The following is a 576,716-nucleotide window of genomic DNA, read 5'->3' as shown; positions in this document are numbered from 1 at the left end:
TGGTAATTAACTAATAAATAATAATTAATACAATAAAAATTTAAAATAAAATATATAATCATCATTTAATTAAGTAATTAAAATAATATCTTTTTGTGAAATAAGTCAATTATAAGTAATACGTAATTTTCCTGTTTTTGTTTAGTTTTAATTCCCAACAACAATACTACGCACAACTGAAAAATATGCTTTAAACTTTTAATCACGCACTTATTAGTATAAAAATTACACTACATCCACTCTATTTTATAGATAATATTAAAAATATATAATAATATTATAATATAACTATTTTTTAAGTTCATTACTATTGTAAATAAAAAGATATTTACTGCCATGAAAATATTATTATATTATTATTGCATCAACACGAAAAACATACAATGTTAACATCGTAAAGACTAATGGATATCTTAATCGAATTCTCCGTGTTTACAGTTATATAATTAATGTTTCCTGTGTAGTTTGTGTAATAGGAATTATAATTTATTGATAATTAATATTAATCACATCCCAAGCATAAAATAATTGTTTTGTTATCAAATGGTTTATCAGAGTCAATTTTAACTTATAAGTAGTTTTTGTGCAATATAGATTTTATTTATACGTTTTTTATTATGCTATTATATAATAGCATTAATTAGTATTATTCATAAACAGAACATCATTCATTAAATAATTACTATTTAGTAGGTCTTTAAAAAAATTGATAAAGAAATTTGTTTACTATTATAGTCTGCTAAATGTCTGGGCATTCGCTGTAGAACTGTAAAATATATGATAGACCTAATTACCTGGCATAGTTTGCCAGTTTGATTTAACAGATTTTCATTTTTGAAAGGAATATTGATCATTTTACAAGTTTTCTGTGCGATCGAAGCGAACATTAAAAAAAAATTTAATTTCATATAATTATCAAAGAACGCAAAAATTGTATTTATATGTTTTAATTGTATTATATAAAATTATTAAAAATAGCTTCGATTAGAACATAGAAAATTGTTAATGAACCAAAATTTGTTTTCAAAATTAAAATTCGTAACTTGAGTCCTATAGTTTTCAAAGTGATATTATCATAATATCATCTATTAAATATATTGTTTTAGTAGCATGAAAATAGTGACCTTTGTCCTCCCTAAGTCCATAACATTTATATTCATTAACTATGTCTGCAACAAAGAATAGTAAACTATTAATTCATATTTTGGGCAATAACGTTTCCGGATTAAACTTAAACATTAATATTAATTTACATAATATTGTAATAAAATTTTGTTTGTTAAAATGGTCAATTAATTAAATAAAAGAGAATAAACTGTTAATTAATTTGTATATATATATTTTTTAAATAAGGTAGACGGCAGTTTCCTTAAATTTAATCAACGTGCAACAACGAATATCGTTATAATATCGCTGTACTAGTAAGTGTAGTACCCCATTATAACGCCGTATATTGTTTTCAGTACAAAAATGTATACTAAATTGTATGTTAGAACGCCTTAAACTATTATTCTATCAGCCATTTATGTAGTAAAGCGATACAAATTCAAAAAACAGAATTAGATTTAGTATGAAAAGTATAAGGGATTGGCCAGGTCAGTTTTTCCAATTTAACTTTTATTATCTAATGGTAAATTATTTTTAAAACTTAAAATTTTTGGAAATTAGGAACTAAAAAAAAAGTTTTTTTATAACAACTAACAAAAGTCGTTTGACCGATCTTGTCGAGTTCAAATCTTTTTTTAAGTATTCTTATCACTTTTATAAATATATCAGACTTTCTATTACTTTTTAATAGTTGAGTTTAATGAATTAATTTGAAGAATAGTATCCTATTTTATATTTTGTATAATATTTTTTTAATTTACACTTAATTTGGTAAAGGTTTTTTTGTTACAATAAAATGTATTGAAATAATAAATATTTTATATTTCTATTATCATAAATTAATAAATTATGCATTACATCGTAACGTGTCAACAAAGATCTATCTTGCGGATAATAAAAATAAATGTTTTACTGATAACTAATTAATGATATTTCAAGGCGAGGTATGCGAATTGAAAAATTTGTAATATTTCTGGATAAGGCAAAGATAAATTTTTTTATATTAATGTTTTTTACATTTGTCTGTTATAATTGTATGTAATAGTAGATAGTAGGCTAAAAATACTTTAAAAATGTTATTTTATTAGCCCTTTAAAGTTTGTTTAAATAAACTATAAAGAATTGTAATTTTTTTTTGTAAGGCCCAAAAAAGAAATACTGTAAACTAATTCAACTATCATTTAACACCAACAATTTAATAGTTCGATGGTACAATTTTCCATGTGTGTACATTAATTTATATTGCGTTTGTTAATAATTTTGAATTTATTGTCGAAGAGATAGTTTTGAAAACCAATGGATCGTTCAGCTTGAGTATTCATCCATAAGTCTAATCAAATGACCAGACCAAAGCGAGTGTATAATATAATAAGTTTACTATCATACACCGGGATTGGGCTTGGGTATACCGTTCGTGCGTGCATGGATATTTCTGCTTCGGTAAATGCACTACGTGCGTGCGTCGGCGCGTTTGGATGTATTATTATATTATTAGAAAATTATAAAATACGTTTTTATGTGTAGTTATCGAGTCTCGGGCAAGATGTCAAGAAGCTCGGAGAGTCCACGCCCTTTTTGGTGACGAAAATACACACAGCGTCTATAATTTAAATATCCGTTCTGCTCTGCTCATTATAATATTTAATTGTTTTGAGTGACTGTGCGTTTAATATATGCAACTAACTGCCAGCCGCCAGGGGGGAACGTGTACCTACCGGAAAACAAATTGCAGTGCTGACTGAAGGTGCATTTATAATAATAATAATTATTATTACAGCTATATCTTGATACTTTTCTCAGATACAGATACAAATTTTCTTAGTATTTATTAGATATAGGAAACGGATAGTTATAATTAATTATAAGTTTTTAGATTTTTATAACGACATAATCAATTGTTGTTTCTCCTATATAATGTATGATTTCGATAAGTTTCGACGATAAGAGCGAACAAGATGAATTCGTTTTGAAAATATCGCATGTTTCTATGGAAATTTGTAATAATTTATATTACACAGCATTATGTCAATAATATTTACCACAACACCATGCATAATTAATAGATTATAAACTATGATAATCAGTAGGTACGCTAATATGATGTATGTTGTAGAAATATAATACTTACATTATTATTAATAATATTGTACCAAATTGTAAGCAAGTTCTACAAATATTTTAGCTTAGCATTAATTATTAAGTATTATTTTCAAAGACTAAAATGGTTGAGGTCATTTATTTTTAACGGTTTTTTATTTTCATTTATGACCTTGTTAAGCACGAGCATGATTATAGTGCAGTTTATTGATTTTCCTCAAAGAAAAAAATACAATCTAATATAACCTCGTACATACTTTTAAGCATGTTAAAACTAAATTTTTTTATACAAATTTATAATGTAAGAATGCAATTTAATCAATGTATACAATTAATTGTTTTTTGAATTATGGTATTTGTAATTTTTATAATAATTATTTAAATTTGCCGGAAAATGATTATTATTTGGTAAGAAATAATTTAACAATAATTTAGGTTATATCTTTGGAAGGTCTCTTTTCTCATAAGAAAATAAAAACATTGTATGATATATTATTAAATTTTTTTATTGTGCAATTTTTTTAATGTTTTTTAAGATGTACTGATTGTAAATAATATACTTTTAAATAATTTAAAAAAACTTAAATTATACGGAAGACCGAAGAATTATAATTTTATGTTTTAAAAATATTATTTGAGTACAATATATGTTATTATTTAATTAGGCTAAAGTTGTCTCATAATCATCGACTGATTTTTATTTTATAATTATGCGATATATAATTGTTTTATTTCCAATAAGATCTATGTTTATTGTTAACATAGCGTTAAAAATTGTAAAATACACCAATTCATGAACAATATTTTCTACTTTACTGGTAATCTTTACAATGTATACATTTATGTATTTTATTATAGTTAGCCAGTAAATTTATTGTCTTTTATTATTATTTATTTCTATGTGAGAAATCATGTATTACGGTTTGAAACCAAAGGTGTTCACATTAAAAATATTAAACATGTAGTTTAAAAACTAAAATATAATTAACATAATATTTTCATGATTTTGACAAATTTGGTATAAATTTGAACTTAAACGCTTAGAAAAAAATACTGTGAATAAGTTTTTTCGTTGTTTTATTTCTATAAGAAAAAGTTATGAGAAACCTTATATTCAATTATCAAGCATATTTACTCAAAAATCAATGTCATCAATTATAATCATTAGAGCCGTGTCGTTAAGATTTTGCACAGAGCAAAATTAAAAATATTCGATCCCTATTTTAATTATCATTATATATTTCAATTTTTTTGGTGCCCCTTTAAACCAGGCGCCCGGTGCGCATGCCCCCTAGATCCTCACTCACGGCACGGCTCTGATAATCATACTTATAATAAAAAATAAACTAAAAAACAAAATTGAAAGTTTTAAATATTTATCAATATTACAAAATGGTACTAAAACTTGGAAATTATTTTATGTCTACTAAATGCAAATATTCATATTTTTGTAAAACAACAAAAATGATTTTATCAAAAACTGGTTTTGTTTTTATTTTTCCTAATTCATTTGATTGGGAGATATTTTGTTAGAATATTGGTATAGTATTTTTGCATACAATCGTATAAAAAAGTATTAAAAAATTGTAAAAAAATATTTTGCAAAAATTGTTTTTTTATTTTTTAGAGGCGAGCCGTAGGTAATGTATTTACAGAGCAGCCACAGTATTTTGCGAATTGCATTGAAAAATAAATTCGTGCTAATTCATACAAATTCAATATTAAATATTTACAAACAAATCCATGTGCTGGGGAACGTAGCATGGTGGTTGAGAAAATGTATGATGTATACGTATAATACTTTGGAAAAATTTGCAAACATAATTTTATGCGGTTGTTGTTTGTTATACTAATTTCTATCTGTGATAATATATATGCAACAATATTTGGGAGTAATCATCTAATAATTTCCAACTATTTATCATTATATTTTATTTATGTGTCTGTTATAGTTGTGCTGCTGCTAATTTATTTTGCGAAGGTAAATAACGTATTTGGCTTTTTAGTCGTTTTATTGTTTAAATTATATTTTTGATTAGTACCTAAGAGGCTAAGACGTACTTTTTTGTAACTCAAATACTCAAATTCTTTTCGCTCAGTTATTACTATGTTTTACTACCTTCTGCTATTGTATAAATTCATGTTAGTATATAAAATATTATTATGTAGAAATATTATGATATCATATTATATGATACTTTTTAACCCGTGGAAAATCAATAACTCAAATTAAATAATCAAAATAAAATGTATTTACCACTTTGTACACCAATCCGTCCAAAATATGCTCTTCCGGAGTCACACGCATCAATCGAATAAACAACAGTCGTTATAATATTCCCCCGACTACAACAGACAATGAATATAAGCTATATATTATGATATTATTTAAGAAGTCACAGTTTGGTATGAGCTGAGGTTTATTAAGGAGGGGAGTTGAAGATATTAATAATTAGGAGACAAGTATATATTCCCTTTATTAATTAACGTAGGTCTTACCTACTGTAATTAATAAGACTTCGTTTGATTAATACAATCGATCAATATTTAGTATGCCTTCAACGGTACGATTTCTGTTTGTGAAGTAGATAGGTACAATGTATATTTTTGAGTTTTTCATTTAAATTGATTATTTTAATTATATTTTTATTTCGGTTTGTGCACACTTAGAGAATACCTAACGGCTAACGTATTATATTGAAACGACGATGAATTATATCACATTTTGTATTTGTGTATATAATAGTAGTTACTAATTATTAACATTTGCTTACATTTTTCTCAATGTTTGGGAAACATTTAATTCTCCATTGATAATAATAATTTAATAGTTCATAGTTCATACAAATATTCTTCAATATTTTTTGATTTCATATATAATACTATTATAGTATCATTATTTTCCAAAATATACTTAAAAAATATACTATTTTGTATTAAACTGATCAAAAGGAAGAGCTTTAAGGATCCTGGATGAAAAGTGATATCACTTGAAGTATAATAAAGACAACCGAAATTATCTCAAGGTTAAGCGATGTTTTTCAAAAACGATAAATAGTCATAATTAAAGTATATCAAAGTATATTTTAATTTATATTGCAAAATGCAAATATTCACTATCGAGTGCAGTGTGCTCTGTATTTAGGACACGTGCTGGTACACACGAAAACCTAATACTAGTTTTTGGAAATCACATGTTTATGAGCGTGCTTTAGTTAATTAAACGTAAACGATAGCTGTATACACAGAATCACAGCTTATTACATTTATAGTGACATAATAAAATATATAAAACACAAGAGAAAATATGAAAATTACAGTTATAAGATGACTTCCGTTTTCCAGTAAAGCGACTTTGTCACGAAACAGTTTTTTCAAGTATAAACACTGCATCTACTATAATTGGTCTAAGTCTCGTAATAATTCACTTTCCAGACGGAATATGGTTTGTACTCGTATTATATTTTTTTTTTTAAAAAATGATTGAATATTAGAATCTATACCAATCAATATAGCTACACGCATAGTTGTTAATGCACACACTATCATAACATCAATAATTATAGTATATTAGTATCGATTTCTATTTTATTTTCATTCGTGTTAATTATTATTTGCTATCAATCTTTCAAGACTTCCGCGATTATATAACATTATTTAAATATACATACAGGATTTCCCTAAAAGAATGGATTTTTTTTTAATTAATTAAAAAAAACAATTTATTTTTCAAACAAACATAAAAATAGATTATGTACAGGTACAGTTCGGTATAATTTCCTGTTTACGTATGAGAAATAATATCATTCGATTGTCTTCCCTTAGCTTGTTATCAGGCCGAAGTGCGGTCGAGAAAATTAACAATAACTACCTCTTAGTTTTTTTTGGGTAGTTTCATGGAGACGTCTTAACCTTACCGAGGCTTTTGAGAACAACAGTTGAACCAGTTTTTTTAAAATGTTTATTAGTCGACGAGTCAATGACACGCTGGAAGCAGCGTCCCATTCTAGTAAGATATGAAGTCGTTGCATAGTTTCCCCATTTCTTTCGTTAGATTGGTAAAAGTTCTTGACAACCAACACGCGTGTTTCAATTGATATTCGATCCATGGTGACACTTGAAAAAAAGACAAAAACTGATTACACAACAAAAAACCGAAATTATAGTAGTTTAAAAAAATGATGAGAACAATGTCTTAAACACAAAAACCAAAAAATGGCAATCGCTTTAAAAAAAGCGTTCTTTTTGGGACATTCTGTAATTCTGTATATACAGGTGTTAGATACTAGTGTATTGCATGCGGCGTTTAGGTTTTCTTGTGGTGAGATTTTTCAAAAGTATAATAAATGACAATATAAAATATATTATTATTATTTTTATTATCTTCGAGTAATATATTATATCATACTATCACTTATCGTATATCATTATTCGTATTAACAATTTTGTTCGAACGCGGATCTACTAAAGCGCATTATCGCGACTTATCAATTTCCCCCCTCCCTCTTCGAAGTTCGCCATCGTACCGAAGCCGTGAGTGCTAATTTTATATAAGCTGTGCCGCCATCGGCCAGCCTTTATATTAGATATTACACTTTTTTCCTGGCGTTCGGGCCTGACGCATCGTTGCGTCTGTTCGCCGCCTTGTGCCGGGTTGTGCGGCCAAACCGCGTGTGTGGTAAATGCGTTTGTATACATATTTTAAGCCGTTGTGGCATTTTGCGAACTTATACGCGTTCTTTTCCAGCGGTCGACCGCAACGGTCGATATACCTTTTTTGCCGGTCGTGGCATCGCGTATCGTCACCGCAGTTGTGCCTTTTTCGCGTCTTGTTCGGCCACGTGGTCGACGAGGTTTTTATTTTTTGTGCGTTGTTGCCATAAAATCACGCATAGTTGCGTTGCTGTGCTGGTATTCATACACCAAAATTAATTATTATATTACATTCGTGTGCGTCGTGTAACGTGCTGTCCGAGAAAACAACGTGTTTAGACGAGCTCTTCTGTGTGTTGTCGCCACAGAATCTAACACGGTGTTTTTCGTCACCTGGTGTGACGCGTGCATCTCAATATCATCATCATTGTTCCAGCGTTCCGGACCACTAGGCAGAGCTCGAGCGGTGTCGGTATCGTTAACCTATTTTTTTGTATTTTCATTAATTGTACTGTTTGATTTATTGTAATCGTCATATACACAAATTATTTATTTTATTATTATTTCATGGGCGCCCACCTTTATTAGACTGTTAAGCCGTTTGCATTGATTATTATTATTATATTCTATTTATTTAATATACATTTTTGGTGGTGTTATATGCACTCGTATATTGAAGTGCTATTATAATATATATATACCGGATAACATTTTCCCGTTTCCAACACCTCGCGAGTCGTGTCCGATAACCGCGAATTTCCAAAAGTAGGATCGGACGCGGCGCCAACATTTGGTAGCAGAGCGTGGTTCCGACCTCAGTGGGGGGTTCGGTAGCGGTGTGTTGGTTCGTGTTTTGCCTTGGTATTTTGGTGCTAAGTACAGTGCTTGGGTGTTCCCCGGACGTTGACATTTATTGTCTATACGTGTGTATTAGTTGACCGGCCTTCCCCGTGGGTGATTATTATTATTAGTACTATTTAGGTACTGTTAAATTAAATTAAGTTAATGTGTGATGCGCGCATAGTGCAGATAGTAGTATATGGCTGATATAGGCGTTTATTAACATTAAGTTAACCGCGCGTTGGTCGTGGTGTTTGCTATCAGCTGTACTGTAGATTAACGTTAGAGGTAATTCTACGCATCACCTGGATATCGTCGATATATTCAATAAGTTAATGCGTATACGCGATAGCCGTCAGTTTTGATATCGTCGATATATCTAAACTACACTTAATTAGTCGTGTCGGTTGCGACATTGATATCTCCGATATATCAATTGCACTAACGTCGTAGGTATACTACGTAATTTGCGCCTGTCGTTGAAGTGATATCGCCGATATATCATTATTATTATTTATTATTCGCGCCGGTCGCTGTGAAATATTTTATATAACATTTTGGGTATTGTCCGTTCACTCCGGTTGTTTATACCGTGTTGTGATTTAATTCGTAAGAATTCATTCGGTTGTAGTCTTCCATAGTAGCGTAGGGTGGGGTCCGCTACCATGGCCGAAGATGAAGAGCGTCTCCGTCGTTTTACAAGATTATTAAAATTGAATACTATAAAGCGCGCGACTGTGATTGCGCAAATTCGAAGCACACATGATGTGGCATTACGTGTCGTTACCGACAATAGCTTAGTCTCCCTGTACTCCTTTTACGTGGCTGACCTAGACTCTTTGTGGCACGAGTTCAAGTCTTTTGATCTGGTCGTATTAAACTGTTTGTTTGAGCTTAACAGGGCGGACGAGTATTCGTTAGACTTACATTCTACCATGCGCAAACTTGTCGACATGTCCAAAACCGTTTGGACACAAATATGTCATATGGGCACGGAGCGTATTATTAAAGCACATCCGACGACCTTTGAGTCAATTCCGCGAACGTCGAAGACTGTCCGCAGCCAATGTATTAGTTTTCCGAGTGGACATTTTTCGGAAGTGTTACCGACCCGTCCGTCTGCGTCCGATATAAATTCAGTCGTGTCCCGCCCAACCGCCACACCATTGTTGAATCGTGATTATGATATGTTAGATTGTAATTTGTTGACGTTCAGGTCACCATTGGCCAAGTTGGTTTTTACGCTCGGGCCTGTAATGAGATCGCCGAATTTCGTAAGGCCGTGTATTTATGATTTGTTTAGAAACGGGCCGCTCCTCCCCCCCGATATTATCTGTGCAGTCCGCGCTGCCAATGGAGCTCATAAGTGGTCATTGAACTTTGTTAAAGGTTCGGCCGTGTTAAAGCGCGTAGTCGCGCCGCCGCCGCCGCCTGTGTTCCCACTCCACCCCGTGGTATTCCGTAGGCCTACAATGTGCGTACAAAATCCGGAACGCTATCGCGATGCGTATCCGTCGTTATCGATATATTATTTACCTGCGCGTCGCCGTCTTCAATACGTGATGGGATCGCCGTCGTCATTACGTCAATGGGCAGACGTGACAAGTATCGTGGTTTGGGTAATAGGCCTTCACAAATCGTTTAAAAAATATATGTTCAATCGCGGGTATCAGATCCGCACATTGTTAATGACCGGTTTCTTTGGACAGTATATTAAATCATCGAACGTCGATAGGGCGTTGCGTGGCATAATGCCGATTATTCCAGCCCGACTCCTCTTATACTGGTGTAACACACATGGAGCGAACGGCGATCCGTTGGAATGGGACGACTCATCTCCGTCGCTATCCTTATGTGATTTACCCAAATTTCTGTCGTCGTGTATCACGCGTATTGTTGATATGACCAACCAATTGTCTACGCGTACTTGTAATATTGACCACATGTTGCATACTGTGGTTCATAGGCGTCGTAAGAGTGCCACTCGTGGTCGACATAACTGTGACCCGTCGGTCCTTGTTGTCATTTGCGAAGCTTGGGTATCGTATATATTACCTCCAAGTAATTTGTTTCCGTATATAGTTTTTGACGGAGGCGGTCGACCGCGGCGCTTAGCCCGGTCTAAGCGCGAACGTACCATTTACGTAACGTCGATCTCTTGCGTCTCACAGCACTTCGGTCACCGATTGCACCGATTGTTGTGCTCCACCAATCCGTGTGTCAGTACCACGATGCGTTCCGCATCGTCATCGGGACAGGGGGCAGACCCGTTACATATGTACGAATTGCGGCTAATAATTGTCCGTCGAAAGGTAAGGAGTGATGTAATATGTCCATGGTGGCATTATTACCCACCAATAATTTGAAAATGATTTACTATCATTGTCGCGTCCTTTTGTGTCACCTATAAGCACTGTGCTCCTTGACACGACGCGTCTGGCTCACCAACCCAACCACCTGTTAATTATTTTATTGTATTGCACGTTATTTAACTATGTATAGACATATCGCTACTGGTTGGGTGTTGGAACGGGGGGAGTCCTCATGTATAAAGCCGAAATATAATTTGATCGGTATTATTATTATTATTTTGTAATTTATATTATTTTGTTCAAGCGGCACTATTGTTTTGTGTCCATAATTGTGTACATTATTTTGATATCGTCTTACGACTAGTAAAATGATTGTTTAATTATAAATTTATAAATTATGTTTATTTCACTTTTACAAAATTATTAATTATTTTTTATAGTGCCTTTGCGAATTTCATTTTGTTGTACGGACATACGTCCTTAATATATTTTTTTTTTGTATTTTTACAATTATTTATTACCTGAATCATATTCTGTTCATTGGATTGTTTTTTTTTTTTTTTTTTTTTTCTATTATATATGTGTTTAATGATTTTTTCTCTCCTTATAAAAAAAAAAAATAATGTGAGCCATTGGCACTACAATTTGTAACAGGTTATGAGACCGGCAGCTATTGACGTCGTACTTCCATCTTCATTGGACTTCCGATCCGGTTCTCTCGTCAACGCAAGTGATGCAAAGCCTCACGAGGGGAGGATGTTCGAACGCGGATCTACTAAAGCGCATTATCGCGACTTATCAATTTCCCCCCTCCCTCTTCGAAGTTCGCCATCGTACCGAAGCCGTGAGTGCTAATTTTATATAAGCTGTGCCGCCATCGGCCAGCCTTTATATTAGATATTACACTTTTTTCCTGGCGTTCGGGCCTGACGCATCGTTGCGTCTGTTCGCCGCCTTGTGCCGGGTTGTGCGGCCAAACCGCGTGTGTGGTAAATGCGTTTGTATACATATTTTAAGCCGTTGTGGCATTTTGCGAACTTATACGCGTTCTTTTCCAGCGGTCGACCGCAACGGTCGATATACCTTTTTTGCCGGTCGTGGCATCGCGTATCGTCACCGCAGTTGTGCCTTTTTCGCGTCTTGTTCGGCCACGTGGTCGACGAGGTTTTTATTTTTTGTGCGTTGTTGCCATAAAATCACGCATAGTTGCGTTGCTGTGCTGGTATTCATACACCAAAATTAATTATTATATTACATTCGTGTGCGTCGTGTAACGTGCTGTCCGAGAAAACAACGTGTTTAGACGAGCTCTTCTGTGTGTTGTCGCCACAGAATCTAACACGGTGTTTTTCGTCACCTGGTGTGACGCGTGCATCTCAATATCATCATCATTGTTCCAGCGTTCCGGACCACTAGGCAGAGCTCGAGCGGTGTCGGTATCGTTAACCTATTTTTTTGTATTTTCATTAATTGTACTGTTTGATTTATTGTAATCGTCATATACACAAATTATTTATTTTATTATTATTTCATGGGCGCCCACCTTTATTAGACTGTTAAGCCGTTTGCATTGATTATTATTATTATATTCTATTTATTTAATATACATTTTTGGTGGTGTTATATGCACTCGTATATTGAAGTGCTATTATAATATATATATACCGGATAACATTTTCCCGTTTCCAACACCTCGCGAGTCGTGTCCGATAACCGCGAATTTCCAAAAGTAGGATCGGACGCGGCGCCAACAAATTTACTATCATTGTTTTTCCATTTTATAGTCTTGAATATGTAATGGTTTAATATACGTATGCGTCGTTTTTCAATTTTGTTGCTAACCATTTATAACACTGAATCATCTTGACGATACATTTTTTCTTAGTATATATACAATATCCATCACCTTGATTTTATATTAAAATTGTGAAAAATTACTTATTTGACTTCACTGTGTGTTATTCACATCAAAGCATCTATATCCTAATTTATTTTTTCCATTTTGTACGTTCTTAAATATATGATATTACATTTAGACATCTATAGAAAATACATTACATTGGTGTAATAATAATCGACTAAGCAGAATAATATGTGTGGATGATGTAATACCAAATTCAAAACGAAATATGATTGGAAAACCAATGGTGGCGAAAAATATGTATTTCGATTTTCGTTTCGTACCTATATTGCAACGATATGAACATGATTTCTCTTCAATCCTTCGATATAATTATATAAACTATTGAAAAGTCATTACTCATTATTAATAGGAATTGTAGTGTATTTATCATAGTTTTATTGTTATTAGTTACTAGTTAGAGAATATCATAAAACTGTAAAGTTTTATCAAAAGAAATCGCGACAATCGACCGAAAACTGAACATAATGGTATTATATTAAACCATCTACACTCTATACAGCCTACACTCTACACAGAGTTTACAGAGCCAGTCGTTGCCAATGCACAATATACTCGACACTGTCATAGACATCAAATCAAAAAAGTTCACGGATCCAGAAATGCGTATAATGTCGTTTCACGTAGTCACAGATAAGCTGACGAGTGACGAGTGTAGATGCAAGAACTGATGAGATCTGTGAATAACCTGGTGAAAATTGTGTAACATCAACAGGGACCTCTGTTTACAGAAACAGTGTCACTCTGAGCTACTATGCCGTTACGTTACCTGCAAACTGTAGGTTATAATCCTTTTTTTTTATCAACGTCAATTTCTAACTAACTTACAAAACGCCACGTATGTCGTATAACCATAGACATATTAATAAATATTATTTAATATTATTATTAATATGTCTATGCGTATAACGCATAATTTTTACATTAATTGTATATTTTTTTACTTTTGAATGCTGAGTTGATTAAAAAAACCATTTATTATTCAAATAATATAGGTTTAGTGTACAAGTAACTTAGTACTTAGTCATACAGTATAATACTATTGCAATAAGACGTGTTATTAATATATAGATATTTGATCGTTATTGATTACTCTGACAAGATATAAAATTATTAGTAGGTAGAAGCTATATATATTTTATGTGTTCACTGACCTCATGTCTGCCTCAAATATTTATATGCACCTACATTATTTTGTTTTATTTAAGTATACTATACTTGCTGCGTTTTACTAAGCGAATTTTACTTTATATATATATATGTATATTATCAACGTTTTCATCTTGAAAATGTCTAGCTTTTTTAAACTATATATAATATTCAGGTACAAATATAAAAGGTTGTAAGGTGGGGCTACATTTTTTTCAAATAAAATACAATAAATATAATGTTCATACGTAATAAAATAGGAATGGATGAGATTATATCAAACATTTTGTTTATATATTTTAAATGTATACATTTTTAGACGTTTCACATGTGAACTATTAATTATATAAAATTATAATTAGTAAGTATAATATATATAATGCATATAACAGCATAACATTTCTAAATGGGATGGAGAGCTAAAGCCACTTAGTTGTAATATGTAAAGTATAAAATATGTAATGGTTAATATTTAAAATTTACTATCGTGTAATTTTTACATTATCCGGATGAAAAAATATCATCAATATTCGTTAGCCAATTATTGCCTTGAATATAATTGTAGAATTAGGTAATGTTCGCATTGGCCGAATATAACATAACATTTTGAAAAGCTTTCTTCTGAATAATTTCATAAAACTATATTATTTTTATTTAATTTATTAATATTTAATATATCATATTATAATCATAATAATTTATTTCACATTATAAAAACTTGGTGTCTGGTACAGATAAGACTGTATTATAAGAAAACCAAGAACTTATTCAATTTGTAACAATTAACAGTAATAATTTGTAATTATATTATTATAAATTATTTATTTTTATGTAGAATACTAAAATTATATTTTGGGTTACATCTTTTATACATTATTGGCTAATATACTTTTGTATTTGTTTAAGTTCAAAATTTGTCTAGTGTGAACACTGTGGAACACCTTGACCGTCTTCATCAGTTGTCAGATTGCAAATATGCTATTTTCCTCAATACACCAATAACGCATTTAAGTATGCTATTATACTTTATAATTTAATATAATTAGGGACAATGAGTATTCATTATTATTTTATTTTTTCATACTTAGGAGTTTTAAGCTGAAATACAATACTACAAAATTAAAAAAAATTATAATTTTAAAGTCACTACCTTTTTTTTGGAATTTATTAATTATTATTATATTCACTCACCTTTCTTGATAATTCTTATTTAGATTACTCGTTACTTAAGCGAGGCATTTTAATAATTTATCAAGTATTAACCTTTATTATTTTATTATTTTTATTAAGTCAGGTCCACAAATAATTATTCATTTTTTTTTTCATAATGATCATACTTTTAAATTATTTGTATACTAAATACTACCTATATAGTGGAAAAAATATTTTATATTAAAATTAGTTATTAGGTTTAAAGAAGGTATTTTACATACTTTTAAGTTTATAAATAGGTAAATGAAACAGATAAATATATAAAGATATACAATTCAGTACAGATTTATATACAAATATATAAATATAAGATATTTTGATCGAAATTGAAATATTTAGTTAAAAAATGACCCGATGTACATTGTTGATAATATTATTATTATAGTGGATATAACTACATACCTATATGAGATATCTTCATTAATTAACCCTTTAATAATTATATATATATATATTATTTACAGCGTATTTCCATACATTAATTTATAATTATTAAAAACTAACTTTCAACTTTTTTGCCTTTGAATAACATGGCAATATTTATATATTTATTTAAGCTTATGATACGGACGTAAGCCCAATTTATATTTAATATAGATATACAATTAAAATTAATATTATAATGAACTTTAATGGAAGGCTCTGATGCATTCGTAGACGCAACTAGTTTTTTGAATATTCAACATCAATATCATAAAATTTATAATTTATAACAAAAATAAACTTGTATTTTTAACATATCTATCGCCTATAAATTTTACATTCATTTTGATATTTTAATTCACATCCGGTATCTGGTTATCACATATATTTTACATATTAGCAGCATCTTCAAAATACAATATAATTACCTTAATAAGTGTTACTAATAACTTTATAGGTTAGGTTAAGTTTATGTTTATACTTAAATATTTAAGACTAACCAAACCGATTGACATACCATTGTGTAGAATGTTTAACTTTTTTTTTATTTGTCATGGTTACGTGACATAACATAAACACTTATACGTTAACTTTACTTAAATAAATTATAAATATGTATTTTAAATATTACCAATATTAAATATTAGGTAATACGTGTAGTATTAGTGGTATTAATGTATTACCGTTCAAACATTTAAAAAAGATTCAGAATAGCGATAGTGAATGCATATATTACCCGATAATACGTTGATTTCATAATAGGTACTAATCATTGTTGACACTTATGACACTAGTTAACCTATTATCATGCTGAGAAAAATTAATAAACCTAGTTTTGCGTTTTACCATCAGTTATTAAATTATATAATAAAATAATATTATGTCAACTACGTAATAAATATTTAATTCTTGTTTATATTTAAAGTTTTCGAGTAGTAGGTATAACAGGGTTTATTTTTTTAACGCCATATAGCCTGACACCTTAGTACAATTTATTTAGATAAAAAATTTATTTTTAATAATTATGATTATTTATGATACTATATGATATATTTTATGATAGCTAGTGGGGGCACATACGATAAAGGGGTCAATTCTTCGGGACTTTTTTTCACTATATAAAAACAACGCAACATGAAAATGCTTTATAAAACATAAAATATTTATAATACATTTTTTTTTAAATACGGATCTCTCCTCTCCCGACTCCCAATCTGTCTGACTCCCTGTCTATGTATACCGATAACCAGTGATGATAACAAGTAAGTCTAATAGATTTAATAAATTCAAACTTTTCTGAATGTTGTTTAAACTTTTATCAAAATCGAATAATATACAATAATATAGTATGTACCTACTCATGTAAATCCTTTTCAGAATGTTTAAAACTTTAAATACCTGTACTAGGCTGTATAGCAACATAGTAATAAACAAATATTTTTGCAAATTAAATTCATATTTTCCTGTAAAAACTTTATAGACCAAGAAAAAAAACCCATTCATTTGTTAAACTTTTAAGCGATATGCTGTAAACACGTGTTTCCACGTTTAGTAGTGATTTTTTGTCGACTGTATTAGCGAACATATTAATAAGTAACGATAAGCCCGTCCATTGTGTTCTATTCCGATTTTATTTCAATTAAATAAACGGGCAGGTTCACCGGTTTAAGAAAAGAGCTGGTTAATAACTTATTGTATTATATGATTTATACGACATTATATTATTATTATTATAACAATGCAAGAGACACAGATACTACGCATTGATAAAAGTACATGATATTATTTTCTTTTGTGCTTAGTTATAAAGGATTTTAAAGAATTGAGGAATATTTGATATGTTTCATGCACAGTAAAGCCCGATACTCCAATTTACCTACGTATAAAGTAAAATAAATATTAGAATAATGTTTTTTTCTAACAAGGAACGAAGAATGATTAAAAAAATTAATAATAATATGGACTGAAAATAAGTAGTCAGAGGAAACGGAAAGTTTCATGTTAATCTGTACTTACCTATTTTATATTTACCAATGTATTACCTATATCATTGATTATAGAATATACTGCTCTATATAACCAACGCCCTTATATAAATGTATAATATTTTGCTTTGTAGCCGGAGCGGGATATTTCAGTTTGCTATCGTATAAAATGTCGAGTTCAATGAACTGTCAACTGACTGCTGTTCGTGGCATTTACATGGGTCTTTTTTGTTAATTGTTCGGCGTGGAAAAAAAATATAGTACACAGCGGCGCGTTCTATTTTAATATTTTAATAACATTTAAAAAAAAAGATACCAGTTGTTTTAGATTGGAGATTATCGATTTAAACGACACCGGCTTTCTGCAATTCATTTTACGGATCTACCTGTTCAAACATAAATAATATAAAGTCGAGGACACGGACCTTGTGTACAAAGGATAGCGGGGAAAAAAAATATGAAATGACAGCAAACAATAACAGAGGGTACGTTTCGCTTGTGGATATAATATCGACGTTCGCACTTATAATATAATCGAACGGCCGCGTGACATGAAAAAGAATAGCGGAGCGCGTGCGCACGTGTAGATGTATGCGAATGTGACAAACAGACTTGACAGAGTTGTACGTAGGTGTATCTCAATATATACACGCGGGCCGCAGGGTCTTATTTAAATTTGATTTTTTTTCTCACGCGGTGCCCATTATTTTTATCCACACGCGATTTGAAAGACATTATCTCATACGTACAATTGTAAACAAAGTATCGCGATACCTAAATAATATCCATTATATTACATTTCTGCAGGCATTAGCTGACCACTTTAATGATAAGCAATATATTTTACAGTACCAAATTATGCGGTATTTGCGTAATTTCGTGGTGTCCGTAATAATATTGTAAAGTAAATATTTTCTGCCGACGCTACGGAATTCGAAACGAATAGTACCAAACTATACCAAACCATCACGGTAAGGCGATGACTGGGTAGGTTAATAGTGTGGACTTATAATATTGTTAGACAGTTATGATTTAAAAACGATAAAAAAAAGGGTTACGGAATGAGGATCGAATGGCCCCTTTCGCCCATCCCCCCCCTAAATGACGGGCATACGGGGACTTTGGACTCGCGTGCATAATATGATATTGTAAAGGCGCATACAGCACGACAGCACAATGATTAATAACCAATGACGTTATTATAATTATTGCGGAATTCCAATAACAGTGTAATATCATTATCACGACTGCGGTCTCTGCCGGGAGGCGTTTATTGTTTGTTTTTGTTTTCGTCCCGGCGGCGGCGGCGGCGGTCGCCGTCAGCTGTTCGCTCGTCCCGCGGACGGCAGCAGCTGCTCGGCGCGCTGTCGGATCGATGAGTCGGCGGTGGAGGGCATGTAACGCGCGCGCGCGCACGCGCGTTCCGCCGCCGGAGACGACACAGAGGAATTGGGTCACTCCGCGGCCACCGTCGGCGCGCGCGTGAAAAACGGGACGCGCAGCTCGGGCCGCAGGTCGCTCGGCGGTAATAGCCGCGGTAGCACAGTTATTGACACGCTGCGTGTGGACCGTATAATATATTGTTTATTTTACATAGCATAATAATGATAGGTATATTATAATGTTTAGGATTATAATTCATAATAATACCATATCGATGCGTTTTTCGTATTACCAAGTAATTGACAATAATATATGGTTTCGACGTATATTATTATTATTATACAACTGGTTTTCAGGTATACCGTACACAGCTATATTATAATATACAGGTACCAATAACCGGGTAAACGGACTTAAATCAGAATTGCGGTCTGAGGGCTCAAACGGGGTGAACATTCGGTGCTGCGTTATATCGTTTTGTGCCTCGTCCTCGTCACATCCCACAATCATCCCCCGTGATGGTCGGAATACAATAAGTAAACGCGCGTAGGATGAACATAATTATACATATTATATATACTATCGGAAAGTAATACGACGATCAATACCATCACAGAGTTGAGAAATTAATACAAAATACTACGTCATTAGCACAGTATAGTGTCCAACCGTCTGCACGAAAACGTATAATAATAATATCTGATAATCAATATACACGTTAGAGTTATTGTACATTTATAAATCTATGGGATGTGTGTCGAGTTTAGATTATGTTTAATTAAAAAACAATGAATTTCTGATAAGGTTAGTTTTTTGAAACTATATAATTTGTTGTTGTCCCTACAACCCTCGTCGACGACCCTATTTATAATAATTTATCGATCTAATTAAATAACTACTGTTTAGTCTCATGATTTTGTTACTGCTGTTATATAATTTTTACCATTTCCCCAACCAACCCTTACGACCCTAGTCCTTAATGCCCCACTGACCCATTGATCTATTAGTATAATATACTATTGTATTTATGACAAACAAAATTGATTTTGGTGCCGTTATATAAATGTGTTTATACTATTGTCCATTATACATTATTAAATAGTTTGCAAGATTTTATTTATTCGGAACAATTCACTTACCAAATACTTTAAAAGCATTGAAAAATCGTCGAAAATCATTTCATTTCATTAATATACCGATTGCGTATGATTGTAACAATTTTTGAAAAATAAAATCGATATATACATTATAATTGTAAGTACTACCTATAATTATTGAAGAAGTGAATTTAGAGTGTAAAATGAGGGTTTTTCATTACCACACTAAACACCTAAACATCATTGCTTTTTAATTAATTTAATTTTACTATATTATTATGATAACTGGAAAATTAAATTTAAAATAGGAACTTTACCCGTAACTCATAAAATACTAATCAGTAAGATCGTTTTAGGTTCAAAGAACTATATATGTAAATGTATTATGTTTTAGTAAGATAATTACGTCTTTACCAATTAACTTTCAAGCGATTAACATGTTCAGTAGGATTTTGTCCACTTATCTACTAAATCTTATTCCGGATTTGCAACTGAATTTATTATATTATATAATGATATTATAAATTAAACATACAAGTCGAGCATTGCTGCTAATACAGTGTGGTAGACAGTAACTGCGCGCGGAGTTCCGTTGATATATTATGTTGAATAATTATTATAATAAAATCAGCTTGTGTAAACGGATGCACTAAGCTATTTACTCAATAGTCGAAACAAAAAAAAAAAAACTGCACGGAGATGACACAATTTTCGAGGAATTCGCTCGGAAAATAATAAATTGTCACGCGTTAGCCGACTGTCATGCCAGTCATGGTACGAGTACGATTAATTATATAATTTATTGACATACAGTAATAGCTATAGTTGAAGCCTATAGGTATAATAATATTATGATTTGGTACCTACATGGTACATAATATATTATAGTAATCGAGTTAATACTAGATCGGTGGTTATGCGGTGTAAACACACATAAACATGGTGTCTAAATAAAATAAATATTTATCGACGTGGCTGTGAGAAAGTTGTGGTGTTAATGATAGAGGAGTATAGATAGAAAATAGTTCTTAAAAAAAAATCTTTATATATTATAATATAAATTGAAAATCGTAGTATACCTATCTTCGGCGAGCACCGTCGTCAAAGTATAACGAAAAATTAACATAATATATGTAAAGTTTAAATCGATAACGTTTCCGTGCTGAATGGTAGCGCATGCGAGTAAACACTGGTATTTTTTTTTCATGTACCGCAAAGGACATATACTTATATAAAAAGGATTTGAAAAAATAATATAATAATAATTTCCTACCACAGTCATGTCAAAAATCACGCAAAATATTACCTACCCTGAGGGCTGATTAAAAGAAATGTGGATCAAGTACAAGAGCCAATTTGTAACCTTAGACTCTAGTATATTACACTCTATAAAGGTAACTACATCTAAATTTTAGCATACCTAATTACAAAAATTCCTCTTATACCACCAGTAAATTTAAATTAGAGATTTTTAAATAAGTATAATACATTATTAAACGATTTAAATGTATTAAAGGTAAGTAACTTAACCTAGCACATACAACATACAAGGAGATTGTAAATTTTGAAACTAAATGTAATTTTTTAGTTAAAAAATATAATAGGGTTTGGCCATTTTGCTCAACGAAAATGTGTTATTGGAATTCAGCGATTAACATTTTATACGACACGGTATCTGTCTTATTTTTCATGAAAGGTGGAGATTGTACACTTTGAAACTAGACTCCTCATTTAATATTTCCAAATATTATACTCAATAAACGTTTCACACAGTTTTGTTTATTTAGAAACGGTAATTTTTCCGAAACTATGATAATTATTTATGTTTTTCAATTACAGCTATAGTACTGCTGACACAATGATTGTGTTAACATACGTAGGTGATTAAATAATCATTATTGTCTTTTGGTCTATTATTGAATTTAATTTTTAATTGGGTATTTTTAAACATCAATACGGCCGATTAAAAACATAGGTATATATATATATTTAGCATATTAATGAAAAAGAAAAAAAAATCAAAATATTTACAATTAAATAATATTGTTTTAAATAATATGGAGTTCCCAGAGTATCGGATCGAAGTGCACACGCACCCATTGCATCAGTGTGAATCTGGGCCTGAACAATCGTCCTATACGCCGTCGGATTCGTGAAGTCGCATACAGACCGTGCGTTTGATTATAGGAATATCGTATTATTATAAATATATTCGTGTTGCGTTTTTTGTTGTTATTAATTGCCCGAGGCGTCGATACACAGAGTGACGACGTCGGTCATGATAATAAAACGCCAGCGATTTATATTAATTTAGCTGTCGTCCGTCCGTGCGTGTACGCGATTTAACGATTACGATTTAATTCCGTTCCGTGTATACATCATCGTCCACCGCACTGCGACCGTCCGGCTTAGCCGCATCTGCAGGTCCGGTCTCCATCACACTATACCGTATATGTCCGTATATTTTGTATTTCATTTGCATCACTAATAACAATAATAATAATAATAATAATAATAATAATAATAATAATAGTAACAATTAGTAAATACTAACATTATTATTTACTGCGTATTGTTGTTCTAAACATTTTTTCGGTTTCATACGACCAAAACCGACTTCTTCTCCGGCCGGGTGCTCGTTCCACGCGAACAAAACGGCAAAGCTGTGTGAATTTCCACACGCGCGCACACACAAACACACACATGCATACACACGCACTCTGCCGCCGTTGTGTCGTCACCGACGTAGCTGTAGCCGCCGCCGCCGCCGCCGTTCATTCTCCGGTCGACCACTGTCGGTGCTTGTCTGTGTTGCCGTATAACAGTTGTACTTTAGCCAGCGGTTTCCGAAGATCGATTTTCATTTCATCAATTTTCGACGACGAATAATTATTGCCACTAAATCACAGTGAGTATATTTTGTGTACACACCGTAATTCGATATTATTATTGATATTATTTTATGTCTCATAATACTTGCGAATCGATCGTATAGTATAGCAGACCGACTTGTTTAGGTAATAACAAAACGGTATAGACTATAGAGGTATACCCCCTGATACGACGATGATTATGTTTCGGGTAGGTTTTTTAATAATGTTCTTTATAATTGGGGAATCGTATTGATCTGTTATTTTTGTCATCGTATAACTTTTTACATCATCGAGAATCTCCAATTTTCGTTTGCTAGGACATCGTTAAACACGATTTTGAATATGGATTTCAGTATAATATACTGATTTTAATTATATTTTAGTAGAATAATATTTGCCTAGTTGTGTTATGTAGTGTTGACGCTTTACCATGCAGATTTTGCGAAAATCTAAGGTTCCCCGTAGAATTTTTTCCAGGTCACCGTTATTGGTTCAATGTCGAATCGGTCGTGTGTCGTATTAAACGATATGCGTTTTGGATTTCAAATCAATCCTAATGGCGCCATTTACATAATAACTTTACTACAAATTATGTTGATTTGACTAGTTTGTTCGTATTTTCTAATCAAGTATTGTATAATAGAATCGAGTGTCGATAATCGTTTAAAGTAAATACAAGTTTGAAACAATTATTATCGATTGTAAGTAACCGGTTAGTTGTTTTATTGAGTATAATATAGAAAGGACTTATAATTTAGTTGCGAGCGAGTAATGTTACTTTCAGTTTAAATATTTTAATCGATAATTATTATGCTATTAGATACTAAATTACAACTTATATACTATAATGATACTACTTATAATAAAACTATTGATACTTTAGTGATACATTTATTTATTTACAAATGATTATATGTATTTATATTCGATCGTTTAAGTTCTTTACTTCAATAACGTTTTTATTGCAGTTCATAATACGTATATATATATATACGTTTCTCAATTATTTTAACTTCCTTATGATTTACAACCGCTATTTAACTGTGATTTTTTTTGTTTATCATCAATGTTATTTAATTCCACGAATTCCAAGAATTTATGGTCTACTGAACACAGAATTTCATTTTTAGTTTTTATTGATCCATGTAGTAATATTTTTTGCTCAAAGAAAAACACGTCGAAGGAAAATAAACAATTTTATACTGTTAAGATATTGTGGGGTAAATATGAATTTTAACGAATAAAGCTAGATAGATAGATAGCTAGTATAGATTCATTATAATATAAATAGTATGATTAGTAACTATATTAATTCAAATATGCATAACCTATAGACTAACACGTATATTTAAACGTAGGCATTCAATTCTTCAAATATTGTCTATAATATATATTTTAAAATTGTAATTAATTTTCTTAAGTATTTACTACGAAGTGTTTCTAAAGCATCCAGATATTCATCCAGTATTTCATAGTTTTATAAAATAAAGAAAAATTATTTAAAATATGTTGATATTACTATTCATTCGTTATATCCTTTAATCGTTGATCGTTTTAACATTTCGTGTAACCTAACTATGTACGTATTTATGTACGTTGATTTATTATAATAAGATATTAGTTAACAACGCAAAATAATTTACTATTTATATTTGATAGGTATAGCATTGTCTATGTTATTATTTCTATCCATATACTACCAAATAGGCATTTTTTTTTTTAAATTAGCTATTACACAACTTTATAACTGCATAGTGTACAAGTTGGCTGTTATATAAATAAACATAGAGAAAATACTAAATAGATACCTACATAATGAGAAAAAAAGATTGAAATAAATTGTATAAATTTCTATAAACACAATGTAAAAAAATAAAAAATTAATATTCTAATATTTTAAATATCTTTTAGAAGTAGAGTTTGATATTAAATTGATGATTTTTTTTTGTTTTAATTCACTATTCTGCAGTTTTTAACTTAAAAATGTGTTGTCGAATATACAAAAAGAATTTCATCATATTAATGTTATAATGTATTGTATTGTAATCTATAAACGATAAGTATATATAACAAACCATTATATTATAAAAACGGTTGCAAAGCACAGACTTTTATGTATTTCAGTCCAGAGAAATAGATGTATACAATACATAAAATAGAAATAACAAATATAATGTTACGATATTTTATTTTTGCTAGTTCATATCGCTTACAGGTTTGCTTTTTATGGCTCGTACAACGTGTGTTGCAAACATTGTCCCCGATATTTTTACTACTCGTCGATAAAACACACTGAATCTTGTATCAGAAGTCACTGTTGTTATATAATATACCTAGGTAAGTACGTTTAATGTACATTGGGTCGCACAAAAGAAATGCTTATTTTACACGTTCAGGTGACCTCCACGGCAATTAGAGGTGTACAGTGTACTACATATAAATATTATTTACGCATAGTTATACAAATATATATATATATATACGTATAATTATAGGTGCATTTTTTTTATTGGATGTCTTGCATAACGCCCGTATAAGGTTATCTGAAAATAAAATGGTGTGAGTTTTTGGACATAAAAAAAACCACGACACGAGGGTGTCTCCTTATCACCTTGTTCCACATATTTTTTCGGGTAAAATAACGACGTTACACGACAGTAATCGGATAAGAAACTCAAAAAGACGTGCTGTGTGTTTTTCCACGATACATATGACCCTATATTATAACACACAGATGGGTGGAAAATATATATTTTTTTAAAACAAACTGGTAACAAGTGTCGGGTAACGAGCGGTACTAATTGGTACAAAACGATATAATATAACTATACATATATATATATAATATTATCATTATACGTATATTGTATAATATAATACTATACACACACGAATGCTAGACGAGTATTGTACGAACCGATGTTTTCTACTATATAATATGTATATATATATTATGCCGTGTGACTGTAATATAACGTTATATTATTATACTATATAGGCGTGTATAAAACACGCGGACGGTTACGGAAACGCGCGTTGAACTTTTGTCTTACACCGACGACACAAACAATTTGACACACGCGGTTCGAGTTTTCACGGTGCAATGCACCTATACTCTATAGAGTATATAGAATATATAGATGTACAATATATCAGTACATGACACGGAGGACTTGGGCCACACGTGTGTAGGTGTCATTGAAATGTTACTCGCTACTCCCGAAACGCATCATTCTCGTTCGGCGCGCGAACGCACACAACCGTCAACCCATACGTTTCATACACACTCGTATATCACATATATTAATGGTATAGCCTATGGATAACATATTATTTACTGTTGTAATAATAATATAGTCGCGGCCCGCCTGCAGTATAACAATAAAAGTATATATATATATATATATTATATAAATATCGGTTGTAAACGTTACATAATATGCATAGTGACACACACACGCACGCCCGAATTTAGTAATCGTGTTAATCGAGTGCGCACTACGACGTATTGTAATAATACTATGACATTAGCTTTTTACCCGATTGATTCGATACGGTTTTAAGCGGACGGTCACAACTGGACACTAAAATGTAGAATAATAATAATAATAGTAAAAAAAAAAACTTTTTTAAATTGATGCAATTACGCAGTATTATACTTGATGGTGAGATGGATAACCGCGATAAATATATACATATATATATAAAACGGGAATTTATAAATATACTTACTCAAAAACGCAGTATCGTGTTTGTCGGCACAACGCGTTTTTTTCGTGTAAATATCGCATGTACTTAAAATGTTTTTAGCGGTATATTGTAATCACTAAAACGAAATAATAACCATTTCCCGCCAGTATTTGCAGGCGTATAAATACTGAGTTTGATATTGTACAATTCGTATCACATTTTACTCATTTATATAATATACCGTATTCGGTGCATTTTTACGTTTCTCTGTACCCTTATTATATTTAAATAATATATCAAAGGCATCTTCTCATTCGTGAATGTAATAAATAATAATACGTTGTTTTTATATATATATATATTTCAATCATTAGGGTTGTTCAATTTTCGGTGATGCGTCGTGTTTTTGTGACGGAGAAATAAATGCTTTTCGTTGTACATATGAAAATTATTCGTCGATTGGTCTTAATTATAATTGATTATATTATAATATTTGATGGCAATGATGGATCGTTGTAATTATAATGTACATAATATCCTTTTTACACATTATACTTAGCGCTCCTACCTATAGTAGAATTGCACCCACTAATTGTTATGGACGTCAAAATTGATCCAATTAAATTATACATCACAGTTAATGTAATATAATGGTATATTATATTACGTAGGTACCTATAATTTAATTTGGGTATATTATTGTGCTTATATTATGTCACTACAATTATTATTGTAGATACGTATAAACTAATTATTTCAAATATTGTGGCTGGTTTTTATTTTTATCATTTACCAATACTAAAAATAAATATACCAATAATACAACATAATTTTTTTGGGAGTGTAGTATGGTTTTAAAAGCTTCAAGAAATCTTGTTAAAAGTGTATAACCTAACTACTTCACATCTATTATTCCGAGTTTAACAATCGAATCACGCGCTTGAATTTTGACATTTCGACATTCATCAAAAGCGTTTCATTGGAAACTTTCGTAAATGCTCGGCCGAGCTATTTTTCTCAAAGTAGTCGACTTAGCGACGAATCGAAGTGTCAAGATATATATTGTATATATTTTAACTATTTCGAATACAGAACAAACACTATTATAGGTTTAATAATATTTGCGAGAGACGGCAGACGCGTAGTCTTTTTGGGCTACGTCCAAAATACAATAGCCCCACGACAACCGCCATAGTAGGAGTTAAAAGAAAAAAAGGTCGTCAACCCCACAAAAAAAAAATAACACATCTATATTAAATATTATTATATATTATATACACTTTCCATTGAAACAACGACAGCAGTCCTTGTCTGGCAATAAGCCCGGATGCACCGTAAATAATAATAATAATCGTCCAGACACAATATTTAAAGCTGCAGCGTGCATTAAGTGGTTTTTTGTTTGAAATTTTATAATAGATAACAGTTATAAGTAATAACTAATTAATAAACACACACACAAATATATATATATATATATAGTAGTATATACTATATTATAGTTTGTCGATGGCCGAGCACTCGATAACGGTTTAATCGTTGTTCGTATAATATGTGTTTATACTACTCAAACTTTTAATGTAATGTGATATGTTGGTACATACTATATTGTATATAATATGTAAGCTTAAGACGTTTGCATAAATAACATATGATCGCGGGTAAAAACACTTATGGCCATTGTCGCTGGACTTTTATTTATTTATTTCATAAGATAACTCGCAGCTGTAGCTAATAATATGACGTTTTAATAACGTTTATAGGAATTTTTAATAATTTTAAAAACTAGTGACATATGTGGTAGGTATCGGTTATAGTACTGGAAGATCTACAATAACGATCATAGTATTCCACGAGCACTTCTGGTGTAAATATTAATGAATATTTTACGTCTTTTTTGATTGGATTTGTATTTAAGTGTTAGCATATTGATATTGTATAAGTAAATCTGTTTATAATAATATAACGTCCTTATTGTTTGTGATGAAATATCACACAAACACACGGTTCACACTTGAAAAACAAGTGTCCCAGAGAGTTTCTATACATTTTCTGATAGAAATAGATACGTGATTAAGAAATAGATGTGTTATGATCACAAACCCGTAACTTTAAAATAACAGTACGTTGTAATTATTCTTTACTTTGATGCACCAAAAATAAACAGTATATCCTATTATGTTTAATTTCATTTATTTATATAATGATAATAATACACTATCACTGCTTGAGTATTGTTTGCACATCGAACATTAAAATACAAAAAATACGCATGCATTAAAATGTTCTAAAACTTATTAATTTCAAATGAATAACCAAGAGTTCATTACGATTTTAAAATGATTTATATACATGAATCACTTTTCATAAATAAATTTCGGCATGCTTAGTTTATATATTATAAAATTTAAAATATATATGTTTATATTATAATTTATATATTATTATGTGAATTTACATATAACTTTAACGAGCGTTTTATTTAAAAAACAAAAAATTATAGTACTGAAATAAAGAAATTTTCTTTAATAGTTATAATACTTTCTGTCAAGTATTGATTTGTGATTTGATCTAATATTTAAAATGAAAGTTTCAAAAATTATAATCAGTTAGCCTAAAATTGATTAAATAGATATACAATTATTTTAAATTAACGTTTTATTTAAAATTTTAAGTGGGATTTTCTCATTATTATATTGTATCTTAGTAGTGTTTAACTTAATTAAATTAATATAATCCAATTAATGTTTCCTGCATTTATAATTTAATGCACGTCAAAAAGCGTTTGTGGTTCACTTACTGACTTACATACTAAGTTGTAACACACCAACATATTATTACCTTGCAAGTATTTGTACGACATTTTTACATCCATGGTGAGATTTCTTGAGACATAAATCATAATTATTGTTTGAGTGTTGAATTGTACCTACTCAGCAAACTTACTAGTGAAACACTTTATGAATAACATTTTTTGTAATATTAAATATCCTTATAATGAAGGTTAATTCGGAAATTAAACATATTGATACGAAAACGTAGTGTGTTTTTATAAAACACATACATAATTTATTATACGTTTTTATTAGTTTCCTTTCTTATATAGTATGTTTGAAACATTATTTTTTTTTCTAAGTGAATATGGATAGACTAAAGTTAGTCAAAGTTGATTCTATAATAATTTTAGAACTTAATTAGTTACTTAAATGTTATGATTTTTCATTTAATTAGTTACAATTCTAATTTCATGTAAGTAAATTTTATCTCAAGTTAATAATTAAAACTATGAATTAAAAACTTAATAATGCGATTTCCTATATTTTTTCAACCGCACGTAAACCTTTGACACGTGTTTATGTAATATAGCTGCCAAATATTATTATATATACTATGCGTTAAAAAAACGAGGGTCGTTGTACTCGGTATATTTTTATTCATAATTAATTTACTTGTTTACACGATTTGTAAAATGCAATAACTTTTTCTTCTTTGAATGGAAAGGTTAAATAAAAGTTACAAGCATAATCAAGTGATTGAATACTTGTTGGGTTTTCAGATATAACAACTATCCACACAAATATTTACATTACATTTTTAACAATTTAAACATTTTTAAAATTTGATACTTCAAAGCAGCGCTTTGTATTTTTTTTTTTTTGAAAATAAATAATTTGTATAACTGTATCTACATTGGAACACAGTAAATTTATTCGTATTATTAAGATAAAAAATAAACTCATAAAATGAACATTTTTTAAATACGGCCTGGTGATCATTTTAAGTAGTTTTAACTATAAAATAATTAAATTCATTAAATTAAAAACATATAATATAATATTCTTTGCTCTGAGTAATATTCATAGAGATAATTCTTTCTATCTCGCAGATATTATGATTATTAAATAACGTTTTAAGTTTTTCGCCTATTTAAAAATTGTTCAGGTGATTAATTGCAACGGGGTATACATTCTGTTTTTTATAGAAAAATATTATAAGACAAATTTGATGATTTCTCAAAAAGACACGTAATTGTAAATATTCAAAACAAGAAATAACATAATATCGATTTTCGTGTGGTAATATTACCTATCGTGGACAACTATAATATAGCAGTGTCTATCCATCATCCTGTTTCTATTGTACGAATTCGTGTGCATTATATATAATATGCGTTTTAAACTATGAATCTTCAGAATGATCCATCAATGTCGACGGTTATTGAGGCTGTGAAATGTGTACGAAATGGATAGGTAGATAGATTTATTAGACGTACAATTATTTAAAATTTGTTTTTTTTCACACTGAATTTATAAGGTTATTAATATGGGTGTAATAACTAATATATAAATATATATATAATCTATATAGGACAAAGGTCCACAATTAATTTTTATTATAATTTTTTTGTTCACTTACATTTGTTTAGTAGGTACTTAAATAACATTTATTTTTATCTTTGAGATTTATAATTTAAATGTCAATAATTTATTTTGAAAGTTTAATAAAAATGAATAACTTTAATTAATCATTGTTACTATAGTCTACTAGAATATATTAGTTTATTAATTTATGTATGAGCATCATTATAATATGAAATGTCAACTATATTATGTGATCTATATAACTGATACTGTATGATGAGTTTGCGCATAGAACAAAAATATTTTAATTACAATATTACTTTTAAATATTTAAAGTGTAAAAACAAAATTTAACAATAAGTTATTTCAGACTCAGTTAAATCATAATATAATTTATTGTGATAACAGTTGCATATCGTATAATTTAAGTACAATTTGTGTCATTATATATACAATCCATCACTCTGAAAGTGTTTAGGGCGAATTCATCCAAAATAGCTCTTTGCTTTTTAAGGAATGCATCCTTTATTTTTTTTTATCTATTTTTAAAAATAGCATTTTTAGTTTCAGCATTTCACGTTTGAGAAATGGGAACAAAGATACAACGTACGTCAATTGCAGTCGACTGCAGTTTTACGTCTAATTTATTGATGACGTACATGTGTATTTTTTAATTGTTCACTATTATTGTCTGAATCTTAAAATTAATTAGTTTTATGATATAATTTAATTTTGCGTACCTATATTGATTATATATTGTAGGCCGTAGTGTTTTTCACGAATATTTATTATACACTGCATGAAATATCAAGGCCTAACTCGTATTTTAGGTGTCAATAATTATCTATGTGGAAATATATTTACTAATTTATTTGTTATGAATTATATATTTTATAATTGGATAGTAAAACATTTAAATAGGAAACATTTTAAAATATTAAATTTGATTAATATTTTTTTTTTACTGTCATTATATTTTTTACCATAATTTACATAACCACAGTCATTAAAAATAATATCCATTCATTAATTACAACATTATACAACAATTATAAAAGCTAATTTTATGATTTACTGTGCTCATTGATCATTGTTGTCTAAAACGTAACTGTAAATATTATAAAGTATACCTATCTAATCGATCTTATAATTAATAATCACTTTATAATAATATATTTAGCATAATTTATATGACGTAAAATATGAGAATATTATTAGTAATATCCCCTAAGACTTAAAAATGTACACTATTGTCTATTTGTTATAGAAATATTGTAAATACGTAATATTATAGTTATTAATTATCATTTGTATTGTTAAATTCTTAACAGACTTTATATTAAATCATTTTGAAATTAATTAGTTTAAACAGTATTAAACATTGGAACATAGTTATTATCATTGAAAAACTAACTATAGTTTTGAAATATAAGAAAATCCATTACATAATCTATAACACTTATCATAGTTCAGCAGGTAATATCAAGGCAACAAACAGTCGTATGGAATTATTATTGACTATAGCCAAAGGCAAATGGCCATTTTCAGTAATTTAAATGTCGTTTTTGAAATGCACCTACCTATTAAGTATTAATATTAACTCATTAATATACTTATATTATATTGCACGAGATATTGATTATATTTATATTATGTGGTCTTAAACTAATACTTTGACGATATATGGTTATGACTTATGAATATGTAATTAATAATTATGTTATACAAGAATGACTAGAGATGTAAATAATGTAAACAGGTTACTCAGATTAAGGTTGTTAAATATTATTTTTTTGCGTTTTATTCGAATGAAATATTTCATTATTATTAATATTTTTTTATACATTTTTCTGAGGTTTTTATATTATTATAGTGAATCTAAAAAATAAAATGATAGACAATTTAAAGAAATTACATTTTATAATAATTTGGTTCAAAAACTGAATGACACTATATAGGAATTTATGTAGGTATACTACTTTACAATTATTGGTGCACTTTGTATAGTAAATACAATTATTTTGAATTTTTTTAGCGTGAAAACATTATTTTGTTGATACTTCGAGATAATACATTTTTAAATATTAAGTATTCATTTTATAAAAAAAATATACATAATTTTCGTTTTAAGAATATTATATTATAATAATGTATATCATGTTAAAATGCGTATTTACTCATCGTAAATATCGTTATTTAAAACCCTTTTTAAAATAAATAAAAATACCTTTGTGTAATGCTATTCATAACGGTAAAGTCCTCTATCCCAAGAGGATTGCTATACCGGTGGGATATTCATTTTTTTAAATTATAAAATAAAATACATCATAATATGAATAATGTATGATATACCAAAAAAAAAAAGCGTATTCTATAGGAAATTAATATTTACGTGATCTATATTATAATAATTATTCGTTGATCGTTGATTAATACAGGTACCTGAGGTACATATTTATATAATGTTCCTATTTTAATACTTTAACAATATAGGTACGATTCATATCTGTTAGCAACATTTTCAGTCATTCGTTGTCTTCGGCCTAATAATAGACTCGTTGATTATTAATTATTATACATGTATATTTGATTAGTGTGAAATATTATTGATAATATTTTGATACATCGTAAAGTATATTATATTGAAAATTCGCCACAAATGCCTCTACTGGAAACTATATCTTGTTTAAGCGTCAATTAATTAATGTTTTTATTATCATGATTATTTTTTTATTTCTAGATCTCATCATGACATCACCCGCAGCATCGCCACAAAAGCCAGCCATTACCAACTCGACCGCGTCTCCAGTCCGTTTGCCGAGCGTACAGCCGACTCCAACGCACAACTCGCAGCCCACCGCCGCGCAGTCCGTTCAGGGTAAATGGCAGTGCGCTCTGAGGGACAACCCGGTGATCGCCAGCGGAACTATGGCTTGGACGCGAGTGTGGAGATTCTCCAAGCTCCTGCTGCAGACCGGGTGTTAGGAAAATGCAACGGCGGATTTTCACACTAATAAATTATTACTCTCTCTCTTTCACTCTCTATCTCTCTGTTTTTCCGTTGCAACAAGAAAAGACAACTTTTTTATTTTAGAATAAACAATAGTCGTATATATTATATATGTACGCATAAATTTCATTATATAGTTCGGAGTAGTTACTATATTGACGTGTATGTTTAATGATTCCAAACAATAACAACACGGCCGTAATGTAATATACGACTAATAAATATAAAAGACTACAATAATGACGTCTAATACATTTATATATGTATGGACTAGTGTGATGTACGTTAAGTAAGAGGTTAGTTGTAACATATTGATGTATGATCCACACCGAGGCGTATTGTAACGCGATCCCTGCCCACATTGTCTTGTACCTATATTATATTATTTAGACTTAGTACAATAATGCCACAATATTATATAATTTGTTAACTACTCTCGAATTAATGAATTTTTTTTTTACTTTAGTAAGCGTTATTATTATTTTTGTTTTTTAGAATTTATTGATTATATTGACTACTGTAAAATCGCGTCAACCAAAGTTTTTAATTGTTAAATATATTATGATTATATAATCGCATATCCGAAATTTGATGCATCGATTGTACATGTGTAACTTCAATGTAACGTTGTAAGACATGTGTATTTATATATATATATATATATAGTATAAAAAATATTAAGAAACAATTATTCGACCATCTTTTGCATTGTACAATGACCGGATATGGTTAAAAACAGAAAAATCCATTGATAAGCCGAAAAAATCCTATTCTATCATTGAATATACCATTTATGTTTCGAATAAAAGCTTACCACAGACATGTCTATTACGTGTGGAAAGCTAAAATATAATCCGATCATAGGTATATTAAGGATAAATTACATTTTTTAAAAATAAATTACATTATAATAAGACCAAGGTATATTTAATTGTGATTAATGAAATCGAAATGCACCTATAATTCCTATTAATTTTCTATATTGATTTATTGAATCAACAATAGTATAACAAATTGGTCAAATGTTCTTGAAAATTCGCAAACCTTACGGAACGCGACATTGTAACAATCATAGATGAGTACATAAATAATATTTAGAAATTCGGATATAATAAAAACGATATGACGTGAATTGTCACTAGTAAATATAACACTAATATTTGTGACATTTTTTTTCGTTCCTTTGCAAGGCTCTACAAAACTACGTAATTTTATTGGATAATAAAACAATAATAATAATTATAGGCAATATTGTAATGACAGGGACGTACCATACAACTGTATTGTGCAATTACTAATCATAGGTACCTATTATACTATAGATATAACATTGTGCAATTAGACTACTGTTTTAAGTTGTTGTGTGCTCCTAAAGTAGCAATAAAAATAAAATGCAACCGTTACCCGTAATTGTTAGTGTACACGTTACTTCTATTATGCCGGGTTGCGTTAACAATCATTAAACGTTTCAAAAATCAATACAGTGAGCTAAAGATCTCTTATGTACCTACACGATTGTTTCATTAAAATTTAGTGAATCAATTAAATTAATTACATTTTTCCGCAACCCGGATCTATTAGTATAGATAAGTGTTTAAGTGTTTTCTGTAATTTGAAAGTTTGGATTTGTTAGTTGTTTATCATATTATTATATTGTTCTCAATAATTTAAGTAACCGTAATTCGTTATTTGAATTTACTAAATTATATGACATTTTACTCTTATCATTTAAAATAAGCACGTTGTCTAACTTCGATACGTAGTAGGTACGTTGTGTATTGGTACCCAATTGTAAACCAATAATTTTATTTATTTCGTTACTAAATTCCCGTCTGCTTCTTCATTAGTAATATCATATTATTATTTATCACACTATGAATGAGTACAAACCAATTCTGTTCAGTCAGTACTATTGTAATTTTAAACGAGCAAATTATAATTACAACCTTAACAATAATATCGAAGACGCGTACCAATTATAAATTAATATGTTTATTACTTACTTAACACTTGCCTTAATTTACGATTGTTGGATTGTATATCTCATGATCAACTGAAAGGTATAAGTAATAATTATTGTTATACTTATAAATTATAATATTTGCTAATATTGGTAATGCATTTTTACGTTTCAATGTATACTAGTTTATGTGACGTTTTATATTTTTAAATTACATTTTGTAGTGTGTTTCTTAAACATTGTTTAACATATGGATTGTTGTAAGTAAATTTTTACAATTTATTATTATTATAATTATAAAAATACATTAAAACCACAAATTGTTTTTTCTATGTTTGTATACCATTTGATTTACATAAAATAATTTAAACAGGTTTAAGCCTAATTGGTTTATTATAATATCGTGTCTTTCGTATACAGTAAACGTGTATAATAGTGTGATGTCGTGTAGATTTTCTAAAGTAGGTATATCTCGCAAGAATACTAAGGACGTTTTTGTAATTTACTTGTAAAACCTGTAAACTGAAATTTAGGATATACCGTGTACATAATATTATCGTAACTGTTGAACTACCTATGCAATTCAAAATCAAAATTAGATGATTTTTTGGGATATTTTGTAAATTAATGCGAGTATGCATTCCCTATTGTGGTTGATTTATCTCACTAATTAAATATATGTTTTTGTCCAAAATAAATAGGCTTTGATGAATTACGATGAGTATAATGAATACATTTTATGGACATGTCTATTGTCACTTGTCAGCATCAGAAACATATCGTATTCATGTAATACTTGTACAATAGAAGCTCTAACAATTACCAATTATATTGAACTATATACCCGAGGGCCGAAAATCATCTGTTCTATTGTAAAATGTAGTTTAAGATTAAATCAGATTTTTTAAAGATAATTGTTTTGATAATACTTTTTGAATTAGACACATTGTAAGAAATATTCTCGAACCTAATTATTATTAATAATTCTAAGTTATTTTAATGTTCTATATAATAATATTTACCATTACCATCAGGTTCAATAATTATTGTATGCGTGTATATGTAATACAATTAATAATTGATATACTATTAGTCGGTAGTTGACTTCTATCGCTCTGCTGTATAGTAGAGATGGGGAGAGTAGGTCACTATAATGGATGTGTTAAATTTGAATGCAATGACAGGTATCATTGTACATAAAGGAAAAACGATTCTGAACAGAGTTGATTTGTCAGTACTTATGGATAAACATTTGTATTGGGTTTTTTAACTTTAGGTATAAATTAAAAAATTGTGATTAACAATTTTTGATTTTTTTTACTATGATAAGTACAACTTATAATAAACCTTGTATTAAATTTTAAAGATTCTTTGAAAAGTCAAATTTTTTTATCGAAAATTTCAATTGTCTACAAATAACTTAAAAAAAGTCAAAATATTTTGAAAATTTAATCATAAATATATAACGCTAATATAAACATCTGGTGAAAATTTCAAGTATTTACAAGGATTAGTTTTTTAGTTACAGCAAAATAAAAAAATCGATTTTAGCAAAAACTGGTTATGCGTAAAAATTCCCGTTTTTCCGTTATTTTTTTAGGGTTTTTAAATTGTTTACTTTTGATCCCCAAAAGTACCAACTAGATTCATTTTCTTTTTTAAAGAGGGACTGAAGTCAAATATCAAAGCACTATTACTACTAAAAAACGTGATGACAGACACTATAATATTGTGTACCATTACGTGATCTACTTTAAAACAATATATATATATATAACGGAGTTACACATTCCGTTTACCCATTTGAGCACTGCTATAAGTAATTTGAAATCTTTATTTTGTTTATTATACAAATAATAATAATATCCATAATATGTTAGTGTAAGTCATTAGATATAAAATATACACAATATCATAATAATAATATTATGTCAATATGGTATTGAGTATATTTAGAAAAAAAATGATAAAAAGATGAAAAATTTACAAATTTAGCTTTATCAGAAATTCTAACTTTTACACATAAATTTAATCTCAATTATTTATACTTATACTTTTAGATTCTGAACGGAGTGATTAATGTATTGATTTTACAATGATGTGTGTTTTTTTTATTTTTGTAGTTTTGTAGTTGCATTATTTTTCAAATGGGATTATTTATCATTGAATTTAAATTTATTATTTAACATATTCATTATAGTGATTTACTCAATGACGAGGTACACTTGACAGTGAAGCGGTTACCTACTTCTCTAGCTTTATTTTTTAAATAAATAATTTTAAATTAACAGAAAGTAAAATAATCTCTATGGTATATTGGTAACTATGTATAAAATAAACAACTGTCTTTTATTATTATTTATCTAAAGGTTCATTCCAGTTTAATTAGTCTTGACTTAATAAGCATTTTCAGAGAGATTTTTAGAGTGATATACCAATTATGCATTATTTAATTATTTCATTTTTACTTGGCGTTATTGTCATGTATGGGATATTCAAAAGGAAACATATTTGTAAAGTATTATATCGTATTTTACAGAATTACCTGAAAGCGATTATTTACTATGATAAAATATATAAGAATACGGAAGTACAAGTAGATTTAACGGCAGTGAAAGATACTGTATATTATATTGATAATAAAACATTAAAAGAAGAATTTGAAAGAATGAAAGAAAAAAATTTAGTATTGGAAAAAAGATTGACAGAATTATCAGGTAATAATTGTTATAAATGATGGATAATATTAATTGTTATTATGCAAATATCTTATATGATTAATATTATATAGATATGGTCAGACACGGCGAAGAAAAACAAATATCGTCAATGTCGAGATGTCTACAAGTACCTTTTAAACAATATTATTTAAATTATTTAATTGAAAGTTCATCTTTATATATACTTTTAAGGACTTATGTCCGTTAAACTGTAGTTTATAAGTAATAAAAAAAAAATATGATTTTACGAAATGTTAGTGGGACATATTATAAACAAAATAATAAATCATTTTTATTTCGATTTCAGTTGCGTCAATATGAGGAATCTGTGCAATGCTTGCACGACAAGGTTGACAAATTGTATAAAGACCAGAGGACAGTAACAGAGACGATTGACGATAAATTAAGGAGACTCGTGTGCGAAATTGCATCAATAAAGAGTTGTTACTATACGTCGTATTCGATGTTTCACGATTTTGAAAAAAAATTGACTTCTATAAAAAGTAATTGACAGTTGATAATCTACGATATTAGTATACATTATTTTTACTTTAAAAACACATATGTGCTATATGCCACACGTTTTATTTGCTTAGGTGATACTGAAAATTCGATTAGGAAGTGTAGATCACTGAAATCGTGGAACGAAACCCTAGAAAGTAATACATTTCTATTAAACGTCTTTATGATATATTAATCAATATTATTTTTACTACACATGATTTTGTATGTTTTTGTACACAGGAGATGTAATGAAGAATACTTTAAACATCAGTGCATTGTCGTTGGAGTTGGCTAGTTGCCATGAATTTGGGTCAACTAGAATGCCCTCCCCCGATAACCACGGTTGCAGTCGACCAGATACATTCGGAGTTTCGGTGGTGAGCAATAATAAGTTTTCGGTGCCGAAACCACCGGATATGAATTTGGTACCAACGACACCATTTCCCCCACCCCCACCACCGGCTCCTAAAGCGGCACGGAATATGCCAAAACCTATGAACACAGCCACCGGTGAAAAAGTATACTATCGCATTCCGATCACGACGGACATTTTAAAATCCGTTGTGCTTAAACCGCCCGGCGAGAGGAATCGCAAACACTGAACTTTTCCCTAAATAGTTTTAAGTTGCATTGCGCAAAAACGATGACGTTATAAAACGCGTCATATTGTTAGTTTATTTTTGATTGTTTATTTACCTATGTTATTTATGTATAAAATAAAATTGTTAATACCATAAAAGTGTATACCGATGTTCTACTCAATGTTTTTAAATTTAACGTATAATACCGATTTTACACGATTATACTTATCTAAAACACCACAGATGCCAATCGGAAATATCAATTGTTTTCAACATCCCTCATTCTACGATATATGCAGAATGTTTGTTCATACGCGTGTTTGAATAATATCACTTCATCCAATAGGCGATCACTGTAGCAAACAATATTTTGTACAGTTGTAGTCAATATATAGTAATTATGACTTTTCTTATGAACTATCTTTTAATTTACTATTTGATATTATTCATTAATCATTATAATTATGATTTTACGACGGTCATTTTAGTTGTAATTATATTTTTTAGATTCTGAACGGAGTGATGAATGCATTAATTTTACAATGATGTGTGTGTTTTTTTTATGTCTGTCATTACGTCTTGGAGTAGTAATAGTACTTTGATTTTTGCCTTAAGCCCAAAATAATGGAAAAACGGGAATTTTTACGCAAAACAAGTTTTTGCTAAAATCAATTTTTTTATTCTACTGTAACTAAAAAACTAATCCTTGTAAATACTTGAAATTTTTACCAGATATTTATATTAACGTTATATATTTACGATTAAATTTTCAAAATATTTTGTCTTTTTTAAAGCTATTTATAGACAATTGAAATTTTCGAGTTTTCTAAATATTTTTTCTTAAAATACCTATAAAAAAAATTTGGCTTCCAAAAGATCTTTAAAATTGAATACAAGGTTTATTATAAGTTGTGCTTATCGTAGTAAAAAAAAATCAAAAATAGTTCATCACAAGTTTTGTTTATAAGCATTTAAAGTTCAAATGTTTACGAAATATATCAAAATCGTAAAAATTTACAAGGAATTTTGAAGTTGAAAATTCGTAAAATTTTTGTGATTTATACCTAAGGTTACAAAACTCAATATAAGGTTATCCAAAAGTTTTCCTTCAAGTAACTGTAAAATAAATTCTAACGACAACAATTTAGAAACATTTTTATGAGCGTATGAAATTTAATTTTTCACGAAATCGAGTAAAATAATTTTATATCACAATTTAAATATAGGTAATAATATAATATATCCTACTAATTATCCTAAACTGACAAATCATCTCCGTTCAGAATCGTTTTTCGTATACAATGATACTTGTCATTGCATTCATATTTAACACATCCATTATAGTGACCTACTCTCCATCTCTACTATATAGCAGAGCGATACCCACTTGCCAACCCCTTTTTTTTTACATTCTATTATATTTGTATGGTTATATTTGTAGGTAGGTATATATAGATTGCGCTAATATAACAACTACTAATTAGATTTCTGTGTGTTTTTCACTTTTAGGTGCTTACACAATCTATAAATGGGCAAATAGACTATATTTAATGACTGCCCAGTGCCCAATCTATTGTAATCAGGAAGATGAGCAGTAAAATATTAATATATATATATATATATATATATATTATAAATCTGTTCAGTTTTTTTTTCGTAAGAATTAAAAGTTTTTTTTAAAATTATATTCGTAAAGTCTTCACAATGTTAACAACCAATTCACCACGGATCATAGTCATGACTCATAGTGGTTTAGTTCATGACTTATGAACAATATTTTCTACCAACGAGTATTGAGTATTGTCGTATCACTCACACGAATGAATACGCGTTAACACTTGAAACGTCTTACCCTTGTACGCTCTTAGTCAATGACCATATTTGAAATATAATTCAGCCAGAACTGTCACTTTTTAACGAGATACAATGATATACGTTTATTATTTAATGTACGTTCCTTTAGAACTTATGATCATATGATATTTATACACCAGCCCTATAAACTATTAAGTCAGGGACCTTATGACCATATGATACGTATATCCCGGTTCTGTAAGGACTTTTAAAGGTAAGGACGCCGAACAATTAACAACAGTATAACTCAAAATATAGCTGTCAGAAACACTTTTATTGTAAGACAAACAAACACACAATATATATATATATATAAGTTGATATTCAAGCCACGATAATAGCACACACTTATTGATCGATTTCTCCGTCTTTGCTTTCTGCACGACAGCGACCGGTCTCCCTGTGTTTGCGTTATTGTGGTCTTAAATGGTATATATTATGTTGCCACTCCAGAAGATCTTACTACATCGGTTCGACCTACTTTAAAGTTTAATTACTCACTAATTTAAAATATATTTCTATGTACATTTTATGAAATAATATTAATAACCGTACGGCAGTGTGCCAGTGTTAAAGACAGTTATGCGCCCACGAATTTTCAACTGGAGGGGATGTTATCTTATAATAAGTAATCGTACAATTTAGCGAATTACGAGGGCAGAATGAAAGACGCAAGTAACATTCCAGTGAACCAAAAGCCTTGCCATCTCGTTATCTTAAACGCACTGTTTGAATAGTTCAAAACAATGAGATGCAAATATTGTACGTATCCCGCAAACGTAAAAACACAGAAACGTGTTTAATAAAAACTACGAGTACAATATTGATTTCTCGTATACATCATAAAGACGTAACTTTTGAAGTATATTAATTTCTAAATTAAATTAAATTTGTGTTTAGTCCAAGTGCACCATGCTTGCGAATCAACGTTATGGTCAACATTTGTAGATTAATTTTTATTATATTACCTGTTTATACCGCGAATGGCGAATCTATTTACATTGTTTTACGGTAAGGTGGTATCGATTCAAATGTTATTAACGATAATATAATGTGGTATTTAAATAGATTATCTTAACAATAAAATTGAATTAATTATTTTTATAAATGTAGTTTTCGTCAAAATTTAAATCAACGTGTGTACCGTTATACTAATAGTAAAATCAAAATTGCTTTAATAGAAATATCGAAAAACATATCATGAATTACTTGCTATATTTAATGATATAAGATGTCAGATCTTCTTGATCAGAATCGTTTTTCGTATACAATGATATTTCATTGGATTCAAATCGTCCATTTACAGTTAAATACACTACCACATTTAAACTGATGTATATATGCATTTAAATTAAATACATTATTATAGAACATTGCATTTGAATAATTTTATCTTATATATCTACCGGTTGATCCGTTGATCGAATAAACCAGTGTTTTATAAATTATACATTTTTATTTTGTATATAACAACGTGAACAACTATATTATGTACACTTAATAAACATAACCTAACTTGATAAATATAACACAGTTAATCGATAAAAGTATATTGTTTATAAAATATGTACAATTATGTATACGAGTACAAATATATAAATACAAATCGGGTTTGAAGTCATAATTTGGCTATCCATACACGTCGTTGTCTCACAGAGTCTGTCAAGTCACCATAATAACAGCATAGGCTACTATAATATTTCATATCGAACTTGAGAATTCGCTTAATATAATATAAATGATATTTATTAATATTATTTTAATAATTAAATAAATACAATGATTTTTTGTAAAAGTTAAATCAAATTACCATAGTACTAAAAGTAAAGAAACTATCTTATTGCAATATAAATTTATTATAAAATACTCATAGAAATATTGACTGATGGATGGGTTATATATCACTCAGAATTGTTTTTGGTATACAATGATATATCAGTTAATTAAAGTTTAATTCATTCATTACAGTGACTCACTTGTCTTCGATATCTAGTGTATGAAAGAGTGGTATCCACTTGCCCCTTTTTTATTACTATTAATTACATTACTCCATATTCTCAAAACAATCAGTTAACCGAAAAAAAATATAAAATAAATTATAATCTACTTAGAAAAGCCATCTGCACTGTATGTATGCACTTTTCAGATAAACATTTTTATATATTTCAATTTCAATTTAAATCAATTAGGTTAGGTTAGGAGATTTAATAAATTGACGTTGGAATGGTGTTTGTAGACTTCCACCCCGCCTTAATTATAATATTATTCTTAGTCATTTACAAATTTAAATGAGGTTCTTGTACGTCACTAATTTAAGTAAGATTATTTTGTAGAAAAACTATATTTTTAATGTTGATTATTTCATGTTATTTTTGTAAAATATCTACTTTATCTTAAACGAAACAAAGTTAAGTGTATTTACATCAACAGTGATTCAAATGATAATTTCAAATTTTGATTTTTAATTTTTATTTAAGTATTCATTATTATAAAACCTAGTTGTATAGTTGAATAAATTATTTATGAAAATATTCTATTTTCTAGTCACAACATACCTCAGATTTTAGTCAGATGTTTTATTGAAAAAAATTATATAAAATATATATATATTGTCTATTTACTTGGGTGTAGGTATAATCAAATATATTTTTGGATATTTTAATTTAATAATATTATTTTATTAATGTTATATTATTTTTATAATGTATTAAATTCCGAACGATACTAGATCATATAAATGCGATTTATCTGTAATAATTATGATGAATATAACTACAAATCTGTTATTAAATTCAAAACCTAATTTAATTTTCAAACAGTGCTGATAAGTTTCTTCCCGTAAATATTATATTTATCGAAATTATACTAATTTTTTGTTGTCATGCTTACTTAATATGCATGTTGTATACATTTTGAATAAAAATTCTTTCAAAAATACCATTTTACCAAAGTAATTTTGTATTATTAAGCCCAACGATGTTTTTAAGTAACGAGAAAATGATTAAAGGTATATAAACATTATAAACCAATTTTGAAATAAGGTTACCGTGATATATATAAAAAAAAACAAAACATGTATAATGTGCTTAGTATTTTATTTGTTTTTTTTCGTAAAGAGAACTTGATTCCTTCTGATTTTTTAATTAATATAATAATAAAGTAAACACAGTGCTTTAAATTCTAAAAACAATATTTAATCGGGTAGTTTGGTTCTTAGTTGTATTTACTTTTTATTATACCATATGCCCTTTCAGCGATCATGATACAAGGGACATGACTGTAGGCACTTGTAATCAATGGCATAACAGATCGACCTACGACTCGCAAATTAGAAATACCAATCACGTTCAATTCACTGTCAACAACAGCATCTGTGTCAGTTTCAACTCCCATACGACACGATCCGGCAGTACTTGATGTTGTAGACATCATGTATTTTAGTAAGCACTCCCAGTGCTCATCGGTTTTTTTGCTATATTTTGCACATCCGTCAAGATCAATATCTTCTAATCTCGCGTTTACTAACTTCATTCCATCAGATTTTTCAATTTTGGACAATAATTTGATGGCTGCGAGGAAACTTTTTACATCATTTTTCTCCGTCAACATATTGCCAACAATAATCGGATTGTCCAATGGGTTCTTACTTCTTAAAAGAATTTTGCTGGTACTTTGTGCGTTTATCAGTGATATTGTGAAAATAGAAATAGCACGTTCGTAATTCAATTTAGCATACACCGATAACATGGTATCACTAAATCCAAATATCGCTTTTAGTTGGCATAACTTAGAATAAGTGTTTTTGGGTATGTAATATTGATAAACTTCAACATCAGCAAATGAAGATCCAGATATTCCAGTATTTAAAAATCCTCCAAAACTCAAACCGTTAGGTCTACTTAAGAGTCCCGAATGTCTAGACAAGTATTTGAATGCAATTTCTTCTTCTGTTTGATTGCAAACAATTGATTTGTCGTAGGACATAACAAAACCAGTAAACACTGGAGTAATTAGGAAGTTCTGTCCTACTTTTAAGTCTTTGACTACTGGGACTTCCATTTCGGACAAATGCTTCTTAGGCCCAATACCTGAAGCCAACAATATCTGAGCAGAACCAACAGCCCCAGCACAAAGTAAGACTTCCATGTTGGATTTCAGTGTAAGAATTTGACCGTATTTCGTTTGTAGTTCAACTCCAGTTGCTTTCATTGTTGTTTTATCTACTAAAACCTTTGTAACTCTAGTATATTTCATTACTTTCAAGTTTTCACGGCCGAAAACTGGGCTTAAATATGCCTTAGCGGTGTTCATAGATCTACCATTCTTGATTATACCTTGCATTGAAACAAATCCAACTTCAATATCTTTTTGGTTAATATCACTTTGTTTTTTACAACCAATATGTTCAAAACCAGAACATACGACTTTTTCTAAAACACTTACTTCAGTTTTTCGGAATTTGCTTACGGGGATAAGTCCACATTTTCCATAAATAGTAGTGTTTGTTTCGGTTTTTGTAATCGAACGAACTTTTTCAACCTTTTTAAAGTAAGTCTCCGTTGTATTGTACGACCAATTTTTCAAACCCCTTTTAACAAGTGAATTATAGAGCTGTTCACTTCCTCTAACATAAATTTGAGGACTTGTAGTACTACTTCCTCCTAGACATTTTCCTTTGTGTAGTTTCATATTACCACCAATTCCAAATCCAGTTGTACTATCTGGTTGTATTTTGTATTGCCAGTCTGCATCACTATTTAATGACCTATCCCATAAATTAGGAATTTGAGTTACAGGGAAGGGGTCTCCACCGGCTTCAATTAATAATATTTTCCATTTGATATTTTCAGATAACTTGTTTGCAAGAACGCATCCCGCATTACCACCACCGACTATGATAAAATCGAATGTTTCGCTGTTTATGACATAACGCGTAGAGTCTTGTGGATATATAATATCATCCATAAGTGTATAACGTTGGTAATCTAATTGGTTTAAGACTTCTCCTATTATACCAACTGCATTTAGACCTCTATCAAATCTGAACTTCTGATATGTATTCAAATATTCATACACCGATACTTCATCGTCCGATGATTCTTGTTCTTCACTATCATCATCATCATCATCATCATCAATATCATCAGATTTAACATTCTTATCTTTAATAACCACTATTTTATTATTTTCATTATATGTATTCCCAGATTTTTCATCTTTATCTTTAACAACCACTATTTTATTATTTTCATTATATTTATTCTCAGATTTTTCATTTTTATCTTTAACAACCACTATTTTATTATTTTCATTATATTTATTTTCAGATTTTTCATTTTTATAGTTAATAACCTTTATTTTATCATTTCCATTGTTGTTAACATTCTCCTCAGTTTGTTTAACAATTACCTTACTATTTTCGTCACTATTTTCGTCTGAAGATTTTGATTCATCTGATTTATTAATATCGCGTCTATGAGCAGTACTATATTGTTGAATATGTCTTGACTTAGTTGTTTTGCTTAAGTTATTAATTTGATGACCATTAGTATTCTTGTTTATTTGATTCTTATTATCTGATGTAAATTGATATTGTCCAGATGTTTTAACATTTGTGACGCCTACTTTTTGGTCGTTTTCAATATCATCATTAATTTCATTATCTTCACGACCGTATTCACCGGCTTCCACAACATTATTTGATGTTTTAAGTTGATTAATTTTACGTTTCATTGAATTAGTTTTTCTTGTTTGATACAATCTTCCCATAGTTTGTCGACCAGTGTTTTGTTGCTTATTATTACTTATATTACTGTTTACTGATGTGTATCTATTATACTGTTGTGAATTTCCATTAATACTTCTTAAACCATCTGAACTTACGATATTCTGTGAATTACCGTTTGAATAATATACATTTCCATTGTTTTGTACTTGAGACGTTTGGCTATTGATAGACCTACTAACGCTGCTACCAGTACTATATTGTCCACCAGTACTATATTGTCCATCAGTTTGATAAGACGTATATGTTTGACTTCCACCAATTAGTGTGGTACTCAAGAGTCCTAATCGGACAGCTTCTTCTTCAGTTAATAAGCTAGTTGTTGTTGTTGTCATTGTGTTTGCCACGTATCCTGTTGGTATTGACAGAAATATATTTCCGTTGACACCCACGGTGTTTGTTCTCGTCGTAATTGTTGTACTACCAATTTGCTGGTTTTGCTGTAACGATTGTTGAAAGCCATTACTTGTAGATCTTGTCGTAGCAGACTTAATAATTTTGTTCGCGATTACAGGAATAATCTTTTTTCTTAAGATCTTTGTAGCCGTTTTTTTTATTGTTTTCTTAATTTTTTTCGAAAGAGCACGACTTTGTACGAAGGTTTGTAATTTCCGTGTTGATTGAGTATCTCTGTAATTTAAGTCCTCACAACTTTCATCGTTGTACTCACTGCTGTCTTCTTGAGAGTTTGTGCTTATTTTTTTAAGACCTTTTTCAAGGTCTTCAATTTTAACCTTTGAATTTAATACATTGAACTTTGATGAAGCTCTAACAGTAGTTGAGGAAGAACTACTAGTTGAGCATGAGTTGACTGATACTTTTTTATGTTTTGGTTTACTCCAGTAACATGTTCCATTGCAAAGCCTAAAACAATAAATTTAATATTAAACATATTTATAATTTATTGTTAAAATAATTATTGTTTTATATAAATAATTTCAACTGAGTATTTAGAGTATAATATGTAAAAAAACATAATTATGTTACATAGTTGAATTTTTTAAATAATTTGTATATTTTAGATCAAATATCAATAACACTACATCATATGAAAATTTTTAATTAACTATGTTAGATATTTAACGAAAAGCTATGTGTATTGGTTTTACCAAGATGTGTTTTTTTTTTGTTTTAAGTCGATTCTTGGAGCAGTAAAGAAGTAAACGGTTTCTGATATAAATTAGTGATAGTTGGTACTTTGGAAAGTTAAAATTACAAAAGTATTGGAATATTTACGAAATATAAATATTCGACAAAATCGATATAATGTTCCTTTACTGTAAATATAAATAGGAGATGAATAATCATAGCTCCTTGAAATTTTAGTATTCATATAAATATTTTTTAAACATGATGTAATTGTTAATTGTCGATATATTTTTAATTTTTCTAAATTTTTATAAAGATGTATAAAAAAATATTTAAAATATTAACAATCATTAAAATGTATTAAAAAATTGATGTTATGTTATCAACAGACAACTAAAAATATCTAGATAATAAATTCAGTTGTTATTAAAAGTATATTCTTATAAAACCTTTTATCTTCATTGTACTTATGTGAAAATAGTTTCATACTGATTGATTTAATTAAGTATTTAGTATGCTAGTTATTATTTATTGTTTAAAGTAACATATATATGTAAATAATAGCTGGGTTTTTTTTATAATAAATTAAATTATCAATATTTTTGTTAAATTTAGAATTTATTGTTTTTTTTAAATGTTTAATAAGTACATGAAAATTATAAATTACTTAGTATATTTTAATTATAGGGACACCTGACAAATGGTAATATAATGCAACCTCTGTCTTAAAATGATTAATGTTTTATTATAAAAATGTATATTACCTCACATAATACATGGATGATTTAATATTGAAAATATTTAATAACATGTTATGTGTTTTTTAAAAATTAGAACTACATTAGTAATGTATGTTTTTTACTTAAGAGGGCAGATGCGTTTATTATATTATAGTATCTAAGCGTATTGTATGTGTTTATAATGTATACAAATAATAACTACAGGAGATAGATCTATACAATTCTATTAAAATCCGTGCAGGAAATAGATGATTATTTAAAAATTATTTACAATTGTATTGTTTTTTGAAATGAATGTTATTCTTCATAAGATTTATTAATTTATTTTATAAATTATCAACTGATTTCAGAAATATATTTTTGTTTTGATTTTAGCATAAGAAAATAATTTGAATTGGAAATGGATTAGTTTTAAAAAGACTATTTATTTTTGTAGATTTTAGTTTATTCATCGAAAATTAGGATACACATGAGATAGTATAAAATATGTATTGCAATCATATTTTTAGTATATTTTACACTAGTTTTTTTTAAATAAGCATTTTAAAAACATATATATATATATTTGTTTTAATCATCCAATGAAAATTATTTTAGTATTTTAAAAATATAATTAACTTACTGAATAGCCAAGCCGATGATAATTAAAGAACGAAGCAAATGACCCATTGTCATTTTTGAGGATGACAATACTAATACTTAAAATCGTGGGTATTGCAGGTATTTATAGCACTTTACTGAATTAAATGTAATTATTTTAACAGTTGTCCATACGCACATTTTATGTAAATATGTCCATTTGGGTGTTGACAATAAAAATAAAAAAAAAGATTAATGCACATCATTAAACGGACGAAAGTCGAAAGAATGATTAATGTGTTTTATCAGGTTTTTCTAAGTGTTACGTAGAAAAAAACAGTTGTAGTGAAACAAATCCGTCGCAAACCATTCCGAGTTGTATATCGATTGATTTGTGAAACGAATGAGTAAATAATGAACAGGATTTTCTACAAATACAAATGAAGTATTGAAGTGCCTAAATTAATTAAGTATCGTATTATTTAATTGTTTTGCACATCAGCAATAAATAAAAAAAAACAGTCTTATTGTTATATACGTATTTTAATGTATTCGTCTGGTGTGTGTATAACGTTTGAATAAATGTCGTTCTCTTGTCGTTTTTATATTAAAGTTAGTCGATAAAAATGCGTGAACGCTAAACATTCTTTAATGGAATTTATTCAATATCGTCCTATGCTCTTATTACTACGTATATAGGTATGTGTTTAGTGTTTACATATTATCACTTAATAAAAAGGGCCCTGTTTATTTTTCAGATAATATATTGTCATAAATAACAACATGTGAGTAATTTTTCCCACGACTAATGTTTGCATCGATGGGGAAAGAAATGCTTTTCGTTGGTCTACAATGGTTAAGAATCGAATAAGTACCCATTATAAGACTAAATATATCCGAAGGAAATAAATTTTAGGTGAAAACATTTTATGACTGCGATCCCAACACTGATCTTTTCCTAAAATTCCTCGGTAACCTTCAACATAAACTCTTTTTGTAGTGTTATTTTAACGTACTATATCATGTACATATATCTGATCAGTTAAATGGTTTTCAAAGTTAAACATGTTAGCTGATAATATATATTATATATATTTAAGTTTATATTTTGTTACAAATTAGTAATTATAAATTAATCTATATTATTATGCACAATATTGACATATCACCAATGTAATAAATGTGTACAAAGTTTATTAAGTTTTATTATATTCAACATACAAATTTTATACACATCTTATGCCAAACATTTTATCATGCACAAAATTATTATTTTTTTCTTTTAATTGAAATTGCATACTATCTAGATTTTACTTTTATATCAATGCAATTTGCAGAGTAAACTTTGAATATATATTATAATATAATATTGAATTATGTATAATTATATTCCATGCTTTACATTTTATATTTAACTAAAACAGTGTTTTGCAAATTTATTAATTATTATCTCGCTACTCAGTTTTGCTTAATAAAGTTGCTAAATTATTAATATTTTTATTAAAACATAAAACTATTTTTTATTTTTACAGTACCTAATTTTATCAGTACATAAAGTAATAATGCTATAAAATTTATAACATAAATAGCGTATTTGAAGAAGTCACTCATTAGTACGTCAATTTAAAAAAAAGTTATTTTTCAATTAAATGATTACCTTCGTCAAAGTTATTCATTAAAAATTAAGTGTCCATATTTTTTCATTGATTACTTTTAGGAGGAGATTAAAAATATAACACATTATAAAATATAGATAATATTATAACCAACTATTACCGACTATTTTTTTGTGATTTTATTAATCTTATTATCACTAGTCAATATTATACTTATGTTCATTAAAATTGTTTAAATATTGATCTTTATAATAATTTGATTTGATGTCTTACTATGATAATAAGGTTTTATGTTCAGTGCGGAGGTCATATTATAAAGTTTCAAATTTATGGATCCTATGAAAATATTTGTACTATTCTTATTAACTGCTGCAAGATTTTCACAATATACCCGTTTTAGTATATAAATAACAGAATACCCATTTCATGTTGTTATTTCATAAAGTGGAAATAATGAATTTTCGTGTAATTAATTACTATAGGTTTATTTTTACTTACAGATGAAATCAGTACGTACGAACGTTTCAGGAAAAGTTTTAAAAAAAAGTTTTAATGAAACACTGTAACATAAGAATTTCTGGTTTAATATTAACTGTTAATGACTGGTGACGGTCAATGTAATAATTTACGTTGACTCTATTGTATATCAATTGTTTAGATAAGCGTATACGTAAAGATAATTCTTCATTTACCGTCTATTGGCTAGTATACGTGATTGGACTTGCATTCTACGTGGCTTAATTAATATTATCAAGCACACGGCGTTGTGGATACGCAATTAAACGTACATGGCTACTATGACATTAATTTTAAAAACCGGCGCAACGGGATTGATGTAACGCACGAACACGATTTGGATATATATAGTAGCGAGAGAAAATCAATTTTGTTAATTTTTATATAATATTCCATACAATAACAGTCATGTGTATATTATATATAAAATTCTTGAAATTATAAAAATAAAATTTTACCTCCATAAATAAATAAATAAATTTATTAACACTTTGTATATTAATAATATTATAATATAAGTATATTAAAGTATATTTTATAAATATTTAGTATTATACCTGAATCGTGTTATGGTCAATTATCTTATCAAATTGCATTTATCTACTCCGGCCATCGATTGAGCGCATCTGGGTGACGACCAAAATTCGTCCGTTCTCACGTATTCACATGCGATTGCGTAGTAGAGTGGGAGATATTTGGGTACGAAATCTTGGAGCTCAATTATTTGGATACGCGAAGGAGTAGCGCTATCTCAGTGGCTGGAGTATAAGAAATCAGAGGATTGGCTATGTAGGTAGCTAATATATTTGCTAACGGAAGTCTGGATCGTAGGTTGATATAATTAAAAGTACCTATAGTTATTTTATAACTAGTTTATTACTATCCTTAGGGCATTGACTAGCGTTTGGTTTTTAACACAGTAAATAAAACCCGAATGCTCATGGAAATAACAATATAATGTGTAACTAAAATATTATAAATAAAAATAGAATTTTTATTTGAAAGTTTTAATGTTTGGTGATTCAGAAGCAAACGTTGGAGACAAGACGTCAAACATGAAAATTTCCCTTATAAAACAATATAATGCCTTACACAATCTATTTTATATGATGATTTCTCTTCTCATTTGATTTAATTTATTGCTTAATAATAACAATAAAACATATCATCAATAGAGAGGTGTCAATGGTATGGTAACACTTTGTAGAACATCATTCCTACAAATTCATTTTTTTTTCATTTTTTTTAAAAATATTTTCTGAATTGTTTCTTTAGTTGTTATAGCATTATTTTCAAAGTAAAATATGAAATTTATTTTTCTGTAATTAAGTATATAGGTACAACATCAATTTCTAGATTCATTCGATTACACTAATATGATTAAACATGTAAAAATAATTTTTTGCTATCAAAACTTTGCGCTCGTGATTATGTTTAAATAAATAATATGTTTACTAAATATTTATTTATGACATCTAAATGCGTTAATACATACAATAAACACAGAATTAATGGATTTGATTTAAAATCGTTTGATTACGATAAATCGCGATCAATACAGTGTAAAACAAATATAATATATATAATAATATAAAAATATAATGCCAATACTGAAGCTGTTACTAGAGGATACTTTTTGTGTAGTTAGGCTTATATTTTAATGGTTATTGTTTGTAAATTATAATATTTACTACATTAATTGATTGGCAATCAAGAAAATATGCTTACTTTTGTTTGCCCGCACTGTTTAAATCATTAAACGTTTGGTTATAAAATAATTAGTACCTACTTCTGCATTAATTTCACATAAAACGTTTATTTAAAAGACAATTCAAAATTATTAATTGTGCTTCGATAATTGTGAAATACATTATATTATATTATTTTATATTATTATTTTTTAAATATTACTGTATTAATGGAAACCTATTACTCATAATATTAGTTATAAGTTAGTCAAAATCAACTTGTGTGTATTATTTTCTATCTGAATCGTGCGTAATATAGTATCTAAAGTTATGGACCACTTCTAAAAATTATTTGTTTTCACTATACTAATATTATGTTTGTATACATTATATTGTAGTTGGGTACTATCGACTCTACCTACATAAAAATAAATATAATTAACTACATTAATACAAATTAGGAAGAAATCAATCAGAAGAAAGTCGTGCCTGGGTGTATTGACTTCATTTTACTAATGCATAACTTATCAATTTTTAAGTTCAGAAGAATCAACTTTTTAATTTTAAAGCGAATTGGCTTCAGTTCAATTAAACTTAAAAGTAATAATTAATATTACTTTAATAAGTGATAAAATTATTTAAAGGAAAAAAAGAATTGCCTATTTTTAAGGGTTAGCCTATTTAAAAAAAAATTAATGATGACTTGCTTTTGGTATCTCGGTATGCCAGTACGTGTTTAAACAAGTTTAAAAAGTATAGATTGAGATTTTCATTATTATTTTATTTTTATTGGATATATCAGTATAATAATATTGTAATTTATAAACTGTTCGTGTGTATATTTTCATAATAATTTTGTATTATAAGAAACAATCTTTAAAACTAACTATTAAGTCAACCCAGTTATGTGGTATTTTTCAGCCAATCGTCAATAATTTAAACGTTGAACATGTATAGAATATAATAAGTACAGAATTATAAAGCAATTTATTTGTAAAAAATTAATTTACTTATATTATGTATTTATGTTTGTAGGAACATTAAAATAATAACAAACGAATCTATGGAAAAAAAACTGACATGAATAATATTACAAAAATATTGAGTAGGTATGTAGAACATATGTAATGAAGCGTGTAAGTACTCAGCCTAATTTTACGACACATATCATCAATTCAACTACTAGTTATAAAAATTGCGAGTGATTTTTATTTTTAAGCCTGTTTTTATGATTTATCGTTAGAAGAAAAAAAATTGTTGTGAAAGTAAAAAATGATTACTTATTATTTATTTAAAATATTACAATATTTAAAATCATCAAATAAAAATTATATTATGTTTACTAGTATAAAATATTTACAATCAAATAAATATTGTTTAAAGAGTTGAGTAGATACTATTCTAAGATTTAAATAGATACTTTATATATATTTTATGTCCTAGAATAATCATATAAGTAAATATTGAAGTGATATAACAGTTAAGTTATTATTATTTATTTACTATTAAGTATATTATATGATTTGAAATTTAAAGACATGCCTTTTTTATAGAATTGTTTAATAATCAAATCTTAAATTGTAATTGCTTAAGTAACATTTATATATTAATCTAAATATTATTAAAAAATAAATTATTTATTTATCTCTGTAATAACGGGTCTAAACTCAAAAGTATTGCAAATTTAACATAATACTTCAGTTTGTAGCTTAAAACAAGTTTGGATAGTTATATTATTTGCAATAAAAAACATAATTTTTATTTATGGTTTTGCTTGTAAGTCAATAATATAGAGCTTTTCATAAGTTTGATATTCAATAAAAATAATTGATATATTATACAATCATTGTTATAATAATTATATTTATTTATGTCTTAAAACGTAATAAACTTTAATTGATCATTATTTTATACTTTATAAAAATCATATCACAATGTGCTCATTATAATAACAATACAATTAAATTTTATTATCACCAAAAAAGAATATATGGCTAAGATTTGATGTTTGTCGGCAACTATTTCATTAAAGGGACCCGGTTTTTCTTTAATTAAAACTTCAACCAAAATGTTCATAACATATATACAGACCTCGAGTAACCCTTAACTTGTGCCCCCGCCGGCATTTGCAAACAATAATTGAATGTTAAGTCCTCAAACACTGATTATCAGTTATCTCAAATAAAATATTACGTAATTCATTTTTATTATACTATTATTAGATTTTCTCTAACGGGTGTCGATTTGAGTTATACTTCTTAAATATATAATATGACACGTTCTGAAAATCCTTTACACTCCGTAAGGTCACCAGTATTAAAATCTGTATAGCAAAGTAAATCGGTATTCTTCTTAAAATAAATTTGATTTATTTATTATTTAGTTTACGCATACCTATATTTATAGTACAACCGAAATTATTATAAATGCACTAGTTTTTATCATGACTGTAATGGGAACATATTTTATTTTACTGATTTAAAAAAAAACTTGTGAGTTTCAAAATACATAACGATGTTCAAATAACAGTGGAATAATGATGGTTGCAATTTTTTTCTTTCACGTGATATTTGATCTTACATTTACGACACCTATTAATCATATCAAAATATCAAATAATACAATATTATTAAACTAATATAACAAAGACTAGTTCGCAGGTATTATTAGCGCGAAAACTAATATATATATATATATGTATAATATATTATTATAATAGGTTTACATGTACATAATTATTGATATTATGTGAATTAAGATGAAAAGGGTTTTTGGGCATTTTCTGATATTAAAATAATAAATATTTTTATGGACCATACAATATTATACGTACATGTAGTTGTATGTTAATACTTTTTAAAAATAATTATAATATAATATATTATGTTAATGAATATTAATAATTGTTAATACGAGTAATAAACCTTTCACCGAGGAATAAAATAATGCATTAATTAAAAAAATACTATTTATTTTAACTATTATTCAATGAAAGTATAAGTAAAGTTACGCGTTTACTGCAGTTTTTATAATATATGCAAGTATATAAAAAAAAAAATTAATTTAATTTGATACAATCTTTTAATATTGAACTCTATAATGTATAAGGTATAATTATAACACACTGTTATAAGTGAAATGTATATAAATTGTTTTTAACAAGTAATGAATAGTGATTAATTGCTATTTACCAGTTACTATATATCATAGAGTTAACAGACAATTCAAATTCTAAGTTTTGCTTAACATCACTTATGTAGGTATATATATAAAAAAAAAAAATGTTTTTTTTCGAGATTTTTAGCTTTTATTTTTATTATTAATAATTGTACAATATTTTAAACATAATAATATACGTATTAACATACTTTGACGGTTTTTAGAATACGCACTATCCTCGTTGTTTGACTAACCATTATTCGCCTATACACAAATGGATTGATATAGCTGGAATGTTAGATGCGTGAGTATTCCACCGACTCGGTATAGGATTATAAAATAATACCATATTATTCTGCAGTATTCAGAAATTCAAAACAATTCCTGGCCACGGATAAACATTACGATAATGTACAAATTAAAAACCATTAACATTTTAGTGACGGTTAGTAATTGTTATTATAAATATTATTCACTGGCTGCGGTGTTGTAGCCGCATTATATTGACAAGTAATAGCTTATCCCCATCAAGCATTTATTCAAATTCCGAATTTTGGCATTTTGTCATTTAGATACTAAAATACTATATTTTTGAATATTTTCATGTTTTGTATAGTATTTAACTAATGTAAATTGTGGTGACTGCAGGTGTTTCTGCGTGTTGTAGCGATACAGACTTCAACTTTTTTTTTCAAATGAATAATTCTATCGTTTTGGACTTTTTGTTTTGCAGCTTGCTCACGCGTGTGAAAAAAAAAATAAATACCAACTCCGTTCTCCCCCTCACCGGAAATCGTGACGGACTTCCGAGTTCCGCTCGCAGTCGGACCACCGTCACCGAATCGGCCCGACTTTGGTTGCAGCGGCGGCGATCACCTGCAGCTCTCGTAGTCTCGTTTACCCGTACCGTCATGGCCTATACACACTGACTAGGATTAGCGAGCGCCCCAGAGGAGTATCTGCACTCTGCAGCTCACCGCTGTCGTCGTCGTTGCGACGGAATTATATATTATTTTATTATTATCATCATTATTACAGTTGACCGCCACCGGATGCTCGAGTCGCCTCCCCCGACGACCCAACCGTCATCTAGAAACACACACACACATTTACGCGCGCGCACACGCGTTTACACGCACACACACACACACACACAGGCACAAACACACCTTCCACCGGCGGCGGCGGCGGCGCGCACCGAGAGAGACGATGCGCAGCGACGACGGCGGCGATTGTTAGTGTTCGCGCGCCGTAGCGGGTTTTATTCGGTCCGCAACGTTTAGTAGCCGTAGTCACGTGCCCCGTGTGTACCGCTGCCGTCTGCAGTTCGACTCGAAGACGTCGAACGATATTATATTATCATAATAATATTATTATTTTTCTACGGCACTTGCAAGAGAGGTCTCTCGCGACCCGACCGCGCAGATCTGTAACCGGTAAAACGGACTTTTGAAGTAATTGGAAAAATATAAAAAATAATTAACCGTTACACTCTTCCCGGTCGTTTGTCGGTGGCGCGCGCGCGCGCGCTATAATCGCCCATCAACCCGTCGACGACTTTCGAGCCGGATCTGCAGCTACCGTAAGTGTAATCTTTACGTCCGTCGAACGGAAGCGACGACACCGCCAGTTATGGAGTCGCGTCTGCAGCGATCGACGTCCCGGTGCGACCGCTATTACCGTTGTCGTCGCGCCGCCGTCGACGCTTTCCCGATGACGTCCACGCTCGTGGCCGTCTTCTTTTCTCTGGTCGTCTTGCAGATCGTATCCAACACGGGTAATTATTTCTACGATATTTATTAAAATCCATTTTTAAAACACTGTGCTATACCAACTAGTATCGGGAATGTACAACTTATTTTTTTTAAATTTAATTTTTATACATTATGTTACGGATGATATAAAGTATAGGATATTTATTATAAAACGCTCGGGAAATGTAGAAATTAATACAGAAAACACGGGCAATGGGCATTATATGCAATGTCCGTTGTTCATACGGCAGTGTCATATCGTGTGAAATTCAGTAGGTAGGTACAACGAAGTTGTCGGTGGTGCAATTAAGAGGCAGAGGTGCCGAAACCTCGAGGGTCGACATTTTAAGAACAACCAAGTTCAATGGTGCCGGTATATATTATATTTTTTTGCCGTTATATTGTTAGATAACCTTCATTTTTAAAAGTGAAAAAGTAAATATAAATTAGATTAAAAAATAATTTTATACGTATTTATTTACTTAATATATTATTGTAGTCGGTTTGTGAAAAACCAGTGAAAATGGCTAATAGTATTTTATAGATAACTTCTATGATAATATGCCACTGGAAGTCTCATAAAAAATAATATTATAACAAATTGTTATGTATAATATAGGTTCATATTATATAAAAATACATATTTTGCAACGTTAAAATTCATACTAAATTATATTAAATAGTAAAATGATAAATAAATGCAATATATTTCACAAACATAAGGTTTTTACACAACCAATCAAATATATTGTATAATATTATAATAAAATATTGATAATTTATATCAATGGCCGAGTACAATATAATTAGGTATTTCCTTAACTTAATCGGTTTAAACCTTTTGTCAAACAAATCATATTTGTGGTCTTAATAAATGGTTTATGGAATACTTTTGTAGTTATTTGGCACAATTTTGTTAGTATTTCAAATTTATGTTTTATAAAAAAACATATGAATAGAGATAATTTAAATATGTTCACCTAGTAAACTTGAATTTTCTGAAACGTCCTATTAAAAGCCAAAGTATAGAAACTAGGCCTTGAATTAAACTATAAGAAACTAAAGAAACTATAGGTAGTTGTATAAGAATTAATCAAACGCATAATATAATTTATAAAGGGAAACTACGTAAAAATGTGTTTTATAATTATAAATATCTATAAGTTAGGGTTAGAATTCAAACTAACTCACTCCAATGCAAATATTATGCACCGAGAAAATGTAATTTTTTTACATCCCACGATGACATAGATAAGGTGCCGCGAAACTATTCTATTTTAAATGTATACTCTTGCAGTTGTTAATTACAATTAGTTATTTATACTGCAGTTGCCGGGCATTTTATAAAAAAAACATCAAGATTTTATACCTTGACCGTAACATTGTATACATAAAATCGGGCAGTTGATAACGATTTGGAAAAATATAGCTCAGTTTGTATATTTATTCGAATTAGATTGTGTAGAAAATATACTCGATCTCAGCTACAACTAGTGATCGAGTAGAATTTTCCGCCATGTGTCGTGCTTTTCCTACCCCCGGTAAAAGCTGTACTTAGTGGGGGTAGATGCAAGTCTAACACTTTTACTAACTAACTAAATTAACAAAAAAATTGATTGCACGCCGAAATCATAATATAATTTTATTGTAATAAAATAGTGATCGCCTTATAGATAGTTTTGGAATAGTGACAAGCGTGGTTAATATGATAATATCCATACGGTGATTGATGATAATGCAGCTGAAAGAAATATGTATTTTTTTTTATCCTAGGCAGGAGGCGGCACATATTTGAAACGAACTCATATTCGAATTCATGATTAATTTTACGTAGTTATTAAATCACAATAATAAAAAACTAGTTTTACACCAACATCAATACTATAAAAAAATTTAGAGAAACATTATTATTCAGTATTAGTACCTAATACCTAGGCAGTATGTATATAACATAAGATATTGATAATTGAGATATTTATCAATTATGATCGTACCTATACATAGTTCAAAGCGATATGGAATAACCACAAACTCCAATTATAATGTAGCATGATTAATCATTCAATAATACATACAAAAAAGTCTTTATTTTTTTCACATTTCATGGATGAATTAATCTTTAAATTATTTTAATTTAAAAAAACAAATAACGACCGATTCTTTTAAAGAATAGGTAAGTGGATATACTGTATACACTATAAGTATATGTTTCTATTTATAACTCTACATAGTATAGTTCTTAAAATGTATATACTTATGTTTATGTTTTATATTTAAATTAATAAAATTTCATCGTTTGTGTACTTTCAGTTATTAATTCAATTTTTATTTCTCAATTTGTTTAATCAGGGCTAAATTAAAGGATATAGAAGCTATAGAAGGGGGGCTAAGTGGGTTGAATACCACAGTTCCTATACATTAAAAAGACCCTTGGGATTTTATTTTATCAAGGCTATAACATTATTTAAATGTTCTATTTAGCAAGTATCAACATACAACGTGTAAATATTTAACTATACTAGTTATATTAAAGTACGAAGCGCTTTCACTGATGCCTTGCTCTCGCTAAATATGATTTTAAACATTTAAAATCACAAAACATTTTAGTTTTTTAATTCTCAAGTTTATGTATTTATGATAGTAATTTACAAAAAAAATATTAGTATTAATATTAATGTTTTAAAATTTTAAATGTACACACTATATTAATACGAGTAGTGATGACATTAGTATACCCTACATATAAAGATAAATTCAATTATAGCCATTTACAACTCCTATAGATATATTATATCGTTATCTACTGTTTGATTTATTAATCGTTTGATATTCGCCAATTATAATAAATTTAATATAACTTGAATACGGAGAGTAAATATTTATTTCACAAGTGTTGAACAGCGTTGTACATGAATATACGAAATAGATAAAATGAAACACACACAATTTAATTTTTGGCAAGATACAAACTAAGTTGGTGGTTATATGCCAATGAAAACTATCTCATGCAAATATAAGTTTTAAATTATTAAATACTTTTGTTTAAGATAACTTGAAAGAGTTTTTGCAAACGTTTTGTTTTGTAATGTTTTAATTTTTAAATTCTTTATTATATAGTGAAAAAAAACAAAACAAATATTTTAAGAAAAAACCTAAGTATGTACCAATAACCCATAATTTATACCTTAATCATGATTCATAAAATATATTGAAAAGTAAAGATGCTCCTATAAGCCCAATGCAATCTTATAATATGTTTCATAATTCAAAATTGAACAATGTGCACAATATAATGTAGAGAATTTAATAAACTTCTCAAAAGATATTCTCCATCAAGATATATTTATATTTTATATACAAATACGTATAAGTGCATTAATCTCATGTTTATTTTTCCTGATAAAGGTAATATCAAAATAATTGTTTTTGAGAAAATACTATTTTATTTAAAAAATAAACGCAAACTAATTTAACATTAAAATTGCTTTTTAAATTAATTACTTTCTTTAAAACAAGTTTTTTATAGTTCGTTATTTATTTATGTATTTAGTTAGTTTGTAATTGTTGAAACTAATGATTTTATATCAAGTTCACAAAAAAAAATTAACAAAATTGAATGTATCCATATGGATTTATTTGAATTAAAGAAATTATACACTTACAGTAGTATAATACTTGTTAAACATTCATTTAGATGTAATAATAGCGAAAATCATTACTAATATGAACTTGGCTATTTATGCTTAAATATTTAATTGTACTCTGTAATTGCTATTTAAAAAAAAAACCGTTTTCTACATAAATGAAATCAAATACAAATAAAATAATATAAACTTCAGTGTATTAATCATTCTATTATTATACCCCGGAATTTATTAAAAGATTTTAATTTTCAAACATTTTAACTTTTACTTAACTCAATACAATTTATTATAATGCTGTAACAATTGATTTACATTAATTTCAATATATCTGCTGAGTTATGAATTATTTTATAATGATAATTTCATTTTCATAATTTTCTTAATGTATTTTTAGTAAACACATACTACAATGTGTTAAAAACGAATTAAAACTTTCTTAATCTCTAAATATTGTCAAAACGAATCATTTCTTCGGAATTTATTGTTATAATATAGATTTAAAACTAAAAGTTATTTAACTTGCACAAAGTTTTTATGTTCTGCATATTAATTAACGTTGCAGTGTAGATTTATGTTCAAACTTGTTAATAAAAATTTATATCAACAAAATTATAAATTTATTATAAATGAGGTGATTGAAATTTTTTTGTTTAAACTACAACAATACATGAATATGTACTTATCCGCTTTACAACAGTATAACGTTTATTCGATATATAAATAAATATTCTATAAAAAGTTACACTATGCAATTTAAGATTTTTATACATTGACCTGTATAAATAATAATTCTTCTGGAATACAAACTAAAAAAACCTACATATAGTAATATCAATGATACCGTGTAACAAGACTATATGGAGAAAATTAAGTACATTTAAATTGTTTTTAATCGTTTTGATTACCCGAGGTCACATAATTAAAAAGAAAAATAATAATTTTTTTTCAGAAGCATAAATAGATTTTTTTAAACTTATACCTACTTTATAAATAAAAATTTAATTTAATCAACTAAGCTCTTAGTGCCCTATAAGAAACGGTATTAAAAATTATAATGTTGTCACATTTATCAGTACCTATTCATTTTATTCAATCACTTTTACCATTCAGAATATTACTCAAATCTTGTGTTGTTCAATACATTTTAATATTTTATAATAGAATATAATATAGGTATACAATAATGCAGTATACAAATGCATTCATTTGAAGTAGGCCACATATACATTAATAAATTGTCCTACGACCCCTGTCGATAACGGATTTTATTGATAATCCGGTTTTGATGATCCATTTAGTATTTTTTTGTCGTGATATTATATTATACAAGCCTACAAAATGCTATTAGCCTGGAATAAAATATCATCTTTTTCTCATTATTATTATTACTATATGACTGTGCATAAAGTCCCTAAATTTGCATAATGCTATGAGCCTATGACATAATTGAGTAGGTACTTATTGAATAGTGAGAAGGTATTATTTACAAAATAAATTAAAGGCATACTATCTATATTAATTGCAATTTTTAATTTTTGATACGTTTATAAACTCCATTGATTAGTTTAATATTACAACTTAATATGATTACTAAATGATTAATTAAAAACTTATCATCATTGATTATAAATACTATTTATATTATGATTAAAAGTGATTTATTTTCATGTGGTTTACTTTAAAATCAACGATAAAGGAATATTTGCAACTAAAATGTATTATTATTTATTAAGATGGTAAATTATTGATTGTTAAATACTTTTGTGAAAATAAGAAGTAGGTATAATATTCATTTATTGTATTTTATTATTTTTATTTTAAACTCTCGGCGGTATGGGTTATTGTGTGAACGTATAGTATTAAAATTTTTTTAAAGGTATTTATATACAAATAATAAAATAATAATAAAAATAAAAACAAGAAATTATTTTAAAATAAAATTGAATATTGCAATTGGTCGCTGATTATAAACTGGACGTAAAGGATGTTTGTTATTATACACAAGATGTCAGTTGATTCATCAAGCATGCTTATCCCTTTTTTATTTTATAATATAGTTATTACTCAAAATCTGATTTTTGGAATTTTTAAATTGTTGAGATTTTTCATTACTTAAGAAGTGTCCTGTAGTGTAATAAAGAACTTTTATTTTTTAAATGAGAATCTCCTTTTTATACGTAAATTATTTAGCGGATTATTTTTTTGAAAATTTTGTAATATCAATATCAACATTTGAACGAGCAAATTTTAAGTTGTTTAACTTTATTTTTAAGAATACTAGTTTCAATATAATGGGCTTGGACTGCTTAGAGCATAGGAGTGTGCAGAACTTGATGGCAAGTAGGTGCACAATTCTGATAAAAAAAATCAATTGTAAATAATTATTGTATTTTTAAAGATTTTTAAACTATATTTAGAAGCACATTTAGCCCACAGGAGATAAAGCTGCCCACCCTGCTTCTCCCGTGAGTACACCAATGGTTTGGAAGATTTGAGGATTATGGAAATTTTAAAACTTCGGTAATTGATATTAATTTATCAATATTAAATTTATAATTTATAAAAATGGTCAAAGTATAATAAAATATAAATACTATATCCAATATTATGTCAAATTAATATTTTTGTAAAACCATTTTTAAAGACTATTATCCGTAGTAATTTTAGTAAAAAAAGAAGAGTTCTTATAAAAAAATAAAAAGTTAATATCGTTACAGAAAATTCCTTAAGTAGGTAGTACCTACAAAAAATATCAAGGATTTAAAAATATGGTCTTTAAATGTATTTAAAATATTAATAATTAGGATTTTAATAGATGTAGTATTAAAAAAAAAAAATGAGGGTGAGCAATGTTCACTGAGCATGTTTGACGACGAATCACTCACTATACTAGCTAATCCTGCATAGAGTTGTCCGTGAAAAATTAAATCCCCTTGGATAAATAATGTTTTGATTTCCACTATATGCAAACTACACAGATTTTTAACACATTGATTTAGGTGGTTTCGAACAATTTCTAAAATATTAGTCTAAAATTATATTCAATCATTCTAACTATTTTATTTTGTTTTCCAATGGTAACCCTATATAGGTACATACAAATGAATATTAATTTTTCGTGATTTAAAATTTCCCTATTGTTAGCATCTCTTTAAAATCAAAATTGCATATAATAATTTCTTAGTAAATGGTGGTACGTAGGTACCATGCAAATTTCAAGTCCCTAGCTATCATATCTTTGGCTGTACATTAATTATGAATCAGTCAGCCAGGACTCATTTTATATGCATAAATTATACGAATATTGGATCCGAATTTTGTCTAACATTATAGCTAGTACTAAAAATGTGTACTTTTTAGTATGTCTAAATAGATGTTATTTTTAGCGACGAAGAATGAAGATAAGGTAATTTACTAAACAAGGTCAAAATTAATACTCTAATTATAATTCATATAGCCCCATTATCGTACAAAGAACATTTCATCTTAAAATTATAATTAAGATTTTAGAAAATCAAATCAACTACATATGTTTATATCGAGTTATGAGAAATAATTGAATTAGATTGTAATTTTTTTTTATATACGAAACTCATTACTCATCTGATGGTGATAATAATAATATTATAATAACAACATTTTATGATTATATTTATTTTTGTAATAAATACATTTCTATGATTCCTATTTGAAAAATTCCATGATGTTATGTATACTGATTAATAATGATCTCGATGTTGGCTCACTAATGGTCATTTGAATAAGTTATGCGCGCGTCTTCGTTTTATTTTAATTTTCTCTCGTAAATATTTCATTCGCAATCGCAAACCTCAGACACAAAGACATTATTATTAATTTGTCCTCTCGTTCTATTCGATAAACATACCATATTAAATTATTTGCATCCCGTTTTTTCTACTTTTATTATTGTATACCGCGGCCATTGTCCATTATCTTCAGATTATAATCGACACATCCTCTAGTTACAAGAGTCCAGTAGTCTAGTAGTACTGTCTTCGGTTGTTTTGTCAATTAATTTCACACTGATCTCGTTAGTCGTTACTTTCATATTGACCGGGTTTAATTTTTTTTTCATAAACCATATAATATATCTTAGCATTCACGTGGCTTATGACTTGGTCTCTATAATGAACCGTAAAAGACAACAGAAATTATTTTCTCTGCTGATATCCAGTATGGTAAGGAACTAAGAATTGAAGAAATATATAATTTTTTCTATATAATGTATTGAAAGAAAAGAAAACGTAGAATAGTGCGAATTTCGGTAGAATGCTGATTATTTAAATTACATTTTTTTTTCAAGTATTTACATTTGGTCGATAAGTATAATATTTTCAACAACAATAACAATTATCGATTACCTTAAGACCACGTAATTATTGTTATTTTTAAAAGTAAATGTAATTTAAATATTGTAGATGATCTTATAATTTTTTCTGTATGCTCTAAATATTGATAAATTAAAATTGAAAAAAAATATTACCTAATTAAAATTTGTATTTTGATATACATATATCTGATACATTACATGGATAATTATGAATATTGATTCGAAATGATTAACACTTTAATGATTTTTATTAAATATATCAATCATTGACATAACCAGCGGTCCAGACCCCACTCCACCACAGTCTTCGTAAAATAAATTGTTAACATATTTATTTAATCTTGAGTAGGTACATATTTTATATAATATCGATAAATTATAAACTAATAATCATTCTGTAATAATTCACATTATGATAACAAAAATTAATACAACTATACTATATGAAGACAATTTCACAACATTTGACATATCAAACAAAGTATTTAAGTATTATGGAATGGGGGTGCAGACCGCATAATATAGTTTATTATATTTTACTCGACATCAGTTAAATTAAATACCATAAGATATATAAAAATAATGACTTATAATAATTTAATAAAAATGAAATATGAAAGTAAAGTATATTTATAAATAAATTAACTTGTAAAGTTTGTTATTTTCAGTTTAAAATGAGATTAAAAAATAATATACAATATTATAATATAACTATTATAGTATTATATAGGTACACATAGATATCAATATTTTATTTATCAACAAATAACAATTGTCAAGCCATAGTCTCCTTACACTATAATTAGGTACCTGATTAAGAGAAATAATACAATTCAAAGCATAATGTATTATTATTATTCAACGCTTCAAGTATTAGAGACCTATACATAATATACTGTACTGTATTGTTATTGGTGAACCGTCCTGTATTAAATTTGTCATGCATCGTAGACTACACCAGGCAGCTGTGAGGTTATAATATATTATAACTATTTCCTTTTGTATAATAATAATAATATGCGCTCGTACCCGAGCTCTGTTGGTCCATCTATTTTTAGACAAACACTTCCACGGTCGATAGCGGACTATACTAACTGGCGTATACTAAGAAATTGATATGAAATGTGAAAACGGTACATACCACTAACCATATTAGTGAATCGTGTTTGACTGTTAGAGTGTTAGCCCTGCCGACCCATGATAGGTGGAATAAATTAACAATATGTTTTAATATTAGAATATGCTATCTTGTAAATGCTGGATCGGTAGCATATATTTAAAAGACACTGTATAACCATTATGGTGATTGTCAGTGTGGCTTATGAATCGAGTTTCTATAAAATCGTATAAAATCGTTTAAATTATATATAATTATAATATTTCATATTTTTAAAAATATCAAATGTATTATGTAACCGTGTAATATTATATTTAACTACCGGTAATTCAAAAAATTTGAAATTTGTAATTTATATATATGTGGAACGCCAGGAGCTGTATGAGAATTTGACGACATGGTATTTCTATATAACAGTGAAAATTTCAAACATTTCGTAAAAGTTTATAATGTCACATGAATGCTTTACTCCTATGTTACATTATTCTCATTAAACATTGTTCGCGTAACGAGTGAATATTATACTATACATTATAATAATATAATGTAATAAATAACTAATAAAATACGGAATATAAATTATAATGGCATATAATTTTTGTACGACACTTCGGGATTTTAATTAATATTTCCTATACAAATAATATTATATACTAAAACAGGTCGTATTATTATTCGTTTCGGGTATAAACTCGATAATAATAATAATAATAATAATATAATGATTACTACTATTATGTACACCGATGAGCTGAAACCAAACAAAGGGATAATTTATGTGAACGTTTATATACATGAAGGGAATATACGCATTACGCCTTCATTTCTCAGCTGGAAATAAAGTTTACTGATAGTATAATTATTGTTTGTGAATATAAATACAGGTGCATGTTTTTGAATGCGCCATACCGCTATATGAGTGTAACAAACGTGACTAGAGGTGAGGTGAATATGACGCGCGTCGACCTACCGTACATGTGTACATGCAACCACGACTGTCGTGTGTATATAATATACAAATTTAACCCTACAACTTACTATAATACATCATGGTTCGGATTCAACAATATATTTCTATTTCCTAATGGTAACTTAAATGAATTATTCACAAACTGATGGGTATACCTACTCAAAGTTTTAGTAATTTTGTTCGAGATTAAATTGGTTTGTAACAAAATTCACTACGCATATTATAATGTGTTACTTGATGTATATATAAATAATATATGACCCATAGTCTCGTATATTGTAATGTATATAAAACAACGTCCGGTGATACTTTAAAAGCTTTTTTGTTTGTTATCACTTATTAAAACATATTATTGTAATACAATATATTTACAGTCGGCGAGTAGAATTATACCGATGCTTAGGTTTGAATATTCGTTATGGATACTTGAAGTATAATGTATAACTGTCGGATATAATACGCGAGAATCGCAAAAATCTAATTTGTCTTCCATTTTGTCATTATTAAAGTGTAGGTCCCTTTTAACGCGGAAAACTACATAATAATATATATTATGAGTGCGCGGCGCTAGTCTGTATACAAACTACATTATAACCAAATTACCTCGGCGACCGGCGTCATACTATACGTATTATAATAGGTTTATGTGTATACAAAATCGGCCAGAGTGTTGGACCATTGGCCATTTTGATATTAGTATAATATTATAAATACATTATACTGAAATCATACGTTATCTAACTTTTACGAGTGTCCCACAGCGGTGTCAACGAAGAACCGGCCAAACTTTTGGGTTTACGCATATATAGTGATAAATGATAATAGTATTATTATGTTTAAAGTCTTCACACTTACTATACTGTACTCTATATTATACTGTAGACCCTGATCACAGCGGTGTAACCTGCACGGGTACTGCCGTACTGAGGGTTTCAAAGTTGCACGTAGTGTCAGTTGAGTTTTGCTTACGTCCGCAGTGATAATATAATATATCATGTACAATATTATATATACATTAATAAGTTATATACCAGGCATGATATATACATCAGAACATTATTTAATTTGAGTAGATTTATTTGCTGAAATGCATAGTTTGAAACAATCTCGTAAGCACACAAATGTCAAATCATAAATAATATTTTAGTCATAAAGTACAACTACTCTTGTCATCTTCTATAATTCCATACGTGTATCAGTGGGAGGAGACGCACGGGGATAAAGGACGTACTCCTTATTATAGTTAAAAGTGCATACTTTTCAGTTATTGTGGAAATAGCACAGATCGTGAATACTCTATTTCTTTCAAATGTGATATGTATATAAAAATCAATTATGGCCTGAGACGCTTATAATTGTTTAGTATCTATATAACCTCCGCCGTGAACTACTCGTATTTTTCCAACTTTAACCACTGTCAGTCGGCGTGTGAGAGGGATCATTTTCGCGTGAGTAATCTGCACCTATCTATAATAGTACCTCGTATACTAGTCGCACCCATCATAACGTATAATATTATACTCTGTGCATTTGTGCACCCGACAGAGACGTGCCGACTCGTATTTTGCACATTCGAATGCAGATATATATAGGTGCATGATATCATGACGCACGACTCGGGACCCGAGCAACGGTCTCCGAGTGCGATGTACGAGAAAGAGAAACGGTGATACGATATATAATGAAATACAGAAGATAGGTACATATATATATATATATATATATATTACATGCACATCGCGACCTGGACGGAAAACCGACCTGACGCGTTGGACCGAGACGATGCGGGCATACCATATAATACTCTATATTATAACGATAATAATAACAATATCTGCGTACAAGAGCGTGTCGCGTGGAGCATACGGCGAACGGTGATCGTATAGAGTTGTGCAGCAGCTATTCACACACACACACACGAGTACAATAATAACAACGAACCGACGACCCGGTAACCGGTATGCGTGACACACACGCACACGTGCTACGCAGACGGTTGTTCTTACATTAAACACGTATATATATATGGTTTCCATTATATAGTACGATGATGATGATGATGATATCGCGCGGAGCGGAGATGCGCACGCAACACGCAACATGTATACGCGAGACGTATAGTTATTATATTTTCGCGGTTACGTGACGACGGCTGCCGGACGACGGCAGTCGGCGGAACGCGACTCCAACAACCCGTAACGCGGACGGTGAACGCGTGTGCCGGTCCCGAACTGGTCGTGAAGGGGCGTGCGCGAGAGAGATGGAGACGTAGTCGTTCGTTTCAGCCCCTTCAGAGTAGGTCGGTCGTCCGTAGCGTATAGTGATATCGTACAAGCCACAAGCACGCGCGCGCGCGTGTGTGTGTGTGTGTGTGTCGCAATCAGTCGTCGTCGTGCTCTGTTGGCGTACGACGACACGACGACGTTTTTTCGAGGAGACCAGCGGAACGCGCGTCTAAAAATCGTCTCTCGGCGTTTCCGGTATAAACTAGTAAAATAATAATATGCGAGACGTACCCGCTCGGACCTGAGCAGGTGGTGTGTTGCTAGAGCTACACCTGACCGAGCCTTCGCGGGGTTACGACCGTCGTCGCGTTTTCCGAAGACGATAGTTTATAATATTGGCCACCGATATAGCAACCGTCAATAATACGCGTTATTATTATATAATATTATTATATTATCGCCGTCGTTGTTTGTTGTGATCATCACGTCGTTGTCTTTTGGCTAATGATACCGCCGATCGCCTCCGGTCGATTGTGCACCGTAATCGATTTCTGCAGTTCCGACCTGAACGCCGTAACGGGTTTTCCACGTCGTGTTTACGCTCAGTAAAACGCCCCAGCTGAACACTGCACACGCGTTCCGATCGTAATTCGATACGCGTTATTCTTTCGCGCCAACGCCGTTTACAACAACCACCGCGCCGTGTGCCGCCAACACGCGGCCTCGAGTACGCATAATAATATTATTATTATTATTATTCATCGCTATAAAACGTTCCGAACGCGAACAAAATACGATCGATCTAATCCCGCCGAGTCCGTCGTTTATGGTTTGCTATTACAGTATAATATTATGTATATCGTATACTGTTTTAGTAACTGTTCTCGATGCGTCTATATACAGAGTATCCGTGCACGGGTATAATAAATATTGTACCCATGTCCCAAACTTTTAATTGGCTATCTGATTATATACCGACAATAATCTGCATCGGATAGACGAAGCCGATCCTCCCGTCGTCGGCCGAGACGGAAATGGCGTTTGAGTTTTCTTGACGTCGAAACAATAAAAGTTGAAACTGCAACAAGTCGATTTATAGATGCAGTGTGTTTTATCGTCCGTGGTCTGTCGACAACCCGTTTTATTTCAAATATTTTTTTCCGTGATATTTTTATAAAAAATAATGGCTATTATTGTGATACTTTAAACAGTAAATATTCGCCATTGAGAAAAGCATTTACTGTTTTTCAAATTAAACATCGTGGATTTCTGACATTTTATGTTATCCTTAGTTTTTAAACTTTTATTTTTATCAGCAGTTTATATTTATATTTCACAATTTGAAGCAGAATACTGTTCTTAACATTTTTGTGAATATCGAACGAATAGTTTTTTTTTTATTTATGAGTGTTCAAAGCAAAAATAAAACGAGTGAAGTAACAAGGGATGTCCTGTGATATTTGTGGTTCACCACGCTCATCTTGTTTTAATAAAAAACTATTCGTTTCGTATTTTGTTTTTATATCCATAAACATTTCTTAGAAAATATTCCTTTTTAGATTATTAAATTAAAAATAAAATTTGCATTTGAAAAACAAAAGTATTATTGTACCAATAAAAAATATTTATATTATATTCTATTTATACAAAATATTATATTATATAGTCTCAAACGAGTCATGACTAAAACTTTTGACTTTGATACGACCATTCATACGCTTTCATTGTTTTTGATTTTGTGACGACTGTCTTTCATTTTAACGAAAAGTGACAATTAATATTCTTCGTTTTAATTGTTTTCATTTGCCACTCTATACCAAATATTAGTATTATTTCTTCGTTTTATATTTTCTTTACGTTTCAATGCTGCACGAGAAGTATTTAATATTCAACAGCATTATAGTTTAAAAAAAGTTTTTTTTATCAAAAACTCTTAATTGCGATTAATCCTGGCAAATAAGTCGGTTAGTTAACCGGAAACAAATTGTATGAAATAAAATTTATATCAAGTGCGAAGAAACTTTTCACTACTATTTATACCACCGGACTGTGACTAATATTGTATTTGCTGCAATTAAGAGAAATTGAATAAACGTACCTATACGTACGTTAATTAGACGTGGCCATTCGGACATACATCAATATGTGATAATTGGATTTCAGCGTGCGCATTCAAAGCGAGTGCATGTAAATAAATTATAAAAAAACAAAGCGACATCGTAATTATATCACGCATTGTTACTGCTGTTCAGCAAAATAAACATTAAATAGTCACTACAGTAATATTTAGATAAAACCGAGGTGTGGTGGTTCAATAAAATATTGTAATAGGGTGTAGGTTGACGCTGTCGGACACATACAATAATTGTATTTATTATTATATATATTGTATACTACATTGACAATAATATTATTATTGTCGATATATTATATTTTGTATTTAACCGACCGGGGTAGAAATAAATTATTTCACTGGTGTGGATATAAAGTAAAATATTTTTGTGAAAACCTTGCCAAAATTAAATTCAAAAAATATATTTTAAATTACATTTTTTTATCTAACCTATAGTGGTATATTTTATACATAATCGAATCTGAAAGTATATTGTTGATTTGATTTTATATCGACAAAATGTCATTACTTTTATCACTACAGATCTGAATGCGCTTCGTTATATTTTCAAATGTTTATTTATTTTTCTTATATTAATAATTTAATATATATGTATATTATATATTCAATTTAAACATTAACTGTTTTGGAAGTTTGAATTTAACTAAAAATAATAATTTGAGTTTCTGTTGGTATATTTTATTTCTATGATATAATATGTATATAGGTATATTTTAAATTTGTCATTTTTAAAATTTTAATTTTGGTCTAGTTTTTTCGAATGTATTTTACTGTGGGCATGATATTTGTACAGAAATAAATTTTCATTATTCCGAATATACAAGCTTATTGATGCCCTCCGCCGATTTTCCTATATACCACCACCCATGCAATAATAAAACCGATATTAAGATATGTAAAATGTCTGGTGTCTACTAAAATTGTTGACACACGATGTTAGGGGAAAATAAATTAGGTGCCATTATATATTATATTTAATATTATCCTTCGAAGTGCAATCCTGCGAAAAGTGCGACGAACGCATACAAATGAAACATACCACTGATGCGCATCCTATCATAATAATTATATAACATTGTGTTCTGTTCGCGATATGTGGTTTAGGTACCAACATTAAACGTCACGATTGTACTCCGATTTATACGGCATGCTGATGACTGATGTAATAATATTATATGAAGGTATATTTCTCTGCAGTTATATGCGAAACATAATTGATCATTATTTTTAATTTTTTTTTTTTATAAAATATTATGGTATATGCACACTAGGTGGTTTATATCTGAAAATAATAATGTGAAATTTTTTTTTATTTCATTTATAGTTGTTAAAAATAACATTTTTCCAAGAAAATTATATTTTTTATTATTTTTTTTAAAAATGTTTTATTTTTAAATTATAACGTGAATAATTAATTAATTATTCCAAAACACAATATTTTAACAGTATTTTAATTTTTTTTAAATCGAATTTCGGATGATTACCTATTTTATAAGTTGCAAGTATTTAACGTTGTATGAACAGAATATAGAAATAACCCGGAAATATTGGTAGACTTTAAATATTTATAAGCTATTACTTATAAGTATAAGTATTTTGTATTTATATATTGCAATATTTCAGTTAATATTCTGCTTCGGAGTATGAAATTAAAAACATATGTAGTAATTCGAAAGAGTAAAAAAAAAATTAAAAATGATGAAAATTAACTCCTAATAATTTTTTTCCAATAATAGAATAATAGAAAAAAAATATATTTTCACAAACGTCTCAATAGCTAATGAAATAATAATTAATAATAAGTGCCTTACGTTAAATTTATCATTCCGTATACATATAACAGTTTGATATATATTATATAAGTTACGAATAACTGCCATAATATTATGTCGAAAGCTGTGCAAGAAACTCAATAAATAAAAAACTGCACAACATCTAGGAACAGTATTATAATAATAATAATAATAATCGTGTCATCATAAAACAACGATCCAGCAGCATAACATTATACATATTATGTTGTAATGTGATTACTGTGTAATCCACTGGTTTGCGATTAATAATTACTTTACACGGTGCTCGTCATTTTTCAAGGACGTACTCGAAGAAATGCAAATTTCCCTGTGTATTATGAATTTGTATTAATACATGTGTGTGTGCGTACAACTATGCAATGTATATTATTTTTATTATATTTTAACTCTAACAGCAATACAAAATCCAAAATATTAAAGAAATCGTAATATTTTAAAAAAAATATGTAAAATGATAACATAAAATATAACGTGGATTATTTTATAATAATAATAATTGTTTATACATCGTTGATACTCAATGATCAAGATCAATTACCAATGTTTTTAGTCGGTAGGTACTAGTTTTTTAATGGATTAATTTAGTTAAGTATAATTTAACATTTTTATATAATGTAGTAATATTACTATTTTATTGACGAATAAATGAATATATTTTTTGTTTTATTTACTTTTTTCTAAATATACTTCATATTAAATACATATATTAATAAACCATGTATCTTAACGTGAGTTAACAACCAATGAAACTAGAGTCAAAACATGTTATATTCCGAGCGAAACTATAAATGTGCTTACCTATTTGTGTTTAAATGTATTTTTTTCGTACACACTTTCGATTAAAATTGATCCAAAAGTGTCATATATCATAATATCCTATCTAACGTTTCTAAATTGAGTATTTTCGGTACTTCAAAGTAACTATTTTTTTTCTTGTTTGTCACTTTAAGTGCAAGGAAAAATAACCGAGTCGTCAAAAGAAAATACCGAAGAAATCTTAAAAACTTTATTTTTTTTTAATATATTTTGAATATAATTACTTAAAGATTGTAATGTGGTTTGGCACTTTTGAGTGATATTATAGTGAACTTAATTCATCATACACTATTTTTTTTAATTGGTTTATGTTTATACTATACCTACACCAATTTATAGCTTTATATATTATATGCTAGATCCATAATGTATTATTCATTTAAACCGGATATAATGGAGGGTAGGCATCAATGTGATTTGTGATAACTGATAATTTAAATAATATAAAAATGTATAACAATATGATTGTATGAATCAGTTATGCCATTAGATAAAGTATTTGTAACGCATGAAATTGGTCGTATGGTATACATATTACATTGACACGCATAATACGATAGTTGATAGTATTTTGAATTTTGAATAATAATAGTTTTTATTATGAAAGGTTTGGAATAATTTTTATAATGTTATACACAATATCAACGTTGGACGAATAATTTAATAAGTAAGGTTTGCAATCGATGGTATACCAGATCGTTGTATAGGCGGGATCGATTTAATTCTCTGTGTGTCACTGTTTTTGAGACTACATTGGACATTGTGTTATTGATAGCGTAGCCTTGCTTACGAAATATCCAAATTAAACTGTTTTCTGTATAATATTCTATAAAATGGAGGCGGTGGGCCAAAGGATTTCGCGCGTGGTGTTTGCTAAATTTAACCGTTGCGTTGGGTCGCCAACTCGACGACGATGACGATGACGATGCTGCAGTTTAGATTATATATTTATGTTTTTATTTTTTTGTTTTGGAAGTGCCCGTGTACGTTTTTGTGATTTCGTTGCTAATAATAATATTTAGCGATGAGGCTAAGTATATTATTTTAAACGCAGCGAACGCATTATATTTATGGTATACTCGTAGAAAGTACACGCTATGTATATTATTATATACATTACGACATCTTTCAATTTTTTTTAATCCACTGGTGCCATAAATTACATTTTATATTCGTTTCTCACTGTTTTTAAAGGTATATGACATGGATTTTTTTTTATTAAACGCGCTTACTGACGAAAAATAATTGGTTTTGGAAAATATGATTTAAAAGCCAACGCACCGGCTTTGTCCACGTTACGTTCTATAGGTATCCCAGTATCCCTATTTTGATACAATATATGTATTAAACGTTTATTTATAATTGTATTTCCTCTTAATATCGCCAAAGTCCGCAGAATTGACTCGGAAATAGAAAATAAAAACATTTTCACTAAGACAGGCTTTACAATATAATCGGTTATAAATTTCGACGAATTGACTGCGTTAAAAAAAAAAAATCATCATTTCATGAATGAAAATGTATAACAATGTAATAATAAGTTACCAAAATATAATACTAGTGTATATACGTCTATAATGCTATATACTATTATAACTGTTAATATACAACGTGTGCATATAATGCAATGTTGAAACGTCCATTAGTCTTAATAGGATTTCGAAAATAAAAGCTAGTTTCAAAATAAATTGTATTTTTCTCCGACAAGGCGTATATAATAACAAAGGTTCATGATATGTGTGGGGATCGTTGTCGTAGAATAACTAAGATTTCGTCTCGGACGGGAAATATTATGTACAATACATCCGGTAAGACGTGTTCGGTTTCGATTTCTCCCCGCGAAGAAAACCCGCGCACGACCCCGACGGACGCCACCAACGCTTCATTATATTATTGCCTCTTTTTTCGCGTACGGCCACTATTAAAACGATATCGGATTACCTACGTGACAATAATAATAATATTATGTGTACGAAGTGAGCTCGTGTCCAGTCATCCGGTCGTTTAATATTGTCTCGGATCGTCTATTTTTATAACACACCCACCGTGATCCATCCACCTGGCACCCAGCACAGTACAATGCCGCCTCTGTGTTTTTATCGACGACCAGTCCCACACCGGAAGTCTACCACCACTGTTTACCGGAAGGAAATTCACCTCACGCGTAGATTTTTAATTGCTCAAATAGTGGTACAATATAATATTACCTGTAGACATATATATATAGATAAATATTACTGGGCATACAATATTCTTATATATATTGGCTGGTTACTGTCGGTTACACAGCTCATTGCTCGATTTGGCGTTCGTAATTGAAATCTGTTGGTCGTTTAAAAATCATTTTTCCATAACACCTCCTCATTAAACTACGTGAATAACGTACAAAATTGTTTTTTTTTTCCATAAAATCATTCCCATGGCATTTCTTTAGAGTCGTGTCGTTATTACGCGTCAAAGAATAATAATATTAGGTATGTAGTCTGATATTAAAATTTACACTGTGGTTACTGTTTACTAATTGTATATAGTATTCATTTCACATATTTTGCTTGCGTCCGAGAATGTGAATAGCTGATTAAATTACGACTTACACTAGTGCTGTGCATGCAGCCTGCACACAATAATGTCTATATCACGTATTATATAATACGTAGTATTACCTACCTATAGGGTCTTCGCGCGACATTATTCGCATTTACGAAACTTACATTAATTCGCGCCTTTAATTCTCTCAGTTCAGTTACCGGCACGCTTATAATATATACCTACTATAATTGTTTATTTGATACTTGTATTACGAATACGACTTATATTATAATTCATAAGCCTAAATCCCTCGTCATAACATTATAATATACCTACTTAATTTATCTCGCGTATAAACGATGTAATCGGAAGTACCTACTCATTATAATATACATCATGTATGCAATATGAATATTTATTGTGTATGAAGTCATTCGTCAATGTATAAAACATACGGTTAGTGTTTAAATATTAATATATTTGCGAGTACCTACGCTACGTTTTACTAAATTATAGTGCACGTTTTTTTAGCGTATACATGAACAATAATAATGTAATAATCTGATAACCACGTTAGGGAATTGAACATATTTTATTAATTTTTAATTTAAAAAGGTATAGGTCAGTTTTCTGTTTCAAGATTTTTTGAACGTTCTGATCTCAATATTATTTTACAATTTCAAGTTGTACAAGTTCTGCACTATTTTATGTGCAGAAGCTCTGTTTTGTCTTCTTTTTATATTTGAAATATTCAGAGTAGATTAGAAGCAAACAACCATATAATATAATACATGGTCGGTGAGTCTAAGCTTTTTTTTGTTTTAATGTTATTTTGACGTTACGAACATCTGTCGTAACTGCCAAAATGATAGACACCATGTCGAATTAAGTGCGCTGCAGCTGAAGAGACCACGCGGTCAATATCGTTACGCCATCGGGTATTATTATGTGCAACATTTACAGTCTATACACCGTTATACCAGGTCGAATTGGTTATAATAATAATAATAATATGTGTATTTTTCGGCATCGGTGGTTACATGTAAACAAACATAGGTAGTCAACAATGTGGTCAGTATACATTGTCTACAGAAATAAGAATTTTTCCCAATTTTGTATTATTATATTATATTATACATTTTTGCCTTCGAACGTCGGATAGTAAACTATATATAATAATAAACGAATATTATACATATATAGTATATATTTGTATGAAGAGAGATAGATAGATAATATTACGTTATAAATTTCCCACGAGTATACGCGGAAAAAAAAACAAATTATTTATATATTATAATATAATATAAGTATATAATATATATACATAATATACGCAAACAATATTATTATTATCTATAGTTTTGTTGGAAATATATTATTGTACAAACGCATAGATACCTTTCTCGTTTTGATTGATATACATCGTCGTAGGCCGCTTATAGGTATATAATGGTTGGGTGAACCGAAGCCGAAACAGTAATTTTTTATTCACATATATTACATATTTGTATTTTTTTTTTCAAGAGTCCGATTGCATCGCATCCATCGACCCCATATTTTAATATTTTATACTATCCAAATGCTGCAGCATAGTCTCATGGGGTATATAATATATAAGGTCGGCCGATCTTGTATTTTTCTCACATAATAATAATATTATAATATAATAACGTATATCAAAAGTCCGTACACTTCTAACAGATCCAATATATTATAGTATGCCAGGATATTTTTCTTAGCTGTTATTGAAAATAATATTTTTCGTCGATAGTGAATTCGGTTAAAAAATCTTTAGAAAAGCCTGTGTTCATCAACACAGTCATAATTCAGTACACCTACACACCGTCTATATGCTGTCAGCGAGTTATTATATATCGTAAATGACAACTGTTTGACTCTGGTGATGTGCTATATTTTTCGTTAGAATTATACGTAGTTATTGCCGCAATGTTCTCTAAGTTTCAGTGGCGGTCAAATAATTTTGTCATGGTGGGGGGAGGGGGATGTGGCGTAAAAATAAAACAAAATTTAATACAGTACAATATACATAAATGTAATTGTTATAAATATTAAAGAAAAAAAGTCATGGGGAGATCTACCCCCTCACCCCTCCCACGTTTGTACGTCACTGCTAAATTTATTATTATCTTATACACTGTTTCACTTGTCATATATATATTATAATATATTGTATATATATATAGGCGTAATTAGGGGGGTGCTCGGGTGATGGGTGGGCTTTAGCTCCTCCAGAATTTTTGGGTTAATGTATGTGCTTACAAACATGTTAATATTAACTTTATTTTTGTATGCAATAAAAAAAAATATTATGTTTCATATATAAGCGAATTATCATTCTAGTGTGTTGTAAACACCATAAGAAACAATAAAAATATAAAAAATTTTTATAAAATATTTTTAGGAATCTAGCCCCCTCCCCCCTAACTTAAAGGACTAGTTATACGTCTATGATTGTATACAACGCATATGTCTTAATAGTGTTATCGTTTATTCATAGAGTGAGAATACACCTCATTAACGTGTATTCCATTATAATGTATGTAATATACTTTTTTCGATTTGTGTACTTGTGTGCGAATTGATCATTCATCGTGATATAATCCGTGTTATATTAACCGAGGGAATTTCAAAATTATATATCGGTCCGGTTATTTATCGGCTAACGACGTAATAGGAAATAGACAAACTTTGCTGTTTACATGCCATATATTATATTGAAACAGGCACTATATATATATATATATATATATATACAAAGTAATAATATAATGTGTAATTTATTGTCATAATCTTATGGTCGACCAAGCAGAAGACAAGACAATAAAGAATGTTATAATAGAAAAAAGAATATACGTACATCGTATGTATTATATTACTATATAATAATATATGTATAGTGTATACTTTTAACGGATATTTCCTGTGTAAAGAATACAATATCATAATAGTATATTATAGATAATAATTTGATTAACGTAATACAATTATAAAATTTCAGTTAACTTTCTTGTGTTTTTTTATTTTTTATTTTTAAATTTTAAACATGTTCTTAAGTTATCCCGTTAATTCTTTGTAGGCCAGGTCAGAAAATTAAAATACTAAAATCCGCTTTAAAAAAATAAAATAATAATAATGAAACACCTATACAGTAGATATAATAAACTAACGTGTTTTACAAACATTAAGTTTGTTTTATACTTACACAAGTATTTTCAAACGCACAAAAAATGCATTTGCCTAAAAATAAAAATTGTTTCATCGACGCGATTTGATATATTTTTATACCATTTATACTAGGATATAATTCAACAAGTATTCAGCCGACAGCAGAGGCGTAGCCAAGATTTTTTTATAGAGGGAGGGGGGCTAAATACTTTTAACTTGAGTTATTGAAAATTAAAAACAACAAAAATACTGAAAACATATTAACGTTGATTTGCCGTAACGTATTTACTATTTTAAATAATTACAATTTGTAAGACAATTTCCATATTAAAATTTAAATATTTCAAAACAATATAAAAAATACTGCAAATGCTATAGACCCTTTAGCCCCCCCCCCCCCCCCCCCTTGGCTATGCCGCTGGTCGAAAGCAAACTGTAAAGTCTTATATTTCGCGTGAAGACAAAATCGAATTCGGGTGACTTATATTGATATATTATATAAGTCGATATATCATCGTAGATAATATAATAAAGTTTACAAGTCATATGTTTTTTCACTCTATAAGAGACGAAACTGATGTAGTTGTCATTTCGTTTGTTCACAGACCAGGCGGCGTTGAAGATGAACGTTGTCCGAGTGGTCAGGGTGGACGTGCCACCGGTGGTGCGGTCGTACGACGCCAAACCCGACCCGGCGACGGGCGGCACTCCTCCGCCACTGCTGTTGGGCTGCGTTTACGCGTTGGAGGGTGGCGAGAACGACGACGAGAACGGTGACGTGATCGTGGCCACAAGCTCGCCGCGGCCGGCCAACGGGACCGCATCCGCGGCCAACAGCGCCCGCGACCGGCGGTCGTCGTCACCGGCACCGGACCTGGCCATGGACGCGGCCATGGAGGAGTTTCAGCGGCAACGCGGCTTGGTGGTCAAGTGGTACTTCCGGCGCAACCCCATACCGGCGGCGCCCAATGACGCGATGGCCATCATCAACGACAACGAACAGGTGTACCAGTGGATAGCCGGCGGCGGGCCCGAGGCGGGCGGCGGGCTCGGTCCGCTCAGCGGTCGCACGGTCGACGTTACCGCAGAGACTCCGCGCACCGACCGGTCGTTCCTGCACCGGGTCATCCTGGTCGAGCGGCCCACCGCCGAGCTCACCGGCGAGTACAGGTGTCAAGTGGAGGACTGGAACTCCGAACGCCGATCCGCCTGGCACCCCATGGTCGTATACAGTGAGTACCTGTAAATTGTATAGATCTTTGAGTATTACCTATTGCGGCGTGCGTATTATAATTACAATTTATGTTCTCGTGATAAATACTGTGAGATTTGTGGAACTTGGAGTGTCGACAACCCCTTTTTATTTGGCATGTGCCAATTTAAACTTTAGTGCTTGGTAGACGTATATTGTATAGGTACATTCAAAGTAACCTACTCGAGTCGATGTTTCATGATTATTTGCAGCATAAAAATATATAAAATAACTTTATAATTTTTTCAAGACAACAAATTTCACCATTAAATTACGAAAACTGCAATTACGCAATGTAATTTTCATTTTTTCTGTATAATATCAGTTTGACTAAATTATTTAAGTATTCAGGTATACAAAGATATACGACAATAAAATAATAACATTTTTTCATCATCAGTGATGTCAAAAAAAAATATTGAACTTTTTTTTTAAATTTAACTATTGTTTGTTTACTAAATATGTGTTAAATTAATGTTATTTCAATTTTATTTTTAATAATTATAATAAACGTCATGAGCAAGATTCGTTTGAACCACAGTTAAAAGATAATACAAACTATTTGGATTATTATTTTTTTTTTATCTATTCCAAATAATATAACCTTTTTATCATTTTTTTCATTATGTATGAACTTGTGGTCTCAAAACATTTTGAACATTTTAATTGGACACGACGAGTTATGAATAATGAACAGTTATTATTGTAATAAAAAAAAAAACCCAAAATACTCCTATGTATGTACAAATAAAGGAACTTATTTATTTTTATTAAAATGGGTATGCAAAAAAAAACCAAATATTTTTTGTTTATTAAATGCAGTACGAATTATTACAAAGCTCAAAGCTATGTTAAGTTACCAACAATAACGTTACCCACGTTACTAACCACCTCCTTATTTTGTTGATGTTTGGTAGTGGAAATATGTTGACTTACTTGACAGCTCTGACCTTACCTATTTTCAAAACATTTTGAATATAGAACATTTCCATCACTGAAACATTTTTTTACAGAAATTCTTTTAAGAATTCAGCTATCTTATGTTATTTGAATTTTAAACATAAAGAATCTTACACATTTTATAAAAAAAATTACACTTACTTCGATAAAAAAAAAAAAAATTATTGTGAAGACAAAAACAGCAACGTGTGATGGTGATATACCTAAAAATAGTTAAATTATACAAAATTTATAAATACATCGACAATTATTCGAAAATAATAAATCTTGTATATACGTATGTTCTTATTTATTAAGTATGAAAAATAAATATTTTGAATTTTTACTAAAATTTGTACAATTAAATTAAGAAATCCATGCAAGATATTTATATCCAAAAGTTAACCAGATACCGCACATATAACCTAACTGGGAAAAAATATTTAATTATGTACAATAAAATTAATAAATAAAATTTTTTACAGCTTAACTAATAAATTATTGGTAAATTATATTTTGACACCGTATATTGCGAGGTTAAGTGCAACGTAGACACTGAATATTAGTGAAGTGACATACATTTGGTATATATCAAAATAGCTTTTAGTAAGGCCTTTAGCGTTTGAGAAATTGCCTGTACTGCTAAATAAATTATATAATAACATAAGGTATTCTTCCGTATTAAAGTTAAACTTATGATCTTACGAAAAAAAATGCGCATATTTGATATAAATTACGAACCAACAATAATGCACAATACAAAAAGGGTAAAAATACATTTTTCAAGAAAAGCGTTACGCAATTATTTGAGCAAACTTTTTCTTGGATTTTCAAAATTTAATCATATTAGATAAAATAGTATGTACCTCCATAAATCCAATTAATTCTAATTTCTAAATAATATTCGTATATGCTTATTAAAATTCATATTCCTAAAAGGAACTTGTGAAAATTAAATGTGAATTTGTATTTTAACGCACAGTTCAGCGTGTAATTCCAGATTAATAATACGCAGAAGCGTGTAGTCCATCCAGGGAGAGAAATCAAAACTTGTTTCGTCAGTCTCTACTGAACTATAAAGTATAAATATAGTGCGCGCATTATTGTAGAGATTTTCTGTCAGAATTTCGTAGCACTGCACAACAGACACGATGACATAAAAATAAGAAAAAAAAACGTAAAAATGGGTCTATTGAATTGGATAGCAGTGGAGATGGGCATGAAGAAAACGGCCATAACGACCATTATTTTATATAAGTCTGACTGTTGGAAAATATCATGGTTACCCGGTCGTCATAGGTTAAGACGGGTTTACTGTATACGGTGTCATGATAAGTTGAATACATTAACTTTTATTTAACGTGTTACCATGGACATATTATTATAAAACAACTAAATAGTCTATTATATTTCCATAGGAGCGTTGAAGTCGTGCGTCCATAAGCCAACAGAACAGTGTTTACAATAAACATCTCGATAAATGATATACCTATACATACAAATGTAAAATATATAATATAATACTATCAATAATGCGTATTTTCAGCTTAATTTTTTTTTTGAGTGGGGGGTGTCTTAACTCCCGGCAAGCATTTTCCCCTAAAATCCAATACTTGATTATTTTCAACGCTATTGATTGATAGCATGACTAATCTATGAAGCCTTTTTGAAGAAAACAGTACATATTCAATTTTCAAAGCAGTTTTAAAATATTTCATCAACATTATTTTGTGATACTTCAGTAATGAATATAACTAGAAAAAAAGAGTGGGGTTAACCCTCAAGACAATCCCCTCCAACCAAAATACGTCACTGTATACTATTGTAAACGTTTCTTGTTAGAATATAACTGCCGGCTTCAGTAATATCGAGCAGTCGGCTATCTAGTTGTTTTCCACTATGCTTACCCGTGTTACTTACATGGCTACATATTGAATATATGGAACACGATACGATACGACGTAGTGGAAACACTGCTGTACGTGAAACAATATTATGGTTACATTGAACGTGCTTATCGTAGTCAGACCGCACGAGTGTAAGACCTCACCGGATTTCAATGATAAAATATTTCATTGGCCACTTTCTGAACGTGTCGGTCCGTGAATTTCATTGCGAGCTTGTGTAAACTCGCTGCAGGTTTTTTGTATACAAAGTCTACGGTAAACTTGGACGAAACGACCACCGAACGACTACCGTTCATATCATAGAGTATATAGACGACGGGGAACCATGATATATATATATATATTATATACATTTTTGGCTTAGACACTTTACGACTGCAACAGTCGACATCGTCGTTGTTTTTTGACCGTGTACGTTTATCCAAAAAAAATTAGTTTTAATCGTAAATTTGTACTTTTATTTTATAGATTCAAAAAATCTGAGTATAACCATAGTACCTAAAACTATCATGGAATATCTTATTAATATTATTACCTATTGTTGTGCATTATTGTCTCTTCATTTGACTATGTATAATTATATTATAATAATTCGTAGATAATTTACATATTATAATATTGTGTATAATAATAGATTTACAGCATTATTAATATTATATTATTTTGGTTGACAACAGTAATAATTGGGTACGCTTTGAATTAACGGAGTGGAAAACAAAATCCATGGGTACTATAAGTATAACATATCCAAAATTCTAAAAGAGAAATATAACAAAAAAAGCATTTAAATAGTGCGTATAATATATTATTTCAATCCACGGTAACAGAAATAAAGAAGTGCTCTTATTGGATGAATTACGTATCATCCGATATATATAATATTATATATGAAACAATTGTGTGCGGTAGCAATTTACGACGTGCGCACTCTGAGCTTGATTTATGTAATTTGAGTCGATGGAAAAAAAAAGCAATTTAGGACTTTTCTTTTTTATAGGTATATGTTACGGATAATATTGGGTTTAGGATAATTTTGACATCACTGATATACAATTAAGTATGCCAAACAGTCATAAGTATAACGTCTTAACAGTTGACACACAACTATTTGATTATTTATTTGTATATTATAGACATTATATACAATAGATAAAATGGAAGAGCATAATTTCAAATTATTTAAAAAAAAAATATTTTACACGCAATAACAAATTAAAATCTATGGGTCAAAACGATAATGCAAAACGTATAATAGATGGAAACATGTTTTCTTAGTAATAATTTAAATCCATCAAGTACCTGATCGTGTGTTATACTTATAAGTAATATTTATACAACTTTGGGTATACCTGTAATTACATTCATTTTTGTTCAGTTTTCAGTAATTGTAATCGAGTAATGATGAATACAATATTTAAGCACACCGTATGCATCATGTATACATTGACGAATATAAAAAATCACTTACTCATTATTATTATTTAATATTCACGTGAATATAAACTCATCTATAGAAGTATAGACCTATATTTGCATAGTACCAAATCATTTGTTTCATCATTACTGCAGTTTTAATAAAACCGTAATTATCTATTACAATGAAATAAATAACAGAATGCGCACTACTATATTTCAAAATATTAATAACAAACCATAATTTAACGAGACTTCATCTCTATATTGTAGTAAAAAATCGATCAGCTTATCAATCGTGGCACTTCATTTACATAATGTTCTGTATTCTGTGTTAAACCCAATGACTGTACTCTGTCCGTATATATTATTATATTCCCAATACATTGTGATTGACATGGTAAAGGGGGGTATTATCGATAATAATATTATTATTATTATAATTATTTTTTATTTCTGTGTTTATGGTTAAACACAACCAATGAAAGAAAATAAGTCACATTTGTACAGATATGCATACATTACGGAAGAACCATGCCATATGGTGTTGAAACGAAAGAGGTCGTGGGTGATTCGGAAACATTTACTAGTATAGTCAGTTTTTTTTTATCCCGTTTGACACATGTATTTATTTTTAATTTCGAATACTTTATTGGCGAACAATGTAAACATGCAAACCGTATCGTTGATTTTCAATGGAGTTGCCGTTACTGTGGCATGGATATATCAAAAAAATAATAAAATGAAAAGTAAAACAATAATAAAACGTGATGTGCACCTAAAGAGCACCGAATCGACAAGGGTTATTATAATAATAGTTGTTGTAGACCATGTAATATTAGGATGTGCTGTTCTTAAAAAAAATAATGGTAATAAAAAACCAAAAACGGAATTTGATCTAAATGTTACGTTTATGCGTTCTATGAAATGAAATATAATATATCCATTATTATTGTTCTGTAAAATAAATATGTTTCTATGCACATATCAAATTGTCTGAAATATTGTTGTATAAAACTAATAGGGCATATTTAATTCAACCGATTTAGGTTAGTTTTTTGTTTATATTTTACTTTTTTACTATAGAATATTGTACGAATCATTATCAGTGGTTTTTAGCCGTTTAGTTTTGAGTATAATTTCCTGTTCCCTAATACACACATGTTGAGAGGGTCATATTCAGCGACCGGAAGCTCAAGCACTTCAAAACTATTAAAATATGCACACATTCTGTTTAACGAGCAACCGTAACGATATATTGGTTTAAATTATAAACATAATTTATTATTTTCAAATATATGAAACAACTTTTAATGATATTATTTATTTATTCGAGCGAAAAAAAATTATACTTTCAATTACTACAATGAACAATATAATGTTTTATTTTTATTTTATTTTTTGTTTAATTATGCCAACAGTATGCGTGTTTTAATATTTTTTATAATTCACTTTTATTTTTAAACGTTAACATAGTATTACATAATATTTAATAAAATTATCGTTGTGTGGTAAGTTTTAATTAAAAATAATTAAAAATCTTGTTTGTAGTATACCTATTACCTAACCTATATAACACAACTATATAAATAGTACAAAAAATAGTTTATTGTAAAGTGTTTTTTTTTTTTTTAAATAATCGAATTACATGTAGATTTTATTTTATGGTAAACGAAAATATTAAACGGTTTGCATAACTATAAAGGCGTGTTCTATAATATAATATGCATAATAAATAATAATACTAGGTATTTTGTTTGCGGATTATCTTGTTGATATGCGAGAGACGTAAAAAATAAATCTGAGCCATCAATAAATAGTAATAACACAATACCTATATATATTATAATTGTGGAGCATGCAAGCATTATTATTCATTATAATTTAATCCGTAATATTATGAACGTTTCGTGTTTATTTTTTGATAAGTATCTTAATAAAAAAACTAAACAATCAACACCGAACGCAAATTATTATTATTGAAACGGCAGTAGTCTCGTTTGCGCGTTAAAAATATGTCCTGAATAATGAGAATGCGCGGTATAAAAAAAAATTAAAAAAACCTAATATTATTATATATAACATAATGAATATAATATCCTCGCGATGTCCACCGCGACGGACTACTTCTTAAGAATTCAGATGGCCTAAATTAAAAAAAAAAAAAAAAAACAAATAATAAATATGTAATAATACAATTCGCTGCGATTGAAAATCACGACCGCACGCGCTTGTATACGCGTAGGCAGGTATTGTAATTTTTATTAACACTAGGCCTATCTAGTCGGTTTCTATGTATATATATTTTTCAGTTATTCTATATAGCTGCGCGTGCGGCTACCGCGGCCGGTCGTCATCGTAAGCGACATGCATATAACAGAGAGTATCGGTTCCTACAAAATATAATTAAATAGCTATAATAATTATATTAAATAGCAGTTCACTTTTGAATTATCGAAAAGAAAGGCTTATGTACACAATTTATAAAGTGTTAATTTTTATAAAAAGGTAATTCAAATGATTTATCATTTTTAAATTGTTCATGTATAAAGCCATTTTAAATTACCTTATATTTTTTGGAAAATGTTAAAAAATATATCAAATAGCTAATACTACGTATTCAAGTTAAAACGAGCAGAGTATAGTGATGACATAGTGCTATAACAATATTCACAGACTATCCTACATCTTCATTACTTAATTAATCATATTATCTCGATTTTGAATACTCATTAATAATCTAGTGCTTTTCAATTACTTATCTATGTTTGTTCTTTGAAGTAAGTTATAATCATTTTAAAACAATATTTTGTTTCAAAAAATGTTATTAAACAAAATATTTGAAATTTGAAAAATTTTATAAAAACAAAAAAAAATCAAAGCAGTTTATTCTACAGTAATAGACTGAAAAACGAGCGGGTGTCGTGTTTTTTTTTAAACGTCCTAGTTACACATAATACCATCCGAATCATATTTTTAAAAACATGATTTTATCCAGCAACTATATACGAGTTCGTCAATATTGCTGCGTTTGGCTTGTGTAATTACAGTTTGCCGCCCCTTAGAAATAAACTCAAAATAAAATATAATAATACATCCGCATTATTATATTATTCGATAAAGCACGTCATTCAATAAAACCCTCGACTTAAAAAAATAATAATAGATGTACACACGTTATACTAGCAATATATATATATATATATATAATATGTGCAAGCCACAATGATGGCCGTGTTATTATTGTTATTTATCGTTATTATTATTATTATTATTATTAAAACTTCATCGTCGCCTCTCCGTGTTTATTTTTTTGTGTCCCAGCGTGAGGGCCGCACACGCGTTTAAACACATCATTTATTGGACGATTATTATTATTTTCACGTATACGGGGACATTATATTTATATTATATATTATACATGTATATATGAAATAATGTTGTTTGCTGTGAGCATGCAATTGTTGTAGGAAGAAAAGAGGGTGGGGGGAACTGTCGCCGGCGCCGGACAATATATAATAGTACTCGCGGTCAAGAAAATAAAAGAAAAAAAATTCGAAAATAATTATCACACTTTCGTCACGTTTTATTCGATCTGAATATTTGACATATTTTTTAATGATTGCGAATGACACATACACACAGACATCAAAGTACGTCAGAACATACCTACACATACCCAAAGTAACCTAATTACTGCAATAATGCATACGCGCGTACCTATATTATTAATACCACAAATAAATCATGTGGAAAAAACATTCGGTTTTTTTTTTCATAGTAATCCACCACGATGCACTACTTACATAATTACTTACAACGCGACACTATACGGTATCGAAAATATTCGAAATGAAACACCGATTCGTTATTTTTTTTTCGTCTAGAAAATAGTATTAAGCATAAAATAATGTAATTTTATTATTGGGCATAGATTTAAATTATTGTTTGAAATGGACGAAATAAATGAAATCAACCATACGAGTTCGTCAAATCGAGAATTTCATATTTCAAATAGTATGTAATATTTATAGTCTCCAAACATTTATTATTTTGTAATACAGTTTCATATAGTATATGTTTAGACTTCAATTCTGAGTTGAATGAGTATATAGTATTGGATTTTACAATGACATGCCATTTTTTTCGCTTGACACTTTTTGGGGTAGTAAAACTTCATAAAAAGTTTCACTTGGCGCATAAATACATTAAAACCTGAACACAGATTTTACTCGAGCTGTAACATTTTTAGAATTTTTTGCAGTTTAATAAAAAATCACGAAAAAATAATTTAATAATCTTATTTGAGCAACTACTCGTTTTTAACTGGACCATTTTTAGGTATCCGAATTTTTTCTACTCGGATTTTGTTTATAAATGCGACTATATTTTTTTGGTGTGCCAACAAATTAGATAGATATAAAAAACTAAAGATACTATACTGTCCATGTGTTGTTTAAAGCTGAAACTAAATTATAAAACGGTTTTGTTTATAAATAATATACTCGAAAGATTGATAGATGTGTGATATTTCATGATATACGTATATAAATATATATATATATATATTATATAACGTATGTCCACAGCGGGGGGTTAACTGAAAGCTTTTGAGGGGCCTAACATTTGGCTTAAAATTAGTTTAAAGATTAATGTCTAATAATAGTTTTTATACTGCAGTCATGAATTCTGTCAACTTTACTATTTTACATAGTTTAGATGCATACAATTACACTGAAAGTATGTATATACTTACAGTACAATCTGATATATCGAGTGTTACATGTATTATCATATTATTTGTTACAATTAAATTATAACATGATTTTAGAATTTATACAATAGTAACAATGGTCATTGTAAATTAAATAATAATCGTAAAAAGGAAAAGTGCAAAAACAATTTAAGTGAACGCTATACACTTTCATCAATTGTTTCTATTAGATGAATGCATTTGATTAGATGCATCAAATAATACGATCACGATTTACAATATCAATTTTTTAGTTTTTGATTGATTTTACTTGGTTGTGTCAATTTTCAATGAATTTTTATTTATAATATACTTTTATTAAACACAAAACAATACTATAAAACAATACAACGTCTATTTGTTATTAAACACGATTTCTTTACTTTCAAGTTTCTATATTTACAACTCAAAAATTAATAATTTTGTAAATTATTATAAAAGATAAAGTATAATTTCAATTTTAAATAACTTCACGTCTTCACAGCATGAACATAGTGCTTATAGTTTCCATAGACTATGTTTGTATACAATATATCTATTCAGATACATGGATTTATACTGTTATAATAAGTCGTGATAAGCGGAAAAGGTAAAATGTTATGAGTTATGACATTCTGCTCGCGTAAAAGTTTTAATAATGTTTACTCGTTCATCTCATTTGGTGAAAAAATCAAAACTCAGAATAAACTTCTATTGAATATTGTTATAAAAGATTAATTGGATTTTTTAAAATAACCACCCAATATAAAGTTTAAGCGAAGTTTGTAGAAGACAGGTTAATTAAATACGCCGCACGACGTGAACGGAAAGCATATATATATATAAACGATAAATTAAACTGCTTGCAATATCCTCAATATATACTATATATAAATAACCATATACGCATACGATTTGTGCGGTAATACAATTTTTGAACTACAAGTAGGTACCACAGATTTTACAGTGTTCACGAATGAAGAATAACTGTGTATATAAAATACAGTATACTGTATACAATAAATACACCCATAGTCGCACGTATATATTTTTGCATAAGAAGACACACGCAATTATTTACATTATATGCTATCGGAAGTCATGTGTTGAGTTCCCGTGTTGAAATTCGTTCGCTGTAAAGAAAATTTTCGAAATCTCCTTTTTTTTGTCCTACAAAAATCGTAGAAATACCCGTTTTCGTCAAAGTTTTTGCGCAGATATTCCGAAAACCTGCGATATAACGTAATGTACAATTTACAATAAAAGTATGTACTGCAGTTTCTCTTTGTGCCAAGACGTAGTAGGCATATAATAATAACAGTAATAATATAATAATAATAATAATAATATAGAAACCGCGAACGAAGCCGTGGAGACGACGCGCGACGTGCGGACTCAATGCGTCGTCGCGCCGTATTGATCTCTATCAATTATTGTTCCCGTGGTCGGCACGCATATAAATAAAATAGCTTAGATTATAATATTATATTATTTAGGACGCGCAGACGTGTACACAAAGCGTAAAGTATATGCGACGCGTAACGACGGCACAAAGGTTTAAGGTATTTTATAAGCGAATCGACAGACGACGACGACGAGGATTATAAGTAGGAGCATATTGTTATATTTTGCAATTTACGCTCATTATGTGTGCGTATAAGATATATCTCATAAAAAAACGGTAAGCGCGTGTATTTATGTATATTACATGTTTATGCCTTACGATTTGTGTACAGGCTAGGCAGCAGCGGTCCAGCGCAGCTGCCGCGTCGCGTGAATTTTTCCTTATCCGGCGGCGCGTAATAATTGTGCGCGACGAAGATGTCATCTCCGCGCGCAGAGGCATACCGAATACTGAAAATCGATCGGTCGTATCGCTGGTTGATTTATACTTATATATAATATACAGAGTGATTCAACAAGCATGCTCACCTGTTTTTTTTCTTCAATAATCCAGTTGTTAAAAATCTGATTGTTGGAAATTTAAAATATATTTACTATACAACCATATTTTCAAATTCTTTTACTACTTAAGGAGTTTTTCCGATAACTATTCCTTTTCTCTTTTCTACCATAAATATATTACTGAGTAGATGTGTTTTTGAAAATGTTAACGCATTAAACAAAAATTTTGGACGAGTAGTAATTGAGTTATTTAACTTTATGAATTAAGAATAATGGATTTGGAAGATATGGAGGTTATGATTATTTGAAAATTTTAGTTCCATTAAAATCCATCAACTTTTATAATTTATAAAATAAAAATAAAGTTCCAAGTATAATAATTATTTTATCCAATATTATATCTATATTTTATTTATGTAAGGAACGTTATCCTTAATATTAACATTTTGATGTCTGAGAATTTACTCGTTCGGATTTTGAAGTCGGTACACCAAAATATTTATAAAAATATAATAATTATCCATTAAATAATTTATGGTATATAAAGGGTAATTTTCATTTTAAAATCAGAAGTTTCTACCAACACAAAATACACTCTAAATAGTAAAAAAATCACAAGTATTTGAAAATATAGTCTTAAATTATATTTAAAAAATATTCCAATAAAAGAATTTGAATAAATTCATTAATGGAGGAAAAATTATAGGTGAGCATGTCCATATCCGGTGAATTACTCTATATATTAATTATTTTTCATTCGACCAAATTGTACGTCTTTATTGACTACTTCGTATGACGTATACTACCAACTAATGAAGCATTATATCAATGACAAGCGATAATAATATTATAATATTATATAGACTGCAGCTGGAAAAATTATATCAATGGAAAAACAAAAAATACACGCCTCAATATTTTATAACGCGTTGCCCGATTGGAATCGAACAGTTCTTATTCCGACAATGAATATTATAAAACGACGTGTTTTTTGGTTTTAATTAATTCACGTGTGGCACTATAATAATTATAATTTAGAGGAAATAACAAAGTTTTAACGTGGCCTTGGGAAATTGGACCCACCTCCACAATGTGGGTTATTGTATTATACATAATATATTTATTATTTATTTAGATATTTGTATGAATGATTAAATAGAAACGCAGTTGCTAAATACGCATATACAATGTTTCTCTCATCTTTCGTTTCTTATAGATTATTTTCAATTTTTTCTTAATACTTTATCCATCAGCCACTGAAACATGAAACATCGTTTTTAATATGAACGGAATTTCGAGTAATACGTATAAGAACGTTTATTATTATATTAATATATAATATAAACTTACATATTATATTAGTTTCGCAATAAATGCTGATGTATTTTTAATTTTTATTTCCGAGTGCTATTATATTTCATGAAAAATAGTGTTCGCTTTCGACCTGATATATTATATGTATATATTTAACTTCTGGTCTCATAATTTCAAATTATTTTGATGATAACTATAAATTGACCAAAATTCATTAAAGTTTGAAAACAAAACTTGAGTTTAATATTATAACATGTAACCATAATTCTTACCTAAAATAATTCATAAACATAATAAAATCTAAATTTAGAAAAAGAAAAATGCAATTTAAGAATTTTCTAAATGCTTATTGAATAGGAAAATCGAAATAAACCACAAACTGGAATCGTTTTTAGAACGCAACTGTTGGTAATTTATAGATAGTTTACAGTATTACTGCAGCTTGTAGCTCAACTATAGTGATTGGCCTACAAAACAAAGGATGTTATAGTTTCATTTATTTTTCATCCGGTTGTTCGTCAGTTGATGTGAATTCGTTCTTTGATATTTCATGTAATTTTTCGATCAACTAGTGAATCAACTATAATTTAGGTTCTAAACGAGCGATGTATGTGTTGGTTTTACAATGATATTATGTGTTTTTTATGTAATTTTTTGGAACATGCAGTAAAAATATATTTGACCCCAAGGTCGTAGAATATTGGATTTAATTAGTACTTAAGATGGGATATCATATATATAATATATATAAATTATAAACACAAAAAACCAGTTTTCTAGAAAATATATTTTGTTTATTTTTTATTGTAATAAAAAATGAAAAGTTACAAATACTTGACATTTTCATCAAATATTCGGTACTTGAATTGGAGGGAGATAGGGTGGCTCTTTAAAAAAATGTGTTTATACATTTAAATGTATCCCTTCTGTTATATCCTAATCAATAAAAAAATTTTAATCTTAAAGTATTTTTTTTTTGTATAAGAATTTTTGCATCTTTGTTCTATTTTGTTTCAATAATCCATGCATTGTAAATATTTATAGTAGAATTGTTTAGATATTATTACATTTTTAAAGTGATGACTCTTTTTGAATAATTTATGGTCATTTGTAATTTTAAATATATATATATATATATATATTTTTTATATCTGTGTTTTGTGTTTTTGTATGCAATAATTTATGATTGAATTTGTCAAGTTCAACTCGAATAATTATAGTGATCTACATAATCTATCATCTATCAAATATATGACGAATTACAATTGGAAATTGAAATCTACTGTACAGCAAAGTGACTTCCTTAGTTTTGTTTTTAAATTGATAGCGTTCTACATTGAATTCACTACGCTTGCAAAATTAATTGAGTTTTGTGTAGATATTAACATTTAAGTGTTGAACTTATAATATTATACATAAATTAACAGTCATATATACAGATATATTAATTAATTGTGTAGCATTACATATATGATTTAAAAATCGTAAATATTGGTTCGTCTGGTTCACTTTATATTTTCTAAGTAGGTACCTAAACACTAAACAGTATACAGTATACACCATTCACACATTTGCATTTTTAGGTGTTTGTGAAGGGACTTATAGCTTTATACAGTTTTACAACCATCTAACATTCAGAGATCTACAATATATTATTATAATTTATGATACAAGACCGGTATAGTGTAGTACACTAGTTTAGTTTATTTAGTTACGTTTTCGAGATGAAATAGCATCGCAGAAGCGGCTGTAACGCATCGGAAAACGTTTCGCGGAAAATGTCTGGTGTTGTCGTGTGCATCATAATATAACCTCTAGGGGTCCTGTATATACAGTGCACACACACACACACACACACACACACACACACACACATTTATATTATATTTGCTATACATGTATATTTCGCTTCCTCGGTTTGCGTGCAACTCTCAGCTCGTATAACTTCTAATCTGCCGTTACTTTATAAATTCTATTATATATACCATTAAGTGTACCTAGTGTAAATACATAAATATATATTGGGTATATATATACGCATCATATAGCGTGGATCAGTCTAGAAAGTTTGGAAACTCAAGATTATTCGTACACGGTGGTCGTTGATCGCGCACGGTATCTATACGTAATAATACATCGAAATTAATTAATTTAATTAACCATTTGTTGTATGTAAATATTTATATGTATTTACATAAAACTAAAACAATCATATGTACCTACAACTACTGCTAAGTACTATTGCGGGTCGACTTTAAATAGAAAATTTAGCGTCTCCAAAGTTTCTAGACTCGCAGTTGTTATTGCTTGTTACAGCTTACTATAAAGTTACATAAATCACATAATACTATACACCGTAGCCTATTCAGATCTTTCGATTTGTTTAATCTCCGCTGGTCATTTGATATGTTTTATTTTTTTTTATTTTTTTTTGTTTTGCTTTTTCTAAACTACGTTTTTTCTTTCGTATGCGTTTCGTTCACAATAATACCGTAAGAAATATATTGTTTTCACAGCCCATCCCTACCGGTTACGGTGCGTAGCAGAAACTCTCCTTTCTTTCTTTCTTTCTTTCTTTCGATGCAATATACAATATACTAAAAAACAACGTATCTCCGTGTTTATATAACACGACAGCTAGTAGTTAGCAGCAGTGCCTATATCTACCTATATGCCACTATGCTGCTATATATATAATTGGTTTAAGTATGCAAATAGTGCAGGTATAGATGTAACCGTAAGTCCGTAACGTTATTTTTCAATATACCTTTAAAATAGAGCGAATAAAAATATCATTTTTGTAGTCATGTAATATTTTTGAAAAATGCCAAACCTATACAATCCATTATGGCTGTAAACACCGTCAAATAAAAACGAATAAACTAAGTAAACATATTTTAATTTAGATGCGTCATATTCAAGTACATGTTTATATTTATTTTGGAAAATGTATTTATATAGAATTGTCGTTTCTTTTGCATAGTACAGACAGTGTAAACATTTTAGACGTATAGAATCTAAGAGCAAAATTCTGTATGTATAAAATATAACACAACATTTATTAGACTGTAAAAACACGGAGATTGTAAACAAACTATATACATAATTTGTACATACAATATACTTACTACTTTATGCATAGATATATATATATATACATATTGTATGCATATTTCGTATACATCAAAATTATAATATATGTATAATTTACATATCTGTGCATGGATTTATATTTTACACATATGAAGATTTTTTTTTTTTAATATACAGATCATTACGTAAAATAAATATTAAAAACACGGAACAATATTCGATGAATAAGCCGTGCGTGCATGGTGTAGCACGAATGAGGGCTATAGGATATATTATTATATGTCATACTGTGTTTTAGAACGTTGTCGTCATTCGAAAATACAATATTATAATCATACATTTACATTTCACGGAAATGTCTGAAATATACATATCCATACCATTTATATTATATAGGTACATTTCCTACCTACGTTCGGATTTGGAAACTTGGTATTTTACCACAGGGCTTATGCTATGAGAGAGAATTTTTTATACACAGTATTATATAAATAACACTTTTTACGTCAAATATAAACTGGGTAATCCACCAAACACGCTCAATCCTGCATTTTATGCTTTAACTATACATTTATTCATTTATGATTTTTTTAAATTCTTATACTGTATTTTTCTTTACTAAGGATAATAGTCCATGATGAAAAATTTAGACTAGGATTTGTTGGGAGGGGTAGGTTGATAATATATCTACATAATACAAGTAGGTACTATATAACATTAAGATCGGTTTAAATATTATGTTACGACCAGTCCCGTATTTGGGGGGGGGGGGGTAGGAAGATGCCCGGGGGAAAACTATTTTAGTGAAATTAATTTTAAAAATGTAATAAAAAAAAAATAATCCCATTTTAATGAATTATGGAAAAAATTACATTAAAAAAAAGAAATTTGTATGTTTTATAATGTTATAATTTGTTAAAATCCTGATCATGTATGAAATAATTACTTTAATATTAATATTAACTAATATTGTTAGTTGGAGGCGGGCATAAATTATATGTCCAGGGGCAGAATATTTTTAAATACGGCGCTGGTTACGGCAAAGTAAGTATGGAAAATAATGTTATTCACCGTCAATATTTCAAATCATTGTAATTGAAACATGACGAAAGATTTTTTTTTAATTTAAAACAATGTTTCATTATCATATTATTATGTTATAACTATTATTTGTTTTTACAAGAATAACTTCTGTGACATTTACTATTACACGACTTATTAGTCCCATGACTACAGTAACAACGTTTATTATTGCAATCATCATTTATTGTCTTTCAATGACAGTGCTGGTACCAAGAGTATATCCGATAAATTAGAATTTAACCTATGTTTTTGCGTATAGCGTATAGACCTGAATCCGATGACTTGTTTATTCACAGACAAACAGCACAATCATAATATTCATAAACATGCCGTATCTAATTATTAGGCTTGTTATCATTATCAAAATTGTCGTTGAAAAATATTATTTTATTGATAATTTTCAGAAAACTAGAAGCTAGTGTTTTTTTTTCAGAATCTAACTTAATATTTCCTTAAAATTATGTATGATAAAAAAACCTCGGAATTTTAAAATACGAGTTTGGCCTGTGATTTTATTTTTTTTACATTATTATTGTTTTTTTTATAGCACCGGAACGAATTTTCAAAATATCCGTCGATGATAACGACGACGACGACGAGGATGATATCGCGGAGGGTAGTGGTGGCGATGTGAATTTCACAACATTGGCGCCGCCGACGAGCAGCAGCGCCGCACCGACTGGCCCGAAAAAGTGGCCGACCGAAATCAACATCACGTGTTACGCCGCCGGCATGCATCCCGAGCCGTCCATGAGCATTTGGGTGAACGGAGTGTACGTATTATATATTATATTTACTATGATATACTATTATTTTTTCTCTTACATTTCTAAGTACTTTAGTGGCTTTGGTTTACGTGGTTTTCGACTTTTTATGTTTTTTAATAAAGGAGTTACCTACTGAGTTGTACTTCCTACTTCCACCCTAATACTGCCATAATTACTCTTCATGCCTTTTTTGCTCTCCGCACGTCTTTTCACTGTGATTATAATAAAATAATACTACGTGCGCCCGTCGGCGACGCAGTTGACAAGGCACGCGCTGCAAACACCCGAAATAATTAAATACCGTATACCCACGCGTAAAAGCACTGTACTATTATGTTTGAGGTCATGGATTTCTTTGACTTTAAACGGTTTCATTTTTCCGAAAAACAGATAGATTAAGAATGTATAGTACTTATGCCATATATATATACATAATATATATTTTAATTTATTTAACTCCGTCGTCGTCATCATGCGATCAACAACCGCACGTTAGTTCTGCATTTTATATATCTGTGGGTCTTAGTGAAATCGTATATTGCGCAGATATTTATTTAATTGTCATAATATGCCTATGATGCCTATATACGCTTATGTTGTATAGGTATTATTTTAATGTGCAGATTGGACACACTTACTACGTTTACAGTAGAATTATCTGAAAAAAACACCGTTTAAATATATTCTACAATTCTAACTATACCAAATTGGGCAGGTTTTTTTTTAGTTTTTCAACAACAGTGACGTTCATAAGTAAAATTTTATACATGCAATAGTCACCCCGCTATAATAGGTAGAAAATCGGAAAAACCGGATAGTCTTGATGTACCGTAAGAAGTTATTTAAAAAAAAAAAAGAAAAAATGCCCATCAATATAGAAAGCTGTTAGCTAACGCGAAGAAAAACACATTCGAAATATACCGCATGCTTTTTTATGATATACGCACAAAATATCGTGCATTAGTGTTCAGATAAAATTTAATTTCGTCGTATTATTCCTCGTATTACAAATAGTAAATAGTTATAATAATATGTATGTCATAATATTATCATCACTTTGATATCTCATAGGTAAATATTTTATTTACCTCTTAAACATAATTAATATATTTTCGATTCCAATTTAATATATTTCAACATGTGTGCCAAAATAATTGATTAATCAACAATAGCACTGCAGATAATAGTAAACGTTATGGATAATCTAATCCTGCAATACCAGCTATCTCTAACGTATATAGGAAATAACGTTATTAACTGTTTGACGTTATGCGAAACAATATTTTGTACGTGCAATATTCAGTCCGGTGGATATAATTTAGTACATACACACTTCAAACGTAGATAAAACCATATTCGCGTGCGTGTGTGTGGTCCTGTAGATTCGTTAGTCATTGTTGTCGTTTTACCCGGATTATTATCTTTGGCGGCAACAAAATAAACATGGTGGTATATTGCACACACTGCGCCCACACAAAAGCCGTATTCAATTACGAAATACCAATTACGTGGGTTAAACTACTTTGTAATTATGAGGGTAGTGTTTTGAACGAAAAATACACGTGTCCACGTGATCGCAAACACGCTTAAAATTAATGTCAATTTTTTTTTTTCTATCGATACGTTAGGTTAGATTAATCGTAAACCATCAGTTGCGTGTAATGGAAATATCTTGCGACTCGAAATCATACACCGGGCGGTATCAAGTATATCAAAATGTTGTTATAAAAAATGTGTACACATTACTCCGCGTGAAAGTCGATCTTGTCACGCTGCACAATACGCGCAGATTGCGGTTTGTCTGATGTGACAGTAATACACTGTAATATACCTAACCGCGGTAATGATTTAAAAGGTTGAATGAACATATTATTATTATAATGTATAAAAATTATGTCCACGTCACTTTTGAGTGTCAGATATAATCGCAAATTGTTTATTATGCGTCTGTATAGTTTATAATAATGCATGGATTGTAAAGTTTGATCGTAAATTCGTTGGAAAAGGACAGAGCGAACAACTATCACTTATGTTTTTAACCATACTATTATAATATACCTTGTTGCGTTCTCCTACGACGGTTTCTTCAAATCTCACATAATATTTGAATCGCGTTCCTCAGTAGTCGATAAGGTTTTCTGTTCTCCAAATCATGTTATAGTTTTAGGTGACATTTAGACACACCGCGATGTGCGGTTGCACTTAACATAATATTATGTTATATTTATATTGTAAAATATGATCGGTAAGTCAATAGTATTCGCTTCCCGAGAGTTGTAATCGCTATTTATATTATGATAATCTTATAACGTGTCGTCGATTTCTGTCCCGGCAGGTCGCTGGATTCCGTCACATCGGTGGTCACGGAGGATGACGGGGACGACGACGAGACCAACGACGGAATCGCCTCGCAGACGAGCAACGCGACGATGACGCCGCCGACTACGACGACGACCACCACGACCACGACCACGGCCAAGCCGAAGTCGGTGTACAGGAACAGCCGGTACAGGGGCAGGGCAGACGAGGATTACAAAAAGTACGCGGTGCTCGCCACCAGCGTGGTGTCGCTCAAGGACGCCGAGGAGTACCGGAACAGCAAGCCGAATCAGCACCACCGCCGCCGGAACACCGTGGACGTGGAGTGCCGATTGCGCGTGCCCGGCGACGGTGCCGGCAACGGCCACTGGAAAGCCGACCGGCCGGCCGACCGCTACTACGCCGTCCGCAAATCGGTGGCCTACAAGTACCGCAACGACCTTCCGCCGCCCGGTGACGCGTTCGCCGCCGTGTCTTCCGCGTCGTCGGTGGCCGACGACGACGACGATGACGCCGACAACTACGGCGGCGGTGTCGACCGCGGTGCGGGCGGCGCCCCGAACGCCCAAGACGCCGGCGAAGACGCAGGATCTGCAGGCACCAGACCCACCGCCGCCGCGTCCTTCTCCATCGTTGTGGCCGCTGCCGCCGCAGTCGCCGCCGCCCGACGTTGAGAGACACGTGCGAAGTTTTCGCCCACTCGTCAGCCGCCGCCTCCGCCACCCCCCGCCTCCGCCTCCATCGCCCGCCCCCTCGCCCCATCCACCCGCCATCGTGTATCACTTATATATATATTATGATATTATTTATGACGAACGACACGATGACATTGTAATACTATTATGAATTACGTGTTTTTGCGGAGCTAACGAGAGCAAACGGTTTGCTGACCGTTTTTACTGATACGACGTAATAATGTTGTCGTGCGTTTTGTTTCAAAGACAATCCAAAAAGAGATAGTGTTATGACGTGTATTAACTGAGGTGTCAGAAATCCGTTCAAAAAGACGGTCGGTGATGGGAGCAAATAACGTTTTAGTAAAAAGTTTAGCGACATAAAATCATCGCCAAAACTATAATTTTTTTTTTTGTTTTGTAATCCGTTTGCTCTCAGTACCTCCGCGAAAACGCGATTATTATACGACGTAGTGATGCGCACAGTGTGTTATATTTTTATTTACTCGACACCGATTAACCGCCTATTCCCCCCTCCCTCCTAAACATTTTGAACCGATGACACGATTAATGTCAAGTTCTGTTTAACAGTATTTTTACCTGACCTATGACTAGGTATTCAAAATATATTATCGCCATATCGTTAACTGTTAAAGCATAATGTTATCTACGACTTATGTTGTCCTCCTGACCTGGGACGCTCAAAATTGTTTTTTGCGATTGCGTGAGTGCTTCAGATCACATCCATTTCGACTAATCGTCTGTGAGTATAATAGAGATCCTTTGCCAAGGCTTTCTCTGCGGTCCGGTTAGTCGTTTCGCGTTTGAGAGAAGAGAGTGTGCCCGGGCGAACTGCCTCCCTTTCCACAGCTTCGCGGATACTTTTGTCCTGTTCTGTATTGTACTTCTTTTTCCCTCCTACTATGACTTCTATAACGATTGATCATCTGCATAAACGTAATTATAAATTACAACAACATCAAATATTTGATTTTAAATAGTTCCATAGAAATATTGTATTCGTTTCGTTTTCATCGCATCTGCTTTAAAAACTCAAACGGGTTAATCAAACCGATTATTCTTTGGAAAAACACCGAAAAAAATTTCTTTTTAACTAAAACTTTATTTTAATCTTTTAAATAACACGAATACATTATATAATAATATAGTATGGTGGATAACATATAAACGATAATTTTAAAATGAGCTAAAACTAAAGACATTTAAAAAAAGATTTTTATGAAAAACTACGATATTGTAATTGTTGGGTTATTTAATATCTAAACTCGCTGTATAATGGTTCAGGCACAGCTTTGGCGGATGACATCCAAAACGATTTTTATTAACTACAAAAATATTACCTCGTTGAAGGATTTTTAAATATATTGTTTGAAAAAAAAAACGATCATACACAGCTTATTTAAAATAAAAACGTGTCTTATTGAAATATTGGAAACGCAACTATACAGTTAAAAACGCGTAAATCGAATTCCGCCGTGTAGATGGTTTTGATGTGATTTTGTTTCGATACTTTTTAAAAGCAATTTATTTACAAGTAGTTCCAATGTCAGCATCAATTTAACCATAGTCACAATACTTGTTTAGAAAACCTGATTTAATTGCACTTGTTGTAGGCTGAGACTTGTAAAATAGAATCGCAGTTCATCGGAAACACGGGTTTACATGCACGTAGCGCATTCATCTTTCTAATGAGACACTGGGACCTTACCAAAATCAATCTGATTGTCCAATGAAAAAATACAATAAAAACGAAAACGATCGTCGAAAATCGCCTATTGACAAGTACATGTTTAGTTAAATCGTTGAGGTTTTTAATGTGAAACGTTTCCGTTTTTGTCTAAATTACTGTTTTCATTTCACTTTTCTGTATCCAATATATTTAAAAAATATAATAATATTTTTTACACGTAATTCATACTACGAAATTAAAACCACCGAATTCATACATAATATTAAAATTGTATTGGAGTAAATCATTTGACAGTCGGAAAATATCTATTTCAAATTAAACTTTTTTAATGATGTTCTTTAATTCTCGAAAAACGTATAAACTACTCATATTTTTTTGTTTTTACTGTTGATTGGAAACTATAGACACTTTGCAACTGCACCATTTGACTTAAAATCGTTTATTCGACACGTTTATCCACAGATAATTTGTTTGTATTTGTGGTTTTTTAACAAAATTCTAAACGCATAGCAAGTCGATTTACTGACGTCCGTGCGTTTAATTTTATTGTCGACACAGTGTGCATAATGTTATCATAAATTTATAATCGTTTAAGTTATAATACAACTATTGTACGTGTGTGTACAAAATATCGAGACACGATCAAAACTGTCAACTGCAGATGTAGTTGTAAAATGGTTATGACATTTGTATTCCCCTCCACGGGGAGAATTCAAATAGTTTTTGTATCATAAATATAAAATTGTGTATATTTAATATAATATAACTTTGTATTATTTGCACATACGCCCTTCTTGGAGGGCGTACCCAAATACACTATATTTCACTAACCGGATGTTCTTACATTGTGTTTAAATGAATAGTGATATACATTTTTTTTTTTTATTAAATCACGTTTTACGGGTATGATAAAAAATTGTAGTCACCATAATTTTAGTTTAACCAAATATATCATAAAACATATTACTATCTACGTATCTACCCATACACAGTCTGTGCCAATATATTATAAAAAAAACTCTTATTATTAATTTGTGTGAGTACCTCCTATGAAATTCTGCAGATGTATTAATGTCTTACGGTTGTTTATGTCTTTTCTCCCCACAACTTTGTGTTATTGTAATTATTTTTATTATTATTATTATTATTATTTATTGTAAATATGTAATTTTTAACACTACCATCACTATTATACACGTTTCTAGTCTAAAATAATGTAGCGAAAAATAAAAATAAATATTTAAAAATAGTTTAGTAGACATTAAGCCTTAAGTTCATGTTGTGTTAATATTAAAATAATATACTATTACAGTGTGACACTACTGCTATAATAATTATATTACTGTACGTAGTGTTTGTTTGTTGAATTATATTTATTATTGATTTTTGATTTATCTAAATCATTGGCTTAAAAACCAACGAGATATTATACATGTTTATGATTAATTTGTTTATTGTTATTATTTACTTATTACGTACATCCTATAAAATATTTATTATACTAATACCTATGATACGCGCATTTCTAATTATATAGAAACTACTAGGCTAGACACACCAAAGAATAAATATACATTTTTATTGTACTGTACAATATTGTACCGCGCTCTATTGTAGAATATTATTTATGTATACTAGTATAATATAATATCTGGCATAAAAGCTTATTATATAATACAAACCGATTTTGTTGTTTAAAAATACCTAATTTAAGTTAGTAGCATTAAGTTTCACAGTATATATATTAGACATTTATAAATACATTATACACTTAAATAATATAGTTTTACTAGTGACTCAAAAACACAATAATATAGTTTTATCTAAGTAATATATATATATTATATTATTCTACTACTTTATTATTATAATAACATTATTATTCTCGATATTTAAAGATGTGTGTTTTATAAATTAATGAGATTAAAAGAAAAAAAACATAACATAAATTATTATATTCTTCTGTAAAACAATAATAATATTACTGTTATTGTTTGGAATGTTTGGATCTAGTAATCATATTATAAACGTGTTAATCATTTTACTTTATTTCTTTCGCATAATATAAAAGTTGCGATTCAAATATTTGTTTAACTTTTTTTTATTATTTAAACGGCTCGGTACTTATAACGAGTACCTCATAATGCAGTGTTATTTTTTATTCAAATTCTGAAAACAATTTACTAACTATAATATGTATAGACATAGTTAATAGTTAATACAATTGTATGTTCACCACTTAAAGTGTTTAGTCGATGATGTTCAAAGTGAACATAATCAACACTATGACTTCCTTATGATTGACTTTTGGTTTTAGTTGACTTTATCTAACTTAAAAAACGTATTTAGGATTTTATTAGCTATAAGAAGTTTATAATAATATCTCTAATTTCAACCAATATTTAAGTTGTTTAACTGTAATATAGTTTGTTTACAATTTTAAATTAACTAAATTTGATTGGCCGAGCTAAAATGTTCATCATATTTCATGTCGTGGACAAAAGTTTTTCATTTTATGATTATGTAATATATTATATAATATTATGTAGTATATTAATTATTAGTATATAATACATTTTAAACAAATAAAGTACCTATACCTGTCCTACTTATCATTTGACATTTTTAGATCTTATAAATGTTTTTTTTTCAATCAGTGTAAGGTCATCAATATAAAATATGAATACCTATACATAATATCATTTTAACTACAATGATTGCTATTGTATAGACTATAGATAAATAGTTTTGCATCCGTTCAATCAATTACAATTTTGTTAATTCTTACTAAATTTTGTAAATTGTATTTTAATATTTATTTTCAAAAAACGTTTCCCTAATAACTTTTATTATTCATTTATCGTATTTTTCAGCTTAGTATCTTCAACAACGGATTTTATTATTTATTTAACTCTTTTTAACAAACCTAAATCAGCAATTCTTTGAAATTATTTTAATTTATTTGTTAAAAGTAACCAAATAATATTGTACAATATAATACGTTGCTTAAAAAATGTTATTGTTATTGTATAATATTTTAATATTTATGGACCGAAGTCATAAATATTTTTTTAAAGATTTTGTTTATTTATATGAGTTTACAATCGTTAAATTCTTATTCTGAAAGAAGTGAACATTCTATGTTCGATTTTATAAAAAGCATTGGCAAATAAAATTACTTGAAAAGTATTATTGTTATAGATATTCAATTTTTATGAAAATAAATTGAAAATCGCTTATAAATGTGTATCTTACGGGTTGTGATAAATTGTATGTATTATATTTTGTTCACAAAATTCACAATTATTTTCTATTTTATATCAGAAAAAATTATATATTATATATAGAAAAACTGTCTAAGACATGAACCTGTAGTAATAGTATGGTGTTTTGTATACATATATTATATATTATAGATATGTGTGTATCTGCAGGCCGTACAATATTACAATGATATACAATATAGGTACTCGGGTGATATATATATATATATATATATATATATAGATATATCTGCAATAATCCATTCGTACAATAAACGTGCTCACTGCAGCCGTAAAATAAAATAATATATTGGTCTGACATATTTTTTCTTAAGAACTTTAATACAACATAAGATGTGTAGGTTTGTGATGTGCATAACCACCGTTGCTAAATTCTTATATATAAGCCGTAAACAATAATATTATAGTATTGCGTCGTGGTATCAACCATGAGTAATATAGATCATCGCAAGTGTACTGCATAGTGCATACCTAAATACCTAATATTATATAGTAGTAAGTATGACATTACAAACGGAAGTAAATTATGATTTTTATTAAAAATAAATATTTCTTTATGTAAATAATGCACGTATATATCGTGTATGGCTATATATGATGCGTGCACATTTGCCATCTACGACGAATGTGACAATATATATATATATTATACTTTTTATTTTGAATTTGTACGAAACATGACTTTTGCGGACATGTAAATTCAGCCACAGCATAATTCTAACTTTTGAAATATCTATTTATATGCAAAATATATTTTTTCCTTAAACTGTCTGGTATATATATATAGTTTTTACACTTATTGAATTGCTTACATGCGCGCAAGTAATTTGCATAAAATTGTGTACTTTAGTTATTTACGATATTAATTTATTCATCGTTATTTTATAGCTTTTATTTTATTTTTTTTTAATACGTTGCTCGTTTTATTTTCCAAGCACATACACACAGCTAATACCAAATTTGTTCCGTGATGAGTTCAAATCGAATTATTCAAATCTGCTTTAAAACTGCAGAGGATTACATAATCAATATTAATGATGTCACTGTTTCGTTGTCGGGAGTTGAATGCTGCAGAAATGTTTGGTTAACAAAAATGAGGATTTTGCTGAATAATGAATTAATAGCCATTTGTTTCGTTATATTCTTTTATCGACAAGAATACGAATACTAATGCTGAGTAATGCCGGTAATCTCACATAGCTATAAGTCGTAAATACTATATGTCTTTATCTTAATTTATAGATGTGAAAAGATTTCTTTTAAAACTGAAAATTAAATAATACAACTATAATACGTTATTATAATTTATAAACTTTCAAAATAATTAATGGTCATTAATCTATTTATCTATAAAGTACAACACATAATATACACCTATTATACATACACACATTTGCTGTATTATATTATGTATTAAAGGTTAATTGAAGAGAACAAAGAGTATATTTCTTTATAAATATTATTATTAATTAAAATGCTAAAATAATTTTATGAATTATATTATATTGCTATAGTTTATATTATAATGATCTTGGTGAGCGAAAATTGCATTTAAACAGCTATAATAATTTAATTTTGTGATGGCTATACTAATACACAGTTTTTTTAGAGCCTTAATAAATGATCAATTTAAATACTTAAATTATTTTAATAATACGTTACTACTATTTACTAATAGTGATAGTTAAAAAAAATATATCAAAATATAATAAACTATTTTAAGTACTAAAACGTCCAACTTTAAACTTCTTAATAGTAGATTATTAATAAATTAAATTATAAACAATTTACGTATTGCTTATTCATTTTATTATTTATATATTTTAAATGTATAATAAATCAATGCTTTAGAAAATATATATCTGGGCGAAATGCAGTTAAATAATTGAATGTAATTAATGGATTCGTTTTCTGGTTTAGTATTTAAAAATTTAATATATATATATATATATATATATATATATATATACAGGGCGTGTAACAGATAAAACTGACTTTTGGAATTTTCATTTTTTTTTAGCCTAGCGCAAATGTGAAATTTAATTCTTTTAATGTTTATTTTATAGTACTCAAAATAAAAAAATTAAATTTGATTTAAATTTTTTAGGATAAATTTAAAATAGCCAATTTGTGAATGATTATAATTTTGATGGTAAAAAGATTTATTTAAGTTAAGTAGTTTATTTTATCGAATTATTTTAAATATCAATATTTTTTGATTAAATTAATTTGGAACGTAATAACTTTTTTAAAAATATGATTTTTGAGAATTTGCTGACATGAGCATATTTTTTAAATTATTTACTCATCATATTATAATATTAACAATTTTTGTCGAACGTTTAAGTAGCATAATGTTTTTTTTTTGGGGGGCAAGTTTATATGTATATATTATATACTACAAAATATGTAAATTGTAATTGATATAATAAATAATAATTACTACTATACTGTAATTATATTATGGATCCAGACAATTCTACAAGATAATATTGAGGTTAAGTTTGAACTGTATTCAACCACGATTTTTTCATAAATATTTTCAGATGATTCCATTAGTTAATACAACTGTGTTCTAAGAAAGTTACATTTCTTATAATATAAAAGAAACGAATATGCATAGTTAATAATTAATTCTGATAATATATTATTAAGCAGTGGCACCGAATTAAAATTAAATTGGGAGTGGGGCAAACATTTTTCTTGTTACCCATCACCTTTTGCACCACAAATAACTACATAGGTAATTTTTTAAAACAAATGGTACGCTGCATATGTTATTTGTAGGCCAGTTGTTTATCCCTATTCCTTACGGTCTGGTAAATATAATTATACGTTTATAAGTTATATCTTACACAAATAGTTTTTTTGAGTACATACGGACCCCGACCCACCAAATGAAAGAGGTGGTCGTCTCTCTTGGGTTATAGTTTTGGTACACGTACGTAGATTAGTTCCTACACCGTAAAAAAAATAAAAAATACGAAAGTAAGTTAAATGTTCATGCGAGTTGGAAGACAGATACGTATGTAAAAAAAAAAAAATTACTATTTTATTTTAATATATTTTAATGTAATATTTCAATAGTAGTGATTGAAATCTTACAATATAATACAATATGCATTATAAATTGCATCATACGACACGACGTATACGCAAATTGTACTGTGCGTGTGTGCGGCCTGTGCCCCTAAGAAATGTCCGACCGAGCCCCACCGTATGCATATAATATATATATGATTGCACAGGTATATTGACATACCGTATGTCTCGCACCGTTTATTTATATTCCACGCAAAACATATGACGATGTGATGGACCGGACATAGCATGTTCGCGGGTACGAGTGAAGAACCTCGCGATGTACTTCGATAATTCGCGTACGCGGAACAGATCGGTAACCAGAAAAACCAAATATAATAATATATTCTATCGCGGTGGCTATCGCTATCGCGGCGTGACGGGCCCGTAGCCCTATACGGCGGCTATTGGTACGCTCGCGAGTCACAACACCGACCCGATAGTGGTGACTGCAGCGATAACGAAGACGTATTGATGGCGAAGACGGTACGGCGTGAGTTGATTGGAATAAATAGCGGTCATTATTGAGTTACGAGGACTCGACAATTAATCGTTACGTAACGATGCGACCGACTGCTTGAAAAACACGGAACCGTCATAGATAACGCGGTACAGTCATAGCGAGACTGTACCACACCGCATAGGACAAATGGTAGAAAAGTTGGCGGGCAGCGATGGAACAGCCGGGCAACTATAATAAAACATTGAAACGTACTAAAGCGCTTGACGTCGAGTAAGTTGCCACGAAGTGGTGGCACACTCAAACGCACGTCATAATAACCAGTACGACGTTTGCGCAATCGGGTACGCATAAAAATAATACGTCGACCGATAAAGCAGCAGCCGACGCAGATCGCAAACGGTATTTTTGCGATTGAACGAAAAATAATGTCGATGTCGGGAACGTCTCAACGAGATATTGTAAAAATAAAATAAAAACAAATACGCGTCAAATGGGATTACCCGAAAACACGACAAATGGTCGTCACGTGTGTTTGAATATGCGGTGACGACGTATAGTTGCGCAACGACACTGCACGAGATACATATAAATTATATCATTATCATATATATTATGACTGCAGCCGTGATGACCATATGTATAAAGTATATATAATATATCAAAACACTAAGAACAAATCACTGACATCGTGTTATAGACTAAAAGGCAACAATAATATGCATCGACAGCGCTCGGAATTCTGTATAAACATAACAATCTGGCACTTGTCTCACCGACCAGTAATTCAATTGCGATTGACGCTGATCACCTGGACACTGATTTGTGAAAAATCTCCGAGACCGTAGAAACACGTCGATATCATCACAATATATATTATAGTACTATGAGTTGTAAGGACAGCGTCGTTACCCAGACTTTCACAGTTAACCACCTGCAAATCACACAGTCAAAGGTTGACCGAATAACGAGCGTATAGTTGACTTGTACCGACACGAGTAGTATAATAATATTACAGAATATTAACCGAGTGTCAAAGTCATCTTATTCGACAGACTTCAACTACGGATATTCGGCATCATGTACGACATTTCGAGAACCCGAAGTTAGTAGTTCTTAAAAATACGCATTTTTAGTTTTTTAGGTGAAAAACGTCAAAAAATACACAGGGGCCGTGGGCGGCCGTAGAATAAAATAAAAATTTTGATTCTTTAATGTTCTTTTGCGCGGAAACCGTTTTGGCGACCCCACTGACGATGCGTGTAAAGTTTCAGAGTCGAAAAATAAATCCTTCACCCCGAAAACTTGCAAACGAGTTTTTTTCAAAAAAACGGTTTTTTACCGTACTTAGGCGGTTTAAATTTGGATTTTCTGAAATTTTTTGATATGGGCGGAAGGTCCGAAGGTCCCTCGTAACGGCTACCACGTTTTTAGAGTCATCGCGTGTACGCGTCAGTCTTAAAAATACGCATTTTTAGTTTTTTAGGTAAAAAACGTCAAAAAATACACAGGGGCCGTGGGCGGCCATAGAATAAAATAAAAATTTTGATTTTTTAATGTTTTTTTGCGCGGAAACCGTTTTGGCGACCCCACTGACGATGCGTGTAAAGTTTCAGAGTCGAAAAATAAATCCTTCACCCCGAAAACTTGCAAACGAGTTTTTTTCAAAAAAACGGTTTTTACCGTACTTAGGCGGTTTAAATTTGGATTTTCTGAAATTTTTTGATATGGGCGGAAGGTCCGAAGGTCCCTCGTAACGGCTACCACGTTTTTAGAGTCATCGCGTGTACGCGTCAGTCTTAAAAATACGCATTTTTAGTTTTTTAGGTAAAAAACGTCAAAAAATACACAGGGGCCGTGGGCGGCCATAGAATAAAATAAAAATTTTGATTTTTTAATGTTTTTTTGCGCGGAAACCGTTTTGGCGACCCCACTGACGATGCGTGTAAAGTTTCAGAGTCGAAAAATAAATCCTTCACCCCGAAAACTTGCAAACGAGTTTTTTTCAAAAAAACGGTTTTTTACCGTACTTAGGCGGTTTAAATTTGGATTTTCTGAAATTTTTTGATATGGGCGGAAGGTCCGAAGGTCCCTCGTAACGGCTACCACGTTTTTAGAGTCATCGCGTGTACGCGTCAGTCTTAAAAATACACAGGGGCCGTGGGCGGCCGTAGAATAAAATAAAAATTTTGATTTTTTAATGTTTTTTTGCGCGGAAACCGTTTGGGCGACCCCACTGACGATGCGTGTAAAGTTTCAGAGTCGAAAAATAAATCCTTCACCCCGAAAACTTGCAAACGAGTTTTTTTCAAAAAAACGGTTTTTACCGTACTTAGGCGGTTTAAATTTGGATTTTCTGAAATTTTTTGATATGGGCGGAAGGTCCGAAGGTCCCTCGTAACGGCTACCACGTTTTTAGAGTCATCGCGTGTACGCGTCCGTCTTAAAAATACGCATTTTTAGTTTTTTAGGTGAAAAACGTCAAAAAATACACAGGGGCCGTGGGCGGCCGTAGAATAAAATAAAAATTTTGATTTTTTAATGTTTTTTTGCGCGGAAACCATTTTGGCGACCCCACTGACGATGCGTGTAAAGTTTCAGAGTCGAAAAATAAATCCTTCACCCCGAAAACTTGCAAACGAGTTTTTTTTCAAAAAAACGGTTTTTACCGTACTTAGGCGGTTTAAATTTGGATTTTCTGAAATTTTTTGATATGGGCGGAAGGTCCGAAGGTCCCTCGTAACGGCTACCACGTTTTTAGAGTCATCGCGTGTACGCGTCAGTCTTAAAAATACGCATTTTTAGTTTTTTAGGTAAAAAAACGTCAAAAAATACACAGGGGCCGTGGGCGGCCGTAGAATAAAATAAAAATTTTGATTTTTTAATGTTTTATTGCGCGGAAACCGTTTGGGCGACCCCACTGACGATGCGTGTAAAGTTTCAGAGTCGAAAAATAAATCCTTCACCCCGAAAACTTGCAAACGAGTTTTTTTCAAAAAAACGGTTTTTACCGTACTTAGGCGGTTTAAATTTGGATTTTCTGAAATTTTTTGATATGGGCGGAAGGTCCGAAGGTCCCTCGTAACGGCTACCACGTTTTTAGAGTCATCGCGTGTACGCGTCCGTCTTAAAAATACGCATTTTTAGTTTTTTAGGTGAAAAACGTCAAAAAATACACAGGGGCCGTGGGCGGCCGTAGAATAAAATAAAAATTTTGATTTTTTAAAGTTTTTTTGCGCGGAAACCGTTTTGGCGACCCCACTGACGATGCGTGTAAAGTTTCAGAGTCGAAAATTAAATCCTTCACCCCGAAAACTTGCAAACGAGTTTTTTTCAAAAAAACGGTTTTTACCGTACTTAGGCGGTTTAAATTTGGATTTTCTGAAATTTTTTGATATGGGCGGAAGGTCCGAAGGTCCCTCGTAACGACTACCACGTTTTTAGAGTCATCGCGTGTACGCGTTCGTCTTAAAAATACGCATTTTTAGTTTTTTAGGTGAAAAACGTCAAAAAATACACAGGGGCCGTGGGCGGCCGTAGAATAAAATAAAAATTTTGATTTTTTAATGTTTTTTTGCGCGGAAACCGTTTGGGCGACCCCACTGACGATGCGTGTAAAGTGTCAGAGTCGAAAAATAAATCCTTCACCCCGAAAACTTGCAAACGAGTTTTTTTCAAAAAAACGGTTTTTACCGTACTTAGGCGGTTTAAATATGGATTTTCTGAAATTTTTTGATATGGGCGGAAGGTCCGAAGGTCCCTCGTAACGGCTACCACGTTTTTGGAGTCATCGCGTGTACGCGTCCGTCTTAAAAATACGCATTTTTAGTTTTTTAGGTGAAAAAACGTCAAAAAATACACAGGGGCCGTGGGCGGCCGTAGAATAAAATAAAAATTTTGATTTTTTAATGTTTTTTTGCGCGGAAACCGTTTTGGCGACCCCACTGACGATGCGTGTAAAGTTTCAGAGTCGAAAAATAAATCCTTCACCCCGAAAACTTGCAAACGAGTTTTTTTCAAAAAAAAGGTTTTTACCGTACTTAGGCGGTTTAAATTTGGATTTTCTGAAATTTTTTGATATGGGCGGAAGGTCCGAAGGTCCCTCGTAACGGCTACCACGTTTTTAGAGTCATCGCGTGTACGCGTCCGTCTTAAAAATACGCATTTTTAGTTTTTTAGGTGAAAAACGTCAAAAAATACACAGGGGCCGTGGGCGGCCGTAGAATAAAATAAAAATTTTGATTTTTTAATGTTTTTTTGCGCGGAAACCGTTTGGGCGACCCCACTGACGATGCGAGTAAAGTTTCAGAGTCGAAAAATAAATCCTTCACCCCGAAAACTTGCAAACGAGTTTTTTTCAAAAAAACGGTTTTTACCGTACTTAGGCGGTTTAAATTTGGATTTTCTGAAATTTTTTGATATGGGCGGAAGGTCCAAAGGTCCCTCGTAACGGCTACCACGTTTTTAGAGTCATCGCGTGTACGCGTCCGTCTTAAAAATACGCATTTTTAGTTTTTTAGGTGAAAAACGTCAAAAAATACACAGGGGCCGTGGGCGGCCGTAGAATAAAATAAAAATTTTGATTTTTTAATGTTTTTTTTGCGCGGAAACCATTTTGGCGACCCCACTGACGATGCGTGTAAAGTTTCAGAGTCGAAAAATAAATCCTTCACCCCGAAAACTTGCAAACGAGTTTTTTTCAAAAAAAACGGTTTTTTACCGTACTTAGGCGGTTTAAATTTGGATTTTCTGAAATTTTTTGATATGGGCGGAAGGTCCGAAGGTCCCTCGTAACGGCTACCACGTTTTTAGAGTCATCGCGTGTACGCGTCAGTCTTAAAAATACGCATTTTTAGTTTTTTAGGTAAAAAACGTCAAAAAATACACAGGGGCCGTGGGCGGCCGTAGAATAAAATAAAAATTTTGATTTTTTAATGTTTTATTGCGCGGAAACCGTTTGGGCGACCCCACTGACGATGCGTGTAAAGTTTCAGAGTCGAAAAATAAATCCTTCACCCCGAAAACTTGCAAACGAGTTTTTTTCAAAAAAACGGTTTTTACCGTACTTAGGCGGTTTAAATTTGGATTTTCTGAAATTTTTTGATATGGGCGGAAGGTCCAAAGGTCCCTCGTAACGGCTACCACGTTTTTAGAGTCATCGCGTGTACGCGTCCGTCTTAAAAATACGCATTTTTAGTTTTTTAGGTGAAAAACGTCAAAAAATACACAGGGGCCGTGGGCGGCCGTAGAATAAAATAAAAATTTTGATTTTTTAAAGTTTTTTTGCGCGGAAACCGTTTTGGCGACCCCACTGACGATGCGTGTAAAGTTTCAGAGTCGAAAAATAAATCCTTCACCCCGAAAACTTGCAAACGAGTTTTTTTCAAAAAAACGGTATTTACCGTACTTAGGCGGTTTAAATTTGGATTTTCTGAAATTTTTTGATATGGGCGGAAGGTCCGAAGGTCCCTCGTAACGGCTACCACGTTTTTAGAGTCATCGCGTGTACGCGTCCGTCTTAAAAATACGCATTTTTAGTTTTTTAGGTGAAAAAGGTCAAAAAATACACAGGGGCCGTGGGCGGCCGTAGAATAAAATAAAAATTTTGATTTTTTAAAGTTTTTTTGCGCGGAAACCGTTTTGGCGACCCCACTGACGATGCGTGTAAAGTTTCAGAGTCGAAAAATAAATCCTTCACCCCGAAAACTTGCAAACGAGTTTTTTTCAAAAAAACGGTTTTTACCGTACTTAGGCGGTTTAAATTTGGATTTTCTGAAATTTTTTGATATGGGCGGAAGGTCCGAAGGTCCCTCGTAACGGCTACCACGTTTTTAGAGTCATCGCGTGTACGCGTCAGTCTTAAAAATACGCATTTTTAGTTTTTTAGGTAAAAAACGTCAAAAAATACACAGGGGCCGTGGGCGGCCGTAGAATAAAATAAAAATTTTGATTTTTTAATGTTTTTTTGCGCGGAAACCGTTTGGGCGACCCCACTGACGATGCGTGTAAAGTTTCAGAGTCGAAAAATAAATCCTTCACCCCGAAAACTTGCAAACGAGTTTTTTTCAAAAAAACGGTTTTTACCGTACTTAGGCGGTTTAAATTTGGATTTTCTGAAATTTTTTGATATTGGCGGAAGGTCCGAAGGTCCCTCGTAACGGCTACCCACGTTTTTAGAGTCATCGCGTGTACGCGTCCGTCTTAAAAATACGCATTTTTAGTTTTTTAGGTGAAAAACGTCAAAAAATACACAGGGGCCGTGGGCGGCCGTAGAATAAAATAAAAATTTTGATTTTTTAATGTTTTTTTGCGCGGAAACCGTTTTGGCGACCCCACTGACGATGCGTGTAAAGTTTCAGAGTCGAAAAATAAATCCTTCACCCCGAAAACTTGCAAACGAGTTTTTTTCAAAAAAACGGTTTTTTACCGTACTTAGGCGGTTTAAATTTGGATTTTCTGAAATTTTTTGATATGGGCGGAAGGTCCGAAGGTCCCTCGTAACGGCTACCACGTTTTTAGAGTCATCGCGTGTACGCGTCCGTCTTAAAAATACGCATTTTTAGTTTTTTAGGTGAAAAACGTCAAAAAATACACAGGGGCCGTGGGCGGCCGTAGAATAAAATAAAAATTTTGATTTTTTAAAGTTTTTTTGCGCGGAAACCGTTTTGGCGACCCCACTGACGATGCGTGTAAAGTTTCAGAGTCGAAAATTAAATCCTTCACCCCGAAAACTTGCAAACGAGTTTTTTTCAAAAAAACGGTTTTTACCGTACTTAGGCGGTTTAAATTTGGATTTTCTGAAATTTTTTGATATGGGCGGAAGTTCCGAAGGTCCCTCGTAACGACTACCACGTTTTTAGAGTCATCGCGTGTACGCGTTCGTCTTAAAAATACGCATTTTTAGTTTTTTAGGTGAAAAACGTCAAAAAATACACAGGGGCCGTGGGCGGCCGTAGAATAAAATAAAAATTTTGATTTTTTAATGTTTTTTTGCGCGGAAACCGTTTGGGCGACCCCACTGACGATGCGTGTAAAGTTTCAGAGTCGAAAAATAAATCCTTCACCCCGAAAACTTGCAAACGAGTTTTTTTCAAAAAAACGGTTTTTACCGTACTTAGGCGGTTTAAATTTGGATTTTCTGAAATTTTTTGATATGGGCGGAAGGTCCGAAGGTCCCTCGTAACGACTACCACGTTTTTAGAGTCATCGCGTGTACGCGTCCGTCTTAAAAATACGCATTTTTAGTTTTTTAGGTGTAAAACGTCAAAAAATACACAGGGGCCGTGGGCGGCCGTAGAATAAAATAAAAATTTTGATTTTTTAAAGTTTTTTTGCGCGGAAACCGTTTGGGCGACCCCACTGACGATGCGTGTAAAGTGTCAGAGTCGAAAAATAAATCCTTCACCCCGAAAACTTGCAAACGAGTTTTTTTCAAAAAAACGGTTTTTACCGTACTTAGGCGGTTTAAATATGGATTTTCTGAAATTTTTTGATATGGGCGGAAGGTCCGAAGGTCCCTCGTAACGGCTACCACGTTTTTGGAGTCATCGCGTGTACGCGTCCGTCTTAAAAATACGCATTTTTAGTTTTTTAGGTGAAAAACGTCAAAAAATACACAGGGGCCGTGGGCGGCCGTAGAATAAAATAAAAATTTTGATTTTTTAATGTTTTTTTGCGCGGAAACCGTTTTGGCGACCCCACTGACGATGCGTGTAAAGTTTCAGAGTCGAAAAATAAATCCTTCACCCCGAAAACTTGCAAACGAGTTTTTTTCAAAAAAAAGGTTTTTACCGTACTTAGGCGGTTTAAATTTGGATTTTCTGAAATTTTTTGATATGGGCGGAAGGTCCGAAGGTCCCTCGTAACGGCTACCACGTTTTTAGAGTCATCGCGTGTACGCGTCCGTCTTAAAAATACGCATTTTTAGTTTTTTAGGTGAAAAACGTCAAAAAATACACAGGGGCCGTGGGCGGCCGTAGAATAAAATAAAAATTTTGATTTTTTAATGTTTTTTTGCGCGGAAACCGTTTGGGCGACCCCACTGACGATGCGAGTAAAGTTTCAGAGTCGAAAAATAAATCCTTCACCCCGAAAACTTGCAAACGAGTTTTTTTCAAAAAAACGGTTTTTACCGTACTTAGGCGGTTTAAATTTGGATTTTCTGAAATTTTTTGATATGGGCGGAAGGTCCAAAGGTCCCTCGTAACGGCTACCACGTTTTTAGAGTCATCGCGTGTACGCGTCCGTCTTAAAAATACGCATTTTTAGTTTTTTAGGTGAAAAACGTCAAAAAATACACAGGGGCCGTGGGCGGCCGTAGAATAAAATAAAAATTTTGATTTTTTAAAGTTTTTTTGCGCGGAAACCGTTTTGGCGACCCCACTGACGATGCGTGTAAAGTTTCAGAGTCGAAAAATAAATCCTTCACCCCGAAAACTTGCAAACGAGTTTTTTTCAAAAAAACGGTATTTACCGTACTTAGGCGGTTTAAATTTGGATTTTCTGAAATTTTTTGATATGGGCGGAAGGTCCGAAGGTCCCTCGTAACGGCTACCACGTTTTTAGAGTCATCGCGTGTACGCGTCCGTCTTAAAAATACGCATTTTTAGTTTTTTAGGTGAAAAAGGTCAAAAAATACACAGGGGCCGTGGGCGGCCGTAGAATAAAATAAAAATTTTGATTTTTTAAAGTTTTTTTGCGCGGAAACCGTTTTGGCGACCCCACTGACGATGCGTGTAAAGTTTCAGAGTCGAAAAATAAATCCTTCACCCCGAAAACTTGCAAACGAGTTTTTTTCAAAAAAACGGTTTTTACCGTACTTAGGCGGTTTAAATTTGGATTTTCTGAAATTTTTTGATATGGGCGGAAGGTCCGAAGGTCCCTCGTAACGGCTACCACGTTTTTAGAGTCATCGCGTGTACGCGTCAGTCTTAAAAATACGCATTTTTAGTTTTTTTAGGTAAAAAACGTCAAAAAATACACAGGGGCCGTGGGCGGCCGTAGAATAAAATAAAAATTTTGATTTTTTAATGTTTTTTTGCGCGGAAACCGTTTGGGCGACCCCACTGACGATGCGTGTAAAGTTTCAGAGTCGAAAAATAAATCCTTCACCCCGAAAACTTGCAAACGAGTTTTTTTTCAAAAAAACGGTTTTTACCGTACTTAGGCGGTTTAAATTTGGATTTTCTGAAATTTTTTGATATTGGCGGAAGGTCCGAAGGTCCCTCGTAACGGCTACCACGTTTTTAGAGTCATCGCGTGTACGCGTCCGTCTTAAAAATACGCATTTTTAGTTTTTTAGGTGAAAAACGTCAAAAAATACACAGGGGCCGTGGGCGGCCGTAGAATAAAATAAAAATTTTGATTTTTTAATGTTTTTTTGCGCGGAAACCGTTTTGGCGACCCCACTGACGATGCGTGTAAAGTTTCAGAGTCGAAAAATAAATCCTTCACCCCGAAAACTTGCAAACGAGTTTTTTTCAAAAAAACGGTTTTTACCGTACTTAGGCGGTTTAAATTTGGATTTTCTGAAATTTTTTGATATGGGCGGAAGGTCCGAAGGTCCCTCGTAACGGCTACCACGTTTTTAGAGTCATCGCGTGTACGCGTCCGTCTTAAAAATACGCATTTTTAGTTTTTTAGGTGAAAAACGTCAAAAAATACACAGGGGCCGTGGGCGGCCGTAGAATAAAATAAAAATTTTGATTTTTTAAAGTTTTTTTGCGCGGAAACCGTTTTGGCGACCCCACTGACGATGCGTGTAAAGTTTCAGAGTCGAAAATTAAATCCTTCACCCCGAAAACTTGCAAACGAGTTTTTTTCAAAAAAACGGTTTTTACCGTACTTAGGCGGTTTAAATTTGGATTTTCTGAAATTTTTTGATATGGGCGGAAGTTCCGAAGGTCCCTCGTAACGACTACCACGTTTTTAGAGTCATCGCGTGTACGCGTTCGTCTTAAAAATACGCATTTTTAGTTTTTTAGGTGAAAAACGTCAAAAAATACACAGGGGCCGTGGGCGGCCGTAGAATAAAATAAAAATTTTAATTTTTTAATGTTTTTTTGCGCGGAAACCGTTTGGGCGACCCCACTGACGATGCGTGTAAAGTTTCAGAGTCGAAAAATAAATCCCTTCACCCCGAAAACTTGCAAACGAGTTTTTTTCAAAAAAACGGTTTTTACCGTACTTAGGCGGTTTAAATTTGGATTTTCTGAAATTTTTTGATATGGGCGGAAGGTCCGAAGGTCCCTCGTAACGACTACCACGTTTTTAGAGTCATCGCGTGTACGCGTCCGTCTTAAAAATACGCATTTTTAGTTTTTTAGGTGTAAAACGTCAAAAAATACACAGGGGCCGTGGGCGCCGTAGAATAAAATAAAAATTTTGATTTTTTAAAGTTTTTTTGCGCGGAAACCGTTTTGGCGACCCCACTGACGATGCGTGTAAAGTTTCAGAGTCGAAAAATAAATCCTTCACCCCGAAAACTTGCAAACGAGTTTTTTTCAAAAAAAAGGTTTTTACCGTACTTAGGCGGTTTAAATTTGGATTTTCTGAAATTTTTTGATATGGGCGGAAGGTCCGAAGGTCCCTCGTAACGGGTTCCACGTTTTTAGAGTCATCGCGTGTACGCGTCCGTCTTAAAAATACGCATTTTTAGTTTTTTAGGTGAAAAAACGTCAAAAAATACACAGGGGCCGTGGGCGGCCGTAGAATAAAATAAAAATTTTGATTTTTTAATGTTTTTTTGCGCGGAAACCGTTTGGGCGACCCCACTGACGATGCGAGTAAAGTTTCAGAGTCGAAAAATAAATCCTTCACCCCGAAAACTTGCAAACGAGTTTTTTTCAAAAAAACGGTTTTTACCGTACTTAGGCGGTTTAAATTTGGATTTTCTGAAATTTTTTGATATGGGCGGAAGGTCCAAAGGTCCCTCGTAACGGCTACCACGTTTTTAGAGTCATCGCGTGTACGCGTCCGTCTTAAAAATACGCATTTTTTAGTTTTTTAGGTGAAAAACGTCAAAAAATACACAGGGGCCGTGGGCGGCCGTAGAATAAAATAAAAATTTTGATTTTTTAAAGTTTTTTTGCGCGGAAACCGTTTTGGCGACCCCACTGACGATGCGTGTAAAGTTTCAGAGTCGAAAAATAAATCCTTCACCCCGAAAACTTGCAAACGAGTTTTTTTCAAAAAAAACGGTATTTACCGTACTTAGGCGGTTTAAATTTGGATTTTCTGAAATTTTTTGATATGGGCGGAAGGTCCGAAGGTCCCTCGTAACGGCTACCACGTTTTAGAGTCATCGCGTGTACGCGTCCGTCTTAAAAATACGCATTTTTAGTTTTTTAGGTGAAAAAGGTCAAAAAATACACAGGGGCCGTGGGCGGCCGTAGAATAAAATAAAAATTTTGATTTTTTAAAGTTTTTTTGCGCGGAAACCGTTTTGGCGACCCCACTGACGATGCGTGTAAAGTTTCAGAGTCGAAAAATAAATCCTTCACCCCGAAAACTTGCAAACGAGTTTTTTTTCAAAAAAACGGTTTTTTACCGTACTTAGGCGGTTTAAATTTGGATTTTCTGAAATTTTTTGATATGGGCGGAAGGTCCGAAGGTCCCTCGTAACGGCTACCACGTTTTTAGAGTCATCGCGTGTACGCGTCAGTCTTAAAAATACGCATTTTTAGTTTTTTAGGTAAAAAACGTCAAAAAATACACAGGGGCCGTGGGCGGCCGTAGAATAAAATAAAAATTTTGATTTTTTAATGTTTTTTTGCGCGGAAACCGTTTGGGCGACCCCACTGACGATGCGTGTAAAGTTTCAGAGTCGAAAAATAAATCCTTCACCCCGAAAACTTGCAAACGAGTTTTTTTCAAAAAAACGGTTTTTACCGTACTTAGGCGGTTTAAATTTGGATTTTCTGAAATTTTTTGATATTGGCGGAAGGTCCGAAGGTCCCTCGTAACGGCTACCACGTTTTTAGAGTCATCGCGTGTACGCGTCCGTCTTAAAAATACGCATTTTTAGTTTTTTAGGTGAAAAACGTCAAAAAATACACAGGGGCCGTGGGCGGCCGTAGAATAAAATAAAAATTTTGATTTTTTAATGTTTTTTTGCGCGGAAACCGTTTTGGCGACCCCACTGACGATGCGTGTAAAGTTTCAGAGTCGAAAAATAAATCCTTCACCCCGAAAACTTGCAAACGAGTTTTTTTCAAAAAAACGGTTTTTACCGTACTTAGGCGGTTTAAATTTGGATTTTCTGAAATTTTTTGATATGGGCGGAAGGTCCGAAGGTCCCTCGTAACGGCTACCACGTTTTTAGAGTCATCGCGTGTACGCGTCCGTCTTAAAAATACGCATTTTTAGTTTTTTAGGTGAAAAACGTCAAAAAATACACAGGGGCCGTGGGCGGCCGTAGAATAAAATAAAAATTTTGATTTTTTAAAGTTTTTTTGCGCGGAAACCGTTTTGGCGACCCCACTGACGATGCGTGTAAAGTTTCAGAGTCGAAAATTAAATCCTTCACCCCGAAAACTTGCAAACGAGTTTTTTTCAAAAAAACGGTTTTTACCGTACTTAGGCGGTTTAAATTTGGATTTTCTGAAATTTTTTGATATGGGCGGAAGTTCCGAAGGTCCCTCGTAACGACTACCACGTTTTTAGAGTCATCGCGTGTACGCGTTCGTCTTAAAAATACGCATTTTTAGTTTTTTAGGTGAAAAACGTCAAAAAATACACAGGGGCCGTGGGCGGCCGTAGAATAAAATAAAAATTTTGATTTTTTAATGTTTTTTTGCGCGGAAACCGTTTGGGCGACCCCACTGACGATGCGTGTAAAGTTTCAGAGTCGAAAAATAAATCCTTCACCCCGAAAACTTGCAAACGAGTTTTTTTCAAAAAAACGGTTTTTACCGTACTTAGGCGGTTTAAATTTGGATTTTCTGAAATTTTTTGATATGGGCGGAAGGTCCGAAGGTCCCTCGTAACGACTACCACGTTTTTAGAGTCATCGCGTGTACGCGTCCGTCTTAAAAATACGCATTTTTAGTTTTTTAGGTGTAAAACGTCAAAAAATACACAGGGGCCGTGGGCGGCCGTAGAATAAAATAAAAATTTTGATTTTTTAAAGTTTTTTTGCGCGGAAACCGTTTTGGCGACCCCACTGACGATGCGTGTAAAGTTTCAGAGTCGAAAAATAAATTCTTCACCCCGAAAACTTGCAAACGAGTTTTTTTCAAAAAAACGGTTTTTACCGTACTTAGGTGGTTTAAATTTTGATTTTCTGAAATTTTTTGATATGGGCGGAAGGTCCGAAGGTCCCTCGTAACGACTACCACGTTTTTAGAGTCATCGCGTGTACGCGTTTGTCTTAAAAATACGCATTTTTAGTTTTTTAGGTGAAAAACGTCAAAAAATACACAGGGGCCGTGGGCGGCCGTAGAATAAAATAAAAATTTTGATTTTTTAATGTTTTTTTGCGCGGAAACCGTTTTGGCGACCCCACTGACGATGCGTGTAAAGTTTCAGAGTCGAAAAATAAATTCTTCACCCCGAAAACTTGCAAACGAGTTTTTTTCAAAAAAACGGTTTTTACCGTACTTAGGCGGTTTAAATTTGGATTTTCTGAAATTTTTTGATATGGGCGGAAGGTCCGAAGGTCCCTCGTAACGGCTACCACGTTTTTAGAGTCATCGCGTGTACGCGTCCGTCTTAAAAATACGCATTTTTAGTTTTTTAGGTGAAAAACGTCAAAAAATACACAGGGGCCGTGGGCAGCCGTAGAATAAAATAAAAATTTTGATTTTTTAATGTTTTTTTGCGCGGAAACCGTTTGGGCGACCCCACTGACGATGCGTGTAAAGTTTCAGAGTCGAAAAATAAATCCTTCACCCCGAAAACTTGCAAACGAGTTTTTTTCAAAAAAACGGTTTTTACCGTACTTAGGCGGTTTAAATTTGGATTTTCTGAAATTTTTTAATATGGGCGGAAGGTCCGAAGGTCCCTCGTAACGGCTACCACGTTTTTAGAGTCATCGCGTGTACGCGTCCGTCTTAAAAATACGCATTTTTAGTTTTTTAAGTGAAAAACGTCAAAAAATACACAGGGGCCGTGGGCGGCCGTAGAATAAAATAAAAATTTTGATTTTTTAAAGTTTTTTTGCGCGGAAACCGTTTTGGCGACCCCACTGACGATGCGTGTAAAGTTTCAGAGTCGAAAAATAAATCCTTCACCCCGAAAACTTGCAAACGAGTTTTTTTCAAAAAAACGGTTTTTACCGTACTTAGGCGGTTTAAATTTGGATTTTCTGAAATTTTTTGATATGGGCGGAAGGTCCGAAGGTCCCTCGTAACGACTACCACGTTTTTAGAGTCATCGCGTGTACGCGTTCGTCTTAAAAATACGCATTTTTAGTTTTTTAGGTGAAAAACGTCAAAAAATACACAAGGGCCGTGGGCGGCCGTAGAATAAAATAAAAATTTTGATTTTTTAATGTTTTTTTGCGCGGAAACCGTTTGGGCGACCCCACTGACGATGCGTGTAAAGTTTCAGAGTCGAAAAATAAATTCTTCACCCCGAAAACTTGCAAACGTGTTTTTTTCAAAAAAACGGTTTTTACCGTACTTAGGCGGTTTAAATTTGGATTTTCTGAAATTTTTTGATATGGGCGGAAGGTCCGAAGGTCCCTCGTAACGGCTACCACGTTTTTAGAGTCATCGCGTGTACGCGTCCGTCTTAAAAATACGCATTTTTAGTTTTTTAGGTGAAAAACGTCAAAAAATACACAGGGGCCGTGGGCGGCCGTAGAATAAAATAAAAATTTTGATTTTTTAATGTTTTTTTGCGCGGAAACCGTTTGGGCGACCCCACTGACGATGTGTGTAAAGTTTCAGAGTCGAAAAATAAATCCTTCACCCCGAAAACTTGCAAACGAGTTTTTTTCAAAAAAACGGTTTTTTACCGTACTTAGGCGGTTTAAATTTGGATTTTCTGAAATTTTTTGATATGGGCGGAAGGTCCGAAGGTCCCTCGTAACGGCTACCACGTTTTTAGAGTCATCGCGTGTACGCGTCCGTCTTAAAAATACGCATTTTTAGTTTTTTAGGTGAAAAACGTCAAAAAATACACAGGGGCCGTGGGCGGCCGTAGAATAAAATAAAAATTTTGATTTTTTAATGTTTTTTTGCGCGGAAACCGTTTGGGCGACCCCACTGACGATGCGTGTAAAGTTTCAGAGTCGAAAAATAAATCCTTCACCCCGAAAACTTGCAAACGAGTTTTTTTCAAAAAAACGGTTTTTACCGTACTTAGGCGGTTTAAATTTGGATTTTCTGAAATTTTTTGATATGGGCGGAAGGTCCGAAGGTCCCTCGTAACGGCTACCACGTTTTTAGAGTCATCGCGTGTACGCGTCCGTCTTAAAAATACGCATTTTTAGTTTTTTAGGTGAAAAACGTCAAAAAATACACAGGGGCCGTGGGCGGCCGTAGAATAAAATAAAAATTTTGATTTTTTAATGTTTTTTTGCGCGGAAACCGTTTTGGCGACCCCACTGACGATGCGTGTAAAGTTTCAGAGTCGAAAAATAAATTCTTCACCCCGAAAACTTGCAAACGAGTTTTTTTCAAAAAAACGGTTTTTACCGTACTTAGGCGGTTTAAATTTGGATTTTCTGAAATTTTTTGATATGGGCGGAAGGTCCGAAGGTCCCTCGTAACGGCTACCACGTTTTTAGAGTCATCGCGTGTACGCGTCCGTCTTAAAAATACGCATTTTTAGTTTTTTAGGTGAAAAACGTCAAAAAATACACAGGGGCCGTGGGCAGCCGTAGAATAAAATAAAAATTTTGATTTTTTAATGTTTTTTTGCGCGGAAACCGTTTGGGCGACCCCACTGACGATGCGTGTAAAGTTTCAGAGTCGAAAAATAAATCCTTCACCCCGAAAACTTGCAAACGAGTTTTTTTCAAAAAAACGGTTTTTACCGTACTTAGGCGGTTTAAATTTGGATTTTCTGAAATTTTTTGATATGGGCGGAAGGTCCGAAGGTCCCTCGTAACGGCTACCACGTTTTTAGAGTCATCGCGTGTACGCGTCCGTCTTAAAAATACGCATTTTTAGTTTTTTAGGTGAAAAACGTCAAAAAATACACAGGGGCCGTGGGCGGCCGTAGAATAAAATAAAAATTTTGATTTTTTAAAGTTTTTTTGCGCGGAAACCGTTTTGGCGACCCCACTGACGATGCGTGTAAAGTTTCAGAGTCGAAAAATAAATCCTTCACCCCGAAAACTTGCAAACGAGTTTTTTTCAAAAAAAACGGTTTTTTACCGTACTTAGGCGGTTTAAATTTGGATTTTCTGAAATTTTTTGATATGGGCGGAAGGTCCGAAGGTCCCTCGTAACGACTACCACGTTTTTAGAGTCATCGCGTGTACGCGTTCGTCTTAAAAATACGCATTTTTAGTTTTTTAGGTGAAAAACGTCAAAAAATACACAAGGGCCGTGGGCGGCCGTAGAATAAAATAAAAATTTTGATTTTTTAATGTTTTTTTTGCGCGGAAACCGTTTGGGCGACCCCACTGACGATGCGTGTAAAGTTTCAGAGTCGAAAAATAAATTCTTCACCCCGAAAACTTGCAAACGAGTTTTTTTCAAAAAAACGGTTTTTACCGTACTTAGGCGGTTTAAATTTGGATTTTCTGAAATTTTTTGATATGGGCGGAAGGTCCGAAGGTCCCTCGTAACGGCTACCACGTTTTTAGAGTCATCGCGTGTACGCGTCCGTCTTAAAAATACGCATTTTTAGTTTTTTAGGTGAAAAACGTCAAAAAATACACAGGGGCCGTGGGCGGCCGTAGAATAAAATAAAAATTTTGATTTTTTAATGTTTTTTTGCGCGGAAACCGTTTGGGCGACCCCACTGACGATGTGTGTAAAGTTTCAGAGTCGAAAAATAAATCCTTCACCCCGAAAACTTGCAAACGAGTTTTTTTCAAAAAAACGGTTTTTACCGTACTTAGGCGGTTTAAATTTGGATTTTCTGAAATTTTTTGATATGGGCGGAAGGTCCGAAGGTCCCTCGTAACGGCTACCACGTTTTTAGAGTCATCGCGTGTACGCGTCCGTCTTAAAAATACGCATTTTTAGTTTTTTAGGTGAAAAACGTCAAAAAATACACAGGGGCCGTGGGCGGCCGTAGAATAAAATAAAAATTTTGATTTTTTAATGTTTTTTTGCGCGGAAACCGTTTGGGCGACCCCACTGACGATGCGTGTAAAGTTTCAGAGTCGAAAAATAAATCCTTCACCCCGAAAACTTGCAAACGAGTTTTTTTCAAAAAAACGGTTTTTACCGTACTTAGGCGGTTTAAATTTGGATTTTCTGAAATTTTTTGATATGGGCGGAAGGTCCGAAGGTCCCTCGTAACGGCTACCACGTTTTTAGAGTCATCGCGTGTACGCGTCCGTCTTAAAAATACGCATTTTTAGTTTTTTAGGTGAAAAACGTCAAAAAATACACAGGGGCCGTGGGCGGCCGTAGAATAAAATAAAAATTTTGATTTTTTAATGTTTTTTTGCGCGGAAACCGTTTGGGCGACCCCACTGACGATGCGTGTAAAGTTTCAGAGTCGAAAAATAAATCCTTCACCCCGAAAACTTGCAAACGAGTTTTTTTCAAAAAAACGGTTTTTACCGTACTTAGGCGGTTTAAATTTGGATTTTCTGAAATTTTTTGATATGGGCGGAAGGTCCGAAGGTCCCTCGTAACGGCTACCACGTTTTTAGAATCATCGCGTGTACGCGTCCGTCTTAAAAATACGCATTTTTAGTTTTTTAGGTGAAAAACGTCAAAAAATACACAGGGGCCGTGGGCGGCCGTAGAATAAAATAAAAATTTTGATTTTTTAATGTTTTTTTGCGCGGAAACCGTTTGGGCGACCCCACTGACGATGCGTGTAAAGTTTCAGAGTCGAAAAATAAATCCTTCACCCCGAAAACTTGCAAACGAGTTTTTTTCAAAAAAACGGTTTTTACCGTACTTAGGCGGTTTAAATTTGGATTTTCTGAAATTTTTTGATATGGGCGGAAGGTCCGAAGGTCCCTCGTAACGACTACCACGTTTTTAGAGTAATCGCGTGTACGCGTCCGTCTTAAAAATACGCATTTTTAGTTTTTTAGGTGTAAAACGTCAAAAAATACACAGGGGCCGTGGGCGGCCGTAGAATAAAATAAAAATTTTGATTTTTTAATGTTTTTTTGCGCGGAAACCGTTTGGGCGACCCCACTGACGATGCGTGTAAAGTTTCAGAGTCGAAAAATAAATCCTTCACCCCGAAAACTTGCAAACGAGTTTTTTTCAAAAAAACGGTTTTTTACCGTACTTAGGCGGTTTAAATTTGGATTTTCTGAAATTTTTTGATATGGGCGGAAGGTCCGAAGGTCCCTCGTAACGGCTACCACGTTTTTAGAGTCATCGCGTGTACGCGTCCGTCTTAAAAATACGCATTTTTAGTTTTTTAGGTGAAAAACGTCAAAAAATACACAGGGGCCGTGGGCGGCCGTAGAACAAAATAAAAATTTTGATTTTTTAATGTTTTTTTGCGCGGAAACCGTTTGGGCGACCCCACTGACGATGCGTGTAAAGTTTCAGAGTCGAAAAATAAATCCTTCACCCCGAAAACTTGCAAACGAGTTTTTTTCAAAAAAACGGTTTTTACCGTACTTAGGCGGTTTAAATTTGGATTTTCTGAAATTTTTTGATATGGGCGGAAGGTCCGAAGGTCCCTCGTAACGACTACCACGTTTTTAGAGTAATCGCGTGTACGCGTCCGTCTTAAAAATACGCATTTTTAGTTTTTTAGGTGTAAAACGTCAAAAAATACACAGGGGCCGTGGGCGGCCGTAGAATAAAATAAAAATTTTGATTTTTTAATGTTTTTTTGCGCGGAAACCGTTTGGGCGACCCCACTGACGATGCGTGTAAAGTTTCAGAGTCGAAAAATAAATCCTTCACCCCGAAAACTTGCAAACGTGTTTTTTTCAAAAAAACGGTTTTTACCGTACTTAGGCGGTTTAAATTTGGATTTTCTGAAATTTTTTGATATGGGCGGAAGGTCCGAAGGTCCCTCGTAACGGCTACCACGTTTTTAGAATCATCGCGTGTACGCGTCCGTCTTAAAAATACGCATTTTTAGTTTTTTAGGTGAAAAACGTCAAAAAATACACAGGGGCCGTGGGCGGCCGTAGAATAAAATAAAAATTTTGATTTTTTAATGTTTTTTTGCGCGGAAACCGTTTGGGCGACCCCACTGACGATGCGTGTAAAGTTTCAGAGTCGAAAAATAAATCCTTCACCCCGAAAACTTGCAAACGAGTTTTTTTCAAAAAAACGGTTTTTACCGTACTTAGGCGGTTTAAATTTGGATTTTCTGAAATTTTTTGATATGGGCGGAAGGTCCGAAGGTCCCTCGTAACGACTACCACGTTTTTAGAGTAATCACGTGTACGCGTCCGTCTTAAAAATACGCATTTTTAGTTTTTTAGGTGTAAAACGTCAAAAAATACACAGGGGCCGTGGGCGGCCGTAGAATAAAATAAAAATTTTGATTTTTTAATGTTTTTTTGCCTGGAAACCGTTTGGGCGACCCCACTGACGATGCGTGTAATGTTTCAGAGTCGAAAAATAAATCCTTCACCCCGAAAACTTGCAAACGAGTTTTTTTCAAAAAAACGGTTTTTACCGTACTTAGGCGGTTTAAATTTGGATTTTCTGAAATTTTTTGATATGGGCGGAAGGTCCGAAGGTCCCTCGTAACGGCTACCACGTTTTTAGAGTCATCGCGTGTACGCGTCCGTCTTAAAAATACGCATTTTTAGTTTTTTAGGTGAAAAACGTCAAAAAATACACAGGGGCCGTGGGCGGCCGTAGAATAAAATAAAAATTTTGATTTTTTAAAGTTTTTTTTGCGCGGAAACCGTTTTGGCGACCCCACTGACGATGCGTGTAAAGTTTCAGAGTCGAAAAATAAATCCTTCACCCCGAAAACTTGCAAACGAGTTTTTTTCAAAAAAACGGTTTTTACCGTACTTAGGCGGTTTAAATTTGGATTTTCTGAAATTTTTTGATATGGGCGGAAGGTCCGAAGGTCCCTCGTAACGGCTACCACGTTTTTAGAGTCATCGCGTGTACGCGTCCGTCTTAAAAATACGCATTTTTAGTTTTTTAGGTGAAAAACGTCAAAAAATACACAGGGGCCGTGGGCGGCCGTAGAATAAAATAAAAATTTTGATTTTTTAAAGTTTTTTTGCGCGGAAACCGTTTTGGCGACCCCACTGACGATGCGTGTAAAGTTTCAGAGTCGAAAAATAAATCCTTCACCCCGAAAACTTGTAAACGAGTTTTTTTCAAAAAAACGGTTTTTTACCGTACTTAGGCGGTTTAAATTTGGATTTTCTGAAATTTTTTGATATGGGCGGAAGGTTCGAAGGTCCCTCGTAACGGCTACCACGTTTTTAGAGTCATCGCGTGTACGCGTCCGTCTTAAAAATACGCATTTTTAGTTTTTTAGGTGAAAAACGTCAAAAAATACACAGGGGCCGTGGGCGGCCGTAGAATAAAATAAAAATTTTGATTTTTTAAAGTTTTTTTGCGCGGAAACCGTTTTGGCGACCCCACTGACGATGCGTGTAAAGTTTCAGAGTCGAAAAATAAATCCTTCACCCCGAAAACTTGCAAACGAGTTTTTTTCAAAAAAACGGTTTTTACCGTACTTAGGCGGTTTAAATTTGGATTTTCTGAAATTTTTTGATATGGGCGGAAGGTCCGAAGGTCCCTCGTAACGGCTACCACGTTTTTAGAGTCATCGCGTGTACGCGTCCGTCTTAAAAATACGCATTTTTAGTTTTTTAGGTGAAAAACGTCAAAAAATACACAGGGGCCGTGGGCGGCCGTAGAATAAAATAAAAATTTTGATTTTTTAAAGTTTTTTTGCGCGGAAACCGTTTTGGCGACCCCACTGACGATGCGTGTAAAGTTTCAGAGTCGAAAAATAAATCCTTCACCCCGAAAACTTGTAAACGAGTTTTTTTCAAAAAAACGGTTTTTACCGTACTTAGGCGGTTTAAATTTGGATTTTCTGAAATTTTTTGATATGGGCGGAAGGTTCGAAGGTCCCTCGTAACGGCTACCACGTTTTTAGAGTCATCGCGTGTACGCGTCCGTCTTAAAAATACGCATTTTTAGTTTTTTAGGTGAAAAACGTCAAAAAATACACAGGGGCCGTGGGCGGCCGTAGAACAAAATAAAAATTTTGATTTTTTAATGTTTTTTTGCGCGGAAACCGTTTGGGCGACCCCACTGACGATGCGTGTAAAGTTTCAGAGTCGAAAAATAAATCCTTCACCCCGAAAACTTGCAAACGAGTTTTTTTCAAAAAAACGGTTTTTACCGTACTTAGGCGGTTTAAATTTGGATTTTCTGAAATTTTTTGATATGGGCGGAAGGTCCGAAGGTCCCTCGTAACGGCTACCACGTTTTTAGAGTCATCGCGTGTACGCGTCCGTCTTAAAAATACGTATTTTTAGTTTTTTAGGTGAAAAACGTCAAAAAATACACAGGGGCCGTGGGCGGCCGTAGAATAAAATAAAAATTTTGATTTTTTAATGTTTTTTTGCGCGGAAACCGTTTTGGCGACCCCACTGACGATGCGTGTAAAGTTTCAGAGTCGAAAAATAAATCCTTCACCCCGAAAACTTGCAAACGAGTTTTTTTCAAAAAAACGGTTTTTACCGTACTTAGGCGGTTTAAATTTGGATTTTCTGAAATTTTTTGATATGGGCGGAAGGTCCGAAGGTCCCTCGTAACGGCTACCACGTTTTTAGAGTCATCGCGTGTACGCGTCCGTCTTAAAAATACGCATTTTTAGTTTTTTAGGTGAAAAACGTCAAAAAATACACAGGGGCCGTGGGCGGCCGTAGAATAAAATAAAAATTTTGATTTTTTAATGTTTTTTTGCGCGGAAACCGTTTGGGCGACTTCACTGACGATGCGTGTAAAGTTTCAGAGTCGAAAAATAAATCCTTCACCCCGAAAACTTGCAAACGAGTTTTTTTCAAAAAAACGGTTTTTACCGTACTTAGGCGGTTTAAATTTGGATTTTCTGAAATTTTTTGATATGGGCGGAAGGTCCGAAGGTCCCTCGTAACGACTACCACGTTTTTGGAGTCATCGCGTGTACGCGTTCGTCTTAAAAATACGCATTTTTAGTTTTTTAGGTGAAAAACGTCAAAAAATACACAGGGGCCGTGGGCGGCCGTAGAATAAAATAAAAATTTTGATTTTTTAATGTTTTTTTGCGCGGAAACCGTTTTGGCGACCCCACTGACGATGCGTGTAAAGTTTCAGAGTCGAAAAATAAATTCTTCACCCCGAAAACTTGCAAACGAGTTTTTTTCAAAAAAACGGTTTTTACCGTACTTAGGCGGTTTAAATTTGGATTTTCTGAAATTTTTTGATATGGGCGGAAGGTCCGAAGGTCCCTCGTAACGGCTACCACGTTTTTAGAGTCATCGCGTGTACGCGTCCGTCTTAAAAATACGCATTTTTAGTTTTTTAGGTGAAAAACGTCAAAAAATACACAGGGGCCGTGGGCGGCCGTAGAATAAAATAAAAATTTTGATTTTTTAATGTTTTTTTGCGCGGAAACCGTTTGGGCGACCCCACTGACGATGCGTGTAAAGTTTCAGAGTCGAAAAATAAATCCTTCACCCCGAAAACTTGCAAACGAGTTTTTTTCAAAAAAACGGTTTTTACCGTACTTAGGCGGTTTAAATTTGGATTTTCTGAAATTTTTTGATATGGGCGGAAGGTCCGAAGGTCCCTCGTAACGGCTACCACGTTTTTAGAGTCATCGCGTGTACGCGTCCGTCTTAAAAATACGCATTTTTAGTTTTTTAGGTGAAAAACGTCAAAAAATACACAGGGGCCGTGGGCGGCCGTAGAATAAAATAAAAATTTTGATTTTTTAATGTTTTTTTGCGCGGAAACCGTTTGGGCGACTTCACTGACGATGCGTGTAAAGTTTCAGAGTCGAAAAATAAATCCTTCACCCCGAAAACTTGCAAACGAGTTTTTTTCAAAAAAACGGTTTTTACCGTACTTAGGCGGTTTAAATTTGGATTTTCTGAAATTTTTTGATATGGGCGGAAGGTCCGAAGGTCCCTCGTAACGACTACCACGTTTTTGGAGTCATCGCGTGTACGCGTTCGTCTTAAAAATACGCATTTTTAGTTTTTTAGGTGAAAAACGTCAAAAAATACACAGGGGCCGTGGGCGGCCGTAGAATAAAATAAAAATTTTGATTTTTTAATGTTTTTTTGCGCGGAAACCGTTTTGGCGACCCCACTGACGATGCGTGTAAAGTTTCAGAGTCGAAAAATAAATTCTTCACCCCGAAAACTTGCAAACGAGTTTTTTTCAAAAAAACGGTTTTTACCGTACTTAGGCGGTTTAAATTTGGATTTTCTGAAATTTTTTGATATGGGCGGAAGGTCCGAAGGTCCCTCGTAACGGCTACCACGTTTTTAGAGTCATCGCGTGTACGCGTCCGTCTTAAAAATACGCATTTTTAGTTTTTTAGGTGAAAAACGTCAAAAAATACACAGGGGCCGTGGGCGGCCGTAGAATAAAATAAAAATTTTGATTTTTTAATGTTTTTTTGCGCGGAAACCGTTTGGGCGACCCCACTGACGATGCGTGTAAAGTTTCAGAGTCGAAAAATAAATCCTTCACCCCGAAAACTTGCAAACGAGTTTTTTTCAAAAAAACGGTTTTTACCGTACTTAGGCGGTTTAAATTTGGATTTTCTGAAATTTTTTGATATGGGCGGAAGGTCCGAAGGTCCCTCGTAACGGCTACCACGTTTTTAGAGTCATCGCGTGTACGCGTCCGTCTTAAAAATACGCATTTTTAGTTTTTTAGGTGAAAAACGTCAAAAAATACACAGGGGCCGTGGGCGGCCGTAGAATAAAATAAAAATTTTGATTTTTTAATGTTTTTTTGCGCGGAAACCGTTTGGGCGACCCCACTGACGATGCGTGTAAAGTTTCAGAGTCGAAAAATAAATCCTTCACCCCGAAAACTTGCAAACGAGTTTTTTTCAAAAAAACGGTTTTTACCGTACTTAGGCGGTTTAAATTTGGATTTTCTGAAATTTTTTGATATGGGCGGAAGGTCCGAAGGTCCCTCGTAACGGCTACCACGTTTTTAGAGTCATCGCGTGTACGCGTCCGTCTTAAAAATACGCATTTTTAGTTTTTTAGGTGAAAAACGTCAAAAAATACACAGGGGCCGTGGGCGGCCGTAGAATAAAATAAAAATTTTGATTTTTTAATGTTTTTTTGCGCGGAAACCGTTTGGGCGACCCCACTGACGATGCGTGTAAAGTTTCAGAGTCGAAAAATAAATCCTTCACCCCGAAAACTTGCAAACGAGTTTTTTTCAAAAAAACGGTTTTTACCGTACTTAGGCGGTTTAAATTTGGATTTTCTGAAATTTTTTGATATGGGCGGAAGGTCCGAAGGTCCCTCGTAACGGCTACCACGTTTTTAGAGTCATCGCGTGTACGCGTCCGTCTTAAAAATACGCATTTTTAGTTTTTTAGGTGAAAAACGTCAAAAAATACACAGGGGCCGTGGGCGGCCGTAGAATAAAATAAAAATTTTGATTTTTTAATGTTTTTTTGCGCGGAAACCGTTTGGGCGACTTCACTGACGATGCGTGTAAAGTTTCAGAGTCGAAAAATAAATCCTTCACCCCGAAAACTTGCAAACGAGTTTTTTTCAAAAAAACGGTTTTTACCGTACTTAGGCGGTTTAAATTTGGATTTTCTGAAATTTTTTGATATGGGCGGAAGGTCCGAAGGTCCCTCGTAACGACTACCACGTTTTTGGAGTCATCGCGTGTACGCGTTCGTCTTAAAAATACGCATTTTTAGTTTTTTAGGTGAAAAACGTCAAAAAATACACAGGGGCCGTGGGCGGCCGTAGAATAAAATAAAAATTTTGATTTTTTAATGTTTTTTTGCGCGGAAACCGTTTTGGCGACCCCACTGACGATGCGTGTAAAGTTTCAGAGTCGAAAAATAAATTCTTCACCCCGAAAACTTGCAAACGAGTTTTTTTCAAAAAAACGGTTTTTTACCGTACTTAGGCGGTTTAAATTTGGATTTTCTGAAATTTTTTGATATGGGCGGAAGGTCCGAAGGTCCCTCGTAACGGCTACCACGTTTTTAGAGTCATCGCGTGTACGCGTCCGTCTTAAAAATACGCATTTTTAGTTTTTTAGGTGAAAAACGTCAAAAAATACACAGGGGCCGTGGGCGGCCGTAGAATAAAATAAAAATTTTGATTTTTTAATGTTTTTTTGCGCGGAAACCGTTTGGGCGACCCCACTGACGATGCGTGTAAAGTTTCAGAGTCGAAAAATAAATCCTTCACCCCGAAAACTTGCAAACGAGTTTTTTTCAAAAAAACGGTTTTTACCGTACTTAGGCGGTTTAAATTTGGATTTTCTGAAATTTTTTGATATGGGCGGAAGGTCCGAAGGTCCCTCGTAACGGCTACCACGTTTTTAGAGTCATCGCGTGTACGCGTCCGTCTTAAAAATACGCATTTTTAGTTTTTTAGGTGAAAAACGTCAAAAAATACACAGGGGCCGTGGGCGGCCGTAGAATAAAATAAAAATTTTGATTTTTTAATGTTTTTTTGCGCGGAAACCGTTTGGGCGACCCCACTGACGATGCGTGTAAAGTTTCAGAGTCGAAAAATAAATCCTTCACCCCGAAAACTTGCAAACGAGTTTTTTTCAAAAAAACGGTTTTTACCGTACTTAGGCGGTTTAAATTTGGATTTTCTGAAATTTTTTGATATGGGCGGAAGGTCCGAAGGTCCCTCGTAACGGCTACCACGTTTTTAGAGTCATCGCGTGTACGCGTCCGTCTTAAAAATACGCATTTTTAGTTTTTTAGGTGAAAAACGTCAAAAAATACACAGGGGCCGTGGGCGGCCGTAGAATAAAATAAAAATTTTGATTTTTTAATGTTTTTTTGCGCGGAAACCGTTTTGGCGACCCCACTGACGATGCGTGTAAAGTTTCAGAGTCGAAAAATAAATCCTTCACCCCGGAAACTTGCAAACGAGTTTTTTTCAAAAAAACGGTTTTTTACCGTACTTAGGCGGTTTAAATTTGGATTTTCTGAAATTTTTTGATATGGGCGGAAGGTCCGAAGGTCCCTCGTAACGGCTACCACGTTTTTAGAGTCATCGCGTGTACGCGTCCGTCTTAAAAATACGCATTTTTAGTTTTTTAGGTGAAAAACGTCAAAAAATACACAGGGGCCGTGGGCGGCCGTAGAATAAAATAAAAATTTTGATTTTTTAATGTTTTTTTGCGCGGAAACCGTTTTGGCGACCCCACTGACGATGCGTGTAAAGTTTCAGAGTCGAAAAATAAATCCTTCACCCCGAAAACTTGCAAACGAGTTTTTTTCAAAAAAACGGTTTTTACCGTACTTAGGCGGTTTAAATTTGGATTTTCTGAAATTTTTTGATATGGGCGGAAGGTCCGAAGGTCCCTCGTAACGGCTACCACGTTTTTAGAGTCATCGCGTGTACGCGTCCGTCTTAAAAATACGCATTTTTAGTTTTTTAGGTGAAAAACGTCAAAAAATACACAGGGGCCATGGGCGGCCGTAGAACAAAATAAAAATTTTGATTTTTTAATGTTTTTTTGCGCGGAAACCGTTTGGGCGACCCCACTGACGATGCGTGTAAAGTTTCAGAGTCGAAAAATAAATCCTTCACCCCGAAAACTTGCAAACGAGTTTTTTTCAAAAAAACGGTTTTTACCGTACTTAGGCGGTTAAATTTGGATTTTCTGAAATTTTTTGATATGGGCGGAAGGTCCGAAGGTCCCTCGTAACGGCTACCACGTTTTTAGAGTCATCGCGTGTACGCGTCCGTCTTAAAAATACGCATTTTTAGTTTTTTAGGTGAAAAACGTCAAAAAATACACAGGGGCCGTGGGCGGCCGTAGAATAAAATAAAAATTTTGATTTTTTAATGTTTTTTTGCGCGGAAACCGTTTTGGCGACCCCACTGACGATGCGTGTAAAGTTTCAGAGTCGAAAAATAAATCCTTCACCCCGGAAACTTGCAAACGAGTTTTTTTCAAAAAAAACGGTTTTTACCGTACTTAGGCGGTTTAAATTTGGATTTTCTGAAATTTTTTGATATGGGCGGAAGGTCCGAAGGTCCCTCGTAACGGCTACCACGTTTTTAGAGTCATCGCGTGTACGCGTCCGTCTTAAAAATACGCATTTTTAGTTTTTTAGGTGAAAAACGTCAAAAAATACACAGGGGCCGTGGGCGGCCGTAGAACAAAATAAAAATTTTGATTTTTTAATGTTTTTTTGCGCGGAAACCGTTTGGGCGACCCCACTGACGATGCGTGTAAAGTTTCAGAGTCGAAAAATAAATCCTTCACCCCGAAAACTTGCAAACGAGTTTTTTTCAAAAAAACGGTTTTTACCGTACTTAGGCGGTTTAAATTTGGATTTTCTGAAATTTTTTGATATGGGCGGAAGGTCCGAAGGTCCCTCGTAACGGCTACCACGTTTTTAGAGTCATCGCGTGTACGCGTCCGTCTTAAAAATACGCATTTTTAGTTTTTTAGGTGAAAAACGTCAAAAAATACACAGGGGCCGTGGGCGGCCGTAGAACAAAATAAAAATTTTGATTTTTTAATGTTTTTTTGCGCGGAAACCGTTTGGGCGACCCCACTGACGATGCGTGTAAAGTTTCAGAGTCGAAAAATAAATCCTTCACCCCGAAAACTTGCAAACGAGTTTTTTTCAAAAAAACGGTTTTTACCGTACTTAGGCGGTTTAAATTTGGATTTTCTGAAATTTTTTGATATGGGCGGAAGGTCCGAAGGTCCCTCGTAACGGCTACCACGTTTTTAGAGTCATCGCGTGTACGCGTCCGTCTTAAAAATACGCATTTTTAGTTTTTTAGGTGAAAAACGTCAAAAAATACACAGGGGCCGTGGGCGGCCGTAGAATAAAATAAAAATTTTGATTTTTTAATGTTTTTTTGCGCGGAAACCGTTTTGGCGACCCCACTGACGATGCGTGTAAAGTTTCAGAGTCGAAAAATAAATCCTTCACCCCGAAAACTTGCAAACGAGTTTTTTTCAAAAAAACGGTTTTTACCGTACTTAGGCGGTTTAAATTTGGATTTTCTGAAATTTTTTGATATGGGCGGAAGTATCGAAGGTCCCTCGTAACGGCTACCACGTTTTTAGAGTCATCGCGTGTACGCGTCCGTCTTAAAAATACGCATTTTTAGTTTTTTAGGTGAAAAACGTCAAAAAATACACAGGGGCCGTGGGCGGCCGTAGAATAAAATAAAAATTTTGATTTTTTAAAGTTTTTTTGCACGGAAACCGTTTTGGCGACCCCACTGACGATGCGTGTAAAGTTTCAGAGTCGAAAAATAAATCCTTCACCCCGAAAACTTGCAAACGAGTTTTTTTCAAAAAAACGGTTTATACCGTACTTAGGCGGTTTAAATTTGGATTTTCTGAAATTTTTTGATATGGGCGGAAGTATCGAAGGTCCCTCGTAACGGCTACCACGTTTTTAGAGTCATCGCGTGTACGCGTCCGTCTTAAAAATACGCATTTTTAGTTTTTTAGGTGAAAAACGTCAAAAAATACACAGGGGCCGTGGGCGGCCGTAGAATAAAATAAAAATTTTGATTTTTTAAAGTTTATTTGCGCGGAAACCGTTTTGGCGACCCCACTGACGATGCGTGTAAAGTTTCAGAGTCGAAAAATAAATCCTTCACCCCGAAAACTTGCAAACGAGTTTTTTTCAAAAAAACGGTTTTTACCGTACTTAGGCGGTTTAAATTTGGATTTTCTGAAATTTTTTGATATGGGCGGAAGGTCCGAAGGTCCCTCGTAACGGCTACCCACGTTTTTAGAGTCATCGCGTGTACGCGTCCGTCTTAAAAAAACGCATTTTTAGTTTTTTAGGTGAAAAACGTCAAAAAATACACAGGGGCCGTGGGCGGCCGTAGAATAAAATAAAAATTTTGATTTTTTAATGTTTTTTTGCGCGGAAACCGTTTGGGCGACCCCACTGACGATGCGTGTAAAGTTTCAGAGTCGAAAAATAAATCCTTCACCCCGAAAACTTGCAAACGAGTTTTTTTCAAAAAAACGGTTTTTACCGTACTTAGGCGGTTTAAATTTGGATTTTCTGAAATTTTTTGATATGGGCGGAAGGTCCGAAGGTCCCTCGTAACGGCTACCACGTTTTTAGAGTCATCGCGTGTACGCGTCCGTCTTAAAAATACGCATTTTTAGTTTTTTAGGTGAAAAACGTCAAAAAATACACAGGGGCCGTGGGCGGCCGTAGAATAAAATAAAAATTTTGATTATTTAGTGTTTTTTTGCGCGGAAACCGTTTTGACGACCCCACTGACGATGCGTGTAAAGTTTCAGAGTCGAAAAATAAATCCTTCACCCCGAAAACTTGCAAACGAGTTTTTTTCCAAAAAACGGTTTTTACCGTACTTAGGCGGTTTAAATTTGGATTTTCTGATATTTTTTGATATGGACGGAAGGTCCGAAGGTCCCTCGTAACGGCTACCACGTTTTTAGAGTCATCGCGTGTACGCGTCCGTCTTAAAAATACGCATTTTTAGTTTTTTAGGTGAAAAACGTCAAAAAATACACAGGGGCCGTGGGCGGCCGTAGAATAAAATAAAAATTTTGATTTTTTAAAGTTTTTTTGCGCGGAAACCGTTTTGGCGACCCCACTGACGATGCGTGTAAAGTTTCAGAGTCGAAAAATAAATCCTTCACCCCGAAAACTTGCAAACGAGTTTTTTTCAAAAAAACGGTTTTTACCGTACTTAGGCGGTTTAAATTTGGATTTTCTGAAATTTTTTGATATGGGCGGAAGGTCCGAAGGTCCCTCGTAACGGCTACCACGTTTTTAGAGTCATCGCGTGTACGCGTCCGTCTTAAAAATACGCATTTTTAGTTTTTTAGGTGAAAAACGTCAAAAAATACACAGGGGCCGTAGGCGGCCGTAGAACAAAATAAAAATTTTGATTTTTTAATGTTTTTTTGCGCGGAAACCGTTTGGGCGACCCCACTGACGATGCGTGTAAAGTTTCAGAGTCGAAAAATAAATCCTTCACCCCGAAAACTGGCAAACGAGTTTTTTTCAAAAAAACGGTTTTTACCGTACTTAGGCGGTTTAAATTTGGATTTTCTGAAATTTTTTGATATGGGCGGAAGGTCCGAAGGTCCCTCGTAACGGCTACCACGTTTTTGGAGTCATCGCGTGTACGCGTCCGTCTTAAAAATACGCATTTTTAGTTTTTTAGGTGAAAAACGTCAAAAAATACACAGGGGCCGTGGGCGGCCGTAGAATAAAATAAAAATTTTGATTTTTTAATGTTTTTTTGCGCGGAAACCGTTTTTGCGACCCCACTGACGATGCGTGTAAAGTTTCAGAGTCGAAAAATAAATCCTTCACCCCGAAAACTTGCAAACGAGTTTTTTTCAAAAAAACGGTTTTTACCGTACTTAGGCGGTTTAAATTTGGATTTTCTGAAATTTTTTGATATGGGCGGAAGGTCCGAAGGTCCCTCGTAACGGCTACCACGTTTTTAGAGGTATTGCGTGTACGCTATCGTCTTAAAAATACGCATTTTTAGTTTTTTAGGTGAAAAACGTCAAAAAATACACAGGGGCCGTGGGCGGCCGTAGAATAAAATAAAAATTTTGATTATTTAGTGTTTTTTTGCGCGGAAACCATTTTGGCGACCCCACTGACGATGCGTGTAAAGTTTCAGAGTCGAAAAATAAATCCTTCACCCCGAAAACTTGCAAACGAGTTTTTTTCAAAAAAACGGTTTTTACCGTACTTAGGCGGTTTAAATTTGGATTTTCTGATATTTTTTGATATGGGCGGAAGGTCCGAAGGTCCCTCGTAACGGCTACCACGTTTTTAGAGTCATCGCGTGTACGCGTCCGTCTTAAAAATACGCATTTTTAGTTTTTTTAGGTGAAAAACGTCAAAAAATACACAGGGGCCGTGGGCGGCCGTAGAATAAAATAAAAATTTTGATTATTTAGTGTTTTTTTGCGCGGAAACCGTTTTGACGACCCCACTGACGATGCGTGTAAAGTTTCAGAGTCGAAAAATAAATCCTTCACCCCGAAAACTTGCAAACGAGTTTTTTTTCCAAAAAACGGTTTTTACCGTACTTAGGCGGTTTAAATTTGGATTTTCTGATATTTTTTGATATGGACGGAAGGTCCGAAGGTCCCTCGTAACGGCTACCACGTTTTTAGAGTCATCGCGTGTACGCGTCCGTCTTAAAAATACGCATTTTTAGTTTTTTAGGTGAAAAACGTCAAAAAATACACAGGGGCCGTGGGCGGCCGTAGAATAAAATAAAAATTTTGATTTTTTAAAGTTTTTTTTGCGCGGAAACCGTTTTGGCGACCCCACTGACGATGCGTGTAAAGTTTCAGAGTCGAAAAATAAATCCTTCACCCCGAAAACTTGCAAACGAGTTTTTTTCAAAAAAACGGTTTTTACCGTACTTAGGCGGTTTAAATTTGGATTTTCTGAAATTTTTTGATATGGGCGGAAGGTCCGAAGGTCCCTCGTAACGGCTACCACGTTTTTAGAGTCATCGCGTGTACGCGTCCGTCTTAAAAATACGCATTTTTAGTTTTTTAGGTGAAAAACGTCAAAAAATACACAGGGGCCGTGGGCGGCCGTAGAACAAAATAAAAATTTTGATTTTTTAATGTTTTTTTGCGCGGAAACCGTTTGGGCGACCCCACTGACGATGCGTGTAAAGTTTCAGAGTCGAAAAATAAATCCTTCACCCCGAAAACTTGCAAACGAGTTTTTTTCAAAAAAACGGTTTTTTACCGTACTTAGGCGGTTTAAATTTGGATTTTCTGAAATTTTTTGATATGGGCGGAAGGTCCGAAGGTCCCTCGTAACGGCTACCACGTTTTTAGAGTCATCGCGTGTACGCGTCCGTCTTAAAAATACGCATTTTTAGTTTTTTAGGTGAAAAACGTCAAAAAATACACAGGGGCCGTGGGCGGCCGTAGAACAAAATAAAAATTTTGATTTTTTAATGTTTTTTTGCGCGGAAACCGTTTGGGCGACCCCACTGACGATGCGTGTAAAGTTTCAGAGTCGAAAAATAAATCCTTCACCCCGAAAACTTGCAAACGAGTTTTTTTCAAAAAAACGGTTTTTACCGTACTTAGGCGGTTTAAATTTGGATTTTCTGAAATTTTTTGATATGGGCGGAAGGTCCGAAGGTCCCTCGTAACGGCTACCACGTTTTTAGAGTCATCGCGTGTACGCGTCCGTCTTAAAAATACGCATTTTTAGTTTTTTAGGTGAAAAACGTCAAAAAATACACAGGGGCCGTGGGCGGCCGTAGAATAAAATAAAAATTTTGATTTTTTAATGTTTTTTTGCGCGGAAACCGTTTTGGCGACCCCACTGACGATGCGTGTAAAGTTTCAGAGTCGAAAAATAAATCCTTCACCCCGAAAACTTGCAAACGAGTTTTTTTCAAAAAAACGGTTTTTACCGTACTTAGGCGGTTTAAATTTGGATTTTCTGAAATTTTTTGATATGGGCGGAAGTATCGAAGGTCCCTCGTAACGGCTACCACGTTTTTAGAGTCATCGCGTGTACGCGTCCGTCTTAAAAATACGCATTTTTAGTTTTTTAGGTGAAAAACGTCAAAAAATACACAGGGGCCGTGGGCGGCCGTAGAATAAAATAAAAATTTTGATTTTTTAAAGTTTTTTTGCACGGAAACCGTTTTGGCGACCCCACTGACGATGCGTGTAAAGTTTCAGAGTCGAAAAATAAATCCTTCACCCCGAAAACTTGCAAACGAGTTTTTTTCAAAAAAACGGTTTATACCGTACTTAGGCGGTTTAAATTTGGATTTTCTGAAATTTTTTGATATGGGCGGAAGTATCGAAGGTCCCTCGTAACGGCTACCACGTTTTTAGAGTCATCGCGTGTACGCGTCCGTCTTAAAAATACGCATTTTTAGTTTTTTAGGTGAAAAACGTCAAAAAATACACAGGGGCCGTGGGCGGCCGTAGAATAAAATAAAAATTTTGATTTTTTAAAGTTTATTTGCGCGGAAACCGTTTTGGCGACCCCACTGACGATGCGTGTAAAGTTTCAGAGTCGAAAAATAAATCCTTCACCCCGAAAACTTGCAAACGAGTTTTTTTCAAAAAAACGGTTTTTTACCGTACTTAGGCGGTTTAAATTTGGATTTTCTGAAATTTTTTGATATGGGCGGAAGGTCCGAAGGTCCCTCGTAACGGCTACCCACGTTTTTAGAGTCATCGCGTGTACGCGTCCGTCTTAAAAAAACGCATTTTTAGTTTTTTAGGTGAAAAACGTCAAAAAATACACAGGGGCCGTGGGCGGCCGTAGAATAAAATAAAAATTTTGATTTTTTAATGTTTTTTTGCGCGGAAACCGTTTGGGCGACCCCACTGACGATGCGTGTAAAGTTTCAGAGTCGAAAAATAAATCCTTCACCCCGAAAACTTGCAAACGAGTTTTTTTCAAAAAAACGGTTTTTACCGTACTTAGGCGGTTTAAATTTGGATTTTCTGAAATTTTTTGATATGGGCGGAAGGTCCGAAGGTCCCTCGTAACGGCTACCACGTTTTTAGAGTCATCGCGTGTACGCGTCCGTCTTAAAAATACGCATTTTTAGTTTTTTAGGTGAAAAACGTCAAAAAATACACAGGGGCCGTGGGCGGCCGTAGAATAAAATAAAAATTTTGATTATTTAGTGTTTTTTTGCGCGGAAACCGTTTTGACGACCCCACTGACGATGCGTGTAAAGTTTCAGAGTCGAAAAATAAATCCTTCACCCCGAAAACTTGCAAACGAGTTTTTTTCCAAAAAACGGTTTTTACCGTACTTAGGCGGTTTAAATTTGGATTTTCTGATATTTTTTGATATGGACGGAAGGTCCGAAGGTCCCTCGTAACGGCTACCACGTTTTTAGAGTCATCGCGTGTACGCGTCCGTCTTAAAAATACGCATTTTTAGTTTTTTAGGTGAAAAACGTCAAAAAATACACAGGGGCCGTGGGCGGCCGTAGAATAAAATAAAAATTTTGATTTTTTAAAGTTTTTTTGCGCGGAAACCGTTTTGGCGACCCCACTGACGATGCGTGTAAAGTTTCAGAGTCGAAAAATAAATCCTTCACCCCGAAAACTTGCAAACGAGTTTTTTTCAAAAAAACGGTTTTTTACCGTACTTAGGCGGTTTAAATTTGGATTTTCTGAAATTTTTTGATATGGGCGGAAGGTCCGAAGGTCCCTCGTAACGGCTACCACGTTTTTAGAGGTATTGCGTGTACGCTATCGTCTTAAAAATACGCATTTTTAGTTTTTTAGGTGAAAAACGTCAAAAAATACACAGGGGCCGTGGGCGGCCATAGAATAAAATAAAAATTTTGATTATTTAGTGTTTTTTTGCGCGGAAACCATTTTGGCGACCCCACTGACGATGCGTGTAAAGTTTCAGAGTCGAAAAATAAATCCTTCACCCCGAAAACTTGCAAACGAGTTTTTTTCAAAAAAACGGTTTTTACCGTACTTAGGCGGTTTAAATTTGGATTTTCTGATATTTTTTGATATGGGCGGAAGGTCCGAAGGTCCCTCGTAACGGCTACCACGTTTTTAGAGTCATCGCGTGTACGCGTCCGTCTTAAAAATACGCATTTTTAGTTTTTTAGGTGAAAAACGTCAAAAAATACACAGGGGCCGTGGGCGGCCGTAGAATAAAATAAAAATTTTGATTATTTAGTGTTTTTTTAAGCGGAAACCGTTTTGACGACCCCACTGACGATGCGTGTAAAGTTTCAGAGTCGAAAAATAAATCCTTCACCCCGAAAACTTGCAAACGAGTTTTTTTCCAAAAAACGGTTTTTACCGTACTTAGGCGGTTTAAATTTGGATTTTCTGATATTTTTTGATATGGGCGGAAGGTCCGAAGGTCCCTCGTAACGGCTACCACGTTTTTAGAGTCATCGCGTGTACGCGTCCGTCTTAAAAATACGCATTTTTAGTTTTTTAGGTGAAAAACGTCAAAAAATACACAGGGGCCGTGGGCGGCCGTAGAATAAAATAAAAATTTTGATTATTTAGTGTTTTTTTGCGCGGAAACCGTTTTGACGACCCCACTGACGATGCGTGTAAAGTTTCAGAGTCGAAAAATAAATCCTTCACCCCGAAAACTTGCAAACGAGTTTTTTTCAAAAAAACGGTTTTTTACCGTACTTAGGCGGTTTAAATTTGGATTTTCTGAAATTTTTTGATATGGGCGGAAGGTCCGAAGGTCCCTCGTAACGGCTACCACGTTTTTAGAGTCATCGCGTGTACGCGTCCGTCTTAAAAATACGCATTTTTAGTTTTTTAGGTGAAAAACGTCAAAAAATACACAGGGGCCGTGGGCGGCCGTAGAATAAAATAAAAATTTTGATTTTTTAATGTTTTTTTGCGCGGAAACCGTTTTGGCGACCCCACTGACGATGCGTGTAAAGTTTCAGAGTCGAAAAATAAATCCTTCACCCCGAAAACTTGCAAACGAGTTTTTTTCAAAAAAACGGTTTTTACCGTACTTAGGCGGTTTAAATTTGGATTTTCTGAAATTTTTTGATATGGGCGGAAGGTCCGAAGGTCCCTCGTAACGGCTACCACGTTTTTAGAGTCATCGCGTGTACGCGTCCGTCTTAAAAATACGCATTTTTAGTTTTTTAGGTGAAAAACGTCAAAAAATACACAGGGGCCGTGGGCGGCCGTAGAATAAAATAAAAATTTTGATTTTTTAATGTTTTTTTGCGCGGAAACCGTTTGGGCGACCCCACTGACGATGCGTGTAAAGTTTCAGAGTCGAAAAATAAATCCTTCACCCCGAAAACTTGCAAACGAGTTTTTTTCAAAAAAACGGTTTTTACCGTACTTAGGCGGTTTAAATTTGGATTTTCTGAAATTTTTTGATATGGGCGGAAGGTCCGAAGGTCCCTCGTAACGGCTACCACGTTTTTAGAGGTATTGCGTGTACGCTATCGTCTTAAAAATACGCATTTTTAGTTTTTTAGGTGAAAAACGTCAAAAAATACACAGGGGCCGTGGGCGGCCGTAGAATAAAATAAAAATTTTGATTATTTAGTGTTTTTTTGCGCGGAAACCATTTTGGCGACCCCACTGACGATGCGTGTAAAGTTTCAGAGTCGAAAAATAAATCCTTCACCCCGAAAACTTGCAAACGAGTTTTTTTCAAAAAAACGGTTTTTACCGTACTTAGGCGGTTTAAATTTGGATTTTCTGATATTTTTTGATATGGGCGGAAGGTCCGAAGGTCCCTCGTAACGGCTACCACGTTTTTAGAGTCATCGCGTGTACGCGTCCGTCTTAAAAATACGCATTTTTAGTTTTTTAGGTGAAAAACGTCAAAAAATACACAGGGGCCGTGGGCGGCCGTAGAATAAAATAAAAATTTTGATTATTTAGTGTTTTTTTAAGCGGAAACCGTTTTGACGACCCCACTGACGATGCGTGTAAAGTTTCAGAGTCGAAAAATAAATCCTTCACCCCGAAAACTTGCAAACGAGTTTTTTTCCAAAAAAACGGTTTTTACCGTACTTAGGCGGTTTAAATTTGGATTTTCTGATATTTTTTGATATGGGCGGAAGGTCCGAAGGTCCCTCGTAACGGCTACCACGTTTTTAGAGTCATCGCGTGTACGCGTCCGTCTTAAAAATACGCATTTTTAGTTTTTTAGGTGAAAAACGTCAAAAAATACACAGGGGCCGTGGGCGGCCGTAGAATAAAATAAAAATTTTGATTATTTAGTGTTTTTTTGCGCGGAAACCGTTTTGACGACCCCACTGACGATGCGTGTAAAGTTTCAGAGTCGAAAAATAAATCCTTCACCCCGAAAACTTGCAAACGAGTTTTTTTCAAAAAAACGGTTTTTACCGTACTTAGGCGGTTTAAATTTGGATTTTCTGAAATTTTTTGATATGGGCGGAAGGTCCGAAGGTCCCTCGTAACGGCTACCCACGTTTTTAGAGTCATCGCGTGTACGCGTCCGTCTTAAAAATACGCATTTTTAGTTTTTTAGGTGAAAAACGTCAAAAAATACACAGGGGCCGTGGGCGGCCGTAGAATAAAATAAAAATTTTGATTTTTTAATGTTTTTTTGCGCGGAAACCGTTTTGGCGACCCCACTGACGATGCGTGTAAAGTTTCAGAGTCGAAAAATAAATCCTTCACCCCGAAAACTTGCAAACGAGTTTTTTTCAAAAAAACGGTTTTTTACCGTACTTAGGCGGTTTAAATTTGGATTTTCTGAAATTTTTTGATATGGGCGGAAGGTCCGAAGGTCCCTCGTAACGGCTACCACGTTTTTAGAGTCATCGCGTGTACGCGTCCGTCTTAAAAATACGCATTTTTAGTTTTTTAGGTGAAAAACGTCAAAAAATACACAGGGGCCGTGGGCGGCCGTAGAATAAAATAAAAATTTTGATTTTTTAATGTTTTTTTGCGCGGAAACCGTTTGGGCGACCCCACTGACGATGCGTGTAAAGTTTCAGAGTCGAAAAATAAATCCTTCACCCCGAAAACTGGCAAACGAGTTTTTTTCAAAAAAACGGTTTTTACCGTACTTAGGCGGTTTAAATTTGGATTTTCTGAAATTTTTTGATATGGGCGGAAGGTCCGAAGGTCCCTCGTAACGGCTACCACGTTTTTGGAGTCATCGCGTGTACGCGTCCGTCTTAAAAATACGCATTTTTAGTTTTTTAGGTGAAAAACGTCAAAAAATACACAGGGGCCGTGGGCGGCCGTAGAATAAAATAAAAATTTTGATTATTTAGTGTTTTTTTGCGCGGAAACCGTTTTGACGACCCCACTGACGATGCGTGTAAAGTTTCAGAGTCGAAAAATAAATCCTTCACCCCGAAAACTTGCAAACGAGTTTTTTTCAAAAAAACGGTTTTTTACCGTACTTAGGCGGTTTAAATTTGGATTTTCTGAAATTTTTTGATATGGGCGGAAGGTCCGAAGGTCCCTCGTAACGGCTACCACGTTTTTAGAGTCATCGCGTGTACGCGTCCGTCTTAAAAATACGCATTTTTAGTTTTTTAGGTGAAAAACGTCAAAAAATACACAGGGGCCGTGGGCGGCCGTAGAATAAAATAAAAATTTTGATTATTTAGTGTTTTTTTGCGCGGAAACCGTTTTGGCGACCCCACTGACGGTGCGTGTAAAGTTTCAGAGTCGAAAAATAAATCCTTCACCCCGAAAACTTGCAAACGAGTTTTTTTCAAAAAAACGGTTTTTACTATACTTAGGCGGTTTAAATTTGGATTTTCTGAAATTTTTTGATATGGGCGGAAGGTCCGAAGGTCCCTCGTAACGGCTACCACGTTTTTAGAGTCATCGCGTGTACGCGTCCGTCTTAAAAATAAGCATTTTTAGTTTTTTAGGTGAAAAACGTCAAAAAATACACAGGGGCCGTGGGCGGCCGTAGAATAAAATAAAAATTTTGATTTTTTAAAGTTTTTTTGCGCGGAAACCGTTTTGGCGACCCCACTGACGATGCGTGTAAAGTTTCAGAGTCGAAAAATAAATCCTTCACCCCGAAAACTGGCAAACGAGTTTTTTTCAAAAAAACGGTTTTTACCGTACTTAGGCGGTTTAAATTTGGATTTTCTGAAATTTTTTGATATGGGCGGAAGGTCCGAAGGTCCCTCGTAACGGCTACCACGTTTTTGGAGTCATCGCGTGTACGCGTCCGTCTTAAAAATAGGCATTTTTAGTTTTTTTAGGTGAAAAACGTCAAAAAATACACAGGGGCCGTGGGCGGCCGTAGAATAAAATAAAAATTTTGATTTTTTAATGTTTTTTGGCGCGGAAACCGTTTTTGCGACCCCACTGACGATGCGTGTAAAGTTTCAGAGTCGAAAAATAAATCCTTCACCCCGAAAACTTGCAAACGAGTTTTTTTCAAAAAAACGGTTTTTACCGTACTTAGGCGGTTTAAATTTGGATTTTCTGAAATTTTTTGATATGGGCGGAAGGTCCGAAGGTCCCTCATAACGGCTACCATGTTTTTAGAGTCATCGCGTGTACGCGTCTGTCTTAAAAATACGCAGTTTTAGTTTTTTAGGTGAAAAACGTCAAAAAATACACAGGGGCCGTGGGCGGCCGTAGAATAAAATAAAAATTTTGATTATTTAGTGTTTTTTTGCGCGGAAACCGTTTTGGCGACCCCACTGACGATGCGTGTAAAGTTTCAGAGTCGAAAAATAAATCCTTCACCCCGAAAACTTGCAAACGAGTTTTTTCCAATAAACGGTTTTTACCGTACTTAGGCGGTTTAAATTTGGATTTTCTGAAATTTTTTGATATGGGCGGAAGGTCCGAAGGTCCCTCGTAACGGCTACTACGTTTTTGGAGTCATCGCGTGTACGCGTCCGTCTTAAAAATAGGCATTTTTAGTTTTTTAGGTGAAAAACGTCAAAAAATACACAGGGGCCGTGGGCGGCCGTAGAATAAAATAAAAATTTTGATTTTTTAATGTTTTTTTGCGCGGAAACCGTTTTTGCGACCCCACTGACGATGCGTGTAAAGTTTCAGAGTCGAAAAATAAATCCTTCACCCCGAAAACTTGCAAACGAGTTTTTTTCAAAAAAACGGTTTTTACCGTACTTAGGCGGTTTAAATTTGGATTTTCTGAAATTTTTTGATATGGGCGGAAGGTCCGAAGGTCCCTCATAACGGCTACCATGTTTTTAGAGTCATCGCGTGTACGCGTCTGTCTTAAAAATACGCAGTTTTAGTTTTTTAGGTGAAAAACGTCAAAAAATACACAGGGGCCGTGGGCGGCCGTAGAATAAAATAAAAATTTTGATTATTTAGTGTTTTTTTGCGCGGAAACCGTTTTGGCGACCCCACTGACGATGCGTGTAAAGTTTCAGAGTCGAAAAATAAATCCTTCACCCCGAAAACTTGCAAACGAGTTTTTTCCAATAAACGGTTTTTACCGTACTTAGGCGGTTTAAATTTGGATTTTCTGAAATTTTTTGATATGGGCGGAAGGTCCGAAGGTCCCTCGTAACGGCTACCACGTTTTTAGAGTCATCGCGTGTACGCGTCCGTCCTTAAAATACGCATTTTTAGTTTTTTAGGTGAAAAACGTCAAATAATACACAGGGGCCGTGGGCGGCCGTAGACTAAAATAAAAATTTTGATTTTTTAATGTTTTTTTGCGCGGAAACCGTTTTGGCGACCCCACTGACGATGCGTGTAAAGTTTCAGAGTCGAAAAATAAATCCTTCATCCCGAAAACGTGCAAACGAGTTTTTTTCAAAAAAACGGTTTTTACCGTACTTAGGCAGTTTAAATTTGGATTTTCTGAAATTTTTTGATTTGGGCGGAAGGTCCGAAGGTCCCTCGTAACGGCTACCACGTTTTTAGAGTCATCGCGTGTACGCGTCCGTCTTAAAAATACGCATTTTTAGTTTTTTAGGTTAAATGCAAATACGACTATATTCAGTTACTGTCACTTTTTATCTTATTTCGATACAATTGCTTTTGAACACATTATATTATATACATGTGCAATTGCGTACTTATATCGGAATATAGCGTGAAGATTTTTTATTCCATCGTCTGCGTGAGACGGCTCACTCATTTCGTGCATCGTGAACACTATCACGGCTTACTCGGCTTACAACGACCGAATCTGCCCATGCTCAGTAGCATAAAATCGAATCAAAGGCCGTGTAGTTCGCAACCAAATACCCGTTGAATTACGACTGCCTGCGCCGATAACGAAGACGAATTACAACAATATTAATATACCGGCCACTGATTGTCATTATTAATATAGATATATGATATGATATTACGTTATGGTCAGCACATTCACACATATAACAATATGCATAACGGCAGTATCTTATACGGAACAATTGCAAGGTGACCGGTCTGCGTTTGCACTGGCGAGTACACGCGATTTTGCCGTGATGCGTTGTTCGGTGAAAGTGCATAAAACTGACCGTCGTATTGACAAGTGACAACGAACCGATGCGTCACCGATAAAAACACGAGCTCGTCGCACGACACGACTGGTATACATATTATAGAGGTGATGGCAATGCGAATTACACACCAATACGAATGGTGAATTGGCGAATCACCGGGTGGTTATAAAATATTTTATGCACCAAAACGATATATAGTTTTGAGTGTAGCAATACCCTTTTCTGCACTCAATCAAAACTAACTGATTTATATAATAATCGATATAGTGTATAAATATACAAACAAATATTATACAACAATTACAACATACATCTGTTACATTTTATACAATTATCTATATAAGTATATTATAGATTATATTATTATAATATTATTTATTATTATTATATTATACGAGTATTATACATCATCATTGTTTATTTATTTATTATATTATATTATCATACCATCCAGGCTGCTGCCTGCAATAACGGAAGTTGAAATAGGCTCTGTAATTTCCTAAAATATGGTATACTCGTGATACAATAATAATTAGTCTTTCAATACTACTTATAAAACTTTTAAACTATTTAAATCTTCAAGCAACACATTATTATATTATACATTTTTCTTCAACAACACTTTCAACTAGAAATACCCTTCAGCTAGCTATACGTACATTATTACGTTCTCAGCTAATGATGTACGTACACCGAGTGTCGAGTTAAATCAGCTGCAGATGGTAGACATGCTGACAATTCGATTAGACGTTATAATATATTATTACCATTGTGTGTTATTTGATCAATGTGCTGCTCTGCGCATAAATTTAGTCAAATTGTCTGTTCAATGCGCCCGACATCCCGAGTAATGCGATACACACAATGTATTATTATTATATATATCTATCTATATTTATTTGATCATTTTAGGTTTAAATGCAGGCGTTATTAGCTATCGATAGTTACTATACAATATCGATTATTTTATTAATCATTCATTATCATAATAATGTTATTAACCACGTAATAACTATATTTCCTTCATCTTGCACAATTATTTTAATACCATATTGAATTATTTATATAAATTTGATTTTTAAATAAACTCAGAATTCCAAAAAAAAAAAATGATTTAGTTTACACTGTTACACTGTTTACAGTATAAAAATAGGCTATATAGAGCTATAATAACAGGCTATTCGTTGATTTGTTCTTCATAATTTTTAATTTTAAACATTATACTTATTGCTTTAGTAGTTTAGTACTTTTCATCATAATACATAATGAGGGTTTAAATAGTCAATTTATAGTGAGATTTTAATACAATATGTATAATTTTAACATACATATAATAATTAAAACCATGAGTATTCATTCTAAAAGATGTGTATTTGTATTCAGATGTTTTTGAGATAATGCGCAGTTAATTGAAACTATGTTTATTTAAAAAAAATATGTTATAACATTTGTTTTAATAAATCTATAGTTTTTACTTTAGTTGGTTAATAATAGAAATTTAGTATTTTTTAACATACATATATAATTATAATAATTGAGAAGAAAAAACGAACTTTTTTTATTATTTTTTTTTTGTTTTATTATCATTATTAAAACAATAAAATTATTTAATACATAGCCGTAATAACCAAGAAGTTAGACGGTCTCTGCTCAAAATATTTTTTTTATAGAAATACTATAAACTATAAAATATACATAGTTATTGGTTAATCATTAAATTCAAATTTAACACAAACATTACAGTGATGGAGTACACTCGATAGCTGCACTGTATGTACCTACATCAGAGTGATACTCTATACTGACTACTCGCGCAATTTTTTTACTTGACATATCTAAAAAATGTGGATGAAATTCCGGTGTTTTCTTGAAATTTTATCCATATCATGTAGTTATGTGATTTTTAAAAAAATTTACCTAACACGAAAATGGACCAGAACGTAGAATGGGTACGATACACGATATAGTGTATAATAATATATATATACACTTAGTAAAAAGGGAATCTGTCATCTTATTTCAAAAAAGGTAAATAATACTGAACTCAAGAGTAAAATCACAAAATTTAACTTTAAAATCAGAATGTGCTGTGACGAACATATCTTATTAATTATGCAAAAAGTAAAGAGATAACTAGTGAATTCAATTACCAGTGTAGATGTATTTACAGAAGCATAAATAAATAAAATAAATAAATAAACTTAGAAACACAAAGTTTGGATTCGGAAAGTAATTTCTTCTGCAAAGGGTAAACACTCTAACTTAGTTTAATAACCTAACCTAATCTATTAACTTTTCAGTGACTTATTTGTATTTTATTATATTATTGCCGTCCTGAATATTACTTTTACAATATTTTATGTTGAAGAGTTGATTTTAGTAAAAAACAAAACTTCTCTTTGAAAATGTCAAAAACCACAAACTTGTATCGTATAGACTATCATGTAATGTATGCACAAAATATATGCATATGCAAACTGCATATTTAACAAATATAATATATTATTGAACTACAGTGAGTTCCGTCTAAAGTGATCACATTGGTTCCAATCCTTTTGATTATATTAACCGGTTGATTCCATAAATCATTTTTCTTTATTGATGAGTTTATATAATTTATTATGTTTAAAATTACAAAATACATTAAAGTATAGAAACTATCTATTTTTTATTGTACTTGAGAATCTATTAATTTCATTTTCATATTAGCCTGAAATTAAAATCCATATTCAATTAATATAATATATTAATATATACATGATTTTAAATTATTTAAAATTAAATAAATAGTAATGTACCAAATATGTACCATGTATGTGAATTGCTCCTGTTCATTTTGAAACAACTGAAAAGTATCGTTATCACCATATTTTTGAATAGCTCCTTTTAACTTTTACAAAACAATTCTTGTTTCTTTTTAGTGAAAGTTTGAAATACCATTAAAACGATATAATATTCTTAAAAATGATTCAATTATCCGGTACTTAGTGATTCTAATAAAAGGTTGATTCATTAGTAACATAAGATCTGGTTTAGGATTTTCAATTTTGATTTTAATAAACGGTTGATTCTGTAAACCAGTGATCAAATTAAGCGGAACTCACTGTATTTCAAGTAGCATTAAAAATAAAAATAAAAATAAATCACTAATTTCAAAAGCTCTTTGATGAGTGGATTATTTTTTACTATAACATACTTACCAAATAAATTTTATTTTATTATTTTAAAGAAACAAAATATTACATTTTAAATGTATCTAAAGTAATTACGCGCATAAAACATTTACGTCATATATCTGTATTTTATGATAATGAGGAACACTTTAGATTACAGATTGCTGTACATCTTTATTTTTATGTTTAATATTTGTAGTGTATATCAAAGTAACAGACTACAATTATTACTAAATATCGAAATATACCAACGCACGAATAATTTTAATATAATATGTCATTCCTCAGCAGGACATGCATTATAAATTACATAAATATGATACGTTAATATTAACCAAAAGGCTAATTCATACATTTAATAATATAACTTTAATACATTCCTTATTAAGAAATGCATTACAAAAAGTCAATTCGATAGTAAGTTGGTGTCCAGAGTTACGTGGTGTTGCAGGCTGGTTTTTGCTGTAATACATAGCAGGGTTTCTTGGTATTTTGATTTTCCATTGATTGATTATTTGTTCTCCATAAACAATATAATTAATATACGCAATACACCTAACTACAATATTATAAATCATATCAATTCCGCTTGGTAACAATTACTTTTTATAATATTAATAGGTTTTATATATGAGTTGGGGATGATGTAAAAACATGTTTGTATTACAAGTAGTACCCATTGTCGGCTAGGTGTCGCTAAGCACCTTCTGATATTTTGCAACGATTAAAACCCAAAAATTTGATCCCTCCAGCCCGTATTATTTTCTAAAATAAGTTATTACTTATTATTATTGTTATAGTTGTTATATCTATATTAATAAAAGGCAATTTAATTTAAAACGTAAGTGGAATTTGGTACAATCCTATTCCTAAGGATGCATAGGTACGCGTAGCCAAGATTTTTTAAAGGAAGGTATTTTAACTAAATATTTCATGAAGTCATTCGGTCACATTAATGTATTATAAAATACGTTTAACTTTTGAATATTTCTTTAAACAAAATACACGAAAAATATAATCCTTCTTGGCCTAATCTGGACCATTTTTAGCATATAATTATTTTTGGATAATATATTTATATTACCGACGAGAGGGGGGGGAGGGTTAACATCCAGAACTCTGGCTACGCGCTTGTAACTATCTAAAACCTAATTTTATAATTTTACATTGTAAAGACGGGCTCACATGGAGATTTTTCGGCTCATGAAAAAAAAACTTTTATTTATATTGGGTAACGGCTGTTTACATATAATAAAATAGTCATTGTAATTGGATTTAATTTTAGACTTGTATTTTTTATTTTGTCAAAACCACCCAATGACTGTGTTAACAATTTGTGAAGCCTAATATTATACATTTATTAGAGCTTAAATCAGGGTTAATCCACGGGCAATGTCATTCAAGATCAGATAGTATTACTAAAGTATATTATAAAAGTAAAAAAATCAAAATTATCATTATAATTTGCTCGACTTAGAAGGCCTAAATAAACAAAGGGGCGCAAAACGCTGTTATAGGCGTCACTTGATATTTAGGTTTGAATACGCTTATTTTAGTACCTTATACACACATGATCATAATATTATTATGATTATCATCCATATCAGCTTATCCCCACAACATACGTAATATAATTATCAAAATAGATAAGCATAATAAGGTCGTTCATAATAAATTAATATTTTATAATAAACGGATGACAAAAATGTAAAATTTGGTCGACAAGTTCAAATACGTAACAATAGTGACTATCATTCAACTACCAACGACTTTTATTAATAACTTTTACTAGTTTTTGAATGTTATTTTTATTACGGATTAAACTCACTAATATAATTTGTATAAGTATGTTTTTTAAATAAATAACAACGTTTTATAACTATTACATTCAAATATTTTAATATTCATATAAATTTATAAACTGTAAATCAATTTATAAAATTATATGTCATAATGATGTAAAGCGAAACTAATTGAAAATCTTATGCTGGAGTTGCACAAACATTAAACAATCACTAAAAGTTAAATGAATCTATAGTGGTCCTTTATAAAAAATATTCGGTGGCCTATTATTGAAATATTCAATTTTAGTGAACTAATAGATTAGACAATTGGTACAACAAAATTATATCATAATAATATTTTTTTTTTACAAGTAATGCAACACTTATGTTTTGTATATATAAATAGTCATATAATTATTATTTGTTTTGAGCGTCAATGATAACCATCTATTGGCGATATTAAATTGTTCGTAACATACATGCATTTATTATATAGACTAGATGGCAGCACAAATTCTGCTCGTTGGTTTATTCCAACTTGAGAAGACCATATTATGGATATATCACTGTGATATGCACTAAGATGCATTCAAATTCTAAATAAAGCTCAAACTCTTATTGTATAGTATATGTACTATATTATATTATATGATGAATCAAATTTGACTGTCAATTTAAATATTGAATTCAAAGTAAAGAATATATACCATGGTATTATAAAAAAATATTTTATAAATTTAAAATTGGCTGATTTCTCATGTCACTATATTACTGCAACGCCCCCTAGTGTTTACATTCTGCTTATCTTATAATACTGTCATTTTCGATAAAAGGAGAATAAGAAAAAAATGTAATTTATTCTTATTAAAATTATTGAGAAAAAAAATATTTAAGTTTTGGTATTCCAGTGTAACAGGTGATTTTTACTCTCATGTAACTTATATACCATAATATGCATAAAAATCGTTGGTGACACTGGGACAAGTCATAGACTGTAGGATAATTTTAAACATAAATATTCAGACTAAAACAATTTTTAAAGTTTCTAAAAAATATAAGAGGCCTTTGCTCAAATGCCACATAATTATTTATTAATTTTAAAATATAACAACTTTAACAGTATTCACAATTTTATTGCATTTTACTTTAGTTAGTTAATGTTTAGATTATCTAAACTATAGTTTAAAAAGTACTGTGATTTTACAAAACATTTAAGAATTTTTTTTTATTTAATTAACAATATTACGCAACACTTTTGCTTATCAGCATTACAGCGGGTAGTTATGTCATAAGTTCTTCTGTGTGGGCGACTAACTGGAGCAGGTACATGTGTCAAATTATAGCCTATAGGTGTAGTCGTGTAGTAGAAGTAGATATAACATACGTATTATATTTTCATATTGTTTCTGGAGTTTGTGTTATTTAACGAAATTCAATACATTTTTTTACCATAAGTTCTAAAATTACGAAAACTTGATAAAGTATCAAGTAAGTTCCATGTTATATAAATTTACCTGAAATTAGTTTTTATCGCAATTATTGATCGAGTAAATAATAAAAATAAATAAAATATTATTTTTAAGAATTAAAAGGTTATATGTGTAGAATTTTTTAATTCTGAAAATATAAGATATTTATTTAGTTAGAACATTTTTATCCTAAAAAGATATATTATTAATTTAGCTAGAAAACTTTGAATCTGGTTTAAATCGTGTTTTCTATATAGTGGATATAAATTGCAAAGTGTGAATTACATAATATATTATTAGATCTTCAATTTCCACACTACGTCATATAAAATATTAAGTTTTATTACTTGAGTGTTATAACACAATAAGTAGGTAGCGCATACAAAAATAATATTTTTCTATAGCAAAATAATAATTTCTTTAACCAAATTATTACAGTAACTTTTTATTCTATGATAGTATACCCAAAATCCTAAGACCATTTAGCACTATTTCATTCTTGATTATTATTGATTAAAATAACATGATTGTACCTAACGGATATTCATATTTTATGAGTAATGATTTAGAACCTTTACATATTTTATATCCAATTAAACAATTAACGGATCGATACAAATTTTAGCTTAAATTACACAACAATTAATAGACATTAACTAATTTTATTCAAGAAAATGGTTTTTCAAAATATTTGTTTTAGAACCTTTTAATTCTGAAATGACGTAATATATATTTGTTGTATTGATTGTAATTTATTATACACAAGTATTATTGTATATCGTATACTTACAAACATAGCTATAAATGGTTTTAATTTAGTTATATTACTTATACCTTTTTTATACACGTACCACATTAATACCGCTTTAATGAGGTAATTTTTTTTAATATCTAAGGTTACTTGTATACTAACTGTATTTTTGTTTTTTATTTTACTAAACAGTAAATAGTAGGTATACATGAAAGGTTCATATAATTGGTTGAAAAAAATCTTTGTTTTTTAAATCATTAACACATCAAATGTATATGAAAGCATTTTATATATTTGACAACTTATTGTAAAGACAATAGACATGACCTGTACATTACAAATAATAAAATATGTTTCTTTAAAAAAAAGAAAAAGAAATAAATCACAGAGATAATACAAAAACAACGTAAAAAAACTTTCTTATAGTATTTAGTACTATAATATTACAGTTAATAGTTACACAATACAATATAATAATAATTATTATTCCTTATTCTGTATAGTTTGAATTGTTACATAAATAATCATCAACAGTTTTCTTGACGAACATAGTAATATTATTAAATGGTATTTATACAGAAGATATTGTCAACAAATTATACATTCAGTCACACGCATTATTTTACATATAATAATAATATTGAATTATAAATAAGTGTAATAGTAGTATATAGGTAATATTTTGGTACCAAACCACGAATGGTGTAAGTATATGGACCACGTACGATTTATGTTTATTATTAAAAAAAAAAAATGTTATAATATAATATGTTTTACAAAATGCCGAAATCGTGTCGGAACAAACAGTCGATTGTTTATAGTGATGCACGAGACTTAATAAACACGAAAGTATAGTTACGAAATAATAAAGACTTGTTTCATTTCCGTACGTGTTCAAACGTAACTATATAAGATCGTGGAATTACGTCAGTGGTCACAACTCACAGCAGTGGGATGGTTAATGGATAAGTTATTTTAAGAACTAAAAAAAAAAAAAAAATACATTAAACTATTTACCTACTTATAATGGGTTTTGTGATGATACTACTTCTTTAGGATTTTGACACGAACGGGAGTAGGTTATCGTGAAGCAAATTCAAACAGTATGAGTATATTATTATACAAAGCTTCAGATATATTTTTTCATAAGTGGCTGTATTGATTTTTGTATAGAAAAAATAACATAAGCTGCTAATAGATAATTATAATAATAAGACAATTGTATACAAATATGAGATATCCTGAGACTTACCGAATGGAGGCGATAAACTGATAGTGAGATTATCTACTATTTTTAGCGGAGAAAGCGTACAAATAATTAAAAACAAATCGTATTTATTTGTGTACTTTCTACGGTATTATAATATTATTATGGGGGTACTACGTTCTCGGGGTGATTCTTAGTCGGCCAACTCGCGATCGATTTCGCAGGTCAATATAATATTATATATTACACCTATTTCCTTGAGGCTAAAGTTTTTATGCGTGCGTATATGTGATGTAATATTAAAATTGAAATACGGTAGTTCTATGAACATTAAACGGTAACTACGACGACGAGTCATATGAATACGATTTAACCGTGGTATATTACCAGTAGTAATGTGGCAAAAGGTTTTTTTTTCAAATAAAAATATGTTAATATCGGTGTTTATAAAATCAATCTAAAATTAGCGATTATGTGAGTTTGACGTATCAGTGTGAGTAGGTACCGTAGGTATCGTAGATTTTCAATCATTGATCCTTACTCAAAACAATATGGTTGGCCATGACATTGAAACGCAGTATTCTTACAATATAATTTTAAAATATTGATATTACTATTATTATTTTTATCATAATAATCCGTTCATGCCTGGTTCACTGACATCGTGTAATAAAGAACTCGAAACGGAGTGCATATTATATAAAATTATTATTATCGATTTCGGCTTTTCATATTAAATCATACAATCATTATATCGTTATACTTGTTATGTTATCATCATTCGAGTAGGTACCGTTGAAAATTTATATTTTCTGCGCATACTTTATGGGTAATAATGTAATATTATAATATTTCGTGGTCTTTTACAAAAAAAATTAATCTATACACGATACATAATTATAGTAAATACGATGGCCCTTTTTTATTCCAGACAATCTCCAATGTTAATAGAACAGAGATACCTAATCTGCATAATATAATGATATTATTATCTTGACGAAGATTGGGGTGTATATTTTTTTCGTGTCGTCCGTTTTGAGCAAATTATTACACCAAACAAAAATCATTATATAATATCCAAAAAATAGAAAACCGTTTTGATTTGGAAATATGTAGTTATATAACGCGTATTCATAACGTTATGAAATATCAACGATTTAAAATTAATAGAACGAAAGTAATATCAATATCATTTATTTTTCGGACGCGAGTCAATGATTACCACGACAATCTGAGAATAAAAACCGTACACGAGTAAGACAAATTAATTAAATGCTTAAAATAACAAAAAAAATTAATCGAAAACAGTGATAGGATACTTTCTTTTTCTTATGGTTTTACAACGTTGAACATATTTTCATTACAATACGGACTTTTGTATCATTTACATTATTTAAATTGTTAAAATATTAAATTCACTACGTGAGCATATCTCGTATATCTTCTAATCACAAACAAATAATAGTTTCTTATTTTATTACATAAAGCATTTTTAATAAGACCGACTATTATAATATGTACTGCAAACTATAGGTACCTATATACTTTCACTGTGTATAGAATAGAATATATAATATTATGTATAATATAAACTTAAAAATTACATATATATTTTTTTTTAATTCACAAATAGTAGCATTAACATTAAAAGCAGTTTACATCAATAGTTCAATGATAGCTTTTGATAAAAAAAAAAAAAAAACACAGTAAATTCAGTAATATTTATAAATTCATTTTCCAAAATGAGACAATGAAACAATACATATGCAGAACATGTTATATAATATTAACAACCTCTTATTTTCTCATGAATGTTTTTCCTTTATGGACGAGTAATACTATTATAAATATGTTAATAGTGTGATTTTGACATGTTACTTACTATAGTCTATCTCTATAACTACCATATTTCAGTGACCCTGAGCTTCTATACATTTTAATAATATTATACATATATATATATATAGATCATTTTTTTTATGATTATAATATTATATGAGTCACACTTTTATTATAAAACTTATTTTTAATTTCCCTTATACAATAATTAATATATAATATAATATACGTTTATGAAAATAATATCAATCAAATATATTATATAGGACTAATGATAACGTTAAATGACTAGATACTATATTCGTTATAATAATAATTGGATTACACGAAAATCGAACAACGACATACCTATGTAGATACCTAACTGCATTACATAATATGATATAATAACTATAATAGTAACGTACGTATTTGTATAGTAATTGTTAATTAGTTGTAGTAATAGTAGTGGTAAGTAGTTAAAGTTATATTCGTGGTGTTAGTAATGTAATAGTAGTATTATTGATAGTATGAGTATGGTATAGTTTTTAATCAATTGTTGTCCTTAATAGTTAACATTTAAAAATTATGATTCGTGTAAAATATTATAAAAATGACAAATAGAGTACCGGAACGAAAGAAAAAAAAATAGTAAATCCATCTGGGCGAATAAAAATATCCAATTTATATTTGCCAAGCTATTTTTATGTTTACGTACGTCAAATGCGCGTACGTGTGATATATCGATTTTAGCACCATAAATACGATTTATACATTAAACATAATAATATCATTAATTATATATTCTATAATTTAATATTATAGTTATGCGTTAAAATACAAATAACTGATAAACGTAATAATTTACATACGATTAATACGATACGTTTTAACGTAATAGACGTTAAAATAAAACATTTAGAGCAAATTGTAAGAAAAAAAAATATAAATATATATATATTATCACGGCACACAGTGTTCACATCGAAAACCACCGTCTCAAAAAAGATATGAAGAAACGTCTTAATGTTAACAATTGAAAACATGATATCGTAATTTGATATAACTAGTACGTTAATACCATTGTGATATCGTCTTCCCTTAATGTTATGTATTATATTATATTGATAATCGTTGGTATATTTTCCAACCCGTTTATAATAACGTATAATGTACAGTATACACATATTAAAATGACACGAGCATTTTTTTATACAGTTATCAAAATATTATTAAGCGTACGATGTACTCATACAATTCAAACACACACACACACACACACACACACATATATATATATATACGTCAAAAACTCAAAAGTAAATATTATCATTTTGAATAACATATAGTCTTTTGATTTATTCTAAAAAAAAAATTGACAATTTTTATTATACGTTTTTTCTTTATATTTTTAAGGGAATAATTACTTTTTTTATGCTAATTTAAGAATAATTGTTCTTATTCTAGTTACGATGTATCCGGCAACTACGAAGAATAGTGTATCGGAGTGTTTTAACGGGGTACCAAAGTATATTATATTGTAACAACTAAGTTCATCGATAAATTATTTCAATGAAGGACGTTAATCTATATTTTGATTTTATATATTAATACAGTATAATGTAATGTATACAGCGCTGTATACTTTGCAAAATACTAAAATATAGTGACGAGAGCCTATACATGTTCGTGAACGTTATTATGTTATATATGGATACAACTATTGTGTATTATAATTGGTTCAAAACTATAAATTACTGTTATACACTATATACCTATGACGACAACTACACGATCGATCGATTCTAATTAACACTTATGAAAAATGTATTTTACCACTAAATATGTTACACACGTTAATTATAATATTTTACGGTGATCGCCAACTGTATACAAAAATACAATAGGTCCGGCGATCACCGTTCTTAGTCTCACTATAATGCCTAGTCAATATGCCTGGAAGCGATATTTCGTATGATAATGCTAAAAATTATACGTAAAACTTAAATTATTCAAAAACTCGGTAAAAATGATATTTACATTTTATAACAAAATATTACATATACAATCGTTTATAATATACGCGTAAAAAAATACATAGGTTAGGTAACGAAATACGAGCCCGGAATTCAAAATATATGTAAGTACATGTATATAAAATATGTATAGTAGGTATAGTAAAGCTTTAAACAAACACATTGTTATGATTCTATAGGCTTATATTTTAAGGGTCACATTCGGGCTTGTATCCCAAATTTTTCCGCTGTAAGAATAATTGTATTTCTCGGAAATTTGGACGACTTTTATCGTCCCTCTGCCAACACTCGCACATGAGATCGTAAATGTCTTTCGGGCAATTGATGGGCTGAGGTAATAGGATCTGAAACGAATTAAATAACACAATTAATACACAATATTATAAATAACAATTATATTTGTGATACTTGACAAAACCCTGAAACCGATTTTGTTTTCTAATAGTAATCAACAGTAATTAAAGGATTTATTAATATTTTGAAAAGTATTATACAAATCAAAAAAATTGATTTTAATAGTTATGAAACTGTTTATACTATAAAAATGTTTTCATAAAAAAATATTCCATGTATGTAGGTCAACCGATTAATTAATACCAATTTCATATCCGCATAACTAACATTTAATAACTATAATATATAACTACGTAGAAGCTAATAGTAGTATTCAATACCGTTTTCAAGTAGTTTACCTACTGTTTTCCAGTATTTAATATACATTTATTATCAACAAGAATATTACCTTTGAATACCTTTGAACTCTTTGTTCAAACATTTAATTGAAAACGCATTTGAAGTATTAATATTTATTGATTAAGCTTTTCAAGTTAAATAAATAAATATTTATATTTGTTTGTGAACTATTTTTAAAAATATTTTTCAATTTTTTGAAGTAAACATTTTTAAATTTATCTATGTTAATACAGACATTATTTTAGTTTTAAGTTTTTTTTTTTTTAATTTCATTAAAAAACTGACGAAGGACGTGTATTTAAAAATTAATGTTATCATTCTTTCAAAAAATAAAAATAAAATATTAAAATATATTCTTTCGAGTTTTTAATATAATATGATAATTTATAGCTCTTTAAGAGCACAAGTATATGTTTGGTTGTTTTTATATGAATATTTTATTAAATACATATACATAACAATCTGTTTATTCGATATTCGTAGACAATAGAGGAACAAAGTAGAACGTCCACACATTATTTTTAAATATTTATATTTTTCGTAAATGAAAAAATATGATTTTATTGTGAAATGAACACTGGGTGCGTATTATTGTAGTATACAATATTTACTTCAGAACTAAATAATAAGAAATACGGCACCGAATTGTCGTTTTATTGTAATGGGAGGGCACGTGAAACGACGTTAAGGTAGAAGTTTTTTTTTAGTTGACACAGTAGTACAATAGTATGCTGCAGTATAGTTATAGTATAATATTGGCGGGTAACATTTATGGCAGTGTAAAATATGAAAATGAGAAACCGTATATACCTTTTTTTCCCCTCCGAAAGTGAAGTAAAGTAACTTAACGAATTTCGGAGACACGTTTTTCACGTTCCAGGCGAAAAAGTTGATTTTATATGTTTATTGCATAGGAAAAAGTTGGTAAAAAACTAAAAACGTCTAAAATTAGGGTATGAAAATATATTTTCAACCAAAAAATATCTGATACTCAATACTAGTCTACATAGATAAAAGACTAAATAGTGTCTTATATATTGCACATAATGACATTGAAACCTAGATAATCTAAAGAACTATACACAGTAACTATATGTATTGTACATATAAATATATTATACAGACTGATTTACCATTTCTATCATAAACTACTTTGCGGCTATTTTTTTGAAAATTGTTTAATATCAAAGTCAAATTTTGAGCCATTAGTTTTTGAGTTATTCAAAATTGTATAATAAAAAGTTCATAATATATTGGTTTTGGAATATATGGAGATTATGGTGATTTAGAATTTTTTTAGTAATTACTAATTGATATGAATTTATCAATAACTTTTAATTTTTAATAATATTACAAGTAGAATAATAAAATAATACTAGAAGTCTAAAACCAATATTAAATATATTTTATGTTTTCGTTAAGTCATTTTTAAGGATAATTATATATTATCCTCAGTATAAGCAATTTAGATAACTGGTAAACTACTCATTCGTGTTTTAAATAAGGAACATAAAAATTTTCAAAAATTATCCACTATAATAAATAGTATACTGACAATAGGGGGGGGGGGATTCTCATTTGAAAAACAGAAGTGTTTATCGCTCAGTCTTTAATTAATAATTACATTAAAAATTTTCAAAAATTAGAATTCGAATACATTTTTATTAATGGTAAAAATAAGGAGAAGAGGAGGGTAAGCACTAAGCATATGCTTGTTGAATCAAACTATATAACACTATATATATATACAGTTAACACATATATCTTATTATACAATCTATATAACTATTAACTATATACGTGAAGGATATTGATTTATTTTAGACTTAGTCATAGATTTTTAGTATTTACATGAGATTTTGCATTTTATAATTTATAAAAAACTTAAATTATATTCGTATATTTATAAAATTTGTAACATAGATATTAAAAAAAAATTAGCATTTTAGATAATTTTCCAATTTGATTTGTTGCACACTTCTTAATTTGTGATAGTAAATTACAAATTATCAATAACATATAATAATATATATGTATTATAATAATGTATTAAAAAAAAATTGATTCGTTTAAAATCTAATTATCATTTATCTTTTGAGTAAAATGCATTATTATTTGTATACTTCGTTTCATTATTTGAAATTCAATAAAAAATAATAATTGATTTAAAACGAAAGTACTAAGCACTAACATTATAATTTAAATGTATCGTATTATGTTATATGTTTTGCAAAACAAAATAACGAAATTAATGCACAATAATAATCATGTAAAAATATTATTATTATTTTCAAGTAGCCGTCTACCATTGTAAACGCACTAGAATTTCCTATACGAAGCGCCCATTGTTGTTTATTAAGATATTGGTGCTAACTATTATATTATTGTGTCTACTTGCCTTTCTCGTTGTATATCTACGAGTTCAACATGCAACGATATGCATATTATTATTATTTCTGTGCGCCCGAAATGATGTGTAAACGGTGCGGCGGAAACTCGTTCAAACTTTTCGCGCGAACGCAGGCCAAAAGTTTTCTAATAACAAATTAACAATGGCGCACGTAAAAGTAGTTCGGTCGCACAAAATAATAATAATATGTATATGAGGACGTTACGTAATAGATCAATCGAAATTTGAAACCAGAAAAGCGTAATAATATTATAATTATTATTAAATCGACTTGTCCTGCAAAGACTATATTACCTAACTACGGAGTATAGATACTAGTGAAAATATATATATGAAGATATTTCATAGATAGTATAGAAAAAGCACTGTTTTCAGACATTAAAAAAGGAGTAAAAATCAATCCTTAAATGTACGTGTACATTGACATAATATTTCGAACAATTTTATACAGTAAAAATGTAATTCTGAAAAAAACAATGTCTCTTACTCTCTCGGCGCAAAGTTTTAATTGCAGAAGTCACACGATGTATAAAAGTTTTGTTTAATTCGAGATTCTATAGAACTGTTGACTTTAAATAAATATAACTTTTTTCAATCAATGTTATTCGAAATACTTGGCGGCAGATCACATTAGAAACACAGAAACACATTAGAAAAGGACGAGAAATTGTTTAGAAATCTCAGTTAATAGTTACTAATAATGTGTTAAACCAAATGATAATTTGTGCAAACTTGGATTTAGGAGAGCCATTATGGTACCCGAGTTACAATACTTAAGTTTTTTTGGGGTCCCTAATTGTACATCATACATTTCATAATATTGTAGATATTACTTATTAAATATGATATAAAAAATTGGTGTGGAAGAAAATACTTTATACGTCCAATCCTAAATACAAATAAAATTATTTAATAAAAAAAATAAATTTAGATTTTTAAAATAAAACACTTGATACTTCTTGATTTAACTCTTCGGATTTAATATTAATATTAGTATAACGAGGCATGTATACGACACGTATAAAAATTTGCTACAGCAAAAACTAAAATAAATTTTTAAATTAAACACATTTTTATATTCATTTTATGATAAAAATACTGCAATTATTATAAACAAAGACGATTGTTTTGGCTTTGGGGCCTCAAAAACTATTATCCGGACTTGAATATATGTATCTTGTAAGTTAAAATGTGTGACTAATACTTGGAATATTTTGTTTATTATAACCGTGTTTGGTACGCAAATATATTATAAAGACAACAGTAAGGCAATAATCCAATATTAATACAATAATTTTATTGTCATATTTTACACATAAAACAATACGGTAGAATTATAAATTGTGGTAAGTTAAAAATGTATTTATATTTAACCGATCGATGTTATTTTATTTTTATTATTACGATAAAGTGTTATAAATAACATATAATCAAACTCACAAAATTGCCGTCGTTCTGGTACAATCTGGTGACATTGTCGATGACATGCTGGTCGCTAAGCTCTTCATACGGTTGTTCTCGGGCGAACGTCAGTATTTCCCACAACGTGACGGCAAACGACCAAACGTCACTTCTCGGTGTGTATTTGTTCTGTGTACGAAAACAGACGAGTGACAATGTAAAAATAGTATTTTTAGTAAGTATAAATGTCAACAAGTTGCATTATATTATTATTATTACGACCAATTGGTGTTTTTTTTTCTTACCAATAGTATGCTCTCCCATGACATCCAGCGGATCGGCAGCGAAGGCCTCCCCTCAAAGTCAAAATAGTCCGCTGAATATACACTTTTGCTCAGACTCATATTGGATACTTTTACCGTGTAATTGGGGCCGACCAAACAGTTTCTATGAAGAAGAAAAAAACGATAGATGCATTAGTCGTAGTTTCATATACGGTCCATAATATTGTATGTGCTTTTTTTTATATAAAATATCATATTATCGTATGATAATAATAGCGTAGCTACGGGATAATTTTTTTTCATGATCTGCTAGTTTTTATTCTATGTCAATTTTCATTCATTTTTTTTCAATATTGATTGGAATCATATTTTATTATATATCTATTTAAACGGGCTTTACATTATTGTTTGTTGTTTTTTTTTTACAGTAAGAATATTTTTCTGAATACTTTGATCCGCAATATTATAGTCATTATTTATTTTGATATTTTATTGGAACTGATAGAAAAAAATTATACATTTTTTGTTCGACAAAAATGTTCGATTTACCTTTATGTGAGTTTAACCAGGATATATTTATATTACGTTCACAAAATTATAAATCTATATATTAGGTACACTCGAATATTTTAAATTAATTTAAAAATTATAATTAATTGTAGCTTCTATTAATTGTACAAAGGTTTTATTTATTTTATCCATTTTCCCAGATAATTTTTTATTTTTATTATTCTAATATAGAGGTGTATGCTTGCGAGACATGGGAATCATCAAAAAGAAATGAACAACAATTCTTAATAACCAAAAGAAAAATGTTAAAGAAAATAAATGGCTCCACACTAAACTCGGAATCAGGAAATTACAATAGTAGAGATCGATAGAATTTTCAACAGATCAAATATACAAAAATGTTTGAAAACTAAAAGGTTAGAGTGGGCAGGCCATGTACGGCGGGCAAAGGACAAACTAATAAATAAAGTCTTAATCGAAAACCCCAACAGTAAAAGACCAAGAGGCAGACCCCGCCAACGTTGGTTTGATAGAGTAAACAAAGATTTAGAAAACCTAGGAACTACAAGAATTGAAGATGTCAATGATCGAGGAGTTTGAAAAGAACTTGTGGTAGTAGCAAAAAGCCTTAATGTATTATAAATGCCATTAAAATAAGTTTGAGGTGTATTATCTTTAACATTTTTATATTAAAACATTAAGAATATAAGTGCGGCGTGAGCTTGCATCTGTATATATATTATTTTTTCTCTCTAAATGTCATGTTGATAATAGTTTTTAGATCTAAAATTTCCTCACACCTTTAATACCTATAATATGATCGTAAAAATGTTCTAAACAGTTGTAGTAGTTCTGGTCACATATTCATATTATATGAATGTAATAAAATAATTTTTCCCGATTTATTTTATATTTTTTTATCATGAATATTTAAAATTATAATTGAATTTATTATAAATGTATAAAACGTAATCACCCGTATGGTAAAATGATTTTGTCTTTTTAGGTTTAGTTTTTATAATATTATCTAGATTTTAGCGCTATCTATAACATATAAATTGGTACTTTCAAGTGCAAATTAAAGTGCTAAATTATTTTTTACAGTGCTATAATTTCTAAGCTCTAATAAGATTATAACAAAAATTATAATAAAATTTTGTTTTGAATTCATCATTAGAGCGTGTTTTAAATTAAATTTGATTTACAGTACATCGTCGTTATTTGACTTCACGCTGTATTTTATATGTACAAGATGGTGTTTTTTAATAAAATATAACATAAAGGCGAGTCGAAAGTTTTAAGTAAACTTTCACGGTGCTCGTTATAGAAATAAGATGTATTTTATATATATATATATAATATCTGGAATCACTCATCAGTCATGGTACAAACGTTTTATTTTAGTGTAAACGTTGAAAATATATTCGCTACATTCAATAACAACTGTATACTGTATATACTGTAAATGAGAAATAAATGTAAAAATATTTATAAAATGTTATTTTAAACGGATTATTTTGCCATGATAAACATATTAATATATTATATATTTTTTTAATTTCCATGAGCAATTACAATAGTTTAACATTTAAAACTGTATCGTCTTATAATATTTTAATGCAATACACAATTACTATTATAAATGTACCATCTTAAATGTTTTGCATAAATAATATTATTGTTTAGGTACGTGTAATATTTAATGAAATATTATTTTCGAGCAGTGAATCATATTAAGTAAATTATTTTCTACTGTTTGATGGTATACCTATCTGATTTAGACTTTAAACATTATTATGGTCGTCGTTATCGATAAGCAGAAAAGAATAATTCTCGGTTCCCCTTATTCTTACAACATATATTATATTATCTAGATGGGTGTAATTTAAATATGACGTGTTCAAAGATGGAAAAAAGGGGAAATAGAAAATGCTAACGTAAATTCTAGATTTAACGAAGAAATGAGAACAAACTCTGAGAAAGTTGACAAATTGTATAATCAAGTTCTATAAATTATCTCAAAAAGGTAATTTGTGTGTGTTGAAAGTTGTTTGTATATATTATTAACGTAATATTTATTCGTAAGGGTATAATAGAATAATACATTACATTACTATTTCACTATTGGCCTATATATAGGTAAATATATAATATATATATATATATATATATCATTCAATTTTAGTTAATTTTACATCTAATCAATAAAGCCATTCGTTTAATGTAAATTACTTATACGATTATGCAATGCACTAATCGGAATAGTTTTAAACGAAATGTATCATCGTAAATTGTTATAGGTTTCCATTTATAAAATCTTTTTCTTTTTATATAATAAATCTAAATATACGAAGAAGAAGAATTTAAAAACTTTTATCCTTGTAATATTGTTTTTAAACTGTTTAAAGAATTTCAAAAATGTTTATTTTTTAGTTGATGCATGAAATTAATTAAAAAAAAAAATATATGTGTTTTGAAATCGTTATACATAAACCACCCAATTTTTCAGAGCAGTTTAATTTATACATCTCATTTGTTCGTCGTATATAATCTATTGACATTAATGAATTCAATTTACTAAATTACTGATTTTTTTTTCATTTAATAAACACATTTGAGCATTTAAAGACAATAGCGTCAAATATGAAATAGTTTTCATAGATATATGTGTTATACATGTAGATTAAAAGGAGAAGACATTAAAGAACACTACAGTCTGCTTAATCCTATCTGGATAATATCATAAATTTATAAAAAAAATATAATTTACTAAAATAAATTTTTTTATATTTTATCAACTATCAAACGATGTTAATTAATTATAATTGGTGGTTAAATTAACTAATTATTTTAAATTTTTTATGAAATAATTAATTGTTTTCTAAAAAAATAATATACCATAAAAATATGATAATATCATGTTGTTTATTTATTTTGTGTATTTTTTACAAAATAAAATGTGTTTAGATAAAAATACGGTAAGTTTATATCCATACAATACTAGCGTATTGGCTCATTGATATAAAGAGAACAATTAGTTTATGACTGTTAAAAATAAATAACATATGAGTTATGTAGTATATTTATTTATACACATTATATTTTATACTCTTGCAGTAGCTGTTAGTTATAGTCGATTGTAAGTTGTAACTGTATTAAAGTTTTATATGTATTAAAAAAAATGTAATTATCATTTATAGATCCTATTATTTAAAACTATTAAAGTAGATAATATTGTTTTACTACATTTTTTATTATTATCATTTATTTATAAGCATTAATGTAACGAGAAACACATTTAAGTAGGTTTAATAGTTATGTTTAAACTTTAAATAATTACATTAAACGTAAAACCATTCTTTGTGCCAAACGTTTATTGCTTGTAGCTACTTATATTAATTGGAATTTTATTTCAAACTATAATTATTACTTTAGTCTTAGCTAATCAACATGTATATTTGAAAAAAATTAACATTTTCATATAATCGTCGATATAAAATTGAATAGACCCGTGTTTTGTCAAAAGTAAACGATTAACTATTAATTTAATATTTAATTTATTATTAATAATTAATCAACTGTTTTCGCGTTCACTAGTTGTTCTTACCTCGCAGCCAAATCGCGATGAACAAAATTTATGACCTCTAAATATTTCATTCCCGAAGCTATCTGGGTGGCCATGTGTATTAGACATCCATAACTGGAAAAATGAATGAAAATCAATTATTAGCGATATTTTACAAATCAAATAAGAAATATATATAGTACAACCTTAAGGTTTTCGCGTATGGCGGTATAGGTGCAGCGGTCAGGGCGATGTGTTCTTGAAGAAATTGATTCAGATCGCCGTGTTGCATAAATTCGGTTATTAAACAGAATGGTTCCTCAGTAAGACAGCATCCCAGTACTCTAGTGATATTCGGATCTCTGATTTTCCACAGCGATTCTACTTCGTCGTAAAAATCGTGTCTATAATAAACAAAATAAATAATACATGCATGTATTATAGTGTAAATGTTATACCTTCTTGAATAATAAGTAATAACACAGTAAAAAAACAATGACGTAATTGTATCATGGATATTTACATAGATGATATCGGAAACAGTTTTATAAAGTTACTCTACAATCTAATTTGTATGCAAGATTAGAAAATGATTTAAATATTCCAGATAATATACTTATGAAATTGTTCCAACAAAAACAATAACAAACGTACAAGAATTGACACATAAGTAAGTACGCATAAAATATTGTAATACTGTTATTACAAAATTAATTTTTATAAAGAAACCGTGTAGACATTTGTGGAAATGTATAGATGAGTATTTTTTTCCGATCACGCACACAATATTATTGATCACTATCGTTTTTTTTTTTCAAACTACGCAAACGTGATTGCTCATAAGACAGATTTTCTACACAACATTGGTTTTTGCGACCGAGTGATGGATATATTATAATGTAATAAAGTTTTTGCGCGAAATGGGTACCCGCACTGTCCTCGCGGACAAACTGCGAGCCCCTTGCCGCGCGTAAGATTTGTTCAATTAGTCGACTGTGGCGAATAAAATCGTTGTTTACTTGGTCGATTCGGACACGCCTTTTCTCAGTGACTTAACGGTGACCAACTTGCACGTCTTATTGACTGACGACGTCGCTGCTGGCTGTAGAATTTCGTCAGGTGGCGTTTTCATTTCACATAAATGGACCTGCGCGTAAAAGACGAATTGAAACATTACAATTTTTTATTCCTTATACTGACGAAAAACACATAATTAAATAAATAATGTATACATTATTATAGTGATTTGAGTCGGACAAAGTTTTTACAATGAATTATACCCCTGATTGTTTCGTTTAACCGATCTGTACAATAGAGATAAAATAAGAAAAAAAGTTTAATTAAAATGACGTAGTTATAATTCAAATCTGCGATTATGGTTACCTATTTATATATATATATATATAAAATATGTTTTCGTACGAATAATCCGAAATTTGGGTAAAGTAATATGGCTGTAGTTAAGATTAATATTAAAACAACGATCCCGAAAATGAATTGAGTTTTTATAAATTTTAATCTCTGAATGTCACCACAAATTTTGTTTTGAAAATAATGTTTGACATGGATTTGACCTGTCAATCGATATATAAATATATAGAGAGTTACGATACTATATTATTAATGTATTTGGATCACTTTATTGTGTTCCTTCAAACACCAAAGTGTAACGAAGAATAATTTAACATAATAAGACATTTCAACCATTGCAATTATTTTGTATCGATTATCAGTTTTACTATATACATATATAATACACGATAGAAAAACCATTATGACTTTGTGCTATAAGTCGATACTTTGTCCACAAATAATTAACAACGTAAATTAAAAAAAGCAAACCAATCGCTTTTGATGACATCTCGATGTAAATTAAAAAATACAATGAGGTTTTTGTAGTCATAGTGAATCGGCTACAAACATTATGTGACATTTTTAACAATTTCATGATAATATACGGCAGTAATTTGTGAATATTGTACTTGCATATAATTTAATTCAGTTAACTATTCTTATTAAATATTTTGTAAGTAGTTAATAACACAATCACTTGTTTCAAAAGAGTGCAATTTTAAACAGTTCTGTGGTTTATTTATTTCTTGTGTGCAATAATAAAAAAAAAAAAACTATGAAAATACTTGTGTAACTCGCATTTAAATTATACGCTTAGATATTTAAATATTTAAATGAAAATGTTTTTTATGAGTATAACTATTATTTAGGAAAAACCATTCAAATAACATAATTTGTTGTTTATTTTAATGAAACCGCTATTAATACTATTGAACTGCAATTGTTTCCTTTTATTGGTTGTCTTATATATTATCTATGTTCTACTTAGATACATTATAATCATAATATGTAATATGTGTTTTGCTACTTGCCTCTCCAAAATGGGTCTTGGTCAGTGTTTGAACGACGCCCAGGTATTCCCGGGGAATTTCTGGCGGTAACTGACAAAGCGTATCGTCGGACCTGGTCAGTGGACAAGTGGACGCATTGCTGGCACCTCCTCCCCGGCTGCTACTCGATCTGGACGACGTTGGTGGCGGCGAACGGGGTGGCGGGGGTATATTCACCTACGGAAAATCTTGGCATTAGGGAAACAGAAATACTTTCCAATTATTATTGTACAATTGTACACAGAACATTTTGTTTTGGAAATCGTATATTTTGTTGTTTTATTTTAAACAATGCTCAATAACAAGACATGGTAGTTATTATTAGTTGGTAAACTAATTGGTTGTTTGAGACTCATGAGTATTACCACCTAATATCATAATATTATCATTGCAGTGTCTACTAGGAACTCAGAAACTGATCACGCGGTTTTGAATAGGTATTTAAATTGGTAAAATTATAGGTATTATTTGTATTATTTGTACATTTATACACCTATTACACAGTAGTTAAAAGATTATATACAATTTTTATTTTATAATTAAGAAGGTTGAATAATATTCTAGTCACTAATGGTATATTATACAGCTGAAAATGCTTCTCTTTTTGTTCAATATAGCGTTCGTGTATCATACGCGGAGTGTTATATCTGCCTGATATATAATAGTTACAATAATTATTAAAAGTAAATATTCATAACCAAAGAAAAGCAAGTTAAATTTATACCAGTTACTATTATTAAAAAATCCCTATTAGCTAAAATAAATCGTGTTTTTCAAAATATTCAACTGCTAGATTATTTTCTTTGTTCGTCATTCGGTTGAACAAATTACTACGTTCGTGTTTTTAGCAAATACAAAATTTATTTCGCAATGTATATTCAGTTCAATTATTACTTGTCTTATTACGAGATGCATACACATACATACAAATACAAATAATGCCATGTTCCCGGGGATCAGAAAATATGATAAAAAACATCCATTATAAATATATTTGAATTACTTTAATATATAGCATGAATCCGTGGTTTTATCAGGTTTTCAGATTTTTTTTTTCTTATTTTAGTTAAAATAATAAAGTCTTTTTTTGATACCTATGTGGTTGTATGCGCATTTTTAATTTTCACACATCTCACATGAAAATACGTAATTACAATATTACCAATAGTCAAAACAGCCATCACGTTACTGCATTATTACCTATCGCCCATCATTCGATTTTGGTTGGTTGTAATAAACTTGTTTGGTGATCAATACAATAGTTTTTTTTTTTAATTTGTTATATAAGTATAATATTAATAAAATAATAGCTTAAAAAAAATTAATGAAAATGATAGTAATTAATAAAATATATATATGTATTGCTATATGCATTTCTAACAAAAAATAATTTATTTAGATAAAAACGCATTTATCTTTATCTACATAAAAATTCATATTCTTATCGGTATCTAGATAATTATGTATTAAAGTTTTTTTTATAACGAGATATACTTTTTTGTTATCTGGGCTAAACAATGTTTATATTACGTGAGTATATATATATACCCACTAAAGCACAAGGTTATCCAGGAATTCAGTTGGCCAAACATGGTTTTCGAGATAACCTTGTAGTATTAGTATGTTTATGTAAATTATGTTTATTAATTATGTTAAAAATTAAAGTAAAGCCCTTAACAATGCGTATGCCATACGCATACTGTATAAATATTATTATTGACGACCAAATATAATATTATATACTTCAAACAGTTCAAACTATATGTTATTCAAAACAGAAACTGACGATGTGTCGGTATATAATAATGGCATTTGTATGTGAGCAAGCCGAATTAAGTACCATCGATCGACCGGTGAATAATATTCCACAATAATATCAAACGTCCGTACTTTCATGTAACGTTTAAGTTTCAACGACCGTTATTAAACACACGTAGGTACCGTGTATACCCTCGGCGTTCTGTTTGTACAGTTAAGAGGTGTTTTTTATTTTATTATTATTTCATTTGGACACTGTGCGCAGAAAAAACCCTTAGAGTTTGTAAATATAACTGTAACGTGGAATAAAAATCTCGTTTCGTTATTACTTTTTTTTTTTTTTTTACTACGAACGTATATGTTTCACGTGTTTCACATACACATTCGAGTAAACAAAACGATAAACTTTTAGAAACGCTTTCCATCTAAACTAGCGGTCAATGTGTGTATAACGTGCGTTGTGTAAACGTATCATCGTGTACAATGTACGAAATATCACCATTCCTGTATTGCAGCTTAAACATAAACATATATACATATATATGTGTTTGTGCGTGTTTGTGTGTGTGTGTATTATTTTTGTTTTTATATCGTAAAACACGGATTCAATTATCGGGTAATATTGCTCGGATCTTCTCATCCGTAATGTTATTCATTTTTAATCGAAACTCTTTAAAAATATATAATTCTATTAGCAATAAACAATTCATAAGTAGTTTCCGAGAATAAATAAATTAGTAAACTATACTCTTCGATTTTATAGATTCCCATCATATATTATTTACAATCAAATTTAAAATGATAGCACGCCCCATATAATCATTAAAACATAAACGTTTATATGAATACTTTAGTATTTCAAAAGATTATTATTATTTTTACTTATTTGAAAAGATATATGTTTTAAAAGCTAAAATGAATAGAAATTGTAAGTGTTTTTAGTTGAAAGTTGATTAAAACGACACAACGTCGTTATTTTATTAAAAAAAAATCATATCTTAATAATTTTATCGTATTAAAACTGAAAAGCAATTGATGTTGAAATTGAATTAAAATCTAAACTAGAAACTTTTCCTAAAGTGATATGTGAGATATTGTAATATAACATAGATAGGATTTAATACGATGTATATTATTATATTATTAAGTAATACCTTAGACTCTAAGGCTTAGAGTAATAAAACTAAGGTAATATCTTAGTAGTACCTTAGGTAGTAATACCTACCTTTATTTTTTTATAATTTTTTTTTTTTATCCATATAGTTAGTAAACAAATATGATATTTAACATTATACTTTAGTATTTATTAATTCGTTGTTGCTAATTCATATATATAATGTATTAGGTTTTAGTAAAGTACATGTGGCACTGCATTCATCCGTTAGTCGGTTTCTTGGATCAGCTTTAATGCAATTTATTTCCGAAAATATCGACTTGTATGAATAATTTGAAGAAAAAATTGACAAAATATGTGCCAAATATATGACCAATGTTCTTTAAAGTGTAATACGTTTGTGGAATAGCATTCTATACTTTCAAAATAGTATTCCCTGTATTTTCAATCAAACTGCCTACTGCTCCATTACGCTAAATTTCTTCTTCATCGTTTCTTAGTAAAACGAAAAATTAAAAAGTATTTACATTATAGTATTAATGTGTTAAAAATAAACATAAAATTATAAAATAAAATATGATGTAATATTTTTATTTTTAATAATATGCCTTCAACATTTTCCCCCCACTATTTCAGATACGCGTACTAAGGATGTGCTATCGTTGTGCTAGAGCCACCAAAGAAACTAATGGATACCAATATACATATTATTATGTTTCTGATTTTTAATCCATCTGACGCAAGGCAGTTTTTGTCTCGTCGTTGGTAATATTGTTCTTCTGTGTAATTTTTTATTTTTAAATTCTTTTTTTTTGGCCAAGTTTAACGCCGGTCTGAGCTTTCTCAATCATAAATTATTTGTTTACATTCAATATACTCAATTTTATATACCTACTTTCTTGTGGAATTTTGATATTATTATTATTATTAAAATGAAAAATTCCGCAAGTTCCGGTTTTTTAACCTCGATTACGGGTTGGTAACCCTTAAAAAATTCTATTGTCAAAGAACACATCACGCTGAACTTAAGAACTACCTGTATATATGTGCAAGATATTACAAATATTGCAAAATAAGGGCAAGACGCTTTTCACCCAAGAATATTATACCACTTTTTGACCACATTTTTATAAAGTACGATGAGCAAAAACTACAATATAAAACAGGAACGATTAGTCGGTATGATTTTATTAAATCAATGGCATTTAATTATTATAAATTATACTTTTATATATTATATTTTTATATTAATTTATTTTTTTTGAATTTATAATATTTTTTACACAAATCTATATTATTTTTTATTCTTAAAACTATATTATAATAAACTAATATAATATGATAAATACTTACAAATGTACAAATAAAAAATATATTTTTGGAGAGTAATAAAAGCCGGTCAAAAAGTGCTATAATATTCTTAGGCGAAAAGGTAAAATGGTTTTAAAATATTTGGGCAAAAAGCAAAAGGTCATTTTTGGGCGAAAATATTCCTGCCCCGAAAATAAATACTATAATAAATACATAATCAGATTGGTGAATAAATTACGAAAAAATGCATTATATATAATATTAATGAAGAGTTAGGTTATAAAGCATTTAAAAATCTAAAAACGAATTTTAAAAAATCGAATACAAAGAAAAAAAGAGAATTGTCTGTGATTTATTCGATCGTATTTCTTGAATTATTTACTGCGGAATCACGATCGGTCGAGCAAATGCTGTATAAATACAAATAAGTTTCCAGCACCATTGAGTTTGGAAAACAAACAAATATTCAACAAAAAAATTGAGTTATAGAAGACATAAAAAAAATAAAATAAGGATAATAAAAAATTGCTTTCGTATAATTATTTAAAAATATTGTCCCGGCGGTCTCGTCGTTATCAGTGAAATGAAACAAATTTCTAATAAAACACACACATCCGGTCGGAAACTAATAACTAGCAATATATACGATTTATATAAAACTACGCAGTACCTACTAACAAGAACGTCAAGAACACTTGTAATCGTTTTTTATTTTATTATTATTATTCGTGATCGAGATCGACCAATTAAGGTGCGTAAGAGGGGTTGGAGAGACTCAACACTCAAATGGGTCATATAATACTGTGTGTACGTTCTTTGAGCATTGAATACGAATATTCTGTATTATAATAAGAGGGCAGTGGTATACACTTATCGCGTGCCACTCGCAAATTATATTCATAATAATCATTTATAACATGAATTATGCGACTAAACTCTTAAAACATGCGCGCAATTAGTTTCGCATCTAATTAACTATGGTTTTTTGAATACGATTAGCAGATTCTTCCGCGTTTACCGTATATTCGCGATTTTATTATTTTAAATTTTTATTCTATTATTTCATGGTTTTGAAAATGTAAAATGTAAAATCTCGATCAGTTATCATAACAAATACTTGCCACACTCGGTACCTGTTTATTGAATAATAATAATATTAACTGAGATTCAAATTTCACTTATCATCACATGGATATTTGATCGACTATTATCATGATTTTTAGCAAGCTAAAATTAAAAAGCAGCAGATGTCAGATCTACTATCTATACTTGTTATTTTACTTAAACTGTACTATAACAGTAATTTTTCATTACTATTGCACATTTCATAATTTTTCTTGACATACAAATGATGGGTTTGAGAATAATCAAATCACAATATTTTATAGTAAGTACATAGTATTCCTAAAGTGTGTATTTATTATTTTTATTTCTTTATTATGTATCCATTAGTCTTCTTCCCTTTCTCGCTGCTTGTCTGATTATTACTCTATTTTTTCCAAGCACATTACTGAACAGTAAATTACATTCAGTGAAGACGATAGGGTAAACGTTTTGGAGTGTCAAATTCTAAATCTGACAGTGGTGGTGATGGTGGTGGAGGCAACAGTGAATGTTTGCGTTAACCGTTCATTTTCGATTATTCGAATTATCCGGTACAATATTGACAACGCGCCGCGGGCAATATTAGATTACACGAGGCCATTAGCTCGTGCCGACCGACCCTATTCCCTCGCTATATTTCGGTCAGTGTAGACATGCGCAGTCGCTTGTTTAATAACAGAGAGGCAGAGTGTGACATGAATATAGCGTTAGGACTCGAATAGGGCAGGAGAAATCGTAACCGTATAATACTACGTGGCGTAGTATACTGCTTACGACCCGGAAAATGACTAAACCTTCATCCTAATGTCCTACAACGGACGTAAAAAATACACGCACACACAGACACGCGGCCATACGCACACACATATATATATATATATATATATATATACAGCACACAACGGTGCTCACCGCCGAATGTTAATAGGAAAATATTGTCTCTGTGACGATGGCTTAACCGGAATCGTGATTGATATCCATCGAAATTGCGTTTGCACACACACACACACACACACATATATATACATATACGTCACTTACACGGCGTACAGCGACACTAACGGTCAAATTTGGGTCGATAGACGGACTTGGAGAGGAATCCTTTCCGGGGACATCTATAAACGCAACGTATATTGTCCGTATAGTGTATATATGCTATAGTATTCATTGTACTGTCTCACGGACTCCTCCCTCTATACATACCCATACAATATTTTAATAAACCAGTCGATACGATATTTTTTTTTCACGTGAAACTGGAAATCGTTCACACGCAATATAAGTCAATTATACGGACCATTGCGCTCCAATGCTTCGTATAACATATTATTATAGATACGCGAGCAAACCCGTGTTAATTCATCTAAAGACCATCGCCCGTACCACTAAATGGTTCATACTATCACGCGATCTGATTATTTTGTAGGCAGAGACGAGAATATTATGCGAACCACGAATAATGTCAAAATATTGAATTCCGAAAACCACGGTATTTTTACACGGTTTGCATAAACGTGGCGATAGTTTTTAGTCGCGTCGCGCCTGACGGGCGGGAGGGGAAATACATGTATAATATTTTAAACAGAGGTCTCATTATTCGGGGTCCCGGGGCACTAATGCGTTCTGTTAAATCCGACCCGGGGGACACGAGCTATTTGTCAACGCGTCCGCATAATACACGCGCCGGTGTTTATTATTTTGCGTTCACGCGGATGACCGGTCGATCCGGTGAGATAATATTATTATCATCACGGCCTGTGTCGGTGTTATCGGTACTGTCGCGGAAAATTACAATGTCACTGACGAAACGACCAGTTTACAATGTAAAAAAAAAAAATAGCGATGACAATTACAACGTACGACGTAATGATAATATAATAATAATATGTACTTGGCAAATATCCGATGCGGCGTAATACTTTTCCAGCGTCTGGTGATGGCGCGGCAACGTGTCGTCGTGTACGGACATCTGACTTTTGTGCAGTGTTAACGTTTTTGACGTCGACCGCCGTACGTGTGGTATGGCGTATTCTTCTTGGGCGACGATGTCCCGAACATCTGAAAGACAATTTCCATACTGATTACATTATCTTTCAACTATAATGTTAAGGACGTTTGAACGCTTAGAAGCTGTCAAATAATACTATTTCGCGCGTTGTTCGTTTGTTATGAAAAAATATACTCGTGTTTGGACGGTAATAAATTAATTTGTCGATTTTTTTTTTTTATTTTACAGAAATAGTTGAACGTATATATTGCAACGACATAGCCAGTTATCAAATAGTAGCTATAAGGATCTCCGCTTATTTCCTATACGCTTATACCTTTTTGCCGATAAAAAGATGACTTGAACTTAAGACAATAAATATTTTTTTATTAAAAGTTTTTAATACATTTTATATTTTAAAGAGAATAAATTGTGATTTTATTGAAGCATTTTTTTTCAGCGAAGTGAAAGAGCTCAATTTTTTATATAGTTTACCCAGCCAATGATGTCTGCGCACGCCTAATGTCTAAAAAGTATTTAATTTAAAATCAATTTACTTATGATGAGAAAAAACTATATTATCAATTTCAATAAAGCTTACATTGTTTGTAGAAAATATTTTTTAAGAGTATTAAATTATATGATAACTTATTGTACATAAGCTCGCAATAAATCTTAATTTTGATGTAAAAGTTGCAACTATTTACTCTTACTACGAATCGTTGTAGTAAAACTAATTAAATTTACCAATAGAATCTCTTTCTATACATACAATGTTGATAAAAATGTCGAGTTCGATATTTTTTTGGTAAAAAATGTTAAAATCAAAGAATTCTAATAATATGTATATATTTTTAACAAATTGTTATTAACGATATTCGTGTAGGCTGAGTGGTTATTTATTTTATAAAACAATATTATTTTATAAATTCTTTGGGATATACTGTGCTGTTGTTAAGCACTGTACGACTGTACGAGTCACGTATTATACTGTGTATACATAGTCTGAACAAATACAAAAAAAAAAAAAATACCGTCCAATACGATATAGTTGAGGAACGTTAAATTTTTTATTAAAATCCGAGTCAGTTTGCCGTCACGACGTTGCCGGGTGACTATCGCCGGCCCGAGAAACTGTAGTAACTTCGAGAACGGCATGTATAATATATATTTTTTCCCGAATGAAAAATGTGTGCACAACAATTTTAATGAAATTTATTTATACCCCCTTACAAGCTTTATCCACCTAATCACGACACATTTCCATACAAACTGTATAGGCGCGGTGTTAAAAAATACAAAATAATAATAAATAAAAATAAAAATAAACTATTCAGTCTTTACTGCGTTCTGGAGCTCGAGTAATATCAATAACAACTACTACTATTATTATACTAAAGTCGCGCGAGTACGTATTGTCCATTTTACCGACGGCAATATTGTCTTTTGTATAATATTGTGTAGGTACCGTGTTTAATGTTTATATATACATGTGTATTATATAGAAAAAAGGAATATGCCATGACCTAACCATCAGCTATGTAATATTTTATATCGTATACATATATCCTCTATATAGCGTATCTATTTGACACAAAACAAGAAAAAAAAATAACCCACACCCAAGGGATAAAAATGCTGATTTGAGGCAAGAGGTGTATTTGCGATCTTTCTCTGGAAACGGTCCAAAACGGTTTCACACATTTTTATTTCGGTCTCGGGTGATATTTTAAAATACGTATTATATACTATGTACAGTACATAATGTATATAGGTCATAATCATATAATATTTCTTTAAATACTAAACTAATATACCTACTCAGAGCGCACGATAAACGTTTTAACCTGTAGACCTGTATAATACAATATAGGCAATAGGCGTACATTTCATAAGTCAATTTTAAAAATGTATGAATATAATATACAAATTAGTCAAGCAAGTACCTAAGTGGATTATTTCTGAAATCCATTATTATAGAAAAAAAATCGATGTGTTCCTACCATTTAAATATCCAACTAACTTACTAACTTAGTCTTTATAAAAAATATTATGAGCTATTGGTTCAAAGTTTTAAATTCATTAAGAGCTTGCTGATGCATTCCTCTATCACGACTTCTGCCAGACAGTTGAATACGCGTATATGACTAATGTGCATTATTATGGATAAATTTAACATATCCCATCATGCCTTTCACGCACTTACCCGTGTAATCGGGACTTAAGAGAACCGATGGTCGGCGTGTCACACCGTACGGCCTTTGGTAATTGCTATTGCTCTTGTCCGAGTCGTCGTCCAAGTCTACTTGACCGTATACGTGTCCGTTGGCGTTCACTCGCACTGGTAGTTCCTGCAAAAATAATTTACGTATAGAAATCATATCATTATAAATTTATAACAGCACCGTACACACGTATACTGTATAAAAATAATATTATGTGTGTAGGTTGTACACACATTATTAATTATTATTATACTGTGCACGTTTTTTTCGCTTTTACAAACAGGGACATTGGAATAATACTATTTATTGATTATATTTTACACGGATTCTTTTTATGTTTCAAATAACCATCGATAACATAATATTATTCGAAGTACACAATTTTATATATAAGCAATAAAGTTGAACAATTAAGGTTTTTTTTTATTTTGAATGTATACATTTGTAATTTGATAAGTTTTCTTATCAATTCATACAGTCATATCCGATGTAATATTAAATGCTTTATTTGTATTACCGTACACAGAAACAAAATATGTATTTTACTTGTTTGATAATTTATTAACTCAAAGTAAGGCAAGTTAGGGAATCGAACGTCTAAAATGTAAAATAATATAAAAAAAATTAAATTAACTATGTTTTTGTTTGTGTAAGTATGTATTTAAATTAAAAATTCGTACAACACTAGAAAACTCTTAAAGTTATTTTTCTGTATACTGGTTCTGTATAGTTTTCAGTTCCTAGGACTAGCCAAAATGTCCCTCTCACCGTCACATATTAAAACTAAACTGTATATTATTATATCACGATTGAGAATAATATCACGATTAATATTTTCTCGAACATAAATCATGATTGTATAAATATTATAAATGTGTTTTTCTGTTTGACATAGATTTATTAACAGTGCATAAACGTATGGATAAACGGATAGTAGTAATTTTTAATTATGAATATTTAAACTTAGTTTAAAGTTAGTTTTAATCTTTGTATTTTAAAATTAATTTTAAGAGTAATTACAGGTTTATCAGCACGTTGAATTTGTCTTCGGGTCCATCCTAACTTCCGATACTATGGTTCCAATTATTCTTGTTGATTGAATTCAATTATAACAGTATTTACAATATATTTACCCCTAAAGACTTATTGTGATATCATTGTCTTTTATTGACATCAATTTAATTTAATTTATCTTAATTATAAATTTAAATAATAAAATCACTTAATATTTAAATTCTCAATCGACATTTTGTGAATTTAAAAACCTTTTGTTAAATTCAATAAAAATTATATTTCTGTGTATTATAATATTATGATAATGCTAATGAATAATATTTCTGATGCATAACAATTCATTGGGCTTACGATATTTGTTTAATGGTAAAAGCTGAAGCTTCTATGTAATTTTCCTTCGTATAATTCATACTTTAATATACATATTAAAATAAATTATGGTGGAAACACTGAAAACATACAATTACTGTTAACTGACTATATAGTTTTTAGCCACGTAGTGAAAAACTATAATACCAATACATTGGATCAATGGATGGGAAAGAAAAGTAGATAACTGCTCTGCTGAAGGTATAGTAGGTGTTCATATTACCATTGAGTAGTAAATCACTAAATAGATGTTAAATTATTAAATTTGAGTTCAATGATACATTGTTGTCTACGATAAATGGTTCTGACCAAATATCGTGGGTCAGCCTATATTTTATAATTTATTTAGATTGCCATTAAAACAAATTATCTATATATCTATATAAGTATAAATTTAGTTGAATTCATTTTTAACCATAATATTGAATTTGAAAATGTTGTGTGTATAAAATATAATATTATTTATTAAAAGTTTCAAAAGCCCACGATGAATATTTTTAAATTATAATAAACTAAGTAAATTCTTTATTTTTCGTTTAAATATTTAATTTTGTCCAAATTTTAATTTAAAACCACCTATAAAAAAACATAGTAGTTTTACAATGTTTAAATTTTTTAGTTACAATATGAACAAATTATAGAAAAAGTTGTATTCAATTGTCTATCTATAACCAAAAAAAAAAAAAAATATTTATTATATTTTATACATTTTTAAATACAAAATAATTTTAAAATATATGTGATCTTACAAATTATTTTTTTATTTTTTTTTCTCCGTTATAATGTCAATTATTTTGAAAATATTGGAAATTTGTTGAACTTCATAGTAACAACTACATTCAATAAATATAAATAAATATCTTACCAGAAAATATCCCAATTTTAAGAGCTATAAACATTTATTCTATTAGAAAAAACACACAACAATGATTTTTTATATAAGAACTAATTGATTGTACATCAATATAAATAAGATTGCTCCACTGAAAAAATATAATGTTGTAAGATATTCCCATAATTGATTAGCATTACGACGGATCTTTAAATTTCTAAAATGTATTAAAAATAAAGTTTGTAAATATTTAGTACCTATATGTATTAATATAAAATGATAACAATATACATCAAGACTTGATAAGTTGCCGATTTTTTTTAGTTCACCGAAACTATATTCAAACTTTTTAACTAAGTTAATTAAATGTTAATTAAAACTTTGTATACATATACGCATGTTAGGGTTAATAAATAAACTGTCAGAAAATGTGGTTCCCCGTAAATACGAGGTAAAAAGCTATATACCATTGTAAAACCAATACTTTTTTCACCACGCAAAATCTAAAAGTACATAATTTGTTAACTAAAATTTAAGTATTTCGGTCAAATTATTAAAAATATAACTGAACTAGAAATTAAAAAAAAAAAAAATACATAAATTAACTGACTAATTAAATTTGTTTATAATTATATAAAAAAAAGCTATACTAATGTAGTACCCATTAATTAAGCAGTACAATTCATATTTTACAGTGCATGAGTAAATATAACCTTTATATATTGTTTTAAGTTTTAAATTTAAAAGATTTCAGTTTATTTGTCAAAACAAAAATAATAAAATCATAACAATATTTTAATTGATTTTTAACATATTCTAAAAAACATTTGAATTTTTTTCACTTTAGTTCAAAATCACTGGTTATCGTTAGCCTAATATTTTTTTAGAAACTTATTAATTCTGCTAAAAATGTACCTTATGATTAAATAACTAATAAAGTAATAAACATAAAGAATTTACAAAAATAAATATGAATATAGATCGATGGGTTATGAATATTTATAAATTATTAAAAAATAGATGTAGCAATATAATATTTTTTAATTATTAAATTATACTTGCAATCTGTTTTATATAAAAAATAAAGTAAGTACCATAGATTAGAAAATTAAGCATATGAATAATGATATATATGAATGACACGAAGAGATAATATAATAATAAAACAGTTTTTAATTACCACTGCTTAAAATATTAAATTTTTTATTATTCTTTTTATTTACATTGTAATAAAACTATAATATAATAGCATATTGTGCAGGTTGATACAGCTAATATTAAATAGGTACGTTACTACGTTGATTGAAATATATTCAATCTGATAGATAATGAAATTATTGAACTGCATCCTGACCGATAAGTTATATTTTATTTGTTTTTGAAAACGGCTTATGCCAGTATATTTTTTATTCAAAACTAATATTATAATTGGCAACAAATATGCTTTTAAAACAAATATACTCAATAAATAATAAGACACGTCACCACATAGCGTTCAAATACAACTCAATGGCCAATGGGAGTTCATTTAGTAAAAATATTCATATACCTTTATATTTTATATATTTGTGTTATAAAATATTATGTTTTTTTATTAAAATAGATAGTAAAATATATATATATATATATATTTATATATATTATTATTATTATAAGTGTAATACGTAGTGTATATCCATCAGCCACCATTGGTGTATCGATAGTAAAATGTTATATGTATATATTAAGTATGATTTATTTTGAAAATTAAATAATTGAACAATAAATATTTGTTTTTAAAATAATATATAATTTACGATAATGTAACAATATTTTATTTTATTAAAATGTATTAAGTACGTAACACATATATAGAGTCAATTGATAATGAAAGCTAATTAAAATAAAAAAAAAGATCTGAATTTATTAAACAATATCAAATTTTTATGTGTTGAATTTTGAAAATCTATTAATATTATTCACTGATAGAGCCATTTCCTTATTAATAGTAGCTAAATTCATAAAACATTATGTATTATCCTATTATCAAGCACAACCACTTTTTCGATTACATAAATTAAAAAAAGCACTAAATTAATGTGTATCTCAAAACGATTGTATACATTATTTTTATTTTTATTATACATATAAAAAAAAATATTTATATTAATTTTAAAACCACATATTTAAATCAAAACATTGAACTGCCCGGAATCATTTAATTATTTTCAAAACAGTTGATAGGTAATATCCGTTTAAATCTTATTGTTTATTTTAATTTATAACTAATTATTGTAATATTATGTAATATACCTACTATTATTTATAATGCTATGACACAATCATATAAAAAAAATTTTCTTTATGTTCCATATGCAATTTATAGTTAAAAAAATGTATTATGTACGCAACTAATACCCGCGTTTTTTGATAAACGTAATTACGATAGGCACCACAAGATTTTGCAAGCAAAAGACCCGTAAATAAAACGTACGGCAGTTAGATTGGCGAATTATAAAAGTAATTTAAATGAAATACAATGGACATTTAAGTTACGTTAATTTTTATATTTTTTGTATTTGTAATATGCTAAAAATTAAGTAATATCTATAGTCTATACTATTTTTTATACGTATAATATAGCTGGTCAATTACAGTTGCAAATGCACGAAGTTTTTTGAATACACAATTGATACAGCAGTAGTATTTTTATTTCTCAGAAAGTTTTATGTCTTAAGTCAACTTTTTATTTATTTTACGTAAATAAAGATCATTAAAACATACAATTTTCAATAAAAAACTTAATTTTAACTTGTTTATTGTTATCAATTATTATAAATTTTAATTGTTTACATTTTTTTAAATGGCGACATACATATTTGATTTCATATTCTAAAATAGAATATTTTTTTAATGATTTCAATGCATGAAAATCAAGTAAAGAACTTGGTAATAAACAATAAGCATACGTTTATATGCAAATGTATACAATTTGGATGAGCGATGTAGAGTAACAACATTTTTTTGGAATTGCTGCATACCGTACTGCACTCCACTAATATTCAATTTAAATGCTTATTAATTATATAACACAAAAATGTATCATTAAAATCACTGTTTTGCGATAAAATAATTACTTTATAGTGGCCTGTCATTCATAATACTGTAATGTGATAGTTTACCATTCCATAGGTATACGTCTGCATAGTCGTAAATATAATAGTTATGACACTTCTCGAACTGTTGCATTGTATTGTTTTATACTTATATTTAATTTAAATTATAATTTATAATATACCTGATACCTACTATAATAGTAGAATATATTATAATAGGACATTTCAACAATTTAGATCGTTTGTGGTTCCGACATAGTGGTTACGGTGGTACAACACAATATTTCACAAAGCTAAAGGCTATATATTTATAATTATATTACAGAAGACCACCAAAGGCAACATATTACGCATAATAGTTAATCATTCGTATGTGAAGGGATGTGCGGTAATCCTAGATTTTGGGTATATTCGATACTATTCGGATAAAGAATTTTATACATAATAGATATTAACATTGATTTAATATACTTCAGGTAGGCAACGACAATGCAATAATTTATCGCTTATAATTCTAATTTGGATTTCACTCAGTAGTGGCGCAATGTGGTAGGAAGAGGTGGGAAATAAGTATCCATTCATCTCCTGCTTGAATGCACTACTAGTGAGCCGAGTTAAAATTAAAATAATGAGCGATATATGATTGTATTGGCGTTGCGTATCTATAGTGACATAATCTGTACTATCGTTGCTATCGTATGATATGTACTGTTTTATACATGTGAATTTAAGTCGGCGAATATATAATATGACCTATAAGAAATGGACAATCACAAACCTTGATCAAAAACTAATATCCGTTCTAAGCATATTTATGTATTATAATAAATTATTAGAACTACCGTTTCCAAGAACTGCTATATATGTATATATATGTATGATTGTTGATTCATAAATAACTATAACAAAACATTTATAAACTTTAGAAATTTATTAAATCATATAAGATATTTATACTAAGATCGAAAAAATGTGCAAGTAATTTTCTACTCATTTTTATTTTTAATTTTCAATTTAGAATTATTTACATTTTTCGGGCTAATTTTTGGCATATTTGAACTGTTTAATGTGATGTTATTTTTATTTACAATAACTTAAATACTCTGAATTCTCATAATGTTTCACAAAGGTTAAAAGTAAACGTAATAAATAATTTCGTAATTATATAATAATTTAATTATGTAGGTAAAGTTTTAAAATTCAAAATTATTCAGTCAATATACGTATGTATACAATATGGGACGGTGTATTTTACCAAGTATGACACCCTCACTTATGATTAAATAATAATCAGATTTTTTCATGCTATTTTTAAGAAGTATTCTGTGGAACTATAAACTTAATTTTAGAATAATAATCCCTAATATATGGTCATAAATAACATAAAATAATTAATAATAACAGTATAAAATAAATATACCTACTATATTTTATACTATAATAGTATAGTATTATAATATATTTACTACTATAATTTTCATATTGACTGTACTATACAGCAACCAAATCTTTAAACCTATTATCGTGGATTATTATTATTTTTACTCCTTAATAATACATGAAATTTAATTGAATGTCGTAATTTCTAGAAAGATCAAGAAGACAATATTTTTTCTATTCACTCCCAAGTTATATTATGTCAAGACCGAACTGCTACAATTAATCTTTTAAAATATCTCAAACTCTCCAAATTATACCATAAAAGAATCAATTATAAAATTTTAATGTAATTTATACATTTATATATCTTAATATTTTAACCTAATACGGTATTTTTTCTCTATAATGGCCGTAGCTGCCATGAATACATTTAATAAAATATGTATTAAAAAAGTTTCAAATCTTGAATTATATTCATCGGCATTAAAAAAAAAAACAGTGTTAAAATAATTTAAGCAAAAAAAAAGGTTCATGTATTTTAATAAATAAGAAGTTTGCATCTTAAAAAGACACTCCTTAAATAGCATAAAATATATAATATGTATTAAAAGATATGGTCTTTAAATATTATATAATATAATATATGTATAAAAAATACAAAAATCGGAATTTAAATACATTTTTCATTAAAGAGGAAGAAGTGCGAGTGAGCATACCTGATAAATCAACCCGTATTTAATCAAATTTATGATATTATTATTAATTACATAACCTTAATATTTACGTTGCATTTTTCGGAAGGTTCATATTATGTAAAATAGTCGTTCGATATGTCGAAGTCTTAACTTGAATTTGACTAACTTCGATTATATTCTATTATTATATAAACTAATTTAGATAATTGATCAAGTTTTTAAATTGAACAACGTTTAAAATAATTATATTTCACAAAATATTGGTACAAATAAGATAATAATAAAGAAGCAGTTCTTGACTACGATATTGCAATTATAAAATGGTCCATTATTTCTAATTATACATATCAATTGCAGTTTATGATATTTTAATAGCAGCTATGTTATAATAAAATTTTGAATTAACCAGATACCTGCTGTGCAAATTAATAACCCAATCATTTTGTCCATTTACTACTTAGTGTACTAAAACCATTTGTATAAGCTTCACATTGTACTGTAATAATATCTATCTTAGCCACTAAGTACACAACAGTAGTCGTATAAAATAATCTACATTATAGATACCTATATAAATAATCGTATAATTGTATGTAAGTTATAGGTGTTTACATTAGTTTGGTCAGTGTAAATTAAATACGCCTATATTCCTCCATAAAAGTTCATTGTTGATAAAGGTTGTCGTTATCTACGATGTATTAATGGATTTTTAGAAAAGAGTAATAATTCAGTTACAGACACAGACTTTTTTTTCATTAAATTATTCGTCGAAAATTTTCCTGCTAATAAAAGTATTTTTTTTTTTTTTTTTTTTCCTTTATTAATATATATACAATCTGTACACAAGGCACAATAAGAATATAGGCTATAATATTACAGGAGGAAAATCTTGAGTGAAGAAGCCACCCACTGATGACACTTCGTCAATAAAAGTATTAAATGATTTTTTTTTTTTTACTTTCTATTAGTATATAATATTATTATGATGAATAAAGTAGATTAAAAATGTATATTTAATAATAAATTGATTATAATATAAATATACTAATATAATTTTCCATAACTATTTTTTTTATCATAATTTTGCATATCATATATTATTATTAAGCAAATATTATTACCATGTTCCTTTAAATAATTATTGACTAGGTATATGTTTTATATAAATAATGTCTTTAAGTACTATAAAACTATTATCAATTATTATATTCTGTAAAATATTCCCCTCCCGTGTTGGAATATAACCACTTATCTTGATATCATGTAGTCGGCTATATAGTTTTTTGATATAACTTAAATTAACGAATAACACATATTTAATGATTTTAATTATAATATATTTATATATACTTATGTTTGTCTGTTATATATTGTATATATATTTATTTAAAGAAATATACTTATTGATAAAAATAAGTGTTTGTGCAACGGTGATTTACTGATTTGTGTGTCTTATAAAAAAGATGTTATTTTTATATGATTGTATTTTACTACTTTATTGACAAATAGTGATAAACTACATTTTATCGTGATATGGAAGTTTTAAAAGTTGTTCATAAAATGTTTAATGTATCAACGATTGGGCTGACTGAATACAAAGTATACCAAAGCATATTATTTATTATTCGCATTTGAATAATTCTATGTTGATAATGGATTTCATTAATTTCGTGTCATGAATAATGCGTTTGATTTCAAGACTTAGAGTTAATGTCATGTTAAAACAATGACCCATTATGTGTATTCAGGTCATCAGCTGTTTTAAATTGTTTATGATGTTTATAACTTTTAGACATTTATGTAGTATAGTTTTAGAGTTTTGTGAACGAAATGTTAGCAATCATATAATAATTTGACATATTTTATAGTTCATAAATAATACATTATTGACTTTCCACTTTGGGGGATAATTAACATAGTTATGTGCCATATCTAAATATTATATTAGTTCAAAAATAAATAAAAATTTGGTAAAAAAACAATATGTCTACTTATATTTTGTTTCATTACTTATTACGATACGTACTTTACATAGTATAATATTTTATAATAAAGGTATATTATTTTATTAATGTACATAATACAATAATACAAATAATTTAAAATACGGTAGAATTAATTGTTAACGTATATAATGCCGGATAATAATATATTATACTACCCATTTCGTATGCTATACCATTGTATTCAATAGCTAGTTTAGTGGCACAAATGTTATTTGTCAATAAGCATTGTAAGTGAATTATATTTTTATCCACATCTCGTGTACTTCATCGATATAGTATAGTATTACATATTATATAGTTGAACACAGGTACTGAGTGGTCCTTTTCGTGGATATGAGAGTAAAATGAGTCTAATTTAAAATTCCTGCGTAGGCTGATAAACGGATATATCAACAAATTAAATTTTAAAGTTTGCTCCTAATGCACGCGATCCTTGAAAAATCCTTTCATTACCAATTCATACAACAAATTACGTATGAAACAACCCTATCGACAGAATTATGTGCCTGTTTGTCTACGAACTGGTATATATTTTTATTTTCTCTATTTATTTTTTTTTTTAATTTATACTTCCATAGCTCCATTTACCTTAATCTTATTGCTGAATTAGTTATTAATGTTTATTAAATATTTTTCGCTTATTACTTAAGTACTTTACTATATTATATTGGCCTTTATGCTTGTCAGTTAAATATAAAATATATTATACAGGTCCTTGACAACTTGTAGTGTGGTTTTTGTTTTTGGTGTAGCGACACATTTATCATCCCCTTTTCCTCAAATATATACATAAAAAAAATAATAACCTTTCATTAAAGATTAAATAAAAATGTTCCCACTTTTTTGCCACAATATATTACTACTAACATAGAAAGTTCATTGTGAAGACTTATATTTTTATTATTATTAATTATTATAATTATTTTAATCTAGCAATAGCGTTTTTAAGAAAAAATAGCATCTAATTGGATAATATAATTATGATATTTTAATCATTGTGGTATAAACATTTGCAACGCGTTTCACACTATTTAAAATTTATGAATTTATCGTCGTATATAGTTATTAGTTGCCTATACTTCGTGTTTACTTATACATATTATTATGTATAAATACATAATATTCTCATGTTACAATAATAATAAATTGTTTACCAAGAAACTCGTGAACCGATGTATCGAAATTGCCTACACAAGACGCCGTCCAATAGATATACAATTTTAAAATGTATTAATAATAGGTTAGTTTATTATTATTAAAAAAATGTTAAGAACGACAACATAGTAATGTTATTTAAAAGGTAAACCTTAAACGGCTTAAACCATAGTTTCTTGAGTTAGACTTAGAAACCGCTTTTGCTCATTTTCACCAAAGTAGACAATTTTTATAAATTACATTTTCCTTATACTTTTTTTTGTATCTAATTTTATTATATTGAATGGCCAGATTTATTATGTACACATTAAATACATATATATTTTATCTTTTTATAAATTATTTAAATGAATGACAAAAAATTGTAAATAGGTATAGCTATTTTTTTCTATAGATTAGAATTTTCAAAATTATAATAATTTTCAACTAAAATATTATAGTGTTTGCAGTTAGTAAAACAGATTTTTGAAAACTTGCAATTATATGGATATAAATAATATATACCTATATAAACTTTTTTAATTACTTAAAAAATATTAAAATTCATAAGATTATTATTACGATAAATACCTATTAATAACAAACAAAATAATTAAAAGTAGTCAAAATATAATTCGTATTATTGTATTTTACACAGATCCAATAATACGCACGAGGCCACCTGTATTTATAATTTATTCTATTCGTTATAATTATTACTGCGCGCCGTTTTTGCTATGCATAATTTAGATATTGGCACACTACGAAATATTTAATAGAGCGATTAGAAGTTTGCATAAAACAAACGGAAAACGGCTAGTAAATATTATTTCATGGATACAAATCAATATTTGTGTTTGTTTATATTATTTAGGCTTGGTCAAGAAAACAGACATATTTTGTACCTGACAATGCCTAAGTACATAATATTGTAAATATACTATATATCTAGGTAACTCCGTTCACCATGGACCTCGACGGTGACCAGCTTTCATTGGATTGCTATATCCGTCTGTCATTCTCGCCGAGTCAACTATCTATGCGCTTGTCATATAATTAATTAAACCTAGCCCATGCGCGTAATTCAACCACTTAACGTGAATGGACGAATATAATTTATTATGATGTACAGGACGGACCAGCGCGTTATTACATTAATCTAATATTTAGTAGAGCCACTGGATACGAAATGATGTTGGCGGACACTCTTTCTTAATATAGACTACTCTTTATATTATATAATCTACATTAATACAATATCACTTTCTATAATACTATTGTTATAAATAATATATGAGCACAAACACTGTTATGCATTATTTAGTTTTTATGAATACAATAACAGGCAAAAATTACAACAATATTATGGTACATATTAAAAAAAGTAATAACATAATACCTACAATACTAATGTAATTTACGTTTATAGAACGGTTGTAATTTAATAAAATTATAAACTTTATGTATGTACAAAACAAACCCGATAAAAAAAACAATAAAAACATTATACGTCATATTATTATTTTCATATCGTATTTTGCGGTTTTGTTTATGTTGGACGTTTGGTATTTTTAAATATTTCACCGTAAGACTATAATACTATTATATTGTACGTGTCAAATGGATTGTAGTCGTACTATACGATATAACGGCACGAAGCGCTTCGAAAGGCGCCGACGTAGAACAACGACAAAGTCACCTGTACCTACGCGCGTAATAAGGATACGCGACATCGCGGACTTTTGGCGCTCGTTGGTGCTACGACCGCCAGCGCATAATTTATAGGAAAACGCCACGGCGATATTTCACCCTGCGATATCCCTGCAGGGACTTTCGGCCGGTTCTCAGTGGCGGGCACTCCGCGTATATATAATGAGATCGGGCCATTCGATACGTAGGCGAGGTAACGAGTAACCAAAGCCGGAGCCCGACGCCGCCGCCACTGACACCGGAAGGCGGTGGTGGGTCTGCTATATGCGCCACGACGATACCCCCGGGAAAACGTCGACGGCCAGGTACCTACCCTAATTACTTTACGCCACTGCGTTCGTCCACCACCGCCACCGCTGTCGTGTACAGGGCCTTACATAAGGTGTGCCGACTGCTGTGCGCGAGTCACGTGCCCGCCCCGGTCGGCCTGCGGAAGAGTATTTGTTATTAGATCGTTGGGACTGGGCCAGCTGGGCTCGACCGTTTACTAGAACGTCTCGGACATAAGGTAGGATATAAGCCGGTTGATAACACTGCGACGAAATATCGCCTCGGATAAGCACGGACGTATCGTTTACGTGCATTGCAATACGGCGGATGTATTGCGGTCCGCACGTAAAGTATTATATTATTTTACCTTTTTCCAAGTCTTTATCCGGAGATATTTGTGTTGGTATACGTACTGCACACTTTTTTATACGCGTCAACCGTTCAATTTTCGTCGACGAGAGTTATTGCAAACGCTGTATAATTTTATCACGTTTTATCAGTATTCGCTTTGTACCCGCGCAATCGTGTTCTTATCCACGATTATCAATACCTCTGTTATTATGGTCACTTATATATAGGTATTGTGCAAATAGGTAAATACTTAGAAATGTCATGTACAGAATCTCAGGACTTTGGCACGAAGAATTTCTAAAATTTAGAAATCGTAAGTAAGTTCCATTAGAAATTAGCGTTAACACGGTTTACTCAACTGTTTTCATTTGCCCTAGAATATTATTTTGTTTAATTTTATTGTTTGAATATATTTATTAGTTTTAAACATTAACAATCGAATCAAATAGGTTTTATGGTTGCCGATTTATTATTTCATATATTCGGACAAAGAGTTCGTCCAGTCGACCATCATTACATGCTATAAAAATATTATTATCTATACGCCATTTTATTATATACGTCCCTACTAATAATTATATGTCAATCCGCACAATAAAAGGTTTTATTTTATTATATTTTATCGCGTTAAAAATAATTTAATTATAACAATTACCCTTTATCTATTTCGGGGTACGTAAAACTCAGCTGTGTAACCACAAACACGGATTATTTCAACATTATTTGCGCGTAAAACGGTTTCACGTGCATACGCCCTTGCTACAATGATATAGAAAAGCAGTACGTGTCGCGAGCTCCAAAGTGTTTGAAATAATTTATTTCGACAAGTACCTAACCTACTTATTTATTTGTTTTTTTTTTCAATAGGTTTATAATTTATCGTTTGAGCGTGTCCGTTTACGTTCTCGTGCACGAGTCGAAAAACACCATCGTGACGTTTTCGGGCGTTCAGACCTTTAAATTTCACCGGAGACATCTGAGAATAATCTAACATAATATTCATATTCTTTAGTGGTGGTAGAGAAGCAGTAGTAAACTCTCTCGAGTTTTAAAACCAGATAACTCTTACGATGGTAGACTTTACTGGGTCAGCAGTATATTTTTTTTTTTTTTAATTAATCGTCTGTTGAACGTCACGATGTGACGTTTGGCACTTACCGTCAGGTGTATGGCCGGTGGCAGATGTGGTTTGTCATCCGCGCAGTCTTGGAACGACGAGCTTCTACTCTGGCGGGATACTTGCTGGATTAACCGACGTCGGCGGACCATCACGAACGCCACTGACGCACCGGCCAGTACGGTGGCCGCGGATAGTGCACCCACTAGTAGACTTATCAGACGGTGGCCGCCACTGCCAGTCACGCCATCGTTCCGGTTTTTGGTGTGCTGAGGTAAACCTAGACAAAACAATAATAATTTAGCGGGAAATAAGAAAAAATTAATTTAAATATTATAAAACCTAAGTACGCCGAACGTACAGACAATTATATATGACGTTATAACATAACTTTATATTATTTATGTGTAATCTCGATAATAAATAAGCGATTTTAAAGCACAATGAATTATCGAGTTGTAATACTGTTTTCCGTGCAGAGACGATAAGCTGCAAGTATACAAATATAAATATGTAATAATAATAATAATAATAATAATATAATATATACCTACATAGTATTGCGTAGGTATAGGATATTTATAAATAATACATAACCACTGTATAGTAGTCCCGTGACCCGTAGGTCGAGAAGCGGAATAAAAATGTATAATAAAATAGAATGTATAAAAAGTATTATTTGAGTAAAAACAAATCTATTTCATTTAAAAATCTAAATATTTAGATATAATCAATATCTCTTATAGAGGTACTTAATATGTACTTTACTCGGAACGTAGTTATATCGTAATAATAAAAACTTTTGAAATCAATTCTTGGACATATTATAAAATACACTACCTAGGATCTAAGATTTATTTAATACGTTCTAAACTGATTTACCTAAGTTCCCGGAATAAGGTTCGGGTAACTATTGCGTTTTACGATATAATATACAATACATTTTACCCTCCAGTTAATCGAAGTGACTGTATGATACGTCTAAACAGTTTTCTTTTAATAATAATCTAAAATATCAATACTCTTTCAAAATGTATATAATGGAAAGTAATGTAGGCGTTTCTTTTTGAGAGCAAAAGACTTAAGGTAACTATTTAAATATTTATTTAAGCAATTACGTCCAAGACAAGTTGAATTTGGTTTTTAGTAGTAATTAGTAAGTATAGATAACTATAATTTACTGGCAATTCATACATATTTAGTAATTTTGAATAATAACTAAATATAAGTCGGTATTTATTCAAAAGTTAATAACAATAATATGATATGATATAAATATATGCTACTTTAATAATTAAAAATAAATGTATTGTTTTTGAAAAAAGTTAATTCAATCCAGATGTATATAGCTACTAGTCATGTTAAAAGAAGAGGACGGAAGACACTCCCACGATTTCCTGTTATAAAATGGAGTTGTTATTTTTTAGTTGAAAAATATATTACACACAAATAATGCAGTGGGTTGCTGGCACAATTGCTTCAATGCATTATTAAATTCAGCTCATCCATCTAATTAGATGTTTATGAACGCGTTGAAAAAAGAAAGTAATACCTATATAAACCTATCTAAAGTTGAACAGTTACTTTTTGGAATAGTATTACATAAAATAAAATAAAATATAAAGATTCCGTGATTCGAATTAAATTTAACTTAAACATTTTGGCCTCATAAAATAATTTAAGCTAACTACCTATTTTAAAACCCTCTACTGTTCGCTCGTCAGACCTATTCGGGAGTATAGTTCTGTAGTTTTTTGGATCTGCATATTATACCTCTTTGACCATCATATGAATAAGTGTATACAGAGAATGGTTTTTTATGTAATACTTCTTTCATTCTGAGCATTTCAAGCTCACGTCATGACTGCACACCAGTAAGCCAAATGCTGAGTTTTTGTAGTCTCGTGGATTGCCACGTTGTAATTATTTACAGTCAATTCCTTTCAAAACTGTTATCTAATTTTATTGATTCCCCTAGACTACTTTCTGAAGTTATATCATCAGAGTCCCTACGCAATCAACTATAATCACGGCTTCTTTTTATTTTCTGTAGATATATCTTCCACTGTATTTATAATTATCTTTTTAACCGATTGTTAAGGGTTTCTAATGGAAATTCATACATTTTGATAAAATTTCTTTGCTTTAAATTAACCATATATTTTTTATTTCTATTGCATTTTATAGTATAAACACGTTTGTAAATACTATAATATAAACATATAGGTATTTATTATTATTTCATGTTTATTTATTTCCTGTATTGGTCATTTGGCTGTAAAATTTTTAATAAATATATATTCAAGATTATTCACGATGGATATAGTTGTTAATTTTCAGTTTCAAATTTAAATTTGGTTTAAAAAAGTTATACGTAGTATAACTAATAGTGTAAAACTAATTTTACAGCGTTTAATATTTATTTTAGAATTAAATATTAACATATAATTGTTTTTGAGTCATATACAACAGTTCTTTGCGAAAATTCAATTGAATTTTTTTTTATTATTACATTTGCATTGGTAACCAAACAATACCAAATATAGAATTAATGTTATAAAGTTTAATTTAGCATTATAGATACCTACCTTGATTGCGCTTAGCAACTGATGTATAATATAATTTTGTAACCCAACCAATTTAATTTTATAATAGATATAGGTTTCCCTTAGTAACTGATGAATAATATTAAATATTAATATATAATTATACGTTACCATAGCAACAACAACAAAAAAATACGATTTTAAATATTTACTTGAGAATTTAATTATATTATGCTTTTAATGAAGTATTATATTTATCATATTTAACTATTTTGACGATGTTTAATATTTATTTGAGAATATGATTATTATAATTTTAATGAAGTATTATATTTATCGTCACGCACCAAAATTGTATTTCTGCCGTAAATATTATACCGACGGTGCCGTAGTTAGCACACTGATTCGGTGAATTATTTTTTACGTAGAATTTTAATCAATTGAATTCAACTTATTTATATAATTTTATGTTTAAATATAACGCAATAGAGTATACTTTCTTAAAGTTTTAAAACAAAACATAACTACCTGAATTCAAAATAACAAATTGATATAAAAATAAAAAATAAACTTTTTTTCATAAGAGATACATAATAATATGTCACGTAGTAATTTTGCAACAGATTGAAAATTCTATTTAGTTATGATTGGGAATTTGTACTATTTGCGTGTGCATACGTAATAATATGCGAGACGCATGTATATATTAATATATTATACGAGAATATTCTGAGAGCGGCATGGTGACGTTTGACTATAAACAGTATGTGAGAGGAAACAATATATATGTTTATGTGTGTCTGTTTGGCAATAGAGGAGAATATAGAGAAGTGAAATATATTATAATATAAAAGAAGAGATAGAGATAAACGTTTAAAATAAAAGTCGTTTTAAACCGTAAATACAGCTATAACGTTTCGAAATGTCAACCAGGTGAACTGTCCTATAAGAGTGTAAAAGGGGGTACACTGGGCATAGGGGGGTTGGTTTAGCATCTCTAGCGACCCTAAAGGATAAGCTTCCGGCACATGAATCTGCTAAATTATTGCAGATCCTTTAAATAAATGATCCGGAGATTCTGTAAAAAAATAAAATCAGCGCTTTTGGTTGGCATGCGAATATCGTGTGCTAACGTAGAACGCCATTTTTTGATTCTCTAACAGGGACGTAAGTTTCAAACGCTGATTATTATTCAGTTTGTTTATTATTATTATTTTTGCATCGTTAGAGTTTATAGAAAAAATCGAGCGGCTCACAAAAAAAAAAATAATTTTTTTTTGCGAATTATGTTAATTTAAATCACAAAAAAAAATATAACAGCATGATAAAACTTGAAATTTAAGTTGTGTATATTATGTATATAATATGGTGAGCATATAAACGTTAGTTCGCGCAAAACATAAATTAAATGTGAAATTTCTGCATTGTTGAAACTTATTAATTATTTTAGAATTCAAGACAGCATATTTTGAACTTAACAAATATGAAGGACGATCGTATCGATTTACTGTCATTATTGTACAAAAACAACAACAAAGGTAAAAATAAAATAAAAATGCCATCTAGAGCCATATAGTTTTTACCATTATTACATGATCATTTTACATGTACCAATAAAATTACAAAGTTGTTGGTATATACAATAAAACTGTGATATATTATGTTGAATACAATAATACAATGTGGTGCATATAATATTATAATACGTTATATGCGATATACTTACGTAGGTGAAAATAAAATATACTTATGTTTCTATGAATAAAACGTGTGTGTATATTGCATAGGTACAACACAATATATCTTCATTTACTATGAATTGGTGCCGTATAAGTCTTCATTAACATTTTTATAGCCTGCTTGTTTAGGACGAAACCGGAAGATGGAAACACAGCGAATACTATCTTTCGTTTAGTTGCATAATGTTTAGATGTGCCCTGGTACACGTTATAAATATTTTATATGGTTTTCTTGAGCATAAAATATCAGGGAATTTCTCTCCTTGAATAATATTCCCGTACATTAAGTTTTTTCCTTTCTCATTTTGCATGGATAATTTTTTCGCTTAAACCAACAAATGTATAGGTATAGATATAAATAATTTCAATGATATAATTAATTTTCCGATGGTTAATATTATTGTTTATTAAATATAAATTGTATTACAGTTTTTAAAATAGATTTCACGCGTATTATTAATACTATTACAAATTGCGTATTGTACAGATTAGTTCGTTTTGAATTTGTTTGTGTTAATATCGGTTGGCGGGAGCTGAGAAAAACGAATTAATCATTTTAACAGTTTATGTGGTATATCTGTACGGCTGTACGACGTGTGTATGTATACATTTTATTTAAATCATCCAAAATAATTTAAATTCGTTTAAATCCGGTAAAGCAAAATGAGTTTAAGTGAACGGTTTAAATTATAAAACACGTTTATGTAAACAAAACACTATAATATACGTTAAATAAAATATTATTTAAAATGCACAGTGGCAGTGGCCGAGAGGTTATATAGCGAAAAGATGGTTCGATAGTTTTCATCCGTACCTTATACTACCTATATATGCTATATATTCACAATACACATATTATTACACACACGCACACACACACACACATATATATATATATATATATATTTATTTATATTATCACGGATAATGTTTATATATATAGTATATATGGCGTGGGATTATAATATTATTATATCCGTTATTGGGGTCACGAAAACGCGTATATTCACCGACACGAAGTAGTATAATATGCAAAAATTACGACCGATAAAAGTTTTAAAAGTATTAAAAGCTATAAACATTAAATATATCGAATATGGGGGGGGGTGTATAACGTTTTCATATATTTATTGATTAAAAGAATGCGAAAAGCTCATAAAGATAACAAATGTATATCGACGCTATAAATGGCGTACTATCCGACCGGCCCGCCGGAAAACCAACAACAACTACTACACTATAGTACACACTTCTGCGGCATTACGCGCATTATATATTTATAAATAATAATATAACGCAATGGGCCGACGATGACGACGACGACGATAATCTAAATTATTCCATTAACAATTAATACAAGTCGTAAGTATGAAAACAATTTACACAATAATTCGTTTGTAAGCGTACCTATGCGTATTTTTTTTTTTTTTCGTAATACGATTTATCGCGCGAGAGTCGCCGTAATTGGTTTTTCGAATCATACGTATATAATATATATATAAACACGACTCGGTAATAATGCCCTCACAACGGTCCACCTTAAACTCGTCTATTTTACTATAGCGTTTCAAAAACGCATTACACTCCGATCCCGAGGAGGAGTACCCAAAGGAGTTGTTCCGTTATATTATAGTAACGCGTACCCGTGAAATAACAATTCAGTAAACCCTGAAATTTAAATTACGGACACTGCCTCGGCTTTGCAGCTCAGCAGTATTACACATTTGTCTCGGCCCGACTTTGTTTCCGTGTAAAATTCAAGGCAAATCAAATAGCAACAGCACCGGCACCGGCACCGGCGGCGCCGTGTATTATTCCTACACGTCTCTACCGAAAGTATAATCCAAACGTATTACACACTGTGCGCGCGTTATTTCGTACCTACACGATATAATATTATATGTTGGCTGCCGCGTATACCTACCCACCTACCTACGCGCGTATGATGTGTATTTTATATGTTAATACTTAATGCCGGTAATAGTATTGCTGTGTCCGTCGTTAATAAATATTCTGCGCACATACGCTATTTCGACTTGGCTATGATAAGTGTATTACACTATTTGCACAACGGTATAATAATAATATGTAGTTATAGCGTTGTGTAGGTATATAGACGAGTATAGTATTGCTTTGATTTCGTTAACACTATACTTGTAAAAAAAAGTTTATCGTAATTCTTGACTGTTGACCGTATTCCGTGTACTGCGCGAGATAGTGAAGTCATTGTTATTAGTTTATAATTTGCAAATATATATATATATATTATTTACATTGCAACCGGCAATGCTTTGCGTCTGTGAGTTCATTAAGTCATTTATAAACCCCGTCCCCGTAATCTAGTTTAACAACTTTCAATTATTGTTTTTTTTTTTTTGCCAATTAAACTTATTTAATCCAGCCTAATTAAAAACTACAATAATGTACCTAAATCCAATAAAATTAATTTTAACAAAATTAATTATATAATCGCGGTTATATCATATATTTTTTTTTTGCAATGAATCAGCAATTATATTCATAAAAAAAATTCTGAGTTTGTTATTTAATTTAAATTTAAACAGTTCTCGCTACGTAGATGTTATTTTGACATTAAGTTAATTCTTAACATTTAACAAGGTTAAAAAACAATTTGCAATTTATGAAAGTTGCGAGCAAGGTAATTTGTGCGTTTGAAGCCATAACATATTTAATGTACATTATAAAATAATATAAATACATATGTAAACATTATACAAAGTGATTCACCAAACATGCATACTCCCATTTTTTCATTTATTTGAATTTGATTTTTGCAATGTTTAATTATATTTAAGACCATATTTTTAAATTTTTAACATCTTTTGTATTAAGTACTTAAGGACTGTCATGTGGTGATACAAATGTCTACTTTTAAAAAGAGGGCCTTTCTTTTTTCTAATTTTAGTCTTGATACTTAACCATTTTTTAAAAGAATTATCCATGAAATAATTTAATGTAAAAACTAAAAAAGGTGATTTTTATTTGTTAAACAAAAGTTTTTACTTACACAAAACACTCTTTAAATAGTATAAAAAACCTCGAGAATTTGAAAATATAACATTAAAAGTATATTTAAAAATTCAAAAAAATCATTGTTAAATTACTGCAAAATTGAAGGGAAAAACAGGTAATCATTCCTAGTGAATTACTCTGTATTGTGAATATACCTAATGTTAGCCGTTGAGTAATTAAGAATGCGTAATTTGAATCAGTGTTTTTTGTAGAACACAAATAGCAATTACTTATTATACAATTACATTAAATAGGAAAATGAGCACGTGTATAAGTATTTTAATGTATTTACAGAGCAAATTATTTATATAACTATTCATATATTGTATTCATATTTTTTTGTTTTATTTAAGTTATAATAGTGGAAAACTTGCAACTCTCATCTTTAATTTTACACTATTATTTTATATTTTTAAAGAATGTGCCATAATATTGTATTTTTCAGTCAATAATATAGTTTTTTACTTAATTAATATTTTTGTAATATAATTTTGAAAAATGGTTCTGTATAAGAGAACTGCAGTTTATAACACTATACTGAATACACAAACAAAAAATAAAAAGTGAAAATTATTGTTTTCGTATTTGTTAAAAATTTAAATAATTAATTTCCGTTTTAAAATTTATAAAAATATAAATGTTTTTAAATCAGGATTATAGATAACTGGTGTTGGAATATATTATAAAACTATTATAATATTATATTAATTGTGATACTAAGTGCGGGTATATAATAACTTAGACAAACATAGTGAGATAATAAAATTAATAAATTCATATTATATATTATTATGTTTATGTATCATGATAATATATAAATTAGTGTTTGTTTGACGAAAATCGTTCGGAAAATTGTCACCGATTGTATTATAAATAAATTTGTCAAAATCCGAGGAGATAATTTGCGTGCGTACTAATCCGTCTTGAGCGCTCGGCCATAATACTATAATATACATTATATTGCACCATACACAATGTTTCGGACAAAATAAAAATGCGACTTCATTAGTCGGCTTGTTTCGGCTCATTGAAAGCCATTTACCCGTGCGTACTATATATACACACATGTATAGTAGTGTGATTACCCGCGTGCTCATAGCGCTTATATATATATATATATACCCTGTCTACAGACCGAATCATTAATCCGATGACCATTGTCTGTTTCGAATGTGCAGTTTCCCGGTCCGCCACCATGGCATATTATATACTTAATGTTCTGAATAATTCAATTCAATTAATGGCGACTCCTGTACATTTATATAAACGCACAGGAGCACACTAGTACGAGTGACTTCGTTCATTCTTCGGCCATATTAATATATATTATTATATTATATTCTCGGTAATACGCTCTCCTCTCGTCCCGTGCGATTAACACACACTATAATATATAAAAATGCGCTCGATTTCTGTCACAGTAATATGCGTTGTTATACTCAACACCGTAATACGTTATATTCTAGATAGTTGTATTATACATAATATAATGAAATAGAAAATGGACTATACTATGTGCTTAGTGTGAAATAAACTACAGAACTATGTTGTCCCAAAATGTAGGTAATAATTTACCTATATTAATCATACGTCTAATCTTGTCTATATGGTGTTGTACCTCAAGATTAAAGCGAGCTAAAGTTTTTTGGTACAATTTTAGAATTTTCATTCAAATTAAAATAAAGCAGAAATACCTCCAACAGGTGTGTTTCTCTCTTCTTTATGGTCGGCCGATTTAACTTCGTCCCTTTGTAATTCGTTGCCTCCGTTGTTTGACTTGACGCTATTGTCATTCGGGAAGAAAATCGGCTCCTCCGCTTCTTCGGGAGGCCAAATTCCGGGCATTACAACTGAAACAAATACAATCTTAAAATATTACGCTGTTTAAATTAAAAATATTATATTTCGCACATAAACTTCTACGCGAGCGGTGATTTAATGTCAGCTGGTGCCTGGCTACCAACCATAATATAGTTATAGTGTCGCTCGAACGAGAGTATATTATATATACGTATATAACCTAGTGCTACAAAAATATATGTCATAAAATCTGTTATTACATAAAAGTATTATTGTGTTTCATTCTGTCAAATATTATTATACATTCGTAAATTGAAAAACAAATTAATATTCGGCGCTACTCAAATTTTCATTATTTCATGACACAATATCGGGTTTGGGATTATATATTATTTGTGACAATGGCATTAGTCGAGGCTTTCGTATGAATGTTGACCTGGTATACAAGTGAATATAGTGAATTCTCGTGCAACATCCGAACGATACCAGAACACAAGTAATATCCTATCGGTAAAGTTGATAAGCATGGATAAACAAACGCAAAGAATTATTATAGAACGCTCGTAATGTAATGTACAATAAAACGGAATACTCGAGTGTAAACAACGTTAACCAGAAAAGTACAATTGAAAAGTACTCAAACGTTACTGAAGTATGAAGAATACGGAACAAAATCAAATAAATATGATGACGTATTACTTTTTATAGAAAAATATTGGTATTTGGCTACCTATTGTATTAGTTTTTAAGTTACATTTTTTTTATTATTATTATTATTATTATTATTGTATTGATATTAAGTTTGGAAAATAAATCGAATTATAAAATTATTTCATATATAACCTATATGTATTGTACTCTTCGGGGGAAACAATATTGTGATATTATGTATTCAAGCTATTATAATATCGAACAGTTTTTCATAAGGTTCAGTGATTTGTTATTTACTAATTTTAATGTGCTTACATGATTTTGATCGATTTATATTTACACGAAATTTGTGTTAAAATCCAGATAGTATCATACTTCGTGGTTTTATTACTATGACAAACGAATTTGTTTAAAATGCCTATATTTTCTCTAATAGTTTTGAATCAGGTTCAGTTTTATATAATATAATAATAATATACAATAAAATAATAAATATCTTTAGGTTATATAATATATCTATTGATATTGTCAAAGTTCACCAAAAATAATGATATTTTATTATAGTGTGGTTTTTTGCAAACTTGAATTTGTATTAATAGGAAATTTTTTTCACCGCTATTCCTACTAAGTACTTTATGTATCATGGAGTAACTGTTTATTTTTTCTATTTATTAGAATTATATGTATGTAATTGTTTTTTTTTATAGATTATCATGATAATATTATGTAAAAAATAAATTTAAAAATAATAGGTATATGTATATTTTTTGTTTTTTTTGTAAAACAATTTGAGTAAGTAGATATAGGAACTTTATCAAAATACTTTTGAATATCACATATATAATATGTAAATACATATTAAATATATAATATTAAGTATAAAATATAAATTATAAACAAAAGAAAATGTGTACTAAGTATGGATATATAGACATTATATTATGTCTATAATACATCTTCTTAAAAACTCTTTATAACACATACTCTTCTTATGTGTACATAGTATTATTATATCGATCGGGAGATGTCGCCCGATTCTGATACACTGCGCATGGTAATAGCAATAATAATATTATTTTTTATAGTTATTCAAATGTGCCCATGAATAGTGCCCTTAAATAATATAAATTACTTGGTGACGCAAAGTTAGTATATAGTTTACTCACTATACAGGATTGTTATTTTTCAAGCGTAATTCATTCATTTTGTTTTTTTTATTTATTTATTAAAGAGATATTAATCTAGATTGGTGACAATTTGCTTACAACAATTTTCGTTACCCTTAAATTATATTATGGCATTATTGTTCAGCGTTTTTTATGAACATTTCGTGTTTTTCATTACATTGCTAGTTTAGCATAATAAACATTTTAAATAATATTACGTTCATTTTTACAAGATTTGTGGTACTCATCGGTTGGGATTCAATTCAAGAATTCTACAACTGTGATACAAATAATAATATTAAGGGATAATTATAGCAATGTGGATACCTGCAAAAATTCCTTTTTAAATTGTTTTAATAGCGACTTTTTATGCGAATCACCTAATGGTTTACGTGTATTGAAAATCTCCTTGTATTTCTCTGTTAGAATAATATGACACTATTACACGCTATATAAAATAAACAATGTATTAAAATTAAAGAACCGCATAATAACTGTATTTAGAAAATTCATCTTTTTTTATTTGATAACAATAAGTCAAGTGAGAGTCTATATCAATAAATTCAGTAATATGGTCTACTTTAAAGGTCAACTTTATTAAGTAAAAATCAATTTGCAGCGATTTTTAGATCACTTCTACACGATTCGACCGTTTGGTTTTTCGTGGGCAAATCGAAGTTAAGTAGAATCCCCAGCACATATTTAAACAAGAAATTCGATATTAATTTAATTTAAAAGTTATATCTGCGGAGACTTGAAATATTAATAATAACATAAGTAATATCAAATATTATACATTTCACTATACATAATTTTATTTTAAAAATGTTTCATTTAGTTTTAAGCTATTTATTATCATTATAGTCACATAAATTATTTTAAAAGCAATATCCAAAAACATATCATTAAATACACTTAGCGTTATAGGCTGACAGACCTCAACTCACAATCGTATTTCGTACATAATGATTTACATATTTTATTGAATTCAAATTTAGCAGATTAATTACACTCATTCACTCGACGACTGATGTACAACAGATCACAACCTAATATTTAGGTTTTTATTTTTAAACAGTAAACCTACGTATTTTTTTTTTTACCTTAAATAAATATTGTAAAGCAAAGTTTAGTTCTGTAACATATCAATACATATGGACTTTAAATATTGAATCATAGAGAAGTATATTAAATTATTATTACGACATTTTGTTTTACTGCAATAGAATACTAGCAGATAAATATAAACTAATTTTGTTACTACGCAGCAGTTGGTAATTTGATTTAGCCAAGTACAACCTATCGTGATGGTATTGTTTTTTTTTTTTTTATCGTTGTTGGCATGATAGTGGATTACTGGCCGGAAAATGATGAGTGGAGTGTAATAATAAATTTATTAAATCTTAACCGAAACCTATAGAAATGCCCAAAGCATCGAATAACCAGCGACTTTTATATATCTATATCATGTATGTATATATTATATTATTCTAGAAGTATGCAAATGGGCACGCGCAAGGTTTTAATGACAAAAGGTCTTCGTCGTCGGCGGGGGCGACTGCAGTGTCAATTTCTGGGCGTGGGATAGTGGAGAGAAAAAATCGGATCACTGATGAATACGTGACGGGAATATTGGCTTTGGGAAAAAAATTCGCATTCGCCTCACGCCCTAGTGGTAAAAGTAAGAATTGGCGGGAAAAAATGTTCCAAAAAGCAATTTCTTTAAGCTTCTTTTCTCCGGTGGCCGCCGTGGCTGTGCACATAGAGTTCATTATTAAATTAAGTTCTTTCCGGTTCCGTTTTAATGCGCGCGCGGAATTCGATTTCTCCGCGCGTCGCGTATCACGTTGACGAGTAACGGTGAGATAGTAATAATAATATGCGCCCGCGGTGTATATGATGATACATACGCACACACACACACACACACACACACACACACACACACACACATACACACTGTTACTGCGAATCCGGGGTAAAGGACGAAGGGATGTTTTTTTTGCCCTTTAACAAGAATTTGACTTTATGATTACATCTTTCCGGCCAATAAAAGCACCCTCTACGGGAAGGGTCCTCTATCCTTTGATACGGATTTCGTCGCTGAGAATTATTATTTCCACTTCCTGGAAATCAAATGTAATAAAACCCACGTCATGGCCCCGAGAAGAAAGCAATATATTAATATTCGCGATTTAATATCGTGACTATAGACAAGTGACGATGATATAACTATACATTAAATATTAATATAATAGGTATTACGTACTAAACCTAACCTTGTGACATACAAGAACAACGTGGTTATATTTTCTTTATAATACAATATTATTATAACATTGTTTATACAGTAAGCATTGTGTGATTGTATTTTATTTTGGTTTGAATGAAAATATTGGCGGTTGTCTATTGAAAATCACATCACTATATTTAACATTACGCGTTACATTTTATTTTATTATCGATAACGACTTAAGCATAGTAGGTATGGGTTATAATATAATATCGTACCATTATTCCTACACAAACATTGTACATAATCGTATTAGAAGGAGCTGGTGCATAGTAATTCGATTTTCGAGTTGGATATATGATAATTCCGTTACCAGCTACTTAAGAGTACTTAAACAATTACACGACCGAGTCGACTTTTGAACGTCTGAAATTCAAATTAATCTTTTTGGAATTAATTACAATTATTCTTTCTCTTTGTTTTAACAAATCAAATTAACCGAGTATAACTGTACAAGTATAGGCGTAAAAGTCAAAATAATTACGATGACATTTTTAATCTCTCCTCTGGGATTTTGTTTTGTTATTTTGTTTTCGTGTTGCGAACGATAATTATTATTTTTCACGTGAATGAGGATATATCGAACACCTCTATATTTTATTTATAAACATTACATTATTATGCACGCAGTTCTCCGCGATAATACAAAAGCGATTGGTTTATAATAAATAAACTTGACGCCATGACAGTATGACACAATAACATTAACCTTATATTATAATATATAGTACGTATGACGACGAAAATTGGGGTACGTCATTATTAGTTAACATCAAACGCGTTCGGTTTTCGACCCCGTTTGCGATGTATATAATAAACGTTGCTTGAGGGCTAGAGCACACCATCAGACGAGCTGATACTTATCGATAATTAGAATTCGACGAGCTACCGTTATTATTATTATTATTATTATTGTATAGGATAAACGATCAGGTCAGATTCGATTAAATCTAAAGTGTCTTCCTCATGAATGAGTTTTCTATTGGAAAAATATATATATATATAAAAAAAACTTTATAACATCACGCACGCTGGAAGGTACATTCTATAAATATATATACGTGTGTGTGTGTGTGTTAGAACGTATATACGCCGTGTTAAAACGACTTGGAGCTGGTGACGTACAGTCTGGGGTAAGGGAAAATCGGGTCCTGAGGGACAATGTGGACGGGAAATGAAATTCTTGAACGTAATTTATTTGCGACAAAACGGGAGCAGCAAAAACCTAAGAATAAAAATAACTCGACAAACGCGTTGTGCTAATAAACTCTAAAACCTTTCCATTCAATGTAGTATTATATACTAATATTACGCATACTTAAAATTTAACTAATTCTTTGGAGAAAATCTGGCATATTTCGGATATAAGTATAGGTAGATCTCAAAACTTCGTTTCTTGGCGAATTATTCGTGTCAATAATGTAGTCAGCTGTAGAATAGTATTAATCTACTATTTATCCACAATATAAAAGTTGGAAAAGCTACCGGTTTATGTGATTTAAATAAGTTACTCTTATTTTAATTTCCACCATTAGTTGATCATTGTACAACTATATTCTATATTAAGTTAGTCTATTTCTAGTTATTTACTTGAGTTACAACGAAGGTTATTTTAAAAATGATACGATACTATTTGATTCAAATTTATTTAAATCAAAAACTATTTTAATAAAAAAAAATACATAATTTTTAATAATTATTATTATATCTTCTAGATTATTAGATTAGTATAGGCAAATTAATAAGGTTATCTGTATATTATTATATATAATGTAAAAGAAAAAATAATTTATGTTTTGTTATTTTTCATAAGCTATTTTTTTTAGTAATATATAATTATATTTCTTTTTTTTTTTTGCTTGGTCTGGCGTGGATGTCAGACTTGGTGATTCATCATCCAAAATATATTTTAATATAAAACATTAAAAACTTAATAATTTGGTATAATAACTTATTAATTGTATAAGTAATAGAAATGGCGCCTGACGCCTGTTATATGGTATATTATATACAGTCATTCAATATTTATATATTATTTTTTAAATATTTCAAAATAGGATCAATAAAATCAGAATAATTTATAAACATAATAAAATATCAAATTCAAATCGTATATCTATATAATAGTCAAGTCAGAAAATTTAAAAATCACAACTATAAGCTACCATAATTATAAACAGGTGACTCAGCGAGAAGAACTATTTATACAGTTATTATTTTTGAAACTCAATAAACTATGAGTATATGAGCTAATATTCTTCTATCTTGACGTATATTGTCCATATTTATATAATGCCCTGTATACGTATGTGTAATATACGTATATGCGTATAATATGTATATAAATATAAAATATATACACTGGGAAATGGCAAACGTCGTACGTCATCGCACGTAGAATAATAGTGGCAGAAATTGCTATGTGGCCGATAAGAGGGTACGTACAGCGATGGCAGAGTACATATTTTGACGTTAAGGAGATAAATGTAGCAGCCCTGACGTTATTTGAATGGATCGAAGTGTTGAGCAACAGAATGGAAACGGAAGTTTGGCGAATGCACGCCATGATGCAGGTAATGATAAGACTGCGACTACGGTGTCGAGAAGGGTTTCGTGAAGGAAACAGTATTAAATATGAATACTACAGAGCGAGTTCAAAAGTGACAATAACTCAGGAGGACGATGCAATGAAGACGACGACAATAACTGCGCCAACTAATAAATTATAATGATTCGGCTACGGTCAGTTTATAATAATATGTCAAACACTAGTACACTATCATGTTTTAGATTAATGTTACCGAATATGTAATTTTTATTTAATACATTTATAATATCTATGAATATGAATTATATAAAGTGGATTTTACATTATTATATTTATTGGGTTTATGTAGATCAACAGGCGTGAACTTTGTGGACAAATGTTGATTACAGAATTGGTAGAAACAATTATATTTGTTTATTTGAGCATATTTTAAATTTTAGAGAATATTTAGTATATTCTTCATAATTTAAAATATTTTGTTTTATTGGCTATGAAAAAAAAAACCATAGTTGATGATTTCTTGAGTGTAAATGTTTTTATAAATCCAACACGTTTGTGTAATTACATAAAAATTGAAATTAAAATATCGAAATTCATCTCATTTATCTATCTTGTTGGATTGCAATTAAGTTTAGTATCTTGATCACTCTAGTCTTCTCGGACTGTGATATGCATATTTACTAAATACCAAATCGTTAATTAATAACTGAATATTCTAATTTCTCATTCCAAGAATAAAACACATAACAATTTATATTAATATTATATTAATATACTTTACATACATAATTAAATAATAGTGATTTTATCTAAAAAAATACGTCATATTTAGAGTACACATATATTTCATTAGTTTTTAATAGGAGTCTAAGTTATATCATACGACCGTAATCTATTTATACTTTAATACATTATTATTTACTATTATAATAATATATATAAGTTTGGGTGCATTGCAGTAGCTAGTATACAAATTGTATTATTACATAATAATCAGGACTACGTATGCTGGTAATATTTAAAATATTTCTAATAACAATAAATTCTTCACACGAATACAAACTTAATATTTATGTGATAGTTTTTGTAATAATAATTTTTATTAATATTTATTTAATTTAAATTTATAATATATTTAAAAAATATTATATGATTATCATTAAAAGGATTGTTATTAAATAATATTCAAATAATTAAGTGTACAAAATAAAATGTTTAATAAATATAACAAAACAAAGCCTTTTTAATTTTAAAAATTATCTTATAAAAAAAATTGATTTTTATTGTTTGGCTAATTTATGTTAGATTTTGATAATTTGTTGAGTTTTAGGATACTTTAGTAAATTAAGTAAGTAGTTGCTAATAAAAATCTGACAATTTAATACAAGTTGTATTACATAGTTACATACTATTGATCATAATAAAGGTTTAACTTTTTTTTACAATTTTGTTTTGATCGAGTATTAATTAATTAATATCTGTATGTAAAACTTGTTTTTGCAATTAATCTATCTTTTTTTCTACGACAAAAATGTTGAATTTACTTTTCTACTCATAACCACAGATTTTCTATTTGTTACTAATGTATAAATTATGTAAGATACGCAAAAAAATATTACACTTGAGGATGAATCCTCAATTTCCCCCCTCATATATCCGACAATGATAATAAATATAGTTTTAATTTTAATTAGAACAGAGACATAAGAGTATAATACATAAAAATATTATAATAATATGTATGTGCAATAAAAATATATTCTATAATGTAAATTTCCGATTTAAAAAATCCAAAACACATTTTAATCTGTATCAATTAGTAAAACGGTATTTTGAGTTATTATCCTTATTTGTTCATTTACAAAAACTATTCTTGTAATTTTTACTAGCTTCTCTCATTCAACAAAGTAGTAATAAAACTAAAAAATAAATATCCAATTTCTTAATCTGTAAATCGATTTTCATTAATTATCTTAGTAAAACCCGATATATTATAATGATTAAACTTATGAATCAAGAATGGGAATATATACAAGTTTGTGATTATAAACAATGACTGGTGTCCTCCACCATATTACTATCATCATCTAGTAATCACCTATATTTCCGGAATATTTAACATTGATAGTAACATTTGGTTCATCATCAAAACTTTAAATGTACATTGTACATAATATATAATATATAATATATAATACGTAGCATCCTTTTGAAATTCATTTGAATCTTGATTTTATGGTTTTGTATGGCTTTACTTAAATTGCACTTCCCAGTTAACAATAGTCTTATTTGTATTGAAAGAGCACTGGATTAATAATAAAGCACTACTCAGTACTTAACATTTATTTTAAAAAACATTCTCACTAGGGAAAAAGTTGCAATGATAAATAGTTACGACGAAGATTTTTAACGTCCAGTTTGGTCCACTGTGATATTGAAATTATATTAATTAATGATATTTTGAATGCAAATTATAGTGTTAAAAGTTATTAATTAAAACTTTAAACATAAATATTTACACCTAAACATAGATATAGGTGCATCTGCAATGCCTTTTAAATTAAAAATAATTTATGTGTTCAACCATTTAATAAACTTAAATAATTAGGTACTACGACTACAACGTATATTATAATATAGTGTACTCCATTGCATATACATTCTCTAGTCACGGCGTATTATTATTATTATCAAGGGACCTTTTTAATAGCTGGTTTGAAAGTTGATGATACAAAAAAAAAAACAATTACATTCAACGAAATATTATCATAATAATAATATTTACGTATTCAAAACAAAACGAAACAATCGCAATATTTCAATATAAGTTTATAATAAAATAATAGGTATTGATATAATATTATAATTAATACATATTATACGTATTATTATCATATTGAGTTAAATTAAAAAAGTGAAAACGTAGTTAATAACTAGGCGTGAGATTTTAAAGATTTTTGACATTTTTTCTGTAATTGATATGCATTTCTGACCAAGTTTAATTATTCAGAGTTTATATTTTTTAGTATTTATAGGCATTTTATGAATTTGTTTACAAATGTAGAATATTTATTAATTTTTTACGTACCTACATTTTGTACGTTTAAAATTACAAATAAACTATGCAAAATCAATGTTGTGCGTCAAAACTAAAAAAAATAATGATTTGAATATTTGCCTTGTCCATTTGTACATCAATTTCATATTTTAATTTTATCTCAAAACAACGATTAAATAACTCGGTAGTAATAATTATATATTTTTTACTATGATAAGGCAAACTGTCCGTGGCATTTGTAGCTATTGGACGTGTAACATTACATATATAATATAATATAATTACTGAATTATTTTAATAATTATATTATAATATAAAATTGTCCGTGTATTTTTGAATTGTTTCCTGTTTATAAGGTCATCAATATGCTATCCTCATTATTAGTGTTTTTGGAAAACAGACATAAGTAAATGCGCAATTATTGTAATATATTTTTGATTAAAAAGAAATGTCTCTTATTTTACAGAACGAAATATCCTTATGCCTTCTCTTTTTTTGAACTCGACACTAAAGTACTTTTGAACAATTATAAATACATGTCGTGCAAGTTAACTTTTAAATGACAAATAATTATTTTTTTTAGTCTTTATGTAGTTCAACACAAAAATGTTTCGCAATGTGTTCGGTTTTATCAAATATAATAACTAATATCTATGTATATATTATAAGATACTAAAATCAATTAAAAATACAATTATGAACAATAATACAATGTGTTGCATGTGTGTTTTTTTTTTAATTATCTAAATATAATTGTTAGGTCACCATGTAAATTCTTGTCTACGGCACTAAGGTTCAGTGTACACAAGATAATTGATATTAAATTACGAGAAGAAAACGGTGTAGGCATGCGTATGTTTGTATATCATTGTGATTTACTGAAATTATGTTAGTGAGCGCGGAAAGAGTATGATGGTATATACAGAAATAAACAGAATAATGTATTATTTTAAAAACTCGAAAAAAAGGACGCGTTTTTTTCGTATGGCTTATGTTTTAGGGTTAGCACGCGCGGCGGCCCATGGGTCACGATAAAACATTCGGCTGGATGAAATATTAATATTTTCGTTGGAATATAAACATAATATATAGATATAATATGTGTGTATGTGGTATACTATTATTTATTTTGTTTCACCAAAATTCAATACACCGTAGAAAAATCTGGTCGAGCGACATTAATCATTTTCGAAAAGTCAAAACGGCTTGAGATTTGTGCGCTCGGGACATGCACGTGTATGTGTTATTATTTCCCCGTCATTTATTGGTTTACATATTTACCTGAGAGCATTACCGGTGGGGCCCCTTCGTCCCCGTGTGGAAAGTTCAATATTGAATTGAGCAAACACACTCTGCTCGGCAAGACAAAATTGAATTTCCGTCGTCTTTTCTCCTCTTACTTGTCCGTATAAACAACAACAACGACGAAGTCTCGTCCACATCAGGTTCATACTATTTATGTCGATTTATAATAATTTTATTTAGGTAATATCGTAAACCAGTCAACAGGAGCTTTTCGACTTTATCTTACGAATGTTAATAAATAAAATGTCTAACGATTTAATGTTGCAATTGTAATGTCTCGTACCGCCGACAAACAAACATACCGGAGCCACTGAATAATTGATTGGCCTTTTATATTTGTTTTCAGTTTTAAAGAGAATACATATTTTAAAACGTCTCCTTTTAATCTGTTTTAAACTTTTTTTTTTACCATACATTATCGTTTACACGTAAGTACTAACAATACATGCTATGACATTATGGAAATATTTATACAGAGATTTTATTCGATTTAGAGATTTATCATTGATTAATATCATAACAACGATATGGTTTAATGTATGAATGATTGGATCACGATTATAACTTGTTGCGAACAATATCAATTATTTTATGATCACAGTAAATATTGTATCGTACATTGTTATAAATTATAACAATCTATAGTATATCAATATAGAATATGTTTATTGTTCGATTCGTTACTTATATAGTTATATACACTATTTTAATCAAGATTTAAATTAATAATTACATTCCATTTTATTATATTGGTATTTTCTGTGTATAATAACTAATAATAACTCTAAAGGGCTTTATCGTGGGAGAGAACTCAATGTCTTACTTTTTTGATATTTAACTTATTTTAAGTATATACCGAGTAAGTGTGGCTTAGGTGATATTTCACATATTATTATGTGCATACATAATATTGATTATTTCAATTTCAATACGTCATGGTATTTTAATATGAATTATAATTTTCGTACAGTGATATTTTTAATATACTATTTATATCTTTTTTGCATTATTTAAAATCAAATATGAATAGATTTTTCTTGTTTTAATTAAAAATTTATCTTGGAATTCTAAAATAAAAAAATATATTTATTTTTTATTTTATTAAATCCAATCATATTGGATCTAATAAAAGCTTTTAATTTTTTCTTGGTAAAATAAAGGAAAAAAAATTGAAAAAATATTCATCAGAGGTTATTCAAGTTATATTTTGCGCTCGGGAAACTTTTAAAATCATAATTAATGTTTTTTATGTATATAACATAAAGCTTATAAAGTTTTTAACACAAAATTAGATTTATTCATCTGCAGTATAGAGGTCATATCTTTATTATCTCTTTAAATGTGTAAAAAATATTGTATACATGTATAGATGATTTTAATATTTTACAGAAAACTTGATAATATTCTCTTAAAACCCTCTCACAAAATGAAAACAATGTATTACTTTATATTTTAAACAGATCGAAGAAGCTATATTAAAAGATTTATTTGAAACTGTAAATATGTTTTTATCACTTTTAATTCGTTTTAATTGTGTGAGTGCATTGGAATTTATAAAGTATTTTTACAAATATTTATCATTGTATGATGATAATTGAATAATTTGTTCAAATTAAAATCTTAACTTACTATTGCATATTTGTTTATTTTTTTTCAACATTTAATTTTTTAAATCTTTTAGTAAATATAGATTTATTTTAACATGTAGTTTAAAGCCATTCTTTGATTTATATCTATGCAAAGTTTCCAATGAATTATTTGGATAGAATAATCAATTAATAATTATTATTGATATGAAACAATGTGTGTGGTTTTTGTATTTGAAATACTTTGACCATAACTACCCACATTGCAACTCAAACAAAACATAAACTATTTCAAAGAAACATATTTATTTGTTATTATTTAATTTTTAAATTTATTGAAATGTATGAAATACTATATTATGGTATATATATATATATATGATATTATAAACTTTTCATTTAAATGTTCTCATTTTATATCTGAACAGAACGTAATGGAAAAATAATATATTAATTATAATAAATTTAAAATAAAAAATATTATAACTTAATGTGACAGAATTGTATACAACTACACAGGACATTTCGTGCATTGTATATTATATGCTCATCCCTTTGATCTACTTTAACTCAATAGATACAATGTAGTCAAGATGTTTGTAAAATACTTTGTAATTTCGTAAGAATTTCTGCTATTCTAAAACACGACAAATTTCGCATAAGAATTTACTTAACATTTTAGCCGTTTTCTGTTTTTCGTGAATTCTTTAAAACATTACAGGACTACATGAATCAGTGTATTTGTACATAATAAGAAACTATGTAGATTGTAGATATTAATTAAAAAGTACGCAATTTAAATATTAATATATTATAATTATTCTATTTATCTATATACCTACCACATTATAATGTCGTCTAATATATTTACTGGTTTATTTGATTTTTTGACGTGCAAATATATTTTATAAGTACTTAAAAATTGTAAAAAATAATACCGTCAACTTAATATGTCATATAATATGTTTTTTTTGTAAAAAAAAGAATCTCTATGCATTGTATGATCGTATGATTGTATTATAACCACTTATTCAATCGATAACATGATATCCAACTGAAACGCTGAAGCCAAAACTTTATATAGTCATGTTTTTAGATAGTTTCTATGGGAATCAATTACTGTTATTTGAAATGCCGTAGAATTTTATGAACTATAAACACTATAGTTTTAAATAGCATTTTAAATTGTGTTTATTATTATTCACTTTACTTTGTGTATTATGCAATTATGTTTATTACTTTTGTTTCAAATACTAAATTATATTACAGTTTTCTACATTTTGAGTGACGAAATAATATATATATATATACTATTAAAAGTCACAGTACACAATTAAAACTTAGATGTGTATTAAAAGTAAAAAAACAAATCCATAAATACGGTTCTCCTTTAATGAATCTTAGCTGAGCTACGGTTTAAATGTTTCTTGTATATTATATCCTTTATTCTGTATTCATCAATCCGTTTTAAAATCATATTATTTTGCTATTTTTCAACTATACACAAACGTTTTTAAATTTATGAAAACGGCTATAGTTAATTGATTATATTATTTTGATTCTAAAACAAAATGATTTTCAGTTTATTTGCAATCATTAAACATTGTTTAAAGTACCAAAAGCGAATAGTTGAGTTAAATCAGGTCGTCCAAAATACGAATTAGTGGTCAATGCTATGGACAATATTTAATTCATAAATAAACATAACCTGTAGTAGGGTATTTCGTTGGACTCAAAAATTATGTGGCTGTGAAAAACTCGTCTTCTTCAAACCAATTATAGGTTCGCTGTTCAAGAGGGTTTTGAGTTTAAAATAGTTTAAGACGTCACGTAACGTAATCGACGATCTTCACGAGGGTGGCAAAGCGTTTTGCGGTTATGTAACGTATTTCATGCTCTAACTCGAAACACCAATGACCCCCTCTCCGGGAAGTATACGTGTTTTTCTTCGCCGATTACGTGAAAACAAACACACACTGGCTTATATCGGAGTAATTTACATAATTGTATCTAAACCACCACCGCCACCAAGACGACAACGATGGTATTTTGTATAAAACTGTGTCGCTTCCATAGCATCAGTAATGCGAACATGTATGTGTGTATATGTCAACTTTACAAACACACATCTATTCTACCCATACATACATACATACATACTTATAGTAATAACCTAGATACGTTACTACCGTTTTCCGTTGGGAAATCGACCAAAATGAAAAGCACAAATATCCATTCAGGTGGCTAAACCACCCCCAACCGTCCACTCGAAACCGTCGGCGCGCGTATCCATTGTTATTAATGATTAGAATTCACCCTATACAGTTCAATCAATGCCCATTGTATAATATAACCAAGTACGGTTTCCTCAGCGCGTGTGCGAGTCGACGACAAACGCGCCACCACCGACTTCGTGTAGGTATAATAGCTGTGCACCACCCGTGACAGACGCAGACTGCAAAATTAGGCCGACAAAATGGCATGAATGACCATGTACAAGGTCCTTCTACATATTTTGTGTGTGTGTGTGTGTGTGTGTGTGTGTATTATATACTTTGAATACATAATTTATTATTCGAGGTAGAGTTTTCTGATAACTGATGAAAAACGTGAACACTATTTATTTGATTACATCTGTCACAAAATTAATACATTTTATATTAGTTCGTAGTAATTATTATTATTTATTTTAATACCTATATAAATATTATGCAAAAATAAAAAATAATCGAATGTTTATAATAGTTTTTGAAATGCGTTTTTTTTTTTTTTAAATAGTAACTATTTGTTTAAATTAAATTTTTTTTTGTTCAATATTTTAAACAATTTTCCAAGAAAAACATAGCTGAATTGATATAGTTTGTTTGATTATTATTGTTTTAGTTTATTTATGCATGCAGATTAAATGTGGAGGATGCAGAATAGATATTTTTTCTTTACTACTCGTTTAAACTTTTAAAGCTTTTCAAGTTATAAATAATAAGTTATTTCTTTGAAATTCAATTCATCAACATTTTCAAAAAAAATATATTTCTTGAGAAAATGAAATAGAAATAATATATTATGCATTACATATTTTAGAATATTATTTAAAAAATGTAAAAATCATATTTTTAATAAGAAATATATACCTATTGGCTATTGGTTTCTTATTTTTTTAAAGTAGATTTATAATATTTAAAATTAGACACAAAAAAAACATGTAAATTAATTGAGAATTTTAGATATTTTTGAACTAAAATATTGTATTGGAGTGTTGTAAATATAGGTTCATATAAGAAACCATATTATTATAAATCATAAAAATTGACAAGTATATTACGTCTAAAAAAATAAAATCACTTAGTACAAAGTGTATACCTGTACACATAAAATATGAATGACACAATACTTTTACTTTATAACTTTATTCACATACATATCATACACTTTCGTATCTTGTATAATATATTAAATATATGACACTAGATTATAGTTTATTATATTTTACAGACGATGCAATTACGTTTATTCCATCGAAACCCTACGAAACGATATAATATGAGCGTACGTGTAATATACGGTTTCGTTATTGATGCTTTTACGATGAATGAATTTGAAATTATCTACGGACCTTGTAAATAATAATATTTAATATTTTTTATGTATCAGTATTTGCAACGCGATTTTATATTTGTGCTTTTAATTTTGCAAAGTTATAGGTAGGCCAAGTTAATAAAAATAGGTAATTAACTTATTTTAATTTAAGTTAAGTGAACTAAAAATCGTTAAATTAAAAGTTAATGGCTAGTTAACAAACAGTGAATTTCACTTTCTAAGTTTAAGATATTATGAAAAAAATATCAAATTAACTCAGTTTAAAAAAAGTTAATTAATTTTTTTAATAAGTATGTGGGTCATAGATAAAGAACATTTTGTGACTATCTATATAAAATTATTTTATCAAGAAAATATAACATAACTAATAAAACTATTTTTATTAGACTATATTAATCATTTAGACCATAATATTTGATTATTTGTATCTAAATGTATTTACATAGTATGTTACACAGTAATAAATTAATAAATAAAAGCAAAAATTTTGTTTCATTTCCTAATGGATGTTAAATAAACTGAAAAAAACTATTTCAACAGTCAATCTAACTAATTCTTAATAGTGTGATAAGTAAATTAACTAACTAGTTTAGTTAAAAAGTTTAAAAGAATATATATATTTATCAACTTATAAACTAAGTAATTTCAACCTTAGTTATTTTACAAACCAGCATATTGTATTAATTTAAATATTAAATCGCCTGTATCTAGATTTAATTTATCTTTTCAAATAAAATTTTATAATAACATAATATTGAAATACTCGTACCCCATGTGGTATAGATATACATTTATACATAATCAAAATAAATTAATATTAACTTAGTGACACCCGGTAAAAATTCGAATTTACGGTAAACGATAGTGTCGTGTTATACTATCGCACACCAATTACACATATAACTGGAGCGACCAAATTCGCTAGAAATTGCGTCGTCGAGCCACGCCGATCAAATCCCATTTCCCCGGGCAAAGCCGTCGTTATTTTCAAATCCTCTGGAAAATGTCGTTTTGGGTGATATTAATTGGGCTTTGCCGATGTAATCGACCTGAACGCAGCGGCAGCAGCTTTTCCGAATGATTTCTGATCCAACGTATTCCGAGCTAATATCCTTGATGATTTGCCTCGGTAAATTATATACACTGCGCCAGTGGCATATGCGTATATATACTACTGTCTATAAATACGTGCATGTGTATATACATTACCCATGTATAGGTATAAAATAACACGTGCATATACATCGTTGTGGGGTCAAATTGTTATACGCGCGTAGACTATATCTCCGGTATAGGTACAGAGTAAAATAACCACCCTAATTGGGACTGTGGTATATAAGCTCTGCTTTAATAGAGTATTAACATTTCACGGAATATGGGATTTAATGAAATTCTATGTAGCAGAGTAGTGTGCAGTATTTTGTTTGCACCGGAACTACTCTTGTCTTTAATTCAAACATCATATTCAAGACAACGTGCGCGAATATAATACGTATGTCTTAGGTATTCGTTTCCCGGTGACCTGAGGTTTAATTGTATATTAAAGTAAATCCGATAGACGAGTAGAGGACTGGCACGTGGGTGAATATCGTATTAAATCATTTGATGTTGAATACAACGATAAGTGCGTTGTGCCTAACTTTATCAAAGGCAAATAAAAACGTACGGAGATATAAAAATAGAAACGAAAAACTACATTTTTGTGGTTGACGCGAACTAAATATTATGGTCGATAGATTATACTATTAAAATATACGCTAATTTTTATATTTCATTACAGTTGTGATGTTGAAACGTGTGGTGCAGCCTAAGTATCTAATTAAAATTCACAAAATTGCATATTATTAAGCATTAATAATCACATAAAACAAATAATAGGTATATTATTGCATTTAATTTTTTACAACGTATGTTCTCTGATAGTTTGACAAAGAATAGTTGTTGGAAAAGGTCTTCAATTCTTTTGGAACACTTAAGTTAATGATTTTAACACAATTATAATAGAAGTTAAAGTTAAATTTTAAAACGTATTATAGCGTAATAGGTCATAAAGGATAAAATATATATTACTTTGCTATTGGTAATAAGCTAATAATAAACCTATTAAGCTAATTGAAAAAAAAACAATAAAGATAGGGAGAAAAAGAGAGACAGAGAGAGAATAGGTAATAATTAATAATCACATAGTTAACTATACCCATCATAACCAGGTGAAAAAGTCAACAGACTTTTATTAAAGTTGTATAGTTACATTGATGAAAATAAAAACCTCGTAAAAAGCGACCTTTGTTTATATGATTGATTGTAACTAAGAATATTCATTGTTATTTTATATAATCAATAGCTTTTGTTATATTATTTTATATTCAACGTATACAAATTATATCATTTTTTTCCATACATATAATAAACTATTAGCAACGAAAAAATGTGCATTACTAATTGATATTCGACAAATATATAGGTGAAATTTACATGTAATTAAACGTAAAATAATGTTGTTTTTTAATATTTAATAAATATACTTATAATACTTGGACATAACATTTGTATTTAATAAATCAATTATCTAAAATAAAAATTTGAATGATAAAAAATATTAAAGTTGTTAAATATTTGAGATTTCCTTAACTGTAGGTATTAAAAAAAAGAGAATAACGTTATTTTTTTACAGTTATTTAATATTATAGAAAAAAAGGTTTAATTTTATGTCGATTGGGTAGAATTGATGGTATAACAATATTATAGTATTCAGAGATCGTAGATTCGCATTTTTAAATGTCATAAAGATTACGTTAGATTGATCGGCTTTCCATTTTCAATAGTTAATTCTCCTTATTGCGTTTCTTTGAATAATATACACCAATCCAGTCAAATATTAAAACCGCAGGGAAGATCGATGAGAGTGTTGAAAAAGAAGTGTCATGAGAGAATTTCTCTATAAACATAAATATGATTTTAAAATTATAATAGTGAACCTTTATAATTTCTATTTATTCATTAGCGAGAACTTGACACATACGAATTATTTACTATACTACACTCCTATATATAAAATAATATAGCTGATTTACATACAATTGTTTATAAATACTATTTTATCTACAAGCATTGTTTACTTCTTTTGTTATTATTTATATAAAGCGAGTGTATGAATTGTTTACTAAATTGGTTTAAATAGTATAAAAATATATAACTATGCGATCCTTAACTTTTTTGTAGATGTATGAAATAGAATTTTGGTGAACGCTGACATTTAAATGTTCGAATAATGTTACTATATTATTTAGATAGATTCAATAAAGTATTTTTAATAGTAGATAAATAAAATTATACCAATTTATATAATATAACAATATATAAAATATATAATAGTTAATAAATATTTATAGACATAAAAAATAAAGTTTCTTTAACGTAGAATTTCATATATCAAAATGTATATATATAAATATATGGTTATGGACTACTGAGAATTATTGTAAGTACGGTATTGTGTTGTATTAAGATAGAATATCATAAAATAATATAATACGCATTGCGCAATCCTCTAAAAAAAAATAAAAACTAATAATATATATTATTTTGTATAATCTGTATAATTTTTTGTTCAAGTTTGCTATTATACTTAAGTCTTTAATAGTTATATATCAAGTAAGTTCACTCTGTGATTCAATTATTGACAAAATATACAAATTTTATTTCTATAATAATGCTGGACATTTTCAAGTGCCTACATACTTTTTTTTTCATTATTATGAATGGTAATATGTGATTTAAAAAAAATGTGCTGTAAACGTATTTTTTTTTGTTTTGGACGTTTATTTCTGAATTTAATATTGAGCAAAATATCGTTAATTAGTGACACTTTAATCTACCCGTATGATATTTTATTCAATTCTGAGATAGGAATTAAACTGTTCCACCATGATTTGATTTTTTGATTCTTGTAGGTAGCTGCCATTATGATAGTTCGGTGATTGAGTGTTACGGATAAATTATTGTAAAAATCCTTAAGATTAATATGAAGTTACATTATACTTTAAAGAAACAAAGCAAGAGTATTAATGTTTTATAGTTCACGACCATAAGGCTTCCCATATGGTGACCCAAGTATTGATGTATGGTATTTAATATAATATTAACAATCTTTCTGTTGCATACATTACAATATATTAAGTATATATTTTTTTGATTATTGGAATAACTAACACCAAAAACGACGTAAGGATATTGACAATTACTTACATTATATTAGGATTTATTTTATAATTTAACTTATTATACAAGATGTTAAAAGTAAACAATATGATATGTACTATTTAGTATAACATCAAACATGTCTTACGCTAATGACCAGACTGAACAGCAATACTTTTAAAATAATAAAAAAATATATATATGATTTAATATATTTTTATACAACTCGTTACAATATAACACTAGTTTCTTATCATTTTGTTTTCGAAATCAAAAAATTCCCAAAAATACAATATTTGTACAATATTATGATGCACGATGTATTCACTACCCCTCTCAAAAAATGTTCAGTATTTAAACTACGCAATAGAAACAAGAACATAGACGAAAAATTTTTAAAATTTAACATTCTGTTGAGATTATATATTATAAAGAGTTTATTAGAATGTTTACAAATAATATTAAAATCCTAGTATGGTGGCCGCAGTTATAGCCTAAAAGATGACTTTTCGTTAAAAGTAGTGTTAATAATATTGAAATGTTTTATTATTGTCATTGGCAAATAATTTCCCATCGAATACTCCACTATTGCATATAGACGGTCTACCAAGTTTTCATGATTTTCGCTTGGAGATTTTAATGTCTAGTTAATATTCAGTTTAAATACGTTTATGAATTTGGTTGAAAATTGACAATCACTTATAATTTACGGAGTAAACTTTGTTCGAAGTTTTCATTGTTATCCGAGCCAACATGAGTTTGGTGGTGCACAGAGTGCTGTATTCAATTTCAACGAAATATAGTAGTAATGTTAATATACAGTATCATATTTCAACCTCGTATCCTGACAATAATATGTTAAAACTATCTGTTCACAGTTATCAATAAATGCGTGTAAAGTTTAAAATTAAATAAAAAATATTCTAAACGATAATAATTTTCTTTAAACCATAGGTAGGTATATAAACTAATAAATAAAAGCTATATATCATGATTCATGACGTAAACTGCTATAACATTATATAATAATGATGTAAAACACAGTATGAAGTACGAAAATAGTAAAATGGTTGATTTTTAAAGTTTAATTATATAATAAAAATGTATTATTAATAATATATTAGAATTGAGTGCCTAACCTAACATAACATAATCATTTATTTTTTAAATTATTACCTCATAATAATGATCGCCGTTTTTTAAGTACTCTTCTAGTGAAACCACTGAATGGTGGAATGCATTTTGAGTAGCCACATAATTATTTTTTGTAAAACTATTATGCCGCAAAAGCACGTTGTGCATGTTTAAACAGTATATTGTTTTTAAATTAATAATATTTAGTAACCATACTAATCTTAAACCATTATGAAAAAAAATCAAGTATTTTAAATCGACGTTTGGCTGCCTCTCGCTATGTATGCGATAAAAATTTACATATACTTATAAATCAATATTAAGTAAATTATAATCAATGCCAGTAATGGCTATGACCGGTTAACTACGCCACTTGACGAACATTATATGAAGCAATATTATGATATTGAAGAAAACAAAATTAAATATTTAATGAGATTTTTCTATGTCGTGTTTTTTTTAGAAAGTTTTATTATAAAAGCTGAGTAGTTTATGGTGTAACTGTATATGCGTTATAAAGCATTATGTGTTTATACTACTTAAAAAATTGTACTAACAATGAGAAATAACAAGGAGGTAATCATGAAATGTCAACTGGTGTCTCATAAGCTATTTACCCTGTTAAATTATGTTTAAAAGACGAGACAAAGTTGGCATAACCAGAGGTCGAGTACAAAGGCTATTTCAATTATTACACCAAAGTTCACATAAAGATTTTTACGACCAAAACAGAAGAAAAGAAAACGTGAAAAAAAATACGAAACAAAACATGAAACAAGTTTATAACGTAAAGCACACTATAACGTGGCAATAACTTTTTACAGAAATTTAATTGCGAGAGGAATAACTTGATAACAAAATGAGAAAACATTTTGAATTGGCCCCATTAAGGCAATTGTAGGTCTCTTAAAAATATTATATTACCCAAAAAAATGAGTATAATGAAAAAAACAGACAAATAAAAAAAAAACATAATTTTTTCATATTTGGTCATTTTATGTTTTTAATATTTTTTTATTTCATGCAAATTTAAAATCTAAATAGACCATATTTAGTTGTTATTATTATTATTTTTTTTTATTAGTTTTAAGTTTCAATGGATTTTCTCATTGGTGCAGAAGTGAACACGCCTAATGACCATATAATATATGATAATTAGATTTTATCCAAAGTAGTAACCATTTATGAACTCCGACATATCTTAAATTGTTTTTTTTTTGTGAAGAATATTTTATTTTACTACAATTTTTGTTTCGTAAAAATTTCATAAAATAAAACGTACATAAATAATTATATTGTATTATGTATATAAGATATATAATACGAACAGTGTACGTTCTTACAATGTATTCGAATATTTAAATATTCTTATTACTAAACGAAATGAACACATTCGCATGTTAATCAAGTTTTTAACTTTTAATACGGGCCATCTGTTCCTGGGTGGTCCGATCAATATTCATCCAGTTATAGGCGCATCTGAACAGTTGATATCGTTGTTACTACATGCGTTGTACTTTTTGATTTTAAATTACTGATTATTTTTGTCGGTATTACATCAATGTTTTTAAAATACCAAAACTTTGAAAGCACGATTAAATAAATAAAAAAATAAAAGCGGTTTAGAAAGATCACATTTTAAGTTAAACAAACGTTATTATTCAGGAAGTTATATTTTGTTTGAAATATTCCTTGAGATTTTAAATCATGTAAACACAATAATTGTGTATATTTATGTATATTGTACATTTGTATATTATAGGATAAGTGTTACGTTCGGCTTAGCCCCCTAAGTTTTTTTTAAGTTTTTCAACAAATTTCAGGTTATCCATTAGAGAAAATTATAAAATATACTTCGTAATTCATAAAACTGGATATCCGATAGGTATGTGTTATGTGAACAATTAAGGTTTGTGTATGAATTTTGTATTGTACATTTATAATAAAATTAGAATGATTGAGCTATAATTTATAACGACAGCGATAACAGATTATGTATACACCGTTAAATAAATAATTGTATATAAATAGTAAAAAGTTTTTATATACATCTTATATAAATTTATAATATGTTTATGTGGGGGTACGGGGCAAAGCCCTCCGCGGGCCTGTTCTATTTTTATAATTTTAGTCTTCCCCTCTAACAAGCGAAATTTGCGCCTATGAATGGGTGTTGTTAATAAAGTGTTTCGATTTGTTTATTCTGATCGAGTATCGAACAGTGGTAGCACAATTTATATTTAAGTCTTTAGTATAGTTAATCAATAGAAGATTCTTGTTTTATTTACTATATGATATAGAGCGCTCAATCAACAAAAAATAACTAAAATGCTCCTTTGTTGAGTGTAAATAATAAAAAATGTATAGATAAAAGGTATTTTTAAATTAGTCGTGGTCGTTATACAATCGTTTACACTTTTTACATCTCTTCACTTTGTAGGTTATTATAATTATATAATTTGTACTCATTACAAAAAATAAAAAATAAATATAATATCAACACGAGGAAATCGGACGGAAGTATTCGCGATTGACAAACGATATACGCACCAAATATCGTCTTTAATTATGTAAATACCGATTCCGGCGTGAATGTATTAAAATACGCAGAGACGATATATTATTATACACACTGCCACGGTCACGGTAAAGCGTCGAATAGTATACCTATTACCTACTAATTTAGTCGCTCGAAATCTCGGGCACGCAAAATACCAAACAACGTTAATTCCGGAGTAATGACGACGGAAAATCGATATCGCGCGTTCGGTTTTTCGGCATACTTCCGCATAACAATATATAATATATTACAATATCACAGCGCTACACTATAATATAATATACTTTATGCATTCCACGAACCTATCACTAAAGTTTGCACAGATATTATAATACGATGTCAATATGTCATATTATTACGATGTAGCCGCGCGGCCATAATAATATACAGAAGGAAATCTGATCGGGTTGGCGGTCGGACAAGGTGACGGCGACGACAGGCCGGGTTGATTTGTCGAGTGTTTGCGGCACGATACGCAGCAATGTCACACGGAAAACCGCAGAGGTGCCGGGGACGTGAACCTGAGGTGCGATCGCAGTTTAATAACAATTCGCCCGAATATCTGGGTCCGGATTTATAATCGCGACCGGTCGGGCCGCCGCGTTGGAAATTATTCAAGTATTCAACGGACGGTCGCGGTCAAACGCCCATATAGATTCATACTATATAATATTATTATGATAATGGCATATACGCGTAGTGCAAACGTGTACGAGCTGTAGGGGATAAAGTTCTTGGCATAATTATACAGGCACAAGTATACGGGGTGTATTATTATAATTTCAATTAGGTATTATATAGTTTTGTAGGTACGAACGAAAGTTAGAATAGTAGCGCTTTACATTAATTGTGTTAGCAGAACAAAAAAAAAAAATAGTAATAAAAGGACTAAAAAATCCACCGACGACAAATGATTTGAGCTTCTGGCGAACGAAATGTTTTGAAAAAAATAAGAAAAATCGTTCTACAATGAAACATTCAGCACTTTCCAAAACGCAAGCGGTGGTCGGCACAATTATATCGTTGTAAATCACGAGTATTAAAATAGGCTGTATATAATGCGTGTTATATGCGAGGACATTGCTTACCCGATTCGAACGATATCTCGCTGATCATCATCCATTTGTTGGCGAAAAACAGTTGTAATTTGAGGAACCTGCCGGTCCGGTGGTGAAGTTTCACCGTGACGTTTCTGGCCTCGGGCATGATGGTGTCCGCTGGGTAAGTGTACGACACGGGTTCAGGAAAGAAGTGTTCGCCTCCGACACTGAAATAGGCTTTGGCATGCGAAAAAACCTGAAAAAAACAATACAAATGTGTTACATAATATTGAATATATATAGCCATATAGGATTCGGATTTAAAAGCAATATAATTAATAAAAAAAACCATTTAAAATGTCAAAAAAGGCAAAAAAAAAGCATTTACGAAATTTATTAAAAAATTAAATAGTTTGTATTAAAAAACGAATGCGGACTAACGAACAATTTTGAATCTAGTATCAACGCGTTATGAACATATTTTAATCTATAGATAGGTAGTATGGACACTTTTATATACATTAAAAAATGAACTCGCCATACCAAATACTTGATAATGCATTTAGCGATGTCGATAAATGTCGCAGATAATAAAGTCCATTAAAAATAATTGACAAACGACAATGCACCGTTTTCAGAAGATCTTATCATTTTATACTGTTAAGACGCATGTCATCGTGTATAAAACTATCAAATCAATTGAAAATTAAACACAAAAAAGGTATTTATAAATCAAAAATGCGTTTATGAGTTAAAAAGCCTAAAAAAATTGAAAAAAAATACATTTATCGTCTTAAACATTAAATAACACACATTTTTATATAAAAATATTTTCCTATTATTATTATTATTAAAAAAAAAAGGCTTTTGCTTTCAAATCCGAACCCTACATATATACATACGTAGTAATATACTTATAGGTATAGTATAATATACTAATTGGTTTACGTATGTGAATACCTATACAATATAAAAGCGTGTTTTCGAATTTTATTGTCTTATATTATTAACGAAAGTGTACACTCCTGCAGTTATAACTGTTCTTGCGTGACAGTGAATCGGATTAACGTATTAGCTTTTAATTATTTTATTCGTGTGTAGGTATATTATATTAAACTCGTCGTCAAACTCGAAATATTGACATTTAGTGTTTGTGTTCCTCCAAAAACCAAAGGAAAAGTCGTGTTTCAACGGAAAGTATTAGTATAATATATACCTATATTATAATTGTTTTTGAGTGATGTATTAGTGTTACTATTTGAACGATGTATATAAAGTGTAAATATAATATGTAAATACACATATTATCTCTGTGTGTATGTGTGTGTAAAATATAACCCTCGTTTTCCTTAAATTTTCGAGAAATACCTTTGAAATAAATAAACTTTTCATACACAGATTCGAATAACGTGTTGTATTATACACTGTATACGTAAAACTAAAACTTTGCATACATATTAGGTCGTCGACTCACACACGTACACACACATTTAAAACAGTGCACGTATCACACGGCCGTCTCGTTTCTTATTCGATTCGTTGTAGTCAATTTCAATAATAATATGTTTTACACAAAATAGAATAGAATCCATTTACAAACGGTGTAAGAGTGGGACATCCTCCTCCACAGACTAGTTCGATATTAAATACTACGACCGTCTGTCTGTCTGTCCCTTTGTGCGCGTCACTGCCCGGGGCAATCGGCTATCTTTTTGGAATTTCGACTTCAATCACCTTCTGTTAACGACTGACATTATACCTAGGTATATGATAATATACTATACATATTAGCAGGTAGACTACAAGTACTTTACTTCCGAACGACAAACGCCTTTACCAAACCATTGAACAAGTACTTTGATAGGCATCAAAGCCGTATTAACGAATATTCTACTTGGGAGTGGATTCTCAACACCCTCCCTAACTATCCATCAAATTAAAAATAAATAATAATAAATATATTATTTATTAATATTGTATAGGTATCAGGTATGTTATAGGTTTTGCGTGGGCAGAGCCGTACCGTCATAATTTGACGCCCGGAGCAAAATTAAAAATATTTGCCCCCCTCCATTAATCAATCTAACATTTTGACTCCCTCTTAAAATTTTCGCACGAGGCACAGGTCCGCTTGGCCCCCTTACGGCACGGCTCTGGCTGTAAGATTGAAGGTGGTAAGTACAACATTATATTATTGACGATGTCAGTCAATGAACATTTATTTAATTTTTAAAACACAACCAAGTTTTGATTTAAATGTATTAATTTTTTTTTAAATGCTTATAAACTGATAGATTGAAACATAATTGTTGCTAAATATTTTAGCATACTCATATTTAACAAAATCCAATTTGTTAGGTAATGTTAGGAAATATAATCTACAAGGGTAGAGACAAAACCGATGTTTTGATTAAGAATGACGTGAACGTTACATCAAATTCAATTGATATAATATAAATAATTTAATATACGTAAATGCTAAACTCTGTCAAAAATTATTTTAGAGAATGATATAATAATTTTAAATACTTAGTTTTTAAACGTATAATAAAAATAAACCCACTGTATTTTACATAAGTCATTAATTAATCAAGACAAGTTTAAAAAATACTTGGTTTCTACCTACCCTGCAGGTGTGAATCCAAGAGGGGGCAGTGGGCAAGCGGTGATAGCCTCCCTGTAGACTCTTCTACACTGATGAATTCTAGGATATCTGTTTTCGGCAGCCGATAAAATACGATACGCACATGGTCAACACTCCCTCCCCACGTAAATATATTCTGAATTCGCGTCTGTTATCCTATCTGGATTTCTTGTGACTCACAACATCATAACGTATTTCATGGTCAAAAGTATATATAATACGTATGTTTAACGTATATAGATTACCCTGCTAACTAGAGCGTAACTAGAGGGGTGCTTGGGTGGACTTCAGACCCCCTAGAATTTTTGGGTAAATACTCGTATACGTACCTATTAACATATTAGTGCTAATTATATTTTTATCTATAATGTAAAAATATATAATATTTCATGTAACGAATAATAATTCAAGAGTTAGTTATAAACATAAATAGAAACAATAAATACCTATATATATAATTTAAAAAAAATGTCATAAAATATTTTTAGGACCTCCCCCCCAACTTAACTTAGAGGACTAGTTATTCCTTTGTCCCACAGACTGCAATACTTCGTAATTGTCATTATTTAATGGATATTAGATGCCCATTGGCAATTAAAAACAGATATATCCAATCTAAGGTTGAATGGATATTGTATCATTAATTCAATTTAAAATTGAACATTAAATGTTTTACTAGTATATTATATTCCTTCATATTGATTTTTAATTAATGTTGGATTATAATAAATTATGGGATCAATTATTTATTGCAAATAAAATACTCTATAACCAATATTGCGTAAATATTAACATCGATTTTCAAGGGAATTAAAATATTAAATTTCTAATGAATGGTAAATTATAATATTTAAAATATAACAATAATCCAACGATGTTAAAAAACAAATTATTCATATTTTTACTGTTTTAAAATTAAATATTAAATTTTTAATGATTGCCCAATGATATTTAAATGTTGAAAATATAATAATTTTGTTTTTAAAAGGTTTAATTTTATTAATTGGAAATTAAACATTATTACAGTAAGGACCAATTTAAAATTTAATATTTGTCCAATTAACCATTAGGCTTAATTTAATTTAATTTTTAATATGTTAATTTACAAATTTTAGTTTTAGAGTTATACTATAAACAAGTTTAAAATAACAATCGCCTAGTGAATCTTATTTGTTTTGAAATAAATTACCTATGTAATCCTATTGACCTAAAGTTATGTAATGAAATCTATCAACATCATCAGTCATGGAAAATAACATACAATAATAATGAATGTATAAATATAATTGGCCCTTATAAAACTAAAAATGATGTTAACAATATTGTACTATCGATACAAATACACAGCTAATTAAGCGATAACAATGTCATCTATCTATAGGTACACAATATTATCCTGTATAGGTAAAAGACAGAATTTCAAAAACTACAAATGGTGCAGGCGTTCGTAATTGGAAAATTACTCTGCGAATGGATTTCATATTTTTCTATATCCTTACACATAAATATATCTTTAAATAAACAACATTTATTAATTTTATTAGAGGTCTTAAATGTTTATTAATTGTTTATTTATAACTTAGTTTTCTTTCGAAAATAAAGGTACTATATGAGAATGTATTATCACATTCCCATAATTACGTAATTTTGAACAAAACGTATTTTTAGTGGCCAAATCCAATATCATATTTTTTATTTTGATTGTCTATTTTAGCCACAATGTCGATAAAAAAAACATGTAAAAGAAAATTGTTGGTGTATTATATAATATTATTTCAAAAAGGTAAAATTTGATGTATTGAAAATAAATTATAAAACTTTTACAAACTTATACACTTTAAAAACTAATAAAAACAATATTAATTGTCGAAAGTCATGAAAGCGATATTGTCACTTTTGATCCCAAATTTGAAATTTCAAGTTGATAAGTGACGTTAAATTCGGAATAAAATAAAATGTTCTGTTATTAAATAATCTAAACTAATAAATTTAATTTCGAATCTTATTTAAAACATTTTTTTTCACATACATAATACGCTATAATTATTATATTGTATGATCAAAAACGTAACTATTTATAATTGTAATTGATTAAAGTTTCATATGCGTATATGATATTATGCATATACAGGCTAATATACAACAATTAAAAAATACAATATAGATACTTTTAGTTTATAAAAAAAAAATGATTATAAATTCTAATACTTTAGTTAAGGGATTATACATTTTTTATTAAATTACAAAAATAATAAATGCCTATTAGTACACACAAAAAAAAAAAAAAATTATTAAAAGTAACTTATGCCATTGATAATAGATGTATTACAATTATAAAAGAGTCTAAAATAATAGTTGAACGTGATCTCATAAATTTAACATTAAAAACACATTATATTATACATGAAACATAATTTTGTATCTTATTCATAGAAAAAAAAATTAAAATCGATTTCTACTTTACATTTTGCTCATCAACGTTAACAGATTTAAGTGAAAATAAACTTACTTGTACGCCTTGACGAAAGTCATTGTTGGAGTGCATGTACAAGGCGGTGAAGTTCCTGACGATGTCAAACTCGAAAGTCATTTCTACTGATGACCCATAGCCCATAGTATCGTTTTTCCATCCTACCCATTCGTTGTATTCTGTGGAAAACGATTTTGTTAAATGGTGGGGAAATAAGAACGCTGAAAACAGCATTGAAACCGTTCACCGGTAACGAATAAACATAGTATAAAATACATACATAATATATTATATTCGAATATTGTTATTTTCACCGACTTACTTTTCACGAATGGTTCATCAATTCCGTATCGACCGTCGCAGAGTTGTCCTATACCGCCGACCAATATACCTCCTTCCTCACGACCGTCGTAACCCGTGTCTTTTACATCACCCTGTATTACCGAATAGCTGATTACACCTTCTGTGAAATAACAACACAAATATTCATTATGTTAATTTATCGAATAAATTCGTTTGTAACCATATGTGATATATATATGTGCATTTTTATTATTGTGCATGCAGTCTGTTTATGGTATTTTGTAAAACACATGTCAATTCTTATTGTTGTCGTGGTGAAACCTAACGAGAAGTTGATATCCCAAGCAATTTTTTTTTTATCTCATGTTATACTACATCATGTATAACTAGGTCAACATAGAATTAAATAACAAATTACTTACAGTGAGTACCTAATATTTTTCTGGAAATAAAATTGTATATTCTACTACGTCGTTAACTGTAGTGCAGTTTATTCTCGTCGTCCTTAAGGTGTTCATTATAAATGTTTAGAGTTACTAAATAGTATAAATTCCTAAAATACAAAAACCTGTTATGAATGTGAAATTTAAATTTGAATTCTTGTTATTAAAAATATGACACTCTAGTCTGACTTAAATGCGATATAGTGAATTGCATTATTTAATTACATACAATTGCATTTCTGTCATAATTTCAAAATTAAAATCTCTACAATAAAATATTTAATATACTTATTAATTTAATTTTGTTTTCATTAAATTAAACAAAAAAAACTTTCAGTAATTACTATAATGACTATATAGGTCCATTGCAGCAGTATAATATGATATACCTAAGCATTGACAAATATTATATAAAATTAAATTTAAATTTGTTCAAAAAAAAAAAGATTATATAGGGTTTAAAGTTAAACGGATTTTATAAATTATGTATACTCCATGAGTATCAATGATTTATCAGTCAAAAGTTTCTAACTGTATTTAAATATTTTATAAATAGTTGAACGAGCTTGTAAATAAATTGTTCAAGTTATTTGCTTTGAAGACAAAATAATAAGTGTTGAATAAAATAGTTTAAAAATATTTTGAACTCTATACCTACCTAGTCATGCAACAGTAATAAGTTCATGTTAAATGATAGTTATTTACGCTTCAATACCGGCAAACTGGATAATTCCTACATTTTACACGATAATTGCAGGCAGATATTACAATTTATTTTAGTAATAAGAACCTTGTTGTTGTTGTTGTATTGTTTTTTTTGTTTTTGTAAATAAAATTGTTGACTTTTTTAGTTGGTAAATGTTTACTTTTCCAATAGTAAATAAATATTAGGAATATTATTGGAATAAATAATAGATAGATTAACATATTGGATTTATTTATATTATATAAAACTCAATGACATATACTAAGTCATCACTTATCACTTTTAAATATTTTATTCATTGAAAACAGATTTGTATTATTTTAATATTATATTATTAATATATTTAGTAAAAGTTGTTTTAGTTTTTTTCTCAATATAGATTTAATTATACTTTTAAATTCGCATATATGTGTATTTTATTATAAATTAAGATATATTAATATTAAAAAAATACAATAAATATAAGTGAAATAAAAATTAAAAATTAAATTAAATTTTTTATAGTTGTATTTTAGGTATTATTTAGTAAAGACATTAGTGGTGATATAGTGTACTACCCATGTGCCTGATAAAGAATATTTTTAATTTTTGTTGGAGACGATATCTAAAAAATATGCAATTTTCATTTTAAATTGTGTTTTAATACATTATGTGGTCTCTAATGACATAAAATAACCTATCTCCCTAAAAAAAACTAACCAAATAACATGGGTAAACATGTAATTTTGGTCTTGTAACATATTTAAAAAGTAAAATACAAATATGAACTATATAAAAACTCTGAAAATAATAATACGCATAAATTCACAGTTTTTGATGTAAGTATCGCGTGTGCACAATAATATCATACATAGATATTTAAACGGTCTTGTGTATAATATTATCATTCAGAACATACACTAAATACATCCATAAGATATAATAATTATATAAATATAATATCATGTAATGCTTTGTGTGGGGTTTATTTTTTTAATTTTCACGGAGTTCCAAGTTTTGCTATTTCTATGAATGGAAATGATAATATTTATATACCATGTATTATATAATAGCTAAAGATATTTAAATTATTAATATGAAATATGCATATGCATGATAGAGATATTGTTACGTACATGCAGATACTTGGTGCAGACCGATCGCGAATGGCTGAATCAATTTTAATAGTAATTTACAATAACAAAAAATATCAATGATCCTTTTGGAAAATAAATCGATCCTTTAAATCTATATAGCGAAATAGTTTTATATATTATTCATCAGTATGTTCTTACCGTAATGATAACAACCGATAATCTCAGCTCGAAGGCAAACCATACGTGGCTGTCCGCTGTAAGGCACTAAACGGATTTTCGATGCTATGATTGCTGGCACCAAAGATCGGTCTACTATTGTATTCGTGTCCCTGTTCGCTTGCAAAACCTGTAAATAGAAAAAGGAAACATTAAATATGCATATGTGTAGTTTTATTAAATAAAACAAACGATACAAATTATTTTAATTTTGGATTTAGTATGCGCCGAGTCTTACAACGACCTGTTGGCAAGTCGTTTGTTTAAACTAGAACTGCGGAAAAATCATTGTCGTAAAAAACAGCGTAAGTACATAATATAATAATGTTTAGGTATCATAATATTAAAATTCCAAATATTTCTAACCTAACGCTTTTATTTGTAATTTTTTACATACAACAAGTTTTTTTAAACCCTAATTTACATTAATAAATTATAAACTTATATTATGATCATTGATCATGTATTATGGTTAATACGTATTCATTCCTTCAACTTTTACATAAATCAAATCTCCATTTTATAAAGAAATTTTAATATTACACTATACGTTTATTAAGTCAGTACATAGTAACTGCCCTGATAAATAAAGAATACAAGATATATTATAGGCGTTTTATAGTATTAAGCAGATCATTGAAACGATTGACCCATGATAGAGGAGTATAATATCGGAGAACATACCATTATGCATTTTATATAGTTATAGCAGTCACGCTACAAGAAAATATGAAACAATGGCTATTAGAGCAACCATAGAATATCAACTAAGTGGAAAAATATTAAGAAATAGACCAGTGGATTGAGGAGGCAATGGTTTGACGAGGTAAGTTGAGACTTAATAATACTGGACGTGGAGGAATTGGAAAGACATTGATTATTCAGGATAGCGGAAGATGAAAAGCTGTGGAAATTGCGGCGTAGACTCTAGTAGAGTCATAAATCCTAAAAGAAGAAGATAGATACATTAAGTACCATTAGCGTAATAATTTGCGTGTAAAAATTAATAATATTATTATTGTAATTTAGAAGTTTTGCAGTTATAAACATTTTTAGTGGCTAACATTTGGCACGTATCATACTATGTATATTATGTAATATGGTCTGAAATTAATCGAAGTTTTCACGTGTGAGATGAAATATTGAGTACTAATTGTAGAACACGGCTATTGTTATTGAAATGTACGCAACTTCCCTCTCCATAGCCATTGAAATTATGAGAAGGTCCCTGTAGAATAATAATTAATTCCCCACTATATGTCTCAACAATATTCAATTTTCAAGTATAAAACATAATTTCACGGGCTCGTACTTTTCATCATTTCCAATATGGTTTGCGGCGGCCACATAAAGTACATTCAAATTATCACTCAACGGCAGAAACCAAGTTTTCTCATTAAACGTAATGTTCCTATATAGTGTATACATCACATAACACCACTAAAGAATATAGTATACCCACATAATAATATATACAATATTCATATATATAAAATACAAACATATATAGGTGCATATGTACATACATACATGCATGCATTACTTAAACATAATATGCATAGTACAAATTTAGTTCTTACATACACACAGAGTTGTTTTCAAAATTTATATTATCTGATATTATTTCAAATTCACTGCAAATATCAAAATTGAATAATATTGTCAATCACCGGTCGGCATGCGTTATTGCAACAATTTTTTTTTATAAAATATAATATAATATGTATGCCATACACTCGTATATAATAAAAAAGAGAGTGATTCTCAGATCCATCATAACTATTTAACTAAAAAGCATTAATAACTATAACAAATTAACAACGCATTTGAAATTCAATTTTTAGAGACCAAAGTCTAAATAAAATATTCTGCTTCGTAAAATTATATTTAATTATTAATATATACATAAAAAATAAATAAATAAAAAAAACATAAAAATATAACGTCACAAAATGGTTTTTTTTTTTTAAAAAAATAGACAATTAAGTACTAGTAGGTTTTAAGTATACTCTGACATTAAGTAAGTCACTGGATGGGTTAAATTTGAATTCAATGTTAAAGTCATCATATACCAAAAATTATTTTGTGCGGAAACGTTTAGTATTCGCTACAATATGTTTTGCTATTATTTTTTTCTGATGAACAGTCTTGTCCAAGAACACTACGACTACGGTACACAAAAGTAATAAATATTTATTATATAGGTTTGTATGTACGTAAAGTAAATACTTTTTTATGTAAGTTATATATTATAAGTTTATAAGTTAGAAATGATATAATATGACGACGACGATAAACATGAATTAAAACTAAGAAGCTATATAATAATAGGCCGTTATGCTGACATTACATATGAACTTTAACAATGTTAATCGACATGGAATGGGACTTACTACGATAATTATAGTGGACTGAAATAAAGTGCGATATTGCAGACTACTTCAAAGATCAATCTGTAATTTCTAAAAATCGGTTTAATTTATTATAAAAATATTTTATATTATGTTTCATTGATTATAACACAAATTTAACTAAAACATTTTTCACGTATTAGAATTATCGTAAATATTATTGGTTAGTAGGTATAATCCGTAACGTATATTATATTTTTGTATCTATTAATATCATTTTATTATGACTTATGTTATCATTTTCGACTGCGACGCTATAATAGGTAAAAAAACACTTTTATAATGTATAATTTTTCTGACAATTAAAAAAAAAAAAATTATAACGAATGATTATTAAAGAACCACATTTTATATGACTCAATTTTACGACACTCAACTTTTAAACACTTGACTATGTATTAGCGCCATGAAGACATTATACGGCACTTGGACATCACAAGTATACTGAAGTATATGATATATACGTACCTAATACGTATAATATACATACGACGGATATTATAGTATTATATTTATATACAAAGCGTTAGTGTCATAAGCTTATAGAAATATACAAATGTACCTACGTAGTAATATAAATATATGTTACTGTTCTACATTGAATTTCCATTTGTGCAAGTGTGCAAGACAATGGCAACTTGATAGTATGAACCGTGCAAAATTATAATTATAGTGTTTTATTGATACATGTAGTATACGACAGTTTATAGACGTACCAGTATTCATCAGTGTCAATACAACGACATTTCGCATAAATCATAATAAATATTATCTAAATTATTTAATAATGTAATATTTGGTAATTGGTCATCGGGAGCACATGCTACCTACTCGTTTTACACATCAGCTAATGTGTACATTGCACACTCATGTATACAAACACACGCGCATGCATATTACAATATATTTTATACGTTCGTAATGCTCGCCGTGCAGGTGTGCGATAAACAGTATACTATAATATTTTATCCCGACAGTGTTGTTATTAAAATAATTTTAAACATAATAATTATAATAATAATAATAATGTAATATTTTTATTATTATTTTTTTATTTTAACCTTTTGAAGAATTACAAGAATATACTTTATATTTTAGAAATAACGCGATGAAAAAATTCAAAAAAGCGATCTAAAGAATTCCATGCATGTTTTGACGATGAAACTCGTTTTTATTTCTCGTAAAATACTGAATCTCGCAGTGGAATCGCCTCCCAACTACACTTAACCGTGCATTTAGGGATATGTTAATCGCACATAACAGAAATCGTGCGCCGATTATGAGCACGGCGTATAATGCAAACCGGGTATATACGATATTCGTGAAGTGAAATTATTACGAACGCTCTGTATTGCAACACCATATAATAATATTATATACAAGTATTGTACGAATCGTTAATACCGAATTTTACGTGCAAAGCACGGCAACGAGTCTCGTCCGTAAGTACATAATATATATACCTACAATAATACGCAACGCTATGGCGAGGAACGGTGCAGGTCTTACGTATACAATGCATATAATATGTGTGTAAATATATATACACCGGTGGTATAAAACTTTTGGAAAACTATCGCGTGCACGCAATATATACCTGTATAGTGTATTTATATATATAATTTTATATTGCAGTGCGGGCCGATATATTTTACGATGGGTTTCGCAGCGCGGGTGAGAATAAAAATAAAACCCGCCGTTGCGTGGGGTGCTGGCGATAGGAGGAGAAGTAGGAGGAGGTTTGTGATAAGCTTTTCGACGGGATTAATCGGCGTGACTTAATTAAGTGGCCGTCTTTTACAGTCTACAGGTGCGGGTGAGTAGTTCGGCAAAAGTGCACTCCAAAAGCAAACGCTTCTGAGCAGCCCACCCATTCAGTTACCGATCATTAGGTAAGGTCGGCGGCATGCATTACACGAGACGAGGGATTCGAACATACAGAACTACAATACGGGTTGTATGGTATAAATTATATAGAATACTTATATATGTTTAGTTGCGGTTCGATATGTTATATACCTATGAAATTTGATAATCACCATATCAGAATATACAGAGAATATTCAAATTATATAATAAACTTTACTTATAAGCACGTTGACACTCGGTGTATTGTTTAATATAACATAAGTTCACCTATCTTGTGTATATAATTAATCTTGTTGATATTTTTTTTTATAAAATCAAACATTTATAATAGGTTATAATATATTAAACTTAATTACAAATTTAATTAACCTACTTCATGTAAGCATACGCAACTTATATTGAAAATGGCGAGTTATAATAATTACTACTAAATAATAATAAAATATAAACATACTATTAATAAAAATTTAATTTAAAGATAACAAATAAATAGTTATTTTTAAAAATAATATTTTATATATATAACAATGTTAACGATAAATAAATAAATTGATATAGGTTCAACTACAAAACAATTTTAATATTAACGAACGTCATTATCCAATTCCAAAAATAAATATACCTTTTCCCTCTAAGTATCTTTTTTTTTAATTCAAAAGGCATAGAATTATAAAAGATTAGTCCCAAATAATCCACAAAAGACTAACTAAAATATTTAGTGGCATATTTAACCGTTAAATCACATTTTTTCAATTTTCTTTTATTTCTTAACTCCTTATGATAACTATTTAATTTAAAATTGTTTAACTAAGAAAATAATAACAAGTTTTTATGTAAATATCTTATTGGAAATAAACCAAATTCATAATGATTTTCATTCGTAGATCCCTGTAGAGTAAATGTATTTAAACAAATTTTAACAGTATTATTTTAATTAACTATAAGTGCATTTAATATGCTATCTAAAGGTCATACCAATAAACCATAATATTGAAAATTAGATTGATACAGTGCAAAGTAAACTAATTTCATTATTTGTTTAGGTACCATCATATTTTGATTTTGACTAATTTGTAAGTTATGAAACATAACTTTTCTAGTAATATACCAAATGTTTTATTTAAATATATAATATTTATAGAAATTAGAGACTACTACGACGTTATGTTAATATTATTATTTATTATTTTATAGTCATAGTTGAAAACTGTTAATATTTATCTGATTTATTCCTTTTCAAATATTAATATATATTTTTTACGTTCAGCGTTTTTACATCTATTATATACCGAACATGATTCAATTATTGTGAATATTCCATACGTAAAAGTTATGAATAGTGGTAAATGGTGGTATTTATTACTATTTCGTAAAACTACTGGTACAAAATTAATTTTAATAAAATGTATAAAATATTGTGATATGTAACTGTTGTATAAATTATACAGAATGATTAAAATATATTTATATTTATATATATTATTAACTATATAGCTATATTATATAGCTCAACAACCTGTACATTTCAAATAAACAACCTATATTTAACTTTAATAAAGGTATGATAATCAAGTTTACTTTCATTAAGTTTTTTTTTTTGTTCTCATTACTGATAAATATGGCATCATGAACATCCATCAGTTAAAGTTGAGACGGGCAAATTAAAAAATATCATATTTCAAGTACCATATAGATGTGATCCAACGGTGAATATCGTCGTGATTAACACTTGCATCACTAAATAAATAGTTATATATATATATAATTTTTACTTTACCTCACCTCTTGTATCATGTTTTAAATAAATATACATTTTTAGATGAAGTTAGATGAATACTTAAATCACTTTGTGATTTGTATGTTTTAGTTACTACAATAAAAATGTATAATATTGCATTATGTACATTGATCATACCTATTATAATTTATAATAAACATTATTCTTTTACAACATGATATCTATAGTTTTACAATATACCCTAAACATTTTAATGTTTTTAAACTAATAATATTCAATAAATTATCTTTTTTTATTTAAATAATTTAATACATTTTATTATAATTGAAGTGAATGATAGATAATGTAAATATTAAATGGTTGTATGTTTATATAATTTTTGATATTTAAAGAATAAAAAAGAAACCATATTTCGGTACGTGAAAAAGATTCATAGAATTACAGCCTTTCATTAGTATTATGCCAAAGCCACATAAGATAAATGTAATAATTTTAATTGTGATATTCTCATTTGAAATGTGAAAACGAAAAATGTTTGATTGAAAATGTTCGCCTCCACCGTGCGTTTGCAATTACTTTTATTATACCAACACACTCATACAATATAAATGTATCTAAGTGGAAGGTTGACACAAATTTGATAGAAGAATATTATTCAAGTATCAACTGGTAACATATACACGCTTTTATAAAATAAACGCCACCTCCTGCGCATAACTCTTTAGCCACACTATTCCCTGTCAAACAAAATCACAGGTACACCGAATAATATTATATTATATTCACCTGCATGCGCGTGCAAAAATACACACACAGCCATTCCCTCGTACAAAAGTAACTTTACCACCCGCCCCGCATATCGACCTTAGTCCCGTTGCTAACTTAATATCAATTATTATTTACCTGCGTGCACTTCAAAACTACATAATTTAAACTCCTCGCCATCGTCAGCCCCACTCGAATACTCTACTACCATCCCGCACCACAGCACCGCTGCCAATCGTTCCGAAATTCTCTCATTTACATAAAAAAAAATAACTTTACACAAACAATTAAAGGGTGAATTTCAATTGGATCGGACGGCGGCCCATAATTGTTATTAGATTCTAATTTGCTTATATAATATTGCATAAACAAAGAACCCTCGTGCGGCATAGCTGTTGTAGCACACATGAACGTAAATAACATGTATTATAATAATATATGTACAATATATTATATACTATTATTCACGGATGGGCTGTAGTGCTTTCCTCGATAGAGCTGACCCAACGAAACGAGTGTTTTGCCATCAGCCACTCTGTACCCACACACGTTTGCAATGTTCTATTTGAATAATAATAATTATAATTTTACGTAAATATTATCATTGTTTTCGCACGCCAGAAAGTATGTCACTTGTCACGCATCGTATTATCACAGTCGTCAACCTAACATCTACGTACATAGTGTTTTTTTTATATCGTTCCGTATGAGCGTAACCCCGATATATACGTATATATAGGTATGCCGGACGCAGTGGATGTTCAAATTTTTATCGACATTTTATTTTATTTTTTTATATTATATTTATATATTTTATTATAACAATAACGTATTGTAGTACCTATTAATTGAAATATTGTTTAAAAGCTCTCATCAAAATAATATATGACGTATGTACTTAATGTTTGTACTGTTGTGAAATTATACACACTCTGCACACAATATAAATATATGATATTGTCCGTTCAGTCACTTCGGTCATGTGACATACAATATAACGTGTATTCCTTTATCCATTATAATATTATTCAAATTTACTATTCGTACGTTGGATTCGACTATTGGAGGAGGTTTAGTGCGTAATGACATTAATCGATTACGACGGATACGGTGAACTATACATGTAATCTAATAATCTCTTACGAACAATTAATATCGTTTAATCTCCTAAAACTAACTATCTATCGATGTTTTCACAAATCCGATGTAATATAATATGTATTATGTATATTTTTAACTATTCAATATTAAAACGTTGGCATACACTAGTGCGATGAATTCAGATTTAACACACTTATTACGTAATGCATTATATTAATAAATTATGTAAGATGTAGTTAACCAATAGATACACGTAAATGCTATGTATGAGCATAATTAAAAATAATTGTCATTCACATGTCGACATAATATTCTATCATTCAGAAAGATTGATGATTATACCACTATAGTATATTATAATCTACGATTTCAATACTATACCATGTTTTTTTTTGTATACTAAACAAATAAAAGCAAATTAAGCTGATTTGTGCATAAAAAAAAAAACAGAATATAATTTACATAATAGCAGAATAATGAGAATTAAACCATTTACAACAATAAGGTTGATTATACTTAACTTTTTACAGGTACAATGTCATGCACAATGAAACCGTATTCATTTGTATTGTGTTATTTATAATAATATTTATTGTTGTTGTCGTTTTTTAATGGAACTTTAAAAATATATGTTTATAAACAAAATTACAACAATAGCATAAGAAGATTTGGGTACTACTTAAAATATCTTTAGTATTTTATAAGATAATGTTGGTTTTAAAGTTAGGTGCTTTTTTCTGTAATTGTTTGATGTTTATTTGTACTACCTTTAAATCATTTAATATTTCAGTAATTCAAAATCAATAAAGAAAAATATATAAAATTGAATTCAGACTTTGTCGTAAACTTTTCATATTTGCGCAAAAGAATAGTGAAGTATCATGTTGAATTTTGAATCAATGATAAAATAAATATAGGTCCATCTGAATTGGTTTTTCCGATTTCTGCAACAATAACCATCTAGTCTAACCTAACATCTAAATGTTTAGTACAATATTAGTTATAGTTAAGTTATTTAAAATAATATTGTTTATTGAGCAATATTTAGTTAACCATGTCATAAGTGAACTTTCAGCTTATTTTTTTTCGAAAATGACAATTCTTAGTTTAAAAGCGTGAATAATAAAAATATTTTATTGGCAAATTTTTAATGTAATAAACGAAGTAAAAAATTAGACTTTTAAAGTATTCTTTCAACACTAAACATTGGGTCGCATACATAAAAAAACACGTCATCGAAAAACCAATCTTCATTGCTCATCCACTCAGAATTTTAAACAATAAACATTAATTTAATTTTCATCATAAAACTTTGAAACGTGAACCCCGTCACTACAGATTATTTTATATACTTTTAGTTTTATTCAAAGAGAGAATTAACCCTTATATTTATTTGTTGTAAGATAAGAATTAAGTAAATATTTCGATTATATTGCAAATAATAGAACTTTAAATTATCGTACATATTATTATGCACAACTCATTCAAACTTTTTGCATATAATATAACATTAGTACATTACTATAGTATTATAATAATATACTAGATACATAACACAGAATAGAGAATAATATAGGTAGATAAAATAAAACTATAACAATATTTGTTTATGCGAGCTTTATACCATTTTGGGTCAAATATATATATATTGTATGTACCACGTGCTACTAAAATCGTAATAGGTACCTACCTACCTTTCATTTAAATTAGAAACCACATTTTTTCTTTATACTCTTTTTATAATAATAATAATAATAATATACACGCAATAATAACGTTCTTGCGTTCTGCGTTGTTTACAGCTCATTGATTGATAAGAGGAAATCTCAATTTGCAAACACATTTTTTTTTTCACATACATCTTTGAAATATGGGTCACCGGGACTTAAAAGTAAAGTTAATTAAAATCGTTTTACGAATAAAAATTTAAATTAATTTCCAACAAATTATACAACTACCAAGAACCATAATACGTTTAAAGTGTATAGCGTACAAGTCTGTAGTATATGTATAAATAATATAATATACAAAGTCGGAAGTTTACACAGATCGCAGAAACGATACCCTAATTTTATAATTACATTTTTTTCATAAACACAAAGTTTACTATATACATTATACCTACACAATGATGATATACCATTGAATACTGGTGCATAATGGGCAAACACTGAAAAAATATTCTTATACTTATACATTTTTGATGATTTTTTTTTTTTAATTTTTAACTATATACAGTACGTCAGATCAATAACAACTAAAATAAAAATAAATAAAAAAAGATAAGTAGAAACAATAAACAGAATACTGTACTTAAATATATGAAAGGGATTCGATTCCAATATCGGTTTAATAGACAAAACACTCTGAAAAGCACGTGCCGAGGCTTCGCGTAATATTGACACAAAGTACTGCGTGCAACAACCAATGCGTATTTTTATTTATTTATTATTTTTTTTTTTTTTTTGTTAAGTCGTGAGAGCAGAGCAATTATATTCTGTGTATTTTTAATTAAAACGAATAACGCATTTGTTGCAACCGAGCAAATCGGCCCGATGCGCTATACGCATTATTATTTTACCAATTTTCATTCCAATTTGTTTTTTTTCTTGTTTTATTTTCTACACTGTACAATTGATATCCAACTTAATAATTTATTCATTTATGGGAACTTTTAATTAATTCCCCCCTTCTCACACGTATGTTAGTCGTTAGCCAAAGTTCGAACAGTGACGTCACAAAATTCCTAATGACCCCTATGTCCATAATTATGAAAATAATAATACAATATATCATATATTATTTTATTTAAGAATGGATATACGAGTATCATTGTAATGGTTTATTTTTTTATACACTGAATAATATTTTCTTATAATATGGGATACGTTGATAAAACTTAAAAATAACATCATATTATTATTTTATTTATTATTATTAACTACTATTTTTATGTATTAATCATCGAAATGTATGATATTATACAATCGCAACTTTTTTACAACAGATTCGTGAGAATTAAAATTAATTTGAGCATATACATATCACTGTATTAACAAATAGGTACCGTTTAATATTATTTAAAACGAACGTTTGGCGTTGATTAACGATCAAATAAAGAATTGTATTTGTATACGCATTTATTTGTACATTATATTTACCTATTATAAATTACTTATCATATATAACGACTGAAAAAAATCATTAATAATAATTAATATAACACTGTATAACAATAACATTAAATAAATAATAACAAATCCTGCAAATATTGAAATTCGTGATAAATACGAATTTGAACTTTTCTAGGTATAATATCATTGCAAAAATATTAAAAAATATTATAGGATCTAATGGATCTATTATAATAAGCGCGTTTGATCATATATTTTAAATTTATTTTATTCGAACAAATTTTAACCGATCGTCTAAAATTATTTTGACATTACAATTTATAAAAATAAAATTGGTTTATCTATTCGTTTTTTCTAAGTAAATGTTAAAAATTAACTGTGTGATACTCTGCAGTCTATTTAACTGTTTAACACGTTATAATATATACTATTGTACTTAGCGATATTTTGCTTTCTTACAAAAGTGCAGAATATTATACGATACAATCTACCATACTCGTACAATAATATAATTTATGTAAATTTAAATATTTGCAGAACTGTATTTGCTTTTTACACATAAACACAAATGTTCGAAACTCTTATAAGATTTAAGATAACCTATACGTGCCTAACTACCAGCGAATACAATTAAAATATGTTTAAGTCGTTGTGTGTACGTTATTAATAAAGACAAACAATATTATTTCTCTTAGGAGTAATAATTATAAGAGAAATATAAATAAACTACATAGTACTTAGCTATATGGTGTTTATTATTATTTTACAGTGTTCATTCATATATTCACAGAATCATTTGTAGCGTAAACAATAATATAGTTACCTAATAAAGTACCTATAGTTATCTATAATACCTATTTACGTATAAAATGACATAAGTGATAATTCAAAGTTTTAATTGAAAACGATTTCGGTAAAGAAGCCGAATACTCTTATTGTTTGTTTAAAACTACAGTATATAGTCACCGTTTGACTGTTACCCCTTTGGAAATGTCAGAAAAACTAAAAGTGACACTGTGAAGTAAATTATTACGAGCCTCGACTAAAGAATTATCTCTCGTGTGCACTCAAAAACTTTAGACCATACAACACGTCCACGAAATGGTACCACTCATATTATTATAAAAGTTTTTTATGTACTTACTATTTTTACCGAACGGTCAACAGATAATTATTTAAGTAATACATATTTAGCTACGTAAAAAGGTATATTGCGTTTTGCAGCATAGGACTCATACTTAATTTAAAATATATATATACATATATAATAAACCACAGAAATAACAGTTATTTTAAAAAAGCGTTTAAACATTTTAATGTACTAATAAATCTACTTGTTTTTGTTTTATTTTATAGTGTTATTATTCTCGAAGTTAGGTTAGGTTAACACAATTAAATTTCATTGATTTAAACTCAAAGTTTTATTTTTATAGAGAAATAACATTTTTATAGATACAAATAGCATATAATATATATTATTCTGTTTTTAAATGTATTGTAATTTGTAACTATGGCCTATATTGTAAAGTGCGTTAGAGACATATTATAATTTCATACTATAATATCAGCTTACAGTTGTATTTTTAACATTTATAATAATTATGTTTTTGTATCATCTATTGTAGTCATATTTTAACTATAATGGATTTTAATACAAAAAATAAACATAACGTATTTTAGTAAAGAACTAAATTTTTGATATGGGAGAAGATTTAAAAGTCGATTTATTCGAATGACAAATACTATAAGTCACATCACATCGCTCCGTTCAAATGAATTTTTAGAATTACCAGAAAAAAATAAAATTGTTTTCCCTAATTTAAATTCACGAACTTCAATAAGGTCTATATTAATTTGGTTTTACATACTTATATAATATAATATTTATATATATTTCCAGTAAAGTACTTAAGTATTTCGTCCAATTTACTATGACATACTCGTATACGAGTACCTATTATATATAGGATATATTATCAATTAACGTGATAGTGGTTATACAATGCTCGAACAAAGTTACAGTTTTGATTAGGTTTATAATAAATCGCTTATTTTACTCGTTATTAAATATCAATATATTATACTATTATAACGATGTATTTCAAAACATCGTATAAGCCCAATTTAAAGTATTAATAAGTTTCTAGTTGATTAATCAAAGAATATTTAACTATACTTAAACTATTATACGTAATATATAGTATAGGCACATCATGCGTGCTATAATATTTTCACAAAGTAAAATATTATAAGATATAACTTATTTACAGGTAAGGTAAAATAACCTTACTCGTACACATTTTGGTCATGTATTTACGCAATATTTAGAGGGTTGTATTCTTGTATGAAATTACAAAACAGTGGACATTTCTGGACTTATACTCGTATTTCATACGAGAAAAACAGACAGATTAACTATATCTATGTACATACCTAAAAAAAAAAGTTTAAGTTTTAAATTTAAATTAACACAGATAAATATGTTTCACTTATATATTTATTATATTCTTAATATCATACATTTTGATTTGAATTTTGCACAAGTTGACATCTGTGAATGTTAATCGATACAATATATTATTTTTTAAAGTCGCCACAGAGTTTGATTATCAACTTAAAAGGATTCTCCGAGCGGAACTTTTTGAGCTATTTTTTTTTCTGTCTCGATAAATATTTTGCTGAAATACGGGTAAAATGATTAAAAATAAATTACACATAAATGAAAAACTAATCCAACGAAAAATGTGCTGCACTCGGAATATAAAAAAAATTAGGTATTAATCGTCAAATTCTCAGATGGTAAATTAAGTTTTAAAACATTATAACAACATATGTGATATGCGTGGCTTTGAAATGTTTATATTCCATTATACTTGACAACTGTCTTATGCAATTTGCATCACCGTTAACTTCAGCTATACAAATAATATTAAATTATAATTATTATTAAAGAACTGTGAACCGTATATTATTATGACGGGGCAAATAAGCAAATATGGCCGGCGATTGTAGTATACTTGGTATATTTTATGTTTGTGTGTATATTACAGCGCTCGTAAATTAAATCGAAAACAAAGTACGCGCCACACATACACAACACAACACACTTACGCACGCACGCACAAATATCCTATATATACACCATAATACGATCCGTTAGAAAAACAAAAAGGTATAATAGTGCAAAGGGGATACTGCAGTCGTGTTTGGCGAGTGGGGGGAGGGGGATGCGATTTTATTATTTTAATATTTATACACATCCAAAGGTACGCACTACGGCCGGCGATCCGACAGATGATACGAGTGGTTTGCCGCTGTTTATTGTACTTTGTTAAAACCGTTCGTTGCTGTATAACGGCGTTCCGGCTGTTTGTTCTATCGGTATAATATAATAATAATAATAATAATAATAATGTGTGTATATGTATACCTCCAACGATAAATCAATTTTGAGCTTTTTATTTTTTTTACCCTACTCCCGCTACAAACCCCTAGGTTTTCCGTAAATTCAACACTGCTTCCCCGGCCACCACTCGCCTATTGCTGATTACTGTACAGTGTACACCGCCGTATCAGAATCGTTTCGCGAATTATTGTTTTCGAATTTATTACGCCCGTCACGCTCGCGGCACATAACGCCGCCGCTGCTGAATCGATGTCTCGACCCCTATCGGAAACGATTAAAAAAATATAATATGAAAAAAATAAAAATAATAAAACATAGAAATAAATATTTTGTATTAATGAATAAAATCAAACCATTTTTCATGCAGTTGAAAGATATTTTTGTTTTAAAATCGCATTATTCTATTACACGAAGCAATCGGCATAATACATGTAACGAATGATAACAATAATATTATAATAATAGTAATAATAACGGGAAAAAACTGCAAAATATACATTATTGTATACGTGTAATACGGTCGCGCGTTAAGCGCACCCACGTCTGCGTCGTAATAATATACGACGTATATAAATGCGCATTACAAAAAAAAAAAGGATGTATAATTTATTTTTCCCCTAAAAAATTATCTGTGTAGTTTTTTCCTCGTAAGTAAACTCATAGTGGTCTCGGTAATGTGCAAAAACACACTTTTTTCACACCACCGCACGGTTGATTTATTCGTTAACGTGTGGTCAACATCACAACACACCGTTGTATAATAAATTATTTTATTATTATTATTATTATTATTATTAAACATATGGGGCATAATATAGGAATCCCCAAACACCCACACCTTTTTGTACGGTATGGTGGTCGCTTATTTGAATCAATCGTCCCGGAGCGGCATCCCGCCGATAAATGTCCGAAAAATCCTAGTCCCTCACGTGCGGATGCGTAAATATAATATATATATATATATACATTGATTCCCCGGGACATCCTTTAGGTAGACCTTTTAATATTTACCGACAAAAATTCTATTTCGATCTAAACGGTTGATAACATTAAGAGTAAGTAGTTAAAGTAATCGGATTTCAATTCTTCTTAAAAAAAATAAATAAATAAATAACTAGGATTAGGCTTAAAATCGGTTATACTTGTCGTATAGACTCGTATATAGAAAAACATTCTATAGAACTATAAACGAAAAGAAGTAGCTTTACTTAAAATTAGATTTACTGCTTTTTATTGTGTACAATTTTGAATTATATCTTTTTTTTTTAATCTATTTATATTTATATGATAAATCATTTATAATTTAATTAAATTTAGTTTAAATTTAATGTAGAACGTTTATCTAAAATAATTTTTATATTTGTTAAATTCTGCAAATAACATAATTAAGATACGTATTACATTGATTCTATTTTTTCAATATATTTTGTGTAACATATTAAATTATTGTAGAAAATATTTTTACAATTTATGAGATTGGTTACTTCTGATTTTTCTCCTTATGTACTACCTACTACCTAGTTTCATTCATTTAATCGGATATAAATAATTCATGGAGTGTAGATAAATATATCATAATGACATAATATTTATTTAATAATAATTTATATTTTAATCATATCTATATTATATCTATCTATTAAAAAAAAAAGTTACCAAATAACATTTTACTGCAACTTATCTTTTTCAAAATTCATTATGTTTTATTATTAAAATCAATTGTTCAAATATTTGTTTAGTAAAATATATTAGCTAGGTATTCAGAAATATATCCCTCGTCGTTAATTTTGCATTAGCAATATAAAATGTTATGTTTATTTTTATTATTAATATTTTGAAATGTTTACGTTTATAATATATATAGAGATATCAATCAAAAAATCGTCTAACTAAAAGTTAAAAATCAAACGACACATTTCAGGTTTATTGACAAAATTATGAGAAGATAAACACTAAACCTTTGATAATATTTAACTAAATTTATATAAGTAAACATTTATTATTTTAGCTACAGTAATATTGATTTTACAATCAGAGTTTTGTATAATTCTGCAGAAACAAAATATGTTTTTCAAAAGTCTAGTAGCAACAATGCTACGAAATCTCATCGAGTGTTTGTTCATAAATAAAATATATTATAATTAAATAAATTTAAATTTAAATTAAACATTTGTCGAGACTTTTTCCTTCAAAGTGCACAAATCCTTTGATGATTTAATGTTATACCTCGCTTTGGTTTGCTTAAAGAGTTATGAGTTTGATTCATTTTGATAGCGAGTGTTCTAAAAGTAAAACACTGGTCCAACTTTACCTTTGCTCTAAAATGTATTAATAAAAGAAAAAACATTATTTCTAAAATTATTTTTTATTTAACATGGTGATAATAATGAAATAAGTATATTGTAAAGTCGGAAGCTGCGCATCGTAATGCCAATCGTAAACGTCCCAGCTTGAAAATAAAACCGACAGGGAGATTAGAACATTACTTTTTATTATGCTAGATTTCGTGTAAAATATACAATTTACATTGTGTGTATTCATTTACGTAGGTTTACCGCTTATTTGTAAAATTTCAATTATTCTATATGAGTGGACAGGCTCTCTTTCAAATAAATTCGTAGAACAGCTAAAAATAGGTAAATAAATAAATAAGCGATCCAGTTGTATGGTTATGTAATGTATTACCGGGTAAAATTATAACTAATTATAATTAAACGATTCACGTAAATTCTTGAAACTTTATTTGCATATAGAATATGTCATAATATGTAGTTTATTCTAAAACCAAAAAATATAAATATTATGAACAAATTTTTCGTAAAAACATTTAAAAATTAAATTTACACAAGTTATTTAGTTGTAATTAAAAAATATTATTCGTGGAGTAAATTTAATACTCTAATTATATAATTATATCATAAAATATGTATTATTTAACAATAATATTTACAAACATTTTTGATTATTTTGAGCTATTGCCTATTTTTATCACGAACCCGTTCACACAGTTCTACATCATAAGGTATTGACTCAAAAACTAGTAACAATAATACATTTTATAAATAATATATACTATTAAAGTATAATAATAGTACATTATTATAATAGGTGCGATGCTTTTCACAAAACATCAATCAATCTATCGTAATACTATAATAATAAAATAAATCACTGTAATAGCAATATCATGGCCGTCTTCACTCAGAATCATTTTTCGCACGCAATGATTTATCATTGAATTCAAATTTTATACATACAATATTATTACAGTGTGTTACAGAGTTGCTAGGTACTCAGATATCTAATATACAGTAGATTTGATTACCTACTTTCTACCTTTTTTTTGTAATTGTAAACTTATTTACATACTTAGCTAAAATACTGGAAAAATCGAAAAATACAAAACTATTTGCCATTTAATAGACACGGTAACTTGAAACTTTATGGAAACTACACATAAAAATGTTAATACTTTTGGAAAATTCTTCTTCACTTAATTTTTAATTAAACATTGTTTATAAGCATTTTAGTGATACTTAGAATGTATATTTTTCAAAACAAAATAAAATTAACCTAGTGCACCATATTATCATGAGACATGTAACAAAATTTTAAGTATACTGTATGAAAAATAAATATATGTAAATTATACGCCCGGACGATCTTATGAGCGCCGTTCGCTTTGCAGTTAACTCTTACCATAATAATAATTGATTTCGTAATATTAAATTATTTTAATAGTACCTATAATAGTTGTAAGCAAATTTTTCTTACGTTTAACTTATTTAAAAAAAAGTATGCAGAACCAGACAAAAAATTAGCTTGTTTGAAAATATTTATAATATTACTATTTTTTTATGAATATCGTAAAAAAATATAATATTCTGTCTGAACTATACGAAAAAGTTCATGAAATTTAAATAATATGATACGATAGTCGTTGGAAGTAATATTGTAATTTTGGATTGGAATTTCCTACCAGAGTTAGAAAATAACGCGTTTAATGACTGACCTTTTCATAAAAAAAAAAAATTAATAATGAGCATAAAAATGAAATGGAGCCGCAGTTGGGTCGGTAATCGATTAATTTAATTCCATTTACACTTTGACAAATATTCGTTTATTCTGACCGGTCTCCATGCACCATGACAACCGTGCATATTAATAATATATATAATATACGTTATATATTCGGCGTATATTGTATAGTCAAAGACTAAAGTTTGTTGAACAGGAACAAAAAAAAAACTTGTACGCACAAATTCAGCCTCGGGGGAAGTTAGTGACAAGGAGGAGGTCGAGGGGATCTTCGTCAAATAACAGGAACACACTCGCACACAAACGCACACACGCATGCCGTTGTTTGGTATGTTTGGTGGTGGACGAAGAAGTTCGGATCGTCACCGACCCCTGTTTTACAGACCATCTATCTTTTGTGTGTGTACTTCATATTATATGGCTTTCTACTTACGGCGTTCTAAGAATGGTTTGCACCCCCCCCCCCCCAATTGTATCATCTAGGTCGACATCCTTTAAATAACGTACCGCTAACCAGTACACACGCACACGCTCAAGTGTAAACTTTTATGTGAAACTTATAACTCTTGGAAGTTTGGCACAAGGTCAAGAGAAATTTTATTTGTTCCGACAACGATGTATATATCAGCACAGACCTCCACGGTATGCGTATAATAGTATGTACGATGTACACATGTACATATACGCGCAATATTGTGTTAATTCTCGCAAATGGTTTTAGTAGTATTTTTTCACCAAAATATTTATTGTATCGGTTCGACGTGAGTTTAGAGACGAAAAAGTGCAGTGTTATTGACACGATAAAACATATTAAATATAATTACGAGTGGAGTCAGCTTTATGAAATTATCTGGGTATTATTCTCGGAAAACACTTTATTGCGTGATTGCAGTGTGCTATTGAGTTATTGAGAATACTCAGTTAATCATAAATTGGACACAAATTGCAGTTACAAGTTTGTCAAAATTGGAAAAATCCCAACATTTTATAAAACAAAAAAGCTTGTATAGCGAATTGAAAAAAATAAAAAGCTTTAATTTTCATTTGTCAGTAAACTTCAAATTGTACACAAAGTGTAATAGAAAGTACTGACAGATTTAATAAACTAAATATGCAATGATTTTTATTCTTATTACATTTTTAAAACATTTTTTTTTTTTTAATTTAGATTATTGTATGATTATTTTTAATTATAAATACGAATGTAGAAAAAAGCTTTTGGTTTCCATCGCCGTTTTTATTTAATACCAGTCAATGGTAAATATTACAACTACAAGCTCGCAAGAAAGCTAATTAAAAGCAAGCAAAATATTAATAGTGGGGTGTCTGCTACGACGTAGTTCATAATAACTGATGAGGTTGTTGAGGTGGAGCCTCATATGGAATTTCTTTATTATATTAACAGTGCCAGATTTAGCAGTGGTGAAGGGGGCGTAATGCACCGAGGCCTCAAGGATTTTCTAACTTTTTACAGTGATAAATTATTAAAAATATTGAATAATGGTAAGCAAGTAAATTAAGAAATTATAGCACCTGTTTATCATGGACTATTATGGAATCAACTATATCCATACGTGTGAATCTTATATTTAGTGCAGCAATATGTTTGCCTTTTTTAAATAATTGATCTTCACTTTTATTAAATACTAAAAAGAAATTGTATTAATGCATCGTATATTTACTCATAAATTGCAATTATTTTTTAAAAGGCACTCCAGTATTAATAATATTACACCCCGGCCATCTGAGACTTGGATCAATCATTGTATATTACTATAATATATAGGTAATGTCTACCAACAATTTCCAAAGATGCGTCAAATTTGCTTTGAGTGATCGTCGCCATTTAGTAAAATAAACAATAAATAATACCTATGTGAAACAGTATGCAATATGTGATCGTTTCTAACTATAAACATCGATTTCAAACGATGTTCCAGCCGTCGCTTGTTCCTTCATATACTTATGATTCCGGTTTTTACATTTCGCTCTGTGTCAAGACGTGTACATAATTTTTTTGATTTCGTACATCCACTTTAGTAAATAGTAAGCAATGGCGCATAAAAAATTACATAAACTAAAAGTCTCCATATCCCAAGTATAAAATTATGCTATGAATAAAATTAATTTTTAAAAATGACATTAGATTACATTTTGAGAATTGTTTGTTATTTCATCCGTGATAATATATTAATATGTTTCATTTTTAAAAAAATTATAATTCACTGCTGGGCTACTGAATAAGTACCTACATTTGTGGAAATAAAATGTCATAATATTTTGGTACAGCATTTGTATCTCTGTATAATAAATTTGTGTCATTACTTTATGAAAAAAAATATATAATTTATATTTAAATTAATATACTTACTCTTGTTTTATACTATATATATGTATATATACAAATCGATAAAATAATTTATTAATATTTTATACATACAGTATTCAACAAAAGTCGAAATTTTTTAAAGAGTATGCTGAATAAACCGTTATGTATTCATAATATATAATATAATTCGATTGAAAAAAAAATAATGCAAATACTGAAAGCTTTTCTCAACTTAAGGACTGCATAGACATATTTCTATCATTATCATCGATTTGATCATCTTCATCAACGATAACTGATTTGTCTACGTCATCACAGTAACACATGTATTTAAGCATGGATTATCTAAAAATAATCTTTTATACTATACTGAAACATATATAAATCTCTTGATTTATGACAAATCTATAAAAACACTAATAAAAGTAATTTACAAAAATGTTTTTATTATATATAGCCATATATGTGTATGTTTTACACACATAAATTAATCATCTTCAATTTGGTTACAAAGTAATTCAATCATTTAATGTACCTAATCTATATAATTGGTTTGCAATATGCACAGAAAAATAAACAAAACAGATATCGGTTTTTACTTTAAAAAGAAAATAATAAAAACATAAAAACAGTTGTCTTAGACAATTTTATACTAAAGCATATACAAATTCACATTGAGTGAATTTCTTCCGACCAATTATGGGACATAGTATAATAATATTTCTTTAAAATTAATACCCATACTTTTTACTTTACAGCTAAAATGCCAACAATTTTCTAAGAGTGATTTTCTTATTCTAGTACTGGAAGTTTTATAATAAATATAACAACCCTTTTTTTTGGATTTTTTCATAGAAATGATAATTGAATTAAACGACCTAAAATCAAAATTAATTTCACAAACAAAATTATATCGATATTTTACATAATATAATGCAATAATTCATAGAAATTCTGTTGCTTCGAACACAGCACTATAATATGATATTATCGATAATATATATAGGTACCCAATAATAATATGGTTCAGAAATTCAATTTAAATGCAAACAATTTTTTTAAATCTGTTAGTTTTGTTGTATTGTTATTCAACCGGAACTATACTACCAAAAGTTATACAATTTAATATATTATATTATGCATTAAATTCAAGTACATATACATATTTATTTGTACAATATTATAATATATAATACTAGAGATATCTAACTCGTGGTAGATTTATAATTTTAGTGTACTAACGTGCATATATTATAATTTTATCCGTATGCCTTATATTATATAATTATACAATATAATATTATAATATATGTAATGTATACAATGTCTTGTAGGTTAGTTTTGATAGGTACTCACGCGTCCCATAATCTATACGACGGCATAAACGGTAAAACATCACGCACGTTTACGATTAGCTAAAATGTTTAGATACGAACGTTTATACCTATTTATTATATGAGCACCGTTATCCCCGTTTTGCTTTTATATACGCATCCTTGAGGAAAACCTGTTGTTTGCTTTCCACGGGTTAACTCTATACACAATACAAATCGTGTTTGTCGACACACCCAACCAACTATACAGCATCATCGACGGGCCAATAAACAAGGAGTGGACATATCAATTGTGTTCGGACCGGAAACATCGGCGGAGGAAGTACCAAGTACCCATCTATTTATCTATTTTTTTTCGCGATGTTGCGTTGTCGCGTCGTATTATATGAGCGGCGACAACACTGTTCCAGGAGTATTACCTACATATTAATGGCGCGTGTAGATTTTGTGTGGGTTTTTCGTGGGATTAAATACAACGTGAAATAAATTGGAGAAACAAAAATATCAACACGAACGATTCTCTAAAATATATTATTATATTATATCAGTTTAATTATAATTTTTTAGTTTCTCGTGCATTTTATTTTTAACTTTAATGAATCACTATAGATACTGGTGCAAATTTCTCGTACTGAAACACCTACCAAAGAATAAAATAATTAAATACTGAGGATTTATTTTTTTCCATTCAAAGAATACCAGTTATACATACATATATATATATATTAATACGCCCGGATAAAAAGCGTTGACTGGTGGTATACAAAAAATAAAAATACTTGATATTCTTCCACTGAGTGTTTAAAATACAAGAAAAACAGTTTGGTATAATAATATAATTATAATAAAATGTTTATAATTTTATAGATGTGAAATATATAATAATAATATACCTGCAATTTATTACATTGTATGAATAAACTATTATATAAGATGTTTTATATATCGTTAGTTAATAACCATATCATAGAAAAACCATTCACGATTCACCATATTTAAATAAGTATTATGATTTATGAATGAACATTTTATATTGATTCAATAGTAAACTTTTCTAATATCAACAACCGATACTATAATATGATTATAGATAGTTTAAAACAAAATTATAGGTAGATGCAAGCCAATCAGTTAAAAACTAAAAATATAGTTATTAGGATTACTTCCACGGAAAGTAGATATAATGCAATTTCGGAAATTAAATACGTCCATTAGAAATAAAATAAAAGCACTCTACAAGAAACAAAATTATTATTTACCTATATGCATTTTTTACATAGTATACACATTTATATTAAGTATTAACTCATTCATTATTCTTATAGTATGCTCATTATATTGAAGTAATCAATACATAATTATACTGTAGTATAGTAAGTGTGTTAAACATAAATTAAATGATTTCATAAGTTATCAACCTGTATCAACAATTATTAAATATATTATGTGGTTGTATTATTCAATTATAGTTTCCGTCAGAAAATATAATAACAATTTTTGTAAACAGTGGATACAAGTTTACGACTTCTTTTAATAAACAGAGAACTAAAAAATTATAACAATTGTACTGTCCAATAAAAACTATTTATAACTCATAAGTACGTCGATCATGAGTTCATGAAAAATACGTGTATACTAAAAAAAAGTTTGACAGGAAAAATAGGTAGGTACTTAATTTTAAAAAAAAACAGTTGTGCCATAGTATGTCGATCGGAAAAATAAATATTGAAAAAGGAAAATGTTTATTTATTTTCAACTTCGTATACTTTATATTTTAAATATAACTGCTCTCAAGTGTAAATAGTATAATTGTGAAATCAGTAAACACATACATGGCACATTAGCCCTCAACCGAAATTTAGGTAAATATAAAAAATACTTTTTATACGGGCATAAAAGTAATAATTGTTAGAAACTAAAAAACATGAATGAAACTTGAGATGTCATAATAAAACTATGTATTGGCAAAAGAAACCAATTAGGTATAGGTTCATCTTACCAGTTATACTGATATTCAGACATTGATCTAATTATAATATTCGATGTATTCCGTATTTCAGCGGTGATGTTTATATTTGCATTTTGCGCACTAAGCAAAACCCGTTTTATCTTTGACTGCGTGTTTCTCAAATAGAGGAAACGTGATTTTTTTTCAACGACGAGAGTTTTATTTAAAATTGTGAAATGCATAATATATATTGTAATGTAGCAGCATAGTGCTTTGTGCTTTCGTCAGCTGTATGTTTTACAAAACTGTTTAATGTTTGGAATATATTATAATATGTTAAATCAACGTTTTCTGTAGGTAGATATAAGTCCTCCCTAGTCCTACATGTATAATAATGATATTAATGATACATATACCAAACTATAACTATACACCTTACCTAATATACCTATATTATATAATATTTTTGGTACCACGTCATCCGAACCATGATTAACTATTATACCAGCAGTTATTCTCGACCTAAGGTATGCGAAAAAAAATTGGGTAATGGCGGAAAAATGTTGAATTTTTTTTATCAGAAATACCTATGCAATATATGTTATTAAAAATGAAAATTTAACCATCAATAATTTATCTTATAGAAATGGAAAAGAATCTATGTGTAATGATATAAATATGGTAGTTTTCAAAAAGTTACATATTTATATCATCTGTAGAAAAAAGAAAACTTGATAGCAGAACTTTCATAAGACACAACTTTAAAAAGTGAGTTTAAAAGAAAATAACTTAATAATTTTAAGATAGATCATAGATATTAGAAACGAATATAAGTGACTCTCTGACAAGGCAATTAAGTTCTTTTTCCGATCACTAGTATGAAACTGGTCGAGAAAGTGTTTTCTTCGTGCAATCATCATCTGTATTAAAAATAAATAAAGAAAAATTAACTGAATGCATACCTCCGGATTTCAGATTATATCTTACATCATTGTAATATGATTTTAAAAAACTAGGTAGGCAGGTAGGTAATTCGAAACAAGGTCAAGGATCTCACTAAATTGTTATATTCATTAAATAAGTAAAATAATAAATTAATTTTTTTATGTGTCTTATTAGTTATTACAAAACATAAAAATATATACATTATTACATTTTATATTATATTATCGATATTTTTTATCTAAACATTTTAAGAGTAGTTATGAGAAAAAAGTTTTAAGTTATAATAATATGATGGGTACAATCTAGCAAAATATTAAGATTATAGGGATACGGGCAATATCGATTATTATCAATGTAGGTAGTAGCACCTAAGAACTACTTACTTATGTATTATATGTAAATATAAACTATTTATAACTTATAAATATGTAGTTCATGAGTTCATGAAAAATACGTAAATTCGTTGTATAGAATTATATATATATATATATATATATATTAATATATTAAACTACTTTAATAATTATAAAAAAAACGTATACGTATTACTATTAAACTTAAACATAATACTATAATATTATTATCGACTCAATAAAGTCCATAGATGTTAATAAGTGTTTTCGATATACTTGATTTATCTCAGAGTTGAGGTAATAATAAATTATAAATATAAGAATAAAAAATAGTTTATAACAATAATATAATATTATCTTTAAAAGGTCCATTTCAACATACAAAATATATAAAATTAAGTTACAATTACGTATTACGTATTTAGATACGTCTAAACATAATATTAGACAAAAGCTAATAACTTCAATATGTAAGTAGGTATGCCTAAATTCACATTCTTATAAAAAAAAAATGATATAAATACACTAAAAAAAGTAGGTAAATGGGTACTGCTATGCTATAAATTAGACGGAATCTATTATATAGAGTAAATCACTATAATCAATGCTATAATGCATTTTGTTAAATTTGAATTTAATGATAAACCATGTCCCATTGTATATAGTACAATTCTGAGCGAAGACTGTCTACATTTTGATAAGCATGGTACCTACAAAACATTTATTATAATAATATTGGATTTGCGTATAAAAATGCCCGTTTTCCCTTCATATTTTGTTTGTTTATACCAATTATAAAAAAAACTAGGAATTTTTAATTTTGATCATTTTAAAGTACAAACTATAGATACAATTTGTTAATCAAAAATTCAAAAAATCGCTCAAATTTAAAATTGAAGAAGTTTATCAACTACAGACTACTTACAGTTAAAGCAGTCCTAAAATAACACACATCATTGTAAAATCAAAATACATCCATCGTGGCACCGTAGCGATGAATCTAATATTAGATATAATGATTAAAAATTAAAAAATATATCCGAACATCGTTATTTGAAGTCATTATGCATTATGCTGATACAATAATTATTAATTTTAATAGTTTAAACCATAATATTATAGTCACGTTTTTATGATAAAAACTGAATTACCTATATAATATAATTAAGTACCTAATAGGTATAATAGGTCGTAGGTACCCATCCGTAATAATTTATTTAGGAAAGTACTATAAATATTCTAAAGGTGCAGTACCTACGTCCTACAACAACTATTTTGTTATTACACACTTTTGACTTTTGTAAAACTAAATTACTAAGAAAAAAAGGAATGATGACAACTGACGAAGTGACGAGTTACGATTTACAAGTGCAGATAGTAACGGTATTGGACAAAATAAAAGTGAGTCAGTGAAACAGAGAAAATAAAATAAATCGTCAGCGAATACGAAACTTACTGATGGATTGTAAATTATAATAATCTCTAATAATAATATTTTTGTCATAAAAACTATGAACGAATCAACATATCTGACAGTTTGACGGTTTTTTCGAATTTATAATGTTCTCTGCTCCTTGTCAAACTACCTACTGATAACTTGTTGTTCATTCAATGGTTTTAGAAGACGTCTTTCAGTTGGATCATCACGTGCGGCTTGGTGGTCTAGGGGTATGATTTTCGCTTAGGGTGCGAGAGGTCCCGGGTTCAAATCCCGGCCAAGCCCGAAAAATTTTTTTTAACTTTTTACTACTTTTTTTTGATTGATGAATCAATTTAACTTCAATAGAAATGATATCTTTGAACAAGTCATCGTATTTCATACGATATGTTTTTAATGTTTTGTGTTTTTAAATTTATTAATTATAGTTATTTTAGTTATTCTTATAGTTAAAAATATGAGTCAAATCATCACGTGGCTTGTTGGTCTAGGGGTATGATTTTCGCTTAGGGTGCGAGAGGTCCCGGGTTCAAATCCCGGACAAGCCCATCTCATTTTTTGCTTTTTTTCATAACAAAACAAACATTTTATATTTTATTTTAAAAATAATGCAATTTAATAATTATGTTTTTACTGTGATTATACGTATTATATTTTTTCATTATTATTGCAATTGTTTTACTATTTTATTCGTTTGAACACATAATTGCGTCAGTTTTTTTTTAAACAAGATGGACTACTTTAAGCATCTATTATTATTTTTTTTGGTCGGTTTACAATATCTATGAACATATAATAAAAATAATAAAAATACACACACGCACACACACACACACACACACACACATATATATATATATAATATATATGTATATAGAACACGTTTTATGTTTCCGTAAAATGTTCCGTCCGTAGAAAAAGCTTTCAATCAATACACCTACGTATCGTATCGTATTATATATTATATACATATATTACGTTATAAAATATAATACACGTCGGTATTACGAACGCAATAAAAACTTTTAACGGTTTGAAGAAATATGCGTTTAAGGTGTTTGCGTGTCGTTCAAATCATTATTTCTGGATCGTTATACGTTGGTACGATCTGTTTTTCAAAAGTATTCTGATAAATTTCAATATAAATGTCAACGTATTATTACGTATTCCGTATTCCAATACTATATTATTATCAATACGACTAAATTATATAGCATATTATAGACTATAGTATAGTACAAATAGTACAATGTACATTTAAGTATAGTATATTTCCTAGAATCAATAACTAATAAGTATAGAAGAGAATTATCAAAGAAAAATATAAAATAGGTAAAAGGAATTAAGGTTGGTGAATATCATTTTTATACATTTTTTTTTTTTATGTTATTTGGCCACACGTTAAAAAAATAATTTATAAGAATTAATATTATACAAATTTAAATATATATAATATAAAATATTTTTCATAATATAATTTAATATAGAATCAATCTATTTAGTATTTTTAATCACTATTCTATTATTCGATTATCTATAGCATCTGATAATTAAATTAAATTTATCATAAAATATCTTATTTTGCTCCTTATTTAGACTAAATGACGTAGTGGTTATGCACAGTAAACAGTTACTGTCATATACCGCCGTAAAATGTACATAAAATATGATATGCATGTTTTTAATTATATTATCAGCATCCATATATATATGATATATATATATATATATCAGTGGTTTTCAAACTTTTATTATACACGGCACACTGACCTTTTTTTTTAGATGAACAAAATTGTTTTGAATTAATTATAATTATATATACATTTAATAAGAAACGTATGATTGATGGGCTAACAAATATTTTTAATGCTTGGACGAATAGTTGACACATACCCGCATCTTTTATATCAAAATTCAATGCAATCGGTAATTTATGGAAAAATCGCGGCACACTTAGTGGATACTCGCGGCACGCCAGTGTACCGCGGCACCCAGTTTGAAAACCACTGATATATATAGACAGAGATAGACAGAGAGAGACAGAGAGACAGAGACAGTTAAAGTTGGTAAACTCTCAGTATTTTAACTATATGACATGCAGTAGGTATTGCAATTTGCAGCCTGTAAAACGATAAAAGATACACAAAAAGCAATCCATGCATGGTTTTGTGTATAAATAATATTTTAACATTATAACTAATACGAATAATTCAATAATACGATTGTAATATATTGTGTTGCACTAAGTAAACCGAATTTAATATTAAGTATTCAATACTATAATTATATACTAAGCAAGAACATTTTTACAGACTTATTTAATTGTGAAGTTTTAACACCTATAAAGTCACCTATAACATACTATTAAACATTTTTAAATTGTAGAGCGAAAAAGTTCTATATTCAAGTAAATAATATTTTAAATAATATTTTTGGTTTATGTATAGTAAAATAAAATATACGGCGATCCACTAAACATGCTCACCTTCATTTTTTCATTTAAACATGTCAGATTATGATTTTTCAACATTTTAAATATAGCTAGTAGTTATAAGTTACTAAAAAAATTAATATAAATTAATAATATTTTCAAGATACTATATAGCTCTCATATAATCTAAATATTCCAAACACATTATCGTCATTATCATGGATCTATTATTAATTCTAATTAGGTACACAAAATTAAATAGCTTAAAAAATACCTATTATACTTATTCGAATTTTGATTTTGACACGTAAGAATTTTAAACAATTTTCAGAAAAAATGATTTAATAAATAGTTACTATTTAATAAGGTGATTGTTATTTAAAAATAGAAGTTTCACTGGACACTCCTCGAGGCCTAAGTATAGTACGAGAAATCTCAAGAATTTAAAATATGGTCTTTTTATATTTAAAAATTTAAAAATAAGATTTTGAATAACTGCGTTATTTTAGAAAAAATGAGGTGATCAGGCTTGTTGAATCATCTGTATATTATCACAAATTTATAATACTAAAATATTTTGGTTTCTTAGTCTTCTTTTACACAGAACAACGAGGAGAGTTTTTGTTGTGATAATGTGATATCGTTTATTTTTAATTTAATTTCTATTTTCCAATACACACCGTATTAAAAAAACAAGTTGATGTTTACTGTTACATTTATATAGGCATCTATAAAAGTATAAACAATAAAGTGATTACGTGTAACAGCACGACTCACGAGTGCACAACAGACTAACTAACCGAGTCAGCCGACATCGTTTGCACTCGCATCCCCACCCATGCGGCTATGCGAACTGTGGTGGGAGATGTTGTGGATGTACCATATTATAGTAAGAATATACGGAATGTACAGAATTTTCGATTACACAATACACGTTTAAGAGAATAGTAGAAACACTAGAAACACTAGAAGCAGTAGTAGGAAATTATTCATATTTAAAACTTAAAAAACTTGACACATTTTGCTTCATAGCCCCACTTCAGTTTTCATTGTTAAAATTGTAATCCTTATTATATTTCTAATATTTTGATACATATTTCAATAATAATTGAAATGAATTGTAGTTTTAGTAGTTCATTAGTTTATGAACTGCGTAAAAAACAACGAAGTAGTGTACATGGTTTAAATCGGAAAATTCTGCTTCCATAATATTATTATATATTACAATGTCGAAGCGTTGCTTATTATTATTATTTAATTCAGTTCCTTTGGAGAGATCAGAGAACGTTTTAGTGGAATATTTCCATCGTATTATATCGAAAAATAAATAATCAAATAAATGTAAAATCGAAAACCTTGTCATTTTATAAATTATAAACAATAATATATAGAACAATGAATAATAATGAATGTTTAAAATATTACTTATATTCTTAATTAATAATTATAATAATAATTTATTGTATACGGTCAATGGTAATTACATTTTGTCTATTATTTTATAATTCCTGAGATAAGTATAAACTTAAAAAATATTTTTGATAAAACGATAGATTTTTACCTACTCTGTGTTTATTTAATCGAGTATCAAACGCCCGAGACTATATTTTTTTTTACAGCGAGGACAAATTCCTCTAAATTTGTTCTGCATACCAAATGTTTTAGAATAGAAAAAAAAATAAAGGCTTTATTAAATTGTTTTTAAACTAGTGATAGCTCACGGTAAAAATTCATACCGTTAAAGACATTATATTAAATTGCTTTAACAGTTTAACCATTAACTGAAAATGTCGTATAAAGATTACGATTGTTATTGAATCTTGATCCAGGTCACGTAAAAATGATAATACACACAACACACAAGTACACAATATAATGACGTCTGAAACTCTGAAGTAACAAAGTAACTATAATAGGTATATCAAATAATTATTTGGTTGTTCGTGAATTCGTTAAACACTTAAACCTTAAGATTAATAATGCTAACATACAATAATGGTGCATAATATTATACTCTGCAGTTTGATAAAATAAAATTGAATTTGTGTATAATTATATTTAAAATGAAGTACAAAACCTATAATATATGTTTTTGATTTTTTTGTGTTTAAAAATACAGTAAATATATTTGTATTTATATTTTTATTTTATCAAAACTAAAAATTATAAAAGCACATTTAACATTCAACATTAGCGTATTATAATTTTATTATATATGAATTATGATTATATGTATATGTACACAATTTATACACATTGCCAAGGATGCGGTCGCTTACTTTCTTTTTATTCAACTCTAATGGAAGCAGTACCTAAATTATATTATTTTAAATTGTATTATTACGATAGTACTGATAATAGAGAATAAAATTGTTTCCAGTTGTCATACAATTTTTTTTTTATTGTAATCTATTTCTTTTAGTTAATTATTTTTATTAAATACAAAATATAAATATAAGTACCTATATATTTATTTTTGTAAATATGAATAAAAAATATATTAACAGTTAATGAATTTATGATTTTCGTTATTTGTAAATTAATGTTAGAATTAAAAAAAAAAAAAATAAATTTGATCCGACTTATAAAATGTTAGAAAAAGGAAAAATAAGTAAAAAATTGAAAAAAATTTATTCGGGCTTGGCCGGGATTTGAACCCGGGACCTCTCGCACCCTAAGCGAAAATCATACCCCTAGACCACCAAGCCACATGAATGTTACCAACGAATAATGAGTCTTTCAAATAATCACCAGGTAATACCTATCTATGTTAGTTGTAAATAATATGTAATAATTTTTAATACCTACGATTATACACTTGTGTCTTGTACTTACAATAATACATGATTACGAACAAATGTATTTGATGTATATACAACGTATTAACTACTAAGCCACCTACCTTTAAGTTACACAATGTAGTAGTAGGTATATTGTATTTAATTTATTTAGAAAGTACCTACTTATTCTACCTGTGAACTACAGTAAATTTTATTTTTTCTCATTTTGAAATTTGATGAATAGATAGGTATCCACTACCTACTAACTAGTAATATAACTGTGGTAAACGCTTAAAACGTGTTTGTTGGTACTTCTGTAATACATTTTTAGATTGAAAATTGCTATTAAAGACTAAAGCGGTACCTATATAGGTATCTAATGTGTTTCTTTAGTTTTCAAATACTTACATAAAAATATGCAGTGAAAAAGTGGTAAAAAATATATTCGTAATCAACAATCATTTTGAAAACTGTTAAATCGAGTTTTAATCAGAATCTATACAAGGCACAATATAACCAAAGAAAAACCTGCATGCTTTCGACGTAGGTACTACTTACATTTTTATCTAAATAAAAATCTATGCTTAGCCCCCCCCCATCCTCTATTTACGTACTATTTTTGATTTTTCTAGTAGAGCCAAACAAAAATTTAGTAACAATACTAAACTTGTCTACGGTATAATTTTGTACAAAGTAACTGAGAAATTGAAAATTAATTAAATAATATATCAAATGTTCTTTAGAAATCAAGATATCACAGATAAATTAAATAGGTAGTGGTCGTTTTGTATCTTTAAATTATTTATCGTGTTAGATAATACTAGCGTTGGAATGAAAAAAATTATATTAATGTATCCACATTCCACGTACACACCATTATTGTATACACATTTTATATAGGAACACGTCCGCGTGTTTATAATGTCTATATACCTATCTAATTAATTACGCATTTATGCACTAATTCTCATTACGACAAAGATTTACTATGACTACTAGTACCACTAACGAATATTATAGTTTTCCAAAAATATACAAATAAACATGTTTTTCATCAACAACCGGCTTATAAAGCTGCTTTTAAAATCAAAACCGTGAGTATATACATAAAATGTGTGTATATGCGATATTCGCGTTGTCGAAGTAGCAAACGGATAAGACGTGCTCTTTTCTTTTATGATCTCACATCAAGAATATAGTTTACACATACACACACACACATATATTATATATATATATATATATGAATGCACTTAAGTCGTATAGCATATAGGTCAGAACCACTTTGATGTCAATACGTGATGACTGCACACGGCGCTGTTGCTATATGGAGGGCTTGACTCTTTTCCTTCTACAAGTTTTTAGGATTATCCCCAAAAACTTAATCGAATACGGGATTTGGAAATAGTCAAAATTCAATTTCAAATACTTTCACCACAAACAGAAATGTTGTTTCCACATCCCAGTGAATAAATATATTTTGAACAAATTTTTACAATACGACGCACACGCGCGATCTGATGTCTTATGTAGGTAAATAATAAATAACATAAAGTTTTCAACGAAATCGCTTAACGAATTCAATGTTTTTATGACTGGTTTTTTTTTTCAAGTAAATATTGTTCAAACGTAATTTTTTTTGTGTATACAAGCTCTACAACAAAATTGGCTATTATTATAGAACTATATATTTTGTTGGTTATACATTTTAGGTTTAAATATCAATTAAATATATTTTGTTATATTATTAATTTTCAAAATATGTTTAAGTATATATATTTTAATATTTTATATAAGTACAAATAATAAATATGTAAATGACTTAGGTTATGAATCAAAATTCTACTTAAAACTTACTAAAATACAAAAAAACTGATCGAAATTTTGTTGCAATGATTCCTGCATAGTGCAGACTGCTTGGAAAACGAGTAGACAATTCACTTGCCTTACAGCATGGGGTGAAAAAAAACTATTTATTTCGCTTCAACCGTCGTCGTCGTCGTGGTGCTATCAAATAATTGTGTAAATACAGTATATTGCAATCGTTTTCGTTCAATTTGACTCGTGTGCGTACGTGCAGTATTTAAATCAATGAAAATCTAATATATATATATATCGATCATTTTACATAATAGGTATACGCACTACGCGCGTGCATGCCCAAACGTCAACCCCGCGAATGGGACAACACCACGCGCATAGTAATAATATATTACAATGCAATTACGTTATAATGGACGGCAAAAGTCAATATTAATATACATTATGAGTGTAGTCATTTGAAATTGGAAACTGATTATGTATACGCTGAGCTATTAAAATATAATACAGCAGACATGTGCGGCTTGACTAGGTCGTTCCATTACGGGACGGATATTGTATAATATTATGTTTTGCCGTGTTAGCCGGTGTCACGAGGCAGTCACACAACAGTTATTAATTTATTATTAAAACGGAGAAAACGGTAGAAAACAATTTGCGTTCCCGACATACGGAGACTGCGGAGTGTCTGGAACTGGCGTTTTAAGGATTTCTTCCGTTAGAAATCATATGCAAAACTAGTATAACTTATATCAAACCATAGTCGATATCATGTATAGGATGGAAAATAATTAACTAGCCATCACGTCTCGTATATAGACCGTATAGTGACCATGAAATCATTTAAATTTCTCATAACGTCACATAATTTGATTCAAAACTATATTAATAAATTATTATAATATTATTATACGATGCATCCATGCATCACAACTATGTACACATCGCAATATGTAAGATTATAGTCTACGACAAAGGAACGAACAATTATCGCGTCATTTTTATTACTACTATAATTTCTCGAATCAAATAAATGATTTAATTTCTCAGTTATATTTAGGCCATATTAAACCATTAACCAACTATATGGTTTAATAACGTATGGTGTTGTACTCGAAGTACTTAAGAAAAACGGTAGGTACACTGTTCGATTTCAAAATCATCGGCGAAACAATAATATTATTTGATTCCGGAAACACACACTTGAATACACGGAGACAAAAATGTTATAATCTCATTCCCTAATGGCGGTGCATGCCACTGATACTGACACATCGTCGTGGTATGTACGATTCATATTATTTTCTGTCCTCTTAAATCGCAGACACACAATATTGTCTTGATAATTTATTCTATGTAATTTGTTTAACTTTGCTTTAAGCTTCTTCGGTGTACCTGTTTAAGTACTCAATTGATATTATTGATGTTTTATTTTAACTTATAAACAATTTGTAATAACCTCTTATACGTGCACGAAGTCACGAATGTTGTAACGTTTATTATAGTAATGCGATGTTGTTGACAGTAAGACTTGGCAGTAACAAAAAATAAAAATAAATTAGTGTTTACATTTTAGAAATAATAAATACACGTCTAATATATTTAGTGTTTTTTTTTTTTTTAATTATTAAGTGCGTTTTTATAGATGTACTTTGAAAATCAATAATTTACAATATACAACATATTCTCAAAATATATTTTTATTTATACATATCATAGTTTACATTATTATACCATGTAATACATAAATAAACGAGGTATCTTTTCAAATATTTTATGATAATCTATATTTTTTAATGCATTTTATTCTTGAAATTGTTCTATTTATTATAGTTAAATGAATATATTAATCGGTCTCAATCACTGTATAACACTCAAAAATAGAACATTATGGAATATCTTTCTTCTTCCATATTGATATAATCGGTCAAAAATGGTTTGAGAATACAATAATACAATATTATACCAACACTGCAGCTCTTTAATATCGAAAATATCATATTTTTCTATTAAATTTTTATATCGTTGACAATATCCTATGCCTATAACCTCTAGGATGTACCACCGTAGTAAAAAATATTATGATGGCTGACGGTCGATTTTCAGTCCTTGCCGTTCAATCATCGTCAGTATGTCATATCATCGTGTGGTGTTTTTATTTCATTTATTATAAATTATATATGGTCAATTTATCATTATAAATTATCTACATTTTAAAGCTACGAAATTTTCAAATTGTATACTAAACAATAGTAATACTACAATTATAAAATAACATAAAATGTTGATTAATAAAGTATTTCACTTGAATTATTTACTGATTATTTTATAGTATTTATATTTCTGTTGCGAATTTATAAACTTGCTCAATACAATATTGCACCAAACACTATAATAATAGATAATAAAAGCAATTTATTTAAAAAAAACTATAATACTTTTTTTTGTATATGCAAAATAAACATAAATTGATGGAAAAGTAACTTTAACCTGTCCTTGAAATGGAAAAGTTGAATAATATTTCGTTATATTATAGTATAGTTCGACGAGATATCTATTCATGCAGTTTTATAGAGCAAACAATGTGTTATTTCCTAAGATGATTTCAGCCCATCACATGTCTCGCGTTTATATCTTATAGTATCTTGTTGACATATACATATACGCGGTATTTCGTGCATTTTATTATAAGGACCGTCACAAATCGAAAAGCCCTAATACATTTCCTTTTTTTAAATTATATTATGTATTATTGTATCCAGAGAATTCGAGTAAATTGAATACGATACTTTTGTACCAATTCAATATATACGACGTACAGTAAACGTATTACTATTGCATCATGTCACATTATAAACGATTTATACGTCATGTCTGTCGTTATTTCTGCAGATATATATATAGTAATAATAATAATAATAATATTTCTATTAAAGTACGTAAAACAGCAATGGATGCACTTGCCTGTTTACCGTCTCTGCCTCTCCACCGCGTCCACTTATTGGAACCTGGCCGCCAATAGTCTATCATAATTTCTTCGACGAACTCTTTGCCGGACCCATTGCCGTATCGACCTTGGCTTTTGATGGCTGTAACCGCGTGCAAACCCTGCAGATTCACCTCCAAATACTGTCGACCATCGTTCGATATCATACCCTTCGGACACCAAGCGCCACCGCTACCTTCATATTTCAGTCTGGAAATTGAAAATGATTATTTTTATTAAATTAATGTGGCGTACGTTTTATTATATTTTAAACAGTAGTTTTTGTCTATTTGATATAATTTAAATATATAAAAAGTGATCATAATATTATATTAGAATAAAATATATAAGCTACAATATAAACGATATCGTTGAGTATGTATAACTAATAGTCTATCCAAAACGCCGTGTGGTCATATAAATACTATTTAAATTTTAAATCAATTGTACAATTTATTTTCATCATACATATTATGAGATTCAGTTAAAATTGTCATAGTAAGGATAATAAAAATTCCGGTAGAGTATTTCTAAATTTTTATGAAATTTAGAGTAGTTTTATTATACAATGTGAAAATAACATTAATTATTCCATGTTCGTAGATAGATTATGTTTACCTCTGTATTTAAATCCATAATTTTTATATGCATTTCATTCTAAATTAATGTATGACATATTACTACATTATAGATGCTTAATCTAATAATCTGATTCATTATTATAATATCTGTAATATTATAGTATTTTGTGTTTTTAGTCACATATTAAATTATTTAGTAAGTACGTCATCATAGTTTCCAATTATGAAAGTCTAATACAACATATTGCTATATTAAAATTCGGTAATTAAAATCTTCTAATTTAATATTTAAGCTAGCAATTATAGTGTGTTAATATAATGTGCTTACAGCTTACCATGTAATTTGAACATTCAGTAATATTTCACATTAAAATCAATCATCAGTTAAATCTCATTTCAGACTCAAAGCTAATTTAAGTAATATTATGTAAATAGAAACTACAAACTATTATTGTTCTTGAGATTTTGTTACATTATTTTAACTAATTAATTGAGAAGCATGTACAATGAATTATTATCGTCGATAAGAAATTGAATTTAAGAGTTTTATCGTAAACTTCAAACGTTTTTTCTTTTGTAACAAGCAACAATTTGTTACACAAAGTATTACAATAAGAAGTTGTAATGTGTTTATATCGGGTAAAGTTAGTATCTAGTGATACTATAGTATAAACTTATACCAATGTAAATTAATTAACATTTTATCGTGTGTAGGTACTACACCAGTATTATAACTTATTAAGTATGTGCACATATTATAAAAAAGTTTTGATTTTGTTTTAGCATTTATTTTAGTAGGTTCTCAATGATATGAATTTTTTTTTTTAATTAATAAAACGCACTGATGAAATGTAAAAATGAAAAATCCATTATCTAGCATTGAATTTCGAGCAGTACATGACTATTGCATTTTATACATAGTGATTCACCAAGCATGCTTACACCCATTTTTTCCTATAACAATGAATGTATTCAAAATTCGATTTTTGACGTTTTTAAGAGTATTAATTAAATTTTACGCTTTAAAAATATTTAGATTTTTCATACTGTTATTAAGGAGTGCACTGTCGTGGTGATTCAACTTTTTATTTTTTCTTATGAAACTCTTTCCACTTTTCTACAGTAAATTTATTAGCAGATAAATTTTCTGAAAATTTTGTTGTACCTAATAAAAATTTAAACGAATAGTTTTTCAATTATTAAAATGTATATACGTACTAAGGATAATAGTTCTTAAAAATTGTTATAGAAAATATAAATTAGATTTAATATTGAATCTTAATATTAATTACAAACATTTTACATTTTATAATAGTTTTAATACCTTCCAAAATACCAAATGAACCTAGCTGCTCAAAAACTATTAGTTCGAATTTTGATTTTGATACGTCAAAATTGTCTGTTAAATAAGTCACAATACAAAAAATAAGGAATAAGTTATCATTTGAAAAACGGATGTATATACCTGTATGAAAAAATAATCTACTACAAAAAATCTCAAGAAAATAGAAAAATATGGTCACTAGATATATTTAAAAATTCCTAAAATCAAATTTTGAATACCTAATACAGTGGAACCTTGATAACTCGAATCTCTATAAGTTGAATTTTCGATAACTCAAAAGAATTCCATGGCCCCTACATTTCAATTTATGATAACTTGATCGTCTATAAGTCAAATTGTTGATAACTGGAATTTTATTTTCGCCCCTAGCCGATTCGAGTTATCGAGGTTCTACTGTAATTGTATCTATTATTGAATAAAAAAAAGCCGGTAAGCATACTTTGCATCATTATAGCAGTCGTGCGGATAGATAGACTCAAAATTAATGTGAAAAAAATAATAAAACAGTCGTCTTACAAATGAGCCGTTCACCCATAAAAAATATGTATAACATAACCCGTGCACACGCATCGTAATATTTTAGACGCAAAAGTTTTACCCGAACCAGAGCGATCGCGACACGATGACGGAGCATTTTTACGTATAATAGTAACTGTACGGTAGGTGCGTTTGGAGTAGTGTTCGAGAGGGTCGCGATGGGTGGGTGTGAGATGACGTTGTGCACTATTTACTTATTGGAGGCGTGTTCCACGTGCATTGCATTCACGCACGACACGCCGAAAAACCGATGTGATGCAATTCGTCAACGTCGACCCGACAGGAGTTACGCGTGTATATACGCCTATACGATAATAATAATAATAATAATAATATATATATGTATAATATTGTTATACGGAGAAGAAGTCGAGTATTGGGAGACCTCATTTCTCGGTACAGTGTAATAGCAGTGGAAGAGCTGTATACAAGAACTGTGTCGATAAGCACTGTTGGATGCAACGGTATTTCGACGCTATCCGCTATCCCTCCATCAAAATTACTCGGAAACCGACAAGAAGATTTGATGGGATGGGTTAAGCTTGAAATTTAAAAAAATCAATAATAACGATAGCAATTTTGAACGGTTAAAATCCTCCGAGCGATATTTTAGTTTTTAAAAGATCACTGAAAACTAATCGACAATCCCGATGTTATCATCATATTATATGGTTATATTATATTATCATATCATACCTATATAATGTATACGACGCTTTGCAGTTTATCTAGATAGGTGTGCATAGTTTATTATACGTATTATAGGGATATTATTATCTCACGACAAAATACGATGCTATTTATTTATTTATGGTGCAATGATAGGTATTAGGTTTAAATAAGTGCGTGTCAATCAAGACACTAATTTAAATGTTATGTTAAGAAATTTTGGTTTTATGCAGAACCATCAATTACCATACTTATAACTTGAAAGATCAAAATTATTTAAAAAAGTACGGTCATCTATTTAATTTTTATGTTAATAATACTTAATGCTGTAAAAACAATTTGCAAATTGTATTACGCATACGCAAAATGAAAAAGGTTTACATTACATTTTTGTGAAAAGATACTATTCCCTAATTCTTCACTAAAACTCCTAAAATTGCAATCCGAGGTCACCGGACAGTAATATTTAATTTCTTCTTTAAAAGAAAACGCACTGTAACTATATACACGTATAATACTATTTATAGTATACGTGATGTTGTTATATTTTTTTTCGTTTATTCTAAATAATAGGTATAGTACATTTTCCGGAGTTTTATATGATTTCTTTTGTTTTTCAAAAACGGCCATTTTGCGTTGTTTTTATGCCGCAATCTTATATTGTATGACTATTAAAGGCAAATTACCACGAACGATTATAAGTTTTTTATATTAACAATAGCATCTGTAGCTACTGTGGTTTGTGAGTGATTTATATAAATGTATAATAATAAATTATCTACTTAGATACTTTTAGATACAGCTTACATTTTCATGAAGTGATACGTTTTTATTTTTTATACATTTTACTAACAAGTGTTTTATTTATAATTTATTATGTATAAGATCCATTAAACTGTATTAAAAAAAATGTAACAGAGGATTACATTAGCTTTTAATGATATCCTCATCATTTTTTTTAACGGACAATTTGAATGACCATGTAGACGTATATGATACATTATTAATGGGTAATGGGTATATTTATATATTTTTATTAATATTATTGTGTAGGTATTTGGTCTTTTGTGTTATATATACAGTGCCATACTTCTATGTATAATATATATTTATATGGTTTAATACTGTAATTAATATTATGTACACTGTCTTACAATATTATCACACAGATACAACTAACGATTTAGCTGTTTACTCATGAAATGCAATTCACATTAATTATTTTTTTTCATTTGATCCTTTAGATTTATTTCAGTTTTTTTTTAATTCATATGCACTTTTTCATTTCTTAAGAAAAATATATATTTAAAAATTATTATCATATAGTTTATCCTTTTTCATAATATATTATATAACTGACTACACTCAACATCGGATATCATATTTAATCTATATCTTTTAAATTTTATATTACCTACTAAATTTTACGTTTTAGTTTATTATTGTCTAATGAAGTTTGCACATGATACTAAACTTTGATGAGTTCCAAATAACAAATGTTTTAAGATATTATTACATAGGTATTAGGTATGTTTAACGTTGATTAAGTAATTAATTCTTGACTTTTAAAGAAACCTATGAACAAAAAATGAAATTAATTAGAACTATTCAGTAAAAAATAAAATTATATAAATATAGATTTGTTTCAGTTTATATAATATTATAATACACCCAATTTTTTTTGTTACAATTGGTAACTATTTTTTATGTAATATCACCGTTGAAAAAAGTCACTACTTTTTACTTAACTTTATACTGTTTGTTTATAAATTAATTGAATTTAAGAAGTTGTATCTCTTAGAACAACTCTAAACTAAAGGCTAAAAAGGGATATAATTTATTCATCAATAAAATTCACCTTCTAAAGAAACTTGGTATAGTCCCAACGTTCACTACCAGTCTACAATTTAATTTAATTTTAATCAACGTTAAATGCGTTGTATTAATAATTAATTTTTGACGTTCTATTCCTATAGGTTGTTTCAGTGCAAATAGTAGTACCCAACGTACTACTATATAAAACGTACTACATCAATTGATTTTATTAGTTCTAAATGTTAATTAAAACTAAGAATTGTAATGAATGTATGAAATTATTACCATGACTACAGAAATAAAAATTTACAAAAGATGACATATGTGTAGCATTATTGACATCAATAGTTGATATCAATCAATATAATATATAATTGAATATTTATGATTCATTTAAAAATTATTAATAATTGTTAAAATATTAATACTTAAAATCAAATTTATTTTGCCGTTAAAATTGTTTTATGTACTTTTATTTAAAAAAAATATTCATCAAAAATAATATCGCATATAATTATACAAAAAGGATTTTCCTTTAAACTAATATAACTAGTTTTAATTTAATTTATCTTAGTTTCATATTGCATTAAAATATATTATTAATATATTTTATATGCTTACCTATAATTCTACAGATAAATTAAAATATTTTAATTTAATTTATATGTTTTACATGTCAATTATCTGTGATGCTATGTACAAACGAAATGTATATAATATATTTTTTAATTAAACAAATTAATACTTGAATATGCACACAAAAATTTTAAATTTCAACGTAATTTTATTATTTCAAATTTAACTATTTTTTATTACAATAATTTTAAAATATAACAGGCAATATTATAGTTGTAATAAATTTAAATAGTTAAATAATTAAAATAATAAATTAAATTTTTATTGAAGTTGAATAAGTTTTTTTATGTGTTAATATACTATAATATACAAATGTTAAACTGATTTGTTTTTCGTTAACTTATTAGATTTAAATTAAATTAAATTTAAATAACGTAATAAAAACTGACTTAATTAAGAATATACATTCACAATATCAATAATAATTCAGTTATTTTCTCGAAAGTCTTCAATAAATATTTGTGATTTTCAATACATATTTTCATTGTTGAATTCAATACACTAATACAGAACTAATTTATTTGCTTCAGTATTCGACATAAGGGTGGGCCTAGATTCCAATCATAGTTTATTACTCTTTCTATTTTACGATCATGATTAAAGTACAATATTTTTATTTATTTATTATTTTATTAAATTAATTGTAAGAGCTTAGTTTAGTTTGTTACTAAAATAAAAAACAAATTAGTAAAAATAATAATATAAAAGGTACACCATAATATAATATACTCGTATAATTATAATTATAAACATATTTAAGTTAATATTGTTTATAAATTATAATAATCAGTACAAGCACTTAAAATATGTGATATTCTATTCAACAGTAAAAAAACGTTGATCCTTATTTCGAAGAGCAAGCATAAACATATAATAATTATCTTCTGTATTAAATCGATACTTAAATATTATTCCATAAATGTAATATAGATTATCCAAGGTACCCTTTTCAATTGCAGAAAATGGAATTTAAAAATATTACGAGTATATTCACTTGAACCCAAAATACATCAGAATCAATAATTTCTACCGACGGGTTGACACGAATATATACCTACCTATCGGACAAAGTTTGACCCTTTGCAGTTTAGTGGTTCAGCGGTCTTTGGATATTTCTAATGATTTGCATTGAAAAAAAAAAAAACGTTAAAACGTTGATTTAAAAAAAAGTATACATTACATATTTATTCAAGTACTTTAAACGTGTTCCAATTGATTGGTATTAGCAAGTAAAACAAAAATAAACGTATAATGTGACGGTTGTTCCCCGGTTCCTGAAACGTTGTAACTTATTTTCGATAGCTATGTTGGTGAAACACTAATATATTTATAATAGCATCAAATGCTATGCATTTTTTGTGTTCTCTGGCTTAAAAAAAAAAATCGCATAAAACATTATATTATATGTATACCTTTCCATAAGAGTACATACGCACTTATTATTACGAATCAATATATTTCACACTTTTATCCGTTACGGTTACCGATTTCATACCTTAAAAGTCATTATAGTAATTTATATATAGCACAAAAAACGCATGTACGTAAAAACATATTCATATAGTTAAATACACGTCGGGATTTTTTTTTATGCGTTTTTGATTTGTTGTTCGAATTTAATAACGACAGCGATCAAAACGAAAAACGACAAGTTAAAGTGAAGAGTTAGGTAATACAGGCAGGATAAATTCGAAGTGGTGGTTTGTATTGCAGGTCAGCAATTAGAGCCCGGGATGTAATCTAACATCTGACGGCTTTTCACTAAAGTGTCAAGCCGGGTTAATGAGAAACTAACCAACGTCCCACGGCCACGAATTTGTGGACCAGTAAAAGTCAAAAGAATAATGAGTTATTATATTTTTTTCGTTTTTTTTTGTTGTTATTAATTTTATTTTAAACTAAAACGCTGAAGGAACTGACAATGTTCTTACAGCTACATTAAACTCTTTAAACTAAAAATGTGCTATAAAAGTAAAAGCAAAAAAATAACATCAAATAATGACAGTGTTTCATGAGTGTACTTGAAATAGTAATTGAAAAAAATTAAGTTCTAAAAAAATGTCCTTGATTATGATACCTACTTTTAAAGAGATGAGTGTGCTTTTATTTTAAGATAAAATCATTAAAATCTATTTAGAAAATTGATTGTATACATTTATTTAATAATAAAGATAAAGAAATAGAATATCAAGTATCAGACATTCATCTATATTTATTTGGATTTAGCATGACGCAAATTTACCTATTTGATTCAACAAGTATAATATATAAAATATAACATAATACCTATACATTTTAAATATAAAATAACAATTGTGTTGTGATACGCTCAGATAATTATAAAATAAACTTAAATACATTTTTTCTAGATTCTTAAAAGAAAAACCATATATTTAAAGTTAAGCTAGATTTAAAAAAAAATAAAGCTTTACCAGTCATGGCCATTTGAGATGGATATTAATATTAAATATGCAAAGCTGGCTCAAGATTTAAAAAAAAAATAATAAAAAAAACCTAAATAGAACTCGAGACTTGGCAGAACAACCATAGAATATACGACAGCGGGTTATTAGAAAGATATTCTATAATGGGCAGAGACGGGGCTCAAATACGAAGCAAGGAAATAAAAGCTCAGGCTCGTACAAGTATAATATAAATGGATTTGCGTCCTAACAAACACATTAAATTATAAAAGAACAAATATATAAATAATCGATATTATTATACTACTTTAAACAATGGAATATTTTAATTTATTTACTAAAGAACACTGTTAACAGGCGTATATTATTTACGGGAAGGGGGCACGTATATGGAGGAGATGGAATTCGTTGACCTATATTATTTAAAATAATGTTTTGCATTCCATAAAAATATAATAATGTTCATAGAGATATTTTTATTATGCAGAACATGCGTCTATAATATTTGACTTCAAATGCTTTGAAGACGAGTATCTAATACATCTAATAACATTATTAATTAATACTTAATTGTCAATTGTTGATTCAGAGAAAGTAAAGTTGAGATCTTCTAAATGTATACACAATTTCTTAAATAATAATTAATAATTTGAATAGCTATACCCTCTAATAATTATTCTAACGGTCTAGTACGTTAGAACTAATGAAATGGATGGCCTTATTTGCATGCCATCACAGTTTAACAATTGTTGTGCTAGATTAAGTTATTGCTGAGTTAAACCTAAATAATATAAAACTGGATTTTTATACATAAATAATATAATAAAGTAATAACTACTAGATAATGCTTAAATTTCACATATATTATTTTGTAACTACATTGAATATAATATAAGTTAACTAAAACTATACGTTGGTACTAAATTTATATAATATAAAATATACTTAATGGTATAAAAAAGGCATTACATTTTTATTTAGCAAAACATTTAACCAGAGTTGCATATATATATGTTACGGCTAAAGTCCGAATTAAGCTAATGTGCATATTATCCAATCTCGGATTTTAGCCGTGAATAAAAACTATTAGGAAATGGATTATGTAGGTATACATTACCCGGCTAAAGTAACTTTAGCCATCGTGTTGTAGCTAATGTAAAATATTATTAATAAATTCATAATATATAATATTTTATTTCAATAAAATTAATTAATATAAGTTAACAATTAAATATTAAACTACATTTGATGCAATATTAACTTTATTTCTATTTATTAGATAACATTATTTTTATTATTTATTTAAACATGGTAAACTTTGATGACATTTAGAATTGCATAAAATCAGTGAGTGGCGTCATTTCAATTTTTTTTTTAAATATTACACATGGCATATAGATAGCAGGCCATTTAAGTGCAAGCCACTATCAACTATACAGGCCAATTAATTTATAATCATGGGCCAAATTACCACAATATTGGATTTTAAATACGCATATGTATACCCTGCATGTGCGGTCCAAACAACGCCACTGCATAAAATGCCAGATGCTTTGCATATGCATTTATTTGTTTTGCAATTTGATTTATATGCACAACGTTGATAATCCTGATCACCTAACAATAATGATATATTTGTTGCGATTTCTCTTAACAATTTTTTTGTATTTGACACCTCGTCTACTGTAATGAATGGCTAAGAACAAACATCAAATTGAGACCTAGTGTAATTTTTTCTATCGTTCCTTCGTTATTACCTAGTTCATAGTATTTATTTGTATTTATTTTTAGTATTAAATTTAGTGCTGTTGAAAATATAATTATATAATAATATATTTTTTTTTACATTTTTTCTATCCAATTACTTCATCCATCAATCAATGGCTAATGTACAAAATATCCGGTTAATATACGAAACTATGATTCTAAATGTTAAGTGTTTACTTTATCCATCTAATATGGATTATGTGCGCATTATCCGGATAATGTTCACTTTAGCCGTAACATATATATATTATATATTATATTATTTAGTAATTCAATTTATGTTTATACTATTCTAAAGCAAACTTTGGTTCTGTTATGTATATCAAACTAAATGTAGGTATTTAACTTAATATATTTAGAATATTATAGAATATTAATTTCCAAGGGCCAGTGATAAATTATATTAAGTATAAAATTTAGTGTCCAAGAAAGAAATGTTTAAAAATTGAAAAAGTATTTATTCTCTAAGTACACAAACAGTAGCTTTTCAGCAGTTCACATCGTAGCTATATAGAAGTTGTTGATCGAAGACAATCCAGGAGAAAGCTAACTATTTTGGGATTCACGTTTACTTCACCACAAACGGGGCAAAACAAGGAAATATCATAGTTCATACCTCCTCTTGGGATTACATTATTACCCAAAGGCTGACCACAACGCCCTTCTGTAAAAGCTCCTAAGGCTATTTGTGAACAGGCAAAAGGTGTTTGCTATCCCCAGACGGTCGATAACCAGAGTCATAGGGTCAAATGCGGTATTTACCCATTTACAATCAACAATCGGACCTTGACATAACGTCTATCTATCATTTATAAAAAAAAAAATATTTATTTTAATGTTTAAACTAATAAATATGTAATCAATTATTTATTTTCTGATGAAAAAATATCAACAAATGGCCAAATGTCGAAAGTGAAATGAATCGATATACTACTATCGCCCATCATACTTCCTAGTTTTGTAAAATGTTGGTTGTTCTATATGGACACCAAACATTAAAATGTCCAATTAATTAATTTCAAACAATAACTAAATTCTTTACTTCCTATATTAATATTAAGTCAACATCAAATTTTCTTAGAAAACCTTTTTTTACGATTTACTTTTATGGAATAAATGTAAAAATAATATTTATAATGATTTTTAACATTTATTTTTATTAGTCACATACTCACATATAATAAAATGAAAGATGAATAAAATTTTAAACACAAATTGTGTTAATAATAATATTATAAAAATAAAGTTTAGTCATTATTCATCATTATCACGGTAACACGTTCATCTTACTATGGCTTGGAAAATTACATAAAATAACATTTTTATTTTTACATCTACACATTATTAGATATTACAAAATATACCAATATGTTATGTACGAGTACATATAACGGCTGTGAAGCCTCATTGCTTAATTTATGTACACTACGCTGAAATGTCTGCTGTTGTACTAAATTAATCATTACTCACTTATTTGACATTTATAGATATTTTTTTGCACGTTTTGTAATAGTGTTAATTAATTTCATAATGCTATCTGTATATCAACAATACTAAGAGTCTACAGATCTTATATATTTAATAAATCACAATGAATATTAGGTAAAATATAATCTAATACAAGGCGTCATTAATTAGTTCATATTGGTTCACTATACTGATGTTTGCTGCATCAAAATTCGCAAAATTCCAAGATACCTATGACGAATTACTTATATGTTACTTGATATTTCTTTAAGGAGAATTCTTTTCAATTGTCATTCTACAAAGCCACTCTAAAATATTATAAAAATTAATAAATCAATCTTCATTATTATTATAAAATTGGCTTTTTTTTTAACTAACTCAAAATAATGAAGTTGAATTTTCTCATTAGAATATAGATTGTGTAATATATAATACATAATCAGAGATGGGGAGTATAATGCACATATTATATTGATGTACTATACAATTGCTTAAATTTAAAAAAGTTATATTTTTGATAAATCACCTAACATATACTTATTATAAGTAAGACATATTATTTGTCTACTATTTTAAATGATTAACAATAAAAATAATAATAATAATAAATAGTCTGGTTGTAGAGGTCTTAAAAATTAATTTTTATAATAATTATCTAGTTAAAAATTAAATAATTGGATACAATGCAAACCTAGTAATTTGTTTCATTGCTAAAGAAAACTGTATTAAATATTCAGGGAGACTGTCTAGTGTCTGAAAGTAAATGAAACATAATATATTAATTAAGTATATAAATGACAATAATATGTGTGTGTAATCACTGAAACAAATATTTTAATTGTATAGTAAAACTATATAATATCTACTATAACAATAATAATTAGTTTAATATAAAGGACATAAACCAAAGTCATTCACATGTGATTAAACACCTTCTATAAATAAACACACGGATATACAGTAATATTATTTTAAATTAAATCGAGAAGGAGTGGGTAATAAAATAAAGTGCTTGGCAGCTCAGTGAATAGACTACTCAACCGGCTATTCGATAGGTTCCGATTCGAATGCGGTCCGACCATCTATCTTTATGTCTACCCTACAAATGCGTGGTCAATGGAGTATTAAGAATCGTTGGAAATTATTGAGGGACATGGGTATTAAAAATCTAAGGAAATAATATTTTTATATAAGATAAGTGATAACGGAGAGAAACGATGATTAATAATAAGTCCGTATTTACAAGCAGGTACATAGGCGGGTATTAACACCGGGAAGCGAAAAAGTAAATAAACACAAGTAGTTGGACAATTGGAAAAAATAAGATGTCAGACTAGCGTCTATGCGAAGAACGGACTAAATTTTTTTAGTGCAAGCTAAATAACATTATTGTGTTGTATAACTATTGGATTAGCTGGCCATATTACACAATAGGTATGAGACTCTAGTTCGATAAAAGATTGTTAGACACGTTTCAGGAAACAATAGCTGTAAAAAAAAAACAAAAAGAAAAAGAAAATGTAGTTACACAAAAAGTATATATTATATAAGAGGAATAGGGTATAGAGTAAAGAATGATGTAGTCGGGTAGAAAAGTTCAAATACCAAGAATCCGTGTTTCAAAGGAACGAATCGTAAAATATGTTATGCATTGAATCGAATAAAATAACGAAGATTTATAGTAATTCTGTACGAAGAAATGAATACAGCTAGAATAAAAAATATAGAAGAAATGTTCTTTACATTAATAGAGTTCGTGGTAAAACGTTAGTTAAAGGATCAAAGGGGAGGCAGAGTACAAATATATTTGGATAAAAACGTGGCTAATAAGTTACGACTATAATAATTATTGTTTAGTATTAAACACATTAACTGAAGAGTGAAAACTTAATTCAAGACCTAATATACCGAAGTAAATGAGGAGCAGTAGTAATTTCAAGTAGGTATTTAAAAAGTGTAAAATAATTAATTATGGTGGCGGTGCAGGGCGAAATAAACGCGTAGTACCTATTCAAAAGAAGTATAACAAAAAAATGTTTAAACGGCTTAAGAGACAACATATACCTATATATAAGTGAAGAAAACAAAATCAGAAATAAAAAAAAAACCAAAAAATAATTAACAATTAAAAGAAAAGACTGTTTTATAATACCGGCAAATTACCTACAATAACAAAACACACTGATGTTTTTCACAATACATTTTCAAATGATAGTAGCTTATTTGAAATTGAATTAACTGTATTCTGCAGTCTGAAGTTCGATTTTAAATAACATTAATAAACGCGATACCCCTCTGTTATAAATTATAATATCGTAATTAAAATTTAAGTATAAAAGAAACATCCGATAACTAACACTTGATCATCAGTTTATTATTAGTTATTATCTATATAAATTATTTTTACCGACATAACGAATAATATAACATAATAATAAAATTACTTTTAAAATCATTTGATACCACCAATCATCATTTGTGGTACTACGTGAATCGTCAAAAGCATATCGTATATGAGGCTTTTTTTTTTTACTAATGATCATTTACTACTTTCAGTATTTTCTAAGATAGAAGTTTTAAATTGATCGCAAAACAAACTTATATTTATATATATAACAGATATACTTGAATAAAATAATACTGCCTACGCGAAAACATAAAGTGCGTCTTTCCGATGTCGCTCCATTTGTTTCAAAACTTTATCGGCTGACAATTTTCAACCTACAACCAAGCATGCGCAACTTACAACCACGCTTGACGAACTCGAATCTTTTTATTTTTAGGTCTAATATTCGTGTTTAGAAAACATGGTCTAAAAATTAAAATAATTACTATCAGAAAGTTCTATTTTACTAACAACAATAATATATTTGGTTTTTAATGTTTTTGTTTACTAACAATAAAGTATCGTTTTTACCTAAAAAAATTTAAGCAGTAGGTATTACAAGTTGAGAGATATGATTATATATAACACAAATTTGTTATCTTTTGTCTTACTCTTATTAAAGTGCACTAAAACTCATGTTTAAAAACATAACACAATATACATTGATATAAATCTTAAATATTACCTAAGTATTCAACCCGTGTGAACAACTCGTTTATAACAATATGACTACCTATATCAGCTAATCAAAATACTCGTATTTTCTAGATAACGTAACGTTGGGCTCGACGAAGACGGTAACAGAACATTACATTTGGTTCGATCCATCATGGATGATATGATGGGTATCTAATAAAATATATAAATATGACTAAGGAGGTAGGTCCCTCGTGTCCTACTTAAATACATCCTTGAGTAATATATTTATTAAATCGTTGAGACGAGGGAAACGTACGTTTAATGAAATAAAAAAATGAACTTGTGCATAGTATAATATAGATACCTACTACCTACTGATGAACTTGGATGAAACACGTTAATTTAAATAAAATTAACGAATTCATGAATTTCGTTCAATCTCTAGGGTATGGATAAGTTCATATTCTAAATGAACTTCTCGAGGTCTGAATGTAACACAGCCACTTATGTGTCGCTTTCTCGAAATCCACAGTCATTGGTATCGGTAGCAAGGTAAAATTATTCTCCACTAAGTATGCACTGTGCAACGAAGTGAATATCTTTAGTAAAAATAGATACCAAACGAATCATCCGGAAGGTGCACGGGAAACAAAAAATATATATAAAAATAATAAATATAATAACAACGATATTGTATTACGAGTATAATGGCTGTTTGCGGCAACAATAGGGTAGTGAACGTTTGGAGTAGAAAGCCGCGGACAATATTTAAAAATCGCTTATTCGTCTAATACCATTACCGAGGGGTTCTTTCTTATAAAGTTATGATATACAATCATCAGCAGCCGCCGGGCTTCTCGTCGTTACACCGCGTGCGAACTCGCCACAGCTGTTTGTGTATTTACTGCTTTTTGCAGTGATCGAAAGTTTATCGCGACATTGTTGTGTTATGCCGCACAGAGATTATTGGAAAAACGTATAGGTGTTATACCCAGTTTACGCTATGTGTGGCGGTTTGAACGAAAACGTATTTTCCACACAATTTAATATAACACGTAGGGTCGGGTGTCTGCAGAATCGTCGTCGGCGAAAAAGTAATTTTTCATGTACGGACCGAGTTAGTTCTATATAATATGTATATATATATATCTATACGTATTATACACACATATACATATATATTATTATTACATAGTTTAGAGCACATATTATTATTATTATTATTATTATAGCAATGAGCGCGTACATGGGTATATAGCACATGATATTATACCTATATTATGTAACATATAACGAGTACACACGAGAACAATGCCACCGTGTCTGAAGAGGGGGGGGGGGCAGTACGTTTTTTTCAAAAAGAAGTATAGCTGCGGTGTACATGCATATATATATATATATATATTATATTACATTATAATGTGAAGAACCTTACTTCCGTTTTATTTGTATGTGTGTATACGCAATACGCGTCCCTGCCAAACACTTCACCCCGATCGGCGGTGGTGTCGGATGTATACGTGATGGAAATTTCAAAATGGAGCGACTACACAGAGGGACGGGAATTTCCAATTTTTCTATCTATCGCGATGGGACGAGCGCACGAGTTTCCAGTGACGGCGCATATACATTTTTATGTTGTTTTTTTTTCATAACGTAACACCGTCTCGCGATAATTAATTTTATTAACAGCTTACATTCCATTAACATTATTATATGATAATATATTTACTAATAAAAACAAAGTTAATAATAGCAGAATATAATAAGTCAGTCACCGTTTTTTCTCCAGACAATCAATAGTGAAAAAAATGTATTCTAAACGAAAATCGATTAAAAATTAAATATAAAATGATAGGGAAAATGTTTTTATTAAAAATACCCATACAAAAATATTGAATTATTTTTTTTAAAACATAACCTTATTTGTACGTAACAATTAGAAATACGTAACGTTTGATGAAAGTTTCGAGTTTCTAGAGTTGATTGTTTTTAAATTATAACGAATACAATTAGAATTTGTTTTAGGAAACACAAGTTTTACGCAATTCTCGATGTATTGGTGTTTTTCAGTGGTCACACACACACACACACACATACTATGCTATGAAAACACGTGTAATGTGTATCTAAAAACATGACGACTTTATAGTGCATTCCATATCCGTTTCAACCGCAAAACACGGTAAACACTTGCAATTGAATAAAAACAAAAATACAAACATGAATATTTCTATCAGACGACACGAGCAAAGATTCGCGGTGCGAACCGAACAGGCGGAGGAATGGATGTTTATAATAATTTTATATTATACGCGTCGGGACCGCCGCGCGTTGTGCCTATATATACCTACACAATACAAGACACCCGCGGTCACGTCACTTACACGCGCTCCACAAGACACAGCGCCGATAATTAATATATTAATAATGGTCCTTTATTACTGTACAATATAATATTCGCGTATTGTTTATTTATCATACTGCAGGCGGCGTGCATCTCGGCATATTTGCATGTAATATTAGTATATATATATACACACACACACACACACACACACACAATATGTAGGTATACGACGACATTATTATGCGTTCGGTATAGACTATGTAGAGACGACGAGGCTTCGAGCGTTGTCAGTGCGGAATTAGGCGGGCGGCCCGATTGTTTGTCTGCGGTCGGATGTGCATTATTATTATATATATTATATTACATAGTTTTGGAGAGACGGGTTCATCGTGTCTCGCGTATTATATTTTAATAATCATAATTAATTTTGCGTTTAAACGTTTTCGCGGGCGATAAACAACCGCGGTGTGAGAAGACGACCGGTGGCGCGGTGTGCGTGTTGCAGGTGCAAGTAACCCAAGAGTGCGTTGGAGCGGGATGCTGCGGCTGCAGTACGGGTGAAGTATATACTGGTGCAGAGAGTGAAATACGACCGCAGTTAATTATGCCCCGGAGATGGTACCCGTCGTCTTCCGGGGTCCTTGGCGAAACCGTGTTAATTATTATCGTCGTGAACGGAGACTTTGGGGCTCACGATATATAATATAGTATATTATAGCATTATTTATACCCATCGTAGGCATATTATACTATGCGCCCGGGCATAAAGGGGTAAGTACACCTATACAAACGACAAATTCCTTTTCGGATTTCGCCTTTTGTGTTTGGCGAACAATATTTACGCGACGACAGCAATATAATATTTGTCTATAGCTGCTGCCTGCAGGTACCTGTATACAACCCGTGTAACTTCTGCTTCCTCTATTTACCTGCTGCGGTACCTATGAGATACCTATTTAATATGTACCTGTGCACGTTATACATGTTTGTGTGTTACTTATTACATGACCGTGTTGTTTATTATAATAGGTTGATTATAAAACTCGGTGGGAATAAAAATAAAAGCCCTGATATTTTCATATCTAATTAGGTATCACATTATAATATTTTTAAAACACTTAGTATTAGCCGGAGAATCTCTGCAAAGGATACCACAAAGAACGACTCTGGTTATACTCCAAAATGTATTTCATTAAATTGATGGATATCGGAATATATACGGCACCGAAATACGTATAGTTTTTAAATTATTATATGGAAATAAATTGATTTGTCGCAATGTAAAATAATATTTTAACAACAATCGTTCCTTATTATTCTCAAAAAAAATCACGATGAGTTTATAATAATATTTTATTAGTAAAAACTATCAGACCGATTTTACAATTGACATTTTTATTACCTACAATTACCAGATCAAGTTTTCATTAAAAAAAGTAACCACAGGCTGAATTTACATTAATTGTCCATAAATTATATATGGTTATATGACTGTCACAGAATTCTGTGAAATAATAATATAGTACATCGCCGGCGAGAAGAAATATTGTCAATTTATGCATTATGATGTTGTGGGTAGAAACTATAAAGTAGTTATATTATTGTACTACGATTTTATACGTCGATATTTACATGCGCCGAACAATATTGCAACTTTTCGTAAAATCGTGGAGCTTGTATATTTTTCTTGTGCAGACTGTACGCCAGTATTGCGCTTACATGACTTTTGAAAGCAATGTGTGTGGATATATGGGGTTTGAGTAGTGCAGAGTAGTGGAGTAACAGAAAAATTCATCACATACCAGAGAAAGACCCATTTCGTATAACTTTCTAACCGCACCTATTTCATAATATTATTCCCTTTATTTAATATATTTATTCTCAGTGCTATTGAATTGGAAAAATAATAGTAGGTAGGGATCGAGAATTCCAAATAACAAAACATAAATATTTTCACCTCATCGTCGTAGGTACTCCCCTGTTACTCACACGTCATTTACCTCACGGAAATAATGTGTATTAAATATAATACATATAAACTGATGCTGTGTAAAATGTAACTATAACCTATAAATTATCACGGTTAGATTAATTTATTAAATTATAGAAATTGTATAAATAAAAATATTAGGCTAGAGTTCGATTTTGAATGTAAACTCTAAAATGATAGACCGTTAGTAAGGTTTCATCATTAAAATGTACCTATAGTTATTAAAATAAGAAAAAAAATACGAATGTTTATTTTCCGTAGAACTTGGTGTAATAAAAATAAATCAATATTGAGTTAATCAATCTCTTATCGGATTTTAAGCACCAATTTTTTTTTGAAAAACATGGAGATATTAAAAAAGTAATAAATACATTAAAGTTATATAAAATATAATAATTTAGATTTAAAACGAGGTGTCAGATTTTAGTGGTTTTATGCTTCACTAAAAAGTATAATATTACTATTAAATATGTAAACATGTAGTTTTTCATATTTTATAGTTGTTTTCAAAACTTCATAAAATTACAGCAATAAAAATTGTTTAAATATTTTTAATAGAATTTTAATCATCCTGAATAATTCCAGCTCAAAATTTTTATTCTTTTAAATGTTTTTTTGTGATCTATATTAGTATATATTATGTATTAATTGCTCTCCATTTTAAAGAATATTTTCCTACATTAAATTATTTGAGAAAAATATGACAACACATTATTTGTATGTATTTGAATGTATACAAATAGTGTGACCTCCCACTATTATGAGGTCCACATACACCTCTTTATAAAGTTGTAAAATATATAGAGTACTGCGTACATAGGAGTTGATAATAAATGATAATCGACAGACTAACTCGGATGAGAGTTTCTTTAGAAAAGTTTGTACATTTTCAAAGGACGAATGGAAAAGTGGAAAACTATTATTATTATTTAGACAATGAGATATCTGGGGTTTCTGCAGCCGATATTATTTTGTGTACAATGAATTCATTGTAAATATTAATATTATTCGAATCGCCATAAACAGAGATTTTATCTTTTCCATTAACATTAAATCGAATGCATCGCTATCAATATTACTTATCAATTATAATTTATAGGGACATTGCTATACTACTTAAATTCGGAAATTCTTTAAAAGTCTAAATGTGGATTTTGGTTTTGTTAGTATTATCGTAATTATTTTTAATCGTTATAATTTTTTTTTTTTTTTACAGTACATATAATATTTAGATATTATATTTTTAAATCACAAAATGCGAGTAAACAAAATGTGTATTTATAGTACGAAATAATTAATAAAACAATAAATATTGTATAACATGCATATAATATAACGTTTTAATGCCTTAGTTGTCAAAATAAAATATTTAATACTACATAAAGAATTACAATATCTATATGATTGAATATTAAAATATAAATCAATATTTGAAAGCTAAAGAATTTTTATTTTATTATTTATTAAAGAATAATTGTATTTTCATTAACAGATATATTATTTTACGCAAATAGACTAGTATATTAAATTATCCGTTCATAATATCGATATTTTTTTTTTTTTTTTTAAGAAACCTAGGCAAATATTTATTCAAATAGCTAAACATTTTAATGGAGGCCTAAACCCATTATACCTCTCAGGGATACCATTAAAATTTTTAGAATTTTTTAGTTAATAGACAATAGTTGAGATAAAACTATTTCAACTTAATCTGTTTTAGATGAACCTACTACTGGGCTCTTATTAGATTCATAATTTAATTCAAAATTTAAGTTATCATTCAATATTGGAAGGCACAGAAGTTGGTGAGGTATGAATTGTACTTGTAGTTTGTATACGTTTTTTTTCGTACAGTTAGGGATATAAATACATATAGCCAAAGAGCACCTTTTTTTTTATTTAAGTAGCTGATGATGTTTAAAAAGAACGAGAGTTGATTTTTATAGGTATTAATAACTAAAAAAAAAATAATAATTATAATTTTATATAATTAAATTTAGTCAACAGTATTAAAAATAAACTTATCATTATGATTTGTTTGTTAACGATTCAGATTGGTTTATCCAATAAAACCTGATGTCTGCTAGGTGCAGGTTAATTTATTTTTCAAATAAAATAATATCACTAAAAATCCTTTGAACAGTAATTAAAATAAAAAATATATTGGTATTTTAAACCACGCCATTGCTATTTTTATAATTAATCAATTTTGAAGCACAATAATATAATATTGTTTGAGCAAAAAAATCACATATACCTCTTTCCTTTTTTTGCTGGTTCGTTGACTGTCTTGTAAATTAACTTATTAAAAATGTATTTTATCATTTTTCATACTGTAAATTTTTTCTGTAAACTTAAAACTAAAATATTTTTATGCTGATTTTCAAGTATTTTAATATCTAAATAGAAAATTAAGTTTTCCCTAGTGATGTAATACGTATACTTATAAAACTAAACCGTTTAATAGTATTGAATATTGTTGTTTTAATCTATAACTTACTAAATAATAATAATAATATATATATATATATATATATATCAATATATAATCAATAATTTGACACTAAAAATCCAACATTATAGAATAAACTCTGAGTAAATATGTTTAGAGTATTCATAATATATTTATTTAGAATATTCGAATACTATAATATTTAGAAAATTTCCGTATATTTGTATTTACTTATAAAATATATCTATAAACTATACGCTATACTGGCTATACTGCCTATACTTAGATATTATGTATAATATCTAAATTATTTGGGATAAAATACCGTTTTAATTCATTAAATCTTTTTATAATACAATAAAAACAATTTATAAATTTTAAAATCATTGATGTGAATTTATTTATTTTATTTGTATTTACATTTCTCTATCTAAAGTTCATACTCAATTATCCGTCAAATATTACTTCAAAATATCTTCATAAATTATTGTGAACCAATCTGAACGTTAAAAATAGACTCGTAAAGTCGTAAATATTTTTCATTTTTATTTCCTTTGCTAGTTTAATTTTTCTAGTTTTAATTTTCAGTTAATTTTTTATGAATCTTACACACTAAAAATACAATATTTTCCTGGTATGAATATTTTTTCACGGCGTATCAGCAATAGATAGAATAATAATTAATACTTAAATCTATTTATTAGGTATATTAAAATAAAAATAAATTTGTAAAGCTTTTCAAAGATTTTATTTATTTTATTTAAACATATTTTTATACATCCCCACACTGTCATTGAAAATTATAATATATGCATGTGCTAAACCCGATTGTATTTAATATTTTAATTCACTATATAGTTATACATGAAATAGGTACTTCAAAAGATTTCTGTATTGTCCAATATTTTATAAAATATATATATATCAGCCAGTTTGATAAAATACAATTCAATTTAATTTTATCGGCACGTTGCCTTGGATACAAGCTTTAAAAGAACTATATTTGTTTTGTTTAAAGTGTCGTAGTATTATTATACACAAATACACAATGAATTTTAATTAGTAGTTGCTTAGTATTTAAATTAAATCCAATATATTATAGGTTCCAAATATCAATTTTAGTATTGATTATATTATAATATTATTTGTGTAAAAACGTAAATCGAATGGGCTATAATTATTAGTCAGTATTATGATTTTTTAAAACCAGTGTTTTTTTTTTTTTTAATGAAAATGCACACTCGAATCTTTTATTCCACTGCAGTATGTCTATCAACCAATTAATCATTTAATCTTCATTGCCAGGATTTTTAACTTGAGTTGTATAAAAAAATTGCCACTCGGAATAACAGTCTTGTATTATTATTGATATAGAATTCGTTTATTTTAAGTGTGACTATAGTTATGGAAGTTATTTATCGTATTCAATTTTTTCTGAAAAATGGTGGTAATAATACATCTCTTCAGAAAACTAATTAAAGAGAAAAATTTTATTTGTGGTTTAAATTCTGCTGAAAATGCGATTGTAATTATTGTATGAATATTTAAAAATGCTTATAAAAAAATTTACTTTATTGTATTTTGTTTTTATTAAAACGTTCCACGAAAGAAAAATTTTTAAAATACATACATAACAAATATTCTTATTAATTCCGTGAGTTGAAAACTAATAAGAATTAAGAGTAGACAATTTGATAACGTATAAAACTAATAATTACAAGTTGAACTTCAACATTTAAATCAACCACGATCCCTTTTTAAGATACTGGGGTAACTATAAGATTTAAAAAATTATAAAAATATTAGTATTAGTATATACTGCAGTATATACATATGCTTAGCGAAGAATAATATTTTAATATCAGTTGCAAACGAAATGTAATCTATCAACTTAACATATTATACAGCTGAAAACATATATTGTTGTACCAGACGTGCATTTATATTGAATATAAAAATACTATTAATATAAAATAATAATAATATTATAACGTGAGCTTATATAAGTATAAATTAATATATTAATATTAATTACAACGCGGGCACAGAAAATGTCGACAGCTAATAGTAAAACTCGCGTATTCGAGATTTCAAATTAACAACGCTAGCGCATGTGCCTTATTTCAACGTGACGACAGTGGTAATAACTTTAGGGCTTAAACCAATATATATATATATATATATGTATACATATATTATATACATTACATGTATTTTGTACATGTGAATATATATATTATATACGCGAGAAGCGTACTATATTACACTGTTATAATATATGTGCTCGTAAACATTTACATAATTCACGATGCGAGTGATCGTGAAACATCGAAATTTCGAATAAGGGATGAAATTATAATAAGTATGTAAACATTTACTGAGACTTGTATACGTAATATCTACTATTATAACGCAATATTTTTTCGCTTCTTTTAGAACGTGACCCAGGGGAACTCGTCGGCGTGGATCTGTCGAGGGCGCGCGCGATAGTATGGAAGAGCGCGAGGAAAAGAGAAGGATTGGAAGGCGTTCAGGGGTAGAAAAAACTTTAGGCACATACGGCCATCAGCAAAGATATATATACAAACAGCGTGCCACTCCTGCCGCCTATGGTATTGTGTGTATAACGACCCTCCGCGCGTCATCGCATCGTATATAATTAGCAGGGGCGAGTTTTTGAGAGTTGCAGTAGGGTGCGCGCGACGGGTGGGTTGACAAATCCTCTCTGCAGGTCGTACGTATATGTGCGTTTTCGCGTACCGTATATATATACGTATGTATACAGAGGACGAGTCTACGACGACGATTCGTATTTTATTATATATAGATACCCGAGCGCTATAGAAACGGTTGACGTTAACGTTTTTACCGGGGACCGCCGAGTCGGCCGGATGAGCGCAATCAGCGATTATTCGTATACGTGTGCGTAATTCCGCTGCCGCTAAAGCGGAACTAGCGGCGTGTCAACGTGTATACTTCACTTTTCAACCGAGTTAATAGAGTGAAAAAAAAAACGCGAGCCGGGCGCCGTCGGACTAGGAAAACACGACGCCACGACACTAGAATACTGACTTATTTCATTTTTTAAAGTGCCATCACGTGGATTCTCTGCGGACTTAAAGCGCTTTAACCACACTACTCCTATAACTGTCACGGCGACCCACTACTCTCACAACTACGCGATAATTATTGATAGTTATTTGAAAGTAACTATTTAAGAATAAATTATTTCCAAGCTGCGCACAAACTGCCGTGAAAAGTACCAGTACAGATGAAATATGAGATAATATTATACTAAAAATGTATAAAAATAAAATCAATCAAACTTTTTTTATAATATTTTCATTAATTAAGCATCTACCTACTCACAATCGCATCATTTATTGTGATTCTAATATTTTCGAATTTATTTTATTTTATTATTTTATTATCAGTATTATTTAAAACTTTTCACGTGTAATACGTGGGTATTACTAAAATTATATTTTATGTATGCTATTACTTGTATTATTTTTCTTTTGTATAAATAATTGTGGATATATAATAGTTATAAACTGATTCCTTAACAAATAATAAAAAAAAATAAAAATATATGATTTATGGTACATCATTAATAAAAAAGATGAACGTCATTGATTTTTTTCTACCATATAAATATAAATACGTATAATACTACTAAAAATAATTTTATGTAATTATAGGTATGCTTATATTATATTCATTATTTTAATTTTCAAAAGCCATAAAAAGCGTAGATCGATTTTAAGAGCTATAGTAGGCAATTTCCTATACTTATCAGTCTATATTATACATTATACATAATAAACATTGTAAGAGACATATAATATAATCAATTTGTAACTTCAGAACATCAAGTAATAGGTACTAGAACACTAGATGATATATTAAAAACTTTATTTGAGTATATAATTAATTACAGACCTCATACTGTGTTTAAGTATCATATATTTCTCATCTGATTAATAGTTTCAGCATATATTAAATTACTACCTATCTAGTTATAATACTATACTATGTGTTGTATGTTCAATGCTCGTATTTAAAATGCTAATAACGTCAATTTTTTCACTCTAATTAGCTCGTATCAATAATATCGTAAAACAATATAATTTATATACTCGTACTAATATCTAATACTCTTGACATTTTAGGAGTAGGTAATCTTGATTATTGAATAGTAAACCAGTCTACTGAAAATCTATACTCTACTTGCCAACTAGTTAGTAAGTATAATATTTACTATATAAAATAATCGCTATTTAATTAAGCTTCTGAGGCGCTATCTTTGATAGTGTGCACATCTCTATTAATCCGACTTACAATTAGTTTACGATATCAGTGACCCCCGGTATACCTACACGCATACGTTGATCTCATTATTTTGGATTTGCATTCGGGCAACTTCCTAATAGTTGTATGCTTAAAATCACTTCCTCCTTAGATATTTTCAAGGTAGTTAGCAAGTAAACGATTATAATCAGATCGGAAATGATTCAAATCGACGAATGCATGCAAATTAACAGGGGTAAAACCATATACATGTTTAAAGTTTACAGACTACGCCACGAACCCAAATATATATATATATATATATTATTCCGGAGACAAACAAAAGGGAAGTCAAACCTAAAGGAATATTGTTTTCTAATGTTGGTTATGTATATTCTTATACGTATATTTTATACATAGGTAAATAGAGAGAGAGAGAGAGAGATAAGTATACATAGTATTATATAATGTTATGATATCTTTTTGTATTTACTTACTACGCCAATGATATTTTATCAAGTATCATTAACAATAATTATTTAAATTTAGATGCATCGTGCATACCAAATACCATTTCCAGTGTATTTTATAAAATGGTATTATATTTGTTAAAATTCTAGGAATTTTTTTTCAATTCTTTTAAATTATTACGTAAAATACAACGACAAACTACAATAAATACGAAATTAGTAAAACAGTAGTTCCTACAACGTTTTCTATATACTATAATCTACATAATTATTGATTAATGTATTGTTTGTACCTAGGCCCAACACACAATGATGTCATTGATATTATATTTCTCGGGATAGGAGAGGAGGCCCATTACTAATGGGAATATACTGATAGATAAGAATTAATAAAAAAAAAATGATATTTGTTATACATACTGTAATGCTTAACTAATTATTAGTAGTATTTGTTGATATACTTCTGTTTAAAAATTATTAAATTTGATAAAAAAAAAATTCAATTCACTACTAAAGAAATAAAAGGTTGAGTGTGCTTGGTGAATCACCATGTTGTAATATTTTATTTTGCATGTAATCAGATTATAATTTATCAGGTCAAAAAAGGATAAACTTAAGAATTATGTCGCACTAGTGCACTGGAAAAATTAATATGTACTCATGTTTTAACGTATTTTAATGTGTTCTTAAATGATAACAACTATTTTAATATCATCAGTAAAACATAAAAATATTATGAATTTACCAAACCCTAAACTAATTTATTATAGTGGTGTCGTAATAGTAAATTTCCATTGTATTGTTTTAACAATGATACGTTTTTGTGTTATGTAATGTAAAATATATTGTACACACAACACATATATATATAGTCAAATATTTAGGTATGGAAAGGATTACTCAAAAAGTTTAATGTAGCAACTTTTTAGAAACATTTTATTTAGATAATAAAGGGATTATTTTTGGTTTATTTAGTCATTAATGTCTAACTTAATAAAAAAAGTATTAACAAATTATCAAAAATAATACATTTACTGTAAATCCAATTTAAATAATATTTGTTTTCAGCATTTGATTAAATTAAAAAATTATGTATCAATAAACATTTTGACAATTTACCTGTTCGGTCATTATAAAAACGTAAAATAATTTAATACATTAAATTCTATAATTATATAATATTATAATCTAATAATTTATAGTTTATTTTTCTTACAATAAGTGATTATATCTTGTAAATTCAATACAAAATATTAACTAAATGGTTTTAAAATTAAATTATTATAACTGTTTACTAACTATACTATAAGTAGCTATAGTTTTATTTATAAATTGATTAATTAGCATACAACCTAAAATTGCATAAAAAACTTCCTCTAAAAATTAAAGCACATAAACCGATCACCACTTAGAAAAGGTTTTGTCATACGGTAATGTAACGGTGTTCATCATAAACCGTCTCATAGTCAATATTTTTTTTTACTTTGGCACCCTCCTATAATATTTTATTTGACTTATCCGTACAGTTCGCAAGACTCTTCATTTGATCGCGATCACATTACAAATTTTATAATATTACGCTCAACCGAATCCGCAACGAGAACATTATACTATTATAGTATACGCGTATGTTTATATATATATATATATGCATTATGCACACAATATTTTTAACAAGGCATCGCGTATACACTATGATATATTGTTGCATAGATATCGTATAATATAATAATAATAATAATAATAATAATACGATGTCTGCGTAGTGTGTATTAGTATCGCGTGCACTCCGAAAACTTTTTGTTTCGCGATAGGGAGGTAGGTACTTATAAAGTTTGAAATATCGTCGTAAGCACGTGAACCGGATGATGATAATAATAATAATAATAATAGTAATATAATAACGACTAACACATAGTGTATATATATTGTGTGTATAATATATAGCTAGACGATACGCGCGACATTTTACGTCTTGTCGTGTACGCCGCCTATAATATCGCCCTGACGAGAGATAAATGTACGACACGTGGATATACGGCTGTAGTTGGTGTCGATATCCTCCGCCGGTGCTGCTAAAAGACGATTTTGCTGACAGCCGTTAAAACACTGGGTTATGATGCTTTCTACACGAACATCACGTCATAATATAATACACACATACACACACAACACACTCGTCAACGAACGCACGTTTTCCATTAAATATCGTATTACTTTTCAATCCGTTGGCAAATCGTATTACGGCCGTGTGTTTGTGCATATGGTGTAGCGTCGGGTCGTGGTGGGGATTAGGGGAGGGTATGAGGGGCTGTTGAGAGGGAAATCCCCCGTTGCCCACGCCGTTTTGACGGTGGTTTTTATTTTTTTACCACTCCGCGAACCCACGTCGAGCGCTTGTCATTTGCAGTTTCCCCGGCGATACGCGCAAATCAAAAGGCCCCCGCCATCACGCACCTCTTCGGACTGACATGCGTGTTTTATTTTTTTTTAATAATTACACATTATAATAATACCGTTATCCCGAAGCGTATAATACGTCATAATGTACGCGCGAACCAGACGGATTACTCGTGCACGCATCGAAATTCAACAAATATTATGGACAATTACTGTTATTATATAGGTGCGACAGTTAAACAGCCGAGTGTTCACGACAAAATCAATCTACTTCGATGATGTGATTCAGTGAGAAAAAAATTAGGCTATTTATTAATCAAAGTCGAGTGATCGGTATGCACTCGTGGAAATTCGGTAGGATCTGTTTGTCAGTTGTCTATAATTAATTTTACAGACATGCGAATAATAATCATATAATATTAAATATATATAACATAAATAATAATAAAGGAGATATCACTGTTATAAATCTGTTATATAATATTTTAATTCATTTTTTTTTATTTATTTATTCGAAAGTAAAAGTTCATTGTCTCAACTGTTCATATAAAATACAATAATTATTTCTAATTATACTATAGTACTTACTTAAGTTATAAGATACTTAGATTCGTATTATGTTTAGAACTCATGCCCAATGGTGCAGTTAAATGTTACCATAAAATATTTTGTCGAGGTCAGCTTTTGTTATTATAATATTATTATAACTTACATGGCACACGCTTATTATACTCATTATTCTACTTGGTTATATTATACATTATTATAACGTCACTTTTATGATAATTTGTTGATTTTGTTCTTGCCATGGTTTCTGTAATGAATGTCAAGGTGACATATATTATTATAAACGATTTTTCTATAATAATATAATATTAAGATACAAGTATATTATGCTTTTCCATTATTATTTGTTTAATTGTGTATATTATTTTTTTTATATTGGCGTATTTATAAATACGGCTGTTTTCACAACATAAAAATAGAAATCAAAGCATCTTTGGACGCGAAAAAAAAACGAAATTAAATTAAATATACCTTTTAAAAAAAAGTATGAGAATGACAACAAAGTTAATGTAAAACTACTTTGAATTTACAACCCAAGCGAAAAAGTCTGGGTATTTATGGCAATTGTTGAAGAAATATGATAAAAACAAAATGAAAAAAATGACATAATATACAAAGAAATAAAAATCAAGACAACATTCATTCTTTATGATGTTATTAACGAAATCATGAAAAAAATCAGTTCTTTTACTATATATATAATATATATAATTAATGGGGGGTACCTGTACATATTTTAAAATCTCTTTTAAATTGGTTGAAATTATTTTTTTAAAAAGATTATAGAAAAAAGATTAATTTTAAATTTTAAAATATAAATTATTTTAGTATTTGATCTCACAAATAAAAATTAATTTAAATATATTTGTTTATATATATATGATAATAATGTTTGTGTTAATTATTTCACAAGGCGAAAAACTAAAACAACTACTATAGGTACTATTTTGATATTTAATTGATTTATAAAAATGGTTATAATAAAATGTCAAGTGTTATTTTTTATGATAATTATAACTGTTTTTAATTAAACTTTACGGAATATATTTATAACATATAACATTGTAACAATGCGTCAAGCGTATTATTTAGAAAAAAAAATATTTAAAAATAATTTTAATTTAAATATAAAATACTTTTATTATATACAATTCAATTTTAATTAGATTGAATGAATTAAGTTATATGTAACGTTTAATGAATTTACAAAACATCTTACATCTTAATACAACAAAATATAACATAATATTCAATTCGGCTAATAAGTATTATGTAAACAAAATCGAGCTTAGAAGTCTTATTAGGTAAATAATTTATACAGTATTTATTCATGCAGATATATAGGATGATATAGGTACTTTACGATATGTAAGCCACGGCATTTTAAAATTAAAATAGCAATTTTTAAATCTAATTTTGAGCGATGGATAATCCAAATTAAGTTGAAAATAAATGAAATAATAATAACTAATAAGTATCGAAGAGCTGAAAATAAAACCTATGCATTGTCATGTTAGTCATAAACTCATAACAGTTTTCTGCAATTTAATTGAATTATAAGGCTTTGAAACAAAACGCAAACAAATATATTATAAAGGTTTCAACTTTGGTTATATTCAGTTAATGTGGACTATAGTTTTTTTAGATGGCGGTTTTTGTTTTGATTATTTTTAATTTCAATTTTTTTTAGGTACATTTTCTGTGAATATATTTAAATTTTAAATACTTTCTATATTTTACATGATATGTATATAATATATTACCTCATTTTGTTGTAAATTTGTAAAACTGTGATTGACTTAATAATTAATACTAATATAGTAATATACTGTCATGTGTGTGTAATCAATAATTTACTATACAGTTAACATGAATTAACATTCATAATACAAACTTAAATTGAATATTAAATTAATTTTTATAGACACTTTTTATCAGCCACTATGATTTTACATGCAATAATTCTATTTTATAATAATACGACGACTACGATGATTTATTAAAAAATCATGATTATAATTTAGATTAATTTGTATATCTTAACAACCTTGCGTTATTAGAAAAAGGCACTGAAATAAAGGTATTTATAGATATAGGTATATAGAACAGTATTATAGAAAAATGTCAAAATGCCAAAATGTCCACAACATAAGAGTGCTAGGGACCAACTTGATTTTTTTAATAGCGTGGCGGTCGAATGATAAAGCGTGTGTCTTCATAAGTAATAGCTATATTAGCCCCTGTATCCGGTAAAATATAAAATTATACCTACCCTGAGCGCATTATAATATGGACTGCACGAAGGGCGCAGATCGTAATATGCGTCGAGGTATAGGTACAGAAGCATAATATAATACGTATATTTTATATTAAACCGTCAGCCATCTATCGTCTCTTATAGACGAATAACGGAATATTTGAAGGAATCGTCCGAACTCGTTTTATTTATTCTCAACGCGAGCGGATTTTTGCGACCATCCACCTTTTCGAATACGAGTATGGCATTGCAGAATATAAGGCGCACGTACAGCCATTTTTTGGCGATTTCCTGACCGTTTTTATATCGAAATTCCCTTTAAATTATACTGTGCGAGTATGTGACCTGAAAAGTTTGACAAACTACATACAACGACAACAAAGTTAAAAAAAAAATATATATAAATATATCTGTAAAACAAGCTGGTGAATGCTCGTTGTGTACTCTTCAAGTCGTTTCGTATACTGTTTAAATAAAAAATATTGGCTAAGTTGAGATGTTCGGATAACTTGTGTGGACTGCGCAATATTGACCCACAAATTATGAAATGTTTTTAAAATCAAAATTTACAATTTTTAAAATATTTGATAATTATTTTCAAAATATTGACGGAAGCTTGAAGAAAATCGGACAACATAAAGGGGAACAATTTCACACGCAAAGTTTCACCATTTTTTAAAAGTCTACCAATCGTCCCGTTTGGATAATCTATAGAGAGATTAAAAAATTGATCACATAGAATAATCAGCTAGAGTTCAGTAACATTCAATCTATAAATTATGTTACACAAAACAACTAATACTTCTTATTCTGTCCAAAAAATCGTAATCTATACAGAAAAAGATAAACTAAAAATTAACAAAAAAATACGCATGACTATAAATCTAACTCAGTTTCTTCGCTTCGTTTAAAACTTATAAATGTGCGAAATTATTGAATGCGATAATATATTATTATAGTAAATATATTATACTTTATCAGTAATATCTAATGATTTTGTACTTGGAATTATTTAATTATTTTAAAAGCCATTACATCTTCCCTATATAATATATATTATCTTCCATGTGCGTAGTGCATACAGTGAATAGTGAAAAGCTACGTTGTATTCGTATACAATTTTTTTTTTACCAATGAAAGATCTGAGGTTCATTACTATATTTATTTTATATTATGATTATCATATCATAATATCGTTCTATACAGTCAACAGCTGAATAAAATATTAATACTGTGCCAACACGAATACGCGACTGCACGCCTGACGAGTAGTATGACGTTTGCGTACCTATACAAGACGTGACGTATTGCTTTAGTGATCGATCATTGGGGATACAAGACGTTATAATAATAACAATATTATAATTTATAACATCTACGCTCGGCGTCTGACACGATGACGGTTTATTTATATTTTTTTCGTTATAAAAATAAAAAATAAATATGATGATAAAAAGAGAAACACTAGCTGCGCGGCAGCGACCCCTGTTGAACTTTATATTATACGAGCTTAATTTGTCGACCGTTTTTAACCGGTGGGTTTTTGCTGATTAAAAAATCATAATAACGGGTCGACGCGCACTAAAACGCAAACGCGCCCGCGTGAACGGGATAGGACGTATAATAATAATAATATTATTATAAGTACAACAATTTTTCACATTACGGACCCCCGCCCCACCGCTACGCTAGTCGGCGTTGACAGGTAAATAAAAAATATAAATACATACATATTTAAGTGTATGCGTTTTGTTTTTTTGTTTTTTGCCGGGACGATGTAATAGCGCACGTCACAAAACACACCCCGTACGTGAGTAGGTATGCGTCCTATAATTACATCCTGGGTCTCGAAGTTTATTATTTAATGCGATTTACGTCGTGTATTTTATAGTTAATTATATAAAAATACTATGAAATAGTTGGAAACGATATTATTACGTAGCTACGAATCTACGACTTTTTTGTACGAGTTGGTCGGTTTTTTAGGTTTACACTAGTCATAGGTCTGATACTCCAATTTAAAACTGTTAAGTGTGATAGTTAGTTCGTATTCATCGCGATTATCGATAGCGAAGGCAAATATAAATATCTTTATATTTTTATTGTGTAACATAAAATTATAATATTATGTTACAATATAATAGAAAATAAACAAACATATTGAGAAATATAAAACCTATCATAAAAAAAACACAAAATATTCTCTTATTTTAAAAATAAAAGTAACAATCACTCGAATCAAAATAGAATACATGCAATCAACCAACTCTTTACTTATCGTCAAAAAACTGTCCCAATGTGCAACCAGTTGCAATCAAATAATGTTGTCATTTAAAGGATGCGGCTAATTTTTAACATGCACTTGGGTCATTAAAAACTTAATTTAAGGATTAAAGATATATTTTTTAATTAAAGACATACGCTAAATAGTTAATTAATAGTTAGAAATTGTAGGTACTTAAAAATATTAAATGTATTTTTTACCTGTTTATCAAATATATCACTTGGGGTTATATTTAGTATTATTTACAACCCTACAGTGAACAGCCATTATATCAAAGCCATTGAGACGGCACCAAGCTAGTTGCATCTTAAACATGAAATTGTATCCCTAGGTCTTTCAATGTTCTATACAAGTTATGTCCTGACGAAAAAAAATATTAAGTTGACAAAAGTGGTGTTTTAATAAATTCAAACCGAGAATTTTTTTCATTGCAATATTATACATATATGCACGTACATTTTAAAAAAGAATACATTTTTTTCGTCATAGTTATAATTAATATAAACTAAAAGTAAAAAATTAATAATAATTACGTATTAATCAAAAATTATTTAAATGAAATTAATTTTGCAAATTGACATTTATTTGGGATACAACCTGTATAGGTACCTCTTTTTTATCATTGAAATACAAATCGTACACAAATAACTTCATCGGGATACAACTCGTTAACTATCATTGAAATAACTCAATAGAAATCTAGAATAATATATATTATATATAAATACTTCAAAATTTACCAATATTGAAGTTTCAAATCGACAAACATATTTCAAACATAGTTTCAAACATATTTTTAATTCAAATATAAAAAAATAAGAAAAAAACCTTAAAATATATACTGATATGCTTATACTATAATATGATACCAATGTTTTATAATTACACTGTTAATTTAATAATTATTTTAGTAATACAAGTATTTATACTTTAAAAATAAAGCACAATTTATGCAGTATTTATCTGTACTTACTGGAGTTAATTATTTTTATAATAAGAAAAAAAAATGTTGTTGACAAAAATTGTGAAAAAGTATTCATATTTTATCGATAATAAAAACAATAAATACTTATTATTATCCACGTTATTTTCTTTATATAATATAAAAGTATTAAGTATTAATATTTAATAACATTATCATAACTTATAAGGATTGAAAACAAAATTCAGTGAGAAATATATTATCTCTCCTCCCATTTCATCATGTTTGACTGACTATATATGACACGCGCAAGGAACACTTTACGATCAATCACTTTGTGACCAAATGCCTAAAATACACTGAAACACGAAAAATCTTCATAAATTCAACGTCTCAGCTTTACTCTTATATGCACTTAATGAAGAAAGCATGGAAATAATCTATTTTAATATGTTTTTTACATTATAAACTCAAGTGAAACGATTTTAAATAATGTTTTAAATAAAGTAGGCTAATATAATCTAAAATTATAAAATAATAACATTAAAAATAAATACAAATATCGCGTAAACTTAAAAATAAAATTGCCGTTTTCTAAAGCGTACTTACCGCGAGAAGGATGATATTATTTTTTGTCTATGCTTACTGCTTAGTCGTTACTATAACTATTCGAAAAAAATTATAGGAACGATATCGAATATAACGTTTTTATGGTTTATCGATTGCAGTGATGATGTTCACTGATGTAATATACTTTTACTAGTAGGTACTACTGAATTTTACGATCTGGGATGATTTCCGGGAACCTCAGAAAGTCGGAAGTAGCTATAATGTAATGCAATACTGTACGATCCAAGAAAGCTGCAAGCAGTACTCTTCAATCATGTCGAGTTCTTAGTTTTTGCAAGTAAATGTATTAGTATTATACTCATTTCATAATAAAACAATATTATATTGTATACCAATACTCAATACTCAGTCGATATCATATATTTTCCAATCAAAATCAACTGTTTACGATTAAATTCTATATAATTGTCATATCAAAATGGGAAACTCATTTTAGTGTTTAACTAAACATAAAATATAGATACTGGTGAATATCATCATTATATAGTACCTACTATCTATAACAATGGTATTATGGTAACAGAGATTTAATCAACTAATTGTCAATTAAATAATATAGTATTACAATTAATATTGAAATACAAAGATAGCTCATTATAATGTACATTTGAAATCAAAAATATTATTAGTAACCACGAGTCGATGAAATTCGCATGGAAATTTATCTATAACAATGCATTTAGTATTTGCACCGTTATGATGATAATATAGTACATTATTTAATTTAAAAATACATTCCACAGGGCATACAATATATTATGTGAAATACTGAAATAGCCAGACAGATGTTGGATGGTTGACGATTCAATTAAAAAGCTGAACAAGTCGTTGTAATTGAACCATACTAATATAATTATTATTCAACGTTTTCCATTATGAATATACGTCAGACGTTTAACCCTGACGGCCTGGATTGAAGTGACCGTGCATATGCCTATACAATAACATACAATTAGTGCCGTCGTCCTACTGGACTCGAATACAACTAGAGCCGCAGACATCGCGAATGAGAACGAAGAATAAATAGTCGTTGCAAATAATATTAATTTAATACATTTTTGTGAATCACAATAATAATTTCAGTATTTTTCGAAACGAGACGGCGGCACGATATTATTAGTGTACGCGTTATCCCGAATCAGTGTCGTTTATTATACAGTTGCACCATCGTTACGTTGACAGTTTTCTCGGTAACATCAACATTTATAGGTAATATTATACGTATTATATATTATTGTAATGCCCTCGAGGTAGATTCGATAAAGGAACAAACAATATCGGCGATTTGGACACGGTGAAACAGAGAAAAGGTTTATGCGCCCGATTAGCCAATGTATACGAATGTATATAATAATATATCGTACGATACCCGCGTATGCCGGAGAGAGGAAAATCGGTCACGTACCACGTGGTACATGTATTATTATCGTGTATACCCGTACGAATTCCGGAACTGAAGGTCATCGTACGCTCGAGGATGGTCTATAGAGGGTGATGGGGTTGGGCGAGTGAAAAAAAATTGCAGGACGTAACTATATATGATATGATACGGAGAGGTCAAATGCACCAACGCCAAGAGTATTGCATGCGCTGCAGGTATTATAGATAGGTATATTAATCTGGCGTGTCGTACATGGTTTTTTTTTACACGCCCGCTTCAACCATTTATTATATCATTGTAATTGAGATGAGGATTTAAATTCTTTTATAATGTGAAAATAAGAAAATTGTCCTTAAAAAGTGATTTACTTCTTAAGCAGTCTAAAAAATACGAAATATGTCCCGAATAAGTTTTTATTTCTATTAAAGAAAACAAATGGTTTAAGTATTGTTTATTACTCTAAAAACAAACAAAATAATTTATTGTTAGCTGCAGCTTTAAATTTATTAATTTTCGTTTATAAATTATAATGCATATTGCATTTGTAAATCTTCGTTATTATAATTTCTAAAGCTCTGTTTTAGATCATACATTTAATATTTAATCTGTATACTTATTATTTGTTGATTAAGGAATTAAGTGATTATTGTTTTATAATTACATTGGACAATAATGCTCAATTGTTCGGTTGTTTTATATTGTTATTTTAAACCATTCAATATCTGAATTTGATTATTTTATATAATGTACCTGTTTGTTTAGTTTATAAAATATCATTGTAGTTTGTACAGTCAATTCTTACATTTTTATAAAACAATTTAGTCTATGTCTATTATAGTTATCAGTATACATGCAATTATGCAAAAATTTACTCATACTTGTTTGGATTACAATATAATATTATTTTCAAAAAAGAGTCTCTACAATTCAAAATATTAACGTTCTTTTGGGTATGCCGTGAAAAATTGAAAATAAATTTCAACTCATGTTGTCGATTCTATAAAAGAATAACTAAAGCATCGCACAAATATTACAGAACTTAAACAAACTATTAAACGTTGTATTTATACTAGAAATTTGTGTCCCAATTATCATATATGGATAATAAATACATATACGATATTTTCCGCAGCAACAATCAACAATAGTAATTTGCGGAAACCGTATATGTGCGTGGGAATATTATGTATATTATGATATAGGCAATAGGCATGTACACAGTATGCACGATAATACTGTGAACGAATTTATTATTATTAGTATTATGTGAGCCCCCGGTATACGAATATACCTACACTAAATTTCTATAACTATATACACGACCGTGCAACCACCTATATTGCCAATGCCGTATACCCACGTCGCAGTATCTTTCCAGTCTGCCGACTTCGTTAAAATCTCCGATGTATTTCGGTCACGTAGTTAAATTTGTTCGACTGACTGAAAAAAAACGTGGTGGCATATTATAACCCCCATTGCGAGGGATGTAGGCGGATAAAATATAAAATAAAATCAGAAGAAAAAAAATAAATCCTGATAAATATAATGCGGCGGCGGTGACAGCGATTGAAATATCGTTGAAAGGTAGAAATGCAAGCGCGTCGATGACCTCTTGAATTAAAATGTATTGAAGCGCTTATGCGTCATCTACGTTTAAAGTGCTAAATATAACGACTAATTGTATAATATATACTTAAGAAAATTATATTATTTCGTTAGGATTTATGGATACGTTAAGTTTCAAATTATCATTAATATATTTTGTTAGATTTTCATTCGAAAATTAGAAGTAAATACCCAAAGTACAATTTTGAAAACTATAAAAATATATAAAAATTATATTATAATAATATTTTTTTTGAAAACTTATAATTAATTTCAAATGATCCCTCAGTTTAAATTCTAAATAATAAAAATGTAGACATTGTATACTCCAAATAGTTCTATATTAAGCTATTTTAGAAAATAAAACACATTTTATTGTTTTTTCAAAAATACACAATGTTAATAAATCTATTTTTAGTAATTTTTAAACTTCAAAGAAATGCATTAAGCCATAATAATACTATAATAATTAGTAATAACTAATTTAAAACGGTTATGCAATAGAAATTAATTATTATAACGTATATCTAACTGATCAAATATTAGTTATTCAAATCAACAATTAAGTTAACTAAATTAAGTTTAAAAACTTGCTTCTATTTTAATTGTTTTATATAATTCAACAAGGTCAATAATGTTAAACATATTTATTGGCTTCAACAGTTTCTGTTTTTGACAATAATATGATGAAATATGTATAATAATATATTTATTATATTATAATATGTACCTAAATAGTAAATCAATATTAAAATATTTTGTGATGAAGTGTTCTTTTTTCTACAATATTAGTCTCAAAAATTAAGTGGTTAACATTAACATTAATTTAAAAATAAATATATTCACGAATTAAACAATAAAATAGAGAATATAATGTTTTTCGTAGGGAAAAGAAATTTTTTTGAATACTTAAGGAAATGTAACTTAAGTAACTTTAATTATTAAAGCATGTAACATGTTATTTGATAAATTAATAAAAAAATATTATTGTTTTAATATATAGAATATAGTAGATATTAATATTTGATTATTAATGTAAAATATTTTTTGACTTAATAATATTTATACAAATATATTTTTTTATGTAACGAAGTATAATATTTCATTTTAAAAACACAAGTTCCTAATTAAATTAAATATTAATGTATATAACCTTTACTTGTGTAATTTAGGTTTTAAATATTCTTAATAATATTATCGATATGTAAATGTAATGTTTTTAAGTGTTGTATAAAAAATATATCCTGGATATGTTATACAATATACCTACATTTTCATTAATGAAATATTCTATATCATAATATTTTAATAAAAAAACATGGGGTCACCATATTCAAATATAGAAAATGATTTTTTTTTTATAATAAAATTGCATTGTTTTAAAAAGCCATGATATTCTAAATACGGGCTAGGTACTATTACTATTTAAAAAAATAATAGTTGTTAATGGTTGTATAGATAGCTATATGTAAAATAAAATAAAATAAAAATAATCATGTGTTTTTTAAGCTTTCTAAAGAGTGGTTATTTTTTGTTAAATGAGTGTTCACAGTTAAACAAATTATATGCTGCGTTAACCAAAAACAGGTGAGAATATAATACAATAAACTAATATTACAAAATAATAAGTTTTAACCCGTATCGGTATACATAATGTTATATTATGTATTACAAAATAAGTAATATTAAAAATGACATTTTTCTAACTTGCATGAACTAGTTTTATAAATCGACGAACTAAAAATGTTAAAATATAATGAGTATAACTTACCAGGTATTTTAAAAATATTTATTATAGGCTTAAAGTAATACTCAGTATCATTATACTAACGTAATAAATCAAAAATAAAAAAATAAATTTTTATATACTTTAAATGCATATAAAAATTATAAAAATTATTAAAATTAATAATTTATTATCCATGGGAGTAATAAAACATCTTTTGTGGGGAAAAATACGATAATAAATAGTATCATTTAGATTAATATTTGTACATAGTACTATATCATGTATATTGTATATAATATATGAAATTCAATTAATGTTCTGAACGATATCTAATTTGATACGTGCATTATACAATGAAATTCGTTGTATACGTTTTTAAAGGAAGCTTGTAGCTATAGTAATATGTTATTTAAAATCTTTAATTTAATTTCACAATATAAAAAGCATTGACGAATTTACATATAAGTAAACTATAGAGAAAATGAAACCTTAGATTTAATTTAAAACGTACTAATACGTATTCTATATTATTATGGATGATATAACAGTTGTTTTTTTACACGAAAATCATTTATAATAAGCATGCTGTATGTACAATTAACTGTCAGTTGCACGGAAATCATATTATATTTAGGTACTTAATATAAATAAAATGTAATACAAAATGAAAAAAAAAATAGTTCTTACTCCTCTGTAATTTTTATCTTCTAAATAACTTTATTTTCTAATCGACATTTTCGTTTGAATCAATAATTTAACATTCAAATAGTCAAATATGTTTTCCCTAATGCCTATTTACCAATATAAACTATTGCTTAATCATGTCTATCAAGTATAAAATTATGCATTTATAATATTTTAATATATTTTATATTTATAGCTTTTATTAATTTATTGACGAAATAATATCATAAAATGTAAATTATCAAACGTTGAATGGATATTCAACTATTGAGTTTATTTAATATTAGTATAAAATAGTCCGCATAACACAATCAATAAAATATTTTTTATACCTATACTCAATTATTTTTATTTATCAATTGCATAAATTATAATGAATTTAATTGTATAACTTACCTTCCCCTTTGCGGTCCAGTTCCATAGTCATAAGAAGAACTAGAAGCTATGTCTGAATCTAATATTTTGCCAGATTCCATCCCCAGCGAATTGTTGCATTCATCTGAAATAAAAATTAATAGTTATTAGTCATTCATTTGAGTATAAAGTATAATTATTGTTATCATTATTGTATGATAATAATAATAAAAATAAATAAAATGGCTATAAAATTTAATTCTTATGCATTAGTCTCACGTCGGTGTAAGTTACCTCGAAACAAGGTAGTAATAAGTTAAAGTATTAAATTATTTAAATTTAAGATAATTTAGATAGCTAAGTGTATACATGTAACCAGGCTATAGAGATATTTGTAAAAACAGATATTTTAAAATTGTTAAAAATATGAGGCTCATAATAAATTACTAACTGAGATAAGTATAACATAGCAAAAATATAATGAATGGCCTTTATCATACTATCTGTTCCTCTTTTTTTTCTTTTTTCTTTTTAACTGAAAAACCCACTAATTACTATTTTAATAAAATCTATGTTGATCATAAAATATAACGAAAAAAAATATCAATATTAGATAATGATATTTTTACATACTCATTCATCTAGAGTTTTGATTTATTCTAGACATAGATGAATAGATGAAGATGAAGAGTAAAATTTGAATTTTTATACAGATAAAGATAAACATTTTTGTTTGAGAATACGAATTTTCTATTTTAATTTATTTCAAACGCATTTAAATGCATTTATTAATAACTATCACATTTTATTATTGTATTGAAATTATAATTACATTTTAAAAATTATTTAACAATAATATTGTGATGGTATGTTTAATTGAACATAAACCATACGTCATCGACAGTATCAACATTTTTATGAAACGTAAATAAATTGTTCATACTATGGTAGTTTGATAAAAATGTGATATCACTCAATTAAAATTAAAATAATAAATACTTTCAGGTTTTCATAACTCGGATGCAATGTTGATGGTTCGATAAACTAATAAACACGTTGTCAAATACGTTTGAAAATTATAAACAAATAGTAAACCGTATAAAAATCTTAAATCATTTTGGAAATATAAATTGTATTTGTTCAATTATTTAATAATAATATTTATCAATTATTTTCAAACCTAAATAAACTGTTCAACTTTTTTCTTTAATAATAGTAACAGGAAAAAACTAAAAAATATAAAAGCTTTTTTTTTTTTGGTATTCAAATTTACATTTAAATAATATATGTTTACGATACCAATGCAAAATTAAATTTGACGATATTTAAACACGAGGCGCTTTACGTATTCAACAGCTGTTCTGGACAGAAAATAGAGTCACGTTTAATAAGCGTTGTGTTCTCATCAGCGCATGTTTAATACGTGTCCATGTGAAGCGGGTTTAATATATGACTGTCACGAGCAAAATAATAACCAAGTCCAAATGTATCAATGATTAATAGCAATATACTTACCAGACCTTTTTATTTGCAATTATGTTTATATTCACAGTGATATCAAAAATAAAATTCCCTATTTACATTTATTTTTAGTACCTATAACAGTATATTATTTTAAAACGCACTAAATATACTGAAATTAAATGTAATAATAAATTAATGTTATTGAGAAATAATTTAAAATAATAAAATTTAATATATCAAGATCGGTGCAATTTGTCTTTAATATAATCGTATCTATTTTATAATTATTCAATCTAGATAAAATAAAAATAATAGAATAGTTTTATCTACATAAATATAGGTACCTACATATCAATATTGAATAAAAATGTACTGCACAATCACCAAATTTATAAATAACTGATTATAACTGATAAGTACAATGCTTCTATAGTATACTGCTTCAATAAGACAATAAATAAAAATATTAGTTTTTATCACGCGAATTTTCACATATTATAAATTAATAAATATTAATTATTAGTAATTTATTAATTTCGTAAAATGTACACTACCAATTAATTTTTATCACGTAATATATATAATGTGACAAATAATAATAAATATTATGTGTTTATTTAATATAATATCTGATACATTATTAGGAAATAGTAACCTACAGTTAATTGTTTAAATTTTTTTCAATCTTATAAAACTCATAATATCGTAAATAAGACGTATAATTTAGGATAATTTTAAATATACAAATACAACTGTATGGGGATATACAAGCCACACAGGCATTTAATCAGGATTTTTTAAAGTGAAGTGTTTTATTTTAATATTTAAATACAACATAGAGAGGGTTCATACATACATCATGGAGTCATATGGTCACATTAATACATTATAAAATACGTTTAACTTTTGAATACTTCGTTAAACAAAATTAATGAAAAATAAAATCCTTTCTAACCTAACCTAAAGCATTTTTAATATATAATTATTTTTGGATTACATATTTATATTGCCTATAGATGGGGAGGAATCATGGATGTCTTAACACCCAAAACATTCATTCTGGCTACGCGCCTGAAGCAACATATATATAACTTAAAATTACACTTTTCAACTGTATGTATAAGAATCGAGGCTAGTATTTTCAGTGTTATTTGAATTCTTGAAAAAAACATGAGTTATTATGTAAAAATATCTAGAGAAGGAGATATAACGAGGGAGTTTGAAACGCAGTAACATTTCAGAGAGGAAATACCTCATCCTTTCATTATCTAAATTAGGTCACTTTATACGTAGGTATACTATATACAATAACAATGTAAAATGTTTCACTACTTAAAATATATTATTATAATATATAAAGTATAAACATATTATATACATGAATAATTATAAAATATTAACCTAAACTCCTTCTTTATGAAACACTTGATAGCGTACATTTAACTGCTTCTAGAGCGCGTATAATTAGGTTCTTTATTCAAGAACTGTGATGAGTAGGTGCATTACGTCTTTTCGCTAAATTTCACTCTCCCCACCTCTTGTGCGTCCTTTATATGCTTTATACGCAGTTAAGTATATACGTATAGTATTATAATATGTACGCAAATATCACACTTTTGCGTAGGTATATAATATTATATACGTACCACCAACATTGGGGGAATTCATTTAAAATATAAACTATACTAACTATAGTCTATAAAGTATAACATTGAACTAAGTTCATGAACTCGTTCATTTTCTCTAAACAACTTTATTTCATTCAAGTACTTTAGTACATTAAGTTATGTTCATTTTGTTTATATATATATATATATATATATATATAATATATATAATATTTAGACCTTTACTCATCAAAATATATAACGAAAATCGGATTAGGTTCTCAGTCTGTTGGTTACTAACGTTCTTCGAGTAATATAAGACAAACTTCCCGCGTTGTTGAATTGACCTAAAACCAGCAGTAACAATTAAGGATATGTTTCACATAACGTCCTTATTACTTCATACCAAAATTAAAGTGAAAGAGCCTGACAAAAGTAAAAACATAGTTTAACGTCTTAATTTTCAGGACTATGGTTACTCAAGATTCAAGAAGTTATACTGACCATACCTTCTAAGATGCGTCTAATTGAGAAATAGTCACTAATCTACTCGTACCGTTTGTGGTAAAATAACCTAATAATCTATCGAATGCTTATTCTGAAATGAAGATCATCTAATGATGAACTACAAAATATATTTAGTATACAAGGAACTTCAACAGATAAGCAAAATAACTAAGGTATTATAATAAATAATGCTAATAATAATAATTCTGTAAGTTCCCAGTCAAGCCAAAACTTAATACAAAAATATCTTCATACCCTTCTCCACTTTATGACCACCTTTACTCAAATACTATTACCTCCTTAAAATCAAAGTATTGACAAAAATATACTTTTTACAAACTTTCTAATTGAATTTTAAGCTTTCATAAATTCATTGTTATCACCTTCCATGATCGTCCAATGTTCAGTGATGTTGAATGATTAATAATTTACTCCCCAGTCCTTGTCAATATTCTTATAGAATACTTATAGTTTAGCAAACTATTGAAATTTATTTATTCCATTATTTAACGAAAAAATATGTTAAAAAAGATTTTTTTATTTTAATTAATAATATTAAAATTAAATTAAAAACAAGATTAAGTTCCACTACTGTATTACTATGATAATTCAGTTATTATATTATACACTTTGTTATAAAATATTTACAGTTTTATATTTAATAATAAATAAATACATAATATTTAAAATTAACTATTGCTTTTTCTTGCTTGTACTAGTTGTACTATGTACGATAACTTATGTTAATTAAATATTTTTTATTTAAAATAACACTAAATAGTAAAGAAATAAGAATCGCACGTTAAAATTTGAGTTAATTTATTAGTAATAATAAATTATTACTTCAATTATTATAACTTACTAATATTAATATTAATATTTAAAATTTTAATTTTTTATTTTTTATTTCTTATCAATTATTTATTGACCTTTGTCAGTCCAGTGATTGTGTCAAAAACGACGATTCGAACAAAATAAGAATTTAATTCATTATGGTTCATGCATTTTGAACTTTGAATGATTAAACAATTAGTTGATTCCGAAGTTTTCCGAAGTCTGCCAAAATATTTATACAGGAAATAATCACGTCAACATCCGTCGTATGCTATTGACATAATTTATGATACGTTTTTTAAGCAGGTTAGTAATATCATTAAATATTACATTTAATTACGGTATCAAAAAACAGAAGGACGAATTGAATGAATTTATACGAACCCGGACGGCACTACACGTCTCCACCGGCCACGTTTTATTAAAAAAAAAAAAAAATAAATAATATACGTATAATATTAACGTAATGTCTGTATGTTTTTTTTTTTAAACCATCGGATAAATTCACACACAAATACATGGTTGGTATTTTATTAAATAATCGATTTATAATGCATACGCTAACGATAACTCGTATTTTATTTGCCCTAACCATTGTGCACACATATATACGTAAACAACCAGCGCGTATAGATTATATATATATATATATATAATACGCATACAATATTTTCGTATTCTTGTGTATGTGTGTGTTGTTAGTACACTACGGTATAGTGGTCATTTGGTATAATCACTTGTTGACCCTTATAATACATTCGCGTGGTCTTAGCCGTGTATCCTTTTCCGGATGGTTCTTCAAAAAACCTATATACGAACGGGCTAGGTCGAAAAGCGGTGTAGGCCTGCAGGGGACCCGCGATTTATCCCCAAACTGTATAATATGCGCGTATATACGATAATTAATGACCGGCGGTGGGTAGTGGAAAATTAATAAATTAGCCGGACAACGATTACAGAGGCCGCGCGCGAAGCTCCTCTCCGTTGCGGATTGCCGGGCGGCGGACGATTAGTGGTGGGCCGCGGGTATGTACGGAAGTATCTATATATAAGGGGTAACAATTGGAGGTGGACGAGGGAGAGATGAATGACGAGACGGACTCTCTAGAACCCAAGAGGAGAAGTGGAACGATGGCAACAGCAGCAGCGGCAGTACTAGCAGGCGTACGACTATATATGTATATATATTTATGTATATATATACGATCGGTGTCTGCAGTGCAATGCGCGCGCGCCTTCTCCTTTTGTATCGGCCCGTTGATTTATAGCGTTCATCCATCATGTTGCCGATGCAGCGGCGGCGAACAGTTTTTGAATCTAAAAACCGTCTCGCTCGTCGTTGTCGTTGTCGCCGTCGCACCCCTTCCCATCTCGTGATCATATAGTTTTCCGACCGTCGGGCATCGTCTGCGTGCGCGCAAACCGACTTATACCAGCAACCAGGACGAAAAATTTATTTATTTATTTATTTATTATTTTTTTAAGTTATCCCGTCACACAAACTCGCCGGCGACGTTAATTAATTTTATTTTTAACCAACTCTCGGACGGTTAATCTCGATATTATTATTATCGCTTCCGCGCGATAAGGGTGGCGTTTCCGCTGCCGCGGTTAAAGTATATTATAGTAGCGCATTATAATCGTCCTTCGTTATTATTTTATAATCCGGCAACGGGGCAATTAGTTACCTATACAGTATAAATACATATACATATATATTATGTATTATTATATACACCCTTTAGTTAGTATCGCGATAAACCTAGGTCCATCCTAATAACTACTTTTGCAGATATGTATTAGTCTTAAATTTGAAATCATACGTACGTTCTACTACGGGTTCTACAGAATACAAATAATAATTATTATGGACAATTTGTATGATTTTATTTATTACAAATATATATATATATATATATATATATTATTAACTACAGAAAAACGACTGTTGGAAGTTTAGAATGATTTTCCAAAAATTTACACTAGCGAAATTGTCGTTTTTCTGTCCATCCGACGGTCTGCCAGAAAAAAATTATAGTACTTCTTCTATGGCAAACAGACTAAAAATTAAAATGTAAACACAATTTTCAATAATTTATCGGAAATACGATAATTTATCACGAATGAACACGTTTACCAATTGATGGACTTCTATATGGTTATATTATTCATATAAATATATATATATATATACTTCCATGCACAATTATTCAATTATATGCAATATGTATATTGTAAATATATCGTGCAAGACCTAACCTTTCGATGAGTACAAAATAAATATTTATATTTTAACAGTTACGAGCTATTTTTATAATTTAATATTAATCTTTAAAATAATTCTTAATTTATATTACCATCTGTAAAGTACATTAAATGTGAATATTATATTATGTAATTCCATACAATTTGAACAGTCGACATGTTACTTTTAACGAGTGTACGTACGTCTATAGGATTTTATACTTTCATTTGTAACATAAATGTTATTTTTATGTCTAACTATTGGTACCTTAAAAGTTTAGCACTTTGCAGCGCGAAATATAACATTATTTGAACAGCTATACAATTTTATTACTCGTTTTATGCGACAAACATTTTGTGAATTTATGGATTATAAAAAAACATAAAAAGGGGAAAACGGTCTGTTTTTACTGTCCATTCCGTGTGCCTGTAATAATACATATTACATCGTCTAGAGAAACAAACACACACGGTAACCAAAAAAAAAAAAAAATATATCGGAGACTGCTTATATTAAAGTTATTAATAAATGTATTATTGCCGTTTTTTCCTACTGCGCACAAAACCACCAGTCTGTATACTATGTGTTTACTTATCTACCCACCCCTGTGGTATATTATAGTTTATAAATTACATAACTATTCAAATATTTAACATAAACTAATAATTGAAACTGACCGTCGCGATCGCCTATTTCAGATAATTGTTACGTAGCACAATAACATACATTTTATTAAGTTTCGAGTTTGGGTCGAATACTTAATTATAATAAACTATATTCAATAACTTTGGGAAAACTTATTCAAAAGCAGTTATATCGACGACACGGTAAGACACGTCGCGTTTACAATCGTATTAGCACGTCCGCGAGCTGTTTTTTCACATCCATATTATTATAGGTATATATACGTACCACCTATACATAACATATCATACCGTTCGAAAAAAAAAATTGTCATTGCACGACACGGACGTCTACGTCGACGCGCGTACCATACGTATCTAATAATGGGAATCAGTGTACCACGTCATACTTAATAATATTATTTGGGCCGTGGATTTATTCGCTCGCCATCGCCCCACTGCAGGCCGCGACCGTCCCCGCGGACCCGCGAAGATTTATCGCATCGGCCAAAATAATGTAATATTACCGTATATAATTAACGTGGACGAAATAATAGACTCCGATTTCAACACGAGACTAGATCGACTTATATCATTATTATTATTATTATTGCTATTATTATTATGATAATATGATATGTGCACCGCAACGCGCGCCGGTTTAATGTTATACGTACATATTATTATTATTACGTATATTATTTACACCTAATATATTATGTACTCTGTAACTGCAGCAGACTCGGTACGCCCTGAATAATTGGATAGGTATACGCGTGCTCGCGTAAAATACACACACACACACATGATAATATTTACAATATTATTATATTCGTATAATATAGGTAGGTACAGTATAAATTTATCGTGATATATACGCGCGTATCGTATATATTATATTTGTGTATACATACCATTCTCCTCTTATAGCCATATGTGTGTATAATATATATATATATATATATATATACTATATGTGTGTATATGTACCTGTAGGTATATATATATATATATATAGGTATATGTGTATAAATATATTGTTATTATTATAATATATACGCGGCGGAATGTTATTATTACGTCGACGGCGGAGAGGAACATACGCGGGAAAACACCAATACCCAATCTCTACGGGGAATATAACGAGACAACATATTTACGTCGTATATATAAAAGGCCCAATAAACCCTAATATGAAAAAAGATACTAGACCGCCGCCACCGCCGCCGCAACGATATCCCTTGACGTTTTTAATGCCGAAAGCCACCATAAAAGTTGATGATCGTTGTGTTCGCTTCTCTCTTATTATAACGCGTATATATATATATAATATATGAGTATATTATATTAACACGTGTGCGATCGAACATATTTCAAAATATTCCTAAACGAGTATTTTTCCATAAGAATTATTGTGAAAATATAAACGCAAATACAATTTGCAGTACGGCGCCTATTTTTTTCCTTTTTAATTAAAAACACCGGGCATTTAATGAGGGTCAAAATATATACTAGGCACTTTAATGCAATACTTAGTTTTATTTTGTATATATACGATATACCAATGTCGTGAAAGAGCAATTTAGAATCCTTCTTAATTCTGCGTTGACTTTAAATTACTTTTTAGGCATTTAGATTAAATTCTCGGACCAACAAAAAATAATTTTAAATAAAATATCCGTTAAAATTTATTGGTTTTGAGAAATTATCTATCACTAATAGTTTTTTTTTCTTGTAAATGGCTAAAAAATATAAAATTATCGTTTTACATAAATATAAATATAATATTATATAAGCCTAAATATATTATATTAGCAATTCTAGTCTAATAGTTTTGGGTAAAATTATCCTATTAACATATAATTTAGAAACAATGAGCATTTAAAAATAAGCTCAACAAAAATTACCTACATGAAAATAAATGATCTTTAAAAACACCCTAATACATAATACGTAGACAATTTATATCGAGACGTATGCTAAAACAATATTCAAATAATTTTTTCACAAGTGGCAGGGTGATGCAGACTGATTTTTTAACATACACTTTCATCATTAAAAATATTATTTAAGATTTCATTTCATAGTTTTTACTCACCAAATAAAAAAAAAATGATATCATAAACTTTGAATAGTTTTATTGGATTAATAACTGAAAAAATTATATTATTTACATTATTTTTTTTATATATATAAATAAATAAGATAATTGTTTACGATGATTCACCAATCATGCTCACCACATTATTTTCTTCAATAAAGCAATTACTTAAAATTTGAGTTTCGTAATTTTTAAATATACTATAGTCTATAATGTCCATAATTCTAAATAATTAAGTTTTTTATACTATTTAATAAGTGCTCTGTAAAGATACAAATTACTGTTTTTCAAATGAAAACTTTTCTTTTCCGACAATAAATTAATTAGCAAATATTTTTTTCTTAACATTAAATTTGGAATGTCAAAAATAACTAATATTAATCTATCAACATAATTTATAATATTTAAAAATTGTACAAGTATAAAAAAATGCTAGATCCAATATTACGTATATTTAATATTTTTGTAAAACCATTTTTAAGACATTTTATCCTTACTATAAATATTATGAAATTACTTGATCGAATATTGAATTAGATACCTACATCAAATGTTCAAAAAAATATAAATTTAATAATTTTCAGTTGAAAAGGGATTCTCATTTGAAAAACAGAAGTTTATATCATCCTTTAGTACAAAATGTCAAATAATATTCAAAGTAATATAGTCTTTAATTTTTAGTCTCTAAACTATATTTACAAATTTATTAATTCATTATTAAAGGAAAATATGGGTAGCAATTCTGATGAATCGTCCTAGCTATATACATATATACATATATGACTATAAAAATATTAATATTTAAAATAAAAGGTATGAAATGGGGATATATTCCCCATATTATCCATCGTTTGACCACCATTAAGACATCTACGTTTATTTATTATTACAAAATAGTTAAATTAAAAAACAATTTAACGTTACAAACTGTTGACAACAATAATATGGGTAGATAGCAAATGCGTTTTGTATGACATAGACACAGCTGTTTAGACAATTTATGGTTGCAGGAGCTAGGAAGTCGTAAATAGTTGACTATCAAGTCAACTGTCAAAGACCTACATAAAAATATAAAAAAAAAAAACAGAATGAAATATATTTTTTCATCTTTCGATCTGTGATAATGTCAGGTAAAATATTTGATACAATAATTTAACTATACGGACGACAGAAAACAATAAAATTCTCACTGGATAAAATCCTACAACGGCGTTGGAAGTATAAATGGATACGTTCAATATTGTTCAAGCAATTTTATAGCATGAAGATTTTTGGTTTAGATATTTTTATATTGTGTACATCATTTGAATTCCATCTACATTTTGCAAGTTTAGATTCGGTATTATTTGTAAGATGAATATAGTGATATACTAACATGAGATTTTTTTTTCAAACTAAAAAATGTTTAAACCTTGAACTTTGTACCGAATTGAATCAAATTTAGGTTTATGAAGATAAAAAATACAGAGCGTATTTTGAAATATTATAATTTTATTTAATTTCTTTACAGATGAATACTGGTTTTTGCTGACGCTGACGAAAACTCGTATGGCAACTCATACATATGTACAAGGTGATCCATTTAAATGTCTACACTCATTATTTCAATAAGTTTTAACTTCATTACACAACATAATTTTGTCATTGCAAAACAACATTAAAAAAAAATAATTATATTTTAAGAGTACCAATATGTTTCAGGGTATCCCTATTCCTCTTCATTTTGCACATAAAAACTTTAAATATTTTTAAGTTAAAATTAATATTAATTACTCGTTTGAATTTTGATTTAAATGTATCAAGTACTTTGAAAAATATTTTGTTTTGGAATATGAAATCAAAATATATATTGTAATTCAAAAAATTAATATATTATAAAAATATAATATTTAAAATTATTAAAAATATATTTTTTTTTCTAAAAATGTTTTTTTGCAATTATATAAAAATATGGAAAATAAATATTTTTAAATAGGTTTAAACTTTTCAAAATAAAAAGTGTTTCTATTTTTGATGTATTATATAAATATACATTTAAAAGTATTTAATAGCATTAAATAGATCTCCTTGAACATTATGTATATACATATAATATAATGTGATATAATAAAGAAGTGCGAGTAATAAAATTGTATTTTGTGCCGCGATTATGATTACTATAGAATGATGATACTCAGATGTCAGAGAAAAAATGAAACTTGATAAAAATCCGTCAATGGCGTATTTGGAAGTATAAGCAGGTACGTATAAACACGATAATATGTATATAATAAAAGCTTTGATATAATATTTGTACATAGGTATACGTCATTCGAATGCCGTCCACATTTTACTAGTGATTCAATATTATTCGTCGTAATGCCAACACACTAACGTTAGATTTTCTATAGCAGGCCAACTGGAAACTTTTCAAACCTAAACTGTATACTGAAATAAAGAATGTAACTTTTAGAATATTTTCATAAAGTTTGAATTGCTCTTAGCGGTTGGATAGACAGGTTTATAACGTTAAGTTCACGCTGAAATACAAAACAATTCTAAAATAAATATACAACTTAAAATAAAAAATGCTGAAACCCCGACGAATTAATTTATAAATAAAAAATTTAAAAAATTAAAAAAAAAAAACTTGATTTCTTTTATTTAATATTAAGATATCGGTTATATTAGAATGACCCGATAAACATACCTAGTTAACTTACCTAAGTTTTACACGTACACACTAAAAACATTATTTAATTAAATATTAAAAAGGTAATAATATATTATATAATTACTATAGCTAACTTAACTTTGATAAGAATTTTAATAAAACTGAATTAGAACGTTCCTTTTATTAATACTGATGCCCATTTAATAAACGTAATTCATCGCCTAAATTCTAGGCCCTAGAACCTGTAAAATTAGTAGTAATAGTACGCACCTACTTAGTGGCGTATTTACAACTTTTTTAAAGGAGGGGGGGGGGGTGAATAGTTGTTAAAATTAAATCAAGCTTTCTATTACTAAACCATAAAACTCTGGGGGGAATGAAAGCCCCCAGTACCTCAACTCCCGTAAATAATTCACTATACCTACTGAACAATAGTCAATATTAAATCCTATAAATATGCAATTGTCATAGGTACACTGATACCTTATAACTTATATAATATTATATATAAATATATAATTGTAAATTAATTATTTTTATAAAATAAGTTAATTTTTTTAAATATTTATGATAAATATTAAAATACACAATTGCCTAGTTAAAGAATAAATATAATTATTATTAATGAACTGTAGGTATTTCTTATACATTTTTTATTTATATACAATGTTCATTGATATTGATAATAACTGACTGTTGTAAAAGTTGTCAGTAGATATGAAATTACTGATATTCTCTTTAATTAAATAAATAATTGTATGTATAAAGATAAGTTTATATTCGCCGCCAGAGTTTCAATTACTCGTACGTAATTAATAATGCAATGAAATAATACACAATTTCCCAACCTAAGTTATTCATCTATAGAATACAACCCATCAATAATATAAAATTCATATATTTTTAGGTCAGAGATCCAAAACTAATATACATTTACCAAGTTGTATATTTATGTTTACTCTGTGCAAACTAAGTGACCGCAATTACACTGACATTTCAATTGAAAGTTAAAGTAAACAAAAGTGCGAATCTTTGATCAAATATTTATTGCAAACGCCATATACTATTCCTTTATTTTTAAAAGTGTACAAAACAATTTATCAATTAAATCGGCATTACAATAAACTGTAGAAAATATTAAATAATGTAAAGTTCAATTTAGATTGATGTATAAGTTTTGACTAAACTCTATCTAATGAATAATTTACAAGAGTAGTTATAATTAACCCTGTCGAGAATCGAGAAACAACGATCTATCAAAATAAAAACGACATATTAATAAATAAGAATATTCATTTTTACTACAATAGTTTTAAAAATAAAAAAATTAATTAAATAATTTCATCATTGTTATATAGTTGGCGGTTTTAATATCAACTATAAAAAAATAAAATAGATTCTCATTATAAAAATGCATAAACATTTATTAGCGAGTACCTCTAGTTACGCGATGGTTGTTATTAACATTTAATGATAGTGTTTCAACAATATATTTTAAGAAATTAAATGTTAAAACCTAGATACTTTCTACAATCCATGATAATAAAATAAATATAAAAATATACAAATCATTATTTTGACAACATAATCTATTTAGCCTTATAACGCTAAAGTCTTATGATTAAGGTATAATGTAATAAGTAATATCCACAGAAAAGTCTCTGTTGTGAAACTATACGTGTTTTAAACTTAAAACTATTCACCATTCAGTTATACAGAACCCATCTATAGTTTCATCTAGTTCACGTGTCGAAAAACCTGAAAAGACCATTATACCAAATCTTATCGAATTCGCGTCAATGTGTCAATATTCGGATTATCAATCAACAGGAGAAACCACTCACAAAGAATGGTTTCCCCTCCTTTACATCGACAACGAACTATAAATCAGAGCCAACAGCTACCTACTTAAGGAAAAAGATAGTGTAACAAGTCAATCATCTCCGAGACATTTTTTTCTAGACTCATCACTCTAATAATATTATCAAGCTTTCAGTGGTCATTGGACATTGATCCGCAAAGTAAGCAAAATATTTCTAATAGCCTTTTTTCAAAAATCAACTAAAGACACTAGTCCGAAATTGGAAACTCTTGAGACTTAGCGAACATAAATAACACTAAGTTTTATTTTTATTTTATTTACGCGTTTAATTAACTGCAGGAAGTTATTTGGTTGATGAATAATATTTATGATAAGTTATTCTATTTTTACACAATAAATATCTATAAATATTGAATATCTTTAATATAGCAATATTGCCAAAACAAGTATGTATTATGTATAATTTAAATAAATAACGTTTGATAAAATTTAAATTGATATAATTGCATGAACCATCTTAGATGCGTTTTAGTACCTACAATAATACCAATAATTTATTTTTAAAATTTATCAATGATATTGTTCAATATCTTATCAATAAATTGTATATACTACAATACATACATTGTAATAATGCATTATACATAATATACACAATAATTCTAATAAGAAATTACTTAAGACAATAAATAAATAATAATAGAAAATAGTATCCATCACAGACAATGATAATAATAACCTAAATTTAATCAAATCACTTATATCATATATATATATATATATATATATATGTGTGTGTGTGTATCCACCTAATGTGTTAAAACTAAAAGGCAAACGATCTTGTGACCGCATTAGTATTTATGATACCGATGATGAAATAATATAATTTGTTTAGGGTCACGTGTAAGAAAATAATAATACTCATAAAGTCATAAGTAATAATAAAAACGATAAAAAGATTAACCGTACCTAAGAGTCGAATGATTTTTTATCCTCTGCGTCTTTCTTTAATACTCGTAGAGATTACATTTTGTGCAATATAGAAAATATAACATCCCTTTTCTAAAATAAGTATAACACGTGTTTATAATATAGACGTTCTACATATACATTTATATTCTTCACAAGAATATATAATGCTAGCAAAGTGTGTAGGTATTTGTCGTACATTGTTAAACCGCTTTCGTCGCACCACTGCGCTGAGTGGATGGTGTTATCAATTTCCGCTTTGCATAAAAAAAATAAAAATAATAATAAAAAATATACTTGCATATGAATGTGAACACAATATGTAAAAATGCAATATTTAATAATAATTCGTTTGAGGAGAACAGTACTTATGTAATATATAATATACATCATGAAAAGATGAGTTTTTCAAAACTTTCATAATCCGTTGAAGTTTTTTTTTTCATTTTTTTTTCTTCTCGAAATTTGCTCCGCATATAAAAATATGTAATAATAAAATGATAATCATAAAAGCATGCAGGTATACACAAAAATATTGGCATAATAACCATACATTATTACATGTAATATAGGTAGGACGCAAGTATCTTCAATAAGATAACATAATTTGGTAAAATTATTCGATAGCTACGATAACATTACAATAGCAGCAGCAATTGTCACTGTTAGAAACTCGATTAAAATTGAACTACAAATGCGAAAAACACCATTCTTTTTCGCCACCGATGTAGTTTTAAACTTTGGTAATACCTGCATGCAGCACGTTCCGCTGGCTCGTTATATTGCGTTATATCGATTCCGAACATCGAACAGTGGTGCCCAAAAAGAATAATAATAAAAATAATAATATAAAAAATAAAATAAAATCATAGACAAAAACTCGGATCCACCACCAGTGTTATTACTCCAGGCTTGTCTATCGACCCTCGACGAGTAATCGACTTCGGTCGTACTTACCTATAATGTTCGTCACGGTACCGTTTCTATTGTTTACTAAGTCTTCAACGCCGACAGTCATATTGACAAAAACAATTTTCTATATTTTTCATTCGACTTGAACATTTTACAGTCCACACACCGTTTTCTATCTATCTGTCTGTATTGCACAAAGTGAATATATTCATCCATTGTGATATTAAAATACGCACTTTAATAATTATAATTTTCCCAAATGTACATTATTATGATTTAGTGTTTTCAATATAAAACTATAGTAATGGGTATACCTTGAGGTTTGATTTATCATAAAATAAAAATAACTAATATCATCGTAAAAAATGTAAAATTGTTTGTATAATATATTATATTAACGGTTTTTATCGTATAACTCAAAATATTTTAAAACAAATATACAGTAACCTGTAGGTATTACACTATCATAGAATATAAATCCAGGAAAAAAACAAAATAAGGATCTAATTTTCGTAATGGAAATTTTAGTTATTTTTATTACATAATGATATTTTTAATTGAGGATTATAATAAACACTCAAATACTACTATATAGTTGTATGCTTTTAATAGTTGAAATTAGAATTATCCATCAAAGGTTTTTAATAATATTATTGTGATTTGTTTATTATTGATGTAATGAAAATATTAGGTATACCCTAATTATACATTTTTAACTTTTATACTTAATAAAATATTTATACTTTTTAAGATGTATAAAGCACGATATATATATAGTTCCTTATTTTTCATTAAAATAATTTTATGCACTGTTCTTACCTAAAACATTATGATAATTGGAAAAAAAGTCTCTTCTTATTTAGAATTTATAAGTTATAAAAAAAAAAACAGTTAAGTAAGATAATTTTAAAACAACTTTTTTTTTATCCTATCTGTTAAATACAGTCTTTGTGTTTAGGTAATTTAAATACGGATATAGTCAAGTGAAACTCTCTTCTGATTGAGTATAATATGACCTGCATAAACTGTAAATTATTAAATTGATTGAATATTTTAGTACTAATACAAAAACTTTAGTACTTTGGGGTTCAGTTATATTACATTATTATCTCCACACAACAGTACTAAACTTTGGTAAAACTTATCACGATTTGTCATAACAAAAAACTAATACGACAACTGTCAAATAAAAAACTCCATAAATTGTATTTGGAATACGATTGAAAAATGTATTAAAGGTTTATAACAATCTGTAGAGTGTACAGTCGAGTGCCTTACCTACCTGGCTACCTAGTATTACTAGCATATAATACATTAATTTGTGTATTTATATTAGTGTAGTAATCGGGTAAAATATAGATGGTGAAAAAGTTATTATATAAATCCCTACAGTTTCATTAAATAAAAAAATTATTAAAATTATAAATAATTGTTTTTATACCTTACACTATGAAATATGCAGAAGTTTGTTAAAAAAAAAAATGTAAAAGAGAAGTGTAAAAATATAAGTTTACAATTCCAGTAAAATATCTGAATAACCATACTAATATTGTCTAGTAGCTTTGTTAATACAATAAGCATCTATAAATATAATATAACTGTTGTAAAGAGAAATTATGAAATTACAAAAAACGTTCATTAAGATAATATAATAACATTAACTTTTTGCAGCTTAAATAATTGTTATAACAAAATAATACAATGGACTTTATAATGCTAATTTGATTAAAACTAATATTTTGACATTAATTTGGTTAAAGTAAAAATATTTTTATTGTTATATCTTATATAATAAAAAAGAAAAAATAATTAAAAAAATATGTAGTGATTCACAAAATATTCTCATCCCCTAATTATGCTTTATCAATGCAGATTATTAAAATTCCGATTGTAGGATTTTTTTTTGTATACGTAAGTATCATATTTTTAGATATTATTTTGGGATTTTATATCGAATAATATTTGAGTTATTTATCTCAATTTACTTAGTATGTTATCTTAATAATAATTTTACATACAATATTAAATATTATTTATTAATAAATGCAGTGCTTTAAATAAGTACTCAGATGGTTTTTATAAATTATTAAATACATATATAATTATAATAATTTTAAAACTGTATTAAATATATTGTGAAAAATTCAATTTTTCATCGTTATTAATTTTGAATTACATACGATAAAATAATAAAATTGATTTCATAGATAACTATAAGTGTGTAAATATTCAAGTTTTTCATTTTTTTTAGTCTTAGAAAAGTACTGAATACTTTTTACTTACTAAATACAATTTATATACTACTTATTCGTATTCTCCCACCGTCGTTTCGTTATTTTATCCTGCCATTGCCGATTCCACTCCACTGGGAGTGACACATATCTGTAAATGATCTTTTTATAGAAGTGTTTAGTGGTGTTCTAGACACACTTTTCATCTCCCAGGTGATAAGATATTAATAAACACTTTATAAAGTTGTTTCAATGAAAAATAAAACAACAAAAAAACTAGATCCAATTCCAAGCTACCCTTAAAGTTAAAGGTTGATGTAATTTTACTAATCAAAATCTGGCAACGGAGACAAAAACGAAAAGAAACACACACATCGTTGTAAAACCACTATATTTGTTGCCCTGCTCAGAATCTAAAATATTGATGGCAAATCACCCTGTATATTGATAAAACAAAAAAATCCAAAGCAAATAAATATATAGTATATTATTTTAATTTAATTGAAAAATGGTTTTCATTACACATTTTCCGATGCCAATAACATTTGTTTTAATAATTCTCACGTTTTTCAATTTCCAAAACCTTATAGGTATAGACGTTGTCAAAATTTGCATACGAAATTGAAACAAAATATCGTGCAACCTATCAGAATATAGGTTATTGAGGTCAACAAATCTCGTGGTAAATACAATTTGCGATAAAAAAAAATATATAAATGAATGAAACAGCCACCGTGGAAATATCCTTTGTAGCCCCATTACGAACAAAGTACAGACTATAAATTTCGTTTCCATTTCAAGCCACGTGTCAATTTCTAAAAACTGGACGTTAAACATGAAATAAACTGTACTATTCATAATTTTTTATATTGTTCTATTAATATTTTTTGTTTCAAACTTATTCAAAAAATTATGTTTATCGCGTTCTGCTTTTCAATCCTAAGCAATTGCATACAATTTATAATAATATGATCATATACCATGATATCATGATATGATATAACGCGATGTCGTGTGCTCAATGTCATTCTTTCGACTGAGAATATCGCTTACCGATCGTTTTTATTTTATTTTAATAAATACAAACAATTATCACTCGTTGGTCTTTACGAAAAAAACAATGATCAGCCGTAGTCCTGCAGCAGTAATATTTGATAATACAAATAATAACAATACAAGGAATATTGTACAGCATTTTTCGATTCCTACGTATATTTACGGCGGTATATCGACTCGTAGTGAAAATAGTAATAGTAATATAATATATTATAATCCTTCAACAAACCGCACCGCTGCTCAGTGCTTTATAACTCGGATGTAGCGGTAGTATGGTCAGTGGTAGCGGTGTAGGGTTATGCCCCGAATGCGGCTCGCCGTAAAATAGTGGCCGGCTATACGTCTATAATATTATATATATATTATATATATTATACGCGTGTGTGTGTGTGTGTGTACGATACATCCCACCTTCGGCTGAGCCCTACCATTTTTAATACCGATTAAAATAACGGTCACGTAAAAGACCTTAAGACGGTTTTTTTCGCCTGCCCGCAGTTCTAATTTATCCTCGGTCGGATTAAGTCAATTGTGTCGTCGTACGTGTCCAGACGGGAACCGCAGCGGCTATATTTATATACGCCACGCGATATCCGCACGGGCTACACGAGCAGCAGCGACGCTTTGCACGAAATCGAATTTTCGCGCAAACCTTGACAAATGCAATAACGGTATCATATAATTATTATTGCGTTATGTCGCGTTGATACCCTCCGTACGCACACATTACATCGTTGTGACGTCGACAGTCCGAGCGAACGAATGACGACAATATTATTATTATCATCATCACGATTGCTCTGGTCGAGAATCGGCTGCTATACTATAATGGCGCGTGCAATTTTTTGCTCGACGGGGACCCGTCGATATTCCGTACGCAGACAAAATCGTAAATTAAATCGTGCGTAATACGTGCAATTTCCAGGAATAATAAACATTATGATATGTACGTGAAAAAAAAAATATAAATAATAAAACCTCGAGAATATTGTGCGCGCCGACTTGCAGCGATATTATAGCACACGAATCGACCTGCCGTCTCTATAGTCTATGTTTAATGCACGTGGTAATTACTGGTAATATTACGTATTGTGCTATACACATCTACATATATACGATCGGTATACATGGTATACGATTATGATAAAAATCGGTACAACTTAACGGGCGGCGTACGGTACGAGATATACCTAGACGTGTACGAATACTCGATAATAATTATTGGAGCGGAGCGCACAGTGCGCCGTATACTTTGTGATCGTATTATTACCACTCCGCCGTCGTCGACAGTCAAAGCATAATATTATAATATGTATATCAAAAAGATAATGAGGTAAAAAAATAAAAAAATCGTTTATCGTCCTGGCATATTATATAGTACCTAGACGGTAAAACTACGACGACCACCACTACCACTGCCTCCATCGCCGTCACCGCCATTACTACCGCTTGTTCCCCGTCGTCGTTACCCCTTTGGCGCGAATCGGCATCAAAGGGGGGTAAACACATGGGATTAAATTGACGGGTGGTATACGCCGTAGGTACTGTGCTCAAACACGCGCGCGTGCGTAAGCCGTTCGCCGCCCCCACGTGTATATACCGCACAAAAACGGTTTTAATAATAATTAATATTATCGCGATTGCCAACGGCTGGAAGCTGCTGCTGTTTGCGCTGAACAGAGCTTATAAAATGTACACACACACACACACACATAAACCTAGACCCGCGATAGGTCGATGAAAGGGTTAACCTTTTAATTCGATATATCATTACCGAACTTGATATGTACAATATAATATATATACCTATATTAATATTATCTATGGTTGCGTTACGATATTGGTATAATACGTGTGTGTCGATAAATCCAGTGAACCCAACTATATTATATTACAAACTACAATTCACTATAATATGTACAATGTACGTCATGTAATATTTATTATTCACAGTATACAACAGATATTATAGGCGCAGTACGGCAGTTTGATATGAAACGTCATAATATTATGTTATATTATATGCCTAACAAAACCAGTTAAAACTTATAAATCACTTTACTGGCTTCGAGCTTTTAAAGTTTGATTTCTCATGAGTCATAATATTGGTACCGAATATTGTTACGTTTTTAGAACGCCATAATTCATCGGGTTAATATAAACCACTAACTTGATGACGATAATAATAATAATAATAACTATACATATATAATATACATGTTAGCCAGCAATTGCTTATACGCGTATTTATTAAATATATTTTTTATGTACAACATTATAATGTTTAAATAATATTTATGTATTTTGTATAAAACATTTCGTTGATTATGTAAGTATAAATAAATAATTTATATATATCAAATCCCAAACTTTTCATTTACTCTAAATTATTATACCATATTTGTTTATTTAATATGTATAAGGTAGTAATTATATAAACGAAAGTTTGTGTAAAGTAGTATGAGTTTTATACTCAAAATCAATTTTCAATAATTTTACACAAATTAACACTTTATTAGTTTTCCAATTTTGTTTTATAAAACTATTAAGAATTTTCCAATTTACTCAAAACACAATTTGTATACAACTTCAGATCGATTTAATAAATTACAAAAGACTTTCATTGCACTAACAAAAAAAAAATGTTTTCTGGAAAAGAAAAAACATACCATTGCACAATCAATAACTATCACATCACTCAGGATCTAAAATAAAATAAAAAAAAAATGATTACAAGTATTCGAAGTATTTATGGTGAATTTATTGTGAATAGGTTATGTAAAATATAATATAACGTTAGGTATAAGCTATTAATAATAGTTAATAAATATAAGTAATTTTAATTATTTTATTTAATATTGGAAAGCAAGAAATATTTACTAAAACAGATTTAAATAATTGATTACAAATGCAATTTAAAAGGATATTTATTATAATTATCAGCAACAGATTGAATATTAAAATGTACTTTTTAATTTTTTCCTTTGATGAATTATGTCATTACAAATTGATTCATCATCGTTAATATTCACTACCTATTGATTAAAATTTAAAAATAAATTAAAGTTTGAAAATTGAAAAAATCATTTTCTTAAAGAAATGCTTATCTAAGTAGATACTAATTAAAATATAACATTTATTACGTAATATTAAGGGCATCAAAAGCTCTATTTATAAGAATATTTATTTTTCATAGGTAGAAGAAATTACCTAGAGCTGTATGTTAATTAAAGATACTTTATTTTGCAACTTTTAAAACTACTAACAGACTGAAAAATAAAATATAAATACTGTGATTTTAATTTGCAAGAGATTTTTTTTTTTAATTAATTAGATTTTTGTAAAATATTGTAACTTTATAAGCAACTCAAAGTTAAAAAATATTACTATAATGAAAGTGTTGTGCTTGAAATCTGGAGTTCAATGATTAATCATTAACTTATTATTTATAATAACAATTTATCACCATCCATTGTAGTATAATATTGAATGAAAACTTAGCAAACCGTTAAACGAATTCCTTAAAAATCTCTGTAGTCTGTATATTTAATAACCTATTTGGATTTTGAATCATAATTTATTGACCGGCTCAACGTATAGGCAAAATATGTACATTTTTCTGTATTTTACATTAAAAATTGATTTATCGATGCGTGGACTGGAACGCTATACAGTTTTAATTTTTAATAACAATATTATAGTCCATCCAAAGTTTTGCACACACATATTTTTTAATGTTAAAATTTTTTATTCGTTCTACAACAATTTAAAAACATTGTCTACAACGTAATACCTATACTCGTATATTATTATACAACCGATGAATAATAATTCCATTGGTTATATAAGCGGTTTTAAAAATTACGAAAGTATAAAAATTTAACCGTAATTTCAATGAGGGCTTAAGTCCTAATCATAGTAGATGGAATGGAATTAAAAGTCTATGAAAAATGTAGAAAAATTAATTTATAAGCCACAGACACGTGCGCAGGTTCTTCGTATTAGAGACAGACGGAAAATAAAATCTATGTAGTTCTCCAGAGTAGGAATAAATTCTGAGTAAAAAGATTAACATTTTCTCTCAGAGTCGACCGGTAAAATGAATTTCAAATTCGTTGTTTGCCGTAAAATAGTAACATTGTACACGTATATAATATTATACAGATACATAGAATGAGAACGCGCGCGCGCGCACTCGCGTACACACACACACAGACACACACAAATATATATTTATATATAAATCAGTTTAGTGTGTTTTGTGGTTAGTCTGCGGGATTAAAAGGATGTATATATTATAGTGTATGTATACTATTTATGTGTGTGTGTGTGTGTGTGTGTTATATACTGCGTTGAGACAACGGACAGACAAAACGCGACGCGGTGGCTGTAAAATCCGACAAAAACGATCGTGCAATTATAAACGGACAAACTCGCTTTTCTAATTACAAACAAAACGGAGAGCTAATCGTGAGCGCCTAATACTTCACCAATGGTGGCAGTAGGGTGGCGAGAGCAGTGATGGGGGCGAAGTTATAGTGGCGGTCCAAAGAAATCCGTCGTAATGAAAATTAATACGAGCGCTTCATCCATTCTCTACGCGGAGACGTTTTAAAAGCGTCGTGAAATAGACGGGATGAGGTAATTATTACGCGGTCCCTCCGTGACTTAAGCATCTCGCCTACACCCCTTCACCTCCTGATCACCAACGGCATTTCCCAAACATCTGCAAATTTAAATAGAAAAATGGCCCATGGAAAACGGGAATATCGAAGAAAATGTACGTAGAATACAGATCAAAATCTACTGGTCCGTACGTATACTATAATGTGTCATACTAATTGCATTGTTTCCGGTGAGAAATTTACACATAATTATTATTATCATTCTCAATATTATTATATCCTGAGCTATATATTATATTTACCAAACTTTAAAGATCCTGTATGGTAGCACTGAAAACAAATCCATAACATTCTCCGACAAGAATTTTTCTTTTCAAGCGTGACGCGCCATGTCATTATTATTGTAGTATATTATATTTCCACGTGGCATGTATGCATTTACGCGAATAAAAAGTTCTTATATTAAAATAATATTTTCACAAAAGACGAAATAAACTCCAAGTTGATAAAATAATTGAATTGTAAGCAGACTTAATATATAAATATGAGAAATATATATATAAAAAAAAAATATACAGTAACAATAAAATGGTTTTGATTATTTACTTCACAAACTCTTAAATCAAAATCCAACACGGTTATGGTTTATAAGTTGTATTTTTTAATTTCTGATAAAATACTAACAAATAATTTTATAATAAAAAATTATAAATGTTATTACTAGACAATATGTAGTAAACATAATAAATACTTTTATTTATCATTTACTTGACAACATAGAATTTTCGGATAAATAATCGGATAATTGCACAACAAATATTTATTATGAAAAAAAATGCATACAACACAACAAGTAAATATCATCAATAAGTTAATAAAATATCATCTATTACAAACATACGAATATTTTGACTAATTTTCCTAATTCGCTTTTTAAAATTCTAAACAATACTTTTTTCGCCTCACATATTACCTTATACATGTATAAAATCTTTCATTTCATATTGATGAAAGTCGTATACACATAATATAATATGGCAACATAAGATAACATATTATATACAAAATAAAATAAATTCCAAAAGCTCCCATATTATTAGCACCCATCACTTTGGTACCCATCTCTTTGGTCTAAACCTTTTAACCAACTCACTCATTTACTCTAGAACTTAAAAAAATATCTTCAAAATTGGTACAGACGGTTAGGCATAGTATCACAATATTAAACATGTTATTAGTATTTTATTTAAATCTACAACAAATCTATTCACATTGCACACTTAAATGTATAAACATTTTGTTCACATTTATTATATGTGTGAACTTACAATAACAATATGTAATAATCATAAATAATAATTTCTTTTAAATATCAAAAAACAAAAACTTGAAATTATGATTATCTAACTACAACTATAATTTGAATCATATAAGTATAAAACATTAAAAATTTCCAAAAGAAAATATGCCATTTCGTTTATTTAATTGGGTTTGACAAAGTGTATGAGTTTGTATATCCACACAGTAAAATTAAATCTATGTGAAATTATATGCAGTGTTATTAAAGTAATTTATATTTCATTTTCGATATTATCGAATATCGATACTAAAAAGTTGTGTAAAAACTGCATTTAAATGTTCAATTTTTAACAACACAAATTCCAGAATTTATATAAAATATGATAATTTAAATAATAAAAATAATAATTAGAATCAACAATATTTTAAAAAATACATAATTTTATTGTCATATTTTATTGAACACCGTTAAAGATCCATCTTCTACATTTAATTACATTATAAGATCGTGATATCGTAAATAAACAAATATTGCACATCTATAATGGATTTTTAATGGATTTCGATTATTCATAATATACTGATTTAAACTTTTGATATTTCAATATACTTTCAAAAACGTCAAAAAGTCTTAGACATATTACCTGAAATATGTTTGGACAACAACCTATAGTGGTTAGCTACGTATACAAAACCACTAAATTTCCATAGTAATATTGTGACGTTTATTGAAAAAGTGAAAAAAGTTTTCCATGACACTATAATACTGCCCAAGTTAGATTATTAAATGAAAATATATATAATATATGTATTATAAATTATATACATGTATATATATATATAGCTTATGTTTGGGTTCCGTAAAGGTACTTCGCCGATATTAACTTTGGAAACCAAAGTTTTCAGTGATCGATTTCTGATACCAATTTATATCCTTATCGGTGATAATATTGTATACTAATAAATAATTATTATTAAATACAATATTTTTTGTTCGAGAATTGCCTTTAAATAATATTATTATGTAAAGTTAATTAAGATATATTTTGAAATCAAGTGAAATTATACAACACGCAACTTATTATTGAAAATCGAATAAAAAAAATAAATAATAATAATGATAAAATCGATTTAGTAATTTATATGAGAAAACCCTGAGCATTAGGAGAGCAATTTATAACTTACTGAATAACAAAAGTAGTTTTCAACTGAAAACGAAGTGGCAAGTAAAGAGAAAATGTAATGAAAAAAAAAATAAAAATAAATAAATAACGATAAATTATTCTTTGACAGGCTGCTAAATCCTAAACCTGTCCGCTCGTTGTTTTGCCTGAAGGTTTTCAAAAAAAAAAAAAAAAATAGTATTAAAAAAAACATTTTGATGAAAAAGTAAGAAACTGTGATGGTTTAAATAAACCCTGCTCTCACTGGCTCGGTATTTTCTTTACTGTGGAAATTATCGTGAAGCTCATATTTAAACCTCTACTCCAATAGGTATAAGGTACATTTGTAATCCTTTTGTTGCGTGAAAATTATTCTATAAAAACAGAAAAGGATTTTGAAATAAACTAACCCTTTTTATTATAATATGAGTAATTTTAATACTCATGTTGATAGTAATACTGTTGTATCTTCTCCTGTTACCTAACGAGAAAAAGGATAATATCATATTGTAATTATGTTATATTAATTTAAATTTTATTCTTATATTTTGTAATAAGCGTGATAGATTCAAAGAATATATTGAACGAACAAATTCAGCAAGCAGTACGCCTATACTATAATGTAGATGACTATATAATAATAAACAATATAATTTTGAATTTTTTTTTTATGGTTTTATATATATAACTAGATATCAAGTCTAAACGGCAGATATTTATATTGTTTAATATTTGTATGTTTTTATATTTAATGCTAAATAATAGCAGGTTATTATATATTAACAATCAAATATTATTAAATTAAAACTATTTAAAATATGTTAATTGAAAAATAACATATACTTCTCAAAATAAAAAAATGTTAACTCAAGTAATAGAGTAACGAGTACCATTTAAGTGTTTGTGAAATTTCTTAAACAATATTTATTTTAAGTATTTAGATTTTAGATACATTAAAAGTATAGTTATGCATCATAACACTAAAATACTCACATTATACATTTTTTTTATATATATAAACCGTTAAATTCAAAACCTTTTTACTTAAATATTTTATAATTTTAAGAGCATGCTGCTATAATATTTGTTTAACATGACATAATCGGTAAAACTAGGTATTTATCTGTGAACACAAAAGTAAAACTAATAAAGTACTTCATAATAAAATGAGGAAAATTCTAAAATTTGGTACTCGTAAATATGCTGAAAATTATATTATACGGTTCGTAATGTTCTCATGTATGTATGTTTCACGTTATCGCGGTATCTCGCCAATAGAGATAGAAATTATTATTTCATTTAAAATTCCTAACATTATTTCGAATGGACTGCGGTCGTTTATTTAAAATGTCGGTGCAAATTATTATAATACACAAATTAAATAAATAAACGATTCTGTTACGATTATCCGTGGGATTTGAATTTCGATGAATAATTGAATAATATATGAATATATGATACAAAATTTAAATTTGTTTTGTTAAATAATTCTTTTGTTTTGGCAGTATAAATAATATTGATAGCCATACGAACCATATACACGTGCAATGGAATCGTTTCGTTTGAACTATAAAAGTTTTTTACTTTTTGGTTATATCAAATATTAAAAATATGTTTCAACTTATTTGTTAACCGTATATTTTCCGTCCAATACAACTTTATCTGTCAGTTTCAATAGTGTTTGTCATTTTTAACCCCACTCCTCGCTACTTCCCGAGTCATAGTCACCAGCCCACCGCCATCACTTTCGAGTCCCGGCAAAAGTATACTCAATAAGTTAATATTGTATACATATATATATATATATATACACACACGCACTTGTGAATTATGGTTCCGAAAATGCATTAATCTTTTTACCCACTTCCTGCGATAGTTGGTCTTTTATCGGATGAATTGCTGTCGATCGGCTTTAAACACCCTATCGTGCATATGACGTATACGAATAGAGTGAATATAATACAATAAACACGATAAACATAAAAGGCATTTTAAATAAATATAAAATAATAAACTATAAGCCGCAGTGGATTTGTTCGAATTCATAATAAGTAACGGTCATTCATTTTATGCGTATTATATTATTGTTTGATATTATATAAGTATATTATCTTATTTTTTCGTACAAAATAAATTTCCAGTTTGTATGTTCACATACATCATAAACCTTATAGGTTGCTAAATTTGAACCTACCGAACACGTCATAGTATTCAAATACAAAAATAATTTTGGAATAGTATAAATTAAATAACCATTGAAATGACAAAAAAAATAGGCTTGACAATAACACATGGATTTAATATTATGTAGCCGAGCTTAAATATATTTTAAATAATATAATATCTATTTAATATGTATAACATATAATAATATATAGTATAGTTAAAAACGTAATTTAAAAAAAGTGTATTATCGATCAGAAATTATTAATTCATTATATTTTTAAAAGTATTATATGGATTGTAAAACTAATTATAATTATAGATTACTGCATAATGCAATTTTAAATATATTATGTTAAATATATAAGATTTTTTAAATTACACTGATTAAATATAAGTATAGTTTTATATTTTGTATACATAGTTTTATAAATAAAACATTCATATTCACGACTTAGCTACTATAGATTTACATATTTTATTTAAATAATTATATTCCCATACAATATAGAAAGATATATTATTTTATTAAAATTATTTTCTTTTATTTATTTAAAATTTATTGACATATGATTTGGATTGTTTTCAATTTTATTATCAAAGTGTTTTCTTACAAATAGATATTTTTTTAGGAAATTTTGATTAATCACTAGTATATTATGTTTGTATATATATATATATATATTTAAATGCGGTGTGTGCGTGTGTGTGTGTAAAAACAAATACTCGCGAACAAATGATAATTATTAATTGTTTATTACAACGACCAACATAATTGCACCACGCAAGCATTGTGTTTTCAATGTTTACGCGTATAGGAATTACACGGCCGAAAAGTTCGCAATAAGAACATCATCGTCGTTGTGGTTTTCCGACCTTAATTAGTTTCAGTTCGTTATCGGACAGGCACAGTCCCGAAACCCTCGATTAACCGGCTAACGCGGTCTGACACACATCAAGGGATTCGTGAAAACCGCCGCCATAGTGCACTTATATATTATACACTATTTACTACGATATTATCATTTATTTTTATTACTATCATCCGGTCCAGAAACTTCTTATCTATGTGGCCCAGATCCACCGTCCGTTGATAACATAGGTAGGAACACGGGCGTCAGTATTGTTAAGGAAAAAAGTGACTGCCACGAAAATAAATCAGTTAATACCTATATGTATATATTTATCGAGAACGATAATAATATTATACTCTAATGAACATCGCCGTTAATCAATACCGCACGATTAGCACACGGTACGGACGTACCAACGAGATTTGTAGAGTCATGTACGTCTGATATATTTGCCTCACAGAACTTATTTAACTTACCTATACTAGGTATACATTTACTAAAAACGAGTTGTTTCATTTTATACTAAGCGTATTTGTAGCGTTTATAGACAACAATTTATACGCAGTAAATAAACAGAGAATAGAGAACTGTTTCAAAATTATTCCAACCGTCGTGTTTTAATAATACAGCCGTATAGAACAGAATTATTCGTTATAAAAATCGAAGAAAACTGTTGTGCGATTTATTGATAATAGATATAGTATAGACACCGTATAGAAGCAGTATGAATATTTTATTTCGTTTTAGATTCTGAGCATGAGTGATAAGCACGATTACCTATAAAGAACTTATTATTTATAATCGTGGTGATAAGTAAATTATATTAGTTACAATAGTGTTTATGTTATGATTATTTTTGACTGCCGAAAGACTAATTTTAAACTTTTTAAAATAATTTTCAAAAAAAAAAAAATTGAAATATATTTTGTTGAACATGAGTTTTTAATAAAATCCTAAAAACATGAAATACCACATGGATACTTGAAATTTCTCTAAATATTTATAACAGAATAATATTCTAAACATGGTATAATATTCGAATTAATTTAACAATTTTTTAAGCTATTTGCAATAGAAATTTTAAATGTTTTATTTTTGTTCGGTTATTTTTTAAGTCACCAAATTTTATCTTAATCAAAAAAACATACTAATTTAATACTAAAATGTATAGTCAATATTTCTTTAATACATATTTAAACTGAAGTTAAATATTTTTAAACTTTGTTGTTGTTTAAAATTCATGAAATATTTAATTTTAATATTTAAAGCTTACAAAGTTCTCACATTTTATTCTTACCGGAAACAAAAAAAAAGTTTAGCATAAAGCCATATTAATTTTGAAAGAGCGTTTGAAGTTCAAACGTTGACGAAATTGTATATGCTAACTTATTAGATAAACAGATTTCTCATTTGATTGTAATTGAAACACTTCGCCATTACATTTATTTTAATTGTTAATACATATTATAATAAAACTTTAAAATATTTAGACCAATTTTAAGCTAATTTTGTTATAATCTTATTCATACCATTATGGCAAAATTGTTTATTTATTTATAAGTTAATAACAAAATATACTATAATCAATGATCATTCAGCTATACCTATAGGTAGTAACGTAAGTCCTGGGTTAAACATTAAGGATACCTATATAATGTTTTAGATATAAATTAGTTTAATATATCATATTATAAATAGAAAAATTACTAATACCTACTTAGTATAGACAGTATAGTATAAATTAATTTATATATATATTATGCGATGTTACATGCTACTGTTGTATGTGATAATAGTGCAGGTAATAAATAAAAACAAAAAAAATCTGCAATAATTACAGTATTTACAAATATTTACCTTAAAACCAATCAAAAAGTAGCCATCATGATCAATGATCATATGAATAAGTAGAACCTACCTATATTAAAATCTATATTTTATAACTTATTATTGTTGCAATTATCTAAGATAGAATAGTAGTTAATCATCATGGGCCAGATGGTTCATATTTCATAATTCGATCGTGGACTGGTGTTTTGTTAAAAATGCTCGTAGAAAACTAAAGTATATAATGAGTCGATATAAAAGTGAAACATATAAATATGTACATATAGGTGCATGATTAATAAGCCTTATATATATATATATATTTGTCAATAATAAATACATAAAATAAATTTAATACATTTTAATATTTTCGTTTATTATAAAGTTTTCCTTTTTAGTCATATATAAATAGGTATTGTATTAGATTGCTGAATAAAAAATACATTAACACAAAAATTGAACGTTCAAAAATTAAACAGTGATGATGAAACAATTATATTGTGAGATAAAAATAAAATGTAAAAATTATGCTTTTTAAACAATAACAGATTATTTAAATATAAAATATCGATAGTGCTCCGCGCCAGTTAAACTGAGTGCTGCGTTGCTGAATTTTTACTTATATAATATTGACAAGATAATAAAAAAATAATGCAAAATACGAGTAGTTATCGTAATACACATGGATGGCAATAACAATACACTTATCGCGCATTCAGATGACGAAACATAATTATAATATTGAACGCATTGTTCAAACCTAACAAGACAGCTATAATGTTTATTTTATTTTGTCTAGACGTGTTTAATATAGTTTCGAAAATTCGAAATGGCCCGAGTTTGTGTGACTTACATAATAATATGCACTATAAATATAGTAGCTTTCATTTTATTGGTGGGTTTTTTTTTAGTAACTATGCGAATACAATGACCATTCGCGATATACAGATAAGAATGGAATTTATAGTAAAAACATTGTTAGTTATCTCGACGGCCTTGAATTTGAATGCGTTCAACCATCGTCAAATCTTAGCTTATCGTTTTACCGAGATTCCAATTCTCAAAATGTCCGTACCGTATTATCGATTGCCAATACAAAGTCATAACAAAAATCGCCGTTCGCCAATGGAGAAAAGAAGAAATAATATGGCGTTCACAGATAAGTCGATGAAAAAAGTATTTAATATATTATCTTTATGTTGCTATATCAGGAGTCGAGATGGCCATTAAAAAAATAAATTAACTAAATGTAAACACGTTTATATAATATATCTAAAGACAAATTGCATTTGTATATTACCGTACTGTTTCACTTAATAATAGGTAATATCACGCAAAAGGTAACGAAACTATATATAATTTACATCGTACTTTTTAGTCTTTAAAATAAAATTGATTATCCGATTACACATAAACAAATGTTTGAAATGTCCAACAATACTGAGCACAAAGAACGTTAAAGTAAATATTTGTATTGTACACATATTACGGTAGAAAAAAAAATGTAAGATTTACCTAAATGGGTCGTAAAAAACATTTGGTACACTATTAACTGATTCATTTCCGATGTATTCTTATTACTGGTCATCAGATAAATATGTTACTTTGTATACTTCTATACTAACGTCATTCTGTGCCAAAATACTATACCTTAGGTTATCCTAAAGGATCTCTAATGTATATTTATCGCGAGTGTGCTTTGTTTGATTGAGATTGGCTTACTCCTACAGGGTTGACACAGACCTTATTTTATATAATTCTGGGACAACAGCAAGAGCTTCTCCCAGATCACGTACAGATGAAGTGACGGATCAAGACAGTGGCGAAAATCAGAGGCTGGCATTTAGCAGAATGGTGAAGTCATTACTTGATGGTAAGGAGACTGCAGAGCGGGAGAGGCTAGCTCAAGAAAGATGGCGATTGTCTATGGTAGATCACTACTAGAAAACTTATCTAAGAAGTATTTTGAGCCAAAGGCTAATTTTACAGGGTAGTTAGAGACCCCTTTCATATATTTCTTTCTCTGTTAATCAATTTGTATTATTGGTGAATAAACGATATGGGGCTGGGTGGCAGTATATTGTGACAAACAGTTTCCCACCCGTCTTTATATTTTAAACTGGGGGAAAAAAGGGTGATACGGACCGGAAATGATGATGCTCGCAGATGTATAGAATTGTATACACTCGATTAGCGAATATGTTGCAGCACTGTACAAGTTCACGCATTCGCGAACGGCGACACGAAAATGATTTGATATTTTTATCAAAAAAATGAACATATAGAAAACGTGTTAAAAAAAAGGCCGGCAACTACCGTGTTTTATCAGACTGATTAATAAACACTCAAAAAATGGTCGTGGTTAAATAACTAATAACTAGTTTAAATTTTGATTTTGGTATGTCAACATTTAAAAAAAATATATAAATGCTAAATAATTCATGGTAAACAGAAAAGAGGAGTCTCATTTGAAAAACAGGAGTTTGTATCACCACACAGGGCACTGGACAAAGATTAAGTAGTACAAACGAATCTCAACAATTTTAAAATATACAGTCCTAGAATTTAAGCATTCTAAAAATAATTTAAATAAATATATTATTAATGAAAGAATGGAATGAGTAAGCTTCGTTGTATCACCTAGCTATATATAGTTCCTACCAATAATTTTACAAGATGCGTCTATTTTATCGTGAGCGGTTGTCACCCGTTTTCCGTTGATAAAATATACAATAAATATGGGGGACGGCGTGATCGGTTTTACTATTCCAACTTTCTACTGAACATCGATTTCAAACAATGCTGCGCCGTCGCCAAATGCTTGTTGTTCCTTCGTACACCCGTAATTTCGGTTTCCGTTTTTCGCGCTGTGCTATACGCATCATAATATTTGTTTTGATTCTGTACTTCCGCTTTCGTAAGCAATGGCGAATCGTGTGAAATCGGTTTCGTGTTATCAGGAACCCGTGAGCCATGTCTCGTTAGCACACAATGGTCTGAAATATATGTATAACCTTAAAGCTGAAAACAAGTATTGCGATACCATAGGTACATTTAAAGAATGGTGATGATGCTGTAAAGAAAAGTACAAAAAAGCATAGCCATACTATAATTAACCCAATATTTCGGCAATTAGAGCAAAAGATAAGTAATTATAATAGATAGGGAACGAAAAAAAATTGAACTTACTATTACCTACATGAATTGTTCTAGGATCAATAACGTGTTCACAGATAAACATTATTATCTATTATAATTATTTATTACCTGCAATGACCAAGCGCGCCGGCAGGATAAAACCCTACCCGGAGCAAGGTAACATTTACTTATAAATGCATACACCCACTAAAATAAATAAAATTAGAATATTATAGTACCTATCTACTAATATAATATCATTGTAACATATTTTTTTATTAGACTTATTCAATATTTAAATCTTTAATAAAACTTTGTACATTCAAATATTATACAAATGTACATACAAAATAACACCCGGAGCAATGGCTCCTTTCGCTCACCTTACGGGCGCACTTGCCAAGACTAGAACCCTTACCAGAATAGTGACTTTTTGATACGAAATATACCTCAGACGGAGACTATTAGTATTATTTATTAATTATTGATGATATTAAAAAAAAATAGGTAAAAATGTAAAATTAAATTAAACTAAAATCCATTGTTTTAAATTTAATAACGGTTGTAAACAAAAAACTTAAAATTCATTTAAATTAATAAGATTTGTAAACAATTTAAACTTAGAGTTTTTATTAATCTTTTGAAAAAGCTACAGTCAAAATATTATATTTTTTATTTGTGTTTTATAAATTTATAATTACCTATATGTTGGTATACCGTATTAATAATTATTTATTTATGTATTATACTCGTACTCGTTTTGGACATAATATAAGCTTAATAATTATATTTTTTTTAAATATTGATTAGAGTAAAAAGTAAGAACTACTGTACATTAGTTGTCGAGTGAGTCACTATTATGGGTGTGTTAAATTTGAATTCAATGATAATCATTGTCTACCAAAACAGATTCTGAGCGGAGACGGTCTTTTAGCTTATATCACTAAGTTTATTTCATGATATATTTTTTGAAATAGCTATTAAAGTAATTTATTTTACTTTAATATTACAGTAGGTCGATAAAGTTTTATCCTGAAAATATTGCAATTATTGTATTATTAGTATTTAAATATTATGATAATATATTATATTTATATAATTACGTTCCGCTCATCAGAATGTAAAATAACTCAATAACAATGATGTGTGTATTTTGGTTTTTAATAGCACTCAAAAGTTACGTATTCCGTTTTGTTTCTAATAATTATTGCTGGTTCGTTCTGAAAATCTATAATATATTAAATACATACACCATAATAACAATTACAATTTACAAACTCGATTATTCAAATATAGACGTATTATTTTAATACGACTGTGGGTTCTATAATGCACTGATATCAATTTGTTTACACAGTGCGATCGAAATGTTTCAATATTATAAGTAGTAGTATTTAATTTGCGGTCTTGCAGACTACCGCGCAAAGACGTAGTAAAATACAATGTTTTTCAACATGTGTATATAAAGGTAATAATAATTAAATAGGCTACAGGAATATTGTATAATATAGAGACATACCAGTTTTCAATTACTCACATTTATAATATCATATAATATAAATAGTATTACCAAAATTAAATTGTGCGACGATCAATTTTATTCTGATATATCTGATATATCGTTTGATTTTTCAAACGGTTTACTGTATCGCAATAGTGTCCAGTGAGCGTAAACTAATTTGAGTATTAGCGTAAAATGATATACCTATATAACGAATCCCGTCAAAAGGGCTTCGGGCATTAACAAAACGTTAGTGAAATATAATATACATATTTTGCATACATTTTTTTTTCTGTGCCGATGAAACTCGTTTCAGTAAAAAAGGCCGATCAAAAAGGACAAATTTATACGAGTATTTACAATATAATAATAATATAAAATATTCGTTTCTATGTGTATAAATGTCGGCGTTACACTGAAGCCAACCCAACCTGCATTGTTATACAATTATACTTAGCCGTCATTTTTTATTTGAAAATAAAAATACAATGCATCGGCTAAAAGGGTTGTAATTATGTTGTCGCCTCTTGTCGATGGATGACCGCCACCGCCGCCACCGCCGCCGATCTGTCATTGACGACAGTTACGCGCGCCACCGTCATCACCATGCGCCAGACAGGATTCGATTAATATTATAATATTTTCAGGGTAGATAAGTTGTCATACTTGCAACATATTTTATTTATATGGCTAAATCAGTTATACAAGTGTTTCGCTAAATCAGTAGGTAATTAAAATATCGATATTATATTATATTACTGTAACGATTGTACCTAATAATTATAATAAAATTTCCAAATTGTATGTATTTAACCATTGTTTATTCAGAAATTTTGTAGTAATTTAATGGAAAAATGTTGATTGTTACATTGTTCGTACGAAAAAATATGGTTAAAATAATCATTTATGTATATATGTATATATGTTTTAGGTTTTTTTTTTTGTTACTTTTATGTATATTATAATACTATACATTAATGGGATATGAAATTAAATTTAATAAGTCTATAATTGGTGAAACTGCTTTAACTTTCGTTGTTCTGATAGACATTATTAATATTGATTTAAATTTTTCTCCTGATAATTTCTGTACAAATTAAATTTAATATCAAGTTATTACCTTGACAATTATTTTAATTATGTTTATTCCAATGGAAATAGAAAAATAATATGACTTTTTTATTCTTGTACAACTTTTTCAATGATTTCTGATTCTTGCATATTAACTTCAAATTAAAATCAATACAATCACGTTATGTCTGTTGTTAAGTTTATGCACGTCGAACATTTTAGAAGCATACTTCCCTGATATTATAGATAATAATATTACATACTTTATAAGTATATATTTTTATCATTAGTTTATAGTTTATATTTTTAATAATAAGTGTATACAGTACAGGTTTATTAAATTAAAGTATTGTGGCTTCACACAGTTTTTTTTTTTTAATAAATGGCATTTCGCATTTTTATTTTTTATATTGATCTATTATGACATTTATCATGACTTCCCTGTTATTATAATGTATATCGTACTATATATTTTGTAATGCGATTGGACAGGAGAGTTTCGTGTTTCAATACCTAATACTCGCGCATCTCCCTCGTCCAATCATATAATATGCAAGTGCACGTGCTGTCCCCTTAATAACGTGATTATTATAATGAATCGATTACACTGTTTGGCTTCTTAAAAATTCCCGCCGAGAGGGGAGGAGATACACTTAAAATTCTAGCTTCGATTTTCATCGACCCATAGTCTCGGCTCATTAATCCGCTGCTTTGTATTCCGTTTTATTATTATAATATTATATACAATAGGTACATCATGGGTATTTATTATTATTCAGCCATTTGTACGATAATTGTTATTGTGTTTCTTTTATACCTACTATGTTCCATACCAACAAAATTCATTACATATTTACTGTAATTACCAATCGCACAAACGGTCGACCAAATATCAAATTACAGATGATGCAGATAATATGTAACTTACTCTCTTTACGCAGACAGCGATAGAATCGATAGATGTTGATATTTTTGACAATTAGTTGTTGATTAGACAAGTCGTAACTTTCATAACACCTAATATATTATTTTTATTATATAAAATAACTATACAATTATGTGCTTATGAATTATTATATAGTAATATTTGTATACGGTTAGACTGATGTGAAGAAATTGTATGGATATGCGTATAAAAATTTGTCATCGACAAGTTACTGGCGTGACGCACTTTAGCCAGAATCTCTAGATGACCAGCGAACCACCGTATGAAATAACATTATATAATATTTTTGTACGCACTTTTCTACCGTAATATCGTGATTCTTGAGCGCTGTGTAATGGTCATACTTCCCTCTGTTAGTGGCAATTAGGGGCGTTTGGGAGGGTTTTATATGTGTGAGCTGTTCTGCAGAATAGGTTCGCATAATGTACACGAATGCGTATAAAACATATTGTATTAACATTATATTCGTTCATAACGGCGCCCTCCGCGATATTGCTTATTGTGTTAGAAAACCCCGAGTGCCCATAACGACGCGGTGTCGGAATACGCATATATTGCATATTCCAATACATTTATCTGGGTGTTTTTTTTCTTAAGACATTTATTTTTGATCCCGGAAGCCTACTATAGTTATTAAATTCCGCTATTAAACAGCAGGCTTCTGATATATTTTTTGTATAAAATAGTGTACGAGACTATAAGAGCCGTGTGAGAACGAAAACATTACTATAATCATAATATAAGTAATTAATGCATGGCTTTACAGTACTTAGTATATTAGGTACACTGAAATATAAAAAGCTGGTGTCATTAGGTGATACATATCGGTGATTTTGGCAAGCAGCCATAAACTTACGTTTTAAAATATATAAATTTAGTATATAATCTTAACGGTATTTTAAATTTTTATCATATAAAATATATGAGAAATTTTATCTGTATATAGAGTTTTTGTTATTAGTCTAAAACGTGAAGACAATGATCATATACGTTTCTACGCATTAAAGCATGAGTTCTTATCATCTACTATATAATAAAAAATATAATAGTATTTAATATATTAGAACGTTGTATAGTAACTAATAAGACAGTAAATAACAAAGTAGCGTATAATAAAATATTACAAATTGTAAAAAACTGTACGAGGACTGTATACTTTCCAGACACACCTTTCATAAATAATACAACTAAATACACTGATTTTTTTTATCAATAATAATAATAAGCTAGTAGGAGTTACCAAAAGTTCAAACTAAATTAAATTAAAATATTAAAATCAATTGCATAATCCTAGACTTTTCTAACGAAGAACTGAATTCTAAATATTAACCAAAAAATAGAACATATGAAACTTACTCGTGGGATCTTAATGGTGAAAAGTGGCTCCCCTCAATTCACAGAGAAAATAATATAATAATAACACAACACGTCATAATATTAAATCTAAATTAATTAACTCCATCGACCTTCAAACTCTCATCTCTTACAATCTAAACTCATCACTAAAACCAGAACCATCAAATGACATTTAATCTGTCAAATTGTTAAAAACTATCAATTTATTTACACAAAAACGTTTTAAAATACTCATCATTCATCAATATACGAAACAAAAATAATATAAAAAAATAATTTAACTAATTTTTGCAGCATTAGATGTTTAAATCATTAATAAAAAAAATGCGTGTATTGCATTGTGGATTAAGATTTACGACTCATTATATGTCACCAAGGTGAGTTTAACAATATAAGGTTTAAGAGAAATGCACGTCGGTCACGCTGGAGCTGATAACAAACATAATATTGCTATTATCATTACGTTTGTCTTTGGATGGTCGACATTAGAGTGAGTTCAACTGATGTAGTAAATATATTATTATATACGTTGTTGCGGCCACCGTCATCGCTGACGCCTTACGCGCGTGCGTCCCCCCTGAAAATTATCGTCGAGTGGCGAGAAAAACACGGAAAACCGTTTAGAAAAGGCGACGTAATGACGTTACATAATCTCTGTTTTAGCGATGCTCTCACGTAACGTGGGCAATTCAATAAGATTTATGGTGTACTAGTTCGTGTGCGTGTGTCTATAGCTGACATGTATATACAAGATACTTTTTTAACTAATTTTCACAGGCAACTTTTGTTTTAAAATTTAAAAAATTTAATAATTTATGATATGGTGTTTGTGTAAGTACTTGTTTTAAATTAAATTTTTGTAAAGAAGAAAAATATTTAAAAGTATTTTTATTTAAATAGTAACCTTGTTAAAGGGGTATAAGGCTAAAGTATCTTAACCAAAATTATTTCTTGGAACAGAATAGTCTTTGGAAAACTTTTATACATAAAAATATTGGTTATACACAATAGGGATTATTTTAAAACAACATTTTTAAAAATAAAATCTCTTTATCGTTATATTTTTTTTATTTTATTAAATTACAGCGTATATTTTTATTTCATATTCTGAATCAAAATAGTTTACTGAAATTTTCAATTTCGAACTATTAGTTAATTAATAATTAGTTATAAGTGTTAAAACGTATAAGTACTTAAAAGTTTTGATGAGCAAAGTAGTGAACCGTCATTTTTCCAACAAACTCATTTAAACTTTAAATTCTCATACATAATAACGTATATGTTGTACATAGGTTTATAGATTGCATATTTTAATAAATGTTGAAAAAAATTTGTAATGTTAAATAAAATTAATTTTTTTATTAATCACTCAATTGTTTATTATTGACATTTTATAGAAAATATAACAAAACGACATTACTAGTATTAAATAATAATATATAGCTGTATAAAGCTTCTAACTGATTTAAACAATTTTTGTAAATGGTCTCGAATGCTAAGCCTAACTCTGCACCTTGATAAGTGTCATATATCATATCATTCACTAGGAAACATTCTATCATTATGTCCGCTTATATGAACTAAACTATTCAGAAATTATACGTGTTGAATTTATAGTTGACATAGGTTTTAAGTTCAATAGTCCTCTTGATCCTAGACCACTTAATCCATGTGATATGTTGTAAAGCTTACAAGATTTTTGGGTTAATAAAAAGATTAGCACACGACTTGAAACTAGGTCTATCTTTAAAAATTATTTTTCGTTCGCTTGCCCGTCTAATATTAGAATACGGTGCTGTTCTTTGGGATCCACATACATCAGTTTGAAATGGTACAAAGAAATTTTAAAAGATTCGTTGGATTTATACTACACATACACCAACTGCCATACGATTACACTCCTATTTTCGAATATTTTAATATGGATACCCTTGCTAGACGAACACTTTTAGATTTACAGTTTTAAATGGCTTATGATCAGAAAATGTAGATTATCCCTGTCTCTTAAAGTCTAAAGTTATAATTACTTAATGAATGAACTAATCAGAAAACCAATGTCTCTCGCAAATGCTATACCTTACCACATTTGTTTGTTAATATTTTTATCAATTTCAATGTATATATTTATAACTTATATGCGTATTTTGTAACTATAATTTAATTTCAATATCTGTATAATATATTTAATTTTTTCTTTCACATAAGGGCTAATCCAGTAAATATCATAAATAAATATTTAATAAACAGGTTAACTCCTGCTATTCCATTTCTATTCAATTATATTTATAAATAATAAACAACTCATGGTTCAATTATCAATACAAGTAAATACGTATTTATAAATATTTTTAAAAAATGATTTGCATAACAAATTATATTACTATACACAAACATATTACCACACCCTATTATAAAATAAAAATGAATAATTCTCGCGATCACATATTATGTGCGTGCGTGTTTTGACTTTATACGTAAATATTTACTCTGTGTGACACGTAGAAAACGACGATAAAAGAATACGACGTATTTAGAGCTGATAGCTTGCTCTAATCGCACGTTTTATAATTGTATATATTATTACGGAAAACGCATGAGATAATATTCTCAAACTGATGTGTAAAAAAAATAAAGTTACTTTTAAATTCTAACAAACATATATATAAAAAATAATATTATTTATTATATTGTTATCAATATAAATATGCATAAAATCCAATCACTATAATCATATGAGACTATGGAAGTATCGCAGTAAAAATACTACATAATATTAAGCGTTTAGTTACTTGTCTTATATTTTGTATTTTAATTAGAAGAAAGAGGTATGCATCTTTTCAAAATACTCCACAGTATATCACATTTTAATTTTTTAAATTATATGATTTATGTATAAGTCATTATGTATTTAAGTCTTTGCCCTTTGGGGACTTGTATTACTCTGTTGCTTCTTTTTTGTATTTTGTTTATCTTGAGCATTTGACGGATAAAACAAAATGAAAACAATAAATTGTTTACATTTTCAAAAACGCATTATTCTAAGAAAAAATATGTCAGAAAACCTGGTTTACGACAGACATAATATACAAATAGTTTTCATATAGTGCAATTTCTCATCTGTATCGTCCAACTATTACTAGTTACAAAACTATTAATTAGTAATTTATCAGACCCCTTCTAATATATTAAGAGAAACATGAGAAAATTCAATACTTATACATTAACTTGGTAAATAAGGCCATAGAATACACCTAAGTAGGTCAGTGTTGCAGTGAATAATTCACTAAATATTGAAATGTGTTTAAAAAAAGTTCAATAAATACACTTTAAAAAAATATGCTTTGTTTATTAGTAAAAGTTATTATTATTTTTAACAACTGTATAGGTAACATAGTATAATAAATAACGGAAAAATAAAAAATCTATTTCCTAGTTGTTGTCAGCAATTGGTGTTAGTTTTTTTTGTGATTACAAGATAAGACATATTATTATCACTTACAAATTACAAAGAATCAACTATCCCTTTGAAAAATATGCAATAATGGGTTTTATTAAGAAGTTTTTTACAAATTGGCAATAATACTTTTATAATAGTAAGTACGCATTACGTAAATGCATACATAAGTAGGTATATAACATAGAATATTTTATACAATATGCATGCAATATAAATTTTATATTCGTAATTATATTCATAAAATATACAATTTTTGACCTAGTTCATACAAAATAACTCCAAATAGACTTTTTACTTGCAATGGCCGTGTGTTAAAAGTAACATACTTTTCCACATAAATACAAATGAATATTCGTAAAATAAAATAAAACCTACTAAATTATTCATATTATTTTATATGTGTATAGTTAGTGTATGAAAAACGCCCTTTCCACCTAGGCATTAATTGTAGCAATGAAATCAAAATTATGTGGCTGGTATAGAAAACAACATGACAAATATATATGAACAGCCAAAAACTGCATATACCAACAAACACAACTACAAAAAAAAAATGTTAATAAATTCAAGTGTAAAAATATCTATTATTAAATAGGAAGTATTTTTAATATATTTGTTTTTCTTGACTGTTTGCATTTTACTGCATATATGTTTATAATATTAATGTATAAAGGGATAAGGAATGTTTTTATATCATCATCATGTTGGAAATTCATTCAATTGGAAAACTCATCACGAAAATCACATTCTTGATATCTGCAATTATGAATTTTGCCTGATACAAAATCAAAATGTATAAAATAGGGTATCATAAAAAAGATTAAAAGAAATAATTAATATTAAATACATTATTACACTAATAATCAAACAGTCACAAAATTAAATAATAAAGATACACATTTCATAAATAATAAGTTTATTGTGCCTACTTAAATGTTTTGTTTAAACTATGAATTTACAATATTTACGTACTATAGTTTAATATTTTGTATAATATCTCGCATATAAATATTGCAAATATTACAATTTAAACAACAAAATTTTAATTTTTTTGAAAATCTTAATAATATAGATAAAATTACAATCTAAGTTGGCTTGGAACGTATTAATATGTCTTATGTACGTTTTTAGTTACAGTTTTTGTTTTTTAATATGATTGACAATCTTAACAGACATTAAATAATTGTACAAAGCGCGCACATAAAAATAATCAAAATAAAGCATGTATTAGAGCTGGATTTTTTTTTAAATAATTATTCTTTGTTTATAAACTAAAAATAAAAATATAACATGTAAGCTACACATGAAAGATTCAATGTATTCCGGTAGAAGTAAACGACTTAAGTAATATACATTTTAAAGTACGTATAAAAGCTCTCTGGAATGGCACAGGTCGTTACGGGTAATGAATATATAGAAAGACGACAAGAGTTTTGAGGTATGATAATAAAAGTATAGTAAGGGTTTTACGTAAATGGTGACAAAGAGAAACCAACAATAAGGCGTGGTTGTATGTGATTAAAAAGGTCAAGAATAATTGTAAACAATCGTAGTAGGTACATTATAATATGTGGAGTTACAAAGAAAGCAAATTACAAGAATTTGATAACTTTTCGTTCAAATTTAATAATGTTTAAAAATGTCCAATAGGTACACATCACTATCCATTAAAATTATATTATAAAAAATTTAAATAATAATATATACTCCCATTATACAATAGAACAAGTTACTCATTTAACAACAATTAACACTTATTATTGTAAAAAATAAAAATATTTACTTTTATATTTTATAAACATCTTCTTTTTGAGTAATAAATGCACTTCTAATATTATAACTAGCTATTGGTAAAACCACTGTAATTTCCGTTTTTAATTGGCAACCTATATAGTTCATTTTTATAAAAAAATAATGAAGGTCGAATACCTATCTGTTTTTAATAATAAATAATATGAATTGACATATATATTATATTTAGATAAAACTATAAAATGATTGAAAAACTTCATGCAACACTCCGCTCTGTCTAAAATTGAAGTTATTAGCAATAAAAATATATTTGTTCACTATTCGACATTTATTGAATATCTACATTTTTATAAAAATATACCTATTAAGATAACGAAATTAAAAAGATGATTTTCTGATTAAAATAGCAGTTTATAATAATTTCACCTACAATTAATATAATATTGACAAACATTCTAAAGCAATTAAATTTCAAAAATATTTATACTTTTCGAAAAAAACGAGTGATGCTATAAAAACTAAAATAATCGATATGACTCCAATAATAGAAAATATATGCCAATGGATAAGATAATATTACCCATTATTATTTATTAAATAAACACAATAAACAATCATCATATTATATATTTAGTCTATATTATCTGAAATTATTAATATTATTATTATACCTACTGGCTACTATATTTCTTTAAAATGTGTACTGATGACGAAATAAAAGGTTAGATTAGGTTATTAAAACTATCGTAGATAGTATATTATTATGTTATGATTTCGTATACGCCGTATACGGTATATTGTATACCTAGCTACATAATATTGTACACATGTATAATTTTGGAATATCTATAGAAAAAAATATTATATAATACATTTAATTTATTTTAATACCATACATCACTGTAAAATAATTAATATCAAAGTATTAATTAGCAGTAAATATATATATATATTTATGGGGTTTATATTTCAAGCGCATACTTATGTCTTTATTTGGTGCATATTTTAATGACGTTTAGGACTGGACCTCAAAACCCTGCTAATTAATGTTTGTTTGGTCCATTTTTTATTTTTATTTTTATTTATTTTTTATTATTATTATTCCTGGTTGTCACTCGAAATGTCCGCCATTATTATTTCATGCCATTATAAAAGAGCCGTATAGCAACACCACTATTATTATGTATTTTATCCATTCAAAATACCTGAGCAAACGACTTTAATAACGCAAACAAAAATTAATATAACCTACCCAACAAAAATAAGTCACTCGTATAGTTGTAACAGTAGCAGGACACCGTGGTTTCATTATAAAATATGTATAATGTATAAAGAATGGCTGAAGTTTATGGCGATAAATACAGGCAACAATTTTAAAAGCCGTTATTCAATCCTTTTTTCCTAAAAAAATCTCCTGGTTTTATTATTATTATTATTTTTTTTACACTCTAAACTTCACCAAATAAATTTTGCGTTTATCACCGGGCACACAAAATGTGCGAACTTAACGTAACGCGCGGTAAAAGTTGGCCGTTGTCCAAAGGTATATCCATGTAAAGTCTCACCAAATAGTTCGCGGAGGATAGGCCCTGTATAATGAGCATTTTTTTCCAACACTCGAGCATATTATACACCTATTTATATATATATTTTTTTTCTCGGGACTCCCCTGTGGATAGGATTAACCAAATGCCTTGTCGACGAATAAAAACGTTATTTTCTAGGTTACCCAGGGCGTTTAATACTACGCAGCAACGCCGTGTATAATTTAATTCCCAGTGCTCCGGAAACTGTTTGCGCTCGTATATACACGTCGTTAAAAACTCTAGGCTTTTGCGAAAGGAGACTTTTTGAAAAGTTCACTGAGTGGAATTCTTTTATTTTTAATGTCCTCCGGAAACAGTCAAGCAATAATGATTAGTGACACAAAAGGAATAGAAAGCAGAGAGAGTCGCTAGATTTATATATTATATTATCGAGTAAAATGGAAATATAATAGCAAAAAAATTTAAAAGCCTTTCTGACTAATTTTTTTTTGTCTATGTTTTTTAAGGATTTTTTTCTGCTATTACTGTTTTATCCCAATGCCGATTGCACAAGCGCTGAAAAGCCAGCGTCAGTGTGTTGAAATCTAAAGATACCTACTCAACTCACTCCGGAAACAGTAATTACATTTGACCGTTGAGATGCAATTATGCTGGAAGTACAGGCCTACTCTACCAATACTACTACCATTACAACAACAACAACAACAACAACAACGAGTCAAGGGGATGATAAAGTGTAGTGGAAGGGATTATTTTCGGAGGGTTTACTCGCGCGTTGACCAATATTTAATTACTGAAAGGCTTTACTGTGGACAAACGACGCAATCAGGCTGAAATCTCCCGAACACAATCATCATTATTTTATATCCATCGTTCGGTGACCGTAGTTTTTCTCGACCATCGATCGTCGTCACAGCTGATGTCATTCCAAATGATGGCAGGAGGTTTTGAGAAGTCTATTTCGATAACATCTCTTCCGTGATACTTATAATATATTATATAGTATATACAATAGTGTCAGAAACCTTGGTTTAACGTTTGGCAACTGGAGGGTTAATACTATTGTTCGCGATAACAGTTGTACTGTGTTGTGGGGAAAAAAATGGCGAACAGGTGTGCAATACTGCAGTGTGTTACGCTACTCTGATGGCTGACACGCACGTGCCAAAATCGATTACATTGTAGATAATATACCTACGTTTAACAAATACCTCAAATTATATAAAAATAGATAAGAGTGTAGGAAACATTACAAATTATATTTATATAAAAACTTGTTAAATATTAAATAAAACCTAAATAATTTAACACATAATAAGTGAGTCAATAAAGCTTAAAATTAATTATTTATATTAATTTCAACCTGAAAATTATCATTCTTAATGTATTATTGACTTAATAGTTAATTCACTTTTTCTAAAAATTCCTAATTTTAAATTACAATATTTAATCAAACACGAGTACAACTATACATATTACATAGTCATAATATTTTTAAATTAAATATAAACATATTCATTCTAAGAACTGCAAATATATAGGCATAGTATTTTAATTACCTACATATATTCATAATAAACTTTTAAAATATTAATTAACAACATGTATAACATTTTTTAATATCACTTGTTTACAGTATATTATATAGTACCTAAATAATAGTATAGTTGTGTAAGTCAAATATTATATTATACGAGTATTCAATACATTACCTACATACTATAGCATTTAAGAATTTACAACTTAAGCTATATAATTTATTTAAAATAGTATTTTCTTTTATAATTCGTTTAAAATGTGTTTTTGATAAATTTAATTTATATAAATTAAAATATACACAAGCAAATAAAAAACATTTTGAAAACAAACAGGTTCATCTAAGTTAATCTGGATATTAAGCACATCTATTGTGAATAAAACCCTAATAAATATATATATATATATATAAACTTAAATGGTAATTAATATAGATAATAACCCCACTGCAGTTGAAGCTTATGAGAATAAATAAAAAAAAATACTTCTATTGTACAGTATTATGAATGAATCTTTATAATTAATTTCACATGACTGAATACACAAAGAATGCTATAAATAATTACTGTGAATATATTTATATATAGCATCGTAATATTACAAGAACTGAGGTTTAGATCGAGACAAATTCGCTGTATTCGCAACGTGAAAATAATTTTCACTATATTAGCTAAGAAAACGATGTTTCCAGTTCAGAGTACTTACAACAGTAGTACGGTGTAAGCAATGTCACATAGATTAAATTTCGTTGAAAACGCTCAGTGGTATATAATATTGGTATAATATAGAGGCTATCGTCGTCTAAAGGCTTTTCACCTACGAGGATGACGAGACGAGAGCACAATACGTACATACGTCGTCGTCTGTGTCGGTGGCGAAGGTGCGTTGGAGGAGGTGAATTGGCAGAGAAGTGTGCGGGCGCGTGGAAGATTTAGTCAGAGAGAAAATAAATGGAGTAAAGAACACGACCAATTCGACACGTCTAGAACGAGAGAGTGAGAGAGAGAGAGAATGAGTAAGTGAGTGAGAAAATTCTCTTCGCGCCGTGAACGATTTTTCAAAACACCCTTCGACGTCTGCCGGATGGAGGAGAGAAAAAAACGGCAACAACGACCAACAACAACAACAACAAAATGTTGCCGTAGAAGGTTTGTATAATAGGCAGTGCGGCACGAATAGACCGGAATGGAATGGAAAACGTCGACGAGAGTGTTTGGTGGGAGTGTGGCATGTAGGTAGGGGAGGGAACGAAACTGTTGGATTCGACAAGAGCTGTAAATATACGAACGGGCGTCCGCGGCGGTCTCGCTGTCAAATTCAGAGAAGTGTTTAAGGCGGTAAAATAGGCAATCGATAAGGGAGACGGGGCGGGGTCCCTACAATAATATTTTCTTTCTCCTTATATTTCACCCGGTTCGAAATCCATTTGTCCCGCCAACGTGCCGCCCAAACTTCACCACGTCTCTAGTGTCTACCTATACACCACCCACATTGCACCATAGATCCCCCGCATAATAATATGCAATTGTGCAACGGTGAACCTAGAACGCAGTCGGACACATGTCAAGCACAAAATTAAAACGATATTACTTTATACTACAATAATATACCGATTACAATCATGCATCTACATTATTCCCTAAGATCCTAAGTATTTCATGTCATTCGCGTGTATGCTTATGTTATTTTAACTGGCGTTTATTAACATAACAGGTAAGTATGTAACGTTTTGACGCTTTGATTTTCACCGTATTTTAATATAGTGAGCTATAATACTAGTTCATATATCCATAAATAAAATAATTTGTACCCGACAGTCTGAACAGTAACACCAGCTGGGATGTCCCCTGCTGAGCTTATTCTGTATAATTAAAAACATTAAAAAATATATTGTGGTATATAATAATATTATATTGTATTACCAGTCATTGCGAATCACGACCCGCGATTATATTATTATTCTATAAATTTTTTCGGTAATAATATTAATAATAATACAACTATATTACTTATTATCAAAAACAATTTTTTACCGTATACCAAAGTATATTTAAATAATAAATGATGAAATGCATAAATTTAATTAGAATGTTTATTGTTTGTTATTTTGTTTAATTTTGATTTTAAAAATATTCTAAAGTCTATTATAATTCAAAACATCGTAATAAAACTTTTCTTTTTAATTTTCAAGTATAATATAAGTACACTACTTACATTTAAAAAAAAAAGTTTTGATTTTGTTTTTGAACATTGTTTTATAGACTTGGATCAATAACTTATAGTTAATTCAAGCAAATAATAACCTACACGAGAGTTCTAGATTTAAATTATCGAATATTAATTATGCGATTAGTTTATTTTTATTTAAACTTCTTAAATTTCTAACAATAACCATCAACTTTTGTCTGAAAAATCTGACAATAATAATAAAATATGTGAATTGCTAGGAATGAAATTGTATGGGTTATACCTACCTACACATAACATTGTGACAATTTCATATTATAGATTATATCTTTTCTCAAAAAATGATAGAATATCTCCTATAGGTCAAGATTCGATGCAAATACTCTACTAAGAAATGTTTGTTTAAATAGCGTTTGTTTTATAATTATTCTAAGTAGGTATTTCGTGTGACAAGTTGTGTATACGACTATAATACACACGCATACGTAATAAATGTGACTGATAAAAATATTGTATTAAATAAATAAATTACAAACAGTAACATTTTTATTAATACATTTATGCATTCGAGTATATTAAGAGATTCTCGTGTTTTCATAGACAGGTTAATGGAATACGACGTCAGATCAAATTTCGCATGCTAATACGTTTTTATTGTTCCATTGCGTGTTTCAGTAATATTCTTTTTTTTTTTTTTTTTTTTTTTTTTAATTTTGGAAAATATACTATACACATACTTTCGCATGTAGAATGACGTACCTAAACTAAAAACACGCAAATCTAATCATCTGGAATATTATAACGTTTATTCATACGATTGTTATTATATTTTAGGTATTTATTACTTATACATACCTATTACATAATATATTGTATAAACATATACAGTATGCATATTATGATAATGATGATATGGTTTTTTTTATGAAATTAATCAGTGTTTATAAATTTTATATTAATATGTAAATACTGAGAGTATATTTTTTAGGTATACGCCATATTTGATGTCTACCTATGTGATTTTTCAGTTCTAAAACTCAATATAATTATTTTTTCAACAATGTATTTATTTTTTTTTATTTTTTTTATCAAAAAGTTTCATACAAGGTACTTTTCTAAGATATTAGATACAAATAGTATACTTTACATAGATAATTTAAGAATTTCCAATACTTTTCCAGAAAATTTCAATAAATAGCGATCAAAGGGAATTCCAGGAGGAGTACCGAGTTGGTTCGATTTCCACCGGGAAGAAAAACTTTTAGCATAATATTACAACTTGAAATTTTTACTGATTGATTATTTCAGAATTTTTTTAAATTTATAAGTATATATTAAAGTTTTCGACTACTACTGAAGCTTTCTTAAAATTTGGAGTTTTTATTTCAATAATAGTAAAAAATATGTAATCAATGAGTATTTTAATTACAAAAATCAATTAATTAATAAGTTTTCATCAAAATTAATAGAACCTCAAATGTTAAGTTTAAATTCTTTAAATTTTAAATTTTAATAATTTCTTTATACTATATAATTATAGTTAATATACTTAATTACTTTAATAAATACAAAAATACTTAGTTAACTTTTTAATCGATTGATATAATTGTTTAAAACTTGAATAATTTTCTGCAGCATTGACAACTTATTTAATAAATTACAACAGAAAACTGTGAATAAGTAAACATATACAACGCTTTTAGTATAACATGTAATTACAATAATGTAAATTTATGTAGTGCTAATGGCCATGTCATCAAAGTAAAATAAAGATCAATCAAAAGCTTTTAAGTTTTATAGTTTTACTTGTCTTGAAATGCATAAAATTTAATTTGTAAACAAAAAATAATGTTTCAAGAATTCTTTTTATAATAATATTTAACTAAGACATGAAATATAATAGAATGATAGGAAATGATTAAAATAATAATTAGAGTTTAATATTAGTGAAATTTGTATAGAGTTAAGTTGTTATAAGACACTCCATGTTTTTCAAAAAAATTTTGATTGATTTACATGCCAATACTTAGCAAAATGTTCATGATTTAGAAAAAAATCACTAGATGACTAATATGTTTAAAATCCCGAAAATAATTTATTGTTTTCATGTTATTGCATTTTTAGTATCATAAAAATTCAACTGAGATGAGTTTAAATGTCATTTAAAAAATATTCATAATAATAAGAATATGAATGAAACACTTACGATAACTGAATGAATTGGCAGGTCCCAAACGGTACGCAAGCAACAGCACAAGAACCACAAACCACTGCATTGTATATCGCAAGCCTGTCCACACGATCATTTTCGAAACACAAAACAATTCGTTTTATCGCATCGACATGAATCGGCATTGGAAAACACATCCGCCATATTGCTTATGCCTGACAGTGTACGATGAAAGAAAGCCGCTTATCGGAAAACATTTAAACATGGCTTGCACAAGTTGAAAAAAACCTAAAATAAAAAAAAATCGAATATAAATAATAATTTTAAACTAATGATTTTAATCATTCACTATTTTGCTCCATCTTCTAGAATCTAGATGGTATCATTTTTACTGCCAATTATCAGTGCCACGTTACCGTGAATAATTAAAAACATCTCTACTTTTAGCGTTCAATAACCCCAAAGGAATACAACTGACCCACTCACTGTAACTGAACCCCAAAACACCGGTATATTATTATGTTCACCATCAATACCTAGGTATGTGTCAAATATGTATGACACACAAGTTATATGTTTAGTTCAAAAAGCAGCTTATATATTTTGTCGTATAGGCACTCTGAAGTGAATCAATATCACCATGACTACTGTTCGAAGATCATGATGGTCAAAGGTTATATAACAATACAAACACAGGTAAATATGATCATATTTTCTATATTACCCTTTCTATACTACACTAGGTCCGTGGCATCTTTCACTTTGGTGTCTTTTCGGTTACAGATTGCATTCTAGACAGCCCCCAAGAGGTCGTTGAGCGCAAATGTAACAAAAGAAAGGGAGCTTTTGTTACCATTATACCCGTACGTCGTGTAAGAAAATATTTTACACAAGACATTTCATAAGAAGCATATCAAATTCACAAGGTATGACAACAAAAGCAAACATACATTTTTTGGTAGGAATTTTCTCATAACTTTAAATTTGTTAATGCGTGTAAAGGACCCCTTCTACTTATTCCATACCTACTTATAAATTACTATTATCTTTAAGTAATTATAAAATTAAAAGAAGTTTAACAGACAGTTATACGAGTATTCATGTTGTCACTTTTCATTTAAAGTATGATCCATTTGTAAAAGGACACCAAACATCAGATAAAATATCTTAATATGTTAACTTCTACGTTATTCAAATAAATAATGTTTAATGAAAACGATTTTTTTTAATTGGTTTACACGGTCTTTATAAATTAGGTTTAATAAACACAAGTTATATTTACGGTTTATGATTGAAAATACTAGATTTGAAGACAATCCGCTTATGGAACTTCTATGGTTAGGATATAAAAGTAATAAATGAAAATAATGAATAAAAACTATAGAACTAAAAACCTTTAGAAAACATTTTAAATTATAATTCAGGAATTTTAGAAAATTTAAACAAATGAAAAAATTATTTTTTTTATATTACTATAATCTAAAGTATAAGTTTGGAATTTATTTTTACAAAAAAAAAATATTTATTAATATAGAGATAAATAAGTTTATTTAACGCAATTATTTACCCAAAATAATACATAACATATTTTCCAAATTTTTACTTGTTAATATCTATAGATAATTTTCTTAATATAGTAATATTATAATGGTACTATAAATTGACTCACAAGAATTCAATGTTTAAATAATAAAGTAAACGTTAGAAAAACATCTTAACAGTTGTAACTGTCGTTAGACTTTAACTGAATTGAATTTAAAAAAGTTAAATGTAAAAAAAAAATAATTTAGCTATAGTTAAAGTACCACAAGCTGTGGCTAAAATGCATTACTATCTTAGTATATACTTAAATTTGAAATAATAAGCTAAAAATAATTATAAGACTTTTTTGTCTTGTTATTTTCAAAAACCTGCTTTTATTTAGTATTACATGCAGGCTGATTTTTTTTCAAATCTTTTTTTTTACACTTTAGGTAAACATAATAATAAATATGTATACATATAAGCATACATATAATCAAAATAAATGTAAAAAGGAAGATACGCACAAGGTATTCCCAGAAGACGTTTTCTTCGTATTTTAATCAAAACCAGAGCAAAACACGTTGTTATACTATAAAGTATTTCTCCCTCGCCCCACGTGTTACTCATATATTTTTAACAATTCCATTTCTAGCACTACGTCACCGAGTAGGTACCTTTTGTAGCTGGAAATCAAAGATATTTTACGGTACACATTGACATTATTGTGGATTCATTGAAGAAAAATTGCATTATAAAAGTGAAACAAGTGACTGATAAATTGAATTTCTTTTTCTTTTTTATAAAAAATAAATAAGTTTTACATCTTTTATTCAATAAATCAATCAAGAACATTCAATAGTATTTATGCTTAAGACAAAAATAAATATAATAATAATTTTTTGGTATACCATATTATAGTAAAATTAAGTAATAAGTTTTTAGTACTTATTATTAATAACTATCTCTGATTTTGTAATTCTTTCACATTTATCGGATATTTTTTTTTTCAAATAATATCAAAATAATTATAATTATAATCAATATTAATTTTTGCCATTTGGGTAATATTGCTAAAAATTGTTTCTAATTGGTACTGCTTGAATTAAAATCATTATCAAAAAAATAAACTAAACTAACTAAAATATATAGTATGTATATACTATATATATATATTATATATACACATATGTCATATATATATACTATATATACACATATGTCATATATATATATCCTGTATACATACATGAACTTGTTTCCTTTCAATGTCATTTTAATATTTTGTTCAATAACTTTGATTTCAAACATCATTTGTAAGCACAGGAATATAGTAATGCATCAAAGTTTAAGACACACAAGACAGAAATTGAATATAATCATAATAATTCATAAACAGTTAATTAAATGGTAGGTAGGCATTTTACATTAGTATAATAATATAATATGCATTATACTTGGAAGGTATAACATTGTAATAACATACATAATATTACGTATGTACGCGTTCAAAGCTTTACTCGTCTTCGAAGTGCTTCCTAATTATTATAGGTACATATTATATATATATATATATATATATATATAATTATATTCTAATGTATTTCTTCAAACAGTTGATTACCAAAAGCTTTTAATGAGCAAAAGAGTATCCTTACATGACGCTGAATATAATATGATCATCAAAAATGCACAGTCAGTTATAGTAACTAATATAAGTTTAAAGTAGATAGTTTGTTGTCTTTTATCATAATATCATTGGGTATAGAGAGTATAATATTGTATTGTACCCTATATTGTACCTAACCATCATTGTGACTGCTTTAGTCGGTTATAATATTAAACAACATGAGAAGACACAACACAGCGAGTACATATTTTATGTATTGTCTATCAACATTTAATAACTTGAATTAACAGTGCGTAAAATGTATTTAAAATATAATTCCCAACAGTTGTTACGAAGTTAGCTGACGGTAACTCATATAATATCGTGTAAAACTATTTAATTAACCCTCAGAAATCAGAAACACACACATAGAAAAGTTACATTTACTATTGTACCTATAATATATATATATAATATATATTATACCCATTCTGTCTAGTAACAATAATACTTGGATGGTTTAAACTATTCAGGACATTATAATAGTAATAAAAAATAAATTTTCATTAAATTATTTTTTTGTTAGCAAGAAAATTAAAAAACAATAATTCTCGACATAACTATATTAAATATTGAAAATAAAACTATAAATCGTGTTTAATTCGTCATAATTCTAAAATTACGTTTCATTTAAAAATTATTAATACATATTTTTCATAACAAAAATCATTTGTTTAGTTATAAGAATCTGTATAAATTATTTAAATTAAGAAGTAAATGTTACTTAGTAAAATATACTTCTGCCATGATCCAAATTCTATGAAATAAAGTTTAAGGCTTACATAAATTGTGTAGTATGTGTATATATTACTATTATTGATAGAAAAACAACTTAACCTAACCTCTTGGTAGAGGACTATTCTAAATATATATTATACATAATTTCAAAATAAAATAATATAACATATTATCTAGAGCTACTTCCTAAAGATCTAAATATTTGCTATAACTTGTTAGAGCTATAAAATACTAAATAGTAAAACTATAGAAATAACATTATTACAGTAGGTCAAATTTTTGAACCCATTATAATTTTCTTTTGTTAATTTTGTTAATATTGAAAGTTAAATGAATTTAAATAAAAATATTTATATGATAAATTTTACGTAAAATAATTTTCACCATAAAATATTATAATTGTAGTGTATCTAATAAGTGTGTCGTATAATTTCCCAAGCCTGAAATGTATCACAACTAAGGAATGATCCTTATTTTGCTGAAATCTATTTTTAATATTTTAGTGATAAAAATAATTACTTATGTTGGAATGAATACTTTTAAAATGTAATGTACCATAACAACAACACCATGTGGTACTTCGTAACTTTGAACTATTATAGTTGGAAGTTTCCACTATGCCATCTACGAGTATGAAATATTAAAATACATCAAACAAATTAATAATCAAAAGGTTTTACTATTGAGGTATTGTCCATCGTCGTTCATACACTAAATTCACAGAGACTGAAAATAATTACGAGCCTATATTATTCGATAACGGTTTAATTCACACCCTCGTTTTGTATACATCTCCATCAAAGGCGTTACCCGGAAGTTGTTTCTCGGATGTACTTACTGGTTGACGTATATGGGTGATTTATTATATGGGGTCACACACGTACATATGTAAGGGACATTTTTTTTTTAATGTACAATGTGGTAAACATAACACGTCAATAAAATGACAAACGGATTATTGACATTGTCAACATGACGTATCGAATAGGAAAATGTTAAAAATTAATTATAATATTTTTCTCATTAAAGATAGCAGAACGTTTCTATATGTACAGTCCACATGTTACAACTTACAATGGTTCGTTTCAACTTTTTACGTTATGAAAAAAAAATGTCCGAGTTGGGTAGGTATACCAACTAGGATTTATAATTACATTTTTAATTGTATTCTCTCCCTATTCCACCTGATGCACGCAAATACGATAATAAAGACAATATAGTGTTACTATTCCGTTCAGAAATATTTGTGTATTTTTTTTTACATTTGTCGCATGCAATTTAAATTCTTTTGAGTACATTTCCATTATTGTTAATCAAGTTATTCTATAATGAGGAAAATAAGATAAAATATATTTGCAACTAATTTGTTCCTTATGCTGGTGTTAAAAAAATTAAGTGTTTTAGATCAACGCCATTAAAACGTAACTTTTGTATTTATGGATATACCTACATACAATTAATAATAAAACCTATTATTAAACAATGTAGATAAATTATTGAATTAAATTTAATACTATAATGTTTATAGTATGTTTTTAAAATTTAAAATTTCCCATAATCCATTATAATTTAATGATTAAATAATATTACTTTTAACATTTATTGAATACAATAACTAATAGGCATATTATTAAGTAACTTTGAATAATACATTAAAACTAATAATTCTACAAACATAATTATAAAATGTTTTTTTTTTAAAATTCAGTACATCAGTATTAAAATAATCGTATGATGCTAATTGTCTTTTGATTTTAAAATTGTTTGACTATGGTTAACTTTTGTATCTAATTTTAAGTAATATCATTTATTATAAATAGTAATTAGTACTAACTAGTACTATAAATTATGATAACAATAATTAATTTTAATCAGCTACACAAATTACAGCTATTATGAAAAAAACCTAAAATCAAATTATTTAGTTTTAATATAATTCTAAGCTTTTATTTGTTTCCATTAGGTAAAAAAAAAATTCAAACTATTTTAGTAAAAATAGATTTATTCTAGTCAGAAATGTCACTATTTTTTTTTTTTTTTTAATATTCTAAAGTATTAATATTAACTTAACTAAATACCCGACCAATATTTAAACTTTAAAATTGAATGAAACTGTTATAGTGTTGAGTACTCATGATGGTAGGTAGGTAGATATCTTAAATTATAATAATCACATATATATAAAATATAACAAATAAATTGTTGTAAACTAATAAATCATTAGTTATGCTGAGAATTAAAAATTATATTATTGACGATGTAAGACAAAAAATATAAATATACTCAATTAATACGAATTAACATATTTTTGTTCAAATATTTTCAGCGTATTTTATAATTATATAATATTATAAAATCAACTCATCTCTACATGTATACTAAAATCTAGATAGACCCTATAAAAATGACTGTGGTGTGTTGAAAATAATTTTGAATATCAGCTATGTAGGTATATTATTTTATTTTAAATAGTAATATATGCTATGTATTATATTTACCAATGAATATATTTTTTTATTTATTTTTTTTTTTTTAGTCGATACCTTTTCAATTACGATTGCTTTAAAAGCAAACCGGACCGTCTGTAATACGACATGCCAGATTGAAACAGAAGTGTCCTCGGGGTTCAATATATGGCTGGGCTGTATCGTAAAGGACTCTATTTCCCCACAGACCACAATAAGACCCGTATTCGCATGATGATCGTCAAAGTTTTGAGAGAAAACTTCTACATAGTCGTCAACATTAACATAAAAGTACAGGTCTTATTGGTCGCTTGTGTGCGATTTTTTTTTCACTGTTATTATTTTTATTATCTTTACAGAAATAGGTATATTATACAGATAGCTGTTTATAATAACATTATTATGGTATTCTGAGCAGAATTTTTTTCCATAAATATAATATAAAATATAATCAAATTAAAGTGCTGTGTTTGTTTGTAATTAAGCAAACTATGATCTATAGTATAGATTCTATAATATATTATAGTGTTCGCATAATATAACGAATCAATTCCAATAAGACCAAAATTTATCAGGCGGTGTTTTAGGTATACAATTCTCCATAATTTTCATATTATTATTATCATAACATACCTAGTGTACTTTAAAATGTAACCATAGTAAGTACATAGTTAAGTGATAATATACTATTTCGATGTCGTAAACACTACTATGTTTATTCTTTATGAGAAAATTATAGAAAAATATAGATGTGGAGAAAATTACCAAGTTTAAATATTGTATAGCTATACAAACAAATTAAAAACAGCGATGAATAATACTATTATTGGCTTTCTTCCTTGTACTTTTGTTGAAAATGAGACTAATTTTTATCACTTTATAACAAACCGCTTCAATTTCATAGTTTAAAATATTCTTGATAGATGTAATGTCACTAGGTAATGTTTTTTTTTCTGTCACTAACATGTGTAGACATATTATTTAGTGCATACCATAAGTTAAGTAATAAAATATCACCTATCTATATTTTATTCAAAGTTAATAATATATAAAAACAAAATATAAACAACTTAAATAGATGTTAATTTATGTATCATTTCAATATCTCGAAAATTGTATTAAAATATTATAAATTTAATAAAATAATTATATTTTTTCAACCAAATATTTATTATATTTTATCAAGTATCAAGGGGAAAAATTATTCGAAGCCTTAGCCACATATGTATCAAATAGTTTGTTAGAACGTAAGTCATATAGTTTTTAATTAAATCATTAACCAGAGAAAGATAATTAATCACGAACAAGAGCTTAATTAGAGTACATTATATTATTAACATTTAATCCTTGTACGTCGTCATTAAAATACACAATTCTTTTATTTGAAAAATATAAATTACAAATAAGAATAATATTACAATTTATTGTACAATATACACCATTCAGTCTTTTTTAGAGAATATATATGTATCACTCGTCTCCTATCACATACCGAGACCTTCCGAGATCAAACTACGTCACTCAAGTTGTAAATATTATTACTAAAATTGACGTTTGAATATAGAAAAACCATATAATAATAATAATAATAATATATACATTTCTATTTGAAGTATATGCAATACTTCGTTTATAAAATCAGCCGATTGAAGTACATAATATACCCGTTTATAGAGATTTAGCTTAATTTAAGTGACATACAAGTCTAAACATACATACCTATTCATTTATTTGTTGAAATAAATTCTATGTTTTATATTATGTACATGTGTGTATATATATATATACAAACTATATATTATAAAGGCGTCATGATCACCTACTTTGATAATATTTGAATTATCTTTTATTATTTTTTCAAGGATTTTATCGACCATCTGTAGTGGTGTGTGTCTTTCAGCATGGCATATTAAATTGTATTATGATTAAAGTTACTCCGATTATTGTATAATATTATATAACAATAATATTTTTCCAGTTAAACTATAACTTTAAGATATGACAATGCATTGTTATGAGATTATACGATATGAAATTTCTTCTAAATAACCAGATGGGCAAGAGTGTACAAAAGATAAATATATTATTTTATAGATATAACTTCTATGATGTACGCTATGATTTTTTTTTATGGAAGAACATCACGTTGCAATATAATTTTTTCCTTTATTGTTGTTTTTTTAACATTGGAATTGTGTTTTTATGAACGCGGGTAATCGACTGAAAACAAAGAAAAATATACAACAGTACCTATCTAAACCAAGGGGGGAAAAGAAAAAAACTTGATATGTTTAAAAATTATTTATTTGTTTAAAACCTGAAATAAGAAAAATAAGTTAAATATAATATCAAAATCACTGAAATTTAATAATAAAATGTATTTACAGTTAATCAAATATTAAAATTGTTCATGTTTTTAAATTATTATAGGATGCGAGGGTATAAAAACTAGGATTTTAAATTACAATCTACAGAATTTACCCATTAAAAATTATTTACGGTACATAAAATAATAATTATAGTTCGAATAATCCAATTCACCTCATGATGCACATATGATGCCAACGTTACCCATCATTCTTACCTTAATCTCACATGGTTTCGTTACATTTCTAGTGACTTGTCGCTTATTGTATGTATTATTTAACTTACATATTACTATACTTTGAATTGAACTTAGCCCATAATTAATAAAATAAAAAATAATACAAAACTTTATTAGCAAAAAAAAAAAAATACTGATTATATTTCAGTTTCTAAATAGTGGCGGTTGTTGATATTTCTATAAAAATGTACGATGATTATCGGTACTTTTTCTAATAATTAGAAAAACTAATATTAAAACCAAAAACCTTTACAATGCACAGAAATAATGAAAGATTTAATTTCCTCTTTAATAAAGTGTTAATTGAAACTTTTTGAACACTTCGTCTACACAAAAAAAAGATAATACAAAGAATAAACATCATTGTAAAACCAATTTATTCCCCACTTTACTCAGAAACTAAAGAGTAAATAATTGTTTGGGTTATGTTATTTATATTATTTATTTTGTACAATTCTATTTATATTGTTTATGTAAATGTTGTTAATTGTTCAAATCAGTCAATTGTTTTTTCAACTAAAAGTAGTTCTAATGTCATTACTTAAACTGTATAAATAATAGTGTATGCATATAATATAAAGATAGGACCGTTTTCCGTATGCCCGTTGCTATTAACTTAAAGGTACCAATGAGATTAGTAAAAGTTCTAAAAGTTCGCGGCAAAGTTATGCAACTTAATTAATTTTCTTTTGAACTGTTTGCAGATGAAATATCCTTTGATCAGAGTTTCTCTTCTACTACAGTTAAAACCCAATTAATATGACAAAGCCTCACAATCGTTTTTTTTTTTTATTTTTTTTTTTACTGCTGCTTAGTATATTTCAAAGACCAAGACGAAGAAATAAAACATTAACATTCGAAGAAGAATCTAAGTCTTACTCCTTGGAAAATGTATACCAATTACCATTTAACAACAACATACAAATATGCAATAATTGTAAGTATCAATAGGTATATAATATTATATTATTGAGAATAACTTTAATTGGAAAATAGTATTACGAACTTAGCGTTTATAGCAAAGAGAAAGACTGTGTTATTATATATTTATAAAATTAAAAATAATTTTTGGAAAATTTGGCGCGTTGTTACTTTTTATGTGTAATACGAAAATAATAATATTTATTGTGTAACCGTATGCTTTATTTAATTTTTATATCCCACCCATTCCCAATAAACGATTATTTAATTATTTTAACGAGGTAAATTACAGGTATTATTTGGCTATCGGCTTGTTTATATCATAAAATATATGGTTTGATTTTAATTATTAATAATGATTTTTTTAAACGTAAAATGAACCGTATCTGTTTAAAATATGCTTTAAGCGATTATTATTATTATTATAACAATGATATTTTAAATATTTATCAAAAAAAAAAATATTATAGACTTTTAATTCCTCTAAACGGCCGAGTTCGGTCATCTTCCCGGTCGCACGACGACCCTAATAATAGATTATACTAACGAATATAATAGCCATTGTAGTATATCTATTTCTTAAAATATGCATTCTAAGTTTTGATTGCAGCGAAGTTTTATTTTTACTTAAAAGTAAATATAATATGATAATTATCAATTCAAAAGTATTTTAATTCTCAGTGTATTAAATTGTATTTTCATTTTACATACGCGAATGATCTCTTGAAAACATATTCAATCAATCTTAAAACTAAACAATATTTTTATAATAAATTATATTTGTGCACTTTTATTCTTAAATTTACTTTAGAAAATGTATACTTTTATTTTTAATTCAATTAAATAGTGTAGTGCAACCCCTTCCATACAACACACGCAACATATCAACACACTGATTGATCGACTGCCGTATACGTGTAAATTGCCATTTCGTTGAAAGACGATAAATTACTGTTACTTAAAAGATTTTCCACTCCTTCACAACTAACCACACTCACAGAAAGGGCACAAATTAGCTTGAAAAGCGACCCCACAAATTACTTGGGTTCCGCTTACACACAAATCCACATATATGGTTCACCAAATACGATCCTTCGCTTCAAGTTCGATTTTCTTTTTTTCACAACAAAAGCAATAGATTTAACCTTTTAACTTTTTTTTTTATATAAACCTTATTTGTAGTTCAAAAAATATTTATTTCCAATTATTGTTATAAGTTGTTTTAAGTTATTATAAAATAACTTCTGTTCGCTTTTCTATTCCCTCGTCGCATTCCATGATTCTATCTATGTTAAAATATGTTAATGTAATAATAGGAAAATACTGAAATTATAAAACAAATGACAAGTATCTATTTGTTTGGTGTGTAGGTATTTAAATACGAATTAAACTGTATTAATTTTTAAAGTTATGTCATATTCGTTCTAATACAAAACCATCATAACAATGTAAGAAATAAATACATTTTCTGTACTTTAAAGAATTTTTGTCCAATTACCAATAATGTAAAGTAGATAATTAAATTACCTAAAATCTTTAGCTTTTATCATAACTTATATTTTCTTAATTATAATTTTATTCATGGGAATTAATTCAGTATTGTTATTATTAAAACAAATTGTTCAACTAAATTTAAAATGATCTTTCGACTGTTACTGAATACCTTTCCACTGTATAATTTCCGTTATTTTTAACTGTTATAAAAGTTACTAATTGTATAAACATTAATTTATAGATTTAAATTACACTTTTCAATAAAAAAAAAACTAAGTTTAAACAAAAAATGTATGGCTTGCGATGTAACGCCTACAACTATTTATACATTTATGACTGGATATTATTTTAGTTTTAAAAAATAAATAAATATATATATTAACATTAACATTATTATAATATGATTTATTCATGTAGGTACATAAAATCAACATAAATGACTTGTATATTGATAAGTAAAAAATCAGGAACAGCAACGACTCTCTGATTTAACAACTAATTATTTATTCCCATTATTCAGGAAATCAATATTAGAAATATTAGCTAAATATTATACTTATCCTTAATTTATTTTGATGAAACTAATGGCCCTTCTAACTAAACAATAATTTTGTATTCAAAAAATTAAATTAATTAATAAATTATAAGTATAATTATATATCTATATAAAATAATTGTATGTAAATATATTTTATTATATTCCATCAAAACTCAAATACAAAATTACTAAAGTATAACTAAATAAAATTTAAAATTTAAAAAAATGTTTTATATTAATTGAGCATCAGTATACAGCAAAATGTATAATTCTAAAAATTATAATGTATACTGCATATATAATTTTAGAATATTAATTTTAAATTGAACAGTTTAATCATAATATATTTTTATATGACTATAACTACTCGTAGTTCAGTATCCATATTGTTTCAATGGAAAAATAATTTTAGGTAAAATAAAACAACACTAATCATTAGCTTTCTGTTTGGTGATTTTGACTTAAATATTCAACAAAAAAAAATGTGTTTCATGGTTATAAATAACATTATTATACAATATACATAAATGGTGACTGATGGTTTTCAGAAGTTCGAGTTCGAAAATTTGTGCTCCCTCATATTGAACAAGTTTAGAAGAATAAAAGTTTTTGTGCCCTCAAGGCATGTTAGTGTAGATTTTTTCATGTTTAATCTTAGAACTTTTCTTCGCTCATTGGGGTAAAGTAATAGAATAACCAATTTAAAATGTATAAAAAGAAGATTGCACTTCCCTTCGGTTAACAATTTTTTTATCACAACAGCACTTCTAGTTAAATTGTATGCGTTAAAATAAATGTCTGCGATGGTAAAACGTAGATTCAAAATTAGCTTTGTAATAAGTAATGTTATGTTTATATTGTAATATTAGACTATTATAATGTTTAAATTGGGTTTTTTTTTAAATGTGCGCATTTTAATTCCTATAATCTTAAAATATATTTTCACATAGTAAACCACGCAGGAAGCTAATGTTAAATTAGGTTAGGAAAATTATAACTAAAAATATAATATAACACAATATTATTATGTATCCTGTCTGAGTTCCAATGTTGATTGAAGTATAATTATTGATCAAATTATAAATTCATTATCTTTTTATAATCATGGTATAAAAATTGTGGAAGCTTAAAGTAAAACTATATTAATAGATATAATATTAAGTGCACATTTAGGTATATTATTATTATTGCTACTTATTTTTTTTAGCTGTTAAATTACGTTTCTCTAAATTTTACGCATTTGCTTATTTCTTGGGTTACTTATTAGTTTAATGTTCATATAATGTTTTTTATTTATCTTATATGTTATATTAATATAAATTTGATATTTAATTTATATAATGTATTATTTATACACAGGGTAATTCACCAAGCATGCTCATACTATACTTTCTTCGATAATATAATTATTCAATATCTGGTTTTTGAATTTTCCAAATATACTAAAAGATCATATTTTCAAATTCTTAATATCACAAATATCTGAAATATCACACAAATCTCAGAAAATTAAAAATATTTTCTTTAAACAAACTCATTATTAAATGGAAAAATTAACATGCTTAGTGAATCATCCTATATAATATAAATATACATATATGTATAGGTATACATTATACATTTATTATAAATTTTAGATCCTGAATGAAGCGAAAGAGCGATGTATGTATTGACTTATAATTATATATATTAATTTGTGTGTGTAGTGCATATGTCTAAAAACATTTTTTATAGTAGAAAAATTCTGTTATTTTCAACTTTGCAGATGATTTATGGTTGAGTTTGGAATCTAGTTTGTACTTTTTTTTTTGGGGGGGGGGGGGGGTTAAAAGTAAAAAATGTCTAGTACTTTTTAAATAATTGGGATTCACAAGAAAAAATACGAACATTTGTTAATATTTTAATATTTTTACTTAAATAATTAATTGATTAAATAAAAATGTAATTTATAAGTGTACCTAGCTATAAGTTAGACCATATCCGTTGAGAATCGATTTTCATTATAAATAATTAATTATTTCTATAAATATATTATGTATATATATATATACATATATATATAATTAAATTAAAATTTAACGATATATAATATATACATTATATATAAATATAGAATCAAATTAAAATTTAACACATCCATTAAAGTAATATACTCAAAGACGATGTACACTCGACACTGTATATCAAAGCGGTTACCTACTTGATTGTTTTTTTATATTATTTATTTATTTATTTATTATACCTACATTATAATGTGGTTGAAGATATTATTTAAGTATGTTTCCCAAGGCCAAATTAACATTTTGCAATATTTTTTAACAGTTAAAAATAAATACATATTTAATGATCAGTTTGTGGTATTTTGTGTAAATTCATAAATGATTATACAGACGGCACAATTCGCATTTAATGTTATACCTACATTTTATAATAATTGGATCTGAATAGAAAATATTAAATTATTTAAATTATTAAAAGTTGATAAAATCCAATGCGTTTGTTCATTATTGTATCGCTCGTTATAAAACATAGGTAGTTGAATAAATTTATTTTCAATATAATATTACCTTAATACTAATAATTCATTAATTATGGAAATATTATAAAATGTGTTGATAAAACTTCGAAAAAAAAGTTTAAAATATCAAAATATATATTTTATGATTTCAGGAAAACATAAAACTTTCTAAAAATTATTAAATTTTTTTTTTAATTTTGATAGTTTCCTTACTGATCAAACTATTGATAATTATAAAGCTATGTTTTATAATAAACATTTTCCCAACACAGTCAAACATCCACTATGATATAATATTGTACATGAAAATTATATTACTTAGCAAAAGAATTAATATCGATCAAAACACATTTAAGTATATTATGAATTAAAAATAAATATTTCATATTTTAATAGCTTTAGCATGTAGGTACTACAATTATTATTTCTAATAAAAGTTGAAAGTGCACGTCAACACTATATACAATTATTATTATCTACTAGTACTTCAAACTACAGGTTAGATTAATTAAGCATAATTGTGAAACATTTATAGAAAATCAAATATAGGACTATTTTATTATCACACATATTAAAAACCTTTTTAATGACATGTATATTCATTCCTATAGTGGATAAGAATATTTTAATGAAAAAAAATCTTCAGTAAGTTATTATAAATAAAAGTGTAAGTTAATAATGTGAGTAATGAGTAACAACAAAATAGTTATGACAATTATTTTTTTTAGAATATAATTTAAAGATGAGTATAGTTATATAAAAGTTTATTATCAGTGATTTTTTTCATCTTCAAATGGCAAAGGTGCAAAAAAACAAAAAAAACCGAAACAATAGTTTTATCCAATTTATTACAAAACTCGAGGGAAAGAAAAAACATGAAATGTGATTCTAATTTTCCATTTCCTTCCTTTGCCTTGTTAGTGAGGGCCCTTTTACGCCCGTGACACAAATGTATACAAAATTCCATTTTGTATGGTGAGCAATAAGAAAGAAAAAACTCAATGCCAGCTGGAACTAAAAAAAAACCAAACAAATAAATAAAAAAAAACCGGTAGCATAACGAGAAAGAATTAGACCACCGACACAAATCACGGCAGGTGCAGTGGGAAGAGTTGTTTACGAGCAATTATGGTTGTTGCGGGGGCGGGAAAAGCGGTTTTCCCGGAAAATCATTGTGTGTGTGTATGTGTGTGAGTGAGTCTTTTCGATAATGGGATGGCGGAAAAGCGCGCGGAGAACGTGGCAATAAAACATTCTTGTCAGGGTTTGTTGGTGAAACGTCATCGTTTCGGGCCCACTCATAACTTCTCAGACACACTAGGGAACCGTACAACCATATACCCTCGGAGATGTAAAGGCAGGCGGTGAAAAGTATAGTGTGATGGCAGTAGGCTACAGCCGCTATTTTTGCATATACCATCGTTGCCGTCGTCGTTGTAGCAGGGATTTTAGTTATGCATAGACATTTATGCTCCTTTTTTTATATTTACATCATAGCTATAAATCACGACCATCATTTGAGCTGAAAATGACGACATGGTTTGTCAACGGGGGATAAACACCACGACGCCTTTTCTATTTTCCAAACGTATACATGGTGTATTGGTGTAAAAAAAACTATATACAAAATGATTTTTTTATCATTGAACACTCATTATTTCAATGTCTATTTGTATATTTTAAAGTTAAGGTGTGCCGAATAGAATGATGCGGAGATATCCCGCAAAATATTGGTCTACTACTCAAATCATCTAAACTTTAAATACTTATAACTCATAAACCACGCGTCCGAATTTCAAACTGTATATATCAGAATACTCAGAAAAATATTCAACTACAGAGTATAAAATAAAAAATTGAAAATCAATCCATAAGTAATCACATATTTGTGTTGGTATAATATTCATGATGAATCATGATGCGTAAAAAATTATTATTAAACTGTAAATGTATAAACATAATAAAACTTATCATAATGTCATAAACAATATCAAAATAATATCAAAATGCCTTTAACCGATTTATTATTCCTTATTAGTTATTATTAATTATTTAAAATTAAATATGATATACTAGATATTATAATCCGAATAATCAGAGTACAAATTACCAATATCGTTTATAAAACCAATTTATTAACCATATCCTGGTTATAGAGTGAACTATACTGTGACTTACAAAAATTATAGAAAAAAAAATTAATAATAATATGAGCTAGCAATGACATTTAATAGTATCATAAATGATGTTATTATCAAAAAATTAAAGTTGATGAATTATTATGCTCTAAAAATCTAATTTGATTGTCTCTCTTTAACTTGTGAAAATATAATTTCCAATGTTTATTGTACATCGTTTAATTTACACGTATATTAGAAGTATAAATAATAATTTTTAAGGTTTATTATTAACACCTTTAACTCTTAATTGAAAAAATTGATTAAAATATAAAACCATAAATTTTTTTTAAAAATTATTTTAATATAATGTTTAGTCATAATTTAAAGTTGCACCTAACATAATATTATACCACATAGTTTATGTAACAAAATCACACTTCTACCACCATAATAAGCAATTAGTACCGAAACACGATATGATAATAAATCTAGGAAAATGTGTTACAAGCAAATATAAATTATTTAACAACACAACAATTTTTAAATGTCACTATATGGTACAAATAAATGTTGATTTTTCAATAATATACTACCTTAATGACCTGTCAAAACAGAGTTTATAATGATTGTAAAAAATAAATTAGTTAGACCTTTTTTTTAATTTTGAAAGTAAAAACACATATTTTATTTTTATGGATTATAAACAAAAATACATTAACTTTGTACCTACTATACTAAATAACGTTATTAGCAGGTACAATATACATGTTAAGAAATATTATATGATAACAATATTAAATAACTTCAAAATCGTACTAAAACTCAAAATATTATTCAAATAAGGATAGATACTTCCGTTTGGTTTACATGAAAGTGCTGCAACCTATTATTATTTATTAGTATTATTTCCATTGACAAAACAGTAACACATCCGCAAATACGATTTCTGGTTTTAATACATATGTATAAATTTGTCCATGAACGTTCTAGAATGATCCAAACAATGTATATAACGTACAATAATAGAATAATGCAATTGGATTAGATATCTCATCAAGTCAGAATATATAGGTATTCCACCCGTCATCGAAGACCAACGAGTGTACCTACATAAAGACGTTTCCGGCTTCTAATCACCATACATATAATTAAATATAGAATATATTATGAGCGTATACAAATATATCTCGATGACTCTGAGGGTTGATGACCTAATAATATGCGCCCTCGGCGATTAGTTTTATACCCCGATGTGCTTTTCTATTCTCATCGTTCTGCTCGTCGTTCTATTATTATATCACTATCGTATAGTAATAATAATGGCAGCTTTGGCTATGTTCACGCAATCAACAACCCTTCATTACGGAGTTCTGAAAATGGGGAACAACCCATCATATTTGATAAGTCGACACGTCCGTTTTTCATAACCAAGACAACGATTTTTTCCACATATCATCGTAATCTTTACAGGATATGTAATATGAATTTCCTATTCTATAATAAGATTTACATTTTATTAAATTCGTCTTTTTGTTACAAAAGACTCGTTGACATGTGTAACGACACAGGTTTTAGGTGACTATACGCAGGCGAACAGAATGTATCTTACGTCGCTGTATGGGTGATTTTTTTAAATATTGTGTATCTATTGTGATAATATGGAATTTCAATAAAACAAAAATATATATTTCTAGCAAACAATTTTTTCATGATAATTTTAACATTTTTATAAGCCCTCAGTTGTGTAATCAATTAATATCAACTTTATTTGGCTATCTACAGTTTATAAAATTATTAATACTTTAAAAACTTTAATTAAATTAATTAGAATATTATATCAATGGATTTTAATTATAAGTATGAACTCATTTTTTTAATAAGTATATTAAACCAATAAATAATAAATAAATTTTGAATCGAATCTTAAGTTCAATATTTTCTATTTATACAAGTTAAAAAGTTATTTATTTAAATGAATAAACATATACTACCGCAATATCGCATACAATTAAGTAAATTATTTGCATTCAAACATTCAGTTTTGTTAATTTAAGTTGACATAATATGACACATCTATAATTATCTGGCAGCCAAACCACTTTTAATCTTATATTATTTACCTACAACTTACAAGTGTTTTCAACACTTAATAACCAATATAGATAGTTACAAAACAGATATTATTTTTGACTAGTATGGCCAAGTTGAATTATAGATGTACACCAAAACTACTTAGGTATATAAGTAAGTGAATAATAATTTTCAATAAATGTCCAGTTCCGTCGAAACTTGGATGGCGATTGCAGTACAAAACGCGTGTGAACACTGAAACGTGGAGACTAGCACGTTGCGATCGTGTCCTAGACAGTGGGTGCCGGCAGATGGATGCGACCATGGTACATGATGAACCCACTATAGACATCCGGTCATCAAATGCAAGCCATTTCGTACATCGATTTCGCCGAGTCCAACACGACAAGCACTCATAAAACCATTCCGCTGCTTACGTCCGTGATGAAGTGCAATTATAAGCCAGTGTTGTTCGGTGACTATAAAAAAAAATAGACATATACCTGCTATAATTAGTACTGCACTCTAAGACTTCGTGTTCATCATGTACCAGTCAACCACCGGTTGCATGTGTACGATAACGACCGATTCCGGGTCACGAACATCGAACCGACCACATAGTCAGTAACCCCAACGCACGGCCTGCATCATCATGGACCACTCGCTTTTTCTCCTTGTCATCTTTTTCCAATTTCGGGATATGATTGCGATACATTTTATTATTATTATTTGTATTATGCGTAGTCTCAATCACCGCATATATATATATATATATTAAATCATACTCCATCAGCTTAATCAATTTTTTATATTTTTCGGCTACATGACTATTTTATTTGAATATAATTTAATGTATTCTATTTGTGAATTCATCCTTTTAATTTCCTATTATACTGTCTCAATTATATACCTATAATATTTGTTGTAAACTGTACCTACACCTCATTAAAGTCCCTACGTGGCGTCAAATAAATCAATACATTTAAACCATGAAACAATTTAAATAATTATTCTTTTGTTATTTTTTTTTATATATATTATTATTATTATTATTATTTATTGTCATTTAATATTTTTGTTGATTGTAATGGTTTATTTAAATTATGTTAATTACGTACTTTAAAATATGTTAGTAAAATAATAATCGAATATCTAATACCATTACTTCAATCAGCCAATTAAGCTACATTTATGTTATTTTAAGTAGGTAAGAAAATACATCATGGAGAAAAATAATTAATCAATTAATAATTTTAAAAGTATATAGGTATTATTATTATTGTACCTTTGTAATTAAAAATAATTGAACTTTAAACTATTTTGTTGGAAAATTCATGAAATTTTTTTTATTATTATATCTGATTTCCAATTTAACTTTATACAAATATATTAAATAATTTTAAAAAAAATATTTTATTTTTATTTTAAAACAAACGGATTGTATTTTATTGTTTTATAATTAGGTATTAATGTATTATAATTAAAACTACAGTTAATGAATTTATTAAACTTTATAGCACCGTAGTTAATAAAGTATAGAACCAAAATTTATAACTAAAAATACATAAAAAGAAAATGAAAAAAATGAATTTGGTCTTAATAAATCATATTAATTATTAATAAAAAATGCACTAACAGAAATAAAGTTGTTACAATTTAAAAATGTAAATTTTATTTCGTTGTTGGTAAACTACGTACTTTTAACATTTTAAAATTATTATAAAAACATTGTCTGTTAAGAAACCCGTCATTTATGAGTTATTTCAAAATGTCATAATGTCGATTCATAAACATTAAAAAGTAACTATAAAGTACACGTGTATAAAAACGCGTACTACACCACGCGTGATATTGTATATCACGAGGGTAATGTGGCGACCGTAGATCCGTACGTGGTACCTACGTCGATATTGTAATAATAACTATATATTATATTATTTTATCATGACGGTATTACGCGCATTGGTATAGGACGTACATATTATTATTATTATCTAGACGAACAGCCGTCGCACCGTTGCAGCCGTCGTGGCTTGCATATAATACTGGTGCGCTATATTATCGATTTTTCACTTGGCCGCCGGTGGCTGTGCAGCGACGTTTTTGAACTACCGCCCCGCAATGTCCACTGTGTCATCTTCCCCCGTCACTGAACCCCCCTCTTTCTCAATAAACCGGGAAAATATACATCACAAGCCTATAGCTCGTCAATATTATACGGAACAGAGCCGATGAATTTGACGTGCATGCATATAAATATATATATACATACCCCTTTTTATGAGTTAATAATAATATTGGAGGGTCGACCATGCATTTTTACGCGAGGGGTTAATCAACGGTCCACGTGGAGGGCAGGAAAAATTGAGATTATATTAAGCTGATAATATTAACTGTGTTTAGGGGACGAGAAAACGACGAAAAAACTCTCAAGTTCGCTTCAATGCTTTTCATGTACAACGTGGGTCCAAGCGTTCAGCTCTAAGCATATTAAAGGTTATTATTAAAGGCTTTATTCTACAACATCGCACGTTTCATCACAGACCTTAAGTATAAAAAATTTAAATAGCATAAGATATATCGTTGAAATGTGGTTTTAGGGATTATGGTTGGTTTTATAAAAAAAATAAGTATAATATTTTAGTAGAACATAATATGTAAAATAAAATATAACAAATAAATTGTAAACAGTATACAAAGATTGAGATCAAAAATAACTTGGAAAATGCATATATTTCTGATCTATTTATTCTACGTACTTATATAATCTAAAAAAATGAATAAAACTTTTAACGAAATGTATAAATAAATTATAAATACTAAAAACTAGTTTATATATATTTTATATGTCTTACACAAAATGTTTAATTATTTTATTGAATAATAAATTAGTCCACACAAAGAAAGTATTAGGCTGAAAAAATAAAAGAATAAAAGAATAGTAATAACTCGAATATATAATATTATTATTATACTTATACATCATAGTTTTTATAGTTGCATATTATACACAGGGATATTTGATATATTTTTTGTATTTTTATTCATTTATAATGAATTAATCTTCTTACTATAATATACTTTAATATTCTGGTTAAATTTCTTTACCAATACAAATTATTATGAACATTTAATAAGATGAGGTGTATAAAACAACAAGAAAGCCCATTAAATTGTTGTACAATTTTTTTGTCAAAGTATTAATTTAATGTTAGTTATACAATTTATATAAAAATATTAATGTAAAATATAAATTGAATTTCAAACATCTACATACTATATTTAAAAAATATAATAATATGTTTGATATTTTTAAAGTAATATACATATGCAAGATGCACAGTGAGATTCAGATGGTCCTAAGGGACATCGAAGAAGCTTCTATGCATAACATTAAGCTGAATCCGATTAGGATCAAGCATGGTAAATACCGCGGGCTGCTTTTATTTCATCAGCTTTGCTTTTTTTTCTGTGAGTGGATTTATAATACTTGTTTATGCCGTGGCCTTTTCCGTTGACATGTTTCCGACCGTTGTCAGTATTGCTGACGACAAAACCTAGTAGAGCTTTATATGAGAATAAAAAACAAAATATCCATGATAGCGATTGGATACGAAAATATAAATAATATTCCAAAAATTAAAATACATAGGGCTACATAAATATTAACTATTATTTATTATTTTGGCAAAACGTACTTTCTAATTTAGCTACGGTCATCACGAAATTTCTGAAATATTTTCAAAGGATTAATGTTTTCAATTAAATATTTTCGATATACACATTTATTCCGACACGTTTAATAAAAAAAACACCAAATTCCATTGCGCTAATATCTACCTAAAAGTTTAATCTAATCTCAACTTAAGTTAAAGAATTTACTGAAATACTTGAGGTGAACTCCAATAAAAAATATATATAGGATTTCGTGATTAAAGTTAAATGCATGTTCAATAAACTTTGAAACCATTGCTGTTATGTCTGTCAAATAGTTGACTGTATTAACGCATAATAAAATGTATTGAAATATAAATATAATATCAATATCATTAATATCTAAATACTCAATATTTTAATATTAAATTATATTGTCTTATTATTCTTAGCAAAGTATTTAAACAAGAATATAATTGTCGTTATTATGAAAATTACTTGTATATTATTCCTAATTAAATAAATTCAAATTACTTTTTTTATTAGACTATAGGAAAAAACCATAGGCAATTAAAATCAAAATTATATAGATATACTAATGATATTGCTTAATGAAAGAAATATCAAAACTGCATTTTTATACTAGGAATTAAAAAGTTGGATTTTTAAATTATATAAAATAAAAGCACATTTATTTGTCTATAAATTAAATAGAATAAACAAATGTTAAACATATTTTATTGTCTATTAACATAAAAATTAGTAAATAGAAATATTTATAAAAAAAGAAAAAGAAGAATGAGAAAATGGATTTTAACACAACAACGACAAATCAAACACGTGATACATTATTATGTAATAAAATTCAATATATTATTATAGAGGTATATAATTAATGGATAGTAGGAGGAAAAACTTACTGTAAATTATTTATTACTATCGAATTTTGGTTTACCAGAAACAAAAATAACAACAAATTATACAGAACTCTTTCCCGACTTTAAAGATAATAACAAGAGAGCGTTATAACTATGTATATATATATATACATACAAATATATACACATATAAATCAATAGAAATGTTTTCTTGGTCAAATAAACGGTGAATTTTTTCTACAAACATACACATACATTTGTAGATACTTCCGTATAGATTTTCACAGAATCTTTAAGAAAATAAATCAATTTGAAAACCACATTACATTTAGCAGCGACTAAATTGCCCGAGGACGTAATATGCGGAATTGAAGGCGACGGCGAATGGCACACACACGCGTGGTGTTATTGTGCTGGGGGATATCCGGGGAGTAAAGACAAAATATCTACAGACCAGAGGGTGTGTATGATGTTCCCGTCGATGGGCTGGGGGGAGGTTTAATTTTGTCGGCTGGCAAAACTCATTACAAACTAACGAACGCGCCGTGTCTCCACCGGACCTCTGCCGCTCTCGCGCCGCCTGACCTAACCTCCAGTAACATGCAAAGACGTTCCGGAAGCCGAAGATACTACACCACTATATATACGCGTATTATATTATATACATGTCCCGACTTGTTCGCCAGTCGCGTGAACAACAACCACTGTCTGGGTGTCGCCTCACCGATCCCTACCCTCACGCAGTACTACTAATATAGGCACGTAACTCGGTTTCGCCAAATGTTTGTCTTACACACTACTCAGTCGTCTGACATTAATATTTAATATACATTACAAATGCCCGGTATAGACCTTTCATGGTGTATAAACGGTCCTCCTGGTCTCCTTCTCCACGGTCGGAAAGAACAAAGTTTGCCACAACACTTATCATTACATTTATATTATATTATATTATTAAATATAGTATATTATATTCATATACTACAAATGTTTATATGAGTGTTGTAGTATGTGCGCACACACGTGTGAGTCGTATACTCGTATGACTTAAACACAATTGAACTTGTTGGTAACTTTATTTTTCCCCTATGGAAATAATAACAAAAATAATTATATTATTAAATGTAAACAAGCGACACATATTGAATAACATCGTCTACATTATTGTATGTGTATGATGTACACTACAACTACGTTTATATGTATAGAAACCACGGGTTTCTATTCAGTTATTTTAACTTACTTTGTACATTACTGCGTATAGTATACAGTACATTATATGAATGTATGAACAACTCGGCATTCATCGTGTTAACAAGTCTTTGATAAATTGGAATTATACAGTTTAACATTATTTATTAGTATATTAAGTGAATTGTAGGTTATGAGTAAGAGTAATGATATAAATATCAAAATATGTTATTTATTAAGTGGATTTCTCAAATAAGAAATAGATTTATCATGTAGAATTAAATAATACTATGACTACACAAACAATTAAACAATTGAATTGTCATATTGTACTGAATATTTAAACAGAAAATCTAAACTATTTAGTCAAAATAATAAAATTTAATTAGTAATATATATACAAAAAAATAAATTAATAAATCATTATGATCTATAATAATCTTACATTTTTAAGCTTATGTCAGAATTGTACTGTCATTTCTCTTTTTTTCAACTTTAAAGTAATAAAAGTACAAAATGTTGGACGAAAAATTATAATTCAAAGCACGTAAAAATATCACCCTTATTCCTTTACTTTAGTTGCACAAAAAGATGGCGACCAGATCCCTTCATAGCTGAGCATACTGTCTCGCAATCAAAAGACAGCTTAAATAGCTAAACAATTTTGTTTACCTTTTATTTTTCAAAAAATCGACCGATATTTTATATGTATAAAAACAATAGTGCTTACATAAACGTAATGTTAACAAAGTGTAATTATTAATATTCTTACATATACAACTATATTGAAGTAATATAAATGTAATAAGTAATAACTGTACGATTTTGAATATAATAAAATACTCACTATGAATATCTTTTTGACGAAAAATCTTAATATATAGTGCCTATACCTAATTATGTGAATAAACATTGTATTTAATTTATATACCATATAAAAATGTTTGAATGATGATTGGCAAAAATAAAATCGTTGTTTATACTTCCATTAGTTTAAGTTTATTGTACACAAAAATATGAACATTTATTACAACGTAAATCTTTCAAAATTGCTAAACTGAATCGTTCGGACATAATGAAATTTGATGGACTACACGAAGCCTAATGTTCAGCAGAATCTAGCTCACAACCATCGGGTATAGTTAATTCGTCTAGACGTCACTGGTATTCACATCACGTTTTGCCCGAGGGACCATCTGATGAGTTTACAAGAGTTTTCTGCTACTAAAAACACGAGGTTGTGCAAAAGAAAGAATGAAAAAAACTTTCAGCCACCAAGTTTAAAGAATGCAACCTTACATACGGTTAAAACAGCCCAACTTTTAGTTTTACTAAAGAATTTAATTCGTCACTGAAACTGACAGTAATTTTAAGTTGTTATTAACATTATACTAAGATAAGTGCTCAGTACTGTTGTATAATTTGACCTTTACATATTGATATAAATCTTTATATATATATAAGTATATTAATTAAATTTATAATGCAAATCAAGACCCATTTAAATAGTTGTATCATAGTATTATATTTGAAAATGTATAGAAGATTAAACTATTTTTTAATAAAAATAAATTTAATATACACGATTAAGTATTTGAATTATATTTTATTAATACTTATAATTAGATAACTATAATGTAGTAGGTATAAAATATTAATGTCTGAGAAAAACAAATCATAGTTTTTAAAAAGATTTTTATTGTTTTATTCTGTAAATGAATATTGTTGTAACCAATTGAAAAATTGTTCATTTATTTAATCTAAAATTGTATATTAAATAAATATAGGTACTGTATTTTTAATTTATATTGTTTGTTATACATTTGTTATACATTATTGTTTGTTGGCTACCTATAAACTCATTAATGTCTAAGTTTAGAATTTATATATTCAGTCATAGTTGCAGTTAAAATTACATTGTTTTTTTTTTGTTCATTTTCTGTATTTATATTACATACGAACAATATGGTTGATCTAAATACATTTTCAACCTAAATAGTATCAAAATATCGTTATTGTTTACTGCTCGTGTCTGTTTATTGCAGATTGAATCGGAACATAAAGCTAACTAACAAAAATGGAAATCTACTTTAATAATAATAAGGCTTCCAGTCGACTCAATATTAATTAAACATCAGAAGCGAAAACGACGGCGGTAGCTGTGCAATAAGATCATAAACCAACAGAATTGACGTACAACCCTTTCAATTATTATTCCCCTATATCGTCATCATATATATTTAATATAACTACGTATGCCAACAGAGAAACATGCAGACAATAAAACTGAATTTGGCGGGAGCCTCCACCGCCGCCTCTGCAACAGGCTAAAAACCAGACGATCAATAATACAGCCGTCTACGTTCTGCGCCGTCGGCGGCGACAGTCTGGACACCATCCCGACACTTTTTTGTACATATCGTACAAGGATAACACTTTGTTCTGGTACGACTAACTCGGGAATACCATTCAAAAGGTACCTGCCTTCGTAATGCACACAACAATATATTTCATTTACGGACTTACGGGGACGAGAAAATGTTTATTGTGACCAAAAGAGCACAAATGCGTGTTTGAGATTTTTCTTTTTCCATCAACTGATGTGTTTCGCGTGATTTGTATTCGAGAGGGAGAAAAACGACATAATATGGCGACGGTCATGTTTCCCGAAAGGAGAATTCTATCTTATTTATATTATATTGGACATTTCAAAAAAATGACCCTAATATACACACGTCTGCAGGTGTCAGGGACCGCCTATCATAAGAATGAGTTGAGTAGGTACCAATAGAACATAACTTTTCTCCTCGTCCGGCACATTTGAAAAATTCTCCATTACTTCCGAACAACGCCAAACGCATCCCATCTATTTTATAATATATGACATGATGTCATGATATAATAATGACTATAATAATGGAGTGTAGATCGTATACACTGTACAAATATAAACATTATGCAAAACAATTTATTTCCTAACAAAAAATGTAATTTGATATAAAAGTGAGTTTTTCAATAAACCTATATAGACATTTATAGAGGCGGACACTGGGTTAGGGGTTCAAACTTCCTCAAAATAAGTACACAAAATAAAAAAGCTAAAATACTATTAAATTACAAAGATACAAGGATTATAAAAAAATTTTCTGAGTTTACCCCTACTATTTTATAATGACAATAGTGACGTGATCGATAGCAAATACTTTAAGGCAAGCTCTTATTATTAAACATAAAAATCACAAAAGTTACATAATTAAGTAATATACACTAAAAATTAAATAAATAAACTTAATTTTTTTGAAATATATAATTACTTTTTTACGATTGATATATTTGATTTAAATTAAAATATTTCAATCAACCATTTGTAACTAAAAACTCAATATTCCAAACAAACTAGATGGAGTGATTGGTTCATTATTATTTATTAATATACCAAAAAAATAATTTATAGAAAAAAGTATACGGAAACTATTACGGTAAAACCCACTGTATTTGAATGTTATAAAAATTAATAATAACTAATATATATATATATTAATTTTAATAAACAAGAATACAAGAATGAACACAACCTTAGAAAGTATATACATATAAAATAATTATAAATTAAATTAAATAAATAAATAATTATATAAAATAATAGTTTGTATTTATATTAGGTTATATTTTATTTCATAAACATGTGAGAAAAAGCCCCAAAAGTAAAAATATCTCTTATTATTTTGTGCTATTATGGACAATACCAATTATTAATATACTTAATTACGTTTAACTAATCAAAATATTAAATATAGTTAAATCTATTACCTACTATATTATCGTTTTATACAATTAATAAAGTAACTACTTTATCAACCTACGCAGTGGCATATACAAGGGGAATGTATGGAAGATATCGTTTTCTTCTTCAGCACGTGTTATATGTAAATTATTCTGTAATTAAGTATAAAAATATTGTACCATTAATGTTATTTTTCCATCAGAAAATAATGCCTAACAAAATATTTTATATTATTATAATTTATAACTGATGCTTATTGTTTTATTATATACCTAGGTAAGATTTTAATAATATAAGGGCTAGTTTTGAAAGTGCATCACACCTAAGTTCCAAATAAAAATAATCCAAATATTGTTCTTAATACCTACTAGATAAATTACGGTAGATAAATAACTAACCACAATAGCAATCATTATAAAAAATAATATATTTTGGTACTTTTTGGTTATCTTAGTCTTGAATTCAATTATTACAACGAACTATTATAACCTAAATATTATGAATATACAATATACGAGTACATAGGTATATTTTACATGAGTCAATAATAATGTTATTTACAGTTTGATATATTAATTTAATGTTTAATCACTACAAAGGAGTTAGGAATTCAGCCCTATTACTGCAGTTAAAATAATATGTATTCATTTTAAATACGTAAAAAATATCATAGTTAATTAATTTTATTATATAAGTTTAATAGAATTTTTGCTTTTTCCTAAAAAATTAATTTATTAATAAACAATAATAACACTAATAAGATATTATAGTAAATAAAAAATAATAATGAAAATCTTAATGAGCGCTTTATTGCATTCTGAAGCATTTAAAACTTTACATAAGTAATTCTTATAGCTTTTGCAATTAGCATTCGTAACTTGGGTGTTCTCGACGTGTTTATTGTGGCCAACTCGCAAGGCGAAGAATGCGAAAATCCCCCTTGGGTCATGTTTTAACAGCAGTTTATATACCATTCTTTATAAATCCTATGGACAAATTCTACCCAATGTGGTGGTGCAACTTTTGGCCGTTAGTAATCGTTTGGGGGATGTTTTTTCCTAGGGGCAAACAAACGCCATTTGTCACGTCGACAAAACGACGAAACCGTTTGAAGTTAGGAAGCATTTTTTTTCCTCTTCTTCGGGATCCAAAACAACATGACGAAAACTAAACGGTTTTTTGTTTTGTTTTGTTTTAAAAACTACTTCAAGTACAAAATACCTAAACAAAATAACGTTTTTTACTTTTACATTAAACTGCATTAAATTATAATATAAAATGTATATAATACGTCTAAAAACAAAACAATGTATCCAAATTTTATCATAGATATATTATAATTTTTTTTTTTTAATAAACTATTTACTAATTGTTAATAAACGCAGATAAATAAAAGAATGTTTATAGTTGATGAACGAGTGTTTAAATTTAATACCTAACATATTATTTACATATATCTATTTAAATAAATTATATTAATCTAAATATCAAATTACTTACAAGCTATTTATATTAGATATAGGATTAATTTATTGATTATTATTAACTGTAAAAATAAGTTTTTTCATACATTATAAATAGTTCTATCACTTTGAACTTAATATTTTACAACGGATTCACAATACATTTATTCAATTAAACTATAAAATTATCCGATTTCCGCGTGAACACTCGTTCGAGAATCGGTTTCATTTGACGGTCGGTTGAGTTCGAGCAATGTTATAATCCTTTAGACGCATTGTACAAATTAAATTTTACCCCTTGGGGCATCCCTTTTTTATATATTATAAAATGCGATATACAAGCCTACCAGCTTAACCGGACCGGAAAACTTCATCAGGATCCTATAATAACACACATGCATGATGCATATAAATATATTTATGTGTGTGATATATTATATACAATTTATTTGATATACACATAAACATGACCACACAGCACACACACTCATATAATATGAGTGAGCTACAAAAGCACTGACCACGTTGTAAGAGAAATTTCTCTATATTATTTTCTTGTGATATGCCCCAGAGAACTACCCTCACCCAACCTTTTCAAACTATATCAAGACTAACCGTAAAACGAGCATGAGCATTATTTTTGTCCGACATTATATGAACGGCTTATGGTATGAGGTGGAGTATGGGAATGTAAAAGGGAGAATAGGATTCCTAGCTAGATTTATAAAGCTCACGAATATATATACAGAGTATCCTCGGCTCGTAATTCGACATCGTGTACGTGACATCGGTGATTTAGATACAACTTGACTTGGACAATGGTTAGAGCTGATAATAAAAAAATGATGTACACTAGACGGACGCAACCGAATGGATCCCCAAATAATTTCTTGTACTATATATTGTATTGTGAAATAAAAAATATCCATAATAATGTGAATAAATATAGTTTAAAATACTTGTTAAAAAAAAAAAAACGATTAAAAATCAAATTCATATGCTTGATAAATGTCAACATTTAAAATTTATCCAATTGTATTTATAAGAGAATAACTAATAAGTAATATAACTTTTTAAAATAGTTCAAAATGTAGTATAAAAATCAATTTTTGATTTACAACATAGTTTAACTTATAGTATAATATTACTATATTTTGTTGAAACCTAATCTAATAACATACGTCCTAATGTTTATTTTATTATTATTAATCTAACAGTAGAAATGCTTCAAAATTCTCATGAACCTCAATACCTTATAACATATAGATTGAAAATCAAATCTAATATTTAGTAAGTAATTTAAACAAGTAATTGAACAGGTTTCTATCAAATTCTTAGTAGTTATACCTCCCTAGGCATTAGGAAATACTATAAAATGAAATATTGAAATATTTACAACTCGCAAGTTCTTAACAAAACTAATCAATTTTTCAAAACGCACTGCCTTGGTAAGAAATAATATTTCAAGAATCGCCTATTGATTAATATAGAAATAGAATAAACTTAAAAAAGGAATTTGAAAAAAAAATTATTTCAGTAAAATATAATAGGAGTAAACTTAATCATTCAAAAAAACGTCTAATCTTCATAATTTGTATACATAGGTACCTTAACATTTTTAAATAGTTCTATTATTATAGTAAACTAAGACGATAGGATACAAGTAATAAACTAGTAAACTTTTTTCTAGATTTTCTACATTTAATATTTTCCATAGAAGAAAAACACTAAGAACGAAATCTCAAAAATCAACGAAAAAGACCGTTCCATTAAAGAATTTTTCTTTTTATAAGTAGAGCCAAAAATCGTTAGCACGATTGTTTGTATATACCTTCATTGGTGGCAAAATTGAGCCTCAGGACTTCCATTCTTAGTACAGAAATCTACAGAAAAACTATGGACGTGAAATTGAAAAAAAAAAGGCCTGAGGGTGAAAAACACACATACACGCCAAACATAGCGAAATCGTTTTTATTGCATGCCCGTATTAACCTCATCTCATATAATTCCCGATGCCAGCAATCTTTATTAGAGTGTCATATAGAATACGAAGCGGGGAATAAGAAGATAGTCGAGATGGAGAGAGGGTGATAGACAAAAGAAAACCGACTTTAAATGCCCCCGAGGAAGCTTTTACACCACCCGCACGAATGCACCACGTCGCATCTGACTGTATTACGGTGCGAGTGACGCGTCTCTTTCTACAAGCCAACATTTTCGTTGTTATTATTTACCGTTGCCCCGCCAAACCTCGTGGACCGTGACAAAGTCTGTGCACAAGGGTAAAGATATTTTAATAAACAACTTTCACTGCGTAATAAACACTCTTCTACCCTCTTTAAATTAACTTATAAATAAATTAAAAAAACTAATTAACCTTGTTATATTAATGGTAGTTATCTAATATGTTTTGTATAATTTTTAATTACTTACATAAATACATAAATAAAAACATTATATCATGACATATATGTTAACATAAAATATATTATGATAGTTTAAGCTAGGTGCATACTTTCGATAACATTAGAAATCTTATATAAAATAAATTATATATATATATATATTAATAAACATAATATTACATAATAATTAATTCTAATTATTTTCAAATGTCAATAATTATGTAACAGTAAATAACGCTAAAACATTAGTAAAAAAATTATTACCTATTAACGTTATTATTGAATATTTGCTTTAGTTCAAATATGTATGTACATATATAAAGTTTGATCAATAAAACTTTAATTAGTATACTACACTATATGCATACTTGAGTAATGGAAACTATTTTATACAAATAAAACCACCAATACACAATTTAACTGTATTTCATTTAATCATATTTAATATTGAATATTAGTTTGGGTTTTATTATTAAATTAGTTATTTATGAATTAAATACAATTATCTTCCACAGTATAAAAGAAGTAAGAACACAAAATACAAAACTTAAACCTAAATCTATAATATTATATATTATACTATATGATTCTCAGTTAACAATTTTTATCTGTGAAGTTGTCAATTACAAAAACATATTAAGCGGATATGATTTTAATTAAATATGTACTTACCATTTTTATTTATACCTAAGACACCTTGTGGGCATAAAGGTAACAAAATCATAGTTTTGCTGTAGCATAATAAATGTAAGATATTACTATTCTCAATAATTGATATTAAGAATAATTCAATTTAGTGAAGTGAAACAATATCATTTTAAATTATGTAGGTACATTTACTTTCAAGAAAAGGAAATTCTTAAAATGTAGATACTTCTTGCGTGTACAATGTAGGTACACATTTTATATTATTCGTTTTAATATTTTGTTACGATATTAAACAAAAACTTTATATAGCCATTATTTAGGTACAATAAGGAAACATCTTGAATACAAAATCAATAAATAATTTATTATAAATATAGTAATAATTGATAATAAACCCATTATTTCATTGATATGTGGTTATAGAATAAAAAGAAAAGGACAAAATTATTCAATTTGTTTTACATAAAAAAAAAAAGATTAAATAAAGTGGAAATAATTTTTTTATATACAAGATAACTATTAAAATTATATAGGTAAATTAATTTAAGATTTATCATTAAAACCGACTACAATTAAAACACAGTTTTTATGTTTTATTCATTTGAGAGATTTTTTCAAAGACAAAATTCATTATAAGTTTTGAGTAATATATTTCAATAAAAAAATTAAATTCAAATAAGTCATAACAGAAATCTGCTACTTAAATTCTTTAGATATTTTTCATAAAATGAGTTTAGATTTAAATTTATAGAAAATTAATCATACACAATTTTTTAAGCATAATGATTTATAACATTCTAGAAAAAAAAAGTAAATTACAACAATAACAAAATGTACAGATGTTTAGTTTTAAGTTCTAACCATTAAAAATATATTAACCAGTAATAAGTTAATTTAATTTAATTTACTACTAAAAAAATATACAAACAAATAGCAGGTAATACAATGGTAATACAATTTTGGTGTGAGTGGCATTATAAATAAATAAAATAATTTATTATTAGTCAAAAAAAGTTTGATGTTGTTCAAAAAATAATCTAAAAACAAGTTTGATTTACCCAATTATGATCAAGATTTAGTCGAAACCATACTTTCATCAATTGAGATTTTAATCAAAAACAAATAACTCTTGTGAAAACAATTCTTTAAAATAACATCAAGTACTAAAGGATTTTCATTAAAAAAAATAAATGGGTTAAATTAACGTAATCATATTATGGTATCCATATATTATAAAAACCAAAAATATGATTTCACTAATATTATTATAATACATTTTAGTTTATAAAAAAAATGTATAATAATGTAAATACATTTACAGTAAAGTTAAATTTTAGTTGTATTTAAAATGTCCAAAGACTAAAAACAAAATAAATTAGTAAAATATATTTTAAAATAATACCGTATCATAATTTATAAAAAAACATAACTTTCTCTATAACTTATATTTATTGTATATAAAATAAGTGATCAAAACCGTAGTTTAGATTTAATTATATTTTAAAAAATGTATAACGCCAAAATGTTTAACAATTATATAAATTTACAAAACTATCTAAAATACCTAAAAATTGTTGTTATAATTATCCGAAATACCATAATATAATTTAATACCTATAATATTATTTAATCCCAAAAACGATTAACATACTCGTAAAAAATTATATATTTTTTTTAAATGCTTGTAGTAATATTTAATAATAAAATAAAACAATTTTTGGGTTGTTATTTAATTTTAAATGTTATACCATTTTTATAACTATAAAAGTAGGTATTTAAAATAAAAGTTTGGCTTCTAAAATGAACATTAAATCGATGAACTATGAATATTTTTCTTTTAATAAATAATCGAACAAAATTTTAAATGTTATAATAAAAATAAGTTTAGTGTACATGCATTTATTTTTATATTTTACTACATAAGGTTACGTGTCATTTGGACTGTGAGGATGACATTTACAAGGGGGCAAAAATGTCCCACATAAAAAAACATTATAATCATAATGATGTTAGATACTAAAATATAATAGGTCGTTTCGCAGTTTATAATATTATTAAAACCAAAAAACAGCTCAGCATTAATTATCCGTGTTTATTGATTAATATTGCATAAGAAGTTAGACACATTTATGGACCGTTAGATGTTAAACTCCATAGTTATCACACTTAATTTAATTAAACCTCCATGTAATATATTGAATATATACATAAGTATAAAATTTAATTGTAGAGTTTATAGTTACATAAAATAGCTCTAGATAATGTTTGAGTAATACAAAAAAAAATTATTATAATAACCAAACAACAGCTATAATTATTATTATAGTAGCAGTGAACTATATAATATAAAAACTCATCTTTTACAATATTTCAACATTTACTACTTATGTTACAATATATACTAAAATTAATTGAACGATTTCAAATGATACAGTAATGATGAGTTAGCTATTTTTTTTTTAATTTCTATAGTTAATTAAATATTTTGCTACATAATACAATTGATCAATTGCTCAATATTTATTTTAGACTACAAGCATATAAATATGAGTAGTTAATAGAAGTTGAAAAAATAGTTAAAGACTAACGAATGTATGTATCGAGTATTTGTATTTATTTTTATTACTGTTTAATATTCATCTTAAATAAATATTAGTAAGACCAATTAATATTCTATCGTTTTCTTTACATAAGTTTTAAAAACAATATAAAAAATATATCACTGTAAGAAAATTAAAATGGCTATAAATAAAACAAACTTATGATCGGGTGAAAGTTTTCAACTCATTTTTTTATCAAACGGTTATTTTTCTTTAGGATATAGCTATAATAACTGTAATTTATCTACAGACTTGTAAACAAATATTTTGTTTAATTTTGACAGCTAATTAAACATTGACTTAAAAAAGTAAAATCAAATAATTGAAATGAAGATTGACAAGAATAATTCATTAACTTTATAATAAATATATTTTACCAATTGAAAACCAAATTTAAACAAAGTTAATATTATTTAATAATTTCAATTGAAACCCCATAATAAAGTAATAACTATTATATTAATTAGAACAAATAAAATGGCTTTAAAAGTTAATCTGTTTATAAAAATAATTGTTTATTAGTACTCGCTAATCTCTGGAACTACTTATTCAATTGATATCAAATTTTGAATATACATTCCTTGAGACCTGGTGAGTTTTTATAGCTCTGTTTTTCAACTTGTACATATATAAGTCGCTATAGAGTGGATCACAAAAGAAATTCGTTTTGTACCACAAAACCCGAATATTTTTTGTTTATATTATATAGTTAGTTGCCAATAAATACAGAAATAAATGAGATTTTGATAAATCTAATATATATATAGATGAATGTATATTTTTGTAATTTATACATACTTAAAATCTTATATCTCAACCGATTTTAATAAAAATTTCAGGAATTGTTCTTAAAAATATTAAACCTAACCGTGTTTAAAAATATACCAAGTGCTACGTCGAATCCGAGACAAGCGATTGTCCATCTTGGAAAAATTAGTTTATGAAGTAAGTTATACTAATACCCATTCTACTGAAAAATGAGGTATATATTAAACCAAGATGCGTATATATAGCGTTCATTGTTTTTCTTGGTTGAAGTATAATCATACAGCTAGTATTATTATAAAATGTAAATGTTGTTTTTTCTAGTTTATATCAAAGACATACTACTTCAAAATATAATATTTAATAACTAAGTATTGATTTTCAATATATTTTTACTCAACTAAATTTTGGCTTTTGTATACAACTTTTAAAAATTTTGTTTACTGCATGTAAGTATATCTGTAGAGTATCTATAAGTTAAAAGTTATAAATAGGAAACAGATTTCATTGTTAATTCATATTTTTTATCGGAATGATATACTTTTAATCTGATTAAAAATTTATATAATTTTGATTATTTTGATTGAAAAAAGCTCAAGCTTTTTAAAAAAAATATCTACATAGCACATATTTTGTAAATATTTTAGTAGTTTTTGATTTATTCCTACTTTTTTTGTCGATTTTCGTTGACGACTAAAATATTATACATTATTTAAATGGCTAATAATTTAAAAAAATATATTAATTTGAAAAATAATTCGACTTGCAGATAGCTGCATATTGTATTCTATTGTTCCTACGATAAAACATGCGGCAAACCGAAATAATATATCGAATAAAACATTTTTATAAAAATCTATTGAATATGTAAAAAATCGTTAAGTTGATAAATTTAAAATTTATAGCTTATAATATGGGTTAAAATAATACAATATTTTAATAAATATAACATAATATTAATATTATTGTAATTGAATAAGGAAATCAAATCATTAATATTGATACAATTCTAATATGTGCTTATTGACAAGATTTATAGGTTTAAATGGAATAAATAAATTAAATTAATAAATTATAGAACTGAAATGCTTTTTAGTAGGTAGAGTAGATTACAAAACAAAGAGCGAGTTGTCACACATACCTTTAAATCACCCGCATAAGAGAATTGGTTTTGGATTCGTAACGCGCATGAATGCACCACAACCATAGTATAGTGTTGTGTAAATACACTCAAAAACGAACGGGAACATATGCGTCTTGAAGGATTACAAGAAGGATTACACCTTGTGTGTTTTTGGTAATGATTGTTACACTTTGAGCTTTTTAGAGCTTGTGAAGGATAGTGGTGAAAATTGAAGGGAAATAATATTGTTAAAACAAGACGTGACCGTGAACGAAAATAAGGGCTTGACCCAAGATATCGAAACTGAGTAAGCCACCCAGCCATTCAGATAGGAACAAATAGTTATGAAGGGAGTAAAAACTACCTCTATTCCACTATTGATGAAGGAAATGCCTTTATCGTTGTAAGGGTATACACCATAGAACTATAAATTCCTAATAATTTACCTTTCAAAATAATCGTAACGAATTATGCCTTGGCAGATTTTAATAACTATAAAGTAAAGATAAATTTGATGAGCTTACAATTTATTTATGTATAATAATCGATATACTTATAGATTATAATTATTTATTATTTAAATAATTTAATAAATGAAATCTGTAGATAGTAATATTACTATGCATTGTAAAAATATTTCATATTATCATATATAATTAAATCAGTTATAATAGTAAAAAAACTCTAAACATTACATTATTTTAATAACATATAAAATCATAAAATACAATTTTATAACAAAATATGTATACTTAAATACTTATAAATTATAATTCATTATTCGACATCATGAAATATGCACAAATAAATAAAATTTAGTTCGTGATTCGGATTAGACTATACAATTTAAAATGTAATTAAAACTAAACAAAACAATGTAAAATTAACATCAATATTAAATTATTTTATTAGTCATTTTTTTGTTTATCTATTTTATATAACACGTGAGTACACATAATATGATTTATATTATGTTTTATAATGATCATTTTTGCAAATGAAAATTTGTTATTTTTAAACATTAACATAGTTTACCGCGATTATAATAATGAATATTTTAAATTGGTGACCGAAATAGATAAAATACCGTACTAGCCGAGAACGGACATTCCAGAATGGCCGAAAAGTGTCTCACCTCAGATTATTGGCTTTATATTACTTATTAAATTTTAAATTTTATAATGAGTAAAAATAGTAATAGAATACTAATTAGTAATTACTACCGAGATAAGTTTTACAAGAAGAGTATGTAACACACTAACACCCAACATGTTGTTAAAACTTCAAAATTATATTAATAAAATCAGTTAAATGCTTATAAACAATTTACTCCTTGTATACCAATATACTCTTAAGTTGGGGTTTTGCCTACTATCATAATTAAAAACAATTCATACATTTATAATACAGAATAATATACTGCGTATTATTACTCTATCAAAAATCATTTTCATATTCCAAAGATGGGCATCATACATTTTTAACAATACAAATTATTATTTAATATTATTTTATTATTTCAAATTAATATATTTTCTTAATGCATTGCTTTCAAATATAAATTCCTATTTAAATATCAATTACAATACAAAAAACAACAAAAATCTATCCACTGAAGCATAATGAAAATAATGTTAAGCTAAAGTGACCTGTACGTACTATAGGGTTACCGAATGTATTTTCTTATATAGCTCTTAAAGTCTTATGTCTAAAAGGTTTTGGTAGTAAAAAACCCTCCTTTTTATCTACATTTTCACCAAAATGAGAGCTCATAGAAATCTTTACCACCGTAAATCCACTTGTCCACCATTCCGGCATAATTGACGGTAACTTAGTAAAGATATTTACTTTATCTTATCATGAAACTTTTCAATATGGTTTAAATAGACTCTCTATATATATATATATATACGGTAACGGTATATTGGTATATATAATAATTACATTGAAACTATTTCGATATTTTAAATTGTTACTATTACAACGGTCCATTGGTAAATACCTGTTAATATTTCATAATTTATACTTAAACATTAATATTTAATACAACACATTTATGTGAAACATTTCTCTGTATAAAATAAATAATATTAAACATCAAAGAAATCCATAATAATTAACATACTCTAGTTTAATTATAACTAGATGTTAATAATATATAAGTACACAAATAGCAATTTGATTTATTTTTCGTTTTTATGCTTACTACGTCTATACTAAAAACTACTAATAAAAATATACGTTTATATTTTATTTTTAATTTGTTATTAAATATATAATTCTTGCTTACAAAATAATATTTTATTATAAAATAATAATAATAAAGGTTGACGATCAGTGATCTAAATAATAACTAAGATAGTGGGAAAAAATGTATTTAGAAATGATTGCAATTAATTACGAGTTTTATAAGAATTTAAGGGCTTAAGAAAAAAGCAGAAAAATAATATAATGTTAAGAGGATTGTAAAAAATTGAATAAGAATGTAGATTCCTTAAATAAAGTTGATAATATTAACGACTGATCACCGCACAACCTCTTTTCTTCAAAATTAGACCAATTAAAAAAAGCAATCCTAATTTACATATTGTGATTATATAGAATTTACTTATAATTTATTTAGGTTTAGAGTCGTTGTATAGTTGTATTTGTACGATATCTTTGTCATGTATGTATTTTAAGAGTAAGTTAGGTAGTAAGGTACCGAGTACCAGCTGTTTTAAAATTACAACGCCATTGAGAAAATTTAAAATATAACTATACTTATAGAATAATTTAAATTATAATTTTAGTATATATATGAATCATAAATTTGTATACAAATATTTATAAGCAATAAACAACTTTAATGAATTCTAAATATGACAAGTGCATCCAGCATTGGCATTTTAAATTTAACAATTATAAAAATTACCGAATACTTTATATTACATACTATTACTCTGTACTCGTATATAATGTAACTTATTTATGTTAAGATGTTTTGCTCAAATATTATAATAAAATAGCTTAGAATGCAGTGGCGTAGTTATTATTTTGCTCGTAGTGGTAATAATAGGGATAAACAATTATAAATAAAATAAATCACTATGGAAATTTTTTTTTTTTAATTTAAAATGTATACAGTGATTTTTCTTGGTTTTTTTTTATCCATTCACTTATTATATTATCTTCAACATTATTATTGGGGTATTTTTATGCGCAGTCAGTATCACAAATTCATTCAACAGAATAAAACATAATTATTTTTCAAATTTCTAGATTGACTAAATAAAAAATTTAGTAGGAAATCTATCCTCTTGAACCCTTCCAATTTATTGTGTAAAAATTATGTTTAATGGAAAATATGTTAAATTATATATATGATAGAGAAGAAGCAATTGGTTTTCTTAACCAGGAAAAATATTTCTACTGCAGGGTGCGAACAATATCCGTGGACCCGTGGTGATTTTGCCAGTACAACTAATTCATATCAATATATCAAGGCATTTATAATTATTACCAGATATAGTATAGAGACACGAAAACGGTTGGACATAAATATCCAGTTTTATTCTTATCATCTACAAGTTATATCAAGTAAACCGTGAGTCTGGTCTAACACTTCATATTTATATCATAATTAAGTCTCCTAAGGCATCAGGGTAAATGTTGTAACCATCATAAAATAATTCAATTTCCTGTATCTCAATACATTTAAGTAATTTTTATTCTAAAATAACGTGAAAAACTAAAAATACTAAAAAATAATAAAATAATCTGCGTTTATTTACAATTATTTTAATGGGGATAGGAAAATAGTACCTACTTCGATTGGCATACAGCCGATATTTTGATAACACCACTTTTATTATACATTTTTACGTGTTAAATATAATAGTCTGTAACTATAGACTGATAATTTATTCAAAATTAATTTTGATTGTTTACAATAACACTGACAAAACCACTAAAAATATTAACTGTATACTCAATTAGATAGATACTATACGTTCGTTTAATTTTATATTTTTTCAACGCGTTGGAGCAGTCTTTAAGACCGAACCAGGTGGCTAAGCCCCATTCCCTCTCTGAGTAGACACCACACATACACATTTTTTTATAAAAATATAAAAATTTAAAAAAAATTGAATGATGGTGATATTTTTAGTTATTTGTTTTACTTAAATACAACACATTTACACTATTTCTAAAATGATAATTAACCGCAAGTGATAGATTTTTTACGAATACAATATTTATGAATTCGCAAGATAAACATTTGTAATATGTATATTTAAATGTATACTACCACCCTTCTCAAAAAGTGAGACAACTCTGAATCCAACCCTGATTTTTATATTTTTTTAAGGTTAAAATATATTGAATACCTACAAACAAAAATATATAATATCTATAAATTGCTAACTATTTTAACGTCACTGTATAAACTTATAGTAAGTTTAGAACAGATAATATTACAAATTATAAAAAACGTAGGTATTTCAAAGTTTGACTACTAATATGAGCATATACTGCCATCATGTTGTGTTTTTTGTTTTTATAACCTATACCTTGTTTGTATTTTAATAAATAAATTTAAGTTTTCGACCAGTGAGTGTAAAAAAAAAAGAAACTTCATGAGAACAATCTTATCGCGCAAAGTCGAGGAACTGGCACGTCTTGCCAATATTTCCCTTAAAACTTTTCGCGTGTCCTTTTGTGCTGTTGGAGTCGTTCCAAAGTAGACACACATACATACACACACGCGCGCGCGCGCACACGCGTATACACACACACTTTATACAATGCTGGCATTTTATAATACGTCATATAACATAACTAAACCGTTGTGTTCCTTTTTTTTATTTTACTATAATAAAACATAAAAAATGAGAAACGAGTAATGTGTCATTTTGGGTAAAAGAAAGCAGTTCTATCGTCATATTATACCAACTACCGCCTACCACGATACCGACATCCCTGCAAAAAAATTCATTTTCACTCAAAAACTATAATTATGTACTTAGTAGCAGGTGGTTCTAAGTAAATCACAAGTATATTATATTATTAGAGTTTACGGAATATACATTCATACCGAATAACAAATTCCTTTAATGTAATATATAAAGTTTTTATTTTAACTCACGTGGATTTTCCAACCGTCGTTTCCGCTGTAGACGCACCAGCGCACACGCACAAATTCAATTCCCGGTTATTAAACGAACAGCGAACCTTTGGAACGCGAACGGAACATTTACAGGCTCGGATCGCGAAAAAGGACAAAAAAAATTTAATTATAAAACGTTTTCGATGGGAAAAAAAATAATAAAACACGAAACGAAATACGAATATCGCAGACGAAACGCACCGTAACTGTCGGTCGGCGTAGCGCGTGACACACGGGACTGTCGCTGTGGCGGCCAAATACCAAACAACGTGGTCAAGAGGTGTGGAGGGCGCGTGCGCTGCCTCATCATCCCTCTGAAAACGTTTCGCACTTGCATACCCGTGCCGCCATCTGTGAAGGACATCAAGTTCGAAACTTATATATTATGGCGATAGGGTTTATTGTGTTAGCTTAGCGCAATAATTAACAAATGATAAGCTTATATAATTTATGAAACTGAATATAGTTCTATGAGAAATACATCTATAAAGAAAAAAATTACCATGATTTTATTCGTGTTCAGTAATGTCTCCAAAGTGGGATACAAAAATGGCACGGAAAGCGTTATCCGTGTATATTAAATTATTATTAATTGTCTATCAGTTTGATCGACAACGCCGATGGCGTCCATCCCAACCGCTATCGGTTTAGCGACCAATACACCAATTAAAATTTATAACTAAGCATAATATGTATACTTATATATATGTATTTAGGTACCTATATATTTATATACGTGAAGTATATGGACGGTTGAATACAATAGTTAGTAATATGTGGGTGAGTAGGTCTAAAAATAAAATTGTGTTTCTAAAAAAATTCATTTAAATGTACGCACCACTGACCCTAGTTATTTATGCCGAGAAAATGCATACAATTATTTGAATTATTTGTACAATTTAAAACCCCAATGGCCCAATTGAAAGTTTTTACTTAATTTTCTTTGGTGATTTTTCTATATTAAGCTCATAAACATTTTTAAATATCGAAAACAAGTTTAGAACTTCAAAGTAACACTTAATTTTATCATTTTTATATGATATTTTTTGAGCGGAGCGATGAATGTAATATTATTACAACATAGATTTTACAATGATGTATGTTATTGTTTCTTTATTTTGTTTTATTTGAAGACACTTTATAATATCTAATAAAAAAATATTTCAATATCTTTTCTGATAAAGAAAATTGAAATTTGTTAATAATTTGAGCCTTAGGAAGGGGGGTATAGTAGTGTCAAATAAGTAAGAATTATCCAGTACTTTTCTTAATAATTGGAAAATACAAATAAATCCATTACATCTATTAAAATTATTTTTAGTGATCTACTCACACTTGCCCACATTTTTTCCTATCGTATTTAAGTTTAGTTAATCAAAATAATAATTATTAAATATTTATTATTTAATTTTAATTACTTACCTAAACTATAATATTTTATTAAATTGTATATATAAATATAAAATACTTATATGTCCAATAATTTCTCAGTATCTACTAGGTTCTACGCGCCATATTTTAGCTTTGAAACAATTTTGTCACAATAAATCTCTCGCGTCGCCACTCACTGTGGTTTACTATACCTAATGTATAATTTAATTTAAATCATGAATGTGATAATTATTTTGAGAAAGGTAACCAGCTACTATTATTTCACCGCGTTAAGTTACTGCTATACCACGGTTATCTAGATAACCATAAGCTATACCTATCTACCATTTAATGATAATTTTAATTATTAGTAATCTAAATACCAAATTATATTTATATATTTTATAATATAATAAAATGATTAATTTTATAATTTTCTGTAAAAATATAAAATTACCAAGAATTAGTGGATTTTTATATGCATAAAATTATCAAAATAAACTTTAATGAATGATTGATCAGTTTTCTAAAAGAAGTACAACTTCACGAGACAAAACCCACTAGTAACTAGAAAAATAAAGCAAAATGGAAATAAAACTTACTATTCATGAAAGAAATTATTCTTTTTTCAATAACTATTGTAGATTTTCTATACGTAAAAAATCATTTATAATATATTATATAAACTACTTCTCAATTCTGAGTCTACTAATATAATAAAAAGCATACAGTTAATAATTAAAAAATCATTAATTTTTACATATTTTAGTTAAATAATATCCATTACATTTTTCAATTTAAATTTGACATAAAACAATATCATTTTAAATAATTTATTGTTGTAGCTTTTAATCTGCCCTTATTTTCAGATCCAAAAAAAAATGGAAATCGAACAAGTATTACTCATAAAACTAAATGATTATAATTTAAATAAATCTGTACCACTATTACTATATAATACTATTACATATTTAGGTATATAATCTGTTCATCTCCATAACATGTATTGATATTAATTAAGACATAGGTATGCTATTAATCTATTATGAAATAATAATATTAATTAAGTTCTTATATATTAGCTATTTCTTTTTTTTATACTTAATCCGCTTCAAAAATATGGAGGTAGTTAAAATAGCATAATATTATAGTATTTTAGATTATAATATGTAGCGTAGAGGAATTACTAGAACATTTCCGTGATCGGCCAGTTGTCACTCAATTTTCCGTAGCCAAAGTTTCACGTATAAACCTCATAATCTACCTATACCTAACGTGGCTACATGGATTCGACAGACTATTTCTAGCTTCATCCTCATGAAAATCGCTACGAAGTGGTAAGCAGAGCTGGTAGACGTAGTGATCGATTCCCATTACACCTTATAAAGGGGTTCCCTTACACCCAACGGTGGGTGTCAAATAACGGATTACTATTAAAATACAAATACAATATGTATTAAAATTATTAAATCTAGTAGTCAAACTCTTAGAATCTAAAAGAAAAACTATTTAAACCTAATACTAAAATTATTCAAATCTAGTAGAAAAACTATTCAAAACTATAGTAGTACCTAAAACCTAAACTGTTGAAAATGTTGAATGACCGAAATAACTATTAAAATTTATAAATTTAGTAGTAATAATTAGTAGTAGTAATTTTTACTAAAGACACAACTATACATAATAAAATGTTGATTAATTTAAGCTATTTATAGTTTTATTCACCTGTTCACCCTTTCCCCTCCCTATTTTTTTGTGCATTACCTAATTATTTTGAGAAAAATTATTAAGAATATTCTACTTTCGATTCCTCTAAAGTACCAACTAGATCCAATTTGTACCAGAAAACATCTTTAAATATGAAGATCGAAGCTTTTATACTATTCTCAAAGCTTAGATTAAAAATCAAAAACATCACTGTAAAACCAATACATTCATTGCTCTTCTCACAATCTAAAATATATATTTTTTTTAATTTAATAAAACTTATAACTATTAATAATTACACATTTTTGATAAAATATTATTCAATTATTGTATATTTTATGTTAATTTCTTACTAATATTTTATAAAACATTCGTGGATGATGAATACTATAATACCTACAGACTACAGTAGATAAAATGCGTACAATGAAGAATTGAAGAATGAACACAACATCTATTTTTAATCAAATATATTATATTATAGGTGTGTTTTAAGTTTAAATTTGCCGGGCTTTACAGAGTGACCATGGTATACAAAAAATAATGTTTTTATTGAAATACTTACGTCTTTTCAGATTTTGTATGAACGAGAATTACAGAAGTGCGGTAAGTGGTAACATTTTAGAACAGAATAATTGATGAAAATCTAATTTTGTTCCGTCCAGGTACTTATTCTGTGGTAAAATCCATTAAGAATTATTTTGAATTTTCTCATAATAATTTTATCACACAATACTGATCTTATGACCATGTCAATAATTGTCATTACTATTTACTAGATTATAGCTAAGCTTTTAAGTTAAAAATTTATCATTTATCACTCTCTAATATCATGTATTTGTGTATAAATGTGTACTAATATAATATTATTGTTACTTTTAGACAGTGTATACTTCTTAATTCTTATTTCTCAATTATTATCTCTATTCAGTGACTATGATAATTTATTTTTTCGAAATGTTTATGGTTATTTCACAGAATGTATACGAATAAGTTTTTAAACTTTTTAATTAAATATGATGAATCGTAATATGGGGTCAAAATTCTACAATAATATCGAAGAAAACGATGGAGAAACTGACAATTATGTTACATGTCCTTTATTACAACTAAAATATTCTAAACCAAGAAAACCAATCACTAGGTATGTTAGTGGTACGCATTTATTGGATATATAAATATAATATTATTCAGGTCTCGTGTATTAAATAGTCTTACATTCGTTTTAACTGATTTATTGATTTTTTTTAAAAAAATATTTCTCCTGACATTTATGTGAAAGATTATACAATAAATTATGAATAAATAGTAAATAGTTAGATATACATAATCTATATAATATATAGTAATTCATTGTTTTATATATTGATTGTACTTGATAAAAATTAATAATTTATAAGTGTATATATTAAATAGCCCAATATTAACTTCATCATGTAAAAAGTACAATAATGTTTATAGTTTGTCTCAAATAAGAGTAACCTCAGCCCGCAGGTCAGCTTCTGTGCTTAGTGACAGCTATGAATATGGCTCATATGTGTGTCCAAAACACACACTGCTGAGGCAAATTGTAAAATTTTATTCTTATTTTTTTTATCTAGTTGAATGTATTTATGAATACAAACAATTTTAATTGTTTAATGTTTTAATATAAAGGACAGATAATAAAACCCTCCAATAAGTCACTAGGGATGCAACTGCCCGCCCTGCCTCCCCTGTAGATACGACTATGGTGTGGGTAACATACACAAAATACTATCCCAGGTACGTCATTTTATTATTCTAACCATCACCTAGCTTGCATTTTATAAAGATTAATATAGTAAAGTACTTGTTGGCCTGATTGTCAGAAACAAAAGCTGATTATGAAAACTGATTTAATAAATAGGTGTTGACTGACTGAACCAAACAAAATTTGGTCACTAACTGAGATTACTCGTTTGAGACTAAGTATAATGTACTTTAATTTTATTATTTTGGTTTTGGTAAACAAATAATATTTAAATTTAAAATTATAATAAATGTATCTTTTTAATATAATGATGATTTTCAAAAACATCAATATTTAGAAAAAAGTAATTAAACTCTAACAAAGTATAAGTATCATAATATATATTACTATATTTTAGATTCATTGTATTGTCAAATGCTAATCCTCCATTTTAAAATATGCGTTGACAGTCAACACACTAGCCTATTGAACATTTATAATTATTATTATCAAAATGTATTTCTAAATAGTTTATTTGAAATATTTAAATAAAATTCAAGTTTTATTATACTATTCAATTTCTATTAATTTATAAATTGGCAATTTAGGTCTTTATTAGTTATTAATTGTATTTTAATTATTTATTTTAGTCGATTGGGACAAAAAACCAGATCTTTAAAACATAGTAATGATAACCAACCATTATTTCAAAATAAAACAGCAGATGCAAATTTGGGAAGTTCATTTCAAGTACAGACACCTAAAAAATTAGTTAATAGTTTTGAAAAACTTGATTTAGTGCAAGATACTCCATTTGTTCGTCCAGCAATTAAAACTCAAATTCATAGTAGTATAGAAACTCCAAGTGATACATTTACGAACTTGAACAGGAATACTGTTCGTAAAATAAATTTCAAACCGGCTCTTCCATTAAGTACCAAGCGATCATTATATAATAATAAAGAAAATTTACCAGAACAATCAAAAGAAAAACTGAAAAATCTAGAATCTATAATACTACCTCAAAATAATATTAGTACAGCTTCTTGTTTAATTACTGTAAAAAAAAATGATAAAGAAATTACAAATAAATTACCAGTTGTAATAAATGATGATACATGTTATACTTCACTTGAAACAACAAAATTCAATTATGATACTAGTTTGTATCATAGTGTCAGAGAAACAACTTCTATACCAGAATCATCATTTTTATCTTTGGCTAAAAACAATTATAATTCTTTAGTTGATTCTTCCTTATCAACAAGACAGTTAGAATGCCAACCTCTTGATGATCATCCTAAACATTCCACACCAGAACTAACTCCTATCGTTAAATGTGATAATTTAGTTGTCCGTGCTCAGTCTTCTACTTGTCCTACTACTGATGTAACTGTTCAAGTAGAAGATATTAAACTATCAACTAATTTGTCAGGTAGTGTGTGTATTAAATGTGCCAATGAAAACTTTATATCTGTTAAAGGAATCAAATATAGTATACTTAATACATTGGGACATGGTGGATCTAGTATTGTATATGAGGTATCTCATCAATTCCCTTTTTGTTTTATATTTTATTAAATTGCTTGTTTCATTTAATTAGGTCTTACATCCAGAAACTAATCAAGTGATGGCAATAAAAAAAGTAGACTTATCTGAAGTTGAAAATATTATAGCTAAAGGATACTTAAACGAAGTCAGTTTGTTACAAAATTTGCAAGATTGTGAAAGTGTTATACGTTTATTTGACAGGTAGGTTATGATTTGTAAACATATTTGTTTTAATCTTAAATAACTAGTATCTATAATTTATCAACAAACTTAATTTTAATAACTATATACAAATTAATTCAGTCAATATTCCATCAAAGAGAAGATTCTTTACATGGTAATGGAAAAAGGTGATACAGATCTTTCAAAACTTATACGTGGTACCAAACATATGTCAGTTCACATGATTATGTACTATTGGACAGAAATGTTAACCACTGTTAATGAGATACACGCTAAAGGTAAATGACTATAAATATAAATAATAACATAAATTTTGAAATACTCATAAAGTCATAAGACATTAATAACTTTTGGATAAAATAAATATATATATTTATGTGTAAATTGGACATTTTATGACTAAACAAAGTTCATTTTTAATTTTAAGTTTAGAAAAACTATGTAAATATTATATTTTATGTGTAGATGTTTTATTATTTATAATAAAATAAAATAAATTATAATCCTAGTCAGTCATTTAATTATTTTTTAATCATTAATTATTTTATAATAATTTGAGCAATCTATAAAAAAACAATATTGAGTTTATAGATAATATTAAGGATAAATATACTTAACTATAACATTAAACATATATAGAAAATCAATAAACATTCAAATTAAAATAAATAATTTTATATAATTATGTAATAAAAATTTTTAATTTGATTAATTTTATTTTCATTTTTCAATAGGTGTAATTCATTCAGATCTCAAACCTGCAAATTTCCTTTTAGTCAGTGGTCGTTTAAAATTAATAGACTTTGGTATTGCATCAAAAATACAAGGTGACATGACTAGTGTATTGAAAGATGTGACTACTGGAACATGGAACTATATGAGTCCAGAATGTATTAGAAGTGGGGGCTCTAATTTTGAAGGACATAAAGTAAGATGTCACCCTATATATATATATATATATCATATTAATGAAAAATATTATTTAAAAAAATTGATTTTTATATAGATAAACCAAAAATCAGATGTATGGTCATTAGGGTGTATATTATATAGCCTGATTTATGGTAAGACTCCATATTCACATTTGACAAACACCTGGCAAAAGTTGCAATCCATAGCTGAATCTAAACAAAATATTAATTTTCCCAGTCATAGCAAAGTATTTACAAAAGGTATACCATCAGTACTTATGCAAACAATGAAGTTGTGTTTGATAAAAGATGTAAAAGCCAGACCTTATGTCATTGATTTGTTAAACCTTCTTGAAGATACAGTATTTAAACCTATGACAGTATGAAATTGCATACTTTTTTTATTGTTTCAATAATTAAATTTTAAACTTATCTAATATTATAATTATATTATATAATTTTTGTTTTTTATTCTGGATATTGATTAAAAAAACAGACCAATATTAATAAATATAATATGATATTTAATTAATAATTATTATACGTAAATGGTTTTTACTTTTTATTATTTATACACATTTAAACTTTATTTAAGTAAATTAAAGTAAAAGGTACATGATATTCAATTTAGTTAAAATCTAATGTATAAATACCATGCATATTACTATATTTTAGATTCATAATGCATACGATAAATATTTGTTATTCTGAACATTAAATAGGATAATATATTTTGTAGATTCCTTTACTGTCACATACAAATAATTATCAAAAAATTTTTCTAAATAATTTATTTGTAACATTTTTGTATCAATTAATTAATATAAATAAGTATTCAGTTTTTTGTTCCTCAGGATGGTGTAATGTCAGGCTTTTGGTTCAAAATCAATTGATAAAATTATATACATAAAATTAATAACTTTATGTATACTTTATTGTACAAACGTATTACAAGTGAATAGATAATGGTTTATGAAAAAATATGTAAATATTATTATTATTAATAAAAAAGAATGTAAATCTATGAGTATACCATGGCTGGGGAGGGATACTAAACCTATAACACCCCCCCCCCCCTTGTTACACACCTGTGTAAGGTGTAACAAATGTAAAATATTATGAGTAATTCTAGATTACTCATCAATTGTTCTTAAAAAGTATTTAATTTTAGTTACATTTTAAGTTATGATGTTCTAATTAAAAAATATTTGACTTAAATTTTAAACATGAAACATTTTGCCTTCACAAATTTTTATCTTGTAGTATAATGAAGATGTTTTCCTCTTTCTTTTAAAAGTTGTAAATGACTAATCATTAGGGAAAAGATAAAATTTTAAAGAAACAGATTATTCAAGTATATCATTATGATACATTATGATATAAATTGAATAATCATTTTCTATAGTAGAAAAAAAATTATTTATTTAGAGAATCTAATCATGTCAGTCAACAGAGTAACACAGTATGGTAAATTTTTGAATTGAGCCTTTTATGGGTAAAGAACGTTAACAAAAAATGTGTAACATATGAAATTGGATACTTATACGTATAACAACAATTTAAGTTGTATCTTCAAACTCAAGAATAATTAGTTTTACAAATTTAGACAAGAGGCATTTTGCATTGTAATTATTTTATACACAATAAAAGTTTCAAAATAATTTTAAGGTAAGTATTATGCCACAAACAGTTATATTTACACAACCATATGATGGCTTGGTGCCTATGTCTATGTAGTATTGTCATTTAATTAAACAACAATAAATAGTAATGGATATTATTATTTCAGTTCAATAATAAACATCATTAACAGGCTAGTTATTTTAACACGTAAGATCTTACTTTTAATTAAATATGTAAGTACTGTCAATTCAACAATACAGAAACATTTAACTTTTTTTTTTCGTTTTCGTGGTACAATTTTTATAGCGAATAAAATAATTTATCTTTTTTGTTCGTTTTCGATGCTTAACTTCTGAGCCCAGCTTTTTAACTAAAATGCATACAGGCATACAGCCCGCGTGCATTATGAGCTGTAGGCACCAAATAATACCTTGCATAAGAACAAATATCATACCATATACTGATGTATTTTAACTGCAGTGCAAATGCAAATTAATACTTATGAGTGTTATTGCAGTAGGTACATTCGTGACAAATTAAAAGACAACACAAATATTATAGACTGTACAGCTAATAAATATATTTTTGAGAAAACTTAAACATTACAATAAATAAAAAAAAAATCAGTCTTAACTTAGATCTACTAATAGGTAGGGCATCTTACATAATAAGAAATAAAAATCTAGGATGCAGTTTATAACGGTATTTACAAATATTATGAAATGATATATTTTTTTAATAATTAATCGACTTCTTCGACGGTAGGTCCTCTAGAGCCAGGGTAACCTTGCGCACCGGGAGGCGCGCCACCGGGTTGTCCTGCACCGTGTATCTTCATCATGAGAGCGGAACAACTCTTTTGGATTTCCTTGAGTTTGTACTCGTACTCTTCCTTGTCTGCCAACTGATTGTTGTCCAACCACTGGACGACGGCGTCGCATTCCTGTTTCCCGGTGTTCTTCTCGGATTCGGTCAACTTGTCGCCGGCCTCGTCCAACGCTTGTTTAACACTGAACACGTAGCTCTCCAACTGGTTCTTGGCCGCGATCTTGGCCTTCTGTCGTTCGTCCTCTTCTTTGTACCGTTCGGCTTCGCTGAGCATACGATCGATTTCGGCTTGAGACAGGCGACCTTTGTCGTTCTTGATGACGATGTTCTTTGAGCGCCCAGAGCTGTTATCCTTAGCCGACACGTTCAAAATGCCGTTGGCGTCCATATCAAAAGTCACCTCGATCTTGGGTACACCCCTGGGAGCCGGAGGTATGCCGGTCAGGTCGAACGTTCCCAACAGATTGTTGTCCTTAGTCATGGCCCTTTCCCCTTCGAACACCTGGATGGTGACGGCCGGTTGGTTGTCCGCGTACGTCGTGAACGTTTGGGTTTGCTTGCAAGGAATAGTGGAATTGCGCTCGACGATTTTGGTCATCACTCCGCCCGCGGTCTCGATGCCCAGCGACAAGGGGGTGACGTCCACGAGCAACACGTCTTGAATCGCAGAACTCGTGTCGCCGCTCAGGATGGCCGCCTGTACTGCGGCGCCGTAGGCTACGGCTTCGTCGGGATTGATGGACAGGTTGAGCGGTTTGCCGCAGAAAAAGTTTTGCAGGAGACTCTGGATCTTCGGGATCCTCGTGGAACCGCCCACGAGCACCACGTCGTGTATGTCTCCCTTGTCCAACTTGGCGTCCGCCAACGCCTTTTCCACCGGTTGCAGAGTCGATCTGAACAGGTCTGCGCACAACTCCTCGAAACGGGCCCGGGAAACTCGCGTGTAGAAATCGATACCTTCCATCAGAGCGTCGATCTCTATGGTGGCCTCCGAGCTAGACGACAACGTTCTCTTGGCCCGTTCCGCGGCCGTCCTCAGCCGCCTCAACGCCCTCGGATTGGAATGTACGTCTTTTTTGCATTTCCTCTTGAACTCTTCCGCCAAATGACATACCAGCCGGTTGTCGAAGTCTTCGCCGCCCAAGTGCGTGTCGCCCGCCGTCGACTTCACTTCGAATATCGAACCCTCGTCGATCTGCAAAACGGACACGTCGAACGTCCCGCCGCCCAGATCGAATATCAACACGTTCCTCTCTCCTTTCAGGTTCTTGTCCAGACCGTACGCCAAAGCCGCAGCTGTCGGTTCGTTGATTATTCGCATCACGTTCAGGCCGGCTATCACGCCCGCGTCCTTTGTCGCCTGTCTCTGCGAATCGTTAAAGTACGCCGGCACCGTGATCACGGCGTCCGTCACTTCGCGGCCCAAGTACGCTTCCGCGGTCTCCTTCATTTTCGTCAGCACCATCGAACTGATCTCTTCCGGCGCGAACACTTTCGGCTCGCCTTTGAATTCCACTTGGATTTTAGGCTTACCGCAATCGTTTATCACTTTGAACGGCCAGTGTTTGATGTCCGCTTGCGTCTTTTCGTCGTCGAAACGACGGCCGATCAAACGTTTGGCGTCGAACACCGTGTTCACCGGATTCATGGCCACTTGGTTCTTGGCCCCGTCGCCGATCAACCGTTCGGTGTCCGTGAACGCCACATAACTCGGAGTGGTCCTGTTACCTTGATCGTTGGCGATCACCTCTACTTTTCCGTGTTGCCAGATACCCACACATGAATAGGTGGTACCCAGGTCGATACCGATCGCCGTCTTTCCGACCATTTCTTCGCCAAAAAGTTGTGGGTTTTGTTCACGTAAAATTAATACGAATAGAAATTATATAAATCTAAAACGTATACACAAATAACGCGCACAACTCGAAAACGATTTATGTCACTTTGTGTTTAATAATGCACTGGAAAAATCTGTGAATAGCGCAAGATAGTATGCGTCTCTCCGCTCGTTCAATCTCACTGGTATCGCTTCAAAATTCAAACTGATGCCCACTACCGCGCTGCTGACGTTTATATATATTCGACGGAACGTTCTAGAAGGTTCGATACGTTTCGCGAGCGCTGCTGTGACCGCCGCGCCGTCCCCCTACTTCGCCGCTACACATTTCACACGGTATTTTAATAATCACTATTCTGTTATAGAACGTTCTCGAATTTTCTCCGTCTTTCACGTTATTTTCACCTAGTATTTTACTGTTTTTTTTTTCATTTGTATTTGTATTTAAATTATGAGACGATATGTTGACTGATTTAGTAATTTACTTTTTAGTTTTTTATTATATCATTTAATCATTCGTATAATAACTATTTCTCCTCAAACTATGTTTTGTTTTTGATTGTAATTCAAAAATAAAAAACTGTAAATTATTACTGGAATGAATTCTCAACAGACGTTTATATCAGCATTTCCTACTCATAATAATTTTCTAATTATTTTGATATTTATTGATCTATTTATTGAAATTTTAAATCAACAACTTTTTTTCTCTAATAACAATAAACATTTTTTTCTTGTTTGATAATACTTAATACTTCATAAAAACAAAGTTCCCATATATATATTGTATTAAAAAAAACATATTGAAAGACCCAAATTACTAAAAAGTTCAACAAAAAAATATTTAGAAAACTATTATTCATATTTAGGAAATGCTAATATAAATATTTCGTTTTTGAGTTTAACTAAAAAAAAAAAATTTGGTTTTTCCAAAATTCCTGTTATTTCTGATTTTTTTTTAAATTGGCATCCACTATTCGGAGATTTTTAAATTGAAAAGTAATGAAAATGTCTGTTTTTCCAAGAATATTCCGCCATTGGGAGGTGTCCATCGATATAAGAATTTATTTGTTTTGATAATTCAAAAAAACAAAATTCCCACATAAGCTACTATTATATTTTTATTAAAGTACTAAAAATACATCGATACAATTTTTTTTATATGCATTCGAAGTTAAAATACTTAATTTTACTAACTTCGTCTAAACCATGAACTTTTTAAAGCTTCTAGTATTTTTATTAAAAAAACAATTATAATATTTTCAATTTTAATAGTTAAGGTTTGAAAATTACACTATTAAGTAGTTCATAGTGTTTATACTAATCATTATAGCTAGGTTTTCGATACAGTAAAAAATTGTAAAATAATAAAATATGCATTTTATTTACCAAAATATGCAATATTAGTTAATATTATTACATGCTAATATTATATATGTTTTTTAAATTTTCAAATGTGAACGACCTGCAATTAAATCGAAGATTTATATTGGCTGAAACTCCTTTCCACATAACACGATATTGTTGTAGCATAATTAAATGACATGATGTGTGATGTGTCCGAATTTAAAGTAATATTAACATCTTTTACTTCTGTTTTATAATCACCGTTTATAATGTTACACGTTTTTAAAAAAAAAGTTTAAATCCCTTATTATTATTCTTTTGTATTATGTCCATTTTAATTTAGATAGGTAGTATATTTACGATAATTCGACAAAATACATATAACTATTTTTTATAGATATTTTGAAGTTTAAATTTGGAAAAATTATACATATTTTAATGATAATTGATAAGTAACAATATTAAGTATTTTGTCATATTTTAAAACAGTTTACTAGACTTAAAACTCTTAAAGTCTTAAGTACAAAATTAATTTAAACACCTATTTTATGCAATGAGTACTTGGTAAAGATAGATTTGATACCTATACATTTAGTTAATTTTATGATGTCACTTCTTCATAATTATAAAATGTATTTAATATCTAAATTAGTTGGCACTTATCACATGTGCGAAATGTTATTAAATATCTAATCCATTTCAAAATGTACAATGTACATTATACGTTATATTAATTTATTATTGCATTTTTGAAAAAACTAGCTGACCCAGCTAAAATTGTATTCCCTAAAACAAATTTACCTAATCTAAATAATAACCAATTATAGCATCACCCAAACCAAATATGTGATACTTTAATTGTTTCCAAAGTTACAGAGTACTAACAAACGCACAATGTTTTTTATATTGTTTAACAATGTTAATGTTTTTGTTATATTTCTTGTTTATGGTAAAATTCTAAGGTAGTATTAATTCAATAGTTAATAACAATTATATAATTTGGACATATGGTATTTACATATATTTTATATTATCATAGTAATTAAATACCCACTAATTATATAATAAATTCCAAAATATCAAATAATTAGATATAGATAGACGTTTAATATAATATTATATTAAAGTTCATAATTAAATATACATTCATAATAAAAAAAAAATATTAAAAATTTGTTTTTTATGGCTTTAGTTCGATACAATATAGATAATACTGTTTGTGTTAATTACAATATTATAGATCCAAAAACATTTTCAGTATATTGCAAATCATACAATAACTAAATTCCATTTGTTGTATGAGTTTTCGTTATTGCAAATGTTCATTACAACGTCTGCATTTATCCTCTTCTCATTTACACTAAGACATGTTCCAGCAGCTAAATTATAAAATGCAGTTCCCTTCTATAAAAAAAATATATATTTTTATAAACATCAACTTACAAAATTTAAAAAAAAAAACAAATTACTATAGTTTTAAATATTAGGTAAAAGGAATATTTCAGAAATATATAATCTTACAATGTTGTTTTACTGTACATTGTCAGAAAATTAAAATATGAGAATATTTTAGATAAATGTATTGAACTTATTGTGTTTTGTGATATATAATATCCTTGATGTTAAGTTAAATACGTTAATTTAATAAGAAGCACATTTTAAGTGTGCATTATGTTTCCTATTAATTCTTTGTTCCTATGCAAAAGCAACATTGTGTTAAAGTCTGTTTAAATATTAATTGTTAATTATTAAATAAAGTTAAAAATGTATTATGATCAAAATGATTTGTTTTAATCATTGTAACACCTACATTACATTTACATGTTTTATAAAAATGCTTATTACATTTTCTTTTGATAGTTTTCATAAATATATCAATTATAGCATAACTACTAAATTATTATTAAATAATAGTAAAATTATTAGTAAATTGGTAAGAAAAATGTTGATGAAAATCAGTAGTTAGTTATAACAGAGTATGAAATATACTATTATTTTAGTTATACATAGAACATACATGTATTATAGTCCAGCAATAAACGTATTATAAATCTATAAAATTATTTTATCAATTTTTTTTATTGAAAATAATAATTTTAATATACTGGTTAAAAAAATTAAGAATTGTATGTATAGCAATCAATCATTTCTTTAGATGAAATGGATTCATTGTTTGATCGATAATTATTTTGTCAAATTTAGTATATACTAATTACTAACATTATAAATTGTTTGTATGCTTTGTTTTATGGAAGAACAATACCATTTTGCGCTTGCAGACTAAGTAATGAAAAAATACTACTGACAAACAGTAAAATGTTACTGTATGATTTGATCATACCAAACCTATCACATTAATTTCCATGTTATAGCTGCTGTACAAAGCACAAGCGGAGTTTTCTATCAAAATTTCTCTTGTAAGATAAAGTATATATTTAATAGATTTTGATTTTAAATGTTGGTAATTTATAAACATACATCATCTGTGTGTTTCCAACGCTGAGAACTTCCAGTTTCACTGCATTTTCCTATAATTGGATTTCCTGAAGCACTATCCAAACATAAAAGTTTTGATAAAACTAATTCTTCTTTATCGGTTTCATACCATATCTAAAATGATTTCTTGAATTTTAAAAATCAATAGTTTTATGCAATTATAAATAAATTACCAACCTGTTCTTTATTACGAATACATGATCTCAGAACAAGTTTACTATTTTTGGCTTGGTGTCCTTTTGCTGGATGAATACACAAATTTGTATTGCTCAAATTAATCTAAAATCAAAAAAACAATCGTTATACATTTATATCATATAAATAAAAATAAAAATATTTACTAAAAACTTTGCAGTGTAGTTACGAATTCGTTTATTCCAAGGTTGGAAAACTGGTTTTTCAACATTTTCTAACTTTTTATTAAGGCGATCGGCTTCATCAGTAGGTAATAACATTTCAGGATAAACATTTTCTAAGTACCATTCAAAATTGTTGCATCCTAGTTTGGTGCGTAAAGCTTTTCTTTCAGACACATCACCATAGTCTAACCGCAGCAGATCCATTCGTTTATTAATGAAAAATTTCTGTAAAACAGTATTTTATTATTTTATAAAATAATTTAGAGATAAGTATAATAAATTTGGTATGTGATCTACAAAAAAAAAATAATCTAATAAATTGTGATCACAGCCATATAATTTATTTATATGTTTATAATTGTGAAAGTGTCAACAATCAATGATTTTCAACAATTTTGGTTTAGTAACTGTAAACTGGTAATCTAATGTATTTACTGATACCAATTTTATTATTGAGTAGGTAATATTATTATCTTTGTCATAATTATTCTGCATTTACATGATCACTTACACATGTACTTTAATACACATTACACACATAGTACATACATAGTTAAACTTAGTGTAGCTGTCATATTAGAATATTTGTGTTGTCACCTAGGTATTATATTGTACAATAATTATAACCAAATAAAAATCAACAAGAATTTTTTTAAATTAAAAATGGAATCAAGTGTAACAGAACACTTAAGTTGTATTAAGAAAAAAGTTAAAAAAAAAAAAATTCCAATAGACCATATTTTGAAAATATAGTTACTTTAAGATGCAATAAATGAGGATGCCAACATTTGATTCAGTTAAAAAGAACTATAATTTTTTTCACTTTTACAGATCTAAATGATAGATGCAACTAATATGGTCTATAATTGAAATAGATAATTCCTTTTTCTAAAGAAAAAGAAAGCACATCGAGGTTAAATGTAACATAGTAAGATACTATCAATTGAAAAAATATATATAAAATGTGTACAAGAACTGTGGGTCTTTGTTTGTGTTACTTGAAAATTACTAGGACCACAGATTTTTTATCATAAATAAACAGGATAAAAAATATACTACTTTAAAGTATAAATTGAGACATGGTTCATAATTAATAGTAACAACAAGCATAAAACTGTGAAACAAAAATATTTCATTTTTCTAGTTTTGCAAAAAATACTCAGACTATTGAACAATTATGATAAATTACAAAAAAATAGCTGTGGCGTCTAAATAATTATCTTGACAGCTAATGGAGGAGTGAGAACTTCTATGAATCCTAATGAAAAAGTTAAACTAAAAGATTATCTTCATAACTAGAACAAAAAATATTGATGTATAAAACCCATACTATTTATTAGTTTATTACAACAAATTTTAAAATAGAATAAATATAGTTAGTAGATCATTATATATTTTTAAAATAACATATTATATTACTATACACTATTCAACTTAAGAAACATCCTCGGCTACAATCAGTTTTCATCGGACGAGGGTCAGACAACACTCATTTTTCAACCCTATCAAGTAAACCATCTATAAACCTACCATGTACAGTGAATCATACTTTTGTGTATAAGTCAGCTACCATTTATGTTATTTAAGTTGAAGAGTAAACTAAGCATTATTAACTCACTTTATAATTATCCATCCAGACATTTGCAAGACGCAAAGAATTTCTAGCCATTGTGTCTTCATGATTTGGAGCTGAGTATGGTCGATGTTGCCGGAATACATGTCCAACACGTGAACATGGTTCAATATAAAGAGAACCTCCACACATCCATACCTAAAAATAAAGATGAAAAAAAAACATTTATATATTTAATGATTTTAAATAATTAAAATAAGTTAACTTAAATGTCTAACATAAATAACTTACTCATGCATTATAAATCATTTAGAATAGACATGGTATCATTTATTTCTTACTCGAAATGATAACTCCAAGTTTTCTCCACCCCAAATATTCATTCCGGAATCATATTGACCAATTTCATTGAAGTACTCTCTATCCACAGCAAATAAACCTCCAGCAATTGTAGGTGTCCTAAAATTAAAATAAATATGAATTATAATAGAATATTAATTAAATATTATTCATTAAATAATATATTACTTGATTGGTTTTACAAAATCTTTATCTGTGATTAGAGTACCTTTTGGTAAACTATCCCATTTAAAATTTAATCCCCAATTAAAACCACCTCTCACCAATGGAGATGATTTATAATCAAATGTATCTGGTTGAATAATATCAATAATAGGAGCAATAATTTGTGTACGATTATCACGAACCCTTGTCAAAAGTGGTTGAATCCAATCAATATTTACTTCAACATGGCTGTCAAGAAATATTAAAACCTGTTTAAATAAAACAAATCAACCAAATTTTAAAAATTATTTAAGTAAAGAAAACACTTAAAATAACTTAGTTAGTTATTGATAATTTTGAAAAATTCACATAAAAGATCTTACGATCAAATGTACTTTATAATTATTTTACTAGACAACATTCTTTTATTTTTAAATCATTAATCAAATAAATAAATTGGCAAGTATGGATGGTCAGAGATATAAAACATTAGGTATCGAGATAATACCCATGATACTGACTGCTAATTGAAGATTATATTATATACCTATGTGTGACTATAATCTTATCGTATAATTGTTTAACATTTTTATTTTTGGAAATTTTCTCTTATTTGAATTATTTCATATGTCATTATATAACAAATATCTTAACCTAAGCTAATACATATTTAAGCTTTTTGATATTTGTATACATAAATTAATAGAATAACAATTATAAAAGTAATAATTAAATCCTTCAATTACTTGACCAGTTGCTAAATTAGCTCCAAACAATCTTGCACGAATAAGTCCTTCTCTTTTATCAGTTTTTTTAAGATAGACTATACCCTGTAATAATTCATCATGTATGTATTGGTCAACAATTTCGTGAAGATTTTCTAAAATAAAAATGGAAATAAATAATGATACAAAACAATGATATTAAAAATTACTTTTAGATTTTACTAACCTGAATCACTAAAATCATTAATTAATATCACTTCATGTAAAAATTTTCTCGGTGTTCGTCTAATTACTGATTGTATAGTTCTGAAAAGAGCTTGTGGATGTTCATTATAAAAACAAATTATAATACTAGCAACAGGCAAGTTTTGATCATACTTTATTGTTGAACATCTGTTACAAAATAATTAAATACTATATTCCTGTGTATAAATTGCTTTTTTAAAGTCAATCAAACTCAATTTTAACTTACAATTTATGTCTAGTGTCAGGCAATGTCTCACGATAATTACCCAATCTCAAACTAACCAAAGCATTGAAACCATGATCTTTGTATCCTTTATCCCTAATGGTCATATCGTCATCAGTTTTAATGATACCTAAATCATTAAAACCTACACAAAAATAATTAATAAAAAAATTAGATAAATAATTTTAAATAAGATAAGTATGTATTAAATAAGTATTATGTGTTATGCGCATGTACAAACCGTTTTTGTCTATATGATTCTTAAAGTATTTAGATTTCTGTTTTTTCACATATTCATAAGTATTTTCTTTTCGAAACAATTTTACATTTGAGTAATTTTCGGGCCTAGTGTTAAGTTTCCAATACATATACAAACTTAGAGACCAAGTAAGAGATGTAAATAAACAGCCAAATAAAAAAAATTTATACCCATTCATTTCTAATAAATTTTTGGGAAAATAATTCATTACTAACTACAAAAAAATTAAATACTTTTTGAACATATTTAAATAAGATGATTTTACTTTATAATTAGGTTACAGTCTAGTCTACCTAACACTATTCACAAATAAACACGAATAAGAACTTCAACTTGAATCAGTATGGGCAAAGAGACCACAGAACATATTATAATTATGATTAATGATTAAAAAAACTGATGAGTGCAAATATTGAAATATGCAAATATGCCACTAATTTTGTAGAGTAGTCAATTTATAATTTATTCAATAAACAATAAATTCCATTACACCAATATTACCGTTAGGCGTTAATCGTCATTAAATAGATAACAACGAATAATGATAACAAAAACATTACTTATCAAATACTTTAAAATATTATATTTTCATGTTTTATGACAAAAACTATACTGTCTACACTGATTTATTAAAGATTTTGAACTTTTGAAAAAGAAGATTCAATAAGTATCAATGCGATTAATGCGCACTACAGTAATAAGTAATTTTTCATATTATATAAATATAAAAATATAAAATTAAAATAAATAATAATAAATATTATTATTTATTTTAATTAATATAAAATATATTTTTTTTATATTATATTAGTGTTTATATTTATTTTATTAGTGTTAATTAATATTAAATATATATAATATTGTGTTATGTGTTCCCGGACCAACTATCCACTCCGCACTCGTATAGACCGTACAGTCGCATCAAAGTCCGAGTCCAATCTCCGATAATAATCCAATAAAGCTTAAGCACAAAGACAAAAAGTCTGAAAAAATATAATATGTAAAATATGTTTAAAAAAACTTAAAAAATTAATTAAGTATCAAAAAATAAAACGGTATTTCAATATTATTGGTAGCCTCTTCCGATTAATTACATTTTTTGTTGAGATTGACTAGATAAATATTATATTATTATCAGACTTTTATTTATTTATTGTTGTTTTTAATACTTAGGTATGTATATAATTTTGGATGGCATTAACAATTTATTCTTTTATTTTAATTTAAAAGGTTAAATTGAATTCATAATGTATTTGTACTTATGTATTTATTGTGTTCGAGTTTTGATACTATTGAGTATTAACTATTATTTGATATACAGGTAAGGTTTTGTTTATTTAATGCTGAATTGTTCCTTTTTAGGCTCACATATTTTATCTCCATGTTGTTTTAGATTATGATGAGTAGAGTGGAAAATTTTGTTAACGTCACCCAGTGCCCAACGATAATAATTCTTTAAAATATTCACTAGTAAACTTTAAACTGTAAACCAGTAAACCTATATAAAATTGCCTACACATATAGGACATATTAACATTTAACACGACAGAGACATTATAGATAGATAAAAACAAAAAAAGACGTTGGAATAAATAAACTTACTACACGGTATAAAAATAACGAGAAAATCAGAATTGAGAATATTCTATAAACCCATTGTCGAATATTCGTATTATAAATTGTATATAATAATAATATTGTTACAGTAATGAAAACTAAAATATTGTGTGTCACTAGACACTAGTAGCGGTAAATATAGGAGACTGCGAGGCTGCTAGAGCAGCATTCGGGAAATGTATCGAACCTTCTCGATGAACGTTCTTTCAGGTATAATAATATAACACAATGTAGTGTTCACTGTAACACATTACACATATATTAACACATTGTATTGTTTTGTTTAAAGATTTTTTTAATAAAATTATTTTTAAAAATGTTTTTATTAATAGTAATGTAATTTAAAAAAAATAAATACTTATTAGTTACTTAAAAATCTTAATACCTAATAAAATAAATTAATTAGTAAGAAAAAACGATATAAGGACAAAGGAATTTCGACGAAACTAGATGAACTATAGAATACTAATAACTGTATACTTATTACTTAGTGACACATATTAATGAACTTGAAATTTTACTTAAAAAAATTTGTACTTTTGAATTTTTTTTTTGGTTTCTGTGAGAACAAAAAACGAAGAACCTTGTATAAACTATTAAGTGGTAAAATTTTCTAAATGTCAACTACAAAATAATTTATAAATCATCAAATATTTATAAAAGATAAAAACATTAAGTGTACCTGTAAGAACTAAGAACCTCTATATTGCTAATATTTTAAAAGTATTTAAGTACATATCTACCTAATTGTAATTTGTAATAAAATCAATTTAAATGGAATTTTGTATTACAATTTCTAGTTATTTTACTCTAAAAAAAATATTTTATCAACGTTATCAAATTTTATCATAAGTACATAAATCTAAAATAATCCAAAAAAAGTAAAAATTTAAAATATCTATAAATAGCTAAAATTCTTTGAAAAATATAATGTCTAAAAAACATGTAAATTTACAATAATAAACGAATCAAAATCAAATCAATACAAAAAACAATTTTATCAACAAATTTTTTAACATAAAACTTCCTGGTTTTAATAATATTATTTTGTTTTCCTGATACAGTGATACCTACCTGATTATTTTGTAAAATCCAAATTTTTTTCTTTTGGCTATCTAAAGTACCAATTATATCTGTCTTTCTACGATGCAATAAACCATTCACAGAATTGAATCACTTTTTCAGAGTTTTTCTAATGTATAGTGGTTTTAGATAAAATACAAATTTTAATTTAGACAAATGGGTCAATCGTTTGGGTTCACAATCACATAGTCACATAGTAATATAATATACTAAACAATTCATTATTTCAATTATACTAATTTAAAACATAACATTCTAATGATAATATTGTGTATCGTATTAAATATATAATGGATAAAAAATATTTTTTTATTGGAAAAGGTGTCTGTAGAATTAAAGTTAAAGAAGTAAAACATAATATTTAAAAAAAGACCACATACAACTATAAAAGGTATTAGAAGAGTACAGAATAAAAATACAAATCGAAATACGAATCTTCGTTCAAATATTCCTATATACAGTCAAATTCTCTTAACTTATAACGATTTTTAAGGGACCTAGGGAATCTGATCGTTGTTACCGTAATTCGTTATATCCGAATTATAAAAAGTTGTTTAATGCCATTGATACTTCTGGCGTATTTATATTACTGTTTACCGAAACAAAAGTACGCATCTGATCAATATAATAATACATTTCCGAAATAGACGGACGGACGGTGCTTTAAACACAATTTCTTCGCTCTCTTCGTCAGCTTGTTCACTTTCATCATCATTTTGTTTTCAAAATATAGACTTGACAATATAATCTTCTTCGTTGGGTTATTCGTTTGGTCAAAAGAGCATCACGAAATCAAATTTATTACATTTATTATTAATTACTATGATATACTACTACTACGTTTATAAAAACCAATTTTCGTTTCAAAATAACATCGCTATATCCGGATTATTGTTATAAACGAATAAAAGTACTACACATAACATATAAAACCATAACCGAATACATTGCTTGGAATCGTTTTACCCGAAATATCGTTACATACGGCATCGTAAATTCGTAATAAGCGAATTTGACTGTTTATGGATATCGTTCAGTATACTGTCGTGCCAGTGTGCCACTGCAATTAGACGTCGTCATTGCATTCGAAGACACACGATTAACATTAACAATTGTCGTGTGTTCTAGTAATATCGTATGACACGATATTTGTTTTTTACTTTTATAAAATATCTCGTTGAGACGTTCCCGACACCGACATTACATTTTTGTACGATCGCAAAATACCATAATTTGCGATTTGGATCGGCAGCTGCTTCGTCGGTCGCCGTATTATTATTTTAAATGCGTCCCCGATTGCGTAAACGTCGTACACCAGTACGTTTTTATTTTGACATGCGTCTGAGTGTGCCGCCACTTTATGGCGACCTACTCGACGTTAAACGCTTTAGTACGTTTTTAATGTTTTTATTATAGTCGTCCGGATTCTTCGCCGGCTGTTCCATCGCCACCGTCCGCCAACTTTTCTACCATTTGTCGTATGCAGTAAGCGGTACAGTCTCGCTCCGACTATACCGTTATCTATGACGTTTCGTGTGCATCAAGCAGTCAACTGTTCTACCATTTGTCGTATGCAGTAAGCGGTACAGTCTCGCTCCGACTATATACCATTATTATCTATGACGTATCGACCGTATCGTGTCCATCAAGCAGTCGGTCACATTGTTACGTAACGATTAATTGTCGAGCTCTCGTAAATTTGTCACGGTTACCATAACTGCTATATTTTATTCCAAGCAACTCACCTCGGACTGTCTTCGCCATCAATACGTCTTCGTTGTCGCAGTCATCACTATATCGTGCCGTGGCTCGCGCGCGTACTAGTATAGGGCGCGTCGTAGCTAGGGCTATGGGTCCGTCACGCCGCGATAGCGATAGCCCCCGCGATAGGTATAATATTATATATTTGGATTCTCTATCGGCGGTTATACAGATCTGTTTCGTACGCTAATTATTATTGAAGTACGTAATGTGGTTCGCTCGCGCGCGCGCGCAGTCAACACGAACATTCCATGTTTGGTCCATCCCATCATCATATGTTTTGCGTGGAATATAAATAAACAGTGCGAGACATATGGTATATAAATATACTTATATACCTGTACAATCATAGGTATGCATACGATGGGGCTCGGTCGGACATTTCTTAGGGGCACATGCTGCACAGACGCACAGTACAATTTGCGTGTACGTCGTGTCGTATTATATATTATAATTTATAATGCATATTGTATAATATTATATTCGTAGAGATTGTGAACATTATATTTACCGGGAAAGTATCTATGATAAAAGTATATAGGTACGCCTACATCAAATCAATTAACAAAAATTACAACTAATCAATACTCACCATATACTTTAATATTTTCGATATAACCATACTATGTAATATGTATAGAGTATAGACTTAATAATCGTGGATTTTATATTTTTATACCGTACTAAAATTACTTGATGTAACGCCAGTTACAAAGTGTACCTACGAACTAGTCAGGTTAAATGTACACAATAAAAAAAAAGGTTCGTATGTAAGCTCTTACACAGTTACACCTAATAATACTATACATACATTATTAATTATTATATATAATTATTCAATGATCGTAAAAATATAATATTTTATAATATGATAGGTACTATAGTTTTTAAGTCTATCAATCTAATGAATTATCATGCATTTTATAATATAGTAAAAAATTATATTATTCATATTTTATGTAGTTTTTTCTAAAACCTATAAATGTTCAACATGATCATATTGTTTTTTGTTTGTCTCGCTCTAATTTTATTGCATAAAAATTATTTATGTTAATTCTATCGGAGCACAAAATTTGAAATATTTGCAATTAATTTATCATTATATATATATATATATATATATATATTTGTGTGTATATATAAATGGAATATCTGTATATTATACGTATAATTGATATATGCCAATACTTATATAATATTTTCGCAAAAATCTCAAATGGTTTTATTAACTAAATGCAAATATCTCATATGAGAAGGGTAGTGCGAAAATGCAATGATTCCACCAAATCTTAATACAGCCCTGTACAATATGTTATATTATGTAAATTGCTTTTTTTAAATTACGATAAGCAAAGGCGTAGATAATGAATCACGGGGTATATTACTATAAAAAAATTAATCGACCTACCGTGGTAATAATAATAATAAAATAAATTGCTTTAATAACAATATCAATAAACATATCGATATCATGAAATAAACTTAATAATATTATATAAACTGATGACAGGTCATCATCGCTTAGAATCATTTTTCGTATCTCTATAATAAATAATTAAATTCAAATTTGATATCTAATGCGTATGGTAATGACTAATGACTAATATTATAAATTTAATGATTTTATTTTTAAAATGAAAATATTGATATCAATAATGCTTTTGATATATTACCGCTAGCTCATCTACCAGCTATTAGAGGTCAATCAGATTTCCGATAATTTTGAATAGAAAATGATTTTAGAAGAATTTATTGTAGCTTATGTTTAATAAAATCCAAGTGTAACAATCGCATGCAAACATTTTTATTTGATTAGTGATTACGTTGACACAAATACGTAACCATAATGATTTAGTAAATGAGTAAAATATGAAGTTTCAAATTAAATTTACATGAAATAAAAATAAAATCATTAATACAATTAATACAACTTTATTAGTACATAATAATTAATAAATAAAATATAATATGTTAAATAACCAATGTTTTGATTACCTACTAGATACACACAATATTTCTGGCAATATTAAATTTAACCAGCATTCGTATTCGTGTTTTTGATAGTAAAATAAGGACTAATCAAAGCATATTTTAAGAATTTACTATCACTATAACTATAACTATAAGCCATAGCCCATAAGGACTAGGCCAAATACCTACTTCGAGTACCTTTTATGTTGTATAATCATATGTAATAATCAGTGTTTTTTTTATTTTTAGATGAAAGATTAGATTATTAACTAATTATATTATCGATACAGCGGCGAAAAAACCGCCGACAATAAAGTTATTGGTATTTTTTGTCAGACGTATTGATAATATTTATTTTTATAATAATTCGACCGACGATGATCGAGTAGGAATGTAGTTTAATACATTAATCAAAACGTATTTGTTGATAAATAATAATAATATGTGCCCCAGGACTTGGGGCATGGGGTACGAGACATATTCAGTAACCACATGCAAGGTAAGGTGGCACTAATTTTTCGTTAGGTGACACTCATGCACCTACTTTATATGTTAAAATATGCTCTGAGACTAATAAAATAACTACTAAGAATCTTTTTATAACATAAGTTAAAGAATATTTTTTTTTTAAAACGAATGTATTGTTATACAGGGTGTAACAGGACTATTTAACAAATATAGTAACATTTGTGATGGAAGTTAGTTAAATAGTCTTGTTACACCTTATGTACTTTAAAAGATGTCAATATTTCTCATTTCTTGATATAAATAATTATTTAATTGGTATTTAATAAAAACTTTATGTAAGATACTAAAATAACAGTTTTGTGCAATTTTCCTCACCACCTTTATTGTTAAACGACATTCTGCAATAATAACATCGTCTGTTTTGTTTATGAGGTATTACACGAGGCGCGTTTTTTTATTGTGGTGTCCCCAGTAGGCCTAATCCACATCGTAAGCGAGAACGCGCGAATGTCGATCGACTATAATAATTGATATAGATAGCCAGATTAGTAACTATTAACCTTCTCGCGTATAAAATGTAAGTAATACGTAATATATAGATAATATAAACAAATAAATATCGAATTATTCATTTAATAAGGTGTTAATCGGTGTAAATTTATAATTTTAATTTTATCGTAGCACAGCATTCGCACATTTCCAGCTTACTATATAGTGTTGAATTTAAATGCGCGTTAGAATCTTAGTGTCTAAAGAAATAAGTGAGGCTACAGGTGCTAAGAAATTATTAGTCACATTATACAATAAGTTCAGGGAGTTAAAATGAGTTAAAACTTTTTTGGGTACCTACTTATCGAATTTTGTATTAGAATCCGAATAAAAATATTATGGGATACGGATTTTGCGTTTAAAATCGGGTACGCAATTGTTTATGAGTTTTGCGTTCAAAACCGGGTTGTAATTGTTTGCGGGTTTCACGTCTGAACTGGGTGTAATTGTTTGTGAGTTTTGTGTTTGTAATCGGGTAGAATTGTTTGTGGACTAGGGGTGTGAGGTACAAAAGTGGGACAAATCGTTTACAGATCATGGGGGTTTTGCGTTCAAAACCGGGAGCAATCGTTTATGGGTTTCGTTTCCGAAACCGGATACAATTGTTTGCGGGTTAAAAGTACGAGTAAGATACCAAAATGGATAAAATTGTTTTCGGGTTATGGGTTTTGCGTTCAAAACCGGGTAAAATGGTTTATGAGTTTCTCATCTGAAAGACTGAAACTGGGTAAAATTTGCGAGTAGTGTGGGTAAGGTGCTGTTGCTGTGTAAGTGGGTTCAGGTATGGAATAGGGTAAAATTTTTTGCGAGTTACCCGTTTTTACTCCCTGAATTAATAATGTGATAAAAATAGAATATTAAAATTATAAATTATATGTTTTGATATACATAATAATAACAGCGATTTTAAATCATTAATAATCAAAAACATTCGATTATAAATTAGCATAGTTAACATATTTAAATGCGCATACATCACAAGATTTTGAGTCTGTGAAATATAATTTAGAGAAAAAAAATTGTTATTTGAAAAAAGAAGTTTTACGTTACATAAAAAATAATATACCCTTCCTCCGGTTACAATTATTTAAATTCAACACTTTTCTAATTCTAAAACTATATTTAATATATAAATATTATTAGGTATATTAATAGGTATAACGTATAAATATAATATATATAAATCAATAGTAAATATAACTGTTTATGATATAGTAATATTTTATTGTAATATTGGTTAGATTAGACAGACAGCTATTGGAGCTAAACTCTTAAAATTAAAATACTCCAAGATTTTTAATCTATAATAGTACAACAACTGAAATACATTAATATTACTCACAAAATGATGTATAAATGTTTTACGGATCGTAGACTGGTCAACTGATCCATCCGATCCTATTATAGCTGTATATAATATTAAAAAAAAAACTCATGCACAATATAATAAACATATTATAATAGACATTTTACAAATGTGTAAGTAATAATTGGATACACCGTACACCTTATAAAATATATGATAAATTCCGTGGCGTTTTGCACAGATAATATGGATGCATCAAAATAATTTAAAAAAATGTATAATAATAACTTAAACTATGTACCAACAATACAATATAATTTAGTTTAATAAAGAAACCAAAAATAAAAATACGATTTATGCTGTATTACATACTTTAACATTATACTACATATTATATAAAATTTCGAAAAAAACGACTAATGTGTATAATGTATAATATCTATGTGTGTGTGTTGCCGGCCGGCGATAGTCGATGTGTTGGATAATTAAGAGATGAATGGTAACACGTAATGGGACGAAAACTAAATAAATAATAGTATTATATTATAACGAATAATACGAGAATGATGCGACACAAAAATATTTATTCTGATCTACTAAAATGTAGTAACTAAATCGACGAAATCTTCTAGTCACTGAATTATCAATAATTTATCATTTGCCCCAATCACGGGTGATATTCTATCCGTAAACGTATTAAATAAGTATAGAAATTAAAATACTTATATATTATATATTTATATACCACATTACAAACTACAATAAATACTAAAAATAATATAATAATTAAATAAGTATAATATATGCTTATACCTATACACATATTTACAAAATACATAAAATTATTATCTTACTTGAATTAAGTACCTAGTTTAACTTAGCTGTACTGACCAAGACTGACAAAACTTATATAAAAGTAATTTCTTACCATCACCGTGGACTCGTAATAATTTTTCTACAGTGTACGTCTAACTATTATGTAACAGGTAGGTTCATAAAATTATTCCGAATCTGTGTTCTGAAGAATAGGAATCGTTGTTAATTTAAAATTGCATTCATTGTACAATGTACATCTATGAAGCTAAAACGTTGTAATGATTTTTATTTTGGATTTAAAAAAAAAAAAGAAACAAGGAAAGTTAAAAAGAGTTGCGGAAAACTTTTAGAAATTACAAATAAAAACACAAAAACAGTAATCGAAGAAACATAAAGATTATTTATGAAAATAAAAACCTATGTTTATTATTTAAATATTTTTTAAGAAATTAAAAATATAAAACAATAATAAGAAATAAACAGTTTAATAGGTTTATAGTGTATTAGTTCCTTTTATTTATATTAAAAGAAAATTAATTACAAACATTATTTAGCCAACTTATTATTTTATTAGTATTTATGAATCTGAATTATATAATATAAAATATGAATAAATAGTTTACGTTTTATATTGTGTCTACTATAACCAACATACAATAATAAGAAATAATACTAACTACTAAAGACTAAAGTACTATAAGTATTAAGTATTAAATAAGTATAATAGCCAGTGGTGTAGCAAGGGTACATGTCGAAGTGTGCATTATTCAAGTAGTATTTTTTATTCTATCTTCAAAACGACATTTTTTTTATTATAAATTTTGAAATGTGTATAATTTTGTTTATTTATATACATTAGTACACTACGTGTGAATTTACACCGAATGATAAATCTAAGAATACGGATGTCAGCAGCTCTGGTAGATATAGATCGGATTATTACGTGGTTATAACATTATTATGATAATGAATTATTAATAAAATAATCGATATTGTATAGTAACTTTATCTTATGCCTGTATTTAAAGCTAAAATTATCAAATAAATATAAGTATAATAATAATAATCACATATTAGGTACAAAAAAAATGTGTGTATCGCATTGCTCGGCTTGTCCGGCGCATTGTACAGACAATTTGACTACATTTATGCGTTGAGTAACGCATTAATGTTTATATTATATCATAATATAATATCTAATCGAAGTGTTTCGGCATACTAACTGCAGCTGATTTAACTCGACATTAGGTGTAAGTATATCATTAGCTGAGAACATAATAATATATAGCTAACTGAAGGATATTAATTCTAGTTGAAAGTCTTTCGAAGAAGAATGTTATATAATACTGTGTTGCTTGAAGATTTAAATCGTTTAAAAGTTTTAAACGGACTGAAAAAATAACTACTGTGTCACGAGTATAGTATAGCCAGTATAGGTACCATCTTTTAGGAAATTACAGCTCATTGCAACTTGCATTATTGCAGGCAGCAGCCAGGTGGGTATGATTATATACCTAAACATAGATAATTGTGTAAAATATAACAGTTATAATAATATGTAGTAACTGTTGTATAATATTTGTTTGTATAATATAATGTATATTTATACACACGATATCGATTATTATATAAATCAGTTAGTTTTGATTGAGTGCGGACGAGTGTATTGGTACACTCAAAACCATTTATCGTTTTGGTGCGTAAAATGTATAACCGCCGACGATTCACCGATTCACCATTCGTCTTGGTGTGTCGCATTGCCATCACCTATAATGTATACCGGTCGTGTCGTGCGTCGGCCTCGTGTTTTATCGGTGACGCATCGGTTTCGTTGTCAATACGACGGTCAGTTTTATGCACTTTTGCCGGGCGACGCATCACGCCGAAATCGCGCGTCAACGCCAGTGCAAACGCAGGCCGGTCACCTTGTAAATTAGCCCGTATCCGGTACGCGCGTTGTGCATATTATTATTATTTATAGTAGGTACGAATGTGCTTCGTTTCGACTGCGACGTAATATCATATCATATTATATAATATATAGTACTATAGTACTAATGTAAATCAGTGGCCGGTATATTAATACTGTTGTGACTCGTCTTCGGTATCGGTGCAGACCATCGACATTCAACGGGTATGTTTTGTTGGCCTTTAATTCGATTTTATGCTATCGAGCGCGGGCGGATTCGGTCGTTGAAAGCCGTGTTGTTCACGATGCATGAGATGATTAGTGAGCCGTCTCGCGCCGACAGTGGACATCGTCACGAATATAGTCCGATATTATTGTAGTCCGCACTTGCACTTATATATAAATATATGTTGTCGAAACCCATTCGTATTATAGGCGTGAGATATTAGAGATATTAGATGGTGGTGGTACACGAATATCGTCGTATTGCGTAACCGCGTGCGTGTTAATGCGTGATTTGACGGTCACGCCATCATGTAAACTGCAGTTGGTGATACGCAGTCATTCTCGATCATTTCACTTTCTTTAATGGTGCTCTCGCGGAGAAGGCGGATTGAGACTGTTGAGAGGTTCATGCCCATCCCAGTTTGGACTAATCTTTAAATTACAATCCTCGTGAATCCTCTCTATCCACATCAGCAGTAAAGGTCTATATGAGAAGTAAAAATTATTTTATATTAGAGGGTATAACTTCCCCCTCCTGCGGTCATTCCATGTAATTTTGATTTTTCGGGGGGAATGAGTATTTTTCGAATTTTAAACCTATGCTTACGGCATATTCACAGAAATAGTATACATTCTACTTTTATGAATAAGTGTTTAAGAATTATGATTTACTAGCTGTCCCCGTGCACTTCGTTGCCCGTACAAAATGCATCTGCGTAAAGTTTGGTTCATTGGTTACCTAATGCTAACATTTAGCGCGATGATAAAAACTATATTTTTGGTTTTCTGATTTGGTGTATAGATGATATTTCTGACATATCAATTTTACATAACTGTTTCGCCCAGCGTTGTTCGTGCACTGTGCAGTATAGGTAAATACTTAGTTATTAATTAAAAAATGGTTACTATAAGTAACTTAAAGTAACAGTAATGTCACTAATGTGATATATATGTTCAACACTATGTATACTCAGAGGAAGTCTCTCCTAATCGGTATACCTTAACCGATTTTGTGTGAGATTTATATCTAGATACCTAGTTGTGTTTTTATTTTAGGCATACTTACGTTATTATTTTTCAGAACAATTATAGATTGCCACGGAAACCCACGGGCCACCGTTCCGTATACAATATACATGTATACAATTTACACGTTTATTTTAATTATTAATTTTGTAATTAATAGTTAACTTTATCGGACTAAATTTATGCTTATGACACTCACAAAGAATGTGGCTTTCTATTGGTAAAATAATTTTCAAAATCGGTTAGGGAGATCCAGAGATTACCTCTAACAACGTCAAAATACGACTTTTCTTTATATAATAGTAAGTATAGAATTTGATATAGATTTAATTTTAGAAACTATTAAGAAAATGAATACATTTTCAACAATACCCAATGTGGAAATTGAAAAACCACTAAAAAACTGGATGGCACAGCATCTAATCGTAACAAAAATCCATAGAAAAAAAGTATAGTCAATAATACTACAATATACAAATTATATACTTTTAAATTTTTACTATTTATAATTTTTATTATATTTAAATATTTTTCAAAATAATTTATTTTTAATTTTTACTCTGCAGGCACAACAATACATTTTTCATAATTTTTTTTTTTTGTGCGATTTTTAACAACACGATTTGTAAATATAAGTATAAAATTTACTATTATATTATTCAAAATATAAGGAGTAATAATTTTTTATTAATTTATTCGAATATATTTTGAAAATGTTTACAATAAAATATTACGCGTTAGAGATTAATTAAAACGTGTTTGAAACATCCTTGACATAATATTGTGGCGAACAAATACTGACAGAATAATTAATAACCATATTAAAAATCAAACAATGTCATAAAATATGTTGAAAATATACCCTATGATAATATTGTTGCTAAGTTATACTAAAAATTTGTTAACAACATTATATCTGCATATTTTGAAAATATGATTTTCGCTGCCAAAACATTTTGTGACAATATGTTGTCACAAACAAAAACATCAAAAACGTTCTGGACAAAACCTTATCATATTCCATTAATATTTAAAACTTGAATGAAACATGTTGAAAATATGTTAAAAATATAATATTTCTGCAGTGTAAGCATTAAGTGAATATAACAAGAAAGATTTAGAAAATTTGAGAATGTTCTTGTATGACCTATTCAATAGAAACGAAGTTGTATTAAACTTTCAAACCTTAACTATTAAAATTGAAATTTTTATAAATTTTTTACTAAACCTAGTCTATAAGTACTAGAGGTTTAAAAGATGTTGAGGTGTTGACGAATATTGTAAAAATAATCATTTTAACTTCAAATGCATATAAAAAAATTGTATCAATATATTTCAGTATTTTAATACAGGTATAAGTAAATACCAGGTGAAAATAATGTGAAAGACGGAGAAAATTCGAGAACGTTCTATAACAGAATAGTGATTATTAAAATACCGTGTGAAATGTGTAGCGGCGAAGTAGGGGGACGGCGCGGCGGTCACAGCAGCGCTCGCGAAACGTATCGAACCTTCTAGAACGTTCCGTCGAATATATATAAACGTCAGCAGCGCGGTAGTGGGCATCAGTTTGAATTTTGAAGCGATACCAGTGCGATTGAACGAGCGGAGAGACGCATACTATCTTGCGCTATTCACAGATTTTTCCAGTGCATTATTAAACACAAAGTGACATAAATCGTTTTCGAGTTGTGCGCGTTATTTGTGTATACGTTTTAGATTTATATAATTTCTATTCGTATTAATTTTACGTGAACAAAACCCACAACTTTTTGGCGAAGAAATGGTCGGAAAGACAGCGATCGGTATCGACCTGGGTACCACCTATTCATGTGTGGGTATCTGGCAACACGGAAAAGTAGAGGTGATCGCCAACGATCAAGGTAACAGGACCACTCCGAGTTATGTGGCGTTCACGGACACCGAACGGTTGATCGGCGACGGGGCCAAGAACCAAGTGGCCATGAATCCGGTGAACACGGTGTTCGACGCCAAACGTTTGATCGGCCGTCGTTTCGACGACGAAAAGACGCAAGCGGACATCAAACACTGGCCGTTCAAAGTGATAAACGATTGCGGTAAGCCTAAAATCCAAGTGGAATTCAAAGGCGAGCCGAAAGTGTTCGCGCCGGAAGAGATCAGTTCGATGGTGCTGACGAAAATGAAGGAGACCGCGGAAGCGTACTTGGGCCGCGAAGTGACGGACGCCGTGATCACGGTGCCGGCGTACTTTAACGATTCGCAGAGACAGGCGACAAAGGACGCGGGCGTGATAGCCGGCCTGAACGTGATGCGAATAATCAACGAACCGACAGCTGCGGCTTTGGCGTACGGTCTGGACAAGAACCTGAAAGGAGAGAGGAACGTGTTGATATTCGATCTGGGCGGCGGGACGTTCGACGTGTCCGTTTTGCAGATCGACGAGGGTTCGATATTCGAAGTGAAGTCGACGGCGGGCGACACGCACTTGGGCGGCGAAGACTTCGACAACCGGCTGGTATGTCATTTGGCGGAAGAGTTCAAGAGGAAATGCAAAAAAGACGTACATTCCAATCCGAGGGCGTTGAGGCGGCTGAGGACGGCCGCGGAACGGGCCAAGAGAACGTTGTCGTCTAGCTCGGAGGCCACCATAGAGATCGACGCTCTGATGGAAGGTATCGATTTCTACACGCGAGTTTCCCGGGCCCGTTTCGAGGAGTTGTGCGCAGACCTGTTCAGATCGACTCTGCAACCGGTGGAAAAGGCGTTGGCGGACGCCAAGTTGGACAAGGGAGACATACACGACGTGGTGCTCGTGGGCGGTTCCACGAGGATCCCGAAGATCCAGAGTCTCCTGCAAAACTTTTTTCTGCGGCAAACCGCTCAACCTGTCCATCAATCCCGACGAAGCCGTAGCCTACGGCGCCGCAGTACAGGCGGCCATCCTGAGCGGCGACACGAGTTCTGCGATTCAAGACGTGTTGCTCGTGGACGTCACCCCCTTGTCGCTGGGCATCGAGACCGCGGGCGGAGTGATGACCAAAATCGTCGAGCGCAATTCCACTATTCCTTGCAAGCAAACCCAAACGTTCACGACGTACGCGGACAACCAACCGGCCGTCACCATCCAGGTGTTCGAAGGGGAAAGGGCCATGACTAAGGACAACAATCTGTTGGGAACGTTCGACCTGACCGGCATACCTCCGGCTCCCAGGGGTGTACCCAAGATCGAGGTGACTTTTGATATGGACGCCAACGGCATTTTGAACGTGTCGGCTAAGGATAACAGCTCTGGGCGCTCAAAGAACATCGTCATCAAGAACGACAAAGGTCGCCTGTCTCAAGCCGAAATCGATCGTATGCTCAGCGAAGCCGAACGGTACAAAGAAGAGGACGAACGACAGAAGGCCAAGATCGCGGCCAAGAACCAGTTGGAGAGCTACGTGTTCAGTGTTAAACAAGCGTTGGACGAGGCCGGCGACAAGTTGACCGAATCCGAGAAGAACACCGGGAAACAGGAATGCGACGCCGTCGTCCAGTGGTTGGACAACAATCAGTTGGCAGACAAGGAAGAGTACGAGTACAAACTCAAGGAAATCCAAAAGAGTTGTTCCGCTCTCATGATGAAGATACACGGTGCAGGACAACCCGGTGGCGCGCCTCCCGGTGCGCAAGGTTACCCTGGCTCTAGAGGACCTACCGTCGAAGAAGTCGATTAATTATTAAAAAAATATATCATTTCATAATATTTGTAAATACCGTTATAAACTGCATCCTAGATTTTTATTTCTTATTATGTAAGATGCCCTACCTATTAGTAGATCTAAGTTAAGACTGATTTTTTTTTTATTTATTGTAATGTTTAAGTTTTCTCAAAAATATATTTATTAGCTGTACAGTCTATAATATTTGTGTTGTCTTTTAATTTGTCACGAATGTACCTACTGCAATAACACTCATAAGTATTAATTTTCATTTGCACTGCAGTTAAAATACATCAGTATATGGTATGATATTTGTTCTTATGCAAGGTATTATTTGGTGCCTACAGCTCATAATGCACGCGGGCTGTATGCCTGTATGCATTTTAGTTAAAAAGCTGGGCTCAGAAGTTAAGCATCGAAAACGAACAAAAAAGATAAATTATTTTATTCGCTATAAAAATTGTACCACGAAAACGAAAAAAAAAAGTTAAATGTTTCTGTATTGTTGAATTGACAGTACTTACATATTTAATTAAAAGTAAGATCTTACGTGTTAAAATAACTAGCCTGTTAATGATGTTTATTATTGAACTGAAATAATAATATCCATTACTATTTATTGTTGTTTAATTAAATGACAATACTACATAGACATAGGCACCAAGCCATCATATGGTTGTGTAAATATAACTGTTTGTGGCATAATACTTACCTTAAAATTATTTTGAAACTTTTGTTGTGTATAAAATAATTACAATGCAAAATGCCTCTTGTCTAAATTTGTAAAACTAATTATTCTTGAATTTGAAGATACAACTTAAATTGTTGTTATACGTATAAGTATCCAATTTCATATGTTACACATTTTTTGTTAACGTTCTTTACCCATAAAAGGCTCAATTCAAAAATTTACCATACTGTGTTACTCTGTTGACTGACATGATTAGATTCTCTAAATAAATAATTTTTTTTCTACTATAGAAAATGATTATTCAATTTATATCATAATGTATCATAATGATATACTTGAATAATCTGTTTCTTTAAAATTTTATCTTTTCCCTAATGATTAGTCATTTACAACTTTTAAAAGAAAGAGGAAAACATCTTCATTATACTACAAGATAAAAATTTGTGAAGGCATAATGTTTCATGTTTAAAATTTAAGTCAAATATTTTTTAATTAGAACATCATAACTTAAAATGTAACTAAAATTAAATATATAAATACTTTTTAAGAACAATTGAAGAGTAATCTAGAATTACTCATAATATTTTTCTATTATAGAAAATGATTATTCAATTTATATCATAATGTATCAAGCACAATAAATATTTTATGAATAATAAGAAATGTTATTTGTGGATTAAGATATATTTGTATAATCTGTATCCTTAAAATTTTATCTTTTCCCTAATTATTACTTTTAAAATAAAGAGGAAAAAGCTTCCATTATACTTTAAAATAAAAAAAATGTCCTCCTAATGCAGAAATTGTTAATAGTTTTCTTTTCTTTTTGGTATTTTGATGTATTGATGAAAATATATAATCTAGATTCTAGAATATTCTTTAAGCCAGCAGTCTTTAACCTTTGAGTAGAGGCGACCCAAGATATTATCAAATTTTTCATGCGACCTTATTATAACGTTCAATGGCGGTTTAAATTTTAGCCGACCAATTTAAAATTATTGGCGACTTATTAGTCGCGACCCTATTGTTTAGAACCGCTGCTTTAAACCTACGACCATTGATCATGTGACTAGACTAGACTTTACATTATACAATCTTAAAATTGTTATTGGTTAATCAACATAATGAAAAAGTTACTACCTTCTGATAATATAACTAATTATAGCACAATAAATTTTTACAGTATATATATAGAATACTGGGAACTACGTAAGTAATCATCACTATAATTTTAATTATTTCTTTAAAAATGAATACTATATATTGTTACTCACAAATAAGTAATATTAATGTAAAATTAATTCACATAAAAATATTTATTGAATATAACATTAAACTATTAAAATAAGGTTTAGGATTAACTTTAGGACAAAAAAAAAACTCAAATGGTGGTTGAAAGTTGGTTTTATTTCATTGTTTTTACCATTTCATTTTTTTTCATTCATTTACAAATTTGCACTAAATTTGTATATAACAATACATCTTTTTGACATGAAAATAGTTGGATACACAGTTAATTTTAATAATACATAATAGAGAAAATAATATGTTATACACTAATTAAACGGGTAACGAGATTTAGTTGATATAAAAATTGTATAAGCAAGTTTTAACTTAAAATAGTCATTGAATGTCTAATATAATTTGGTCCTATTATAAAATATAATGTAGACTTCTTTTATTAAAATATTAATTTTAAATTCAGTAAAATAAAATTGTTTTCTAACTTACAACCATTTTTTATAATTATTTTATATTTTTTTTTTGATGTAGCAGTAATTTAACTCCTAATTAACGCAGCAAAAAGCCAACATCATATTTTATTTTTTGAAAAAGAAAATGAATTAAGTACCAAATTTTGCATAACTTTATAATAAGATTATTAATTTTTTTAATTTAGCAAATTTTTATTTTGTTTCTATAAGTTTTAAAACAAAAGTGGTACTTATTTATTTCATTAAGAAAAAATAAAATTTAACAATTTTGTTCCCCCCATACATAATTTGACTTCAGCCCTTAAATCCCAAGTCAAATCATGAACATGAAATAAATTTTTGAATGATTTAATTAGGTCAAATACATAATAGTAATTAAAATTTTACCGTCCAAAATGAAACCAGAAAAAATTTAATTGGTAAGAAAACAATTGGGCTGAAGTGAAAGTTTTCATAAACCAATTCAAGAAAGAAATTTGGTAGGACGGGTTCCAGCTTTTGGTTTTATTTATTGTACCGTAACTGAGACAGCTGTATTCTCAGCACGAAATTTGGATCAATTCGTAATAGTCACACTTGCATTAGAGATCTTTTCGCTAATTCAATAGCAACAAATTTTAATTTTTTTAAATATAATAAATAATATACTCTTATATACAATATATCGGACAACAGCGAGGGAATTTGTTTATACCATTAATATATACACATTTTATGCCAATGTGGCAAGGATGCAGTACTGTTCACGAAAGGCTTGATCCAAGAAGTTTAAGTAACCTTAGTGAGATACAGTACTACCATGCAAGGCAACATAAATTTCTTGTGAAATGAAAATAAAATAATACTAATAATAATAATAATAAAAAAAAAAACAAGAGAAGAGATTTTAGTTATGAATTTAGAAATTAAAATAAAAAATTTAAAGTTAACTGCAAATAGTTTTGAAATCAAATTTTTCTTTGGATTGATTGAAAAATAAAATGTATATATCTTGGGTTCTTGAGTCTTAAAGTTAAGTATGTAGGTATTGAGTTTGTTATAGATACAAATATTTACAATAGTTGGGGAAGGAGAATTTTTCATTTACTAAGGTCCATTTCTTCATTAATATCTACATCTTCTGGTCGTGCAACATATAACCTTGGATCAATTACCTGCAAGAAAAAAAAAGAATACATCATTATATAATATATTTATATTTATTTAAAAAAAAAAATTAATAACATATTTAAGTATTATTAAAAATCTATTGACTATTAATTAATTGTATACTATAAAATTAATTAGCAAAACAAGAAGTTATGGCAAACAAATAAATTATACTAAAGCCTAATAATTTAAAATTCAATTTTATATAATAGAATTTGTCTGGAAATATATTTTAACCTATAGAATATTATAATTTGCAACCATAAAAAACTTAACCCTAGATTACACGCATTTAAAATATTCACGAGTTTCTACACACATATCTTTTAAACCGTGTATTAAAATATATCAATTAAAACTTGATAAATTAAAATAATCATTATTTTATTGCTCTTTAAATAAATAAAAATTGTCAAATGCTTTTATTGATACTTAATATAAACAAATTAAACTTTCATATAAATGTTATTATAGACAATTTTTTCAATAGATAATGAATTTTGAACCCTTCTAAAGTACAGACATCAATTGTATACAATTGGGAGTTATCTAATTTAAGTTTATCACCTAATTAGAAGGTACCCAGGTTGGGTTAGATTAATATTTCACATTTTTGAAGCAATGAAAAAAATTCTAAAAGCCCGATTTTTTTGACCATGAAGCGTGTGCTCTAGGGATAATTTAAAGTTCAATTCAAAAGTAAATTAAAAGTAACAAACATAAATAGAACATCTTATCCATGAGAATTGGGGACTATTGCACTACCATAATTGGTCACTCTAAATTTAATAATTTTATGCAACAAATAATTTGGTAAGTTTTTATGAAAAACTATTAGATTATATGATACAGATAGCATTTAACAGCCATCCAATTAGTGAAACAAAAAAGTGAAACATTAAATACATAATATTATACTACTATTAGTTGTATATTGTACGAATAATGTATAAACTCTAACACAATCATATCTTAAATAAAGATATGTATTATTTAAAAAAAAATTGGAATACTTTGTCATTTAATTTTTTTTTTAATTTAATATTTTAATTCTTCTAACAATTATACTCTGTTCAAAATGAGATGGTGAATCGGCGGCGACCAGTTTTTGTCGAGCAGGGGTCAGACAACACCCGTTTGTCAACCCCACAGAGTCAACTATCTGTATACCTGCTATGTAGTAAAGCCATGCCCATAAGTTGACTGCCGAGTCACAATCTCATTTTGAACAGAGTATAGTTGGATCGTCAAGAAACAACTCAAATACTCTAGTCTTCTTGATAAAGCAACAACTAATAAATGATTTTTATTTAAAGTACAGCCAGACAAGTATCTACAGCAATACAATTATAAAAGGCTGGTCATAAAGTAGATTATAGACATTTCAGCATAAGTAAGATACATAAGGTCATTAAACAAGAGCTACAAATGAAACTCAAATTAATTATTACCTACTCTTTATATTTACCTATATTGTATTATTTTAAAATAATTCATAATGTGGTTTTATATTATAGGGTTGTTTATCAGTTATAACAAAAATAATTATAATTAAGACATGTTTGTATATTTTGATATATTATATTTATATTGACGTATGGTTTAGGGATTATTCATATAATAGAAAATGGTAGTATAATATGTATATTTTGCATTATTAAGTGGATGGTCATTTGATAAAAAATAATTACAAACTATCAAATTACAATATTAATTTCATGAAAAGAAATCCATTTTTAATAAAATTAATTTACTAAGTACAAAAATATTGTTTCTATTTAATGAATTGGATAATTTCATTAAGTGGATACGACATATACACAATACACATGTATAGACTATAGAAGACTCTTGATGGAATAATATAAGAACTTCAATAAGTTCAATATAACTTTTTCTATAGACTGTAAACTAAATAATAATAAATATAAATTGATGTTACCTCTATGACAATTCTATGAATTAATAGTTTTAAATGAGATAATAAATTATTACTTAATACTTATTAGTGTATTTTAGTAAATAACTTACCTTAGGTATGGGTTTTATTTCTGTGCCTAATTCTTGTTCAATACGATGTAAAGCAAACCGGTCATCATAAGTGATAAGATTGATAGCTATACCAAGATGACCAAATCGACCTGATCTACCAATACGATGCAAATATGTTTCTGCCATTTTGGGAAAATCAAAGTTTATCACAACATTTACAGCTTGAACATCAATACCTCTCGTAAATAAATCTGTAAGAAAAAAAATATAAGTATCAAAATATAACATGAATATAAATTCTAGAATTAATTTTATTACCAGAACAAACAAGATTGCGGCAAGATCCTTTTCTAAAATCATGGAATACACGATTACGATGTGCTTGTGCCATTTTAGCATGAATGTAATAACAACAATAGCCGAGATCAGTAATTTTTTTAGCAAGTAACTCCACACGTTGCGTAGAATTACAAAATATTATACTTTGATTTATTTGAAGCTAAAATATAACATTAATAAACAATGTAAGCATTTAATTAGAAAAAAAAAATACTTTAGAATTACTTATCATTCTAATATTACATACCTTAGAGAACAAAGTGTTCAAACAGTGAACTTTTTGTTTTTCTTGAACAAAAGCATAATACTGAGTTACTCCTTTCAAGGTTAACTCTTCCATCAAGTTTATTTCATATGGACTACGTAAATGTTTATCCTAAAACATAAATTTTTTTTTAAATTTATCTATATATAAGTATACTATATTCCAAATAAGCCTGATGAAACTCGCACAGGCAACAGAACAGTGGACTGATAAGTGTCGCAATTTTCTCCAGACTTATTTGAAATAGAAAATTTTTTCATTTATTGTATTACAGTACGCACCATAAATTGTTTGACAGTCAGAGGGAATGTGGCAGAATACAGAAGGATTTGCCTCTCTGATGGTAACCTTGAAATTATATGATCTAACATACCTTTAAAATCTTGTGACAAGAGTTTATCTGCCTAAAAATAAAAATGACTTAATAATATTATTAAATCAAATGAGGAAGTAATATGATGTATATTTACCTCATCTAAAACTAAAATCCGACAATTATCAACTTTAGCTATGCTTTTGTCTAGGAGATCCAATATCCTTCCAGGAGTAGCAATAATAACATGCACTAAAAATAAATATTAACATATTATTATATTGAAGCATAATATAATATAATAATAAAATAGAATTCTAAGATATAATGATGGGAATAATAGTTGTTCATCGTAACCACGGTTAGATAACCGTGATTGTAACATAATACATTCAGTGGTATATGTTATTGACTTCAAACCTAAATGCAATACTTAAGTATACAAAAAAAGTAGTCAGAACCACTATTTACTAAATTAAAGTGAACATATATATATATTCATTTTTGGTTAATCAAAAATATAGTAATGAATTTTAAATTTAGAACATTTAAGTAAATCTTTTTAAGATTATATTAATGGTATAATATAATTAGTTAAATAAAAAAAGTAAACCTAAATTCAATAGAGATTAAAAATCAGATTTATTAAAAATATAAAAAACATTCATGTTATTAACAATTCTTGTTAAGAGGACATTGCCTGCATGTGTTGTCTCTGTCTTACTAATGTAAGCAAATTTACCTATTATCAAATTTAAAGGTAAGAATATTATCTAGAAAATGTCATATGCTTTTATTGATATTATCATTTTAAAGCGAGTTTTAGCTTTGTAAATTATTACAATATTCATAGGTGGTTAAAATAACAGATAGGTACTGCAATATTTAATACATACCAGAAATTAGGGTTACCACATTGTATCTTTAAGAAAAGAGTACATAATATATAAAACCATAAAGGTAATAGGAAAAATCTACTTTCATAGATAATATTTATTTAATTAACAAGACATTTTATATACTAAATTATGTATGAAATACTAATACTAAAATACATAATATTATCATATATTTTGTAAATAATTAGTTTTTATTTATAATTTTAATTACACAGGTATTATCAAATATATGTAGTATTTAATATTTATTGCTGTTTCTTATTTTTGATATCAAACTTTTGTCTTTAATACAATAATTATAAAACCGAGTACAGTAAAAATGCTTAAAATTGTATTGTGTCATCAACAAATGCTTTACAGAATCGGGTAGAAGTCTATTTCTATCATCAGTCCATTGTACTTTCTTAAGACTAAATATTCTATCGACATTGGCATTTTGAGCATATATGGCAAAGTAAAAACTAAATATTTTTAATAGTTCTGAAGATGTATCATAACTTATTTGTTCAAAATATTTCACTCACTTTTTGTCTGATATTAATGATGAAAAATCTTAATTTTTTTTCCATTTGTGACGAAAACAAATTTAAGTTTTGAGATTGATCAAATAATAAAGAGTCGTTTACTTGTACATCATATTTGTTTAAAAATAAATGCTATTTTCTATATCAATCCACAAAGGTTTGGTGTTTAAAGACATCCATTTTAGACAATTAAATTGATAAAACAACACAAACCATGATCATAAACTAAGAAATTTAAATAACTTCAGTTTTAGTTCAAGCTGAAGAAATTTTGAATGCTACTTCTGAATCACAAAACATAAAACGATATAATTTAGCGGAAATGTTATTACTTTATTAGATTAGTTTATTACGACTTGTGACATTTCAATATTTTTGGAATTAAATAGAAATAGAAAAAAAAGAGTACATGTACTCTTAAAAGATTACTAATGGTAACCCTGCCAAAAATTGATTTAGTTATAAAAATTGGTTGTATTACATTTTATAATTTACTTTGCTCAAATTACAAAAAAAAACTCGGGATCAAGTAAATACAATTTTTTTAACTCAATAACTAAGCACTATTATTTATAAGCCATACGTATCATGACAAGAATTTAAAAAAATAAATTGCTCTCAAAAATTATTTCTCACTCATAAAGTTTAAGTGAAGGGGAATCCAAGTATATCATCATAGAGCAGATTAATTTATAATAAAATTTCCAAGGATTAGTATCTTTTGTTAAATAATTAATACATATACTAGAATTTTTTATTTTAATAGGTTTATTATAGATATTATATGGTTTAACAATTATATATTTAAAATCTGAAATTATAGCTCTCAAAACATTATATCTCACTCATATGTTTCAAGTGAAGGGGAATCCAAAATATATCATCATAGAGCAGAATATATTCTAATAATCAACAATAATTATTTAAGTAAATGTGAATCAAGATTCAAATATTTATTATCAAACAGTAAAAAAGACAAGTTATTTTCTTTGAATTTATCACCATAACAAATACTTTGTGATCAAAAAAATGTATAATTAGAGTATAGGTGTAAGTATATAATTTTTAATATGATTTGGAATTAAGCTCTCAAATAATAAATCTCACTCATATATTTTAAGTGAAGGGGAATCCAAAATATATCATCACGGAGCAGAATATATTCAAACAAGCAATAATAATTATGCAAGTAACTATTAATTAAGATTCAAATATTTATTACCAAACAGTAAAAAAGACAAGTTATTTTCTTTGAATTTATCACAATGACAAATAGTTAGTGATCAAAAAAATGTATTATTAGAGTAGTATTAGTAAATAATTCGTAATATGATTTGAAATTAAACTCTCAAATATTAAATCTCACTCATACATTTTAAGTGAAGGGGAATCCAAATACTTTCATCATTGAGTAAAATTTAAAATTTTCAACCAAAAAATTCACGATTAATTTAAAATTATAGAATGAAATATTTATACCAATATAGATAAATATTATTTAAGTTAAAATATAATATTTAATAGATAGTTATTTATTTTTAGTATTTTCAGTGATTTTTATAGTATATACTATGTATAGTACTAGGTATATCGTCAAAAAACATTCATTAGAAAATTATTTGGAAATCTTACCTCTTTGGTAAATACGAAGAATATCATCCTTAAGATTAGTACCACCAGTAGTCACCATGACCCTAATGTCCAAGTGCTTTGCAAGTTCAATACATATTTGACTAGTTTGTAATGCTAATTCTCTAGTTGGCACAATCACAAGTGCTAAAAAATAAACCATTCATAAAATTTTATAATAAAAATAACAAGCAGAAATTTACGATTTATACCTTGTATAACATCTAGTTTTGGGTCTACTTGTTCAAGAACGGGAATAGAATAAGCTCCAGTTTTTCCTGTGCCGTTTTTTGCTCTTGCCAATATATCTTTGCCAGACAGTGCTATTGGAATACTTGCTTCTTGAATAGGGCTAGGTTTTTCCCATCCTTTTTCAAATATACCCATCAATAATTCTCGTTTTAAACAGAATTCTTCAAAATCATTTCCTTTAGTTGAAGTAACATCCTGTAATCATATTTTTTATGTTAATATATTTGATCACAAAGCATTCATTAGATATTTTACATACACTTGTTTTAATCCGGTGATCTTGAGGCGGAAGTTTAAGTTTGGCCTTCCAACCGGCATCATCTATTCCTTCAAAGCTACTAAAAATATAAAAACATTTATACGTTGTATTTATAAATTTCTTAACTAGTATTACTTACATTCTGTTTAACTGTTTACTGGGCATATTGAGGTTAATCCCAGAGTTATTGTGATTTGTAGCAAGCATCTAAACTTCTTTAAGGTTCTAAGGAACCAACGTGTGTACACAAAAAAAAAATTGTTTTAATTTATGATAAAACAATCACTTTTTAACACTAAAACGTGTTTACTTAGACTTTATTATGTACAACAAATAAAAAAATAACAAACATTTAATAAAAATACCATGAAGTATTCACTTTTATCTTTAAAAAAATGTAAGTTAAATATTATAGTAAACTTATTTCACTTATGAAAATAATGTCTTTTTTTCTTGGGTTGATATCAACGAAGAGCTACACAAAGCTGATTCGAATGAAGAAACTTTTAATAAACCTGAAAAAAATAATTACAATCAACAATCATACTTGATCAACATTTTTATATATAAATAGAAAAATAGAATAAATAAAAATTCCTAATTTTAACTTTTAAACTGTCAATTAAATATTTATCAAGACATTAAATACCTATAATCTAATATATTAATGGGTTTTACCACTAATATCTGTAGATACAGTAAAAGTTAGATTGCTATAAATTGTATTATCATGTTTTGTAATGACATTGTAGGATATTATTACTATAAGTACTATGCCTATTATAATTTTACTTTCAAAAATAATAATACAAATTGTTGATTAATTGAATGTATATTCAAATGTAACATTATTTGCATGTAGGTTAAACGTTAAAACTTTTACCTATGTTACAGGGAAAATACTCTTGATTGTTTAGTTTGTTAAATTAAGTAAATATTATAAATTAAACTAATTTAAAAATAACTATACAACTAGTAAACTTGAATATTAGTAATTACCTATGATACTTATGAGATTTTAATACTTATATATCTAATTTAAAAAAATCAATGAAATTTAGTCATAAAAGAAATTTAATGTTAAAATCAAAAAAGAAAATATTTAATTTTATATTTTACAAAAACAAATTTTTATTTAAAATAGGAACCAGTTTGTTCAATCTACCCATTTTTCATAAAATTATTCCTAGCCTAGAAGATACAAATTATTTTCTGTTCTAAATCACTATGATAAAATGTAGTTATGTTACTATCAGATTTAAGTAGATGTAATAGAATATTATAGAATTTTATATAATGTACATTTAATTATCATCTGAACTAAGTGCCTAATGTAAATTTCAAAATAAAAAATTAATCAAATACTGATTTATAAAACATAAGTATAATATTTACAATTAAATTAATAGGTAAATAAGTACTTAGCATTCACATAATTGTTTTGTTAACAATACTTGAATTTTACTAACATACTTAAAAATTTATAAATATGTGAAAAAAGAAGCAACAATATTATTTCAGAACACTTGAAGAAAATCATCTAGCATCCCGAAACTTGTGAAATTATCGACATTTTAAATTGACTTATACTATAAATAGAATATGGAAAGTTAGAACAGACGATACACGCGGACGACGTACAGACGCGATTGGGTTATCGCTAACAACCGTAATTACCATTTACCTAAATACACACTTGGGATAATAAACAGCCTAAGTACTTGACGAGTTATTACGTGAACGCGACATCGACTTATGGGATGTAATACAGGTGATTTATCGGCACAGCAGTGATTATCCGAAATTAAAACGATTCATCAGCTGACTGTGAATATAATTAATAAATACCATCGTTTCTGACGATCGGCTATTTGGGGGGGGGTGACGGAAAAACCCGTAAGACGGTCAGATAAGGCTATGCGACAAATTCCAAAACACAAATTTACAAGACCCTCCCCCATAGGGAGCAGCCACTAGTAGTTGAACCGTTGTCGAGAATGAAACACGGCGTTCTGGGTCAATACCAGGAAGTAGCACGCCATGTTTGGCACGAATTCGGATCACAAAAAAAGACGTGTCCCGACGGATAGTAGCGTCACGGGTTCGGCTGGCTGGCAGCCTAACGTCTACGCGTATTCCTCTGCAGCCACTACCGGAAGCCCATAAGTTTATCAGAGTACGACCACAACAATAACAATAACATCACACCACTACCGCGACAAAATGGCGGCGGTCAGGTGTTCGGCCAGACAACGAGGTTTCTCGCCGGCGCCGCAAGCACCATCCGTACATACGAACACGAAAATACACTTACCAGATCCAACAACGGAATGTCCACGGGTGGCTCGCGTTTCGTGTTCAGATCGTCTGCCGGGCGGACGTCGTCTTTCGCAGTTCGGTTCGTTTTTCCAAAAAACGGGCAAAAAATAACATCTATAGTCGCACAATCAACGTATAAATGACGTCGCGCGAAACGGCGAAACGGTCGCAACACTCACAACAACAAAACGTTCGTTCCTCCACTCCTTCCCCGTCATCCCTTCCACGCACCGCGCGATCGTGGCCACATCCCCCACCACGTGCCGCACGGTTAAAGTAGTTGTTCTCCATGTACACTTGATCCCGTGGGGCGCAAGTACGTCTCTCGATAGCGGTGGCTATACAGTGTAGCCAACCCGTTCGGTCGTGATCCGGAAGCCCACGACGACGAATAGCACAGTACGCCCACTGGCCACTTTTGGCGGGACATTTGACGACAACCAGCTATGTGATCACGTCACACACTCACACGCAAACATTAATTTTTTAATGTCGCGATGGCGACACTCACGGTATTCGTCGAGCGCTGTGACGTCGTAACGACGAACTTTTAAATTTGATATTTAATATTATTATTCAATTATCGAAACGTCATTATTTCGATGCCATTATGAGTTACGTACGATGCCGTTCACCCCGATGACTTAAAATCACTTAAACATACACACTACAAACTACGTCCATAACCATACTATATCCTATAAGAACCTATACTTTTACCTATTTACGTACATATATTGATTTTATTTTTTTATTTAACGTTACGGCCGCGTTTCATTGTGCATCAAAACAGAAACTTCAAACCATTAAAGTACCTATAATGTTCGCGATATGTAGGTAAGCGAGAATAATTTGTATTAATAAATATAATAGATGAGGTATTTATCGTATATCACATTTATATACATATATTATTATATTAATATACCTAGGTTTATCTTATATTATAAATCATAGTTATGCTATAATTATATATATACCTATATATAGGTATATATTATTTATTAAGTAGGTATATGTAGTGATGTTTGGTATAAATACAGTGATTCGCTACGTACGCTCACATAGATTTTTTTTCTTTAATTATGAATTTAAAAAAATATATATTATGCCTAATTAAACACCATATTTTCAAACACATATATATGTTATAAAATGTAAGGAGTGTTCTGTTACGAAACTTCTACTTTTCAAATAGATTTTAATTAAATTTATTCTATTTCTATACTATTTAATAAAAAAAAAACTGAAATACGGACAAGTAGCTTCTAAATTATTAAAATATAAAATAGCTATAAGGATAATATTATGTTTAAAGACATAGAGATATATTATATGATATATGATATATTTATTATATGTCTATATATTATTATTTAGTTTTTAGTAGTTTTAATAACTAAGAAACTATTCATTAAGATTGATTTAGATTTTAAATGGTTCAGAAAAATCATTTAACGATGACCAATTATAAAGGGTGTTTGTCATTTGAATAAAGAAGTTGATATTTTTGATATTTTATGTATAATATATTAAATATATAATACAGTTGTCAGTTACTGTAAACTATTACGGTGAACTATTAAAAACCTTGCGCCTAATATTCTATGCTTTTATTTAATTCAAACTTAGTAGTCATTCTAAAATTCTATACATATAACGATGTAAGTTTATGAAAATGAAAAGGTATAATGATATTACAATTCATTAAATATTTAATATTTAAAGATACGTTGAAATGTTCATAAAAAAATTTTGCTCCAGAATAAAAAATTTAAAGGGGAAAGTAGATAACCGTTCTACTGTATCTGCACTCTGCAGTAGCTATAATAGGTGTCGAATGTACCTCGTCATTGAGTAGGTCACTATAATGTATGTATTAAATTTGAATTCAACGATGAATAACTACAAACGATAAACAATTCTGAACGGAGATAGTCTGTTAGCCTATATTACTAAGACACTAAGTAATAAGTATATTTTAATATCTTATGATATATATGCGTATTAACGATTAAATATTAATATTGCCATTAAAGTAATTTATTTTACAATAAGTAATCCGTTTATGTCTGTATAACATCATTGCAATTGACAATTGCATTGTGTGTATAAAGTTCAATAATATAAATAATACATACGTTAAAAGTTTCAACTTTGAATTACCAATAATATTTTTAAATAATTTCAACAATAATAATTAAAATCCCTAACCTACGCATAAATATTTAATTTCATTCAAATTTTGAAATTAATACAGTAAAAACTCCCCTAACGGCTAACGAATACCTCTTAATAGCGGACTTTTTTTTTTTAGGAATGGGGAAACCTTCAAATAGAAGACATTGTGTGTATAAAGTTCAATAATATAAATAATACATACGTTAAAAGTTTCAACTTTGAATTACCAATAATATTTTTAAATAATTTCAACAATAATAATTAAAATCCCTAACCTACGCATAAATATTTAATTTCATTCAAATTTTGAAATTAATACAGTAAAAACTCCCCTAACGGCTAACGAATACCTCTTAATAGCGGACTTTTTTTTTTTAGGAATGGGGAAACCTTCAAATAGAAGACACCTATTCAATCTTAATTTAAAAATAATGAAAAAAATACGACAGAAAACGCGCTTTTACTATAGTTTGACAATAACAAATTCATTCAAAAATCGACTTTTTTACACGAAATTGAATTGTATTTATATATGTATTACCTATTCACTATGCATCCCTTATTTTATATTTTCATAATATATATTATAGAAATTATTATATCATTAGAGCATTAAATAATAACACTATAACCTGGCTCATATATTTTTCTTTTTACGTACATTTACCCCCTTTGAATAGCGGACGAAATTTTAGTGACTGAGAATTTCTGCTATTTAGAGGTTTACTATACAAAAATAAATTGTGTTTATATATTTTTTATATTTAATTAGTATCAGCTATAAATGAGAAACCTTGTACTATACTTTCAGGCTTTTTGACTGAGCAAATATTTTTTTAACTATATTTATTTTTAAAAAAAAATGTTAAACGTCTATAAATAGTTCAAAAATAGTCAAATTATTTTAAAAATTACATCATTCATAATTTAATAAAAAATTATATACTAAATTAACTTAATCTATTAATTTGATCACTTATAAAAAATAAAATACTTATATTCGTTTTTGAATTACACAAAATTAAAAATACACAAAATCGATTTTGCCATAAATTAGTTTTGCATAAAATTCTTGTTTTAAAAAAAATTTTGTTTTAGTTTTTACTGATTATATTTTGATTAAAATCGGATTTTGTCCTTTCAATGTATCAACTAGATCCAATTTGCTACCAAAAACACCCCCACAAAGCAAAATCGAAGCATTTTTTTACTATACAATGTATAATTTGTGTACCTACACATACACACACACACACACAAGAATAAATTATATTGTTGTAAAATCAATACTACATTAATGCTCCGCTCAGAGTATAAACTACGAGTTGTCCATTAAAATAGTCAAAAAATATAACTTATACTCAGTTCTCAAACTGTCTAGTGAAATTATATCTATTTTTTAAATTTCAAAAATGTAGTGGCTTATTATGTATCTATAATATACACACAACATTACATATTATGTAATTAATGTTAGGATTGAAAATATATATACTCACGTTTATTCAAGCGTAATTTTAGTGTTATATTTGACAAATTATTAAAAGCAGTGACATTAAATATTATATAATTTACTGAAATACGATTGGTGAAAGTATACATTTCAACAAACAACAGTGACATTTTTAGGTGGGGGGTTAGTGGGTCAGTTAATCTATAGTATACTAGCATCCGTAAAAGAACCATGAAGAGTGGCTTTATTTTAATGGTAAACTTGAAATTTAGACCATTTAAAAGATAATATAATTATACTTACCTATAAAATAATGTATTATAAATAATATATTAAAAAATATATAGATACATATATCATATTTTATATCAATGTTTAGTGAATTAATATTAAAATTTGATATAGATTATATAAAATGATAATATTCAACCAAATATAGTTTATTAAACATTAATCATTAACCTATCTATTCCCATATTATTTATTATGGATAAATAATATAGGTTTCCACTTTCTAGTTATAATAATTTATTTGATAATAAATCATTTTTAATTTTTACTAAGTATGTACAATTAATATTGAATAGGTAAATAAAACATGAAAATGTAATAATATATATTTTAATTATAATTTTCATACATCTACTACATTAAATTTATTTATATACCTACTTTATCTTTATGTTATGATTTTCATGGATAATTACAATAACGATAGTATTAAATTTAATAACTTCTAGGATAATATTATTTAATCATTTTAATCTAATACAAAAAAAGTGTTTTAACAAATTAAATAATTTTAAACAATCCTTGGCGATGTAAAATTATTATAAACAGCCCAAATAATAAATATGTCATCATTGCGTATTATCAAGTTTATAACTTGGAATCATTTTTTATCTATCTTAAATAATATTCTAATATTATTCATTTATTTTATCATCAACCAGAATATAGAGGATATTATTTCACTTGATGCTCTTATTTTTTATAGCACTGTAGCCTGTTTAGGGACAATCAGTTTTACCATTGATTATAGACTAGACTATTCTATAATCAATAGTTTTATTATAATGACTAACGAGTAAACCCACTTAAATTTAATAATTATCATTCGATACGATATAAATTTTGGGTATCTCATGTTTATGTATTATATAGTATATATATATAATATATATATAAGGTGATTCTTTTAAAAGTGAACAGTTATTTTCTCTAAAAGTTTAAGAGATAATTTAAAGTTAGTACTAAACAACATTTTCTAATAAAAATGATATTTTTGACTATTTTTTATCGTTATAATTTTTATATTTTTAGTATTTTAAATGCAACTAATGCAAGCCTAATATTATGCATTATTTCAATGTAGACATTATATGTCTATATAATTATAGAAAAATCTAGTTTTGGACGAATATATATTGAATTTTTACTTTTTGTATTTAATGTTTAAGTTGAATGAGGGAATGAAGTGGACAATATTGGTCTTCTAATCTGCTCATCTATTATAGATGTCTATATTTTTACATAAAGTGTATGTGGTATGTCTATGTTTTACGCAGAATTGCGAAGAATGCATTTATGAGAAATATATGACATATATAATATGTATGGCACTTTGGTATGATAAAAATAAAAGTGTACCTATTAATCTATTATATTATACTTGTAATTTGTATAATATCTGAAAAAAGTATATTTTCAAAAACGTTAAACATTTTTGATAAAACGAGTGACTTACCTTAAAAATTATCATCCTGTTTATAATTTTTCAAACATTTTTAAACGAACATTTTTTTTTGTGTTTATATGTAATTATGAAATATTAATTATTAACTACTCTACTATATTATGATTATCTAAATGTAATTATGTAAACAATATAATGTGTATTTTCTTTTATATGAACATTTTTTATCATCATATATAAAATATCCGAGAAATACAGTTAATACAGATGAAAACACACAAGTACCAAAAACGATTTCCACAATTACTAAGCTCGCGCGTAATTAACAGAACTAGAATAGATTTAAGTATATATTTTTAAATACTACCAAATAAAAAATATTGATTAGTGGCTGAATTGCTGAAATATAGGACTACAACTTAGAATTTCTACCGTTATTTATTCTTAAAAAGAAAGATATACCTTTATATAGATATTAGATTTAGATATAATACATAAAAATAAATACATTTTTGTTTGGTATTTAAAATACTTATTTTTTTCATACTTCATAGTTATATATTATAAAATCTAAATGTCTCCTTTGAATAAGATACCGTCATGCACCGGTTACAGACACATCATGGACGTAACTATAGGATTTAATATAGTTATAGGGTCTAGAGTCCTAGAAACCCAAAGTTAAAAATAACTTGAAGGCTAATTGAGGCTAAAAAGTAAAACCTTATAGAGGGGCTAAATACAAATACAAGGGGCTAAGCCCCCTAGCCACCTTTAGTTATGCCGATGTATAGACCAGATCTTGCATAATATTAAGTAGTAATTATCACCGTTTCACTTTTATTTATACGTTATACGTATCATCGATGGATGATTTTCTATTCATTATTATATTTATTTTCATTTTCTATATGTGGTGATAAGGAGATGGAAATGCTGCCTATAAAATTGCATTGATTTGAAGGAAACATTGGACAGAGTGCTTATTTTTTTACATACGACATTAGAACATCAAAAATACAAATTTCCTTTTAAAGTTGTATCGGCACCTAATTGGCGTACGGACAATTCTAATGTACGGAACTCGTTCGTAACGCGTAAAAAATAGATCCCAGATCAATTTATCTTTTTAGGTAAGAATGTAGACATTGTATAGACTATTGCAATAGGTATTAATTTTATAAAAAATAAAAATATATCTATTTTGACTTAGGTAATTTTTATCATCTTTTTTATTATGCTAAAAATATATTAAATAAAGGCTTACTAATTTTTATTCAACCCCATGCATTTTCGGGAACGTGTTGGCCGTCAAGGTTTTTTCAGTTGATTAGAGTTGATATATATACGATGTGTGATCTGCAGAATTAATCATGTAGATTTATTTTGAATTAAAACTTTAAACGAAATTTTGTCAACTGTAGTTCAAAATATCCCCATAGAGGCCAGAGATATAATTTTTATCAGAGGATCAAAAATCAAAATGCTCACTTCTTTCGATCTGAACAATGGTTAAGTATGAAAACAAATAACTATACATCTGATACAATAACAATTTATGTATTTATCAATGTTTTTTAGTTATAATCTTACGTTCAGGATAACCGTCATAATTAAAACTTAAACTAAGAATAAAAATAAGTTTTTAGTATATAAAACGATGTCAAAGCTAAGTAAGTACATTAATACAAAGCAATAAGATCACATTTTATACACTATAGTTTTTCTTTTTTATTAATAATACATTTGTTGATTTTTTTTATTAAATATTTGATAAATATAATAATATCTATCAGTTTCAATTCAAAAATATTGAAATAAAAAATATTTTATACGTCATACTCTATTAACGTAATATACTATATGCATTAATACCACACCTATATATAACACTGTATTAATGGTTATGTGTTATTTTATGGTATCACATCATGCAATGCTTTTATTACTTAAAATTTGAACATAATAAATTATTATTATTGTAGAATATAATCAGTTAACACTTGACATCATTAAATGCGATATGTATGCGATCTTTACAAACGTGAAATATAATGTAATTGTATTACAATGTAAATGTAATAATTAACCAATTATTCATTTTTGTATTTCTTGTCTATTAATTTAATATTTTTGTTGTTAAACAGTTAACTATATTTGTCAATTATTAAAAGTGTAAATAATAAATAATTTAACTTTTAGGTTATTGTTACCTATATTACTATAGATGAGTTAAATAGCCTACTATATTAATTATTTTTTATTATTCTCATTTTTATGCTATTGACCAAGTTCTTTTTATAAATTATAATTAATTATCATCATTCATCAGTATATTATTGTATGTGAGTACTTTTTCCTAGTTTACCTATAGTATTTAAATTTGTGTTTTTTAATGCGGTATGTATTGCCTTTTCAGTTGCTGATAGACGATAGTATATTAGTATAGTTAATGTTTTTAAGAAATGTCTATATTAGCTATTTTATGTACATTATACTATATTATATTGCACCCATTTAATAAATTATATTAAAGTAATATATTTTTTTTATTATTTAATCTTCAAAAATATAATGAAGTAATATAGAATACTACATATATATAATAATAATATACTTATATTTATACCTATACCTACTGCATGTATTATATTTATAATAAATATAATATAAAAAATATAGTAAAACAGTAGAGCCTGTTTCAAAGGCTCTTAAAAATGTATGTAGCGACTAGCAGTATACGCTACATTACTTTTTTTTTAATTGAAGCAAAAAAACTAATTAGATATCTTAAGTTCTGCAGATTTCATTGGATACAATCAAGGGTTTAAAGTTTTAGATACGATTTCATATGTTCTCGAAAAAAAACATATCACACATATCCTTTTTTTTTTGATAGTATAAACATTTTATAACTTTATAAGGTTTGGTATCACAGCAGGTGCTTATTCAAAATAAAAAAAAATTGCATCCAGTCTTTCTGCAGTCTACTTTCTAATCGTTAAATGTATATTATTTTTCTAGTAGATATTTCAGTATTCGTTTCGGCAAAGTGCTTTCTAGTTAGCTAAAATCTTTACGGGTGCTCTTCAATAAGGTGGAAGGAACCCTTTTACTCTACATTTACGTTTTAGATCAACCCATCATAACGTGCTAAACACGCTGGTCAATGATTAATGCTGATAACTTGGCTAATTCTAACCCCATTATCACTTCTCACCATTTTTAAAATCATCTTTCCATCATGGTAAACTAGTACACAAAATGGAGGCTAAAAAAAAAATAAATCTAAATCTATACACAACATATTAATTATCCTCAGATTAATTGTGCCTTGCCTTGACGTCTTCATCAATGGTATGCAAATTCCAATTTTATAAACAATTAAATATTATGGGTTAACTTTAGAGTTTAGACCTTATATTTTTCTAATATAAGCAATTCAATCTAAATTATCGATTATGTCTATTCAAAGCATTTATTAATAATAATAAACACATTAACACCAATAACTGCCCATCTATAAATCCTTAATTAAACCAATCTAGACGAATGTGGAAACTAAAAAAAACTCAAACTTTAAATCTAAATAAAAATCAAATATTTCAAAATATAGTATTAGAAAACTTAAACTAGTAAATTCATCTTCTTACATTTCAAACAATATGATACACCCTATAGCCTAAAATTAAAATTAGTTCATGAAGAAGCTAAAATACATTACCAACACTCTCACAACTGTCTTACCTCCAAAAATAACCCATTAGTACGAAATCTCACAGTCCCTTCCATTCCTGGAACCCAGGACCCACCCAGACATTTCAAACTAAAATTATGTCGTGATCTCCTTGACACCCCACCCCAATTTACACTATAACTAGGTTTACTATCGATTAAAAAAAGAAATCATCCGTTAGTATATTAATGGATGACTGTACACTTCAAAATTTACCACGAAATAATTCAATTGAATAAAATAATAAAAATATTAAAATAATTAATCACTTATCATATTATTATTATGTATTTCTTATAATTATCTTATTAACGTGATAATATTATTATGTAAGTATATGAAGTAGCAATAGTTACTTAATAGTACTGTACCCTTAGTTAACACGTCATATTATATTATACCTATATTAATTATAAATAAAAATATTTAAAATATTCCACGGTCATATTACAAAAACAAGAATATTTAAAAACAAGCTAGGATAAGTAAATGTTAGGTGAAATTAAGATTTTTGAGTATTTACAATGTATGGGGTAAAATTTCCAGAAAACAATTTAAAAAACAAATATTATTTTTTTAATATTCATAATATTTTAACTTAATTTATAATCATCTAAATCATTTCAATTTTTAATTACACACACACACACGCGTGTGCACACAGTCCCAAGTCTGTCAACATGAGAGGAAAGTTGATTGATAAAATACAGCATATCTAAGTATATTAAAAAAAGGTCGCCCAAACACATTGCAATTTTTAAAAATTCGCCCAAACGCATTACGCCCAGGTACATTATTTTAAAAATATTAGTTAATAATTAATATTGCAGCATGCCTAAGCGGCTAAACTAATCTTGTGCTGGGGCAAATAGTATATTGTAAATAATGAAAAAAAGAGATCTTGTATATATTGTATTATATTTTAAACCTTTGTTTAGGTACTTATAATTAACAATTTTATTCTAAGCCAATAAAAACTAAAAGAAAAGACAAATTTCGACAATTTCAATTATTTAAAAATAGCTCAAAACGAAACAACATAACAAAAATAATATAACATTTAAAATTTTTAGTAGTAGTATAAAATTAATTTTGAATACCGGACTACATTAAATAACACTCTAATGAGTAATGGCCTAATAGTATATTATATCTTTTATTAATCTATGTTAATAACCATATCAGAGACTATACCTAATATATGTCTATATTATATACAAGGTAATCCATTTAAGTGAACTTCGAAATATAAACAATTTAGTTAGTATAATATGGTGTATATAATAACTGTAGTGGAACAAGGATAGCTATTACTTTTTTACAACTTCGGCAACAGCTATATAATGACCATTAGACATTAGGGGACCATTAGGTATTAGTGGTATTACATTAGTTAAATTCACAAATTAGTTCTTAGTTCGTAGTTACATTATATTTACAATTTATTTTTTAAGACTAGGTGGTATTGTGGTAAAGTAAACAGAACTAGTTTGTTATGCAGTTTTCAAGTAATCTAATTAAAATAAAATTATCTATTCCAAAAATTATGAAGAATAATATTTTTGAAGATCTGATTATCATTTTGACTACAATTAACAAAATATTGTATTTAAAAAAATTAATATCATTTAAAATTTTTTATTATTTTTTTAGTTGAATATAAATTATAATTAATAAAATATAAAACCAATGTTTTTAAATCCTCATAATATTATTCTCTATTCTCTGTATTTTTTTAATAAATGATTTTACTATTAAGATTACGCAAAATCCGCTTGAACGACTACGCATGAATATTTTTTGTTTTTGGTGCGTGCCACGTGGATCAGAGAGAGAGAGAGTAAATTGAAAATATTATTATTTTTTTTTTTTTTTTTTAAATAATAATAAATAATACGAAACACATTATAAACATATGAATGGTGAGGGGTAAATTATTTAAGATTTTTATTTTAACCACTAAAAATAAAATATGTTTATTGTTTCATTGAATTTTAGAAGATTCAACAATATGTACTTAAGGACTTAACTTACCTGTAAAAGTTGCTGTGGCCTGGGTGCTGGAAAGAGGGGTGAAGTAACTATGATCTAAGCATCTACTTACCTACCTGTCTAAAATGTAAATATTTCATATATTATGTATATATATAAAAGCTCAGTGGCGTAGATAGGATTTTTAAAAGGGGCCAAACCTAAAATACTAAAAAAAAACATAATCAACAATAAACAATAATTAATAAATAATAAATTATATTAAATTGATAATATAGTCGATAGGGGGCATGGCCTATTGCTCCCTATGGCTACGCCACTGTATTGACTATAAATACTAGTATACCTACTATATATGTATTTATATGACTATATATTAAATATACCTAGGTACCTATCGTTATATATATAGGGAACGGATTTAAATGCTCTAAGAACCAAGAAAAATGCCTTAAAAATACAATTTAATGCACTTATAGTAGAATTTTTTTTTTAAATGCATTATTTTTAACATTGAAAAAAAATGTTTTGTTGTTTTATTAATACGAAATTATATGCGATAGTGCGATACTAAACTCAACAGTGCAATACGAAATCATGATTTAGTTAAATAGCTTATCTTTATCTAATTGTATGTATGTACCTATAACCTATAAGTGTCTACGGTGTAGATTTTACACGTTCAACAATAATTTCATTCGACAAACCGTGTTATAGTTGGTGTCATATTTATGATTTATCTGATCGGTAAAAACATAATAACAAATAATAAAAATAGAAGTACAACTTACTAAGCAAAATAAATAATATTTTATTTTATTTTTTTAGAATGAATATTAATTACATTTTTATCAAATTGTATCCATTCTTTTTTTAAAAATGACTTAAAAACATAAAAATTTACTAAAATGTCAAAAAATGGAAAATATAAGTTACATTCTTTGAATTTCTTAATGTATGAAATAAATTTTGTGCTTGGAGAGCAATGTTTTTGGTCATTCAGAAATAAATTAAATTTGCATTCAAAATTCAAATCCGTCTCTACTGATAATAAAACTAATATGTTAATTGACAATCGTATATTCATACAGTTTTGAATTATGACTTTATGTCTTATGATATATTGTCATACGTGGTAGATACGACTACGGTTATTAAATATTAATACATAAATATTACCTATTGGCTATTGTATTTATAATTATCAATTTTGTTAGGAAGGTATTTAGTTGTAATTTGTAGTATAAATAAAAGTTAATTTATGAAATAGATAGCCGTGTAGGGAGTAGGTTCTATAGTAACTATATAGCATTTCCCGTAGCCCGTAGGTACTTACGAGTATAATATAAATATATAGGTAATATTTGTTTTTCAATGTTTAAACAAACTATAAGTCTATAAATATTAGGTAATAATAATATTATAATATGGTGTTGAAGTACTTAGGTACCTTAGTACCTATATAATATATAGTCATAAATAGTTTTAATTATTGCTGTCTCTATTTTCTATTTAGTACCTATTTAATGTAATATAGTCTACTATTTAACAAGCTAGGTACCTACTTTACTATGTCGGAAGGCATTAACTATTAAGTTTAGTTTTTAGTAAGTTGTAAGTATAGCTTATGCCTTATAGGCACATATTACATAATTTGGTCGTAGGTAATAACATATACCTAGCATTGATTATAAATAAAATAGTATTTTAAGTTCCAATATTTATAATCAGTCAATCAGTGGCAATTGCCAAAAGGTATGTACTAATTATTGAGTAATGTTTAATAGGTACGCTTTAATGCTATTGTCATCGTGTCATTAAAATTACTGACCTTCAGTAATCAGTTTTACATTTCATATTACTGATCATTGATCAACATCAACAACATCCATTATCTAATTAGAGCCTCTGTACACCATTGTAATCTATAAGTCATATTAGTCATAATATTTTATTCTATACCTATTTATATTAATTCCAAACAATACGTATTAGTGTTACAATTCCTTCCTTGATTTTAATTTTGAAAAAATATTCTAATTCCTTTTTACAATCACTGTTCATTAATAAGTACATTTGTATTTTTAATTATCTATAGTAGAATATAATTATTAATTTTTATCAATTCTAATTTCTAAAGCTTAAAGCTAACATATTGTTATACAATATTTAATATATTAATAATAATAATATTATGTAACATGTACCTAACTGGCTAACAAAGTAAAGTACTGCACACAGAACATAAAACCTAAGTAAAATAGTAGATATAATATTCCAATTATCCTATTTGAACATTAATGCCAACTCATAATTATTATTACGTTTTAATTTTTAAACGAAAACTGATAAAAGACTTATCATTTGCTTAAAGAATGATAAATAAATATTAGATAACATTATTTAACTGTAATAAATAATAAAACATTTTAGAAAATGATACTCTTCTATAGACTATAGTTTTATTATAATTGTAATAATTTCTTTACTTTTAAATGTTTTCAGATCAGACATAAATTGATAATATAAAACAGTTTTATGACTAATTTCTAGTGATGTGTATGTGATCATTAACAAAGAAAGTACCTATTGCATGTTTATAATGTGACGACTATGTTTTCTTCTAAAATTTTCTTATTACATTATTAACTAGTCTAGATAAATATTATTTAAGATGTCTGAAGAGGAAGATGAAGGATGGTACGTATAAACAAGCTACCTATATAATATTATGTTTACTGATTATATGATTTATGTATAGGATGAAAGCTTTAGAAAAAGCACTTTGTGAGAAAGATGAGTCTCCACTTAGTGAAGAATCTGGAAATTTTACTGTAATAGCTAACGAATGTAGGGGTCAAATGTGGCGTCAGTTACTGACCCGTGATGATGATACTATTCAAACTTTGTTAGATGAAAAACCAATTATAAAGAACATAGAACAGTTGGAGGTTGACTGTCAAATGTTAATTGGTATGTGAATAAACAAAAATTATTAAAGTATTAAAAACATTTTAATATATCTATTTCTATATATGTTTAGCTTCTTTAGAAATTGAAGATGAAGAAGAAAAATTAAACTGTTTGTCAGACACTGAAGCTATATTGGTAACAATGTGCAAAATATATAATACAGACACATATGATATAAGTAAGAGATGGCCATCAATAATTCGGCCAATCATATCATTAAAACTACCTCGAATTGATACATATACTATGTTCCGCGCGGTCGATGAAGAGTACTTAGCTAAACATCAAGACTGTAATCATTTATTACGGATATTGTTATTATATCATGATCCAGAATTGTGTAATTTATTAGATTCTCTAAAATTGGGGCCAGAACTTTATAGTGACTCATGGGTATCTATTAATTTATTGATCTATAAAAAATTTTCAATAATTGCTAATTTTAATTGTTATTATTTTTTTTTTTTCATTTAGATACAAACTTTATTTTCAGAAACATGTTCTTTAGAAGTAATTTTAAATATTTGGGATTTATACTTAGCAAAAAAAGACAGGTTTTTTATATTTTTTTTGGCTTTAGTATTCATCATCAATGCAAGGTAAATTTTTTATAACAAATATTTATCCAAGTCTAATATTTTAAATCTTATATTAGGGATCATATCTTTTCATTAAAACATCAACCTAAAACACAATTGATAGAAATTCTTGGGAATTTGCCATCACAATTGGCCATAGATGATATAAACGATTTTTGGTCTTTGGCAGAATATTATGATAAACAAACACCTTCATCTTTTATAAAAGTATGGAATTAAATATCTGTTAAAGTCAATACTTAGTATTTGGAATTATTTTCAGGATATTGCTGGATATATTTTTGACCCAAAGCAACAGGATAAAGGAATTTCTCAAATGTTATGCCTTCCAATTAGTGTAACTGAATTAGTGTCTCATACAAATAGGACAGTCACAAACAGTTTGAAATTTTTTGTAATGGATTGCAGACCTGCAGAGCAATACAATGCTGGACATTTGCCTATTGCCTTTCCGCTAGACAGTACTTTAGTATGTACCATTATTTATTATTTTTTTTTTTTAGCATAAGGCTTTCTGTGAAACCCAGATAAGTATACTTTTCAAAACTTTTTGGAATGATCAAAGAAGTTTAATTTATAAATGGTTCAACATTTTATTGAAAATTATATTTGTTTAAAATTTTGAATTTTATGAAAAATATGACATGTATCAACAATGTTGGGTTATCTATGTTATATTTTTTATTCGCAGTTCATAAAAATTCGACATTAACTTACCTGGTTTCTTTTCCATAATTATTATTTTTTTATTCATGTAAAAATTGATTATGATATTCTAAATAAAACGAAACTATATTTACATTAACTGAGTAATGGAATAATTGAATATATGCATACTACTTATATTTACTTAATTTTTTTAATACTTTAAAATGTTATCAATTATTTTCAGCAAAAATCAGATTGGTCCTTCTTATAAATAATAAGATTTCATGTTAAAAATAACATTCAATATTTATTTTGTTTTTAAAGCTTTTGGAAGATCCTGTTTCTTTTTGGACTGCTGTTGAAGGGCTATTATCATGTCAGAAGCAGAGCTTTGTTGAGGGCCGTTCAGGAGGAGGAGAACATTGGTGTTTCTCAGGTTGTGGTAGTGGTTTAGATGCTAACCAAAATACTCACATGGTTGTTTCTGCATTTTTACAAAAACATTCTCTCTATGTTTCTATGCTTAATGGTGGCTATCAGGGTTTGTATTTTTCTTCTTAGAAATAGTTAAAATTGTTATTTTATTCATAATCTCCATTCTAATAGCGCTTCATGAATATTTTGAAAAAAACAATATTGATGGCTTGAGTGATCATGATCGTAATCGATGTTCACAGTGTCTAAGTAGTCCAAATCAAAATAAAGAACGATTGACTCAAACAAATTCAACTAATGAATTGTTTTCTAAACTTGGGTAAAGAATGTTCAAAATATTTCATTGTTTTTTAAACACACAATTACATGTATAAATATATTATAGTGTGGCAATGAGATCCAAATCGTTTGAAGTCAAAGGTAAATTAATGGATTTTTTATCAAGTAATAACAATAGTACAAAAAATGAAAAAACAAATGGAGGTAGCAAAAGATATAGAAATATGGCACCAGTTTTTGCAATAGATGAAGATGACAATAATCAAGATTCAGAAGGTATTCAAAAAAGAAATTATATTTTTATTATTAATAAACCTTAAGTTTCAATTTTAATTAGATGAACCAGATGATGCAGCTCATTATAATAGTATATCGATGCTATTAAATAAATCCAATGTAATTGCATCATTTGATTGTCAACATATCAGAAACGACGGAACAGTAATTCCAGGGTAATAAACTAATAATTAATTCTTTGATAAATTAAAAAATTGTTTAATATGATGTTTATATACTTTTTATAATAGGAAATTGGTGTTGACAAAAAATAACCTGATAATTGTTGAAGTAGACACAAAAGATTCTAATAAAATTTGTTCACTGGTAAATCATTCACTAGGAACTATTTTGAATATTAAATGTCGCAAAAAACGACCAGATTTAATTATTTTTGAATATTCTGGACCAGAAAAAGATATAGACAGGTTATTATTAATATTTTGTTTATTAAGTTATGTTATGTGTTTAAAGAATAAGCGTAATAGTAGTGATAATTTAGTTAAATTAAATACTTGATAAACATATTTAAATACTTAAAAGATTGATGTTTTGTTATAGTGAATATTATACAATGATTTATGGTATATTAATGTATATTTGCATTATTTTTAATAGTTAAAAACATGTCATACCAGGATTGTTATCTAAATCTCGTATATTGCAACCTACATAGCTAAAACAAGTTCCAACTCCTACTGAGGAAAATAAATTATTTTATTTTACATAAACATGATACATTGATAAAATTAAGAATTACATTGAAGGACTTTAAGTAGTATTTTGTATTATTCATTATAGCTGTATTTTGAATAGCTTGTATAATTTACATTTTTTATTAATAAACATGCATAATAAAGATAAACAATTTCCATAAAAATAATAATTTTCAAGTGAAAGCTCTAATATCACTTAATTAATTTTTTGCATTTTACATGTGTATATGAAATATTAATAGATTTTGTTTGATATCCTATGAAATATTTTGAATTAAAAAAATTTAAATACTCAAGGTCTTTTAAACAATGGTTCCCAAACTTATTTTATTGGCATATTGTTAACTGTTAAACATTGTGATATACTTTCAATACATATTTTTCACTTCTTAATAATAAATAATTTATGGTAATAGGAAAAAACAAATTTCTCAAATAAATTTATATTTTTTTTCTTCTAAATAGCGAGGACTAAAAAAAAAATGATATCTATTTATAAAAGTGAAGTAAATACTGAAATAGCTATTGATAAATGTTTTATTAAAATAGAATTTAAACTGATTGTATATTTGTAGGTAGAAATTTAATAATAGTTTTCAGTTTGTAGTATTTTAATAATCCTTAATATTAATACAAGTACCAATTATTTTAATTTGATTAAAGTACTTTGGTGTATAATTAGCCATTTTATTCTAAGTTTTTTTTTATAAAATAATATTGGTTTGGTAGTTGAAAAATCTAAAATTTAAAATTATTTATAATAATTAGTTTTTTTTTAAACTAAAAAACATCTATTTAAAAAAATATAATGATTTGATCTTTAATATTATTACTATGCTCATATTCTAGATCATATTATATATGAAATTATTTTAATTTTATTGTTTTTAGATTTTTAATACCACAATCACAAAAAGCTACTGATATAATAAGCAAGCAAATATTGGATTACATTGAGCGTACTGAAAGCTGATCAATTATGTACAACTTGCTAAAACGACATTTTTTATCTAAAACAAAATGCAATACAATACTTGATACAAATAATAAGTAGTTAAAGAATACATTGTTTTAATAAAAAAAAAAAATATTTTATTAAAAAAAAACTAATTAAGATTGCTCATTTATTAGCAGAAGTAGCATGAAAAACATTATGCGAAACAAAATAAATCTTTACAAGAAAAGTATATAAAATGCATATTATTTTATAATTTATTGTTTTGAATTCATTTTAGTTATTGAAAAATTTGAAATAAATTTTTTTATTGAAAGGTCGTTTTAAATTGTTATAATTATGAAATTAATGTTAATTGTTTTATATCTACAGTTCATTATTCTTAACTTTTTTAAATATAATTATTTATATTATGATTTGTTCTTGTTTATTTTAATTAGGTATATTATTAGAAATTTAAATAATGTTATTTTATTTTGAATTATTAAGTTGTTAAAATTATGAAAAAACTAAAAAGCCTTATTCTTAATATTTTAAAAACAGTCTATAAATAAAGTTTGTATTATACTTTCACATACTTACTTTAATTATCTATTTTCAAGAATTAAGAACTAATAGATTATTAAATCTATTAATTTACTTGATATTAATATGAAGTCAAACTGATAAACTAATTAATTGGCCAATAAGTATAACAGTTATGAGTTGTGAAAATATTAACATTATAATAGTAAAAAAAATACTTATTTCCTTACTTATTTTTAACTTACACTGATATTTATTTTTGTTAGATGAAAAGTTTGTTAATGTTAATTATTATTTGAAGCATTATTGATAATTTTTTACACACAGTCTTTAAAGAACATCTTTATAATGTTTGTGATGAGTAGGTATTAAGTTTCTTGTTAATAAATACATATTATATATATTGAGTTAATTATATTGTTTCCTTTTTTCCAATAGAATTTGAAATTAATTGTATTCATTATACTAACATTAGGTATAACTTGGTCTATAAATTTATTGTACGAGTTTGATCAAAATGTGTAATCCAAAATCATAGACATACCATATAGTAAATGGTGCTTTCCCTCAAAAATGTTATTTATTCAGTGAGTTGGTAAAAATTTATTTAAAAGGCTTACATACTATATAGTATGAATATTTTGTAAATATAATAAAATTATGAATATTTGTTTGTTTGTTAATATTTTAACATGAATATTTCTTGTTCAATGTTGATCAAATGAAAAATGATTAAATTATTTATCAATGCAAGAAGTCACATGTTCATAAATATGTCTATGTTATGAAGACATTTAAACACAATTTAGTTCAGTGACATGATTAATGATTATATTAATAGCTTTACACTCTTGCACTTAATAGTCAGTATTCGATCAATCAGGCACTATGCAGCAAAATAGCCCACTATCTATGCGGCCATACTACAATTTAAGTTTACTTAGTCAATTTTAATATAAAAACAAATATTTTGATATTTATCATTTTAGGACAGCCATTGAACTTTTGAATTGATACAAACAGATAATCAATAATCATACAGTTTTTAAAACAAGATGCTTGTTCACCACCTGAATGCCTGTCAGTTAATCAGATTTTAAAGTGAATTAGCTTTTAGTTTCAGTTTGTTTTTTATAAAATTAATACAAAACATTTTTCTCCGAAAAATCAAATTCACATTTAAAGGATGTTGTACAGGTTATTTTTTATATTATAAAAGATTCTTATTTAATTGAAAATAAATTGTTTTGAATTCCTTTATATAAAAACACTTATTATGAAAGAGGAAAATATTTTGAAGGGCACATTTTTGTTTTATTTTGATAAAATAAATTCTTAAAAAATTACAGCAAAATATAATTCAAAAAATAAAAAAAAAACACACCCATCATTGTAGAATCAAAATATTGTTCACTTAATCACTAGTGTGAACAATATATTATTAAATGTCGTATTTGAAATGATGAATAAAAACCCAGGTGATGTATAATATGTCTCTAACCCCTCCCCCACCCACATTGGAATTTAAAATCCTTTTTTTATATTTAGCATGTATTTGCATGCTATTTAAAATACTGTTTCAATAATTTTACATAAAAGGTGATTTGTCTTAAGATCATTTGGGAACAACTTATTTGTAATCAAAGTGAATATTTTTTTCTCTCAACATTTTTTATTTATTCTTTATATTGCTACTGTTAACTTCAATATTCATACCAACAGTCCCGTATCGAATTTTACAAATATGTACTTACAAAAAATCAAAACAAATTAATCATTCACATAAAATAGTAAAAATTTTTATTAATATAAAATAATAATGCATATAATATTATAACAATAAGAATATTAATATATTTATCTTTGTTTTATAACGATTCAATAATTTCATTTTCTTGAAAAAAATATCCTAAAATTAATTTATAAAATATAAGTTAAATGGTAATCAATAGAGCTTAGAAGTTGATGACTTAACATTTTTAACAAATACAACGTAATGAATTTTTAAGTCATAAAAATACCTAGATAAATAATACTTTTCTAATTAGTTTAATAAATAAAATATTTACATTAAATAATAAAATAAAATAAAATTAATAATGTTATTCTATTTTTATGAAAAGATAATTTAATATTTATTTTGTCAAATGAATATTTGAAAAATATATTTTAATGTATAGTAAAATTCAATATGTATCATAAACCAAAAAAGTCATTAATTAAGTCGTGTGATTTGGTTAAAAACAATATGAAATTACATAAATGACCTTAAAATGTCAACAAACATAGAATATGATTTGTTATTTAGATTGGTATGTTATTAAAATACATTTTAAGCTAAGAAAGTATTGTTCAATGTTACAAAAAAAAAAATAAATAAATAAATACATATAAAAATGAATAAGTCATTAACTTCGGAGCTTTTTTAATCAATAAAATTACTTATAACTTTTAATAATAAAGATAATAGTTAATAATTCAAAGAATTATATTCTTAAATAAATATTTAAAAAAGTTAATAATTAGTAAAACACCATTATAAGGTAAGTGGTAATCAATTTTATATAATATATAAAAAATACTAATAATTTGTTATTATAAAACTATTTGATTTGATTAAAATATCTTATATAAATAAATGTATTCTTAAAACTTTTAATGTTGTTAATACTTTTTGAGCGCTTAAATAATTTTTAATTCCCACAATAAAAATAAATGATTTGATACTTATTGTTTAATTGACAATTATTTATTTGTAATAGGAAGTTTGTTAAGTGAAATATATATATAAATAAATATAATAAGTATTGTTCTCGGTGTATATTCTAGGAATGCTTTAGAAAATACATAAATATTCAATTGTAGAATAATGTAGTTTTGACAAACCATATATTATTTATTGTATAAATTATTAGTATTTTTTAAAACAAAATCAAGGGAATTTAATGTAAACTTAACACGGTTCTGCTGTTATCGTAGATTTTTGAGGTTGTTGAGTCCATCCTTTCATATTTTCTTCATTGACAATTTTTTCTGCATTCATCTGAAAAAATAATATTTATTATATGTTAATTTAACAATTGTTGCAAATCTTAATATACCAGTAATAAACCACACACATTAAAACTATATTATACATTACTTTTATCCTTATAAATAACTAAATGATATATTAGTTGATTCAGCTTGAAACAACAATGTCTCATCCTAGCTTAGTCTTTCCTCATTCAACTGGGTACTCATACTACATTATCAAACCATATATCTCTTTAAAACAATCTGACAAGATCTTCTTCCTTTATCGTAGAGTGCTATGCTATCTTAAATCTTGACCTATTCTATGCTGTGTCTACAATCGAATTATTTTAGTTCCATATTAACCTTTCTTATATTTTTGTATCAAATCAATGATTAATTTTTTCAATCAATCAAATCACTTAATTTAACTTCTTAGTTTCTAGACAAATCGGAATTTATAATAATAAAAATGCCGATAATTTAGGTAAATTAACATTCGACTTGGTTTACCTTCATTTACTTAATAACCTTGGGATGATTTTACCCCAATTTTATGTCGCATAAGTACAAAACCAATCTTTGGTCCAATCACTGAACAAAATTACTGACTAACTTTGCACTCAAAATCAAAAACATTATATAATATATATTATTGATAGCTAATTAAAGTAGTAATAATAAAAAAATGTATTTGTTAACTATTATTACAGAGCACTTAATATTCTTTAACCTAACCATTAGTTAAAGCAATGTTTGGATATAAGGAGAGATATTGAGTGTTCCTAAAAATGAATCATTCTGTAAATTTTATAATTTTATATAAACTAACTTTGATTAACTTCCTTTTGATACAATTTGAATTACAATTACCATTCCAATTCTTCATTTGTACAGTAATTAATGTTTTCTACTTTTAAATAATCATATATAGTTTTTATAGAGTATAAATATTTTCAACGTGAGAAATGTATTAAATATTTTGAATTAATTAATTAATTTATAAAATTTAGACTTATCTAAAAAAAGCTGGATTTTTCCACTATGTATGGATTCTGAGAATACACGTATTATTTCTTAAAATATGTTATAAATCAGTTCAAAGTTGGGATCATTTTTTGCTCTGTGATCGTAATTTGTTGATTAATAATGTGACTTATACATTTAATTTAGTTTATTCGAAAATCAATAGTTTTTAAGTCCATGAATTATGAAATATATCTATATTTTCAATAAAATTATTATATTAAATAGATTTTTAATTTTTTAACATATTCTGTATACTTTGTCTCAGGGTAAACTGAGATGGGCTTCCGCGCATAGCAGCAGCAATGGAAATGTTACTTTACTACTACTAAAAACACTTAGCTTGTATTTTTTATGAGATTTAAATGGAATGCCACAAATAGGAAAGGGTTTTTCGGATAAGTCTCTAAAATAACTATACTTACTTGTACTACAAACTAACTTGTATAAACCTAACAAAAATAATAAAATTTCTGTGAAATCTAATAATAATGTTAAATTATTTTTAAATTAATAGCACTTACTTCTTGCATTATGTTGTTGTGATAATTTATTTCGAATTGATATTTAGGTGTAGTGATACCAAAAAAATTAGCCAAAGATTCCCCGAGGTAATCAACTGTATTCAATGCACTAGAACCAATTACTGCTGATTTTGTAAGTAACCATGATGGCCAATTATTAGTCTATAATTTTAATTTTCAAAATTATACATAAGTATTAAACATCATATTAACAATAATACTAACAGATTCATTTGAATCAGTTTTTGATTCTCCTCTCAGTAAATCTGTTTCATCAGTTCCTGCAGTTTCAACACATCCATCACTAAAATATGTTTTACATGGTTCAATTTGTATATTGATGTCTTCCATGTCGACAAATGGTTTCTCCTGAAATAAGAAAATCACAAAAATACTTTACAATTAACAAATCAAAGTATTAAAAAAACCTTTAACAATATTGGTTTTGATGACATTGTTCAAGTGGTATTATAAGTGTTTGACAAGCACAGACATGCACACTTCTTTGAACTGACCTTGTAAGCCCGAGAAATCGATATAATTTGCTTATATTATTCAGAATATTCAGAAGAAAATTCAAGTCTTCTAAATATGATTATATATTTAAAAATACACTATTATTACTACTACTGTCTACTACTACTACTACTAATACTGTAGTATATTTTTTTTTAAATGTCACGCAATCATGTAAAAAAAAAAAATTCTACATAAACAATATAACATTTAACGAATACGATAACCAAATGAAATCTATAGTTATTTATGTTATTGTTATGTTATCACTTATCAGACTATAGTCTATTCTGTGTCGTTCTGTCGTTTTGTGGCTATTATAGTATCTTTATATAGTTAGATAGTTGTAAACAAATATTTTAAATTTTTAATATTAATTATATTATTAATATTTAATAATTAATATAATATTATTAAATTAAAAACACCACAATGCCATAGACCTTCAAAGTATAATATGTCTTTATTTTTATTTTTTGTATTTTAGTAAGTTTATTAGTTATTGCATATTATGTTATGTTTACTTATTAGTAACTATAGAATAAAAGTGTATAATAATTTAGGTGGGTGTGCTTAGACGGCTACCCATAGGCCTATGGATTAAACTATTTTATAGGTCTATGATTAGCAATACCTATATGTATATATATGCATTTTTTGTATTTTAAATAAGAGACATTTTTATAATAAAAATATTTTAGAATAATCATTTAAATCTATAGATGGAGTCTGCAGAGTGGCATGAGACCGTTTTTGTGATTGGTAAGAGAACAAATGCTGGAACATTTGATAATGAAAATTGCAAAGTGTTTGATAAAAACGGTTATTGTTGGATTGTTGAGCAAGAGTTTTACAAAAGATTAGAATTACCTGAAGATCCATGTAAATGGGATCAAGTAGGTATATACCTAATTAATAAGTGATAATATTGTATAATATACTTAGGTATATACTTAGTAGTGTAACTAAGTAGGATCAGTGGGTATGAGTAATGGGTGCACCCAGCCCCGTTTGCTTGGGGAGCATGAATTAATACAATGTTTTTCTTTTAATAATACATTTATAGTAAACTATTAAACTATTATTTTATTTTTTAATAATTCAAAATTATTATACAGTTTTGAATTAATAAAAGACAAAACATGCAACAATATTTTTAAAAAATGTATAAAATAATTTTGGTAAGATTAATTGCTAAAGAATTGCTAGAATTTCACTCTCTTCCCTTAGACAGTGAGACCCCTCTAATGTCTGGATAAGGGATTTCAATTTAAGATTTTGCTCACAAGCCCAAATTTTTAAGTTACGCTACTGTATATAGTTGTTTGATTCATTCAAAAAATATATAATAGATTTATTTATAAATATAAAGAATAATAATAATATTAATATTAAACTGGAAAAAATAGGATAATCTCCTAGAGTATAATACAAGTTAACTTTCAATATAGGTATTGTATTATAATTATTATTATTATTATTTAAATACACTAAAATAGCCTTAATAAATAATATCTTAGGTATATATTATATTAAACTGACACATGGTTTCAATTAATTGCTTTTAGAAGATAATTTTGATTTTGATTTAATAAATAAATTTCTTTTTAGACACATATTAAAATTTAAAATTAAATTTATATTTAAAATAATTAATTATGTTAACACTGTTGTTATCTACTAATAGTTTCCTTATTTTGATTTACATGGTAAATTTTTACATATCAACGTTAGAATATTAGAGCTCATGTAATTATTGTAATCTTTAAATGTCTATAGTGAACATTATATTGTAAAAAATTACAGTACTACAATTATTGGTATTTATAAAAATAAAAGATTATCTTGATGTTATATTTGATTTAGGTGCAAGTTCTAACTTGGATGAAATGGGCTAAAAATGAATACAACTTAACTAATTTAAATATTACTAAATTAACAATTAATGGAAAACAGTTAACGTCAGACAATTTTAGTTGGAATATTGCTGGTTTAGAGAACAAGTCTTTAAATGATGATTTTTGGACACATATTTGTCTGCTCAAAACTATGCACAAAATATACATTAAACAAAACGATGAAGAATGTATTGATATATGTGTAATTCTGAACTATAAAAATAAAATGTATTTAAATTCTGATTTTAATCATGGTGTAGAAATTTGGCAATTTCTACTAAATTTATTAACAGATAGTGGATATCAAAATGTGATTGAATGGGTCAATAATGAAGGAACATTCAAAATAATTAAACCAAATACTATAAGTATCATGTGGGGTTTAGTTAAAAACAATTGGAAAATGAACTATAATAAAATGGCTGCAGCATTAAGATACCATTATGGAAAAGGCATTATCGAACGTGCCAAGGGAAAACATGTTTATAAATTTGCTGGTGATATAAAAACTATGATTGGTTATAATCCTATGGATATGAAGAATATGTTTCAACAAGAATCTAATTAAGGTACCTAATAATTGTATTGTATTATGTATTACAAATTATAATACCTATGCTGATTCTCATTAAAAATTTGATTAATTTAATGGTTTGCTAAAAATTTAATGGACTGATCATGGGCCACTAAATTATGTTGAAAAAACTACTAGCTCATGATTGATTTATTAAATGTTTAGTGATTCTTTAAGCTAACTGGCACCAGTCTTGTAATTGCATTATATATTTCAATCAAAGTAGTCATCAACAGTATCCTACTATGAGCTCTACATTTTACTGAAGTCGCAACATCAGTTTACAAAAATCTTATTTATGTAAATCAATTATAATTTGTATACAAATAATTACTTCATCCAAAACATAATTGTTATGATTTATATTTTTATAAATTTTATACTTAATTGTATTCAAATATATTTTATGTATGTATTTATAATTTCATGTTTTAAAAAATCTATTTTACTTTTATTTCAGATTAAAAAGCTGAGTTAAATAAGTTAAAGTACCTATTAAATGTACCTATTTGTACGATCCTTATAAATGGGAAAATGGTTTTAACAAAATGTTGACCTTAAAAATACAAATAAATTACCTATAATATTTTATTTTAAAATATGATAGATCCCAATCTATATTTTATATTCTCTCAGTAGTCAGTATTGTACATGGATAATTTTTTAAGCTTTTGATTTATATTTATTATTTATTAGTTGTTATGTATAGTTATCTAAAGATAATTAAATATTTTTTATTGAAGTGCGTGTAAATTATATTAACAAATTTTAAATTTAAATTGAATAATTATGGTGCTACCGTAGTTACCATTTTATTTTACTATTTATATTTTTGAAAGCTATAATATTTGGTACCAACAATTTTTAATAGTTTTATAAGCTAAGAAACCATTTGATTCTTATATTAAATTTCAATTTATGAACCTACTTTATACATTAAATATAATATAAAAAATAATTACTGTTATTTTAATAGTTCTTAAAATATTTTATTTTATGATATTACCATAATTTTAAGTAATATAAATATTATTTAATTATAATAATTTATAAATAACCTTTATTGATTTAGTTGTAATACAAATCTTTCATACATACTCAGTGATGTGGCCAAGTATGAAATTGAGAGGTGGCCTCTTCTGAGTTTTTTAAGGAATGGTGGGTACCGGGTGGGTAATTTTCAATAGATATTAATTTAATATTTATAACAACAGGTAGGACAGGTAGTTTAAAATATGAAATAAATCCTCTGGTAGCCTTTATTTAGTGTTAAGTTCACCATGCCACTATTTATATTATACCATAATTGATATAGTTAGGCAATTTCAGTAACGTTATGGTAACTTCGTTACTATTATTTTGGGTAATGGCAAGAGTAACAACGTTAATTATTTAGAAGTAACTCACCAGAAGAACGCATTACATTATACATTTAATTATATTTTTATATTTTAATGTTTTTGGGGAATATATATCGCGGTGTTACGTGGGCACTTTCATGGATCTTTAATGTAGCTTGAGACATTTGTACAAAAAAAAAAAACACGTATAACTGATCAAAATTTTGAAGATACATTATTGTATAAAATAAATATAGAACATGATTGATTTAAAATAAACTTTTTTTTATGAAACTTAAATAACATAAGAGTAACGTTATTGTAACTAGTTACTTTTAAGTAAAAAAAAGTAATGTAACGCATTACTTTTGTTCTTAAGTAACTAACAAGTAATCTAGTTACCTTTTTAATTTTGTAACTTGTAACGTAATTTAGTTACTTTTAAAAAGTAACTTACCCAACACTGGGCAATTCAACTTATTCAAGAACTAAGATACATTAATTTACATTAGTATATGAAATGTTTGTAATAAATACAATTAAAGCTGATGTTCTTATTTATTTCAAATTAATATTTTATTGGTAATTGATAAGGTAGGTTAAAATAATAATATAAAAATTATAAAGTGCAACCACTTAGCTGTACAGTATACAATTTAAACTTAAAATGTGTATAAAAAAAAATCTGTGTTTAAATATTTATTAGATTGTTTAGTTACAATATGAACTACTTATCTGCAGCTTTGTATTAAATTGTATCAATCCTTAACTTTAGAAATTGAACATTTTTAAAACAAATTATTTACAAATTTTTGGGATTTTTAACAAAAAATTTTTTTTGTTTATAGAAAAAACTAAAAAAAAATTAAAATACCTATAACGTAATATTACATAAAATTTCTGTTTTTCCTTAATTTTTCCCCCCGACTATTTTGTAAATAACTTGATATTTTGGTATTTTACCCCACCCCACTCAAAAAATAAGTACCAATTAGCATCAATTTTTACCAAAAACTACCCAAATAGTTAAACATTGAAGCATTTTTAGTTTTTACTGACCTTAAAGGTAGTAACAGACAAAAATATACTTTAATCGGTTTGCTCAGAATTTAAAATCATATTATAGGTCTATGGTGCAAACGCTGAGAGGGCTACATCAGCCTTCCCAAAAATGTCAGAAAAGTTCAACAATTCTATTATAGTACAACAAAAAGTAGTTTAAATACGCATAAGTTGCTGTAAAATTCTAAAATTCTATGTATAATGTATACATGGTGATAGTAACGTCATACCCAAGCACGTTATAAGGGTGGGATTGGGGTTCTCCTCCCCCCAGAAATATATTTTTGTGTGCATGTTTGACTACACCACACTAATATGGAGGTTCCTATAGTTAAACCTCTCATGTATAACAAAATATATACCCAATTACTAATTAGTTAGACATAGGTTACTGTGGTTAAGTATAGGTACAGGTACAGGTAGGTATATTGGCTATTACAGCAATAAAATTGATTTTATAAAAATTCAAATTTAAAAAAATATATGGGTGCTCTAAATTTTTTATTAATATTCTAATTGCAACATGGATATTAATAAGTTCAAGTACGAAATCATTTTTACTAAAATGTTAAGTCTTACTAATAAAAACAGTATACTATTAGTTGCTTATAAGCTACCTATTAGCTAATTAATATAACTAAATTATATTAAATTATATATCTACCTTTAATAAAAAAATAAACAATTTACAATTTAAAATTTCAAGTAGGTAGATAAATACAACTTTAGAGTTGGAAACCATAACAACCAATATGTAATTTATCATTATAAAAGTTAATTCTTATTATTTTTTGTAATAATTTGTATTTATTTTGCTGTTGTACTTGACATTTGTTTGATTAACTACAACATGAGTATCTTTAATTCATCTTTATCTGACAGTTATCTATCTAGATTAATTTTCGATGAAATTGAACTAAAAAACAACGTTAACCAATATATCAAAAATATGAAGATGTCTGAATGGTCTTGTAACTTTAATCGTATTTTTATTAGTCCAGGGAACTCGTTTAATATAAAATATTTCATTAAGGTACCTATTTAAAACAAAATATAGATATGCTATTAGGTATATTATAATTATTAAAATATATATGTTAGTATAAAAAGTATCTACGATAATTATTACCTACCTATATTAAATCTTTAGTTTTTATCGTCAAAGTTAGCTAAAAATAATCGGATGTCAAAAGCACGTGTCCTCTTATCCAGCTCGAATAAAGTAAATCAACTAATATCCGAAAAATCACAATCTAATGTTATAGGATCTCAACATCCTACCATTATAAATGAATTAAAAGTGGAAGATAATGATAAATTTGTTGTTGATGATATTATTGATAGGTTAACAGGCGTAGAATTTTTTAGGTGAATTTTAATATATTAAATATAAAAATAGTTATATAATATACTTATATAATACAACCATATTATATAATTTAATTACTTATTATTATTATTTTTATTAAATTGATATTTTAAATTTAAATAATACGGTTTTAGATTATTAAATATAGCACCGAACAAACGATTGGAAACGATAATGTATAACTACTATGTGCTTAATAAAACTTTAGAAGATGTATCGTTCGAAAAATTAGATAAATTAAGCAATGAAGATATAGAAACAGAAGTTCCATATGAAATATACATAGAAAAAGTAGAAGATAAATCGCTAAATTTGAAAGTATATTAGAGTTTAATATATTACTTTATTACTATATCTAATAATTAGACTATGGATTATAGTATAATAATTAATAAGAAATACTATTAAAAATCTACCTATGTCCTATGCTATCTAATTAATAAGGTTTTGAGAAAATAGATTGACATTATTATTGATATTTGTGTTAAAATTAGAATGAAGTTGTAAATACAGTTAAAAGTTCTGATCTTTTGAAGTTACTAAAAACCTGTGGTATAATAGTAATTGACATATCCAGAGATATTGCGGAATTATCTAAAGGAAAAGAAATATTTAGATCATTAAAAAGAGAAATCGTTAAGTTTAAAGGTATGGAAAAAACCCATGGGTCAAAAAATAAAAAGAAGATAGTGGTAATATCGACTGTGATGACTTGGGCAGGCGTCAATAAAAAAGTAAGTGAAATATAAATATATTTATATATAATAAATTAATAACGAATGAAATAAATAATATTAATTATTAATTATAATATTTATAATATAACAAACTGATTATTAAAAAAGATTTATGTGAGTGAGAATGATGCGAATAATAGAGTTCCAAATCCGGAATATGTGGAACATTATGAATTTGAACTTGAAGTGTTAGCTGTAAATGAAACACAAGGAGTAAATATTTATATTTAATAGGCACTGAATACTAATCTTGTTATTTCATTGAATTAATAAAATTAATTATTTTTTGTTATTAGTTAAAAGAACAATTAAAGACAATAATCATTTGGTCTGGTCTTACATATGGATTCGAACAAGATTTGTTACAATTCGCGTTCGACTCGGCTTGTAAAACTACCGATTTATTTCCAATACCGAATAGCCAAAATCACGTACCTGTAATACACGTTGAAAATTTGGCTAGGTTCAGATATCTATTTATATAAAACTTAATTACTATGAATTTCTGCACTTAATAATATTGTACCTATCACCTATGTTAATATTGTTAGACTCTTACATAAAATAATTTCCGAAGATCAGACGCCAGAGTATCATTATATTTTTGCTGTTGAAAGTCCAATAAATACGTTAAAACAAATCATCACTGTAAGTATCCGATTAGACTATTAGAGACTAGGCTATTCAGGTATAATAAATAATCTTAAGTTCGTAAATGGAATAATATTTTCCCAGGCTCTCGCTAAGTCATGCGACGTAGCTATTCCGACGGCTGTGTCATTAAATACATTTATGAATAAATATGAACTCAAGGTGAGCAAAAAATTTTAGTTGTAAGATTAAATACTTGTATAAAAATTATATTTCGAAATGATTATAGGGCATACACAAACAAATTTTGTCAGTCGATATTAAAATAAATTCCAGCATTAACCAATTATGGACCAATTTCGAGTGGTACAACAGTAAATCATCGATGCTGAATTCAATGAAATGTTTAGTTGAAACATACAAAAGAGCTCATAATATTAAAGTAAATGCACTTAAATGCATTACAAATGCATTAAAAAAAAATGTTTTTAAAGCATTTTTCGGAATGCATAGGTATTTCATATTATAGATCAGAGTAGAGATATACGTGTATTTTTTTGTGTATAGAGTATCAAATTAATTATACTCGGTCCACCGGCTTCTGGTAAGACTAAACTCGCGCTTCAACTTGCCCAATTTTATGGTTTAATCTATCTGGAACCCAAAACAATAACTCAAGACTATATCAATGGAATTGTAAGTTTGAAATTATTTATTTTTAATAAACAATGTATACGATGCATTAATGGTGTCAATGTATTTTTTGAAGAGAGAAGAAATAAGTTCACTGTATAATAAAAGTCAATATGACGACGATTTAGTAGATGATGATGCCGATAAACAAACTGAAATTAATTCGATTATAACTGATAAAATATCAGAATTAAATAAAAAGCTATCAATTTTATATTCATCTATGGATGCCAATAATGATATATTGGAAGATATTCATTTAATTCCGTAAGTTTATTTTTTACATTTTTCTTAAGTATATAAAGTAGGTATATGGTAAATATCAGGGGTGGCCAACATGAATGGTTTCGCGGGTCGCATGTCTAAATATAATGATATCAAGAGCCAACATTAAAAAAAAATAATAATTATATAATAACTTATTACATATATACTATTTGCAAATGAAAACCCATCAATGGATATTGAATTTGCACCATCTGATATATCAATAAATATGAAATATGCCCCAGTAACCTCGCGGTTGATGTGGAACGCTTTTTCAGCCGATACAAATCAATTTAAAGACCTAACCGTTGCACATTTAAATTTGAAAATTTCCAAATGTAGGTACATTGTTTCAAAAATTTTCGAAGATGACTGCAATGAAGATGAATAAATTAAATTCCAAAAAATAAATACGTCATATATCAGAATTCTATATCTATACCACTTTTTTAAATGATTAAAAATACACATTTTTTGTTGTTAAATATTTCATGATCTTTATTACATATTTTGGCAAAAACAACAACATAAATATTTACATATTTTGACTTTTTTACATAAAAATCCGCGTCCTAATAATAGGTAAATTTTAATTTTATTATTAAGACTCGAGCCGCATCTGACGATGCGGAAGCCACATCATCCACAACTATATTCTATCATTTATTTTTATACTATTTATATTTATTATATTATGTTCTTGTTTTTTTATAGATTATTGATTGAAAAAATAATATTTTTTAAACGTGGGTATGTTCTGGATGGATATCCAACGACAGTCGCTCAAGCCAAAATGCTATTTAAATTTGATGATACGAGTTTACTTCAACAAGATATAGATGTTAATAAATTACCCGGTACCTATACAAATCTATTGATTTTTTTTTATTAATGAAATTGCATAATATACCCAATATACAACACATCATAGTATATAGGTACTATAGTAGGTATTTGGTATAGGTATTTGATAATATACTAAATATTTCTTAGTTAATATACCTATTAAGTATAAAGTATTAGCTATTTATCAAAGATTAAATATATATTATAAAAACATGTGTTTTTGCGTATTAATTTATTTTATTATTTACTACATTTTTGTAGATTTGACGGTTAATTTAACGCAGAATGCACTAGGTGTTAATTTATTCGCTGATCAGAACAGTGATAACGATATCAGTACAAAAATACTTAAAAATACTAGTACAAAAAGACGACTCCTATTCTCTGAAGTTAACACAATACACTCATCAAGTTCTGATATTGCCATATCATCTAATGTGGTTAATGCAGCTAAACCTATTCTAAAAAAAGAAATTAAAAAAAAACCGTAAAATATTATTTATTTTGTAAAAATGTTTTTTTTTTTTAAATTTTATGTTATTTTAGCAAACGCTTAATTTGGAATCGACAAAATCATAATAAGCTTTTGAAATTGCTCAATTCGTATTATGCGCCGATAAAGATGATTGAATCTCCATATTCACCATTAAACTATAATACTAACAAAGTTGAGTTACCAGAAATTGACCCAAGTTTTGAATACTTTCTTGATATAGTTGTAAAAGAAATCGAATTGAATCAACAACATGGTAATTGAAAAGGTACCGCGAAAAATTAACCCCGGAAATTTAGTCCCCAAAAAATAACCCCATATGTGATTTTGTAAGATATAAATGATAATAATTGTATAATATTCAGAACTATAATGTATATTCTAATAAATACGTGTATGTGGATATTTTATAAAATATTTTAATTTTTAAGTGAATTATAATCATTTTAAAATATTTAATATTTTTCATACTCATAACTCACCCAAAATTTAAAATATCGTAAAAAACCAACGAAAAAACACAGATTATGTTCTTACCTAAAAGTTTGATAACAGATCAATTTATCACTCTAATATCAATATAGGTATTAATATATATTTTTTTTATGCATTTTAATTGACATTTAATATTATTATTTATTAATATTATATACGTTTTTTTATTTATGACCATAAATGAAAAAATTGACTATTTGTTTGAAATTATTATATTATTTATTTATTTATATATTATTGATATTTCAAATTAATTTACTAAGTAACATGGGAAGATTAAGAAGTCCATATTTTAACAATATGAGTATAAATATAGGACTTATAGATATAGAGTGCTTTTAGTTATGATATTAGAGTGATTTGACCTATTATCAAGCTTTTAGGTAAGGACACAATCTGTGTTTTCTCGTTGGTTTTTTACAATATTTTAATTTTTAGGTGAGTTATGAGTATGAAAAATATTAAATATTTGAAAATGCTCATAATTCATTTAAAAATTAAAATATTACACGTACACGTATTTATTAGAACATACATTATAGTTTTGAATATTATACAATTATTATCATTTAAAATCTTACAAAATCTCATATGGGGTTATTTTTTCGGGGACTAAATTTCCGGAGTTATTTATTAGGCAAATCAATTGAAAAAATTATTGTAACATACTATTAGTATGATATTAGTATAACGTTTAATATATTACCTAGTAGCTAGTACATTAGAAATTAATTCACAATTAATATTATTATTTATTACATAATTCAGTTTCAATATTATAATAACTAAATCGATGTATTATTTATGATTCCGTATTATAATTTATAATTTATAACTATAGGCATATTGGAGAGAACAACTGATCTAAATAAAATGAATGCATTAGTAGAAGAAATTAACGCTGAAAATCAAAAATATAAGCTAAAACAGCTCAAGGAAAAAGTAAATATCACTATATCAGTATAATCTAAGTATAATACGTATAAGTGGCTTGGACGTTATAGGAGCTTAAAAAATTTAGCGGTAGGTAATAATACCTAAATGTAGCGTTTTACTACTTTAGTAGATACCTATTTTATTTTTATTGTTTATTAGGTATTTATTATATTTATATTTATCATACTCATCATAAATATATTTTTATCTTTTTAATTATGATTAAAATAAATAATGTATAGATGAAATTACTATGGTAGTATGGTAGTACTGTAATTATATTATGTATTGAGTGCTATGATGGTAATTTCACAAAAAATTCTATTACCATAAAAATATGCACTTATTAGTTATTCAGACTTAACGGGTACATTTTTTTGTTTGGTTACTAAGCATGTAACATAATTATATTATTCATCGGTTGCTAAAGAGGGAAACCTCTATATATATATATATATATATTGTACTGTATCGCAAAATTATAACAATAAAAATATTAAAAATAGATACTTGTATTAAAAAATCACATGCAAAAATATATTATGTTTTAAGTAGTTTTAACTTGTACCTATGCAATATTATTACCTACCTAGGTCTGCTATAAATAGGAAACACGTCAGAGCATATTTTAAAATTTTTTTCTAGGTGGCACTATCACTATAAGCTATAAGGACTATGCCAAATACCTGAAATACCTACCTACCTCGGGTACCTTTTATGTTGTATAATCATCTGTAATAATCGGTGTTTTATGTTTTTAGACAAAAGCGGAAAGATTAGATTATTAACTAATTGTATTGTCGATATAGCGGCGAAAAAACTGCGGATAGTAAAGTTGAAAACAGTAATCAAAACGTATTTGTCAATAAATAATAATAATATGTGCTCCGGGACTTGGGCCGCATGGGGTACGAGGCACATTATTTAACAAGGTGGCAGGCACTAAATTTTTTACTTTTGACATTTTTTACTCATGGCACCTACTTTATATGTTAAAATATGCTCTGAAGCACATAGAAAAACATGAAAATACTAGATATCTGATGACTTTCGAGCCATGTTTATAACTTTATTTGAATCTAATTTTTATTTATGACAACGACAGTAGAATAAATTAATAGGTAGATAATGACAAATTGATGTGTCTAATATTTTCTTAATAAAAATGTATATGAATCTATAACAGATGACATTGTTAGAAGATTTTGAGAAAGTAACAGATTTCGAATACTTAGAAAGTTTGTCTAATGAAGAATACTTAATGAAATATGTTACTCCTACTTTAACAAAATTGATAGTACAAGTTGCTAAAGTGAGACCAAAGAATCCTGTTGATTTTTTGGTGAATGAAACTATATTATTTATTTGATATTTTGAAATTGTATTATTATAATTATTATACTTGTTATAGGCATATATGGCTCTTAAAGAGAACCCCGAAGGTATACCAAATTTTCCAGGCTATTCTAAGGAGGGTGTAAAAATACAAAAAATATTGGAACGCATGTTTTTTATCTATAATTACGACGAACATGATATATTTAAATTAAAACCATTAATGGACGTTTTAACAGCGCATTTTACAGATGACGAAGATACCCAAAATAATGAAGAATTATAACTCTATACTTCTATAGTTTAACACTTAAAAAAAACATGAATGATTTTACATAGTTAAAATATTGTATGTTATTAATTATTGTTAATTTTTATGTTCTCAATTATTTATACCCACTAATAAGTACCAAGTACCTACCTGGCTACATATAAATATACTTTTAAAATGTTGGTGTAGATAAGTATACGATTTTAGTTATTTTATTGTAATTTAAAAATATTATTTTGTAGGAATACGCACTTAAAACTTTTAAGGTATTAATTATTATATTTAAGAAACATAAATATATAGGTAGGTAAAATAATTAAAACCTATATTAATTTATCCAATGTGATTTCTACATTATGTATTAATTATATTATACAATCCGAATCTACCTTGTTTTTAATTCCTAGGCAATTTATTTTTTTAAATTAATATTTAAGTCTTTTTTGAAATAAATACAACAGAAATATCACTGTGAAAGAAATAGTTATCCAATGTTTAATTCATCTCTGTCTGACCATTATTTCAGCATTGTCATTTTAAACATTCTAACGTACGTGGCATTCATAAAAATATATAATAAATTATTTACTAATTATCAATTATTAACATCATTAATAAATTATGATGTCTCATGCTAGTCCACTCACAAAGGTTTTCATCTAGGTGCGGCACAACCTAACCGACGGCGCCTGATATTTCAATGTCTAGAGCCGAGACCAAAGCACCGATTATCTGCGGAATGGTTCCAATCGAACCAAACGTCCGACCGACCTCGATGTGACTGTTTAACTGTTGATTGTTGATGATTTCGTAAATCTAAACAAAAAACAGATTACAGCTCGATCCTCGATGCCAAACATAACGTTTATAACATTTGAATCCGAGATAAAAAATCTTAACGCCGATCGTATAAAAAAATTTGTCAGGCGCATGTTTTGTTGTGGGGCATAGTTTAAGCGTTTTCTGTTGTGCACGGTGCGCCTGATGACCGAGGTGCATAGGCGTGCGCAGACATTTGTGGCAGGGTGGGCTAAGTCAATAAATATTAAAAAACCTGAACTCTGATGGAAGAAACAATTAAAATGTTACATACTTTAATTTACCAACTCATAATCACCCACTATTTAAAGCATAAATCATTCATACAATTAAAAACAGATACATATTTTTTTTAAATTAAATAAGAAATATTGTAATTGCCAACACAGTTTAATACAATTTCGCAATCTGTAATGGTAATATGACATAATATGTTATCAATTTTATTTTTAAAGACATTTAATTTATTATTATTGTGTATCAGTTATTTTTCATCTACCTATTTAATGTTTTATGATTTTTGAAAAATCAAAAATCGTTGTTTAGAACATGTATTACTATGTATAAAAATTTCGCACACGTGCCACGGCCCACCCGGCCCGCCCTGTGCGCACGCTTATGCCGAGGTGTAAAGTTAATAATATACCACGCCCACGCATACAATTGTTAAAAAAACTACAAAAATGTGATAATACCAAATTATTGTTGAAGATATAGTATGTGGTATGAAGTATATACCTACCTATTATATTATTATAATTAATAGTTGTCTATTTTATACATAATTGCTAACAGTGGCGTAACTAGGGTTGATATGAGTATTATGGATGATGCATCCCTAGACTTTTTTATTTTACATAGGTATTGTATTTTGTATTAACTGGTTAGGAAAATTACAAATATTACTATGAAAATAAAAAATAAATATAATGTATGAACTATGAATTATTACAAATAATTAGGTAAAATTTTTATTAGTTTTACTCCTTATAACTTGTTCACAATTATGAAATATCCATATCACCCCCCCCCCCCTCCACAAAATGGTCCTAGTTATGTCACTGCTTACTAAACTAAATTACATTAGATAATGTAAATGTTTTTGTCAACTAATGTAATTATTGGTTTTTATTGTTTACATATATAGATATTATACCTATATAAAACTAGTTTTATATATCTATGATTGTTTATAATTCACCGTATATTATTATCAATATTATTATTTTCTATATATGGTATAATTTTCAAAATATTTTACCTCTTTTTGAACTATTAATAGGAATGAGATTTTTATGAATATAAAAAATGTTATTTAATAAAATATAATATCAGGTTATTGATTAAATATTGTAAAGACATTCAGTATGTTAGTAAAAAATATACCAATTCTCAGAATTTCTTAAAGAAAAACACATACCTTAAAAATAATTTTAAATTGATATTAGTTGTAATAATTAGAGGGTACATAATATGTCATTAATATCTTAATTCTAATGAAAGGATCATATAAATAAGGACCATTTCAGATTTTAGTAACTAACACGTAACAATAATTTTACAATTAACATATTGAGTGTTGCAGCTGGTGGATAGTTGACAATGTCGTTATTGCCATAGCAAGTGTGATAATACATAATATTATTTATGATGTCAATTATTGACAAATTAATAGTTAAAGACTTTATTGTTTATAATTTACTTGGAAGTTGTATGTCATAATTTCAATTTTATAAGTTTAAAAAGAGAAAACATTCATTCTAAATAGTATATTTGGTTCATATTGTCATCTAACAATATAAGTTAAAATTATTTGAGATTTTTTTCTACCTTTACTTATAGACTCTTAGAGTATAGAGAATACAAAATAAAATATGATAGCCATGACTCAATATAATATCAATAACTAAGATAATTTATCATCAATTATTTTACCAGTTTTTGTTTAACTTTTTTTAAAATAAAAACTACAAAAGTCAGAGATAATAAAAATAATTATATTTATATAATTATGATTCTAAGTTTCACATTATTATTTCAATCAGGAATATTGAGTTTTTTTAACATTGTTTGTTTAAAAATAAAGAATTGTATATTTGGATGAAAAAAAATCTAGTGTTGCTAACGAATAATAAATAAGTTAAAATAAATCGGTATACATTAATTAAAGTAATATTAAATTGGCTAAATTTTAAAATAAAAATATATAAATGTTAACATTATAATTTTTTGCCTTTGATTAGGAAAATTGTATTAGTTTTTCAATGAAATGTATCATCCAATATATTTTATGACGGTATCACGTTTTGCAAAACTCATTTTACAAGTACAACATGATGAGCAGTGTATGCCTTCACTGTGTATTTTTATGTGATTAGTTAAACTTTGAGTGGATTTGTCAAATGAGTACATGTTAATGTGGTTCAGAAAATCATCAAATTGCTTAAATGTTTTAAAACAAAATAGACATTTTATACTTTCTTCTTCATGAAATATATCATGTTTGGATAAATCACTAGGATTCCTAAATGTTATATTACATAATTTACATTTATAGATTACCACATCCCTTTTGTGAGTTGCTTTGTGTCTATTGAATATTGAAAGGTAAGAGAAATTCTTGTTACAAATATCACAATTATATAAAGCCTTATGAGATTGCATATGAATAACCAAATAGGTCTTTGAGAATAACTGTTTACATATGTTGCATTTTACTTCATCATCTTTAGTATAATTGGATGCTTTTCCAATTTTTAATTGTATCTAAAATTTATAATATAAATAATATAATAAAATTAAAATAAATCTTAATGTTAATAATTTTTTTATTTTTAGTCAATAAAAATACTAACATTATTTGATTTTTTTTTCTTTTTCTTTTTCTTTAATTTTTCTGCAATTCTTTTCAATCTAAAATCAACAGTTATTATTTAAAAATACGTAATATTTTAGATTGTAATAACTTACAAAAATGTAAACTCTTCATCATCCAATGCATTTTTTGAAGAGTAGGTAGTAGTAGTAGCATCTAAATATTTAAATTCAGCTTTAATAAATTAAATCTGTTTGAAGGGTATTTAATAATTTATTATACATAAAAAGTTCATAGAAAAAACTAAAATATTACTGAAATAAATTATGTTCATGTTATTATTTACATTAATAGTATTAATAAATATTGCTCTTAAATAATAAAAAATTTCTAACTAGTTGCATAAAAATATATCAGTAAAAATGATTGATACAAATCTTTCAAATTAAAACTGAAGTCACAATTTGAGATGATTTACAATCATTCCTAAAATTGTATAACACAATATATTAAATTTTAGGTAAGTATGCTTTTAAAAATTAAATGTCACTATTAAATATAAATATGTCAGTAATACTATTATTATATTATAAGAAAAGTTCTTTTTTTTAAATTTAAATTTTATATGTAATTCCTTAAATTGTATTGTTTTTGAATGTTACCCAAAGTTTAAAAACGAGGCCTACTATTGTGTTAGATTATTATTTATTTAATGTTTTCCTCTCCTGGTTTACGTTATCATGTTTTTTGTTTATTCATTATCTTTTATTCTAATCCATATTTTATTTAGGTTATTAATGCGGGGAGAGGGGGGTCCATGGACCCATTGGGAGTCCATAAATGGTTATTCAGGGGTTCACGGGATGGCTATATTTCTTATATATACATATTATATTATATGCTCATATTTTATAAAAATTATATTTAATTTTTTTTTAGGGTGGGGGGAGAGTCCGTGATTATATTTTATACTTCAAAGGGGTCCATGGCCCAGAAAAGGTTAAGAACCTACATTTAAATACATATTTTAAAAATTTAGTTTGAACCTAAAGTTATAGAATTGTATTAGATATTATTATACAACATATTTTTGGTATTTAATATTCATAATTGATCAAAAATTATAATTAAGGAATATACCTTTAGTTTTTTTTTGTTTCTTGCGATAATAAATTTCATTTCTTATAATATTTGATATAAAATCGTCTTTAATGCCCATATTTTTCTCAATCTACAATTATAAATGAGAATTAATTACATAACAATTAACAGAACAAATTAAATGGATGATAACATAAGTTAATTAATTAAATTAATAAATTTTTTTTTAAATTAATAAAATATTATTGGCTAGCCAATTCTAAAATTAAGATGTACCTATATTTAAAAAACTTTATAGATCTTAATTATTGAATATTGCTACATGGTTTCTTACAACAGTTATAACCATTACCTACTACCATATTATATTGTAAATTTGTAATTGATAAGTGTAACGTGTGATGTTGTATATGTAGGTACCTTTATTACAGTAAACAGGTAAATTGTTCTTAATTTAAATATTTGTTTAACAAAGAATAATAAATTATTTGTTTTTAATTTCATTTTTACAACAATACTAGTAATTCTAAATATAGGTACCTACCTTGTTATTTATTAGTATGTAATGGTATGAGTACTAAGTAGTACGAAAAACCGAAAAAATATAAATAAAAAGTCAACAGGCGATAATTATTAAAATTTGGCATTTACACATTCAATCGTTAACATTTTTCACGCGATTGTAAAATTTTAACATTAAACACATTCTATTTTATATTTTAATGATATTTTATGGAACGTAATAAGCTGGCTACAGAATTGCCTTGTCCGATTGTCGTATTTACACAAGTCACAAGATCTATAAAGATTGATAATGTTTATTAATCGTGATCGTAACTAAAACACATGTTTGTAATTTGTATGTTTAATACTTTAATCTGATACCTTATCACCTAGTACTGTATTCTCTAGCTTAACGAGTCTATAAATAATAAATAAATAAATAAATTAATGAAAAAGGTATCTTTTCCAAAAATACATATAAATCGGAGTGGGGTTTACTGGGAAAATCCCGGTTATTCAGTACTCAGTAGGCCTATACTATGGATTAATGATTATCGAGAAGCTGTAGTAGTGTAGTGTTGTGATTTATAGATAGTTTTATCAATATTGTCGCGGTAGTTGGGCACTCGTGCGCTATCGAGAAACAGTTGCTCCGGTTGCTTGTTAAGTGACTTCGGAAAGTAATTGAAAGTATACTTCAGTTGGTACGGACAGCGCCAGCAAAAGGGCAATTGCCAAGGGCCCCGTGCCTTTCGTGCTATTTAATGATTTGTAAGCCTATAAAATACAATGTATTCTATTAAATACATTTTTTTTATAATGTTAATAAGAATTGAATAACACGGGTTGCTGATAGCTGCATACAAATAATGTAATTATTTTTTTTTAGCTTAATAATATTTTATTTGTTAAAAAGATTGTTTACATTGAATATTTCTGTTTTATTAAAACGTCATGTTGAGCAAATCTACTAATCGGTTTAGCTATTTTCTAATTATTCTAAACGACTTAAACAATGCATGGATGCAATATAATAAAATATAAATGTAGTATTATATATAATAATATGTGCTTTCAGCTTTGTACATGTCTATAAATATTTTAGAATAGTCTAAATACATTAAACATTGCATTGTGTATAATAATTTTATAATAAATGTTGTCAGTCCATGTTCAACTTGATTATTTTATTATTTATCCAAATTCCAAATAATATTTTTTCTGTTTACTAAAAATATTAAAAATAAAGGGAGTTCAGCGGTGGATCCAGGAATTTTTTTAAGGAGGGCACATTATTAATATTTTGAAATTTGAATTTTCAGTAAATTAATTATAAATTATAATATATTAAATTAATAAAAAATATATGAATAAAGTTTCAACACCGATTTTCCGATTATTGTATAGATATTTATTTAGTTTTTAAAATCATATTTAATACCTATGTATAAATAAAAAACTGACTATTTCAAAAATGTTCTGTAGGACTGCAGCCCATTAACAGGGGGGCATGTGCCCCTGGATCCAACACTGGTTGAGTCAGACCTAACTACTATAGTTACTAGTTAGATCCGATATTGAAAAAATCAATAAAATAAATCCAAGTATAAAAATATATTGTCAGTTTTCACTCAATATTAATAATCAATATAGGTAAATGATTTATAACAATCATTTACACGAGGCAATTTAAAAACACTGCATTTTTAATTTATATATCGAGAAAAGGGTGGATGATACAACTCATAGGTATACACAGGTTCAAATGGAAATCGATATTCTATATTTTGAGAGTATACAAATTTAATTAAATAAAGTAAAGTAAAAAAAAAAAAAACAATTTCAAAGGGCTTATTTATACATGCGGCGCGCGAGAATAATATATTAGAACATCGTACATCGATATTGATAGATTAATGTAAACTGTAGACATTATAGTTTAAATAATATTATATTGAATTATTTATATAATATATAAAACTATACTATATATGCCTATACGCTTGAATCCTTAACACACATTATTGTTGTGAATTTTCGTTTTTAATTATTAACAGCATAGAGAAGACAACGTTTATATAATAGTATACAATGGGTGTATCGTATAAATTATAAATATTATTTAAGTATTATATTTATATATATGTATATGATAATAAAATTAATAATCGTAAGTATAATATGTATATAAATAATAAAAATAATAATAATATGGAACAGTATTGCGTATAATATATAGGCGGTATATTACTCTAAAAGATTAAGAGTGCTATTGGTCTTCCTCAGTTGAGCTCTCCACGGAATGATTTTGGCAAGACCATCATCGCTGTCTGCGTCTTTTGTGTTGTTATTGGAGACATGTTGCTGTTGCTGCGAAGGAGGCTGTGGCACCGATGGTTTCTCATCTGTGTCCGGTACAGATTCGTCGTCCACTGCTGGTAGATCGTTTTCCTTGTTCTGGTCGTCCGTTACAGTATCGGCAAAGGTTACCTTGGCCATGGGAGCTGGTGGTGGTGGTGGTGGTTTCCCATTGTTCGATAGCCTAAGCAGACAATAATTTTCCATCAATAAAAATACACGACGAAAAAACTAAGTGTTTTTTATTTTCAGATAAGTTCTCTACAAGACAATATTATAACTGGATGACTATATAAAAGGAAAATACATTTAATGTTTTGTATACTACTGCTGCTGCTGCTGCTGTACCAGTTTTCTTTGAAACCCACCTGCAGGCACGTAGTTTCGGCTGTTTTTATAAATTATTGGTGACTGTATTTTTAAGTAATTACCAGTCACCAGCTCATAATATACTTTATATAGTTCCTGTTGTAATATAGGTACAGAGCGAGTACATTAAAAAAATTATATTAGTAGACGATATATGATTAAAAACGTTAACAACTATAAGAATGCTAAGTTGTATTATTATATATTTTATTTTTTTAATACTAAAATACATTACTATAAGCAATTTTTTCTCATTAGCAAGTCGGACCTTTTCGTAATTATCTATGGGATGCAATTAGTATGGAGCCGAAAGAAGCAAGAATGATTTAGACAAAAAACTGCAAAATACTGCAAATGTCACACCAAACCTTCTTCCAAATAATGTACCTAGTAATTGATTCCAAAATACTTAAATAACTGTGGTACAGTATTCACATTCCGAGGTAACATGGTGTAAATTTCAGATATACTATATATAATATATAACAGATATTACATTAAAATTATAAAAAATTGAATTTGTCAATTAATGTTCGTTTATATATTTGTTGGAATCTATATTATAAGTTTATACATTTATAATACGTAATTTAAATAATTGTAGAAATAGTTAATAGGTAGATAATTTTATGCTTATTTGATCTTCAGTGCAAATTTTTTAAATTTATAATCACGTTGCTTGTCTTGGAAAAATAGCTGTAATTAATTTTATTGTAAGTATTTATCAACAGATTAACTGGGATATAAAATAAGCTTTAATCAAACTGTTGAAAATGTGATAATGACGATAATGTATCTTGTTACCTACTCTCGAACTGTTCAAATGTGGATTAGTATGTAAATTACGTAGACATGCAATAAACACTAATGTTTTTCGACTTATGCGTATTATATATTATCATAATAATTGTTATTGAAATTTAATTTGTTCAAGATCGAATTAAAAAATGAACGACGCAGACGAGTGTTATAAATTGTATAGATATTAGTAGTTTAAATTTACTAAAGCAATAAGTTTTTACATTTTACTTTTAATTCACTAATTTACAGCCATGACGTATACACACACACGACTAGGTAGGGACCGGCTATATTTTAAGTGAAAACAACAACAGCTGTGCTCTCGCGGGAAATCAAACCGTGACGGCAACAATTTCTATACTAACTAACTATCTCGGTGACTAATAATTAGATGCTGTCGAAATGTTTACTTAGGCATTAGACTCAACATTTTTTTGAAAACATACTTATCGTCTTGTCTTTTATTTTGCATCAGTTGCCGTTTCCATGGTGGCAAAGATTGTAAACGCTTTTCCTCTGCTTGCCGGCTAAGCTCTTCTTCCATATCTTTTCGTGCTTTTTCCGCTGCCTTTTTAGCCATCATCTGACGCTTCCACGCGGGTATCACATTACCGTTGGCGTCTTTTTCCGGGATCTATAAAAAAGCATTCACACCAATATTTTTGAAATTTTGATTGCAACAATGTAATACATACAAAATACTAACATACTAATTTATTATTATAGACTATAGTTTGTATTAGTTATTACTTATTACATATTTATTGTTATACATGTTATGATATCTAGTGTTCAATGTTCATACTAAGCTGTAGTAGAATAAAGCTCAGCGAATATGTTACAAATTATTCAAATAATAAACGAGTTCCACTGGAACTGAACATGATATATTATAATTAATTAGGAACATAATGTAATTAACGACCGACGAGAATCGCACGAAAAATAACGTCATTGAACGTCTTAATGTCTAACATGAGGTGAAATCGCGTATAACATAGCTTTCAGATATTTTTATGCTTTGAGTGAAATGCGCGTGTAAATCTAATGGCGATTGAGTATCGCACTGGTTTAGTCATGATATTATGATTGACGATGTGTGGACTACATATAGCCATATAGGTATCAGATTAACAGTTTAAAAAGTTTAAATTCCAATATCTCACAAGTCTAAATTGTGGTACTTCAATAACAAAAACAACAAATAGCTTATTTGTAATATTACTATAGGTATTATAAATAAATAAGAAAAACTACAAGAATAATAAGAATAAGAATAATCTTTGTATTTTAATTTAAAATAGTTAAACATTTCTATCAACAAATAATTAATGATTTAAAATCATTTAGAATGAACGATATTGTTAGTTTTAATTAGAATCTGTTAGAACCTGTTTTAATTTATATAAGATATAACTTAATAATTATTAAAACGTATAGGTAATTAATATTTTTTAACACGTGTATAATAACTACAATGTCGAATGTAAGTATAGACTCAATAATCAGAAAGAAGCATTTAAAAGATATATTATTAGAAAACCGGATACATTAAAATTAATAATTAGGTACTTATGCGATTACCATAAATCTAAAAAAAAATATACCGGTAGGCGGTAAGGTTGGACTTAATGTTACCGATACAATTTTGAATACGATTATTACAATTTAATTGCATTTTGTTCATTATATTAATTAAATTGATATTCGATTATATCAGTTATTATATTTTATATAGTCAATTAGTTACCTGATCTATGATATTGTCAGGTGACAACTGTTTGGTGATCTCGTTGATCTTTTGTTTTTCGCTCATCTCGTCCATTTTGACTTTTTCGACTTTCATTTTTTTAATGCCGTTGATATCTTTTGACATTTTTAGTTCTGCTATCAGATCTTGCCTTTGTGCTTGTAACGGAGGCACGGCACCTAATGAAACATAATAAGTAATAACACACATACTACACAAGTCAGTGAAAGCTGAAGAAATTAAAAACCATTCCCATAAGATTGTTATTGTAATATTCGTCTAATTACACGCGTTGTTATTTATTACATTGTTTGACATTATTAATATGATATAGAAACTAATTCCAGTGTATTGAATTCGCCAAAAATCAATTCCGTCATATTATTGTTGTGTACAGAAGCATATGTCGAATGAAAACCGAATCTTTATAGACATTAGACAGTATTATAAGTAGGTACGCATTGCAATTTGCATATTGATTTTCTTTTAAGCATTGAAGTATTTTTTTCTACGATAATATAATTTGCCATTAACGAAAATACAATATTATTTAAGCTGGAATTAGATTTTTTTTTTATTGAAAACGATTAATAATTAATATTTCATTATAATAATACAATACAGAAGTATAATCTTATGGTAAATAATTTATCCCATTTATATAGATTCATCACTATTTTTAGCATGTATACTTTTAGTTTTATATATTTTACTCGGAACAATAAGTTTTATAAATTTATTTAATGATTTATTTCTGAAATGTCGCTCTAAGTACAAACGAAAATTGACTTTTCAAGTTTAATTTATGAGACTATGCGTAGTTAAGTATTTTTTTTATAATTTAATGATACACCGTTTTCATTTTGATAATGAACGCAGTTGTATTTCGAAATTAAATAAAGTTACCCGGTCGTAAAAATAATTAACACTCATCATAAAAACATCATAATACAACAGAGAAGATTCTACAAACTAAAAAAAAATTCACAACGCCGTGGGATGTATAAATGTAATTAAATGCAGAGAGAAGAAGTCATCACTCATTTCAATTACGATTCGTTCTTTTGTCGATATCTTCGTATAGTAACATTCCACTAGTGTGATTTATTGAAAAAAAAACCAAACCCAACCTACATATACTTTAATAAATAGAGTAGTTTTTCCATAGGGTTTCGACGAACAACAAAATACGTATAAATATAATGACAATCTCAAAATGTGTATTAAAGTATAAACCGGTAGCAATTTAATAATAATTTTGCAAACATTTTCGTAGAGGTTTTGAATCAGGTACCAGTGATGAGGGTACATGTGAGATTGTGAGGTACATATTACGACGTATATTTTATGCTGTAATCGTACGTCTGAGCTTGTCGGAGAAGTAATATCGTAATAATTTTTCGAAATGTTAAATGTCACTTTCTTCTATGACCGCGAAACGTGAAAAGCAAACGTATATAATAGGTACACAACGGTGACAATATTATAATATTATTATTGCTTACCGGAATGTTTGTCCGCGTCGTTGTTGTTGTTCTGCATGATCTTCACGGTGCCCGGCGTCTTCTTGAGCTGTACGCTGTGCAAGTCGTGTATGCTGATCGCGGCCAACGGCTGTTGCTGGTGCTGCTGTTGGTGTTGTACGGCCACCGACAGTTCGGACTTGGTCCTGTGCAAAGGCGCGTTTGCCGGCCTGACGACCACTTCGTTCGGATCGCCGGTTACGATGCTCTTCAAGTACTCGGAGGGTTTGATGAGTCCGATGTCGTGGACGCCCGTGGCCGGGAACTTTGGCGGAATGAACGCTGCCGGTTGCTGAGGTCCGGTCATCGCCGACACCGTCGCCCCTCCACCTTCAGAAGATTCTCCTGCAAAATGTGCAAGACCGTGTGACTTACCGACCGTGCGCGCTTTATCTGATATGGTGTGCCGCGGCCGGTCAACAGCGCGTGAAGCTTTTTACATTCTTTTATTTTCCTATACGCTTTTCGCACACGCGAGCACCGCGCGGCACAACTGCGATAACGCTGCACAGCGCGGCCAACGGGTTACCTATAATAGGTACTTAATACGAGAACAGTGCAGTATGCGGACACGTCGATATAATTGGCGGCGAAAGCCAGGTGAAATCGGAGCGATTTGTAGACGATTATTCTATTTTAAAACCGTTTTTAATTAATTTAATTGCACTCGAAACAAGTCGATTAGTACATATTGTTATGGTAAAAATCACAAATATATTATAATTGTTAAAACTAATATTATGCTCGAGAACCGTATACGGTTGAAGATTTAATCGAATTTTAGAAGGGTTTATAGTATTTATTTTTCGGTTATCTTGCGTACACATCGAGAATTTCTGATAGTATTACATCTTATCCACGTTTTTGTTTTTTTTTAAATATTTCTTATTGTGAAATAAATAATAACGGCTATTAGAATTAAGCGTAAAAATGACCGCAATACAGTTAATAATTATCAAAAACATATGCTAAAAAATTAAAAACATATTTAAGCTTTTTAATTTTATAATAAGACTACTGTATGTTCGGGATGAGGCAGGCCAGTCCAAAGACTTCCAAAACGACTTTGTCAAAATAGAATCTAATTTTTTTCTTTTCGGCCAAGCCGAATCCGTAACGAGATTACCGCGACGAGCGTAATATTCTATTATACACCTGTAGCGCGTACTACTTATTTTCGACTGGTGTATAATAATAATAATAATAATATGATATTGTAAAATACTCACTGGGATTGCGGACCGACTGCTGTTGCACGTACACGTACACCTGTCCGTGGAAATCGTTGACGGGCATGGGTGGCGGGGGTGGCGGAGGACACACGACCGCCGCCGGTTCCGACACCACGCGCTTCAGCGGCGTCCGTTCCTTGTGGTGGTGAACGGCCGCGTGCAGCGGCAGCGTGTGATGGTGATGCTGGCCCGGCAGCTCCGGGTCCGAGTCTTCGGCCGAATGGCTCACGTCCGACGGCGAGCCGCTCGACACTCCCGACTCTGTCATTACACGCACACAAGACGTCACGTTTAATTTTCGTTTTTATCACAGTTTTTACTGCATTATTATTATTGTTATATCTATATATAGAGATTACTAAGACCGGCAGAATAGTATATACCAACGTGGTTATACGGTGGTCGAGACGAGATTCGATATGGCGCTATTGCCCTCCAACCTCACCTCTTATGACCACAAAGAAAAAGCTTAAATTCAAATAAACCACCAATCATTTAATACCTATATAATTTAAATTTTTACTAGTATAAACGATAGTTAATAATAGATAGGTACTTTTTAATATTTTTTTTGTATTTCCTACAATGGTATACAACACTGAAATACTTACTCGAAGTTTGAGTTTTAGTTTAGTTGATATAATTTTAAAAGTCGTAAATAGAACTTTTTGAATTTGCGTAGGTATAATATATATTGTTTATAAGTGTATATTAATTCATTATATGACACTTATAATGAAGTATAGAAAAAAATTTTAAGGTAAATAACCGACCTCCCTAATTAATGTTTCTCTTTACGCCACTATATGATTACAACACTCGAACACTGAGATTATATTTTAAAACCTAAGAAGGTAAACGAAATTGTTTTCTATTTTTAAACACAGATCTATTTGATAATACATTATTATAAATTATAATATTAAATTTCTACATTGCGTCTTAATCAGAAAGGATCCAAATGATCGGTGACTGTGCAATATTATGTATACATATAATTATCATGCAGTGCTTTACCGTGTCTCACTTTAGACCGTTTATTAATAATTGTTATTTCTATGCAGTTATGGTTAAGTTCACTGCACTGAATACAGCATTCGGTACACCGTACATATATTACAGTATATACTATATTGTAATTTGATTATAACGAAAATCCTACTTTTGGATTTTACCACTTCCTAGAAAGCCGAAACTACTTTGAAAGTAGTGTGTAATTTTACTATAAAATCACGATTACGATTTATGACAGGTACCTAATTGGGTTGAACAAGTGTATATTGTAAAGATGTTATAATACGTAAGTAATTTGATAATTAAACAAATTTATAAAGATAATTTTTATCGACTACCGTGACTATAAATGATAAGAAACATGAAAGTACAATACAATCGATTTGAAATCAGATCTGTTAACATCAAATGATAAAATCATAGAATAGAATAAAATTTTATATTTTTATACTAGGTGTATCATAATGTGAAAATCCGAAAAAAAATTCACTAGAGTACAATAACTGGTTATTAACGCCGTAGGTGGTGGTGGTTAAGCTCTTAAATGATCCAACTCGTGTAGTCGTGAATAATTCACTAATGGCAATAAAGAATAATTATTATTACGGATGTACAAATTAAAAAAAAAAAATCAGTGTTTTCTACTAATATTGGCGTCTTCGAAGTCTCTCTTTTTATGGAGCAGTTTATAAAGAAAAAACATAATATGTATATTTAATAATAGAAATATTATACTGAACACCAATGCTATTTGTTTACCAGTCACTCAATCTGCATCCTGGTGACCACGTCATACTATTTAACACTTTCATAATGAGTTACGCTGTGACCACTGATCGACAAGTTTATATAATCGACCGTGTATTGAAATCAAAAATAAAACATAGCCAAATTCTATACATATTACTAAATTGTTAGTATATTCGATCTTTTGCTATGTAATTTATACCAGACAACGAATAATTGAAACACTTTTATGGCTTTATAAATATTAAAAATCATTATTGATTATAATGATAATAAATAACATGATTATGTAATTTTAGGCAAATAAGAAAAACAAATTATGCGATGGTAATTTATTGGTAGCGCTCAATATTGTTGATAGTACTTATCAATGTAATTTTTTTTTCAAAAATAAATATTACCTATACGTAAATATGCACTATACGTAACTGGTCGATATAATTAAAATGCGATAAAACGATGGCATTAAGCCCCTAACATATCGTACCACGTCTGCAGCGTATTATAAGCGGATTAGACGCAAAGATCGTCTGCCGCACACGATTTATTATTACTCAATTTGCTACTACCATTTTTTTTTATTATACAATTTAATATTACACAGTATGGAGATAATACGATGGTGCAGATCGTGCTTAACATTTTTAATGAATTCCTCCGAGTAAAAATAAAAGTAAGTGGCGTGTAATATAAAATATTATTTTACATCCGTAGACTTTGATCGTGCATCGTACACCTCACGCGCATCATACGAAGGAAGGGCTTAGCTATAACAATAATTATGATAAAATAAGCTAAACAGCAATAGCGCACAATATTATCATAATTTATAGTTAGGTACGTACCTGGCGTCATTGCGCCGACGGGCTCGTAGCACTCGATCATGTCGGTCGAGCCGCCGTTGACGGTGACGTTGGTGACCGCCGAGCACGACGAGTTGACCGACTTTCCGTCGCCGACGCCGTTGCCGCCGCCGCTACTCGTGTGTAGTACGACTACGGACGAACCGACGACGCCGGCCGTGCCGCCTACACCGCTGCCCGTGGAGCTCATGGATCCCGATCGGCTGTGGCTGCCCGAGTCCCGGCTGGGGCTCTTGGACTCTTTGCCGCGGTGATGGTGTTGCGTGTGGTGCAGTAGGCCCACGCCCTCGGCCCGGTGCCTCACCTCGTAAATGTCCTCGTAGTCGTTCTCGCCGGCGGCCGTGCCCGGGTCGCTGCCCCTGTCCGACGACGACGAGCTGAGGTTCTCGTCCGACCCGGCGCCGGAGCTGCTGTTGCTGCTGTGCACCTCCACCTTGACTGTGGACACGGAAAAATCGGGCGCCCGAGGCGTCGTCGTTAGTGGCGTGAACGTGCCGGCCGGACCGGACAGCGACGAGACGTCGCGCCGGGCGTACGCCGCGCCGCCGTACCGGCCGTGGTCGCCCGCCCACCGACGCCGCTGCAGCAGTCGCGACGGGCACGGCGAGAGCGCCGCGCAAAGGTCGACGGCGACCATTATATTATTACGACGTTATTATTATTATTATTATTGTTAGATATATATATATATATTATAATGTGGTCATGAGCACTGTGTTATAATAATAATATATTGTCGTCGTCGGCGGCGACGTGTAAACGCTGAACGGCTGCTGCAGCGGCACAAACGACTGCGGTCGTATAAAATATGATATAATTATGTGATATGTGTGGAGTGTACACCGGCGGGCACGCGGCGACGCCTTTTTCCGTTTTTCATTTATTATTGTTTACTTATATATTTAACCACTTATCTCGACACTGATAACGCGCCCTCGACGGACGAGATAACGCCGCAGAAAACGATTGACTATATTATATTAAATAGGCGAGTCGTCGCAGCAGATGCCTGTATCGCGCGCGCCCGGCCAAAGCATATATTTTTTACGATTTTTAGAATTTTTTCGAGCAGCAAACTCGGTAAAAATAAAAATAAAAAACCAAAAAATTCAACGGCGAACGGTCGTTTTTTAATTAACAACGTGAAAATCCATAATATATGTACTTATTATCATATAAATGTGTACCGGTAGAACAGCTTCGTTATCGTTAATTTATTATATTATACCTATACGCGTTATTCGTTGTGGTATAGTATATTACTGTGGCATGTTAATCATCATATAGATACACGCTCGCGTGCGAGAACGCGAAAGTGATTAGGAAAAAAAAATGCGGCCTACGTTCGATACATACATATATAATATTAATACCTTTAACGAATCGTCGACCCATAAACGATCGCGCAATGTTTTTGCCCAGAGAATAGTGTGTGCGTGAAAGTGACGACGCGAGAAAATTTACCGACGAAGCGATACAGACGGTATAATTCTGCACATGATTTTACGACGTAAATCGATAATATTGTTGGAATATTATGCTCAAAAACACTTACATGATGCGTCGTCGTATTTGTGTGACGTTAGTGTCATTACACTGTTTGTTTGTCGAATGCGTTCAAATATAATAATATTGTACGATTCGAGTACTGATCGAGCCCATAAATGCATAACAATGGTATTGACGGTCTTGTCGCATTATTTTATTAATATACCTAACCTCAGGTACCTCACACATAAATTCTGTATTTAAAGTTGATTAATAAATTCCTGTAGGTTCCCCACTGCATCGGTTACAGGAATGATTAATGAATGATATTGCCGACGCCGATCACATATCGTTCTACTAATATATTTTCTGTTTCTGACTTGATTTATATGACTTTATATTTTTCACCTGTAGAATCAAAATTTGTAGAAGTTACCCGACACTCCTTTCTCTCAGTGTATGGATTCATCTGTCAGATATCACACTTGAATTCGTAATGTTTCTTTACCCGTATTAGGTATATAATCTCTCCTCTCGTTCCTTTTGATATATTTTCATAAACCGACTCTCTGCCCTATCACAGAAATGGAATAATTTGAAATGTGATTTTTCTCACCAACTATACTGTTAAACTGTCTGTTGATCCCATCAACTTGGCACTCCTCGTTTTCATTATAATTATCCTGCCGTATTGCTTTTATAAATATTTATTGTTTAAAGCCTCAGTACATTAACCTATCAGATTTGTATTAGTAATTTTAATATTTTATATGGTATTTTATTTTATTTGTATATTAATCGTACTTGAACAGTGTATTATGTCCAACTATATACCACAGTATTGTTATGACGAAGTAAACATTTTTTCTTGTTTCCATTTTTATTTATAACCTTCGATAAACCGACAACACGTTATATAATTTATTGAGGTGTCAACGCGTATACAGACGTACCTACAACGAATAATGATCTTCCGATCGGTCGGATGTCACCCGCGGTCACGCTCATAGTCTTCTTTCGCTATTATAACTATAATATTATAGTGTTGTGTTATATTATAATAATATCGCGTCTGCTAAATAAATACGACAGCGTTCGCACGTAGCCGCAGTCGAACGTTATTAAAATATCGTTACGCGGGCGGTGACGGCGGAGACTGCGTTATAAAACGTTTAAATAATCGAAAAAAAAAATCCGTCACGACAAAAAATGTATAAAAAAATAAAAAATGGTACACATTTAACGACGAGCAAAATATTATAATAATAATATAAAGTAAACACGCTGCGGTGTTAATAACAATATAATGGAGAGCGTAGTCTTACCGGTCATGGTGTTGAGGCCAATGGCCGGCAGTGGTGGCGGCGGGGGAGCGGCCGTGGTCACGTACGCCGCCGCTTTTGTCGCCGCCTTGTCCGTCGCGAATATGTCCTTCACCGGGTCGTCGATCAATCCGTTCGGGTTGTGCAGGTAAAACGGTCCCTGCGGCTGCGGCGGCGGTCTGACCGGTTCGACGGCCTGCAGCACGACCGTCGCCGCGTTGACTTTGCAAAACTGTTGCTGTTGCTGTTGATGCTGCGGTGGCGACGGCGGCGCGTTGACGACGTACAGACCGTCTTTGACGGCCACCTTTCCGCGCCCGGTCCCGTTATGCTGTTGCTGTTGCTGCGGATGATGACCGCCCACCGGTGACGGAGGGTGCAGGTAAAACGGTTCCTGACTCTTCTTGTAGTTGACGCAATCGGCAAACGAGCACTAAACAAACGACAACGCGTACGCGTTATTAAGTCGATACGATTTGATGTTATATTAGTGATATTAGTATGCTCGGGGACCCGAAAGGACCATGTTCGATAATCTCACGTGCACACGTGACGGTATTACGTAAAATAATATATTACACCTCCGTTTTCTGCGTTATCCGCGTCGGAAATTCGGCATAGCGGAGATTATTGTTTTCAATAAACCCCCAACAGGTGTTATGACGATTTCATGACGGAAAACTGATTGGAAGACCTGAATTGTTTTTAAGTCGGAAGTTTTGGCAAAGATTTGAAAATTAATGGTTTCTCAAGGATAGGAGAAGCTTGGCGGTACAGGTGGAGCTTACAGATTTTATTTTTAAGATGTTAAGCAAGCTCAAATATATATAGGCGTTTATCGAACTTTAAACATTAAAAACAGAAGTCGTGATAATACATTAAAATCATTTAAAGTGACACAGATTGACATTCTTGTACAATAACTGCCGTGCTACTGTATTAGAAGCTGAGAAGAAACTAATACTGTATAGTGGTGTCATCTTAGTGATGGTTTTACTGCTTACTTTAGTAAGAGGTTTGACCGGCTTTAATGGCGTTCTATAATAACATTAAATTGATTGAGACGCGTGTACAATTGTATGGAATCTTTACGTGCGTATTTATAAAATAAAAAATACACAATAATTTTATGTAGGTATATAGGTAGCAGTCCACCGATTATCGATACATTTCAGTAACGTTATAACTGACGAGCAGCAGCAGTGTGTGTCCGTAGTTATATATAGGTAAGGTTAGGTTGTGTTTATACGAGTATACTAAGTTTTTGACGGATGTTTTATGTGAATAAAATGTATTATTCTACTTTTTTAAAATAAATAAATTAAATACGTAGAAAGACGCCCAAAAGACACACACAACATTTATAAAATAGTTATATTAATAATACAAAGTTGGGAAAGTAAATGATTTTTTTAATTCCGTTAAGTTAAGATAATAATATGTATTAAGTAGACAAAGTTAATTTAATTTTTAGTTAACTCAATTAAGTTAAAAGTACATTCACAACTTTTAAAAAAAATTTTTTGATAGTTATACTAGTTTACTTTATTTTTTTTTACCAACAAAAGAAGCAATCTTACGATTTTATAGTATTTATATAATATTATAGTACTTCATTGAAGTTTTTTGTCACTAATTAAAAAAATAATTCACACCAAAGAAATTTTTTTGACATGAAAACAAAATCGATTGAAATGAAATTTATTAATAACAAATAAAATTGAAAACAAGATAAATTGACTTAAACGAAAATATAATTAGTTGATTTCACCGTAATTAAAAAACAATTAAGACAAATTAGTAGAATTGCTATATTAATGGGATCCAAAAGTAACTATAAGTATAGTATAAAATATACATAGATAAATAGATGATTTAGATAAACTTTTCAATTCGTTAATTTATACTATTATTTATTTGTAATATTATAATAAAATACACTCACTCGTGTTTTCGGTTCTTCTTTACGACACGTACAGCCCAACAGCCTGCCGTTCTTTTTCTCGTCGTGATAATCCGGCATCGTACCATGTTGCACCAATATGTTCAGACACTGCATAATATACACACAAACATATTCATGATATAATATTTCATTATTAACATTTCGAAAGGGTGTCGGTATAATATATAGATACAATACAAAACGTATTATCGCATTATAATAACATATATATATATATATATAAATAAATCGATGGGTTTCACAATACTCAGATTTATATATTATATTGAATATAATATATTAAACGTATTACGTGTGAGAAATGATGCAAACGGCAATTAATTTGCGGTCGACATATCGAGTGCGTATGTTTTTTTGTTTGGCCTATACACAGCATTACGAAACGTCTATTCGTCTATATGGGATTAATTTCAGGGCGTAGTTATAGGCACTTACGTTATATATTTTTATAATCGTATGCACTCTGGGCCCTGGGGTAAATACGTATACCCCTCCCTACTCGGCACCTATGTTAGTTAACCTAACCTAACGCACAGTGGAGAAAACGATAGTATTGTACGTATACTTTAATACATTATTGTTGGTCAAAGTTTTGAGCTTTCGTTTTTCTCACGTTATACACCTCCGCACGTAAACATAATATCATTCTTTCACCGACCACGGTGGATCAAGGTCGCCTACCACCGGGAGAATCGCATCTACAAGAGGTTATTGGAACGTGAACGCTAATAGTGCCGACACCGGAATGTCCGTCGGCCGTTGTCGATTTCACCGCGCGATGATCACTACTATAATATTATTCGCCCACGGTCATCATCATTGCGATATAAATATGTTGTGTATATTGGTATAATAGCCAGGAATAGTTAAAGATCACGGTCGTGGTATTTAACGAGCCGCGGAAATAATATACATTGCACTGCTAGCTGCACACTAATTGGGTTAACTATCCGGGCGATGAGGACAAACACGTTTTCCTTGTTTATTTGACGCCACTGTTGGTATATTTGCTATCGGAAATTCGACAAACTGTTGCTGTTAAAAATTGCTGGTAAATACGACAATATGACTATAGGTCAATAATACCAATTGAAGACGACTGACGAGAGGTTATTATAAAGACGCTTTGTCGAATGTTCGTCTGCAGTATAAGTACGCGAGTAATAGGTAATACTGTTGGCGCGTGAAATTGATTTTATTCACCAAACACGCCGATTTACTGTGACCTCATCCAACGCATTTGACGTGCGTCAGCATAGAGCAGCAATAGCAGAAAATTGGATACACAGTATTACAATAATAATAATTAAATTATTGTTCCTTTCTCGATAAAATATTATGCGTTACATTGCATAGCCGGAAAAACGACAAAAGAGAAATTGATAAACGCACGTGTCTTCTTCATACTCACACACGAAATCTAATAACTATCATCGAGAATCACCGACTATCATTAACTACCAGAAGATATCGGTGAATTTGTGCTATTGAGTTTTTATCGATGGGTTAGGATATGAAGAAATTACCAACAATAATAATTACGAAATTTAAAATACAGATATTTCATTCAATTGTTTTCTCGCATGCATTTAAAAAAATATATAGAAAAGTCACCAACTCGTTTTAAACCAATGAATTAATCATTTTGTTATTTTATATATTTTAAAACTGGTTCAGAGACTATATTGTGTATAAATATTTAATGTACAATTAGGCGTGAAGACCTCTCTTAAAAATAATTGACCATAGGGCTTAGACATTACTCATGTATTTCAAATTCTAGTTCCATCGTAGCGTTAAAGTATACAAATTAAATTTAGTACCCGTTATTAACATTGGTTATAATAATTAAAACATAATTATTATTTATAAGCAATATTTAAATTACAATACATACATTTTATTAATTTTATTAATAAATTTAATTTTGAAATTATAATTCTGTTATATATTTTTCCGAAAAAAAATTACAGAATAATAAAAAAGCCAGTAAAATTTGCTCACCTCCATTTGATGGTTTTCCGCTGCGTCGTTGATTGGGCTCTTCCCATATTTGTCTACAACCAGGTTGGCGCCATGCCTCAACAACCATCGCACCGTGTCAACATGACCTCTGCTTGCAGCGAAATGTAACGCCGTTGCACCATCGCCATCTCTGAGGTTTGGGTCGACTCCTTGATCTCTAACCTGTTCAATCACATACACGATATAATATGCAAAAATATATTATAAAAAAAAAATAATAAATTCTCGACAATGACGATAATAATACTGTAATAATTGATAATTATTATTTGTGAAACAGAAAAAACAACATAAACGATATTATGTTATATCAGGCAGTATCCAAACAAAAAAGAAATTGGATGAGATCTACGGTGATTAGTTTGTAAAAAAATATTTAAAAAAAAATTAATAACAATACCACCGAGAACGTCAAAACCATGACGAAACATCTCGAGGTTCACTGATATGAGCGTGAAAGATGTTGTTATTTCGTGTTTTCAATATTATGCGTTATTCTTATTATATAGATAGATAATATGAAGTATATGCAAACAAAACCTTCAGTGCAAAAATGTTTAGATGAAAATTTTAACATAACGTATGTGCGACCAAAACTTAATATTTTCTATAAATAATGAATACTGATGTTATATAGTCACAAACTCACCAAAATTAAAATGCATTACCTGTTATGTTTTTATAATTCTTCCAGGTTTTTGTATTGTTATAATTTGTAAGTAAGTACTTGACTTTCACCAAGTTTTAATTGAAAAAATGTTTTTATTATGAAACAAGACGTTTGTATATGTGTTTTAAAGACAAATATTTGTATAACATTTTAATTATAGTGATTATATTTTTTAATTATCATACAGTTATTATTTATTATGTTGGTTAGCGCGCAAACTATGCGTGAAACCAAAGATCAGCAGACTTTATTATGAAAGTTGAGTCGTTATAAAATATAAAAATCTCACGTGTAAATATCTACAACTTCCGCAATATTTTGTAAGATAATTAAAAAAAAATCACACATTTCATTTTTATTATATGCCTACCTAGTGGTTAGTTCCTACTATAATATATAAGTAAATCTGATAAAATAAATGTTCGATAATAAATCATTATAAAGTGTATGGCATTAGCAAAACTTATTATTATATTATATATATATACCTACATAACTGATTGCGTAGTAGGTCAACAACTTTAATATTGGAATTATGAACTACTAGCAGTGGCTTTATATGGGTAAAAATATGATGAAAAAAAATGATTTATGTTCTATTTTCTATCAATTTATTTCGTCTGATGTGATTAACTCGTCCACATACTATAATAACACATAATATAAGGCATTCTAAATAATTGTATCGTTGGGGCGCGGTGCTTTTGTCGGAGAATCGTAGTCCAATATTAATGGTAAAACATAGTACTCACCATCCATTTCAAACAGTTGAGACATCCCATTTGGGCGGCGGCATGTACGGGTGCCATACCGTCTTTGGCTCGGACGTACAGCGAACCACCTGCCTCGAGCACGAGAAATTTGAGTACTTCCAGATGTCCCTCTTGCGCGGCCAAGTAGACAGGCGTGACGTCGTTGTCCATCTGAGTGTTTGCGCTGCAATAAAATACATACGATTTATATAGATTGTTAAAGTCGCATACTATAATAATTAAAGCTATGAAATATTTTGATATATGTACCTTGTTATGTCTCAGTGGCTTAGCTATACTCATTAAATCACTACGAAGTAAAATATTTTTTCGCCCTTATAATAGAAATTGTATTCTTTATAATATTTTAGGTACATTATTTATTTTATTTTTTATTCTTTTTCTTTGCGTCATCTTATACGTTTATATTTATTAAATTTTAATCATAATTTTTCTATAAAATATTTGATAATCGTTTACAAAACCCCTATCACACGTCATGTTAACACTACAAAAAAAAATTTACGCCCAGAGGAAACTGTATTTGAAGACACCCCGCCAGGTGCGTATATAATTCATGTAAACAGTGAATAAGTTATACACAGATTATTCAGATACAGTATAAGGGTCTATATATACGTGACATGTTCAAACACACTTACATAACGATTGACAAAGCTCCAATAACAACGTTAACAATATCATATTATTATTCGTTTTCTATACAGTTAAAATAATTTACGAGACATACAACGCAAGTCAATCGAAATACTTTGCTGTGACAAGTTGTGTACTCACATAATAATACAAATATAAATATTGGAATACTGTTAAGATATCGTGAAAGTACGAAAGTACCTATACAATGTTATCATTTATTGTACGTCTTATTTGGAGGAGACTTGGAAAATAACAATCAATATACTATATTACCATATATAAAACGGCACGCAGGTCGCTGATTGCGAGGTATTCAAATGTTTATGGTGCATAAACATACAGAATCAATTAATTTCATATTTTCATGTACAGACAATAATGCACTAATGTATGTGTGTGTATGTATGTTACACATATCTATGATGCTTTTTTTTTTTTAATATTTAAATATTTCAGTGATCGCGTGAAATTATTCATTTTTACGGGTACGATCGTCACGTCACAAATTGTGTTAACTATACAGACAGGTCCACTTATTCATGAGTTTTCATCAAATGGCACTTGAGGAATTTACAATATGCATGCGCATTCTCGACGTTATATTTTAGACTATAATACAATATATCAAGACATAGATTGTATATTTTTAGCAATATCTTCTTATACTTCAAACAAACTAATTTGACTTTCACGTAATTTATTCACTTATTATTTAATTTATATTTCTAAAATCATTTTTTTCTATACATTTTAAATTCTGTAGTAATGAATCAGATAAACTTTTTTTCCTTAACAATTTCTGACGATATGTAATAAAACGAAAACATCACAAATTTACTGTAAATCATTAAATATGGTAACAGTAATATTGTAAATTATTTATTAAAAACATGGGGTAGGATTCATTACTTACTAAATTTATTTGGAAATAATGCATATTATAATATGTAGGAATAATGCTAACTATTGTGAAATATACTTTAAAACATTGGTATCAATAATTAGTGGTGTAATTTTATCCCCCCCCCCCTAATAGTCGATTAAAAGTTTTATTAACACATCATAAAATGTAAAAAAATAAATTAAAATGTTTTTTTCACTCGTACAGTTAACCATCGTGTATGAATAATATTGAATGTTCAATCGTGTTATTATAGTTATTCAATTATAACATTCAACGGTCCCGTATAGGCCATCCGGAATTGAACAGGTCGTTTTAGGATTATCTGCAGATCATTATAGCAAGTCTAACTAGGAACAAAACAATAATATCGTTATTGTACAATCTCCGTCATGACTATTGAGTATAGACTATAGTGAAACGTAACTATATATATATATATATATATATATATATATATATATATACAAGTATGTAGACTTGTATGAGAACGTATTTGTATAATATGATTGAAACATTAAAGGTTTAGGTATTATTACGTTATACAATTAATGATATTTCACGAGGTTAGTATCTACGTTAAGCAACATTTATGTTATTGTTCGACACACGCAGTGGACCAAAAGAACCGGACAATATAGAACTTAGCAAGTATACGGTAACTGGCAAGGCATAATTAAGAGTCCGGAAATGATGTAGACTTCTCACGGTGGTATAAATAAAGGTTAGGTTATATAGTTATATTATATATTTATTACGTATTATTACATATGAAGCATTTCTCTCTTTGAACTTTGGTATCTATACATTTTAAATAGGTACCTCGTTAATAATATTCGAAGTATTCGAAAAAAAAAATTGACAAAATCGTTTAAATAGGGATTGTTACAGGTGTACTCGTGATTAAACTTCATGAATACGAAAGAAATAATATAATGATTCGTACATAGTTATATATTATGGTGCAGCGAGTCGTTCTTGCCGGAATGCATAATTGATTAACCTGCACATGGGTATTTTAGTGCAGCCGATTCGACATCAAAACGTGTCAGGAACACGTTTTACATTTGTCGACATATAAAATATATAATATATATATTATAGGTATACCTATATTGGACTCTATTAGGCGTCTGCTAACTATAGGAACGACCATTAGGCGGTTTTCAGGTTGAAAAACCAGGTTACCGATCCGGAATCATTTTATCAACTAACGCGGCAACAACACTACACGCTTGTTAGCTTTTGAGACCGATTCGCGTGTCTGTGGCGGACGTAAATAATAAAAATAAAAAGTGTAAACATTATGATGTTAACATTCAAGGCGGTCACAAACTCACAACGAAACACCGAACATTTACTTTGGTGTTTTTATTTTTCAATTATAGACAGACGTGGTGGAATACCAACAATAGCAACAACAATAAATATTCGATGTTTAAAAAAATCTATGTGAAAAAATATACTTAAAAATAAAATTTATGCGGGAGCGCGATTTCCCCCCTTATTACACGACAGGCCTAACGAGTAATGACACGAAAGTGGGCGACAATATTTGCAATCGGTTTAGCTCTGTGCGAGCGTCTATAATAAAATATGAAGCAACGGATAATATTATATTGTTATATATGCTCACGCGGGGCTTTAGAGACCTCAAATAATTACAATAATAATACTGTCTGGAAATGAGCGCGAGTCGTGAATTACGAACAACATCGCACTAGAAAATTCAAATCAAAACTACTGCAGCAAACAATATTAATATTAGATTGTAATATTATTTAGTATGCTGCTGTGCTGTGACGGTACTATCATTCAACTGGATGGCTATGTATATACGGGATGTTTTATTTAGCATTTTCACCTCTTTATTTTGTTATTGAATAATATAATTACATAAAATCTGATTTTGAGATTTTTCGAAAATACTTAAAAACTTATTTTCGAATTTTTAACAATTTTTATACTATTTAGTACTTTGAGAGTGTCATGTAAAGATACAAACTTCTATTTTTCAAATGAGAACTGTATTTTACTGTAAACTATAAATTATTTAGTGAGTAATTTTTTTTTTTAATGTTGATATACTTAATTCGAACGAGTAGTTTCTCAAAAACATAAAATAGTAAAATATTGAATTTTGTATTTATTATAAATACCTATTTTGGACCATTTTTATAAATTATATAAATATTGATAGATTAATATCATTCACTAAAAAGTTTAAATAACCATGGCCTTCATATATTTTCATCTATTATTCTCAGTACACTATGTTAAATAACTCAGACTACTTATTCAAATTTTGATTTTTTATATGACAACATATTCAGAAAAATTATCCATTAAATAATTTATAGTACCTACACAATGGGAAAAAAGTTTATATTTCCAAATTACACTCTTTAAGTAGTACAACAAATCATAAGAATATGAAAATATTATCTTTAAGTATAATTAAAAAATTAAAAAATTAGATTTTGTGTAACTGCATTTATGAAGAAAAAAAGGGATGAATAATATGCTTGGTAATTAATTGTATTTAATACAATTGTAATATAATATACACTCTGTCATCATTATTATGACTACTATTACTTATGAGCGGTAAAAACTCCAAATACCCAACACTTATGCCACCATAATATATGTAATTACGTGTGTGCACTATATACACCATACAGTATACAGTTATTATCAGAATTATCGTATACGCAAGTGTATATACATATAGTATTAAATTATTATGTTGTGTACATTGTACGTAAGTTCCCAGCCGAGTGTACCGTTTCTAAAATCTAAATGTGTATTCAGATTTTCAGTATTTTCATATGATTCATTATTAATTTTTATTAATTTGTTCCTTCGTTTTTTGGAAGAATAAAGAAATTTATTATAGTACAGTTACATTATAGTCGCTTTATAAACTTACAATATACGTTTATGACAATAAATTATTTGTAAATTGTATAACAAACTTTGTCTAAAAATTAAACATTTAAAATAGTACACAGTTTTAATATTATAAAAACTATTATTTCATAAAACCATGTTAATGTTTAAGGACAAATAGTTATTATTAGGTACGTCTTGCATTATGATTATAATTAGGTATAAACATTTTTTCTCTCGATTTTAAGCTGCTATTGCTGCTGCTTAAGTGGGATCCGGTGAGTATTACTCCTCCCTCATTATAATATATAATTATGCTTAAATCTATTATCTAGGTATTTACCTGTTTAGTTGACAAATAATAGGTAATTATTATTCTGTATTACGTCTATTTTGCTAATTTAAAATATATCGTTTTAATGATAGGTACACATCGTGGTAATAACATTTCATTAATTTTATTTTAATACAATAATAGTAATTTGTATAATAATTTCGAGAAAATGCATTTTTTTTAAACAGACTGTACGAAGCATTACAATGTTTTTGGTCGTCTCTTTTAAAGAATAAATAATAAATACAATAATACATTGTTTTGTCATTTAGATTTTTTTATCGACAGAAGTAGCTCAGATATTTATTGCATATAGACAAAACGATGTTCCGTTAATCTTTTCACGGCAAATACCATCGTGATCGAAATAATTTCAAAACACGTGTACCCCATACGCCATTATACAGAATAATTTTAAAACGTGATGTGCCTATTCCTTTATACGCACGAAACTTCTATTTGTTCGATCGATATGAAACGCGGGATTAAACATTGTTTTTAATTAAATTTAAAAACGTATCCAGCAATAAAGTTCCATTGATAATGTAACAGCAGTAGGTAATGTTAATTAATATCGGTGTATTTTTCAGCTGTTATAATATGTTTTCCATCAATTCTATTTGAGAAGGAACCTATCGAAATAGGTACATAGATTGCGACAGTACATTTTTAATTTTTATTTTAAATCAGACTACGTTGGAAGTTTATCTTGATTTTGAAGTATAAGATAATTAAAACATTATATATTATATCAGTAAAACGTAATCAACAATTGTACTAGAATGTTGCATTTTATATAATCGTTACAACGTATAATAATATGAATTCTAATATTGATATTTGCTATTTGGTAGTAAGTTAATTCATAGGCATGATTGTAGACAAATAATAATAATAATAATAATAATAATAATATAGGTTTGATATGGCCAATATATTTAACATATTTATTATGTTTGTTATGGTGATATACTGTTATTACATGGAATAATCATCATTAGCGTAGACGAACGATAATACATTTATGACGTTTCGCCCGAGTGCTTGAATAGGATCGAAATTCCGCGATTTAGTGAAATATATTATGCGGCCAATACTACTATTATTGTGACCATCACCTAAAATTATGTTAAACATACGATTTTTCGAAAAGTGCATAGTTCTGGTAGGTTTATAGAATACACGTTTGTGGATATCACAACACGTTTCAATTGGGTTAATAATATCTCCTAGTGACAGTTGACCAATTAAAACGTAGCATAATAATTAATAATAATATTATGTAGGTATTCTGAAACCGAGGCGAAATCGTCTGCGTCTACGAGAACGCAATAAAACTGCACAGGTCCTAAACGCTGCGCACATTTCTCGCTCAAACCGAATCGGTATGTAAATTTTTACGGCGAGGTTTCTTCGAGCTAAAATAAGGCGATATATCAAGTATGCGTGTTATTACACGAGTATATAGATACTACACACATTACAATATTATTATATTACCATGTATAATTGTGCGCATGTATTTGTCTCCGCTACAATTCCAATATCGGTCAATTGGATGGCATGAAAAATAGTTTTATATTCATACAACCGAGACGCGCCAAGCCATTACACGGGTAATTGCATCTCGACTGGTCGTCGTCCGACCAGACAAACAGTTATATTCCGCGTGCCTGCCGCTCTCTTGCTGCTATAACGTATACTAGCTACGCTACTATTTATTATTATATTATATGTGTGTATAGTATAAATGCTGAGAATTGTATGGAGAAAAAATACACACACACACACACACACACATAATCCAACAGAGCACCAAGATGACACACATTTGAAGACGTAAAAAACATAAATACATGTATAATATATTATAGTCATATATTATGTATAATGTATATAATATTATCATTATATACACACGATGAATCCATAACCAATATTATTATACTTGTGCACCGGACGAGAACTATGTTGCAGTGCCGAAGGGCATAAAGTCCGTAAATAATTTTTTTTAGGAAAAAAAATAAATATCGATAAAATAAGGTGTATATTATACTTATAGTATTTACAGTTCAGTAAGGAAGTCTATTGAGTTTACTTTGAGGTTTTTAAATATGTTTAATACAGTGACGCCGAACTCAGACTTTTTTTATGAAACGAAATCTAAAATTTTTATTTCAACCATCCACCCACCCACCCATTTCCTCAATTTATATGATAAATCCATTTTAGAAGTAAAGCGATCCCTTGATATGGCATATGATTCTGCGCCACTGGTTTAATAGATATTGTTGGCATGCGAGTTTTATCGATTAAAAATAAATAAGTTAATATATAACGTTTTCATAAAACAAAAATAAATAATTATTTCTAAATTGCTCATTGGAAATATTAAAATCATAAAAATGTCAAAAACAAGTTTGTTCAGAAATGCCAAATACGGGTTATATCGTAATAAAATGAATAATGTGAGTGTGCACAGATAATTGAAAAATAATAATGTCTTTTAAATTGAGTAACTTTGAACTTATAATTTAACAAATTAATAGATTTTTGCTAATCGTATAGGTTTGAAATATTAATACAATACTTACAGGCCACATTTATTACGTTCGTTGATTGTAATAATCATGAATATAGATTCTTTAAAAACATTAATAATCTCAAATAGGTGTGAACATTTAAAAATTAAATTTAGAATCTTTTTAAAACGGTCCATTTTTGGACGACGCGCGACGTGACACCACCGATGCAATAGTAATACTGACTACAGATAAGTTAAATAATATTAAAACTATTCGGGTGTAAAGAAGATTTCTCTGAAGTCTGTTCATCGGAAAATTATGTAATTAGGTGAAAAAAATCACAAGCCTCTCAACCCGAAGCAAAACTAATCCACGAGATGAACATTACTTCTGGGATTATACATTTGCGGTGATAGAACCCGTGCTGACATAAATTATCAAAGAGGAAAACAACTAAATCATCAGAAAAGTTGTATAACGCGTTCGATTTCACTACGACAAGTATTATAATATGTCTTTTTCGCTACATAGCAGTACTGCAAACTACAGCTAAGTACGACTACTGTTATTTGTTAAATGTCAATTGGCTCACTTTTTTAAAATACACGTAAAAACTTATTGAACAGACGTAATGAATCAGTGACCAGTGTATTTGCGACTGAGGAAAAACGGTCTTTGAACCCACTGCAGATAATAATATGTTAAAACGTTCGTCCACGTCGATGGTTTCTTGATTGGACTTAGTAAAATTTATAATAAAATGAAGTTTTATAACAATATGACGTCAGCAGTTTAAATTAGCAAAAAGAACGAAAACTTATTATTATTTATTCAACAGATTTACAGATATAGAAATTATAATAATATTATTTTTTGTTTCTATAAAGCATATTACTATTATAAATCTAGATTAACTACAGCTTTATTTTATAATAACATATTATTGCTACATCAGTGAAAATATGGCACGTATTCTTTTCGTTTCATTCTAATAAACACTAAAACACCCATACCTATAAGCTATAGGGCTATAGATATATATATATATATAATGAGCTTGCCTATTTCAGTTTTAAAATCACAAAATTGTCTTTTTTTAAATTGACGTAATTATTTTTTTTGTAATGAACAGCGGGAGCAAACGACCCGTAAAATATACAGGTTGCTGCTAATATATCGTATCAACTTAAAAATTAAAATACAACCTATTCCAAACATTATTCCTATAATATTAATACAACGACGTTTTAAAAATCCCAATTATTATTGCCTATTGGAGTAATTAATTAGAAAATTATTATTGACCTATAATAATCTATGGGTCTTAATTGATTATGTTATGTTGTTACTTGTTTATATTACGAACCGACAAATAACATTTATCAGTTGTGTTGAAACATCATTACTCATTACTTTCAAACGTGTCAGTTGACAATTGATAAACTGACTTAAATACATAATATAACGAGGGCCTTTGCCCTGTACGATTGTATGTAACATTGGAGATACAGAAAATGTATATTGTATAACTGTATGGTAATATCCAATTAATAAATATATATTATTATTAAAAAAAAAAAAAATCGAAATTAAAAACGACAGACATATTATAATACTTTTAGAATTTTACCACGTGATAATTTAAAAATAATGTAACTAATAATTGTTGAATTTGACTTAAAACCACATAACATATTCTTATTATACGTTAAAATATACCTAATATAGCTGCATATATTGCAAATGTATACAGTATCATTGTATAATGTATATAATGCATGTATAATAATAATGAATGATGTATGTTTGCGAAAGTTGTAATATAGCTGCGGTTTGTATATTGAACATTATATTTTATTTTTATTGTATTTCCACGCGCTAAACTCTTACTAAAATTCTTAAATTATGCCAATCTATATAAAACTTATAAATATAATACAACGGTTTGCGAGGCGGCAGCTGAGTATACAAGTAATATGGCATTATAATATCATTATGTTTTAGACAGTAGATTCCACGAGCCGGTTCTCAGACAATTTTATGCGGACTAGAACATTGACCATTTGAAGCAATTGGGAGTATCGAGCGAAATGAATACAACATCGTACGGCGATAACAGTAATAAATACGCGTTTGCTCTATGCGAAGATGAGTGGATATATTTCACGGAACGAGTAGTCGGTATTGTTCCGGATCTCTGGATTCGAGGTGCGCTCCTGGGCCGCGTTGCAGTCCGTCGTGCGGAATCCGTTTTATTAAAGTCCACGCGCGGTCGACCGTAACCGGACATCGCGGTGATGTCTGTGTGTATTTTTTTCTTTCCAACACACTATACCTTTTGTCTATACCCATTTACGCTACCATCATCGCCATTGCAGTAATATTTATTATTACATTAATTGTAGGGTTCCCAAACAGGTAAATAAAAATGCCCGATATAAAACATTCGACGGTGACTTGGCGAGCGAATATTATTACAATATTATTCGTTTCAGTGTAGTTCAATAATTTGATGTTATTTATGAGCTGGATTAATTATTCAACAGTAAAAACTCTGTGACTTGGGCCTACGAAAAAGTGCAAGTCTTACGACTATCAATATACTACGTTATATATCTGCCTAAGGATAAATAAATTTTAAGTATTATCTTTTTCAAATTTAATTGTTAAAGTTTTAGATTTTTCTAACATTTTTTGAAACTCGGGGGGGGGGGATAAGTGTGCAAGTGCTCGTATAGAGTACGGATAGTCAAATCTGACTTCGCAGGTTATATAAATACTATGTATACGAGTATATTATACAAGTGACGGAACATTATTATTATTAACATCATCACTGTGCAGCAACGCCATTAAGCGCAGCCGACGACTTCACTCGATTATTCACCCAGAAGTATATATTATACCTATACATTATTCGGATGATTTGGATAACATCTATAATGTACTATAGCATTGCGACAATACGTCAACCGGAGATGGTTTTCGTTTTCTTTGACGAATAATCGTTGCGCACATTCGGCGGAGCATTAACAGTTGACGACTTGTAACCGTACACCCGTGCGGTGGTGGTGTCTCTTTTTTACACAATAAAAATGTATATTGTCGTCGGCAATATAATATTCGCGTATTGTGGTGTGAATTGGTGGCATCGCGCGACAGCCCGAGGAGTTCAATCAACTTGTACACGAAGCGCGGTCATTGTGTATTGCCGAGCATTCCGTTGCCCGCCGCCGGTCCATATTTCGTTTATACACACATGCATATATATACGCATATTTTGTGTGTATGTGTATGTGTATCATTTTAATACACAGTAACCGCCGGCCCGACCATCATTGTGTCCGCAAATCAAATTTGTTCCACATATACACACGTCAGAAGCCCCCGCCTCGCACAGAATTCGATGACATTGGCCGGCGTATATTATATACGCGACTATATACATGTATAATATATTATATTATCGCCATCACGGTCAATGAAAACTCGCGATGTCAATGAATCCTGTTTATTATACTCCACGCAGTACCTATGCCGGTTCATATTAGTGTTGTATGCATGTATCTATAAATATAATACTATACGGGGACCGAGCTAACACCCATCACCGACGAAACCACTGGATATCCGAGTATAGACAGATATATATATATTATATTATATGATAACGATGTGTATCACAAAAATTTACATATCAACGTCTCACGTTAAATCCAAAATAATTATTGTAATATGCGAGGTTAGTAAATGTATGACGAATATAATAGTTGTGCATAATATTACAATATATATATAAATATAATATAATATTATTATCATCAGATTGTGTACCTAAATTTTGGGTGATGACTGCGTTTTTTTCGGACACCAGCAATCGAGGCACCATGACTCCTGCTGCTCCTGACCGCCATGTGCACGTCGTCCTGCTGTCGGTACGCAGGTTTTTTTTGTACACTACACCCGAGACCGAACATCGTAACGACTATTATTCAAACAACGAAACCATAACTATATTCTATCGGAGATTCGAATTATTTTATGTAGCGGCGGACAGGGACGATCCTTTTGCGGCACTATCTCGACAAGTCACTGGTTCAAAGTGGAAAAAAGCACCACTGCGGCAGTCAAAACGATTACTATAATAATATATAAGATAGGTAACCGATACGACGACTACGGTATTATTAATACGATAACATTATTAATACTCGTAGGTAATTATAATTTAATAGAAACAATTAAAAACTAATAAAAATCAACAGAATTTCACGATGTACTCGGTAACTAAAAATGAATTTAAAACAATAAAAAACAGCCGTTGTTTCGTTTCGGGGATATTGTGGAGAGCGAAGGAAGAATAGTGAAGCGTGTAACATCCACCATCACGACGACGCTCGTCGTGTCGAAGGAAAGGTTGTTGCACGTCTCTCGGCGCGATTGTCACTGGACGCGCACGCCGCCGTCGTCCGCTTGAGAAAACCGTTCTTCCACGTACCTACCCATCGCAGTACCAATACACTAGCGCTCCGTCGCCGCCATGTACCGTTTGTTGGAGTTTTTGTTTCTTTTTCTTCTTTTTTTTTTTTAGGTAGCTCACGACAACGACGTGTGTCTTTGTATGTGTGTGTGTAATTACGCAGGTCTTTCAAAATCACACTAGAATTACGTAGCCTTGTTTAATCATTGTCCTCTAGTTGAACGTTTGTTGAATCGTCTATATGGACTATTTAATATCATGCTCGACTGTATTCTAGCGGCGTGTGGGCGACGAACGATCAACCCCACCGGAGGCGAAATAGTAAATATACTCGCGACTAAATCGTATTATATTATTATTAGGTATACTTCTGTGTGCACGCGCAATAACGTCACGTGAAGTTCATTAACCTTTATGATAGATAGGGTAATGAACAATTAATACAATAATATTTTTAATCTGAGAGATAATCGCCAAAATTCCAATGCAAAATAATTTTTCGGTATTGGTAGCTGGAAGAGGGGTGTAAATGATAATAATGATATTATATAGTTAGTTATAGTTAGTGGTGGTCGTTGCCACCGTCCATGGTTTCCAATCGTTAATGCTGCCGCCGCCACCGCCGCCGTTTAAAACTCTCGTACTACAAGATTTGGAACTTTCTCCCAAAAACTGGTATGACCGGTCAAACGAAATTATGTTTACAAAACATATGCTCATAAAAAAAAAAAAACAACTCATCTTTCTCGAAATTTCTCGAGTACCTACCTTATTCTGTTCGATCTAAATGTTCTGCGCATTGCATTTTTATTTTTACTTCTTAAACTTGTCCACCAGGTTTACAGATTTTAATATAGGTCTGCAGGCATATAGGTGATTCAAATTATATTTTCTGTTGTGAAATATGAATACAGTCAACCGCCTGCAGCCACCAAGCAAGAATTACGCACGAAAGATGAATTAAGAACAATAATTACTAAAATAAAAATAATAAATCAGAGACCTCCCAAGTAGTGCAACAATCAATTATATTAACATACAATAAGTTCGTTTAAATTTCAAAAATTTCTTCGTCGCATTGAAATCTTTAAATAGCTCTCTAATTATATTATTTACTATCACTTTTATCGTGTTACATACTGCATTAATATACATAATACATTATATATATTACTATTATGTTATATATATTTATGTATCAATCGTATTTTTTAATGATTTAAATTCCTTCTAGTTCTTAAAATTTGTTTTTAAATAAGTGACATGCTCATAGACTGATTGGCGCCAAACCCTGTATTTAGGTGACCATTTTTTTTATGTGGCCGGCAGATGAGAGGCCATAGTTCATATCAGAATGGCAAAATATATTTGATTACTTAATGGAAATAAGTTTAGACGCACTGTACTGATACCACGTGTACCAAACAAAGTCGTTCATCGCGCTTGTTAATACTAAAGAAGCAATGTAATGTAACGTTATAATATCACATTGCTTTGGCCGATTTTCTATAGCGCGTACTCATACATATATAACAGCTAACAGGTATCTGGTATATGTATACTTATTAACTGCAGGCAGGTCGTTGCACCGACCAAGTGGTCATTGTCATAGTTATAGGGCTCCTCATCGCGCAGTGTAGTGTCCCATTCAAGGCATATTCGGGTATATCGATGAATGGACTACAGAAGCCCCGTATATACTACGCGAATAACGGCAGCAATCGCAAACGTGGTGATTTGAATGAAAGACGAAGATTATATTATGCACACGGAGACGTTCTAACTTAAATACTATCTTCGTGTATGTATAATGTTTATATATAGACTTTCATCATACATTTTATAGAATGGTGTATGTGTGCGTATGTGTCTTTTTGTTCGCGAACAATGTTTCAGCGATCGCTTTACCGTGGGACATTGCGTGAGCGCCTCTCGAAGAGTACTATTATGTGTGTATATATATACGTGTAAAAAGCAGTGTCGCCCAACGGCGGATATGACGACGACCACAAACTCGTTAAATGTATACATGTAAGTCGTACACGGTACGGTCACGGTCCACCGACTGTATTATGTCTTATACGTGTAAGCGTATCACTATATACACTCTGCAGAGATCGCATAACTAAATACGCCGTTTGCTATCGCGCCACCATGGCTGCCGATAACACAACAGTATAATATCGAAGAGGTTATTTACACTATTACACTGATTATTGTAAGTACCTAAATTATAATAAAAACTCATGGTGTCTGCAAAATATGACACCTACATTTTATTCGTTTAAAAAAATAATTTATTGTAAAAAAAGACAACTTATTTTCGTTTAACGAACCTTTCATTTCTGAAAAAATATTTATTCGGACGAATTATACTAGTAAATAATATGAAAAATGTTTCACAGGATAAGCAATACACCAATACAGCTCCCTAAAAAAATCAAAAGGTTTATTAATATATAAAGGGTCGTTTACTTGTCTGTAAATAGGATTCTAATGTCTCTTTTTCCTTTCTCATAAACAGACATATAGTTGACTTTTGATTACTCAGAGTTCAGGGAAAAACAAATTTAAGTTATTAAAATTTCCAATATATCAAAACCAATTAAAAGTATATAATAGATTTGGCGTTCAAAAGATATTTTTTATGTTTGAGATTATATCAAGGTTCTATTTTCGAGAGTCGAATGTACTGCAAAGTACATACTTTTAATTATTCACGCCTAGCATTTGCTCTTTTGATAACTGCGTCACCGGTCATAATTAATATATTTTTTTTCAGTAAAACATTACACCAAAATGGAAAGAAATTTGCTATTTTTATTATATCCAAGTTATGATTTCAAATAATTACGAATAAGTCTAAAGATAATACTTTTATATTTAACTGATCGACTTCCACTGACGCATAGCAGCTTTTGCGAGGTAACACATAGACATAGTTATGAAATTAAGAAATTTATATGACAGTCGATCAAAAAATTGTCGATTATACAACTATTGGCGTGTTGTTAAGAATAAAAATAAATTTCTAGAAATTAATTGGACTCTTTTTTATCTATTTACATCGAACCGTTATTTTATCCTGTTGTGTGGCAAATTATTTTAGTATACCGAAATTATATATATGATCCACAAAACAAAATCAAAGTCTCATTCACTTTATTTTACGTGGCAATAAAATAATTCATAATTTTATGATATTTTTCTTCGTAGAAATAATTAATACTTGAAAATAGGCGTATCTTTAACCGAAACGCCTATAAAGTCTTTTCGCTGCCGTAGTTGTGTGTTTATAATATTATTATAGTTATTAAAGGTGCCTGTTACTTATTACACTGATGGGCACTGGTATCCATCTGGAGCAAACGAACTATTTTGAATTTCTATCATACATTTCGGTCAACGATTTTTGAAATGAGATAATAATAAATAAAACGTATAAACCGTATATAAACCACGTGTCAAGGTATTATTATTAATGGTACTAAATTTACAAATCCCATATAATTTGGTTACCGTTATGAAGTCCCGGAATCATCACCTACTTTGTTTTTAAATTTGAGAAATAATCACTGCAATAATTAGTAAACCAGTATCTGTATTTTTATTATTTCAATTTTTGTTTTTCTATTAATTCTAATTCTTTGTACGATTCACAGTAATTTCCCACGATTGTAATGAAGGACAAAAAATACATAAAAACATATATTAAGAAAAAATGGTAACCGCTTATAAATATTTAAGCAAACAATGTGTCTACATTAAATATTATTTAATTATTATGTGGTTCATAAACGATCATAAAAAAGTATTATTACCTAGCAGTTTTGTAGTACCAATAAGATTTCAACACGTCAACACTCAATATACATGCAATAGTATTGCAGTAATTACAGATGAATGATTATTTATTTATATTTTATATCATAATAAATATGTTAATAGTTCTTTACTACTTTACATTTACTTTTATTAGATTACTGTAAAATCGTGTGATTCGATCAACATGAACTATAATATGTCATTGCATATAATATTATTTAAGTACCAATAGGTATGTGTGTGCGTTACACCCTAAGTGGTTCTATGACTTCTATAAACGCATATAATACGCAATGAACAAACATACATACTACGTGGAATTCAAAGAGGTTGACAAAAAAGGTTGCGTGTAGGTACCTACAACAAATTATTATGCATACCTATGTCCTATATAATAAGTAGTAATAACAAGGATCAATAGTAAGCAGAAATTGTTTACACTCTATTTCACAAACTATGTAGTTATTTATGAATAAATCATCAAGTACGTATACATAATAACTAATAAGTAACTGAAGTAAAAAATGGAAAAATATTGGAAAATTATAAACGTTTTTACTATTATTACACTTTATTATATTAACAGATAAGTACTCGAATACTGGAAACATCCATATTATGTCGTGTGAATCATATATAGTAAAATATAGTCATTAGTTCAATTTTGAATGATATTAGTAATTTTTAATTTCCCAATTAAAACCCGATTACATGTATTAGTTTGACTAGCAATGTGCATAGGTAATCTAATAAAATTGTTTTTGTAAACAAACGTCATACATACTATGTAAATTAATGTTATTGGTTTATAAATTTCGTCACGGATGTATATAATAGCGTTAAACATTGAAGCAAATAATCATTGACATGTAAACAGTAATTTTGTTTTTTATTATTAAATTGAAGTAGTTTTTTACGTGGGTAATATAATTTAAGTTACGCGCGTTGTTATATTAATGTTACATTAATCGTGTATTCGTGTCGATGTACAATTGTCAATTGCATAACAATTTGCCATATAATAAATTAATAAGGTATCCCCATTGTCATTACTCATTATTCATTGGAGTACAGTTCATTTTCTCAAACAATAAGTGTATTATAGCTTATAAAAAAAATAAAAATATATTATGACACTAATTCTATATTTATTACTTCATGTGGCTTATACACGCATGCATAAATGTGATTACTGTTTGATTTTTTATCAACTTCAAAAGAGAACAGATTCTAAAGAAAAAAGTATTTCTCTTTTTTTTAATTCTTGCGATTTTTTCAAATAAGAAATATTTCATAATAAAATTTATAGGATCATTTTAGACTTTTGACTGCTAGTATTTAAGAAAAATATTTTTAAATGTCAGTATATTTATAAAATATAATTACTATAGATTTTAAAACGAATTCTTTTATTTGTTTTTTAATTTAATTATAGTTAATATCTACATATATTATATAAAAAAAATAGAGCTTAAATACATAATAAATATTGCTTTGTAGTTAGTATACATTCTACTGTACTTAGTTATGTTGTTTGTATGTTATTTAATTTGAGAAAAACGGGGAAAATTAAATTTTATAAATAATATTTTTCATGGTTCATTAAAAATATACTTACGTAAGTATATATGATATATAAATTAAATCAGAAATGGCTATTATTAAGGAAAAAATAACTGTATTCGTGGTAAAAATTTTACTTAAATCGTGTCATTATATGATACTTATAAAGTAATAATCATAAATTATTATTTGTCTTGGTGAACTTTACTTAGGTTATAGCAAATATTAAAATATAAGTACAATATAACTTAATATTATAATGGTTTCGCAACTACCAGTGTAAAATGCACATATTGCACACAGGCCCTAATCCTTCAAATCTATTTTACATCCCTATATTAATTTACTTAAATGATTTGTTTTGTCGTATACCTCGGGTACAATATATCAATTTGGTATGAATGTCACAACTCATTGAATGTCGTCACGTGTCTAGTTCTATGATTAATATCGTTGTAGAATTTTAGATATTAAATATTATAATAAAAAGAGTATAAAAAAATATGTCAATAATCACCAGGGGTATTACAACGAGTCAATGACTAATTTAAGAACGTATATTTTATGTAATTAAGGGAACAAAATGGATACGCCACACACAAAATGTACAAAAAAAAAATAGTGTTATTACGTTGACGATTCCAGTACGTTGCGTGTTAAATAGTCCGTTAAGGAATAGTTTTGGGAGTATAATTATTATTTGAATAAAAAAGTCTGTTAGAAAAACAAAACAATTTAATTGAATTTCGTATGCGCAGAGTGTTATGGAACTAAAAAAAAATGAGAGCGTTTTGATAATGCCACGAGATTTGTCACGTCTACCAGAGTACCAGCCATATAGCACTGCAGTATTAAATAGTATTACATATTATATTGTGACAAAACGATTAGGTAGGCGGTAAATACTAAATATACAGTCGTCTTGTGGAAAAAACGATTAACCGCATCGACACAGAGCCGTTAGCTCGTTTATAACAATTATTACAACTTTCTAACTATAATACGCCCGCCGAATATTGTATTGCACTAATATTATTTATTATAAACTCGGTGCTCGATAGTATTATCCCACATTATCAAAACACAGCGGAAACGTTGTTGGCTAGAGATCGTTACGAATTTTTTTTGTGGGATTAAAAAAAATATAACCAGGTACTGACATATTATAATAAAAATAATACAGTCGTCACGTCTTATTGGTTTCGGTCGGTGGGGTAGGCTGGATGGAGAGTCATCGCATTGTCTGTTCAGCGTCCACAGACAATCGATCGCATAACAAGTGCTTACACCTATCTATGTATTATTATTACTGATAACGACATGCACATATCTGCAGCAGCGCAGGCCGTTTACCCGTCACTGGTTTTCTATTATAAAACAGCGGTCGTGTATAATGTTCGACGAGAACTTCACTTCCTACATGCAGAATATCGTATGCATCTATAATACCGGTAATCTCACCATTTTTACCTATTGGTACCAACTGAATTGATGTCGTATTACGTATTATTACCATCTTCATAATAATATAATCATCATTATTCACTATAATATTATTATGATGCCATGACGGCATCGGATGGATAGCAGCAAGATGTTTGAACAGATGATGAGATCTGCGCGCATAATATTTTTATTATTATTGTTATACGCGCACGCCGATATGATAATTATTGAGAAGAATTGTTCACGTGGACTTACAAAAGTAAAAGTGTACTAGATAACACGCGGGTTAAGTTATAATATAATATTATTATTATTATAAAACATTAAAATTCGTCGGTGTGTTTTCTTTAAAGAAATAATAAACGCTCAGCGTCCAACGGAAGCTTCTCCTTTCGTGTGAACCGCGGCGTAACACGCGAGTGAATATGACGTAGACATGTATAGCGTCCGTTTGCGGTTTCTCGAGTTCCATCAAAGATTGGCTATTAATCCACGCGGATGTGGTACGTATATTATTGTATACACATATAATATTTTAATATCATATACAATATACATAATATTGCAGCTGCATGCAGTGACGATGTACATCACGTCCATTGGAAAATGCCGCGTTGCGCAACGATATTTTAATTGGTAATACGCGTGGTATACGTATAAAATGTACTTAAAAAATAACCGCTGCTCACTGTTAAATAATATACCGGTACTTGACAATAATGTTTCGCAGAATAATGTTATGCTCTTGGACATAAATGATTTTCTCGAATTAATGTGATGATACGATTTGTGCGCTGGTGTTGTTGTTGTTGTTGTTGTTGTTGGTGGTGGTGGTGGTGGTTATTACACGGCCGCGGTTAAAGACGAAATAACTGGATATCTGAGAATGAAGAACGGCGGTGGAAGTATCATCTTTTACTACGAACGTGTTCGAAGAAATCATCTCTGCGTGTAAATCGATTGCATAAAAATCGAAAAATCAAAATCAATTATGCGTATCGGGAAGGAAGTTGCGACTGCGACGTAGCATAGGATACGACGAAAATATTATCACGACAACGACGGCGGACGCTTTCACTTTTCACTATAAGCAACATCGGCTATAACAATATTATAACGTCATATAACATTGTACAGCATCAATAGTGCGGTTATTAATCGAATCCCAAAGGCCAACACAGCTCAGACGAAGCAGCCGCCGCCACCACTACTGGTTTCAAAACGAAATCGAGCATAGTGTTGCATATAATACCTATATATACTAAGTATATTGTATTTACCGGGTTTCAGCCCACAATCGCAAAAACATGGCATTCAATAAAATTTATCGTGTGCTTTTATAATTTTTTTTTTTAAATTTAAGTATTGTCTTAAATATTTTATCCCCAAAAACGAACTATAACATTGTAAATTCATTTTCATACGACGAAAAATGATCCTCCCTTTCGGCACTCCTACATCGACTTATAAATTCCATATTATGAAAACAAGATGTCTACATTACGACGCATACAAATTACGAATATGTTTTCACAAAAAGAAACAACTCGTCGACGTCGGTCATTACTCATTAATTTATACTTATTCGGTTAATATAGTTGAATGTTTATTTTATGTAAACTGAATACTGATGATGCACTGCAGATATACTAGCTGTACTTCAGTAGGTATTTTAATACAGGGGTTTCATTATAACATTATTAGTTAAGTAATAGGTTTACTTTCAAAAAAAGGATTTATAATAAATTTATAGTGTAATCACACGTTTATAGATACGCAAGTATTATGATATTATTTAAATTATAATGTATAATGTTTAGACGTAATCATTATGTCAGTAAAGTAATAATTAATAAGTAAACCGTGGCTATGTACAAGGAATTAGCTTTTTACTACACACATTTTCGAGTTGATCGAGTTATAATATTTTCAATAAATATATTAATATGCTATTATATGGCTATTGGTTATTGTCTATTGACTATAATGACTACAATATTATACAATGCAATAATTTACAATACTGAATTTTAACATTTATCGTTTTATGCACAGTGATACAGTGTGTATACCGTATATTATATATTCATATAATTGTTTTATTTATTTTTCTAACTATTATTGACTATTGCTGTATCTACTAAACTTACCATATTTCACCGGCCGATTTACATAGGAGCTTCACGCAGTCCAGACATCCTCTGGCCGACGCGTAGTGCAGTGCCAGAGCACCGTTGTTGGACCTTTCCAGCACCGGCATGTCTGCTTCCCACAACAGCCACCTGACCACGTTCACTCGACCATATCTGAACAAGAGAGAGAAAGATTTAAAAAAATAATACATGTGTAATACTATGCACTTAAAACGTTTGCATTACGCAGCTGTCAGTAGTAGGTAAACATTATTATTGAATAATCAAAGTTAATTATTGTTTATATTATTATACTGACTAATGAAAGTTTTAATCACGTCATACGCGTAACAATTAAGCAATCAACCGTAGAGAAAACAAAGATTTTTGAATTCGCCAGTCATACATCATGCGTTTTTATCACAAACAACAATAATAATAATTATTGATATTGAGTATACCTATATATTATTATTTATGTCTTATGCAGTTATGTATTAACTGTGTACACGAACAAGAATGTTTAACAATCAATGTTTGTATAAATTTAACATATTATTCGCTCTCAACATGACACGCGCAATTTATATAGATTTATTTATCAATAATATTTATACTGTTTGTTTAGTATGTGTTAATGTATGTCCTATATATAATATTATTATATTAAGTAAAATGATTTGAATAAAAATCTTATAAAATATTTTTTAATTTATGAAACAAAAATACACATAAGGACGTTGAAAATAGAGTATTTTTTTATGATGTGATAAACGTAATACCTAACTAATTTAGTTTTGTAAAAATTTGAGTTGATCAATCCTACTTGTATTTCCTTGTCAATAAAAAGTCGATTTCAGATTCTGAATGGATGAATTATGTAGATATTGAAATTACAATGGTTTTACAATGATGTGTTTTTTCTCTGTTGCCATCTTTTGGAGCAATAAAATTACTTTAACTTTCGTCTTTGAAAATGGTTTACGGTAGCATATTGGATCTAGTTTATACTTTGAAAGGACACCTCAGTTGCGTCTCGTAAAAAAGGTATAAACGAATTGCGTCCCACTTTATTGGTTAGGTAATATACATTTTTTTTTTTTTTTTTAGAGGTTCTCTGGTGTATTATTTATAAGAAGCCTTATATTATTTTTTGATATAATATATTACGTAATATTATAAATTACGAAAATAAATGGATTTTTTCCCAATTCCTGGTTGATAAACAAAAATAATAAACAAGTTATCGTTTATCGTAATCACGATCAAAAAAATTCGGCATCCATACTAGTATGTACAGCTGTACTATACTATTGGTTAAGATTTTTATTATAAACATACGTATATATATATATATATATAATATTTAGTTTCGAAAGATTTTAGATTTACTAAGTTTAAATAAAATACTTCATTAGATAAAGTGTTTAAAATATTAAGTAAGTACCTATATTGTATACATTATATATTTATATATTCAACAAACAACATATTTATTACCTACTTATTTAATAATTAGTTATTTACTAACCCCTGATTAAAATACATTAATTGTATCCCAAATTTTTCGACACGATTCGGATATAAATTTTTACGGGACACAACTCAATGACGATGACGAAGTACATTGGACACCTACAACTATGCAGCAGAGCGATTTTTTTAGTTTTTTAAATTTTTGATTGTATTTATCAAATAAAATTCTACGTTTGTTTTACAAATGTAAACATTTATTTTAATACAGGTCTAAAAAGAAACAAAACATTCAGTCAATAGTCAATTCTTATATCAACGTTTAAAATAAAAATACTTTATTCAAATTATTCTACGAAAAAAATTGGATAATATTAAGTAGTCATCTAGTGATAGTTGTATTATAAAGCTTATACCTAAACAATTATAATTGTTTAAATGATTAATTTAAAAAGTTTTAGTTTATTTTAACTGAATGATACGAGTATTTACGTATTACGTGTTACACAAATATAAGCTGCATAACAATAAAATGACTTAGGATATACATTATCTCTAATATCAATCTATTAAAAATTATATAAATGTATTTGTTTTTAAAACTATTTTATGAAATAGAAATCGTTTATTTTGTAAAACACGTATGTGTTGTTCATCATTTTAAATTATTTGGTAAATATTACATCGATATTATAATTTATAAATAAACACTAGAGTACTAGACAGTTAATGAACTAATTATGTTTTTATTTTTCAAGAAATTACGGGTTATAGATAGTTGGTTTCTTTTAAAGCATTGAGTAGTGACGTTAGACTACTGTTAAAGTGATAACTATTATTAATATTATTTTTTTTATCTATAATATCACAAATATATGTATTAAAACAACTTTCCTATTCAATTTATAGTAAATGATAATCATTGGAATCCGTAATCATTTTATAACTATATCACATATCCATATTTAGTTAAAACATCAAGGCTGGTCGGCTAAAATCTGTTATATATTATAATAATATATCATTAATATTTTAAACGTTTTTATTAATAATTAATTTAGGCATAATACTAATTATCATGTATGTACGTAAATGTCGTATATATTATAATTTTTTTCGATACCATTCTATTTTTACGTGATAGTAAAAAAAGTTAGAGTACATTACTTAAAATATAGGTTCTTATTTGAAAATGGTAAATTTTCATTGGGAAATTCCTTATTTTAGACAGAAAATGTTAACTAAATTAAATTAATGTGTGTTGCAACTCTTAAAAAAATATGAAATTATGAAATCAAAGATACTAATACAATAATTAAAAAAGATAAAAAATAAAAATAATCATGGACAGATATCACTGCTCCAGTGCCTTTAACCATTAGTTATCAGTTATCACCCTTCGACTATCGAAAAAAAATATGATGTATTGATGTATACCTATAATTGTTGTTTTAACACTAGTCAATTTTGTTCAAAGATTATTGATTTCATTATTTATTATTTATTATATATTATTATTAATTTCTAAGTAGTTGTAGTAACAGTAATAACACTATAATATTCATAAAAGACAATATAAACTTCAAAATAATATCAAAATATACCCGTGATAACATTTATCAATAATTTTATGTTGTTTAATAGAAATATGGAATTGTATGTATACTGTTAGGCACGTAGCCAGGAGGGTGTTACAGGTTACTACAACCCCCTCAGCCGTGGTTTACCTACTCATAGATTTACAAATTTTTTTATTAATAATAATAATATTTACATTTTTCTCATAAACCATTATTTATTCACTTGTAAATTGTAATGTGTCTGTACAATAAAGTATACGTAAAGTTATTAATTTTGAATAACACCCCCCTTTGAAATTCCTAGCAACGCATCTGTATACTGTATAGCATATACTATATCTGTGAAAAGCCTATTAATGTGTGGTATAGGTAATAATATACTTTTAATCAGGTTGAATTATATCACTCACAATATAGATAATATATTAATATGTAATATAATATGTTTAAAAGGTTGAATGCCTGCAATAATTCCATGTCAATACATTTCGCTTAGTATTGCTGCTTATAGTCATTTAGTTTGTTTAATATCTATTTTTTTTATTTAATTGACGGCGTGAGTCATAAACGGTTGATTTTTTAATTTCCATTACATGGTATGCTTTCACATACCATAAAAACAGAACTTACAAAACACTTTAATAATAACTGTGTACTTTCAAATATAAACTATTTTGTATGTTTTATTTTAGGTATTTAAATATTTTCCATTCACGTTATATCAGTCATCATATGTCGTTTGTAGGAGAGAACGATTTTTTTTATTTACTTTACCATTTAAAAAAATATATTTTACAATTTGCGTTCGCCTGGTATCCGACGAATACGGCAACACAAAACGCATGCCAGTGTATATCCATCACACGTGGTGAACGGCCGCGGCGCAACGAAAGTGGCGCCAGTGGCGATGGTACGAAATAAAATAATATTTTTAGTATTAAATTTGTCGCACCGGGGTCACATACTCAGATACATAGGAAACGCGATTCAGCCACGCGCACGAACCATGACCGAACTAGTGGTTTATTTGTTCCGGCCGGTGAAGTCCTCGTACATTATAATATTATATACCTGCACGTAGCTGTAGTAGGTAATAATAATAATAATAAAAATTATTATGATGATAATGATAATATAAAACGCATGTATTATCATGATTAGTAATAATTACTCAACTGTTTTTGCCAAACAGAGCACAAACGTTGGCAAGCGCGTGCGCGTACATTATTAGACGTATTATAATATGTTAAGCTTTTTATCTCATACAACATGTTAATAATAATATTGTTGTTGACGGTTTTCACATAAAAGTGCGTATATCTCCGCAGAATGAGTAGTGACATAGTGATTACTGAGTAAGTACCTACTACAGTCCTTTGTGTTTTTGAGCGATTTTCCACATTACGGTATAAAGTGATCGATGGTTAGTTGGAATGTTTTAATTTCTCACCGATATAATGTTTGATGACAGATAAATCAAATAATACAAATTAACATGGTATAATTAAAATCATATACTTCATGTTAAGATATTAAGCAATAATGGGGGTCTTTTAGATAGTGTATAAGATATAATACAACGTGTTATATCGCAATAAAACTTTATAATATTAATTTTATTATACATAGGTAAGCATTAATTGAAAAGTTGCAAGTAAACAATAATAATAAAAAAAAAAAATAATGAATTTATCGAGAGAATATTTTTTTATTGACAAACTCGTTAATGTATAATATCCAGGTCTTGTGGTAGTGTGATTAATTATCATCAAAATGATACGGACGCACAGTCGTACAGTAAGATATTTTAATATCTAATCGATGGACGATGGTCGTATATACAACTATACAAGAAACGCAGAGGTATAGGCATGGTAAAATAGTGTAAATAATAATACACGTAATGTTTCAATCTTAAATTTACGAAATAATAGTTTTGACGTAAACATGTAGGTTAAATAAGATGTGCTTCATCTCACTTGTTGAAAATTAACCAGTATATTATTCAACAACAGTTTTATTTCCATTAGATGATATTTATATCATTTATTATAAGGTCGTAAAACAATGAGTTTTTATCATACCTTTATTTTTGTTTTCTACATTAAGCTAATAATTATTTCAGAAAACTGTGACGCATAGTTTCCCATAATCGCAAAATCGATTTTACACGTTGCAGCCATACGAAATCAAAATCAATATTTATACGTCAATACGTCATGGCACAACGTGAAATACAGAAACTAGAATCACGATTATACGAGAAAAAAATTAAGCTTTTTGCGACGGTACAAAATTGTTTTGAATCGTATAGTTCAATAGGTACTGAAATACTGAATAGCTTATTGTATCCCATCCAACCTATCTATTGTATATTCTACTAACGGGTAACGACCGTTGTTTGATCGTCGATATTATGCAGAGTGATTCACCGAGTATGCCAAATACCATTTGACCTTTAATAATTAATTTATTCGAATTCTGAATTTTGGAACTTTTAAATATACTTAAAAACCACATTTTTAAATTCTTGAGATTTTTATCGCTCAATAAATGTTCTTTAATGTTACACAATTCTGTTTTTCAAACGATGAACTCCTTTTTCACAGTAAATTATTTAATAGAAAATATTTTTTTAACAATGTTGATGTACCTAATTCACATTTTTAACAATTAGCTTAAAATGTTTATGCTAATGGTATTAATTTTTAAATTTAGTTTTACGAAAATATAAAATAAATGTAATATTGGATATTTGGATATATTTGGACTATTTTTGTAAATCATAAATGTTAATTACTAACATTTTCAAATCATAATCATAGTTTCCAATGCTACCATATCTTCCAAACCTAGTATCACGGAGCTTAGTAAATAAAACACAAAGTTAAATTACTCAAAAAGTTCTCATTTGAATTTAGATTATCATAAACCAAAATTTTCAAAAAAATGATTCATCAAAATTTAACGGCTAAATAATTGAATACTGTAAGTTAAAAAAAAGTTAACCGTAAGTTGGTCTAAATAAAAATTATGGCGGCGGTGGCTAACGTCAACGATTTGAAAACTAATTTAAAGTAAATGTACCATGAATGGTACATTTTTTGGTCAACATAAATAAATATTAGACTATCAAATATTTTATTGTTAATGACTAAATTACAGTTGACTATGAAATCGAAATAATTATATCCTGTGGTACGAATTATGGAAAATATATCACGATTTACGATTGTACGAAAAAACAAGCTTTATTGTTCATGGCCAGCAGCAGTCTGCATAAAGCGAAATCGTATACACTCTAACCTAACGTCTCTAACTATCAGTTGATATCATGATATCAACATTTTATACCTAATCGTGTAATGTATGTTGTCCATGATTTTTTTTTTTCTTAGGATAATAAGCATTAATAACTCAACACGATTTTTGTACCAAAAATTTCGTGAGACACACCTGAGGATTAAATAAATATGTATAATTGTGCAAAAGCTTTTTTGTATATTTCGAATTTTGAATCAACCTAAACGTGGTATTGGGTAAAAAATACAATTCTTTTGTTATGAATTCGTATAAAAATCAATTTTAATTGTGTTATTAAAAAATACACGTTAATCAACTAAATCGTACAATACGTATAGCCGTATAGGTACCTACTCAACATACATTAGGTGTACATGATATAATAATAATTTCACAGAATAAAAATTTTTGGAAACTATTTATTTTCTAAAATACTATAAGTTAAGTATATTTATGTTTTATTTATTTTATTTTAAGCCATTTAGGTAGCGTGTTTAGTACAGACGTTATATTATGTAGTACAAATATAATTGCGATGTACGTAATAATAACACATACTATCGAATGACGTTCAATGACTAAACGTAATATTATATAGTAAATTTGAATATCAAAACTTGTTTCTGTGGTCAATGGTCAGCTGTTTTACACAGAACGAGTGGAAAGTTACAAATCCACTTTCGTTGGGTTGTAATAAATTTCGAACGTAATAAAATGTTTTGATATTATTGTAATTGGTGACAGCGGGGAACATTCCCGTTAGAACGACATAATTAGAATTAGGTAAAACGTTAAATGGTTTGATTTTTAAAGTAGAAATCGACAAATTTATTATTGCACAAACAACAAACACGCAAATAGGTGTACAAATTATAAAATATTATACAGAAGATAGATCGGCAGGCGTTAGACGAAAATCTATCATTATAAAATATGCACATAGGACATAGTGGGTTATTATAACGGCCGGCGGGCCGGATCATTATGATGACGTGATATCGGTTGATGCAAGTGTGATAATCACGATACCATTGATACCAATTAATGTCGGACCCAATTACGAAGATCAAGGGAATTGGAAAATCATTTATAATAACAACTAAAAACTATAATGCTATTCATAAGTCTGAGACAGGTATTTGAGTAGTCCTATCGTCTTAAAAATATAAACACAACATAAATACGTTATGTAAATAAACTATTGAAATTGTCAAAGCATAGATCATGGAATAAGTCCATATACTTTTGAACTGACCACAATATTATTATCGGATATATCAATGAAGAATAGTTTACAAAAAATAAAAATAAACAAACAGGAAAAAAAAAACTAGCTATAATAGTATTTCCCGTGGTTCATAAAATGTGTCAAAAGTTTTGACTAATAATCGATGACCATGACGTCATAAAATAGCAGCGATATAAATTTAAAAAAAAAGAATATTAAATCAAGAAATCGGAAAGCATATTTGTAATTGGAATGATTCTGGATTAATTATCATAAAATATACTAGGGAAGTAGGGAAAAATGCAAAATGCCAACAAAACTAGTATTATACACGAATAAGGTTTAACGATTTCGACGTCAGCCGTTATAGGCGACCGCGCGCCATCGTTCGAGGTCAGATTCGTATACGCATATATTATCATGTAATGGGCACCTACAGTGGATACAGATAATAATGATATTCGTTTATATTTTAAGTGTTCGTATGCACATGATATTCTGCAAACGCATACTACACACAGGTAACACGATATCAGTTCTAATATATTATGCGCACGTCGGCGTACTACCTCAGGTTTTCCACTTTGACGCGACACGATTCGGAAAGCACGTGCCGGTGTTTCGTGACGACTTCTACGGTCTGACGGCGGACGTGAAGCTGCTGCAACTGGTGTTGATGGTGGTGGTCGTCGGCCTCGTAGTAAGCGGGCATCAAGCTGTCTTGGAACTCCTCTTGGACCGTCTCCGTCCGGTCCACGTGTTCGGCCCTGAGTTCGATGACTGTCGTGTGCAGCCCTACGCCGTCGGTCCGGTCCTCGTAGTAAAAGTCCGTGTCCGAGACGGACGAGCAGCCGGCAGCCGTGTCCGTAGCTGAAGTAGACAACGTCGACGATGACGATGACGACGACGACGATGTAGTAGACGATCCGCCGGCACCACAAACGACGACGTCGGCGGCATTCGAGTCGACCGCCGACGACGCCGCCGCAGCCGCCCGCACACCGGTGCCGTACGAGTCCATCCGAGTCCTGACCTCGACGGCCGGATATCTGGAGCTGATCCTGTGCACGCGCACCTTACGCTTGGAACCGCCCGACTCCAACCGCCGTTGACTGGCCAGCCCTCGGCGTACGCTGTCGGTGGCGGCCGACCGTTCCGACGGCGAAGCCATCACCACGGACATCAGACACCGGACGCTGTCCAACATGACGAATGACGAACTGCGCACGACTGCCGACCCGGTCCCGGGGCGCCCGAACTCGGCAGTCGCAGGTATACACAATACCTATAACCTCCCGCCGCCTCCCCACGTGTCCGGCCGCTGCAGGGTCACCGGAAGTCCGAACAATACTGCGTGTACGGCGCGCAACCGTCGTGCGTGTCTCATTTGCGTTCATTGTGTGCGCGGGCGCAACGCGTTATGTTGTGTAGTCGACACATACCCATTTTTATTTTATGATTTATCGTTTTGTGCACTGCGACTCGGTGTTTTCGTATGTTTATTTACCCGGTGCCTCGTCAACGGATTATTTTCTTTTCGTTTCTCCGCAGTCAATTGGCTACCGCGGTTGTGGTATATACTGCAGTCGCGGGTATCCCCGTTTTGAACCTTGAACGTATTATCAGTTTCGGCCTTACTAATGAGTATACGACGACGACGACGTCGACAATTGTTGACGATTGTTCATTCGATTGCTGCCACTGTTTTAATTGCCCAAATATAATAATATGCAAACTCGTTGATTATATCGCTTTCCGTGGACAATAATGTGTTTTATACCTGTCAATGTCACGCTGTTATTTACCGAAAACAATAGATTTTTAACCGCGTCAATGCCGCCAATGTGGCCAAGTGTAATATGTTTGTTTCCGCGACTATAATATTATATTATTAAAGCCATTGCGTGAACAATTTGATTCATCGTTATAGGTAGTTATTAATATATACTATCAAAATATAGGCTAATATTTTTGTTTCGATGATAGTCGAAAAACAAATATATAGATTTTTTCGTCAATCTGCAGTCGATTCGTTAAAGCGATGTAAAGAAAAATTAAAATAACTACCCAGCTGGGCCGAAAGTACATTTAATTTATTTTCGGGTGAAAAGGATAACGCAAGTATATGGATCCCTGTATGGGTCTTTGTTATACGAGCTGTCAAAATTTAAAAGACTAATTATACCTATTTATCCATACAAACGCTGTCATAATCGTCCCAGAAATGACAGATGTGAATTGTTATTTGTTATTTTTTAAAAATTTATCAAACAAAGAAAGATTACTCTAAATATCTAAAACCTTATTATTAAAATATTGTTGAACTGAGCGTATTCTATTTATTGTCAAAACAATATATACTTAAAAACTTCGAGTAAAAGGTGATATATTAGAAAGCCATAGAAGATAGAAATGCTTAATAAATCACAGATTGTCACTGTAGTTATACATTGTTTACTTGAATACCAATATTCTACTTAAAACTGTACATCTATTAAATACAAACTCAACATTTAAAATACAGTTATACAGTGGTACGTTTAAAATAAAACAATTGTGAATTTGAATAATGTTAAAACTAATACTTGATAGAAAATATTTTGAATTTTATGTCGCGCACATTGTGAGTAGGTATATTATATTTCAGTGTACCTGTGTATACCTGTATTAGATTAATTTAATATGCAGTATATGAACTCGTATAATATTTGTATAGTTCATATAATTTGAGGGAAAAGTCGTAATTTAAATAGGGGGGACGTAATAGACGTTGGATACGGTACGATGATTACTACCACTAGTCACCACTCCCTCGATTTTCAAATGTACAGTTTTTATTATTAATTATTAAAGCTATTTTTAATAATATATACTATTCACATTATGAACCTTATAAAATGACGTAATAACAATAATATGATTTAACCGGGTTTAAAAATGGTTAAGTGGTTACTGGTCAATAATATGAACTATACATTTCTAAAAATATATAATAATTAACTATTAGAGACTAACGAATATTTTTACTTTTTCCAAGAGTTTTGTTGGATGAAAAGTTTGGCAGCACTGTAGCAAAAGATTTTAATATTATGTTCACGATATACGAATGCATTTTTAAACAAAATTGCTTAAAGAAATAATAACACGCGCCGTTAAATTAATAATATCATATCTTTTGATAAGTATAATGTTTATAGGTAAGTGTCACTACACAGTACACAACACGACTGCATAAGGTACACATCATTCAATTTACACGCGACGCGTTTACACGTTGGTTCAATAAACGTGCTGCGATATTTGATACGCGGCAGTGCGTTAAAAAAAGGTAAATACATTAGATATATTATACACGATAATTCACTTAGGTAGGTAAGAGTTGTCTAGAATATAATAGCTAAGAGTTATAATAGCGCAGTTCTGCGGCTGCATAAAGAAGTCATCATCATCGCTATAATATGATATTACCATCACTAAGAATATTAATATCAAACGTCTTGTAGGTACTTTGTACTTTGTAGTAAATCTTTCTTTTCGTCTATTGACAAATAATGTATAGCACATTAGAATCCTTTTGTGGTCATACTCTGATAACAGAATGAGAATTTTTCACGGTGCACATGCCTACCGTCTAGTATTATTTACGAACGCGTGATTTGCACTTGACGCGCAAGTGTGAGGGCATTTGATGTTTTCAGCCAACTCAGCCTATCATATTCTACACACACGAGTCATTATTATATATATATATATATATATATATATACCATACATATAATACCATGTATAATAATCGACGTATTATTATATTATTGATGTTCGCAAGATTCACTTTCGCCCGTGTCCGAATATAATGTGTTTGGTGAGCTTAAATGAAATTCCGAAGGTAAATAACTAGAAAAGTGAACGTATAAAATATATACAAATACCATACGAGATTATAATATTGTACTTCACTAGTGCACGTTTCCTTCTGAACTAATGCGCGCGAATTCTGTTAATCACATAGCCGTCTACCGTTGGAATTATATGGTAGATATAGTATACCGGTATACCTACTATAGTAAAATATAGTATGTAAACGCGGCTAGCATACCATACATATAACAATAATAATATACTATACGTTTTAACAACGCGATATCTACCAACATGGCAAAATAGGTATCTTATAGAATTCAGATTAGATTTAAAATCGCACTGGCATTGTGTTGGGTTCTTTAATCAATTTTGCTGGAGAACAAAAGTATAATATTTTTTTTTCATTTCGCGTACAAAATTATATTATAAACAGAATTTCTTTTTCTCTTAATCAAAATATAATAGATGATATGTACATTGTATACTTATCGAAACTATAACAGATAATAACGCGAATTATGCCGTATACAATGTTATGAAAATTGATTTAACTATGTTAATTTATCCTATATAGACGCTGTTTACTTTGACGAAATTTTGTTTCAATCCTATTTTCGTTTTAGAAACTATTGAATTTGGTATCTATTCACAGTTTTGAGCATAGAAAGGAAAAATATAGCTAAACAAAGATAAAAATAAATACTATTATATTTAAAATATAGAAATTATTATCGTATTGATTAATGATTATTGATATGCGCTTGTCAGAACATTGATACAATTTTTATCGTTAAGATAAAATTTTGATGAAAATTTTCATTAACTATTTATGGTCAACCATCTTATTTTTCAAGCTCTATCACTTTCCATTCATTTTTTGGTTTTTTTTTTAGTAGACTTTAGATTTACCAATTTTATATTAGATTTATTATTAGGTAGTAGTTAATACCTCCATCTACGATAAATACAAATCATGTAGAGTGGCAAGAAATACATATTTTCGGCCCTATCTTATTAATAGATTTTTAAATATGCAAATATAAAGCTATAAAGCACACAAAATTGATTTTAAAAACGAACTTTTTTGTGACTATAATGCATGCCTTTTCGTAAACGTGTAGCAAGTTTTAAAATTCACAAGATACTCCTTACCCCGTTCCTATAAAATTATGTACAGTTAAAAATACATAAAACGGCCATGCCACAGTATAACGCGACTCATTAAAAGTTAAATTTTTTATTGACTTTTACAAATGCATATACAATTTACATATTCACTATAATTTATCTTACCTACAGGAAATATGTATACATTGTATTACTTGCTCTATACGTGCTAACTGTTAATTTTTTGCATCTTGTTAAATAACTTTGAATAGTGAATACTTACTATTCATTTATTCAACTTCTATTATAGGAGGTATGTGATATGGTTTAAACACTTAAGATTTATTGAGAAATACCAATGATTAAGCTAACAAAAATACACTGCACAATGGAAATGTATTGTATGTAGTCATATACATCAGTACATCTTACTGCAAACAATATAAATCGAAGACGTTAACTTTATAGGTATTTATAAAATACAGTTTAAAATAAAGATTATTGAAGTATAGTTTTGGAAAATTGAATCGAATTATTTCATTTAGATTATAATAATTTACTATAAATTAACTTTATAGAAGTAGATTAAAACATGATCCTTTTCAAATTTTGAAGAAAAAAAATATTATCTTTTATAATATAATATAGTGTTGCATTAATATACGTAACAAAGTATTTTTATTAACCCACTCTCGAACAATTTCTGCGGACGTCATTGTATGAAACACTAACGAATTCACAAAACAATGCAGTCGTCGTATCTCGTATGTGTTGTACTTGCAGAAGATATAATATATCAAATAAGAAATCGTGTACCGATCGCAATAGATCGTTTAATGCTTTTCGGTTACTATAATAAAATACAGCAGCGGCATCGTCTGTGTGGTTAACCGGCTTTGTTTACTTTAGGTATTATTTCTCAATTCATCGCGACCTAACCCACGACAATTATAACAGTCGTAATGATGGTACTACAGTTGTATATACTATATTATGATGAGACGTTCAGTGCCTATGGCAACGATAATATTCAAGTTGTGGTCGCAAAAGTATACCGGGCAATAGCTGTATCATATTATTATTATATTTTAGCAAGTACTGACGAAGACACGACGCGCGGTGGGGTCGAGGTTATGGTCGAGACCGAAAACGAAAACCAATATTATAACGCGCGTGTATATTTACGACTGCGTCAGTGCATCGCTGTTCGGCTGGTGCTCTGACTGCTCTGAGTCACGGACATAACCGAAAAAGTGAAACGCGGCGCGGTGAACTCGCGGCTCCAGGGCAACAAATCGAGTAAAAGATTAAAAAAAAAACCGCGAACGCCGACGTCTGTGTGCACGCGCGGTTGACCTTATACACGAAACTGACGGCGTATAACCGTCGTCCGGCGAGATAGTTTGGATCTCTTTTCTCTGCCCGCCAACAAAGGCGACGTTGTTTCGTTTCTTGTTTTTACGATTTTATTATTTTATTTTTGCGTTCGCTTTTTTTACCTACGGAAAATATCATTATGATGGTCGCAGTGTTAGCAAAACACAGGCGAAATCGACTTTTCGAGTGCCGGGGTGCGTTGCTCATCGTTTGGCCAGCGCGCGGAACCGATATAACAGCTGTGCACATCGCGTAACACGCACACGATATTCACATGGCCACGAGACCTAAACGGCAGTAATTAGCATGGACTACATGTGTCTCATAAAATTTTCTAACAACGAAATTAGAGAAACTTATGAAATGTACTCCACGTTCTGCGTGTTTTACCCGAAAGAGAGACAGAGTGAGACGCACAGCAGCGCATCAACGCGTCCTGGTCGCTATTGCTGCACCTAGGCAATGTTATCATATTATTCGAATACCTATGTATTATAACTCGAATCGGTTGAATCGAAATTGATGAAGTTCAGAATATCATACGATGTTATAATATATTATATAGACTGTGCTCTGTACGCGTTTATGCCTATGTTTTCCATGAAAATCTACAAAATTCTGATAACGCGACGAAGTAGGTCGACATTGTTCGATGTACATAATATAATGTATATAATATTATATACTGTACTCCGCAACGGCCATAAACTGCCTGGAACCAGAAATTCCAATTACCAGTTTCCATTTCTTCCAGCAGATGTGTTTTAATTTTTTTATTTTTACCTTCCAGCGTCTTTTCCCATATTCCGGTTTACTAGCGATTCGATTTCTTCGACCCACATCTTGAGTAAATATCGAACCAACATAATGATAATCATATATAGTTTACGACTCGTCGAGTCCGGAGTGCATATTATGCTGCATACTATTATATTATTATTGTATAGGAAGGTCGGCACTCGGCGGGTTGTTTAGAGATTGCTAATTAGACATTATAAACATTCACATGTTATTATTTTTTTTTCAATATAGACGTTACTATCAAATTGGCGTTAATTAATTGAATTTGTCTCATAATATTACAATTAAATAGCACGATGTTTTTATTTGGATCGGGTACCTATTAGCGTATTGTATCTATCTAATAATATTATATAGGTACCCTCATTCGTTATTTTGTAAGATCATTATAATATAATCTCTATGATTATTTTGATATTCCTCAACGCGAAGTATTATCAACACTTCATCTGTGTTTTTTAGTTTTTTTTAACTAACATTTTTATTAAAAAATTCTTATATCTTTAGTATAAAAATGCATTAATTAAATTTTAGGTAATATAAGGTAACATAGGTGAATGGTTTTTAGAAATCATCTGAATCATTCGGTGTAAATACAAAGAATGAGTTACTAGCTACGATATTTTATTATCTGATTATAAACGAAAACCAGTCTTCTGTGTGCGTTATAGATCATTAAACTCGACTGCAAGTGTTTGTAGTCATAGTATAGTGAAATCATGACGATAAACTGATGAGTTTACACAGTCGGTACCTATATAATATTAATATTTTATATACTATATTTTAATATTGGCACAAATAAATTGATTAACTTTGACAGTACTTATCATTAAATTCAATTTTCATATATCATTTTTACTAAACATAATTGATTGGACATGGACATTACACATTAAATTTAAATGATACTGTAATTAATGATTTGAATTCAGATTTATGAATGAAACATATTCTTTCATTAAAACCCATAATTACCAAAGTCTTGTTGGTAACTTGATGAATATGGGGCATTGATTAAAATGTAAAACGTTTTGAAATGTTTACACTAATAAAACTATAAAGTACGTCTTAATCATTCGATATTTGAGTTTATTGAACCATAAATAAAATTGTCTTATTAATATGAAGACAGTACGAAATTTTAAAACACGCGTGTTTAATATCATATATCCCTTTGATCCTTATTATGATGTGAATTCCGCGCCATATTATGTTGATTATTTATGACTAACGACGATGTTGGAACAAAAGAATGTATAAACATTAATCGATTGGTTTAGGAAAACACAATAAAAACGGGTCTTTGGGGTTAATGAAATACAATTTGAACAATGATCAATTCAATTTGTTTCGTTCGACAGAATTGCATTGGCCATTGATTTATTGCAAATCCGGGATTGTTATATTTTAATTTTGTTGGCTCATGTCACACACTGTTTCCGGTTAAAGTAGACTTTCCAATACTCCCCTTGTTCACACTTTACTTCATCACATTAAATTATTGGTAAACAATAAAATTGGAATTATATGTATTTCCAATTGATTTATAAATTTAATAATGTATTTTACATTACTTACCTATACCTTTTTACCATAATAATTTCAAGGCTATGAGCAGTTATTATTTTGAGTTAATCAATTTTATATAATACATAGAACATGTATGTATATTATATTGGTAGGTATATTAAAAGTTATTTTTTCAAAAATATTTTATGTTCGTATTTTTGAAGTTATAAATATCTTATGTTATAAATAAATAATTTAAAAAACAATTTGATATTTACATCTATGTAAACACCTATTTTATTTTTAATATATGACTCATTATTTCAATAATACTGTTATTATTTTATTTTTACAAATTTGAAAATATCGCGATGCAAAAATGAAATAAATCAATACAACTACATCGTATATACATTACGATTTGTATGACAGGTATCAGAATATTTTTTATATGTTTATAGCAAAGAAGATATTAATCATTTGGAATTTTATACTATTATGGAAACTTGGTGGAGTAGGTATATAAGATCGTCAATAAATAACGAGATGATGTACGTTATGAATTATAACTTGTAGATAATTTTCTATCGATATAGCATAAAGTTATCATGCATGTTATAAAAGAAAAATACACACAAAAAAGTAATTAACTTAATTGTAAGTTCTTCTTTGGTTCCCAGTAAATAAATAACATATATATTCTTCATAGAAAGCTGTTGACATTTTATCATGTGACTCCATATGAAACATTGACTGTCAAGAGCCCCCGAGTGAAATTTGTGTCATCTGTTGGTCTGAAAGAAAGCGGTCCTGGTACATTTGCCTCGGGGTCATCAGCTTCACCCCGCCGACTTTCCCACTGTCTAATGCGTCTAATGGGATAATTGATAGTAATGATAACCTTCAAAACGTCTGCTTACTAATAAAGTATTATACTGTAATGATTAAAAAATTGTTGTTGCAACCGTCCGGAATTTGCAAATTTTAATTAAATATTTTAATTTGTTTACACGAATAATAAAATGGTAATACGCATATTTTTGAAAAATCTTTATTGTAACTACGATTATAACAAAAAGAAAGTGATACCTATTTATGATTATGTATTTATGTCTCATCATCATTTATACATTGAATAATATTAATACATCCACTTTTTGAATATAGCTGTAAGTGTAATATAATATATATAATGCTCATGACAGTAATGTTAACAATCATTATAAATTACTGTTTTATTAAGCTACCTAAAATTTTATATTTTTATGTTTACAAAAAGCTGTTTGTCTACTGAACAAACAAAACTTTTAACGTAATTATTTATTTTTATTATTAAATTATGTCGTTTAGATGTTTAACCGCCAATTCTTATACAACTATATTAATAATAAATAATAATAAACTCCATTTTGCAATTTAAAGTAATTAAAGTAAGTAAGACACTAAGACTATATAAGTATAGTAGATGAAACATAATATGCGTATGTCTTAAATATTTTATATTTGGATTAATTTATTTTAAATTTTTATTAGCTTAGAATTTTGAAATTATTTTCTACATCATTTCTATGATATGTTTAAATCCATAAGTATTTTTAGAATCTGAGCGGAACGTTGAATGTATCGGTATTTGGTTTTTTGCTTTCTTTTAGAGCAATAAAAATACTTCAATCTTCAATTTCTAGTATGTTAACAGGTAGAAAATTGTAAAATTCTTCGTACTTTTCTTTCTTAATTATTAGGGAATAAGTATATAAAATTATATATATTTGTTAATGGATAACGAGAATGTTCACGCCGTTCACGAAACACAAATTTTAGACAAATTCGATTTTGTTGTTTTTTTGTAAATTAAAAAACTTATTATCTAACCTATATACTTAAAATGTATACTAAATAATTATAATAAAACCTTCTAGACATACTATAATTTTTAAAATATTTTGATTCTTTTTTAGCTATTTGTAGAAATTTAGATTGTTTTTCTTTTTTATTAATATTGATAAAAATGTGCATGCTCTGTCAGTAAGTTTGAAAATATGATGCAAGAATCTTCATAATATTACGTAACTTATTTTAGTTACTTAGTTTTTACTGAAATTAAATAAAGAGGAGGGTAAATCATCATTACTTTTGTACGAGTGTTAGAAGATAGCATTTTGACAAAATCGGATACATATATATAAAATAACAATAATATTTGTTAAAATCATGAACAATGAACATACTATGTAAATCGTTTTGTAATAAAACATTTTTAATTTTATAGGTTAGATATTTAAAAATTGAATACAAAGTAGTTTATAAATTACCACACATTCTTACATTATTTTTTATTCTTACATTACTCATATTACTGATAGATAAATATTGAAAATATTTTTAGAAATGTATGTTAACGGTCCCCGCTCAGAATCGTTGTTTGTTGTGTACAATATAATATAATGATATTAATATTGTTTTAAAATTTAACACATCTATTACAGTAACATAATATTCAATGACAAAGTACACTTAAAATACTTACTTTACATCAAACCGAGTTCTCCATTTTTTTTTTTAAATATGATAGCAATAATTTTTTTACCATCAGAGTAACATAAAAAAAGAGAAACGTTAGGCAATATTATGCTGTCATCTTGGACATCATAAAAGTTTAATACTGAATACTTGTATGCATGAACTAATGCTTAATTTCACACATGTATTTTCGTGTTTAACAAAATTAGAGATGGTTTCAGTAGCGTTGCAAATATTGACGAATGGATATGTCATATTTAAAAGGTTAATTTACTGCAGAGAAATTGATAAATAAATTCAACTAAACCCTATGAAAAGTAAATACGCATTCTATTAATACAGAATCAAAACTATTCAATGAATTTAGAAATTTGATATATAGACCTATAAGGGATAGTAATGTGTAAGTATATTACTGCATTATGATGTTTTTTTGTATTATTACATAACATAGATTATAATATTATTGTATACAAGCTTTTAAATTAATTTGAATATTTTATTTATGTTAAGATGGACATAATATGCTAAATATACTCGTTTATAAATATATAATTTAAGTATGTATGTATATATTTACATGTTTAATGATATCAAAATGTGTCAACACCTACTTTTTTCTAAAATTAGTAAGACATTAACTTTTATATCTAAAAAACTAAATACAATTCAAATGAAAACTAATAATAAGAGTCGTGGTCATATGATATGATGCTTGCTGGATAATTTAACTTTTAATTTATGTGATGAATGTAATCAGTGGCATCATTTCAGTTTTCAATAGAGGGGTGCAAAGGTTTTGACCAGCCCGAATGGGTAAAAAAAAAACCGCTCGCTTCGCTCGCAACCAAATAATATCTACTTACATTTTTATTGAATTACCATTCACACCTCACTTATTCATAATTATATTTAATAAGATTTTTTTACTCTAATTGTTACAAGCCTTTTTATTAACTAAGTAATAACATAATTTGCAAATATATGATAGCAGGTATTTTATAAAAACATATTAAGTAATAAAAGTAAACTATTAAGTATAATAATTTTTATTAATTAAGAAAAATATAATTTATTTATTAAAGGATATATTATTTTTTTCAATAAAAGATAGGTACATAAAATCGAATTTAGAAATTAATATTATCTTAAGTTAGGTATATATTTTTTTTTTTTATTGCTTGATAACAAGTTCAGGTTTTGTTTGTTTATTAAACATTTCAGTAATTGTTTTTGATTTTTGGGCGTCTTGCTGTAGTTTTATTTGTTTTGCACGATGGTTTTTAGCCGCACCACCCATTTCTTTTTTTTTAAGATATGTTTTGTCCATATCAAAGAATAGTGAAAACACGCGTCACGACAAAAAATTAATATATGTAGAATAAGCGGTTACTGAAACTGAACTAAATTTACAAAATAATAGTTTACTGTGAATTGTGATACACAATTGTCGCAAGTTAACTGAAGTCTGAGGACTGAGATCAAGGATAAATAAGAATGTCAATCGATTGTTGTTTTTAGAATTTTTAAATTTGTAGAATTTTTAGATTTTAAAAATAAAACTATACGGGATTATGATATTAATTATTATTATTGTTGTGCGTACAACAATATTCTGTTCCTAAATTAGTTTTCTTCACAAAACATATACACACACAAAACATACATGCTCGTCCCGCATGCGTATAAATATAAATTTATTCCAACTATCAATTAATTAAAAATGTATCATTGTAACAATAATTTTTTAGTAGTTAGACAATAAAATATTTTCTGAAAATATTATAAAAATAATTATGTTTTTTCACTAATAAAATATAATAATGGTTAAATGGCAAAAACTGCACACCGGCCCATTGGGCTGCTTTTAAAATCAGACAGGGGCAAATGCCCACCTTGTCCCCCCTCAAATGATGCCACTGAATGTAATCGTAATGAAGTAATAAATAATAATATTTGCTGTTGGGTATATGTCTAAATAGGAAATTAATATTATAGTAAGTGTATATGTATAATATATATTAATATATGATATACAATATTAAATGGTTATTACTTATTACTTATTATTAATTAGCGTAAGTTATATTTACAGAAAATGGTTTAATATTAAAAAAAAAAAATTCTTTTGAAGAAGTTACCCATTAACGAAACTCCTATAAGATTTCAGATTAAAACTATTAAAAGGATTACACGGGGAATATTAAATAGGTCACACTTATTGGGGAGAGGGGGGATAGATTACCAAGATTTGTTTGCGAGTTGTTTACTGGTTATTAAAATAATTATAGTAACGAAAATAAGATTTTCTGTAAGTTTTTCTTAACATAAACCATATAAAATTGTAAAAAGATTAATAGTTGGTACCTGTAGAATATACTATAGTATTTAATAAATTTAAAAAAATTCAATACTATATTATCTATTTTATAGTAGGTTATACACTTATTTATTTTGTAAACGATTAATACGTTTATGTGGTTTAAACCTTTAGTTTATTACTAATGTTGTACTAAAATACAAATAACTCTAGATATTTATCCAGTCTTAAAATAATAAAGTCAGACCAAAATAATGATAAGAAAAACAAATACAGAAAATCGTAATTTTTTTCAACTTGGATCAATATATAAAATAATAAAAAAAAGAATTCAGCCTAACTGGATAGAAAGTAAAAAAATTAAATTATAAGTTCTTGTCGTTTATTTGAATTACAAATTATGATCAATTATCACAATATAATCATATGTGAAATATTTTCCATAAGAAGTAAAAATTCCAGATAAAAAAATAGAATCTATTACTTAGTATTAAATACATGTTATGTCACTTCATTCAACATTAGAAATATGAGTTATAGTAATTTGGTATTACATTTAATAACTTTGATAAACATCGCTAAACATTTTATAAACGATAGTGAGTGGAACTTTAAAATATTATTTAACAGTGCGATTTTTTTTTATATTTAGAGAAAGTATTGAAAATAACTATGATAAAAAATGTAGCATTGAACTTTTCGAGTATTTGTTCTATCCGTTAGGATGCTTAAGCTCTGTATTTTTTGGGCATTTAAAATTATAATTAATGAAGCTTATGGATTATTTTGAGAAAAAATATTTAGCAGCAATTTAAAATTGTATTAGTATATTATACTTTTATAATCTTCAAATTTTGAGTTATTATATATGGTAAAAATGGTTATATGGTATTTTTAAGTAGAGTGTAATTTGAATGTTTCATTTGTCTATTAATCGGTAAAACTCTGTTTAAATATAATACTTTGATGTCTAATGACAAGCTATTTTTGGTTTTCTTTTATATACAGATGTAGATGTTTAATACATAAACACAAACAATATCGGGAGATGCTAATACACCTAATTGCGTTATAGTAGTTGTACCCCCCAAAACACTATATATTCAAAATATAATTAATAATTATAGTATAATTATTAATTATACTTTAATATAGGTAACATAGAACCTATTTTAAGATTTTGTTATTAAATTGATAGTTGAAATGTTTTTTGTTATTAATGAAATCTTATCGTCGAATATCATGTGCTTGCTATGTATTTCATTGATTAAAATTAACCTTAATTTTATTAAAATTCAAAAAATGCCATCTTAAAGTTTAATATAAAAATTTAGTATATTTTAATATTAATATTAAAAATTTTAATGTCTAGTTTTTTTATCAATTTTGAATTTTGGTTAATCCAAGATTTTTGCATAATTTGAGTGAATTAAACTCAGAAAGGTTATACTGATATAGATTTGGAACAAAAAATTAATTTGAATTAGTTTAAAACTTTAAATTAATGTAGTAATGTCACCATATCTTTTATGTTACAAACTTACACGTATATGTGTTAAAAATGTATTCAAATTATTTAAGTATATAGTCAAAAACTAGCTTTTAGTCACCAAATAATAAAAAAATAAAAAATTTAAATTACTTCCAAAGTTAAGAAAACTCAATAATAATGTCAATAACACAATACTCGTATCTATAATATACAGTTCAAAGCGCTTGTATAATATTCTATTCTATAAGATGATACATTTGTATTTAATTAAGTTTTAGTCATAAATTGAAACTTACATTTGAAAAGTGAACTTTTATCTGGATTTTAGATTCGTCGAAATAAATATCACGTATATCACAACCACATTTCACTAACACAAAAAAAAAATCAAAAAATTAAATGTAATTAATTAATTTAATAGGTTATAATTTACGTTAAAGAAGAAAAACAAAAATCAAAATATCAATGAAAAATCACCCTATTTATCACAGTAAATACCGACAATAATACGATTAAAAAAAAAAACCGTCTGAGCGCATTCGAAGTTAACGGACAAGTGTGTCAGGCAAAACAATAAGACGGTATAGTGTATGGTTGTTGATAGCGGTGGCGGCATCGTCCATTTCTCCGAAGGAAGTTCCCTCTCACTGTCGGTCGGTTAAGGTTGAGGTCGTTAAGTAATGAAATTATTAATATCAGTCAACGATCTTTCTTTTTTCCGCAGACTAGTTTTAAACGCAACAGGATTAATAAAAAAAATAATTGAAATAATTTTCTGAGATGTCTTGGTGTCAATGTAGTAAATAATAGTTAAATTAGAGCCAACAAGTTAATAATACAAAATACAATTAACATAAAATATCATGCATACAACTTTGAATGTTAATGATATAAATTGAATTAATATTGGTATCAATCAATGATTCAGGAATTCATAGGTTTAAAATCCACTTAAGTTTCTTATTAGTTAGTTATTGCATAAATTTAATATCTTGTATTTCTTATCATATTTTTTATATTGATTGTGATTTTATGAATAATAACATTCGTTGAAAAAACTAACTAAATAGTAAATAAACACTGCATATATTTAAACTTGTGGATATTTTACACTTAATAACTAATAATAACGACTATCTGCGGCTAATTCGTCTTTTTTTTTAATAAATGTATAATAAAGTATATAAACATCTTATTATTCTTATTAAATAACAACTAAAATTAAACTGTTTTTAATTTTTAGGTTTTATTATCTTAAGCTTATCATAACCATTGTTATAATAATATAATGAAAATCGAATTAAAAGTTGTCTTTAATAAATAATAATTATGTAATTGTGACGTAATATTATAATAAAAAAACTTCAACCCTCGCAGTCACTAATAATAATTTAAAATTAATGTATAATAAATACTTAGATTCTGATTATAAATAATTGAAGCTTTTATATTTTATATAGACTGTAGTCTTTAGATTGTTATTATAATTTATAATAATATTAATGTTATACTACAAAAATAATTAGTTCAGCTTTGAGTTGAATTGAACTAATATGTAAATTAATAATTGGTTAATGTACGTAATTTTTTTCTGAAATCTACGAAATTTAAATTTCTAACCGCTGTTAGATAGAAGGAAAAAAAGTTGTTTGTAAATTATAAATAATTATTAACTACTATTAACAGGAATCAAGTAAAAATAAATTATTGTATATTTAAAAATGCATCAGTAAAACTTAGGAATAATATTATTATATTTTACCTCATAAAATTGTTTATAAATACTAGTATTTATAATCAATGATAGTATTAATATATTACTAATAAGTAATAACACTAGATTATGTAAAATCTAAAAACAAACTAAATTAAATATTATTAGGAATGCATCCAAATTATATACCTATTATTATTTATCATGAAAGTTATTTTTATTAACCTTACATTTATTGTAATAATTAATTATATATGTATGTATTTATGTTGTTATTTGTATCACAGTAACTGAATCTAATATTATTATTGCTGAGCTACAGTAATTATTCAAAAATATTAAATAAATAAAATACTAAAATAAGCTTAAGAAACCAATTTATAAAAATATTGCACATTATTAATAATGTCGAATATAGTACTAACTACAAATCATCCTAAATCTTGTTCATTTTAAAATCCATCCGAACTAGATCATATTTTTAAAAACATAATAGAAACTTAGTAAAGGTAATAATGAATATGAGCCGTTCTACTTTATATGAACCGTGTTCACTGAATTTGAAAATTAGTCGAAAATTAGTATTCCACATACTATGTTAAAAACATAGGACTTTATTTTATTAATTTAAATAATACGAATTCTGATAGTTGTTTCTACTTATAAAATGAATGATTATATTAATATTTTATTCATCTGTTAGAATGTTAGATCATTAAATGTTAATTATCCATACTGAGCTATGCAATTTTAAATGATACTAATTTACATGGTTTTCAAATGTGTTCACATTTCACTTACTCAGTGAGCCAGTAACCATACTCTTTCAAGAGATTGAGATAATGTAATAAATACATCCAAAATGGTCTGAGGTTAACAAAATTGTTGAATGTACAAAATAATATTTAATAATACTTAATACTTAATCATTAGTTATACATAATTTGTATGTGATTAATAGTTATATATCTATAAATTATTATTTATTTAAGTAAATATTTTTGAATTAAGTTTTCAATTTATAACTTACAAACTTTGGAATAACTAATGTGTATAGTTATTTATAATATGTTTCCTAATATTTCTAATAGATGGATTTAAATATTATTACCATAAAAAATATACATAAATATTGAAATTTTTTACGGTCCAACTATAGATCACTTTTATTATTTTAAGAATATAATAGTAAGATACCTTCATAAGTAGTTGTACAAAGATGTGTATAAAATAAAACAGTTTATTAAATAAGTATATCATTTAGAGTGTGAACCATAATGTTTATGACGGCATATTAATATTCTTGAATCATAAAATGTAAAATGTCAGAAGATATCTGTATACTTTCACGAATAAAAAGTAATTACCTACTTATACTTCTGTATTAAATCCATTAAAGAAGGAAATTGTGATTTAAACTTAATTTTTATAATTGTTTTTTCCCCCAATTTTATGATAAAATATAAATAAAAATGACTCATTAATTTTAAATAAAATTATAGGAGCATGAACAACATTAAATACAGCTTTTAAATATTTTTATAAATGTTTAAAGTTCCAGAATTTATTAGACTATAAGTTATTACCTAATTACCTATAAGTATTATATTATATGTTATATATTTTAAGTATTTACATAGGTATATAAAAAAATGTTAAATACCGAATTATTATAATATTATGTTTCTCATGTTAATTGATGTTATCCATAAATAACAATCCTCTCAACAGTGTATTTAGTGCTTATCAAAAGATTATTTTTTTAAATTTCTATTCAAAAAAGTTTAACTAGATATATGTTATATTTTTAATGAATACAATTTTTGGTTGATAAATAAATTTAAAAGAAAAAATATTCCTCTGATACATATCTGTAGTATTAAATTAATATTATTTATAGATAGAAGTTGTAATTGAATAATTCGTTTGGTTATTTTAATAGTTTAATATTTTTGTTCTAATTTTTGTACCATGCACATTGCACATGTACTATTGTTTACATTATTATCCATAGCTTATAGGTATCTAATATACCTATATATATTATACAATGATAATATTAAAATATTGCATATATTTTATTTACTCTAATGAATAGACTAATAGACATTATTTTCATATATACATGATGTATTGATGTCAAAAGTGATCATATTTCATAACTCTACTTATTTAATAATTAATAAATAATAGATATGGCACCACGTACTTTTTAACTTTAATTTTAAAAACAGATTTAATTATAGATATAAATGACAATGGAATTACAAAATGATACTAAATCAACATTTTCAACCGTAACAAAGAATTTATTATGTATAAAAAACCTCGAAAAATACTTAATTTATATGGTTTTTTATGAAATTGTATTTCCGAAAAAATACATAATATTACTATTTGTCATTGATCTTTCAAGAAATTAAGATGTAAAATAGGATTTAACAAAGGAGTATATTACATTTTTGTTCAATATTTTGTTGTATATATTATTTAGTGATTCAGATACGAGATACCTATTATAGAATTTCATTTTATTATATTAATAGTTGTTGAGTATAAATATATGTAGTATGTATTAATATTGTATACATAAATTATAAATATTATTGGTAGGTATAGTGAAATTTAGTGTAGAAGGTAATGTAATATACCTCCTATAATCTACCTACTTATCAGTTATCACGATAGTCGTTATGGATTTGAAACCACAAAATTACTGAATACTGATACTTGAACGGCTGTGCATGTTTATCAGTGATTATAGGTGTAACGTATGTATTTTATATTATATAGTAACCACTTATTTGGGTGTAGGTATTTTGTTACGTATGACTATGAAAGCGAGCTTAATATCGAGAGTTAAGTGTAAATGTGTAATGTATATTTAATAATTGTTGGTTTTTTTGGTTGTAAACCTAATCCTGGAAAAAATACCTACAAATATATATTACAATACTACAAAATAATGTATATTAAGATTTACTTGAGCGTACTTTTATGTATCTACTTAAATACTAACATAATTCTGATCATCCAGTTATCATTTATCATTTTATTAGTGTCTTTTAGCTATACAATTTTTGGGAAGTAAGATACAAAACAGTGTGATTTTATAAGCGTATGATTATCCTTCGTCATATTTTACTGGGTATTTGTCGTAATATAATATATTTTATATCAGCATAATATTATCTTATATTATGAAAGTATAAAACTGGTGTAAGTGTTGAATAGAGTTTTATATTTTATATTTTTGTTGAACAAAAAAAAAAAAAAATCACAGAACTTGCTTAAAATAGTACGTATACAATATTAATTATCATTTAAATAACATAATTTAGTTTTTTCAAAGATATTAAATAATAAAACGACATTTTATGTATGGTGAATGACGTATAATACGTGTTTATTGAGATTTTGATTGGAATTAATACATTATTTTACGTTTCAGGGTCGATCCATCGATACAAACAAGATTACACAAAAAGTTTTATAGACACCTCCCTACACGCATTGATATTATTTAGATTTACCTCGTACCTAAGTAATATTCTATATACATTTGCCATTTGGTACAATAATAAACTTGACCCACACATATATACTCATATTTATGACGTGTAATCATAAACATTTATGTGATTCGACCGTTAACGATTTTGGCCTGAATTCGGCAAACGACAAAATAATAATAATATCAGAATAAATGACGTTTTAATACATGTATGTACCATATATTATGTACAATTTGATTTCTGTTTAAACTGTTTAAAGTAATATTTATATTATTATGGCTGTTACTAATATAACAGTATAATGTTGCACCGAGTTAAGAATGTTAAGATAGAAAGATGGTTTGAATATTCGATTTTACCTAAAACCCATTTACCACATTATTACTAAACGCTTGTAAAATTTAAAATTTGTATACAAATAAATCTTTTAAAAAAAATGAAAACAATACTCAATATTAAAAGCAGTGATTCGCAGCCTTTTTAAAACTGTCACCCCCTTGAGAAGCAAAATATTTTTCAACGCCCCCCCCACTACATTAAAATAAAAATAAAAAATAGTATAAATGAAAATTCTATAATTGAATAATAAATAAATAATGTAAATAAAATGAAAATTTTGAAATGTTTTGCAATGTATTGATCATTGAGATGGTTGATTGGAAGAATGGAGATTGGTGATTCAAAGCTAATTTTTTTACGTTTGGTTCAAAGCTGTGAGATGGAGGCGTAAGTCTTCTCTTTTGACGATATAAAGTCGATTTCTTTTTGGAAATAATTATATTAATCCTTGGTGCGTTGCTTTTTAGCCCTAACCTTGCTCATCCCCCTTACCACCCAAAACGAGCTCAATGCTCAGTAGTTTTAGTTGAGCTCAGTACTCCTTCATCACACATCGGGAGGCGATATCGCCCCCATTGAGAAGCACTGATTTAGAGTATTTAGACTTAAACCTTGACACTATTTGAATTATATATTTTAAACGTAATATTTTTAAAATGTATCTATCATAAAAATTCTCAAGATTATAACGACCATAGGGTATACCTAAACCATAACTAGGTAGCCAGGTTGGTACCATAAATGGTAAATATAAAATAAATATAAATAGATATGTATTGTTCTATTTAATTATTATTTCGTATCACATTTTGTTCTATTTTAAGTTTTTTGGATGGAAATATTTGAATCCATCTATTGGCTAATCGTCATATTATGATTAAATTAATGTAGCAATTGTGATGTATATTTATTATAATACAGGTTGATACCTCCTATATGAGCACACTAAAACTGTAGAAAAATTCGTGTTACTAGAAAAATTACCAGTGGTTCAAAATTCAAATAAACTAATTTAAAATTTAAATACTTTTCATGTTTGATGTTGTCGGGTTGCAATCTATAAAACTAATGTCGTAAACAGAATAAAATAATGATAAAGTCTCTGAGTGTGTTATCAATGACTTAGTAAAAAGCTGTTAGTTTTCTGAGAATAATCCACCGTTGATCAACGAGAAAAATATTACTACAATGCCATCTACATAATAGAAATTATAGCGTTGGCGGCGTACTGTCGTGCAAGAATTCTGTTTGGTGTACCGTCTTTCAGCTAGAGAGCGGTGTACTATACGTAAAACCTATAGGAAACGCGATATTATTATGGTCTGTAAATATTGTAATAACAGGTATATTTTATAATCTAAATTTATAATAAAAACAAAAAAAAAAAATATCGAAAAATAATTGAAAAAAAAATATTTGTCTATTTGATTCGGCACAGTGCTTTTTAATATTTCATTGACTTAAATAATTAACTATGTTTGTTTCTATTTCATTGTTGAGCGATTATCAAATAAAATAATTCAACCCTACGTGTTTGCATTACAAGAATTTGACAAGTCTATATTATTATATTCGGTAAATATATAGCTACTAGCTGTTGAGTTAAATTTAGAGCTTTGTAATTAATACATATATACTATTGGTATTATCCAAGTATATTATAAATTTATAAATAATAATGGTCCATAATAGATCGTTATTATTTTTAATATAATTCCGGTGTACCTACTTACTACCTCAATGCTTAATATCATTTTATTTAATATTCAATATAAATTTAGTGCTCCATTTATTTCTATATATTAATATCTAGCACTATTATACTAATATTATTGATGATACTTTTTGATCATCCTATTGTAACCTAATATAACTAGTTCTTTAATTATATTTAGTGTTTATAATCTGCATATTGATCACGCATAATAAATCTTTAGCGTTATTATATTGTTGTACCCAATAACAGTATAACAAAATTGGTTAGGATGTATTTAAGTTACTTATGGGTTATTTTGGGTTTGTTTCACCATTGAGTTTGAGTATAACTATTTGATAACAATGATCACCAACATATAAAAGTAATTGACAAGTAATTTAATATTATAAATTAATGATATGATACAAACGGTCATTTATGTGTATAAATGATTGATTTAACAGGTTGCAATTCAGTAATATGATGATATTTTAAACTGCCTAAACGTATTCAATCAACTGTCCTATTTCAGTATTTCCCCGATTGGTTTCCTATTTTTTGTTCAAGACTTGTAAGATTTATATACGTCAATCTATTGATATTTTGCGTTATCAAATCAAAAACTTAATTGTGTATTTTATTTTAATTATTATAATGTCCAACATATTTATTGATTTACAATGTTATTTTTTTTTTGATTTTGTTGTATGTTGCGGTGGAAGTAAAATCTTCCAAAGTTTAGTCTAAAATACAATATTTTAGGACATCTTAATTTCATACCTAATGTGCCTCTTGGTTACGACTTATATACGCATAATCAGGCCGTATATTATCAAGGGTCTTCAAACTTTTTGTTTGAGCGCCTAGTATATATATATTGACTACAGATAATATAATTCACATTCATATAAGTAGGTTTTGCTGTGATAATTATTTACATGGTTTTATTAAAGTCAATTTTAAGTTTAAACGTTTTAAATTGTATTTTATTAAGTCACACCTTGACATTAATATAATTAGTTAGGTATGTTGTTTTATTTGCAATTTATAAATTATAAATCAAAGAGTATGCTAGTTCTTATTTGTACTTGTAATAAAATGTATCCCAAAACTATAATAGAATATTAAAAAATTAAATTGAAATTGAATCTATTAAAAATACTAATTTGTGTTAATGTTTTCGACCAAGTCATAATATTATGTCTGTAATTAGTTAAACATAATGAAAGTTATTTCCATAAACTGTATAGCTTGTAAAATAATATAACGTAATTTTGATAAGTAATTGTTTGTATGTAACGGTTGTGATTTTTATGCAATCACAACTAATTATTTTACACTTTTCAAATGTGATAACAGCGTTTTATTCAATTTCCTTTTAGGTACGTAAAATATAATTTAAACCATCACTGATAAAACCTTGATTCATTCAAAAAATAAAAAAAAGAATTCTGAAATGTAACATGTACATCGTGTAAACCATAATCGGTAAATTAATAAACACATTATAATATTAATTAAAAGTTAAAGTTAAAATTTTTAACTTTATTATGATCGCTTTTTATAAATACCCAAATAATATATAATCATATACATGACGTATAGCTATTAAATAAAAAAATTAACATTTCAATTAATGGATATTTGAGTAAAATGGTTATGGTGCAAGCTGTAGAACCAAAATAAACTATGATAATAGATAGAATAAATAATGATATTATAGCCAAAATTACTTAGTTCAGAATATTATACGTCAGGAAACATTAATAACCATGGTAACAAAGCGTTTTACAACTAATAGTGTCAACCACTAGGTACTATAACATTTATTCGAAACGAAAACAATTTTTTTCAAACAAATTAAAACGTTTAAAAGGTTTTGTTAAAATATAAATTTTAATATCTTAAAGGCATCAATAAATTTATCAAAAATATTTGTAGTTAAATAGTATTTTGTTTTTCATTTGTTGAATTTTATCAACAGTTTTGTTTTAGTGCTTGGGTTAGATTATAAAACGTAAAGATTTTGTAAAACACTTTTGAATTTTTTAATATCTACATTTATGCATTTTTTAGTTAATGCAGTGTGTTATATTAAATTCAAAAATATTAACAGTGTTTTATTTTAACCAACGTCGGATTTTGGAATAACTTTTTAAGAAATCAATATTTTGGAAACTTTTCATAAAAGTACTATTAATATTATATAGAAAATAATAATTTTGTGTAGTTAAACCATAGACCTTATACTAAGGTACTTAGTATAAGGTCTATGAGTTAAACATATATAGATACATATAACCTATGTATAATATAAAGCCGCACGTAAAAGCTTTTTTAATAGATTACTTACTATACTGGGTATTATTAATACGTTTTTATTTAAATTGTCGAAATAAAAATATTGTTAAAACTATTTTAGTATAATTTCTTACTTGGAAGCTAAATGAAGAGCATTGCAACCATCCACATCCTTTTCGGTAGGCTTACATCCCGAGTACCTGATCAACCATTCTATACAAGCTACGTGCCCGTTGATGGACGCTTCGTGTAAAGCTGTGTATCCCACACACGATTTCTTGTTCAGGTTTCTTATACCGTGGATTTTCAGAAACCTACAAAAGAAATTGTAAATATTATATAGACGACAATGAAACAAATATACGATCACTATACGCGTACAGCAAACGCACGTTATGTTGATACGTTTACGTTATGAATTTATTATTATTATAAATAATAATAATAATAATCGTTAAATGGGGGAAAATTCCGAAAATTGAAATTAATTTCGCAAATTCTTATAAATATATTATCCACCCATCGTATCACCTCAGCACTGACAACTGTCCGTTCCTGGCAGCGTAATGCGATCCCATTGCTCCACGAGAGTCCTCAGCATGCAGACGTTCAGTGTCGGAGCCGGCTATGAAACCCAAGAAATTGAAGTCTCCCACCCGGCAGGCACGTAAAACTTCCGCGTCCAGCTGTTTGCTACTGATCAACAGTACTTGTCGGTCGTTGTACATGTACGACGCGCCGGACATGACTGCGGACAACGTCGTGAGCGAATCCAACAAAAAAGAACGAAAACGGACGGCGAATAAAACGGAATAAATCCTCTCGGCCGTGGTACAGCGATCTCTGTACATATACACACGCCGCTGCAGTAGAGATGCGTATCGGCGACGGTGACTAACGTTTCGAAACGATTTCGTAACTTTGCCGCGGCCGACGAGCGTCGGCGACTTTTACGGTCTACGGGATTCCATGTTTGTCGATCGTTGATTTCGATAAAACGCGCGGGAGTTAAGCTTTTTCGCGTGTAGAGAAATATGACTGTTTGTATAATAAACGATATCAAAATCGGTGTGCGATAAGACGATGAGAGCGAGCTACCAGCCCGTGATTCCCGTTCACAAATAATATCCTAATAAAGAATCATAGAAAAAGCGTCTCGTAAAATCGTAAAAACTCCCGTTTTATGATCAAATAACATACTATACATATATACCGATGGAATACGAACTGCTTCCAAAATCTAGATAATAATTTAAGTTATTTTTATGTATTGATTAATGCTATACGACAATAAATCAAATAATTGTATTATTTTGTATTTCAAGTATATTTTCTGATTTGCATTTTTTCCAGGGATGTTAGATCACTTGAATGTATTTTTAACGACAAGCACGCTTAGTTAACTGAAAGCTCACCACCGAGTATTGATATATGTATAATAAATATACGGACTTACCTCTTTTCCTCGTGAGTCGGTTGCGGAGCTGAACAGGGGCCGCAAGAGTCTTCGCACACGTTTTCCAGACTGAACTCGCCACTGGATATCCCACTGTCGGACATATCGTCATCCGACGATGTGTGTTGTCGGTGCAGGTCTCCTCCTTCTTTACAGTCGTCCGAGTCCGATGACTTGGGCCGCGTCCAGCCGAGAAGCAGCAACTTCCACAAGCACATGATGTCAACAATCGCGGATATTCTCCGAACGCGTCGATGTGCCTTCACAATATGTATAGTGTTTGGTTCGACGATGGTATGTAATATTAATATTATTATTCGAAGAAACGCGTACACTTGAGTTTAACGCGTGTAAATATTATCAGGTGCGAGATTGTTTTTAGGCACGACGCTCTTACATTGGGTGTACCGCGCAGACCGGCGAGACGAAGACGAATGTGCGCCGCCGTGTATATTACGATAGTATTTTAGTGATTTTCGTGCGTAGTACGACGATTTTCTA

General features: G+C 28.7%; 15 protein-coding genes, 2 long non-coding RNA genes, 3 other non-coding genes and 1 pseudogene across 34 annotated transcripts; 11 read left to right on the top strand and 10 right to left on the bottom strand.

Moving 5' to 3' along the window:
* Positions 1–22,142: 22,142 nt before the first annotated feature.
* LOC132920641 (uncharacterized) lies at positions 22,143–22,881 on the bottom strand. Its single transcript, XR_009660753.1, has 2 exons — positions 22,734–22,881; positions 22,143–22,663 (listed from the first exon to the last, which is right to left on the bottom strand). It is a non-coding gene; the product is annotated as an uncharacterized LOC132920641 (long non-coding RNA).
* Positions 22,880–36,393, top strand: LOC132920640 (uncharacterized). Its single transcript, XR_009660752.1, has 2 exons — positions 22,880–23,087; positions 33,844–36,393. It is a non-coding gene; the product is annotated as an uncharacterized LOC132920640 (long non-coding RNA).
* Positions 36,394–38,297: 1,904 nt separating this feature from the next.
* Positions 38,298–40,040, top strand: LOC132921690 (WASP homolog-associated protein with actin, membranes and microtubules-like). Its single transcript, XM_060984851.1, has 5 exons — positions 38,298–38,790; positions 38,865–38,920; positions 39,101–39,296; positions 39,390–39,452; positions 39,538–40,040. The coding sequence occupies exons 1-5, from the start codon at positions 38,514–38,516 to the stop codon at positions 39,897–39,899; spliced, it is 954 nt and encodes a 317-aa protein (XP_060840834.1). The 5' UTR covers positions 38,298–38,513; the 3' UTR covers positions 39,900–40,040.
* Positions 40,041–44,808: 4,768 nt separating this feature from the next.
* LOC132919317 (uncharacterized) lies at positions 44,809–50,098 on the bottom strand. The gene is made up of 2 exons (XM_060980824.1): positions 49,969–50,098; positions 44,809–48,381 (listed from the first exon to the last, which is right to left on the bottom strand). Exons 1-2 carry the CDS (start codon positions 50,019–50,021, stop codon positions 44,946–44,948), a joined length of 3,489 nt encoding a protein of 1,162 aa, XP_060836807.1. The 5' UTR covers positions 50,022–50,098; the 3' UTR covers positions 44,809–44,945.
* Positions 50,099–58,117: 8,019 nt separating this feature from the next.
* Positions 58,118–106,505, top strand: LOC132919815 (uncharacterized). Its single transcript, XM_060981688.1, has 4 exons — positions 58,118–58,681; positions 82,053–82,679; positions 99,633–99,858; positions 102,188–106,505. The coding sequence occupies exons 1-4, from the start codon at positions 58,537–58,539 to the stop codon at positions 102,843–102,845; spliced, it is 1,656 nt and encodes a 551-aa protein (XP_060837671.1). The 5' UTR covers positions 58,118–58,536; the 3' UTR covers positions 102,846–106,505.
* A 55,653-nt stretch (positions 106,506–162,158) lies between these two features.
* LOC132919685 (discoidin domain-containing receptor 2-like) lies at positions 162,159–413,328 on the bottom strand. The gene is made up of 19 exons (XM_060981460.1): positions 413,057–413,328; positions 370,795–371,046; positions 319,185–319,287; positions 278,491–278,722; positions 241,668–241,815; positions 239,264–239,404; positions 238,981–239,120; positions 233,876–234,083; positions 208,584–208,739; positions 199,613–199,851; positions 185,580–185,724; positions 183,278–183,444; positions 176,082–176,276; positions 174,717–174,844; positions 173,904–174,101; positions 173,740–173,832; positions 169,644–169,785; positions 169,378–169,527; positions 162,159–165,178 (listed from the first exon to the last, which is right to left on the bottom strand). Exons 2-19 carry the CDS (start codon positions 370,892–370,894, stop codon positions 165,023–165,025), a joined length of 2,841 nt encoding a protein of 946 aa, XP_060837443.1. The 5' UTR covers positions 370,895–371,046; positions 413,057–413,328; the 3' UTR covers positions 162,159–165,022.
* On the top strand, positions 268,708–268,779 carry Trnap-agg (transfer RNA proline (anticodon AGG)). The gene has a single exon. It is a non-coding gene; the product is annotated as a tRNA-Pro (tRNA).
* On the top strand, positions 268,971–269,042 carry Trnap-agg (transfer RNA proline (anticodon AGG)). The gene has a single exon. It is a non-coding gene; the product is annotated as a tRNA-Pro (tRNA).
* Positions 273,562–273,633, bottom strand: Trnap-agg (transfer RNA proline (anticodon AGG)). Its single transcript has one exon. It is a non-coding gene; the product is annotated as a tRNA-Pro (tRNA).
* A 3,651-nt stretch (positions 413,329–416,979) lies between the features above and the next one.
* Positions 416,980–420,969, top strand: LOC132919688 (dual specificity protein kinase TTK-like). 2 transcript variants are annotated; one of them, XM_060981467.1, is made up of 7 exons: positions 417,165–417,299; positions 417,812–417,919; positions 418,517–419,408; positions 419,470–419,618; positions 419,721–419,878; positions 420,335–420,528; positions 420,607–420,969. In XM_060981467.1, exons 2-7 carry the CDS (start codon positions 417,885–417,887, stop codon positions 420,895–420,897), a joined length of 1,719 nt encoding a protein of 572 aa, XP_060837450.1. In that variant the 5' UTR covers positions 417,165–417,299; positions 417,812–417,884; the 3' UTR covers positions 420,898–420,969. The 2 variants fall into 2 exon arrangements, with proteins under 2 accessions (XP_060837449.1, XP_060837450.1); XM_060981466.1 differs by lacking the exon at positions 417,812–417,919 and having other exon boundaries at positions 416,980–417,299.
* A 1,720-nt stretch (positions 420,970–422,689) lies between these two features.
* On the bottom strand, positions 422,690–425,016 carry LOC132919821 (heat shock protein 70 A1-like). The gene has a single exon (XM_060981697.1). It carries the CDS (start codon positions 424,788–424,790, stop codon positions 422,877–422,879), a length of 1,914 nt encoding a protein of 637 aa, XP_060837680.1. The 5' UTR covers positions 424,791–425,016; the 3' UTR covers positions 422,690–422,876.
* Positions 425,017–427,230: 2,214 nt separating this feature from the next.
* On the bottom strand, positions 427,231–433,045 carry LOC132919823 (polypeptide N-acetylgalactosaminyltransferase 11-like). 2 transcript variants are annotated; one of them, XM_060981698.1, is made up of 11 exons: positions 432,514–433,045; positions 432,276–432,417; positions 432,030–432,196; positions 431,825–431,958; positions 431,103–431,347; positions 430,916–431,033; positions 430,620–430,772; positions 428,984–429,226; positions 428,820–428,921; positions 428,625–428,756; positions 427,231–427,550 (listed from the first exon to the last, which is right to left on the bottom strand). In XM_060981698.1, the coding sequence occupies exons 1-11, from the start codon at positions 432,737–432,739 to the stop codon at positions 427,416–427,418; spliced, it is 1,797 nt and encodes a 598-aa protein (XP_060837681.1). In that variant the 5' UTR covers positions 432,740–433,045; the 3' UTR covers positions 427,231–427,415. The 2 variants fall into 2 exon arrangements, with proteins under 2 accessions (XP_060837681.1, XP_060837682.1); XM_060981699.1 differs by lacking the exon at positions 427,231–427,550 and having other exon boundaries at positions 428,636–428,768.
* Positions 433,046–446,818: 13,773 nt separating this feature from the next.
* LOC132919687 (heat shock protein 70 A1-like) lies at positions 446,819–449,147 on the top strand (annotated as a pseudogene).
* Positions 449,148–451,022: 1,875 nt separating this feature from the next.
* Positions 451,023–461,472, bottom strand: LOC132919689 (ATP-dependent RNA helicase me31b). Of its 2 annotated transcripts, none has more exons than XM_060981469.1 (11): positions 461,287–461,472; positions 459,112–459,487; positions 458,973–459,048; positions 458,674–458,908; positions 458,465–458,608; positions 455,567–455,661; positions 455,378–455,500; positions 455,079–455,207; positions 454,811–454,991; positions 454,532–454,743; positions 451,023–452,505 (listed from the first exon to the last, which is right to left on the bottom strand). In XM_060981469.1, the coding sequence occupies exons 2-11, from the start codon at positions 459,177–459,179 to the stop codon at positions 452,431–452,433; spliced, it is 1,338 nt and encodes a 445-aa protein (XP_060837452.1). In that variant the 5' UTR covers positions 459,180–459,487; positions 461,287–461,472; the 3' UTR covers positions 451,023–452,430. The 2 variants fall into 2 exon arrangements, with proteins under 2 accessions (XP_060837452.1, XP_060837451.1); XM_060981468.1 differs by having other exon boundaries at positions 458,973–459,051; positions 461,287–461,471.
* Positions 461,473–461,813: 341 nt separating this feature from the next.
* On the top strand, positions 461,814–480,156 carry LOC132919686 (TBC1 domain family member 23). 4 transcript variants are annotated; one of them, XM_060981462.1, is made up of 13 exons: positions 461,814–462,128; positions 474,855–475,049; positions 475,111–475,322; positions 475,393–475,715; positions 475,797–475,921; positions 475,978–476,128; positions 476,184–476,390; positions 476,894–477,110; positions 477,176–477,323; positions 477,390–477,559; positions 477,621–477,735; positions 477,811–477,987; positions 479,167–480,156. In XM_060981462.1, exons 2-13 carry the CDS (start codon positions 475,024–475,026, stop codon positions 479,246–479,248), a joined length of 1,953 nt encoding a protein of 650 aa, XP_060837445.1. In that variant the 5' UTR covers positions 461,814–462,128; positions 474,855–475,023; the 3' UTR covers positions 479,249–480,156. The 4 variants fall into 4 exon arrangements, with proteins under 4 accessions (XP_060837445.1, XP_060837448.1, XP_060837447.1 ...); XM_060981465.1 differs by lacking the exon at positions 461,814–462,128 and adding an exon at positions 468,950–468,966; XM_060981464.1 differs by lacking the exon at positions 461,814–462,128 and adding an exon at positions 473,978–474,104.
* A 1,369-nt stretch (positions 480,157–481,525) lies between these two features.
* LOC132922707 (protein FAM177B-like) lies at positions 481,526–485,043 on the bottom strand. Of its 2 annotated transcripts, none has more exons than XM_060986358.1 (4): positions 484,749–485,043; positions 484,546–484,689; positions 484,321–484,482; positions 481,526–482,798 (listed from the first exon to the last, which is right to left on the bottom strand). In XM_060986358.1, the coding sequence occupies exons 1-4, from the start codon at positions 484,773–484,775 to the stop codon at positions 482,709–482,711; spliced, it is 423 nt and encodes a 140-aa protein (XP_060842341.1). In that variant the 5' UTR covers positions 484,776–485,043; the 3' UTR covers positions 481,526–482,708. The 2 variants fall into 2 exon arrangements, with proteins under 2 accessions (XP_060842341.1, XP_060842342.1); XM_060986359.1 differs by having other exon boundaries at positions 484,836–485,041.
* A 97-nt stretch (positions 485,044–485,140) lies between these two features.
* LOC132922804 (protein c-ets-2-B-like) lies at positions 485,141–488,275 on the top strand. Of its 4 annotated transcripts, none has more exons than XM_060986517.1 (4): positions 485,142–485,322; positions 485,559–485,732; positions 486,703–487,303; positions 487,769–488,275. In XM_060986517.1, exons 2-3 carry the CDS (start codon positions 485,559–485,561, stop codon positions 487,300–487,302), a joined length of 774 nt encoding a protein of 257 aa, XP_060842500.1. In that variant the 5' UTR covers positions 485,142–485,322; the 3' UTR covers position 487,303; positions 487,769–488,275. The 4 variants fall into 4 exon arrangements, with proteins under 4 accessions (XP_060842497.1, XP_060842500.1, XP_060842498.1 ...); XM_060986515.1 differs by lacking the exon at positions 487,769–488,275 and adding an exon at positions 487,474–487,730; XM_060986514.1 differs by lacking the exon at positions 487,769–488,275 and having other exon boundaries at positions 485,141–485,399; positions 486,703–487,730.
* Positions 488,276–491,655: 3,380 nt separating this feature from the next.
* LOC132923460 (uncharacterized) lies at positions 491,656–493,022 on the top strand. The gene is made up of 6 exons (XM_060987458.1): positions 491,656–491,813; positions 491,925–492,029; positions 492,113–492,279; positions 492,368–492,464; positions 492,552–492,629; positions 492,697–493,022. Exons 1-6 carry the CDS (start codon positions 491,730–491,732, stop codon positions 492,934–492,936), a joined length of 771 nt encoding a protein of 256 aa, XP_060843441.1. The 5' UTR covers positions 491,656–491,729; the 3' UTR covers positions 492,937–493,022.
* Positions 493,023–494,573: 1,551 nt separating this feature from the next.
* On the top strand, positions 494,574–497,919 carry LOC132919330 (adenylate kinase 7-like). Its single transcript, XM_060980855.1, has 4 exons — positions 494,574–494,962; positions 496,043–496,143; positions 497,324–497,479; positions 497,549–497,919. Exons 1-4 carry the CDS (start codon positions 494,836–494,838, stop codon positions 497,756–497,758), a joined length of 594 nt encoding a protein of 197 aa, XP_060836838.1. The 5' UTR covers positions 494,574–494,835; the 3' UTR covers positions 497,759–497,919.
* A 2,619-nt stretch (positions 497,920–500,538) lies between these two features.
* LOC132919319 (zinc finger protein 254-like) lies at positions 500,539–504,603 on the bottom strand. The gene is made up of 5 exons (XM_060980830.1): positions 503,023–504,603; positions 502,518–502,608; positions 501,533–501,593; positions 501,418–501,475; positions 500,539–501,328 (listed from the first exon to the last, which is right to left on the bottom strand). Exons 2-5 carry the CDS (start codon positions 502,594–502,596, stop codon positions 500,837–500,839), a joined length of 690 nt encoding a protein of 229 aa, XP_060836813.1. The 5' UTR covers positions 502,597–502,608; positions 503,023–504,603; the 3' UTR covers positions 500,539–500,836.
* Positions 504,604–504,742: 139 nt separating this feature from the next.
* Positions 504,743–576,448, bottom strand: LOC132919318 (uncharacterized). Of its 5 annotated transcripts, none has more exons than XM_060980826.1 (13): positions 576,216–576,448; positions 574,894–575,073; positions 542,639–542,794; positions 521,863–522,046; positions 520,420–520,602; positions 518,395–518,502; positions 516,453–516,882; positions 513,622–514,077; positions 511,013–511,276; positions 509,766–510,128; positions 508,261–508,439; positions 506,957–507,144; positions 504,743–505,524 (listed from the first exon to the last, which is right to left on the bottom strand). In XM_060980826.1, the coding sequence occupies exons 1-13, from the start codon at positions 576,431–576,433 to the stop codon at positions 505,230–505,232; spliced, it is 3,204 nt and encodes a 1,067-aa protein (XP_060836809.1). In that variant the 5' UTR covers positions 576,434–576,448; the 3' UTR covers positions 504,743–505,229. The 5 variants fall into 5 exon arrangements, with proteins under 5 accessions (XP_060836809.1, XP_060836810.1, XP_060836812.1 ...); XM_060980827.1 differs by lacking the exon at positions 576,216–576,448 and adding an exon at positions 575,291–575,494; XM_060980829.1 differs by lacking the exons at positions 574,894–575,073; positions 576,216–576,448 and adding an exon at positions 565,491–565,748.
* Between the last annotated feature and the right edge of the window lie 268 nt (positions 576,449–576,716).

This window comes from Rhopalosiphum padi, chromosome 2, assembly GCF_020882245.1.
Source record: "Rhopalosiphum padi isolate XX-2018 chromosome 2, ASM2088224v1, whole genome shotgun sequence".
Taxonomy (NCBI): domain Eukaryota; kingdom Metazoa; phylum Arthropoda; class Insecta; order Hemiptera; family Aphididae; genus Rhopalosiphum; species Rhopalosiphum padi.
The sequence above is the reverse complement of the archived record's forward strand: the minus strand, read 5'-3'. Positions and strand labels throughout refer to the sequence as shown.

Coding starts and splice junctions, on each gene's coding strand:
- LOC132919815 (XM_060981688.1), top strand. CDS start 58,537: ATGGAGTCGCGTCTGCAGCGATCGACGTCCCGGTGCGACCGCTATTAC. Junction 58,682..82,052: donor GCAGATCGTATCCAACACGG/GTAATTATTTCT, acceptor GTTTGTTCACAG/ACCAGGCGGCGTTGAAGATG. Junction 82,680..99,632: donor GCACCCCATGGTCGTATACA/GTGAGTACCTGT, acceptor TTTTTTTTATAG/CACCGGAACGAATTTTCAAA.
- LOC132919330 (XM_060980855.1), top strand. CDS start 494,836: ATGATTGAATCTCCATATTCACCATTAAACTATAATACTAACAAAGTT. Junction 494,963..496,042: donor CGAATTGAATCAACAACATG/GTAATTGAAAAG, acceptor TTATAACTATAG/GCATATTGGAGAGAACAACT. Junction 497,480..497,548: donor AGAATCCTGTTGATTTTTTG/GTGAATGAAACT, acceptor TACTTGTTATAG/GCATATATGGCTCTTAAAGA.
- LOC132919688 (XM_060981466.1), top strand. CDS start 417,172: ATGATGAATCGTAATATGGGGTCAAAATTCTACAATAATATCGAAGAA. Junction 419,619..419,720: donor GTTATACGTTTATTTGACAG/GTAGGTTATGAT, acceptor AAATTAATTCAG/TCAATATTCCATCAAAGAGA. Junction 420,529..420,606: donor CTAATTTTGAAGGACATAAA/GTAAGATGTCAC, acceptor ATTTTTATATAG/ATAAACCAAAAATCAGATGT.
- LOC132922707 (XM_060986358.1), bottom strand. CDS start 484,775: ATGTCATCAAAACCAATATTGTTAAAG. Junction 484,483..484,545: donor AAACTGATTCAAATGAATCT/GTTAGTATTATT, acceptor TTAAAATTATAG/ACTAATAATTGGCCATCATG. Junction 482,799..484,320: donor ACAACAACATAATGCAAGAA/GTAAGTGCTATT, acceptor TTATTTTTTCAG/ATGAATGCAGAAAAAATTGT.
- LOC132919685 (XM_060981460.1), bottom strand. CDS start 370,894: ATGATCGTGTGGACAGGCTTGCGATATACAATGCAGTGGTTTGTGGTT. Junction 174,845..176,081: donor CCAAGACCCATTTTGGAGAG/GCAAGTAGCAAA, acceptor TTTTACGCGCAG/GTCCATTTATGTGAAATGAA. Junction 165,179..169,377: donor ACCAGAACGACGGCAATTTT/GTGAGTTTGATT, acceptor AATTCGTTTCAG/ATCCTATTACCTCAGCCCAT.
- LOC132923460 (XM_060987458.1), top strand. CDS start 491,730: ATGGAAAAAACCCATGGGTCAAAAAATAAAAAGAAGATAGTGGTAATA. Junction 491,814..491,924: donor GGGCAGGCGTCAATAAAAAA/GTAAGTGAAATA, acceptor TTATTAAAAAAG/ATTTATGTGAGTGAGAATGA. Junction 492,465..492,551: donor CGTTAAAACAAATCATCACT/GTAAGTATCCGA, acceptor ATATTTTCCCAG/GCTCTCGCTAAGTCATGCGA.
- LOC132919821 (XM_060981697.1), bottom strand. CDS start 424,790: ATGGTCGGAAAGACGGCGATCGGTATCGACCTGGGTACCACCTATTCA.
- LOC132919317 (XM_060980824.1), bottom strand. CDS start 50,021: ATGACAATGGGTCATTTGCTTCGTTCTTTAATTATCATCGGCTTGGCT. Junction 48,382..49,968: donor ATCATCGGCTTGGCTATTCA/GTAAGTTAATTA, acceptor TTATTGTTTTAG/GCTTTGCAATGGAACATGTT.
- LOC132921690 (XM_060984851.1), top strand. CDS start 38,514: ATGCATTATTTAATTATTTCATTTTTACTTGGCGTTATTGTCATGTAT. Junction 39,297..39,389: donor AAAATTGACTTCTATAAAAA/GTAATTGACAGT, acceptor TTATTTGCTTAG/GTGATACTGAAAATTCGATT. Junction 39,453..39,537: donor GTGGAACGAAACCCTAGAAA/GTAATACATTTC, acceptor TTTTGTACACAG/GAGATGTAATGAAGAATACT.
- LOC132919823 (XM_060981698.1), bottom strand. CDS start 432,739: ATGAATTATTTTCCCAAAAATTTATTAGAAATGAATGGGTATAAATTT. Junction 431,959..432,029: donor TAATGATTTTAGTGATTCAG/GTTAGTAAAATC, acceptor TTTTTATTTTAG/AAAATCTTCACGAAATTGTT. Junction 431,348..431,824: donor CTAATTTAGCAACTGGTCAA/GTAATTGAAGGA, acceptor TTATTTAAACAG/GTTTTAATATTTCTTGACAG.
- LOC132919689 (XM_060981468.1), bottom strand. CDS start 459,179: ATGCTTGCTACAAATCACAATAACTCTGGGATTAACCTCAATATGCCC. Junction 454,992..455,078: donor TGAACACTTTGTTCTCTAAG/GTATGTAATATT, acceptor GTTATATTTTAG/CTTCAAATAAATCAAAGTAT. Junction 454,744..454,810: donor CCGCAATCTTGTTTGTTCTG/GTAATAAAATTA, acceptor TTTTTCTTACAG/ATTTATTTACGAGAGGTATT.
- LOC132919318 (XM_060980825.1), bottom strand. CDS start 551,411: ATGTTGGACAGCGTCCGGTGTCTGATGTCCGTGGTGATGGCTTCGCCG. Junction 511,277..513,621: donor CGTCGGCGCAATGACGCCAG/GTACGTACCTAA, acceptor GTGTAATGACAG/AGTCGGGAGTGTCGAGCGGC. Junction 510,129..511,012: donor GCAGTCGGTCCGCAATCCCA/GTGAGTATTTTA, acceptor CACATTTTGCAG/GAGAATCTTCTGAAGGTGGA.
- LOC132922804 (XM_060986517.1), top strand. CDS start 485,559: ATGGAGTCTGCAGAGTGGCATGAGACCGTTTTTGTGATTGGTAAGAGA. Junction 485,733..486,702: donor ATCCATGTAAATGGGATCAA/GTAGGTATATAC, acceptor TATTTGATTTAG/GTGCAAGTTCTAACTTGGAT.
- LOC132919319 (XM_060980830.1), bottom strand. CDS start 502,596: ATGGGCATTAAAGACGATTTTATATCAAATATTATAAGAAATGAAATT. Junction 501,594..502,517: donor GAAACAAAAAAAAACTAAAG/GTATATTCCTTA, acceptor TTAAATATTTAG/ATGCTACTACTACTACCTAC. Junction 501,476..501,532: donor GATGAAGAGTTTACATTTTT/GTAAGTTATTAC, acceptor TGTTGATTTTAG/ATTGAAAAGAATTGCAGAAA.
- LOC132919686 (XM_060981462.1), top strand. CDS start 475,024: ATGTCTGAAGAGGAAGATGAAGGATG. Junction 477,560..477,620: donor CAATAATCAAGATTCAGAAG/GTATTCAAAAAA, acceptor AATTTTAATTAG/ATGAACCAGATGATGCAGCT. Junction 477,988..479,166: donor CCAGAAAAAGATATAGACAG/GTTATTATTAAT, acceptor TATTGTTTTTAG/ATTTTTAATACCACAATCAC.